General features: G+C 39.8%; 1 protein-coding gene across 4 annotated transcripts; it reads right to left on the bottom strand.

Annotated features, from left to right (window-relative positions):
- Nucleotides 1-93994: 93994 nt before the first annotated feature.
- On the bottom strand, nt 93995-572992 carry tafa1b (TAFA chemokine like family member 1b). 4 transcript variants are annotated; one of them, XM_087994425.1, is made up of 6 exons: nt 566678-572992; nt 566289-566471; nt 216503-216643; nt 130584-130708; nt 124960-125108; nt 93995-95642 (listed from the first exon to the last, which is right to left on the bottom strand). In XM_087994425.1, the coding sequence occupies exons 2-5, from the start codon at nt 566398-566400 to the stop codon at nt 125064-125066; spliced, it is 423 nt and encodes a 140-aa protein (XP_087850551.1). In that variant the 5' UTR covers nt 566401-566471; nt 566678-572992; the 3' UTR covers nt 93995-95642; nt 124960-125063. The 4 variants fall into 4 exon arrangements, with proteins under 4 accessions (XP_087850551.1, XP_087850550.1, XP_087850549.1 ...); XM_087994424.1 differs by having other exon boundaries at nt 566289-566409; XM_087994423.1 differs by having other exon boundaries at nt 566289-566409; nt 568395-572992.
- Nucleotides 572993-576716: the final 3724 nt, after the last annotated feature.

Here is a 576716-nt window from a genome sequence, read left to right as displayed (position 1 = left end):
ATTATATTAATGTTGCTTATTGAAGTTGAATTAAAAAAGAAATAAAATCACTATGTGGTAGAAATCATATCTGGTCGGCATGGACGGGTTGGACCGTGGGGTCTGTTTCCATGCTGTACATCTTTATGACTCTGACTCTATTCACCAGCTCTCAGATCTGTCAGCAACAATTGCCGTAAACCCATGGTCTGCAGTGGTTAAAAAAGCAACTCTCCACCACTTCCTTGACCAACAAATGTTGGTCTTGCCAGTTGAACCCACATAACATGAATGAATTTAAAACAACCAAAAAGGGAAAAAGCAAGTTAACATTTAATGTCGAACTTTTGCTGGAATTTTAAGTTAGAAGGTTATGATAAACATATCTAATTCTAAGTGCATATTTTGAAGTTGTTGCCAGGTTTTTGGAGATGCTGCTCTAGGTATAATTTGGCATTCAATCACACAATATCAGTTTAAATTGTTTGGTGGTACAAAAATTGAGCATTGCTATATAAAAAAAAACAGGCTGTCAAAACTTTTTTCTTGTATTCATTGGGACAGACAGATTGACAGAATGCCTCTTGAGAAATATTCAGTAATAGTTTTAATAACTGATGCAATGATATTCTTCTTATGGTTATCAAATATAAATACTTCTATTTTTGAAATATTATCAATAAATGCTATAACAATAACATTAATGAGATGGGTGAGAAAGAAATAATTGCATTTATAAAATGTTCGGTTAATTTACTATATAACAGGTTTTATTTAATTGAAGCTTTTTTAAAGCTTGAAATTGAAACATCCAAGTGGTCAATGTGCTAATTAATGGCTCCATAAATTTTAATTAAAAGGGTTTATACCAGTTACTTTGCATTAAGACTCATGTTAATTGGAAGTGTACATGAAAATTGTTCAGTATGCCTCAAAGGGAAGCCAAGCCCTAATTACAACACTGTCTGAGCTGAAAGAGTTTGCACCTTTGGAGTCAATTTTTAGTATAATCTAGCAGAGAGGACTGCTCATCCTGCAAATTGCAAATAGTAACTGAAACCTGAAAAGTGGATCATCACTACAATGTCAGAATATGTTTTTGTTATTAACAGGTGATAATGTAAACAAATGTATGTCTAGGGACAAATTCGACTGGAAACAACTTTGGTTCTCTTCACTATTTAAGTTAATTTATTTGGAATAATACATGCTAGGACCAATGATAACAGGTTCTGATAATGCTGATGATATTCTGCAAGCTGCACAAGATGCAAATTTGGTGAAGGTATGAAAGTGAAAAGGGTTTATCCACCAGATACAGAAGGAGGGACTGCATGACATTAATCCCTACTTAACACTGTGTGTCTGTAAGGGTATGTGTGAGTGTCTGTGTGCGTGTCTGTGTATCTGTATGCATGTGTGTCTATAGGAGTGCGTGTATGTAGGAGTGTCTGTGTGTGTGTATAGTGCAATGGTGGTCACCTGTAATGTGGCATGAACCCAAGGTCACAGTTGAGGCCCTCCCTATGGGTACCGAACTACTCCCACACACACACAGGCACTCCTATACACACAGACACGCACACAGACACTCACACACACCCTTACAGACACACACACTCATACACACACACAGGCATCCTCTCAGAGACTTAGACCACTCTACACTCATGCACACACATATACACTCTCTCTCACAGACACTCACAACCCCCCACCCCAGACACACACACACACACACACAGACAGACAAAGACCCACATGCACACATATATTTTGTGGGGTGAATTTATACTTACAGAGTTACATTGTACTTTGCTCAAAAACTGCATGAATTCATGTAAAACTCTGTTATCTCACTTTTTAGATTAGAATCAATCTAAACATCATTGCATAGACAGAGAACACAGGTGGTTAACACCTACCACCAACATATTGTCTAGCTAACGCCCATTGTTACAGCTAACCTGAGAATGCAACTTTTAACAAAAGGCTTTGTGATTTACACATGAAAGAAGTGAAACTATCATGGCATTCGAACAGATGAAAGACTCAACAGAAAATCAAGGTATTTTTCAATGTATAATTTCAGTTACATCACACTGTGAAATTTTTGCTATAAATTCTGTGCCTTAGAATTGTGTCCTCCACTATCACCTGGTGAAGGAGAGGTGCTCCGAAAGCTAGTGTGCTTCCAATTAAACCTGTTGGACTATAACCTAGTGTTGTGTGATTTTTAACTTTGTACACCCCAGTCCAACACTGGTATCTCCAAATCATACACTCCAGTAAACATCTTGATGTTAAACATTGAGTTTTTAGCAGTAGGGAGGAATCCCTCATTAGCACTATTTATAGAGAATGCCAACTCTTTGCATTAGTTACTGATTGATTTCAATTGTTGTGATTGTCACAATTTCAAAGTTAAAAATCACGCAACACCAGGTTATAGTCCAACAGGTTTAATTGGAAGCACACTTGCTTTCGGAGCGTTGCTCCTTCATCAGATGATCACCTGATGAAGGAGCGTCGCTCCGAAAGCTAGTGTGCTTCCAATTAAACCTGTTGGACTATAACCTGGTGTTGTGTGATTTTTAACTTTGTACACCCCAGTCCAACACCGGCATCTTCAAATCATGGTCACAATTTCAGGTTGATTTCAGAGTTCTTCAAAGTTGTTGATGTCTACAGGGGGTGGTTTGTGGTTTGGCATCTGCTCAAGCCTTTACCCCAACTTGAAGACTTTGGCCTGAAACAGGAACTTCTGGACATGATTAGAATAGTTTGAACCTGTGCATGGCAGGTAGAATACAGAAAAGTGGCATAGAAATGGATAGGTTATTGGAAGAGGAAGGGCAGAGTGAAGCCTAGATTTCTCAACCATATTTATTTAGGGAGTAACTCTCTTACCTGAGCACAGACAGGAATAATATATCAAATGTTGTGACTTCATTGAAACCGATCACTTGCTATTATCTCAGAAGGCTGAGATATTATTTCTGATAGTTATAAATGTGATTGAGGTCATGAAACTTTTTGAAACTGGCTCCTTTGAAGTTGGGTCAGGTGATAGTTGTAATCCCTTCCATTAGTAGAGACTGTCAATAATGTGCGTCTGTGGCTTGCACCACCTCAAGGTCTATGGCCGCAGTCTGGTCTGGATGCTTGACAGACAAAACTAAGGGAAGGGCAGAGGTGGGATGCTGAATACAACATTGTGCCCCACAGGACCATTGTGATTCTAAATCCTGTCAATTTTTTGGAGGACAGATTGTTGAACCTCTCTAATACTCTGAAATTCCGATATCTGTGGCCTTACAATGACAGCAGTCTGAAACTTTAATGTAGCAAGCTGAACTTGCATGACTTCAGTTTGAGGTTCTGTTGGATTAGACTTGGAAGGAAGAAGACATGAAGCTAGGCTTGTGGTGATATGAGGGTAGAGGAAAGCAAGTAGTGCTTGCTCACACCATCTGTAGCTTGTAAATCAGAATAGATTGTGGGTTGAGGGGGAATTTGGCTGTGAGAAAGAGGATTAGCTATGAAGGTATTATTATCTCTGATGGCTTCAGACCTTTTGCTCAATGATAAATATTTCATTGACAGCTAGAACAGCTTTCTCCACAAACCTGTAACTCAGTTTGCACCTCACTACTTGTGTGCTACCATCTCCAGCTATCTAGTCTGTCACTCTGCAAGATAGGTGAGTGTGTTAATGTGTGTGTTGCAATGTGTTTGGGTGATTTGGCTGTCTTGAATAACTGGAAATGTATGCCAGTTGTGAAAGGTGACTATACGGTTTGTGGCAGGGCTATTATATGAATGTGAGGTCTGAGGTAGAGACTGTTACTAGGTCAGTAATGGAGATGTGTGGCATTGAACAGTGGGCGATGTGATGATGCTGCTTTTTGACAAGGTTATTCTGACCTTGGTTTGTTTTTTGAGAGGGGTCATAAATGCATAGTTTCCAATGTGTCTGGTCTGTAAGGGTTTTAGGACTAATTTGAGTGTAACTAACAGATACTGCCTCAGAGAAAAGGCTTTCAAGTTTAAAAACAACACTTGTACAATAGAAGGGAAATGGCCAGTTCTCCCAACGCAGCTTATCTCTGGTTTGGTTTGGTTTGATTTTAGCAAACAGTCAGTTTTTGAGGCTGCTGGTCCAAGAAACAGCTCCATGCTAATCCTCTCTCTCTCTCTCTGACATCTCTCCTGTCAGCACATGTGTTTGATTTTATCTTTATTTTTGACAAGGAGGTATTTATGCAAGTATTTAAATCAGTATCATTAAGTTGCGATAGAGTCGACTGGGTTTTCAAATAGTTATGTTATTCTAAGTTCAGTTTTCTTTTGTTTGTGTATAAATAAATTCTAGGAGAAAGTGAGGACTGCAGATGCTGGAGATCAGAGCTGAAAATGTGTTGCTGGAAAAGCGCAGCAGGTCAGGCAGCATCCAGGAACAGGAGAATCGACGTTTCGGGCATGAGCCCTCCTGAAGAAGGGCTTATGCTCGAAACGTCGATTCTCCTACTTCTTGGATGCTGCCTGACCTGCTGCGCTTTTCCAGCAACACATTTTCAGCTATAAATAAATTCTGTTTTGTTTGAAACTGAGTGGTTTGGCCAGCTGCATCACTCCTGGTAGATACACCACACCTGCTTAAAACAGCTAGAAACGTTAGGGCTGGCTATCTTCTGAAATGTTTTGAGGGGGTTTGGCCTGGTTCATAACAGTGGGTCTGCTGGCACAGTTTATGGGATATGGCATTTGTCAATCCATTCAGTGACCTTGATCCTTGTGTAAAGTCATTTAACTTATTGTGACAGTGCATCCAGGTTATTAGGATGAGAGTCCTGATATTGACCAACATCTGACCCAGGGCCATCTAAAAGCTTGTCTGGAGGGTCCCTCAGATTAATAATCTCTCTCCTGCATCAAATGGAGTTTTGGAAAATCTTTGTCATGTTGTGTCATTCTTGTGCTTTTCAAAGTCAAACTCACTTTTACAATAACTTGCGAAACCTCCTGCCAGCCAAACCACACCCTTACTGCTCATGCAGCACTTAGTCTTGGCAATGTTATCTAATTTTTTTTTAAAGATCTTATTCAGTTTGATTACTAGTTAGTGATATCCAGTGCAGGAAATGCCTATGATAATAAAGATCTCAAGTCTTGCTGAATGTTCGCTTTAGAAAGAAGAAAAATAGTTGATTGGAAAATAAAATTTGAGATCAAACTGAGCAGCTACTTAACAATTGGAATTAAAATTACTGCTTTTTGCACTGAGAACAATCAATCTGCCTGTATTTGTGACATGTATACAATACTGATTTCTTGGTATAACTTAGTAAATTACTGTTTTATTTCAGTACAAAATGAGTTGATGCAGAATTTTCCTTAAAGGATTATGGAAATTAGACACAATTCTTTTCTCAGGGCCCGGATATTGAGCTGAAGACAAGTTAATTAAAGTTGACATGCCATTATTAAGGTCTCTTTTGCCACTTAGCACTGAATTTTGCATAATGACAAATGCATGTGTTTCCCAACTGGCAGTAAAGAAGGCCGCATTTAACTTACCTTTATTGCGAACTGAAAAACCTTTGGAATATTTTTAATAGCAAATATGAACATTATCATAGATCCAGTGTTGTGAATCTTTTCATTGCTCTTTGTTTTTAACTTCTAGTCAAGAGAAATATAGTCACAAGTGACTGCTTCTTGCTAGAAATTGACTAAGTGCCATTTTTGTCAAGTTACATGGAGGAAATATTTCCACAAGGCCCACTGAATTTTCTCGTGCAAATATACAAATTTGCCTCATTAACTAGGTACCACAACCTATGGTACTGATCAAATGCTAGCTAGATTAGTCCTCTCATTGTAGGTGGAAGTCATCACCGGATACCAAGCTTATTGCCTGCACCACTATGGCCCTGCTTGAAGACTGGGCAGAATTGTATCTGCAATCCCCTCAGTCGGGGCTTGCAGGAGGGTCTTGCTGCAACATTACAGGGAGTTAGTATGGTTGCACCTGGAATGATGTGTACAATTTCTGTTCCCGCATATAAGAAAGGATGCACTGGTATTGGAGAATGCTTTCTTGGCAGTCTGGAGTCACCCTTCACCATGAACATAATGGCATATCAGTCATAAACTAATGATTTTTACAACACAGAGGTGGCACATCTGATTCTTCCGTGCACATACAAACTTTACCTATTGCTGTTTCAGTATCAAGCCACACAGATTACCTGTCCTTATCCACATCCTATTTTACAACCCCCTCTAAATCACTGCTGCTCTTTTTCCAATGACCAGTGTAGCCCAGTATCTTCTTGTTGTACAATGTGGGACCATCAAAAGCAGAAAAGCCTTCAAATGTTTCAAAAACTGTCACTTTTATTCACTAACAGCAGAAGTGAACCAAAATTGAGCTTGAGGGAGCTGGATTTGCCTCTTCAAATAGAAATGGAAGTTCTCATTTAACTGAACTGGATGTGAAAATTCTGTTAGGTTTATAGTACCCTACATTGGTGCACTGTGTCCTGCAGAAGGTAATGTTCCTCCCACTCAAGATCCTCATCTTCCTCCTTGTGTGACTTTTCCCACTTTCCCAACTCATTAGTGGTCATTTCTTCCTGTAGCCTACTCCAGCTATGCAGAGCACAATATGATAGGATTATGCAGCACAATATGTCCAGATGCATCCTTCCGGCTGATTCAAGCACTGGAATGGCATCTTCAGCAAGCTTATTGCCTGCACCACTATGGCCCATTGAAGAATGGGCAGAATTGAATCTGCGATCGCCTCAGTTGGGACTTGCAGGAGGATCTTGCTGCAGCATTATAGGGAGTTGGTATGGTTGCGTCTAGAATAATGTGTACACTTTCTGTTCCCGCATATAAGAAAGGATGCACTGGTATTGGAGGAAGTTCAAAAGAGATTTAGTAGATGCTTCTGGCATGATAGGGTTGACTTATCAAGAATGGCTAAACAGGTTAGGCCTTTATTCATTGGAGTTTTGAGGAATGAAGGCTGATAATTTTGCAATATGAAACATTGAGGAGGCTAGACTGTGTAAATGTTGAGAAGGTATTTCCATCAATCAGGGATGTAAAGATATTTTTCCTCCCAGAAGATATTGAATGTCTGAACTCTCTACCTCAGAGAGGTATGGAGACTAGATAATTAAATATAGGAGTAAGAGTAAGTTATTCAGCTCATCAAACTTCCCCTGGTATTTAATATGATCATGGTAGATGAATACTTCAATGCCTTATACTTGCTCCAATTCTATAACCCTATATGGCATAGGTAATCAGAAGAGGAGAAAGTGAGGTCTGCAGATGCTGGAGATCAAAGTTGAAACTTTATTGCTGGAACAGCACAGCAGGTCAGGCAGCATCCAGGGAACAGGAGATTCGACGTTTCGGGCACAGGCCCTTCTTCAGGAATGAAGAAGGTAATCAGAATACTCAAAGACAGAGCCTCTGTAGCCCTCTTTGGTACAGAATTCCAAAGGTTCACAACTTTCTGAGTAGAATAATTTCTTCCTATCTCTGACATGAATGGCATCTTCGTTATTTTTAAATTGTTGCCCCTAGTTTTAGGCTTCTTAGCCGGGGAAACATCTTTCCTGCATCTACCCTCTCTAGCCCTTTAAGTATTTTGTAGATTTGAATTCGATCACCTCTCATTCTTTAAAACTGTATAAAATATAGGCCCCGAATGACCAATCTCTCTTCATAGGCCAATCTGCCACCTTGGGAACAAATCTAGTGAAACTGTGTTGCACTCTGTCTATGGTGGTAATATCTTTCCTGAGATAAGAAAATGAAAACTGCAAACAATACTCCAGATGGGTCTAAAGAAGCTCATATACAATTGAAGCAGGACTTCACTACTCCTATACTCAAATAGCAATAAAGGTTAACTCTCATTTAGCCTTCCTAATAGCTTGTTGCACCAGCATATTAGCCTTCAGTGACTTATTGACAAGGCCACTTGTGTCCTTTTGTAAATCTATGCTTTTTCAAACTTCTACCTTTTAAGAAATACTCAGTGCATCTTTTTCTCTTTCCAAAGTAGAAAATCTCATATTTTTCTTTAGCATTTAAAGAGGGGGTAGATTGAGTTTTGAAATATTGTGGAATTGTAGGCTATGCTGAGCTGACGTGAAAGAAGGGGTAAGGTCTGAGACAGATCAGTGATTTTCAAAAATAATGACAGGGAGGATTGAAGGGCTGGGTTGCCTGTTCCTGCTCCTATTTACATAGAAAACATAGAACATAGAAAAATACAGCGCAGTACAGGCCCTTTGGCCCTCGATGTTGCACCGATCCAAGCCCACCTAACCTACACTAGCCCACTATCCTCCATATGTCTATCCAATGCCTGTTTAAATGCCCATAAAGAGGGAGAGTCCACTACTGCTACTGGCAGGGCATTCCATGAACTCACGACTTGCTGAATAAAGAATCTACCCCTAACATCTGTTCTATACCTACCACCCCTTAATTTAAAGCTATGCCCCCTCGTAATAGCTGACTCCATATGTGGAAAAAGGTTCTCATGGTCAACCCTATCTAAACACCTCTATCAAGTCACCCCTAAACCTTCTTTTCTCCAATGAAAACAGCCCCAAGTGCCTCAGCCTTTCCTCATACGATCTTCCTACCATACCAGGCAACATTCTGGTAAACCTCCTCTGCACCCGTTCCAGTGCCTCCACATCCTTCCTATAGTATGGCGACCAAAACTGCACACAATACTCCAGATGCGGCCGCACCAGAGTCTTATACAACTGCAACATGATCTCAGGGCTCCGGAACTCAATTCCTCTACCAATAAAAGCCAGTTCGCCATATGCCTTCTTCACCGCACTATTTACCTGGGTGGCAACTTTCAGAGTTCTGTGTACATGGACACCAAGATCCCTCTGCTCATCTACACTACCAAGTATCCGACCATTAGCCCAGTACCCCATCTTTTTGTTACTCTTACCAAAGTGAATCACCTCACACTTAGCTTCATTGAACTCCATTTGCCACCTTTCTGCCCAGCTCTGCAGCTTATCTATATCCCGCTGTAACCTGCCACATCCTTCCTCACTGTCTACAACTCCTCCGAATTTCGTATCATCCGCAAACTTGCTCACCCAACCTTCTAACCTCTCCTCCAGGTCATTTATAAAAATGACAAACAGCAATGGTCCCAAAACAGATCCTTCCGGAACACTGCTAGTGACGGCACTCCAAGATGGACCTTTGCCATCAACTACTACCAGCCATCAACTACTACCAGTCTTCTTCCAGCCAGCCAACTCCTAATCCAAACCTCCAACTCACCCTCAATGCCATACCTCCGTATTTTTTGCAGTAGTCTACCATGGGGAACCTTATCAAATGCCTTACTAAAATCCATATACACCACATCTACCGCTTTCCCTTCATCCACCTCCTTAGTCACCTTCTCAAAGAATTCAATAAGGTTTGTGAGGCACGACCTGCCCTTCACAAAACCACGCTGACTATCCTTGATCACATTATTCCTATCCAGATGTTCATAAATCCTATCCCTTACAATTCTCTCTAAGACCTTGCCCACAACAGAAGTGAGACTCACCGGCCTATAGTTACTAGGGTTATCCCTACTCCCCTTCTTGAACAAGGGAACCACATTTGCTATCCTCCAGTCTTCTGGCACTATTCTGGCACTATTCCTGTAGACAACTACATTCTTCTTCAAAGAGTTATCAGTAATACTGTTATTAACTTAATGACCACTGGGATAGGATGGTCCCCACTCCTTCATGTTCCAAGTTCTGCTCCAGAAGCTGGCACAGTTTTGTGATAGTGTCCTGGGACATTTACAGTCTGCAGCAACGCTAAGTCTTGCTCATCACGAGGAAATTACATCAAGGATATTAGAGTCTAGCCCTCCTGGACTGCTTCTGAGGGGGCCTTCCCGTGGAGGCAGCTTGGCAGCTGCTGTATGTTGCTGCTGTTCTTGGGCTTGCTGCACATCTGCTCTTCCTCTATTTCTCTGCATCTTCATTGCATCACTACAACAATGATGATAACCCTGTTGTGACTTGATTCATCAGCCATGTTTGCAATGAACCCATGTAGAGATTATAAGACACAGAACAAATCTATTATAATGTGAGTATCAGCATTCACATCAATCACAAAGGGCAGTTAACATACCCCTGCATACACAGAGACAGAGAGAGATGGAGCACTCTAATAAGGAGGGCCATAGACTGTCTTTATGAGCCACTTTGATACTGTACTTTTTGCCAATGAGTATAGCACCATTCGTATCATGAAGAGACATTGGGAGATTGTATGTGCTTATGACTCCAGTTACCATATGGTCCCAGCTTCACATTATCTAAAAGAGAATGTGACAGCCTAGCGGTCTTCACGTTGGAATGTTAATCCAGAGACCTAGGTAATGTTCTGGGAACCTGGGTTTTAATCCTGCTGTGACAGATGGTGGAATTTGACTTCAATAAAAATCTGGAATGATTGTGAAACTGTTGTCAATTATTGGGAAAACCCATCCTGTTAACTAACATTCTTTTGGGACAGAAATATGCCATCACTACCTGATCTGGAGCAATGTGGTTGAATCTTAACAACCCTCTGGTTGCAACAAATGTTGGCTTAGTCATCCTGTGAATGAATAAAAAAGAAAGACATCATTCAATGTAAGAACAGGCTAGTTATAGGTCACAATGATAGGGATTCAGTTCAGTGCTCCTGCACAGTCTATGAGGTCTTGCATTAGCTTTGGACCTTGTTGTAATGTCCTGCTTCTCAGATAACTACCTCCAAGCTGCAATGACACATGGACATGGTCAAGTTTCCTTGTGACTAGCATTTGCACCCCACATGCCTGGACACTGCACGCATTTCATAACCACAATGATTTGAATGCAAATGATTTTAACCTGTACTCCACAACTGAATGATGAATTCCATAGCTCCTTGAAGAGCTTACTGTCATTCAGAAATGAAGACCAGGTATTCAAACAGAAACAAAAAAAAACACTGATTCTGCCCACTCCAGGTGTGTTCACAATCAATTTTTCATTTCATTTTGCATTTAAGAACTGAGTGAATATGGAGGGAAATGCTGGTTATGTCTGGCATTGTGGATCTGCTTGGTAGTCAAGAGGACACCTGTTCCTGAATGTCCATGTCTCTTTCTACATGGCAGTCCCTGGATAGGACTTCACTACTAATCCTCCACATGTTCCCAAGGACCACCTGGATTTATGACTGCAGTTCTCATCCTTAGTTGAGTTAACTCTCGCACTGACTGCCAGTGACTGATTGTGCCCACACCCCTGGACTGAGATCAGACAATGCCCTTGACTGACAGTGCTGAGGCCCTACGACTGATGGCACCCCCTCTTGACTTCAGTGAGGACTATTCCCCTTTGAATTTGATACATGGACAAATTTGAAGCATGCGCTATGTATTTGCCACATGAGTTACTGGTGCATTCCATAGGTATTAGATTAACATATCACTGTGCCATACAGCAACATGGTCATCCGCTTGACTGGCGATTACTGAAGAATGGCAAGCTGCCTTGTTTTGTGTCTGTGCTAAGCAGTGCAGCAGGACAGAAATAATGTGAGCCTTTAAGATGCAGCTGAGGGGGCTAAGCAGCAGATGGCATGGCAAGGAAAGGCAGTGTTGTCAGCATCAATGTTAGCACAAAATCAATGAGCAGTCCTGGGATGCTGCTCGTTCTGATCATAAACTGGGTGCCTGCCCCCCATGCACAAAGTGTCCTTTCAGCAACATTGTAATGAAAGATTTCAGTGCACTTCAAAGTGCAGCATTGAACTACAGAGCTGTGCTGCAAGTGATTTGGAGTTGTGGTATGGTAATGCAATGAGGTTATAATATGTCAGAGTCTTATGTCCATGGACATGCGGTGTGCGTGTGTTCACTTACCTTGGAGAGTTCCCTGAGAAACTGGTGCTAAGTGGAGGTCTGGAGGAGCAGAGAGCTGAAGTCACCAATTACTTAGTCTGACTTTCACGTCGGGATCCAAGTTTACACCTAGGTGTAATCCAGTGGCTATTAGAATGGGAGACTGTACATTAATGTGTTGAGATTAAGTAATAACATGGCTGTTAATGAATGCTAATCCATGCAAACAAGTCTCGCTGCACATTAATGAGAATCCCACCATGGCATCTGACACTGTTGGAAATCGGGGCTTCTTAGTTTCAGTAGAATGGCCTTGTTTGAACATCTCATCTGTTGTTCCAACATTTCTCATGGCCCACATTATGCAGGGGCTGTGAAAGTTCCACCACAGTGTTTTGCATTTGATATGAAGCACAAGATTATAGAGTCATAGAGATGTACAGCATGGAAACAGACCCTTCGGTCCAACCCTTCCATGTCGACCAGATATCCCAACCCAATCTAGTCCCACCTGCCAGTACCCGGCCCATATCCTTCCAAACCCTTCCTATTCATATACCCATCCAAATGCCTCTTAAATGTTGCAATTGTACCAGCCTCCACCACATCCTCTGGCAGCTCATTCCATACACGTACCACCCTCTGCATGAAACAATTGCCCCTTAGGTCTCTTTTATATCTTTCCCCTCTCACCTAAACCTATACCCTCTAGTTCTGGTCTCCCTGACCCCAGGGAAAAGACTTTGCCTATTTATCCTATCCATGCCCCTCATAATTTTATAAACCTCTATAAGGTCACCCCTCAGCCTCCGACACTCCAGGGAAAACAGCCCCAGCCTGTTCAGCCTCTCCCTGTAGCTCAGATCCTCCAACCCTGGCACCATCCTTGTAAATCTTTTCTGAATCCTTTCAAGTTTCACATCATCTTTCCGATAGGAAGGAGACCAGAATTGCACGCAATATTCCAACAGTGGCCTAACCAATGTCCTGTACAGCCGCAACATGACCTCCCAACTCCTATACTCAATAAAGTGACCAATAAAGGAAAGCATACCAAATGCCTTCTTCACTATCCTATCTACCTGCGACTCCACTTTCAAGGAGCTATGAACCTGCACTCCAAGGTCTCTTTGTTCAGCAACACTCCCTAGGACCTTACCATTAAGTGTATAAGTCCTGCTAAGATTTGCTTTCCCAAAATGCAGCACCTCGCATTTATCTGAATTAAACTCCATCTGCCACTTCTCAGCCCATTGGCCCATCTGGTCCAGATCCTGTGCAATCTGAGGTAACTCTCTTCGCTGTGAACTACAACTCCAATTTTTGTGTCATCTGCAAACTTACTAACTGTACCTATTATGCACGTATCCAAATCATTTATGTAAATGACAAAAAGTAGAGGGCCCAGCACCGATCCTTGTGGCACTCCCACTGGTCACAGGCCTCCAGTCTGAAAAACAACCTCCACCACCACCCTCAGTCTTCTACCTTTGAGCCAGTTCTGTATCCAAATGGCTAGTTCTCCCTGTATTCCATGAGATCTAACCTTGCTAATCAGTCTCCCATGGGGAACCTTGTTGAACGCCTTACTGAAGTCCACATAGATCACATCTACTGCTCTGCCCTCATCAATCTTCTTTGTTACTTCTTCAAAAAACTCACTCAAGTTTGTGAGACATGATTTCCCATGCACAAAGCCATGTTGACTATCCCGAATCAGTCCTTGCCTTTCCAAATACATGTACACCCTGTCCCTCAGGATTCTCTCCAACAACTTGCCCACCACCGAGGTCAGGCTCACCGGTCTATAGTTCCCTGGCTTGTCTTTACCGCCCTTCTTAAACAGTGGCACCACGTTTGCCAACCTCCAGTCTTCTGGCACCTCACCTGTGAGGGGATTCTGGGTAATCCAAGATGGAGGACAGGAAACATTTCTGGCTGTTAGAGCTGCTCCTTTTTTTGAGGTATTTTAGGTGTTGGAGGTGATTTCCTCGAATTCCAGGAGCAGCAATTACTGTTTTATATGCTGTTGCATTGTTTTGGAACTTTGGAAAAAAAAAGTCAAAACAACAGCAGTTTAAAAGGGAGAAGAGCAGACAAAGGAAACACATGGTGAGGACAGTGCAGGAGAGAGAGAGAGAACCTGCTGTTACTGCCTTTGCTGTTTGAATTCGTGTATCGCTGGACATCGGAGTGCATCTGGGAAAATTAACTAACAGTGAATCTCACAACTAATCTTGGAGAAACTGTTGGGCAAAATTCACAGCACAGAATCAGATAAGTTAATTGTTGTTTTAAGTCTGTCCAAGAGAAAGGCTGCAGAAGTGAGTATAGTGGATTCTTTCTTGATTATATGTTCTTGGAGATAAGTCTCTTGATTAAACTTAAAATATAAGCCATAGCTATTAATTTAACCTGGGGCAGTGCTTGTAGAGGAATAAGACGGTGTTATTTTCTGGGTCTGTAGATTGTGAAGGAGCAAAAATGGCCTTTGCAGTGATATGTACTTCTTGTCAGATGTGGGAGTTTAAAGAGAGTTTAAGGGTTACTGCGGATTATATCTGCCATAAGTGCTGTAGGATGCGAATCTTATCAGATCGAGTGGATCGGTTGGAGAGACAGATAGAAGCGATGAGGAATTTGCAACAGCAACAGTATGCGATGGATGGCAGTTATAGGAAGGGGGAAAAGTCTCAGATACAGTCACATAGATGGGTTAACTCCAGGAAGGGTAAGAGAGGTCGGCAGCTAGGGCAGGAGTCTTTTGTGGATATACCCATTTCAAACAGCTTTGCTGTTTTGGAAAATGTAGGGGGTGATAGATTCTCAGGGGAATGTAGCATGAACAGCCAAGTTTCTGGCATTGAGACTGGCTCTAATGCAATGAGGGGTACATCGGCTTCCAAGAGATCAATTGTGTTAGGGGATTCTGTAGTCCGAGGTACAGACAGACGTTTCTGTGGCCAGCAGAGAAAAAGCAGAATGGTGTGTTGTTTCCCTAGTGCCAGGTTCAAGGACGTCTCAGAGAGGGTGCAGACTGTTCTCACAGCGGAGAGGGGCCAGCAGGAGGTCATTGTCCACATTGGAACCAATGACATTGAAAGGGGAAAGGTTGAGACTCTGAAGGGAGGTTACAGAGAGTTAGGCAGAAATTTAAAAAGGAGGTCCTCAAGAGTAGTAATATCTGGATTACTCCCAGTGATACGAGCTAGTGAGGGCAGGGATAGGAGGATAGAGCAGATGAATGCATGACTGAGGAGCTGGTGTATGTGAGAAGGATTCACATTTTTGGATCATTGGAATCTCTTTTGGGGTAGAAGAGACCTGTACAAGAAGGATGGATTGCACCTAAATTGGAAGGGGACTAATACACTGGCAGGGAAATTTGCTAGAACTGCTTGGGAGGATTTAAACTAGTAAGATGGAGTGGGGTGCGAGAGCCCAGGGAGATAATGAGGAAAGAGATCGATCTGAGATGGGTACAGCTGAGAACAGAAGTGAGTCAAACAGTCAGGGCAGGCAGGGACAAGGTAGTACTAATAAATTAAACTGCATTTATTTCAATGCAAGGGGCCTAACAGGGAAGGCAGATGAACCCAGGGCATGGTTAGGAACATGGACTGGGATATCATAGCAATTACAGAAACCTGGCTCAGGGATGGGCAGGAGTGGCAGCTTAATGTTCCAGGGTACAAGTGCTATAGGAATGATAGAAAGGGAGGCAAGAGAGGAAGGGGAGTGGCATTTTTGATAAGGGATAGCATTACAGCTGTGCTGAGGGAGGATATTCCCTGAAATACATCCAGGGAAGTTATTTGGGTGGTACTGAGAAACAAGAAAGGGATGATCACCTTATTGGGATTGTATTATAGACCTCCTAATAGTCAAAGGGAAATTGAGAAACAAGCTTGCAAGGAGATCGCAGCTATCTGTAAGAATAATAGGGTAGTTATGGTAGGGGATTTTAACTTTCCAAAAGATGTTTGAGAACAAAGTGCAACAAGTAAATAGGAAGGCAAATTTAACACTTTTGTTTATTGCAAGGTGAGTGGAGCACAAAAATGAGGATATTTTGCTTCAGATTTATAGAGGTTTGGTCAGACCACATTGATCTGGAGTACTTTGTACAGTTTTGGTCTCCTTAGTTAAGAAAGCAGGTAAATGCATTAGATGCAGATTCGGGAATGTTCACCGATACCTTGGATAAGCACATTATCTACAGGGAAGGGTCGGACAGGCTGGGCCATTACCTGTTGGAGTTTAGAGAAATGAGAGGTGATCTTATCGAGATATGCAGGATTCTGATGGGACTTGACGTTGGATGGTGAGACTGTTGCCCCTTGCTGAAGAGACCAGAACTCGGGCACACTTTAAATATAAGGAGTCTCCTGTGGAGATGAGGAGATTAGTATTCTTTCCCTGAGAGGATCTCTTTTGAACTCACCACCTCATAGGCAAGTGGAGCCAGTGTCTTTTGATGCTTTTAAGGCAGAACTAAAAGATAATTTCCTATCCAAGGAGTTATAGTTTATCAGGGGGGAGGTGGCCGGTTACTGGAAATGTGGAGTTGAGGTCACAGTCAATTGCCTCTGATTGTATTGAATAGCAAGCAGGCAAGATGGGCCAAATGGCCCACATCTCCTTCTAATTCATTCTTTTTTAGATATCGCTAAATTCACCATAGAGTTAACCTAACCCCTTCTTGATGTGAACACAGATTGTTGCTACTGTTCCAAGAAAATGTTTCATGGCCATCGTGGTTTATATAATATATTTGAATACTTCAATACCCAATTACAGGCATACAATGCTTCAATGCCACTTCTCACAAAGACTTGTATAAAGTTATAGTCCTGTTATTTTGCTCTTACTAAACTTAATTCATCTATTTTGAATTTGAGCTAAATGATTTCATAATTATCTTAAAAGGCTTATTGCCACTAACAAATGGGTTGCTGCCTGTACTTGCACATGTTACATGTGTTGGTCTGTATATGTGCATGTGTATATATAGAAATGTTGCTGCTCTAATATTTAGATTCTAGAGCTGAAATATAGTGTACTGAGAGCTGCATTAGTGATTTGGAAATGCTTCGGGAATTGTCAGAATTATCTATCATGAAAGAATTATTATTTCTTAAAGAAAATAAAATAGCCCTTCTCTTGAAGAGGTAAAAATCATCGAGAATTTAGATAGCTAGAGGAAAAAGAAGAGATGATTAAGGCTAGAGCAATGCAAAAGTCAGTGGAAGCTCATTCTAATTTGGATAGGCTTCTTGAAGTGGTCTCGTGCCTCAGAGCTTTAACGTGCTCAGTGATCTCTTGAATTCCCCTTCTATATTGATATGCATCCAAAATTACTTCACACTGGTGCAAAAGCGACAACACGCGCAGAATCTAATCCTTTTTATCACACCATCTGAAGATTCACCTCTCCTCAAAGTTTCAGTTCTCACTGATCTTTGAAGTGATAAGTCTCAGAATGCATCACATACAGCAACACTGTCAAATTGACCAAATAGTTTGACAATAATATTTTAGTGATGAAGAAAGAAGAAAATGAAGTTTAAGCTTACAAAAAAAATCAAGAATTGTGATGACAGAAAATCCTCAATTTTAGGCACAATAATATTGAAAGTCATTGAGTCATCAGGTCTTCGAGATGTACAGCATGGAAACAGGCCCTTCAATCCAACGCATCCATGCCGACCAGATATCCTAAATTAACCTCGTCCCATTTTCCAGGATTTGGCCCATATCCCTCCAAACCCTTCCTATTTATATACCCATCTAGATGTTTTTTAAATGTTGTAATTGTACCAGTCTCGTACCCTTTCTCTGGCAGCTCAGAAAAATGTGGTGCTGGAAAAACACAGCAGGCCGGTCAGCATCCGAGGAGCAGGAGAATCGATGTTTCGGGCATAAGCCCTTCTTCAGGACTCCTGAAGAAGGGCTTATGCCCGAAACGTCGATTCGCCTGCTCCTCGGATGCTGCCTGGCCTGCTGTGTTTTTCCAGCACCACATTTTTCAACTCTGGTCTCCAGCATCTTCAGTTGTCACTTTCTTCTGGCAGCTCAGATCTTACATGCACCACCCTCTGCATGAAAAAATTGCCCTCGAGGTCCCTTGAAAGCTTTCCCCTCTCACTATAGTTTTGGATCCCCTACATTAGGGGATCAAGTCCCCTCATGATTTTATAAACCTCTATATGGTCACCCCTCAGCCTCCGACGCTCTATGTGAAACCACCCCAACCTATTCAGCCTCTCCCAAGATCTCAAACCCTCCAACCCTGGCAACATCCTGTAGATCTTTTGTGAACTCTTTCAACTTTCTCAACATTCTTACTATAGCAGGGAGACCAGAATCGCATACAGTTTCCCAAAAGTGGCTTAACCAATTATCTGTACAGCTGCAACATGACCTCCTAACTCCTATACTCAATGCAATGACCATTAAGTATAATAAATGCCTTCTTCACTATTCTATCCACCTGCAACTCTACTTGCAAGGAACTATGAATCACACTCCAAGGTCTTTTTGTTCAGCAACACACCCCAGGACCTTCCCAGTAAGTGTATAAGTCCTGCCCTAATTTGTCATACCAAAATGCAGTATCTCACATTTATCTAAATGAAACTCCATCTGCCACTCCTAAGCCCATTAGCCCATCTGATCAAGATCCTGTTGTACTCTGAGGTAACCATCTTCACTATCAACTACACTGCCAATTTTGGTGTCACCTGCAAACTTACTAGCCATACCTCCTATATTCACATCCAAAACATTTTTTAACCATTCTACAAGCATGAAAATTGCAGAGGCTCTGCCCACAATCTTCCAACCCTTCAGTCGATACGTGGGTAGAGACAGTAGACTGGTGCATAGTGAATTCTATGCTCCTTTGTCACCCATGATCCTGAACACACCTGATTTAAAACTACATCACTGTTCCTTCAGTGTTGTAAAATCCTGAACCCCTTTATTATTCTATAAAGCTATGGCTGAACCTTCCTCACACGGACTGTAGAGGTTCAAGAAGTCAGTTCACCAGCACCTTCTCAAGGGCATTTAGAGAAGGGAAATATATGTGTCTAACCCATTGATGCCCACTTCTCACAAACAAGTAAACAAAATCTGGCTGATGTGTATAGAATACTTATATACCTGAGACAGAGGAACAACCACAAAATAATCCACTGTTAATACAGGAGAGAGGGATAAATCAGGCGTCTACTTATCTAATGTTAACATGAGAAAAATTATAAAGACAATACTTCTAGACAAAATGAATTGGCCTTGTATGACCTAATAAAAGTAAATTAGAATGGACACAGTTAAGAGAAATTCTGCTTGACAGACTCAATTAGGTTCTTGAATTAAGTAATAGGAAGAGTTGTTGAGGATATTGCAATTGATATTTGGGTTTCAAATAGAGCATGACCTGACAGACTTGTTAACAAGACTAAGAACTGTTGGAATAGAGAGACTTTGTCAGTATAGATTCAAAATTGACAAATGGACAGAAGGCACAGAGCCACAGGATATCATCATTTGCAGATTGAGAGAAAGCACCAAACGCATCCCTAGAACATCTAGATAACAAAGACACCTACATTAGACTCGTATTTATTGACTTTAGCTCCACCTCCAAAACCATAATTCCAGCAAAACCCATCTTCACATTCTGAGTCCTCGGACTCTGCTCCCTCTTCTTTAACTGGATCCTTGACTTCCTGACCCACAGAATGCAATCAGTAAGGATAGGCAACAGCTTCTCCACAATAATCCTCAACATTGGTGTCCAGCAATGCTGTGTATGTACCCGACCACTATTGTCCTTATGCACCCATGACTGTGTAGCCACATTCAGCTCTAAATTCATTTGCAAATTTGTTGATGACACCACCATAGTGAGTTGGATCTCAAACAACAGGAGTACAGGAAAGAGATAGGTAGCTTTGTTACATGGTGTATAGACAACAATCTTTCTCTCACTGTCAGCAAAACAAAGGAGCTGGTCATTGACTTCAGGAAATGGATTGGAGGACATACCCCTGGCTTCATCAATGGTGTTGAGGGGGAGATGGTTGTGAGTTTTGAGGTGAATTTACACCTATTTCCTATTTCCTATCACCAACAATCTCTTCAGGTCTGCCTACGTTAATGTTATAGTCAAAGGAACATGCCAATGCCTCTACTTCCTCAAAAGGCTAAGGAAGTTCAGCATGTTCACAATGACTCTTCTCAATTTTTATAGATGTTCCATTGAAAGCATTCTATCCAGATGCATCACATCCTGGTATGGCAACTGCCCTGCTCAAGACCGCAAGAAATTACAGAGAGTGTGTGAATGCAGTCCAGTCCATCACAAAAGTCCGCCTTCCTTCCATTGACTCCATCCATAATTCGTGCTGCCTCGGAAAAGCAGTCAACATAATCAAAGACCCCTACCACCCAGTTATACTCTCTTCCACCCTTTTTCCTTTGGGCATAAAATACAAATATTTGAAAATACATAACAACAGATTTAAGAACAGCTTCTTCCCCACTGTCATCAGACTTATGAACAGACCTCTCATAAATCAGAACTGGTCTTACTCTGCACCTTCTGTTTAGCTGGAACACAATATTTTGCATTGTGTTCTAATACTCTGATGTACTTATCTTTGGTATGATTTGTCTGGTTAGCATGCAAAACAATACTTTTCACTGCATCTCAGTACATTGACAATAAGACTCTGGCCTTAGTTAGCTAATTCTGGTCCACATACTTTAGGAAGGAAGGATGGGCTATGGAAGGGATACAGAGACATTTTTTAGAATGTTACCAGGGATAAGGAGCTTTTGTTACTTGCAAAGGCAAAAGAAGTTGAATTTGATGAGTACAGCAAAGTAAACAAAGAATTGATTCTTATATCAAATTATTAAGGACTTTAATAAAATAAATAAGGAGAAATCATTCCCGGTGACAGAGGAGTCTGTGAGCAGCAAAAAGATCCAGATGTAACATGAACAAACTTTTTATGCTTACATTTATTGAGTTCTGGGATGTCTTCCCAGCAAACAAAATTTTGGAAACAGATTCCATTGCAAATGTCAACAGGGAATTGGGTAAAAACTTAAAGAATAAAATATTACAGGACAATGTGGGCAATGCAGTGGTGTAGGTTTATTTGGATTGTTCTACCAAAGAGCTGGCATGGATGTGATGGATTAAATGACCTCTTTCTCTGTTGTATCAACTTTTGATTCTAACAACATGATTCATCCACTTTATGTAAACAAAGCAGCTAGCCTTACTATCAGTAGTATCAAGACATTGTAAAAGGTTATATCTCAGTCCACCTTAGATTAATCTTTACTTCATCCAAAAAAGTAATGGCTGAATAATATGCATCTGAATCAGTTTGCCCTGTCATATTTATGATATTTGCCATGGAGATGTTCTAAAAGGGAATACAAGTGGTGCTTCTCATGCACATTATCTTGAGACTCAGTGTGAGTTTGGAAATGTTCTCTACTAAAATCGATCAACATTTCTATAATATTTATTGTACTCTTTCATATTATTATCAGTGTGCAAAGTTCAAAATGCATTTTATGCTTTTATTTCACTGTATCCTCTTCAAGAGCGTAATACCACCATGGTTCAGAAAACAGTCAGGTACAGAGTAAGTAATTCACTGATAAATTATTAATTCTATTTCAACATCCTCTAGGTTGACCTGTCAGTTTCACATGGCTTTCAAGACGATGATGACGACTTGTGAGAACAAATTCTAATTTTAAACACCCATTAACAGCCTTCTGATTACACAAATCAGAGCAGAGACACAACCAATGATTCAGTTTAATACTCTTTAATCCAACAATAACCAGTCAAAAATTGTGGTGGAAAATCCAGACAAATAATTGGCAAGGCTTTATAAGCATTCACATGTTCAGTCATATTAGAGAACAGTATGTGAGAGAAAGAGATGAAATTAAAGTATTTCTAAGTCTTTTCAACCAAAGCTGCCAAGCAGTACTACTTCTAACATTTAACTGTTTTCTCTAGCCTTTTCTTTGTGCTGCAAATCCTTTAATATTTTATTGTGACTGGACACGCACATTATTTGTAACAGAATGTGACTTCTCAGGCTATAATGGGGCCATATATCCATGTGGGAACATTAGTACCAAGTGAATAATCCTTCTGAAGTTGCACCCATTATGGATGCCAGTGTCCAGCATTATAATTCACTTCATGTGACAAGGAGCATTTGAGTGCACTGGACAAAACAGCATATACTGTTTCTGAAAGCATTCTGGCTGTATTACTGAAGACCTGCACACCCAAGCTAATTATGCCCTCAGCCAAGCTGCTAGAGTGGAAGTTGGACTGGTACATCAGCCTCAAAAAGAAGGAATATATAATCCAGACTGTACTATTCTTATATTTTCATTCACATGTAAAGTGTGAAAAGGAGACATCACTGCAATATCAACTCACCAACAACTTGGATATTGTAAGAACTAGTTTCAGACCTCATTGTAATTTTCAATCAGACATAAAGCTTTCACCAAGCAGGATAATTTGCTAATGTTTAGGGAAAGATGAAAATAGTTGCCTTTGATATAAAAACAGCACAGTATGACAAAATAGAACCCTCATAAAACTGATATTAAAGGCAATTAAATGGAAAACGTTCTATAACTGGAGTCATGACTGACAAAAAGAAAGATGGTTGTGGTTTCAGAGGTCAAACATAAGCTACCTGGTCTCAACCTGCGAGCTGGGCTCAGTTGATAGCACGTTTACTTCAGAATCACATGATAATGAATTCAACTTGTATTCCAGTGCTTTAGTATTAAATTCCCTGGCTAACATAGCAGTATTAGGAGTAGTGAGCTGTCAATTGTGCTATCTTTCAGATAAGACCTGTGTGGATTCAGAAGAGTCCATCGCAATACTCTTCTGGAAGGATCTCAACTATCCTGAAGAAGAGCAGGTGTGCTATTCTTAGTGTCCTGGTTAATTTGTATTCCTTCACCAACATTACCACAAAAAAAAGAAGTGCAGATGTTGGAAATCTGAAAGAAAGAAATTGTTAGAGAAACTCAGCAGGCCTGGCATCACCTGTGGAGAGAAAGCAGAGTTAATGCTTTGAGTCCAGAAACCACTCCTCAGGACTAGTAGCAGTGAGAAAAAGGTGGCATATGTGCTGAAGACAGGGAGTGTCTGTTTCTGTTTTTGTCACAAAAATATTCTCTGGTCATTATCACATTCCTCTTCATGGGAGTTAGCTGTCATATTTCCTACACTAAAAAAGTGTCCACATTTCAAAAATTACTTTTTCTGGTGTCATGAAAAATGCTACATAAATGCAAGTCTTTCTTTTTCAAGATGAAAACGTTGGAATTCATTCTGCCAGTTGGTTTGAAGTTTTTAACTGCAAGAATCAGATCTATTTTTCTCTATCAATTTGTTTTTAAACATCGATTTGGATTTTGGGTCCGTAACAAATGAGTGATGAGTGTGGTGCTGGAAAATCACAGCAGGTCAGGCAGCATCTGAGGAGCAGGAAAGTCGATACTTCGGGCAAAAGTCCAACCTATCACCATTACCTCACCTCCATTCCCACCTATCGCACTCTCAGTCTCCACTCCACCCTCTCCTCCCTGACCTATCACCTTCATCTCCTTCCCCACTGACCTATTGTACTCTATGCTACTCTATCCCCACCCCCACCCTCCTCTAGCTTATCTCTCCACACTTCAGTCTCTCTGCCTTTATTCCTGATGAAGGGCTTTTGCCCGAAACGTCGATTTTGCCTGTCCTCGGATGCTGCCTGAATTGCTGTGCTCTTCCAGCACCACTGATCCAGAATCTGGTTTCCAGCATCTGCAGTCATTGTTTTTACCTTCCCCCAGCCCCAACCCCCTCTCATTTACCTCCCCATCCCTGAGGCTCCCTATCTCATTCCTGATGAAGGGATTTTGCCCAAAATGTCGATTTTCCTGCTCCTTAGATGCTGCCTGACCTGCTGTGCTTTTCCAGCACCACACTCTTGACTCTAATCTCCAGCATCTGCAGTACTCACTTTCGCCTAACAAAAGAGTGATGGCAGCCATTCATTAAGCTTGCATTTTGATTTGGTTTATTGTTGTTACATGCACCAGGATACAGTGTAAGGTGTTGTTCCATATGCTGTACAGGCAGACTGTACTATACAAAGTGCATCAGGGTGTAGAACAAAGTGAAGAATACAGTGTTGCAGCCACAGAGAGGGTGCAGAGAGGTCTGCTTGAAACATTTGAGAGGTCTGCTCAAAAGTCTGATAATCTTGAATCTGTTTGTACGTATATTCAAACTTTTATACCTTTTGCCCAACAGAAGAAGGTGGAAGAGAGTATAACAGTGGTGGGAGGGGTCTTTTATTATGTTGGTAATTTTCCTGAAGCAGCAGGAAGTATAAATGGAGTCAATAGATGGAAAACTCGTAAGTGTTATGGACTGGGTTGTGTTCATGATGCTGTAGTTATTGGTGTACTTGTATGTTGCCATACCACTCTGTGACGCACCCAGATATGATGCTTTTCTTTTAAAATTGATAAGAGTCTTTGGGGACATACCGAATGTCCTTAGCCTACTGAGGAAGTAGATTTGTTGTTGTGGTTTCATGACCATTGCGTCCACATAGATGGACGAGGACAGATTGTTGGTGAGCATCACTCCCAGGAACGTGATGCTCTCAACCATCTCCACCTTAGTACCATTGATACAGACAAGGGCGTGCTTTCCACTCTGCTTCCTGAAGTCAATGACCAGCTGCTTCATTTTTCTGATATTGCACTCAATCTATTTCTTGTATGCTATCTCATCATTATTTGAGAACCACTTACACCTTTGTGGCCATAAATATGTAATTGTAACAGACTAAACACCCCTGCTAGGGCCACTCAAAGAAGACAAGGCTATGCCGCCCATAGCTTCAGGTCGAAATCAACAAAGCACTGTCATTCAACATGCATACAATTACAAGTTAGAACATTGTCCAGGAGGCCAACTAGCAAATGCTGGTGCCTTGAGCTGCCTTGCTCTGGCAGACACTCCATCGTTGGTGCTGGCATTGGAAGAGTCCATTCTGGTTTTAAACTTTCTGGGTGCACTTCCAGTTACCCCTGACAATATCAGACTATGGACGCAAAAAAATTCGATCCTAGCAAAACTAAAACAGCTTATGGTGGCAGGGGAAACAAAAGGGCTGCCACAACTGGATAGAAACCTTTTTGGACCCAGAGAGACCAGATCAAAGTAGAGGATGGCATATTATTATGCTGAGCACAGGTCATCGCTAGGTACTGGCTGAACTTCCCCAGAATCATCTAGGGGTGTCAAAAACGGAGATGTTGGCGAGAAATTATGTCCGGTGGTCAGGATTGGATGCAGATATAGCAGCGTTGGTGGGGCAGTGCTCACAGTGCCAACAACGATAAAAGTTACTGCCAGTACATCACCAAAAGTGTGGAAATGGATGGGTAAATACTGGAATTCAGGCCGAGTGGGACTCCTTTGCTGCCTCGAGTCTGCATACCGATGTCAAATCCAACGGCTGTGGGCGTGGATCCTGAAGAAAATGTTAACCATTTGGCTTAGGTTTGGCTTTGATTTGGGGTTTCACTGTGGGCTGACCTGGACTCCTTCTGTTAAGGTACATCCTGATTGAGGTTATGCAATTGCCTGTAACTCATATGCTCCACTTGCTACATTTTGTAATGACAAGTCCAGCTGTCATGCCCGGTTGAAATCCACTTGGGCTTCAGCTGGTAGGTGCTGTTGCATGGTTACTTCTTTAATTGCACATCCCAAAAAATCAGTATTTCATTAAAGGTTAAACAAAAATGACATGCCTCTACTAGTCATCTTAACTTGTCAAAATATCCCAACAGATTCCCCTGGTTCTCAAACTGCTGAGTAATAGCTTGCATCTCAGAATTAGAAGAGGCTTGCGGTCATAATATTCCCTAACTAAATCTGTCAATTCTTCAAAGGTTTTAGTATGTGGTGCCTCAGGGAAAGTTAGGTTTTTAATAACAAAAAAAAGCTGTGGGTCCGCAAGCTGTCAGGGTAATTACTCATTGCTTTTCATCTAGCCCACAGTCATTTGCCTGGAAAAAAATAATGCATTCTTTTGACATTCTGGGCCCAGTCTTCAATAACATGATCGAAAAGTCAAGCTTCCCAAATAACAGTGTGATGCCAGATATGCTTACCCCCCAACTCAAAGACAACTGTTGTGTGTGAATTTCTTCAGGAGCGCACTTTTTTCACTCGTCGCCACTGAAATAACTTCACTGAGATTTGTATCCTGTTGTCAAGTCACTCTTTATTTACATGTGTATAGTACTTGACACTGGTCTGGCTTCCACAGAGCCAGCTCTCAGAATGAACAGAACCTCTGACACTCTTGTTTATATCCGCCAGCCAGGGCTCCCTGATTGGATTAGATTAACAGCCCCAATCAGGGAACTCATATTCTCTGAGGTCCACCTGGTTGACCTCGTTACAATCACTATAGTCACAAATGATCTGATGAGGAACACATAACATAACATTCTGTATGGCCAATAAAATAAACATGCAGCAAAACAAAGCTTTCGCTGCAAATAAACCTGCTTATTTGGAAACACATTAGAATGTATAACCCTCCCTTGATAAATTAAGAAAATTGGAAAGAGCAGTATTAGATTACCTGCTAAAGGTATATTCCAGGAACACCACACAGTGTACTTATAGTTGATTTCCATCTCCGATTTAAAATAAAATTTGGCTATACTTTAAATAGAAAATTGCATGCTAGAAGCCATCTTAAATCATTATTAAGGATTTGATTTTATTACTGGTGGTATCACTGTTCAGTGTGAAATGCAGGGTCTGCTGATCACATCTGCATTTGTTAATTTCAAGAATATGCCTTTGATTTTCTTCCTCTCACTTCCTTTTGCTTCACGTTTCATATGCCCATGTTTATATCAGATTGATGAATATCATTGATCTACAACAAAGGAAAAGAATTGGCTTATAAATTTCACAATTTCTGCTATTTTAATTTGTTTTGTTAACCTGTGATGTTATTATTTTGGATGACAATGAGGGCATTGGAATTTTTTCTTAATGAAAATTCTGCAAAGTTGTTTTGTGTTATACAGAAACAAATTAATAAAGCAGTAAGCCTAACCTTTGGATACAAAATTTCAAAAAGAGCCCCAAATCAATTACGTTTGGACTAGTACTCTAAAAAGAATCTCAGCTCTTTGACACTGACTAGGGCTCATTAAATTGAGAGCAAGCAGATAGCATGATGCTATTCTGTAAAACTGTCAGCTTAAAATCATTCACAATTTCAGAATCGTCATTATGAGCTTTAATTTCTCTCTTCATCAAATTGCTAAGTTCCTTGTCTCCCTGCACTGTCACATCTCACTGATAAATTTATTCTAATGACTGATGCAAAAATACAATCTGAAATCTATGGCATATTCCTTGTCACTTTCTGTCGTCAAATCAAGTACAGAGCCTATTAACAACTCCCCGAGAGGAACATAAGAGAAAGGCAGAACTGTCATGACTAGAAACAAAGATTGGTGAAAATGCTGCTCTGTGTCCATAATACTTCAACTTGTATTGAGCAGATGGAAATCGAATTCAAGTTACTTTACAGATTTTATTATACATCTGTTTTCTGGAGTAAAATATCCTTTGCTGTCCCAGAAGTGTCACACGGCATGACACGTTCTTCCATGTGATTTGGACCCGTCCAATAATGATTCCCTTGTGCAGAGCCATCAACTGTACAACAGGTTATGCAAGTCAAACCCAATTAGGTTTCAACTCAGTCTCTTAGGATTCTAATGGCATACTGTCCAGGACATTCACACCGTTATGTTGCTGGATACATTGTCTATATCAGCTATGTTAAGAATTGCACTGACTGATTGTAAGTAGAACAGAGTTGTTTCAGTGGATTTGCCTGCGACATGGTTCATTGTGATTGAGTACCATCTTTAAATGATTGAAGCCCGGTTTTGAGCTCAGCACAAGAATGTGGTGTGAGGAGTGTGGCAAATTATAAGCTCACATGACTGTACTGATGTGAGGCTTCATTCTAATAGCATTGATTCCTGCAAGAGGCCAGTGGGAATGCCACAGAAATTAAAAAGACAGGAATGGAATGTCATGTAGCAGGTTGTTTTAAGTAAATTGAGAATCTTTGAGGGGTTTGTGGGAAGGTTGATCAGTGATAGTTGCCAAGAGAGAAGGATATTCCAAGCCAATGGATCAAGACTGGTCTTCCCAGCCTTTAAAGAAACTATAAAAAATGGTTCTACCTTTCTTGGTCATCTTCTGAGCCTGGTCATGCATTGTGCCAGCTTGCCCTTGTGAGCCTGATGCCAATGTATGACTATACGATAGAAATCCATTCAGTATTTGGACTGCATTGGCACATTCTACCTTTTGCAACTCAGGAGACCGCTGCCTGCCTGATGTGAGAGCTTGGGATGTTGGGCCTGTAAATTGATGTGAATATAAGTGGGAAGTTACAGTGAATTTAATTTTTAATACACTTCATATACTCATCTTATAGAGAGAATAACAACTTTGCGCCTCAATCTATTCTATAAATTCTGGGATCCAATATTGCTGCATCAACACATATTCATTTAGGTAGTGTGATGTAGTGGATTGTTTCTGTATTTTTCTTTATTGCAAGGATAATTGCATCTGAAAAAATTCCATTACCATATGTCTTATATTTTAAGATAGGAGCTCAAGTCTTATATACAGACTGGGTCTCATTAAGGTAGGAAAAGCAGAAGATAAATTTATAATGCTGTGTGTAATGGTGGTGTTGCAGTACCTGTAGTACTGAACACAATATGAGCACTATTTATGTCCTAAGAAGCTGATGCAAATGCGTGTGCCAGCACCTGCTACAATACTTGTAGGAATATAACTGAAACTACACAGTCACACTGATCTTGTCTGACAAATAAACTGGGTGCATGTTGGGGGAAGGAAGAGGTATGACATTGGGTGGGGTGTCCATTACTACAGGGGAAACTCAGATGGATATTCAGTATGACTGTTAATGGCTTTTAATGCAGCACATAATTTTCATTTTACTTCTGGATTTTGCATTCATTGAGCAACAACAGGAACGATGAGGTTCCGAATGATCTCATCTCTTACATTAGTCGGGATTTTGCAAGGATACAATTTGAAAGTATTGAAGTTGAACAGGAGATAGGAGGAGGTTGAGGGATAAAAGTGAAATCTAACAAAGCCGCATCCCTCGTCAACAATGGTTCCCTGAATATTTTGTTAGAGCAGTGCAGAAGAGGGGGCAATATTACATATTAGCAATCAAAGACCAAAACCTCCAGCAGAGACCAAGAAATTATAGGTGGACATGGCTGAGGGGGTCAACAGCAGAACTGTAGTGTAAAGCAAAAGGTTAGCCATATCTTTGTTCTTGAGAGCTATTCTACCTGCACCAAATAGTTTCATCTGTGTAGGTTGTAACTTCTGTTTTTTAAACTATTTGATCTGATAGGAGAGTGACACTAACATCCATACCATTTTACAATGAACAGAATGTCCAATGACATGCACATGTCTGTAATCTTTGAGTCAATTAATTTACAAATTTTCTCTAGCAATGCTTTGAGTATCTTATCCAAAATGGGTAGGTTGCAGCTCCAAGTCTAACTCCTATTGCTGCACATCCAGTGGAAATGAACTACTGTTTTAAAGATGTAGAATTATTTTGTCATTGCATGTGCAGTGAGACCTTTTTGTTTCACAGCAATGACATTGATTCTTTGCATCTGTTATATCATTTACACTTTGTACTGGCCTGTTTTGTGTATGGATAGAGTGTCTGTACCTTATAAAGGAGATAGGTTCTGTTTCAGTACTGTCATCAAATTGTCCCTCTCCTGTTAATATATGTCTTTAAGTCTTCCTGGTTTCTGAATAGTTTTGTCCAAAGTTACATCATCTTTGGACTTGCTTAAGCTTAAATTTAAATAAAATGTTCTGAAAAAGAGAACAGTGAAGTCACCACTGCTCAGAGATATGCCCAGGTGATCAGCTTGTGATAGGGTGAACAACGCAAACAGAAACTAATTGAAGTGTTGGATATCAGTTACAACACCATTACACAGTTTCCCTCAGAGAAAAAGCTACTGCTCTTTTATGATGTGGAGGTAAAGAAGATATTGTCTTGGGGAAGTGAGGGATTGTTTTCTGTCACTAACTAGAGAGGGTTTTGGTGAACAAAAACAGAAATTGCTGGAAAAGCTCAGCATGACTGGCAGAATCTATGGAGAGTAATCAAAGTTAATGTTTCTGATCAAGTGACCCTTCCTCTCTGTGCAGGATTGCTGAGCTGTTTTTGTGAATTCAAACAGCATTGATTAATGCATTTAACCATTGCAGTATCTTTAAATCTTTAATGTAAACAGAATAACGCAGCATTTAGATATTGCAAAATTTACAACAGTTTTAAATGAATAAGAATAAATAATCACAGTAAGAAGAAATAATAGGAAAATACTATCACCACCAAGATTTAGAACATAGAACAATACGGCGCAGAACAGGCCTTTCAGCCCTCAATGTTGCACTGACCTGTTAACTATTTCATCATCATCCATGTGCTTATCCAAGGATTGTTTAAATCTCCCTAATATGGCTCATTGGCAGGTAGGGCATTCCACGCCCTTACCACTCACTGAGTAAAGAACCTGCCTCTGACATCTGTCTTAAATCAATCACCCCTCAATTTGTAGTTATGCCCCCTCGTACAAGCTGAAGTCATCATCCTAGGAAAAAGACTTTCACTGTCTACCCTATCTAATCCACTGATCATCTTATATGTCTCTATCAAATCCCCTCTTAGCCTTCTTCTTTCCAATGAGAATAGACCCAAGTCTCTCAGCCTTTCCTCATAGGGGCTTCCCTCCAAACCAGGCAACATCCTGGTAAATCTCCTTTGCACCTTTTCCAGTGCTTTCACATCCTTTCCGAAATATGGCAACCAGAACTGTACACAATATTCCAAGTGTGGACGCACTAGCATTTTGCATAGTTGCAGCATGACATTGTGGCTCCGGAACTCAATCCCTCTACCAATGAAACCTAACATACCTTATGCCTTCTTAACAGCAGTATCAACCTGGGTGGCAACTTTCAGGGACCTAAGTATATGGACTCCAAGATCCCTCTTGGAGAATCTTTTCATTGACCCAGTACTCTGCCTTCCTGTAGTTCTTCCCAAAGTGAATCACCTCACATTTAGCTGCATTGAACTCCATTTGTCACCTCTCAGCCCAATTCTGCAATTTATCTAAGTCCTCCTGCCATCTGTAACATTATTTCACACTGTCCACTACTCCACCGACTTTAATGTCATCTGCAAATTTACGAACCCATCCACCTATGCCTGCGTCTAAGTCATTTACAAAATGACAAGCAGCAGTGGTCCCAAAACAAATCCTTGTGGCACACCACTAGTAACCAGACTCCAGTTGAATATTTTCCATCAACCACTACTCGCTGCCTTCTTTCAGAAAGCAAGTTTCTAATCCAAACTGCTAAATCACCCTGCATTTTCTCCAACAGCCTACCATGTGGAACCTTATCAAAAGCTTTACTGAAGTCCATGTACGCCATGTCAACTGCCCTACCCTCACCTACATGCTTGATCACCATCTCAAAAAACTCAATGAGGTTTGTGAGACATGACCTGCCATTAACAAAACCATGTTGACTATCTGAAATCAAATTGTGGCTTGGGAGATTATTATAAATCCTATCTCTTATTATCCTTTCCAAAACCTTTCCTACAACAGAAGTAAGGCTCACTGGTCTATAATTACCTGGGTCATCTCTACTGCCCTTCTTGAACAAGGGCACAACATTTGCAATCCTCCAGTCCTCTGGTACTAAACCTGTAGAAAATAATGACTCAAATATCAAAGCCAAAGGCTCCGCTATCTCCTCCCTAGCTTCCTAGAGAATCCTTGGATAAATCCCATTCGGCCTGGGGGACTTGTCTACTTTCACTCCTTCTAGAATTGATAACACCTGTTCGTAACTAACCTCGATCCTTTCTAGTCTGTTATCCCATATCTCAGTCTTCTCCTTTACAATATTCTCCTTTTCCTGAGTGAAAACCAATGAGAAATGTTTGTTTAGCACCTCTCTGATCTCCACAGGGTGCACACTCAACTTCCCACTGCTGTCTTTGACTGGCCCTATTATTACCCTAGTCATCCTTTTATTCTTCACATACCTATAGAAAGCTTTAGGATTCTCCTTTATTCTATCTGCTAAGGCTGCTCGTGTCCTTTCTTTGCTCTTCTTAACTCTCTCTTTAAATCCTTCTTAGCTGATCTGTAACTCTCCATTGCCTCATCTGAACCATCTTGTCTCATCAACACATAAGCCTCCTTCTGCTTAACAAGAGATGCAATTTCTATGGTAAACCATGGTTCCCTTACCTTATCACTTCCTCCCTGCCTGACAGGGACATACCTATCAAGGACATGCAATATCTGTTCCTTAAACCAGCTCCATATTTCCATTGTCTGCATCCCGTGCATTTTGCTACCCCAATCTATGCATCCTAATTCTTGTCTAATCACATTATAATGCCCTTGCCCCATCGATAACGCTTGACCTGTGGCATGTACCTATCCCTTTCCATCGCTAAACTAAACGTAACTGAATTATGGTCACTCTCGCCAAAGTGCTCACCTACAGCTAAATCAAACACCTGGCCTGGTTCATTGCCAAGCACCAAATCCAGTGTGGCCTCCTCTCTTGTCGGTCCTTCGACATACTTTGTCAGGAAACCCTCCTGTACACATTTGACTAAAACTGATCCATCGATGTACTAGAGTTATACATTTCCAGTCAATGTTGGGGAAGTTAAAGTCCCCCATAATGACCACCCTGTTTCTTTCACTCCTACCTGGAATCATTTTGCCAATCCTCTCCTCCACCTCCCTGGAACTTTGTGGAGGCCAATAAAAAACTCCAAGCAGTGTGATCTCTCCATTCCTGTTTCTAACCTCAGCCCATATTACCTCAGTAGACGAGTCCTCGTCAAAAGTTCTTTCAGCCACTGTTATACTATCCTCCCCCTCTTTTACTGCCTTGCTTGTTCTTAATGAAAGATCTGAACCTTGGAACCTGCAACATCCATTCCTCACCCTGCTTTATTCATGTCTCCGAAATGAGCATAGCATCGAAGACCCAGGTACCTGTCCATGCCGCATGCTCACCTGCCTTATTTTGGATACTTCTGGCATTGAAGTAGACACTTCAAATCAGCTTGCTGTCTGCCAGCACACTCCTGTGATTGTGAAATCCTGTCCCTGTCCTCCCTACTCTCATCATCTTGTGCATTGCAACTACACCTCAGGTTCCCATCCCCCTGCTGAGGATGTCAAAGAAGAGCCAAACAGAGCACAAGTTTTGATGTGGTAGAGAAAGCATTTGTTATGATACAGAATTCCTTCAAAATTCAATATTAAATCATAAACTGAACAAATAAATACACTATTGTATTCAATAGGTTCTACAATTGATGACATTATAAATCACTAAAGCATAAAATGCTCATATACCTATGAAGAAGTTCTGATAGCTTTTGTAATTACCTTACTGTGAGGGCCTTTTTTAAAAAATTGACATTTTTTAAAGGCAGTGTTCACAATCCATTGATCATTTATCCATAGTTTCGTAGGTTAATAGAAAACTGTGACTATTGAGCTTTGAAAGCAGCATTCATTGAAGACAGAATTGTTGGACACAAGACCCTTGGACCCTGAAGAAGGGTCTCTAAACCTGAAATATTAACTCTGATTTCTCTCAGATGCTGCCAGACCTGCTGAGATTTTCCAGCAATTTCTGTTGCAATGTAAGTGAGGTAGGCGACCCAAATTTGAGGTTGTTGAATTTTTTGTTGTACGAGGGTCTTCTGGCCCTCTATGAATAGAGGACATCTCTCATCTGCCTCATGCACTGATGCATCTGGAACTCTGTCAGAGAATGCTCTCCATTATGTTGCATTATAATGTCATGATGTCCTTACCCATCGTCTCTTCTGAAACCCATTCCAGCAGCAGCATATTCATTGCAACACCTGTACTTGTTTTCACACTTGAGTACTTTTGTATCCTTCATTTTTACAGTCCTCTCCAAAAACATGTTTGAGTCTTTTTGAAGAATTATTGTTATGTACAGAATACAAGTGAAAATAATTCCTGCATAATGATTAGCAGATGTGAGGCATCCTGGGGTAAGATTTTATAAAGACTTTTTTTGCAGAGCAACCCCTGAAAATGGCTACGAGTCTTTTGCTTGCTTTGCCCTTTCTGAGGATGAGAGCTATGGGGTGAGAGGGAAACTTTCTTTTTCTGCAAATGAATAGAAGCAGCCAATTGATCTGAGCATGCACATAACAGGCTAAGGTCTTTCCTGGTCTTGTATTCTCAAATCACATGCACTTCAACTACCGTAACTAAACATTCAGCTGGACTGATACTGGAGAGGGGTGCCCACCAATACCACAGCAAGAGTAAACATTTTCTGCAGCAAAGCAAGAGAGAGATCTGTTGGTGGCAGATGGCATTTTTGTTTCAAACTATTAGTTGACATTTTTCATTATCCTGTATGCTAAAACCTGCAATTAAATGCTTGGTTTGTAATTACACTTGTTATACTGAACACCCTGAATCAGTCTTGGTACTTTGAGGACTTTGAAGTGCTTCAATGGTCTAATCGAAATGTAATCACATCACAATGTGGCGATACAGTTCTGTTGACAATTCTTATTTTACTGTATTTTTGTGGCTAGATCATACGTGAAGTTAACCCTTTACAGACCTGGTTAAGTGCCTTGAGAGGCACTCAAAACATATCTCAACTCAACCAAAAACATTTCCATTCATAAATCAGACTGCTTCTACAAGATAATCTGAACCACTTTAAGTGAAAAACTGCAAGATAGAAGAGTACTTCACCTTGGGAGGCGCAAAGATGTGACATTTTCCTTCTCGCATTGCTGCAAGCACACCTCCTGTCATTTTACAGTGCAAAATTAGTGGAGCTTTTAACTGCTGGAGAAGGAAATGAAAACACAGCACAGATGCTCAAGCAGGAATAAGGCAATAGTGACAAAGTATTTTGTCTTGCCAGCTGCTTGTCAAATTAACACTTTCTTTGCAGGTTCTGTATATGGCAAAGTGATACAGTTGTTGTTAAACTTAAAGAAGAAAGTGCCTTGAAACTGATTATATGTGAAGATTCTCATTGAAATGTAAGTGTGGAGCAAGAGTAAGTGAAATCAAATTCTATTTATTAATTTTCTTTAGCAAGTGTGTAAAATTACAGCATCAGTTTACCATTTGATCTTTCAAACTGCAGTTGAAGATATAGTGCAGCTGGACCGCAGTTGTATTGCTCATGTGTTTTTGAGGTCGGCTTTACTATCTCAAACACAATTTTATTTAGCTGCTAAGAATGAGTTCTGTGCAGCACTGTGTGGTAGAAATCAATTTTTGTGCTATTATTCAGAATAAAAGTGACTTTCACTAGTCTTCTTTTAATGAATTTGAAATAATTTATTTATTTTAACTCAAAACTTATTATTAAAGCCACTGGCAAACAACAGTTAACCTTTAAACTGGCATTAGAACTATATCCCTTTAATCCAATTTGGATTGTAACACACAATAGGTAATATCATACTGACCACCTTTAACATACTCAAACAACATTCATATTACTGAAGTTAGTGGAATTGAACATTGGGAAGGCCTTTATGAGGCAGCCAGTGTGGTACAGCCTTGTTTGCATTAATATCTGAGATAGATTTCTAGTCAGGCCTGCACTTCTAAGGCAATTGTTTATATAATTCACACTATTATTTATCTAAATACATTCATTCTGAATTTAATTAGAAGCTAGTAATTGAGGGCAATGTTATGGCTGTGATGGAAGGAATGCACTGGTAATCAAGCCCCACTGCACCATTAGCCACACCAATAATATAAATGTGTTGGTTCAATCACCAAAATGAGCAATCAAATCCATTTTTGTGCTATTATTCAGAATAAAAGTGACTTTCACTAGTCTTCTTTTAATGAACTCGAAATAATTTATTTATTTTAACTCAAAACTTATTATTAAAGCCACTGGCAAACAACGGTTAACATTTAAACTGGCATTAGAACTATATCCCTTTAATCCGAAACACAGACATTTTTACATGACACAAAAAGACAACAGACTCTGAACAGATTACATTTTAACAAAAAAAACTCAGAAGGATAAACACCCCTGTTTGCCAAGAGTCTGTAAATAAAGGATGGAATTTTATAACTTTTCCCAGTCCACCAAGTTTATTGTTGATGCAATTGAATTACTGACAGTTGTAGACTGATGTAGATTTTTGATTCACATTGAAGTAAAATTGATTTGAATATTTGAAAAGTACTCACAGTTCAGTTTTTCTGTGTATTTATAGTCATCAGATATATTGATATTTAAAAATACTATCATGTTCCTAAGAACATCTACTGAGACAAGGAGAGATAGAGTCATGTAGCTCATCGTATTTCTTGTTACTGACTATTTAGAATCATAGAATCCCTGCTGTCTGGAACCAGGCCATTCAGCCCATCGAGTCCACATTGACCTTCTGAAGAGCATCCCACCCCATCCCTGTAGTCCTACATTTCCCATGGATTGTGAGAGAAAACCAGAGCAAACCCACTCTGTCATGAGAAGAATATACAAGCTCCACATAGACAGTTTCCCAAAGGTGGAATTGAACCTGAGTCCCTGGTGTTCTGAGGCAGTGGTGCTAACCACTGAATCATCATACCACCCATTGTGAAAGTGGGTTTGTGAAAACAGAAAATTAGGTTGCAATAGACTTTCAAAGCCAGCTTTTCCTGCAATTAAGAACCAGAATCCTATCTCTTTTCTCTGAAAAAGTTTTGCTTTTCCATTTCTCCAAAGATACAACAACAAGTAAATAACAACACATATTAAACAGCTAATTTTATTTCCAAGAAGCCGCAGAAACAAACCCCCTTTTCCATCTAGAAACATCATAGATCTGTATCCTTATATAAATATATGCATTCCCAATAATAGTTTCTTGCAAATGTCTGGCTTCTGTTTAAGGAGTGATCAAGTTTACAGGATCACAAAAATCATAGCAGAAAATAGGTTGGTTTTTTGTCTCTCAAATAGCTGTGAGATATTGGACAAAAATTATATTTGGAAGATTGGATCAGATTAAAACAACAGCTACACAGTGTAAGTATGGCTAAAAATAGATAAAGTAGAAAGCATTGAATATTCCTGCAGGAATGACACTGGGATGCCTTGCTCATTGGCTGACCTAAGGATCACTCTGAGATGTGTATTATTATCTGATGATTGCATTCTGAAGCTGAATTTTAAATGAGTCAATGTTACAGATTACACTGAACTTGAAAGAGGGAGTGGGATCAGAAACAACAGCTCATGAGTGACAAATTGACATGGGGAAAATATGCAAGTGGGCAGAATAGTAGGGAGGCAATTTCACATATTCAAATACAAGCACTGCATTTAGTGAGAAAAGAATAGGTGACATATGTACTCAGTGAATGATGTTGAAATAGCTCTAGGAGTCAATAGATCCATAGGTTTTAGTCAACTCTAGCCTGGACCTCCTTAATCACTGTAAGGCAGAAATTAACAAAGAAAATAGAATGCAGAACTATTTAGCTATAATGTCAGAGTACAAGCTGGAGAAAATCATGTCGACATTGCATGATTGTTAATCTCCCTCTTAAATGCTCTGGCCAAGTTTTTTGCAAAGATATTGTAACTCCAACGTTTTTGTCTTTTTATCCTTAAAAAGAGGTTCTGAGAGGTAATCTCACAGAGAAATCTAAGATGGTCATCACACAACACCAGGTTATAGTCCAACAGGTTTAATTGGAAGCACTAGCTTTCAGAGCGCCGCTCCTTCATCAGGTGGTTGTGATGAAGGAGCGGTGCTCCGAAAGCTAGTGCTTCCAATTAAACCTGTTGGACTATAACCTGGTGTTGTGTAATTTTTAACTTTGTACACCCCAGTCTAACACTGGCATCTCAAATCATAAGATGGTTATGCCATTGATTACACCATGGACTTCAGGAGAAATTGGAATAATGGAAACTAAATTGGTCTATTTTTCTGCCACCTTACTGTGTCTCCAAAGAAGTGAATTTCCCAAATTTTTTGTTAAGATACTGGTAAATATTTTCTGTTGGTCCCACATTACAGAACATTTTCTGTTCTCCCAATGGAGAAATTGGGAACATAGTTAGAGAATCTTGCATTGGGTTGGTTCTTCGATAAGCTCTGTCTCTGAACAACCTTGCCTCAAGGTCTGACTGGCACTGACTGCCCTCCCATCAATGGCAGGTTGGTTTCCATTGACCCTCACTTGGAAGCAAATTAATGATTCTGGCAGGATCTAGCTGATAACAGACAGTCCTAACACTGAGTCCAAACAACAAGTAGCTGATTGGTCTGTGAAATGATGATCAGTTATTGATGATGAAGGGCTCCTGCCTGCCATCAACAATGTGATTAACTCTCAGGTAACTGCAGAGCTTTGATACGTGAATGTTTAGGTCAGAAGTCATCAGACGTTTGGAAAGGAAGGTAATGTTTTGCTTTGCAGTAAAAAGCATCTCAAGCCTAACAATAGTTTATTAGTTGCTGTAACGTCTAATTAATAAGTCAGAGACCATTGTACGCATGAACCAGTAACCCTGTATTTACTATAAACAAACAAAAATATCTGGAGAAGGAAGACTGAGAAGCAATGTTCTGATGAGCAAAGTTCATAAGACCGTGTAGACAGAGACCAGTGTACTACCTTCCCAGTCTTTCCTGCCAGCCTGACATTCTGGTTTCTTTCATGCCAGTTTGGATCTGACAGACTGATACTTTGGGGAATTTTGCATATTTGAAAAATTCTCTCAGTTCTCTGAAGAAAAATGACTATTTTGGGTTGCATTTTGAAATCTAAAAGCTAGGGTTGTATCAGAAGTTAAAATGCAGGATCTGACATGGGATCCCACTCTGTCATGAATCTACTTATTTACAGTTTCAAAAGAGATAGAATGAGGGGTTAATGTGTCTAACTTGCTCACTGTGAGACTCCATAGCTTCATTTTAACTGTTATACCAGCTTTAACCATAGGCAGTCAGATTTTCCACGCCTTGGAGATTGATATAAGTGTCTTTTCATCATTGCATGCAAGTCAGGATTAGGAATGCTTCCTCCACATCTAATAGATGTCCAGTAAAACTTCCTGCCCAACAGATGCACAGATTTGTCTGTTTCTTCTACACTTACATTAGGACTTTACTTGTTGCCCTTCATTACAATTAGAATCTTTGAGGACAATTTGGTTTCCCCTCCAAACAAATGACTTCCCCTAACTACCCTCCCAACTCTTATTGCAATCAATCCTCTGTCCCCGACCATCCTGAGTGTCAACTGTTTCCTCCAAGCTACGATTGAACATCCTCCCTACAACCTAGGAGTGGAACTCTTCTTCTGATTCAGCTCAATTCCTGCAATCTCTTTCACTCCCTCAATTACCTTTTCTTGTGCTCTTCTATTCTGTGAAGAAGGTTTCCCTTGGTCTCTATGCCATTAATCAGGCTGACAAGAACCCCACTTAAAGGAAGAGGTTACACTCTGCAGCATGTTCACAAGTCCACTCTTTGTATCCTCAATGATGAACAACTTCACAGTTGAATGTTAGTCCAACTTTTCAGCACTAATAACATACTCCACTACTGATAACAGTAAAATACATTGAGGTCCTATGGATTTCACCTTAACCATTTGCATTATTAATTAAGGGCTGTTTTAAACAAGTGGATTATTTGTTCACCCAGTCTGGGACTAAATGGAAATAGCAGTGGATTGATTGCAATGACAATAGGAAGGTAAGAAGTAATTTTTCCCTCTGCTACTGACCTGTTCTCAACCAAATAAATAAAATGGATCTGATTTCCATTCCTTTATGTGACTGTATGAATGATATCCCTTTTGGACGTTTTTGGGTAGCAGTGCCTTTAGGTAGATAAACTGGCTTGGAAATTAGTGTAACCCCTGTGTAATGAATTTAGTGGTGCATTTAGAAGTTTCAATTCTCCAAGGAAGTGTATAAATCCCAAGTTATTCCACAGAATAGGTGCAATATGAATATTTTATATTCTATCATTTGAGGTATTGCGACATAACAAATGAATGTATAAAAAAGTGGAACCAGAAAAGATGATTGCAGATCTATCACGCTGATTGCAATGCTTAAAAATCACTATTCTGACCTCCAGCCTCTCATACTCTTCAATAATTCATTCCATTCAAAAATGATACAGTACCATGTTGAATTTGCTCACACAATCCACTATTATTGTTTGCAAATGCACTCTTTTTGACACATTCATTTGATGCTAAGCAGCTCAAATTCTTGGCCTCTGGCTGTCAAGCTTATGGCACATCAAGCAATAATATTATGGTTCAGTCTATACCATTTAGAACCTTGAATCTCAGTTAGTTATCCCCTGGGACTTATTAAACATGCTATAATAGTGCCCTCAAGTTTCTAAACTATAGTATCTGCTTTACTGCTTCTATACTCTCAAACCGGCTAGTCTCTATTATGGTTTGTGCACATATTACTCTATCTGGATGCAAACCAATGTTCAAGGTAAATTCAAGATTACCTACCAAAGCTTATGCAGTATTTATCCTCAACATACATTCCATGGTTTTATATTCAAGATTAACTGCACTATTAAGCACTGGATAACTGCTTAAGAACAACTGAGTATATTTCACTAAAAAGATCTATGTTCGCTAAGGTAATAACTAACACTTGGGTTATGGCAATACAGATTTTAATGTTCTTTGCTATAAAATATAAATGTAACCTTGTGTTTGAGTACTGTAATCTCTTACTTGCGAAAATACAAAGCCTAGTATTGAAATGCATGTGTACCTGCACCACTATTGGGAATGCAGCCAGTGCAAGTCTCATTACTGAATATATTTATAGCATATGGACACATGGTAGTACAGAACATGAATATTGCTAATGCTGTGAAAGATTTTCATCTTGAAATCCTCAGGGTGCTCACAAAAATGTTATATTTTAAAGGGTGCAAGAGTTTATACGGCATGACAAAAACATACTGACTGGTTCAGGAATCATGTTGGAGAAGGCCACAAGGAACAACCATCTTTTGTGCTTTTGTTTAATTCAAAAAAAGGCACAATGACTGGACATGTTCCTTTTGGTTATAGAGGACACAATCCTTCAAATGATTATGTACAATTCCCAGTAATAGTTGGTGAACAACATTGTTACCCAAAGTGATGTTTTAAAGTGTTTGGTGTAATGTTTAGCATTGTTGAGATTCAGTAAGCAGTGTCTAATAATATTGTCTCTCTTGAGCTTGTCAGAAGCTATGTGCATTAACTTATAGGGACTTACGCTTAGCAAGCAACAAGAACATGTCCAGCCTTTGCACATTTTTTGAGTTAATCAAAAGCATGAAGGAACAATAGTTGCCCGTGGATTATTCATGATAATTCCTTGATCTAATCAATGATGCCTTGCTAAACAAACATACGTTTTTTTCTCATACAGTATAAATTGTTGCACCCTTTGAGTATCAGAATTCTTGCATTTGATTTGTGCAAGATGAAGAGCTTCAATAGCACATATCTTCTTCTAGCAATATTTATAGTATTTGTCTGCATGAGATTTCATGAAGTCTTTTGAAGTTAGAGTAACAGAACTTCCAGTGGTAGATTGCGATGGTGAGGGAGGGTGCTGAACAGGAGAACATAAGCAGTTATGCTCAGTTATGCAGGAGCAGGTGGTAATGGATAGGAGGAAAAGAAGGGCCAGTTGAATGTACTTTTTCTGGAAGAAAAGGATGTCTTTGTGAAAAGGACAGCACATTGGAAGAAGGAGTTGACAGAGAAAATGACTCCTTAAACAAATGTAAATAATGGGCTTTATTCCACTTGGATACTGTAAATAATTCCTTGTTTAACCTTTCCCTCATGTTTATGGAATAAAGAATCCCTGCTTTAAAATCTGTGTTCTGAACTCACGCAACATTTCAAATATATAGAAAACCAGGTAGCCCCTCAATCTCATTCTGCCATTCTGTTACACCATGGCTCTGTATTCTATACCCACCTCCTTTGGTTCTATATCCCTGAACAATGCTGCATAGCAAAAATTTAATTAATCTCATTTCAAAGTTTTCAATGGACCTCACTGTCAATTCTCAGTGTTTGAAAAATTGAAGATTAAGGAGTTATTTCTGAATAATTAAAAGTGTAAAGCATGATGACATGAAACAACCCAACTGGGTTTGAGACAATATAACTTATTTCAACCACATAGTGTGTTTTAATAACAGATACATATTTAAGATAATTATGAATACAAGGATTAGTCACTCAAAATTTCTGTTTGGGCACTAAATGTGGATAAACATTCTGTATTGTGCTATTTCATTCTGTTGATTCTGTGGGAGGTTGAATGTTTCAGGACAGATGCATAACTAAAGAACCAGTTGGAACATAGCCACAATAATACTCCTGAGCCACTGAGTGACGGCAAAGCACCTAAGGAGCTGAAATTTTGAAATTTTGTTAATGACATTTTGTAGTATGAAAATCTCAACTATCCATGGAGAAGCGCTCTGAAAACTTGTACTTTCAAGTACAGAGGAACCTCAATTATCTGAAGGACATGGCCGGAGAGTATTTCATTTGGTTAATTGAATTCCGGATAATCAAATGCTGGATAACATAGTTTGGCTGAGCATTGGGACATTGCGATCTTGCTGGATAATCCAATATTCGGATAATCGAGGTTCCTCTATAAACCTGTTGGACAAAAGCTGGTGTTGTCTGATTTTTTTTTTACTTTGTCCATCCCAATCCAACACCAACACCTCCACATTATTCTAACAGGCTCAGCTCGGTCTTCAGGAAACCAAAAGTCCTGATGTTTATTTGATACCTGAAAGCACCATCTCTTTTTTGAAAATAAAATAATTGCACCCACCTCTAAACCTGGCTGATAATTGCTTAATCACTGGAAGGAGCAAACCAATTTTTGTATTCCAAAGGCATCACCAGGTTTTGTAATTCAGTTGGACCTTTTTGGTTTCCACTACCTTAAAAACTTTGGAATGTATTGATAAATCTTAAGATTGCTAATTATATTGCATTGTAAGGAAAGTGATGAAGCATATAAATGTTATTATACTTGAATGGAATATGTAGTGTAAAAGAAATAATTACATATTTGCTTTATTTCTTTCCTATAATCTTGTTCAGTCATGTAGAAGCACTATACAACTGGACATAAAATAGAATGAAATTGAAGCTTACAGCCTAGCATCATAAATTGCAGACTATTATTCTGTATAGCCTTTTACTAATTTGTGCCTCCGCAGTATTACAAAACTACCTTAGAAAGTATGGTTAAAAGTATTCTTAAGTAACAAGTTAATATCCCAGAATTTCTTTGCATTTTGTGCTAATTTGTTGGTGGTTATGAAGTGTGGATTGAGAAGAGGAGAATAGTGTTTAGAAATGTTCTCCTCCAAATTTTGAGCATCTTGCAGTTTTTTGTCACCAGTTGGCTGGACTCCGGAGCAAAGGATGTTCATGACAGAATGAGTCAGGCCGGGGTTGGGGATGTAATGACCAATTACAACATTCAGACTTCTAACATCCTACAGTTAAGACCGCAATCTTTTTGTCTGAGGACCCACAAAAGCACGTAAAGTGTGGCCTTCTACATGAAACTGATAAAGGTTCTCCTTTCTTTAACTCCTGACAACGTATGCCTAACCAGGTTGAAACTTTAAGTAGGTGAGACTTCAGATTTTTAAAATGAATTTTGTCAGAGCTGCTAGCTATTGACTTGGATCTATGATTAAATACCCTCTCTCCTAGAAGTCTTCACACTAGCAAAATTAGAAAGAATATATCAACAAGAATATTGAAATAGACACAACTCATCTGTGCTCACCAATGTAATCAAATAGAGTCCAAACTTATGAATTCTTGGATATTGTTTACTTGAGTTCTTGAGGAAATAGATGTAGACTACATCATTTTATCGGTTTCTTTTTATTCACTTATGGGATATGGTTATCACTGGCTGGTCCTACATATATATAAAACCACCTTAAGTTGCCTTCTTAAACTGGTGCAGTCCATGTGCAGTAACTAGACACCAATGCCATTGGAGAGAGGTGTTTGACGATTTGACACTGAAGGGATAAAACAATAATTCCAAGTCCCATGTACTGGCTGCCCTTTCTCTTCAAGATTGAAATTGTGGATTTGGAAGGTGCTGTCTAAGGTGTGCTGGTGACTTTCTACAGCATATCTTGTAGATGGTACACTCTGATGCTACTGAGCAGTGGTGGTGAGGGAATGGATGAAGCTCCAATCCAGTTGGCTGCTTTGTCCTGGATGTTTCTTGAGGGTTGTTGGAGCCGCACCCATCCAGGTAAATGGTGAATATTCCTTCACAGTCCTGACTTGTGCCTTGTACACAATATGCAGACTTTGGGAAGTCAGGAGGTGAGGTACTTGTTGCAGGATTCGTAGCCTCTGACTTGCTTTTGTAGCCCCAGTATTTATATAACTAGTCAAGTAGAATGTCTGATCAATGGTAACTCCCAAGATGTTTATGTGTATGATTCAATGATGGGATACCATTGAATGTCAAGGAATAATGGTTAGATTTTCTCTTATTGAAGATGGTCATTGACTGGCATTTGTGTGGTGCAAATGTTACTTGCCACTTTTCAACCCAAGTCTGAATATTCTCCAGCTTTTGCTGCATTTCAACATGGACAAACTGAGTATCTGTGGAGTGGCAAATGGTGCTGAACATATGGTGTAATTTCTGGTCTAATGATGGAGGGAAGGTCTTGGTGAATCATGTGCTGAGCTCTTCCACCATTGAGGATGGGGATATTTGTGCAGCCTCTTCCTCCAGTGAGTTGTTTAATTGTCCATCACCATTCATAATGGGATGTGGCAGGACTGCAGAGCTTAGATCGGATCGGTTGGTTGTGGAATCCCTTAGTTCTATCTGTCACTTGCTGCTTATGCTGATTGGCTGTCAAGTAGTCCTGTGTGTAGCTTCATAGCTTCACCAGATTGATACCTCATCTTTAGGTGTGCCTGGTGCTACTCTTGTCATTGCATTCCTACTCTCTCCACTGAACCAGGGTTGAAGTCTGGCTTGATGGTAATGGTAGAGTGGGGGATATATCGGGCCATGAGGTTGAAGATTATGTTGGAGCATGATTCTGCTGCTGTTGGTGGCCCACAGCACTTCATGGATGCCCAGTTGTGAATTGCTAGATCTGTTTGCAGTCTATCCCATTTACCACACTCAGTGCCACACAACACCGTGGAGGATAATCTCAATATAAGGGCAGGACTTTGTCTCTACAAGGACTGTGTGGTAATCACACTTACCAAAGCTGTCATGGACAGATACATCTGCGGCAGGCAGAATAGGAGAGGGGATGAGGTCAAGTTTGTTTTTTGCCTCATGTTGGTTTCCTCGTTACCTGTTGCAAACTCAGCCTGGCAACCATGTCCTTTAGGACCCAACCAGCTCGATCGATTGTACTGCTGTCAAACCACTTCTGGTAGTGGACATTGAAAGCCCTGACCCAGAGTACACTCTACACCCACACCGCTCTCACTGCTTCCTGTGGTGTTCAACGTGAAGGAGCAATGATTTCTCAGCCAAGTGATTACATTACATGGTAATCAGCAGAGGATTTACTTGCCCATGTTTGACTTGATGTCATTAGACTTCATAGTGTCCAGAGTCCATGTTGAGGACTCTCATGGCAACTCCCTCCTGGATGTATACCACTGTTCTCCCAGTCTGTCCTGCCAGTGGACAGCACATATCCAGGGATGGTGATGATGGTGATGTCTGGGACATTGTCTGAATGGCATGATTCTGTGATTATGACTTTGTCAGGCTGTTGCTTGACCCATCTGTGAGACAGCTCTCCCAACACTGGCATTTGGCCCCAAATATTTGTAAGGAAAACTTTGCAGGTTAGAGAGGACTGTGTTTGACATTGTTGCTTCTGGTACCTTAGCTGATGTCAGGACCTGTACACTTCATTTTGAGTGGTTGAAACATCTGAGTAACTTGCTTGACCTTTTCAGAGGGCAGTTAAGTGTCAACCACATTGCTATGTGTCTGGAATCACATGGAAGGGTAGCAGATTTCCCTCCCTAAAGGACATTTGTGAACCAGATGGCATTTTTCTGTCAATTGACAAATGTAGACTTTTCAAAGTAGATAGTAGACTTTCAATTACAGAATTATTTTTGGACCATCATCTGCCATGATGACATTTGAATTCAGATCCCTGCAACATTACCTAGGTCTCTGAATTATCAGTTCAGTAATAATACCACAAAGACATTGCCTCCTCCATGTTGCTGGCCTAAGACATAACTTAACATTAAGCTAGGATTCTATAGGTCACATCTAAATGTTGCCAGTTCAGCAGTAGATTATCAGTATGTGTATAAAATGACAATGCTGAACAACTATTTGCTCTTACTGTGCCGTGCTGTGCCACTCTTAAGTGCATAAAATATTTATTAAAATAATACATTCTGGATTAACAAACAGTAATGATTACAATATCATCCAGTACAAGATAATTAAGGATAATCATTTCTTTTATATATATATATATATATATATATATAATATCTGACCTACATGGAAGTAGATATTCAGAAATGTCTCCATTTAACAAGTATTAGCCAAATGTTCACCTAAAGACAGTTATAACACAAAAATTCTACTTTAAATTTTAACACAATCTTCAAATCCACCGAGACATTTATTGGATATTCAAAAACATGTCAAGTCCCACTATGATTTTGCAGTAGATAAAATAATCTTTTTCTCAACCTTTTTTAAAGAATAGTTTAAGAGGAGATCTGGGCAGACCTCAACTCTATATTCAGTTGAAAAAGACTGTTCTGCTTTGTATATTCATGTACAATGTTGCTTTAAGTAAGACTCTTGTCACTTTGAAAACAGCACTCAAAAAATGATTTTCTTTGTTGTGTGTTTATTGTCTAGAATTCTGAAGATCAAAATAGATGATTTCTCTATGTATCTGTATTGCAGGTTGTTGCTTGTGTCAAGGTTATTGTGCCTGCATTTGCTCTTGGCAAAATTTACTCTTGGCAACATTTTGTTCTCAGACTTCCTAATGCTGCTTTAAGTTTGATACTTTAATTGCTGGATTAATTTGATGATTTTCTTTAAGCAGCATAATTTTATAAGTTTGTTTTTCTAAGCAGACCAAAGGCTGCCTGGATCATCACATGCAATAAGTCTTGGTTGCAACTAACCTCTGCACTTATTTCATCAAGACTTCCTACTGGAGATTAGGAAGACGGAATCTTTGATGTAAATAACTCCAAGATTAACAATATGTTCATCAGCATATTTTCCTGGAACACCCCTGTTAGTATGTACCGCAGTTAACAAGCAAATAGAGAATCTTCACCAATCAAGCAACTGGGCTAAGATCAATTCCTGATTGTCCATTTATTTAATTTAAAATCAGCATTGGATGTTTGAATCTCACTTCATAACATGTAGCACTAATCTGTTGGTACATACAGCATCAATGTTAACTTGGTCAAATTTTAATCATTTAGGATGCCCACTTGAAATACTAAGTTAAAAATTACACAACACCAGGTTATAGATTTAATTGGAAGCACACTAGCTTTTGGAGCACTGCTCCTTCATCAGGTGGTTGTGGAGGACACAATTGTAAAACAGAATTTGTAGCAAAAGTTGATGCGATGTAACCGAAATTATACATTGAAAAATACCTTGATTGTTTGTTGAGTCTTTCATCTCATAGAATACCATGATAGTTTCACTTCTTTCATATGTATATCAAAAACTATTTTTGAAAAGTTACATTCTCAGGTTCACTGTAACAATTGGTGTCAGCCAGATAATATGTTGAAGGTGTTAGCCCCCTGTGTTCCGTGTCTGTGCCATAATGTTTAGACTGATTCTAATCTAAAAAGTGAGTTAACAGAGTCTTACATGGATTCATGCAGTTTTTGAGCAAAGTACAATGTAACTCTGCAAGTATAAATTCACCCCACAAACGTATATGAATATGTGCGCGCGTGTGTGTGTGTGTGTGTGTGTCTGTCTGTCTGTCTGTCTGTCTGTCTGGGGTGGGGTGTTGTGAGTGTGAGAGAGAGTGTATATGTGTGTGTATGTGAGTGTAGAGTGTCTAAGTCTTTGAGAGGGTGCATGTGTGAGTGTGGGAGTGTGTGTGTGTGCGCGTGTCTGTGTATGTGTGTGTATACGTGTGTGTGTGTGTATATAGTGCAATGGTGGTCACCTGTAATGCGACATGAATCCAAGGTCCTGGTTGAGGCCCTCCCTATGGGTACCGAACTTAGCTTTCAGCCTCTGCTCGGCCACTTTTCACTGCTGGGAGAAAGTGAGGTCTGCAGATGCTGGAGATCAAAGTTGAAACTTTATTGCTGGAACAGCACAGCAGGTCAGGCAGCATCCAGGGAACAGGAGATTCGACGTTTCGGGCACAGGCCCTTCTCCTGAAGAAGGGCCTGTGCCCGAAACGTCGAATCTCCTGTTCCCTGGATGCTCCCTGAGCTGCTGTGCTGTTCCAGCAATAAAGTTTCCACTTTTCACTGCTGCCTGTCCTGAAATGCCCCTTGGAGGATGGTCACCCGTAGGTCCGAGGTCAAATGTCCTGGACCACTGAAGTATTCCCCAACTGGGAGGGAACACTCTTGTCTGTTGATTGTTGTGCGGTGCCCATTGATCCGTTGACATAGCCTTTGCTCAGTTTCCCCAATGTACCATGCCCCAGGGCATCCTTGCCTGCAACGTATAAGATAGACAATATTGGCTGTGTCACATGAGTACCTGCCACGTACGTGGTAGGAGGTGTCCCCACATGTAATGGTCGTATCCATGTCCACACTCTGATACGTCTTGCAGCGCCTACCGTGACAGGGTTGTCTGGAGTTGTCCTGAGAACCGGGCAGCTTGCTACGAACAATGATCTGTTTGAGGTTTGGCGGTTGTTTAAATGCGAGCAGTGGAGGTGTGGGGAAGGTCTTGGTGAGGTGCTCATCCTCATTGGTAATGTGTTGCAGGTCATGAAGAACATGGCATAGTTTTTCAGCTCCTGGGAAATACTGAACAATAAAGGGTACCCTGTCGGTTGCAGCACGTCTGTCTCCTGAGGAGGTCATTACAGTTCCTTGCTGTGGCACGTCGGAACTGGCAGTCGATGAGTTGAGCATCGTACCCCATTCTCATGAGGGCATCCCTGAGTACTTCCAGGAGCCCATCAGGTTCCTCCTCATCTGAACAGATTTGTGCGCGTGTGTGTGTATGTATAATGCATACAACCATTACACATGGGGACACCTCCCACCATATATGTGGCAGGTACACATGTGACTCATCCAACATTGTCTATCTTATATGTTGCAGGCAAGGATGCCCTGAGGCATGGTACATTGGGGAAACCGAGCAACAGGCTATGGCAATGGATGAATGGGCACCGCAGAACAATCAAGAGACAGGAGTGTTCCCTCCCAGTTGGGGAACACTTCAGTGGTCCAGGACATTTAACCTCGGACCTTTGGGTGACCATCCTCCAAGGCAGATTTTGGGCAGCAGCGAAAAGTGGCCGAGCAGAGGCTGATAGCTAAGTTCTGTACCCATAGGGAGGGCCTCGGGACCTTGGATTCATGTCGCATGACAGGTGACCACCATTGCACTATACACACACACAGACACTCCTATATATACGCACACACACACACACACTCACAGACTTAGAGACACTACACTCACATACACACACATATACACTCTCCCTCACACTCACAACACCCACCCCAGACAGACAGACACACACACACACACAAAACTCACATACACACATATACATATACATTTGTGGGGTGAATTTGTACTTGCAGAGTTACATTATACTTTGCTCAAAAACTGCATGAATCCATGTAAGACTCTGTTAACTCACTTTTTAGATTAGAATCAGTCTAAACATTATGGCACAGACAGGAAACACAAGGGGCTAACACCTTCAACATATTATCTGGCTGACACCAATTGTTACAGTGAACCTGAGAATGCAACTTTTAAAAAAGTTTTTTGATTTACATATGAAAGAAGTGAAAATATCATGGTATTCTAACAGATGAAAGACTCAACAAACAATCAAGGTATTTTTAAATGTATAATTTATGTTACATCACACTGTGAACTTTTGCTATAAATTTTGTGTCTTACAATTGTGTCCTCCACAACCACCTGATGAAGGAGCGACACTCCGAAAGCTAGTGCTTCCAGATAATCTGTTGGACTATAACCTGGTGTTGTGCGATTATTAACTTTGTACACCCCAGTCCAACATCGGCATCTCCAAATCGCTTGAAATGCAAGTTAGACTGTTTAAATGCACAAATTGGGCTTCAATGCCAATTGTAAGTGGTCTTATATCTCATGGTCAGTAATACTACATGTTGTACTACCATTGAAGGTTGTGGTGACCAAGACAGATTATGTTCAAGAAATATATTGATAAATATTTAAGTATTAAAGAAGTCAACAGGTATGAAGAGAACTGGGAAAATGGCATTAAATGGATGATCAGTCACAATCACATGGAAAGACAGAATGGCATACTCCTGCTCCCTAGTTTCTATGCTTCTATGTTAGTACACTGTTAAGAGACATGGGCATCACCGTATCATAGCATATGACCGATACATATTAGGATTGTGCACACCATTTTACTTTGAATCACTTGAAACATGCACGCTGTGGAAAGTACACTGCTCTCTGTTGTAATCTAAAAGCTTAATGTTAGCTCAGGCATCTATATAACTGTGAATGTCATGCTTCTGAGTATTTGCTAGCTGTAGTAAATGTCTGTTGGATTTGACAATACCACAATATCCACATTCATTTCCTTTTACTATGAGAGATAAAATAAGTATCGCTGGATCAAGAACATGCTCACTTGGAGGCAAAGTGAAATCAATGTTTGTACCTAACGGTAAAGATCAGGTGCGAATTGGTGAAACATGGAGCATTGAGCAGCTTTCCTCAAAATGCTCTGGGAAATGAGCTGCCAAATCAGCTCCTTGTGAGCTCAGGAGAAGCAAGCATCCAAAAAATAAAGTGATTTGCCCTCTGCTGACATGCTAATTAGCTTTATTGTCATTGAATCGTACTCTGTGACCCAAACTGCAGGACAGCTCAGACGGCTGATTTGCTCCACTCCCTGACTTGCTGGTGGCATTTTAAAGGTCTCCATGGTAGCTTGAACCTTTTCACCCATGGAACCACCTTTCCTGAGAATTTGTGCCTCTTCTCAGCAGGCAAAATTCAAATTGTTGGCCCAATCACGTAACTTAACATCAAGCTATAATTCTAAAGACCACATCAAAAATGATCAGTTTGGCAGAACATTACATTATAGAAATAACAATACAATGCTGAATTAGAGCAAGGACATTCTGCTGGAGCCTTACAAAATTCTGATTGAAGTGTATTGAGGGGAATGGAATGAGTGATAGAAAGTAACCATTCCTCCTAGTTGAAGGACCAATAACAAGGAGGTGTAACTTTCAGGTGAAAAATAGGAGGTTCATAATTTGGGGAAAAAACATTTTCACCAAGAGGCTGGTGGCAATCCGGAATGAGCTGCCTTGGAGGGAAGCCTCACAACCTTTAAAAATTACATACATCAGCACTTGAAGTGTCATAACATTCAACATTTGGACCAAGGGCTGGAAAGTGGGATTTGTGCACATGAGTGGGTAGAGGCTCAATGAACCTACTTGTACAATATGACTCTATTGCTCTAAGTATTTGCTCTTAGGCTACTTGTGCCCAGCTGCTCCCCTGCAAAGCTTTGTACAGAAGATGAAAGTGATGTAAGTGATGATCTTTCCAAAGGGAACAAGAAGATCCCCAAGCAAGCTGATTGAAAGCAGGATGTCCACTCGGAGCTATGGTCTGGAAATCAAGCCTCAAGGACCTGGGTGTAATTCCACAAAATGTTCCATGACATCATAATAGTGATAAAATTATTTAATGTGTCTTCAAATGGCACACTCCATCACTAGTCTCACTCACTGTTCAATGTACCATTTCCTCAGCACTCACATGTCAACAATCTCTCAGTCAAAACTCCAATTCACACTCAGACACTTTGCACTACTTTAAACCACACACCCATATCTCACACCTTGCACACAGTTTTAATCATTTGGCAATGTCAGCCATATTACTGAAACACATTACATTCCACATTTCTCTCTCTATCGCATGATCAATTGACATTTGGACAGTATGATTTGACAAGTAGGCAAAAGGCATTCCTGTGAGTTTGAACTAATGTTGTGGAAATGGTTCAAGCCACATGTGGAAAAGCCACTGTGGAGGCATCTGCCATTGGCAGAGCTGAAACCATTGAAGATGATGCAATACACACCTAATCTGCTTTCTCAGATTCCACTCACTCTTCATCTCATGATCTCACCGAATTGACAAGCTGCGGGATGGTCAAGGTATGCATCTCTATTTTTTTCACCCTCTTCTCCTTTCAATGTTATCTTTATACCTTTCAAATACCCATAGTATGTAATGATACAGAACATTAATGTACCTTATTTAGAATCACTGTCAGCTGGATATTGAACCACAGGAATCCTTGTAGATATGGTACATCTCCAACTTGACATGCAGCACCAATGTACAACCAATGTATTGGACACTGATATTTGCAAATCATATGCAGACTGTGTCTGATTTGTCTGGTTAGGGACAATGAAATATACTTAACTTCAAATGCAGAGTGTAAATCACCTCCAGCATTCAACAGTGGACAGCCAGCCAACTGATATAAATAAATATTAGTTTAAAATCCTGATTGTAAGTAGACCACACATAAATCCTTATAACAAAGGTCACTTTCATATATAACAGCAACTTAAGCCTTGCCCTGCTCTGAGATTGCAGTCACAGCTGTAGTAAGTGGCTGATTTCAGTAATGATGCCTTTATTCAAGCCAGAGAGATAACTGGTCAGTCAAGTGATGGAAAGAACGCTGGAACATTTATCATTAAAATCCACATCTCCAGACTGCGTGTCCTACACACTTCTTCACTGAGGTCTACTACAAACTTCTCAAAGGCAGTTAGAGATGAATAATAAATATTGTTTTTTCTGAGGATGTGCACATCTTTAAAGTAGTTGAATTATTGTTTGGAGGCATTCTGATGATTGGCCACAGCTTTGCTTCACTCCTCCCTCTCTCCCTTCCAGTAGCTTGTCCTGCTTTGTGTCATTTCTGTTCACTCTCCCCATCATGTTATAATCCAAGCAAAACAAATGCCACAGCACCCATTTCTGGGAGCAAATCATTTGTGTCAAAGTTTTTAATCACATCAAAGGCTTCATCAGCTGCTGGAACACTCCTTGCAGACTTTAAATAATTTTAGAAATATCTCTACAATTGCAGCAACAAAGAACATAATCAGAAATTTACTTGGTTGATACCTGAATTCTGGTATTTTCATAAGACAGACAAATTGGTTGTCTTTCAACTTGCAAGTCCTTCCAACACACACCAATGGCAATTGGTAAGTGCCAGAGCGATACCTGATCCGTCAAGTGATGGGAAAGAATGTTAGAAACTTTATCATTAAAATCCATAGCTCCAGACTGCAAAATGCCTGTAGTAATGTTTGTTTCCACAGCAATTTTGATTCCTTGACTAAACTATAACACACGATCACTAGTGGGAACCCTGTCTGATGCTGATTGTGTGTTTGGCTATTTGAGATAAAGGTGATAGATGGTGATTTGAGCTCCAGAATGATTGTGCTAACATCAACTCGGTATTTAAAATTGATTGAATTCGCAATTTGTCAATAATTTGCTTGGACACCTGTATGCATTAATTCAGCATCTGATGCAGCAAGTACTATGTGTGATATAATGTCCATGTCAAAATAGTATTTGAGACACTAAACAAAATTCTTTGTAAGGATTTACTTCTGCAGCCTAATCCTTTCAGCTTTCAGATCAAGAACTTGAAAGATGTTATAGGAGAATATAACACAGGAAACAATGAGTCAAAATTAAATTGCAAATACAGGGTAGAGTTTCACCATAGAATTTAAAGTCATGATCGATATGAAAATATTTTGGGATCAGCTCTTTTTCTTAAAAAAAGTCTACTGGTCATTCCATTTTCAAGAAGAAAGAAGTTGCTAGACAAACAAAAGTTGCTTTTGCAATCTCTTGATTCATTTGGATCTAAAAAGCTGAACATCATATTGCTACAGTTTTCACTGATTCATCATAAAACTATCAGTGGCCAATAGATATCTAAATTCTCCAAATCTATTTTTGGTCTCAGTAACCACATGACCAGAATTTGACAAATATCCAACTTACAAACTATCACCGGATTAATCCTTCATTACAGTACCTAATTTCTTGCTTTAATTTATAGATTTATTAATTTATAGATTGTGGTAGAGAAATGCATTTGCTGACCACAGATGATAATCACTTTGCCTTGATATGTCCAGAAAACTTCCAATCAATTCTTAGCCTTATTATTATATAAGAAATTGTCATCAAAAAACAAAACCAAGTTCCAATCAGCACCTCCACATTATTGCAAAATAAAATTGGCTTTCTTCTTTGGCAGTCCCTCGGGACAAAGGATGACTTGCTTCCACTGCATGATGAGATGATTAGTCTAAAGCTAAATTTGCACACCTTGCCACAGGTAGAGCAGATGATGCTTGATGAAATGGGTGGGCATGATGTTTGCTTTTACACACACCTCATTCTACAGTTTGTGCCTGACCATGGCTAACTCTTCTCCAGTTTGGATGATTTTGGGCAAATGATTCCCATGGGAGAATCAAATGTTTTCAGGGAGACTTTGTGGACATCTTTGAAGCAATTCCTCTGACCTCCTGGTCACCATTTGGGATGAGGTTCAGAATAGGGAGATTGATTGGAGAGTCTTGTGTTAGACATATTACACTGTAGCTCACTCACCCCAGCTGACAGACATAACTAGTGCCTAGATACAGTAGATGTTGGCCTGGGAGAGGACATTAATACTATCTTGCTATCAAATTTGAAGGATTTACAGAGGCATCATTACTGATACTTCTTCAAGGATTTGAGGTGTCTGCCATGCATTAATCATAGAATCCCTACAGTGAGGAAGCAGGCCATTTGGCCCATTATGTCCACACTGACCATCCAAAGAGCATCCCCCTCAAACTCATCCCCCATTTATGTGACCCTGCATTTCCCATGGCTAATCCATCTAACCTGCACATCCCTGGACACTATGGGCATTTTGGCATGGTCAATTCACCTAATCTGCATATCTTTGTACTGTGGGAGGAAACAAGAGCACCTGGAGGAAACTCGCACAGACATAGGGAGAATGTGCAAACTCCACACAGTCACCCAGAATCAAACTGTGATCCCTGACATTGTGTTGCAGCAGTGCTAATCACTGAGCCCCTGTGCCGCCCTCATTCTCCATTTCTCTGACATATACACGACAGTAGATAACACGTCAGCTTTGTAGGCCATAAACTTCATGCCAGGTTTAAGGACTTTGTCATTGCTTTTGTCCTCAGATGGTTGAAAGCTGCATTGGTAAACTAAAGGTAATGCTGAATTTCATCGCAATATCTTCCCTTACTGAGAGGAAGCTTCCAAGGCATAAGAATTGATTCTCATTGTCCAATGGTTCATTGTGATCTTGATAGTCAGGGGGCAATGTTACACATTGAGAGCTACAATGAAATAGTTTCAGAATGCATTTGATGTAACAGTTTGGATACACTTTGCAAATTTTCATGATGAGTTGTATTGACCCTTGAAGCAGTACAATAGGGGCAATGTATAATTTCTTTAAAACATCCTTGAAGCATTTCATTGCTTTTAAAATAGTTGATAAAATGTTTTAAAAGTTTGTACAGTTGCAAAGAGATCAATTGTACTTTTCTTGAATAATAAAGAAGACTGGTCCATGCTTTTTGGTAACTCTTGACCTTGAAGCGGTACCAAAGGAAAGGGAGTTACGACTAAAAACTATGTGGCTGTCAGGCACAAAAGGAAAGCTGCAATAAGGGAAGATCAGAAATTACATTTTTGAAAAGAAATGTAATTAATAATGAAGTTAGAAGAGACAAAAAACTGAAGACAAAGTTAGAGCAAAAATAATCAATGTGTCAATTCTCTCGCTATCCTTCAGCTTTGCTCGGACTGGAATGATGTTTAACATGTTTTTTTTAAAAGGAGCCAAGTAAAGGAATATGTTCCATCAAGATTGTCATGAACCCAACTACATCCAGAAACTCAGATGGCGTAGAGCTACTACTGTACAAGGCTGCTGGAATAAATCTATTGAAAAGGAATAATAAACAATCCTACACTCAGGAAAACAAGTTGGAAAGACTGTGACATAACATGTAATACTACATTTATATGAGGATTATATAAATGTTAGTTACCTTGTGAGATAGTCTTTGTGTGATTTTTAGTTCTGTCTGACAATAATTTGTTTAATTTCTTTTTAAGTGACATAACTTCTATTCATACATAAATAAAAGCCACAAGAAGTGTAATTTTGTTGTTAATTTATGATTTGGTAAATTAGATCATTTTGGTTTAGGTTTCCCACTGAAGACTCTTGATCTTAGCCCTACCTTCTTCTTTATTTTAAATTAATTGCTTTTTAAATTTTGGTTAATTTGTACTTGAAAGATTGTTGACTGTCAATTACAGCACTGGTTACCACTGATTAACCTAAATGTATGAAGGGAAAGGTAATATAGTTTCTTTTTAAACCGGTATTGTGCTAAACAGCTAATATTCTTCTACAAAATTTCAAAAATTACTAATTATTACAAACACTTTGTTCATAGTAATGCTCTAATCTTAAGGGAGTCAATAACAATTATGTGAATGCATGGTTTATGTATACATTACAATGCAGTTCTCTTTCAACTCTGCATTAAAACGTATCCATGCTTGTGAAAAGTGAATACATTTGTATTATGAGTGCCATTCTAGACTAAAACAGTGAGAGCGCTTGATAGTATAAAATGATGTGAATTGTACATTCATGTGAAGCTTAGCTACTAAGCATGTTTGAAAGAAGTATGTTATAGTGGTTTCAGATCACATGTAATTGGAGCTGAATCTGTACACCTTCAAGTAAGATGTCCTCTCTTCCTATTCTCTGTATATAATTACATTCACTTGCTGTTCACTCACAAGAGTGTAAATCTCATTTTAGTGAATGAACCAGAATGATGGACCAAGAGACAGGTTGTAAGGACCTGAAGTTAAGTCCAGTGACTGTCGACTATAAGCCCTCCAGATGATCCAAACCCAAAGGACAATGATTATCTATAGTAAAAAGAGATCAGTGGTAGGGGCTGGCTAGTGAAGGATTTCAAGGTATAGCTGGGTGCTCAACTGAGAAATGGGAAATCCTGTGCAGAAGCGAAAAGAAAAGCAGGGAAGGCTCATAACAGAACATAAGGTTAGTAACAGGAAGAAATCAACTGGTCACAGTGCACAAAATATTTTAGAAATTAACATCTTTACAGCGATAGTGAAGAAACAGCATTCAAAAAATAGACTTATTACAAACCCGCGAAGTAGCAAGCTGTGATCCAAGTCATGAAGGAACTTCACCAACAGTAACTTCATCAAGATAGTTTTATAGAATGCATGGGTGCAAAAAGCACAATTGGGGTAAAACTGAGGTGGCAGCACAGAAGCTGCAACAATATTCTGTGAGGGTCCCAGATGTAGGAGTTGTAGAGTGGTATGATGAACATTTTTTGAGAGGTATGACAGGCTCATAACAAGTTGACTCCCTTAATGGCACCAATCTGCAAGATGAATTTTAGGACTGAAGTGAAAAAACAGAGAAACTAGTTTAGATTACCTACAGTGTGGAAACAGGCCCTTCAGCCCCACAAGTCCACACCGACCCTCCGAAGAGCAACCCACCCAAACCCATTCCCCTACACCTAACACTATGGGCAATGTAGCATGGCCAATTCACCTAACCTGCACATCTTTAGACTGTGGGAGGAAACCGGAGCACCCGAGGAAACCCACGCAGACACAGGGAGAATGTGCAAACTCCACACAGACAGTTGTCCAAGGCGGGAATTGAACCCGGTCCCTGGCACTGTGAGGCAGCAGTGCTATCCACTAAGCCACCATGCCGCCCTACTGAGTCACCATGCCGCCCTTTTTTAAGTTGGATCTCAGAACTGATATATTAATTACCTTTTTAACACTCACAAACATGTAGACTTCACATTACTCCGAAATTGCTAGCTTAAGCATTAGATTATATCTCAGTTGTGACAATAAAAAGTGTCCTTCACATCTGATGTCATTAGGGAAATGGATACTGGAAAGGTCATGCTATAAGAGAAAACGGATACTTTAGTGTGTATGATAAGAAATAGAGTTGAGCTACTAAAAAAGTTCAGCATAATGTAAAGTTGGTAAGTTACCAGATCTGGATTCAATCCATTCTGGGTTTCTGAAAGTTGCAAAGGTAGGAAGGCATTGTTCACAAAATTCTGACTCAATATATATTGGCAGAGAACAGGAAGATTGCTATGCTGTGCCACTACCCAAGAAAAACAACCTGCCAGAAACCACAGGCCAATTACTAAAATATAGGTGCTTATAAAGTTATTGGGAGCTATTAGCAGAGGCATGGAGCAAACAAAGAGAACCAGAAAGATTTGTTAGAGGCAAATTGCATTGTTGACTTCATGTAATTCTTTGTTGAGGTAAGGGAGAAGGTTGATCGAAGCCTGTTTAGAAATTGTATATATGGGCTTGTAGAAGACATTAAATAAAATGTCACAAAGGAGGCTAGTTAAAAAGATGGGAGTAAGGGGACAGTGGTTCCGTTGATTCATAATTGGCTCAGTAACCACATGGGAAGATTGTTATTTGGATACCGAATAGGTTCAAAGACAGGGAATAGAAGCAGGTGGTACATAGATGTAGAAAGGATTCCAAGTATTGCAAGAGTCACTTTTTGTTTCCATTGCTCTAATTGTTTTAAACATGTGGAGTTGGATCCAAGGGATAACCTTGTAAAATTTGAAGATTGATGTGGACTAGACCAGATCCATCAAAACATTTCAAGAAGGTAACCCAGACCCTAACTATGCTGGTTGTTTTAAGCAGGTGTAAAGATTAGATTAGATTAGATTCCCTACAGTGTGGAAACAGGCCCTTCAGCCCAACAAGTCCACACCAACCCTCCAAAGAGCAACCCACCCAGACCCATTCCCCTACACCGAACACTATGGACAATTTAGCATGGCCAATTCACCTAACCAGCACATCTTTGGATTGTGGGAGGAAACCGGAGCACCTGGAGGAAACCCACGCAGACACAGGGAGAATGTGCAAACTCCACACAGACAGTTGCCCGAGGCGAGAATTGAACCCGGGTTCCTGGTGCTGTGAGGCAGCAGTGCTAACCACTGAGCCACCCTTAAAGTGGGAAGGCCAGGAGAGAATTAGCTGAGTAAAACCATAGTTTTAAATAAAACAGAATTCATTTACCAGATTACTGAATAAACACAAACAACAGAAAACAGAATACCGAATCATTTAACCTCTCCGAGAGCCCAAGTGATCATCCCAACTTAATGATGCTGTTCCAAATACTTGAAATAATCCCCATAAACATCCTTTGGCGCAAAAGTTAAAATCAAACACAAGTTCTTACAGGATAGAGGTCAGAGAGAGAGAGAGAGTACCAGTCTGGGCCTGTTTCTTTGGGGCCAACAGCTTTTTTCACACTACTGTTAAAAACCTAAACCAAACCAGAGAAAAGCTGAGCTTGGCGATCTGGCCACTCCTTATTCATTGTACAAGTGTTTTTTTATAACTTGAAAGCCTTCTTCCTGAGGCAGTATCTGTTAGCTACTATCAAACTAGCCCTAAAACCCTACACCCCAGACATTTTGGAGTCTGTGTCATTTACAACTCGCCAAAGAAAAAGCCAAGGACAGCATGACCTTGTTAAAGGAGCAGCTTCGTCACACCTTCACCCGTAATAAAAAAATGAACCATCAATATCCAAAACTGGCTTCGTTTTAATACCCCTTAAAAAAATGTGTTAGCACTCTAAAACACACATACACCTTGCATTGACTATAAACATGCAAACATGTACTGCTACATTCTGTTTCAGTCTTTTGTACTCCTGCCACCAAATGCCTCCGTTTCTCCGTCGAATCTCGACAATGCATCGGCAATCACGTTTTCTCGTCCCTCATGCGCAGTTTTGAAATTGAATGACTGTAACAACAAGCTCCATCTAAACAGTCAAGCATTTTTGTCCTTAAATTTCTCCACCAACCTCAATGGTCACGATCAGTGTATATGATTGTCTTAGATATGTTACTGGAGAAAGTGAGGTCTGCAGATGCTGGAGATCAGAGATGGAAATGTGTTGCTGGAAAAGCGCAGCAGGTCAGGCAGCATCTAGGGAACAGGAGAATCGACGTTTCGGGCATTAGCCCTTCTTCAGGAATCCTGAAGAAGGGCTAATGCCCGAAACGTCGATTCTCCTGTTCCCTAGATGCTGCCTGACCTGCTGCGCTTTTCCAGCAACACATTTCCATCTTAGATATGTTACTGGAAATGTAAACATTGAAATATTGTAATGCTAACACCAAGCTCAGAGTCCCCTTCTCAACCAGCAAATAATTCTGCTGATGAACGTTTAACTTTCTGGAGAAATAACCGATAGGTCTTTCTACCTTCTTGTCATCTTCTTGCACGAGTACAGCAACGACACCCACATCACTCGAATTGATAGCCACCTTGAATGGCTTTGCATAATCTGTGTGGCCTTTACCGGAGTAGTGGTTAATACAGCTTTCAGGCTGTCAAATGCCTTCTGACAGCCTGCTATCCACGAAACCTCTTGCCTTACTTCAGCAATACAGTGAGTGGAGCAGCCACACTGCTAAAATTTGGCCCAAACTTTTGATAAAATCCACTCAATCCCAGGAACCATAGTACTGCTCTTTTTGTTGACAGTATGGGAAACACCCCAATTACCTTTGTTTTTATATCCCTTGAGGGCCATTTGTCCATATCCAATAACTTGGCCCAGGAAGGTGACTTGGCAAATTCCTGTTTAGCCAGGTTTATCTCCAAGCCTGCCTTCCAAAGTTGATCCAACAAGTCCGATAAATGTTGTAAATGTTCCTTCCACATGTGACTAAAAATAACCAGTTCATCAATATATGCGACAGAGTTGGGTAGCCCGGCAATGACTTTATTGGTTTGTCACTGAAAAGTGGCTGTCACATTTTTCATGCCAAATGGCATGACTTTAAACTGATACAGTCCATTTGGTATTACAAAAGCTGAAATTGCCTTTGCTCTTTCTGACAAAATTACCTGCCAGTATCCTCTGAGCAAGTCCAACTTGGAAATGTAAGTTGCTTGTCCCACCTTCTCAACACAGTCTTCCAAACATGGAATCAGATATGCAGAAGTCTTTGTAACTACGTTGACTTTGCAATAGCCGACACATAACCGTTGGGTACCACTTTGTTTTGGCACCATTATTATGGGTCAGCACCAGTCACTGTAACTCACTTCGAATATGTCATCTTGGAGCATGCGCGCAATCTCCTTTTCAACTTGTGCCAACTTTAGAGGGTTATGCCTATAAAGATGTTGCTTAATCGGAACAGCATCTCCTATATCTGTGTTAGTATTTTCCAGCTTATTTCCACTTTTCACCCCATGTGATATTAATAATTCTTTTCGGTCATTTTGATTTTCCTCTGGAAGGTAATTCAATCATTTATCCCAATTTTTGACAACTTCCTCATTATCCAACTTAATTTGAGGATTATCCAATTCAGAATTCTCTGAATTTAGTTCTTCCCTCTGTGTTGTAATCAATAACACATTCTCCTCTTGCTCTCCTTCTCTGTCAAAATACCTTTGCAGCATATTCACATGACACATTCTATTATTTTTTTTCTGTCTGGAGTCCTGATCAAGTAGTTTACCTCACTCAATTTTCTTTCGACTTGATAAGGTCCATTAAACATTGCTTTTAAAGTAACACTGGAAGTAACACTAATACCTTATCCCCAATAGCAAAATTGCAAAGTTTTGATTTCTTGGCTGCTTCCTGTTTCATTATATGCTGTGATATTTTTAAATGCCATTGAGCCAATTCTCCAACTCTATTCAATCGCTTCCTAAAATTTGACACATAGTCCAAATATGTGGTCTCTGAATTCTGACTCACCAATTTCTCCTTGATCAATTTTAATGGTTCTCTCACTTCATGTCCAAAGCCTAAATCAAATGGACTGAATTTGGTTGATTCATTTGGTGCATCTCTGATTGCAAAAAGCAAAAAACGGAATTCCCTTATCCTAATTGTCTGGATAGTCTTGACTATAAGTCCTCAATATGGTCTTTAATGTCTGATGTCACCTTTTTAGAGCTCTGTGTGATTCTCGAGGGTATGCAGCAGATTTGAATTGTTTTATTCCTAAGCTGTCCATAATATCCTTGAATAATTTTGATGTGAACTTTGACCCTTGGTCTGATTGTATCTCTGTCAGTAGTCTGCTACTAGTGGAAAATTTGAGTAATTCCTCTACAATCCTTTTAGCTGTGATATTGCGTAATGGACCACCCTCTGGGAATCGAGTCGACACTTCCATTATTGTTAACAAATTCTGACTCCCACTTTTTGTTTTAGGTAGGGGTCCTATGAATCAATTAAGACCCATGTAAAAGGTTCCTCAAATGTAGGCATAGGTATTAAAGGTACGGGTTTTATTACTGTCTGTGGTTTTCCAATTATCTGACATGTATGACATGTCTGGCAAAATACAACTATATCCCTGTGCAGTCCAAGCCAGTAAAAATGTTTTTGTATTTTAGCTTGAGTTTTTCTTACTCTTAAATGATCTCCAAGTCGTAGCTCATGCACCACTCGCAACATCTCCTTTCTGTAACCCACTGGCAATATGATTTGATGAACTTCTGTCCATGTCTCATCTGCATGAATATGTCTCTATTTACTTATTAAGACATCATTTTTAAGATAATAACATTCATGGATACATTCAGATTCTTTTTCAGTGTATGCCTTTTGATACAACTGCTTTAATTTTTCATTTTTCTGCTGTGACTCAGTAAATTTATCTGAGTTAAGGATGTCTGTATTGTCAACTATCTGCTCCTGATTTGTCTCAACCATCTAATCAAACAGGGTCTCTGCTAATTCCACTTCAACTTTCTTACTTGTACTCTTTGATGTCTCCTGTTTCAACCTGTGACTTTGTGACCTCGTTCCCACACAGTCAGGAAAAATCCCAGGATATGTGTCCTGCAATTGTTCAGTTGCCTGAGTTTCCACTGGCTTTACAACCACAGTAGGCAGCACTCCTGTTGGTGAATCAGCTATATCATTAGCAAGGATAAATTGTATTCCTGGAGTTGAGAGTTTGTCTAATACTCCCAGCATGAATTCTTCACTCTTCATTGGACACTTCAACCATACTTTACATAATTGAGCACTTCTTGTCTCATCATGAGTTCCTGTTACTCGTACCTTTTCTGGTAATAATCCTTCAGAATCACATATCTCTTCATCTTTCAGCATAACAGATTGAGAGGGTCCTGTGTCTCTTAATATTGTAACCTCTTTACCTGCTGTTCCTGGCCTATGTGAATAAACTTTACCTTCACAGGTATATGGTTTAAGAAGATCTAGCACTTCCTCCTTTACCAACCTTCAACTAGCCTGTACATTCTGGAGCAGCTTTGTAGCCTCCACAGTGCTTTTTGTTACCTCTCCAACAAAATTCACTAGCTTATTCTGTCTTCCTACATCTGGCTTCCCAGTACTTTTCCTAACTCACTAACACTGTGATTTATTGTGGCCTACTTTATAGCAGTGAAAACACAGGAGCTTTTTAACTTTTCTGTCCCCTTCAAGGGTTTCCTTTTTACCCTGTGGTAAGTTATCCTTATGATCTTCACTGAGATCTGTGTTTCCCTTTCCACATGAAGGTTTCTCTATTCCCCAGTTTCTATCCCTTACAAATTGAAATTGATTCTGGAAGCCAAACTTTGCTTTATGGACCAACTCATAATCATCAACCATTTCAGCTGCTAATCTTGTAGTTTTAACTCTCTGCTCTTTCGCACGAGTTCTCCCTACTTCAGAAAGTGAATCTTTGAACTCCTGTCTAAGTGCTAATTTCTGAAGTTTGAACTCTCTCTTTCTTCCTTTCCACCTCCTCCTTTTCTCTGTCTTCTCTCTATTTCTTTTCTATCTCTTCTCCCTCTCTTTCCTCTTCTCTCTCTTCTACTTTTAATCATAATTTCTTGTCTTTTGCGTATAACTCAACCTGCTTCATTTTCCATTGAATGTTAGCCATTTCTAAAGATTCTGATGCCATTTCCAGCAAATGTAAATACTGTGCTATTACTGTAGCTCTATTTTCTTTCTTCATGGATGGAGGCAGCTCCAACCCCAGCTTAATCTTTTGTAAAACCCCCAAGGTCACTTCTTCACCCCGCTCCCCCCCACCCCAGAAAACTCTTAGTGACTGAAAGAGCCATTACTATCCCAAGCATTGTTTAAATCAAACAAATTCAACAACTGGTACAAAAGACACTAACCAATACCACTCACTGCCTTCGAGACAGCAACACTAATCCCAAATCGGAACTATAGAACAAATCCCGCAAAGAGCCCCTAATCTGTTATGGACCAGGCCAACCTACCCTCACCCCCAAACCCAAAAGATTTCAAGAAGATAGTCCCGCTCCTAACTTTGTGAATTGTTTTAAGTAGTTGTAAAGTGGATATTCCATGAGAGATGCAGCTGGTCAAACCACTTAGTTTTAAACAAAACAGAATTTAGTGACAAGATTACCAAAAGAAATACAAACAACAGAAAACAGAATACCTAATAACTTAACCTATCTGAAAACCCAACAGATCACACCAACTTAATGATGCTGTTCCAAATACCTGCAACAATCCCCTTGGGACAATAGGTAAAATCAAACACAGGTTCTTACAGGATAGATGTCAGAGAGAGAGAGAGTATCAGCCTAGATCCGTTTCTGAGGTTCCAACAGCTTTTTTCACATTACTGCTAAAACCCAAACCAATCCAAAGAAAAGCTGAGCTGGGAGAACTGGCCACTCCCCCTTCACTGTATCATTTTTTAAACTTGAAAGCCTCTGCCTGATGCAGTATCTGTTAGCTATTATCAAACTGGCCCTAAAACCCTGTAATCCAGACTTTTGGTGCCTGTGTCATTTACAAACACTCTGAAAGAAAAGCCAAGGACAGCATAACCTTGTTAAAGGCGCAGCTTCATCACAAGATGATAAAAAAAAAATGTCAATGAGTAGATGGTGATAAGGTGCACTTTGAGAATGCATAGACAAGACAATGAAATAGGGAGAAACTGGCCTGATGGAGCTCAAAATGATATGCGGTAATCCACTTTGGGAGGATTATTGTGGAAAGATGACATGTTACAAATGGAATGATTTTGTATAGATAAGCAAAGTAACTTTGATGCTTATACACACAATGTTTGAAAGTTAACCAAACAACTTAATAAGATTTTGATTTAAAAAGCAGCCTTTTTTGGTTTTAGATGCTGTGAAATAGGGTATAAAATCAAATAGGTATCTTAGGACTTTGTAAGTCATTGTTTGGTCAGTGAATTGAGTATAGGAATTGGGAGGTCATATAGTGGCTGTACAGGACATTGATTAAGCCATTGTTGGAATGCTGTGTGCAATTTTAGTCTCCCTGCTATAAGAAGGATGTTGTGAAATTTGACAGGGTTCAGAAATGATTTACAAGGATGTTGCCAGGGTTGAGCTGATTGGGTTGGGCAATTTTCCCTGGAGCTTTGGAGACTGAGGGGTGACCTTATAGAGATTTATAAAATCATGAGGGTCATGGTTAGGATAAAAGGACATGGTCTTTTCCCTGGGGTGGGAAAGTCCAAAACTAGAGGCTGTAGCTTTAAGGTGAGAGAGGCAAGATTTAAAAGGGCCCTGAGGGGCAACTTTTCCATACAGAGGGTGATGTGTGATGGAATGAGCTGCCAGAGGAAGTGGTGGAGGCTGGTACAACTGCAACATTTAAAAGGCATCTGGTTGAGTATATGAATAGGAAGGGTTTACAGGGATATGGGCCAAATGCTGGCAAATGGGGCGAAATTTATTTTAGGATACCTGGTCGGCATGGACGAGTAAGACTGAAGATTCTGTTTCCATGCTGTATATCTCTATGATTCTATTGTCTCAGTTTGAGTATTGTAGTATCTTTTGACATCATAGTTCAGGAAAGATGTAAAGGCTTAGAAAGAGAAAGGAATTTACCAGCTGGTGATGAGAACTTTCAATGAGGAAAAAGTTTGGAAAAGATGGAATCTTTGGAAAAAAGAAGGGATGAGAGATGACCAATCTGATGACTAAACAATGAGAGGTTTAGCTGGCGTTATTAGAGAATAGTTAACAAAGAGGTAAAAAACTGGAGGTCATAAATTAAAAACCCATTGGCAAATGATCTAAAGAAAACTATTCTTTCATTCAGAGTTCATGTGACCTGGAATAGTCTAACTGAAATGTTGGCACAAACTAATTGACATACCACTCACTCTACTTTTATTATCAAACCAGAGATCATGCCTAGCTTACGGGAGTGTGTGGAAAGAATAGTACAATGTACAACTCAAGATTAGATGCCAACCTATTGAGACTATCACTCAAGATCACTTGCATCCCGAAGAGAGAAAGTAGAATATGATGGAGTAAAGCAATCGCACAAGTAATGAACCAACTTTAAAAAATGCAATCCTGTCATAACCAATCATGAATGGTTGTGACAATAAGGAACCATGGCTTCCAACAATTACTAAAGTTGGCAGATCACAGCAGGAGTATGAAAGACATAGCAGAAGAATTCACACCATTTTGAACCAGTAGTGCCAAGTGAATGATTCATCTCAGCCTCCTGAAGTTCTCATCATCACAGATGGCCACATTCAACTAATTCAATTTTCTCCATCATATTTCAAGAATTGATTGCATCCACAGAATATAGAAAAGGCTATGTCCTCAACAACGTCTGGGCTATAGTGTGAAATAAGTCCTCTAGAACTAGGTCCCAAATTGTTCCACTACATTTTTGGCATCTAATTGATAATGCAGAAAATTGCCTAAAAATACTCTGCACACAATAAGTTGCACAATACTATCAGGCCAATTAGAGACTTCTTTTTAAATATAATGTTGATCTCACTCTTTTTGCACCTTCTCTGCAGCCATAGCATTGTATTCCTTGTTCTGTTCTATTACCCTTATGCACTTTGTATAAAATGATCTGCCTGTGCTGCATGAAAACAAAGCATTTCATTATACATAGGTACATGTGACAACAATAAATCAAATCAAATCAAATTAAAACCCTGAAGGAACAGCTTTACTCTACAGGCTGCAGCAGTTCAAGAAGCTTTTCACAGCCTTGTCAGGGCAATTAGATATGTGCAGTGAATTCTGGCCTTTGTAGCAATGTCCACATCCAGTGAATCAATACACAACCAAGATAAAATTGGCTTGATCAAATGATTAACAGTTTTTAGTAGGAATAAACTGCACTGGAACAAGTTATTATCTCAAATGAGACATTACTCATTAAGATCTTAATAAAGATAACATTGGCAAAATACCAAACCACTGAAACACCAAAGGGAAAGAGCTTCATTGATGTTGGTGTACTGTTAATTTAGAGAATTGTTAAGTGAAAGATGTCCTTCTAGAATGAAAACAGGAAACAAATGCTGGAAAGGCTCAGCAAACCAGGCAGCATTTGTGAAAAAACTGGTAAGTTCAAATTTGTGTGATTTTATCAGTAGACGGATGCTGCCACAATTTCTCTTTACTTGACAGGGTCTATGAGCCAAATTGGTTCAGGAACAATCATCAGTGCACCTTCACAGGAAGCAACTCATGTATTTTTTATATATTAATTCACTCATGGAATATGGACGTCACTGACTGGGCCAGCATTTATTGCCTGTCCCTAGTTGCCCTTGAACTGTCTTGAACTGCTGCAGCCCATGTGCTGTAGGTAGACCCACAAGGCTGTTAGGGAGAATGCTTTGTCCCAGTGTCACTGAAGAAAAGGCAATATATTTCCAAGTCTGAATGGTGAATGGCTTGGAGGGGACCTTTGTGATGGTGTTCCTGTGTATCTATCGCCATTCTCCTTCTGGGGGTAGTTGTCACGGGTTTCCAAGGCATTTTGAAGGAGCTTTGATGAATTTCTGCAATGATTCTTACAGGTGATGTATTCTGTTGTTCTTAAGAGTCAGTGGTGGAGGTAGTGAACGTTTTGTGGATGTGATGCCAATGAAGCAGGCTGCTTTGCCTGGATGGTGTCAAGTGCTGTTGGAGCTGCACTTATCCAGACAAGTGGGCAGTATTCCATCACACTCCTGACTTGTGCCTTGCAAATGATGGAAAGGCTATGGGGAGTCAGGAAGTGAATTACTTATTGCAGGACTCCGAGCCTCTGACCTGCTCTTGTAACCGCATTACTTATATGGTGAGTTTAGTTTTCTTTCTGATCAATGATAATACCCAGAATTTGATAGTGGAAGAATGAGTGATGGTTGACCATTGAATTTCAAGGAGCAATGGTTAGATTCTCTCTTGATGATGATGGACATTGTCTGGAACTTGTGTGAACTGAATGTTACTCGCCACTTGTCAGCCTAAACCTGGATATGGTTCAGGTCTTGCTGCATTTGGGCACAGTGTGTCTCAGTATTTCAGTGATCATGAATGCTGCAGTCATCAGTGAACATCTCCACTTGTGAGCTTATGATGGAGGAAAAGTCATTATGAAGCAGCTGAAGATGGTTGGACTAAGAACACTAATCTGAGAAACTCTGGAGAGAAATAAACAAAGAATCTTTTTGACAATCATGACAACAAGGGGTTTCTGCCTTTCAGTGCTCCTGTGGTGCTTGGTAGTACCCCTACCTCAGAGCCACAAGGCCTGATTGTAGTTCCACCTTCCCCAGAGGTGTATTACTGAACAGGGTGATTAAAACACCCACCTGAGGAACTCCTGCAGAGATGTCCTAGAACTGAGATGACCAACTTCCAAACAGCCTTTTGCCAGGCGTCACTCCAACCAGTGGAGAGTTTTACCTCTGATGCATATTGACTCCACCCTTGCTTGGGTTCCTTGATGTCACACTTGGATAAATGCAGCCTTGATAATAGTCATTCTGATCCCACCTCTAGAAGTCAGCTCTTTAGTACGAGTTTGGACAAGACCAAGGTAGTTGCACAGAGGAACTGCAAGAACCTTGTCTTTTTGCAGAATAATTGACCAAGACACATGCCTGAGTCAAGTATTAGTCAAAACAATGAATTGTGCAGGATTGTCGCAGCTTGTCTCTTCTGAGCAATTTCAACAGTGTGCTTGCCCTCTTTTGATTCAACAGGATGATTAAAATTCTCCAAAATGTATTATTCCTTAAAATTGCATTCAGCTTCATAGAAACACCCGACAAGGCCAAAGTCAGGAAAGTCAAAGCAGAAGATGAGAGAGATAGAAGTGGCAAAAGAGCTCAGGGTTACATGTGGACATGTCAGAGTACTTGATAGAGTGGTCACTTGTTATATATTTGGCCACCCAATGTGGAGTCATAGAATTTTTACAGCATGGAAAGAGTCTCTTTGGCTCATTGTGTCTGCACAAGTTATCAAACATCATTTATCCTGATAGATGTATAGGTGAGACTTCAGGAGCAGTGAGTTATGTTGTAGGAAGTATATAAATTGGTTTCTCACCTGGAATGAGTATGTTCAACATTGTACAATGGTGATAGAGGTGAATGGACAGTAAGTACTTCTGGGCTTGCATGACAAGCAGTGAAAGTGAGGCAGTGACAGGACGTGTTGATAATATGGAACTGATGTAGTGACCTTTCCAGACAGTTAATAATTATTGTGGCGTTTGGAATATTGCCTCTCTGTAGGAGCACCTGATTATCAGAAAAGTGTATCTCCTTGGTACTGACCTGCTTTGATCTTCTCCCAAGCCTGCTTCACACTCTGCCAGTCGTCTCCTGTCATCCCATGCTAAGATGACATTGATCATTTAGCCATCTCTTTTTTGTTACCTTAGAGGTTATATTTTTTCTTTTGTGTGCATGAGTTTTAACCCTTTCCTTTGTTCTGTTTCTATTTAAGTGCTATTCATCCGTAATAACCAGCCAGTTCTGATGAAGATTTTCCAAATTTAAAACCTCATATTATATGCTTTCTGTATAAATGTGATCTGATAGGTTGAATATTTCCAGTATTGCATCAACAATTGGGTTGGGATATCTGGTTTGCATGGACAAGTTGGATCGAAGGTCTGTTTCCATGCTGTACATTTCTATGACTTTATGACTCTGTGACAGTTTTTGTTTTCTTTTTACAACTTTCCAGCCTCTGCAGTCTTTTATTTCCTTGTTTTATAACAGTTTCTTGTGTAATACACCTTTCATTAAGCCAACTCTTGCAGTAACACTAATTGCAATAAGCTTAACCTCAAACCGACTGCTGACAGCTCACTGTCCAGAAAGAAAGAAAACTCAATCACTGACATGTGTTCTTTATCTGGTAATTAGTCAGGGTCAACTATATTATCATTCTGTAGACTTCAGTGCCATTTATAATTTTCCCTTACAGGTTCTAACCACTCAATTTACACTGCTCTCAGTGTAGTATAGACAAGCGGGTTGCATAGTTTATAATGATATTTGACATCATAATGAATCAATAGTATGAAGCATACTTCCGTACTGCCAGCCAGGCAGTGATTTCTTTCTTAGTGATTGGTTGGACTTGACAATTCAGCTGAGAAATTATGGTAAAATAAATTGAAAGCTTAGAGTCGATAAAATTAACTCATAAGAAGTGTATCTGTGAAAAACGTCCAGACAATTGTAATCAGAAACAGAATGGTAACGTAAAGAGGAAGGCAACACGCTGTGCTGAATGTTATCAAAAATCAGCTAAGCGACAAGTATGGAGAGTATTGTGAAGGGTTTCTCTCTATGAGCTCAAGTAAGTTAGCTCATGCAATTCTCTTTGTTGCTCTGATATACGCATTATGTAATGCACTTATGTATATACCATGATGGTACTGCTCCTGTGCTATCTTGCACTCACCAGTGACAAAAGTACCCACTGCTGCCAACCCTGTATTTATGCCCCATATAGGCACTAGGTCAATTGCTGTATTTTCTATTCCATTTTGGAGCACTGCTGGCTGGCCAACATTTATTGTCTGTTCCTGTTTGCTCTTAAGAGATAGTGATCTGCCTTCTTGAACCACTGCAGTCCATGTGCAGTAGGTTGACCCACAATGCGTTCAGGGAGGGAAGTCCAGAATTTTGACCCAGTGACAGTGAAGGAGCGATGATATATTTCCAAGTCAGGATGGTGAGTGGCTTTGCAGGGAACTTGCAGTTGGTGGTGTTCCCATGTATCATCTGCCCTTGCCTTCTAGATGAAAGCAGTTGTGGGTTTGGAAGATGCTGTCAGAAGATATTAGGTGAATATCTGCAGTGCATCTTGCAGATAGTACTCACTGCTGATATTTAAGCATCGGTGATGGAGGGAGTGGTGAGAATGTCACTTGCTGCTTATCAGCCCAAGCCCACCTACGAGCCTTGCTACATATTTACTATCCGCATTGACCTCAAACTCTCTGAGGCCAAACGGTCTGTCCTTAGGAAAGGGCTCATGTTCATTATACCTCCCCCCCAGTCCTGTGCCCCAGTGCCCCCACCTCAACGAATTACAGACCTGCCACGACATGGAGCTCTTCTTTCACTGCTTCTGCACCTTCTTCTTTGACAAAAACTCCCAATCTTCCTCTGATGGCCCCTTCTCCCACCTCCAACCTTCCTCCTCCACTTGGTTAACCCCCCGCTGGCCTTGTACCCACCCTAGACTGCTGACGTGACATCAGCCACCTCAATTCCTCCACATAACCCCCCTCCCCACTCATTCTAACTTCACCCCCTCTGAACGTGCAGCGGTCCACTCTCTCTGCACGAATGCCTGGTTCACCAAATCCACTGACAAAGCCAGGGCGGTGGTAATCTGGAGAATGAACCTTTATGTTTCAGAGGCTGATTGCCAGCTCTTCAACACTACATCCTACCTATCCCTTGCCGACGACCCAACCATGACCAATCATGCCAAAATCTCATTGCCTCCGGTGGTCTCCCCTCCACTGCTTCTAAACTCATAGCCCCCAGCCCCATACTGCCTGGTTCTATCTGCTCCCCACGATCCACAAGCCCAACTATCCTGGGCGATGCATCATCTTGGCATACTCCTGCCCCACTCATCTCATCCTACCTTGACTCCATCCTCTCCCCCTTGGTTCAAGCACCTCCCACCGACATCCGCAACACCAATCATGCCCTCCATTTCTTCAGTAACTTCCTGTTCCCAGTCCCAAGTGCTTTCTCTTCACTATGGATGTGCAGTCGTTATGCATGTCCATACCCCATGAGAATGGCCCCCAGGCCCTCCAGTTCTTTCTCTCCAACAGACCCATCCAGTGCCCCTCCACCAATACCCTCGTCGGTTATTCTGAACTAGTCGTCACCCTTAATAACTTTCCCTTTAACTCCTCCTATTCCCTCCAAATCCAGGGAGTGACCATGAGCATTGGATGTGCCGCAGCTATGCCTGCCTCTTTGTCAGCCTCGTCGGACAGTCCCTCCTTAGTACCTACACAGGTACTGCCATTACATTGATGACTGCATTGGTGCACCCAGGCTGAACTGGAGCAGGTCATCAACTTCTCCCACAACTTCTACCCTGCCCTCAAATTCATTTGGTCCATCTTGGACACCTCCCTCCCCTTTCTTGACCTCTCCATCAACATCTCTAGTGACAGTTTCCGACAGACGTTTACTACACACCCACAGGCTCCCATAATAACTTGGACTACACCTCCTTCCATCCTGCAAGAACTCCATCTTGTTCTCCCAATTCCTCAGCCTCTGCTGCATCCGCTTGGACGAGGAGATATTTCACTCCCAAGCATCCCAGATTTCAAATCTATTTCAAACATCGTCGTTTTCGTCCCTCTATCATCCAGACAGTCCTCCACCGCACCATCTCCATTCCCCATTCCACTGCTCTAAATCTCTCCCCCAAATGTAATAAGAGCAGAGTGCCCCTTGTCCTCATCCACCAACCCATCAGTCTCCACATCCAATGCACTTGCACCAACTCCAACTGGACCCCACCACTAAGAACATCTTTCCCTCCCCAGCCCTGTCTTCTGCAAGGATGGTTCACTTCAACAATCCTTGGTTTGTGCCAGTCTCCCCACCAACACTTTTGAACCCCTGGGTACCTTCCCCTGCAACTGGAAAAGATGCAAAACCCGCCAGCACATCACCTCCCTCACCTCTATCTAGGGCCCCAAACAGTCCTTCCATGTGAGACAGAGGTTTATCTCCTCTCCTCTGCATCAGGCACTCCCGATGTGGTCTTCTCTACATCGGGGAGACCAAATGTAAACTTAGGGAATGGCTCACCGAGCATCACAGCCAGGCCCGCAGGGCCAACCAGGCCTCTCAATCACCACCCATTTCAATTCCCTTCACAATCTCTTTTCGACATGACCAAGCTTGGCCTCTTTCATTGCCACAGCGAATCAAACCGCAAATTGGAGGAACAACATCTCATCTTCCACCTGGGCAGCCTACAGCCTGGAGGACTCAGCATTGAGTTCTCCAATTTCAAATAACCTCACTTCCCAGCCCCTTTCCCTTCCTTCCACTCCTCCTGGCCACCAACTGGATTCATTCTTCCAATTGGCCAACCAGGTCATACTGGCTATCTGTTTTCACCTATCCACATGTCAACACCCTGTCCCCCCCATCCACTTTGTCTACAGCTCCCCTACACCCACTCCACAGTCCTGAAGAAGGGTTACACACGAACTGTTGACTTCTCCACCTCCTAATGCAACCTGGCTTGCTGCATTCTTCCAGCCTCCTGCTGTCTACTTTGGATTTCAGCATCCACAGTATTTTTTGTCTCTAACCAAGCCTGGATATTGTCTAGATTTTGTTGCATTGGAACACAAACTGCTTCAGTATCTGAGGAGTGGTGAATGGTGTTGAACATGGTGCAATTGTCAGCGAACTTCTGACTTTATGATGGAGGGAAGGTCATTGATGAGGCAACTAAGATGTTAGGCCAAGGACTCTACTCTGATGAACTCCTGTGGAAATGTCCTCCAACAACCACATCATTCACAGTAGCTGTGTGGGAGGAATTGCCCCAGAAAGGCAAATTTGTACAACTGACTTGCTCAGCATCAATGGCCAGGTGACAATGCAAGCAAGGAACCTTGACCTTACTCCAGGTGGCTTTCTTCACAAGGAGATAGTCAGAGCAGTGACAGTACACAGGCCCTTCAGGAATCACCTCAACTCTAGCCCCAGCATGCCTGCAATCCTAATCCCAATGGAAGAATGCTGAAGAGAGTGAGTCTGCACCTAGGAACGATGCTGTCAGCATATCTGGGCTTTCTGGCCACAACTATCCCCAGAGTTATCCAGCCAAAGCTCCCAAACTACGCTACATGGCATGTTTTGCAAACCCTAGTACTGCACTGATGTAGAAGGGTAAAAGGAAAAGGAAACCTTCTGAAGGCACAGAGCTGGCATGTGGGAAGCTTCTCTTTCATTAGCACATTTGTAAATAAATGTTCGTTTTTTATCATCAGCTCCTTGAGCAAATGTCATTTTAGCTGCAGCTACAAGAGTAAGTATAGCGAGGTTAGCTATCCTTAGCACAACATGTTGTTCTAACACTGTCTGAATGATGTAGCACTTCTGTAGCACAAGCTTTGCCATGATTGAATGAGGAAGCATCAAATGATGTGAAGGGTTTCATCTCTTTGTGACCTTAACTTTTTATTAAACAACAGAGAAAGCATAAAAAGATCAAACCAATAAGCTGCACGTTTAGTTGGGATTACACAGGGGGTGCAGCATCAAAACATTGACATGACTCAGTTGGATTGAACAAGGTTCACAAAGAACCCCTGTCTGCACTACTTCGGCTGGCGCTGCTGCACTGTAGGATGCTGAAAGGACCTGTTCCTTCTGAAGAACTTCCTCACTGCAATGCTGCAGCTTTCAAAGATCCATCAAGTAGACCTGATATGACATCCAGTTATCTGGAAGAAAGAAACCAAAGATTAAGCAGCATCTTCTGTCAGTACTATTCTGTGATGATCTGCATGGAGACGTGATATGGAGGAGTCATTTTATCGGTCTCGTTTGCCCAATGGAAGAAGGTTTTGCATCACAGACTCATGGGATATCATGATGTGTTCTGACTGCCACCTCTAAACAGAGTATAGCACCACTACCCCTCTCCCATCTGCAAGACATTCCATGGAAGATGAGCAACTGTAGCTCTCTTGTTTCTTCACTACATCCTGAGGGCTCCTCTGGTTGGATACACTATATTATGGATATTGTTATGTGGCGGCCTCTGACAAAGAGGCTAATGAGATGCCGCTACCTGGAACTTGAACATCATTGACCTGATTCAGGTGTCTGTTGTACATGCCTTTTGGCACACGTACATCAGGAGATTGTATGTGTATTATAATAAAGAAAACCTGTCTCCCCCGACCCCTCCCAGCTTGGATATGGGGAACAGTTATATACTGTTCCCACATTAAGGGAATAGTCACAGACAATGATTTCACAAACGCCTATTCCACCACCACCCCCCTCCCTGCATTCCCCTTGCCATCCCATGCTCTATCATCTCCCACCCTCATATATTGAGTTGCCCCTCTTCACAAATATTGTCCCCCTTGCATTCCAAAGTGTTCCCTCCAATCCCCACAACTGACTTCTCCAATGTTCCTCCCACATCAGTAACTCCTGATAATTCCCTTGACTTTCAGTGAACTGTCAACGTGGACTGACTGTGGCTTAGCCCCTGACTGACTTGGAAAGGCAGCCCCGATTGATCTCTGTGCAGCTCCTTCACTGGGTTAATGCTAATATTTTGTCTGATTGCAGGACTAGCCATGACTCAGACTCCCTGACTCTGATTGATCTGAGCGCCTGGTAACTATGTCTGAACACATGGACTCACATCAGACAAAACCCTCGACTTACTGTGTTGGTAGAGTGGATGAAGACAGTCTCCCTTGACTTGACTAGGGACTACTCTCCCTCAAATTTAAGGCATGTGTATTTCGTTGCAGCACATGCAATGTGTTTGCCTGGCACATGCTGCACATACCATACAGCAACATGTCCACTATCTTGACTGTTCAATGCCAGCAGCTTTCAAAGATCCATCAAATAGACTTGATATGTCCTCCAATTATCTGGAACAAAGAAACCAAGGATTAAGCAGCATCTCCTGTCTGTACTGGCTGGCTTTCCAGAGTGCAGGCCTGAAAGGCCCAACAAGACAGAAGGACTGAGAGCCTGCAAGTTCTGATTGAAATGGAAATGCTCCAAAAGGTAGCGTAAAGCAACATAGACCATCCAAATATATGCAAAATGAATAAGCCCAAAGAAAACAAGTTAAAATCCCTGAAGCATTACCTGTTATAACACATGCAAAGGTGCCTGTTCCTGTTTGCAAAGAGACCTGGCAGCAGCATTGCAATGTAAGTGATGGTGAGCTCTAAAATGCAGTAAGGCAATGCTGGCCTGTGTTATAAGCTAGTTTGCATATGCCATGATGTTGGTCCTTTGCCAATGTTGATTCCTGTGGGGGGATGGAGGATGCAGTTGGCTGCTGGCCATGAAATATGCTCTGAGGTGTTGTGGAATGCTAACCAAGATGGATGCCTGGAGAGGACACTAACAAACTGCAACAGCCAGATTCCCATTCTGACTGTTAAGACAGGAACTGGAGCCATGCAATTTCTCACCACTTTTTTGGGAGAGTAGCAGTCTGCTTATAAATGAGGTGAGATTATTAGCTAATTATTAGTTAAATTGTTAATGCATGAAAATAGGGCTATCTCTGCTTATTAGCAATCTTCTCAACTAGGTTATGAAACCTAAAGGGGAAACTTAGACTTTCTTTCCTCTCAATGTCAAGAATCTAATTTTACTGTATTTCTGAAAATTTTCACCATTGTTCAGATGTTAGTATTCCATTCTGGAGAAGATGGTGAGCATCTTCTCAAGTCACATCTACAGTTTTAACTCTTTCAGGCCATCACTACGAATTGTGGGCTGAATCTTACATTTATTTTAACTAAGTGTTGGATGTATCAAGTTTTTTCAGAGGGATTCTTGTATGAGGCCTCGTGAAATTTCTCACGGTATCTGACTAAATACCCCTCACTAACTACCTACGTTATCCCCGTTGCAACCCAACATTCGCTACTCATCAACTGCTGAAAGACCAGCATCCCTCGCGCTTGCATCATATTTAAAAGAACCATAGTGCCCCCTGTCAAAAATTGGCATTTTTAAGCTGCCCTGCTCAGTAAAGGTCAGAGCCAGAAGATACTCCAGAAAGGAGAGATAGTACCACAATTCTCCAAGAGGACCTTGGAGGTCCTGGTCAAAAGAATAGTGCAAATGGGAGAGTCCTCTTCTCAAAGTACTGATAGAGGAGGCCAAGAAGTCTCGATGATCCAGAGGAATGGCCATGAGTACTGTAAAAAAGTGCTGCACCTTGCCACAGTGAGCAGCACACTTTACCCTCTACTGCTCACACTCACTTTATCTCTGCTACTTAAACTCTCCTTCTGCCAAGGCTATTTACTTCGCTCACTCGGTCGGGCAACTCTCCTCCCCTCACACACCATACCCCAGCCTCCAGCATCACTAACCCTGCATTGCCTCTGCGCTGCCTGCTCCCTTTCCACCCAATGCAAGAACATCAACAGCTGTACCAGCCACTTTCACCGTACTCAATTCCTCCCTTTGTCACATTACAAGAGAAGGCAGCCAGACGGATGGTGGGTTTGCAAGAATTTTCAGCCCCGATGATGAGAAGATCCTGGCCCCCAGAGGAGATGATGAGGACCATTCTGACAGGAATGCTGAGATATCCACATTCCACCAACTGAGTAAGTACTACATTGCGTTCCACTGCAACTTAACCCCAAATTTCAGTCTCATTCATATACACTGCAACACCTTCACTCTCTTGTGTTTTGCAGCCATTTGCTTTCCAATTTCCAGCAGCGTGGAAGGTGACAGTGAGCCATCCCTTGGCCAGTGGTTTGCAGCCTCTGCTTCTACATGTCAGTGAGACCCCGAACATTCAGATCTCATTCCTGATAGCACTTTCTGTGAACCATTTAGGCCTCACACCTCCCCAGGTCTCCACCCAACCCATCCACAGGTCCAGCCCTTGGCCATAAGGTGACCATGCCAGCTCTGATCATGTAGTGTGCCCTGACCTTTTGAAGCCAGGATCCTCCTGCGCATGCATGAACTCCTGTCCTGCATGATTCCCTTCCCATATCAGATATTATTGCATCACCTTCATAATTGTCATACCTCTTGCCTCCAAGTTTGCAGGTTCCAATCTTGAATTCTAGATCTTGCTTCCTACACAGTACCCAACCCCCACCCCTAGGCTCCACAATCCCACTTACTTTCTGTGGATGGACCCAATAGACTGACTGCGACCCACCCCATTGAGTGACCTAACCAGACGACCACAGGTAAGAGCTTCCCACTGACTGGTGGCTGTACTGCAATCTCAATGCATTCACTCTATCCCCCAGACTGGTCTCTCTCTCTGTAGCACAGGACTGATCCTGACATGCTCCCCAGACTGCAGAGGTATGGGCCACCTGACCACAATCACCCCAACCAAACCCCTGACCATAGCGAATCCCCTGGATTGATACGGGAGGCTATCCTTGACTCTCTACGCCAGGAACCCCTGACTAATAGTGACTCTATAGACTTCACTGAGGACATTCTTCAAGACTTTGAGTCATGCCTGCCAGTACAAGCTGCAGACTCATGGTGTAGATGTGAATTTGAGGTAGCACATTTCTGTACAGCAAGATGTGTCCCCTCTTGACTGAGGGCTGCTCACCAGCAAGGTAAGCTGTATAATTGTGTGACTGCACAAAACAACACGGCAAGGCAAGATAGGAATACTGGGGGCATGTAGGTAGGTGCTAAGTGAGCGAGCACTAAGAGAGCTAGAGAGCAGCTCTGAGATGCAACTTGGTCCAATGCTTTAGTTTGGTGCCTGTCTGAGTAGCTAGTATTGCAGCCTTTCAATGCTAGTTGCCTGCACACTGTACAATGCTAGTGTGTCCTTTGTAGGCAGTCTATTGAAGAGGTGCCTGGATGGTCATGAGGAATTGCCAATTGCCAGATTCTAATGCCTGTGGATAAAGGTTGCATGCTGCTGGTGCCTGTGGATCATGCCCTGAGATGCTGTTTGGTGCTGAGCAGCCTGTGGCAAGATGAAGTTGCCACGTTACCACTCAAACTCCCATGTCACGACTTCTGGACATCTAGTTTCATTGGAGTGTTGAGTAAAATAGGAAACCGAATATTAAATAGAAAGTCAGGCCATTGATACAGCATCTTGACAAACTGGAATTCCAGTGCCTAGCCAGAAACCCACCTCATTGCTCAGCAAAAGATGGAGTGAGGTACACCCAATGTCAAGATTGACATCACTGGACTTCTCTTCTGATTCTGCCATGAATCTCACCATAGTTCATGTCATCCAGACCCTTACAAGATTCCACCCAAAGTAACTAATCAGTTGAATACTAACATTGCCATTTCATTCACTAATCAAATACAAGTATTTAAGCAAGCTGTTAAGATGCTTTGAGATACATGCCTATTGTGCAGCTATCTATGTTGTTTACGTGTTCATCTAAACAGGTGAAGGATACAGGTGAAGATGAGAGTTCTCTAGCTATGTGTATCCAAAAATCTTCTTCAGGACCTAATTTGAACACAGATCTGAGTGGAACAATTGCTGCAGATGACACTTGTCCAGAAAACATTGGAAAAATAACAAAGAAGCTGTTTTCAACACAGGTTCCAGCAACTGCAGTAATTTTTTCCTAAAAGTATTTTTCTTTGCCTTTGGTGGACCCACAACCAAAGTTCAGTTGAACTCAGTCTTGAACTCCTTCAGTGAATCACTGAACACATGACTCTATAAGTTAGTGTGAGAGCAAGGATACTACATGGAAGCCAATTGCCACTTGTGAGTTTGTGACCTCAAAATTTGCAGCTTGGGGCTGCCTGGGAAGTCCTGCTGTGAATGAATATCAGATTCCAATCCCAGCACTATATTGTTGGCCAGTGATCGGCGATTGCTGACAAAGAGGAAAACTCTCTGGAATTATTGGACTTTGTAGCTGTAACCTAACACTGAAGTGAGTGACAAAAGAATCATGCAATTAAATCCAAATCATGGTGAACCTTTTTTATTTTATTATAAAACACTGGCATCACACCTTTTGACATATTTTGATTTTTATTGTCCTTATTAATCTGGTAAATACATATTCCCCACATATTATCTAATCACTATTCAATTTGCTTTTGATCTTTTAAGATCCTCCTTACAGCTTAGTTTCACAAAAAGAAAGAATTGTAGATACTGGAAGTATGAAATAAAAAGAGAAATTGCTGGAGAACCTCAGGTCTGACAGCATTTGTGGATACAGCATTTGACAGCATCTGAACTCAAGTTCTGAAGTGTCACTGGATCCAGAACATTGACTCTGCTTTCTCTCCACAGATGCTGCCAGACCTGCTGAGGTTCTCCAGCATTTTCTGTCTCTGTTTCAGACCCAGCTTTGCATTTTCACCTACTTGACCATATTATACACAGTCCCTTTAGCTAAATCATTAATGTAGTTTGTAAATAAATTAGGCACAAGACTAACTCTACCAATACTCCACTGGTTTTAACTTGTCATCTAAAGATAACTTACTTGCTCTTAGTCTCTACTTTCTGACTGTCAACTAATCTTCAATCCATTCTAACACAGTAACTCAATTCCCTTTGGCCCTAATCTTGTGTAATGGTCTCTTGTATTTAAAAATCCAAATACACTACATCTATCAGATTCCCCTGACAGATTTATTAAACCTGATTCTCCTTTCATAAATCCACAGAGAACCATATTGTATCTGAGCTCTCCTAACTAATATGTTAATCAGTCTATCAGTCTCGAATTTGGAACAGCAAATATGAGGGCAGGTACAAATTTATGGCAACCAATCACAGTGCCGTTTTTTTTAATAGATGCTGTTTTGTTTGGTTCATGTCTGAGTGTAAAGCACATGAGGAGGAAATTTAATCCCAAAGACCATGTCGGTTGGCTACATGTCAGAACTTACAGTATGCAAAATTTAAATTCTACACACAGTGCTTGTTTCTGATTTTAACAGAGTGGGGGGAGGTGGGTATTGTGAGATGGGGATAGACACTCTCAGGGGACATGTGGGTCAGTTCAGTTTCCTGGACCTTGGAAAACCCAACAGGCAAAAGGAGGTAAGAAAGACTGGATCTATAAGGTAAGGGCATTTTCAGCATAGCTTACAGGCCAGGAGGCTATTAATGTCTGGAATATCTAGGAAAACTTTACTTCCCTGCCTTACTGGGATTCTAGCAATTGCTTTTGGAAGACATATATAATGCTGACCCCCCGAGGATATTTAGAACAGATGAACTTCATGATCTGAAAGGTAGCATACTGAGGATCACAGTGGAACTTATTGTACTATTGATGAGTCCTTCATTTGTCTGGCCCAAGAGCTCATCAAAAACAGGCAAGGGTGTCATCAGTACTTACAAATCAGAGTCCTACAACATTAGTAGTAGCCCAATGCAATTTTCAGGTACAAATGACTGGTGCATGTAATTCACATATATTGTCCATTGTTACCAATGCTGGATAGCCTAACATAACAGCTTACCTTGGAAAAATTTTAAGCTAAAAATATAAACGTTTTTATATGGTCAGGAAGAGAATTGATGTACTTCTTGGTTCTGCAGAAATGGACCTTCATGATGACAAACTCTCCAAAGCCTTGCTCCAGGAACATCTTCCCTTTAACTTAACTGGATTGGTTAGGCTTCATGGCAGGGTGGCTGTATCGTAGGTCTTTTTGATTGGTCGTTTCTATGAAATGTCTCCACAGCTCACCAGTGAAATCATGCTGAAACCAGACCATGAAAACCAGGCAAATCTTTCAAAAGTAATATTCATTGTAGACTTGCCTACTGGTTGCTGAAACCAAAGAATTAATCACCCTGGTATTGCATATGAATAGTCAAAGAATATGGTCACTCTCTTACCTGCGCAGTGTCTTCACAGAGTTAATTCTCTGAAAGTAATCATGGCCTCCCCAAGAGTGTTAGCATGATTGGAGTCTAAAAATTATTGTTTTTTAGAGCAGGGGTATAATGCAACCTGTTATGGACCAGACCAGATCTCCTCAAGATATTTTAAAAGGTAGCCTAGCTTTTTCTTATTTGAAAGGCAAATGTGAAGTGCGTGTATCAGATGTGATGCAACAGGTCAAACTACTCAATATTGAGTAAAACAATTTATTTAAACATGATAGTTAAAACACCAACAAAAGAAAGAGGATTTAGAATAACTTACCTATTGGAAAACTTAACCGATTAATAGATGCAGTACCCATTAATAATTAACTGTTCCAATACAGTAACATCCCATAAACACATCCCTTGGCAAAAAGATAAAGTCAGACAAGATTCTTACACACAGTTCTCCAATCCAAGAGGAAACAACATCAACAGAGATTTCAGAGAAAGTAGCAGAAAGGAATAATTTACTGCAGCTTCAAATCTTTTGGGACTCCAAATAGCTTCTGACTGCAACGACTAAAAAAAAACTAGAAAGCCTGGTCTGTGAGAGCTGGCCAATCCTCTTCCTTTGTTATATATGTCCTATCCCCCCGAGTCCAGGAATTCCCCACATACGTTTGAGACACTACCCATGCCCGCCACCTCCTCCAAGACTTCCGTTTCCCCGGCCCCCAACGCCTCATCTTCACCATGGATATCCAATCCCTCTAACACCTCCATCTGCCATGACCAGGGCCTCCAAGCCCTCCTTTTTTTTCCTCTCCAGACGTCCCCAACAGTACCCTTCCACCGACACTCTCATTCGTTTGGCCGAACTGGTCCTCACCCTTAACAATTTCTCCTTCGAATCCTTCCACTTCCTCCAGACCAAAGGGGTAGCCATGGGCACACATATGGGCCCCAGCTATGCCTGTCTCTTTGTTGGCTATGTAGAACAGTTGATTTTCCGTAATTACACCGGCACCACTCCCCACCTCTTCCTCCGCTACATTGATGACTGCATTGGCGCCACCTCGTGCTCCCGCGAGGAGGTTGAGCAATTCATCAACTTCACCAACACATTCCACCCTGACCTTAAATTTACCTGGACCATCTCTGACACCTCCCTCCCCTTCCTGGACCTCTCCATTTCCATTAACGACGACCGACTTGACACTGACATTTTTTACAAACCCATCGATTCCCACAGCTACCTGGATTACATCTCTTCCCACCCTACTTCTTGCAAAAATGCTATTCCATATTCCCAATTCCTCCGCCTCCGCCGTATCTGCTCCCAGGAGGACCAGTTCCACCACAGAACACACCAGATGGCCTCCTTCTTTAGAGACCACAATTTCCCTTCTCACGTGCTTAAAGATGCCCTCCAACGCCTCTCATTCACATCCCGCACCTCCGCCCTCAGACCCCACCCCTCCAACCGTAACAAGGACAGAACGCCCCTGGTGCTCACCTTCCACCCTACCAACCTTCGCATAAACCAAATCATCCACCGACATTTCTGCCACCTCCAAAAAGACACCACCACCAGGGATATATTTCCCTTCCCACCCCTTTCCGCCTTCCGCAAAGACCGTTCCCTCCGTGACTACCTGGTCAGGTCCATGCCCCCCCTACAACCCACCCTCCCATCCTGGCACCTTCCCCTGCCACCGCAGGAACTGGAAAACCTGCGCCCACACTTCCTCCCTTACCTCTATCCAAGGCCCTAAAGGAGCCTTCCACATCCATCAAAGTTTTACCTGCACACCCACTAATATCATTTATTGTATCCGTTGCTCCCGATGCGGTCTTCTCTACATTGGGGAGACTGGGCGCCTCCTAGCCGAGCGCTTTAGGGAACATCTCCGGGACACCCGCACCAATCAACCACACCGCCCCATGGCCCAACATTTCAACTCCCCCTCCCACTCTGCCGAGGACATGGAGGTCCTGGGCCTCCTTCACCGCCGCTCCCTCACCACCAGACGCCTGGAGGAAGAACGCCTCATCTTCCACCTCAGAACACTTCAACCGCAGGGCATCAATGTGGACTTCAACAGTTTCCTCATTTCCCCTTGCCCCACCTCACCCTAGTTCCAAACTTCCAGCTCAGCACTGTCCCCATGACTTGTCCGGACTTGTCCTACCTGCCTATCTCCTTTTCCACCTATCCACTCCACTCTCTCCTCCCTTACCTATCACCATCATCCCCTCCCCCACTCACCTATTGTCCTCTATGCTACTTTCTCCCCATCCCCACCCCCCTCTAGCTTATCTCTCCACGCTTCAGGCTCTCTGCCTTTATTCCTAATGAAGGGCTTTTGCCCGAAACGTCGATTTCGCTGCTCCTTGGATGCTGCCTGAACTGCTGTGCTCTTCCAGCATCACTAATCCAGAATCTGGTTTCCAGCATCTGCAGTAATTGTTTTTACCTTATATATGTCTTAAACAAACTAAAGGCCTCTTAAAAGTTTTGACTTAGGCAGTGTCTTGAAGCCACTTTTGCACCTTTGCCTTTACAACCTTGCTACAAAAAAAAACCCAGGACAAAGTAATCTTTTTAATATGACAGCATCATCACAAACCTTAACATAACCATTTCGAGCAATTTTGGTTTTCATATTTTAAGAAAGCTAAAGCTCATAGAAGGCAGTTCAGTGAAGATTCCCTAGATTGGTCCCTGAGAGAAATGAAGTGTCCTAACATGAAAAGCTGAATATACAGTGTTTATACTCTCTGGTGAATAAATCAATGAATGGTGACTTTATTGAAACCTTCAAGATTCTGAAGGGCTTGACAGGGTAGATACCAATTATTTAGCATGAGAGGGATCTTTTGGAATATTTGGAATTCTGTATCCTGGATAGTTGAGTATGCACCATCATTGTATATTTTTAAGACTGGAGTTGATCAATTTGGGCTTCTCATGGAATCAAAGGATATGGGGGAAGGTCTGTAAATTGGTGTTGAAGCTTAAGGTGACAGATATTTACATTGGCAGCAAGCTCCTGCTCCTATTTCTTCTCTTATGTTTTGAGTTTAAAGGAGGTATGGTTGCTAGCCAGCAATAAATCCACTCTTCAAAATTGAGAATTTCCATTTGAATGTGGACAAATACTTTTGGCTACAATTGTATGAAGTTATCCACTTTATTAGGAAGAATAGACAACCAAAATATTATTTAAAGAGAGAGAGAGAGAGAGCGAGAGCATAGAATGCAATAGTACAGAGGGATCTGGGAGCCCTCACAAATGGAACACAAAAAGCTCGAATAAAAATACAATAGTTAGGAAGGCAAATGGAATGTTGATCTTTACTACAAGTGGAATAAAGCAGAAAAGTGATGAAATTTTGCTACAGATCTACAGGGTGTTGGTGAAACCACAGCATTTAAAATGATCATGGCTGATACTCTGTCTCAATGCTATATTCCTGCTTTCACCCAATAATCCATGATGCCTTTAAAAGCTAGAAGTGGATCTCTGAAATGCCTTCTCAGTGCCGAATTCTGGTATCTGGAATATTAGCTGAATTTGCCATGGTACCATTAATGAGCAGATGTATAGATAGTATCTTTTCGTAGAGATCTTACAGATTTCTTCTGAGAGCAAGATGTTTTTATTTCTTCGGATGGCAGTTGGCTGTCTCTCAATTTTCAAATCTTTTAGCCCCATGATAACATTTTCATTTCTTTCCAGTTGGATTGGTTCGGGGTAGTCAAAACCAACATATTTGGATTTAATTGGTACTTCGTCTCCAAGTATCATTTTAAATTAATTGGGTGAATTTAAATTGTTAGGAGAAAGTGAGGACTGCAGGTGCTGGAGATCAGAGCTGAAAATGTGTTGCTGGAAAAGCGCAGCAGGTCAGGCAGCATCCAGGGAACAGGAGAATCGACGTTTCGGGGATTCCTGAAGAAGGATTTATGCCTGAAATGTCGATTCTCCTGCTCCTTGGATGCTGCCTGACCTGCTGCGCTTTTCCAGCAACAATGCTCTTAACACCTGTATTACAAATATCCACTTAGTGTGAAGTATAACAAATGAATAATGTACCCTGCAGTCTGCTCCCACCACCAACACCACACCTGTGCCCTAACAAGTTCCTCTGCCACTCATTCACCCATTACACATCTGTCAGATGGATATTGGCATGTACAGACATTCATAACGAAGCAAGTGAAAGGACAAAATGGCCCTTAGGATGTAATAGCAATCAAGATTCAGACATGGTGCAAGTCATTTCATTTCCACTGAAATTATTACAACAACTTAAAACATAACATTTTGTCACACATCCAGACGTTTTCACTTTCCTCCTAATTCTCCATGCTAGCTCCTGTGTTGCTTCAGTAGCTGAGGAGGCAAATCTTTCAGATCCTTGCTCTAACTGCCAAGATACTCTTGGCTTATGTTCTGTTTTGAATTTGGTACAGATTTCTAAATGCTTTTCCTGTGTCTATACAGTGGCAAATTTGACCACTGAAGTACATGGCAGCCTGTAAGTTTTTGGCTGGGGATGAGAGCAATAGGTGAAAGTGGGATCACTTCAGTGGTTCAGCACTGCTTTGCTACACATCATTGACAAGCAGAGTTGCACGGGAAAAGCTTTTGAAAAGTGTCAAAATTTAATGCGGGTCTCATGTATTGACCGTCAGTCCTGCAACCCTTCTCTTTGGAATACTCAATGCAGTTACCAGGTAGTCGGGTATTTACTAGGACAGTGTGGGGCCGCTCACTTGTTTAAGCTCTAAGCAGGATGGCAATTCCACTCACAGTGTCTGTAGTTCCACCTGGTATTACAAATGAACCTGCAGGAGGGATGAGCCATGGATCCTCAGGCAGAGTCAAGTGTGGACAGGACCTTTAGATTAGATTCCCTACAGTGTGGAAACAGGCCCTTTGGCCCAACCAGTCCATAATGACCCTCTGTGGAGTAACCCACCCAGAGCTATTTCCCTCTGATTAATGCACCTAAATGGGTAATTTAGCAGGGCCAATTCACCTGACCTGCACATCTTTGGACTGTGGGAGGAAACCAGAGCACCCAGAGGAAACCCACGCAGACACAGGGAGAGTGTGCAAACTCCACACAGACAGTTGCCCGAGGCTGGAATCGAACCTGGGACCCTGGTGTTGTGAGGCAGCAATGCTAACCACTGAGCCATCGTGCCACCCAGATGTGGATTGCTCCTGAGGTGAGTGGAGTTAATGCTGGGTACTTGTTTAGGAACAGGGCACCTATAAATGAAGGGTCCTACTGATTGGCCTTCCTGAATGGTGAGAACTCAGATGTCATTGGTTGAGGATCTTAACGGGTAATGTGGCTAATTGGGGACCTACATTTTCCTCTGGCTAGAAAGGTTGGACTACTCACATTTTTCACATAGTTAATGCATTGGCCAAAAGATTCTGCACAACCCGCATGATAACACTTCAGAAATTTCTTCGAATAACATGGATGCAGCTTCTCTCACAATAACATCTCATCCTTCAATTTCCTACACCACTAATCTACCAGGGATTGGTTATATCCATTCCACCAACACCTCCCCACCCCAACCTCCATTGCTGTCGAAAGTGGGCATAACCTTCCCATACCTCACCAAGGTGATGATGGTGCTCTAGCAATAGCTCCCTGCCTTTTGCATCTGCGTCCAATTGCATAGAGCTTGGATAGAATTTTCTCCCTTGCCCAACTTAGTACTGATGTGAGTTCTCCACCTTTTTCCAAGCCACCATTATCTGTGCATATGAAGTATGAATTACCAGAGAAAATCCAACTGATTCTCTGTTTGCACACACTGAAGTATGAGTACTTGTCTGATTGGATATCTGTTGGCTCTGTGATGGTGTTGAGAAGTCCTCTGAGGAATTACTCTCAGGGATTTCCTGCAACCCCTACTCTACATGCAAGGGCCGTGAAAAGACAAAGCAAACAAAGGGCCATGATTTAATCTTGGCAAAGTCACAATCTTGACAAATCACCACATTCTTTCGCACATGGCTCAGTTAATGAGGAAATCAAATCAGCATATGTATGTCAGAGAAATTGGTGAGTCTGTCACCAAATTTCTATGATTTCCATTTCACTCCATGTCTAACTGGTTCGAAGAGTGACACTATTAGTAGCAGTCGAACTCCAGTCCTGTCCTTTCCTTTTGTATTTTACTCTCTCTTCTTTCAAAAGGCATGTAAACAGAACTTTGAGTAGGGGAAATTGCTGTATTCACATGATAGATGCAGTGCATTTGGTGAGATTGACCACGTAATACGTGAACTCATTTCTATCTACCTCGACACTGTCCTATTCCCCCCTAGTCCAGGAATTCCCCACATACATTTGAGACACTACCCATGCCCTCCTCCTCCGCTAAGACTTCAGTCTCCCCGGCCCCCTATGCCTCATCTTCACCATGGATATCCAATCCCTCTACACCTCCATCCGCCATGACCAGGCCCTCCAAGCCCTCCATTTTTTCCTCTCCCGATGTCCCCAACAGTACCCTTCCACCGACACTCTCATTCGTTTGGCCGAACTGGTCCTCACCCTTAACAATTTCTCTTTTGAATCCTCCCACTTCCTCCAGACCAAAGGGGTAGCCATGGGCACACGTATGGGCCCCAGCTATGCCTGTCTCTTTGTTGGCTACGTAGAACAGTCGATCTTCTGTAATTACACCGACACCACTTCCTACCTCTTCCTCCGCTACATTGATGACTGCATTGGTGCCACCTCATGCTCCCGCGAGGAGGTTGAGCAATTTATCAACTTCACCAACACATTCCACCCTGACCTTAAATTTACCAGGACCATCTCTGACACCTCCCTCCCCTTCCTGGACCTCTCCATCTCCATCCCCAATGACACTGACATTTTTTACAAACCCACCGACTCCCACAGCTACCTGGATTATACCTCTCCCCACCCTACCTCTTGCAAAAATGCCATCCCGTATTCCCAATTCCTCCGCCTCCATCGTATCTGCTCCCAGGAGGACCAGTTCCACCACAGAGCACACCAGATGGCCTCCTTCTTTAGAGACCGCAATTTCCCTTCCCACGTGGTTAAAGATGCCCTCCAACACATCTCGTCTACATCCCGCACCTCCGCCCTCAGACCCCACCCCTCCAACCGTAAAAAGGACAGAGCGCCCCTGGTGCTCACCTTCCACCCTACCAACCTTCGCATAAACCAAATCATCCGCCGACATTTCCGCCACCTCCAAAAAGACCCAACCACCAGGGATATATTTCCCTCCCTACCCCTTTCCGCCTTCCACAAAGACCGTTCCCTCCGTGACTACCTGGTCAGGTCCATGCCCCCCTACAATCCACCCTCCCACACCTCCTCCCTCACTTCCATCCAAGGCCCTAAAGGAGCCTTCCACATCCATCAAGTTTTACCTGCACATCCACTAATATCATTTATTGTATCTGTTGCTCCCGATGCGGTCTCCTCTACATTGGGGAGACTGGATGCCTCCTGGCCGAGCGCTTTAGGGAACATCTCCGGGACACCCACACCAATCAACCACACCGCCCCGTGGCCCAACATTTCAACTCCCCCTCCCACTCTGCTGAGGACATTGAGGTCCTGGGCCTCCTTTACTGCCGCTCCCTCACCACCAGACGCCTGGAGGAAGAACGCCTCATCTTCCGCCTCGGAACACTTCAATCCCCGGGCATCAATTTGGACTTCAACAATTTCCTCATTTCCCCTTCCCCCACCTCACTCTAGTTCCAAACTTCCAGCTCAGCACTGTCCCCATGACTTGTCCTACCTGCCTATCTTCTTTTCCACTTTTTACATGAATTCATGTAAAACTCTGTTATCTCACTTTTTAGATTAGAATCAACCTAAACATCATGGCATAGACACAGAACACAGGGGCTAACACCGTCAACATATTGTCTAGCTATCACCATTGTAAACAGCTAACCCGAGAATGCAACTTTAAGAAAAAGGGCTTTGTGATTTACACATGAAAGAAGTGAAACTATCATGATATTCAAGCAGATGAAAGACTCAACAGATAATCAAGGTATTTTTCAATGTATAATTTCAGTTACATCACACTGTAAATTTTGCTATAAGTTTTGTGTTTTAGGATTGAGTCCTCCACCTGATGAAGGAGCGATGCTCCGAAAGCTCGTGTGCTTCCAATTAAACCTGTTGGACTATAACCTGGTGTTGTTTGATTTTTAGCCTCCAACCATGGTTTATTAATGGAGCAGTAGGTTTCCTCCTCATATTGCACCCAACAATAATTACATAAGCAGTCTTATATCTAGATTCTCTCCTTGCTATCCATCCCAAATACCTTCAGTTTCCATTTGTACCATTAAATACAGCTTGTCCCTTGGAATACAGCTGAAGTAATTTGGATACATATCATATTCACAACACACCTTGGAGATGCAAAATCCTGAAATCAACATTCAATAGTACAATATAGTTGAGATTATATGTTCTAATCCACTCAATTGACTTCTGAGTTTCTTCACACAATTCAAATCCCAATATGGAAGGTACCTACAGATTATTACCAAACTCCTTTATCTCTATAATGCTTCTATTTCTTTCCTTTTGTATTGTTTATTACTTTTTCTCCCTATTTTCACTCTTTGTATCTGTCTTCTTCTGGGTCCCTGCAGTTTTACCTCTATTTGCTAGGTGATTGGGATAGAATGGTATAATGAGCAAGAGAATCACTATGAGCTATAGATCACATTTAGGGTGGAAGTTGTGGAAAAATATGTGGTCATATTAATCACTTGCTTTTCGTGGCATCCTTATTTCCTCATGTTTTTCTTCGCCATTCCCTCTCCTGTCACAACCCTAAACTACTGTCCACCCTTTTTACTTGATAGTCACTAAAAATTAACCTCTGTTCACTCCATTCCTCTTCCAATTGCTCACACCTAAGTTGGGTACTGAAAGGGTAATGGTCCACTTGTTGTTAACTGGTTTCTTCTTTCATCTCATTCCTATTTAGTTCCCTCAAAATGTTTACTTCTGTTTTCAAAACTATAAAAAGGTCATTAAAAATTGGAACAACATTAAACAAACAAAACAATCTTTATTTTACTTTCACCTCTCTCCTCTCTGACTCTATTCTCACCCTGACACACTAATCTCTCCCTGGACACATTTTTCTCTCCTTGACCAATCTCCCTTTCACTCCAGTCTCTTTCTTTCAAAGTCCACTCGTTTCTTTATTTTTGATTGCGGACTAAAAATGGGAAAAGGTTTGTTTTAAAACCAAGGATTGTGGAAGGCAATTCTGCATATTTGAAAACAGGTTACTGGACCTCATTGTGATTTGCATTTTCACTGTTGCTTTGCAAGCAGTGGGTGAGGGAGATAAGATAGCACATCACTGGGTATACATGTAGAGTGAGCTTTAACCAGCAAAAGAGTGCTGATTAGTTTGTGCCAATTGTGACCAGTTGTGGATGCCGGAGGTCATCAGTCTGAAGAGAACTCTCTGATTGGTTCCTGGGTAGCATAGCAGCTGCTGTATGTGACAGTATATGGGCACAAGGTCTCCAGACTGGAAGAAACTGGTTGCATCTCTGTATCTCTGAAATAAAAAGAATCAAAGACTGAAGAAAGCCAGTTATCTTCTGTCATCAGTTGCTGTAAGCTATTGCCTTTGACCAGTAACTAAGAGATTTTATAATTCATGTACTGATTGCTCCATGCATCTTTTGAAAAAGTAAAAGAATTCAGAAAGAGGATTGGTGAAAAGTGGTTTTTGGGAAGCAAAAGGTGTATCTCATCTAATCCTGTTATTGGTGCTATTAAATTGTACTTCACCAGTGTTTTTTCCCCCATCCATAACACTGAGTTAGTTTTATTTATTTGTGTCTAACTGCCTGAGGATATAGACGTTTTGAAAGGAGGTTACAATTTCAAAAGAAGAGTTCTGTTTTGTCTATCACGAGTATTTATTTATTTGCAATAAATAGAGTTCTTGTTAAATATAGGATTCTGGTCAGTGTTTTCTGTAAACATGATTCAATCAGATAGATAAATTAGAAACTGATTTGTACTTTTATTAAATTACTGAATTTTTGTGGTGACTTTGGAAATAGTGGGGTGTATCAACGCAGTTTCCAAAGTGGGTTGTAACAATACGCACCTCTTCTGACTCATCTCTTTCTTTCACACCTATCTCTCTGATTCTAGTCACTCTGTCACATACATCTCTCTTTGACTCTAATTTGTCTGCTGTCTGTCTCCCTCTCACACCCCTCTATAACAGTGCAGGCCATTCAGTCCCTCAAGTCATGGCGACTTCTGAATCAAGCTCCATATTTTTATCTCTATACAAGTTTAACACATCTCAAAAGTTTAAGGATAAGCACCTCAAGTGGTGTGCCTGCAAGTCTATTGACCAAACGATGTAAAATGAGAATCTGCTCAGTGGTTTGCTTTTTGGCTAGCAGAAACATCACAGGGTGATTGGCTTCTTTCAGTGCTGTAAACATTCCATGATTCTATTAACATAAATACAATGAACATGTAATCAGAACACTTTTCATTTTCTTTCTCTTACACACAATCTGCGTCCTTTTAAATATAGTACCTTGATAAAGTTAATGACAGGTGCTCTTTCTCTTTCAAAATTACCTGAAAAAAAGCTATTGGTTAGAAAGAACATGGAGCTTAAAAATATCTCTATTAGTTCTGACCTTACCTTGTTTGTCTTTTTCTCTCTTCTGTCCTTGACTTTGAGATGACAGATGGTTAGTGGTAAGGTCAGTCTGCATTTGGTGTTTGGTCACTGGGTGGTGAATGTCATCATCACCACCTCTGTGTTTCCTCACAATTCTTCAATTCCATTAGATCTCATGGCCCTTTGAATCTCCAGTTTCTTTTCCATTCTTAATGTAGAAAGTTAATTAGTCATCTACCATTCTCAATCACATGCAGTTTCATTGTATTTTAACATCTTTGAAAAATAATAGAAGAAGTAAGTAAATAATACGAAGTGTTAAAGAAATGTATTTCATCTGTATAACTAACTGAATGCTATTGATGTAGCTCTAAAGTTAGGCACACTCCATGCTCACACTGTAAAATTCAGAGTGACAGGTGTGGGCAAAGTAATTAAGTTCAAACCCAGGCTTCTGGGAGAGGCAGATAGCTTCAAGTCAAAACTTTAATAAAAGCATACAAAGACATAAAAAATTCAATAAATAAATGTAACCGTTCTATTGTGATACACGTATTTTATTAATCATTTATGCTGTTTAAATATTGATTTTGGACACTAGAAATTTCTGTAACTGAGAAAAATGATGCATGAGAAATAAAGTCAGAAAGCATTTTGAGTAATTGTGGAAACCTGGTGGCCCAGTTATGCAAGTGAAGGATGATTGCTCTCTTACTATAAAATAGTAGCGATTGTATGTCACACAATGAGATATGTGAAACATTGAATATGCTTGTCATCACTGCTCTTAAGGGAGGAGCAAGTACTACAGGCATTGTCAACTAAATATACACTTCAAGAACTTTATATTTAATAGAAAAAAAACTTAAGTCTGATAGCATTTAATAGAATACAATGTCAAATATTCAATTTGAAAAGCAATAATATCCAAAAATGAATTAAAAGAATTTAACTTTGCTTGAACATTATGAACAGTTCAGACCACTGCAAAATGATATTGATTCAATAAATTTGCTTTCTGATGCTTTGCAATACAACTGTCACACAGGACATCACCTTTCTATTAAGCTAAATAACGTGCTTGGTGAATGTATTGGGTGAATAAAGCACCGTCAGATGGTACCACTTGAATCACTTCATCATTTCCACGTTGTTGTGATGTAGATTGATTCCTTTTGATATGAATCAGTAGTGTATAATTTATTGCACATTCAAGCTTCAAGTTTAGTATAATGACATTTTTAAATCTCCTAGTAAAAATGAGCAACCACTGTAAGAGTAAACAGTTTAATTTACTGTAGACCATACTAATAATACAAAGTAATCAGACATATGTACAGCTCTCTTGAATACAAAGAGAGAAATCCATGGATTACAATGATCACGCAAAGTAACTGGTACTGTCAATGCACATCAGTATCTTTTGGTTATAACCCTGCTACCTTACATCTGGAAAAGCTGGAACAGGTTCTTTGTAACATCCCATGTGAATTCCAGAAGTGATTTTTGTGTGGTTGTTCATACCATTGAACATTGTACATTGGTCAGGTATGGTATATTAAGCAAAGCCAGCATGCTATTAGTGCTTGATGGAATTGAACCATATGGGAATTATGTAAGAAGCTGTAATTGATTGCAGAATCAAACATCCTCTATAGAAATAAAGCATTTGTTTTCCAAGTGTGTTGGATGTTATTTCCTATTTCAGCTTGCTTCTCTGTGATGCATCTTTTGAAACAGGATTTGATTTATTCAGTCAGCAACGTATACGCACTGACAATGGCAATTGAATCAACACCACAGCAACTTGTATTTTTGAGTGTACAGTGCCATAACGATGCCAGATCAGAAAGAATCCATTAATGATGGATTTGAAAATTGAATCATTGTATTCAATTCCAGAATAGAAGGTCAATGCCCATGGATATCTGATCTTAATGTTTCTCACTGAAGAATAGTGGACTTGGCATCGTACTTGTACCATCATCAGCAATAGTGATGATCAGTCAGTGTATAAGTACCAAATCTAGTGGGTCCAGGAATGCTTCAAATGGTGTTACACTTTTGTATTGTAAATTCTGATATGATTGCAGTGTTTGAGTTAACTGTCCGTCATAATGGCTGTCTTCCATCATTACGAATAGTCTGGAGTCTGAGTTTTAGGTTCTCGGATGGATCTAAATAATTGAATAAAAAAGAAAAATTATGAATTTCCATTAAAAGTAAACATCAATACTTGCTTTACTAAACAGAATACTATTTCTGAGATTAACTTTATTACACTGTGAGTTGGACATAAAAAAATGAAGTATTGCTAAACGATGTTAAATGTTAATGAGGTGAATTTAATGTTTTCTAGAATTGCTCTCTTTTTAGTACCTGGTATATTTATTGTTTTATACAGATCTTCATTTATAGAAGTCTTTTAAAGTTTTGCACACATAATACAATTCATTATAATATACAGGTCTGTTTTCTGTTCCCTAAATTTCTAATATTGATTACTGAAGTAAACCTACGGTATATACAGGGGGGGTAATTTTCAACCTATCGTTTAAATATAAAGCAGGCAATATGGGTCAGGTAGCCATTACAAAACTGCCCGATCTTCCTTTCCATGCAAATCAATAGAAAGACAAATTCAGCTGTTCCTATAAACAGGATCCAGTGAGGCAATGCTGTTAAGTTGAAAATTAACCTCACAGCTAATGAGAAATTCTAACACATGATGTTTTGAGAAAACTAAAAATTGGATTTCTAAAACACTAATACTGTTGTTGGTGAGTTGGCATATTTCATCATCTATGCTTGAAATCATACCATTTAAATATAAATACAATATTTCTTTATCTGCTATTCCAGTGGTAGTAATAACCTGTTTACAAAATATACAATCCATTGCTAAACATAATAACTTTATGCAAAGATAATGACAGCTGAGAATTTCCTTGAGAGAACTCCTGTTTCATCATTCTGCAAGTGTGACAGAAATTTCTCGAGCAACAATTATAATGGCTTCCAGGTGGTAGTGTGGAATGTGGGAGATGTAATAGAATAGAAGGATCTGAGGAGGAATGACTCCTTGATGCAGTCCTGTGGCCGAGGAATCTTCCCATTGGTTTCAGGTTTGCAAACATAAACGTCCTGTTGAGTACCATTTACAGAGCTGCCTGCATTTACCAAATGGTGTACTCTCTTCCTTTCTCCAGCTCCATTCTTAATGCTTGAGCTATGATATGTCCCAATGTGGGAGTCCCCAAGACTGCAGTATACCTTGTTTGAATTTTATAAAAGTCAGGTTGACTCTGACTGGTCAATGCATTGCCTTGAGAAATGAACCAGAGAACGGCTGTCCCTATTGTGTTGAGGTTTGTTTCTTTGGCAGTTAACTGTTACTCATCTTCTAACTGGTGCATTGTCCAAATTCAATGCCATTATCAATCAGTATTCACTAGTTAAACCAATCAATGTTCTCATGTTATACAATATAAATGACAAGATCATCATTTATTGCCCATTGCTAATTGCCCTTTTTGAATTGCTGCAGGTCTTGCAGTGTAGGCACATGTAGAGTACTGTAAAGGAGGGAGTTCCACAATTTAAACCCAGTAACAGTGATGGAACAGTGATCTTTTTGCAAGTTAGGATGATGTGTGATTTGGAGGTGAACTTGGAGATAGTAGTGTTGCCTTGCATCTGCTGCTCTTGTCATTCAAGATGGTAGAGGTCATGTGTTTGATTGTTGCTAACCAAGAAGCTTTGACAAATTGGTATTGAACATCTTGTAGCTGACACACATTTTTGCTGCTGTGTGCTAAAGGGAATGAATATTTACTATGAGGTCTTGGATAATCATAAAGTGGACTTCATTATCTGAAAAAACATTGAGCTTCTTGAATGTTGTTGGAGCTGCACTCATTCAGGCAAGTGGAAAATATGCTTGTAATGCATAGATGTTAGACAGGCTTAGGGGAATCAGGAAGTTAGTTATTCACTAAAAACTCTCAGCCTCTGACCTGCTCTTGTATTACAGTATTATATGGCTGGGCCCGTTCAGTTTTTGGTCAACGGTAAACAACAGATCTTGATAGGAATTTCAGTGACAGTAATGCAACTGAATTTCAATGGCAGATGGTTAGATTATCTTTTCTTGGAGAATTGTCATTGCTTGGCACTTGTTGGGCTAAAATATTAATTACTACCTGTACCCCATCTCTAAATATTGTCTGGTTCCAATGTCATGAGACATGGACTGCTCAGCTCTTCAGTAAAAGTCATGAATGTTATTAAGTATTGTGCCATCAGTAAATATCCCTCTTCTGACCATATATATGACATTGCTCTAGTTGACTCTAGACATTCTTTCAATCGTTATGATATGTAAGTTGATATGATTATGATTTAATATGACAATTAATAGTCTGCTCATTATGCAGATGCAAACAGACTTATCATTTCCATTCTGTACTCTGAATATTTTCTATGAAATTTACTGGGATTCAGCTCCATTGGTGGGACAAAATATTTACAATTAAAGGGGAATTAACAGCATGATACATTTTATGAAAACAAAACTGAAATGAGATTAATCAATATTTCCTGTACCCTGCAGCTAACCGCTGTGTGTTACTGCCTGTGATTACTTGGTTTCTGTTTTCACTCATCGTTTGCCATTTGATATATTCACCATACTTCTAAACATCAGATCAAATTAGTCTCATATATATCATTCTAAATCCCATTTCTATATCAATATCATAATATTAACTACAACACTTAATAATCCTTACACTCCCTGATTTGAATTGACGATTGCAAAATAGTTCATTGCATTCAGCTGCCTTCTAAGAGGTTATTAAGCGAATGAAATGTTTTGAAATGTTTCATTCCTAATTGCAATGAAATTGTAGCTGTGTTAGGGTAACTTTCAGAGTTACGAAGACTAATTGAACTAGAAATTGGTTTGCAGAATGCTACTTGTGGTAATGCAGTGGAAATCTCACAATGCTATATTTTTGGGCCCTGCATCTTTGGCTGCTCCTGAGTGGACAGATCGCATTCCTTGAGAATCAAGGAATCATATCTAGTGTGACCCTGCCTTGATTCATTGCTAACTTAATGTCATATAGCACAATTGCAATGAGTGTCCAGATGCATTATTTACTCAATTGAAAGACAGGCTCAGCAGAGGTTTCATTCAAAGGTCCAGGCACCCTGATTGCTAGTAAGTAAATTCTTGGCACTTCTCCATTTAAACAGTGATTGGAAGTACTGGAGTATTTTTGGAGCTGTTGTAGTGGGTTGTTGGGTTTGAGAGATGTATCCTCAAGAGGGATGGATTAAGCATCTAGGCAACAAAGGAATCAGTGACATGTGCATTAAAAAAGTTGAATTTTCCCCAAGTTTGGAAGCACTTTGTTGGTCCTGAATCTGTGTTTCTTGACAATGTTCCCACCAGCATACGTTTACAGGAGGTGTCCATTGAAGGTAGGATGCAGATGATCCCATAGAGAGGCATGAAGGTATTAGATTAGATTCCCTACAGTGTGGAAACAGGCCCTTCGGCCCAACAAGTCCACATCAACCCGCTGAGGAGTAATCCACCCAGTCCCATTTCCCTCTGACTAATGCACTACAAGCAATTTAGCATGGTTAATTCACCTGACCTGCACAGGTTTGGACTGTGGGAGGAAACTGGAGCACCCAGAGGAAACTCAGGCAGACATGGGGAGAGTGTGTAAACTCCACACAGACAGTTGTCTGAGGCTGGAGGCAGCAGTGCTAACCACTGAGCCACCGTGTCACCCTAATTTGTCTAGTTGACAATTCTTCCAGGAGACGGGGGCATTCTAAAGAAATGGGAGACATAGATGCCTACTAGAAACTATAACAGAGTGCCATGAAAAGCAAGTCCCAGAACTGTCTGGCTCCTTGGCTTGGAGAGGGCACTTCCATGGGGATGCATTTAGCCATAATTGCACCTTTTGAACATTTGCTAAGCTTCTGAGCTCCTGCTGAAAAACCACTTTCAAAGTATTGCTGTGCTCCTGACACAATGAGGGTCGGGGTGGGGACATTGGTGAACTTGGATCAGACTCAAGATCCTTAATTCAGGCCTTAATTACCTTGATTACTTGCTGTCTCCACTGAGTAGGCTGCTGGTTCCAGTAGGTACTGGGTCCTAAGAAACATTTTTGGAAGGTGAACAACATCAGATTGTCATTTCCAATATGAATGTCCATTACTTTCCAAGAGATCCATGGTTACAACACCAACAGTCTGCTCATCATGATAGATAGAAGGATGAGGATGACCTTGGTTAGAGAAGGGACTTAAAGAAGGAATATTCTATCATTCTTAATGCTTTCAATGGTAAAGAACCACCCAGTGCATCCTGGTCTATAATATGAAGTACCATCTCTTTCAAATGGCTCAGGAGAGGCAAGAGGCTTTGTCTCCTACCAGCTCTACTTTATTTCCTTCTATTGTGTGTCAAAACCTCCTGCAAAAGAGGAGGAATGTCAGTGATTATTCAATACTGTTTGGGTGAAGTGTCTGCTGGACTTAAAAGCAAGACATATGTGGGGACAGATAAAGATGGGTTGCGAGGCTTTCTTGCAGCATGTGAGAATGCTGTTCACAATACTATCTCAGTGGAGCCATTTGAAAGTAAATATATTTGGCTTTGCACATAGCCAAACAATCATTAAGCAAAGGCTCCAATATGGCAGAGTGATACAGGACACCTGGTCTCATTCAATAACTGGATCATTATTGCAGGATTTTTTGAGCTGCTATAACACCAGAATGATTTTTTTTTCTGAATGCATTACAATTGGACAGCTAGCAAATTGCTGCCTACACCAAAGTTCAAGCAGTACAGATGGCTTTCTTTGAGCACAATAATATATGGGCAAGCCTTTGAAATGTTAATTTTCCCATCTGAACCTGTACTTAAAAGGTGCCTATCTCTTTCAGTTTATCCCATTTTCTGTACATGGACTGTTCATGTACATGTGGCCACCCCTGGGGGCATGATAGCAGGTGAGTGCGGGAGTCAGTAATAAATTGGTTGCAGGCCTCAGTAGCCACATGTCTGACCCTACCGTACTTGTACTACCAGCTTGGGGAAGTATCAGGAAGCACATCATTCATAGGCCAGTTGATGGTCAATTAAGGGCCTTCTCCCACTGCCCCTGGAACTTTACCCATGGAGAGGGGGAGGTCCACACCAAGTATGCAGCCGAGTGTGATTCACTGGCTTGGCAGGTCAAAGTTCGGGGAGGGGTATATGCCTCCTCCAGATATCCAGTGCACCCCTCCACTAAGGTCTTCATCCCCTAACAATATTATTTTCTAACAAAAAGGTTACTTTGGTTTAAAATGTATTAGCAGCTATTTTTGACCAAGGTGAAAAATCTTTTGCCTTATTTAGTGAAAACAGCATAACAAAATGTCACCAAATAGAAAGTGATTGGATAAAGAAGTATACTTCTTTTTTTCCTGTGAACCACATGGAGAAAACTTTCAAAATATTTCTATGGAACAGCCGAAGTATTATTTAATTATCTAAAGAACAAAAATATTTTGATCAGACATGACACAGCCATTCAATTTCTTTGAAAAGACTTCAGTGAAATGTTCTAATATAAGCACATTCCTTTGCTATCAGGAATCATCAATCATGATTCACCTATACACTATCTAAAATATATTGTTACATTAAATGTTATTTCAGGTAGCCCATATCCAAGACTTGAATGATAAAAATAACAGCTAAAGGAAAGATTCTCTGTTTGAACAGTTGATCATATTTTATTGTAATTCAGGGAAAAGGAAGGGTAGCTGTAAAAGTATTGGCAGAAAAATATTTTATTTGAAAGGTTTTACAATCTTTCTTTAGAACTGTATAGTTTAGACTTTCTGCAATGCTACAATGCTACAATTAATGTCATTTAGAATTACAGGATTCAATGGGGTCAGCCTGTCATACACTGATGTTAGTTCTCATTTGTATATAGAGTCAAATAAAGCAGAGGCAAAATGTTTCTACAGAAGAAAGCTTTTATAATAATACTTAAACTATCAATTTTTCATCCGCACAGAATAAAGGAACCTGGAAAATAGCAAGTTTAATAGCAGTTTTGTACATGAGCCACAAAATAAAACATTTTCATCACACTAACTACATCCATATACTATCTATTTTAAATGGTTTGCATTTCTTGTCTTTTCCATACACAGTATAAGGATGATACTTCAGAGCAATTTAGTAAATTTTAACGCTTGATCCAGCTGATTACAAATTAACAAATTTACATTATCAATGTTGTACTAGCCATTGTGATATACTGGGGTTGATACCCAGTTATATCAAGTAATTGTTGTGTGCTTGTTTATTTTCAATTGATTCAATTTATTTTACATAGTACATGACTTGAACTTGAAAACTGCACGGAAAATATAGAATTGCATGATGGAGTCAGATGCATAAAACCATACAAGATCCAGGTCAAGTGATGATCTCCATCAGACCAGTGGGGAACATAATGGAAATGATGGATTAGGCCAGTAAACTACAAGAAAACAAGATAAAGATTGCAAAACATACAATGTAATATCATGAACAAGAATAGTGATGAAAAATGGTGCCAAAAGAATATTAAATGCATGGAAATTTAAAAACATGCAAAACCCCCTATAGAAATGTACAATCCTGTTGTGAACAAGGCTTCAAATACCATGGAATATGTCTATTAATTTAGAAGTAGGTTGGAGGGTGAAGGCTGGTTAATTCAATTCCAATTGAATTTCTAATTCCATATATGCAACGAGACGGTGCTGAATCGAAAAGAAGACTGAGAGGCAATTTCACTTGCTTGATAACAATAGACAGTTTGAATGTCTTATCTATGTGCATTATATTGACCAAGAAACGTGCACATCACCAGTGCAGCAAGCATATATTAGTTAATTGATTATACTGACAACTTACCAAGATATGCAACAGCCAGTATTGACTAAAATGCAATATTATGCTGGAGATCTATTATACTTATGGTGGATAAGCTAATAATTCTCATAGACTTCACACTAAAGAAGTTTATACAACTTTTTACAGCTTGCATTTTAGAATAAAACAGTTACATCAACAGGATCAAAATATAAATCAAATTTAAGTTCGAGATAATGCTTTAGTTTGAGAGTAGACGTACAAACTGCTGAATAGAATCTATTAAACATAGCAGCTGACAGAACTAGCTACCAAAGGTGCAACCAGATCCTTATATTTTTGATACATAACATTTCCAGCTGCACTGCTGGAAATGGTTCAGCAAGTTAATGTTCATTGTGGTAGCTTCCACCAATATTCTTTCCTTGAATAAGTCCAAGGATCTATTTGGTTTCTTGCAGTAGAGGAATAACCACTTGTGAGTCTTAAAGAGAAGCTGTCATCTTAGCAAATTGTAGTTTACTGCATGATAGGAAATAAGTATGAAATACTTAGCTAATCATTGGTCCAGATACTTCAATCACTGTTCGAACAAAATCGATGATTATTCTTGCCTGTCGGCAATTTTGCCAGCCAAGATTCTGAGTCGAGCAGCATCAGGAGTTAGAGAAGTCGTCATTTCGGGTGTAACCCTTCTTCACGATTTAAGGGCTACACCCGAAGCGTTGACTTCTCTACCTCCTGATGCTGCCTGGCTTGCTATATTCTTCCAGCATCGCGCCTGTCTACTTTGGATTTCAACATCTGCAACTTTTTTGTTTATAACCAAGATTCTGAATCTAGCTGGTTCTTAATGTGACTATCACAGCAAACCAGGGAGAAATCTACTCAGTGCAGGCCTAGCATTGCAGGCCAAGACGTGTCTCATTTTTAATAATACTTGCTGCCACGTAGCTTCAGGAGCTAAAGACCCTGAAGACACTTTGACAGTAACTAAGCAAAGATAAGGGTGCAAAGTACTTCAGCTTTGGAGGAGTGTGATGCAGCAGGCCAGCATTACTGTGAAGCAGACTGGAAACATGGACTTGTGGGAGAAGTGCAGCAGAGGTAGGAGAGCACCTTCAACCTTTTCCTACTGGTCAGAACCACATGTGTGACATCACAAGAAATCAGGTAAGTAATTAGTTGGCATTTCTTCTGTGATTCTTTTAATTGGCTAAATCAGGTCACATTATGAGATGAAAAGTACACACAGGGAAATCATTTTTTTAAACATTTAACATTCGAATGACTTAAATTAATAGAACAGAGATGTTTGGTGAAAGAGATGTCGCAGTTATACTATGTAGAAACTGGTGGACACCGGGGTGATCCACAATGACCATTTCTGCAGCAAGTATTGGTTGCTTGAGGAACCTTATCTCAGAGTAGATGAGCTGGAGTCTCAGTTGTGGCCACTGCAACATATCAGGGACACTATGTTTCAGGAGACAGTCATACCCCTCAGATGAGTTACATTAAATTTCATCCCTGGTCAGGAACAGGAGTGTGTGATTGTGAGTGAGGCAGGGATTAGGATCCAGACTTTAACTTTGGAGGAGTTGCAGTCATTGCCTTTACCCAATAGCTAAAAGCTTCTTGTTCCCAGTGTGGACAAGGTCAGACTGCAGGAAGAAGGAGCTGACTGACCAAACTGCCTTTGTACAGCGTGCCATTCACAAATGGGAAGATGAAAGCGAAAGAGAGTATCCAGTCAAAACCTAAGGCAAACGAAATGGTAAAAACTAATGATATGCCAGAGAATTAGAAATGTTTTAGGAACTGGCAATGGATAACTAAAATGCTAATAAATAGAGAAAAAATTGAGGCTGAAAGTAAATTGGCAAGAAATATAGAGTCAATGAGTTATAGAGATGTACAGTCCAACCCCTCAATGCCAACCAGATATCCCAACCCAATCTAATCCCACCTGCCAGCACCCAGCCCATATCCCTCCAAACCCTCTCTATTCATATACCTATCCAAATGCCTCCCTAAATGTTGCAATTCTACCAGCTTCCATCATTTCCTCTGGCAGCTCATCCCATACATATACCACCCTCTGTGTGAAAACGTTGACCCGTAGGTCTCTTTTATATCTTTCTCCTCTAAACCTATGCCCTCTAGTTCTGGACTCCCCGACCCCAGGGAAAAGACTTTGTCTATTTACCCTATTCATGCCCCTCATAATTTTGTAAACCTCTATAAGGTCACCCCTCAGCCTCCGACACTCCAGGGAAAACAGCCCCAGCCTGTTCAGCCTCTCCTTATAGCTCAAATTCTCCAACTATGGCAACATCCTTGTAAATCTTTTCTGAATCATTTCAAGTTTCACAACATCTTTCCGATAGGAAGGAGACAAGAATTGCACGCAATATTCCAACCGTGGCCTAACCAATGTTCTGTAGAGCCGCAACATAACCTCCCAATTCCTGTACTCAATACTCTGACCAATAAAGGAAAGCATACCAAATGTTTTCACTATCCTATCTACCTGCGACTCCACTTTCAAGGAACTATGAACCTGCACTCCAAGGTCTCTTTGTTCAGTAACACTCCCAAGGATCTTACCATTAAGTGTATAAGTCCTGCTAAGATTTGCTTTCCCAAAATGCAGCACCTCGCATTTATCTGAATTAAACTCCATCTGCCACTTCTCAGCCCATTGGTCCATCTGGTCCAGATCCTATTGTAATCTGAGGTAACCCTCTTCGCTGTCCACTACACCTCCAATTTTGGTGTCATCTGAAAACTTACTAACTGTACCTCTTATGCTTGCATCCAAATCCTTTATATAAATGACAAAAAGTAGTGGACCCAGCACCGATCCTTGTGGCACTCCACTGGTCACAAGCCTTCAGTCTGAAAAACCACCACTACCACCCTCTGTCTTCTACTTTTGAGCCAGTTCTGTATCCAAATGGCTAGTTCTCCCTGTATTCTGAGAGATCTAACCTTGCCTTATTGAAGTCCATATAGATCACATCTACTGCTCTGCCCTCATCAATCCTCTTAGTTACTTCTTCAAAAAACTCAATCAAGCCATGTTGACTATCCCTAATCAGTCCTTGTCTTTCCAAATACATGTGCATCCTGCCCCTCAGGATTCCCTCCAACAACTTGCCCACTACCAACATCAGGCTCATTGGCCTATAGTTTCCTGGCTTATCCTTACCACCCTTCTTAAACAATGGCACCACGTTAGCCAACCTCCAGTCTTCCGGCACCTCACCTGTGACTATCGATTATCCAAATATCTCAGCAAGAGGCCCAGCAATCAATTCTCTAGCTTCCCACAGAGTTCTAGGGTACACCTGATGTACATCTCTATGACTCTATGACTATTACAAAGGAAAAAAGAGAACATTGAGGAAAGCTTAATGCAATTTATCAAAATCAGCATGTTTTTTGAGAAAGGCAAACTATGCTTGATAAATTCGCGAGTTGATAAATGAGAATCAGTAGATTTGGTACATTTGGATTTCTAGAAAGCATTGGCTAACACACTACATAAAGATAGTTCATGCCAGGTAGTTCATGATATTAGGGATAATGGATGGAGGATTGATTAGCATACAGAAGACACAGTTGGAATGAATGTATCTTTTCTAGGTTGGAAAGACAGAACTAGCGGAATGCCTTGACAATCTATGGTCTCATGTATTTACTATCTATTTATGACTTGGAAAAGGGGGTAAGATGTAATAAATCCAAATTTACTGATGGTACAACAATAGATGGGAGGGCATGTTGTGATGCGAACATGAGGAATCGGAAAGGGTACGTGCATAGGTTGAGTAAGTGTGCACAAGTTTGGCAGATGAGGTTTAATGTAGGAAAGTGTGGGGTTTTGCACTTTGGTAGGGAAAATCAAATGGCAGACTAAAACTTAAATGCAGCACCAGGCAGAACTGGGTGTTCTTCTGCATGAAAAACAAAAACGTTAGCATGTAGTTGCAGCAAGGAATTAATGAGGGAAATGGAATTTTGGCCTGTATTACTAGGGGATTGGAATTTAAAAAGAAGGATGTTTTGTTACACATGTACAGGCAGTAGGTAAGGCTGTACCTGGTATTACATACAGTTTTGGTCCCTGTGTTTATGAAAGGACATTCTGTCATTACAGGTAGTTCTAAAGAGATTCACAAGGCTGATTTGTGGGATGATGGACTTGAATTATAAAGGATCGCTAAACAGGTTAGGTCTTTATTTATTAGAGTTTAGGAGAACGAGGGATGATGTCATTGAAATATATAGGATTTTGAAGGGGCTACTGAGGGTAAATGCTGAGAAGATGTTTCCACTGATAGGGGAATCTCAAACTAAAGGGACATTAACAGAATAGGGGAGCATTCATTTAACATTGAGATTCTGTCTGCCCTGAAATAAAAAATCTTTTTTACATTGTTAGGTTACTTTTGAAAGTGCATTAGATTTGCTGACATTATCTTTTCAGGTAATGCATTCAAATTAAGGCAGTGAGAATGAAAATTGGGAGAGACATGCTAGAGAGACTAGTTCAATATTACTTTTTTAACACATGGCCAAAAACCAAAGTTTTATCAACATAACATTTTGTATTGTTTATTTCATTAAATGTTCATATCAGACTTTTAAGAATTTTTTTTTAACATCCTCTGAGCTATTGTACAGAAATATTTATGGAACATGACTTCTTCTGAGCCTGTGCAGCTGAGGTTAAAATAAATCAATTAAATGCCTCTACTTAAAATTTTTGAGCAATTTGGGGAGCATGCTCAGTACAACAGAGTGGTGAGATTACATGAGAAAATGCATGTTGTATCTGTAAATACAGGAGGTTATACTGAAAACAGCCTCAGTTGTTAGCACACTAAACATGTGCTCAGCATGGTCCCTGAACTCCAATGTTCAATGCTACCCAGCAACAAGGGTTTCAATACTCTCAGTCAGCCACTCAAACCAATTTGAGGTTGAGTCATTGAGTCATTGAACCATATAGCATGGAAACAGGCCCTTTGGCCCACCATGTCTATGCCGGCCAACAAGTACTTAACTAAACAAATCCGATTTATCCGTACTTTCCATAGCCTACTCTGCCCTGGCATTTTAAGTGCTCATTCAGATGCTTATTCAATGTTGTGAGAGTACTGTTCTGTGTATCCCAATGTCTCTCTGCTCCTGTACTCCCCTCAAAGGTGTAACATTGCGCCTGTATTGTCTCCCCATGTTTCTTCTACCAAAATGTATTAACTCACATTTCTCTGCATTGAAATTTAAGTGCCAGATATATGCTATGGAGATAGAAGGAAATATCATTAATACTAGGCTAGATGGAGGTAGAGTAGAGAATGCTGCAATAGTATGTGCCCATCATATGTAAGAAATAAAATTACAGGAGGAGTTTTAAAGTTACAGATATTTGGTAAAAGAGATAGAAAGATAAGCAGACTTATGTTAAGGATGATGTAAAGTAGCTGTACTGCAGGGATGGAAGCTGAACTTAACAAATTTTGTGCAGTGAAGGCTGAGAGAAATCATGCAGCAACTAAATCACTCTGTGTAATGAGTGCTCGGGGAATCCTGGCGGCTGCACAGGCTCAGAAGAAGTCATGTTCCATAAATATTTCTGTACAATAGTTCAGAGGATGTTAAAAAAAAACCCATGAGAAATGGGCTTTTCTGGATGTAGCTGAGCTGGTTAGAACTCAGGGAAAGGGTAGTTTTAGTTTGGTGAGTTAGCTGTCAGTGAACAGCTGGAGTTGTGCTTACAAATAAGTACTGGAGTTCAATTTTGAAGTCCAGGGGAGCATAGACTCAGGAAAGTAGGTTGATCCACCAGGACAGGAACAGTTACTGGGCAGTCTATAATGGGGAAGTTTAAAGGCAAAACCAACAAGATTTGTGATCCCTTGTGCAATTTACTGAGATTCAGTGAGTTACAGTGCCATTAACATCTGGGAGACATTTCTGAGAAATCTATAGGATTTGTCTTCATCACATTTATTATTTGATGTGTGCTATGGTTTTCAATCACAAACTATTGCCCGTATTTGCTACATTAATACTGGGTTAGAAATAATTTATATATATTTCGTAGATTGTATTACTGTGTAGTTCTATTAGTTCAAAATCATGAAATCTTGAGGTGCTATTCACTTAGTAATTCCACTGAACTTCATGACTGGGTCTGCTTCAAAAATAGAAGTTACTGATCCCTAGGAAGATCATAACGTAAATTGACAGCTAGATCCATAGTTGTAACTTAAGTTTAGTTGTCTCATCTATGATCACAACAAATTTAAACAAAATAAAATGTTAGTTTATTAACAGCAATTGCTAAGAGTTACCTCTATGCAGAGAATGATAAAGTTATAAGCTAAAATACAAGTAAAATGATTTAAAATAAGGGTAAAAGTTAGTAATGGAGATGAAAGTACTATCAGTATTTGGACTGTGTAGGCCTGTTAAATGCTTGACAATTCTCTTTTCAAGTTTTGAAAACTTCAAGTCATAATTCAACAGTTTTAATGGCTTCTGTAATCTGATAGCTGGAAATTGCTTGTTGGTAAACTCAGTGGGTAGAGCAGCTTTGGAGAGCAAGTAAATGTTCTTTTTCTTTCTTGCTTCTACTGGAATAACACTTGAAAACCTGTACTTGTTCAGTTCCAGTTGGAATCTGGACCTATCTTCACATAGTCTCCAAACAGCTCTACACATCCAATGGCTCTTTCAGCCTAGTGTTTGTTACAATCAAACAGAAATAGCTGCTGATATTAACTTTGATGCATCAATGTTCCACAGAGCAAAGTTCATTACTTATGCTGGAATCCCCTGTTATTCCAGTGTCCTGTTCAGCGTTACAGAAGCCTTTGTTTATTCTCACCGTTGTGGGTTTAGTAGACTGCCCTAGAATTCCTTTGATTATTTAATGACTTTATGTAGCTCACTCTTAAATTAATCACTCTGTGTGGTTTGACTGCAGTGAATAAACTTGAACAATTCTGTGACTTCTGGGATCCACCTTGTAAGACCTATTTTAGTCTGTTTTAAATCTATTTTAGTCTATTTTAATATTGCTTATAAAATTTTATATGTTATATATATATATACACACACCTTTTTGACATTTGTCATAAAATGAGTGAGAAAATTGAGAGTACTGGATGTAAGAATCAGTAAGGTGAAAAAATAGAAAATGCTGTAAGTATGTAACAGATCTTACAGCATGTGTGGAAAGGGAAACAGAACTGATGTTTTGGGTTAATGACTTGTCTGTTAAATAACTGCAGGACATTGGCTTTTTCCATTGACTTTTTAACTGTTTGGGTGTCGGTGGTGTTGATCATTTGGTCCTGCTCATAATTCAGCCCATTAACTCAATTAATTTCTCTACAGATGCTGCCCGATCTGCTGAGTTTTTTTCTGTTTTCATTCCCTACTGTTTGGAACTGTTTTCACCTTTTGCAAAGATTAATGCAGTAAATGTATTTTTAGTGTCTAAAGCTTTAATATTCTTTTTTACCCCAAAAGAAATAGCAAGTAAGTGAAATTCATTTGAATATCAGCTGTTTTCTGGTCCTTATGTTTCTTTCTTCTCGATGTTGAACAGTTGAAGTAGCACACTCATGGCATTCTGGAGGCAGACACAAATTAATGTTTACAGAATTGTCAGTAGCTCCAAAGATTGGATATGAATAATTGGAATTGCAGTCATTATTTCATTCGTGAATGGGACATATGTAATTTTCCTGATGAACTGAGGGCATTCTTCTTAAGATTGAAGATGGCATAAAGGTAGATGGAGTGACGGGTAGAGTTGAGGAAGCAGAGAGACTGCAAAAGGACTTGGACAGGCAACTAAGTGGCAGAGAATGCAGTGTGGGAAAGTGTGAGGTTATGCACCTTGGTAGGAATAATACAGGCATTGACTATTTTCTAAATGGGGAAGGACTTTATAAAGCTGAAACACAAAGGGACTTGGGAGTGCTCATTCAGGATTATTTTAAGATTAACATGCAGTTTCAGCTGGCAGTTAGGAAGGCAAATGCAATGTGAGGAATTATTTCAAGAGGGTTAGAATAGAAAAGCAGAAATGTACAGCTCAGGCTGTATAGATTTCTGGTCAGAATTCATCTGGAATATTGCGAGCAATTTTGTGGCTTCTATTGAAGGAAAAATGTGCTGACATTGGAGGGAGTCCAGAGGAGGTTTACGAGAATGATTTCGAGGTTGAAAGGCTTATCGTATGAGGAGCAGTTGAGGACTCTGGGTCAGTGGTGTTCAGAAGGATGGGAGAAGCTCATTAAAACTTACAGAATACTGAGAGGTCTGGACAGAGTGGACATGGAGAAGATGTTTCCACTAGTTGGAGTGACTAGGCCTGAAGGGCCCAGACTCAGAGTGAAAGGACGATCCTTTAGAAATGAGGAGAACTTTCTTCAGCCAGATGGTGGTGAATCTCTGGAACTCATTGCCGTAGAGACCTGTGAAGGCCAAGTCATTAGGTATATTTAAGACAGAGATAAATAGGTTCTTGTTTAGTAAGGAGATGAATGATTATGGGGAGAAGGCAGGAGAACAGAGTTAAGAAAAATATCAGTCATGGTGGAGCAGTCTCAAAGGGCTAAATGGCCTAATTCTGTCCCAACATCTCATGGTTTTATAGTCAGGGAGCTATGCTGCAAGTAGATTCAGAAGCACTATGCACCTCCTTGGAGGATTTCTGACATCCATCGCATTGGCTCCAATAGTGCAATGGAGCTCAATTTCATGTCTGGGATTCCTACACATGAAAAACAGAAAAAACAAAGTTGACAGTTGCTGACCTGGACAAGGATCTCCAGGAACTGCGAGCTGTGATATAAAACCTTTGGCAATGTTTGTATGAAATTCTCTAAATGTAAATGGAGAAGTGCGTGTTTTGCAGAGCACCAAAAGTAAGAACATACAGCGTCTCTTGTATTTGAGCAGTTCTGTGCAATAGAGGAGCACTTTCAAGCATGACCTTTTGCTGATAGAACAGGATATGTTAGCTAAAATGGTTAGTGGAAGAAGGAAGAAAGAACTTGTATTTATTTGATGCTTTTCATGACCTTGGGATGTACCAAAGCACACTGCAGCCAATGAAGCATTTTTGAAGTCTTGTAAGCCATGAATAGATTCCAGAAACTGTGCCTATTCCCCAAAGAGATGCAGTTCCAGAGAAAGTAATATGGGCAACAGGACACGGTATTCTAAAATATCATCTGAGTACCTGAACCTTTACAAATCCACTCCCTTGAGAGAGCAGATCTAAGATAAGGGTGGAACAAAGGCTTTTAAATGCCTGCAGCTAAAGATTATTTGATGGAATATAAAATAGCAAGAATATTTTAGCTGCTGTTTAAATACAAGAAAAGTAATGCCTTCTTGCCAGGTGTTCTTATTAAACATTAAAATACATGTCACATTCTTTTTCAATTATTTGTTTTTAATTTGTAAACAGACATGATTCTTCTTGCAAAGGCAAATAGAAGACTGCAAATTATTAACAAAGGGAATGCGAAAATGAAAAATTCTAACTTGCAGAGTAACTAGTTCGATTGGAACACATCAATCTTATTGACTGTTAAAGATGTCAGAGTCGTATAAAGTCTTGTAGTTTAAGCATATTAGGTACACTCCTTTTCCTACATAGAAATATAGAACATAGATAGACACAGGCACACAAGGATTACTAATTAATAGGATGCCATGGGTCTATGGTAGAATTGTGGTGGATTTTCCCTGATTACAGTATTTCCTCTTTGTAGAAAGTGAAAAGCAATAGGAAACTGACAAGTCCTGTCAGCAACAATTCTGATCAGGATATTAATGAGGATGTTCAGCTCACCTAAATTGTCATTTAAAGTAGAGTCTAAGATTGGAAATCCAAGCAAACATCTCAGCAGCAATCATTCTCTTCTCTGTGAAGATCCTCTTGGAGATTAAATTGATGAAGAGTCTGATAGAGCAGTCAGTGTTGGTGAAGATCTTTGCAGTTTGAAGAGATTACAGTTTACTTTCAGTGTACTTACTGATCTGAATATTCAACTGAAACACACAGCAAGCAACAATAAACAGAAACTAACCAACTTCCGACGACTTATAAATAGCACACAAAATATTCATTCCAGTACTGATCTATTTTCAATATTTATCTACACATTAAAATAAGATGTTAGAGGGATATTTGTTCCTTACTTCATAACATCATTAACCACTTTAAGGACAATGAGCTTTTGTGACTTTTGTTATTGGATAATGATGTGACAGTTAGTCAAATTGCTGAGAGAAAATCAAATATGATTTGGAACTCAGTTTTTCTTTATAAAACCATGTTTTATATTCTTCTCGCCCATAACAACAGATGGGTAGCAGATGTCTGAGAACATCAGAACTATTAGCTTTCCACAGAGCAAATGAAAAAAAAAAGGCAGATTGCTAATATAATTCAGGGAATTTGTTAAGTCACTATTTCTTTTTCTACTAATCTTATCTCATCTGTAGATTTGTATGTATATGTTTGTTGTTGCACATCTTATCCTAAATCTCCAAGTCGTCCTTTTGAAATAAGATCTTAAGGTGAATATGTTTTGCAACATGAAACATTTCTGAAGTGACATCTGATGTATGAACATGAATATGTGGAATTAATTTTCCAATTTTTTTCAACCACATATTGAAGTTCCATATGGAGGAAAGACATTGATGCCATTGCTTAGGTTACAAGATCTAACAGTAATCAGAGGAATTGGCTGTTGTTGTATAAGTGTTATTCATAGTTTTTGTGAGAAGTTTTACTTTTGTATTGAACACTATCAACTCACACAGTATCTAAAATGATTCCTTTTCTTCCTTTCTTCTTGTATAACATTTTGAAAATTGTTGATTTTCTACTCTACAAATAATTTCTACAAATGACAAATTCCACTAATTTTATTGCTGAATCTACCATTCTATGCTCCAGTGAAAAATATCTTGCAGTAAGGCACTATATAAATATTTAAATGACATGTCTATGTGGATTCAAATGCATCCTAAGACTGCAGCACTGCAGCGATATCATAACACACAATGCCAGCAAATTGAGGCTCTTATCCCTAGGATTTATGCCAAATTACCTTCTGGGCAAAAAGACTGAATTTTTGTTATGTTATTCTGTTATGAATGGAAGACATTTTTGTCATAATTTGACCGATTAATATCATTGCTTCCTTTACAAAATGTTAGGAACATATAAGAACATAAGATAGACAAATGAATATATGGCATTTAGCCTCTCAAACCCGTTCTGCATTCAATAAGGTTATAGATTATCTTAAACATCATCTCCTCTTGCCATATTTAATCAAATGATTTGTATGTGACTTGATGCTTGAAGACACTAAATAGATCCCAATACTCATAGGAAATAAGGGTGTAAATGAGAGGGGTTATCTTAAAATAAATATTATCATTAGAAAATAGTATTAGGCAAACTTAGGAGGTTGGGAACTTCTCATCCTTGCATCCTAGGAGAAATGGATGCACAGATAATTGATCCATTGGTTGTAATCTTTCAAACTTCAATAGATTCTGAAAATGTCTTAGTAGATTGGAAAGCTTTCTTATTAGGAATGGAGCAAGACTAAAAGCAGAAAATTAGGCCAGTCAACCTAACTTACATCATTGGGAAAATACCGCAATCCATTACTAAGGAAGTAGCAATAGGATATTTAGAAAAACATAATTCAATCAAGCATGGATGAAAAAGAAATTGAATTTGACAAATTTATTCAAGTTTTTTTTACAAAGGTGACAAGCAAGTTGAATAAATTAACAGCCTACCAATCAAAAAATGATCTGTTAATCTTACTTTTTGCTTTTTCCTTTAACAAACCTCCATCTACGCTAATATATACTACCCCCAACCATATCAGCTCTTACCTTCTGAAACAAATTTTCATGTAAGATTTGACTCAACACCTTCTGAAAATCGAAATCCATTATTACAATGCTTTCCCATTACCTACCTTGCTTACTGCAGCCTCAAGAAATCTTTAATAGATATGCCTTTCATAAAACCATATTGACTCCAACTAATCATATTATGATTTTATAAGTGTATTGTTGCCACTTCTTTAATAATGTTCTTTTTTCCCATTTACAGTCATCAAATGAAAGGCCTATAGTTCTGATTAGACTCCTCACAGTGTGGAAACAGGCCCTTCAACCCAACAAGTCCACACCGAACCTTCTGAAGAGTAACCCACCCAGACCCATTTCCCTCTGACTAATGCACCTAACACTATGGGCAATTTAGCATGGCCAATTCACCTGATCTGCACATCTTTGGACTGTGGGAAGAAACCAGAGGCACCCGGAGAAAACCCACACAGACACGGGGAGAATGTGCAAATTCCACACAGTTGCCCGAGGCAGGAATATAAACCCGGGTCCCTGGCACTGTGAGGCAACAGTGCTAACCACTGAGCCACCATGCTGCCCTATTTCTCTGTTTCTAGTTCCCTCCTTTCTTGAATAAGAACTTTACATTGGCTATCTTCCAATCCACTTATACCATTCCAGAATCAGGAAAATTTTGAGTGATCATAACCAATGCATTCCCAATCAAACCAGCCACTTCTTAATAACACTCGGGCATTCAGGGAATTTATCAGCTTTAGTCATTCATTTTTCAATATGCTTTCGTAACTCTTATTAATGACTGTAAGTTTTTCATTTTCACTTTTGTTTCCCATTATTTCTGATGTATTTTGTATCTTCTAATATGTAAACCAAAACAATATTTGCTTAATGTCTGAAATGTCCTTATTCAAAATTATCATATCTCCAGCCCAGGCTTTACGAGAGCCATAGGCAAAAGTGAGGACTGAAGATGCAGTTTAGATCACAGTGATGCTGGAAAAGCACAGCAGGTCAGGCAGCATCCGAGGAGCAGGAAAATCGACATTTCGGGCAAAAGCCTGATGAAGGATTCCTGGTGAAGGGCTTTTGTCTGAAACATCGATTTTCCTGCTCCTCGGATGCTGCCTGACCTGCTGTGCTTTTCCAGCACCACTCTGATCTAAACTTTAAGTGACCCATGTTTACTGTTGCTATCCTCTTCACTTTAACCTATCTGTACCAGCTTCTACAATGTACCTTTTTATTTCTCTCCAGTTTACATTCATATTCCATTTTCTTCCTCGCAATCATTTTTCTTTTCGTTATATTTGCGGATTTTGAAAACTCGCCCTGCTCAGCTTAGTACTTTGTTTTTGGCAATAAAACAAAGTACTTCTTTTAATCAAACACCAAATAATATTTGACACCCACCTGATGAAGAAGCAGTGGTTCAAAAGCTAATGCTTCCAAATAAGCCAGGTGGACTATAACCTTGTTTTGCGTGATTTTTAATTTTGTCCACTGCATTCCAACACTGTCACTTCCAAATAATTATTCTTGTTTACGTAACTGCACTATCACCGGGACAGCATTATTTACTTAGGATCATTATTTTCTGTGGAAATATTAATCTCTCAATAGAATTGTTGAGAATTATTAAATATTTCCTTCCACATTTGCCATTGCTTATAAAACATTTAATGTTATGTTATAATTTGCCAATATACATTTGCCGTGTCATCCTTCATATCCTTATAATTAGTTTTAAGGTAATTACTCCATGTACATACGTATTCTTAAATTTAGCAATCTGATAATTTAGCAACAGTGGAAGAATTGAGAGAGGTTGTGGTGAAGTAGACCTGCATGTCATCCGTACACATGGGAAAACTAATACTGATCAACAGGAGCATGCCCTGTTTTAGAATTAGGTTTATTCACTTGTGTACTCACTTGAGTATCATATTAGGCACCATCTTAGGTACAAAGCTACTTAGGTACAGATTCTTAGGAATAAACTCAAAAAGTAGAGAAATAAAAATGTGTGGCTTTGCAGACTCTCACATCATCTTAGGTACAAAATTAGCCACAAAGGTTCTTAGGAAGTAACTAGAAGAATAAGGAAATAAAAAGGTCAGAGTTGCAATCTTCTAAGCAGCGAAGATGGAGCAGACGAGTCCGTGCTTGCCTCCAGTCTGTGCCAGACCTTGCCTCAAATCCACTCCAGGCCTCGTCTGCAGTCTGTGCTGGCCTCATTCGAGGCTTTTGAGGCTGGGAGTCCTTGATGAGGCCAGGAGTCCACACTGAAGGTGGGAGTCCGTGCTTGCTGCACTCAATGTTCATGAGGCTGGGAGTCCATTATGAGGCCGGGAGTCCACGTTGAAGCTGGGAGTCCATGCTTGCTAAACTCAATGTTAATGAGGCAGGGAGTCCATTATGAGGCCGGGAGTCCACGCTGAAGCTGTGAGTCCGTGCTTGCTGCACTCAATGTTAATGAGGCAGGGAGTCCATTATGAGGCCAGGGGTCCACGCTGAAGCTGGGAGTCCATGCTAGCTAAACTCAATGTTCATGAGGCAGGGAGCCCATTATGAGGCTGGGAGTCCATTATGAGGCCGGGAGTCTGTGCTTGCTGCACTCAATGTTCTTGAGACTGGGAGTCCATGATGACACCAGGAATTGGTGGTGAAGCTGGGACTCTTGCTGGCTGCACTCCAGGCTCTTGAGACCAATGGTTCACGTTAGCTTCACCCTGGACATTGCCAGCACTCAAAAAAGAGAGAGAAAAAAGAAAAGAAACAGACAGAGCAGATAAGCTCCAGCTCAGGATCCTACTCCACTGCCATCTTGGATTGTGGAAGCAGTCCTGATTATTCATTTTGTGTTAGTGCACTTTGTCAGCTACATTTGGGCCATGACAAGCACCAAATGGGATGATAGGGCAATGAATGCTAGCCACTGACGACACGATTCTGATGGACAATCATGAATGCCATACTGCCATAGGAACTATCATTGAACAGAACATTAATATGCTGAAAGAACAATTCCACTGCCCGAAAAGTACTGGATGAAATCTGCAAAGCTTGGTGCAGCTGCTTCTACCAAGATTTTGAGTGTTCTGCTGCAGGTTGCTTGACCGGACCATTGTGAGCGAACAACTCCTGTGACAAGCAGCTTTCCTGCAATCAGGCATGAGATGTATGTCTCACTAATAAAACTTACATTTATTAGTCATCTCTAGTTCTCCTTTCAGTAGATTCTAGTGTGCTGCCTTTGAATTAGTACAGTCTGTGTGATGAACGTATTATTACAGCGCACTTAGTTGGGATTTTATGAAGGCAATGGTGAAAAAATGATGACATCTCTTCAAGCCAGGATGGTGTATGACTTGGAGAGGATCTTGGAGTGAGTGGTCTTTCCATGTACCTGTTGCCCTAGAGGTCACAGCTTTGGGCAGCACATTTGAAGAAGCCTTGGCATGTCGTTGAAGTACATGTACTACAGACACTACAGCACCAGCTATGCATTGGTGATGGAGTAAATGAATGTCTCAGACATTTAGCAAGATGTTTAGCAATCATTCAAGCTGCTTGCCCTGAATGGTGTTGAATTTCTTGTTGCTGCAGCTGACTCATCCAGGCAAGTGGAAAATATTCCATCACACTCCTGACTGGTGCTTTGTAGAGAGGGGACACAATTTGAGGGGTAAGGAGGCAAGTTAATTTCTGCAAAATAATCTGACCTGTTCTAGTAGCCAAGTTTTTATATAACTGTGTTGTTAGGCGTGTGGTCAATATAGGCCCTCCACACTCATAGGTGCTGACTGTATGGAATTCAATGATGGGAGTGTCATTGAATTTCAAAGGGAGGCTGTTAATGACTCTCATTTTTGTGATAGCCATTCCTTGGCACTTGAGTGGCATGGATATTACTTGTTACTAGTAAGTCCAAAACTGAATGTGGCTTAGGCTGTGGTGCATGAGACATGATTGCAAATGGAGTGGAATACTGTGCAATCTTAGGAACAGAGGTAGACATTTAGAAAATTGGACTAGAAACTGGTAATTTGGCTCACTGAGTCTACTCTGCTACTAAACACAGTCACGACTGACTATCTCCTCGCAGTATTCTCGCTTTCTCACCAAACTCTTTGACATCAACTTCTAGAAATCTGTTCATGAATATTTCTTAAATATTTTCATTGACTTCACATCCAAAACCTTCTGCGGTACAGAATTCTCTGCTTTACCACCCCAAGTTAAAACATTTGCTGCGCAGCTCAATCCAAAAATCTGTTCCTTCACCTGATGAAGGGGCAGAGCTCCGAGAGCGTGTGGTTTCAAATAGGCCTGTTGGACGAAAAGCTGGTGTTGTGTGGCTTCTGTCTGTGTCTGCCCCAGTTCAACACCAGGTCCTCCACATCAATCCAAGTATCCGTGTCTGCCCGAGTCCGACACCAGCACCTCCACATCAATCCAAGTATCTGTGTCTGCTCCAGTCCGACACCAGCACCTCCACATCAATCCAAGTATCCGTGTATGCCCCAGTCCAACACCAGGACCTCCACATCAATCCAAGTATCTGTGTCTGCTCCAGTCCAACACCAGGACCTCCACATCAATCCAAGTATCTGTGTCTGCCCCAATCCAACACCGGACCTCCACATCAATCCAAATATCCGTGTCTTCCCCAGTCCAACACCAGGACCTCCACATCAATCCAAGTATCTGTGTCTGCCCCAGACCAACACCAGGACCTCCACAACAATTCAAATATCCGTGTCTGCCCCAGTCCAACACCAGGACCTCCACATCAATCTAAATATCCATGTCTGCTCCAGTCCAACACCGTCGCCTCCACATCAATCCAAGTATCTGTGTCTGCCCAGTCCAACACCAGGTCCTCCACATCAATCCAATTATCCGTGTCTGCCCCAGTCCAACACCAGGTCCTCCACATCAATCCAAGTATCCGTGTCTGCCCCAGTGCAACACCAGGTCCTCCACATCAATCCAAGTATCCGTGTCTCCACCAGTCCAACACCAGGTCGACCACATCAATCCAAGTATCCCTGTCTGCCCCAGTCCAATACCAGGTCCTCCACATCAATCCAAGTATCCGTGTCTGCTCCAATCCAACACCAGGTCCTCCACATCAATCCAAGTATCTGTGTCTGCTCCAGTCCAACACCAGGTCCTCCACATCAATCCAAGTATCCGTGTCTGCCCCAGTCCAACACCAGGTCCTCCACATCAATCCAAGTATCCGTGTCTCCACCAGTCCAACACCAGGTCGACCACATCAATCCAAGTATCCGTGTCTGCCCCAGTGCAACACCAGGTCCTCCACATCAATCCAAGTATCCGTGTCTCCACCAGTCCAACACCAGGTCGACCACATCAATCCAAGTATCCCTGTCTGCCCCAGTCCAATACCAGGTCCTCCACATCAATCCAAGTATCCGTGTCTGCTCCAATCCAACACCAGGTCCTCCACATCAATCCAAGTATCCGTGTCTGCTCCAGTCCAACACCAGGTCGACCACATCAATCCAAGTATCCGTGTCTGCTCCAGTCCAACACCAGGACCTCCACATCAATCCAAGTATCCCTGTCTGCCCCAGTGCAACACCAGGTCCTCCACATCAATCCAAGTATCCGTGTCTCCACCAGTCCAACACCAGGTCGACCACATCAATCCAAGTATCCGTGTCTGCCCCAGTCCAACACCAGGTCGACCACATCAATCCAAGTATCCGTGTCTGCTCCAGTCCAACACCAGGTCGACCACATCAATCCAAGTATCTGTGTCTGCTCCAGTCCAACACCAGGTCGACCACATCAATCCAAGTATCCGTGTCTGCCCCAGTGCAATACCAGGTCCTCCACATCAATCCAAGTATCCGTGTCTCCACCAGTCCAACACCAGGTCGACCACATCAATCCAAGTATCCGTGTCTGCCCCAGTCCAACACCAGGTCGACCACATCAATCCAAGTATCCGTGTCTGCCCCAGTCCAATACCAGCACCTCCACATCAATCCAAGTATCTGTATCTGCTCCAGTCCAATACCAGGTCCTCCACATCAATCCAAGTACCTGTGTCTGCCCCAGTCCAATACCAGCACCTCCACATCAATCCAAGTATCTGTATCTGCTCCAGTCCAATACCAGGTCCTCCACATCAATCCAAGTATCCGTGTCTGCCCCAGTCCAACACCAGGTCCTCCACATCAATCCAAGTATCCGTGTCTGCTCCAGTCCAACACCAGGTCCTCCACATCAATCCAAGTACCTGTGTCTGCCCCAGTCCAACACCAGCACCTCCACATCAATCCAAGTATCTGTATCTGCTCCAATCCAACACCAGGACCTCCACATCAATCCAAGTATCCGTGTCTGCCCCAGTTCAACACCAGGTCCTCCACATCAATTCAAGTATCCCTGTCTGCCCCAGTCCAACACCAGCACCTCCACATCAATCCAAGTATCCGTGTCTGCTCCAGTCCAACACCAGGTCCTCCACATCAATCCAAGTATCCATGTCTGCTCCAGTCCAACACCAGCACCTCCACATCAATCCAAGTATCCGTGTCTGCCCCAGTCCAACACCAGGTCCTCCACATCAATCCAAGTATCCGTGTCTGCCCCAGTCCAACACGAAGTCCTCCACATCAGTCCAAGTATCAGTGTCTGTCCCAGTCCAACACCAGCACCTCCACATCAATCCAAGTATCCATGTCTGTCCCAGTCCAACACCAGCACTTCCACATCAATTCAAGTATCCATGTCTGCCCCAGTCCAACACCAGCACCTCCACATCAATCCAAGTATCCTGAGAGCATGACCTCTTGTTCTGGAGCCCAAGCCAGGGATAATACCCCAATCTCTCATGATATGACAACCCTGCCATTCCAGGAATTGATCTTGTGAAATCTCATTGCACTCCCTCTCCACCAAACAGATCTTTTCTTTGGTAAGGAGACCAAAACTGCACATAATACTCCATTTGTGGACTCTCCAATGCACTGTAAGATTTCCTTACTCCTATACTCAAACCGTTTTGCAATGATAGCCAACATACCATTTATCTTCCTAACTGCTTGCTGACACCTACATGTTTGTTTTCAATGACTAATGCACAAAAATACTTGGGTCCCTTGGTACATCAACTTTTCCCAACCTAGTGATATTTAAATAATACACATCCATTTGGTTTTTACTACTGAAGTGGACAACTTCAAATTTATCGATAACATACTGCATGTGCCATCTATTTGCCCACTCAGTCAATCTATCTGAATTTCCCTGAAGCCTTGTTAAATTCCTCATCACTCAAACTCCCATTGAGTTCTGTATGGTAACAAACTTGAAAATATATGTCAATTCCTTCATCCAAATCAATATTAATTAACCCCTTCTCAATGCACAAAATTTAGAATAATCTTCCCTTGAGTTGGTTCCTTAATACTCAGATCTAACAATTCATTTTGTCAACACTCCAGCGATCCACAATATTATGACGAATGTCAATTGCCCAGACTATATGTAGATTAAAATCACCTATGAGAATCACCATTGGTGCATACTTCTCTAGTTTCTTATTTAATGCTGTCCCCTACCTCACCACAACTACAGAGGAACCTCGATAATCCAAATTTCAATTATCCGAATTTCAGATTATTCGAAGAAGATCTTAAGGTCCTGATAGAAACATTACATCAAAGAGATGTTTCCAACACTGATTGTGTCTTTTGTTTACAATGATTAAATATGAACTCTGCCTGGTTGCAGGCCATCTATGCAGCAATGGATGTCCCAGGAATTAACAGTTCTATTTCCTTCCTGGGATTAGGACAAAGAATGATGCCCACCTACTCAGTTTAGATCATGTTGTTTCAGGTCATGCACCACCTTGTCCTGCAAAAAAAGAGATGAAAGTTTTCCATATACCACACAGTCTGTTTTGGGAGATGTAGTTGTCAAGGTTAAAAAGCTGGCAACATGTGTGTAATGTGGAAGTGAGGTTTGTAACAGTGCTAACTGTATGAAGGTGAAATGAAGCTTACAAGTGTTGGTACAAGTCTTGACTGACAAGAGATTGTTGAAAGGTGAGTGATGGGGATGGGCTGACTCCAGCAGAAATTGAGGTTAGTGGTGCAGTTGGTGATCTAGCATTGGAAGACTCATTCACTCTTTAATCAATCATTCACTGAACTTGTGGTACATCACCAAGGTCATTGACTTTCACAGTTATCTGCTTCCACTGCCATTTGACTCCTTCTCTGGAGGGCTTCCAAACTCCCTTTAGAGGAGGCTTGATTATCAATTTAGGTTCAGGAATTAATGTATGTATTTTTATGGGCTCCAGACCTACACTTCATCTGCATTACTCTTAAGACGCTTTCTTCAAAGGCCCTGGTTGGTTAAGACAGTGACTTAGTGACAGTGAGCATAACCAGGAATTGGGAACTGCCTGTGAAACATAAGCACCAACAGTTGCTTGATGGGATCGGCAGCTGCCGGCAGTAAAGAGGAGCCAGCAGTTTGAAGGGACAGCAGCCTCATCACTTGCAAATGTCCGTAATAGCCAAATATGACATCACGCACATGATCCAGTGCAAAATCATTCGGGTCCCCAAATTTCTCAGTAATAATTTTTCAGAATCTCCTAAATTCTGCCCCATTGTCCCTGGCAACTGTGCTGAAGGTTGCACTGGACTCTCTGGATCGACTGACTTACAAATTGCTAAGTGCCTTTTTAGCCTCCCTGACCTCAAATAAGTTCTGTATATGGGTAATTCAATGCAAGTAAGTTCTTGACTCCCTTCAACCATACTCACTTAAAACGTTGAGCTTATCCTGGAGTCATTAGGATATTGGAGTGCGATTTTCAAACCATTTCATAAGGGGTGACTTGGTTGAAGTACATAAGATTTTGGAAGGATATGACAATGTGGATGTGGAAGTGATGTTTTCTCTTCTGGGTGCACCAAGAACCAGGGGAGACTATTTAAAATTGTTAGGACAGAGATGAGGAGAACTTCTCTCAGAGTTGTTTGTGTGACTTTGGACCTCTCTGCCTCAGAAATTGGTTGAGATGGAGTCATTGATGATGCTGTCACTTTGAAAAAGGTTATATTGTCCTTGGTATTTTAGAAATGAGGTCATAAAGGTGGAGGTACTGAAGAGTCTAGTTTAACAAGAGAAAGGGAGTGGCCAATTCTCCCAGTTAAAGTGTTTCCTTGTTCATTTTTAGTGTAGCAGTCACAAGATGTGTGCGTCCAGGGGAGTTGCAAGCTTCAGTAAAAAATTCCTCTGACTTTCTTCTGAAATCTCTCTCTGGAAGTTGTTCCCTCCTGCTTGTATGAATCTGTGTTAAAATTTACCTTTTTGCCAAGATATTTGTTTCTGGGATGTCAGTGTACTGGAACAGTTAATTGGTAATAGTTATTGTGTTGGATCAGTTAAGTTTTCCAGTCGTAAAATTATTCTAAATTCTGATTTTTTTGGTTCGTGTTTCAACTGTAGTGTTTACATAAATTCTGCTTTGCTTAAAGCCAAGTGTTTTATAAGCTGCATCACCCCTGCAACACCCACTTCCTTTAAAATAAGAAAAAGTTAGGGTCTAGACTACCTTCTTAAAATATTATGAGGAGGTCTGGCCTGGTCCATAACAAACTTTAAAGTAGGAGCTAGACAGTTTTGTTAGGCAAGGAATCAAAGATTATTGGGAATAGATGGGAATATGGAATTCAAAACACAAACAGACTTTTTTTTTGGAATGGCATAGAATCCTTAGAGGGCTGAATGGCCTACTTCTGTTCCTCAATTATATGTTATTCTGTTCATATGACAAACAACTCATGCAGCATTATAATGCTTTTTCTCGCTTCTGGTGCACTCCAATTTAGCCCCTTAAATACTTTTGCAATTATTAATATTTAACATAAACTGACACTGATGCTTTGCCATTCTTTTTCAAATAATACATGTACCATATTTCTACAAATGTTTGGGAAATTAGACCGTTTCATCAATGTTGCAAGTGATCTATATTAATGATTTTGCATTTTATAGATCTGTAGAGTAGTTTATTGTTACTAATTCTTCAAACCCTAATTAGTAACTTTTATATTCGATATAGAAGACAACTCATTTAACCTGATACCCAGCGGTTGTTCAAAATGAAAAATTCCACTGAGCATTCTAGCATCTGGAGTTCAATAATTAAATGCAGCGACCATAAGTAATGTAAGATATTTAATGCATACTAATTATACAGCATGCTGCTCAGAAATTGTATTTTTTTCCTGTGCTGTGCTTCCTTTAAATTCTAGAAGTGACTTATAAAAGGTACCTGCTAAACTTTGTAATATTTTAATTGCTGAAATGGTGCAGTGCCAATACTGAATATTTAAGAGGGAAATTTCATACATTGTGAGCAAACATATGAATATTAATGAAATGGTAATTGATGAATTCCATCTTTAGTAATCAACTAGGAAAACATATCAATTAATATTTCACAAATGTATCTTTTTCCTGAATTGTTAAATAATATACAATACTACTTTGTTTAAAAAAATACATATCTATTGACCCTACAGTACCTTGGTCCCCATTGGAACACGGTTTACTACTAGATGAAACCATGATAGATAAACTAATATCTATGATGACGGCAATCACTCCAACCACACCATCTGAAACTGGATTACAGTTCCTCAACTCTTCCCATAATGTGGTCCTTTGCAAATAACTGCAAAGCAAAATTCATGATAGTCATTAGACACTATATTGGATCAGAGTGTTCCATTATTACATGTGAAAACAGACGTGGTCTTTCCTCAATTCTTACCAGTTTGTCTTTCAGGATCCATAAGAGACATTAAATCATGATCCTAATTAAATTCAATGCATCAATAATTTTTTGAGTTTCAAAGTTGAGAAGGGATGTCAGAGAATACAGTCTGAAACAAAATTGACATGCCTGAACCACTCAATGGATTATTATAAGTGACTTTCAAAGACTCTGAATCCCAATAGCACCATTTTGTTATATTTCTCCAATTCCTTGATATGTTCACTTATATGTTGTTTTAATTAAATGGACACAAGTGTTTGTTGAAGGAACCAATGGGAATTGACATGTTAATCACCTTTGATCAAATATTTCAGTTATATCTCATAGAAGAGCCATAATAGAAAACAAATAAAGCTGGAAATCATAACAGACCATCAGAAATATTTATAATTTTGCCTGCATCCAAAAAGAAAGTTGGGAGAACATTTCTTGCAGAGAAACTCTTTATGCTAAATGATTTCAACTTGAAATGTTAACTTTCATTTTTGCTCCCAGATAGACCGGATGTGAAATTTTGGTATTTACTGATTGATTGCAGAAAATCAGTCAGCATTAAAAAGGCTGCGACTTTTTCGATTGATTTTTAGGGTATGTTTTGAAACCAATTTTCAAGGTTTGCAATTTTCCAGTCACGTCATGTTGAAATCAAGTTGCAAGTATTTGTTTGTACAAGTGTCAAACAATAGATGTAATTTATATTTTATAATTGAATAACTGTATGCAACACTAAAGAAGAAATACCACATAAAATATAATTCTTTATAGGACCTTTCATGCTTGTACTCACTAAAAAGAGAGACGATCATTCTAACAGTTCAATTGTGGGGTAGCGTAATTCAGTGACAGTGATGAACTCTTAGAGAGAAATCATCTAAATCAGTATAGGTTCTACATTGATATTTAATATAAAATGTCTTGAAAGTCATGAATTATAGCATTCAAAAGGAAAATTATCAATCCTAATTTGAGAATTTAGTTTTAGTGGATTATTTTTGTGAGCAAAGTTATTGAAAGATATGGAGTTAAGACAGGTAAATAGAATTGAGATACATATCAGTCATGACTTAATTGAATGAATGGCAGAACAGGCCCAATACACTCAATGGTCTACTTTGTTTTCTATGTTGCCAGTCAACTAAATATTTCTTTTGAATAAAGGAATAATAGCAGATGAGCTGATCCCAATAAAAAAAATTGTAAAATTTCCATGCAAAGTTTGTAATTCAAATCCATTTTTCAAATCGATTATCAATAATATTCTTGCCTCCTTCAAAATAAGAATCTAGAAATTAAATTGTAACACTATCCAATTACCCTGTAATACTACTTAAATAATGCATGATTACCATCATGGAGTTATCACAACTTGAACATTGTCTTTACTGCCATGAGAGAAGCTTAGGTAGCCATACTTTGAGTTTCATCTGTCCCCCATTATTTCACCATTTCAGCAAAGCTCAATTGGAAGAGAGTTTTCCAATTTATTCCATTGTTATTTCACAAAGGTTATCTTCAATAACTTGAACAATTATTTTCATGCACACTCAGATTATGTGCATTCTATTCTTTCAATTAACATTAGTGTACAGCAACCTCCCTGTTATCAGGTACACAAGCGTCCGGGAATACTCATGCAACTAGCAAAAAAAAGTTTAAACAAAATATATAATTTTTTAAAAGTTTCTTCAAAACATATATTTGAACTTGGTTCACCAAGTTCTGATACATATATGCTCATCCACCATGCTGCTTAAGATGCAAGTACTAATTCTATTGTTGACCTTACTATCAACATTTTCAGATCTCAGTGAGAAAACTGCACTACCTTTTTGATATTTAAGTTTAAGTTTATTTAAAGAATACTAGAGTGTACTGTATTGGGTTTCCAGAAGAAACTGGCAGATACGTGTAATTGGCACCCTGCTACTCCCAATACATGCTACATTATGGGGAATTTAATGTAGCTAAATCCCCTTGACCTGATTGATTCCACCTCAAAATTAGTTTATTAATATTAGTAGGTGTGGAATTTGCAGATCCATTAGTCACTGTTGCAAAATTTTCTTGATTCAGCAATGTTCCCCTTGGACTGAAAAAAAAAGCAATGCCACTCATTTAATAATTGTGGGAGTGAGAAATCAAGAGACTGTAAATCAGTTTTTTAAAAAATGTAATCATTTAGCATTATTCGTATTCTCATGATGTGCTATCAGAACAATTATGTAAGGTGCACACTGCAGCCGCCATTCAATCTTATTCACATCCTTCTCAAACAGTGTATTCCTAACCACTCACTGTGTACTATTAGTCCACATGCTCTTTTTAAACTTGATACTCTTTGGTTAGCAACACTTCCTTTGGAAAGTTTCTGTTTATTTAATGTAATCCTTTAAAACTTTATTATTGAATCATTTCATGATTTTAAATAACTTTAAACAATCTCCTCTCAGCTTGATGGAGAGAAATCCTAGCCTTTCGTACGTATCCATGTCATTACAATCTGTCATCACCAAACCCATCTGGTAAATTCCTTCTGGAAAGTTCCCAAGTCTTTACATATTCCTGAAAGTGTAATGCCCAGAAGGGAATACTCCAGGCAGGAATGATTTCACATAAATTCTTGCTATTAGTGTTCTACTTGTCCAGGATTTTGCATGTTTCATTAGCCTATCTTGACATCTTTTGAGAGATGTGCACTTTTTGAGATGCACGCCATTACACCAAAGTGACTCATGCCTTGCTTCTCCTTTGCAATTGTGCCACATTGCATGCACATTCTCTTTCATTCTTCTAATCAAAATGTATTATCTCATACTTTATTGAATTTTGTCTGTTTGTGCTACTAAACTATCCATGAACTGTAGAAGTCTATTAATATTCCTTTCATTGTTAAAAATTGATGTCATTAGAAATCACAGGGAAATTCTCCACTGGTTGGAGTCATGCCAAACACAAAGAAGAATGATATGATTGTTTCAGCTGAAACCTACATAATCTCTGTGGTAGCTTTTCAGGGTAGCATGCTAGGCCTCACTAACTTGAGTCCTCAACATAAAGTTAGAAGTAGGATGTTTGTTGATTATTGCACAAAGTTCGATACTATTTTCAACTCCTTGGATACTGAAACTATCCATATCTGAATACAACAATTAGACTTAATCTGTTAAATGGCAATTAACAATTGTGCCACACAATACCAAAAAAATTACTATTTCCAACAAGAGAAAAACTAACCTTCTCCCCTTGACATTCAGTGGCATTACCATTGCCAAATCCCCTATCATCAATGTCCTGGATGCCTACAGCCTTCAACAACATATAAGAAACTCAACATCATCTGGAATAATGCAACTTATATAATTAGAATCCCATCCATGCCTTAAATATTCACACTCTCCACCATGCGAACACTACCATCTAGAAGATGCACAGCAGCAACTCGTCCAGGCTCCTTTAAAAATACCTTCTAAATTTGTCACCTTTACCATCAAAAAGGATAAGGACAAAGATGCATAGGAAAAATCTGCAAATTTTCCTTCAAGTTGTCCAGCATGCTGACCTGGAACTATATGGTAGTTCCTTCACTGTCACTGGAACTGGAACTCCCTCTTTAACAGGTACCTCTCTAAGCATACCTATACTTGACTGAATGCAGCAGATCAAGAAGGGTCACCAGCTTGTCAAGGTTCGTGATGGGTAATCATGCTGGCCTTGCTAATGTGTTCTCATTCCCACACCAAAAAACAACAAAGTTTTACATGCATTGCAAATTTTGAAATTCTGCCCTGAATTCCCCAACCCTCCATGCTGATCACCCACCCCAAGTCCAAGTCATTAATGTCTATTAAAAAACACCAGGGCCCTGCTGCTGAACCTTGGAACTCCAACTTTATTTTTCTGTTCAGCCATTGGAAACAGTCATTCATCACAATCCTGTTTTCTATCCATTAAGAATGGGTAATTAAAAGAAATGGCTTCGGAAGAAAAGAACACAAATAGGCAATACTGAAGCAGTGATTATGAAATTAAATTTTTAGTGCTGGGAAAGAATTCCCAAACATGGTCTACCAAGAAAGTAGCGAGCCAAACATGTCATAAAATCAGGTTTCAAATAGGACAACTGATCAAATTAAGGAAATTAGATTGGAAAGGATAACTCACAAAGAATGTGGATAGAATAATTTAGATAAAATATCAACTTGAAACTATTGTTGAGAAACCAGTACATTTTTTTTCCACATTTGGTTACCACAATGTATATTATTTGAATACTGCTGAAATAAAAACATCTTTCTAAGTTGTTTTTTGTCTTGCCACGGAAGCTATACCAGTTAATGACAAGTGTCAATCCAAAATCAGTTGCCAATGTGGCGCACTTGCATTTGTTAGAGGCTGCACAAATGAATACAGAGGGCCTTATTTTTTGCAGATAGACAGCAGATAGGCTGTGCCTGTTTCAAATCAACAAAATAGGTGACAGCCATTCCTGATTCATTTCCAAGGCAATGTATTGATCAATCAGAGTCAACCTGCCTGGTTTCAAATTTAGATAAAGCTTGGCAGTTAACTACTACACATCATTAACTCATGCATTCTCCATGGCAACACCAATCGCAATAAGAGCCCATTTGCCAAATAAGCAACACTCTCCTCTTACATTGTATAAATGTTCTCTTCCCATTACTGTAGTACGTCTTGCAAATTATCCTGCTGAGTGAAAGATGAAAAGCTGTGCCAATATGTGTCTTTTTCAGCAATGCTGAAGTTCTGTACTATCAAATGACTATTTGTATATTATTCACCATCATGCCTACTCCAAAATGCTGGGCATTCAGCAATTTCATTACCAAGTGCATGACGTGTATCAAACCAAATTGTATTCAATTATTTCTTAACTCAGAAATGGCAATAAATGTCAATCAGCTCTTATTAATTAAAAGGGTAATTCTGTGTAACATATGTAAAATCAGATGAGGTGTGAATGAATATGATAGGAGCAGTTGGATTATAGGGAAATAAAATTCCTTTCTAATATGAGAATACCTGGAAGCCATTGTTTATCTATTCCCAATATTTATCAATGCATCATTTTTATTCATCACAACAATGGACACTTTTTGGAAATTTTCTCTGACTGGTGTATACCACTGTACCCAATCATGAGAAAAGCAATATGTTAATAGATTTCTGCAATAAGAAAAACTAGAAAAAGGAGAGTGGAGATCAAGATGTTGTAAGAAGATATGACAAAGCCAAATTACCCAAATACATACACACCCTCAATTCCTTTTTTTTGTTCAACTGTTTATGGTTGGGCTTTAAAAAAGAACGATTTCTATGTGATCTGAATACATAGTCTCAGATTCTTACCTTTGTAGTCTTAACTCTATTGCCAGAAGCACACATCCATCCTGAATTATCTGGTAATGTCTTGCATTCCTCTCCCTCTATACAGGGGTCCATCTCACACCACCATTTCCCAATAACAATGGAAGCTTTAGAAGATCATGGAATAGATAAAAGAAATGGTTAATGAATCATTGTTTGAGGATGTGTGAAATTTTGTGCATTATGTTCTATACTTTTCTAAGCAGCTTTTGTGATCCTATTAAAATAAAATTAATAGTGTCATCAAATATAAGTATATGTATTTTTTGAAATGCCCAGGCTTACAAAGCGCTGCATCTGCCACTGCTAGGCAAGAGAGAAATTCATTATATACATTTTATTCAAAACTCACCAAAGGCCCATGGTTTAATAATGCACATGTGTATGTATATGTAGGATCTCAAGTATCCACCATGAAATATATTCCGTCACAGTTATTTTCATTCTTTAGAGCTGCTGAAGTAAAGTAGTGCAACATATTTTGTCTTGCAGTTCAACATCACTACCTGCTGTTATCAGACTTTTGAATGGACCTCTCAAATGTTAATTCTGATCTTTCTCTCCTGCACCCTCTATGCAGCTGTAACGCTGTATTCTGCATTGTGTTCTACTACTCTGATACACTCTGTGTGGTACAATTTGCCTGTATACCAAAACAACACTTTTCACTGTATCTCGGTATAAGTGATAACAATAAATCAGTCAATCAATCACTTCAGCTTGTATCAGGTAGAATTGTATCACATCTTGAGGAAGCTTACCAATGTTCAATAGTAGCAATATGTACCATCAACAAGATGGACTGCAGAAATTCTCTCTTAGATAGCACCTTCCAAGTCCAAGACCATGAGCGTCTAGAAGGACAGAGCAGCAAATACATGGGAACACCAGCTGTAAAGTTCCCCTTCAAGCCACTTACTATCCTGACTTGGAAATATATCATTGTTCCTTCACTGTCACTGGGTCAAAATCCTAACAGAATTACGGATCTACCTACATAAAAAGGACTGCAGTGGTTCAAGAAGGCAGCTCACCAACATCTTCTCAAGGGGAACCAGGTATGGGTAATAAATACCAGCCCAGCCACTGAAGCTCACATCCTATGAATGAATAAAGAAGTCACTTTTGGATGGTCTAGAAGCAAGAGTAAGAATGGTTTGGGAGGAGGGTACCAGGTTACACATCACTCCTTCATGTGGTCAACAGACTGTAATCCAGATAGTACAAAAGAGAAGAGAAATATTTAAAATTGATATTTTTCTTTTCCTGAGATTTATATTTTAAATTTAGTCACTAGCAACAAACTGCTCTAACTTGATATATTAAGTTCCACATACCCTCACAAATCTATACCTGTTGTGATTGAATATATAAGTCAATTTTTCTCCAGTAGACAACAACGATCAAATGGTAATCTTATTTCTATTACCAATTGCAATTATAGAAATTGCTGAATTTAAGCTAACTAAAAATTGCAATAATCATCTGTCAGCTTGTGTGAATCAACATCTCGGAAAGCAAATAAAAGTGGTCTTCAATTTGATTTTTATTTTAAAAAGTACTTCTGTCATACCTATATTGTTATACAATATTTGTGATGCATTGCTCAACACCGCCATCTTTCAATTGAGTGCACTCAGTAGATAAAAGTGCAGGCTTACTTAAGAAGGCATTCTTTTTCACAATCCTTTCAAAACAGTACACAAAAGCCATTATGGATCTTGCATTTGTTCATATTAGCGATTTCCTTTAGAAATGGCAATTTATGTGTTCTCCTCGCTTCAGCAACATCTTGTAAGCCTGGAATATAGCTGAAGGGCTGTATTCGTGACACCAGCTGTCTCCAAGTGGCAATGAGAATAGGAAATGATATCTTTCAAGATCAAGCTTGCACATGAAAGAAACTGAATTCGAAAGAGGAAACAAAATTATTTTCAGCCAGCAGCACCTGCATTAAAATTGCAATTGCCTATTTTCTACAAATGTCATTGGGAAATTGAGTCCAGCAGGATGGTGGTGTAAAGCCACTACATTTAACAGTCAGGAGCAGCTGCTGCAATGACCATTATAGTCCTGTCTCAGTCATTACAAATTTCAGGAAAAAGAATGAACTACATCCCCATGTAATAGGTCTGTCCTATTAACAGTGTAGAAGCAAGGGAAAAAAGGACAAAACAAAAGGGTTCACTCAAGTCTTATGTACTCCAGAGTTACTTTTTAATATGAAGATTTATTCTGATACTTCTTGGTTCTGAACACTTAATGTATCATCATGGATAATAATGTGGAAGAAACGTGGCACATCAGTAATGGGTTTTTAAAATCTATCATGAGGATATGAATAAGCCATTATTCATTGTTAAAAACAGAGATGCTAACAAAATGACACCCATAATGTAATTAGATTTTTGTTAATTCTAATATGCAATAAATATTTATTAGTTAAAAAAATCTAAAAAAAATGCTTTTATATAGTGTATCAAGTACAAGTTATAATTTATTGTAGTTTGATTAGTTGTATAATTCCAAACAGGAAGTAATGTTCAGTCTAACATATGGTTTATATAAACTATGAGAATAGTGAAATTGTAATTTTATTCCTGATTTATTCTATAACAAAGGTTCCCTAGCTCAGCAATTGTTGTATGTAATAGCTTTTTTTTATTGTCTTGCTCCACTTGCCATGACAGAAAATTGCCATGCTGAAATGTAATGTAAATAAAGAACCAGGATTTCAGGCTGTAGTGGGGAGACAGTTAAGTATAGCTTATGGAAAGGTATGAGACAGGATCATTTTTTCAGCCTTTCTCTGGTAAAAATGTAATTAATTTAGAAATGTCTTTAATTAAGGAGACACGCTTCTCAATGTCTCATTACGATGCTTGTGGGCTGGTTAGAGGATTTTTAAAGGAGGGACAGCAAAGCACTAAATGATTTTACATCCTGAGAAAATAAATGTGAATGTGCAGAGTGTGCAGTATGTGACCCTTGGATTACCTATTAGCTTGAAGCCCATTCATGCTGAATAGTGAGACACTGCACTTCCTCTTTTCATTAGGCTGTATTTGGCTGCTTGCCAATGAGATTTTGAACTTGGGAATTTCAGAGGCCATAACCTGCAGGATTAGTTGGTATCAACATTGTGGTAATGCGCTTACTGCAGTTTGCAGCATAGAATCAACTGCAGCCTGGATTTTCAAATAGCCAGACAGTTGTTATTCCAACGTGGATGCAGAATTGCACATGGAGATCCTGAAGAATTCCATTGTAGCAAACTTTGAAGGAATTACCTGGGAAACTGAAGATTGGAAACCACCTCGAAGTTTCCAATTAAATTCAAAGAAAGGATTCAAAGGGTTCTAACGAAATTAAGTAGTTACTTGAGAAAAGTTACACTGTTAAATATATAGTCTAATTCCTGAATAATTACTCAAATGAGTCAATGCTTACCTCACAGACCCCCAACGACACCTCCCCCAAACACCCCAGATCCTGGCCTGACATCTCCCTCTTTCCCCATGGGACCTGAAATCCACTTCCCATTGTCGATCTGAAACGGTCCCCTTCCCCTATCCCTGCTCCAGACTGTTTAACCCTGCTCCAGACTCATTGACTCTTCCCCTGATCTAGACTCATTCTGCTTCCAATCCCCTAGCTAGGGTCAAGACCATTTTCCTTAACGTCCCCTTCCTCCTCTAGATAAGGCGCTCCTGTCTCGGCTATGGACTGGACTCAACCGTTCGCCCCCTCACCACCCCCTATTACCCCACCTCCAGACCCATTTTTCACTTCACCATCTCCTTTTTCTATGGCTCTGCATCTGTAGGATACTCCAGCGATGTTAATGAATCAAAGGCTTATACGTAAGGCTAGAGTGGCACATGAAATGGAATGGAATTTGCAGTTGATGGTGCTGCTATTCTTTATCCTTCTTGGTAGTAAAAGACTGGATGATGCTAAACTTGGGGAATAAATGTGTACAGCAGGTAGAGTCTCCTGGAAACTGAGAGGGTGGATACTGATTGCTAATTCAGTGAACTGCCCTGTCCTGTCCTGAATGGTGGCTACTTTCTCAGTAATGTTGTGGCTGATCTCATTCACGGTTATGGGATTTCTTTTTTGATGGAGGCAGTCATTGATCGTATTTTTTCGTGCTATGAATTTTATCTGCCACTTGGCAGCAGAACTTTGAATTTCTCTCTGCATTTCAGTTTGTCTATGTCATAATTGAAGAAGTTATAAATGGAGCTGAATATTTTGGAATCATCAACAACAGCCATATTCCTGACATACTGACAGGGGAAATTTGATTTAGGAAGTAACCAAGGATGGTCGGATCAAAAGATGGCGGAGCAGACTTAGGCCATTCAGTCCATTGAGTCTACTCTACCATTCAATAACATCCTGGCTGATCTGACAATACTCAACTTCACTCTCCTGCTTTTTCCCCATAACCCTTGATTCCCTCACTGGTTTAAAATCTGTCTCAGCCTTAAATAAGAATCAAGAACTCTGGCCATTTAGATCGTATTGTATTAAAGACACTTGTCTTACAGATAGTCAGGTTGCTGCTAGGAATTTCCATTTTATTTTGTTTCTCACAGAAATAGTTCAGCTTTCATGCATTCTAAGACTACTCTTATTGATGATTTCTTGACTCCTTATGACCTCAAATATATTTGTGCGAGATATCTAGATATGGTTTGCTGGTGTCTGGACATTTAAGGGAAAATCTTTCTTTGAAAGTTTATTCACTTTCGGAGTTTATTCCCCTCAAAACATGGAGGATAGTGGGCTAGTGTAGGTTAGGTGGGCTTGGATCGGCGCAACATCGAGGGCCAAAGGGCCTGTACTGCGCTGTATTTTTCTATGTTCTATTTTTCTATGTTCTATTACCCTCATGACTCCAAAATCACACTGAGTGCTAAAAATTTAATATGGCTGATTTGATGGCATGGAACTCAGAATGTGCAATTACCATGCAGATGATCCAGGTCATGCTAATTTTGTGATCCCAAGCAGTCGAGTCCTAAATGCACATCTTCTGGCTACATGCTTAGCAAGGCACAGATTTGTTAGAGTCCAGAAAGAGTTAAAACCAACCTACAGCTTCAAAAATCAGTCTTTACCTTTTAAAACATGTAGCTTTTTAATCTTGCACTCATTAGAACAGATGTCAAATTTCAAATGATGACAACAATTTTTATCACAGGAAAAAAAGGATGGTGATTCACTAAAACATTGACTCTGATTCATCCAAGCCATGAAGAAACTAATAGGGAACTACAGGCTCCCCATGCTCCCAGCTAATTCAACATAGGTATGAGGCTTGACCATATTCCTTTAGCTTGCAGAGAACTAGTCTCTGAGTGTGAATGTATGTCACTTCTGACAAACATGGACCTTTTGTCAACTATTCATGAAAACCACTTTTGCAAGTGATCATTTGAAATTTGATTTTCTTGGATTTGCTCTGATTTGTGTAAGATGAAAAGATTTGACTTCATGTCTGTCTTTTTCTCAGCAATAGCCTAACTGATAAATTTTTAACAGCATGGATGAATAGAAGGAGTTCAGGATACAGCTACATAGATCTATAAAACTGAAGGCACAGACAGAAAAGGCCATAACAAGGGAAATGAGATTCTGAGTCATATAAGAAAGGGTTATTGAATCCAATAGCAAGGACATAGCATTAAATTTGTACGAGGAATTGCAGTGGTAACACTTGGACTATCATGTAATTTTCAGCAATGCATTTGGTACGGATATTGAGAGATTTAGAAAAATATATGGTGGAAATTCACTGTAGTAATATTGATTATTTATGAATAAAGGATTAAACAATTTTTCACCAGAACTGAGGAAATTAAAAGAGAGATGAATGCAGTGTGTCAATATTATGAATGTTTCTGAGAAGGATTGTTTCTATTGTTGGAAAACCTGGTAAGAAGTTGACACAGACTGAAAACTATGACTAGACGAATAACAGAGAAACTCACAAAACATATTCTTACTGAGGGCCTAAAGGAAATATGGGCACTTTAAATGGAATTTGAAACATATTTGATAAGAAAGATATAAAGGGATATTGTAAAATTTCAGAAGTATGGTATTTATGTAAATATTTTCAGATGAGTTTGATTGCTGAACTGGAAGGTTCGTTTTCAGACATTTCATCAGGAAAACTAGGTAACATCATCAGTGAGCCTTCGGTGTGTCTGAAAAAGAACCTTCCAGCTCAGTGAACAAACTTACATCTAGAACCTCAACCTGAGCTACAAATCTTCTCAAAACTCACTAAATTTTCAGATGAGATTTAGTAGCTGCATTGCTACCTTAGTTTAAATAAACCCTCTCTATGCTGTGATTTTTATAATTCCAATGGAGTCACTTTCAAAGGTTTAGCTTTGGAGCAGCCTTGTCTAATCCATGCTGTAAACTCATCTTGAATGCTGCCTTATGGCTGTCAGGAAAAGGTTTCTCAAAAGAAAATCTGCATCACTTTTTACACAAGTGTTTTATCAAGCAGTTCACAATTTGATTATTTTAGCAACTTTTAATGACAAAAATTATTAATTTAAAGTGAGAGCTATCAGAATGACAGACAATATGAGAGTACTAGGAAATTGTGTCCTCCTATAAAACATGGCATTTTTGATAAAACTCCACAAATGAATATTACTTAGAATGGGGTCTAACTAGTCTATGCGAGTGTTTCTGTTTCCCAGTCTCCTCAGCCTATTTCAACTCGTCAATAAACACAAACCTCTACACTTTCTCCTTTTATGTAGTTCCTAAGGACAATTAGGAATGGACGACAAACGCTGGCCTTGTCAGCAATGTTCACATCCAATAAAGGAATAAACAAACACTTATCCAGCTTTCCACTTAAAGGCATCTCTGCTATTCACCTCAACCACTCCAGCCCAACCTATACTCGCAACACTCTTTGGGTAAAGCCATTTCTCTTGAATTTCCTATTAGATTTACCAACTGAACAGACTAGATTTACTATATTCCTGACCTCTAGTTTTGAACTCTTCTTCACAAAAACCTCTTCATAATTCAACCCTTTCATAATTTTTAAGCATTTTGTTATGTTACCTTTTCTACTTTCTAGAAAGGGATAGAATCCTTTCTACACTTTATAACATCTCATTTCTCATTATTGTAAAGTATAGTAGCAAATATTAATGTCCAGTTCTGGTCATTTGAGACACAACAGTAACAAACAGAGTAAACAGGAACCTCCAGTTTGGTAGGGAAGGGGAGTGGCTGTGACTGAAGGTGGGAGTGGGGAATCAAAGCAAGTCACATCCTCAATCTGAGCAGGGACAACAAGTGCAATGGCACCTTGACTGTGAGGGGCTCCAGGAATAAAACACCAGGAAAAAATATTGATCAAAACATAAAAGGGCTCAACTGAAGCATTGGCAGGATGAAGAGTCATTGGCAAAGCAGGGCTTTCAACACAGCAAGGAAGTGAGGATTGGAAGTGATGTAATGGGTTATGGAGAACGCACTGTAATGAATACAAAGCTTAGAAGTTCATCATTTTTGATCTGAAAATCAGCTGCCAAATTCACAGAATGGCCCTCTCACATATTAGAGTTGATCTTTCTCTGCACCTTCTCTGTAGCTGGAACATTATATTCTGCATTCTGTTCTATTACCCTGATGTACTTATATATGATTTCTCTGGATGGCATGCAAAACAATGCTTTTCACTGTATCTCAATACACGTGACAATGAATAGTCACATCAAATCAACAAGACAATACCCAAATTAATAGGAGTACCTAACTCTTTTTTCTGAAAAGAGATAGCATTTATGTCTGGAATAAGAAGTCAACTGAAGTGCTCCAGTAAACAGCAGTGTAGTGGCTCTGGAATGCTAACCATCTGCCTCAACGTCCACTTAAGCAGCGTGTCAACATAGCTCATACCATCCATTCATCTGCCCTTTTTGTAGCCTTTAGGAGTCAGCATTCCATGTGTACACTGGGTACATGTCTGCAGCTTCTTGGCCTGATCCCAGGGCTTCAAACACCTTGGCTGGCTAGATAGAGCACAGTGGTATGCCCTGGTTACTTTACAGACTTTGGTGGACATCCTTCAGGGGCTCAGGGCATGGAGGGCCCCATACTACTGAGGGCAGAGATAAGATGGAGGAGCAAGTCACCTCAGGAGAGTACTGAGAAGAAGCTGCCAGGGTGTCCACTGGTCAGTTTTCCTCTCTGTGGCTGCCTGTTGGCACTTGTCTCTTGGAGGAATGTGGAATGAGACCACAGTGCCTCGTCCCTCTCTCATCTTGCCTTTGATGTTGAGTGATACCAATCATGTCTGAGCACAGTGATTGAGCGTTTGGTCTGACATGGATCTCGAAGGTGGCCGCTGTCTTTTCCTTGAAAGCAAATGAGCACTCACTTGTTGTAGCCAACTCGGTGGTGAAAGTATGAACAGACTCCTCTATCTTTCATTCCAGTTTGACAGCTTCTGGTAGACAAGCCTGATTTGGTAGATTTTCCCCCTGTCTCTCTCTGCAAATTAGCATGTCAGTTATGGTTGAGTACAGAGGCCATGCATATGTTTGAAGCTCAGCAGATTCTTGATCTCCAGCAGTCCTCTGAGTATCAAGGACTTCAGACCTATCTTTCTCCACAAGCTATGGACCTGTATCAGTGATGTGGTCACCAAATGTGTCACTGAGTCTACTCTAGCTAATGTGCCATTGAGTTGAATGTTTGTGCTTTTGCAGGGTGTAGGGAAACACCTACTGGTGTTTTCTCTGAAGTTTCACAGGCTTCCTCCTCAGACCCAATGCTGATGCTGAGGAGCTCAGGGCTATAGCCTCTTGTACTGGATGGTAGTGTCAAGAGAAGAGAAAAACTTAGCTATTGAATATACACAATGTGGATCGATGTATTTGTCTTCATTTGTATCTAAGAAGAACAATGTTGTTTACTTGATACCTGAAATATGCCTATCTCCCTGTTGCTATAGGTGTGCTCCTGGTCTTCCCTAGCCAGCTCTACTGCCCTTTTATCGAAGAGGCAGTTGGCTTGGCCCTTCCTCAGAGTTGTGAACCAGCTTTTCCTGCAACAAAATGGACAGAAGATTAAGCTATATGGAAATGGATACAGAAGAAGTTGGTGAGTATGCATAATGATGCAAGGTGACAAGCTATTCCCAGTAGACAATAGACAATAGACAATAGGTGCAGGAGTAGGCCATTCTGTCCTTCAAGTCTGCACCACCATTCAATATGATCATGGCTGATCATCCTTATTCAGTATCCTGTTCCTGCCTTATCTCCATAACCCTTGATTCCACTATCCTTGAGAGCTCTATCCAACTCTTTCTTAAATGAATCCAGAGACTGGGTCTCCACTGCCCTCTGGGGCAGAGCATTCCACACAGCCACCACTCTCTGGGTGAAGAGGTTTCTCCTTATCTCTGTCCTAAATGGTCTACCCCGTATTTTTAAGCTGTGTCCTCTGGTTTGGCACTCACCCATCAGCGGAAACATGTTTCCTGCCTCCAGAGTGTCCAATCCTTTAATAATCTTATATGTCTCAATCAGATCCCCTCTCAGTCTTCTAAACTCAAGGGTATACAAGCCCAGTCGCTCCAGTCTTTCAGCGTAAGGTAGTCCTGCCATTCCAGCAATTGACCTCGTGAACCTACGCTGCACTCCCTCAATGCCCAGAATGTCTTTCCTCAAATTTGGAGACCAGAACTGCACACAGTACTCCAAGTGTGGTCTCACCAGGGCCCTGTACAGCTGCAGAAGCACCTCTTTGCTTCTATACTCAATCCCTCTTGTTATGAAGGCCAGCATGCTATTAGCCTTCTTCACTACCTGCTGTACCTGCATGCTTACCTTCATTGACTCGTGTACAAGAACACCCAGATCGCTTTGTACTACTCCTTTACCTAAATTGATTCCATTGAGGTAGTAATCTGCCTTCCTGTTCTTGCCACCAAAGTGGATAACCATACATTTATCCACATTAAACTGCATCTGCCATTCATCTGACCATTCACCGAACCTGTCCAGGTCACCCTGTAATCTCCTAACATCCTCTTCACATTTCACCCTGCCACTCAGCTTAGTATCATCAGCAAATTTGCTAATGTTATTACGAATACTATCTTCTATATCATTAACATATATTGTAAAAAGCTGTGGTCCCAGCACCGATCCCTGCGGTACCCCACTGGTCACTGCCTGCCATTCCGAAATGGAGCCGTTTATCACTACTCTTTGTTTCCTATCAACCAACCAACTTTCAATCCAAGTTAGTATTTTGCCCCCAATACTATGCACCCTAACTTTGCTCACTAACCTCCTATGTGGGACTTTATCAAAAGCTTTCTGAAAGTCCAGGTACACTACATCTACTGGATCTCCCTCGTCCATCTTTAGAGTTACATCCTCAAAAAATTCCAGAAGATTAGTCAAGCATGATTTCCCCTTCATAAATCCATGCTGACTCTGACCTATCCTGTTACTACTATCCAAATGTGTCGTAATTACTACCTTTATAATAGACTCCAGCATCTTTCCCCCCACTGAGGTCAGACTAACTGGTGTATAATTTCCTGCTTTCTCTCTCGCACCTTTCTTAAAAAGTGGTACAACATTAGCCACCCTCCAATCCACAGGAACTGATCCCGAATCTATTGAACTCTGGAAAATAATCACCAACGCATCCACGATTTCTCGAGCCACCTCTTTCAGTATCCTTGGATTAGACTATCAGGTCCCGGGGACTTATCAAACTTCAGACCTAACAGTCTCTCCAACACCAATTCCTGGCAAATATATATTCCCTTAAGTTCAAGTCCTTCAGCCACTGTTACCTCAGGGAGATTGCTTGTGTCTTCCCCAGTGAACACAGATCTGAAGTACCAATTCAATTCTTCTGCCAATTCTTTGTTCCCCGTAATATATTCCCCTGTTTCTGTCTTCAAGGGCCCAATTTTAGGCTTAACCATTTTTTTGCCTTTCACATACCTAAAAAAGCTTTTACTAACCTCCTTTATATTTTTGGCCAGTTTATCTTCGTACCTCATTTTTTCTCTGCGTATTTCCTTCTTCGTAATCTCACAATTTAGATTAGATTAGATTACATTACAGTGTGGAAACAGGCCCTTCGGCCCAATAAGTCCACACCGACCCGCCGAAGCGCAACCCACCCATACCCCTACATTTACCCCTTACCTAACACTACGGGCAATTTAGCATGGCCAATTCACCTGACCTGCACATCTTTGGACTGTGGGAGGAAACCGGAGCAACCGGAGGAAACCCACGCAGACACGGGGAGAATGTGCAAACTCCACACAGTCAGTCACCTGAGGCGGGAATTGAACCCGGGTCTCTGGCGCTGTGAGGCAGCAGTGCTAACCACTGTGCCACCGTGCCGCCCACTGTTGTTCTTTAAAAGCTTCCCAGTCCTCCATTTTCCCACTTATCTTTGTTATGTTATACCTTTTCTCTTTTAACTTTATATGTTTCTTAACTTCCCTCGTCAGCCACGGCCACCCATGCCTCCTCCTAGGATCTTTCTTCCTTTTTGGAATGAACTGATCCTGCATCTTCTGCATTATATACAGAAATATCTGCCATTGTTCCTCCACTGTCATCCCTGCCAAGGTATTGCACCATTGAACTTTGGCCAGCTCCTCCCTCATAGCTCCATAGTTCCCTTTATTCAACAGAAATATTGTCACTTCCAATTGTACCCTCTCCCTCTCAAATTGCAGATTGAAGCTTATTGTATTATGGTCACTGCTTCCCAATGGCTCCTTCACTTCGAGGTCCCTGATCAATTCTGGTTCGTTGCACAATACCAGATCCAGAATTGCCTTCTCCCTGGTAGGCTCCAGCACCAGCTGTTCTAAGAATCCATCTCGGAGGAACTCCACAAAGTCTCTTTCTTGAGGTCCAATACCATCCTGATTCTCCCAGTCTACTTACATGTTGAAATCCCCCATAACAACTGTAGTAACAACTTTGCGAAATGACAACTGTAGTAACATCTTTGCGACAGGTGTGTAGGAAGTGCAGTGGTCAGGAACGGTTAGTAGTTTGAGAGCATGAAGTGGGTGTCAGCCCTTGAACACACATCACAGACATGATATTGACATCTGCAGGTTTTCAATCTTTGTGAGACACCTGTGCAGTGGCAAAGTTAGTGTGAAGATCCCGTGAGTGTGAAGTAGCAGAGAGAAGATAGTGTTACTTATCCTTGTGAAGTGCAGAAGATCATTTCCTTCCTGCACTTCTGCTGGGTACATTTGTGGAAGTTCACTGGCACTGATTTGGACTGCTATTTGATCCCAAGCAGAAGGGTTTGATGAGATGGCCTCCTGATGCCAAATCTAGAAAAGAGGATCTCACCTCTGCCAATGGCTTTATTCAAGAACTTTTGTAAGGCGGTATCGCCAAATCAAAGGGCTGGCTTCTGTATCTTAGGAGGCATTTCTTCAGTGTTGGTGATAAGCAATAGAGGCTGAGTGGATCCTCCTGGCTTACAGTGAGTAAATTAGGGACAATCTGGTCTTTAAATGTGGCACCAGAACCCTGAATCTTGGAAGGTCCTGCCAGTGAGAGAATTTCCTGCTTGTTCAGTACACGAGATTTACCAAGTCACTCATGCAATGTCTTACTGGTACAGACAGTTGAGGTGAGGAGAATAGAAACAGGAGATAGCTCACTCCAGGCACTGGTAGATGTGACTCTAACCAAGATGTTCACTGGTAGATGTGACTCTAACCAAGATGTTCACTATTGTACTTAATTCTGAAATAGAAACTCTTGACCTGAGAGTTGGACAGTATCACAGGTTCAGATTCGGTAAGGTTATCATTTTATCTCATTTAGTGAGGTCAAGGAGGATGGTAATGGGCTAAACAGATCTGATTTAAAAAGTGTGGTTGTACCAAATTGATAAGATGAATATAAGTACATATAATAAAGGTTCACTCAATTCATGAACCCTAGTCCACCCATTTGAACCCTATTTCTTGAATTATAATCTATAATTTCTTTAGTCTCCTGGCATAGAGATTCATACGACATCTCTCCAATATCAATATTATTGAAACCAAACTATGTAATTTCAGTTTAGTTGGCTGTTTGCTTCAGATAAGGTTTACATTGTCCCAGTAACAGGACATCAATTTGTATCATGAAGTATTTTGCAATTATTATTTATACTTATGTTGATAACTTTCCATCTCATTTCTAAATATTCTCTAATTTATACTGTGGTGGAATCTATTCCTTGTGTATCTAATTTCCCAGGGAAGCCTGCATTCTCTGATAAAGTAACACTTGGAGCACGCTTGGTTCTAAGAGTTGCTTGGTGGCAACATTTAATTTATCCAACAATAGGTGAAGGACATTACAATATTTTCAATAGGTTCCTCAGGACAGTTCAGGGATACTGAAGAGCAATTCAAGATTACATACAGTCAGTGAGATCTGAGGGAGACAGAGGGTAGGTTCTGATTCCTGATGAAGGGCTCTTGCCCGAAGCGTCAATTCTCTTGCTCTTTGGATGCTGCCTAACCTGCTGTGCTTTTCCAGCATCACCCTCTCGACTCTATATTATAAGTGCTGATTTGTTGCTATGCTGCAGGGAAGGTAATTGAACTGAATGGGTTTGCTGTCAGGACCAGTGAGTTAAGTCCCAACAACAGTTGAATATCTATGCTGTTGGACTTTGAGTGAATTCTGCAAGTAATTAGGCAGTTATATGTTATATTAAGGGCCTAAGAAAGATTTTAAAAGTTGGGATGGCTTACAAGAAGCCACAAATAGATCAATACTGCTGAAGGTCTGGGTTGGAAAGCCATTGGCAGTACTTTCTTTATTCAACTGAGCAAAATAGAGCTCAGAGAAAAACAAAGAAAGGCCTAACTTAGTGAAACTAAATATCAGTGAAATGCTTGTGTTGTGCTAGTGAATATGCACTGGGGGGACAGTTTTCAGAGTAAAAGGGAGTGTGGACAAAGGACATTAATATGACTGACTAGAAAAGGAGCAATTGTTGATTCAATCCATGATGGAATGATTCTTTACAGGGGATTTCAAAGCTGGATCAGCAAAAATGAAGAATTATAGTCCTGCGTGAAGTGTGTTAAGTTTTGCTATTTGATGTGTGCCACGAGCTTTTCAATCACAGTTTATCACCCATGCTTACCACATGTTAATGCTGGGCATTAGAAGTAAGTTCTATATGTAATGTAGATTTTATTACCATTCTATAATGTATATTAAAGCTTTTTTCTACTTTTAAATTAAAGTTTACTGCTCTCTAAGCAAATTAAAGCATAATTTGTTGATCACACCCGGATCATTACATAAATTTGACAATCAGATTTTAGATTTAGATTAAGATTTATGTTTTATTGTCACATGTACTCAAGTACAGGGTACAAGAGTGCAGTGAAAAATGTGCAATGTCACGGTGCCATCTTAGGTACAAAGTACCCAAGTCCAAAACCTTAGTTACAGATGTAGAAGAATAAAGAAATAAGTTGAAAAGTTTAGCAGTAATCTTCTTAGTTTAAAAGTGGAAAAATAAATATTTAAAATCAAAATGTCAAACATTGCAGTCCTTTCTTAAGCTGCGGGCCTGCAGACACTCCAAGCTGGGCTATCCTCAAGAGGGCTTGCTCTCCCCTGCACTGATGATGCTTTCACCTGTGCTGGGCTAAGACCCGCCAGCCAGCCAGCCACCTTCACTGTCAACCACTTCTGCTGACCTCCATTGGCCACTCCAGGCTTCACCACTGGCTCACACGGCTTCAGAAAATTGTTGTACAAGAGAATTGCTTTAAAAGTATTAGTGTTCATGTTCCATGGGTTCCACTGGTTCCATGCATTCTATTAATGTCACACAAACTATGGATCGAGATAAGGAGTTCTACTCTAACTTTCAGAGAGAACCAGTGTATCTGTACCAGCTCCCAAAGACCGTAGTAATTGTGCCTGATCGAATGTAGTTGCCATAATTGCTATCATGCAATAAACCTACTTGTTATCTTAGAACAGTGGCTCTTCTCTAGACACTCTAACATGATATATGCTCTAACATTAATCACTAGATATACCAAACAAAACAAGGATTGATGGCAGTGAACTGTCTCAACCAACTCTTGCTTGGTACTACATAATACATGGCAGATACCACATGTGACCAGATGTGGTCATCTCAAAGAAAACCCAAAAATAGGATCACATATTCATGCATATTCAATGTGGTAATGCTTTTAGAACAGAAATTGAGTCAAAGATAGGGCCTAAAATGTTTATTAACACACTATCTGATCTTCCATCCCAACCAGCAATGTTTCAGGAGAGGAGGATTGCTTAATCTGCATTAATATTCAAAAATGGGTCTATGAATACAGTTCAATGATTAAATAACATGATTGATTTTGATAATTAAATACCTGTAATGCAAATAAGATACATCCTATTACCTACTAGGCCAGTTGGCAACACTTTATACTGATTGGATACACCTAGTAAATGATTGACAATCTTGTAACATAGTTGCAGCATCACTGCAAAAGCTCTGGGATCAATGCTCCACCCAGGACTTCAAGGTTCAACAGATGTGTTCATAACATGACTAATCAGGTTCTGCATCAACTTGAAATACTTCCAATTAAGTTGTAAGAACAGAAGAGACTACTGGTCAGTCATGCAGTGAAAAGGGAAGTTAGAGCTTCTACCATTAGCATAGCTCCAGAATACAGCATGCATGTAAAAGTAATTGTTGCCACAGCAACTCAGACTCCAAGTGAACTGTAACATTGCACCACCATTAAATGAGTTAATTGTCACATTGATGTGCACCTAAACAGAATCCTCAAATTAAAGTCTTGTTGCCTCAACATTAAAGAAAACAGTAATTAGTTATCTTCAGTTTGTTTTAAAACTGTCCCCAGTATGACATTAAACTTGGTCGTTGATTGGGTATCAGTAAACCACTTAATTGCACTAGTGTATTTCTATTCTGATTAAATTATATTATGCCTAACCCTGTTTTTCGCCACTTAAAACTCAATTATTTTTTCACAAACAGCTACATAATACAAACCATTTTCCTTAGTTGCTAGTGTTGACAAATGATTTTTACATCATTTAAGATGTTTGTCTCTCTGTATACCAAAATGTCAATTGTTATTTTAACACTTATCAAAATGGTTTCACTTAGTGCACCATCTAAATAGAACAAGTATGCATCACACTGGCAAAAGAAATCATAGTTTGTGAAGGAAAACTACTATAGATTAATCAACACTCTGCAAATATTCCAAAATACAAGGAGGCTTGACTGATTGCAAGTTATTTTTTGTATTAATGTTCAGATTGTGGGTATTATTTGAAAGTTTGAAATTTATTGCTCATTGTTAGATGCCCTTGTAAAGATTGTGACAGACTTTCAGCTAGGAATAAGTCAGGACAATGAGTGACTTGGAGGTGATGGCTGTACCCAGGCATATGATACCCTTGTTCCTCTAGGTGGTCAAGGATGAGACTTGAAGGTGCTGCCGAAGTAGCTTTGGTGGCTTGTACTATGCACATAATGTATATAGTACATATTGTAGTCACAGAAATTGACCAAACAGGTTCTGTTTCAACTTGAAATACTTCCAACACAGGTTGTAAGAAAGGAAGAGATTACTCGTCAGTCATGTAGTGAAATAATGCAATAATAGAGAGAATGAATGGTTAGGTGTCAAGCTAATTTGTTTTCTCGATAGTGATGAGCTTCTTTTCTATTGTTGTATTTACATTGTGGTTCACAAAATATGTAACAGTCATTCTCTGGTTCATTTTTCAGGAAAATGCCTTGACTGATAAGAGTCAACCTGCCCTGGTTTACATTTAAACAAAGCTTGTTAGTCAACACTGATTGGCTCATATTCCACAGCAATATCTTTACCAATCAGAAAGCACTTGCCAATCAATCAACACCATCTTCTCATATAGTATGAATGTTATTTCCCTTTATGCTGATATTTCTTGTAAGTTGTCCTGATGAGTGAAAGACAAAGTGCTTTGACAAAATGCATTTGCTTTCAGCAATTACCCCAAATACATGACCAATAAAGAAATATTATCATTCCTGAACGAACAGTAATCATTCTTGTCTGCCCCACTTTTATTGGTATCTGCCTATGCATTTCATTATTTCTAAAGCATTTCATTCTTAATGACATGTACAAGCTGTTGTTGTCTTTTATCTGCTCATTCCTGCAGTGATGTTCCTTCCCTGATGATTGTTCTTCCTATGGTGAGTGTTTGAAAAGAACATAAGGCTTGACTTTCAGATTCAGTATATCTGCTAAGTTGAAGAGCTCTATAGCTGTTCTTTCCTTCATTTATGTGAAGGCTGCTTCTTATTCTGTGCCCTAACCCAACTGCACATCCATAGCAGTGAGCTTACATAGAGGTTGCCACTTTGATGATACATTGGTCAAGGGTGTGCTAAATAGTTCACAAATCCAATAACTCATTGCACTACTTTCATATCTGTTGGGCATTGCCACTCTGTTACAGCTTTCAGCTTGTCAAGATCTAGGTGAAGTCCTTTTGCTGTCACTACGTAACCAATGTATTGACTTTAGACATCTTCAATTACATCTTCCTCTTGTTCAGCTTCAACTTCATCTGGTGAGCTCTGTCTATCAGTCACGTTAGATTGTGATTGTGGTTTGTGATGGCATCTTTCACCATATCTCCATATCTATAGACTAGCAGGTCATTCACAATAGTTTCCACTGGGAAAAGATTGTTGACATTCTCACGATGTTGTGTTGATACAGTTTTAAAACAAACTGAAGATGACTAATTACTGTTTTCTTTAATGTTGAGGCAACAAGACTTTAATTTGAGGATTCTGTTTAGGTGCACATCAATGTGACAATTAACTCATTTAATGGTGGTGCAATGTTACAGTTCACTTGGAGTCTGAGTTGCTGTGGCAACAATTACTTTTATATGCATGCTGTATTCTGGAGCTATGCTAATGGTAGAAGCTCTAACTTCCCTTTTCACTATATGACTGACCAGTAGTCTCTTCTGTTCTTACAACTTAATTGGAAGTATTTCAAGTTGATACAGAATCTGATTAGTCACGTTATGAACACATCTGTTGAACCTTAAAGTCTGGGTGGAGCATTTATACACTAGAAGATTGGAAATGCCAGACAGTATGCACAACCATTTATATTTCCCAAATGACTTCTAGACTCCAGTTTGAAAGCAATAGGTTGTGTTGACCATCAATGGTCAGCAACCATCATTCGTACTGGGATAGTACACATATTTGCCTTGATAAATTTGTGGCAAAACGTCTTTAATGGGCAGCATTGGATGAAATCTGCTCAAGGCTTGATTGAGGGATCCTTTGGATCAATACATAGTCTCAGTTTTGCTTTTGTATTTACATATGCTGGTAGAAATGATCTCATTCTTGATTACTTCTGTTCCAGTTCTTTTATCCAGACTTTCAGGCAAAGACTTGAGAGCAGCTGGAACTTTCCTTGGCAGATGCTGAATTGGTCTCACAATCTCATACTCTAAGATGATGTTCTGACATCATTGTAAATTTTTAGGATCTGTTCAGTAGACAATAGCTTACCTTGGAAATACTGCAAACTCTTCTGGCATGCACTGAGGTATCAGTCAAAGCTTTAAACTTTTTTTAGTTCACATGAGTACATTTTGCTTAATGTGTTCTATCTGAAACTTCTGAGTTTTATTCATTCCATTGCATTGGGCTCCCAGATTTGTCTTCCATCATATAGCCTCTATCTTCCAAGGACTTTAGTTTTTGGGTAACATCTGTGAAGTTTACAATGTTGCACATAGCACTGATACTTTACATTCACTTGATGCTCAAATTTTGTAATTAACATCTAACAGTCACAAACCATTTATCATCTTCATACTTGACATTTCCACCTGGTTGGATGGTTTAGAGTGCTTCATCAGAATGATTGGCTGACATTTTTGCACCTTTATAGGCTTGCAGTTGCTTTGCTTTTTAGTTAATACTTGGTTGTAAGGTACGTCAACTTCTTACACTTGGAATACCATTTCTGTATATTGGACATGTTTTCTTTTGCATGATGTCCTTTGCAATACTTATATCCAATACTCTGCATGTGATATTTCTCCTGGATAATCTGCAAATATTTGTACCATTTCCCTTATATGTTGTCATCATTTGCTTGGAATATATCCAAAATAATGCAAAATCTTCTTTCATTAATATGCTTGAGTTAATAACTGGCAACCTCAGAGGTTCTGCACTTGCCAACATCTTCCTTGAGAGTAAATTTCTGCTCTCTCAGCTGGCATACTTTAACAGATCTCTTATGCCCATAACAACTGTATCTCAGATGAGATTACCTTTTCCAAATATGCAGGATTCAACTGGTGGCATGGTGGCTCAGTGTTTAGCTCTGCTGCCTCACAGCGCCATTCGATTCCTGCCTCGGGCAACTGTCTGTGTGGAGTTTACACATTGTCTCCGTGTCTGCATGAGTTTCCTCCGGGTGCTCCAGTTTTCTCCCACAATCCAAAGATGTGCAGGTTAGGTGAATTGGCCATGTTAATTTGCCCATAGTGATAGGTGCATTGGTTGAGGTAAATATAGGGTAGAGGGGATAGGTCTGGGTGGGCTTCTCTTCGGAGGGTCAGTGTGGACTTGTTGGACACCTCTATTCCTGATGAAGGGCTTTTGCCCGAAATGTCGATTTTATTGCTCCTCGGATGCTGCCTGAACTGCTGTGCTTTTCCAGCACCACTCTAATCTAGAATTTGGTTTCCAGCATCTGCACGCCTTGTTTTTACCTTGTTGGGCAGAAGGGCCTGTTTCCATACTGTAAGGAATTTAATCTAAAAAAAAGATGAATCAATACAATCACACAGTGATTAATAGTCGCTTTCTCTCTGTGAGTTCTGATTTTTGAACACAAACCATTCATGACTAGCATTAATAAAGGGTTCAAAAGCAAGTTTTCAAAATCTTCAGAATTTCTCTTGCTGTATTCTCTGCTCTTCAGTGAGATCTAGGCTGCGGTACAGGTTAAATCACTCTTTCATTATCTCCTTTCGTCTACACAGCAGCAGGAAGTGGAAAATTCACATCTATTTTGATTCACCCAACACTTCAAAGTTGCATTGTTGTTTTGAATTCTTCCTTGCTCATTGTTTACAGTAGCTGCAATTTTACAGTTCTGAAAATTTACTTGATCTCAGCTTGGTGTTTCTGGTATCATATTTTCTACTATTGTGTTTAATGGGACCAGAAAGTAAAGTAATTACAAATTATACAAAGATGTAAGTCATTTGACTGTGGTAAGCCAACTGCCCACTGTGTGAAATTGTATAACAGTGAGGGGTATGTCAGCCACTTCCTTGTTGATGAGTTTACAAATTGATGTGTTAGTACAATTCTGCTATTGCTAATAGCACATAGTATTCAATATTTTGTTCTTGATCTCTCTCAAGTAGCATATGGGAATGCCATACACTTCAATAGCAGGGAATCATAGTATCATAGTTTCTACCCTACAGTGTGGAAACAGGCCCTTTGCCCTACAAGTCCACACGGATCCACACCCAGACCCATTCCCCGACCCTATATTTACCCTTGACTAATGCACCTAACTTACACATTCCTGAACACTATGGGCAATTTAGCCCAGCTAATTCTCCTTACCTGTACATCTTTGGACTGTGGGAGGACACTGGAGCACCCAGTGGAAACCCACGCAGACAGTGGGAGAATGTGCAAACTCCACACAGACAGTCACCCGAGGCAGGAATCAAACTCAGATCCCTGGCGCTGTGAGGCAGCAGTGCTAACCATGCCACCATGCCACCCTCAGTGGGATGACAAGATTCCGTCTCCATGAGAATTGGTACTGACCCGTCCCCCTAAAACATTTCAAGGAAGTTGTTCAGACCCTAACTTTGCCAGTTGTTTTAAGCAGGTTCAATGTAGATATTCCAGGTGTAATGCAGCTGGTCAACACACTTAATTTTAAACAAATCAGAATTTATTTACATGATCACTGAATGAAACACAAATAAAAGAGAACAGAATACAGAATAGCTTAACCTATCCAAAAAACCCAATAGATCATCCTAACTTAATGATGCTGTTCCAAATACTTGCAACAATCCCCCAAAACACCTCTTGGGACAAAAGGTAAAATCAAATCCAGGTTCTTACAGGAGAGAAGTCAGAGACAGATCATCATGGACCTACTTCTTTGGCTCCAGCAGCTTTTTCTACACTACTGCTAAAAACCAAACCAAACCAGAGGAAAGCCAAACTGGGAGAACCAGCCACTCCCCTTTCATTGTACAAGTATTTTGTTTCAAAATCTTGAAAGCATTTTGTTTGAAGCAGTACCTGTTAATTATAATCAAACTGGCCCTAAACTTTTCAACTTAGACTTTTGGAGTCTGCGTCTTTTATGACCTCGCTGAAAAAAAAAAACAAGGACAACATAACTTTGGTAAAGGAGCAGTTTCTTGACAATACTAATAATATAATGGCAGCTCTACCAGATAAATTAATGATAATGGGTCAAATACGTTATCCTTTTTTTTTCTGTTACCGCTTCGTTCAAGCTCAATCTGCCAGTCAAATGCTTCAGCAGCTACCCTGCTTGGTCAATGATTTGAATATTGAGCCAAACATGGTACATTAAACACTTCCTCCAAGATGTGTTCAGTATAGAGGAATCAACATTACTTTGTCAGGTGTCCCTTGATTCGAGGATGGCATGTATTCAAGGTGGCAATTTTCTGCCATGGTTCAATTCTTGGGCACATGGAGTTGGGTATTCTGTGAAGTAGTGGGTAGTGGCTTGTAGAATTTGCTTTCTTTTTTTTCCTTCTCTGCTGCCATTCTACATCATTAAGAGTTTCGGACTCCAGTCATGATGAAGCTTGATGGGCAAGTTGTTGTCCCTCTGAATGATAGGTAACAAGCTCCTTCAAGACTGAAATTTCAATCCTGCCATATTTTTCAGTGTGCTTCAAAGTGGTTTTGATATATTTTCTTTGCCCTCTCCTGGGATACCAACTATTTTAGAGTTGGGAAAATAGCACTTGACAAGAGTGATGGTTTGCAGCTTTCCAGAAAGTGTCTGTAGCCTACAAGTGGATTTTGGAACTGTTTTGAATGAATGCTTGTAGAACTGCTTCAAGAAGGATGTTAGCAATTTTTTCATGGTTTGCCTATTGACTCCAAAGGATGTGGTTGAGCCATTGTTGACAGGATTTCTCTACTGCTTTTATGAAATGTGCTGGTGACCACTGCTCTAAACCTTTCGGGTTTTGTTGACTTGCAAATGGCTTTTGTTGCCAAATGCTTATTGCCGTAGTTTGTTTTCTCAAAAGGTTAATCTAGTGATCCAGTTGCTGATTAAGGGTGGCCATTTGAGAGTTAGCGTGGTAGTTGGTCATTGGAGTGTGGAACTCAATTCCCACAAAGAATAGGTGACATGAAATAGTATAGAAAGTTTTCTCACTCATTTTGACACAAATATATTCATCTTTAGGATCCCCAGGAAGCATCCTGCTTATAACCGGTCCCTGTACCTTCCTAGTGGGTCCCTCTGGCTTGTATGACAATTCGTACTGAGGGATGGTGATGGATAAATGATGGATTTGATTAATAGGTATGATTCTGTGAATATGACAATGGCAGGATGTTGTTTGACTAGTCTGCAGGACCACTGTGCCAACCTCAGTGACAGTCTTCAGGCATTAGTGAAAGCTTTGCAAGGTTGACTGTACCTTTGCTGTGATATGGTTCACTGCTGTGATTGCAACCCAGTGATCAATTCAATTTTATTCTTTATTGCCTTTTCAGTAGTTTAGATGCAACTGAGCGGCTTGCTGGCACTTTATAAAGCAGCTAAAGTTACCAAGTTGATATGAGACTGGAATCACACATCATTTAAATGCTATATACTGTTCCCCAAGCGACATTCGTGAACCAAACTGAGAATCAGGCAGCTCGACAATCACTAAATGGTAGCAATATTTCCTTTTCAGATTTTTTATTTTTAGAAACTGAATTCAAGTTTTAAAAATGCAATGTAAGATTTGAATTTATGTTTCTTGGATTACTGTTATTGGATCATCAATCCAATAACATCAGTCCTCCATTGTTTATTATTTATCATACCCACTAATAATTTTGGAATAATACATCACAAAGTGATTTCAGCATAAAAATCACACTTTTGTACATTGTTTCTTGCTTTGATTACCTTTCAATTATTTTAAATTACCCGATTACCTGCTCTATATTCTCAAAAATGGTGGGCTGAATTTTCCAAGGAAAGACAATCCCTCACAAGTTGCCGCACAGCTCCTTCCTACCCATACCACGAAAGAGAACCACATTTCTGACAAGAGATTCCAATCAAGGCTCCTTCAGAAAAATAGATCTGACAGATCCCTCATAGCGTAGAACCATTAGGAGAAGCTAAAATGTGCTTCCTTTTTCACAACAGTCAGCTAACATATTCTAAACTTAAAGGTCAAGAATCATAGCCCGCTACTATTAAGCACATAAGCAAAGTTGGGAGGGTAAATGGTCAGGTGGTTGGGGGTGGGTGGGTAGGATGCCAGATAAGTAGTGTGCCAGTTGGGTGGGATGCAAATGGTTAGGGGGTAGAATACCAAGTGGATGCTATTCGAGTGCCAGCGATAGTGTTTTTGGTTCCAGCTGAAGGACAGAAGTGTTCTTCCTGCAGGGTGGAAAGATGTGTGAGAGAGAGCAGGGATGGCAGGGCTACAGTTGGGGAAGGCAGGGGTTGTTCCAGAATGGAAGAAGGGTGAGACTGGATCTGGAGTAGTGTGTGGGATGTAGTGTCTGGTCCTAGGAGGTTATTGGGTCCCAGGTGTTAGAAGGGGTACTGGGTCCGGGGCAGAGCTTGTTGGGGTCAAGGCTGAGCCAGGGTCTGGAGGTGTTACTCAGGCATTAGAATAAGTATTTCCTAGTTTAACCTTTCTAGATTAACTGTTTACTTAACTTCAACGGAACCTTCTTAATTCTGTGACTGAAATGATTACTTTCTGAAGGCTTCAAAAGTATGGAAATTGACTATGCAATCTTCAGTTTTCCAGAAAATTCCTTTGGAGTGTGTTATAATGGGGAATTGGTAGGTCCCAATGTGCAACCTCCACCTATGGTTCAGAAATAATATCTGGACATTGGAAAATCTAAGTTTGAAATTTCAATAATTGCCAACCCATAAAATAAAGGGAAATCGGAAACACTGCTAGGAAAATAGATGATGACCTTCCTCATCGTAATGCTTGTTTAGTTTATTTTGGCACAGAATATCTTTCATCCTAAAACATAATTCACACTTCATTCTAAAACATATTAAAGCTTTAGTTTGAAAAAAAAAATTGGAACGATGATGCTGTTAACCCATCCCATTGTGGATAAAACTAAACTTCGTCACCTTAATTAAAATTCTCTCTGGTTGTACAGTGGTTCTGAAAATTCAAACTATACTCCTGTAAACTGAACTCTACATGTTTGCAACTGATTTTTTTTTTAATTGTGTGTCTAATAGATCATAAATTCCAGCAAGGAGAAAGATAATTTGACTGAGTAATCAGGGTAGAGTTAGTCTAGGACATGGTCTTTTAAGTTAAGATGAAATAGATGAAAGTTTCTGGCAGGAGACTGTAATTACAATATGAATAATAATAGTGAAAATTATAAAATTAGATTCTAAAATACCACTCTTCACATTTCAGACATTTTTCCCCTAAGTTGTACGATCCAAATAAAATTGGGTTGAAATCTCAGCACCCGTTTTTAGGAGTTTAAGTCTATAGCTAAGACTCAGGTCTATAAATTTGACCCTACTCAAAAACTCACTCAGCAGAAACTGGTTCAATTAGTATGTGCTTATTTGATGATCGTTTTCACACTTCATGCAGCTAATGAACTGTTTAATCACCATTTCTTTTGAATGGGCTATAAATGCATGTTCAGTGAGTAAATCGGAACAACTACATAATGACTGCTCAAACAGTTTGCAACCCTCTGCTTCTGGATTGCAGTTTGTTATTACATGTGAAAGTCTGCTTTTTACAGAATAAACACAAACAGACTGTTTCCATTTGTACAGAGCAACAAAACTCAAATATATCAATATGAGGTAGTTGCCAATAAGTTAAATAGAGAATGCAGAGTAACTTCCTTTACCTAGAAAATGCTAAGAATATGGAACACATTACCACAAAGAGCAGTTGAGATGAATAATGTCAGTGCTGTTGAGGGTAAGTGACACATGTACATGAGGGAGAAGAATAATGCTGACAGGATGAGATGGAGTAGGGAGGGAGCAGATCTTAAATAAAGCATAGATAATGGCATGGACTAATGGCCAGTTTCTGTGCTTTATATATGTCATTATATGTAATCTCATTCTTCTTGGCTGGTTTCATCGGATGTACGGTTTTTTGGTTGTTCACACAATATTAATCACATTTATATTATCTTGAATGATCAATTGCATCAATACAAACCTAAAGATTCTGTAAGGTAATTTGTATTTTAACTTGATAGCAAGAAGAATATCTTGAGGATAACAAGGTCATGTGAAAATGCATGAGCAAATACTGCAGATTTTATAAAAGATTGCTTGCAGATATGTCAATGTGATAATGGCGCCCTTTTGTCTGGAAATAGTTGGTAATTCTATCCTCAGTTCAATTTAAATCAATAAGAAATTAGAAACAACTGCATCCAGTCTTACCCCCAGACAAATTTGTTACATTGTTGCAAGAACTCTTGTTTGGTTGGGCTGAATTTTTCAGGTCTTGTGGACGTGGAGTGAACAGCAGAAATTGGTAAAATAGCAGCAGAACATGGCAGGTAGGGAGATTGATATCATTCTGCCACCACGCCACTTTGCAAAGGTGACAGTTGGATGCCACTGGGAGGCCAATTGAAAGACATAAATGGTAAATTAAGGGCTGCTTCCTGACTATGTAGACACGCTGTCTGCATTGGGAGGTCCCAGTAATGGTGAAACCTGGCAGCCTCCTTTCATGACCCGTGAAGGACTTCCCTCCAGTAGCAATTGCTATGCTCATGGTAACAGCACTGCTGGCATTCAACATCAACCCTTATTATTGCTGGACCCTGGCTTCTCAGCCTTGGTGTTTCTAACCCAACTTACCAGTCCTCAACGGTCACCAGTCAATGAGGTGCCTTCAGTGTTGGCCACCATTCATGGTGCTGCTGTGTATATTGTTGAGACACTGGCCCTCTGGTTACTTAGCAGTTCTTATCATGTGTACCAATCTAAATTGATCAGCAGCCTCTGAACTTTTTCTTTCTCTATTTTTCTAAGTTACTCCTGTGATTTGTAACAGTGGACTTCTTATTTCTTTACTTTTCTCATTTTCTTTTCCTAAGAACATGTACTGAAAAATCAGTACCTAGATACCTTGTACCCAAGATGGTACCATAACTGGCAACATACAAACTTTTCACTGTACTCATTTGTGACGTTAAAGCTAAATCAATTCAATTCAATTCAATTCAATTCAATTAATATACTGCTCCTGGTTCTAAATCCAGTTAAAGTCAGATCACCTCCCACTTTCATCTCCAGCAGTGGGACTTCCCTGTAAACAGCAAAATTCAGTCCATTGTCATGGAGGAAGGAACAGATTTGCATAATGCATACAAAAATCTCCTGTAGAATGTGGTCACTAATGTGCGTGACTGTCAGCGCCTTTTAAATTTAAGTGGAATTGTCCACATTCATTCGATCTAATCCTGGGCAGTATTTAATTCTATTCAAATCTGGGAGTGTGGGTCCAGATTCTCCAAACAAACTACTCATCATTGTTGGTAGGATTATGATAAAGTAGAAGAATTAAAAATGATAAAAATGTAATCATGAAATATTCTTTTGTTAGAGATTTGTACCGTGTTTTTCTTAAATCAAGCAACCTTTACAGTTTAAAAGCTACTACAAATATAAATTGTATTATAATAATTTATTCACATGAGCAACTATCCTGCAATAAATTCAGGTACTTAAGGAATGAGCATTGTTATTCCATTTTTAAACTTGTTAACAGAAATTACTGTTTTTTTGGTAGGCCTTGTAAGGAAAACGAAAGACAATTTTTCTCTCTTAATTTTCATGGACCAAATATCTGAGGTATCAGTAAGCATTTCTCTGAGATTATAAGGAGCTACAACTCACTTTTAGGAGAAGTCTGAATTAGAAAAGCCAAATTATCTGGAGTAAGAAGGCCAGATCAAAATCTTTAAAACATCAATAGCTTAAGGAATTCCTGATTTTGATAATAGAAATAGAGATATATTAAACAATGATGCACTGACGTTTTTTCAAATATCTATTCACAAAACAAAATCAGCGATTTTGGTTAGTAGGTGGAGAGACATGCTCAAAGCCCAAGACAGCCTTTAAGTGAAGAAGATGAACCTTCTTCAGAATGGACAATCTTTCCAATTAATTCGGTAAGTCACATAATGACTTTATATTATCTTCTAAACAAAAAAACAAAGAACTGTGGATGCTGAAAATCAGAAACAAAATCAGAAATCATTGGAAAAGAAGACCCTTCTGAAGAAGGGTCACGGAACCCAAAATGTTAACACTATTTTCGTTCCACAGGTAACACAAAACTTGCTGAGTTTTTCCAGCAATTTATGATTTTAGTTATACAGGTACACAATGCTTTATCCGAAACACTCTGGACCAGCTGGTTTTCAGGATTCGGATTTTTTTGAATTTCGGAATAAGTGACAGATCGACAGTGAAATTTTTTTAAAATGTTACCGGACAGCAGACTCACTGTGAGTAACAGGCCCTGAGACAGATTTGAGGCCTGCTAGTGCTGGGCCATGCACCCCCCACGTCACATCTGAGTGACACGCATCAAGTGGGTGTGGAGTTGGGTTAACTGTTTGCACGCCAAACAACCTTGTTAACGAGACAAAAACTTCACAAAAAACTTTGGATTTTGGAGCTTTTCTGATTTCGGATAAAGGGTTATCTACTTGTACTATCTGCTCCTGATTTGCAAAACAAGTAGAATCAGTGTTTGCATGTTCTTCCTATTAGTAGAACAGTTAGTTGGCTGATTACATTCAAAGGCAAAAGGAAAACTGCAAAACTATGTTTATGCACTCACAACCATAGACTCTTTTCTCAGATGGTTATGCAGAAACCAATGATCTAAAGCAGAACCAGGTCCAACATCATACACCACAACACTCTGCACCACAATTTAAATTTGCACAATTGTTTGTTGCTATAATTTAATACTTCTAAGTGTGATAGACATTTAGTAGAAGTTGTATGTTGTGAAGGTTTTTGAAGTGGAAGATGATGACAGGACAAAACAAGAAGAAATGCCATAAAGCTGAAGTAATTAATTTTGTGTGTCTGGAGACGAACTACAATCGGAGGGTTGAAATGAATATAAGTGAAATTGTATCTTATAATATGCCAACTGAGACCTGCCATTATTTCTGTTATGGGACATAAGGCTCATAACTGTTACTAGAGAAACACAATCAATCTTGGAGAGGATTGATTACCTTTCTGAAAGGCTTGCTTGCTCCACTGGAGCAGAAGATGGGAAAGGGATGGTTTTGTTTGGCCCTTAATTGGTCATCCTTTAAACATGGCTAGATGCCAAAATTTCAAGTGGTGTTTTGAGACAGGTGTCACAACCCAAACTTCTGACCTATCTCAGCGATTCATGAAATTAATAGCTGGAACAAAAGCTCCTCCCTACTTGGTTTACATTGGTGCAGTGACCATCAATAAATTTAAGGCCTAGGTGTGAAAGTGAAGTATGGTTTGAAATTGCAGCAGACTCAACACTACATTCAATCATAAGTAACCTGAAAGCTTTTCACACTATTTTCATTGACCCATATTCAGTGACAGGTCTGACTGGATGAGAATGTAACCAAGGCAGCACGCTCCAAGTCTTTATATCAACTTTGATGTTAACACGCAATTAATAAGTTATCAACAGCCTATTTCTACATCTACTACCTTAATTTACAACTCAGCACTTTACACACACACATTGAAAATAATGAGTGTTTCAGTAAATATATTAAAATGATCATCTTTCCTCTGTGAATCACAGAATAGTTACAGCACAATTGGAGGCCTTCTGGCCCATTGTGCCTATGCTGGCTCTTTGCAAGAGCAAATCATCAACTCCATTTCCCTTTCTCTGTGGCCTTGCAATTATTTTTCCCCCCTCACTTTGTTTACTTTTCTTTTTGTCATACTTTTATGATATCATGAAGAAAATGGGTAAGGCGGAAGATGGCTAAAACATAATTCTGTTTTCTTGGGGATGAAAATCAGGTGTTGGGAGTCAACCAACTGAAAAACACCAAAGTCAATTTGACTTTTTGTTGATATCAATGAAAAATAAAATACTCTTAGCTATTCCATTATTGCTTGTTCCGATTAAAACTAAATTCTAGATCCAATATCTCACATCTCACTTCTACTTTCTTGTAATTTCTCTTTACTTTTTCACTCTTGGACATGGCAAAGAACTCCACAAAATTACATTCAGTAAATGGGCAAGGTGATAACAATGACTACATGTGAGGTTACCACCTGTTATAAAGTAATTAAAAAAAGACAAACTTGATTTTATTTACTGTTTTTCATAACTACTGGACATCTCAAAGCTCTTCACGTTTAATGAAATATGTTATGAAGTGTAGTAATGTGGAAAATTCCTCCTCTCATTGATTATAATCTTCAGAGACGTAAATCAAAGATATACATTTTTATCCACATATACTCTTGTTCCTCAGAACCAGAGGAATGTATTAGAACACATACACTGTGATATTTCTCAGCAAGGTTTTGAAGAATTAGGGTGCAGAGGAACCCCAATAAAATCAAGATGATCAATACCAAGTGTGAATTTTCTTTCAAGACCTATGGACAAAAATTTGATTGAACCAACTATTTAAATAAGTTATTTGCATCTGTGGAATTTTTAAAAATAAGTCGACTCATGATTTTAGCTTTCCTTGTGTTCTATTTACTAAATGTAATTATGCACAGTACAAAAGGAAGCAATTATGTTTAAAATCTAAATGTTTGATATTGCAGCTAATTTATTGTTAAATCTAATCAATGAACCACTGTGGGTTGTACTTCTTTTCTTCTGGAATGCAAATGGTACGCTAATGTTCTTCCTGTTAAAACACAATGTTAATTGTAGCAAGCAGCTAATACAGACATTTTCAATCTCACTGTATTTTGATAAATCTTGCATTTAATGCTACTAATGCAACACCGACTATAATATTCATAACCACTTTTATTCACTTATCATGAACAATGCATGAAACACACACTTCAATTTGGCAACCAATATAGAATCATGAAATAGCAAGGACACTGAAAATTCTCAATAGTTCAGGCAACATCTATAGAGAGAGAAATAGCGAGGAGAACGTTTTGGACCTGTCTAAAGCTTTCAGAAGGACAGGTGGGGTATCTTAGTTGGGCCTGAATCAAGATATTAATTCCTTGTTAGTAGGTTAAACTCTTGATATACATTTCTTAGAAATATTCAGGTTATTGATGGTCAGAAACATCTTTTGCATTTAATGATGTGTCATGAACATTCATTAAAATCTCAAGCTACTGGAATTACATTTATGGGTGTAAGCTTTTAAATCAAAGGTCACTGCTGTGATTTCAAACCTGATTATACATGGCAGACATGTAATGGCAAAGTATGCTGCTCCCTCTGAGTCCTAGTGAGTATAATACCTTTCTTTTCCTGAAACACACAGATTTTTGTCACAAAAACTTACAGTATCTCATGTGAAGATGCAACATGTTCAGCATTCACCAAATTAAGGTGTGCCACAACTCTAAGGAATACTCTTTAAATGTCTTTTTGATTCTGAATCTGGAACTTGGAGGTCCTGAGCTTTTTACCTCTTTGTTTTGTGAGGATGGCAATGGTGAAAACTATGTTGTTGTTCCAATATGTTATGCCCTAGGTTTTCCTTATGGCTGACCACATAGGACATGTTCAATGTTCAGCAGAAGATGATCTGAGCATAAACCTACTGTTTTAACAGTGAATGTTAAAGGACTGCAGACCTTGTGGGCGGCATGGTGGCAGAGTGGTTAGCACTGCTGCCTCACAGCGCCAGAAACCCAGGTTCAATTCCCGCCTCAGGCGACTGACTGTGTGGAGTTTGCACGTTCTCCCCGTGTCTGCGTGGGTTTCCTCCGGGTGCTCCGGTTTCCTCCCACAGTCCAAAGATGTGCAGGTCAGGTGAATTGGCCATGCTAAATTGCCCGTAGTGTTAGGTAAGGGGTAAATGTAGGGGTATGGGTGGGTTGCGCTTCGGCGGGTCGGTGTGGACTTGTTGGGCCGAAGAGCCTGTTTCCACACTGTAATCTAATCTAATCTAATCTAATGTAATCTAATCTAATCACTGTACCACTTGTGTAAGCCTTCTGATATTAGTAAACACCAATGCCAAGTGCCTAAGAGCTAGGACTAGGAATGATACATATCTCTTTAATACTTAGTGACTACTCATAAAAACCTTTATGGAAAACCATTACAAAAATTAGAGACATTTACTTCTATCTGTCAACTGTCATAAAATCCAAAGTCAAAACTTTCCTATATTAAAATGACAGTAACAATTAGTGCAGTTTTTTTTACGTTTCTGCAAATCAGATTCCCTCCAGATATTTATATATTCCCTAAATTCTAAGAATATAAGCTACCCAAGCATGGATGAGACATAAGCTGTGTAAAGCATTGAAAATAATGTGCTATTAAGTCAACAAATATGGAGAAATATTCAGTAGAAGACAGGTAATGCTTTGTTATGTGATCAATGTGTAGGAAGTTATCTGGGGTTTTCTAGTCTCTCAAAATACTATGCCACTTGAGTAATTTTCCTTAGAGGCTCTTTGTATTGGAGCTTCTCGCTGGATCAGTTATGACTTGTTGGAGTCATTGTTTTCTGCAGACAGTGATGCAGATTTAGACTTATCATTTAAAAAAACTATCCACCTATAGCGATGAGATTTTCCAGTGGGTTTTCAACTCAGAAACGTTAATGAGAATGTTTTCAGAGAAAAAGGGGGAGGCAAAGGATATTACCAAACATTTGTCCATTGGCTGTGAGTTCCCTCGTCTTTATATATATACTCAATTTAAAAAAAATGAAACCAGCTTGTTTAGAATTGTTGTCTTCATTTTTTTTTGTGGGTTGCAGCTGAGTTTGATTCCACTACCAATATGAAAGACTAATTTAGACAAAATTGTAGCAAGATTTTCTTAAAACAATTGATTTACAGCTAACATAACCAAGACCTCATGGTAGGCAATATGTTTCTTCCATTCTTTTGATCTGCCTGTTTATCCAGTCCGTGTTTAAATAGCTTACTTACTGTTTAATCAACATAATAATTAATTCATACCTGTGTTGGTTTTCCAGTATACGCCAAACCCTGGAGATGTTAATTGAAATGTGATGTTTTACTTCTTTTCCTTCTTATTTATGATTTCTGTCATTAATTTAGTTGCACAGTATGGTGTAGGCAGGGTGAATTGAGGTTTTCAATGGGAATTAAATAAACACTTCATGAGAGAATTCTTGTAGGGCTACAGATAAGGAAGAGGGATTGGAACAAGCAGAGACACTCTTGCAATAAACTGGCATGGACAATGGGCCAAATGGCCTCTTCTGTTCTATAACTATTTTACTCAACAATAGCATGACTTTAAATTAGTTTGTCAATCCATGCACCAGAGGGAATGCTTTTTCTCCAGCTACTCTACTGAATATCACATCATCTTTTATAACCTCTATCAAGCCATTTTTTTCAGTTTCTTTCACTGGAATCCCTCATATAAAATTGATGAACCTTCTCTGTATCCTTCCAAAGTCCTTTAAATCCTTTCCCAAGTGTGGCATGGAACCAACAACTCGCACCTATTCTGAAGAAAGGTCACTGGAACCGAAACGTTAACTCTACTTTCTCTCCGCAGATACTCCTAGACCCACTGAGTTTCTCCAGCAATTTCTGTTTTTGTTTCAGATTTCCAGCATCCACGGATCTTTGCTTTATTATATCTGTGGAGGGAGAACCATTTACAAAATTAGCCAATGTGTGGGTCAGGAGGGGAAATTGGTTGGTCAACAGGTTAGATTGGAATATGATCAAGGGAGAAGGGAAGCTTCATGGAGACAAGAGAGAAATTAGGGAAAGATGTAAGTTCACAGTTAGGGCAAGTAAGAATATTAAAGGAAACTTGGGCAGGTGAACTGACAGAATAGAGGGATGCGGCAAAGTTAGCCAATCAGATTATCTCAATCTATGTGGAAAAACACTTACTGAGTTCCTTAGACTTGATGGAAGGAAGCATTGAGGAGACAGGAGAGAGGGGCTTCAAAATGGTTTTCATTGAAGAAAAGAATCTGCAAGGTTTTCTTTCATATTAAACTGAGGACTCAGCCACCTCTTTAGTTAGACATTAGACCTCTAATCAAGATGGAACAGTGTTGGGAACCTAGAAAAAGCACAGAGACTGCTTTGGATGAATTACCTTTTTTAAAAATAATTATTTTCATTATTATTTGACTGGCTTTGTAAAAGACATAGTCACTTGAACTCCAATCATTGGTGAAATCAATATATCTAAAATCCGTTAAGCAAGAATCATTCTTTTATGTTTGATTATTTGATGTTAGCCCAGTGTTCCTTGCTTTAATGGTTTCAAACAATTAAATCAGCAAACACATTTGTTTCAAAGGCTAAAACTAAACATTTTTTATGATATGTCATGTTACATGATGCAAGTGTTGGCCTTAAGAAGGTGATGGTGAACTTGAACTTCAGTCTATGGGATACTGGAACACTGAGGCTGCATTAGGAAATGAGTTCCAGAATATTGACTCAGCAACAGTGAAGGAATGATGATCTAATTCCACCTCAGGACAATGGCTTGGAGGGGAACTCACTGAGTCAAATGGGGATTATTCCATCACATCCTGACATGTCGCTTGGAGACAGGGAACAGTCTTTGGGAGGTAATTTACTCACCACAGAATTTCCTGTGTCTGAGGACAGTATTATTGTGGCCACAGTATTTATATAGCTGGTCCAGTTCAGTTTCTGATCAATGGTAACCCCATGATGCTGATAGCTGGAGATTCAGTGATAATAAAGCCACTGAACATAGAGGAACATCATTATTTCAATAACATCAAGTAGCCGTAATCCACTTAGCAAATTAGAGAGGACTTGAATGGAATGCCAAATTCAGATACTCTTTTAATGATTAATGGTGTAAATCAAGTGCCCAACTCTAATCTTCATTTCTTGCCAAGCAGGTTAAATTATAATGGAAATTCAGTGAATATTGCAAAGTGACATAATTACAACATGTATTTATAAATGCCAGGGTAAATTAATGGAGAATTAAGTCCAAAATAATGCACAATTTTCCGAACTACTTTATTTTCATACTTTTTCCTTAGGTACCATGCAGTACTTGTGATTGTAATCAATGCAGGATTTGAAAGCATATTGTTTGCTATTTTCAGGCAGATGTAAATCGTAATTCTCTGTGATGCAGTTAAAGTCACTGTGATGCCTTAAAATATAGGACATAGAACAGTACAGGCCCTTCGGCTCTCGATGTTGTGCTGAACTTTTATCCTCCTCTGAGATCAGACTAACCAACATACCCTTCATTTTATATTTTCTATGTATCTAATGTATCTGACTCCACTACCACTTTTGGCAGTGCATTCCATGCACCCACCACTCTGTGTAAAGAACCTACCTCTGACAACTCAACTTAAACTTTGAATCAATCACCTTAAAATTATGCCCCTTTGTGATAGCCATTTCTGCCATGGGAAAACGTCTCTGGCCATTCACTCTATCTATGCCTCATCATCTTGTACATCTCCATCAAGTCCCCTCTCATCCTTCTTCGCACCAACGAGGAAAGCCCTACCTCCCTCAACCTTTCTTCAGAAGACATGTCCTCCAGTTCAGGCAGCATACTGGTAAATCTCCTCTGCACCCTCTCTAAAGCTTCCACAGGGGACCAGAACTGAACACAATATTCCAAGTGTGGTCTAACCAGGGATTTATAAAGCTGCAGCATAACTTTGCGGCTCATAAATTCAATTCCCCTGCTAATGAAAGACAACAGACCATATGCCTTCTTGACAACCCTATCAACTTAGGGGGATTTATAGACATAGATCCCAAGATCCCTCTGTTCCTCCACATTTACCAAGAATCCTGCCTTTAACCCTGAAGGGGATCCTCAATTTTCCAAACAATATGGGCGGGCACTATTTTGTTCGGATGATCGATTATTTGGTTAATCGATTTAAATGCCTTTCCTCCAGAGCTCGGAGTTCTTAAAGTCTTCTCCCCGTTCAGGAGACTGCTGCAGTACACAGTGCATGAAACCCCACCCACAAAACCACCCCCTGCCTGCCCCAAACCCTGTCCAACACAGCCCACCTGCCCGCCTGAAACTCTGTCCAACATCGCCCCCTACCCCGTCCAATACCGCCCCCGTCCACCCTAAACCCTGTCCAATACCGCTCCCGCCCACCCCAAACCCTGTCTAATACCATCCCCTGCCCGCCTCAAACCCTGTCCAATACCACCCTCCCACCCGGCCCAAACCCTGTCCAACACCGTCCCCCGTCCACCCCAAACCCTGTCCAATATTGTCCCCGCCCCGTCCAATACTGCCCCCCCCACCCGCCCCAAACCCTATCCAACATCTCCCCCCCACCCCAAGCAATACCACCCCCCGCCCGCCCCAAACCCTGTCGAACATCGCCCCCCACCCCGTCCAATACCGCACCCCCCGTCTGTCCCAAACCCTGTCCAACACAGCCCACCTGCCCGCCCGAAACTCTGTCCAACATCGCCCCCTACCCCGTCCAATACCACCCCCTGTCCACCCTAAACCCTGTCCAATACCGCCCCCGCCCATCCCAAACCCTGTCTAATACCATCCCCTGCCCGCCCCAAACCCTGTCCAATACCACCCCACCACCCGGCCCAAAACTTGTCCAACACCGTCCCCCGTCCACCCCAAACCCTGTCCAATACCACCCCACCACCCGGCCCAAAACCTGTCCAACACCGTCCCCCGTCCACCCCAAACCCTGTCCAACATCGCCCCCCGCCCCATCCAATACCGCCCCCCTGCCCACCCAAACTCCTGTCCAACATTGCCCCCTGCCCGCCCTCCAAACCCCTTCCAACACCTCCTGCCCGTCCACACCCCAATCCGGTCCAGCCCCGCCCCCACCCCAACTCCATCCAACAATGCCCCCGCCCCCAGATCCCAGTCCAACCCCACCCCCCGCCCCCTAAACCCATCCGGCACCATCCCTGCCCCCAGAACCCTGTCCAATCCCCGCCTCCCCAACCCTGCCCTCAAACCCATCTAACACCTCCCCCAGAACCCTGTCCAACCCCCGCATCTCTGCCTTGCCCCCCCCAACCCATCCAACACATCCCCCAGAACCCCATCCAACCCTGCCCCTCTCCCGCCCAACACCTCACCCCCCCCCTCTCTGAAGAGCCGGACTGTACACCAATAAGACTGTTATTGCTGCTGCTGCAGCTGCCTTTGTGGGATAAGTCTCCACACACACACACACAGTTTTACTGCACCTTTCTGAAAGGTTCCACCTTTGCCCTGTACAGGACCATGTTAGAGAGATTATCTAGGGAAGGAGGGTGGTTAGGGTGCATCCCTCTGTAGAACTCCAGGGAAAGTGCAGGAAGCGAGAAGGGTGGGCAGTCAGTCATTTGTAGATGGTGCCTGTTTAATCACTGTAAATAAAAGGCGCGATCACTGTTGAAAACACGTCTTTTATGTATTGTTTCTATTGGGACTTCGAGATCTCCTTTAGATAATCCGACTTTCGGATAATTGATTTCAGATAATCGAAGTTCCCCTGCATTCTGCATCAAATTCTACCTTTCAAAGTGAATCATTTCACACTTTTCCATGTTGAATTCGATCTGCCACTTCTAAATCCTATCAATGTCCCTTTGCAACCTACAGCAGTACCTCCACACTACCTACCACTATACCAACCTTTGTGTATCAGCAAACTTACTAACCCACCCTTCCACTTGCTCTTCCAAATCATTTATAAAAATCACAAAGAGCAAAGGTCCCAGAATAGATCCCTGTGGAACATCACATACCAAGAGACTTTTTCCAATGATAGAAATGGCTATCAGAGGGGGTATAATTTTAAGGTGATTGGGTGGCACGGTGGCTCAGTGGTTAGCTCTGCTGCCAGGGACTAGACGTCTGATTCCAGCCTCTGTGATTCTCTGTGTGGAATTCGCATATTCTCCCCATTCTGCATGGGTTTCGTCCAGGTGCTCCATTTTCCTCCCATAGTCCAAAGGTGTGCAGGTTAGGTGAACTGGCTATGCTAAATTGCTAAATAGTGTTCAGCGATTTGTAGGTTAGGTGTATTACTCAGGGGTAAAGGTAGAGTAAGAGGCCAGGGGATTGGGTCTGGGTGGGTTACTCTTCGAAGGGTCAGTGTGGACTTGTTGGGCTGAAGGGTCTGTTTCCACACTGTAGGGAATCTATGATTCTATGAAAATCCAGGCTGAATACTTCCCATATACCACCACCCTCCGTCTCCTATGGGCCAGCCAATTCTGTATACAGACAGCCACATTTCCCTGTATCCATTGCCCCCTTACTTTCTGAATGACCCTACCATGGGGAACCTTATCAAATGCTTTGATAAAATCCATGTACACATCCTCAAAGAATTCAGTAAGGTTTGTGAGGCTTGACCTGCCCTTCACAAAGCTATGCTGACTAGCTCTAATAAAACTATAGTTTTCTAAGTAATCATAGATCCTGTCTCTCAGAATCCTCTCCAGTACTTTACTCACCACAGACACAAGACTGACTGTTCTGTAATTTCCAGGATTATCCCTACTTCCTTTCTTGGACAAGGGGATAACACCCTCCAATTATCTGGCACTACTCCAGTGGACAGTGAGGACACAATGATCATTGCCAAAGGTGCAGCAATCTCTTCTCTCACTTCCTGTAGTAACCTAGGGGACATCCCGTCTGGCTCAGGGGATTTACCTATCCTCAATAATTTTAAAGTTTCGGCATATCCTCCTCCCTAACATCAACCTGTTCAAGCTTATTAGACTGTTTCACACAGTCCTCACAAACGTCAAGGTCCCTCTCAGTAGTGAATACTGAAGCAAAGTATTCATTAAGGACCTCCCCTACCTCCTCCGATTCCAGGCGCAAGTTCTCTCCACTATCCCTGATCAGCCCTACCATCACTCAGGCCATCCTCTTGTTTCTCACATAAGTGTAGAATGCCTTAGGTCTTTCCTTAATCCTACCCACTAAAGCTTTTTAATACCCCTGCTTGCTCTCCTCAATCTATTCTTCAGTTCCTTCTTGGCTACCTTGTAACCCTCTAGAGCTCTGTCTGATCCTTGCCTCCTCACCCTTAAGTAAGCTTTGCAGGAGGCTCCCAAGCACTGATGATGTCGCCTAGGCAGGGGACGAAACTTTTGCAACAAAAACTTCCAGCTCGGCGAACAGAACCACAACAACGAGCACCTGAGCTACAAATCTTCGCACAAACTTTGAACACAAGCTTCCTTCTTCCTCTTGACTAGATGTTCCTTGTCACCCATAAGTTGGTTATTTTCTTCTGTTGGTCCAGTTAGCCTTTCAGCCAATTAATTCAAAATTACCAGATGCTATTTCCAGTATAAAACATTTATTTCTGTCTACTTTATTGTTTGATAAATGGAATGGTCTTTACGGTTGCTTTTTAGCTTTGGTTTTTCAACTGAGGTTTGAGCGGCATCAGTTATTATCAGATTTAAGATGGAATTGGATGAGAATTTGATGACGTCTATCTTAGCATCAGTATCATCTCGCTTCATCTGTTATGCTTTTGATAAGCAGAGTGGTGAGATTCAATACACTTCAATGCTACACCGTGGGCTGCTCCAGCAACTATCATTGCATTCTCAGCTCAAGAACTGTACCAAGTTGTATCTCCTGGCTCTTCGCTTACTGTCATAGTACTCCCACATGCTGAGCCCTCCTGGATGCTCAGAGTATTGCCGCCTTACTTTTTTATGCTTTCTGCCCTCAGCCAGAGATATGAGATTCTTGTCTTGCTATATGTCATGGACACAAAGTAAGGAAATTTGTCATGATTGTGAGTAGGCCCCAGTCAAGTTAATGGAGATGGTCTTCCCTCAGGGGGCATTGGTGCTGTAAGTGAAGAGCACCTGCAATAATAGGCCTGCCTCCATTATTAGCCTAGGAGTTTGGTAATGGTCAGACTGACTCTCAGGATAGTCAGAGTCAGGATGCCTTCCACATAGGGGGTGTGGAGTTGAATGTCAGGCAGCCCACCACCCACCTTGACTCATTCTCGCCTATGTGGGTCTGCTTTCCTCCTGGAATAAGAGACAGGCATATATGAAAGGTGGGTGGTGCAGCTGTTACTTTTGGTGAAGGTGGAGAGGTGTCCTGAGTGAGTGAGCAGGCAGCGCAGAGGGTATACAGGGTTAGTGATGTTGGGGATTGGAATGAGCGACACCAAGTTGAGGAAGATGTTGCAAGTATTAGTGAGAGTCATAGAGCATGACCCTTTGTGGGAGGTGAGTACAGTAGCAAAGATAGAGTGAATGTGAGATATGGGAGAGAAGGTGGTGGCATATAAACTAGCAGAGTGGAGAAGGACACTGACCCTCTTTCTACAGTGCTGGGAATTCCTCTAGATGGCTAAGACAGCAAAAGCCCTGGTTGCAAACTTTTAACCTAGCTAATGTGTTCTGCTGTCATGGCTTTATCTCTTGTAGAGGAGTGATAGTATACCAAGCTCTGGGCCAGATGGCCTGTGGCAAAAAGTCAACTGCTCACGAGGTGTCCCATGACATCGCTGAATAAGTTGACTAGAAAATATCCAATTGAGTTAGGTAGCTGCTGACTTGCTGGCTATATTGTCTTCAATAAGTAGCCTAGCAGTGTAATGCTGCTCACATATAGTGAAACCAACCTCTTTTCTTAAAGATATCTTGACCCTCTTAAAAGGGAGCTGTAGTAAATGTCAGGAGGTCACTTGTGAATACTACTCCTCTGAACAATAAAGATTAAAATAAAACTAGGGCCAATCGCATCCAGTTCTAATCATCACATTTCAGAACTAGTGTGGTCATTCTTGAAAGCGTGCAGGGGAGATTTAACAAAATTGCTCAAGGGATAGGGGATTTTATTATCAAGTTTAAGGTGGTTCTCCTTTGAGCAAAGGAGAGTAAGGGATAATTTGTTTGAGATGTACAAGATTATGATAAACTCAGATAAAGTAGCCAAAGTTGCTCCTATTAGCTAATGGCACAAAGTTTATGGGACAAAGTTAATGGTTTAGGTAAGAGATATCAGGGTAATATGAGGAGGAATGTCATTATACAATGCGTGGTAATGACCTGGAACTCACTGTCTCTGAGGATGATTGAACCTGAATGATTTCAAAAGGAAATTGCATGGTCACTGGAGGGGAATAAACTGCAGGGTTATAGGATAAATCAGGGAAGAAAAGACAGATTAAAGTGTTCCACGGGGAGAGGGCGTGGACATGGTAAGCTGAAACATCTCTAACTGCGCCATAACAACTGCATGACAGCACAAATAAGTGTATTCCAGAGTGACAGATGCAATGTTGCAACTTGGTGGTGGAGATGGTCAGAACGAGATATGCCATGGCAGCAGGCACACCAGCATTCCCTCAGGAGAGATTGGGAGCAGGTGGCACAGGTGAACATTGCTCAGTGTCTGCCCTTAGGGGCTGAGCAGCACTGCCATAAGACCTCTAATGATCACATCTGGGTGGTCAAAGTCAGAGATTGCACTTTCACATGAGATACACTCCCCTAGTATTTATCATATTCCACTACACCCCATCACTCACCCAGCAACACTTGCTGGCACTCTGGACTCCAATATACTCCACACGACCTTCACATACCTCCCAATATTGTCAGCCCCACACCTACCTCTCACTGTCTCCATTTACCTTCAGCTCTTCAGATATTACAGATACAACAACCAAAACGCTAAAAGTCACACAACACCAGGTTATAGTCCAACAGGTTTATGTGGAAGCACTAGCTGTTGGACTATAACCTGGTGTTGTGTGATTTTTAACTTTGCACATCCCAGTCTAACACTGGTATCTCAGAATCATAACAACCAAAAACTCTGCCAATGATATTCTTTCCCCCAATTTGTAGGATAGGGTGGCATACAATAGAAGGCAGTAGAGTCACACCTACATGGGATAAGGATGCCTTTGTCTTCCCCATTCTTGTTCTCCAATGTCCTTGCAATGAATTTCATTATTGAGTATTTGAGTGAGTGTTGGTCAATGGCAATTATTAAAATAGCGTTTCATATTTGGGAAGTATATCTGGAATAGGCACAGATGAAAGCTGTGCAACAGTTGCTTGGAAATGCAAATGTTGACTTAGATAATCTAACCCAGCTGACTGTAAAGAAGCTTCAGACTGACAAAGTAGAATATTTTTCTATTTGGTAATGGATAATGAAGCATGCAGGGCCAGGAGTATGGAAGATAACCCTATGGGAGTTTGGGTATTTTGCCATTTTATAGAATGCCAGTATTGTCATTGGAGGAAGAAAGAAAATTGCTTGCTCACACACCTGGCAATTATTTGTCACATATATGCACAACTGTCTGGCTTAAGTTGCTTTCATTACACAAATGAAAGCTCATATTATTCCAAGGTAGTCAATTGTAGTAGTGCTATATCACTCCTAAGTCACCCCAGGCATTGTTCCTCTGAAACCTGGAGATGGGGTTGCTGTTACTGATAGTTTCTGGTATGAATAACTGAAGAGTGCCCTGCAGAAGGCTCTGTGTGTGGCCTGATCAGCAAGTCTCATTCATTGGCTCACCTCTGCATCCTTCAGAAACAAGATGTTTCGGGGAATTATTTTAGAAAAACCTATTGTGGCATTGTTTGAGCTGTTCACGAGAAAGGCTGATGTAAACCAATTGCCAGAAATGGATTGCTGCAGTTCAAGAAGGCAGTTCACCACTACCTTCTGAATGGCATGTAGGGATGGGCAATAAATGCCAGCCAACTACGTCCTACAAGTGAATAAAAAAGTACAATAGAGAGAAGCAAGAATAATATTTGAGAAACAGCCCAATAATTTGGGAGATTTCCTTATTACTGGTTTTGTAATTAGGACCTGCTGTGTTGTGTTAGTGAACATGAGGTAGACAGGTGGTAAACTAGAGCAAGGAACACTTTTCTATGTTAACTCTCAACTCCACTCAGTCTTAGGCTGTCCCCTAGCTCCTGCTTCCGGGTCACCTGACCTGCTCTCTTAAAGGAGCAACACTTACCCAATTCCATACATAATAGGACTCTGTACAGAATGAGAGTGTATCAAAGTTATCTATGGGACATTTACTATCTTGATAAGATCGTTGTTCAGTGTATTGGGCAAACTCAAATAGCTGAAAGACTAACACTTTTAGACCTGAAAAGTGCTGAGTTTATTTCAAATTACGCTGGACAGACTAAGTATCTTAACTTTGACTGACAATTTAAGAAAGCTGTCTCATGCTGTTACTTCATAATGGCTATGCAAGTGGCATTTTACTAACATATGTTATACTGATATATGCAAAAGATAATCTGCTCACCCCATAATTCACGAGATTGTGAATGAATTTTAGTACCAGTGCAATGCCAGGTGTGTAGGCTGTGTGTTTAAGCAATTGGCCGATCAAATCAACCAGCAGATTTCTTTGTTTGTTCGTACTGGGCAGAATACAAACTGTATGTAACCAACCCACATGTGCAAAAATCCAAAGCAAAAAGATCTCCTGTTCAGTGTGATTCCACGATTGAGCAGAACCTGTTGAACTTGCTATTAGGTACCTGATCAACTAATCTAAAATGTTGGATTTAGCTCAGAAAGTGGCCCATTTGCACTTCCTAGAAATCACAGACATTCATAGGCCAGAACATGCAAACAAGAGGAATAAGACCATAATAAATAGGAACAGGAATATGCTCTTTTACCCCTTAAGCCTGCTCCACCATTCAAAAGGATGATGTCTGATCTGGCACTCCTCATGCCTACTTTCCTACCTTTCCCTGTAACCCTGGATTCCCTTATTGATCAAGAATCTATCTATCACAGCCTTAAACATCCAAGTGCTCTGTGCCACAGCTCAATGTGGCAAGGAGTTCCAAAGACTCACAACTCTCAGAGAAAAAAATCCATCTCATTGCAGTCTTAAATTGACACCCCCTTATTTCTAAGACCATGGCCTCTAATTCTAGACTGTCAGATGAGGGGAAACATCCTTTTAGTATTTACCCTGAAACCCTTTAAGAATCCAAAATGTTTCAATGAGATCATCTCTCCTTTCTCTAAACTCCTGTAAGTACAGTCTCAACCTGTTTAATCTTTGTTCATAAGATAATCCCTCCATACCAGCGATTATCCAAGTGAACCTTCTTTAAACTGTCTCCAATGCAATGATACCTTTCCTTAAATAAGGGAACTAAAATTGTTCACAGTACTCCAGACATGGTTTCACCAGCACCTTGTACAGATTTGCAATAAGATTTCCCTATTTTTAAGCTTGAAAACCAACTCCCTTGAAATAAGGGTAACCATTCCATTAATCTTCCTAGCTAGTTTTCTGTGTTTTGTGTATAAGTACCAAAAAGTCCCTTTGTGTTGCACTTTTATGCAGATTTTCTCCATTTAAATAATATTCTATTTGTTAGTTTGCCCTTCCCAAAATCAATTGTCCCTACCTCACCCCAGAGATGGTAAAGAGGCCCACAGTTGAAACATGTATGGTTACAGTGAGGACCCTTTAAGGAACTATCAGTGGTCATGCAAAAGAAAGACCTGCTATAAAATGTTGATTTGGAAAACTTCTTAAAAGCTTGGTTAGAAAAGAAATTACTTTTTTGGAATCGCTTAAAAAAAGCCAACTGAAGAAGGAAAACTCAAGTCAAATGACATACCATATCTTCTTTCCTTAAAATACTGTGCATTCCATGTTTTGTGTAGTTTGAGGAAAGAGTCCTGGTAAATGTTTAATTTCAGAATCTTAATGATTGAATTATCATGTTTGGAATTTCATTTCCTGGCCAGAGTGAACTTCCAAATTTGCTCATCTTAAAAGAAGATTGTTGTGTATTATGTTCTAAAAATAGCAAAAATTGCAAATTTGAAAATGTAATTCTCCTGGGACAAATGATCTGATGATATGCTCCAAAATCTGAAAAAAGCTGATAACAAGGAATTGAAAAAAATAGAATCTAACAAAGTAGTTAAGCTTTCCATTGTTTAAGAAATAACTATAGATATGGCTCATTTCTGTACAGCAGGAAGAGGGACTGTTGACCTAATTATGTCCAAGAGTTATTGCCCTGCACCTTCAGATAAGCAGTAAACTATTTGCACGGTTTGAAAAATGTATATAATTTTCTACACCTGTACATACATACATAAACCAACAAACCAAATTTAGGAGCATAGATCTGAATTTATAATATTGAGAGGTTATGGATGATAGAATATAGCGAATTTCAGAACAAGTTATAGAAACAGATTAACTAAAAGAAAATATAAATGTAAATAATTCAAGAAGGTCATCAGACAAACCTCAAGGGGAGAGGAACAGAGTAATTGAGAGAACTGGATGATGGACAGATTGGTGGGATTGCTGAGGAACTATTGGAAGGAGATGGAATGATGGAGTTATTTGCAGCTAGATCTAGAAAGTATTATGAGGGACGGCCCCGCACTGCATTGGCTGTGGTATATATTGAGGGAGACTTAAAAGTAGGAGAGCAGATTTCTGGAACATAGTCCAAATAGCAGTACTAAAAGCCCTTAGAGAAACATTGGAATTAGCCAGGGGCAAAGAGTTACCATATTCACAGATAGCAGGTACACCTTTAATGTAGCCCATATTTGTATGATGGCCTAGGCTCAGTGAGGGTTATATCACCTCATCCAAGAGACACATATAAAATGAAGAGCAGGTTAAAGATTTAGTGGAAACTGCTAAACTGCTCAAACAAACCTATAAGTAAAACTAAAGCACCAAGAAAGATACAGATCCCCCCAACAATAGGATAACAATTATGTAGATAAGGCAGTCATTATTGAAAATGTAGCATGATTTAGCACACATCAGGAGGGAGAAAATGCAATATCAAATGAATGGGTGCTGGTGGTGGTCAGGAATGCGGAGGGATATTGCACAATGGTGTGTGATGTGTGAATAAGATAAAAATTGATTACCAACAGAAAGGACTGTACTCAATACAAGAAAAAAGCTGTGGTAAACATGACCCTACTACTGGAAAAATTGGATATGGTATTGAAACTGATGGTTAAATGAACTTCTCCTCTGTTGTAGGAAAAAGCAAAACATGCCCAACAGAAACCTATGATGAGACAACAGCAGGGACTGTTATTTAACAAGGTCTTGAGAATATTATTGACAGCACTCCCCCACCCCTACATCATGTCATCTCTGTGTAGTGAGAGAAAGCTGGGGTGTAATGCTACCCCATGAGCCAGAAAATGTTGACAAAGGAGTAGGACCTATGCATACAATTAGAGAAGAGTTAAACAAGTCCCTTTCTCCCAGTGAAGTTGAGGAAACCCTCTGTGAAAATTGGAATGTTTTCACAAAGAATTACCATTATGGGTGTAAGCATTCTTTACATTCAACTGAAATCAGTAGTAAAACAAGGAGTAGTCCAAACATGTCATCGATTCAAGATTTTCAAATCTCATTTCTTTGAGAAGTTTGTTTTTTAAGCTGCTATAGAAAAGATGTGGAAAAAAATGGTTTAGCTTGTTCTCAAAACAGATAAATCTTTTTGGAAGGAATTCAAATTGAATTCCAAATTTGTAATGAGAAATGTTATGTCCATTTACCTATTTAGAAAGTATTTTCTTTAAGACAATAGAAATTAAAAATGCCAACTTGAGACTATTAAAAACATTTGAGTTTTTTTTAAGTGAATTTGTGAAAGTATGAGATGATGTCTACTTGTGTCTTGGTCTCTGCCTGTTCTGAGACCATCAAAGCTAACACTTCCTGCTGGCAGTTTTAAATCTTTACACACACCGTCTGTGTGGTGAGGTATGTTGTGTGGATATTATTAACCCACTGGACTACATCCAGTGCCAATGGGTTTTGCTTTTTGAATAGGATTCAAGAACACAACAAAAGAGCTGAAAGTCTTGTGGAGGCAAATTCTTTAGTGAAATTGGGATTGATAAAATTATTGGTTCCAATACAATGGGAAATTCAATTAAAAGGTCATGGTCAAATAAATGTAAACCTTTTTTTTTAATTTAAAACAAGAGCCAATGGAAACAGACTAGGTGGTTTTAATTTGCATCAGGAAAAATTGGGATAGATTGTGTTGGAAGAAACTAATTAAACCCTGTTAGCCAACAATACTGCAGAGGCTGTACACAAAAGAAACTTGAGTCAGTTGTTATCAAGTTTGAATATGGAATAATTTTGAAAGGAAGGAAAGTCACGTATAATCTAGCAAGTTACAATTTGAGAAAATTGTTTGTATTCTTTTGAAAGAAAGACCAAACAAGTGAAATTTAGTAATGCTTGAAATCAGACAGTAATAATATTTATTTATCCCTTTTCAAACTCTCGCAAAAACATGTTTCTTTTTCCTTTATACTCCGGAAAGTAAGGTTTTTTTTTCCCAGGGTTCCTGAATCAGTTATAATGGTAAATAATGGGGCCATTTAGAATAAAATAATAGTAACTGGAAAATGTGACACAGCTTCAAATGGAAATGGGAATTACTCAACTTGGGTATAGTTAAATGGAAAATATCCAATTAAATCAAAGTGTAGATAGCATTAGATAGTTAACACTATTCTCTGTGAGATTTCTGAGCCCTGTGAGCTTTCTTTATGAGGAAACTGAAATGACTAATTTGGCCACCACCTGAACACTGGACCAGGTGAGGAAGGCACCTTCCAGCAATTTGACCTTTCTAAAACACCACCTGAAAGTCAAAAATGTGTGGCAGGATCTTGGGAAACTCATGTAAGAGTGGAATGATGGTGGTCATATCTGAACTAGATAAGATACAGGAATGCATGGTGAAAATGCACTGAAGTACGGGCCTCAGACATACACCTACAAAACAAAATGATTACTGTGGTCTGAAAAAGCACAAAAACATATTTTAACTGATAAGACACTGACAAATACTCTATTGCAAAATTGAGTTTTGGTTTTGGTGACAGAAAGATAAAAATTGCAATCGGACACAGAGAGGGAAAAGTGCTGAAGAACTATCCACAAGATGGGTAAAAATGAAAGAAGACTTTAGAATCTTTTTAAGTTCTTGCGTAATCTGTCAACAGTTAAGCATGAGCCAATCACAAACTTTATCATTGATGTAATCTGCTTGGAGAAATTGAGGATCGCAGATGCTGAAGATCAGAGTTGAGTGTGTAGTGCTGGAAAAGCACAGCAGGTCAGGCAGCATCAGAGGAGCAGGAGAATCGACATTTTCGGCACAAGCCCTTCATCAGGAATGAGGCTTGTGGGTTGTGGCTGAGAGATAAATGGGAGGGCGTGGGGATTGGGGAAAGGTAGCTGAGAAAGCAATAGGTTGTTGAAGCTGAGGGAGAAGGTGATAGGTCGGGGGGAGTGATGGACAGGTCTGGAGGGCGGTGTCGAGTTGGAGGTTTGGGACTGGGATAATGTGGGGGGAGGCGAAATGAGGAAGCTATTGAAATCCACAATGATCCCATGTGGTTGCACGATCCCAAGGTGGAATATAAGGTGTTCCTCCTCCAGGGGTCGAGTGGTAACGGTTTGGCGGTGGAGGAGGCCCAGGATCTGCATGCCCTTGATGGAGTGGGAGGGGGAGTTGAAGTGTTCAGCCACAGGGCAGTGGGGTTGGTGGGAGCGGGTGTCCCAGAGATTTTCTCTGAAATGATCTGCAAGAAGGTGTCCTGTCTCCATCAGGGAGATTGGACACCTTCTTGCGGATCGTTTCAGAGAACATCACAAGGACACCCGCACCCACTAACCCCACCACCCCGTGGGCATAACATTTTAACTCCCCCTCCCCACTCCATCAAGGACTTGCAGGTCCTGGGCCTCCTCCACTGCTAAACTGTTATCACCCGACCCCTGGAGGAGGAACACCTCATATTCCACCTTGGGACCCTGCAACCACATGGGATAAATGTGGATTTCAGCATCTTTCTCATTTGCCCTCTCCTCACATTATTCCAGTCCCAAACCTCCAAATTTGCACCGCCCTCCAGGCCTGTCCATCACTTTCCCCTCTGACCTATCACCTTCTCCCTCACCTTCATCAACATATCACTTTCTCAGCTACCTTTCCCCAAACCCCACCCCCTCCCATTTATCTCTCAGCCCTGACCCACAAGCCTCATTCCTGATGAAAGGCTTGTGCCTGAAACGTCGATTCTCCTGCTCCTCAGATGCTGCCTGACCTGCTGTGCTTTTCCAGCCCTACACTCTCGACTATAATTTGCTTGTGCTTATTGAACCACATGCTTATGTAAGGCTTTGATTAAGGGGTGGATTTGGTGGTAGGATCAAAAATGATATCTTCAAAACTTAAGGGTTAATCATTAAAGGTTAATTGGACATGACAATGAACAATCAAAAAAGTGGAGAAGTAGGCGGCATCGAGTTAGGAAAACAAGCATTATTGCTCAGGTCAATGCTGTAAGACATAGGCCAGCTTGGTGTACTTAGGCCAATTGCCTAAAAGGAGTTGTTGTTGTAGTTGCCTGTGGCTGAATATGACATGAGGGGTGTTTTTAAGCTGACACAGACAATCAAAGAAAATTTTAGCTGATGTAGCTCAAATCATGGCCTTCATGACAGACAGGAAAATGCCGCTGAGTCTTTGTGAGGTGAGGCTATCATGCAGACTCTCTGATAAAGCAGTTCAGATGAAAATCACCTGACTTGAAATTTCCGATTTCTACATGAAATAGAAAGGGAAAGCTGGACCCATCCAAGATGAGGCTTGTTAAATCATTACCAGAGTAGACACATATATTTTTGCAATAAATCGAGTTTTCATGTATTAGACAGTGGAAATTTTAATTCGCTTTCTGTCGGCAGTCAGCCTCGGGCACGGAGACTGGTTTCGATAAACACCCTTGCGGGAACGTTTTCCTCCTTAACAGAAAGAATACAACAACACAAAACAACCTCATAACAGTACCAAAGACAAAAACCGTAGAAAGGAGGGGGGGGGGGGGGCAAGAAACTATTGTGAAACATGGTTACTATGACCTTGAGACAATAAACAGCTGCCACTTCAAACCTAATGGACAGCCCAAAGAATCCAAATAAGTATCTTTTAGTGACTTGAAGAAACTGTAAAAGTGCTTGAATTTCGGTCCTACTGATGGGATTTGATTAGATACTAAATGAAAAGTATTTAAAGTAATGACAAAAATGTGCATCCTGTTATCAAATTTATGTCTTAAACCATCTTACAGCATGCAAATAGAGGAAGTTGGAAAAGGCAGCTGCTAGACAGGGAGATTGGGTTTGTTTGAATTTTCCAAGTTGGGTAAGAGGGAAGCTGCTCCCAAAATTGTTAGCTTTGTCACAGAATCATATTATTAAGTTGAACTATATATAACTTCATAAGTAACTTTATGTTAGAGCTGATATTACAAATATTATACCACTAGGGAGAAATTAATATGTTTTACAATCTACTTTACTAAGGTCAGTAAGGAACATGAATTTCATGACCAAATTTGAAAAGTCGTTAGTAATAAGCAAGTATACAATGCAGCTGGAAAATGTCTAGGAAGGTGCATAACAATCAATGTTACAATAGATGTATTGTAAGAGCCCAAGGACAGGTGATAGGGAATCTGGCTACCTAACGTTGACCATGAAGTTGTTCACAGGATTGGATGTGTAGGTCAGAGGGGATGTGGCAATCTCTGATGTTAATATTGTATATAACCATTATAACGCATATGTTTAAAGATCCTGCACTTTACTGGGAAAGGTAGAGTGTCACTGACCTCTCCTCTGATCTCAGCCATAATTAAGTGCTCTACTGGGCTCCATATGGCCTCTCTCACATTCCGTAAAGGAGCTCTGAATGAAGATCAATTTGTGCTACTAAACACGGGACTCAGACTCCTCTTTAAAATCCCTCTCCAACACTTATCAATATCCCTCGTAAACTGTATCCCTCTCACAACTGCTTTTCCACCTATTTTTGAGGCACCTGCCAATTTTGCTACAGTACATTCACTTCCTTTCTCCAAGTCTTTAACATATATTGTAAGCAGATGAGGTCCCAGAACTGACCTCGAAGAACCCCACTGGTCATGGGTTTCCATTCTGAAAAGAACTCTTTATCTGGTCTCGTTGTCTCCTGCTCTAGAGCCAATTCTCTATCCATTTAGTACTTCCGATCAAGGAATCTTATTTTATGACTTATCCTTTTGTGAGGAGAAAGTGAGGACTGCAGATGCTGGAGCTCAGAGTCAACAGAATAGTGCTGGAAAAGCACAGCAGGTCAGCCAGCATCCGAGGAACAGGAGAACCGATGCTTTTGGGGAAAGCCCTTCATCAGAATATCCAAAATGTCAATTCTCCTGCTCCTCAGATGCTGCCTGACCTGCGCTTTTCCAGCACTACACTCTCGACTTATCCTTTTGTGAGGTACGTTGTTGAATGCTTTTTGGAAGGTCACCTTCAACACATCTACATCAGAAGAGATCATCTCAGAAAATTCTAATAAACTTGTCAGACATGATTCCCCTTTTATAATGCCATCCTGACTCTGCTTGATTAGATTATGACTTTTTAAATGTTCCGCTATTACTTCCTTAATAATAGATTCCAATACTTTGTCCAATATGTTCAAATTTCTGTATTGTTGTATTACCCAGGAGTTTTGAAAGCCCATGGTCCCCATTGAATTCGCCATAGCAGTGCCTTGGCCAATTAGAGTCAATTTGCTAACAAATCTTGGCAGGACTTATACACTTAATGTTAAGGTCCTAGGGAGTGTTGCTGAATAAAGAGACCTTGGAGTGCAGGTTCATAGCTCCTTGAAAGTGGAGTCGGAGGTAGATAGGATAGTGAAGAAGGCGTTTGGTCTGCTTTCCTTTATTGGTCAGAGTATTGAGTACAGGAGTTGGGAGGTCATGTTGCAGCTGTACAGGACATTGGTTAAGCCACTTTTGGAATATTGCGTGCAATTCCGGTCTCCTTCCTATTGGAAAGGTGTTGTGAAACTTGAAAGGGTTCAGAAAAGATTTCCAAGGATGTTGCCAGGGTTGGAGGATTTGAGCTATAGAGAGAGGCTGAACAGGCTAGGGCTGTTTTCCCTGGAGCGTCGGAGGCTGAGGGGCGACTTTATAGAGGTTTACAAAATTATGAGGGGCATATGAGGGGATAAATAGACAAAGTCTTTTCCCTGGGCTTGGTGAGTCTAGAACTAGAGGACATAGGTTTAGGGTGAGAGGGGAAAGATATAAAAGAGACTTAAGGGGAAACGTTTTCACGCAGAGGGTGGTACATGTATGGAATGAGCTGCCAGAGGAAGTGGTGGAGGCTGGTACAATTGCAACATTTAAGAGGCATTTGGATGGTTATATGAATAGAAAGGGTTGGGAGGGATATGGGCCGGGTGCTGGCAGGTGGAACTAGATTGGGTTGGGATATCTGGTTGGCATGGACAGGTTGGACCGAAGAGTCTGTTTCCATGCTGTACATCTCAATGACTCTATGACTCTATGACAATCAGTCCCTTTTCTCCTGTAGTACAAACAGATGTGATCTTTGAAATTTGACAATTCTTGCATTGGTTCTGATGAGTGCAAGGTGAAGCTCTTTGGCAACATGTCTCTCTGGTCAGGAATATCAATTTTAGGAAGTCTTCCCGTTAGATTATTCAACATGCATTTTGTGAATAACACAATTTATTTTATCCTTAGTTAGTGTACTTAAGATTTTCAATCTGCTAAAATAGTTTCAAGTAAATAGATAAAATGGTCTCAAGAATAGGCCTAGAAGTTCCATAGGTTATTATGGCAGCATGAGAGATAATATGGATGTCAGTGGAAGGGGTGCATAACCTGGTATTAGGGACCGGGAAATATGTATGGAAGGGCTTAAGGTGGCATGGATGAGGCATTGGCAGTGTGTATCAGAGGGAATCAGAGTGCTATTAGTCAGATTTCTCATCATAACTGGGACAATGTGCCATAGCATTAAGACAGACTCCTAAATGATTTCACCCTGATACCCGCAGCCACAGGGCTGCATCTACCTCTTTCCTGGGTCAGCTGATCTGCCTGCATCTGCCTCACAGTAAAGATTGGACTTCTGAAGCCACTCTTCATTGAGGGAGATGGATTCCTATGGATTCCCTGATTCCCACTCCCACCTTCAAGCCACAATTTCAAAAATGGAACAAATAATTTGTTTTTAGATGCAAAATAGCAGCAAATGACTACTAAAGCAGGAAACAATGGAACATCTTGGAGAAACTACATTCAAACAATTTTATTGTAATGATAAGGGGGTGCCACGTACATTATCATCATTACAAACACTTCTGAAAATACACAGCCATCATTACCCTGTACTATTTTGGATCCTCAAACATAGCTTTGCTACATATTTTAAGGGGATAAACATCATTACTGAGTGAAGGGTTCTAGCAGTAAAACATGATTGTCTACAATGGCAAATGAATGGTTTTATTAATAATTTGATTTATTAAAATTATATATTCAATTGAACAATGTGAAATTACTCATGCATCCTATACATCTTAAATTTTTAAATTCTTGACTATGATGAAAAATCTCAGTCGGTGGTCTGGTTATGTAACATTGTAGCTGATCATCAATGTTGTAGAAATAAACAATTCTGTTAGTTATTAATAATAAATTACTTTTATTAATTAACAGCTAGCGATGATTCATAACACAATAATGTAGAGTTCTTCAGAAAAATCTCAATTAAATATAAAATATTGTTGGGTTTTGCATTGTAGGAGTGATTTGGAGTAACAGAAGGAAATAGTGAGGAAACAATATTGGCTTTGAAAATGGATTTATCTAGGTTTAAACACGTTAAAAATGCGGATCTCTTTCACTGTTTCTCATGATGCTTGACCAGGGCTCATAGATATTCCCAGGAGTGTGAAACAATTCTCAGAGTATGCTCGTTACTCATATAGACAGCACATTAATAATATCAGGCAAGAAATCTCTGGTTATCTGGGCTAGGGCAAAAGGAGAGGGCTGAGGAACTGACTTGTTAGTTTTAAAATCACATTCTTATACTCCAATAAAGATAAATAAATTGATTACAGCACTTTCTTAAGATTAATTGCGGAAACAGACTTTTACATTTTGGAACAAAATGAATTAGAATTAGCTAAGCTTTGCAATTTGAATAATTTAGAATTAATAAATAAATAAATTTATTAGAATTAATAAATAGAATTGATAAGTTGCTCATTAAACATTGCCAGTATACATGCCCATGGCCATCAAACAAGAAACATGTGCATAGAAAGAAGAATTTAATAACCTGTTTTGTTTAACTTCTGAAACAAGATGTGTAATAAAGCAGTGTATATTTCAAGTTGATATAAAAATGGGTAATACTGGAAGTACTCAGCAGTTCAGCAGGCATCTATGTAGCAAACTTCCAAGTAACTGATGAATTCAGCTTGTTGAATCTCACTCACCTACATGGAAAATTGTAATGATATAAGTGAAAAATCGGTCAATGGAGGGAAGGTATAATCCAGACATTAAGTGATAGGAATTATGAAAAATGTAAATTAGACCATGAGACTAGAACTACGGGGCATTTTCAAAGAGAATATATTTCATACAAGATGAAAGATTATATTTTTCTGACATGCATTTTTCTGGCATACATTTTATTCTCCATTTCTATAAATCAAATGCACAAACCGAAATATTGACATACAAAACACAGTGGCACTTTTTATCGGTTTTATTTTGCAAACATTAGTGATCTCTGCCTTATATCAATTTCTTTTCCTTGCTAACAACAGCAAACAGGGGAAAATATAAGCTGAAAGTGGGATACTTACTATGACCATACAACCATATGGCAGAAGAGTAGAACCTGAGAAATTATATACATGAGGTCTTGTTAAAGGTGTAAAATTTCTATCAAAGTTGGAAAAGGGTTTTGAACATCTTATTATAAATCAGATAAGATTAATGCACATGAGACACTACAAAAGAATGTTAGGTTTCATTAAAATCATTAAAATCATTTTTTGATTCCTACTGAAAGCAGTGTGCTATAGCTTAATTAAAAAAATCTTCTGCGTCTATCCTCATTAAAATCATCTATTAAAATATCTAGCTCTGCATAACTCACTTATTCAATTATGACAGCTACTTGAGGCATTATTTTATGCTATGTAACCTTTTATACTTGAACTTTTAATGATTATATATAAATGCTTAATTAACATTTCTACAAACCAGTTTGTCACAGGAATAAGTTATTTGCATACTACAAGGTTCTAAGATTGTCTGGCCAATACTATGTTCCCATCATTGATAACCTGAATGCATATTTGATAGATAAGTTTGATAGATATACTGAAAAGTATCTTTCAATTTTGCACTAGTGATCACTCATTCAGATGTACTTTAAGGTTTCCAGTCAGGTATCATAGTCCAAAAATGTGAGCATTCACCCAGTAAAAAAACAGGATACAACTAACATAGGAAGCAAGAGATACAAAAGAGAATTCAAACAACTGAATAAAAAGAATTTAATACTGTGATTAGATTTGATTGAGCAAAGAAAATTAAATTTGGTCGCTGTTCCAGTTACTTCAGGAACTCATACGTTGTATTTTAATTCCAAACATACATTCTAACATACTGTGCAAGTTGTGGATTTAGAAATTATGTTTAAATTTCCAATGTTGCAGAGCAAATAAGATGTTAATCTCAATCATTTTTGAGAAAAGAGGCAAAGAACGTGAAGAACTTCATTTGAAGCTTACATCTTCACAACTTTACTTGCCCAAAATGGATCAGGAGTCTTTATATTACAGCAGCTTAACTAAAGTGATAAATACCATCACAACTTGAAGCTTGTTGGTACAATCATTTTGATTCAAAATATGATGTGGAGGTGCCAGTGTTCACCTGGAGTAGATGCAACAATCATTAAAGTCAGAAGTCACATGACACCAGGTTATAGTCCAAAGGATTTATTTGAAATCATAAGCTTTTGGAGGATTGCTCCTTCATCAGTTGTCGGGTGACTTCTGACTTGATTCGAAATATAACTTGTCATCTTCAAGTATCTGTGGATCTTCAGTATGTCACAATCTCTGATTCGGATATGCCGGTGTTGGACTGGGGTGTACAAAGTTAAAAATCACACAACACCAGGTTATAGTCCAACAGGTTTAATTGGAAGCACACTAGCTTTCGGAGCGACGCTCCTTCATCAGGCGATTGTGGAGGGCTCGATTGTAACACAGAATTTATAGCAAAAATTTGCAGTGTGATGTAACTGAAATTATACATTGAAGAATTGATTGTCTGTTAAGCCTTTCATCTGTTAGAATACATTGATAGTTTCACTTCTTTCATGTGTAAATCACAAAACCCTTTTTTTTTAAAGTTGCATTTTCGGGTTAACAATGGTGATAGCTAGACAATATGTTGAAGGTGTTAGCCCCCTGTGTTCTCTGTCTATGACCTGATGTTTAGATTGATTCCAATCAAAAAAGTGAGAGAACAGAGTTTTACATAAATTCATGCAGTTTTTGAGCTCAGAGTTCACATAAGTGTATGTGGTTTTTGAGCAAAGTGCAATGTAACTCTGAAAGTACCAAAAAAATTCACCACACAAAATATATGTGTGCATGTGGGTCTTTGTCTGTGTGTGTGTGTCTGTCTGGGGTGGGAGTTGTGAGTGTGAGAAAGTGTGTGTGTGTGTGTGGTGAGTGCAGAGTGTCTTACATCTGTGAGGGGGTGCATGTGTGGGAGTCTGTGTGTCTATAAGGGTGTGTGTGGGTGTCTGTGTGCGCGTCTGTGTGTATCTGTGCCCGTGTGTATGTGAGAGTGTGTGTGTGCAGGAATATCTGTGTGTGTGTGTGTAGTGCAATGGTGATCACCTGTAATGTGACATGAACCCAAGGTCCCGGTTGATGCCCTCCCTATGGGTACCGAACTTAGCTATCAGCCTCTTAGCTATCAGGCTGATAGCTAAGTTCGGTACCCATAGGGAGGGCCTCAACCGGGACCTTGGGTTCATGTCACATTACAGGTGATCACCATTGCACTACACACACACACACAGATATTCCTGCACACACACACTCTCACATACACACGGACACAGATACACACATTCGCGCACACAGACACCCACACATACCCTTATAGACACATAGACTCCCACACATGCACCCCTTCACAGACGTAAGACACTCTGCACTCACTACACACACACACACACACACTTTCTCACACTCACAACCCCCACCCCAGACAGACACACACACAGACAAAGACCCACATGCACACACATATTTTGTGTGGTGAATTTTTTTGATACTTTCAGAGTTACATTGCACTTTGCTCAAAAACCACATACATTCATGTAGAACTCTGAGCTCAAAAACTGCATGAATTTATGTAAAACTCTGTTCTCTCACTTTTTAGATTGGAATCAATCTAAACATCAGGTCATAGACAGAGAACACAGGGGGCTAACACCTTCAACATATTGTCTAGCTATCACCATTGTTAACAACTAACCCGAGAATGCAACTTTAAAAAAAAGGGTTTTGTGATTTACACATGAAAGAAGTGAAACTATCAATGTATTCTAACAGATGAAAGGCTTAACAGACAATCAATTCTTCAATGTATAATTTCAGTTACATCACACTGCAAATTTTTGCTATAAATTCTGTGTTACGATCGAACCCTCCACAATCTCCTGATGAAGGAGCGTCGCTCCGAAAGCTAGTGTGCTTCCAATTAAACCTGTTGGACTATAACCTGGTGTTGTGTGATTTTTCACAATCTCTGAAGTATTGTACACTTTTAAAAATAAATCTGAACTTCCATCTGATAGCTGAAAGGATGAAACTACATCATTTGACATTTTAAAACTTGTAACTAATGGGCAAAATGCTGTTGACTAAACAGCATTTTAGTTTTGTAGGCAATTTATGTTTCCAAGTAGAGTGAGGAACCTTCCTCTTTTATACTTATCACATATCAACTCCTCACCGGTTTACTGCCCTTATGGCAAACTGCACACAGTTACTTCCAGAAATAAGTTCTCATATCCCCATTTCACTGAGTACTAACTTTCAGTGACGCCTTCAGGAAGTTTCCTTCTGAATTCCTTTGGAGCATTTCTTAAATCTACCATTAGTAAACACACAGCTGACCACACTAAGTTGTTACAGTGTTTGTAATAGTCATTGATTTGTAAGGTGGTCTGAAAAAAAACGCTTTCTCTGCCCTCTTTCCCATAACAGCATGAAATACTTTAGCCTTATAACTAGATAGAAATTCTAAGTATCTGAGCTTGTTCTGTACTCTCTTTTCTTGTAAGAGTAATAGGTTGTTTACAGGACAACTGTTGACACCCCATAGCAACAATGTCTCCTTGTGACTTTGGGTGTCTCAGAGTTTCTCTGTTGTGAATTCAGAGAACACTACCATTGCCTTCAAGAATTTTAATCTTACATCCTCTTTCTAGTAAAATTATTTAATCCTTTCTTTAATATCTAACAATAAAACCACCCAGTTAAAGTGTCAGGCAGACTTCAGAACAGGTTACATTTCCCCTTCATGTACTTTAAATTTATAGATAGAGTTTCAAAAGAAAATAATCTTACAAATTTCAAAATTGTAACTAGTGTAAATAACAGACCGATAACTTGACAAGGAGGGTCTCAGAAACAGATAAATCATCTGTAGAGCAACACTATAGATGTTCTGAAATGACTACAAGGCTCTCAAATGCCATCATGATTTGTGATCAGTGGAATAACAGTATTAATGTGGGAAATCGAGGAAGGGTGCTGAGCTGATTTAAATTGTTTTATCTTTAGATCATTATTCTTTCTTTTTCCTCAACACACATTGTAGATTAAATGCACTGCATTTAGGCAGATTGAATCTGTTCATGTATTGGTTTGTTGTGGAATGTTCATGCAGTGTTACATGGATAGGAGATAGGTAAGACATTTTGAGGAGGCACATTTATAATGAGAATGCAAAATAATCTAGAGCAGGAACATTTCAATGCAGTACATAAAGGAGGATATTTGATTTCTGTCATTGTTCAAAGTCTTAAAGCAACATGGCCATATCTTTCTATCTGGATATCTTCTCTGGCATGGAGACTTACGTATTGGTAATCTATATTGAGATTTCAAAGAGGGGCCACTCTCATAGTCCTAGAATTTCCATTTATTACAGTGGATGGAAAATTAGAAACTAACATCAATTCAGGTGAAGCAATTTCTAAAGACCACCATCCATCCTCAGGCACTGAACTATGTTGGATCTTGTTTGATCTTCAGTCTATGTTTGTCGAGTCTATTAGTTATTGTTGGGATAGTGTATCGATTTTGATAATTGTGTCATTGTGGAGGGAAAGCATCATCAAATCTAAATTACTCTGTCATGACCCGATAAAAGTTAAGGGAGGACATAAGTAGATGCAGGGGTTAGGGCATGACTGAGTTCAACTGAAATGACAGTCTCATTTTGACGGTCTTATCAAGTTCGCTGTCCAGACTCATCTGTAAAGGTTATTTTGATGAGATTCTGGAAGGTTATTATCGGCTGCAGAATTAATTCCCAACACACATTATTGACTGATGAGAATAATTGAGGGAAGAAAACCAGAGCTGATGTTATTTATTGATGGAGCAAGAGAGTTTGAGGGAACAAAATCAGACCAACATTATTAACGGAGAAAAAAAAATCAGGCCAGTTGTTATTTATTTACTGAGAGACAGACTGAAAGATGAACGATCAGAACAGATGTTATTGACTGAGAGAAAGATTGAGAGTTGAAAATCAAGGAATGAAATGTTTAAAAAGCAAAAATCTTTCTTTTAGAAAAATGTTTATTTCACAATACTAATAACAAAGAGAATCGATGAGTTCCCATGGTAACTTACAGGGTCAATGCATGGCCAAATACAATAAAATAAGTGACAATATTAAAACACCGTGCTTTTAGGTTTTTATAGAACCAAGTGATGAAAACTGGATAGAAAATTATGCGTTGCAACACCTGCAAGTTCTCAGTAATTGCTGCCAGTCGATCAGACATTCTGTCAGCAGTGTGCATCCATATCATCTGTCCAGTGCTTTCCTTATAAATCATTTGGTAAGACCGTTCTGCAGTGTGGAACTAAACTAGACAAACAAAGATGATTTATCCATGGTCTGTCTTGATTTAATCGATCCAGGTAGGCAGCAGTTTAAAAAAGGTAAGGAAAAGTACTGGGAGGGGTGTGGTGATGAAATCAATTTGGGATGTTCAGGTCTCTACCAGGTGACACTTATTGGAAAGCATTTGTGTAGGTACAAGCATTCATGTAGATTGCTTAATCACAGGACAGAATACTGTCTGACATTTGCAGTCTGGATCCATGCATTTTTAATAGGAACTGATTGGGAAGACTGTTGTCACTCCTGTAGCTTTACCTCAGCATGAGTTACTAACTTGGGAAGAGGAGGAGGGATAGCAAACTATAAACATAACGTAGGAACAGAAATATATGGTAGCTTAAGATGGATGCTCTGAAAGTTAAATTCTGTTTTTTTTTATTGCCTTCTTTCCCCAACCAGATATTGAGACCATAAATAAAACATATTTGCAGCATGGAGCCTTTTATTTGTTCAGGCTAAATTTCCAATCTTGCTCTGTTCTTGGATGTGATGCAAATATATTAATCAAGTAAAGAACTGGGATTGTTGTTTCCAGATAATGTGAGCTTGCCATGTTTATTTATTGAAAATGGGCTATTGGGAAACTAAAGTCATTTTAGAAATTAAGTAAAGCATTCAGCTAGCTCCCTATTTTTAAGCGATGCCAACTAAAGGGAAGTAAGTAGCTCATCGTTTTTAAAAATGGTAATGTTTATTCATATTTGTAAGATTAAAAAGTAGGAGAAAGATTTACTATACAATAGATATAGTAGAAAGGCAGGCAGTCCTGAACTCACAGCCTGTACTATATAAAAACTCCAGGATATGTGCATGAAATGTTATTAACTGCTGTAGCTCCAGTTCTGGGTTTCAGAGCTTGAGTAGCAGCTCCCTTCATCACAGCGCATCCTTGAGGTTAAAGCTATGGATAGCACACTCATTAGATGTGGTCACTTCACAACTGAACAGAATGATGGGAAAGAGGGAATGAATCACAATTATACAGTCAAGAAGAATCACATGGCTAAAGTATGAGCTCTCTGAGTACATCTCACTCAGTAACCAGTCTTCAGTTCTGATAATGATGGAAGTGATAGTCCTTGTAGACGTTGAGCAAGAACCAGGTCCATGATTCTATTTTTGTTTGTTTCAGATCTCCAGCACCACAATACTTTGTTTTATTTCCATGTTACCAAGGTTAGTAGAGTAAGCACAAAGGCAACTGGAAGAGTAATAGTGCTAGGAGATTCAATAGTTAAATAGTCAAAGAGTTCAACAGGTAAAGAGGCAAGTGTTTTTTAGCTGGAGACATGAGTCCTGCATGAGTTGTTGCAACTCTGACGTCAGGATCACAGTTCCTTAAAAGTGGAGTCGCAGGTAGATAGGATAGTGAAGAAGGCGTTTGGTATGCTTTCCTTTATTGGTCTGAGTATTGAGTATAGAAGTTGGGAGGTCATGTTGCGGCTGTACAGGACATTGGTTAGGCCACTGTTGGAATATGGCATGCAATTCTGGTCTCCTTCCTATCAGAAGGATGTTGTGAAACTTGAAAGGGTTCAGAAAAGATTTACAAGGTTGTTGCCAGGGTTGGATGATTTGAGCTATAGGGAGAGGCTGAACAGGATGGGGCTGTTTTCCCTGGAGTGTCGGAGGCTGAGGGGTGACCTTATAGAGGTTTTTAAAATCATGAGGGGCATGGATAGGGTAAATAAACAAGGTCTTCTCCCTGGGGTGGGGGAGTCCAGAACTAGAGGGCACAGTTTTAGGTTTAGAGGGAAAAGATATAAAAGTGACCTGAGGGGCAACTTTTTCACGTAGAAGATGGTGCGTGTATGGAATGGGCTGCCAAATGAAGTGGTGGAGGCTCGTATAATTGGAACATTTAAAAGCCATCTGGATGGATATATGAATAGGAAGGGTTTGGAGGTATATGGGCTGGGCTGGCAGGTGGGACTAGATTGGGTTGGGATATCTGGTCGGCATGGACAAGTTGGACTGAAAGGTCTGTTTCCGTGCTGTACATCTCTATGACTCTATGTGTAAGAAGGAAGTTTCAGGGCTTTGACCCAGTGACAGTGAAGAAATGACAATATATTTCCATGTCAGGATGGTGACTGGCCTGGAGGGGAAACTGCAGATGGTGGTGTTCTCATGGATCTACTGCTCTTGTTCTTCTAGATGGAAGTGATTGTGAGTTTAGAAGATACTGCCTATAGATCCTTGGTGAATTTCTGCAATGCATCATTAAGATAGTACATGCTGCTACTATTGAACATCAGTAGTGGAGTGAGTGGATGTTTGTGATGCCAATCAAGTGAGCTGCTTTGTCCTGGATGGTGTCAAACTTCTTGAGTGTTGTTGAAGATGCACTTATTGAGGCAAGTATTGGGGAGTATTCCACTCTTGACATATGCCTTGTAGATGGTGGACAGGGCTTTGGGGATTTAGAGGTAAAATCCCAATTGTGCTCCTGCGAGGAGGTTGAGCAATTCATCAACTTCATCAACACATTCCACCCTGACCTTAAATTTACCTGGACCATCTCTGACACCTCCCTCCCCTTCCTGGACCTCTCCATCTCCATCAGTGATGACCGACTTGACACTGACATCTTCTACAAACCCACCGACTCCCACAGCTACCTGGATTACACCTCTTCCCACCCTACCTCTTGCAAAAATGCCATCCCGTATTCCCAATTCCTCCGCCTCCGCCGTATCTGCTCCCAGGAGGAGCGGTTCCACCATAGAACACACCAGATGGCCTCCTTCTTTAGAGACCGCAATTTCCCTTCCCACGTGGTTAAAGATGCCCTCCAACGCATCTCATCCACATCCCGCACCTCCGCCCTCAGACCCAACCCCTCCAACCGCAACAAGGACAGAACGCCCCTGGTGCTCACCTTCCACCCTACCAACCTTCGCATAAACCAAATCATCCGCCGACATTTCCGCCACCTCCAAACAGACCCCACCACCAGGGATATATTTCCCTCCCCACCCCTCTCCGCCTTCCGCAAAGACCGTTCCCTCCGTGACTACCTGGTCAGGTCCACGCCCCCCTACAACCCACCCTCCCATCCTGGCACTTTCCCCTGCCACCGCAGGAACTGTAAAACCTGCGCCCACACCTCCTCCCTCACTTCTATCCAAGGCCCCAAAGGAGCTTTCCACATCCATCAAAGTTTTACCTGCACATCCACTAATATCATCTATTGTATCCGTTGCTCCCGATGCAGTCTCCTCTACATTGGGGAGACTGGGCGCCTCCTAGCAGAGCGCTTTAGGGAACATCTCTGAGACACCCGCACCAATCAACCAAATCGCCCAGTGGCTCAACATTTCAACTCCCCCTCCCACTCTGCCGAGGATATGGAGGTGCTGGGCCTCCTCCACCGCCGCTCCCTCACCACCAGACGCCTGGAGGAAGAACGCCTCATCTTCCGCCTCGGAACACTTCAACCCCAGGGCATCAATGTGGATTTCAACAGTTTCCTCATTTCCCCTTCCCCCACCTCATCCTAGCTTCTAACCTCCAGAAACTCGATCCCCTGACCTGTCCGGACTTGTCCGACCTGCCCAGCTCCTTTTCCACCTATCCACTCCACCCTCTCCTCCCTGACCTATCACCTTCATCTCCTTCCCCACTGACCCATTGTACTCTATGCCACTCTCTCCCCACCCCCACCCTCCTCTAGCTTATCTCTCCACGCTTCAGGCTCTCTGCCTTTATTCCTGATGAAGGGCTTTTGCCCGAAACGTCGATTTTGCCTGTCCTCGGATGCTGCCTGAATTGCTGTGCTCTTCCAGCACCACTGATCCAGAATTTGGGGATTTAGAGGGTGAGTTATTCACCACAGCATTTCTAGCTTTCTTTCTCACTACTGCTCTTGTAGCCATTGTGTTTATGTGGTGAGTCCAGTTGAGCCTTCTGGTCAATATTAAACATGACATTGATAGTGTGGGAATTAGTAATGGTGACACTATTCGTCAACAATTAGTTGGTTCTAAATTTTTTAAATTGAATTTGGGTTCCAGGATTTGAACCGGATCCCCAGAACATTAGCTGTGTTTCTGGCCCTCGCTTTTACTGATATTTATGAATGACCTTGATGTCCAGGGCACAATTTCAAAATGCACACACAACACAAAACTTGAAAATACTGTGAACTGCAATGACAAGGATTGTGCAGAATTTCAAAAGGACATATTCAGCTGGTGTAATAAGTGGACAATGAATGGCAGAGGAAATTCAATGCAGAGAAACGTGAAGTGATTCATTTTGGAAGGAAAATGCAGGGAGACATTAGATACAGTTTTAAAGCAGCAGTGAGAATGAAGGGATCTTAGTGTATCAGTGCGTAAGTCATTAAAGGTGGTGGGACAGATTGAGAGGGTGGTTAATAAAGCATGTAGTATTTAAAACAACTTAATTAATTAGGGAATAAAGGACAAGAGCAAAAAGGTTACATTAAACTTGAATTGAACACCAGCTCAGCCCTAACTGAATCACCTCTTGATTTCCCAAAGCCTGTCCACCAGCTATAAGGCCCATGTCTGGAATGTGATGGAATAATTCCCACTTATCTGGATGAGTGCAGCTCACACAATACTTAGGAAGCTTGACACTATCTAGCTCAAAACAGCCTGCCTGATTGGCACCACAGCCACAAACATTCACAACTTTCCAACACTAACCTTCAGTAGCAACAGTATGTATTATCTCCAAGATGGATTGCGGAGATTTGCAAAAGTTCCTTTAATTGTACCCTCCCTAAAGGATATTAGTGAACCAGATGGGATTCTCTTGACAATTCTGAAGAAGATTCTTAATTCCAGGTTTTTAAAATTGAATTCAAATTCCAGCAGCTGCTGTGGCAGGATTTGAACCTGGGACCCCAAAACATTAACTGAGTTTCTAGATTAATAATCAAGCAATAATGCCACCAAGTCATTGTCTCCCCATAGGTTTACCAAAGGTCAGTGTTGGAGCCCTTGATATTCCTAATATCAAGAGTGACCCATATCTTGGCATACTATCTAGAAGGACAAATGCAGCAGATATATGGGAATACCACCATTTGTAAGTTCCCCTCCAGATGCCCACCATTCTGATTTGGAAATATTTCAATGTTCCTTCAATATTGGTCCCTCCCTAACTCATGTTAGTCTACCTACAGCACTTGGTTACAGTGGTTCAAGAAGGCAGCTCACTACCACCTTCTCAAGGGAAACTAGGAATGGGCAATAAAGGTTGGCCCAGCTAATGATGCCCACATTCCATGATTACATTTTTAAGATGTCCTGTCTTAACCCATTTAACAGCCAAATTACTATAAAGTAACAGCAAAGCAAATCAGTCAAGTGCAACAGTGAAGTCTACCCCTGCATCCCTATGGAAAATTCTGTCCAGTGTAATATTTCAATTTTCCTAACAGCACTTAAGTATTATAGCAAGGAAAGTAGCAGCAATGTTACATTTGGTTGCAGTTCTGCAAGTGCACTGGCAGAAGATAATCTGTCCTTTCAGGGTTGAGGAGCACACAACAATCTGTAGGCTGGCTAAAAAATGCCATTGTGGTAGTGGGAAATGCAATCTTTCAAAGGTTGCAGGAGCAAATGCACAAGAAATTTTCTGGATTACTTTCAGTCCATGCCATTATGATGAATGTCAACAAGAGTTCACTCTCACCTTGGTGCTACTTCATTGAGGCAGAATAGAAAGCATTTGAGCAGGCTTTCAGCTAGTTGACACTTGTGTATCCTTGCTGCTGCAGGGCACACTTTGTGGTTGGCATAGAAATATATTCCTAATGTCACACATAAATCTTGAAAGGCAGGAGCACCAAGCTGATTTCCAGCACAAGCTACTTGCAGGCTGGAAACCCAGGGAGTTGTCAGCTTGGTACCTGCATGATACTGGACAAGATGCAGAGTTTTCTGACAACAGTGTTTTCAGCGTTCATGAGGATTGTAGAAGGAGGAGATTCTAGTCACTATTTCTGAACTTCCAAATTTGACATATTCATAATATAGCTCTTACAAAAAATGAAATTATAAGGATAGGGTGGCATGGTGGTTCAGTGGGTAGCACTGCTACCTCACAGCATTAGGGACCTGGGTTCAATTCCTGCCTCAGGCAACTGTCTGTGTGGAATTTGCATGTTCTCCCTGTGTCTGTGTGGGATTCCTCAGAGTGCTCCGGTTTCCTCTCACAGTCCAAAGATGTGCAGGTTAGATGAAATGGCCATGCTAAATTGCCCATAGTGTTAGGTGGATTAGTCAGGGGCAAATGTTGGGGAATGGGTCTGGGTGGGTTGCTCTTTGGAGGGTCGGTGTGGACTTGTTGGGGTGAAGGGCCTGTTTCCACACTGTAGAGAATCTAAAGAACAAATGCACCCATGAAAATAACCTTGATATTTGGTATCTACTTGCTACATGAATAGAATATCCAAACTCAGGGTGGTGGGGGATGGGATCAGAGAATGGGAATGTGGGAAGTCACAGGCCTTTCACAAACTCATAGCTGATATTATTATTCTTTCTCTTCTTGTTTATTTTTTGAAAAGATTGATATTTCCATGCCATGACTGCATCCCTAGTGGAGGTTATACAATAGACATATTATCAGAAGTATTTGAGCAGAGGTATATTTGGCTGAAACTGCAGATCCGAATTAAAAACAAAATGCCTGAAAATCTCAGCACATAGAGCAACATCTATGGTAAGAGAAACACAGTTAGCATATCAGAATCAAAGAAGAGTCAAATTGGATTTGTAATGTTGCTTCTTTTCCTTTCCCCACAGCTGCTGCCAGACTTGCTGAGCTTTTCTAGAAATTTCAGGTCTTGCAGAATTAAAAGTCAACAACAAATGTAATATTACCCAAAAAGATAACTCTTAACTACTTGTAGCCAAATCTCCGAGCCATTTTTGCTAATGGTCACTGAACCACAGTAATGAAAATAAAAAGTTTGACTGTGCAACAATTAATTGAACAGGTAAAATCACTGCAACAGGTATTTTCATAACACACCCTTGTACAATTGTAAAAGAATCATTGGAAGGGATTACAGGGAAAATATTATTGCATTCTGCTGATAAATAATTGTCTTATTACAAATTGATTCTTTGCATATTTTGGGCAAGAAACGGACCAACGGTGTACTGCTCTCTTAATTGTGGTATACAACAATCACCAAAAACTAGATTTCACTGGAAGTTGCTTTAACAAGAAGGATTTGCAATGGTGTCATCATGCAATCATACAGTTGATTAATAAATTTCTTGTTGGGTTGCTTTATAACATCAATACAAAACCATGGTAAAGCAAATATTTTTAACAAACTACAACTTGTTAATATTCCAAAATCATTTCTAAGTCTAAACCTTTCATGGCAGCATGAGAACTTAAAATGGGATCTTGCCATCCTAATTGTAAGTTAAACATCAGCAGATGTGGTAAATGGTAGCCTTCTTGATGGTGGCATGTACCATACGTATACAATGATAATGATACTGTATGGTCTTGCATTCCAGCTCTAACTTTCCTCAGAGGAACCTAACTGAAAACTTTGATATCAAAACCATGTACTTGGACCCACAGAGCACAGTGAATTTCTTTGGATGTCTTCTTATTCATTTACTGGTGTTTGAGTTGAAGAATTACAAAATCCCAATAAAGTGATGTTAGTTATAAGGTTTCTGCACCTTTATGATCCAAGCTATGACAGATTAGCAGGAGAATCCCCTTGGACATTTACCGCAGGATGTCTAAGGCCCATGAACCACATTCCCATCACTATAGTAGTCACCAGCTTTGCCCATTTAGCTTTTATCTCAGCTTCCTTATTTTCTATATGCTGACTTCATCTGTTTCAGACCATTTATGCACCTTATATTTTCTACAACTCTAATGCAGACACTCAAACATGTATTATGTGTATCTTTTCCAGTAGAAGCCAAAGAGTAGGGCTTTATCTGAATTAAATATTTTAAAATGAATTAGCAAAATTAGCAATAAAATAAAACGATAACTTTATTTCTAAAGACAGAACACATGATAAATTTTATCCTTGTCATTTGTTTACGCATCTTTGCAAAATCTAAGTAGATCAGCTTTCGCTTTACTCTTGAAAGAAGTGTGACAGATATAAAGTGTTTTTTATAATTGACTTCTAGACACATGAATTATACAAACTGCTAAGTAAATACAGAAGCCTGTTAGTCCTGTACCTGCAAACTAAATGCACAATTTATTATACTCTTTGCTTATATCCAGAAATGTGTAAACTCTTCACTATACGCATCTGGAAGTCATATTAATCAGATCCAGAAAACATGCATTCCTTTCACAAATTTTTTTTGAAAAAATGAATGTAACACAACTAGCCAGATGGATGTCATAGAATATGCACTCCCCAATTGGGGCTGTTAATCTGGTCCAATCAGGGAGCCCTGGCTGACAGATCTAAACAAGAGTGCTAGCACTACCGCACTTAGGTGGTAGTGTGGGGGTTAAAAATTAAAAATAAATAAATAAATAAAAAATAAACAGGAGGGGTCTCACACCTGCACACACACCATGGGTGCTGGGGGGAAAAAAAACACTACTGCACTTAGGTGGTAGTTTGGGGGTTAAAAAGAAGAAAAAAAAGAAGAAAAAAAGAAGAAAAAAAATAAAAAAATAAAAAGGTCTGTGGCCCCTTCACTGTTTTGATCACATAGAAGAAAAGAAGAAAAAAAAACTAAACAAGAGTGCTTGCCTGCTCCTCTTCCGCGGTTATGTTAGGGCCCGGGTGTCCTTGGAGAAGGAGCACGCGGTGTCCACCAACACTCTGGAGTTGTTCAGGGAGAGGTGGGTGCCGCAGGGAGTGGAGTGCATTATTTCTCCCTCCAACTCTATTTTGATTTAGTCCCTATCCTCCCCTTCACTGTTTTGATCACACAGCACTGCCCTTTGATGTGAAGGGCAGTGTTTGTCACTGGCCACCTGGGTGTTTTCCTATCTTCCTGGTGGTGGAATTTGAATAAAGATTTGTGCACTTTGTGTCTCTCACTGTGTCTCACACCTGCACACACACACTATGGGTGCTGGGGAACAATAAGCACTACCGCACTTAGGTGGTAGTGTGGGGTAAAAGAAAAAATAAATAAACAAGAGTGCTTGCTTGTCACTGGCCACTCGGGTGTTTTCCTATCTTCCTGGTGGTGGAAATTGAATAAAGATTCGTGCACTTTGTGTCTTTCACTGTGTCTCACACCTGCACACACACACCATGGGTGCTGGGGAAAAAATAAGCACTACCGCAGTTAAGCGGTAAAGAAAAAGAAAAAGAAAAAGAAAGAAAAAAAATATATAACCGGGGGAAGCATTGCCCTAATAGAGGAAAAAATTTTTAAAAAAATAAATAAACAAGAGTGCTAACCTGAAGGTTGGTAGGCTGAGCCGAAAGCCGGAGGGTGGGTAGGCCACCCTGACACCAGTCACCCTGAGAGCCAGATGGTGTGTAGGCCATTCTGCGCGCTGTCGTCCTGAGAATGGGTAATCGGGACAGGCTGTCCTAGAGGTGGTCGAAAGGTGTCAGGGCAGCCGAGAGCCAGAAGGCACGTAGGGGTGGGCTGAGATCCGGAAGGCTTGTGGGCTACCCTGCACGCTGTCATCCCAGGGAAGGGGACGTGCTGTCCTAGAGGTGGCTGGAAGGTGTGCCAGGATAGCCCACTGGCCGGAGGCGCATCGGGGTGGATGAGAGCCCTATGGTGCTTAGGGGCAGACCGAGAGCCAGAAGGCGGGTAGCCGTCCTCAGTGCACTCCATTCCCTGCGGCGCCCACCTCTCCCTGAACAACTTCAGGGTGTTGATGGACACCGCGTGCTCCTTCTCCAAGGACACCCGGGCCCTAACGTAACCCCGGAAGAGAGGCAGGCAAGCACTCTTGTTTATATCTGTCAGGTACCAGGGCGGGCTGTCCTCGAGGTGATCGAAAGGTGCTGAGGGTGGTTAGTTAAGCTGGAAGGTGGGTAGGCCGTCCTGACCGCTGTTACCCCGGGCGGGTACCGGGGCGGGCTGTCCTCGAGGTGGTCGAAAGGTGTGTCAGGGCGGATCGAGAACTGGAAGTGGCATGGGGTGAACCGAGAGCCAGAAGGTGGGTAGGGGCGGGCTGCCTTAGAGTGGCTGGAAGGTGGGAGGGACGGGGGCTTGCTGGGTCTTTATTGTCTGCACTGTTTATGTAACTGGATTAGTTTTCTTTTTACATACAAATGTCATTGTCACCGTCTTGTCCTATGTGGAACTGGGATTTGAGGTTGTCCTCATCTCCCTGTAAAATGGTTAAATGGTAGGGTTTGGGGCCTAGCTTTGCTGCTCCTCTCCCTTGTAAAATTGCTGTCTCTTGTGTACAGCTGTAAATGTTTTTTGTAAACTGTTTTGTAACTTGTTTAATAAAATATTATAAACGGTAGATTCAGAGTCTTCTCAGTTTAGGAGACTGACTCTGTGCTGGCTTTTATTACAGTAAAAAACACAAACAAGAGTGCTCAAGATTCTGTTCACTCTGAGAGCTGGCTCTGAGGGAACTGGATCAATGTCAAGGACTCGCCACATGTAAATGAAGGGTGACTTGGTGACTGTAGCAAAGCACATCTTGAAGAAACTCATTTGTAACAGTTGTCTTTGAGTTGCGGTAGGCATTGCTTGTATTATACTGTTACTTGGGAAACTTGACTCATTCGATCCTGCTGTCAAAGATTGGGCCCAGTATATGGAAAGTACATGATATTTTTTCTAGCCAAATGACACTGGGGCAGATGAAGAGCAATGACTAATTCCCCTGACAGCTTGTGGACCCGCAGCTTTTTTTGTTATTAGGAACCTAACTTTCCCTGAGGCACAAGAGACTCAAAAATTTCAAGAGTTGATGGATTTAGTTAAGGAATATTACAACTCCAAGCCTCCTCCAATTCTAAGATGCTGTGATTTTTACTCGGGAATTTGAGAGACAATGGATTCAGTCAATTCTTTGACTAGGTTACGATGACTGACAGAGGCATGTGACTTGGGTTTAACTTTTAATGAGATGCTGACAGACTGTTGTTATGTGGGATTAATGATGTAACCATGCAAAAGCACTTACAGCTGAAGCCCAACTGGACTTCAAACAGGCATTACAACTGGCTTTAATATTGGAACTGCAGAAAGTGGAGCACATCAGTTGCAGGGTGTTATGATAGACGTGTACACCCTCACCAGTCCAACTGAGCTTGGGGAACATCACTTGAGAAGAAGCAATTGTATTGCCTCGCTCAAGATATCTCCTGAACAGAGGGACTCTAGGTCAGCCCACCGAAAACCCTAAAACAAAGCCAAGCCTAGGCAAACAGTTTATATTTTCTTCAGGATCTGGGCCGGAAAGTAGTGGATGCAGGTAAGCGGACTCAAGGCAGCAATAGAGTCCCACTAGGCCTAAATTGATCAAGAGAACTCATAGTTAAAAATGTTGTGCTGGAAAAACAGAGCAGGCCAGGCTGCATCCAAGGAGCAGGAGAATCAATGTTTCGGGCAAAAGCCCTTCTTCAGGAATGAAGTATTCCTGAAGAAGGGCTTATGCCCGAAACACCGATTCTCCTGCTCCTTGGATGCTGCCTGGCCTGCTGTGTTTCTCCAGCACAACATTTTTCAATTCTGGTACTCCAGCATCTGCAGTCCTCACTTTCTCCTAGTTGATCTTAACCTACTGCAAATCCTCTTGCAAGGATGCCTACCTTGAAGAAGCTCTCCTCTTCCCTCTACAAGGATCTCAGTGAGTCCCTCTCTCACTGCACCCCCGGTCATCTCCTCTGCCCTGAAGCTCTTCAGCCACGTCCTGAAACAAACTCGCTACTACAGCCACATCTCTTTCCTCAGCACCTGCCTACGGAACCGACTGACCCTGCATGGACTCTGGAACATTCATTCCTGAAGAAGGGCTTATATCCGAAACATCAGTTCTCCTGTTCCTCGGATACTGCCAGGCCTGCTGTGTTTTTCCAACACCACATGTTTCAACTCTGGTATTCCAGCATCTGCAGTCCTCACTTTCTCCCAAGAGAACTCATAGGCTGATATCTCATCACCAAGTCACACTTTATTAACATGTAGAAAGTACTTGACACTGATCCAGCTACCTCAGAGCCAGCTCTCAGAGTGAAGAGGATGTCTGACAGCCAGGACTCCCTGATTGCACTGGATTAACAGCCTCAATCAGGGAACGCATATTCTATGAGGTCCATCTGGCTGACCTCATTACAATCACTACATCCCTCTCCCTCTGAGTCTGAACACATAGGCTAGTCCTTTTTTTTTGTAGCTACTCATGGGACGTTTTGGTACTGGATCAGGTTCCTCTAACTCTGCCTCTGATATGGGTGGTGTGTAACACACAGTAGCTGACCTCTTGTACATGGAGTATCACGGAAAAAGTTCATTCTCTTCTTCAGGTGGCATAGGTGTTGGTATACGCCATGTCCACATCAGGTTCTGAGGTATTTTCAATGCTTGATGAAGATGGAGAGACGGGGTCCAGAACATTGTGAAAGGCTGTTGAGGAACAGGCACACATTTTGCTCCTGCACCGTTTGCAGGTTTGCAGCTTTCATATCGTCCATGTGCTTATTCAGGACCCTTGCAACTCCCTGAACTATATATGTCAATGGACGTGCCTCTTGCCCATGCAGGGCCAATCCTGTGGTTCTTACACCGAACACTGTCCCCTGAAATAAACTGCCTCTCCCACTTAGCAGAGTCTTGAGTCCAGCATTGGCGTTCCTGATGCCATTTCAGTTTTTATCTTTGGAAATCTGCATCAGCATTTTAGGAAAGGAGCTACCTGAAATAAAAATATTGTGCCCCAATAATAAAACTATGGAGACAGCAAAAAAAAATGATAGTAGAACTGTCATTGTGCCCCTATCAAAAACTATTCAGCATTTGTGTAAAGCTGCTCAGGGATAGACTTCATGGTGGTGCACTGACATGTCCCTGGCTCCAGTCCAAACACTTTGGCTTTTTATTTAAACTCAATCTATAAAAACCTGGTGTTTTTTTTCAATCTGAGTATTTTTACCTTATATCTGAGCTGTTCCTGGAACTACATTCTATCATCTATAATACTCTGACTGCTTAGACGGTTACATATCCCCTGAGTGATGAAACATGAATCCACTCCGTCAGCACTTCAAGGATCGATTTCTCAAAATCTTAGTCCAGCCTGTCTACATCTACCTTCACAAACTCCAACTAATTCAGAGCTCAGTGCCTCTTGCACAGTCTCAGCAGAAATGACTTCAAATACCCCAATTATTCAATTTCAAGCCCCTTGGTGTGGGCTGAATATTGTTCCAAGTCTCATTTCTTCCTAGCTGCATCATCTTTTCTGCCAAATATACAAGCACACATCCTATAAGACCATGAGAAAGCAGAGATGGAGGAGAGCATTTTGGCCTGTTGAGCCTTCTCCGCCAGTCACTGACACTCCTCACTTCCACTTTCCCCTTAACACTCGATTCCCCAACTGATCAAGAATCCAATCAGATCAATCTCAAATACACTCAAGGATGTGTCCCACAGCAGTCTGTGGCAATGAGTTCCAATGACCCACCTCCCTTAGAGAAGAAATTCCTCCTTATCTCCATCTTAAATTGGTGCCCTTTAATTCTGAGATGAGACTCTCCTATGAGGTGAGACATCCGCTTAGCATTTACCCTGTCAAGCCCCTTAAGAATACTACCTGTTTCAAAGAATCCATCACTCATTCTTATAAATTTCAATGAGTAGAATCCCAACCTGTTTAACCTTTGCTCATAAGACAATCCCTCCATATCGGAATCATCTTAGTGAACCTATAGTTTACATATTGCAGATTATTGATCATTCCCTCTTCCTTTAACTACATCATCAGAAACCGACTTTATCGTCTTGAATTCTGTTTTAAATCCACTTCACTGCCTTCAAAAGTCTCCTGAGAAAAGAAAAACTATCTTTTAAAACTGTGCTTTTGGATTTCACCCTCTGTACTTAAGTCAATGTAAATCTCATAAGTATGTTCAGAAACATAAATGTGAGTCAAGGGGAATATGATATATTTAAAATTTTATTTGTGATTTGAGTGATCATCTTCCATTATTCTAGTTCAAGACTCATGGAACCCTAAGGAGGAAGGCAGAAGCAACATGTCTGCCATTTTGCTACAGGCTATGTCAGCTACTGGAGCTATGTGAGGAAAATTGTTAAGTCCTTGAGAAATGTTAAGTCTTTGCTGTTTCATGCAGAGTGCCATGGCACACCCTGACAAAATTACTTCATTTCCCACTTAGTTTTTTCTGCGCTTTAAGATGTTCTCAAACAGTATCAGCACATCAGTGTAAGCCATTGCTGTGAATTTTACTTGTTTAGTAATATCAAGAGCTTACTTGACTAGAGCAGAACAGAAAGTCATAATTGTTTGGTGTGTCAACTAGGAAACATATTGTTTTGCTCCCAATCTAAACCAGCAATTATGCAGCAGCTGGTTTTGCAGGCTGGTCCAGAGGTAATTGAAGCTCAGAAAACACATAAAAAAATCTCCATACTGTCCTACTTAGAAATATAATGTCAAATAAAATATAATAATTTGTATGCAAACACCTACATTTCTCCCCCATTGAGAATTGGTGATCTTCGATATCTCAATAAAATGTACATTTTGGGCATGAGAGTCTATTCCCACTTAGTTAATTGGAACATTAACTCCATAAAATATTCCCTGCTTAATGGACAAAACACAATTAATACCTTCTGTTGTGTCGTAAAAGAGGATCTGACTGTCATGGCTTGAACAAATGCATTGAAGGCTATTTTGACATTGAACACCGTGCAGATTTAGATGCAAAAACTAAAGCATGAATGGAAGCTATACTCCATGTTTAACTTTTGGGTTTATTTCAGGCACATGCGGCTCTGTATGTGTATGTGTGTGTGAGTGTGTGTGTGTAACCATCTTGGGAAATGTGGGTCAATGATGAAGATGGATTGCAAAGATATTTTAACTAACTTTTACATTTAACAGCATGTGAATGTGCTTCCCAGGCTCTCTGGAGCTTGCTGTTAAACCAATGTGAGAAGACTGAAAGGCAATTCATGAGGTTCATTAACATTCAGAAACACAGCAGCAGTAAATACTTCCTGGCCACTGTGGCCTTGTTACTTCCCATTGGGACAGGATTTGTTTAGAGTACTTGTGCTGAGTGGCTCATGTTGGTACTTGGGAGGTTTTGAGTGTGAGCATCAGAATAAATGATTCCATCGCTGTGTTTGATTGGCCCTTACATAAGGAACAAGGTTGACAATCAGTAGAAATGGTCAGCTATGGACAGGCTTGCAGGTGATGAGCATAGAAGGAAGTGACAGAGTAGTTGAGGTCATAGAGAGTATAGAGGATGTATAAGCAGAGCTGCCAAAGGTTAAGATTGTAGTATCCGGTGATTTCAGACATTTGCAATTTCCTGGAAAAATATTAGTTTCTTATTGGACTTACCAGTGACTACACACAACCAGAAGCAGTGAAGCCACAAAGCTGAGTTCCTTATGAACTGTAATATTCAGTTACTCGCTACCAGTAGACCAATGTAACAATCACTTCCAAAGTCGATTTCCTCACCATTCTGTGAATCCAAGCCCACAGATAAAAAGTAATCTTATAACCAACGAACGACCCATTTCCCCATTGATCCCCCATCATTTCATATCTTCCCATTCAATGAGTGAGTGAAAAGGTCAGGATGAAACATTGGAAACTGGTGCAAAGGAACATGTTTTTACTTGATTAATGAAATGTTAATTTTCTGGGTTTAGTTCAAACATCCATGTGTACAACCTCGTGAAATGACAAAGCTTTCCTGCTGCATTTCAAAACATTCTGACATGGTCCAAACTTTATGCTTTCAGCGTGTGCTGAGGTAGGCACTCCAGATCCAAATGTGGACTGTTTAAATGCTCTTTGCTGATAATTCTGTGTACTGCACTGGGGTATCTGAGGGCTTTCTATAAAAAAAATTCCACCTGTTCTAGTGGAATAGCAGTCTCAGCCACTGGACAAAGAGGAAGCATTTGAAGTACTGACTGAACAGTAGTGCACGGAGGAAAAAATGCAACAAGTGGGAGTACTTTGATTAAAGGTCCAAGTTTTATATCCCCTTTTATCATCATCTATCTTATGACCTAACCACAACTTACTCAGGTGTGGGGTCAGGTCCTACTACAGGAATTTAAGCACACAGATCTAAGCTGATGCTCCAGTGCAATACCTAAGGCGGTACTGCACTGTTGGAAATGTTGTCTTTTGGATGAAGTGATCTGTTGTCTTGGCTGGACGTTCTGACGATACTACAGCTTTAAGAGGTGTAGTTTGTCCCATTGTTTATTTATGTAGAAGTTATGACAGAGTTGCTAGGTAGTCTGCTTCAAGTCAATAAAGTAAACAGCTTGTGAGACGTTGGGTCTTTTTAAAAAAGTGCAATAATGGAAGCAGCCTGAATGGATGGGATCGAGCTCCCACCGAACAAGGATTTTTCATTTTAGCTTTCAGTAGTTGCTGGTATCTTGAAGCTGAATATGGAAGGTCTTATTACTCTCTCTGTTAAAGAATTTACTTGTGTGGATTTACTCATGTATGCCAGGAAGCGTAGGTAAAGATATGAAAATTTTAAGAGATATGGGAGCAGGTCAATCTTTGATGGTGATAGATGAGGAGATATGTTATTCAGAAGGAGTACTGCCAGAAAAAAGTAATATGTGGAATTTGTAGTGAGAAGAGCAGTGTTCCATTATATAAAGTGAGGTTGGACAGTCCAGTGAAAAGTGATGAAGTAGTGTCGGAATAATAGAGAAATTCTCGGTTCTGGAATATAGTTTACCCTTGATAATGATATAGCTGGATCATAGGTGGGAGTGATGCCTACTGTGGTTGAAAAGCCAGTGGAAAATTAGGCAAATGAGGTGCTACAGGAAGTATACCTGTGAATTTTCCTGACTCTGAAAACAAGGTCACAAAGCCACAAGTAGAAACAGGAGAAATAAAGCAGTAAAGATAAGGAAGTTGAAGTTCAATTATCAGAAACTATATTTGATCAAATGGGTGAGAAAGAAACAAGAACAGGTGGAGGACAAAGTGGAATTTTTTAGTTCAGGGAAATTTGGAAAGATGGAAAACAAATAGCATGCGCAGAAGAAGAATCTGAGTGTATCCCAGAATGTTACTAACTTAAAAATGATGTCTTAATGAGTAAATGTAAACCATCACATATTCAGGCTGATGAGAAATGGGCAGAAGTTCATCAAATGGTATTGTCGTTGGGTTACAGAAAAGAGGTTTTGCGGTAGCACATGAATTACCAGTAGGAGGTATTTTGGGAGCAAGGAAAACTCAAGTCAAAGTACAAAAAATATTTTATTGGCCTGGACTGCACAAGGATGTCACTGACTTTTGTTGGACATGTCCTACATGTCAGGTAACTGGAAAAGCAACATTCTAATACCAATTTGAGAAACATTTTACAAGAGTCTTAATTGATTTCATAGGACCCCTACCTAAAACAAAACGTAGGAATCAATACTTGTTGACATAATGGATGTATCTACTAGGTTTCCAGAGGCAATTCTATTCGGTAATATCACAGCTAAAAGGATTATAGATTAGTTACTTTTTTTTACTAGATACAGACGACCCACAGAGATACAATTGGATCAAGGGTTGAATTTTACATCAGTTATTCAAGAAAGTTATGGATAGCTTAGAAATGAAACAATTCACATCTACTCCATATAATTCAGATTTGTAGGAGCATTAGAATGGTGGCAGCAATCTTTGAAGACTATGCTGAGGGCTTTTAGTCAAGACTATCCAGAGGACTGGGATAAAGGAATTCCATTTGTACTTTTTGCAATTAGGGATACACTTAATGAATCAATTAAATTCAGTCCATTTGAATTCATTTTTGGGCATGAGGTGAGAGAACCCTTGAAATTAATTAAAGACAAACCGATGAGTCAAGGTTCATAGACCACATATTTGGTCTATGTTAAATTTTAGGGTAAGATTAAACAGAGTGAGTGAGTTGGTTAGACAGCATCTGAAAGTAGCACAGCATGTGATGAAACAGGAAGCAGATAAGAGATAATAAAAACATTATAATTTTCCTGTGGAAGTAAAATATTAATGTTACTCTTAGTGGTAGGTGAACTTTTAAAAGCAAAATTTAGTGAGCCTTATAAATTGAAAGGAAATTGAGTGATGTGAATGATTTGATAAAAATGCCAAATAGAAAGAAATTTCACAGAGTGTGTCATGTGAATAAGCTCAAAAGGTTACAACACAGAGTGAAGAACCAAGTTCAGAGGATTCTGAATTAAACATTTCTCAAATCAAATTGGACAGTGAGGAAGTTCTCAAAAATTGGGATAAATTATTGAGTTGGGAGAAAGTGAGGACTGCAGATGCTGGAGATCAGAGTCAAGAGAATGGCGCTGGAAAAGCACAGCAGGTAAGGCAGCATCCGAGGAGCAGGAGAATCGATGTTTTGGGCATCCTGATGAAGGGCCTATGCCCAAAACGTTGATTGTCCTGCTCCTCGGATGCTGCCTGACCTGCTGTGCTTTTCCAGTGTCACACTCTTGACATAAATTATTGAACTATCTTCCAGAGGAAAATCGAAATGACCTGAAAGAATTATTATATTCACATGGAAAGATATATGGGAATAAGCTGTGAAGCACTAATCTGATTATGCGTGATGTAGATATAGGAAATGCTGTTCCAATTAAGTAACATCCTTATAGACGTAACCATATAAAGTTGGCACAGGTACATAAAGAGATTGAATGCATGCTCAAAGATAATATAATCAAAGTGAATTGCAGAAAATGAAGCTCACCCAAAATAATGGTGCCAAAACCAGATGGTACCCAATGATTATGTGTGCACTATTGCAAAGTGCAGTTACGAAATCTGATTCATATCCTATTAGGAAGATGGGACAAGCAACCTATATTTCTAACTTGGGCTTGCTCAGAGGATACTGGCAGGTACCTTTATCTGAAAGAGCAAAGGGAATTTTGGCTTTTGTGACACCAAATGGACTGTACCAGTTTAAAGTCATGCCATTTGGTATGAAAAATGTGCCAACCACATTTTAAAGACTAACCAATAAGGTCATTTCAGGATTACCTAATTGTGCGGTGTACATTGATGATCTGGTGATTTTTAGTCACACGTGGAAGGAACATTTAGAGCATCTATTGGAATTGTTTGATTGACTTTGGGAGGTGGGCTGGTGATAAATCTGGCTAAGAGTGAGCCCACATAATGTTCCTGGGCCATGTCATTGGACATGGACAAACAGCCCCAAGGGATGAGAAAACAAAGGGTTTTGGGGAGTTTCACATACCATCAATGTAAAGGGAAGAATGATTCATTGGACTGTGTGGTTTTTATTGGAAGTTAGTACAAAGATTTAGCAGTGTGTATGCTCCATTGACTGACTTGTTGAAGAAGTACAGGAAATTTCAGTGGAAGGAGGAGTATCAGAAGGCATTTCACAGTCTGAAAGCTGTGTTAACCTCTGCCCCTGTGTTAGCCACACCCAAATATGCGGCATGGTGGTCAATGGTTAGCACTGCTGCCTCACAGCGCTCGGGACCCAGGTCCGATTTCACCCTCAAGTGACTGGAGCTTGCATGTTCTCCCCGTATCTGCATAGATTTCTTCCGGGTGCTCCAGTTTCCTTCCACAGTCCAAAGATGTGCAGGTTAGGTGAATTGGCCATGGAAATGTCCATAGTGTCCAGGGATATGCAGGCTAGATGGATGAGCCATGGGAAATGCAAGGTTACAGGGATAGGGTAGGGAGTGTGGGTCAGGGTGGAATGCTCTTCGGAGAATTAGTCTGGACTCAATGGGTTGAATGGTCTTTTTCCATTCTATGAAAGGCATTCAAAGTGGCTATTAATGTGAGTAATGTGGGTGCTGGTGTTGTACTCTTGTAAGAAGATGACGAGAACAGAGTAAGATCAAATGGGTGTTTTTGTGGAAAATTGAATCTTCAGCAGAAATATTTCACAATTGAGAAGGAGACTTTGAGTTTAGTATTGGTATTGCAATATTTATTTTGCCAGTAATGTGTTGAAGTCAATTGTATCTACTGTTCTAAACCCATAAAGTTTTTGGAAAATTTAAGGATTATAAATTTAAACTGTTTATTAGGAGCTTTTTACTTCAGCCATTCAATTTTCAAGTTATACATGTGGCACATTGAGGGAATGTAATTGCTGAGGTGTTGTCGCAACTTTGGTGAATGAAGATGGAGGTATTTGGTGGTGGCAAAAAAAAGGACTGTAGTAGTGAGTATTTCCATGCTTAGAGTCAATGTAATGTGGATGCACTGTAATGTACACTGTAATGTACTAAATGTTTTTAAAATGAAGCCATCTTTATATACTGATGGTTCATTTTTTAAAAGGGGGCACATGCGATGATACTATAGCTGAAGAGGTGTATTTTGTCCTGTGTTTTTTATGCAGAGGGGTTGTGACAGAGGTGAAAAGTGCTCTGCTTCAAGACAATGAAGTAAACAGCTTGTCAAGGCTTGGGGTTATTTTTAAAGTTAAACAATAGATTCAGTCTGAATGGGTAGGGTCAAGCTTCCACAGAACTGGGAAGTTTTAGTTTTAACTTTCAGCAGTTGCTGGGGTCTTGAAGGTGGATGTGGAAGCTCTTATTCCTCTCCCTGTTACAGCTAAAAGCTAGAGTTCTCTTCCTGCTGCTAGAATGGCATGTGAAACGATCTACTTTACTGACTTTGCCTTTACCAAGGGTGTGCTTATGGAATGACACTATATTGGAACAGTTAATGAGTAGTTTATTATCGTGTTAAGTATTTGGATAGAGTTATAGTTCAGCCAATTCTTTTTCTTCTCATTTTATCTGTATTTTAACCATAGTGTATAAATAAAGTGCGCTTTTGTTCAAACCTAGTAGATTGACCAATTAAAATGCATCCAGAACACAACACCTATCATTTGCCTTTATGATAAGAAAAGGTTATTGTCTAAGCTATCTCCTTCCCATGTTTTGAGGGGGTTTGGTCTGGTCCATAACAACGTATTTCAAAGGAGGATATAAGTTAATCACCATGTGCTGACCAATGTTTATCTGTCAATTACCATCCCTAGTAATAGATTATCTGGTCATTATTCACTCCTGTTTGTGGGAGCTTGCTTTAGACAAGTTGACTGTCAAGTATTCTACACTGTAACAATGACTACACTTCAGAAGTACCACATTGGCTTTAAAACATATTTTGGGATGCCTTGAAATCATGAACAGTGTTACATAATTTCTTTCTTTCTACCATTTCAGTGCAGATCAGTGTTGCAATCGGATGGGGAGGGTCCCTTCTTTTCAACCAGCCCAGTCGTGCAAAACAAAGCTTTGAATTATTTTTCACAAGCAGCAATGCCTTTCTCCAATTAAAATGTAGTTTGATGCTTACATTCAAAGCAATAAGAGGACCAGTTACAAGATTTCCGCGAGTGAACGAAAGAGCAATTTTATTACCAGCTAGTCCCAAGAAAAATAACAAAGAGATAACATTAAGCATAGAGACTTTGTAATACATAGGTTTATCGCATCTCTCAAACACATGCATGTGCCAAGTTAACAGGGGATAATGTCCAATATAAAAAATATGTCCAGTTTCGTGTCCTTGAGGTATAAACTGATAATCTGAGACAATAATTGGTTAGTTGGGTTCTTGGGCTGTCAGGAGGAGTGAATATCTTTTAAATTCTCATTTTCTTGATGACTCTTCCCGGTCTGTGTTTTTACTAGGCTTTTCTTTAGAGGTAGAGAGAGAATCCTTTCCAGTATATTTCAGTTCTGCAGTCAAGAGTCCATCTCCTCTGTTTCTGCTGTAGAGAAAGACTCTTTAAATAACAGTCTGTTTGTGTATTCTGTCTGTGTGCAAGCCAAGTGATGTCTGTGGCCATTATAAGTCAGTGGTTTTGGATGCTTTTTAAAAACTATTTCAGTTCATCAAGAATTAGATGAAGGAATTCAGCATCAATAGTCCTTATCATCATAAGATCAGTCGCAAGCTTAAAGATCCAGTGCAAAGTGTCGATTATCTAATTTAAGGCTCTAGGCATATTGGCATCAGATGTTGCACAGTGATCTTCCAGGTTTGCATGGATTAATTTGATTGTCGCAATTCATGTTGATTGATTTGTCAATTTGCTCATGAAAGAAGTGTGAACATTAACTCACTCATGCTTGATCTGAACCCTCCATTCTCTCTTCAAGTTTGAACAGTGGGCATGGAAGCTTACATGAGACTGCACACATTTTCTGCTGTTAATGCTTATTAATTTCAACAATTAATCCAAAGTACAGAAACTGTGTCCAGATAAGCAAAGCTTAGATAGGGCAATACAGTCAAAGCAAACTCTCCACAGCCACCCTTGCCAACACTACCTGCTCTTTTTCATTTATCTATCGCGTGTCAATGGGTGAAATTCCAACCAACTGCCTAACTGGATCCATTAAAATGTGGCAATGTATAGGAAGCAGGAGTGTTGTGATGATGCACCCTCAGAGAAATCAGATCCTCTAAGACTTATCTAAACAGTCCTCTGACCTCTGATGAGGCTGAAAACACAAATTGCCTGGTAACATAATGAAAATTTGACTTGATAATCTGGATGACAGAGTGTTGAATAACATGAGAGTTTCTGGCTGGTGCCATGTCTTCAAAGGAATTCTGTTCCCCAGTTTTGTGAATCGTCAATTTCTATTGACAAGCATTTTCAAAATACCACTGGAATATCTATGCAGCTATGAATGGCAAATAAAGTGATGGGCCAATTCTAATTCTCCCCCCTGCATTTGTGTTCTGTACTGTTTTTTCCTGCACTAGGAGCAAGAAAGGTAATTAACTGACAGCAATGCTTGAGAGCTGGATGCAGTATATTTATGGAGAAAGAGAAAACCGCATAAGGATAAGCATGACTTGGAGTGGTCGATGGATTGGCTGGGATAGAGAGAATGCATAGAAAAGAAGGCCATTGTGCTGTTAAGTGGTTGTGATAAAATAAGCTCCGCAAGTCAAAGTATTGAGGGAGAGGGGATCTGGAAGTGACAATATGAGTAGGCGAATGGCCAACTATATTCACCTTTCCTGATCTGGTAATGTGATTAAAGTCCTTAATTTATTCCAATTCCTGCATCCAGGAATGGAGCAGAAAGCTGCAAAGACATACACTCTCAACTACCTTCAGCCACAAACTGCTGGGAAGTGTATCTCTTCCTTTGTCAATGACTGCATTTAGCAATGGATCAAGTAACATGATATCATAAATATATTGAGAAACTTCACTCTGCCTATGTGCAATCTCCTCTAAATTCCACCTTCAAATAGTCCCTTTAAATACTTCAGTTGCAATTGAGTCTTGCCTTCACGTATTTGATGCCAATTCCAGAATATAAAGTGGCTTCATCAGATGATTTGATTTCAATATCATAGATATTACATCTCCCCTTCCTGCTTTAGAACCATTCAGACTAATCAGATAAACCAAACTGAAATAACCTCTGAATGCCAATGATAGTAGGACCTTGTCACGTTTTCGGATTTCTTTGCAGTTATAATGTTACTACCAAAGGAATCCAGAGAAAAGTAGTTTTAATGTTGGGGTTTTAAAGTAACAAGAATTAGTGAAAACCAAAAATAAAAAGCACTCAGAGAAAAGGTGATTAATAAGCCAATGTAAATTAATTTGTGTAAAGTCTGTGAACAATAAGCAGTGCATTAGCTTGTTTTGACAATGGATAAGCATTTTGCAATCTGCAGTCCCTGATGGTACTAATGGGGCATGTTAGGAAAAACATAGACCAATCAGTAATGTCAATCAAAACTTACAAACGCAGTCAGTGTTTTCAAACAGAAAACTAAAAGGAAAAGGTATGGCCAAGATCAAAAGAACAATGCAAATTTTGGCAGCTTGTAATTATTTTGTGCAAGTTACATTTAGAAAAACATCCACTGGTGTGGGGAACCACAAAATGTTCACTATTTCTCCTATTGCAAGTCACACTACTGGACTAAATTAACTTCTCCATCTGTTCACGCCCTGTGAAATAAAAAAAATCATCCCAGGCTATATGTCAAGAAATGTTTCACATCTCCACCTTTGTGTTTGTATTATGTAAACTGTTTGAGGATCGCAATGTAGTGGTATCAGATGAATTGATTGTACCTGTCAATACCTCAGACAGATCATTGTTCAATAAGTGTACAGAATAGTTAACAGGATGGTAATGTGGAAGCATGTTACTTGTTTACATTCCTGATTGCTGTGACAGGAGGAAGATGCCAGCTGATTGAAGATTCTGGCAGACAAATTTTACAACACCCATAGATTAATTTGCAATTCATACAGTACTTTATGGTAATAAATATTATTTTACAAGCATACAGCATCATTATCACTCATTGCAGAACAACTTTACTTGACAAAAACATGATGTGCTTGGTATTTGTGTGAAAAGTCATCCTAAGCAAGCAGCTTAGGAGGGCCCTTTGTTACTTGCTCCTTTGAGAGAGCGAAAGCTAATGGTGAGTTTAACCTGAGAGTCACCATATTGAGGGATGAGGTTGAGAAAGCAGGGGTTTCACACTGACCTCACCTAGCATGGGAATTGGACCTGTACTGTGTTGACAAACTATGCAACACAAACCAAACCATTCAACCAGCTGAGCCCCTTCCTTCTTTCTGCATGGATGAAGACCATGTAAATATTTCTTGCATTATCGATTAAAAAAAAGACTAAAATGAATTCAACTTCAAAGCTGGAGACAAATTGAGAAGTGACAAGGAGATAGCAGAAAGATTCTTCTGACAATCCATATAAATTTATCACATCTTCAAAGTGATCAAACATGTCCTGGAAAAGCAAAACTGGTGTTCTGACACTTACTATGTGCACATTCAACAGCAAGTTCAGGGGAAGAGGCAAAACACCATGAGTTTAGACTCCCCACGACTTGCTGGTTGATACACACTATTCCACTACTTGCCTTGGACAAACACCATCAGCCATAGCACCCCCCTCTCCCCCACTCTGTCTCACTCTTGCTCCACCATTATTTTTAAGAAATTGCTGGATTTTACATTAATTGACTATTGAACTCATCACAGCATGGGACAGCTCATATTTAGCAGCTGAGGGATCATTCTACAATACAATTCCAGTCCATCCTACTGACCAGAATGAGAACGATATAAACTATATTGCTGTTGTCTCAACTTTTCTCTTTCTGAATTCGATCTTTCTTTCCCACTCTTTATTTATCTTTCCATATCTGTTTTGACAAAAATTTGTCTCCTTTGTCCATTGTTTTTCATCTTCCCTTCAATCTTAATAACTAATTGATAATGTCGATAGTTGACCCCAGTGTTCACCAAAATCCTATTGCCCTCACTATGCTGTTATTGCTTGTCCTTCCAAGAAGCCACGACACAAGTTATATTTTCTGTATTATATTGCTGCTTATGTTGCAAGATGTGTTGTTCTGGCAGGATGCAGCGCAACACATGAGCAAAGTGTATCCTGGATTAACACCTTATCCTTTGGATATGTCAGCGCTCAAGGTAATGGCATTGGACCATGTTTACATCTGTGCAATAAAGTCTTATTTCCCAGTAAATTAAAATGAATTTTAAACATTGATTTTGGCGAAAGAATGGTTCAAAGTGAGGAGACACAGCAACAGCAAACAATTTTATGTAAAGTAAGTTACTGTGTTTTATCTGTGATATGCATCAATATACATGAATTATCTTATTAGGTTTTGTTGTTTACTCCTTCAGAGGTCAGTATTTATATCAGTAATTACAAAGGCTGAAGATTCAACTATGTTGCTAATTCATTTAAGTATAAGTCTGCAATTTAATCAAAAAGACCACTGAACAGATTACGTTGCTTGAACTCTGACAAGCATTATATTTAACACATTTGTGTCTGCAATTTTTAAATTAAACTACTATTGATTTAATTTACTTGCCATCAACACAAGATGGTTTGGCTCTGGTTGTCCCAGCTACTTTCCCTGGCAGACAGGAACACTTTACAGTCTGTGATCGTTCTTCAATTCGATTCTTGTTACAGCATCTGTGTGCAGCTATGACTTCACATGTACCTCCATCTAAACAGGAAAGGGAATAAATTACAGTGACTGTCACAGTAAAAATATTACTCTATTTGCTATAGCTCAGAAAAACGTATCACTTAATACAAGACAATAAAAATGAAGGGAGCTCCAATAATTAAGGAGTCAAATTGCGACTTGATTGTTTTAAAAATTGTAATGAGTCAAACACATTTGTCACATGCATACTAATACTAAAGCCATTGCCAACATCCTCTGATTTGAGAATAAGGCATGTCAAAATGCAAAGCACTAAAAGAGGGAAGGAAATAGTTTCATAAAGAAGCTGCAGAAATCATGTTACACATCGAAGTCTGTCTCTTTGTTCTATGCAATGTTAATAAACTGTTCTTATTTGTATTTATATTCTATAAAGCTGGCGTTAACTGTTAAAGTTTGCATGTATAATTTTACAATGAAGGGGAAGCCTACATATATTACAGAGCTAACAGCAATGCTTAATAAATTAATTAGATATCTGTTCTGAAGAACAGTTTTACTGGAATTGAAGTGTAAATTCTGTTTGTCTCTCCATTGACACTGCCAGAACTGCAGAGTTTCTCCAGCATTTTCTGTGTTTGTTTCAGACTTCCACATTATTTTGCTTTGAAAGGTATTTTGCCTAATATAAAGTAAAACACTGGAATTAATGGCATAACATATAGTTTGTTAATTTCCTTTAAGCCTGACAATCTTTCAGCTGAATTTCTTGCATTCTATTTTGTTTAAACATTTTAGCATCCAAGTGGTTGCAAAGTTATGAACGTAGATATCTTCTAATCTGAGATGTTATTACACGCCTTTGCAGCAGGTGAGACTGAACTTGGGCCTCTTGGTTCAGAGATAGGAATGCTACCAATTCACCATAAGAACCCCTAAAATATTCATTGTACATTGAGTTTCACACCCTGTACGACACAACTTAACGGATAATTTATGTTATCGAATGCAATCTTCACATTATTACTGATATCAATGAGCAAACATTTAATTTATTCAATTGTATTTCTCGGTCAGTTATTGAATAGATTAACTGTTCTGCTTCAATGGTAGACAGAGGGCAGTCATGCAAAGCATTAATCCTTTATATTTCTATTAATGATTAATCTTGCAGCAGATTGGTGATAAAGAGTTTGATATTGTCAATATTGCAGATCCAGAGATTGTAGAAAGAATGGTATTGCATGTAAACCTTATTATAAATGTTTACATTTGAATACTAAACTAATTTTTAATTCACTTATGAAGTACTTATCATAAATCTAGAGATATTTCATGTGACCTAAATCTGCAGAGTTTTGAATAAAATGAAATATAATTCTGAAATTAAATGATGTGGAATTCAGGCCTTCTTGTGACACATCATTACTTTTAAATTCAGCGGCGATATAAAAAACTTTAAGTTAGTAAGTTGATTTCTTTTCATGCTATTTGCCTAGATTGATTCACTTGGCAATTCAGTAGAATGTTTCCATGTACTTGCACCACCCACAAAAACTTTGCAACTGACATTAACAGGTTTTTATTAAAATAAAGATATAGCATAAATAATGACATAATTTTAGCACGAGTCCAGCGCCAAATGCAATAATCTGATTGATTGTGGTTAGCCTACCAAATAACAGCTCAAACCTGAGCAATATAACAGCTGTCCATTTGTATTTTCCCCATTGTTAAATAATTAAGTTTCCTCAAAAAATATTTGTGATGTGGAAAAGTTTTCAACTCATTCATTTCTAAACAAACAGATTTAGTAGACCAATACCCAGATTGAGCCAATTGCATGATGAGGGAAGGCTGGACAAGCTAGGTGTGTATCCTTTGGAGTTTAGAAGAGTCAGAGAGGATTTAACCGAAACATAAAAGATCCTGAGAAGACTTGACTGGATTCATGTTGAAAGGATGTTTCCTTTTATAGGAGAATCACAAATGTCAAATTTTTAAAGTAAGGCTTCATCCATTTAATATAGAGATGAGAAAACATATTTTCTCTCATTGTTGAGAAACTTTGAAATTCCCTTCCTCAAAAGGCAGTGGATGCAGAATCTTCAAATAATTTTAAGGCAGGATAAATAGATACTTGATTATCAAGAGGACAAAAGATTATCAGAGATATAGAGTTGAGGTAAAATCATGATCTTATTGAATGGCAGAGCAGATTTAAAGAGCTAAGTGGTCTACTCTTGCTCCTTGTTGTTTTACCACTGCAGTTAGACATTTAATGCACGAAGAGGTACAAAGAGAAAATGTTATAACTACTTAGCAAACTGACAGTATTTATTGAGATGAGCTATATTAATAAGTCCAATTTTCTCCTCCTGGAGGTGAAATGTTTCGAGGCAATGAAATCAATTAAGTGAGTGGGCTGATGTAACTAAACCCTGCTGTGTCCTACCTCCAGAAGAATTAAATTCTGGGCAGGTCTACCTGTGTCAACTTTCCTGCCATGCCATCAATTAAGGCCCTTATGTGGCCAATTAAGAACCTAATTTCACTGTCATGAGGACTAACAGCTGCAGGCAAACTGTTACCATTTGGCATCCATAACTGGTGCAGACAACGTCTCATCTTGCTCAAAAGATATTTGATATGAGGCTACAAATACCTGAGTGAGACACTGAACATCAGGAAGGGGGATGCTTGCACCCTTGCACTTGCATCTGACCCCTCTACCCTATTGCCAAATGAGTTCCAGCCACAAAACACCCTTCCCATTTAATTACCTGAGCCCTGATAACTCCATGATCCTCTCTAAGTGGAAAATTGAAATTATTATCACCAACTGCGTTCTGGAAAAATTGAAGTTACTGATATGATTTGATACTATTCAACTCCTTATTGAGAACAAGCAGCTCTGGAAGCCTACCTGAAAGATGAGAAACTGTTCCTTGAGCACCTTTAGAAAAGTGCAGGAGATTCAGTGCAGTGAAGTCTGCAGGGGTGTGGAGCAGAACATTCAAATAACAGGCAACTTGGACTGCAAAGTCACCAGAGGTGATCTGCAAAGCAATTACACCATTGTTTTGTTTGTTTGGTCTCCAGTAAAGAGGAGAATACACTGTGAGTAATTAATGCAGTATAATAAATTGGAAAAAGTGTCTGGGGCGCTGAACAGTTGCTGCATCTTCAACACTTATGTGGAGAGTTGCTGTGGAGAAAAAAAAGTGAAGTGTGATAATTTGGGAGATATTGGACAGGGCTCTGTGAAGGAAATGATGGGGAAGGTGTGTTTAGAGATGGCCTCATGCTGGAAGTGGTGGAAATGGCAGAGGTGGAGGTAGAAAATTTGAGGACAGAAAAGTCAAAGATAGGCCACATGAAAGAAAGGCAATGTTAGAAATTAGAAGCAAGGAATGGAATTTTGGATTGAGTGTAAGACAGCAATGATGAGTTTTCTTTTGACAACTCTAATCCTGATAACTAAAATGATGCCATGGTTCTGCTTGAAAGACTGAAAGGTTTAGCTAATTTCACTTAATTTGGTTTGTCTAATACATGGTCAAATTCAGTATCAATAGATCTTTTTCAAAATTCTGCCAAACAGATTTTACAAAGGTCACAATTTATATTCTGTGGATCCACTGTCCAGATAAAATTGGAATTTTACACTGTGACAGCAAAAATAAAAAGTTATTTCATGTGGCTCCTTTATGAATTATGATGTTACATGTTGACCTTAACATATACTTTTTCATACAATATTGAGAGGTTGCAGAACACCCCAAAATATCAATAAGTTGTTACTTTGAATTGGCTGTCTCAGTACAAGTGAAAAAGGGGGAAAATACATGTTAAATTATATGAAGGCCAATGTGAGAAACAGGAAAGTGAAAAGATTTCATTCCAGTCTTAATAATTGCAGTAAGGATAGGAGAGTGAGAATAAAACTGTATCTTTATCTTTAATGACTTATCTGACACACCAGATTTCATTACCATGTTCTTCAGGCTAGTGTTCTAGTTTTGCGAGTTAAAAGGAAAGATCCATTTCCCACTGGGATAAGAAAAAGCATAGACTAAAACATGAATGAGGTTCATTTCCCAGAGGGTAGGGTAAAATGGGAGAGGTCTGTCAATAAAAATACCTTTCTACATCTTGGACAGTATATGCAACCACCTAAAGGGGGGAAGTGGAGATTGGATAAGGAAACTGAACTAGTTTCTGATATAGCAGAATCACTACCAGAAGTCATTGCATTATTCAGGTCATCCTTTCTGAAAAGGATGGCAGGAATGATTGAGTACAGATAGTATTATCAGGTGTTATGTGCCTCTTGCCTAAGCCCAGCTTTGACTGGCATCTCTCCTGGAGCACTATTTAACCCAATGGGATAGCATTACCTGCACCCAACATGTCACTCTCTGCTAATGGGAAAATCAGACTTAGGAAAGGTAAACTAATATTACGATGTTCTAGTGAAGTTGAATGCAAGCTTGAGAACAAGGACCTTTTGATTTGATACACTAAGTCAAAATGGGTACCCGTTCTTTTTGAATACATTGCATAGGTTATTTTCCTCTGTTCTGTGTTGTTTCTCTGTGCTGCAGTGTGTAGTGGCACGCTGAAATAATGTTCTAATGCAGCTTTGTTCTTGGGTTTTGGGACCCAATGAACAAAGTCCTCCGATTTCTCAAAACAAACCCAAACAAGCAGTCAAAACACATCCAGAAACCCTAGCCACTCTCCCCTACATCAAAGACATCTCAGAAATGATTGCCAGACTACTCAGACCTCTTGGTATCATGGTAGCTCACAAACCCACCAACACATTAAATCAGCAGCGAATGAACTTGAAAGACCCTATACAGACAACAAGCAAAACTAATGTCATTTACAAAATACCTTGCAAGAACTGTATCAAACACTACATTGGGCAAGCTGGCAGAAAGCTAGCTACCAGGATACATGAACATCACCTAGCCACAAAAGGACATGACCAACTCTCACTAGTATCGTTACATACAGATGAGGAATGACCCACTTCAACTGGGACAACACATCCAACCTAGGACAAGCCAAACAGAGACACACACGAGAATTTCTAGAAGCATGGCACGGAACTCTAACAATAAACACATTGACTTGGATCCCAATTTATCATCCTGAGAAAGAGAACAGGAAATGATGTCACCATAGGAAATGACATCATCCACCCATGGAAACCTAAACACAAATAGAAAGCAGGCCATGCCACCAGTGCTTCATCCGGAGGCTCACTAGTGATGGTGTCTAGTATGGTGATGAAACATCTGAAAATGAACCTTCCAGCTCAGTGAACAAACCTACATCCAGAACCTCAACCTGAGCTACAAATCTTCTCAAAACTCCCTAACCTTTATCCTTTGTTCTTCCTGCCTCCTCCCCTCTTCCACTGGCTTAAAAACTTTTCATTTCTTTCTTCAGTTCTGATGAACACTTGACTGAAACATTAATTCTGTTTTTATGCAATAGATGCTTCTTGACTTGCTGAGTTTTTGCAACTATTTTTGTTCTTATCACAAATATCCAATTTCTGTGATATGTTACAGTGAAACTAATCCCTTCTAGGGATGGAACAGCACAGAAGATATTTTGAGATTCCTTCCAAAGACCAACTCATAATGACTATAGCTCCCAACTATTTGAAATAACTTCTTTGCAATGGACTGGCCACTCGAGAACAGTTGTTAACACACAGTTTGGATGATTGAGTAAGAGTTTATGGAACATCTCATTGCCTCTTTATTTCATTGACAAAATCCATTTGAACTATCATATTAGATTAGATTCCCTGCAGTATGGAAACAGGCCATTTAGCCAACAAGTACACACCGACCCTCTGACGAGTATCCCACCCAGACCCATTCCCCTACTCTACATTTACCCCTGACTAATACACCTAACACTATGGACAATTTAGCATGGTCTATTCACCTGACCTGCACATCTTTGGACTGTGGGAGGAAACCAGAGCACCCAGAGGAAAGCCACGCAGACTCAGGGAGAATGTGCAAACTCCACACAGACAGTCACCTGAGGTGGAATCAAACCCGGCTCCATGGGGCTGTGAGGCAGCAGTGCTATCCACTGAGCCACCATGCTGCCCAAATTCATGACCACAATGTTCATATTTTGGCAATTTCCTCCTTTTGTCAGTCATAAAGATAGCCATCACTCCCAGTCTGGTTCCTATCCATTTTACATGGTTATTATCTTTTTGTCCTTATGTGTAGACCGGAGAAGGACTGAATCTGGTTGCAAAGCCTATAAAATGTAGAATGGTGATGTTTCTGTTCTGTTCTGCACCTTGAAATCTATAGCTACTAATTTATTAAACTCTCATGCTAGTGCAAGATACAATGGACTGTGGTGGCAGTCTTCAATGGTTTACATATACGTTAGCTTTTTCACTCATCTCTTCGACCAGCTTAGTGTACTTATCACCCACCACACTTTAACAAGATGTCCAGTCTGTAACAAGAAAGATGTGCAAATGATCTTTCAGACTTTTTGCTTTTTTGTTTCAACTTTCTCTCACCTAATACTGTTGGGTTGCGCAGTGGCTCAGTGGTTAGCAGTACTGCCTCACAACTCTAGGGACCTGGGTAATTCCAGCCTCAGATAACTGCGTGGAGTTTGCACATTCCCCCCGTGTCTGTGTCAGTTTGCTCCAGTTTCTTCTCACAGTCCAAAGATATGCAGGTCAGGTGGATTGGCCATGTTAAATTGCCCATAGTGTCCGGAGATATGCAGGCTAGGTGGATTAGTTATGGGAACTACAGGGTTACAGTGATGGGCTAGATTTGGGTGGGAGAAAGTGAGGACTGCAGATGCTGGGGATCAGAACTTAAAAATGTGTTGCTGGAAAAGCGCAGCAGGTCAGGCAGCATCAAAGGAGAAGGAGAATCGACGTTTCGGACATAAGCCCTTCTTCATGAATGAGGAGGGTGTGCCAAGCAGGCTACGATATAAGGTAGGGAGGAGGGACTTGGGAGAGGGGCGTTTGGAATGCGATAGGTGGAAGGAGGTTAAGGTGAGGGTGATAGGCCGGAGAGGGGGTGGGGGCGGAGAGGTCGGGAAGAAGATTGCAGGTCAAGAAGGCGGTGCTGAGTCTGAGGGTTGGGACTGAGAAAAGGTGGGGGGAGGGGAAATGAGGAAGCTGGAGAAATCTGTATTCATCCCTTGTGGTTGGAGGGTTCCTAGGCGGAAGATGAGTCGCTCTTCCTCCAGGCATCATGTTGCCATGGTCTGGCGATGGAGGAGGCCAAGGACCTGAATGTCCTTGGCGGAGTGGGAGGGGGAATTAAAGTGTTCAGCCACGGGGCGGTTGGGTTGGTTGGTGCGGGTGTCCCAGAGGTGTTCTCTGAAACGTTCCGCAAGTAGGCAGTCTGTCTCCCCAATGTATAGGAGGACTCATCGGGTGCAGCGGATGCAGTAAATGATGTGTGCGGAGGTGCAGGTGAATTTCTGATGGATATTGAAGGATCCCTTAGGGTTTGGAGGGAAGTGAGGGGGGAGGTGTGGGCGCAAGTTTTGCATTTTTTGCGGTTGCAGGGGAAGGTGCCGGGAGTGGAAGTTGGGTTGGTGGGGGATGTGGATCTGACAAGGGAGTTGCAGAGGGAGTGCTCTTTCCGGAACGCTGATAGGGGTGGGGTCCGCTTGGAGGTGGCGGAAATGACGAAGGATGATCCGATGTATCTGGAGGTTGGTGGGGTGGTAGGTGAGGACTAGTGGGGTTCTGTCCTGGTGGCGATTGGAGGGGCGGCATTCAAGGGCGGAGGAGTGGGAAGTGGAGGAGATGCGGTGGAGAGCATCGTCAACCACGTCTGAGGGGACATTGCGGTCTTTGAAGAAGGAGGCCATCTGGATTGTTCGGTATTGGAATTGGTCCTCCTGGGAGCAGATGCGGCGAAGGCGAAGGAATTGGGAATATGGGATGGCGTTTTTAAAGGGGGCAGGGTGGAAAGAGGTGTAATCTAGGTAGCTGTGGGAGTCGGTTGGTTTATAGTATACGTCCGTGTTGAGTCGGTCGTCCGAGATAGAGATGGAGAGGTCTAGGAAGAGGAGGGAGGAGTCTGAGATGGTCCAGGTAAATTTGAGGTAGGGGCGGAAGGTGTTAGTAAAGTGGATGAACTGTTCAACCTCCTCGTGGGAGCACGAGGTAGTGCCGATACAGTCATCAATGTAGCGGAGGAAAAGGTGGGGGGTGGTGCCAGTGTACCTGCGGAAGATGGACTGTTCCATATATCCAACGAAGAGGCAGGCATAGCTAGGGCCCATACGAGTGCCCATGGCTACTCCTTTGGTTTGGAGGAAGTGGGAGGATTGAAAGGAGAAGTTGTTAAGATTTGGGTGGGATGCTCTTTGGAGGGTGGGTATGCAGTTGATGGGCCGAATGGCCTGTTTCCACGCTCTAGGATTCTATGAATTTTACTTCTTTAACATTTTGATTCAAAACGCCAGTATTTGTTAGCAGGATTTAATTATGTTCTAATTGGAAAAACTGCAGATCTGCTGACTTTCCATCAACAATCATTTTATCGTATTCCATGCTCAGTTGTGTTTGTGTCTTCTTCATGTAAAGGCTTATTCAGCAGTAAGGGTATTTCACGAGAAGCTTTCTAGCAGCTTACCTCATCTATTTTGCCTTGAATCAGCACTGTTTTCTGTAGCTTCAATCTATTGCTGTCCCTGATCCTGAAACAGGTAGAACTTTCATACTCCATGTATTCACTTCAATCCTTACGCCTCAGTGAAAGAATGCATTTTAATCAATGTATTCCACAATGTATCGAGGTGTAATCTAACATGACATAATTAAATGAATCCATGACTAGTTCACTCATTACCAAACTAAAGCTTCTTGTGACTAGTTTAATTCCCATAGACTGATCACCACCAACATCTGAATTCTCTGTGTCTAATTGTGTCTAAAAATCCTGCTGTTCTGTTTTGGCAGTTGATATTTTGAGTCACATCTGGCCACTTGTTAATGTAGGTGGAGGAATGGGTAGTGATGTGGAGACGGGGCGGCTGAAGAAGGAAATGAACAGGCTAGGAGAGTGGGCAAAGAATTGCAGTTGGAAACAATGTGAGGAAGTGTGAGTTGAAGCACTTCAATAGGTAGAACAGAGGCGGAGACAATTTTCTATATGGGGGGAGGTCTTTGGAAAACTAAAGCACAAAGGGGGCTTTGGAGTCTCAGTTCAGGATTCTCTTAAGGTTAACATGCAGATTCATTTGGCAGTTAGGAAGGTAAATGCAATGTTAGTAATCATTTCAAGAGGGCAAGAATAGAAGAGCGGAGAGGTACTGCTGAGGCTGTATAAGGCTCCGGTCAGACCACATTTGGAATATTGTGAGCAATGTCGGATCCTGTATCTTAGGAAAGATGTGCTGACATTGGAGGGGATCCAGAGGAGATTTATAAGAATCCCGTGTATGAAGGACTTGTTATATGATAAGCAGTTAAGGATTCTTGACCCATACTTGATGGATTTAGTGGATGACGGGGTAATCTCACTGAATTCTTACAGAATACTGACAGGCCTAGATAGGATGGACATGAAGACTATCCACTAGTAGGAGAGATTGGTACCTGAGGGCACAGCCTCAGAGTCAAGGGCCAATCCTTCCGAACTGAGATGAGGAGGAATTTCTTCAGAGGGTGATGAATCTATGGAACTCATTGCTGCAGAAGGCTGTGGAGGCCAAGTCATTGTGTATATTTAAGACAGACATGGATAGTTAGGGGATTAAGGATAACGAGAAGGCAGGAGAATGGGTTGAGGAACGTATCGACCATGATCTAATGGAGGAGCAGACTGGATGTGCTGAATGGCCTTATTCTGCTCCTATATAATGGTCTAATTTACCCTATGCATTCTTGAGGTTTATCCATTCATTTACAATTATGACCCAAATCTTGTCAACTGCCAGGTATGCTGAAAGATCTTTCATTCCGATACATTTGGAGTGTAACACTTCTGTTATGCTGGTGGCAATGCTCTGCACTTGAACACTTTCACAAAAGTTGACTTCTCCATCCTTTGTGTCAGGTCATATCTTTACATTTTTCTTTATTTAGGATTGTGGACCAAAATGGTAAAAGGATACTACTGTAAACCATGGAAGGAGTTGCTGAATTCTTTGTGATCTGTGTTTACCTTGCAGTTTTGCTCAAGCAGTTTAAGGGGATGGAGGAGGTGGGGAGAAAATGCCAAAGATGCCACTGCATTGGGGGTCATTGTGCTGGGTATATTTCACCAGAGATGGATTGCTGATTGGTTTGTAGAATCAGCTCTGGTTGTGGAGACCAGGAGTCATTAATATGACAACAACTCGCTATTAGCTCCTGGGCAGATGAACAGAGAGTATGTGAATAAAACAAGAGCAGAAAGCTCCAGATTGCAAAAGAGAAAGGCTCTCTCTCAGTAGTGTAGTAACCAAAGCTTTGAAGATATCTAACTGCAGGTAGTTCAATAATGCAATGGTTGCGTTCTTGCGCAACCCCCGCAATATAGAAAAATTGCATTTTAAAAACAGCACGTAAAGTATTGGCAATGTAATCACATTACTGTCAACACACATTTTAAAAGTTAGCACTTTAGAAATATTGTCCCAATTTGTTAATCGCGTTACTGTGAATTCGCATTAACAAAATGCAAAATGCAGCAGAACGACCCATATTCTCACTCACCTATTTCTGTAAGCTATTGCCTCTGGTCACTGACTGAAACAATGCACAATCAGTGAGCCAACAAAAGCAATACGGTATAAAAAAATCAGACATAACAAGGGCAGAACATCTTGGAAGAAGCAAAAGGAACATCTCAAATCTAATGGAACTGTGTTTTGCAAGTATATTTTTCTCGACCCATAACATATAGTTTTGGTTGTTTGCCTGTGTTGTCTGTATGTGTGCATAGGGGTTTATGAAGCGGTCAGTGTTTCAGCTAATAGTCACATCTTTGTCGATCTGCGGTTAGAATTGATTTATTTGTAATTATTAATAGTTCATGTTAAGTACAGAAACGTGCTCAATCAGGTAAATGTGGGCTTTGAGTGATCAGATTAAATCTTTTAACTTTTGTGATGATCCAGGGAGTTATAGGACTTGAGTATTAGTGTATTTTTCTGTTGGTGCAGAATGACTAAAAGAATCACTCGATACCCAGCCCCACTTCCATCAAAGAGTTTATTGTTTTATATTGTTGGGCAGCCTAGGGATTTCTCCACTGAACAAAGGGAAACATACACCTCTTATATGTTTGCTTTTGGCCCACCCTGGCTGTTACAAACTAATCATATTATTCATTGATTATGTAAGCATCCAGTTGGGTTAATTATGTGACTGTGTGATCACAGCTTTAGGTCATCTCATGATTTCAATGTTCACCAGGGTCCCCCATTCCCCTTAGCATTTATCTTTGGGCCTTCACAATACATCTCATTCAAACACATTCCAGGCTTCAGCTCCTGCATCAGTTATTCAGTACTCCGTGGCTAATATGAAAAGGGCTTCTTCTATCTGCCTGACATTGAACATCACAGGAATATAATGAAATCCCTTAATGTCTGTATACCTAAAATTCCATTTTGAAATATGATATGTAGCTACGGTTACCTGGGGGTCTAACTGATGTGGGTCAGACCTTTCCCTTTTCTCCCATGATCAACACCAGACTTTAGCTTCTTTCAAAGTTCTCAAGGATGTACCTTATCAAACAGTCTTCATACAAATAGCTGTATCTGCTTCTGTTTCAACAGAATCCATTGTATGCATTTCATGCGACCTTTCGTATGATACCTTCATTTTATTACTTTTGATCTACTCCTTCTATGAAGATGCAATTACTCGAGTTAATAGTTTAACTTCAAACAACAGACTATGGAACTGTTGACTGAGAAACCACTTTCAATTATTTTATGCAGCTTCAGCTATGGGTTGCGCTAACATATCCAAGTGGGTTGTGACATGTGATACTGCAGAACATCCCATTTATGCTATTCAAAAATCTGGTCATTGCATCCCCTAGAATTTTTGTATCCATCAGTGGACCAGCCTTTATTGCATATCACTTGTTGCCCTTGAGAATATAGTGGTGCGCTGCCTTCTTAAACCTCTGCACTGCACATGCTGTAGGTTGACCTGTGGAATTGTGGGCAAAAGTTAAGATTGCCTGATGGGAAAATAGGCCAACTCCCGGGTTATAACACAATAAGTTAAAAGACTATGGCGAAAGGTTAGAAGTAGTGCTGAACTTAGCAAACATGACACAGGCTGAACTTGGCAACCCTCCTCAGAATTTGATTAAATGGCTTCTCATATAGAGTCATAGAGTCATAGAGATGGACAGCATGGAAACAGACCCTTCCATGTCCAACCCGTCCATGCCGACCAGATATCCCAACCCAATCTAGTCCCACCTACCAGCACCCGGCCCATGTCCCTCCAAACCCTTCCTATTCATACACCCATCCAAGTGCCTCTTAAATGTTGCAATTTTACCAGCCTCCACCACATCCTCTGGCAGCTCATTCCATACACATACCACCCTCTGAGTGAAAAAGTTGCCCCTTAGGTGTCTTTTATATCTTTCCCCTCTCATCCTAAACCTATGTCCTCCCTGACCCCAGGGAAAAGACTTTGTCTATTTATCCTATCCATGCCCCTCATAATTTTGTAAACCTCTATAAGGTCACCCCTCAGCCTCCAACGCTCCAGGGAAATCAGCCCCAGCCTGTTCAGCCTCTCCCTGTAGCTCAGATCCTCCAACCCTGGCAACATCCTTATAAATCTTTTCTGAACTCTTTCAAATTTCACAACATCTTTCTGATAGGAAGGAGACAAACAAGACATTCATATGCAAAAACAAAGTTATGGAATGACAAGTGCAACTCGATGTTTTGTAAAGTCAATTGGATAACACAAATCAAAATTCAATGTATTGGCCTAACGAATGACGAACATCTAATAATAATTTCTGTCAAGCATTGATATATTTTTAAGTATGAAAATCTTGTTTTCCTTTCTGTAAAAAGCAAAACTTGGAAGAGAAACTGAGAACACTTTGTATCTCTCCGTCTCTCAAGTTTTAGCCAAAACTGCAGCAGTACTATGGTCAATAAAGTCCTGTTTTTGTTAGATCAAGCTGTTGTAATTTTCTGTTGAGTATTTTTGATTTTTTGGCTCTCATATTCCTAGCTTTTGTAGCTATTTTTAATCCAATTCGACAGACCCACAATGCCCATAGGGAGGGAATTCCAGGATTTTGACCCAGTTTTGTAAAACAGCATATGTTTAATCAAAAAGGGTATCTTTTTTCTAAGAACTGCATGGCAAATATGAGCATGATCCTGTCCATATATCACATCTTCACACAACCCAGCAATTTAAATGGGGCATCAAATGAAATATCTCCAGATTGTACTTTTATAATTTTTATACTGTTTGTTAAAACCTACATAATTATTGTCAGTTTTTCAAGATATTTCAAAGTCTGACCATGCATTTTAATAACTATTTTTCTTGCAAATTTCATCCATAAACCTAAACATAAGATCCAAATCTTCCTCCATATCTAACTGATGGGCACTCACCATACAACGCATACCTGATCTTATTTTTATTAGGAAGTGGCCATGACAAGACCAGTGCTTGTTTCTCCTTCAGCAGGGACATAATCTGTGACCACAGATCCACTTCATATTGCTTATAGTTGTAATGATTATAACCAGGTTGACCTCATTGACTATGAGATCCTTGATTGGTGTTGTTAACTTGGGCCAACCAGGAAGCCTTGGCTGACCAATATAAACAGGGATCAACATGGGTGCTGGAAAAAAATAAGCACTACCGCACTTAGGTGGTAGTGTGGAAAAAAAATATATAACCAGGAGACACACAGCACTGCCCTTTGATGTGAAGGGCAGTGTTTGTCACTGGCCACCCGGGTGTTTTCCTATCTTCCTGGTGGTGGAACTTGAATAAAAAATTCGTGCACTTTGTGTCCTTCACTGTGTTTCACACGTAAAAAAAAGAAAAAAAAAGAAAAATAAATAGGGATTATCACACAGCATTGCCCTTTGATGTGAAGGGCACTGCTTGTCACTGGCCACTCGGGTGTTTTCCTATCTTCCTGGTGGTGGAATTTGAATAAAGATTCGTGCACTTTGTGTCTTTCACTGTGTCTCACACCTGCACACACACACAAAAAAAAATAAACAGAAGATTACTACCGCACTTAGGTGATAGTGTGGGGGTTTAAAAGAAAGAAAGAAAAATAATATATAAACAGGGATCATCACACAGCATTGCCCTTTGATGTGAAGGGCACTGCTTGTCACTGGCCACTCGGGTGTTTCCTTTCTTCCTGGTGGTGGAAACCGAATAAAAATTTGTGGACCTTGTGTCTTTCACTACCGCATTTAGGCGGTAGTGTGGGGATTTAAAAAAAAACAGAAGTGTCAGAGGTTCTATTCACTCTGAGAGCTGGTTCTTGAGGAAGCAGGACCTGTTTGTGTGCAAGGACTCTCCTCCTTGACTGCATCTGAGAGGAATGGAAATCAACAGGAGTTTTGGAAAAAATAAAAAAAAATAAACAGGGATCATGTCTGCACTTACTCCTGCCTGGACGGAATTTCACATTGACCCCAAGGTCCCGTACTTCCTCCAGGAACCTGTGTCCCACAACCTGAGCTGCCTCCGGAGTTTTAGTTTTGTCCCTTTTAGGGATGTATCATGACGGACCTGTACAGACTGCAGCTGCACACCGTCCACTTCTTCTCCCTCATTCACTGCCCAGACACGCCTTGGCGTTCCCATTTACCACCGGGCGGTGGAGATCCCCAATGGGGGGCTCTCTATGCGGGAGTCTTCCCCTTTTCTCTCGGGGATCTGGGGTGGAGGGTGCTGCATGCAGTGGTCCCCTGCAACTGCAGATTGCGGTGGTTCACGGACTCCCAGCCAACTGTTTGTTCTGTGGTGCTGTGGAGTCCGTGGACCATGTATATATTGGGTGTGGGTATTTGCATCCCCTTTTTGATTTCCTCAAAAACCTCCTTCTCTGTTTTCGGTTGCACTTCAGTCCCACGTTTCTGATCTTTGGGGACCTGTTGCGGAGGGGGGGTGCATAGGTTAGAGGACCTCTTCGTGGGTCTGCTCCTGGGCCTGGCCAAACTGGCAATAAACAGGTCCAGGCAGTGGGCCGTAGAGGGGGTCATTATGGCTGACTGCCTGACCCTCTTCCATGGGTATGTCAGAGCCCGGGTGTCCTTGGAGAAGGAGCACACGGTGTCCACCAACACCCTCGCGATTTTCAGGGAAAGGTGGGTATCACAGGGAGTGGAGTGCATTATTTCCCCCTCCAACTCTATTTTGATTTAATCCCTGCCCTCCCCTTCACTGTTTGATCACACAACGTTGCTCTTTGATGTGTAGGATACTGCTTGTCACTGACCACTCGGGTGTTTCTTTGCTTCCTGGGGAGAAATAAGCACTACTGCTGCTTGTCAGTGAGGTAGGAAAAAAAATCCAAAAAAATAAACAGAAGATAGATTCTAGTATATAAGAAAAAAATATTTCAACATGGGATTTAGAATCTCCTCTGTTCAGGGAACTGACTCTGTGCTGGCTGGGCCACAGTCAGTTTGTTGCTGCTGCTTTTGTTTTCTGCTTTAATGTGGGGGAAACCTGATTCCTGACCTGGCTGAATTATTTAGCCAGTTTGTTTTTTTTTTAAACCCCCACAATTCCCTGTTTATTTTTTTAATCCCCTGTTTTTTTTTATTGTTATGTTTTTGTTTTTTTTCCTTTTTTCTACACTACCACCTAAGTGCAGTAGTGCTTATTTTTTCCCCAGCACCCATGGTGTGTGTGTGCAGGTGTGAGACACAGTCAGAGACACAAGGTGCTCAAATCTTTATTCAATTTCCACAACCAGGAAGATAGGAAAACACCCGGGTGGCCAGTGACAAACACTGCCCTTCACATCAAAGGGCAGTGCTGTGTGATCAAAACAATGAAGGGGAGGGTAGGGACTAAATCAAAATAGAGTTGGAGGGAGAAATTATGCACTCTACTTAGCCAGTTTTTTAACTGGTATTCTGTTTTTAATGGGGACTGATTTCTAAACTGCTTGAGCTACACAGTCAATGTGTTTCAGGTATAACTCGGTTCTCATTAGGGGATTGTTTTTTCACTGGCTGGTTACAGCCTTTATGTCACTGTTTTCTCTTTTAGTTTGAGAAAAGGACAATATTGATTTTGTGGCAGGGCTTAGCCCTTGCACTGTAGTTTTTTTTGTATGTGTCTTCCCTTTTATTTTGGTGTTTGAAATGAGCCCTTGTGAGAAAATACATCTTACCAGATGAGCTGTCCCTGTGAGTTGGCCTGATCCTAGGACTAGACCTCTGCAAAGACTGAACATCTGTGTGTGTGCTGGGAATGAGCACTTGCTTTTATCCTGGAGTTTGGGTGTTGACCCTGCCTTTGGGTGTGAACCAAACCCCTGTGAGTTAACTGCATCTTTACAATGTACTGTGTTCCTCTGAGTTCCTTTTCCAAGGATGGGCCAGGACTCTATGGAGACTGAACACCTGTGTGCTATGCATTTGCTGCCTTCAGGAGTGGATTCTACCCTCGGTTGTGCACTATGTTTTTAGCAATTGACTCTGCAGTTTGGAGTGGATTCCATTTCTGATAAGGCACTTTGTATACTGGAGCGGATTCTGTCCCTGGGAATGGACTCGATACTTTGAAGAGAACTGTTTATGGTAATGAACTCTGTACTAGAAGGGACCCTGTTTGTTGATAATTGACCCTGTCTTGTTGCTTGTTGGGTTTATCAGCTGTATCCCTGGGTCTGGCAGGACTTACTGTAAGCTGGGAGGCTCATAGGTTATCCTGAAAGCTGTCACCCCGAGAGCTGGAGAGTGGGTAGGCCGTCCTGTGAACCAGAAGGTTGGTAGGCTGCCCCAAAAGCCAGAAGGTTGGTAGGCCACCCGATGCCAGTCGCCCCGAGAGCTGGAAGGTGGGTAGGCCGTTCTGAACGCTGTTGTCCTGAAGGGATAATCGGGACCGGCTGTCCTAGAAGGTGTGTCAGAGAGGCCGAGAGCCAGAAGATGCGTAGGGGCAGGCTGAGATCCGGAAGGCTTGTGGGCTGCCATGTTCATTGTCGTCTCAGGAAACGGGACGGGCTGTCCTAGAGGTGGCTGGAAGGTATGTCAGGGCAGTCCACATGCTGGGTGGCGCATTGAGATGGGCAAAAGCCAGAAGGCGGTGGGGCTGTCCTCAGCGCTGTTATCTTGGGGCAGTTGGGGAAACAGGACAGGCTGTCCTACAGGTGGCAGAAGGTGTGTCAGGGCAGACCAAGAGCCAGAAGTGACATGGGGCAGGCTGCCTTTGAGTGGCCGGAAGATGGGAGGGATGGATGGGTTGCTGGGGGGATGTCTATTCTATGCACTGTTTCTTATCTAGTTGGACTGTCTTGCATATATTTGTTACTGGTTCTTTTGTGATACTGAAAGTGGGATTTGAGGTTTGTTCTCATTTCCCTGAAAACGGGCTGAGCAGTAGGGTTTGGGGCCTGGCTTTGCTGCTCTTCTCCCTTGTAAAATTGCTGTTTCTCTTATACAGCTGTTAATGTTAACTGTTTTGTAAACTGTATTGTTTAATAAAATTTTTAAAAAGGCATTCAGAAGGTCTCCTCAATCTAGGCTCTGCGTGAGCTGATCAGAGCCGATGTGCTGTGTACAGGTAAATAAAAGGTGACAGTAAAAAACAATTAAGCAGGGGATCACTTAGGCATTACCCTTGAAGAGAAGGGCACCGCTTATCAGTGGCTGCTTAAATGATTTCTTTTGTTTTTTGTCCCTAGTGGTGGAATAAAGTTTTCTGTGCTTGTTGTTTTTTCACTGTGTCCTACACCTACCCGGGTGCTGGGGAGAAATAAGCACTACTGCTGTTTGTCAGTAGGGTGGCAAAAAAAATCAAAAAAAAAATCCAGGAGATTATAATCCAAGAAAAAAATAAACATGGGATCTAGAATTTCCTCTGCTCAGAGAACTGACTCAGAGCTGGCTGGGTCACAATCAGCATACTGTGCACAAGGAAATACAAGGGTGACTTGGTGTTGGGATACCAGCCTTTGTGCTGTTATTTCAGTGGCAACAGGAGAAAACAGGTTGTGTCTGAAGAACATTCGCTCACAACAGATCATCTTGGAGTTGGGGTAAGAATTTCTGACAGCATGCCTTGATTTCGGAATCTTGAATCATTTGATCCTGCTGTCGAAGACTGGGTCAAGTATGTGGAAAGAACGTAATAGTTTTTCCAGGCAACTGACATCAGGGCAGATGCAAAGCAATGGGTAATATTTCTGATTGTTTGTGGACCCGCAAGCATTTTCAGTTGTCAGGGGCTGAACTTTCCCACAGGCACCAGACATTAAAACCTTCCAGGAGTTGATGGAGAAGGTGGGCACCGCAGGGAGTGGTGAGCTTTATTTCCCCCTTCAACTCTGTCTTTTGATTTAATCCCTACCCTTCCCTTCACTTTTTTGATCATGCAGCATTGCCCTTTATGAGAAGGGCATTGCTTGTCACTGGCCACCCTGGTGTTTCTTTTTTTCGTGGTGATGGAAATTAAAAAATATTTGTACACCTGTTGTCTTTCACAGTGTCTCACACCTGCACACACACAGGGGTTAAAAAAATAACCAGTGGATTGAGACTCTCCTCAGTTCCGAGGCTGACCATGAGCTGGCTAGTCACAGCCAGTGTACTGTGCACAAGTAAACAAAACTGAAAATGTGTTGCTGGAAAAGCGCAGCTGGTCAGGCAGCATCCAAGGAGCAGGAGAATCAATGTTTCGGGCTTGAGCCCTTCTTCAGTAAACAAATGATGACTTGGTGATGGGATACCAGCCTCTGTGCAGTTATTTCAATATTTATACAAACAATTTTGGGTAGTCACACCTTGACAATTTCATCTTTTGAGCTTTCATCCATTCTTCAGCAAAATAATTCCGATTACTATCTTCTACATGAAAATAAAATCTTAGTTTCTAAGCTTCACGTTTTGGCAAGCATATGTTAATTCCAACTAAATCCAAAGGAGAGTTAGGAAGCAACCTTTTTTGCTTCATACTAGGTTTATTTACAAATTGCAACATTGCATATGTTTGCTTCTCTCATAATCAACAGCCAGCAATGTCCCAACAGTTCTTTCTTATATATGCTCAAGATACTTCATTAAGCAATCCACAACATTGATAATACAATTTACATACCATCAGTATTGTAGGATGTGAGGAGGATTAAAAAAGTTGGACTAGTTGGTGGAATGGGCAGACATGTGGTGGGTTAAACTTAATGCAGAGAACTATGAAGTAATTCATTTCTGTAGGAAGAATGAGGAGAGATATCACAAAATAAAGAGTACAATTTGCACAAATCATTGAATATGTAGGGCAGACTGTGAAGGCTGTTAATAAAACATGGAGGTCCTTGGCCTTTATAAGTAGAGGCATGGAGTGCAAAATGTAGGAAAGACATGTTAAAGCTTTATAAACCACTCATGTAACCTCAGCTGGCATATTGCATATCATTCTGAGTAACACATGTTCAGAAGGATATGAATGGATTAGAGATGCAGAAAAGATTCACAAGGTTCCAGGTGGAAGGACTTCATCGTGTTTTTCTGAGGAATGTTTAAAGGTGATTGGGCATAAGAACCTTTTGAGGCATCTGCATAGAATAGATGACTGAAATAATTCTCATTGGTTGAAGAATTGAAAACAAGGAAGTGATTTATGGTGATTGGTAAAAGAAGCAACACAACATAAGTGAAAAAAAACTTTTTACACAGTTAGGGACTAGAGTGTACTGCCTATAAGTGTGATGGAGGCAGATTCAATTGGCATGCCAAAAAAAGAATTTGATAATTACTTGAAGTGAAAATGATTGTTGGGCTAACTTATGCTATTGGTGCAGGAAGCTAGCATAGACACAATGACCGAAATGGCCTCCTTTTTGTACTGTAATCATTGTATTGGTTCTATGATTTAGTGCCACTGGTGGGTTGATGCATACTGCACACTATTGGACAGAATATCCTTGGTTTATATTGGCAACTGTGACCAATAACCTGATATCAATGTTTAAATAAGCTTTCCAACTATTTGACATGGGAATTCTGGCAAACTGTTTCAAGGCCAACTTGTAATTGAGTTGGTAGGCTTTGAATGCAATTTGGAACAGAAGCTGTAAAATTATTGGACTTGACATTGGGCAGTAGGGTGGAACTTAGTCCAATATTTCTGATACATACAAAGTAATATCCATGTACTGTTGAAAAACATAATGGCAATTTAATGACACCCATCATTATTGGTACACAAAAAAACCTAATAATTTGTGGTAAAGTAGATAATATATGCTGTTGGTTCCATTCACCAGAAACTGAATGATTTTCACTACTCTGACAATATTCTCAAGCAAATCAACAAAATTTCAATCATGAGCATCTCCATTGAAATGAATTGGATGCCATGTAATTACTGGATTTGTACTGTAAATGCAAATTAATCATGCCACTGCCATTTGGGCCTGGTCATACATTTCCTAATTATCTGAGTAATGCTGTGAGCTTTTGTGATCCTGGCCTGAAAATGCAGTTTCGGAGCCCTAGAAATAAAGCACCAAATGCTATGGAGGCCGCTAGACTAAATTTATTTCTCGAGGTTTTTAAAACTTTGGAAAAAGAATCCGTTTTGGCAGTCCTTTTGTGCCAGTTGTGCCATCAACACTCCTGTTAGTGTCGGAAGGAAATCATTTTCAGAGTGCAAAGCTGTTCTGACACTCCAAATTGCAAATTAGTGGATTGGTTTCACAAAATAATTTTGGAACATAATATAAGTAAAAACGTTTGTAGATGTACACACCTAGGCAGTCAGTCATTCATTCATTAATAACTTCTGAACCACAAATAAATCAGAATGTCATATTTCTTTTTTTCTTTCCTTCTTTCTCGCTTTCTTTTTTCTTTTTCTCTCTCTTTTTTAATCTCTTTCTTTCTTTCTTATTCTCTTCTGACATTGAGTCAAATTCACCTTTTTTTCTCCAATATTGCCTGTTTGTTTCTCTTTCCTTCAATCTATTTGGTGAAAAAGGTTAGGCCATTGGACTGAACATTCATAAGGTCCCAGGTGCAAGATTAATATTGTGGCACCATTTTTAATGCACATTTGCAGCAAGTTAAGGTGCAGATATTTGAATTGAAGAATTGAAGGATTAGTGGGCGGCACGGTGGCACAGTGGTTAGCACTGCTGCCTCACAGGGCCAGAGACCCGGGTTCAGGTGACTGACTGTGTGGAGTTTGCACGTTCTCCCCGTGTCTGCGTGAGTTTCCTCCGGGTGCTCCGGTTTCCTCCCACAGTCCAAAGATGTGCAGGTCAGGTGAATTGGCCATGCTAAATTGCCCGTAGTGTTAGGTAAGGGGTAAATGTAGGGGTATGGGTGGATTGCGCTTTGGCGGGTCGGTGTGGACTTGTTGGGCCGAAGGGCCTGTTTCCACACTGTAATGTAATCTAATAAGGGAAAAGAATTCAATTTCACAAGAAATAGCCTTCCAGTGATTTCTGCACCAAAAGGTACAGATGTACCCACGCATACCATTGGTTCTACCAATCAATAAAAAAAAACTAACATGTCCTGACTATTACTGCTTATGGCAATCACAATGTGAGAGAATTTTATCAATTTATTTTGAAGGGAATATAGTATTGCAATAAAAAACACAAAGCCAACACTGAATGACTTTATTTCAAAGTAACAAAAGGTGTGTTGTCGTCAGCTCATCATATCAAAATTTCTTTCAATTAAAGTCTGAATAGCACTTCTGATGAGCTTTGCTCAAATGATTCAGAAGAAAGCAACATAAAGCTGAGTTTTATAGCCTCCTTCAGCATTTGAAGGTTACAGAGCTTGTACAGTACAATGACTGGCTTTTCCACCTGCCCTGAACTGCCTCCCATTTTACAGTGTGCAGTGATGCAGTTTGGAGCAGAAGCTGTAAATTTATTGGACTTGAAATTACCCAGTAGAATGGAACTTAGGTCAGGTAGTGTGTGCACCCTTGAATCTATTAAGACTCTTAAGTTGACACTCATGTGCCTTATTCCACCTCCATTGCCATTTTATCTCCAAAATGGGTAGCCTGGCAACCTTTACTGAGTGGGTTGGTGTTAGTTGGAGTGGGGAGGTGGATGAGGGGAGAGGACCTCCTTTGGTTCACTGAACCAGTCAGAGGCCTGTCCTCAATCAAGATCATACACCCCTTTTAACACTCCCATCTCAAACCCCACTCTCCACTCCCTCTCTGGGCTACCTAGCCAGGCCTTGCCAATACCCAGCACCCGGGTTGACGTTTAGCTCCATAATCTCCTCTTGTTTGGATATTACCTCTAATCCCAGTGATGGCTAACTATCAAACCTGTTCATTAGATTAGCCAGTAGCTCTCTAAGGTACAATTTCCTCCTCTGATGGAGGCAGAAACCTTGACTTTAAACAACTAACAAAGCTTCAATTGCATAATTGCTGAAGGAAGTCTACTTCTTCACAGGTGGGCTCTTTTTGAATTTTTAATGGGGCAGGGGGAATGAAACTTTTGATAAAATCTAGTCCTTGGTACCAGCTATATGAAAATAAATATTCTGGGTGAAATCTCTAAGTAGGTTTTAAAATCCCCCTATTTGTTATTTGCAATATTTTGTACTAAAATAATCAGTTAAAAATTATTTAAAATGTGACTTTTCCACTATAATAGTCTTTCTTTCCATCATTTCTGTCAGTTGTATGGAGGCTGAGTTCCTGAGATAAGATATTCTAGCACCTTCCCAAATGTTCCAAGGACTCCTCCTTCCCCACCCACTTCGCCTTCTGGTGTGACAGTGATGTTGAATCTGGTTCGACACTGAGAAGCCGTGTCAGCTTTGAAATCATTATATTTTCTTAAAGTGAATTTGTGGTCAATTTCCTAAGGTGGAAATTCAACCTATAGAACTCTACTTTGATGAAGTGTTTTAGGTCAAATGTTTGAGTCAGCAGCATGTTTTCTTATCTATTTCAGTTACCCGGGAGATTTGATTATTTAAAGTATTTTGGCAATTACTATTTGTGGGACCTTATGCTGGTGTATTTATTTAACTGCTAATTATACTGTATTGTGATTCATTGAATCCTCTCATGATATAGTCAGAGACAGGAAATAAGGATAAAAGGTGAATTTTATTTGTGCAGGGGTCTAATTTAAACTTCTAAATAATTATCCTGCAGCTACATTGGCCCTTTACCAGTTTCATCATGGCTGTTGTATTCTGGAGATGCTGTGCTTTTCAAAGAGTGACTGAGCACAACCTAGCAACACAAATTCAAAAACATTACAACCTACTATATTAGAATGAACTGTTACTTTCACAAGTGCGAAGAACCATAAAAGAACAGTTATCTGGTCTGAATGTTAGCACATTTAACTTCCATCTCAATTCACTAGCAGGTTGCAAAGAAGGGTCACTGGATCTGAAACATTAACTCTGTTTTCTCTCCATCGATGTTGCAAGGCCTGTTCAGTTTAACTAGTAATCTTTGATTTTGTTTTGGACTGCCAACATCTGTAGTTCTTCGTTTTATTTATCAACCTTGTGTTTTTTTTTGGATGAAAAAGATGACTGACAGATCACTTGCAGCAATGGACTAATCAATAACCCTTTCTCTTAAGGTAATGTGGCATTAGCTGAGGGAAATCTTCAAGCATTTGTTGAGATAGCTGCAGGGGCAGCATGCATCTTGCTTCACCCTTGTCCAAAAGTTCTATCTAGGTCCTTTCTCACTTATTTCACAATAATGTTAACAACTGCTAGTTTAATACAATAACAAAGCAAATTTGTGTAGATCCACTCCCTCGTAATTTGAACTTCAATTGATTCTGAAACTGCTAAATCTGCATTTTTCACACTATCCATGCTAATCTATCACATCAAACACTATGAGGTTCTATCCTGTGTAGTAACCTTTCACATGATACCTCATGGAATGCCTTTTTAAAATGGAAATGTATATCATCTGGTTGCCCTTTATCGAACCTGACAGTAGGAGCAATTCCCTCCCAGAGAGCGCAGTGTTTACATACAAGAGAAGCATAAGAAGAAGTTGGACATAGCACTGAGTGGTGCATTTCTATGATGTGCATGTTAAAGGAGGATGGCATAATCAGGATCATGACATCTATTCTGTGTGTAAAGAAATGTTCACACAGAACTCTCATGTTAAAGGAATGAATCCCAAATCCAAATGGCAAAATCAAAGAAGGACACAGGCAAAGTCTAATGCAATGACGGAAATTTCTTGTTGTGAAGGATTCATCTTCAACAAAATGAAGTGCCACGTGAACATAGATTAGATCAACTTTCTTTTTGGGAGTAACCATTCAGTTTATGGGATCCACTTCAGCCCAAATAAAATCAAAGACTGGGTTGCCCACAGGACAAAGGCAACCTGCAAAGATGTTTCAGATTTTGTAACTTCTTTGCACCAAATACTTGAAGATTTCCCTCAGCTAATGCACTATGACCACTTCCATCTGGAAAAGTATGGGCAGCAGATACATAGGAACACCACCACTTGCAAGTTCCCCTCCAAGCCACTTAGCATCCTAACTTGGATGTACACCACCATTCCTTCATTATCGCTGGGTTAAAGTCCTGGAAACCCCTCCCTAAGGCCATTGTGGGTCTACCTATAACACATGGACTGCAGCAGCTCAAGAAGGCATCACCATCTTCTCAAGGGCAACTAGTCATGGGCAACAAATACTGGCTGGCTAATGATGCCTATCTCCCATGAGTGAATTAAAAAAAACTTTTCGAAAAAGCATTGTTGTTAAGAGAGCTCTGAAAGAAAGACATCCCCATGCAGGGCATGAGGATCATCAGCATGTACTTGAATCACCCAAACAAATGTCAGCAGAGGCTCCACAGTACTATAGCCCAAGGAAGTAGGCAATCATAGAAATCAATCCATCTCAAAGTTTTAGGTGTGTGTTTCATGCAAGCTGCCAAAACCAATTTCATTTGAATTAAAAGTCTATCACAGGCGACATTCTGTTCCAATAAACAATGTGAAACACTTGCACTGGAGTTTGGTGTCACAAGATTCCATATGTACCTGTCCAGTAAATAACTCATTGTGGAAATCAATTAAAAACCATTGGAGATGATTTGGTGCAAACCACAGGCAAGTACATCAGCTGTACTGCAATGCTATCTAGTAAAAGCTTGGGGTACAACCTTGATGTCTGCTGTACCCTTGGTATCAAAATGGTTGCCCTAGATGTGCTGAGTGGCTCAACAATTTTATTGCTCCGCTACACCTGACAGCTCTTAGTATTATTGCCATCACTAGAATCATGTCTGGAAGGTAAGTTAAGACAACCTTGCCAAACCATCACCATTCCACGTTTTCAGAAATACAGGGCAAACCCTTGAAAAACAAAGAAACATAAAATGTAGAAAACAGAAGCAGGGACAGGCCCTTTGGTCCTTTGAAGATGGTATATGGTCAACATGCAGTTGAAAAACTGACAAATGTGTGCATACGGTAGAAATTCAGTCATACATTCTATACATGGAACATGCTTTCCTGCAGATGTATCCAAAATCTGCTGTGATCCTAGACAGTACAAATTCACAACATCTCATGGAGCAACTGAGCAGAAGCAGAAACTAACCCATAGATGATACTTGCATGTAGTTACACAGTTGATGAAGGTACAGGAGATCAGCAAAACAAAAAAATAATATTCCAAACCATGCAAGAGACCAACACATAAAAGTCATTAATGCCCAAATGTGAGGTCTAGATGTCTGTAGATTATATCATTTTAAGGTCTAGGATTACCAAACCACCTACACATTGGACAGACTACTAGTAGCTTAAATTCAAAAAAATCTCAATTGCTGTTTCTGTGTAAATATATATCTTTGCACTTGCAATATTGGCTTGGAAAAGACATGAGTTGTGTTACTGCTCTAAGAAGAGTACATACTAATGAGCCAAGGACCACAGTGACACCATATGACCAGCAGCAATGAGGAATCGAGCAGCAGGGTGCCAGCTTAAGGATGTGCAGAAAGGTTGCTGTACAACTGCAAGTTACTGCTTTGTTTCTTGAGTAAAACAACTTGAGATTTTGAAAAAAAATTGAACATACACTACTTGCCAATTCAGTATAAGTGTAGTAATTCTGTTTTAAAGAAAACAACATGAAAAATTTGACATGAACTAGTAGTTAAAGCCCGAATACAGGATTAAGTCCTCAATTATTTTTATGTGCAGGGCAAGCTTAAGTCATTCATTTGTCCCACGGGTGTGCACCAGTCAAATCTGTTATTTAAGGTGGCACGGTGGCGCAGTGGTTAGCACTGCTGCCTCACAGTGCCAGAGACTTGGGTTCAATTCCCACCTCAGGCGACTCTCTGTGTGGAGTTTGCACATTCTCCCCGTGTCTGCGTGGGTTTCTCCGGGTGCTCCGGTTTCCTCCCACAATCCAAAAATGTGCAGGTTAGGTGAATTGGCTGTGCTAAATTGCCCGTAGTGTTAGGTGAAGTGTTAAATGTAGGGGAATGGATATGGGTGGGTTGAGCTTCGGCGGGTCGGTGTGGACTTGTTGGGCCGAAGGGCCTGTTTCCACACTGTAAGTAATCTAAAAAAAAAAGGTTGACTGTGGAATTCCCAGGCAAAAGTGAGGACTGCGGATGCTGGCGATCAGACTCAAGATTAGACTGGTGCTGGAAAAGCTTAGCAGGTCAGACAGCATCCAAGGAGCAGGAACATTGATGTGTTGGGCGGCAGCCCTTCATCAGGAATTCCCAGGATGCCACCGTTCTTTTCCTTCTGTAAACAAACACATATATAATCCTAGTCTATTCCCAATGTCCTGCAATAACTAGTTCTTAATCCAGACTAAAATCTGAAAGCATTTCAACACTGTTCATGCCTTCACTCTTTCCTTCCTTTTGAGGCCCAGGTTTGGAAGCACCACAATGGTTTCCCTTGAACCAGATTTTCATTTGAGTAATGACTCATAATTTACTGTTTAAAGCTCCTGCTGTGCTGTTTTTCAATTTTGTGCTCTGCCAATAATTGTAAACTAGAGAAGCTTTCTCTGTGTGAATTAAAGATTCTGATCCTAATGATCCATCCTCATATCACTGACCAGATATAATGAGTATGAATTAATAAATTTTATTTGTTTGACCAGTAAAGTGTAACTTTTTAATGTAAACTTAAAATCTGTCAATCCATTTCATGGGTCTGCAAGCGGGCATCAGAGCCGCTCCGCATTTGCCACGGGACTATGCCTACATCGGTAAAACTATAGGAATTCATTTTGTGTTTTAAACAGCAGCCGCAGCTTAAACCCACAGAACTCAGCAGCTGCCGGTCGGTATGATGGAAGGGGACAGTATTGTGTTTCCACTCTTGAAACCCCATTTTGGTATAACGGACTGCAGTGCCCGATTCCCCAGCACGAGTTCTGCTTCACCCCCAGGCGCCCAGTCACGATTGGGAAAGCTCACACCTCAGAGGTCCGACGACAGAACCCCGAGTCCATACAAACTTCCGACAAATTCAGGGACACCCTCAAGGAATATCAGGAGGCCGAACAAGCCCCCATCCCACATTTGGCCGAGGTCTTACGGGTGCTTAGGACCCGGGTAGGACACTCAGTGAAACCGTACCACCAGTTGCAATCACATATAAAGGACCTAGAGGAGGACACAGAGACAGCTCTGCAGTCCCAAGGCTGGACACAGAGGGTGTGGGATTGGGGCCTAAACGTAAACATACATCACTGGATCCAAATCATCTCGCACACCATTGTAGGCATACAGTTACTGCTGGCTCTGGTCTGGGTCCTGGTGGTGTGTCACTCATGCCGTCAGCACAAGAAACGAAAGGCCAGAAAGACCATGCTCCACGCCATAGACTCCTGGCGGGCGATCAGGCACCACGAGCTCACAGGGCTCGACTTAATGTAACCATCTCCCGGGACAATCCAAAGGCCCCATGACTGCAGCATGACAGCCGGCGGAATGTACCGGGCGAGGAACCAACTTTCAAGATATCGGCATCGGGGGTGTGGACGTGTCTAACCCCTTGCCGAAAGGGGGGACTGCAAGCGGGCATCAGAGCCGCCCCGCATTTGCCACGGGACTATGCCTACATTGGTAAAACTATAGGAATTCATTTTGTGTTTTAAACAGCCGCCGCAGCTTAAACCCACAGAACTCAGCAGCTGCCGATCCGCCCACGTGACCGGGAGATGGGAGCCAGAGAACAGATCAAATCCACACTAGGCCAGACACTAACCATGACTCATAGACCGAAACTCCGGAGCTAATTAATATGGAAACCCATCTCCTAATCAAATTAAGAGACTGACTGAAACACACCCATATTCATCAATACAGAACCATCCTGACACAAAGGACAGGCATCCACCAGACAGGAACGAACAGACTAATACACACCAGCACCCCAAGGGAACAAAGGGGGGTGCTAGCCCCCAGCCCTCACAGATAGTACCCGGACCCGTTTACATAATCCAATTAGCACCCTATTGTGTGTACACTGCAACTCTCCTGGGACGGCAGGAAACCCACCATTTGCACCTACTCCAGCTATGATGGGGAACTATCATCCCATTCATACTCAAAATCCTCATATCCTGACAAAGAAAGGTATATAATGTGTAGCAGCGCGCGGGAACAGCAGAACAGCCGAGATTCGGACCTCGGTTGGTCTCCACCGGTGTTACTGTATCAATAAACATTACCGATTGTTGAACCGCACTCTGGGCTCAGACTGATATCATTTCATCCGCGCTAACAGGTCCTTACAACTGTTTTTCTTATTACAGGAGCTTTCACAAATGAAGTAATCAATTTTTTTTGGTTTAGGATAAAGCCTGTGTGTTTCTGTGTAAAGCTTTTGGGACTAAGAACGAGTAAAACTAATTTTTCTGGATAAAATGTCTATATTTATCTTAATTCAGAAAATAAAATGGACTGAAACCAGATCTGTGTTTTATTTTAAATGTAAAGGGAAATCATTATTGAAAACTTATCAAGTATTTCTGGAAGAGGAGAACTGACCGGATGATCTGAAACCTAAACTGTTTCTTTCACATCAATTGAGTGTACATCAATACAAAGATGACAATTGAGCTGAATGTCAGATTATGATCCATTGCCCAAGTGTATAAAAAGCACACGGTATGTGACTACAGCAGAGATCATTCAACACCTGCCAGAATGATACTGCATTTTCAAAGTGTCAGGACCACCTTGGAACTGCTCAAAATTGATGAGCATTATGTTTAAGGCTATAAGAGGAAGCATGAGTACAGTTTTTCTGCATTGTGTGTCATTAACACATTTGTAGTCAAGTGATATTGCAACAGAGTGAGATATTTCTCCTGTGTGCTCAAGCCATTCTTTCAAAGGGTACAGAACATGCAGGGAGTCTGACTTACTGTGAAAACTTTTCTATGCATGTTTGGACAGTGCTGTTAGAGATTCTAACATTTTTCCTTCAATCAGATGGCTGACCCGGAATCTCCCCTGCTTTTATAAACTCCCATTAGCAAGGAATTTACAAGTCGGCAGGCCGATTGTGAAATTGGTTAAACCACCATAAGAATCTCCATAAGTTAAAGCGAAATGTTTTCCATTCATCCCTTCAGACTTCCAGAGGAATTTCAAGCAACTACTTGTCAGGTTGTTCCACGATGACAGATAGTCTGAAATTCAGTCATCGAGAATCCCTGACATGAGCCTCAGGCTCACTTGAAATTGCAACATCACAAAGGCACCACTGTCAGTCCAGAATCAAGCCAGTTCAAATCAATCCAAATAATCTGAATTATTCAATCAAATCTGATAGTGAGAAGTCTTAAGTGACATATTTTGGTCAATCTCATGCCCCTCCAAGCAAAATAATTGTTTTTGAATTAGTCTAATGGTTCAATCTTTGAATGTTATGCCTTAAATCCAGACTGACAAAGTACCCTAAGCTTATAGTCGACTATTGATTATATACAATACATTGTAAATGTTTCGTAGTTACAAGAAAAATAAATATTATGGTGCAATTGTAAAAGTTGGGAGCTTGCCACTATTACAGAGAAGTCTAAATTTTGCCATTTTTTATTAATATGGAAAATACAACATATAAAGATAACCTGATAATTTGGATCAATTATTTGACAGTGAACTATGCTCTTATTTTCAATAGTTGATCTAATCTTATGGATTGAATGATTTAAAAGATTAAGCTGGTGAAATGGAAACAAGCTGTCCACTGTTTAAATGTAATTCCATAAATGAAAAGCTTAAAGCATCAAATGGAGAAATATTTGTCATCACAAACCAGTTTATGACCGATATTATTGATCAAGAAATCGATACTGAAACATTAAAATCTAATGTCTTACATTTTGTATTTAGTCATTAAGGTCTTGCATGAGTCCATGAAAAGGTACAAAGAAGGTTCTTTCTAAAATATTGTACAACTATCGCCATCATGAAATGTCTCTTGCTAATTCAACCTTTCAAGAGAGATGAGCATTCATGGGAAAATTGCCAATTTGGTGTAGTATTTTTATTTCATAGCAACTTAATTAACAAATGTTCTAGGGTATTACTTTGTTAATATCTGTGTCCCATAAACTCCAAAGAATGGAAATTATAGAATTCCACATTCCTTTATTTGTACCAATCTGAGGATGAAAATGGTGAAACATGAAAAATGTTCTCCTTAATAGAGTCGCAGGTAGATAGTGGTGAAAGTGTTTGGTGTGCTTTCCTTTAATGGTCAGAGTATTGAGTACAGGATGTGGGAGGTCATGTTGTGGCTGTACAGGACATTGGTTCGGCCACTTTTGGAATATTGTGTGCAATTCTGGTCTCCTTCCTATCGGAAGGATGTTGAGAAAGTTGAAAGGGTTTAGAAAAGATTTACAAGGATGTTGCCAGGATTGGGGATTTGAGCTATAGGAAGAGGTTGACTAGGCTAGGCCTGTTTTCCCTGGAGTGTCGGAGGCTGAGGGGTGACCTTATAGAAGTTTATAAAATCATGAGGGGCATGGATAGGGTAAATAGACAAGGTCTTTTCCCTGGGGTGGGGAAGTCCAAAGGTAGCGGGCGTAGGTTTAGGGTGAGAGGGGAAAGATATAAAAGAGACCTAAGGGGCAACTTTTCATGCAGAGAGTGGTGCGTGTATGGAATGGGCTGTCTGAGGAAGTGGTGGAGGCTGGTACAATTCCAACATTTAAAAGGCATCTGGATGGGTAAATGAATAGGAAGGGGTTGGAGGGATATGGACTGGGTACTGCAGGTGGGACTAGATTGGGTTTGGATATCTTGTCGGCATGGACGGGTTGGACCCAAGGGTCTGTTTCCATGCTGTACATCTCTATGACTCTATGTTAGCCAGGAAGTGCAGTTTCTAGACACAGAACAGAAGTGAAGGAGGCTCTTCAAGCCATTTTTTTTATTCTTTCACATGATGTGGACATCACTGGCAAGTCTGACATAAGTTACTCAGTCCAAAATGCCCTTGAACCAAATAGTTTTGGGTTGTAAGAATAAAACCCTTTGTTACACAACTGAATATTATGGTCCTCTTGTGTGTTTCCCCAATCAAAATTTCAAAGGTGTAATGTTTGACACTGTAATGATATATGATGGTTTTATTTTGTAAGGCAATAAGTGAATGACCAGAAAAACAGAGAGAGCAAATCCTTTCTTATTTCAACCTAACTTCAGAATCTTCTTATAAACAGCAAACAAAATAATCTGTACTAATCTACACGCACTCACTTTTCTTGGTTAATCTTGTTCACTAGAACCTGCCTAGCTGCTAAACCTCAAGCTACCTTTCTCTTTTTTCAGCTCAGTCACATGCAGCAGTCTTCATGTTCCTGAGTAGATGTGTGTATAGCAGGTGTGGGGCAGATGCTCAACTCATGATCCCTTTCCAGGGTAGCGGTGATTTAGCTTCCAACAGGATATTTTACCTAATGCAGCAATGCTTATGTATTCTCCTGTAATATAAGAAGCTGGCCAGAGATATTGTGGTATTGAAGAATTCAACAGACATTTATTACATCCAATACTATGCACAAACAGTGCATTCCTCAGGTACGTAAGTGTCTGGATTAACATTAAGCTATTGTACTCAAGAAGCAAACAGGCTTTCAGTACAGTACTACAAGTGATCCAGGGAAATTGTGATTGAAAACATATCAAGTGTTTCTGGAAGAGAAGAACTCTATGAGACCTTCGAACCTTCAGGTCACATGTTGTGATACAGTGACAATATCATGAGCATGACTCTTAAAGGTGTACTGACATGTTGATGGGAGACATAACATAATAGGCAGATCAGTTGATCTGCTAATTATCGAGTCATAGAGTCATAGAGATGTACAGCACGGAAACAGACCCTTCAGGCCAACCCGTCCATGCCGACAAGATATCCCAACCCAATCTAGTCCCACCTGCCAGCACCTGGCCCATATCCATCCAAACCCTTCCTATTCACATTTCTATCCAAATGCCTTTTAAATGTTGCAATTGTACCAGCCTCCACCACTTCCTCCGGCAGCTCATTCCATACACGTACCACCCTCTGGGTGAAACAGTTGCCCCCTAGGTCTCTTTTATATCTTTCCCCTCTCACCCTAAACCTATGCCTCTAGTTCTGGACACCCTCACCCCAGGGAAACAACTTTGTCTATTTTGTAAACCTCTATAAGGTCACCCCTCAGCCTCCGACGCTCCAGGGAAAACAGCCCCAGTCTGTTCAGCCTCTTCCTATAGCTCAAATCCTCCAACCCTGGCAACATCCTTGTAAATCTTTACTGAACCCTTTCAAGTTTCACAACATCTTTTCGATCGAAAGGAGACCAGAACTGCACACAATATTCCAACAGTGGCCTAACCAATATCCTGTACAGCCGCAACATGACCTGCCAACTCCTGTACTCAATACTCTGACCAATAAAGGAAAGCGTACCAAATGCCCAATTAACCTGTTCATCTTTCTCCACTCTCTGTCTCCAGGAGAGAAGCTCGATCAGATAGTTTCAGTTTTTCTGAAACCAACTGCTGTTTTCAGGATCCAGGCAAATAACCTGAACACAGCAACCAATGTTGGTTCCAGCTATGTGTAAGTGGAGCACACTTTAGGTGAAGGGGGTGAGGAATATTAGACCAGCAAGTCTAATCTTGAGTCCACTTTGAATTTGATATTTTTAGATTTGTTTTAGTTTTTGAGTCATAGTTTAAGTATTCAAATTAAATCTGTGTTCTTCATCATTAAACTAAAATTAAGATATGTCCCCACTTAATTCAGAAAATGTCATCTGATAAGTTAGATTGTTGAATCATCTTTAAGATTTTTCTCTGAATTATCATCTGTTTTGAAGAGAAGGTACCTAAAGCTGTCCTTCATTTACTGGGGAATATGTCATGAATTCAGGCACAGAAGTAAGCAGCCCTTAAAGAATGGACAATAAGTCTTGAAGGGTTCACTGCCCTCCATTATCAAACTTCTTGCAATGCAATCCTGGTGGGCAGTGTTCTCCTTTCAGATCATAAATTTGTAAAATTACTCCTAATATTCCAAATTCCACTCAATAAATAGTCAAATATGCACACAAGTTCTGCCTCAATTTATAATCAAAATCTCTTGAGATGCAACCCAGAATCTGATGACTGATAACATAATAAGTTGATGTTTTCAGTTGGCAGATTCTTCAAAGGTACCATGGCCACCTGTTATCAATGGAAATTTGTGAATCAGGGCTGGTAACTCTCATCTTGAGTAATTCTTAACTTTCTAATCTTTTCAAAAAGTGGTAAGGTACTGAAATAGTTAACAAAAACTACAGTTTTTTTCAGCCAACTGGGAATGCCAACATAAAAATCAAATTATCCCCTCCTGAACACTTAAAGAAGAAATGCAAAGTCATCAGGAACAATTTTCTACAATTTGTTCTGTTGTGATCATTGGTTCTGCCTGCACTAGTGAAGGAATATACTACATTCATTACCACAAACTTTGAGAATGTTTGCAATGTAAATTGAGAGGTGTGACATTTACAATGAATTGCAAGTTCTTGGAGGGTGGTGATGCATATATTTGATTTGAAGAAGGATCACTCAAACAGTAATAAAATTTATAATCCAGGACATTTTGATAACTTTCTGCCACAACAGTAAAAGAAAGTAATATACTACATTATATCATGAGTCAGAAAGGAGAAATGGATATTGATGTGTAATTAATACAGTCACTAATTGAAATACAAAACAAAAACAGCTAGAAAAGAGTTTCATGATAAGAGTTGCAGTAAGTAATGTTATTGCTTTCTAGATAATATCTGAAGCTGTTAAATTTTCTCAAGTGATTCTTGAAGTACAACGTGCCCACCTTAGTCTCTGTCGGAATGGCTGGACAATTTTAGCTGATGAACTTGACACATTGGTTTGCTACAGAGAAAAAGCAAATCTATGTGTTTCCCATCTTCAGGTTCCTGGACTAACTGGGAAGGGTGGATGGTTTGATCCAATTAACAATGAAGGATGGTTATTTATAGGGTTCCCCAAATGACTCAACGACAGGAGTGTTTGCAAGGGAAAAAAATCCAGTGCGAAGGAGCAATGTACTGCAGTATGTCTGGAAGATGTGAAAAGGTTGGCCTTTGTTCACAGACCTCTCCTTGGAGGTGATGATCCATGCAGTAAGGGCACAGAGAGCAATCCTTTTCTCTGAGAGCAGCAGGAGAAGAATTGAACCAGCTTCAGAATGTTGCTGAGACTGTCGGTAGTGAGGTGTCATGCTGAGAGTCTGGGTCAATGTTAGAAAAGGTTTAATTACCTCATTTGTTCTGACAAGGTGAGCATCCAGCAACTCTCAGCTTGCTGACATCACTCTCTGACTTCCTTAACATTCTCCTATACAGCACTCCAAACACTGATGCGCTTTGTTGTTGCACACATTTCCTTTTCCCTCATCCTCCTGTTCGAATCTCCATCTCAATAAACACTCCTATTACCTTCTTGTTCCCCATTCCTTGCATTCATTTCCTCAAAATTTATTCCTTCCATCTTCAGCAATCATTCAAATCCTAACTTTCCGCCTTTTCATATTTCACAAGTAAGTCCACAACTCCAGGGAATGTCTGAGAAATGAGGGTGGAGCTCCAGTCATGGCCATCTTGAAGAAGCAATTGCTGGAGACTGGTGAAGCGGCATGAGGACATACTGTTACTGATGGAAACATTAGAAATGTTCAGAGAACTGATGACAGCAGTGGGTATCACACTGTCACTTTTCATTTGTTATGATATCATCTATCATAACAAGCTCAGACAGATAAATAGCAAGTAAGACAGAACACCAGCGCTTCACTGGAGGCTCACTGATGATGTTACCTAGCTTGGTGATGAATGTCAGGGAGAAATCTACCAGCTCAGCCAGCAAACTTAAAACCTAATGAGAAATTATGTGGTTGTACGTTTGCTGGCTGAGCTGTAAGGTTCATTTCCAGACATTTTATCACCCTATTAGGTAACATTTTCAGTGGGCCTCCAAGTGAAGCATTGTTGATAATTCCTGCTTTCTATATGTTTGAGTTTCTTTGGGTTGATGATGTCATTTCATGGTGGTGATGTCATTTCCGGTGGTGATGTCATTTCCTATTCTTTTTTACAGGGGGGTGGTAGATGGGGTCTAACTCATGTTTGTTGATAGCGTTCCGGTTGGAATGCCATCCTTCTAGGAATTCTTGTGCATGTCTCTGTTTGGTTTGGCCTAGAATGGATGTGTTGTCCCAGTCATAGTGGCATTCTTCCTCATCTGTATGTGAGGATACTAATGAGAGAGGGTCATGTTGTTTTGTGGCTAGTTGATGTTCATGTATCCTAGTGGCTAGTTTTCTGCCTGGTTGTCCAATGTAGTGTTTGTTAGTCCTTGCATGGTATTTTGTAAATAACATTAGTTTTGCTTGTAGTCTGTATAGGGTCTTTCAAGTTCATTAGCTGCTGCTTTAGTGTGTTGGTGGGTTTGTGGGCTACCATGATGCCAAGGGGTCTGAGTAGTGTATCCTTAGTTACAGATGAGGAAGGTCACCACTTCGAATGGGACAACACATCCATCCTAGGACAAGCCAAACAGAGATACGCATGAGAATTCCGAGAAGCATGGCATTCCAACCAGAACTCGATCAACAAACACATCGAGTTAGACCCCATCCAAAACCCCCTGATAAAAAGAACAAGAAATGATATCACCACAGGAAATGACATCACCAACCCCAAGAAACCAAAACATATAAATAGAAAGCAGGAATTATCAACATGCTTCGCCCAGAGGCTCACTGAATATATTACCTAGTAAGGGGCGACACGGTGGCACAGTGGTTAGCACTGCTGCCTCACAGCGCCAGAGATCTGGGTTCAATTCCCGCCTCAGGTAACTGACTGTGTGGAGTTTGCACATTCTCCCCGTGTCTGCGTGGATTTCCTCCGGGTACTCTGGTTTCAAAGATGTGCAGGTCAGGTGAATTGGCCATGCTAAATTGCCCATAGTGTTAGGTGAAGGGATATGGGTGGGGTTGTGCTTCGGCGGGTCGGTATGGACTTGTTGGGCCGAAGGGCCTGTTTCCACACTGTGAGTAATCTAATCTAAGGTGACAAAATGTCTGGAAATGAACCTTCCAGCTGAGCGAGCAAACCTACATCCAGAACCTCAACCTGAGTTACAAACCTCGCTGAGAAATTATGTTTTACGAATCTGAGAGATTTTTGAGTGAACAACTAGTAGGGTGGATAATAGAGTGGTTAAAGGGTAACTAGTGAAATCAATTAATCTGGATTTCAGAATATATGGTAGTACATTAATATTTAGAATTGATGAAGGGGCAGAAAAAGACTGCATGAATAAACAGGTGTTTTTGGATTGACAGGTTGTAACTATTTCAGTGCTGAAAGGATAATTGGGTACTAGCTATTTACACCTTATATTAACATTCTAGACAAGGAGATCATGTGTGCTATTCCAAATTCCAAAGCAAGGATATACTTCACTGAAAGTAGTTGCAACAAACTTTGAAGTGTCTGGTTCCTGGGATATGAAAGCTGTCCTATGAAGAGAGATTGAGTTTGAATGAACCCATAATTCACTGGAATTTGAGAGATTATAGCATTGAAAGTTAAAGGGCTACAGAACAGATTGGGGCAATGGAACTAATTGTGTTGTTCTATAGAGAGTTGGAAAGGACTTGATGGGTCAGTGAGCCTCTAACCATGCAATAATGACTTGATGAAACATGGACTTCGATTTGACACAGTAGAGGATAAGAGGTAATTTCTTTGGTTGGGAATCTATGAGGAGCGGTCAAACAATCAGGATAAGAGGCTGGTCATTCAGGACTGAGATGAGGAGACATTTCTTACTAGGTTTGTGAATCTTTAGAATCCTCTCTGTCTGAAGACTGTGGATGCTGATATTGAAAATATTTAAGATTGAGGTTTACACGTTTTCGGACAATAAGGGATTTCAAGGGATATGGGGTATTTGATGAAAAAATGGAAGTGATATGGAAGTTCAGCTGTGATTATTTTGAATGGAACAAAAAGCTTGAAGAGGGCTCCTTTTTCTTGCATTCTTAAGAAAGCCAAAATAATTAATAGATTGCAGATAGAAAAATCATCTCTCCAATTATCTTCTCGGGGCTTTTCTTCATTAAAGTTGATGACTTTGGCATTAAAGGCATCCGCTACCATTGCTAAGTACCTATTCCTAAGCTATTAACCTTAATTAATTAAAATTAGCAGAGAGGTTATCTTATTGGGCATGTAATCTAGACATCTGAACTAATGATCCGGAGACTCCTAGAATGGTAACAGGGGAGTTTAAATCCAATTAAATACTTTTGGAATAAAATGGTAATAATAATAATGAAGACCTTGAAACTACCAGATGGCCATAAAAATCCATATTGTTCACTAATGTCCTTTAACAGGAAAAAAATCTGCTGTTCTTAAGCAGTCTGACCTATATGTGTCTCCAGATCTACATAAATTTGGTTGACTCTTAACTGTCTGCTGAAATAACTCAGCAACCCACTACATTGTGTTCAGTTTGGCAGTTCGTCACCAACTTCTCAAGGGCAAAAAGACATAGGCCATAAATGCTGGCCTTGCCCCTGATGACCATTTCATTTGAATTAATTTTAAACATTTTCAAATCCTTGGACAGTGAGAGCTAGTGGATCAGCTATCAGGTAAAGCAGAATACTAGTTAAACTCATTACAATCTTCATTTATCATCCTCATGTATACCCAACTAGAAGAAACTTTCTGATAATGATTAGGAGAGTGGAATTAACTGTTTCCAAATCCGCTTCATGGAATTTCTCACCTAGCTGAAATACCACCTGATCGGAGGTTGGCTTAATCAAGCTCCAGATTTCAGATGCAGATCAGACTCTTGCTTTGCATGATTTAGCATTGTAATACTTAGTGAATTTATTCATTGAGTCATGACAGAAGCTTCCAAAGTGAATGTCTAAAAGACCACTCAAAGAAATATCAGATTACTGACACAATGTAATAAGTTAAGCATGGACATACAGGTCATTAATTTATGTCCATTTTCTGTCTATTGTTTGACTGAACTTGTATTCCTAATTCTACCAAGATTTCTCTATGGAAATTTAGTGGAAAATTTAAAACAAGGAAGTTCTTTCGAAATGCTCAAGAATGTGACATTATTCACCTGAGATCTGCATTAAATAGAAATCATCTCATGTGAAGGTGCTGAGCTAAACTGCTCCAGCATTTCGTTATCTGAGCTTTTGTTCTAATATCCTCAGTTATAAAACTTAACTTCAATAACTTTAGAACTTACAGTCTTATACTATTAGGTTGTGTATAATTGTAAGAAATCGAACAGTTTGGATAACTAAATTGTGTTGGCTACAATGATCTGACATTTGATTACTTTTCCAAGTTGATGGGTTTTCTGTGTAAAAGAAGATTCTGTGCGTTGTCTACTTGTTCTCTTCTCTGATCTGATTCCTTTTCTTCCCGTTTTCTATTATGACTTTAACAATGCACATGACTCAGTTATATTTGTTGCTATTCCCGCATGCTGGAACCTAGGTTTTATTGTTTTGGTATAGCGGAAAAATGTTGTGAAACTTGAAAGGGTTCAGAAAAGATTTACAACGATGTTGCCAGGGATGGAGGATTTGAGCTATAGGGAGAGGCTGAACAGGCTGGGGCTGTTTTCCCTGGAGCGTTGGAGGCTGAAGGGTGACCTTATAGAGGTTTACAAAATTATGAGAGGCATGGAGAGGGTAAATAGGCAAAGTCTTTTCCCTGGGGTTGAGGACTCCAGAACTAGAGGGCATTGGTTTAGGGTGAGAGGGGAAAAATATAAAAGAGTCCTATGGGGCAACGTTTTCACACAGAGGGCAGTACGTATGGAATGAGCTGCCAGAGGAAATGGTGGAGGCTGGTACAATTGCAACATTTAAGAGGCATCTGGATTGGTATATGAATAGGAAGGGTTTGGAGGGATATGGGCCGGGTGCTGGCAGGTTGAATTAGATTGGGTTGGGATATCTGGTCGGCATGGATGGGTTGAACCGAAGGGTCTGTTTCCATGCTGTACTTCTCAATGACTCTATAACTCTATAAGTCTTCATTATTCGTGAAACTGATGCTTTGCTCTCAGGTTTCAAGTTTCTTTTTCGGAAGCTTCAGTTATCACAAAAAGAAATGGACCAGGAGATAGCTTACTCTCAACATTTCAATTCCAAAATATTTGTGGGGTCAACATTTACTCTGAGCAGTGTTTAGATCAAATTTCATATTCAGATCTCTATTCACTTTCATTCTTGACTATCTTAGCAAACTCTGATCTAGATCTAAGAATATGGCAATCAATAAGATTAAAATCAAACTATGTGTATTTATCAAGAAATTTATTTTTTTTACAAAGTATTTCATTTTATTGTCGACAGCTCGGTCTCTTTATCATTTTACAATCCATGTGAACATAAAATTCAAATCCTGGAAATTCAGTTATCCAAATATCATCACAATTGACCATTGTTACAATAGTGATAGCAAATAAACACTTTAAAGCTCAAATGATAGTTAACAGTGTATTCAACTATTTTGAGACTACAATGGGGAGGAGTTCCTCCACATATGTGAGTCCTGAAAGTTGGATGTTGCCTGAAACTGTATTAACTGATCAGCTAATCTGAATGCTCCAGCAATAACATTGCTGATTTATTCATTAAATACCATGAGTTGTACAAGTTCCAGATCACGGAGAAGCAAGTGAAGACTGCGGATGCTGGAGATCAGAGTTGAAAAGTGTGGTGCTGGAAAAGCATAGCTGATCAGGCAGCATTCGAGGAGCAGGAGAATCGATGTTTCAGGCATAAGCTTATGTCTGAAACGTCGATTCTCCTGCTCCTCGAATGCTGCCTGACCGGCTGTGCTTTTCCAGCACACTCTTCAAGTTCCAAATCATCGTCAATTTCACTCCCACTGGCACCATAGTGGACGGTGCATGAAAACACATTTCTATTGAAGAGATCAGAGCTAGTTTTGCAATAACTTTGAATGTTGATACTCAACAAGTGGAGTATAAAGTACATGAGGCACTATTGAGACTAAATGCTGTGTCTCCAGTTTCTCCAGGGCTGACCTTTGTTGTTTCTGTGCTTTCCCCTCTCTAATACATCTGCCAATAGAACACTCCAAACTGTTGTACATTTAAACCATTACTCTACGTTATGTGGCTATCCCATTCTCTTCTATCATTCTGTTACTCTTGTGATAGTTTTCAGTGAGTATAATACTGGCAATGCTTGTCAGTAGACTAACACTGGAAATATTATGCACAGTCCAAATTATCCTGGACATTGCTGTTACTATTTCTTATACAAGAGGAATTTTGAGAAGCATTTGTTTCGTTGGCAAGCAAAATCAAGGTAATCTTCAATGTTAATATCCAATACTAGTATTGGATAAATGTCTTGACTGAGGTATTTTCCCCTCCCAGGTAGAGGAACAGGCCAACTATGGTTACTGACACTGATGTGCATTAAGTACATAGAATATCCTGCAGCAAAAGGAGTAGCTGTTTATCAAAGTGATAAACATGTCTTTCATTCCTCCCTGGCCACGTTTCTGTTCTCCAAAAGGCTAAAGCTTTCCAGAAGTCACTTATTTGTCGCCAACAGGCAAACATTAAGCTATTTTCAACCATCTGTGCTTCAAATGAGCTTCGTTTAATGGGCCTTCCCTAGGCAGGTCAATATAATAAATTAACACTTGCATGAATGCATGAGCAAATATGCATGTCATGGAAGCATTTAGGCTGTAGTCTGCATACAAAGGTTTTGATGAATGAGGAACGTCATGTTTCTTTGGTCAATTCAAGTACACTGATGAGATTTAATCACACCAGATGCTGTTCTTTTTAAAAACAAGATTCTGGTTAATGTTAACCTCACCAAAGATTCAGAAAAACTTCAAATGAAATCCACCAGAAAAAAACATTTGAACACATAAGATGACTAATTTTAACAAGAGAGTCAATGAAGCGTATAGAACATATGTTCCACTTTAATAAGCACTGACCATAATTAAATTTTTTTGCATTTTGGTATGCACTGGTGTTCCAACAGCTCTTGTACTGCTTTTATCGTTCCAACAGTTTTCACGTGCTTATTGCATTAGAAACACTTAGGACCATCTTTATATTTTTCATATAGAATAGGTGAAATACCAATGTTTTATTTTAATTGATAAACTGCTAACAAAATGGAGTGCAGTTTTAAAATTTGCATTACAAATGACATTTTGATAATGGTAATGAAACGTTGGAAGCTAATCATGATACTTTTATCATCATAATATTTCTGAAACATTATCAAGCCACATAATCTCTGTAAATGTTTCAAAATTTATTAAAGTATGTAAAATTCCATAATTCTATGAAAATTGAATCAATCTTGATTTACCTAGAATAAACTGACTATACTTACAGACCTCCTTACCTGTAGAGGACAGAAATGTAAGTTAATTTGCCAAAGAACCATAAGTTAGCAAGTTGTAACAATCTAGTTTTCAGTGCCTGAAATGCTAGTTGGTACAGGTTTACAGCTAAGTTTTCAAAGTGTAAAGACAATATCTCTAATTTTTTCTTTAATTTAGACTGTGGACCAAAATGGGAAAAGAAGGCTGCTGTAAGCCAAGGGCTGTGGATGGAGCAGTTGCACCTCTAAAAATATCTTCCTGGAACTCATTGTGGGTTTTTAAAAATGTAATTGCTTTGTTCAAGGAGTAAAAGATATTTGTGATCCAGCAGCACAGTCAGCAAGTGTTAAGAGCAAACTTCGCCCAGAGACAGTTTTTTCCATTTTCACTAGTTATGGCCAGAAGTCATCAGCTGACAACAACTCTCTGATTGAGCCCTGGTTGGGGGACAGGTTGTGTGATGATGAATGTAGAAGGTTTCTGAACTGCAATAGACATCACACCTGTGTTTCTCTCTGTGTAGTGAAGTAATCAAAAACTGGAAGATAGCTAGCTATTCCCTCCTACCATTTACTATAAGCTGTTGGATCTAAGCAGTGATTGAAAGATTGAACATTAATGTGTCAATCATCCTGTGTTTTTGGCAAAGAAGTGAAAGGTTCTGGAATCAGGGAGATTGGAGATCAGAAAGACTTAGAGGCAAAATAGATACCTCATCAAATTCTGTTGACTAGGGCTATCAAATTGTGTTTCTCCAGTATTTACTTCTTTGACCCAGCATCTATTTGTTTGTCTATCTGTGTCTTTTTGGAAATGTATAAGGATTTAAGAAGGTGTTTAGAGTTTTAGCTAATAGAGTTAATGCTGATAATTCATTTTTTATTACTGTCCTTAGAACTGATGTAATAAATAGCAGTTTGTGCGAACTACAGAAAGATGTAGTTCGCACAAGGCCGGTGAGTCTCACTTCTGTTGTGGGCAAAGTCTTAGAGAGAATTGCAAGGGATAGGATTTATGAACATCTGGATAGGAATAATGTGATCAAGGATAGTCAGCATGGTTTTGTGAAGGGCAGGTCGTGCCTCACAAACCTTATTGAATTCTTTGAGAAGGTGACTAAGGAGGTGGACGAGGGGAAAGCGGTAGATGTGGTGTATATGGATTTTAGTAAGGCATTTGATAAGGTTCCCCATGGTAGACTACTGTAGAAAATATGGAGGTATGGCATTGAGGGTGAGTTGGAGGTTTGGATTAGGAGTTGGCTGGCTGGAAGAAGACAGAGGGTAGTAGTTGATGGCAAAGGTCCATCTTGGAGTGCCGTCATTAGCGGTGTTCCGCAAGGATCTGTTTTGGGACCATTGCTGTTTGTCATTTTTATAAATGACCTGGAGGAGGGGTTAGAAGGTTGGTTGAGCAAGTTTGCGGATGATACGAAATTCGGAGGAGTTGTAGACAGTGAGGAAGGATGTGGCAGGTTACAGCGGGATATAGATAAGCTGCAGAGCTGGGCAGAAAGGTGGCAAATGGAGTTCAATGTAGCTAAGTGTGAGGTGATTCACTTTGGTAAGAGTAACAAAAAGATGGGGTACTGGGCTAATGGTCGGATACTTGGTAGTGTGGATGAGCAGAGGGATCTTGGTGTCCATGTACACAGACCTTTGAAAGTTGCCACCCAGGTAAATAGTGCGGTGAAGAAGGCATATGGCGTACTGGCTTTTATTGGTAGAGGAATTGAGTTCCAGAGTCCTGAGGTCATGTTGCAGTTGTATAAGACTCTGGTGCGGCCACATCTGGAGTATTGTGTGCAGTTTTGGTCGCCATACTATAGGAAGGATGTGGAGGCCCTGGAACGGGTGCAGAGGATGTTTACCAGGATGTTGCCTGGTATGGTAGGAAGATCGTATGAGGAAAGGCTGAGGCACTTGGGGTTGTTTTCATTGGAGAAAAGAAGGTTTAGGGGTGACTTGATAGAGGTGTACAAGATGATTAGGGGTTTATATAGGGTTGACAGTGAGAATCTTTTTCCACGTATGGAGTCAGCTATTACAAGGGAGCATAGCTTTAAATTAAGGGGGATAGGTATAGGACAGATGTTAGGGGTAGGTTCTTTACTCAGCGAGTCGTGAGTTCATGGAATGCCCTGCCAGTAGCAGTGGTGGACTCTCCCTCATTATGGGCATTTAAGCGGGCATTGGATAGGCATATGGAGGATAGTGGGCTAGTGTAGGTTAGGTGGGCTTGGATCGGCGCAACATCGAGGGCCGAAGGGCCTGTACTGCGCTGTATTCTTCTATGTTCTATGTTCTATGTTTCCGTTAACCTGAGTCCATCAGGAAAGTAAGTAAGTGACATTGAGAGATTTTTGTGACTACCCCAGAATCGTGGGGCTCGAGGAACAGGGCAGTTTCTCAAGTGGGTCATGACAAAAACGATTTGGCTATATACTTGAAAAGGGAAAAAAGCTTTAAAAATCTGGGGAGAAACCGTGCAGTGGGACAATTTTGAAGAACAATCTTGATGGACTGAATTATTTCTTCCTCCTTGATTCTAAGACCAAACATATGTTCAAGTTTGCAGCAGATTTCTGTTCAAGAATAGTTTAAATAAAGCACTGTTACATCTTGGGATATGAGAGTTACCCAAACATTGTAATGACAATCATTTTTAATTCTCTGCCACTTTTGATATCTGAGTGCTGCATTTATTGCTCTTGTTTTCCAAGTGTCAGTATGCTCTCTACTTTCCCTTTGTACTCCTAAAATCCCACCTTTTTTGATGATAGATAATGGTGACTTATCACTATCTTCCAATCATCCACACGTTGCAAGATATTTAGTTAAATTCTAGTTTATTAAGCCCTATTATATTCTTGATAGAATTGCTGTTTGAAATATTACACTGTAAACTTGCCTTGTAATTTCTTCTAAAGAAATATGCTCAAGATTTAATGGCAATAGTTATATTGCTTCCCAAAGTTTAAAAAGAGGCCATTCAGCTCATCAGGTATGCACTAACCCCCTGAAGAGCATCCCATCTAGAGCCAGCCCCCTACTCTATTCCCAGAACCCAAAGATCTTCAGGTCAGGTGAATTGGCCAAGCTAATAGTGTTAGGTGCATTAGTCACGGGTAAATGTAGGAGAATGGGTCAGGGTGGGTTACTCTTCAGAAGGTCGTTGTAGACTTGCTGAGCCAAAAGGCTTGCTTCCACAGTGTAGGGAATCTAACCTAATCTAATCTAAACCCTGCATTTACCACAGTAATCCATCTAGCCTACATATCCCTGAACACTACAGACAATTTAGCGAGGTCAATCCATCTAACCTGCATACCTTTGGTACTATGGGAGGCAACTGGAGCACCAGGTGGAAACCCACACAGATACAGGAAGAACGTGTAAACTTACACAGAGATTCACCCAAGGCTGGATTTGAACATGGATCCCTAGCACTGTGAGGTAGTAATGCTAACCATTAAGCCACCATGTCACCCCAAGTTTATTTTATAAAATGTAGTTTAGTTATAATTTCCACATTTTGTGCTTTTTAATACATTATTTTCTTAAGCTGAATTTGAAAGAAGGCTATAATTTGAAATCTTCACTTTTAGCCTGGTAAAAATAAACTATTCCTGGATTAATAATTAATTCCTATTGTGTTAAATTGTGTCCGGGAACTTATGTAGGATTCTCATTATATCTTACAGCTGACTTGCCTTCACTTTTTTGCCTTTGAAATGCTCAGTGACCAGATGCGAAACAGAGTCAAAAGCAGTGGCAAACCATTAAGTAAGATTAAATAATGTAAATAAGGTGAGAAATGAGATATTAAATCTGCTACTTCTTTATCCTTTCCCAAGACCGGATGGGTGCCCAGTTTAGAAGGTTCTCAGAAGAAGGCTTTAGACCCTGGGCACAAGTGCTCACAGGATGGATGATCCGACAAAGGCAGCCAGTTAAGAAAATGGAGTTTTGAAAGTCGAGAGTTTTGGAGTTTCGTAGAAATACATAAGATCCTCATTGAGTTCTTTATTTCTAACATCTTTAAAATCCAGCTACAAACAAGAAAACACAAGATGTATTTAATTCCATTTTTTTTAAAAACGTAAACAATTTAGAAATATAGAAATTTAATATCCTATATTACCCATCAATGATGCATTTGGGCAAGTCTTTTTACTGGAAATAATACCAATACCAGATTTCATACATTGCAGCAAACCCATTTTAACACAATAACAACTCTTCAAAACCATTTTTCTAGTTTATGTCAAGCAAAGGCATCACTCACAAACAATTAATTTCCCCCCTAGTTAAAGCCATATTTGCAAAAATAACAAAGTTCTCATATTTATGTACACAATTAATATAAAAATCTAATTTTCACAATTTATGACAAAGACTTATATCTGAAAAAGTGTATTGACTAACAAAGTTAAGTACTGTCAACAGTAATAATTTTATTCTTGTTAAAGAGAAAAATATTTGTCCAATACTGTGGTGATTCCTCCTTTGCTAATAATTTATTTTATCCTTTTTTTCTGGAGAGTAGAATCTGATAAAATTCAGTCTGTAAATTATCTTGACAACAAATGAACCCTGGGCAAGAGTAACTAATCAATAAATTTCAGTACATTGCTGTCCAATGGTCAATTCTATTAATACTGTCCCAAAACTTTAGAAGTATCCCATTCATTACGACTGTCAAGAAAAAGCCAAATTAAAATATCCATTGTTGACTGTGACTAAAAGGTAAAGTCACCTTGAGGTTGGTCTCTCACTAGAGAGAGACTACTCTTGATGGTTTAACCAAGAGTCATCATGGCTCAGACAAGGGTCTGATTGGGAAGGTAGGGTCTTCATGGTGACCTCAACCATATGGGAATTGAACCCATGCTGTTGGCCTCATTCTGCATTATAAACCAGCCACCCACTCAACTGAGCTACCTATGCAACATGAAATGCTGCAGGGATTTTGTTAACAGTCTTTAAAAGGCTAATCTTCACATTTTAAGAATATATATTATCTCACTTTCAATGGTGCTACAAAAGTTTTGGATCAGATTTAGAAAGGTCAAACTAGCCAAATGCTCTTTGTGGTCTATCCATGTTTCTAGTCATATTATAATGATTCTCTGAATGTAACAAAAGGGTCAGTTGGAATGTTAATTATACCTCCCAGGCAATATTGAAATCAGCATTGAGTGAAATTGAGTGAAATCAGTAGGACTGTAAAACTCAATGCCAACAGTTTCCATGTCGGCTGATAAGATTCAAATTGTCCTGTTCCTTTTTAGCATAACTTTGTTTGTCACCAAAGTCATATTACAAAATAAGTTAATTGGATAAATCTGTATGCAGGGCAATTTATGATTTTAAAAAAAGGTTTGTTGTGTTGTGTAATATAATTAAATGATAACAAAACTTTTTTTGTGTGACAATGCTTTCAAAATTGACGGATTATAAGCTTTAGATCCTCTTGAATATTGTCGCATTGCTGACAAGCCGATAATGTATGATGGATGAAGCTAATAAATAGTTTTTTTCCATTTTCTGTAATAATCACAAATCCTTCAGTTACACCAGACTCTTTCAGTTTCAATGCATTTTTTTCTCTAAGTAGAAAATTCATGCATTTCATATAAATCACCTGTTCTAGTATATGTGCCTTTATTTGGAGTAAAGCACAAAATTTAAAAGCACATTTGCATTGTGCAGATTGTTTTTCGATGATTGATATCTGCAGAGTAATATGAATTATAGGATTCTTTTGTGAAAATACAAATGTGCTGAGTGGTCACTATGATAAAAAAGTCATATTAAATGGCATCCCCACTGAGTACTTAATAAGGTGAGTTTTGTCCTTTCTTTCATGGATAGTCAAAATAACCATCAACCTTTGTTTGCTGACAATTTCACTTGGCATCCAGTTACAGAGCACTGTCTGAGTGTGGTCTTACATTTGAGAGTCTGCAAAATGACATTAATACCTTTGGGAAAGGAGACTGATGAGTCAAATTGCTTACTGCTGCCAAAGCCCAAAGAAGTCATTACACTGAAAAATCAGATTAAGCGATGCACATGCATCCTTTACTTGAGTGCTTAGAAGCTAATTCAACTGTCTAGACTTATTGGGTACTCCAAAACAGGGTAGATAAAGAGTACCGGATTGTATTGCATGACAGTATGTTTTAGGAATTATTTGGCATTAATTTTGCTCAGGTATTCCTCATGTCTCAGCAGCACCCTGCACAGCTGGTGCCAACTACAGTTGGTCCGTCTCCCGCTATCATCCTCCTGATCCCAGCACTTAGCTGATGCTATTTACCGGACGTAGGTAGCCGAATTCCTGATATAGAAGGGAAGGCTGTCTGTGAAGCTTACAGCTCTGGCAGCTTACCAAGATTATTTAAATGAGACTCAAGGGTAATTTCAGGCCAGTTTTGGTCAAGTGACCTTGCCACCTGGAATTTACAAATGGTAGTCAGCTGGATGGAGCTAGGAGAGGACTAAGTCATTAAGTTGGAGAGGCAATGGGGGAAAAGTTAAAATCATTCGTCATGACTTTTCCAACTGAGGCATGAATGGAACAGCAACTGGAGACCTATTAGTGTATAGAGGATTGTGTTTTCTGTCACCTAAGTGCTGCTCTAAAGTACACCTGCTATGAAGCCAATCCACTTTTGGCATCTTAATCCAGACACTAAAACTTTAATGAGAAACACTTGATTACATCTAATGTACCACATAGGGGGTTTGTACAGCTGGTGAAGATATTAGTCTCGGTCACTACCCTTCACAGCCTTGAATTTCAGTTGAAAATTACACTTTGGACTAAGTCTCAGTGAGGTAAAAACAATGACTGCAGATGCTGGAAACCAGAGTTTAGATTAGAATGGTGCTGGACAAGCACAGCAGTTCAGGCAGCATCTGAGGTAGTAAAATCGACGTTTCGGGCAAAAGCCCCTATTCCTGATGAAGGGCTTTTGCCCGAAATGTCGATTTTATTGCTCCTCGGATGCTGCCTGAACTGCTGTGCTTTTCCAGCACCACTCTTATCTAAGTCTCAGTGAACTTAGGCCCTGAAGAAAATAAATAATGACTTGGTGCTACCTTAGTACTTATTTGCATATGAAGGACTGGGATTGAGGGAAGCATATACAAAATAAAGCTTGAGCTCTGTTAATTTGCAAGTGTCTGTTTGGGATGCATTTGTTCATTTTGTTTGAATGCTATCATTTGTGCTCGAAGAATATCTGAAAGCTATTTGTCATTTAATGCAATTTGGAACAATTACTGAATAAGTAACATCGAACACATACAAAGGAAAAAATTGACTTTTAATTAGACTATTCGTGATGACAGGAATTCCCAAAGTTGGGGCAGCATGGTGGTTCAGTGGTTAGTACTGCTGCCTCACCGTGTCAGGGACCTGGGTTTGATTCCTGCCTTGGGCGACTGTCTGTATGGAGTTTGCACACTCTCCCCCATGTCTGTGCAGGTTTCCTCCCAAATCCAAAGATGTGCAGGTCAGGTGAATTGGCCGTGCTAAATTGCCCATAGTGTTCGGTGTACTAGTCAGAGGGAAATGGGTCTGGGTGGGTTACTCTTTGGAGGGTCAGTGTGGACCTGTTGAGCCAAAGGGCCTGTTTCCACACTGTAGCAAATCTATACTTTGTAGTCAAGTAAGTAGTTCTATTTTTGAAATATGGACATTGTCATAATGTAGGATTTGTGGAAGAACATTGGCCTAGGGCCTATTAAGGGCCTTCAGTTCTGCTTTCTGCTTTTGCTGCTCTTTTAACCACAGCAGAAGGAGGCTCATGTGGATAGCCTGGCCACTTTTATTCTGTGGGCTGATATTGGACCAAGGGTGTGGGAGAAGAGACATCTGATCAGTGTTCCCTATGCTCATCAAAGGCACCCTCTCCCAAGTTTACATCCTGACCATTGTGTTCCTACCCACTTGTTTTTCCTCCACTTAGGAGAAGGATTACCGACAGAATGAATCTAGCAACAGAGAGAGATCACAAGCTTTTATGCAGCAGTGAGAGAGCTTAATCTAGCAGCTTCAACTCCAAAAGTTCGAACATCTGAAATCAAAACTAAATCTCCAGGATCTGTGTGAGCCTGATTCCAATCACTAATGCTTATTTTGTCTGATTCAAAAAGAAACAAAACAGAGTAAATAGCTTTGTTTCTTTTTAAATTAGACCAAAGAAGGATGAGCTGCTAGATACAGCCCTTTCACTGCTGCTGCAAAAGCTTGAGATCACTGTCTGCTGCTAGATTCTATCGGTTATTCCTTCTCCTGGACTGGAGGAGATGACAAGTGAGGAAAATCTGTTTTGCTGCATTTGCCTTTGCCAAAGATGTGTTTATGGGATACTGCTATATTGGAATTGATGAGAAGTAGTTAAATAATATATTATTTTGTTAAGCATCTTAATAGAGTTAAAGCTATGCCAACTCTTCTATTTTGTTTGTACTTTAACTGTGGTGTAAGAATAAAATGTGCTTTGCTTAAAGCCTAGCAGCTTGACCAATGGAATCAGATCTGGAGCATCTTGCACTTGCTTTTAAATAAGATAAAAGTTAAGGTCTATGCTATCTCCTTGGTATGCTTTGAGGGGGTTTGGTCTGGTCTATAATAATTATACGGAGGCAGTCAGATTATCTGCCGGCTCTTCAGGCAGGTCATCCCGCCCATATGGGGTGGAAGTTTTGACATTAGACAATTAATTCTGCTTCTGCCAAGAGTTGGCTGCAGGGAAGGTGAGCACGTTTGGGAGGCAGAATGGTAATAAGCTCCCTATTGATTTTTCAGTGGGTGGGGTGTATGTGTTGCTTAGTTGTGCAATACAAACAGCTCTATTGCAAGACAGAGTCTCCTGTTTTACACATGCTGCAATGAAAATGCTTCAGTGTGTGGTCAGGGTCAGGAAGGATAAACATTTTAGCACTAATTGAGAGAGTGGGTCCAAGAGAAACAGCAGCAGAAAACTGGAAATGGATTGAGCAAAGTAGCCAGTGTCAATTCCAAAGTTTGGCACAGAGTTGCTTAGTGAGAACTAATGGATGATTATAATTTTCTTCAAGTTAAATATTGGGAAGGCTAGCTGATTGTTTTCAAACTCTGTCACAAACTTTATTCCTTTACATCTGTCTGAGGCTGAAACAGTCTATTTGAGACATCCCATTTGAACATCAGCTGAGATTCCTAACCCATATACTCACTACTTCCACCTTTGTAAAATTACCCACATCCATTTCTACCTCAACCTATTTGCTACTGACACTTTAATCTAAGACTTCATTACCTCCAGACCAGACTGTCTCAATACTCCAGATGACTAACCAACATAAACTTTACCTCATTTAAAAATCTACTATGTCCCAGTTCACACTAAATCTCCTCAACCATTAACCTATTTCAACTCTTGGTCAAGCATTATTTCAATTTAAAATTCGTATTGATGTATTTAAATTGTTCTATGCCTTAACCCTTTCTATCTCTGTGACTTTCTGCCATCCAAACTTCCTCTAAGGCCTTTGCCTAGTCCTTCAATTTCCTTTGATCTTCTATTCAGCTATCTCGGTTCAAAACTCTAAATTTCTCCTGTTAAACTTCTTTGGCTCTCTACTCACTTAAACATGCCTCCTTGATCACAATGTTGGTCAATTGTCCCATTTTTGTATCAAATACTATCTCATAATTATATTGTGAAATATCTTGTGATGTTTTACAAAGTTAAGGGACATTACAAATGTAAGTTCTCATTGTTACTAAATTTGGCAGAGCAAGAATGAGCCATACCTTCGAAGAATGCTTTTAAATCACCATGTTTGCATTTACTGCTTTGACTGCCTCAGGGTGTTTATGTGTTTTAAAAGCTTATCAGCAATGCTCAAGGTTGCATGATTTGGAGATGCCGGTGTTGGACTGGGGTGTACAAAGTTAAAAATCACACAACACCAGGTTATAGTCCAACAGGTTTCATTGGATGCACACTAACTTTCGGAGCGACGCTCCTTCATCAGGTGATAATCACCTGATTATCACCTGATGAAGGAGCGTCGATCCGAAAGCTAGTGTACTTCCAATTAAATCTGTTGGACTATAACCTGGTGTTGTGTGATTTTTAACTAAGGTTGCATGGTACTTCTCACCACTCAGACTTTCAATTGCAATTGTTCTTTTGCTCCCATCTTTATATGTAATCACTCTAATAAGTAGTTCACATAAATTTTATTGCTGTTCGTATTCACCTGTCAGAACCCCCTCTGAGTCCTTATCAGATATCTATATTTTACTGCCTTTAAGGAACACTGAAGTAAATTTAACCCATTCACTTTTAATTTTCCATAGCTCTGTAACAGTCAAGAAACTAGCTATAGCTGATGGCCTCCCAACCTCCACCCCATTGTCTGCTATGAAATGTTTCAGATGTTGGGAGGGAGGCAATGGAAACCATCAGAAGAAAACGGGATCTGCCTGCAATCTTGAGATTATACGGGAGAATTTTATCAGGCAAGGGAGAGTTAATTTGCATCTATGCATGCAGGAAAATATTTAAAAACAATATGGACAGCAAGTCGAGATCGCCACATCATCACACATTTTTCTGGGTTTCTCTAGAACATAGAAACATAAAAATAGGAAGAGAAGTGAGCCATTCACTGTGTTGAGAATCTTCCCCATTTAACATGATTATGGCACAGATATTTTTGCTAAGTTCTACAAAGCTTTGACAATCACTGCAAGCTGGGAACAAATAAAATTCCTGAAAGAGCAAGACTGAACAGAAGACTTCAGCATCAAGTAAACAGTAGATAAATTCATGAATGATCTCTCCCGATTAAAAGAAATTGTAACTATAGAACTTTGAAATCTGAATTCAGAAGAGACAAAATTATTGCTACAATTGTTGATAAGTCTTTGTCAGTCCAAAGAAAATTTGACTTTGGAGATTGCTATTCAGATTGCACAAGGAGCAGGACGAATCACTAAGAATCCAGTGAGGAGGGGGATAACATTATCATAAAGCGCAATATAATCCATTCAGTTCAGAAAGCATTAAAATCTTAAAGATACATCTGACAAGCCTACACAAAGAGTAGGTAGACAGCAGAAACTCAATGTAAAATTCTGCTAAAACATGTTGAGGTGTTAATTTTGGGGCATTTCACAGAAGTTTTCTCTCTGTGACCTTTGGCAAGTCACCTCATGCAATTCGCCACTACTCAGCACATTAAGTATGCACACTAATATCATGCTGCTGTGCGCTCACCCTTGGCAGAGTAACTCGCCACAGTTGGATCTTCCAGGATTTCTGTCATTGTCAACATATTTAAAGTCCAGTTAAGCATCTGGTCAAATGCTATCAGGTAGGAATAGCTGTTCACAGCACACATAGTGGGAAAAGAAGTTTTTGAAGGCATTGGAAATGGATGCTCACATTTGGAAATGCATTGCTACTTTACATCATGATTTGGAGATACTGGTGTTGGACTGGGGTGTACAAAGTTAAAAATCACACAACACCAGGTTATAGTCTAACAGGTTTAATTGGAAGCACTAGCTTTTGGAGCGCTGCTCTTTCATCCGCAACCACCTGAAGGAGCGATGCTCCGAAAGCTAGTGCTTCCAATTAAACTTGTTGGACTATAACCTGGTATTGTGTGATTTTTAATTTTCTACTTTACATCAGTATCTGTCTGATCAACTAGTATTGTACCTACAGCTTCAAGAGTAAAGCTACACCTCCTTTTAGAACTTTGTTTAAGGGCATGCTACTGTTTCTCTAAAACCCAACTTAACATAACATCTTTTTGTTTAATGTGACAGCATTGCATGTTGGAAAGGCTTCAAACAATTGAGAACATTCACTTCTTTTTAATAACAGGAAAAGCAAAGGAAAAACAAATGAAAATGCTGCATTTGTTTCGACTACTTTGTCTTTGTGTGACAACAAATTTATAGTCAATGAATGATCACTGAAACCCAACGCAGATTTATGAATGCCAATTAAGTTCTGTCTGATGTGTTGTGCCAATGCTATGTTGCTTGATCATGCTGAAGATAATATTCTTCCTGCTCAATGTTCTCATCTTCGTCCTTGGAATACCGCTATTACTCTCCCAGCTCTTCAGCATTCATTATGCTCCCCCTTTCTCTGACCCAGGTGTGTCGAGCACAGCATGCAAGGACTATGAGGCACATACTGTCTGGATTGTACAACAAGGATCTCCGTCTAATGCAGACATTGGACCCTCATCCTTAGAAATACCAATTGTCTGCTCCACATTCACTCTGATCAGAGAATGGGCTGCAATATACCTAAGCTTGGCCTTAGACAGTGGTTATACTGTCTTCAGCTGTGGTTCTAGAGGGCATTCTTTGTCTTCCAGTAACCACCCTTGGCATCTGGCCTTTGAAATGAAGCAGAAACATGAGAATTCTCAAGTAAAGGCTGCTTCCATGGTATCTGGTGAAAATATCTAAGACATGGTGTCAATGATCACAAATAATGTACACAATGATGAAATGAAAACCTTTTCTGTTGGTGAAGTCAGGTCCGTTATGATATGGTGCTCTCTTATGTCCATTCTATGGCATTCAGAATCTAAGGAAGGCCTATGTTGGCAACACTCTCTACCTGGGCTGCAGCACTGACCTTGTCACAGGGAAACAAGATGAAGCGCTGTGATCTGACTCAATTGGATTCAGTAATGGCCTTGATACATTTGAGAGTTGAGGGTTGAAAGATCCCGCAAAGATCCCCAATGGATTCTTGGAAGTGGCCAATTGTATAATTATTTTGAACAACTGTTACTTGATGACCACAGACGTAAGATAGCAGTCCGGCACTTCAGATCACAAAGTCAGGCAAATGTCAGAGTTCAGAAAGCATCCTGAGTCATGCTTCATCTAGTGACAATGTGCTTCTCTCATCTGGAGGAAATAGCATCAGGAAGAGTCTCCTGTGCCTCCTCTGCATCCTGAGGAGACTGTCAGCTGTGATTTCTTCATGGAGAGGCTGTTTGGCAGCTGAAAAGTTGGTTCTAGTCTTGGGTTTACTGGCATGTTTGTACCTACTCAACACTTCTGCACATACATTGCATCGCAATGACAATAACCCTGCTGTAGTTGATTCAAATGGACATAATTAATGATTAACCAGACCCCTGAGTGATCTCTGTGTGGCTCTTAGACTGGCTCACTGCTAATGTCCTCACTGGTTGTACTGGATCTACAGAACTGTTCATGACTCACTTCTCAAGAAGGGCTTATGACCGAAATGTCGATTTTCCTGTTCCTTGGATGCTGCCTGACCTGCTGCGCTTTTCCAGCAACACATTTTCAGCTCTGATCTCCAGCATCTGCAGCCCTCACTTTCTCCTCACTTCTCAAACTATAATGATACCACGCCCTTGACTCTCAGTGCCCCAAGCTGCTGACTGACCATGCCCAAGTTCCAGGACTGAGATCAGCGATGGAGTTGCGTGGTCTAGCAAGAACAGTTCTTAAGATTAAAAGTACGCTACAAGCAAGTTTACACAGGACATAAGATAGTAGAGAACATACATGTAATTCATTACCAAGGAACCTCACTACTGAGCTTGCATGTTAGTGAAATAATCTGGCCATTCTATTGTAGGTACCAGCGGAAAATTGAGCTATCATTAAAATGCACCCTCACATCCTGTTCTTTTGGAAAATTTGAATGGCTTACACTAAGTTCAGTTCTAATAAAATAGGCTCAAATACAATGTGCTGTCTTAAATTTCACAGAAATGTTTCCACGTGATTCACAGACAAATATTAATTATTTTGTAGTGCAATGATTGGTGCGCAAGCAAATGTCATAGCATTTTGTTTTCAAACATCAAGATGAATTGCCAGTGGGCTATCTTAGTAACTTGATTGAGGGAATAATATTGGCCAGAACAAGATAGCTTCTGCATTTGTTTGGATATCACAGTCTTTAATGACTAGCTGTGCACATGGGCCCCAGTTGAACATGTCACATAAAGCGCAGCAACTCCCAGGTATTAAAATAAAATGCTAGATCAGTGAAACAGTCCTTGGTTCTGAGTTAGATGATGTTGAGTTCATATTCAGGAGCAGTTTTAAACCACAACCTGCTGCCTCCAAAGCAGAGATACTGCTAATTGTAACAAAAAAGAATCAGTTCCAAACCACATCACATGCTGTCTTAGGCATGAAGGGTCTTAAATGACTTTGTGGATTTATTCCACAGATGAACAATTCTACAGATCTTTGGTCTTTACACTATTTATAGGCAAATTACCTTGAAGATCAATATTTCATAATGGTGCTAGAAAAATCAAACATGGTTGTGTTTGCAGTAAATTTGATCATTAGTAAAGTGATGGAAAATCGTCATCAACAGTGTCATCAAGCAGCACTTGCTTAGCAATAACCTGCTCACTGGCATTCAATTTGGGTTCAGCCAGGGCCAATTATCTCCTGAGATTATTATAGTCTTGGCTTAAATATTGATAAAACAGCTGAATTCCAGAGGTAACAAGAGAGTGACTGCCCCTGACATCAAGGTCGCATTAACTGTGTGGGTGGCATCAAGGGGGCCCTAGCAAAACTGAAGTAAATGGGAGTTGGGGAGAAGGTCTCCACTGGTCAGAGACATACCTGGCACAAATGCAGATGGCTGTGGCTGTTAGGGGTCTGTCATTTCAGCTCTAGGATATCTCTGCAGGAATTCCTCAGAGTATTGTCCAGGCCCAACCATCTTCAGCTGCTTCATCAATGACCTTCCCTACATCACAAGGTCAGAAGTGGGGATGTTTGCCGATGACTGCACAATATTCAGCACCATTCGCAACTGAACATGTATTGAAGCAGTCCACTTCCTAAATCTGCAAGATCTGGAAAACATCCAGGTTTGGGTTGATAAATGGCAAATAACATTCATACCACACAAATATGATCATCTCCAATATGTGAGAATCCAACCCATTACCCCTTGACATTCAGTGACATTACAGCACTGACTCCTCCACTATCAACATCCTGGGGCTTATGATTGACCAGAAACTCAACTTGACTAGCCATATAAATACTGTGACTATAAGTATAGGTCAGAATCTAGGAATCCTGCAGACAGTAACTCCCCTCCCGACTCCTTAAAGCTGGTCTGCCATTTACAAGGCACAAGTCAGAAATGTGATGGAATAGTCCTCACTTGCCTGGATGAGTGCAGCTTTCCAATAACAGTCAAGAAACTTGACACTAGCCACGGCAAAGTAGGCAACTCAATTGGCATCACATCTGCAAACATCCGCTCACTCCAACACCGACAGACAACAGAGTGTGCCACCAAGTACAGGATACATGCAGAGATTCACCAAGGCTCCATGGACAGCACTTTCCAAACCCATGACCTCAACCATCTGGAAGAACCAGACATATGCAAACACCATAACCTTCAAGTTTCCCTCTAAGCCACTCACCATCTTGATTTGGAAACATATTACCATTCCTTCACTGTCACTGAGTCAAAATCCTGGAACTCACTCCCAACGGCATTGTGGGTCTACCTTCAGCAAATGAAATGCAGCAGTTCAAGAAGGCAGCTTACCATCAACTTTTCAAAGGCAACTGAGATGGTCAATGAATGTTGATCCGGCCTGTGATGCCCACATCTCATGAATGAATGAAAACAACCAAGTAGAGTAAGTAGTTTCCATTTATATCAGAGGTTTAACATCTGCATATTTATCATCAACCTGAGTTACAAATCTTCTCAAAAATTGCTAATCTAAATGTAATCTCATGTGCATGCAAGAATTGTTCATTGCATGTAAGCCTGCAGCTCAGTTATTGTCTAAGTTTTTATAACTACTGATGAATATTATTTAATTTTCAGAGGCCATGAGTTATTTACCAATGTGCTGGTGCTGTTACAATGAACAGTCTTTGTAATTGAGACAGCAAGCCTGACACAAAGCTTTTAATTAAAAGGTTGTTCATATTGACAGTGGGTGGTGAATGTTCATTCTCACAGGATACAAGATGCTGGGCTAGCTTTTGTTCTAAAAATATATTTTTAATACAGTATCTATCATTCTGAATTTCTTTGCATTAAAAATCAATGATAAGCCACATGTAATTACTCTGATGCCAATCTAAATACCACCCCCACACACTGACACAGTCGTTGGAATCCACAGAAGTCAGCCAAACGGATGTTAACAACTGAATGAAATCTTCTGCTCTTTCCTCAGGCAGTATAACACAATGCAGTGTTAAATAGTGCCTTGTATCAATAATAAAATGGCTTTAAATGATAAACAAAGACAGGATAGAAAATTTAAAGTAAAAGGATTATGTTAATAAAAGAACAAGATCTTCAAGCAACAGAAGTATTTGACTGAATTTTTTGACACTCAAGGACAGAGATCTCAGAGATGCATTGAAAATGGCACAGATCTTGGGCTTTAAACAGTTATAGTTTACACAAGTATGTAAGATGAAGTAGAATTTTGAATTAATTCTCCAGCTGGTATGAGTAAGCATAGAAGACAGAGTAATAAATCTGAAAAGGAAAAGGGACATGTTGCTAAATGGTATATTCAGGACATGGTGTAAAAAGATATAGATTAACTTGTGAATGGACTGCCTAAACCAGTGCGGTAGAGACATTGAATGATGAATTTGAGATCAGCTCATTGGAGGTGAGTTTGGTGATATCCTGCTTGCGAGGTCAGATTTGATGAAAAGGGAGAGACACTCCTGTTTGGGATCAACCAGATTTAACAAGAGCAGAGTGAAGATAGATATGTGTTCAAGTTAGATTCGAAATATAGCCATTCATTTTTCCCAGATGGAAGCTGACCAAAAAAGGAAAAATAAAGTCAATACTGCATCCATTGCTTTGCAAAGGGCAATATCTACCTGTTGTTTTACAATAGGAGATGTTTTTGGCTTGTTTGGTTTAAAACCTGAAATTGCTCCTCTTGTTCATGTACATAACTTGAAAAAAACGAGCAGATATTTTGACTAGTGACCAAGATCATTCTCAGCAGTTCCATGTATTGAAATCTTTGACAACTGTATGTGGAAAGTGTATGAGTTCACAAGAACAATTTTGATGTCATGCAAAATGCATTGTTACATTATCTGGGTCATGCTATCATTCATCTGGATGAATGGTTGGTAAGACAACAATGAAGTGCATGGGATGTGGAATTTACTTACAGGAATGACTGATGTTATTAATTCAACACTGTAAAGATGGAAGCCACCTAATATTCAACCATCCCTGCCTGAACATATATACTACAGGAATTTTCATTTACCCTTATTGGATATCATGGGACTTTGGTCCCTTGCTACACAAAGGCAGACTCATGAGAAAATAAAAGCCATGAGTTTTGGAAAGTTTATTAAATATTTTAACTCCTTTAGTTCTCCGGGTTCGGTCGGGTAACTCGTGTGCACAGGACCCAGGTAGAATAAGGTCTTGAATAAGTATTATCCGGGCGACCGAGGTAGGCAACGGTATTTGCTGCCATCACCGCGGGGCGGAGCGCGCTGACACGCGGCCGGTTTGGTCGGTTAACTCTTTTATACACAAAACCCGGGTAAGATATATTTCTCCGGGCGACCGGGGCTAGCAACGGTTGTTGCTGCCATTGCCGTGGGCTGACGTACAGCGGGTTTGGTCGGGTAACTTTTGTGTACAGAAGACCCGGGTAAGATTTATCTGTATATCTCCGGGCAACTGGGGCAGCAACAGTTGTTACTGCCACCATTGCCGTGGGACAGGGCACGCTGACACGCGGCGGCTTGGTCAGATCAACTCTTGTGTATACAAGACCCCGGTATCTGGGCAGCCAGTATAGGTAGTGATAGTTGTCTAGGGCAAGCAACGGGGTGGTTGCTGCCAGGTATTGCCACGGGACTGGGCGCATTCGACCAGGTAACTCTTGTGCACAGGCCAAGGTATGAAAATGGACCTTTAAGTATTGTCTTGGTGGTCGGGCACGTACGAGAACTACAGGGAATTGGCAACACATAAATTAAGGTATTTAATTGGCTGAATTAATCTGATGAGTGAGGTGTCTACCTGATTTGACCACCCAGCCTTAGACCAGTTGTTAAGAGGGGAAATCCCCCACGCGAAGGTCAGGTGTGGAAGAAGGTGACACCGGATCTCAGTAAGGTTAATTGAATTACATAAAGAAACGGCCGAGTATTAGTTGTTTAAGTGTCGAAGGAGACATGAGAGGGACGTCCGAGGACCACATCCCAACGGACAGTCCTTTAAGAAAAGTGTTAAGAGATTGGAAGTACAATTCTCGGACGCAAGGAAATGATTAAAAAAAATGATAAAATGTCAATTGAAAACAGCCTTACAGTCAGGAGGAATCAGATTATGCTTCGTGTCAGAAGGGCTAGTAGCTGAAGGGCTACTGAGGGTACACTTCGTAACTAATTTATAGCCAGACATCCAGAAAAATATTCAAAACCTAGAGGAGTCGTTGTGGGAAGCTCAATGTGTCTGTGTGTGTGTGAGTGAGAGAGAGAGAGAAAGAGAGATAAAAGAGCTGTACAGCCAGTAGAAAGTTTAACCTTTTGTGATTCAGTCTGAATGCACATTTGTTTGTTGGTGATTGAGTGTTCCCTGGAGCTTGAGATCCCGGACTGTTTTGAATCTGATTTCTATTATGGAAATTTTAACATGATTTCTTTTAAGGTTAAGGATTTTGCAAGATTATGGAATAAAATGTTAACTCCTGCTCTTTTTACAGGTTATGACTACCTTACTATCAGTTTCTAACTAATCTCTTTTATCCTAACATAAAAGCAATTTGTGGAGGACAGTTGAAGCCTCAGTTCAACATTAGATAGTAATAAATAATAAAAAAAGAAAATCCTATGGTTAAAATCGGTGACCTAGGATTCAGCCATTATTCATGCATTAGAATTTTTTTTAACGACCTATAGCATTGTAATCGAGCAATGACTGGTCAGGACTACTTAAGAAAACTAATTTTGGATCAAGGGACTAAAACCGGGTAATAACAGTGGATTTCAAAGTTGGGAACTGTATGCATTTCACATTTTAAATATTAAATACTGAATAAATGAATTTATAATATATTATATAAGATTCCTAAATGTATATTTAGGAACAGGCTTTAAAGTTAGACAAGCATAAATTGATAAATTATGTTTGAGATTACAGGGAGCAAGAAATATTGCAATATTTCTTTAAAAATCAAGGTCTAAACAAAACATTGGCTAATAAAGAGAAGGACAAAACTAGAAGGAGAAGGAAACCGGAATGGTGGTGGGCAGCATGTTGAAAATAAAGGGAGGAGATGTTAAGGGGTCTGGTAGACAGGAACAAGGATCAAAGTGGAAATCCCCACAGGCGGGATGTTATTACTGTGGAAAGGCTGGTCACTTTAAGAGAGAGTGTCCTGATCCGAAAAAGGAAGTAAAGGCAGTGCCGTTTATGAACCTTGATGAAAAATAGGGGTGTCAGGAGTTCCTGCCTCCGGGGACCCACCAGGAACCCTTGATAAATTTAAAGGTGGGACCTTACAAAGAGGACGTAGTTTTCCTAGTCGATACGGGGGCAGCAAGGTCATCCTTAAAGTTTAAGCCAAAGGGAGTGGGAACAAAAAGGTTAATTGGATTATGGCAACAGCTTTGTGATGAGAGGCATGAAGAGTCAGTTTTGGGCTCATGATGAGATATTGCCACCAAATTGGGGATTGAAATAACAGCAAATGGTGCTATGGAATCTGTTGAGGTTCTTAAAAATGAATGTGCTTGATAAAAAACAATTACAGAAACAGGATGAGGAGTTGCAAGTGACTGGTAAACAAACAGAACTGTGCGATTACAGTTTTTAAAATGTTTTAGTCACTTGTTGTGTTTCCACCCTGAATTATATAATATATATAATTAATTAATAATTAATATTTATAATAAATCAATTGTGTTAGCCTGAATCAATATTAATTGGCAGGATTCCTTCACACATTCTCAGTGACCTGTCATATTGATTCATGGTTAATTTAAAATATGAACTGCATTAATTCATTGTTAATTAAAGAATGGAAAGATACATTACTGACCAGAGTGTGTGCAGGCAGTGGCAGCAACAGTCTTATTGGTAGAGGAGAGTCGGAAACTTACTTTTGGGAGAGCCTTAATAGTCAGCATCCCACATCAGGTACGGACCATACTAAATCAGAAAGCAGGACAATGGCTCACAGATGCTCGGATCTTGAAATATGAGACAATCTTAATAGAACTGGATGACCTTGTGTTAGTCACAGACAGTTGCTTGAATCCAGCTGCATTTCTGTGGCGGAGAGAGGGGGGTGGCCCTTGGCAATCCAGAACATGACTGCCTTGATATTACTGAATATCAGACTGAAGTGCGAATGAACTTAAGAGACGTACCGTTTCATGCGGGAGCTCGGTTGTTTATCGATGGGTCCTCCTGGATGATTGAGGGTAAAAGGCATAATGGATATGCTGTAGTAGACGGGATAGAGGGAAGCATTATCGAGGCTGAAAGACTGCCTAACGGCTGGTCAGCCCAAACTTGTGAACTCTATATCCTAGAAAGAGCTCTCAGAACCTTAGAAAACAAAAAAGGAACAATACACATACCTTTGAAAAAAAATTTTTGGCAAGAAAGGGGACTGATAAATAGCAGAGGAAAAGAACTAACACATGAGGAATTGATAAAACAAGTGCTGGAATCCCTATTACTCCCCAGAGAAATAGCGATAGTTCACATAAACGGACATCAGAAGGGGAATGAACCGGAAGTAAGGCGAAATAGACTGGTCGATTAGGTAGTTAAAGAAGCGACCATGAATCCACAAGGAGCAGTGATATACTCCCTAATACCTACAATTTTAGATCTTCAGGGTGCCCCGTTGTTTACTGCAAAGGGGGAAAAGGGACTAAAAGATTTAGGAGCTGCAAAGACAGCAGATGGACCAGTCTTATAGTAGTTAGTATCCCTCATCAAGTCAGAACTGTGTTAAACCAAAAGGCAGGGAGATGGTTGACGAGGCCATCCTGATGGAAGGAGATGACTTGGTGTTAGCAACAGACATCTGTCTAAACCCAGCTACCTTCTTATGGAAGGGAGAACCTCTAGACAAATGAGAATTAGAACATGTCTGTTTAGATATCATAGAGTATCAAACCAAAATTAGACAGGACCTGAGAGATCTACCTTTACATGACAGGGATGGATTGTTTATAGATGGATCATTGAGAGTAGTGGAAGGAAAAAGATACAACGGATATGCAGTAGTGGACGGTAACAAAAACCAAACAGTGGAGGCAGACCGGCTGCCAAACACATGGTCAGCCCAGACCTGTGAATTGTACGCATTTAATCAAGCTTTAAAACACTTAGAAAATCGGGATGGGACAATTTACACTGATTCTAAGTATGTATAAAATAATAAGGGCAAGGCTCAAAGGAGGAAGGAACCCAGGAGTGAGACCCTTCCAAAGTATACAGGTGGATTACACCGAACTACCCCCAGTGGGAAAACAGAAGTACCTGTTGGTCTTAGTAGACCACTTACCCGGGTGGGTGGAAGCTTTCCCAATGTCATTAGCCACCTCAAAAGGAGTGGTGAAAACCCTCCTTGAACATATCATCCCACAATATGGAATAGTGGAAAGTATAGATTCAGACCAAGGTAGCCATTTTACTTCCAAGATCTTACAAGAAGTAATGGCAAGAATTCCACACCCCTTTGGCACCCACTCTCCTCTGGGTGGGTGGAATGAATGAATCAAATCTTAAAGAAGCAATTATCTAAGCTAGTCCTAGAGACTCGATTACCATGGACAAAATGTTTACCTATCGCATTGCTATGCATTAGGACTATTCCTAGACATGATATAGGCCTCTCTCCTTATAAGATGATGTTTTGGATTACCTTTTTTGGGTGGAAGAGGGGAATTACCAACTGTAGAATTCAATGGTAAGTTTTTAAAGAACTATATTGTGGCACTCGGCTCTTCCTTGTCTGTCCTTAGGAAGAAGGGTCTGTTGACCCAGACACCTCCACTTGAGTTCGACAACCGGGTGATTGGGTCCTGATCAAGACCTGGAAAGATACCACACTCCACCCGAGCTGGGAGGGGACCATTCCTAACCCTCCTGACTGCTGAGACAGCTATCCGGACTGCTGAGAAAGGGTGGAGTCATCACACTTGCATCAAAGGTCCTGTGAATGCCCCATTGGCGGAGTGGCACGCTCATTCTACAGACAACCCTGTGAAAGTTAAGCTGAGAAAGAGGGAATGAACTAAGATAAAAGACTCTTTTAATGTTTGATGATATATATATTGTATTGATTGCAAGGGTTGCGTGGACTCACCTCTCCCTGGCGCCTAAAAGCTTAAGATAGGGAGATAGGCAGGGTTCAGAGGTGGGTGGGTACTGGTATAGTATTATGACATTAGTAGTACTATCTGTTCAAGGAAGCGGGAAAAATCACTTCACTACACTATGCCAAAATTATGCCAAACAAGAGGGACTTGCCAACTGTAGGGTCTGTGCAGAGGTCCCACACCATGGCGAGTCTGGGATCCCCACCTCGGTAATACTGCTCACCAAAAGAGAAATGTACGATGTACAACAATTTGACTCGGGCTTAAATAATACAAAGTGGGAATCTGAAAGGAGCAAATATAACTTTGCAGGATGGTTCCCAAGGCCAGCCCTGAAAACCCAGGGTGTTATCGATAGCCTTAGAATTTCCCCACCGAAAGGAGCAGTGAATACCACCTGTTTCTGTAATCGGAATGACGCCGCACCCTTCCAATTAGGAAAATCATCATGCGTCCATACCAACTAAGCCACTGCCATGAACACTCCCCAAGTATTGAACGGGACATATTGGATATGTGGTCTGAAAGCCTATCCATTTATTCCGGGGAAAAATACATTCATGTGACCGAATGTGTGGAAATAAATGCATGTAATGAAATTGATAAAGCATTGCCTTAAAACAAGAAAGGCTAGAGTGGTTGCTGTTACCTTGCTTATATAGTCCCTCACCTCCGAATAGAAAAACATGAGCCCAACCTAAGAAAGGAGGGGATGGGAGGATAAGGCGTAAGACCCGAGAGGTCCCCGAGGGGACCATCTGCTGTGAACACTACTTCCAAACTACAGCACTACAAGGGCAGGGGTGGAAATACAGAAACTAGCGGCTGCCCTTGAAAATTTATATAATGATACCACCGGCGCAATGGGAGAAACTCAATCCCAGCTAACAGCCATAACCACCGAAATGATAGCAACAAGACTAACAGTTTTACAGAATCGAATGGCTTTAGACTATCTCTTGGCCGAAAAAGGGGGAACTTGTGCACTGATTGGTAAGGGATACTGCACCTTCATCCCAGACACCTCTTCCATAGTGGAAGATAAGGCAGAAATAGTACAATATAAGAGAAATTGCGGATGAACGCCGAAAAGATGAAAGATGGGGATGGGGTGACTGGAGACTCACCGGATGGGGAAAATGGTTAGCTAATTTAGGCATACATGTATTACTAATAATTGTAGGTTTACTGATAGGATTCAATGTGTTAAAATGGATAATGACTAAGCTGGTAATGTCCTTGGGAGGACAACAATACAAGCGCAAGAAAGAGAGAGTAGTAGATTACTCCTGGAGTTTGAAAAGGACAGACTTAGAAGGACAGAAATGGCAAGATTGTGAACCTCTGCACCATAGAATGAAAAGAGGGCAGAAAATAAAATTGCAAAAACAATAAATGGTAGAAGAAAAGAAATGAGGAAGTTGTTAGAAATAGGGAAAAGTGTTGTTTTTGCAGATATAGAAAAAGCATATAGAAAAGGGGTATAACAAGAGAACTATTAACTCTGCAGGTATTTAGGGAAGAGTATCTCTACTTTTCAGTGCATAATTATGGGTAATTAAGTACTAACTTTAATGTAGATTTATTAAAGAAAATAATTCCTTTTACCATAATGTTTAAAATAACAGTTGCATCAAAAAGCTAAGATTACTGAAACATATAAGCGAAGCACGAGAAAGATACATTGTTAAGATGTATATACAAGAATGGAATATACCTATGGACAATGAAAGAAGTTACAAAGGGAACATCGAGATAAGAGTTTAGGTTTATGACAGCACGTGCAAGGAGGAAAATTGCCAACTTGGAAAGAAGGGGGCAATGGGCGTGGAGCATAGATGGGCAGAGATGAAATAGTAAGAAAGATTGGGTAATGTAGGGATCGGAAGAGGTGACCTCATGTAGCTCAAAAGTATAACTGTGTAATAGTTTGAATAATCATCACTTCAATTGCTTTCTGCAATTGGGGTCCTTTCTTGCAAGGTCGTAGAGTAAATTGTCTTGTTTCCAGCTTTGGTGGTCTCGTCTAAATTTTATTGAATTTTGTTTCTAATAGTTTTTGATGGTGTTTCTTAAATCATTGTTGCTTGGTGAGCTAAGTTAAGCAAGAAAAGTCCATTTATGTTTGGTCACTTACTTGTTAAAATGCTTTTGATAAATGCCATGCAGTAATAATGCAGCAGATGACAAGTATCCCTTAAGGACTAAGAAGGTTAATGTGAAATATGGGTTACTGAAAAAGGCCTGCTCCTTTCTTACTGATCACACTTATTCAATACCTCTTATTTTCTCAACTTAAAACGTATCAATTTTTCAACTGAAATATTATGGCAGACATCTTTCCTTTGCTCAGAGGTGATTGCTTGACATGTTAGTTTCAACCACGCTCAGCATGCAAAATTAGATTTGGACGCATGTCAATCAGGCAATCGAATGTTCATTATCTGTTTACTATCACATCACTATGGGAGCTTACTGTATGCAAATTGGCTGCTGTGGTTCAACATTACAATGATGACTAGAGTTTAAAAATACTTCATTTGTTATAAAGTACTTTGGGCCATCTGGTGGCATGAATGGTGTTATGTAAATAGAAGTGTATCTTTGGTTTTCACTTCCTTAATCATTTCCATAATAATATCTTGATATTCTGACATCAAGCAATATTGATTTGGTAAGGTTCAGTAAGTATTTGATTCTAATTTATGCATGTATGAATTAAATGAGAATACAATATCATTTATTTAACCACGGTAATCACAAATTCTACTAATATCACCTGTTCTTGCTTTAAAAATGTTAAACACTCATCTTTTTGTTTAATATTGCACCTTGAAGCCATCAGCTTAAACTTATCACACCTTGCAACAAAATAAGACTGTTCACTCACTCCCTATATTACAATAGGGAACACAACATTTCAAAACCAACACCACAATTGATTTTGTTGTGTCGGCTTCAAGGCTCTCCTAGCTCTGTACTGAACAATACAAACTACAAAGTCAAATTTAATTTTCTTTAAAGAAATATGAAAAATAGATTTTTCGTTTATCCATTTTGTGTTTCATTAGACGATCATCTGTGGCAGGGCTCACAGTCCATGAAGGTCCTGCTACAACTGTCTCAAAATCTCTTTGTTTTTCTTGTATTTGTTTTTCTTCCAGGTTTCCCTTATTTCATATATGCCTAGCTGTGATCCCTGAACTGCTTGCATCAGGAATAGGGACATGAATCTGGAATTGAATAGTAGTACCCATTTTAATCACCTGCAGAGGTGATCTGTCTCCATGAAAACCTAGTTACTCGACTTAGGAAAAGAATCCAAATTGTGAGAATGAAACTAAAATAACGCCAGGAACCTGAGACAGGCAAAGGTCCTGCCAAGTGAAGACATTGGAAAGATTAAAACAAGGGATATTTCATTAATGGACAATTCTTGTAATAATTTTACTTTTTTATGTGTTCAAGACATGAATTTGTTTTGTTTTCACTTATACATAAGGTTGATGAAAAATTATTATGGTGCCTTGTAAATTATTAAATAATTTTGTGAAGGCATTTGTGGTTTTGAGTTGATTTTTAATGAATACAGTAATTTTTGCAGATAATAATCATTTTCAGAAGCTTTGAAATTTTGCTTTACTCTTCAGTGAATGGAAGTTTAAATCTTTTATGCTCTAGGAGATTTAATAGACAACAAACACAAAACTTCTATAATTACATCTATGAGGTGCTTGCCAATCACCTTCAATACAATACAATAGTTATTTTCCAGGAAGACAGTTTAGATTTACAACACAATTCAGAGAATTACCTGTTGTTCTTTTCTTACATTACTGGAAGTTATATTTTTCATATTTTAGTGCAAAGTGGATATATGAGGCTCCATGTTTTATGCCTGATTCATTTGATAGTACATCTGTTTTTTACCTGAATACTATAATTTTAAAATTTCATACTTCTCCTGAAAGCTTTGATTTAAATGCCACAGGACATATGAATACCATGGATTTCTTCTCTTTTGAAAGTAGTGAAGATAGCATGGGTTTTAACAATGCCATGTTGACAAACCATAATCTAGCCAGTAGCTTTAATCTCCAAATATCTATGAATCTCTGTGAAAGTTTATCTTTGGGTTATCGTAATTCCCAAGGCTGGAAGTTATTCAACGCTGAAGCAAAATCTTATATTAAATCTAAAATAGTTCACAGTGTCTTAAATAATATTGTGATTATTTATTCCAGATCTGATTGCAAGTTTCTGCACAAAACATAGAGGACAAATAGGATAGTACACATTAACACACTGAGCCACAACCTTTGATGTTTTGCAGCTTGACAGACATATGCCTGCAGCACAATACCAATAATTGAAATAATGTCAGATCATACCAGATTCCCCTTAAGTTCTTTGCATTGGAAAAGAGGCACAAAGGTATTTGGGTTGCTTGCTGGTGCATTGTACTTTGCAGTCTGTCTTTCAGATTTTACCAATTACCAACCTTTTAAAATTATAGACCAAGTTTCATATTTGTATCTGAAGTTTCCCTCTTGAACTGTGTGTACACAAAGTTGTACACCTTTACCCCACTGATCATAAACCTCCTTAATGTTTTTTAGATTAGCTTAGATTCCCTACAGAGTGGAAACAGGCCCTTCGGCTCAATCAGTACACACCGACCCTTTGAAGCGTAACCCACCCAGACTCATTTCCCTCTGCACCTAACACTACGAGCATTTTAGCATTGCCAATTTACCTGGCCTGCACATCTTTGGACTGTGGAAGGAGACTGGAGCACCCAGAGGAAACCCACGCAAACACGGGAGAACGTGCAAACTTCACACAGACAGTCATCTGAGGCTGGAATCGAACTTGGGACCCTGGTGCTGTGAGGCAGCAGTGCTAACCACTGAGCCACCGTGCCACCCTGAATGTTGAGCAAGATCCCAGTTCTAATACTGTGAATGGTGGAATGCTGGTCTAACACATTTTAACTGCAGTCAACTGTTCCTAACTAACCTGTCATGAAAATGAAGGTGTGATTCAGTGAAATTTGGCTATTCATTAATATTTGCTACTGACAGTGCGTTAACCTTTGAGACAGAAAGTAGAGCCATCTTCAAGTTGATGCTCTGATTAAGCTTGTAAATGTATACTGCCTCACTTATATCACAGCACTGTCTCTGAAGGCTCAAGAGATTTTCATGGATGTGAGAAACAAAGCTCACTCACTTCAATAATTTCAGTCTGAGACAAGATCTGAAGCAGTAGTATTGTTTATTACACTCTTGCAAGAGGGTGTGGTGTCTATTGTTTACAAAGGCAGTCACACATACACCGAGTCTAACAAGTAACACAATATTTATGTAATTCGTTTCTCTTCCCTCCTCCCATTGCTCCTCCCCTATTTACATTTGCCACTACTCTAAGCCTGACGCCCACTACTCTTGTTTATCTCTGAAGTCATCCGGCCTTGGCCGTGGCAAAATGTTTATCTCTGGCCTCACAAGGCTGTTTGACCACCTCCTGCTATGGTCTTATTGTTATATATCCTTCTGTTTCCCTTGCTTGTAACATTTCCTCCCATTCCTCATCCATACCGAGCCTCTTCATTGTGGTTTTGTTCTTGTTTTTGAAGAAGCAGGAAACAGATGCTTATAACTACTATTTGTACAAGCACATCTAGCTTAACCCCCTCCCTTCACAGCACCTTATCTATTCGTCTGTAACATCTACCATTGTTTGCAGACACATTTCATTCTTAGAGTCATAGAGTCATAGAGATGTACAGCATAGAAACAGACCCTTCAGTCCAACCCGTCCATGCCGATCAGATATCCCAACCCAATCTAGTCACACCTGCCAGCACCCGGCCCATACCCCTCCAAACCCTTCCTATTCATATACCCATCCAAATGCCTCTTAAATGTTGCAATTGTACCAGCCTCCACCACATCCTCTGGCAGCTTATTCCATACAAGTACCACCCTCTGCGTGAAAAAGTTGCCCCTTAGGTCTCTTATATATCTTTCCCCTCTCACCCTAAACCAATGCCCTCTAGTTCTGGACTCCCCAACCCCAGGGAAAAGACTTTGTCTATTTATCCTATCCATGCCCTTCATAATTTTGTAAACCTCTATAAGGTCACCCCTCAGCCTCTGACGTTCCAGAGAAAACAGCCCCAGCCTGTTCAGCCTCTCCCTGTAGCTCAGATCCTCCAACCCTGGCAACATCCTTGTAAATCTTTTCTGAACCCTTTCAAGTTTCACAACATTTTTCCAGTAGGAAGGATACCAGAATTGCACGCAATATTCCAACAGTGGCCTATCCAATGTCCTGTACAGCCGCAACATAACCTCCCAACTCCTGTACTCAATATTCTGACCAATAAAGGAAAGCATAACAAATGCTGCCTTCACTATCCTAGGTACCTGCGACTCCACTTTCAAGGAGCTATGAACCTACACTCCAAGGTCTCTTTGTTCAGCAACACTCCCTAGGACCTTACCATTAAGTGTATAAGTCCTGCTAAGATTTGCTTTCCCAAAATGCAGCACCTCGCATTTATCTGAATTAAACTCCATCTGCCACTTCTCAGCCCATTGGCCCATCTGGTCAAGATCCTGTTGTAATCTGAGGTAATCCTCTTCGCTGTCCACTACACCTCCAATTTTGGTGTCATCTGCAAACTTACGAACTGTACCTATTATGCTCGCATCCAAATCATTTATGTAAATGACAAAAAGTAGAGGGCCCAACACCGATCCTTGTGGCACTCCACTGGTCACAGGCCTCCAGTCTGAAAAACAACCCTCCACCACCACCCTCTGTCTTCTACCTTTGTGCCAGTTCTGTATCCAAATGGCTAGTTCTCCCTGTATTCCATGAGATCTAACCTTGCTAATCAGTCTCCCATGGGGAACCTTGTTGAACGCCTTACTGAAGTCCATATAGATCACATCTACAGCTCTGCCCTCATCAATCGTCTTTGTTACTTCATCAAAAAACTCAATCAAGTTTATGAGACATGATTTCCCATGCACAAAGCCATGTTGACTATCCCTAATCAGTCCTTGCCTTTCCAAATACATGTACATCCTGTCCCTCAGCATTCCCTCCAACAACTTGCCCACCACCGAGGTCAGGCTCACTGGTCTATAGTTCCCTGGCTTGTCCTTACCACCCTTCTTAAACAGTGGTACCACGTTTGCCAACCTCCAGTCTTCCGGCACCTCACCTGTGACTATCGATGATACAAATATCTCAGCAAGAGGCCCAGCAATCACTTCTCTAGCTTCCCACAGAGTTTTCGGGTACACCTGATCAGGTCCTGGGGATTTATCCACTTTTAACCGTTTCAAGACATCCAACACTTCCTCCTCTGTAATCTGGACATTTTGCAAGATGTCACCATCTATTTCCCTATATCCTTTTCCACAGTAAATACTGATGCAAAATATTCATTTAGTATCTCCCCCACTTTCTGTGGCTCCACACAAAGGCCGCCTTGCTGATCTTTGAGGGGCCCTATTCTCTCCCTAGTTACTCTTTTGTCCTTAATATATTTGTAAAACCCCTTTGGATTCTCCTTAATTCTATTTGCCAAAGTTATCTCATGTCCCTGTTTTGCCCTCCTGATTTCCCTCTTAAGTATACTCCTACTTTCTTTGTACTCTTCTAAGGATTCACTCGATCTATCCTGTCTGTACCTGACATATGCTTCCTTCTTTTTCTTAACCAAACCCTCAATTTCTTTAGTCATCCAGCATTCCCTATAGTTTCCAGCCTTCCCTTTCACCCTGACAGGAATATACTTTCCCTGGATTCTTGTTATCTCATTTCTGAAGGCTTCCCATTTTCCAGCCGTCCCTTTACCTGTGAACATGTGCCCCCAATCAGCTTTTGAAAGTCCTTGGAGAAAGTGAGGACTGCAGATGCTGCAGATCAGAGCTTAAAAATGTGTTGCTGGAAAAGCGCAGCAGGTCAGGCAGCATCAAAGGAGCAGGAGAATCCTGAAGAATCCTGCTTTCCTAAAGAAGGGCTTATGCCCGAAACGTTGATTCTCCTGCTCCTTTGATGCTGCCTGACCTGCTGCGCTTTTCCAGCAACACATTTTTAAGTTTTGAAAGTTCTTGCCTAATACCGTCAAAATTGGCCTTTCTCCAACTTAGAACTTCAACTTTTAGATCTGGTCTATCCTTTACCATCACTATTTTAAAATGAATAGAATTATGGTCACTGGCCCCAAAATGCTCCCCCACTGACATCTCAGTCACCTGCCCTGCCTTATTTCCCAAGAGTAGGTCAAGTTTTGCACCTTCTCCAGTAAGTACATTCACATACTGAATCAGAAAATTGTCTTGTATACACTTAAGAAATTCCTCTCCATCTAAACCTTTAACACTATGGCAGTCCCAGTTGATGTTTGGAAAGTTAAAATCCCCTACCATAACCACCCTATTACTCTTACAGATAGCTGAGATCTCCTTACAAAATTGTTTCTCAATTTCCCTCTGACTATTGGGGGGGTCTATAATACAATTTCAATAAGGTGATCATCCCTTTCTTATTTCTTAGTTCCACCCAAATAACTTCCCTGGATGTATTTCCGGGAATATCCTCCCTTAGAACAGCTGCAATGTTATCCCTTATCAAAAATGCCACTCCCCCTCCTCTTTTGCCTCCCTTTCTATCCTTCCTGTTGCATTTGAATCCTGGAACATTCAGCTGCCAGTCCTGCCCATCCCTGAGCCATGTTTCCGTAATTGCTATGATATCCCAGTCCCATGTTCCTAACCATGCCCTGAGTTGCACATTTTCGCTAATACAAAAACAATTAGATATTTTCTTCACTTAGTTTTCATTCTTGTTAACTCAGCTCTTGGCTGCAACAATTATACACTGGTGTGAGTTCATTTACCTTGCATCAGCAATTATGATTGCAGAAGCAACACTGCTTTACCTATATCCCACAATGGATAATCAATCACAATCACAATTTAAACCTTTAGTACAAACTACATTGAAATATTTGAGTCAAAAAGCTCTTCATCAGGATTGTGGTGGAAGGGAGTTCAGAGATAAATGAAGGGGGGTGGGGGGTGGGGCTTGGGTAAGGTATCTTTCCACCACCTATAAACAGACCCCACCACCAGAGATATAAAGTTAAAAATCACACAACACCAGGTTATAGTCCAACAGGTTTAATAGGAAGCACACTAGCTTTCGGAGCGACGCTCCTTCATCAGGTGAAGGAGCGTCGCTCCGAAAGCTAGTGTGCTTCCAATTAAACCTGTTGGACTATAACCTGGTGTTGTGTGATTTTTAACTTTGTACACCCTAGTCCAACACCGGCATCTCCAAACCAGAGATATAGTTCCCTCTCCACCCCTATCTGCTTTCCGCAGAGACCATTTCCTCCACCACTCCTGTGTTAGGTCCATTACCCCCCACCAACCCACCCTCCACTCCTGAAACCTTCCCTTACCACCACAAGAGGTGTAAAACCTGCACCCACACCTCTCCCCTGACCTTCATCCAAGGCTCCAAAGGACCCTTCCATATCTAGCAGAGATTCTCCTGCACTTTCACATGTGTCCATTGCTCCCGATGTGGTCTTCTCCACACTGGGGAGACAGGACGCCAACTTGCGGAATGTTTCAGAGAACATCTTAGGACACACACACTAAACAATGCCACTGCCTTGTGGCCGAACACTTCAACTCCCCCTCCCTCTCCACCAAGGACATGCAAATCCTGGGCCTCCTCCACCGCCAAATTCTAGCCACTCGACACCTAGAGGAAGAACACATCATCTTCTGCCTTGGGACCCTCCAACTGCACAGGATCAATGTTGATTTCACCATTTCCCTCATCTCCCCTCCCCGCACCTTATCCTAGATCCAACCCTCCAACTCAGCACCACCCTCTTGAACTGTCCACCTGTCCATCTTCTTTCTCACCTATCCACTCCACCCTCTGCTCTGACCTATCACCATCACCCCCCCACCTTTATCTACCTATCGCATTCCTAGCTACCTTGCATGTAATTAGCAAAGGTGCATATAATAAAAGTTTGGTTTGATACACAAAAGAGAAAGAAGTTCAATATATATTGATATGAAGAGATATAATAAGATGGAAGGAAGTATTGTGCAGATCTCAGACACTGCCGTAGACATATTTGGTTGAATTCTATTAAAAGAATTACCCCTTCAATTTTTCAATAGCCCCAGCATTATGAAGCACTCCAACCTGGGAATCACTAAACTGACCAGAACGTTAACTGGAGCAATCATATGAAAAATGTAATATTTCAAGAACAGTATGTAAAACCTTCTGGACACCTTTCCAAAAGTCAGAATTTGGTTTACCATTACTAATTAGTCACATAATTTATACATCATACAGAAGGACAAGGGCAGAAATCTATCATAAAGCACAATAGCCTCCAATTTTCCACTCAAGTCACATAACATCTTCAGTTAGACATATATCTCTGTTCCTTCATTGCTGCTGCATCAAAATTATGAAGCTTCCTACTTAACGTCACTATGCAGGCACTCTCTCACAAACTGCAATGGTTCAACAAGATATCAACTGCTGCCTTCTCAGAGCAGTGCGCTACATGCTGACTAACTAGAATTGCCTACATCCTAAAACAAAATAACTTCAAAAACAATTGACATCATCTTAGAAATCCAGGTGAGTAAGAATTCTTCTCTCACTGTTGCTAGGAGCTTTGGTAACAGTGTTAAGCTAGTGCACTAGGAAACCAGAGGTATGTCCATAGTTTTCAAAGTGTATTGCGAACAAATGAAGTACAGCAAAAGTATACAACATTTGACTGATGTACGCTGTGCATTGTAAAGTGGTGTGACTCTTTGGTAATACTTACTATTTGTCCAAAGGATGAAGTATGATTTTAAGATCTAATTTGCCTTAGTATTAAACTAAAGAAGAATCAGGGTTAAATTCCAGATTGATAACCTTTCTCTGTCACCATGTCCACTCTCTCCTCCTCCCACTCCAGTGGGACAGCCTGTTCTTTCCAGTTTAGCAGTTAAACACACCATTGTTCTACCATGCTCACATTCCGATCACTTAATCTGAACTATCAACAGACTTTTGCCCTCAGCATCCCATCCCCGTCCATTCACTATTGCATAAATGCTGTCCCCTCTACACTTCACGTCAGCTTTAATGAAGAGTCATCTGACTTGAAATGTTAGCTTGCCTTCTCTCCATGAATGCTGCCTGACCCGCTGCGATCTGGAGTTGTTTTTTTATTGCAAGTAAGATATCATATGGATCGCATGAAGAAATTTCCTAATGAACCAGATGTAAACTTGGAATTTTTTTTGATCAGCAGGCACATGTCTTGTTTAACAGGATCTTAAAGAACAAGATTAAGTGGTTCTGTTAAAACACATGGAAATGCATTAAATCCTTTGATTCATGTTCGCAATGGCCCAATCTGTGGCTAGGTTTGTCAATGTGAGAATTAATTTGTTTTAAAGTACTTCAAAGTCAGTTGGATCAGATATCCAATTCTATTAAATCTGTTTCTATTCACCAGAGTCTTGCATAAATAATTTCTATATAAAAATTGTCATTTTTCAAAAGCATCCATGACTATTAATTTTACAATTGCTATCAGTAATGCTTTATTAATGGGAATATTTGCAGTATCTACTATTGAAGGCCTCCTGAGAAGAGAGGCTAGCTGGATTCTGTGTTGGGATTATGCAGTAAAGAATTTGATTTACATGAACCAGAACCTGTGGAACTGTGTCATCTTCATAACAAGCAACTGAGTACCGCTGAAAGCCTAATTAATCTTTGGAGTATTGACTTGCAGTCACTAACATAGAGGACTAATCCAGGTTTAATAAGATTATCTGCTATATTTCATTCAGAAATAAAATAATGATGCTCTAAGTAATAAATTATTAATGAATTAAAGTAATCTTTTGAAAATGTTTAATATCTCAGAACATACTATAGTATTTTTAGTATACAACTGAGTAACACTTTGCCTTAATAACAAAAGACTATCTAGACCATTATATATTTTTCTTTATTGCAAAGAGACAGGTTATAGGATTATTTCACTGTACATATTCTCTTGATATTCACAGGAAATATAATTAATCATCTCCTGTCACACCATTATTATGGCTTGTGTTCTCTTGAGCTTTGTATTGTCTCTGGTTTCGTTCAAGTAACTCTGACCTTCATTTTTTCCACTGCTCAATGGACCTCAAGTGCATTTTAACAGACCAGCTGAATGATTCAAAACTGTTCAACTCTTTTATCAATTAATGCTTTCAGGTGGAAATGGAACATTTAAGTCTTATGCTGAACATTTTACTCCACAGATGGACATAGTTGACAGATGTCTATAAGGAAGCTTGCAAAAAAAACCACTTTCAAATTCTGCAAACAGCTGAGTATTATCTCTTGCGTGTGTAATCTTCTGATAGACATCATTTGCATATGCGATTACAGATGTTTCAACACGAGTTGTTTGCTGTGGTTCATTAACATGATTTGATTTGTCAGACTTCTACAAATGCTGGAAGTCTTTTAAGAAATGCAACATACCATCACACTCCCTCTGTGATTAGTGGTCTTTAGTATGGGTGCAACTCATGTTTGTACGATTGCAATAAAAAAGTTCAAGAGCATATCTTCATCGAGGTCACTGAGACAAAAATAATTTTCACAAAATTAATCATTTCTAGCAACATTGTGGATATAAAACCATGCATTACGATTACGGGCTTACTCCAATATGCATTAATTATTGTACATCTTGTCACTTTAAACTTATGAAGCAATTAGACACAAGTAGATTATCAGAAAATGTATTCACTTTATAAACAAGATGTTGATACATTTGAAGTGGAATTGCATGAAGCATATTAATAACTGCTATTAAGATAGAATTGCAGCAGAAATGTTAAATAAATGTTAAGCAGTTAACCAAGTGTAGGCTTTCAACAGTGCATGCAAATGATAGAGACATTTCATTGTCAACTAAAACAAATACTGGTCCCAGTGTTCAATGGTTACCATCTGAAAATAGGTTTGGCCACTTGTATGATACGAGACTTAATATATAAAATGTTACTTGGGTTGTGATGATTTGTGTAAAAGCATGTTAACTGCTTTATTTCTAAAATGCCTATGTGTTCAAAACCAAACATTGATATTAAAAGCCAGCCATCTGGAACTATTTTTAACAAAACACACAAGAAATGTGGTGCAGTCTCTACGCTTTTAACATACTTTACCTTAATCAATGCTGACTGCACCCAATATTGCTCCCGGTTTCCACCAGGCCCTCTGCTCCCTCGCAACTCCAGGCATACTAATAAAAACTAAGGAAGCATCAAACCATTGCTTTCGATAAGAGCAATAAAAATTGTGATACTTCACACAGAAAACTCGAGACTCAATCACTCTGACTATTTTGACACGTGGCAGCAAATAAAATAAAGATCTTGTCAACAATTCCTTCTCAGGCGTTGTCATCCTAGCATTTTGAAACCACCACATCTCAAAAAAGGTCCTTGACATCTCGATTCTCACAAACTATCAAACTATTTCCAAACCCCTTTCTGTTCAAAGATCTCTGAATTAATTGATACCTGCTAAATGTATATCTCACAAAATGGCAAAGCTTCAAATCTTTCCATGGTACTAAAATGGCCTTATCCAAAATTATACATGGCATTCTCTGCCAATGTTATGTTGTCCTTCCATTTCCTCTCGAAATGTTTTGACATGATGAACCATATTACACTCCTTCAATGCTTTTCTTCTAGAATAGGTCTGGAGCTACTGAGATACAGGCTGGGTGATTTACATTTTTCTTTACTGTTATTCATTTTAGTTCAGAATTTTGAATTCTGAATGAGTGATTCCTTTTAATGTATCTGAATAGTTACTGTCTAATGTGGAGATATTTCTGTAGCCCTGGTGAATGCTTTCAGAGTAACTTTAGAAATAATAGATTTTCTTTAAGAGGATTTATGACTGAGCTAGGTCAACAATTACACACCAAGAATTTTGTTAGAAATTTCTGGAATTTTTTTAAGCTTAATGGAAAAAAACATAGCACAAAACATTTTTTTTGTTTCAGTTTGGGCCAACCCCGTGGATGAAGATGGACACATAAAATATGGCTATAGAGACAGGAGAAGGTATACAAATATTTTAACTCAGAGCGAGGAGTTCACTAGTAGTACCAGACCAGAAATGATTGGATAAAACCTGGAAGAGGCTATTTGGAGGTGAGAATGTTTAAATTCAGGTGTATGATAGCTCAAGGAAAAGGCTGTCAGATTTTCCAGGTTAAAAGTCACACAACATCAGGTTATAGTCCACCAGTTATAAACTACCAGGTTTATTTGGAAGCATTAACTTGTAGAGCACTGCTCCTTCATCAACTGGTTGTGGAGAATAAGATTGTAAGACACAGGATTTATAGCAAAAGTTTACAGTGTGATGTAACTAAAATTATATACTGAAGGCCTCGATTGTTTGTCAAGTCTCTCATCTATTAGAATGGGCATGTTGGTTTCAGTTCTTTCATATGTAAATTCCAGAACTTTCTTAAAGTTACATTCGCAAGTGAACTCTAACAATAGGTGCCATGTTGGTACAAGTAATGCATTGAAGATGTGAGATGCCCTGTGTGAGGCTGTCTGTGCCCCAATGTTCAGACTGATTCTAACCTAAAAAGGGATTTACAGAATCTTACATGAATTCATGCAGTTTTTGAGCAAAATGAAATGTAATTCTGCAAGTACAAATTCACCCCACCAACTTATATGTGCGTCTGTGCATGTGGATATGTGTGAGTGGGTTGGGGGGGAGGGAGGAGGCGGGTGGGGGGTGGGGGCGGGTGGTGTGGTGGTATGAATGTCCATGAGAGGGTGTGTGTGTATATGTATGCGAGTGTGAGTGTAAAGGGCTGATAGCCAAGTTCGGTACTCATTGGGATAGCCTCAATTGGGACCTTGGGTTCATGTAAGACTACAGGTGACCCCACTGCAGTACATGCACACACACACACACACACACACATATATATATAAGTTGGTGGGGTGAATTTGTACTTGCAGAATTACATTTTGTTTTCATCAAAAACTGCATGAATCCATGTAAGATACTGTAAATCCCTTTTTAGGTTAGAATCAGTCTGAACATTGGGGCACCATGTGTTTCAAAATCTGTAAACTTGTGTATGTGTAAATAGATAGGGTTTATTCTATTTTATCTCTGTTTCTTGTGTTTCTCGTGTGAAACAAAACTTCTGTTTTATTGTTAAAACCAAAACCGAATATTGCAATGTTTTATGTTTCAGTGTGACATTACCTCGTTAAAACCAAATCAAAATAAACAATGATCTAGAAAACCAGATTTCAGTCTCGGATCTGACTAGTCCAGTAATAACATCAGTTGGGGTCATAACAATACCCTCACTTAATTTCGCTCTCATCTACCTGAGCAAAGGTTAAACCATCAGCAACAATGGCCTTTCCCGCTTGCATCCACAATCATCCTGGCAATTATTCAGAAAGCTTTGTTGTCTGCCCCCTTTTCCCATCTACACGCTCCACATCATCATCTATACATAATATTGATACACTAATCTACCTCTCCACCATCTCCATTGATTTCTTTTTTGTCTTCCTACTGCCAGGATGATTGTTCGTTATTAAATTTTGGGTACACTGCAATTCCTACCCAGTAAACATTGGATATCACATAATCATTATCCTCCATACCTTGTCACAAACTGCGTATCCTTCTTAGAATCTCTGTTCTCCTCCAAGCCACTGTTGAAGACTGCAACAGTTTATTAAATCTTACAGTCTATTCACTATAAACTCTACTTCTAACCCCAAATATTCTCAATCACAAAGATGCTTAGTTCTATATATGTAGCACTGCCTATCTCCACCTGCTCGCAGATACTGCTGTGTCATATTGGCAATGACAAACACAAAACAAGGTGATTATACAATGATATTCCATGAGACAACATGCTTATCAGTCTTGCATATAATGAACATGATTGAACAGAGAATATTAATTGAAATGTGCCAACAGCAAGTGGATTTGGCATAGAGAACCTAAATCATTTGCATACACAAAGTCGCTAGCAAGATTTATACCTATTTATAATACTCTGCAACAAAGGAATAAGACTCAAGCAGCATATGAAGCTGTGAGTTTCAAACTTTTGGTTATGCAGCTAAGAAACACTTTTAGAAATTTCAGAAAGAAGGGGAATAATTGTCACCTATTGGTCAAATGTTTTAAGGGGGTGACAAGGTTACATGTTTCAGTCCCCATGTATATAAACTGCCTACCCTTCATCAAGTATTGAATTTGAAAGGTAGAGGACAAAATAAAAGAGTAAAATAAATAAAGAATAAAAGGAAAGGCAAAATGTCACTTGGATTTTAATCTTTATTATTCGTTGCTAGCAATTTTAATTTTGTTTACAGTATTAGTCATGGGACAAGGACATCACTGGCTGGTCCAGCCTTTATTGTCCATCCCTAAATGCCCTTGAGAACGTGGTGGTAAGCTGTCTTCCCGATCTGCTGGAATCCACTTGCTGTAGAAGGGTGTTCCAAGATTTTGACCCAGTGACAGTGAAGAACAATGACATGTGTCTGCTAAATGACTTAGAGGAGAACTTGCAGGTGTTGCTGTTCCCATATATATGCTGCCCTTGTCCCTCTGTATGGTTTGTCTCATGAGTTTGAAAGGTGCTGTCTAAGCAGCCATGGTAAGTTGCTACACTGCATCTTGTAGATGGTACATACTGCAGCTTCTAAGATTTGGTGGTGGAGGATTGAATGTTTGTGGATATGGTGCCAATCAAGTGGGCTGCTTTTGTCACAAACAGTGCTAAACTTCATTCCTAATGAAGGACTTTTGCCCGAAATGTCGATTTTACTGCTCCTCGGATGCTGCCTGAACTGCTGTGCTTTTCCAGCACCACTCTAATCTAGACTCTGGTTTCCAGTATGTGTAGTCATTGTTTTTACCTAGTGCTAAACTTCTTGAGTGTTGTTGGAACTGCACTCATTCAGACAAATGCAAAGTATTTCATCACAGGTGGTGGGTTACTCACTGCAGAATATCTAGCTTTGAATTGCTCTTGTAACCTGCTCCTGCTTATATGGCCAGTCTAATTTACGGTCAATGGTAACCCCCAGGATGTTGATAGTGGGGTATTCAGTGGTGGTAATACTGTTGAATGTCAACGATCGATGCTTATATTCTCCTTTGTTAGAGATGGGCATTGTTTGACACTTGTGATGTAAATATTATTTACCACTTGTCAGCCCAAGCTTGAATATTTCCCAGGTCTTGCTGCATTTAGACATGGACTGTTTCAGTATTGGAGGATTGTGATGATGCTGAACAGAGCACAATCCATCAGTGAATATTTCACTTCTGACCTGGAAGTCATTGATAAAACAACTGAAAACACTGCACTGAGGAATTCCAACAGAGATACTTTGGAGCTGAGGTAACTGAACTTCAACAGCCACAACTATTTTTCTTTGTATGAGGTATGACTTGAACCAGCACCACTCTCCTCTTTGCCATTTAGGCAATCTGAATGAAAATTATAAAAGATATAAAGAAAACTTATGCTGACCACTCAATATTGGACAGAACTAAATATGATATGTGGTGCAAAATATGCAAAATTTAACATTGAAAAGGCACTGGTGAGTATACTCCAGAGGTTCCATTGGTAGTCATCTTTTACGTTCTATAGACTCTGGAATAATTTCTATTGATTGGAGTGTACTTAGTGTAACCCCACATTTAAAATAAGGAGTTAGAGAGACAACAGAGAATTACGAGTCAGTCAGCCTGGCATAGGTAGTAGAGAAAATATTAGAGTCCTTTATAAAAGATTTAACAGCAGGGGACTTGGAAAACAATGACAAGATCAGACAGAATCTGCATGGGTTTACAAACAGGGAATCGTACTTGACACATGTACTGGAATTTTGAGGAGTTAACTAGTAGAGTTGATAAGGAGAAGCCAGAAGATGTGGCTTATTTAGACTTTCAGAAGACTTTTAATAAGGACCACATAAGAGATTAACATGTACTGACATGTACTGGTTGACAGACAGGAAACAAAGAATTGGGTTAAACAGGTCTTTTTCCAAGTGGTCGCCAGTGACTGCAGGGATCAGTGCTTGGACCCCTGTTTTTTTTTCTCTCTCTCTCTCTCTATACATAAATATATATATATATATATTATATGTAGTAATGATTTAGATGAGGGAACTAAATGTTTGTAGTTCCAAGATTACAAGTTGGCAGATGACACAAAGTTCGGTGGGAGGGTGTACTATGAGGAGGATGCAGAAATGCTTCAGTGTGACTTGGACAAGTTGAATACATGGCAGATGCAGACGGTGTGGATAAATGTCAAATTATTCACTTTGGCAGCAAAAGCAGGAAGGCATATTATTGTCTGAATGACAATAGTTTGGGAAATGGGGAGGTGCAATGAGACCTGGGTGTCATTGTACACCAGTAGCTGAAAGTAAGTTTGCAGGTGCACCTGGTGGTGAAGAAGGTAATTGGTATGTTGGCCTTCATAGTGACAAGATTTGAGTACAGGAACAGGGATGTCTTACTACAATTATTATACAGTATCTTGGTGAAACTCACAACTGGAGTATTGCATGTAGCTTTGTTCTCCTTATCTGAGAAAGGATGTTCTGGCTATGAAAGAAATGCAACAAAAATTTACCAGATTCCTGGGATGGCAGGACTGACATCTGAAGAGAGATTGGATCGGTTAGAACTATATTAAATGGAGTTAGAAGAACAAGGGGGAGATTTCTTAATAATCTACAAAATCCTAACAGGAACTTAATAGTGCAAATATAGGAGGAATGTTCCCGATGACCAGGTGTCACAATCAAAGGATATGGGTTAGGCCAGGACTGAGCTGAGGAGAAATTTCTTCACCCAGAGAGATGTGAGCCTGTGAAATTCTTTGGCACAAAATGCGGTTGAGGCCAAAATATTGAATGTTTCCAAGAAGGACCTAAATATAGTCCTTGGGGTAAAAGGAACAAAGAGAATGGGAAAAAAGTGAGACCAGATTACAGAGTTGGATGATCAGCCATGATCATATTGAATGGCAGAACGGTCTCGAAGGGCTAAAGGGCCCCTCCTGTTTCTCGCTCCTATGTTCCTATGAATGACAATTGAATCATAGACATGACTTTTTGGATAGCTCAGCGTCACATGATGAGAAGTCAAGCCACTTCCAAAATATATTGAGGAATTCCAGGTTTGCACAAACTCTTTTCATACACAGTTACATTAGGTTTCCAGCAGTTAAGTCAGACCAAAATGTGGAGAATGCAGAATTTCAATTGATCATTCATGAGATCTGCTACTTCTTCAAATTTTGCAATGCAACAGAAAATGGATATCACCAGATGGGAAAAAAAAGATAGCGCCAGCCAAAGAAGACCTGGACAATTACATTTAAAAAGGACCTTCAAGAGCAAGATAGCAACTGGGCTCTGATGAAAGAGACTGCAATGGACTCAGTTAGATGCTAGATTCTCAATGCCCCACTTGATCACACAGGACTGGAGGAATTATATCTAAGTATGTATCTATCCATATGTTCAACAAATGAATGATGATCCCAATACCCTAGTATAAAATTGGAAAGAGTCCAAATAGAACCATTATGAAACATGTGGAAGCAAAGATTAGATTAGATTCCCTACAGTACAGAAACAGGCCCTTCAGCCAACAAGCCCACATCAACCCTCTGAAGAGCAACCCACCCAGACCCATTCATCTAACCCCATTTACCATTGACTAATGCACCAAACATTATGGGCAATTTAGCATGGCCAATTCACCTAACTGGCACATCTTTGGATTGTGGGAGGAAACTGGAGCACCCAGAGAAAACCCACACAGACATGGGGAGAATGTGCAAACGCCACACAGACAGTCGCCTGAGGCAGGAATCAAACCCGGGTCCCTAGCGTTGTGAGGCAACACTGCTAACCACTGAGCCACCGTGCATGGTGTACAATATTGATTTGAATGCAATATTAATTTGATACTAATCAACATTATATTTAGTATTTACCAGAAGTCATCAGCAACTCAACAACAATTTTAGTCCACACACAACAACTTGCATTTATATATAATTTTAATAAGGGGAAATGTTGCAGGCACTTCAGAGGACTGTAACTGGACAAAAATGAGCATCAAGCCTATGAAAGCAATATAGGGACACACGTGGCTTAGTGAAATTATATGTTTTAATAAGACTCTGGAAGGAGGAGAGAGAGAGAAAGATGTGTCGAGGTTTAAGCAGGAAATTACAGTTTTCATATTAAGAGAATGTTAGAAACAAATTACGTGATCTACTTAAAATACAAATGTAGGAGGAAGAAAGTAGAAATCTATGAGAAGGTTGCAGAAATGGAGAGAGTGAGTGAAAGGAAGTTGTTGAAAATGAGGATAAAAATGTTTAAAATCAAGGCACTAGCCAACTAGGAGTAAATCGATGTCCACAGACATGGGGCTGAAAGCAGTAGAGATACTTGCTATGGGATAGGTCGATAGCAGAGTTTTAGATAAGATCACATGTGTGGAGGATGGAAGCTGAGATGCCAGCCAGCCAGCAGATCAATGGAATGGTTGAGTCTGAACTAGTGTTCCCTCTAAAGTACATGATTGCTCGGCACCAAAGGTTTTTGTACAGGCCAAGCGCAAGTTGCCTTCTTTAAATTACCATGCATGCAAGAGTAATTAAAGGGCCCATGCACTATAAAAACAACACTTGGTTGTATATTATGCAGTTAGTGAAAGCATGAATGAAAATTTCAATTACAGATGAGTTAAGACAATGATTGAGGCAGAGATGAGACATATTTTTGATATTTCTAAATATTTATTGGCTCTCTGTTATGTCATAGTTATCTGAATATGTATGGAATAATCGGCAATGATTTTGAAGTCCAGATTCAATGCTAGGAATTGTATAAGTAGGTTATACCCACACAAGGCAAATATGTTGAGATATTTGTATCATCGATAATCACAGGTGAGGTGCCGGAAGACTGGAAGTTGGCAAACGTGGTGCCACTGTTTAAGAAGGGTGGTAAAGACAAGCCAGGGAACTATAGACCAGTGGGCTTGACCTCAGTAGTGGGCAAGTTGTTGGAGGGAATCCTGAGGAACAGGATGTACATGTATTTGGAAAGGCAAGGACTGATTAGGGATAATCAACATGGCTTTGTGTGTGGGAAATCATGTCTCACAAACTTGATTGAGTTTTTTGAAGAAGTAACAAAGAAGATTGATGAGAGCAGAGCAGTAGATGTGATCTATATGGATTTCAGTAAGGCGCTCAACAAGGTTCCCCATGGGAGACTGATTAGCAAGGTAAGATCTCATGGAATACAAGGAGAACTAGCCATTTGGATACAGAACTGGCTCAAAGGTAGAAGACAGAGGCCTGTGACCAGTGGAGTGCCACAAGGATCGGTGCTGGGTCCTCTACTTTTTGTCATTTGCATAAATGACTTGGATGCGAGCATAAGAGGTACAGTTAGTAAGTTTGCAGATGGGGTGACCTTATAGAGGTTTACAAAATTATGAGGGGCATGGATATGATAAATGGACAAAGTCTTTTCCCTGGGGTCGGGGAGTCCAGAACTAGAGGGCATTGGTTTAGGGTGAGAGGGGAAAGATATAAAAGAGACCTAAGGGGCAACCTGTTCACACAGAGGGTGGTACATGTATGGAATGAGCTGCCAGAGGATGTGGTGGAGGCTGGTACAATTGCAACATTTAAGAGGCATTTGGATGAGTATATGAATAGGAAAGGTTTGGAGGGATATGGGCCAGGTGCTGGCAGGTGGGACTAGATTGGGTTGGGATATCTGATCGTATGGACAGGTTGGACCGAAGGGTCTGTTTCCATGAGGTACATCTCTGTGACTCCATGTACAGATTACATGATGTGGAATATATACCACAAAACAGATAATTTGGCCTTCTGGTCCATGCTAGATGATGAGAATCAAGATTGGCCATTCCAGAGTATATTTTTATGAACTTTTAGGACTCTGACTAATCCAACTCAGTAGGAGACAATACTGCATGTATATGTTTAACAAGACTGCGGAACCTGAAACAAATCTCATGAATTAAAAGCTATTGAAAACAGACTTTCCTGGGAAGTGACCAAGGTAGGAATGAAAATTTACAAATACTATTTTCTGTCAGATCGAATCCTTATTTATTCAGAAAGACCTAATTACCTAGCATGTAGGTTGGGAAGGAAAGAATTGATTACCGTCTACACAGACGCTTAGGACTGGTCACTAGCCCTTGAAATGTGTACATAAACGTATTTGTTCCTGTTACAACCTTGTTATGCCTGTTACTACTACGATACAGCTTTAAAAATGATATGTATTATTATCCTATGCATTTTGTTGCATTATATTTAAAGAACTCATTGCAGCTCGTACCTAAATGATGTCTGTTTGTAGTCATCTGGTTTATCTGATATCTGTCAAATTGTTAAGGCAGGCATATTGAAAATTATTCATCAGTTCACTCTTACGTTCAAAACAAAAAGAAATCCCAAATTAAATCATGAATCATGTGGTATGGTCTGTAGTACTAATACATAAAAGTTTCATAAAAGCTTTGAGTTATTATGCTGTTGGTAACTTGAACTGAAATCGGTCAGAAGCAGAAAACGTTTTTTTTCCTTTGAATCTTCATCTGCCTTTCTCTGGTAAAACAAAATTACAGGAAACAGAATCAAGTTGCTCAAAATTAAGGTTCAAAGACAGTTGATATTAAGTGATCAGAATAGCTTCTTATAAAAGCAAATGTGCTATTTCTTTTGTTCAAATTGTTTGTTTCACAATGCTCAGTGATGTATATATAATTAATATAAATGTACAATACAAAACTTGGGTTATTTTCCCATTTTTCTCTTCAATATTACACCTGGTGTTGTTCCTTCTTTTCAGGATATCCTGGCTGCTTGGCTGAATCCATGCAGCTCAGAAGTAACAAAATATCCAATTAGTTAAGATACCTTCAATTCCACCTGCCGTGCTGGGATTGTTGGTTTTACAATGGCAGTGTGAAATTTTTGACGAAGTCAAGTAGAACGATTTTTAAAATGCATTTCTTTTCTAATGATTTGCACTCCAAGACTCAGATCAATTTATAAGTAAGGCAAAGTCACTTTGGATATTGAAATGTAATTCTGAATTGTGGTTCAAGTGATATTGACCGGCTCAGTAGGTGAATATGCATGATGGCAAGCATAGAGAGAACAACCAGGCACAAAATTAAATCAAAGCAACCATTTGTAAAGATACCTGGAATGTTAAATTAATTTCTAAAGCAAATGGAACAAGCAATGATTTCACAGGTTGCTCCAGCTGTTTAGCCGTACTGTCTGAAGGCCCTGAAACTAGTCTTAATTAGAGATGAAAAATACACAATAGTCTTGGCCTTTAGATATAAGCAGTTAGTGCTTATTTAGAGAACTCATTAACCAACTAATGACATAGAGCAGAAGAGAAACATTAAACAATGTTATCTAATAGTTATGGTCCTGAACATAGCATTAATTAATGACAAATTTTTGAGTATATGCAACCTATCGAGTGGCAGTCTTATTTTAAAATTGGAAATGAAAAATAAAATCGATTTAAAAAATAACTAGACATCCTTTTACAATAGAACACTTACATTACATAAAAAATGATTCAATATCATTATTTGCATTATAGAGATAAAGAGGTATAGATGCCAGATTATGAACAAGATTGAATCCAAATATCTGGCTCCATTGTTATACTGTCAAAGTAGAAGCAACAATTACAAGGTGATGGCAGAATGACTGCAGACTTTGATTTACAGGTTCAAATGCATTTTTCGACTGCTAGTTCTGTATGTTCTAACGTTATTACCTTAGGTCCTAACTATGGGTACTGAGGTAATGAATGCAATTAGGTGTTACTGCAATTTTTGTACTTGCCTTCAATTTATTCATAAGTTCATGATAATCTAACATGAATATTGTAGAATTCTAATTTTTTTTCTCTAAAGATACAATCGAAGTCAAGTTTCCTTAATTATCCTCAGTGTTAAATAAGGTCTTCAGCACTCCTCCACCATCCTCTATACACACTGATTACGTTGGTATATAATCATACCTTTTAATTTTGTGGGGTTTATTAGCAATTATAGTGTGGTATATTATTGCCAGACTATTTATGATTTTTAATATGTTAGATAGTCTGGTAATTAGGGGCCTGTCAAAGCCTATTATATTATGCAGTTGCCGCTTGCATTAGGAATTTCCTTGCCATTCAAGCACCTTGAGAGCTGAATTTAATATTCCACCTTAGTCTCTAAAGGTTCAAAGGCTACAACTTAATTACATGACTGTTAATTCTTAATTTTCAATTATTTGGGCTCATGGGAGTTGCCCTCAAGGATAATACAATCAGCTCAAAAAGTGATGTTCAACTTGTTTAACAGCTTACTGTGTTTCCTTAACAAGATTTTGTTACAAAATTTTTAAAAATTATTTTCATCATAAAATATTACTTACAATTGTTGAAAACTTCACTTCTTTTTATAACATAAAATATCACAGTGAATGCAGTATTCCTATATTGTAATACAATTTTACTGGTGAGTGATAAATGGAGCTGGTAAACTGTTTGTACTGCATATAGAAATACTATAATTCCAATCAATGCCTTGCTTAAATGCCATTCTCTAAAGTGTCTTATTGAGTGATGAGATGTGGAGCCTGCAGCTGAGATTCTCCACATGGTGAGTTCCTTGTTTTACACTATGCCACTGTGTGATGTTGCCAAGTGGAGGGATTTACAGCAAGGATTTGCACACCTCTTAATTAGTCCCTGATCTACCTGTGGTGCATGGCCTTCAGACAGTTAGAATCCCATCAATTGGAGCAAAATAGGTCTGCAATGGCATTCATTCATCTGGCACTTTAACAGCTCCAGCTCTTCCTCCTACCCTCCCCCACCACCCTTTCCACTGTGTCCCCTCGGCATTCTATGTTAAAATTGGAGCTTAAAAGTCAAACTTACTTGCAAGGTAGTACCATTTAATTGAAATATTAGCATATCCATATGGACTGACTATATGAATCCCTATAAAATCATTAGGTCACAATGTTAGGTCTCTCAACCTTTCAGTGTTTTGTTTAGGTTAAGAAAATAGATACACAGTAACACATAAAATATTGTACAACATAAATCGCCACTCTGCCTACTCTGATTAAGGTCTACCTGGAGATTTGACGTCTATGATACATGTGGTCCTGCACTATCCATGTACAATATTGCATCTGAATAATTTACCAATACACAAGCCTGACTTTTCCATTCAAAAGGATTATTGTTCATCAAAAGCTGATGAATTTGTTCTAAAAACAAAATGTAACCCTCTTGCTAAACCTTAATTCTATTCTCAAGTATTCTTCCAATTACCTTTCTCTATAATTTGGTGCTGTTTTTCTTTTACCACTCAACCTATAAAAAAAACTGAGTAAGCTGTTTCAGCTCATACACATAAGATATACAAGACAGTAGCAGAGCATTTGGCCCAACCAATCTACCTGCTCTGATATTTTGTCTTTCTGAAAGGGTTACAGTGCAAAAAGCATCTTTTGTAATTGATCGACAATACTGGAGGTTAATTGTTAAGTTTCAGTATTCTAAGTCACACATGGCACAGACAATGACAAATATATTTACCATAAGAGACTTGACCTGCTTCTGGAAGCTTTTTTCTTGCTCTGAATACAAGGCATTAAATTGGAGGAAAAAAAACCATAACAATATAGTTCAGAACTTTAGCAGTGAACATTTTTAAAAAATTTAACACAAAATTAATTCCATTGTGTGCCTTTCTGATTCTGAGTGAGAAAATTCAGTTTCAATTCCATATCAGTGCTGAGGTCTAACAGTTAGATAGAAACAGGTTTCATATGAGATGTTGAACGTTAATCCCCCAGCCTGCTTTGTACTTCTGATGGAAGTTACGCATATTGTAACACTATCTGAAAATAACAGATTGTTCTTTCTTATACCTAATGATGAGATTTTGCCAACCAAAAATATACTAAGTAGTCATTTACCTCACTGTATATTATTGGTCCAGATCGCGATTGCTTTAATAAAGTGTTACAGCTTAAGCTATTATGTGTACAATATAATGTTTTCTTTACCATCATATACAAATGAAAGGCAAAAAGATTCACAATTTAAAGTAAGTAGTCCATATACTCAGTAATGGATTCCGTGCAAACTGCAACCAATTATCAGAGAACCGAAAAAAACTTGTATTTATAGAGCAACCTTATCATAATAAGACAACCCAAGGTGCTTCACAGCAGCATTCCTAAAGAAAATATCACAGCAAACCACATAAGGAGATCAGTACAACACTAACCCACTGAACGCTGGGTATAATTTCTATATCTCTTAACAACATTACAGTCTGAGGTAGGTTTCACTGTTTATGACATTCTGTGTATTCCTTAATTAGTTAGGCACACTTTTGGATTGTTCTGACATTAATGTAACAGGAATGTTCCTTAAATTCTGTGTGCTTATCAGAAGCAGTCAAGCATTAAATACACTGTTGCAAATACTTGAAACACCAAAAAAGAGAAGATGAACTAAGCTCATTAACTGGAAACTAGATTTAAATAATTCTGGTATAGGTGCATTTTTAAAAGCTGAATAATAGCTTGGCTGGTTTCAATGTTGTTTGTCATAAATGCCTAGTGTCATTTAAAATTGACTTTCTCAGAAACACGTGTCAGATCCGCTGTACTTCCACCACTAAGATGTCATTCTTAATATTCACTTGTCAAATCGGCACAAAATTGTCTGGCTCCTCACAATGTTTTACATATGGAATCTGCTGAGTACAAATGGACTTCATCTATCAGCTGCAGGATATGGCAAAGAGGTCAAAGAAAAAAAAAATAAAGAACAATGTCTCAAGTGTGTTTACAGCTATCAGGCAGAACACTGCAAATACTTTCCTTAGCTGTAAGGTATGTTTAAAACTGTGCCACTTTTTGTCAATCCTTGTCCAAGACAGAGGAGTGTTGTGCAGGATCTATAATGTTGCTGAAACTCTCGGCAGAGAACTGTTTGCTTCTTTGCCAGACATATCAAGACCCAAAATCATAAGTAGACACAAACTGGATTATATTAAGAGAAGATGAGGGCTAAATTTGATAGCTCCTGAAACCAGGCTTGGGGATTAAGAGTGACTCACAACAATATCAAGTCTGTACTGCCTATTGTTTCATACATTTTCAGCTTCCATCGTTGTCAGTCATGATGGATGAGATGCAAAAGGAATGATCTGTAGTCACATGGGGACAGGAGACATCCAGATACATTCCCACAAAAGGTAGTGAGAACCTTTAGATTTTGAGATCAATGTGAGGAATATCATACTATAAGAATGTAATAGCCAAATGAGTCCTCAGTGAATGCATCGTCTAGTGGTGTATAATTCCAAGTAACTTCAGATACTGATCAATTCACCACACCCCATCACTCACCTACCAACAACTCTATCAGTCAGGACTCAGACCTGACATTCCTCCATGCATTAGTACTGTCACAAGCCACATACTTACACATTATGGCTTGAACATACTTCCAACTGATCAATCATATCAGCCAAAAATATTACGTGACACACTCTGATACATTTGCCTCTCTCTTACAGGAACAGGAAACCCATGCCACAGGTAATAAGAATTAACCAACAATGTTGAAATGTGTCTGAAGGCAGAATCACTATGGAGGAAAAAAGAATTGACCATTATCAGAATGCCTATTTCTGAGATCATGGACGACGGCAGAGCTGAACTCCTTTAAGAAACGGGTATCATCATCATTCTAACACTTCCTTTTCATATCCTGCTTCTTTTGCTCTTTTCTGATTTACAAGCTGTGGATGCTGTTATTACACTCAGAACCTGGGCGGGATTTCTCACATTGTTAGTTTCCTGTTTGGATACCCCAAACTGCTTTGTTCCCTGGGGAGGAGAGGGTGAACTGGTTTCCTTTCATTATTCATCCACCTTTTTGGTTGGTCACAACAAAATAAATTCAGCGGATCTCTAGTGTTGTGGATATCTAACCCCCAAGAACCCAAATTTTAAACGAGGCTTTTTTGAATTAACAAAAGGAGTGGATTTATTAATTACTACTGTTCAGGAAGAAATACTATCACAACACACATGCACACAGGTTAGAAATGAGAGTTCTGTCCAAAATGGTAACTGTTTTAAAAAATGGATCCATCTTTAAATTGTTTGCAAAGACAATAGGACACTAAGATGTAGAAACAGAAGTAGATGATTCAGCCCATTGGGCTTCCTTCTCAATTCAATAAGATCATACATGATGATCCTCAACTCCACTTATCTGTGTTATACCCAAAACCCCTGATTTCCTCATTGATTAAAAATCTATTTCTATTTTGAGTATATTCAACAATTCAACTCCTATAGACTTCTGCATTAAAGAATTTCACAGATTCATTATCTTCAGAAAAAATATGGTCTTTATCTTAAGTGAATGACCCCATACTCTGAGATTATGTCCTCTAGACACTCCCATAAGGGAAACAATCTCTTGACATCTATCCTGTCAAACTCCCGAATAATTTTGCATGTTTCATGTATGTATCTTTTAGGGGTGGCACAGTGGCTCAGTGGTTAGCACTACTGCCTCACAGCAGCAGGGTCCCAGGTTCAATTCCAGCCTCGGGTGACTGTCTGTGTAGGGTTTGCACATTCTCCCTGTGCCTGCGTGGGTTTCCTCTGGGTGCTCCGGCTTCCTCCCACAATCCAAAGATGTGCAGGTTAGGTAAATTGGCCATGCTAAGATGCCCATAGTGTTAGGTGCATTAGTCAGAGGGAAATGGGTCTGGGTGGGTTACTCTTTGGAGGGTCAGTGTGGACTAGTTGGGCCAAAAGGCCTGTTTCCACACTGTAGGGAATCTAATCTAATACTCTCTCCTCAAATTCTTCTAAACTCCAATGAGTTCAAGCCGAACCTACTCAACTTCTCCTCATTAGAAAATCCCTCCATACCCATGATCTTCGAGTGAACCCTCTCTGGAATGTTTTCTTTATCAGTATATCTTTCCTCAGATAAGGGATCCAAAACTGTTCACAGTATTCCAGCTGTATTCTAATTTATACCTTGTATAATTTTAGCAAGATAGTTTGTCTCATTTTAATACTACTTTTATACTCCATTCCCTTTGAAATAAAGGCCAACTGCCCATTTATCCTCCCTATTACCTGTTGAACTTGGATGTGAGCTTTTTGTGATTCAAACACAAGGACCTCAAATCCCTCAGTGCTGCAGCTTTCTGCAGTCTTTCTCCAGTTAACTAATATTCAGCTTTTCTATTCTTCTTGCCAATGTGCATAACTCATATTTTATCATATTATCTTCCATCTGTTAAGTTTTTACTCACTCACTTGAACTGTCTCTCTTCCTCTGTGGATTCATTGTGTTATCTTCATTGCATTTTTTGTGTCAACCACAACCTTAGTGATAGTAAATTCACTTCTGCCATTCAAGTCATGAACTTCTTTAGTAAAATGAATGTTGCTACAGCACCTGATCATGTGATATTCTACCAATTACAGGTTGCCATCTGAAAACACCTCCTTTATTACAACTCTCTGCTCTTTAATTTAGCCCACCCTCTATCCTTACGAACCTACTACTCCCAACATCATAGATGCGTGTTATATTAAGTAGCCTTATGTGCAGTATCTTATTGAAAGCAAGAGATGATAGTTGAATGTTGTAGCTTTTGCAGTAGACACTACTGAGGCATTGATATCGGTGTTTCGAAAGTTTCATGATACTTAGACTTACAGTTTGGTTGTGTCTCTGTGACTCTATTTTCTTTCAATGATGATTGAATTCTATCCTTTATGGTAGGAAAGAGTCCTTTTGTTGTCCTGTTTTCCCTTTGTCTGGCTGCGAGCTAGCTACTTCAGTTCAAACACTCAGACAAAAGCGAACCTTTGCCTCCAACACTTGGATGGTGAGGGGATAACTCTCTGACTCTGACTGTGACCACAACAGCACATTGACGCTCAATCACAGGTCAGTGTATATATGGATGTGGAAAAGCGCAGCTGGCCAGGCAGCATCCAAGGAGCAGGAAAATCGACATTTTGGGCAAAAGCTCTTCATCAGGAATGCGTCAGGGAGCCTCAGGGGTGGAGAGATAACTGGGATGGGGGTGGGGCTGGGGAGAAGGTAGTGAGAGTGCAATATGTGGATGGAGGTGGGGATGAAAGTGATAGGTCAGAGAGGAGTGGGGGGCGGATAGGCGGGACAGGTCATGAGGACAGCGCTGAGCTGGAAGGTTGGGGTAAGTTGGGGGGAGGGGAAATGAGGAAACTCATGAAATCCACATTGATGCCATGGAGATTGAAAGGTCCCGAGGCGGAAGACGAGGCATTCTTCCTCCAGGCGTTGAGTGGTCAGGGAGTGGCAATGAAGGAAGCCCAGAACCTGCATGTCCTCGGTAGATTGGGAGGGGGAGTTGAAATGTTCAGCTATGGGGCAATGTGGTTGTTTGGTGGGGGACTCCCGGAGATGTTCACTGAAGCACTCTGCAAGAAGGCGTTCAGTCTCCCCAGTGTAGAGGAGACTGCATTGGAAGCAACGGATACAATAAATGACATGTGTGGAAGTGCAGGTGAAACTCTGGTGGATGTGGAAGGCTCCTTTGGGGCCTTGGACGGAGGTGAGGGGGGAGGTGTGGGCGCAGGTTTTGCAATTCCTGCAGTGGCAGGGAAGGTGCCAAGAGGGGAGGGAGGGTTGTTGGGGGGGCGTGGACCTGACCAGGTACTCATGGAGGGAATGGCCTTTGTGGAAAGCGGATAGGAGTGGAGAGGAAAATATATCCCTGGTGGTGGGGGCCGTGTGAAGGTGGCAGAAATTTCAGTGGGTGATACAATTTATGCAGATGTTGGTGGGGTGGAAGGTGAGGACCGCGAGTTTCTGTCCTTGTTGCGGTTGGAGGGGTGGGGTTCAAGGGCGGAATCGCGGATCGTGGGTGAGATGTGATGAAAGGCATTTTCAACCACGTGGGAAGGGAAATTGTGGTCTTTAAAGAAGGAGGGCATCTGGTGTGTCCTGTGGTAGAACTGGTCTTCCTGGGAGGAGATGCGGCGGACGCAGTGGAATTGGGAATACAGGATAGCATTTTTACAAGAGATAGGGCGGGATGATGTGTAATCCAGGTAGCTATGGGGATTGGTGGGTTTGTAACAAATGTCAGTGTTGAGTTGTTGATGGAGATGGAGAGATCCAGGAAGGGGAGGGAGGTGTCAGAGTTGGTTCAGGTGAAGTTAAGGTCAGAGAGGAAGGTATAGGGGAAGTTGATGAACTGTTCAACCTCCTTGTGGGAGCACGAGATGGTGCCGATGCAGTCATCAATGTAGTGGAGGAAGAGGTGGGGAGTGGTGGCGGTGTAACTACGGAAGATGGACTATTCCATGTAGCCGACAAATAGACAGGATTACTGGGGCCCATGCATGTGCCCAGGGCTACCCCTATTGTCTGGATGAAGTGGGAGGATTCGAAAGAGCAATTGTTAAGGGTGAGGACCAGTTCAGCCAAACACATAAGAGTATCAGTGGAAGGAAACTGGTGGCGACATCAGGAGAGGAAGAAATGGAGGGCTTGGAGGCACTGGTCATGGCAAATGGAGGTGTAGAGGGATTGGATATCCATGGTGAAGATGAGGTGTTGAGGGCTGGGAAACGGAAGTCTCGGCGGAGGTGGAGGGTGTGGGTGGTGTCCCAAACATATGTGGGGAGTTCCTGGACCGGGGGGATAGGACAGTATCGAGGTATGTGGAGATGAATTCGGTGGGGCAGAAGCAGGCTGAGATGATAGGTTGGCCCGGGCAGTCAGGCTTGTGGATCTTGAGTAGGAGGTAGAATCGGGCGGTGTGAGGTTCCCGATCTATGAGGTTGGAAGCTATGGGTGGGAGTTCCCCTGAGGTGATGAGGTTGTTTATGGTCTGGGAGATGATGGTTTGGTGATGGGGGGGATGAGGTCATGGTTGAGGGGACGCTTCAGCCGTGTAGAGGTCAGTGGGCCATCAAACCAGCGGACCAACCCCAACCTCACCACAAACCAGCAGACAAAGGGGGTGCAGTGGTAGTTGGGTGCACTAAATTCACTAAAGAGTAGGAAAACAACAACAAGCTGCAAATCCTAGATGTCACAGTAGAGCGAACAGCCAATGAGGAACTTCAGACCCCTTGGCATCATGGTAGCCCACAAATCCACCAATACACTTAAAGAGCAGCAAATGAACTTGAGAAACCCTATACAGCCAAGCAAAACTAATGTCATTTACAAAATACTGTGCAAGAACTGTAACAAATGCTACATTGGAGAAATAGGCAGAAGACTAGCCACCAGAATACATGAATATCAACTAGCCACAAAACAATATGACCCTCTGTCACTAGTATCCTTACATACAGATAAGGAAGGACACCACTTCGACTGGGGCAACACATCCATTCTAGGACAAGCCAAACTGAGACATGCGAGAATTCCTCGAAGCATGGCATTCCAACTGGAACTCTATCAACAAATATATTGACTTGGAACCCATTTACCACCCCCTGAGAAAAAGAACTGGAAATGTCATCACCATAGGAAATGTCATCACCACAGGAAATGACATCACCAACCCAAATAAACCCAAACATATAAATAGAAAGCAGGAATTATCAGCAGTGCTTCATCCGGAGACTTACTGAAGATGTTACCATGTATGGTGACAAAATGTCTGAAAATGAAACTTCTAGTTCAGTGAGCAAACCTACATCCACAGCATGTGTAGTTCACTCAACACTACTTGTTGGCTTAAAGTCCTCTTTACTTCTATCACTAATGATTTGCTGGAAAACTGTTCTCTGCAAGGTTCAGGTGAAGGGACCCTAAATAGCACTGCTCCTGGTGTTGGTGTGAAATAAATCAAAAACAAATTTTCCCTCATCAATGTTTGAGCCACACATTCAATTGATCTTATTTACTCAAAGCCAATTTGCTTGTGGTTTTGAAAACAAACCAGATAAGAGTACAACTGATGGTTTTGGCTTTTTCATTTAGCCCACAGCTAAACGTAATTTCCTCTAGAGTCTGTTAAATTTAAAAAAATCTAAATACTCAGCAATTAGCTAACAGCACTGTGCCACCAGATTTCATGAGCTTTAGCAAAACAAACTTTATTTCCTATATAAATAGAAATTAAATAAACACCAATAACGTAATACAAAAGCTTATAGAAACTTATACTATAAGCTGAGGTATATATTTCTACTTGAAACCACACCTCTCCTCCACCCCTTCACCCCATCCCAGATATTCCCTGATCTCATGAAATAGTGAAGATTCATTGATGCTTCCTGGAACCAATCCATAAGAGGTGTCATTGCCCAACAAAATTATTTTAATTCTCCTTTGTATTCCAGTTATTCTTCAAAAGAAATATTAGCTGGATGTTCTGATTAGCTTTTGGCTAAATGCATCTGCAATTTTCTGTAAAAATGTCACAACTGTGGACCCTTCAGCTCTTTGTCCTGACTTTGGACATACCTAGATAGTTTTATCTCATTCTGAAGAAGGGTCACTGGACCTGAAATGTTAACTCTGTTTTCTCTCCACAGATGCCGCTAAACCTATTGAATTTTCCCAACAATCTCTGTTTATATTTTATTTCCTAGTTTGCTCTAACATCTTCAGTACAGCTCTTTTGTTAGATACCCATTTAGGCTGATGGTTCTCTGCCACAAGGCTCTGTGAGGACGACTATGGCTTTCTTCTACTATCAGCAAGCTAAAGCAAATGTGACAGCTCTTTTTCCCTCACAAAATCTAACTGAACATGATCCCCAACTACATCCTTCACAATGAATGATAAAGTTAGTGTTTTCTCTTTTAAGTGCAGGCCTGACTAATATTAATTTCTTTTGTCTCTCTTCACTCAGTGAATTACAGCCAACAGGCAAACCAAAAGTGCTCTGTCTTTTCCCAAATTGACCTGTTGCTTCTTTCAGCAAACACACAAAGATCAATTAGACAAAAGACCTTCTATTCAAGGTTCTACCCCGAACCATTTTGGTACAGCACCAACAACACTTAAATGCTGTATTGGGATATGAAATCTCTTTTAGACGTATAATTGCTACTGTTACTTCTTTTTAACGAAAATATATCACCTCCCTTTTATTGATATTGCATTCCATCTGCTACACTTTAGTCCATTTCTGCTTCTTAACAATATTCCTTTCTGGGCTTCCATGATCTTCTCAAGAATCAATTATATCTGACACATTCGTATCATTTGAAAATGTCAACTGTCTCTAAGCTTCTATCTCAATCAATTATATGTGCAGTGAACCTAACGTTTTAGTAGTCTGAAGAATTGTCTTAATTGGTCTGTTCTGCTTTCTCTCATAATCAATTTATAATCCAACTAGTCAAATTTGTCCAAACTTCATATTCTTCAGTCATCTTTAATCTAAATTAATCTTTTACATGGCCAAAATATTTGATAAAATTCATGCACACCACATCCACTGCATTTGTCACACTTATCATGCCTGATATTTCCTCAAAGAATCGTATATAATTTGTCAATTGCAATCATTCCTTTAGAAATTCACACTAACTACTTCATACAATGTTCATTCATCTAGCTATGTGGTAATTGCATTCTTAATTAAAGGCACAACATTTTTCTCACTGCAGATGTTAAGCTAACAGGCCTGTAATTACCCAGATTAGCTCTGTCTCCCTTTCCAGATGTATTGTGTGGATCAGAAGAAAGGAATGCAATATTAATAGCTTAAAAAGGAAAAAGAGACTGCATGAACAATGTTCAATAAAAAAGATCTGCTGTTACCCACTTGTGATTTTGGTTTGTTAATATTACAAAGCAACCATTTTTAAAGAATTTTATTTTTGATCACATGTTGATTTTTTGTTTAATATTCCATTTCCAGCATTTGTTTATCAGTGTTGTCAATATTAACTGATAAATGTTAAGGCTTTTGTGAAAGGGCTATAAATATGGAATCCGTGAAGTTGTGAATTAATATAAAATATGGAAATGAATATACAACGTGGATTGATGTGGTTTTAGTAAATACAGATCTTGTCTCTTGAAAACTTCTGCAAAGCAAATGATGGTTTCTACTGCAAGGAAGAAAGTGGAATGGCCATTTATTTAATTGCTTCAATTACTCAATTCTTTGTTCACCAGATTTCTCAATGTATTATGTACTAGACTGACATTACACTGTTACCATGCCTCACTATTTAGTTGCCCTTTCATTCAAGGTTTTGTTGACTAGATTGCTTGATGGCTTGGTACCTAGTTTGATCATATAGCATATTTGTCTACCAGCCTGCTCTATGTTAACTTGATTAGCTTTGATGTTCTTAACAATGGATTATGCTTTCATGTCTCCAAAAATATAATGCAGTCTTGTCATAGAAGATTACTCAAAATCATCAATTGACATTTTCATGTGGTGATTCTTTGTATTTGCAGATAAATATAATCAAGCAATTTCAACATGATTTTGCTCAATCTACCCTTTAAATCTCATTGAGACCTGGGTGGAACAAATTTAAAGAGAATAATAAGACCCTACAGCTTATTCATAGATTATATTAAACCAGACAGACCAAATAGAGATTGCAGTGCACATCTTAAACAGAAGTTCAACCTAGCTGTCAATCCTCAGCTTAATAAACCAATCAGTAAGTAAGTATTACCATATGCATGAGACACTGTGCACAGAAGAGCATTTTCAAAGCTGTGTATCTTGACAATATGAACATTCTCAATTTGCCATAAGATTTTAACACTTTATTTTAAGGTTTTCTATTATTGTTGCATTAGAACAGATTGGCATTTATATTAAAAACAGTTTGTGACTCAATCGATTTTCTATTTCAAAATCAAGAACACAATAGTAAAAGGAAAATCCAAAGTAATAAATGGATACCCACTAAATATCCAGTAACATACTGCCATTCAGGAATCTAGATACATTACTGTTTCTATGCTGGAGCCAGGTTGACAGTGTGTCCACCTTGGATTTTGACAGGTGTCACACATGCAGTATTAACAAATAGCATCTTGCTTCAGCAGAACATTAGGGGAAAATGATACATCTGGCCAGGAATATGGGAGAAAACGCAGATCAGCATGACTCGAATAATGGTACGGCATAAGACATTAGCTGCCTAATGAACTGTAACCGAAGTATTAAGTCAAAAATGGAACTGAAAATTCATATTGAAATACGAACATCATTCTGCACTCTCAAACTAGTTTAACCCTTTCGCTAGAGTAAAACACTTACACAACATGTACGAATATCATTTCATATGAACATTACTGTGCTATATTGAACATGTTTCTTTTCACTAACTTTCCCAATTTGGTTTTAATTACCCTTTATATATATATTTAAAATGTATGCACAAATAGAACATTAACAATGACAACAAATTGCTTCGACTGGTTCAGCAGCAATCCAAATAATTCACCCCACAAAGTAACTAAAATCACAGATAGCAGTTTTAACAAAACCTCTCACTTAGAATTCAACATTGACTTTTTAAAAAATAGGTTATGACTTATCAAAATCAAGAATGAATACAACTTCAATTTATTTTTGCAAAATTAAACTATGTTCTGACAAGGTGAAGAGAAGTGATCGACTCTCCCTTTTTAACCCTCTTTGTTGCACACAATGAATACTGTTGATGTTAAATAATGAAAGTTGAAAATTGATAATTCATTTTCACTCTGATCACCGTAACCAACATACAGATAATATACAATAATCAAATGCATCGTACTCACCATCTGCCTAAATGTGAAAGGAATTCTAAAACTCTTACAATGAGATGCTGATGATAACGATAAAGCAATGACCCAATAGGTTTAGATTAGAGTTCAACTAATTTCTGGAAAGTTAATTACTCAACAATTGTTATAGTCCTGGAGTTGTATGAATGCTATTTGAATCCTGATGGTCTATCTACTATCCTGATTCCTCAAGAAAGGTGAAGCTTGGAGATGACTTTCCCTTCTTAGTGAATGACATTTTTTGTAGTTCAGCATTGGTGTCTGAGATTAAGGGAGAGAGGAACTTGCATCATCCTTGCTGCTATCAGTCCATATAGCTTTCTCTCTTTTCTGTTCCTCAAAGGAAACTATTGAAATATGGAAGAAGAATCTGAGGAAGGGTCGCTTGACCCAAAATGTTAACTCTGATTTCTCTCCAAAGGTACAGTCAGACCTACTGAGTTTTTCCAGCAGTTTCCGTTTTTGTTTTTGCTCATGAAATATGGCTTGTTTATGTACTCCAAATCCAGCTTCACTGTCTTTTAAAAACTACACACTCCACAGTTAATCTTTCATTTCTAATATATAATGTTATCATACAAACTTGAGTAATACAAGAGGTGCAAATTTTTTGATGCCTCACTGAATTTTATTCCCTCATAATTAAAATTATAATTTTGATGCAGGTGTTTTTTTTTTAGGGATTGTCAGGTGACCTCAGTAATTGTATTATGTTTGGAGTTGCTTTTGAAACTGATTTTACTTCATGAAAGTTTCAGGTATTAAAGTCAAATGATGAAACTTAAATATTGATCATTCACTTTCACACTGATCACAAAAACCATCACACACAGAATAAGGATAATCAAATGTATCATGCTCATCACCTGCCTAAATATGAAAGACTTTTACCATGAGATGCTGATGATAACTTGAATAAAGCAAAGATTCAGTTCGTTTAGGTTACAGTCCAACTAGTTCTGGGAAGTTAATTACTCAGCTATTCAAGAACTAACTTGATATGTTTCACTTATTGTTTGTCTTGTTTCAATGCTACCAAAGCCGAAGAGTGTAGGTGGTAAAATGAGGCAAATGTGAGCATACAGATTAGATTACTTTTCGATTTGTCCTTTAAAAGACAAATGATTTGTTAAATTAAGTTTAAATAACCTTTACAGGTTCTCACAATCTTTTGGTCATAGGCACAAACTATGCATTCCTTCCCTGCATTATGTAGAACCTAAGAACTACAACGTGAAGGAAGGGCATGCTAAAGATGAAATCTATATAAAAGAATAGCTTCAGTGACACCAGAACCTCTTCCCTAGTTGAGACTCATGATGGATGTCTTGTTTTTCAGATTATTTTTACTTCCTTTTACTTTTGACCTTATTTGGATGATTAATTCTAAACGCTTAGCATTTTATATTTTAGATTAGATTTTTAGATTAGATTCCTTACAGTGCGGAAACAGGCCCTTCGGCCCAACAAGCCCACACCGACCTTTTGAAGAGTAACCCACCCAGACCCATTTCCCCCTGACTAATGCACCTAACACTATGTGGCAATTTAGAATGGCCAATTCACCTGGCTGGCACATCTTTGGACTGTGGGACGAAACCGGAGCACCCAGAGGAAACCCACGTAGACACGGGGGGAATGTGCAAACTCCACACAGACAGTCACCCAAGGTTGGAATCGAACCTGGGTCCCTGGCGTTGTGTGGCAGCAGTGCTAACCACTGAGCCACCGTGCTGCCCCATTTCTCTGTTTCTAGTTCCTTCCTTTTTGAAAAATTATGGAGAGAAATCTGTCCTTTTCTTAGACTTTTCCATTTTTCAATGCAATTAAAGAAACACATATTTTAATGCATTAAAGAAAAATGTAAATACTTTAATAATTACCTTTAAATCATTGAATTGTTTGATTATGAATTATTAAGAAAATTTGTTCTTTAGTACTGGCATAGAGAAAAGGCCCAGAGAATATAAGAAAAGTTGAAAATAGATGTGACGTATTTATTTTAAATAGATATTTTTCTGCAATGGCTTCAACATTTAGCATCAAATTTTCCCCACAGACTTTGTTTGGAACATTATTCTTCCCCAAAGGACTTACTGGTGTGTCTAATTATAAAATACCTGTGTCAAAACCTGCTGTTTTTTTATGTAGTTGATGTGAAATTGGCTAGTTAACAATCCTTTTATAATGCTATGACATCAGGGTGCCATGTGACTTGATACCAATGCAGATTCTGGGATTCCATGCTCACCCTTTTCTTCTGAATTTTTTTACAAGTATTCAATCTGGTGCTAGCTTTTCTTTTCCTTAAACATTGGAAACTATGCGTTGCACAATAAAAAATGTATTTAACACGTCAAATGAACAATATGACACCCAATTATAAATGGCATGAAAATGTGATGATCAGATATGAAAATTCATTTCTCAGACAAATCCAGACTCACTTGTAACTTATTCATAGGTTCAAAGAATCATACAGCATGGAAACAGACCTTTCAGTCCAACTTGTCCATGCCAACCAGATATCCTAAATTAATCTAATCCCATTTGCCAGCATTTGGCCATATCCCTTTAAACCATTCCGATTCATGTACACATTCAAATACCTTTTAAATGTAATTGTACCAGCCCCCACCACTTCTTCTGGTACCTCATTCTATACAAAAACCACCTTCTCCATGAAACAGTTGGTCCTTGGGTCCCATTTCTATCTTTCTTCTCTCAACTTAAATATATGCCATCTAGTTTTTGACTCCCCTATCCTGTAAAAAAACACCTTGGCTATTCACCTTATCCATGCCCCTCAAGATTTTATAAACCTCCATCAGGTTACCCCTCCAAGGTTCCAGGGAAAACAGCCCCAGTCTATTCAACCTCCCCCTATAGCTCAAACCCTGGCAACATCCTTGTAAATCTTTTCTGTATCCTTTCATTTTAACAACATCTTTCCTGTAGCAGGGAGACCAGAACTGAACGCAGTGTTCCAAAAGTGGCTTAATTAATGTCCACACAGCCACAACACAACATACCAACTCTGATGCTCAATGTATTGACCAATAAAGACAAGTGTACCTAATGGCTTCTTTACTGCCCTCGCTACCTGTTTCAAGGAACAAGGTCTCTTTGTATGGCAATATTCCCAGGACCCTTCCATCAAATGTATAATTCCTGCCCTGTTTTGCCTTACCAAAATGCAACACATGTAAGATTGAGCAAAAATCCCCATCATCAAAATACTGGACAAGATCCTGGATTTTTCAAAACTTTTAAAGTAAAGAAGACAGCTGGGCTGAGCTTTGGGAAAAATACAGAAACACAGAGATGGTTGGCTGGAACCATTGTACAACCTGCAATTCCAATTTATACATCCACTCTAAGAGAACAATCGATCGAACCTAACGCTCTAGACTGAAACTAGCTTTTACATCTCAGGCTACCTGCACCTGCGATGGTCTACACAGATACCGAACATTCAACATTAACCAAAATTTATTCACACATATTCTTAATTATCAGGAAGTCAATTGACCTCAAAGGGAACACCAGAAATACAATGGCAACAGATTTGAGAGGAGATAACAGGGCACAGAGTTTGTATAACTGCTAGGCCCAATCTCACCTGAGAGACAGCCTTTTCAACAACAAGCGCCTGCACAAGCAGCATCCCCACAGGCTTCCAGCCCCAACAACAGCATCCCCACAGGCTTCCAGCCCCAACAAACAGCTTCCCCACAGGCATCCTGCTGTTTAAGTTATAATAGTGTTTAATCTAGCTAATAGTATATTTAATTATATTACTGTCGTCTGTATAATTGACTGTGTCAATTTCACTGATTTATTGTATTTACCTTTATTTCTTGAGTTATACTTACCTTTTTTTATTGTATTTGAATGCAGAGATTCTTTTGCCCTGAAACATCTGTATACTGCTTTCTTCACTTCATCTTTCCTAAATAAGTCCAGTGTCTAGAACCAGGGATCTGGGGTGATTCAAGCCACCTAAAATCAGCAGATTACTGAATGCAAACCAGAACCCTACACATCTCACACTTATCTGAATTAAACTCTACCTAACACTCCTCAGTCCGTTGGCCCATCTGTTTTTTACTCTGAGATAACTCGCTTCACTGTCCACTACACTATAAACTTTGATGTCATCTGCAAACTTATTAACCATTCCTCCTATATTCACATCCCAATCATTTACATAAATAACACAAAACAATGGACCCAGCGCTGATCCTTGCGGCATACAAGTAGTCACAGGCCTCCAGTCTGAGAAACAACCCTCCACCACCACCCTTTGTCTTCGACCTTCAAGCCAATTTTGTATCCAGGTGGCTAGCTCTCCATGTGATCTAACTTTGCTAACTAGTCTACCACGTGGAACCTTGTCAAACACCTTGTCCATATAGAAAACAACCACCATTCTGCTTTCATCAACCTTGTTTCCCACTTCTTCAAAAAACTCAATCATGTTAGTGAGACACAATTTCCCATGCACAAAACCATGTTGACTATCCCTAATACATGTAAATCCTGTCCCTCAGAACCTCCTCCAATAACTTCCCCACCAGTGACATCAGGCTCACTGGTCTATAGTTCCCTGACTTTTCTTTACTACCTTTTTAAAATAATGGCACCACACGAGCCACTCTCTAGTCTTCCGATACCTCATCCGTGGCTACCGATGATGCAAATTTAGCAAGAGTTCTGTGAAATTCCTGCTGGCATTTGCTTGAGATCGAGACTGGATAGCTGGCTCTGTCTCCTGATTAGTGAATCAGCTGTAGGGACCCACCTATCTGCCACTATCTCATATTGTGCATAGCTAAATTACATGCAGAAAAGAAGTGGACTGCTGGGGTTAATCTTTATTGGCCAGAGATTGCCAAAAATGGTGCAGTGTAGGGCGAGAGTGCTGGTGCCATCTTTCTGTTTCTCGCTCTTACCAAATGGAAGCCTGGCAAACTGACTTCAGATTTTGGCCAAAATCTTTGAATTCCTGCATGCTTCCTTCCATCCTCCAAAACAAAGCATCTTCTTGCTTTGCACTTGACTATTGACTTCCCCTCATGTAACCACTCACAGTTTGACTTTCTCTATTTAGTTCATCTCATTGACCTTAGAAATTCACCAAAACACTTATCTTCTGTTGTGCCTTTTCTTTACCTAAACAATAGAGGACCGAGAGGGGCAAATGATTCTAAAGTGTGGGATGCATTGGGTGAAATTTTATCAGTCATTTATTATTCATACGTCTGCATTTGAAGGTGATAATAGTTCACTGGAGACAAATAGATTTTTAATATATTCAGCTAGGGTTAGTTTTCAACTTCTAAAGAGGGGATTGTTTCAGTCAGTAGCGGGTGTTTTGAGAATGCAGAACCCAAATTCAACATCAAGGAATAACAGAAGAATTTTAAAACTCTTTATATAAAAAAACTGTATTAATAGAGGTTTTGTAAAGATCTCTAAACTTTTAGATTAAATAAACTACTCATGAAATTTATACTGTCAATCTGTTTTAATTTATGTTTGAATAAGAAAAATAACATGATATTTTTATGCATGATATAAAACATGTAAGAGTTTGTCTCATGATTTATGAGACAATAGGGTTGGCATTACTGAATATTTCAGTTACTGGGTTAGAATATTTTTAACATGCGCATTTTTTGTGTATTGATAAAGAAACTAATAGATCACCTTTTTACAACAACAGCAGGTCTTCTGCTCTTTAAGGGCTCAGGAGATGAGTTATTTACCATAGAATTCTCAGATTCCACTCTCTTCTTGTAACCACAGTATTTATGTAGCTGTCTCAGTGAATTTTCTGGTTCACGGTGATCCCAATAATACTGATTCCTCATGTTAATGGAAGTTTCAGTAATAATGGTGGTGCAAGGCAGGGAGATCATTAAATTCACTCTAGTTGAAGAAAATTATTGCCTGGCACAAAGTTTTATGCAACTTATGGGTGGCATGGTGGCTTGGTGGTTACCACTGCTGCCTCCCAGTGCCAGGGACCCGGGTTCGATTCCAGCAACTGTCTCTGTGGAGTCTGCACATTCTTCCTGTGTCTGTGTGGATTTTCTCCCACAGTCCAAAGATGAGCAGGTTAGGTGAATTGGCCATGCTAAATTGCTCACAATTTAGGGATGTGTAGACTAGTGCATTAGTTAAGGAAATGTAGAATAATAGGTTGGGGGAGTGTGTCTGGGTGGGATACTCTTTGGAGGGTCAGTATGGACTTGTAGGGATTCTATGATTATCAGCCTCAAGCTAGATGAGCTCCAAGGTTTCCTGTATATGGGCTCAGACTGTTTCATTATCTGAGGAATCATGAATAGCACTGAACATTGTGCAATCATCAGTGAAGATCCCCACCTCTGACCTTGTGATTAATAAGGAACTAAAGCTGGCTTGAACTCAGACACTATCCTGAGGTGCACCTGCAGTGTAAACGGAGCAATTGGTCCATAATCATCACACAATCTTTGTTTGTGCTCGATACAACTGCAATCAATGGATAGTTTTCCCTGGATCCCCACTGACTCTCGTTTTACATTGGTCAAATGCTGTTTTGATGTCAAAGGTAGGCATTTGCATCTCATCTCTAAAGTTCAGCTCTTCACGTTTGAACCAAGGTTGCAATGAATTCAGGAGCTGATGGTATTGGCAAGGACACCGCACATCATTTTTATACACTATTGAGAATGAGATTGAAGATATTGATAGAATTGTACTTGGTCAGATTGGCTTTATCTTGCTTTTTGTGGGGAAGGCATACTTGGAGGATTTTCCATACTGTCATGTCCAGTGCCCTCAGCACATACTTGAAGACTGAATCACATTGGATGAAGGCTGGCACTTGAGGGCTGGGAATCTCAGGAAAAGCCAAGATAGATTATCGACTTGATACTCCAGGTCGAAGTAAGTTGTGACTAATTCAGTCATTTTGTTTGCACTGTTGTGCTGAACAATCTCGTCATTGAGGATGGAGATATTTGCAGAGCCCCACTTCCTGTTATATTGTCCCCGAAGGTTCACAACTGAATATATGGCATCATTGCAGAGTTTACACTTAATTGGGTTGGTTACAGGATTGCTTAGTTCTTATCCATACTGATCAATGGAAACAGCATACATGTCGGCTGGTATTGCAACTTCATTGGGTTGCTGGAGCAGAATGCCCACAGTACCTCATGGATGACCAGTTTTGAGCTGTTGGAACCATTATGAATGTATCCTATTTAGCCATATGACACAATGAACAGTGTCTGCAGGATGAGATGACACTTTGTCTCCAAAGGACTGTGTAGTGGTCACTTTTACCATATATGGTTGTATATTTGATACGTAGATCAGTGAAAGCAGGATTAATAAGTCTGTCCATTCTGGTAGTTCCTTCTCCATCTGCCACAGGCCCAGCCTAGTAGATATGCCTTTCAGGACTCAATAGGTAGTGGTGCTACCGAGCCACAGTTCTGCATATTCTAACAAAGCCTCGAGATGTATCTTTTACCTTCAAAAATTAGCCTTCTTTATTTTAATATGCCACAAGCTAGTGACTCCCGTGACTTGCTGTGCATAATTGATACATCAGGGTGCTTTGAGAAAATCCTTCCGGCATTCCTGCTATCCCTCTGGACGTATTCTGCCAAGACCGAGTTTTAAGTAGAGATGTTATGTTTGAAGTCCACATGTCCTATCTGGTCAAGCTTGTTTTGAGTGATTAGTGCCTCGATGTTGGACAATGTTTGGGAAGAGGCGAATCAATAGTGGCATATTCGTTAGACTATTAATACAGAAACTTGGCTAATGTTCTGGGGACTCAGGTTCAAATTCCACCACAGTAGATGGTGGAAAGTGAATTCAATAGAACAACATTAAAAATCTACAGATGATCATGAAAACGTTGTCGATTGTCAGGAAAAACTCAACTGGTCCAGTAAGCCTCTCAGTTGTATCAATCATAATGTAGTCTGAACAACGAAATGAAACCAGACAGACCAGCTAGCATTGACTGGAAACAATAACTGCATAAGCAGCCCTCTCAACTCTGAAAAGTCCTCCTCACTAACATCTGCTGACGAGTGCCAATATTGGGAGAGCTGTTTCACAGACTAGTCAAGCAATAACCTGGCATAGTCATATTCATACACAATGTCCCAGACACCACCATTACCATCCCTGGATATGTCCCAACATCAGGACAGACCCAGCAGAGGTGGTGGCACAGTGGTATACAGTCAGGAGGGAGTTGTCTTGGGAGTCCTCAACATTGACTCCAAACCCATGACGTCTAAAACCTAAACATGGGCAAGGAACTTCCTGCTGATTATCACGTACCACCCTGCCTCGGCTGATGAATCAGCACTTCTCCAAGTTGAAAAACAATTGGAGGTAGCAAGGGGGCAAAATATAATCTGGGTGGGGGATTTAAATGTCCACCACCAACTGTGGCTCGGCAGCAGCACTGATCAAGCTGGTCAGGTCCTAAAGGACATAGCTGCCACACTGGGTCTGCAGCAAGGGTGAGTGAACCAATAAGAGGGAAAAAAACATAGTTGAACTCATGCTTATGAATCTGCTGGCTGCAGATGCATCTGTCCATGACTGTATCAGTAAGAGTGACCACCGCACAGTCCTCCTGGAGAGGAAGTCCCTCCTTCACACTGAGAATACCCTTGATCATGTTGTGTGGCACTACAACTGAATGGAACAAACTTCGAACAGATCTAGCAATGCATGACTGGGCATCCATGAGGTGTTGTGGGCCATCAAAAGCAGACGAATTATACTCCAGCACAATCTGCAACCTCATGGTCTGGTATATCCCCCATTCAACCATTACCATTAAACTAGGGGTTCAATGGAGAGTGCAGAAGGATATGTCAGGAGCAGCACCAAGCATACTGAGAAATGAAGTTTCAACCTGGTGAAGCTACCAAATAGGACTACTTGCATGTTAAATAGTATAAGTAGCAAGTGATAGACAGAGTTAAGCAATCACACAATTAACGGATCAGACTTAAACTATGTTGTCTTGTCATGTCCAGGTGAGAATTGTGCTGGGCAATTAAAGAACTCACTGAAAGAGGAGGAGGACAAGACTCCACAAATATCCCCATCCTCGATAATGGTAAAGCCAAGCACATCAGCGCAAAAGATAAGGATGAAGTAACCTTTGCAGCAATTTTCAACCAGAAATGCTGAGTGGATAATCCATCTCGGCCTCCTCCAGTGGTCCCCGGCTTTACAGATATCAGGGTTCAGCCAATTCAGTTCACTCCATGTGAATTCAAGAAATGGTTGGAGGCACTGGATATTGCAAAGGGTATGGGCCCTGGCAACATTCCGACAATAGTATTGAAGACGTGCTCCAAATGTGCCACTCCCCTAGCCAAGCCATTCCAGTACAGTTACAATGCAGGCTTCTAGTGACGATATGGAAAATTGTCCCATTTTCTTGTACGCCTTGTACACAAAAAGCACAACAAATGCAACCCAGGCAATTACTGCTCCATTAGTCTATTCTGAAGGGAAGGTGTCATCAACAGTGTTATCAAGCAGCACCTGCTCAGCAATAACCTGCTCAGTGACGCAGTTCAGGTTCCACCAGGGGCACTCCTGACCTCATTACAGGCTTGGTCCAAACATTGACAAAAAAGCTGAATTACAGAGCCTGGAGACTAGCATACAATACTTAGCTGCTAAGATGGAGCTTTGCTTACTGTAGCTTTTAACTGCTCAAATAATTAATTTAGGTAAGAATCCAAATTCAGGGCGATTGTCATTAACTAGTCAGGTGCCAACTAGTGAGGCAATGGAGGGTCAAAATATAACCCTTTGTAAATGTTTTTTAATTCATGGAAAATCTTCATAAAATGAAAGCTGTGCTCTTTTTTTTAAAAAAAAGATGGCCTTGTAACTGTTGTTTGGTATTGTGACATGTTGAATGTTAGCATCTGGAGTATGATAGATGCACACTAAACTCAAGAGTTTTATCAATAAAATTGGACAGATTAACAGCATTAGATGTAAATGATGATAGCTCAGATGATGATCTTTAACATGGGAATAATCTTTTTCAAATGCCAGAGTTGTAGATTAGAGTTTACACTGGCAATTCCAAAAGGATAAGAATTATTGCCTGTGCCCTGAACATGTTTCAAAATGAAGTGGAAGGCAATGTTTAACAAACATATTTGCCATCCAAGGCTTAAAACTGGCAACCTGCACTCCAGCTTCAATAGGTCAGGATGTAGTTAAATTATGGCCAAGACAATTTCAGCGGACAAAGGATACATCTGGACAGAATCTTCACCAGGACTTCACTTCTCCTCAAAGGTAGCACTTCTGGCTGCTATAGAAACAGTACAAAGACTCTCAGTGCCACAAACTGTTGATGGGTGTGTGTATTATAATTGGCCTTATAAAATAATAAAAATTGAAAACCAGTCATTCTGTGGAATCGTGTTAGGATTCCCTCAAACAGCCCCTATGATTCTATGCCTCTTAAGGTTTAATATCCAGCTCAGCTCTACAGAGGGCTACTCCAATCCTGATGGATGGGTGAGCTGCCTATTAGTTCTCACTGAGCTTTCAAAGGATGCTGAACAAATTCCAATGCATCCCGAACATGAAAAGGTTCCAGGCCCCTTGCTGACATCACTATCCTGTACACGAGTTACTTAATCGGCCCTAAAATTGAAAAGTCAATATCTGAGAGGGTTATTTCAATCATTTTAATAAAAGTCCTTAGCACAGTATATTGACAAAATTACTGCCTATCTAAAATTACAGATTGGTGCTGGTGATTAATTGCAGGTAACTCAGGGCATCCACATTGCTGTGTTAACATACACCTTTAGACGCCTGTTGTATTCTGAAGAAATGGATTGTGATGTTAAGTGGTTTCTTTCTATCAGATGGCTGACCAGGAATTTCTCCAAATCTTAGTCATTGGTGTTCACTGGAAGGAGCTGGCACCAGTTGATACTCAACCTGTCTGATGGTGACATGAATGAACTTTCCTTGGCTACAAAACACTGAGGTGGGCCTTGAATCCAGAGCTTCCAGCTCAAAGGCAGAGACCTCCCCACTGCACTGCAGGACTCCCCAAAATGTCATTAAAGTAATGCAAAGAGAAACGTACACAAGCATATTAATCCAATGCTTAAAAATCATAGCAAGTGCAAAGCACAACAGGTCCACAGAAGATGCCATCTGCCTGGCCATATACTCATCCCTAGAACATTTGGATATCAAGAATACCTACATCAGGCTCTTGATTATTGACTACAGTTTCACCTTCTGCACCATAATTCCAAACAAACTAATCTCTAACCTCTGAGACATGGGGCTCTGCTTCCACCCTCTGTAACTGGATCTTTGACTTCCTGACCCATAGACCACAATCAGTAAGAATAGGCAACAACATCTCTTCCACCATAATCCTCAACTCTGATGTCTCGCAAGGTTGCATATTCACCCCCTTACTGTACTCCTTGTGCACTCATGACAGTGTGGTCAAATTCTGCCCCAACTCTATATACAACTTTGCTGATGACGCCGCCATTGTAGGTTGGATCTCAAATAACAATGAGGCAGACTATGGGAAAGAGGTAGACAGTGGTAGAAAGAGGTAGTGGCATGACATAAAGACAACATCTCTCCATTGACATCAGCAAAACAAAAAAGCTGGGTATTGACTTCAGGAAATGGAGTGGAGGGCATGCCCCTGTCTGTATCAAGGGTGCTGAGGTGGAGATGGTTGAGAACGTCAACTTCCTGGTTCCACTAACAATCCATCCTGGTCCACCCACATTGCACGATGGTCAAATTAGCACAACAATATCTCTGTTCCTCAGGAGGTGAAAGAAATTCGGCATGTTCACAAGGACTCTTACCAATTTTTACAGAAGCACCATTGAAAGCATCCTATCTGGATGCATCACAGCATAGTTTGGCAACTGCTCTTCCCAAGAACGCAAGAAACTACAGGAAGTCATGTACATAGCCCAGTCAATCACTCAAACCAGTCTTCCATCCACTGACTCCATCTATACTTACTGCTAGCTTGGTAAAGCAACCACTATAATCAAAGACCGGTCCCAACCCAGTTATACTCTCTTCCACTGTCTTCCCTCTGGCAGAAGATATAAAGGTTTCAGTACACATACGAACAGATTCAAGAGCAGCTTCTTCCCTGCTTTTGAATAGACCTCTCAAATGTCAATGTTAATCTCTCTTTGCACCTTCTCTGTGGCTGTAATATTGTATTTTGCCCTCTGTTCAGCTACCCTGATGGACTTTGTATAGTACAATCTGCTGTATGGCACGCAAAACAATACTTTTCACTGCCTATCAGTACGCGTGACAATAATCAATCAATCAATCAATCAATTTCTACAACAGTCAGCACTCTGCCATTGTGGGAGGCATTAAGAGAGGATCAAAATATATATAACCAGACACATCAGTCAGTTCTAACATATATTCCAGCAGGTATATTAAGGAACCATTGATAGATGCCTATGGCTGTGCCTTGCATCCTTGTTCTGTGTTAGGGTTTGAAGGGAGTTGTTCTGAAATGTTGAAGAAAGGGCTTACTGAATGTCCCACAGGCTTTGGCCATATGGCTCCTTTGATTGACTGGCTCGAGACATTTTTCCCAGGAAATCTGCTTCGCAAGGCTGATGAGAGCAGCTATCTGTATTGAGGGCTGAGAGGGATCTGGGACAGGGGGGTGTGTGGGGGCAATCAAGGAGGACATGGTTCCAGGTCATGGTGTGGGTTGGCTGGTTCATGTGGGGGAGGAGAAAGTGAAGACTGCAGATGCTGGAGATCAGAGTTGAGAGTGGGGTGCTGGAAAAACACAGCAGGTCAGGCAGCATCCGAGGACAGCGCAATCGACATTTCAGGCATAAACCCTTCATCAGGAAGGCTTATGCTTGAAACATCGATTCTTCTGCTCTACGGATTGCTGCCTGGCCTGCTATACTTTTCCAGCATCCCACTCTTGATTTACATAGGGGAGAACAGATCACACTGCAGTCTGAATTGTGAAGGGTCTAGATTGTGAGTCATCTGAATTGGAGATGGCGCTGTTCTATAATGTCATGGTTCTGAAAGTGTTAATATTGACATTGTGTTAGGTTTACCTAATCTGATTGTGATATACTTAGTGGGGATAAGGTGGTCTAAACTAACCTTTGTTGTGGGAAGACATATTTTCTAGTTCCCAAGAGTGCATAGAAATTATGCTTGAATAGTAATGTAAACTGTACTTAATGTTTATACTGCAATAATCCATCTTGTTAAGTGAAGCACATGCCTCTTGTGTTTGAAATTTACAATAGAATATTCCCCACCATTGGATCCTTAGGGAGGGCCTAGAAAACATAGAATAGGATTGATGTTAGCAAGCTACCTCAAACAATCTTTACCCTGGGCCATGTCCCAGCAGAAGTGACAGATACTCTGAGGAGCTGGCAGTAGCAATCATGGTAAATAAAGCCACACCTTGGATCATGATTTCAAGAAGAGGATTCCCTTAGTCTCTCATGGAGTCCATGGTGGGGGGTGCAGATGTTTGTTCGCGATGCAGGCAAACAGACAGACTATGACATTTGGGCTAGGCGTGATTGCTGGATAAACGTGCTGGGTAAAGAAATCACTGCTCCTCTTCCAGACTCACTGAACTACTATAAAATAACTTACTTAACAAATTCAACTACTCTCATCTCCCTCAGCAGCTAGGTTTCCCAAAGCCCAGGATACCCAGCTGTCTGTGGTTAAAAATAGAATGCCAGTTAAATTGAAAGCATGCTGTCTTATTACAATATTTAAGTAAGCAAACTGCTTCTCACAAGCAGATTGGCCTTATCCCACCTCTGTTAAAACTGCAAGTGGATGCATTTGAGCTGGGTTCAGCCCCTGTGACAGATTACTGGCATTTTACCTCTGACACTCAAAACCACTCATTTTTGGGAAATGAGATTCAGCTATGTGTCACTAGCCTATCTTTTTTCACCAGGCAGTGCAAGGAGATTATGGGTAGAAAAATAATATAGCGCAAAAAGAGCTGCTGGCTTTACTCAGAAGCAATTTGAAATTGAGAATGTGTTATGCATTGTACATAATTATGAACATATATTTTATCTTAAGCAGGAGGATAAAAATATACCAGTCTGCTTCCATTACAGTTCAAAGGTCTGTACATTTTCAGGAACTGCAGCAATCAGGCTGGAACTCCTCACAAATATCAGGTTGCTATCCTGATATCCTGTTGCCTAGAAAAATGTGGTGCAAGTCAAAGTTGAGATTAGTTTTATATCAAAACAGTTGTTATTTACACATTAATATGTTACAACACTTGATACAAGGCACCAGTGGACATTTTGGACTAGGCTGAAAGATTTTATACCATGCAATTTGGTCCACTGTGGAGTCCAGGCTGAATTCAATCCACCACACATTGTGAATGATGGAGCTTTTATCTCAATTGACTACTGGCACCAGTTATTGTGCTTAAAATGAACTACTACATGAAGTTGGAGCGGTACTTCTTGATTAAGTGACACAAACAGAACCTTGTACCCTTATTCAGTTACACTTGGCCTTAGTGTAGTTAGTAAATAAAAGGCGAAGGCGGAGGTCTCTTCATGAAATTAACTGGTGATTTGACTAAAAATAGATAATTCAATTGTGTGAAATATTGCTGCATATTTACAAAATTTCCAAACAGTATGAAATGATGTCCAGCTGTCCTGCCTTTATAAACAGAAAGGATTTGGAATCTTTCATAAAGACAGTGGGCATAGATATGATAATATCACAAAAAATTCTGGAATTAGAAGCAAGTGATTAGATGAGATCAGTTCAGTTATATTCATGAAAATTACATTTCTGTACATCTATCAGAATTTGACCAGAAATACATCTGAATTACTCATTTTGAATGCACTGAAAAGTACTTTTACACAGAAGATTTTATAATGAATCATATTTTCCCTCAAAAATTGTTGGGGGCTGCCTTTGAATAATACCAAGGGCCAACCAAAGGTTGACCTAAAAGAACCAAAACGAATATGACTTTGAACTTTATTTACTTAGTTATTTGGTGTACATATAGCAGTACAAACTAAAGCTGCTTTCCCACTCCAAAAGAATAAGAGCTCAGTGGGCTATGGATCTGAATAAAGAAATTAGTGCTATTGTGTAGAGATAAGTTCACATGTTAACAGTGTTTTCAAGGGACATAAGAAAATATTGAGCAGAAAAAGAACATTTACTTCTTCAAATACCGATTCAATTTTCTTTGCTTTTCTTCACACAGTCCCTTCCAAACATTCACTGCTCTCTATGTAAAATAAATGAATCAAAACTCTGTCTCTCTTCCCTTCTAAACCCGACCTTTTATGTGAATTTCTTTCTATCTTCAACATTTTATCGAAGTTCAATTTTTCTCATAATATCTCCTCTACACCTTCTGTCATTCAGTGTTTGAAAACAAAACTCCCAAGGATCCTAAGTCTCCCCTACAACTCAGAAGCCTTAAGCTTTAAATCAATTTAGTTACAATTTTCTGCACTACCTGGAAAACCTAGGTTTCCAAACTGGCACAAAGTCAGAGGAATTGTACAGAGATGAGGCTAAACATCCATCCTTTTTGAAGAATTCCTCCTCACCCTCTGGGATTTATATTCTACCTGTGTGGTATATAGCCCAAGATATGTTAGCTTTCCATACTGCTGCCTCTCAAATTGATCTATTGGTTTCAGTGAGATATCGACCAGTATTCCAGATCCCTGTCATCTGTATACCCTTACAGCCTACAGTCATTTAAATCATATTTTTAATACATTTCACTTCCTTTCTCTCATTACCTTGCATTTGTCTATACCAATTGTCATTTATCACTTACCCGCCCACCAGTATAACACTTCCAGATATATTTATATAGGATTTACCATTTTCATATTATTTAAAACACATATTCAATTTAGTATCATTTGCAAACATGGGTATTTTAATTTCTGTCCTAAGTTACAACTCCAAATGAGAATATTTACGGTGATCTCAATCCCTAACTCCTTGTGTGGCCTTTGCTGGTGTCCAATTGCCATGGCAGTGTGACTATTGCTCTTTATCATAGATACTAATTCTTTATATTTCACATTTTTTAGCTGCTATCAGATGAGATTACAAAATTGAACGTAATCACAACTGTCATTGTCTGTAATGCTGTATTTTCCAAGCTCAGAAAGTGACAGAGTGGCTCTAGTTTTGTTGCAGGACATCAGTTTGGTGAAGCGCAGCAGGTCAGGCAGCATCCAGGGAACAGGAGAATCGACGTTTCGGGCATAAGCCCTTCTTCAGGAATGAGGAAAGTTTGTCCAGCAGGCTAAGATAAAAGGTAGGGAGGAGGGACTTGGGGGAGGGGCGTCAGAAATGTGATAGGTGGAAAGAGGTCAAGGTGAGGGTGATAGGTCAGACTGGGGTGGGGGCGGAGAGGTCGGGAAGAAGATTGCAGGTTAGGAAGGCGGTGCTGAATTTGATGGATTTGACTGAGACAGGGTGGGGGGAGGGGAAATGAGGAAACTGGTGAAATCCGAGTTCATCCCTTGTGGTTGGAGCGTTCCGAGGAAGATGAGGCGTTCTTCCTCCAACCATCGTTTTGTTGTGGTCTGACGATGGAGGAGTCCAAAGACCTGCATATCCTTGGTGGAGTGGGAGGGGGAATTGAAATGTTGAGCTACAGGGTGGTTGGGTTGGTTGGTCCGGGTGTTCTCTGAAACGCTCCGCAAGTAGGCGGCCTGTCTCCCCAATATAGAGGAGGCCACATCGGGTGCAGAGGATGCAATAGATGATATGTGTGGAGGTGCAGGTGAATCTGTGGCGGATATGGAAGGGATGAACTCGGATTTCACCAGTTTCCTCATTTCCCCTCCCCCCACCCTGTCTCAGTCAAATCCATCAAATTCAGCACCGCCTTCCTAACCTGCAATCTTCTTCCCGACCTCTCCGCCCCCACCCCAGTCTGACCTATCACCCTCACCTTGACCTCTTTCCACCTATCACATTTCCGACGCCCCTCTCCCAAGTCCCTCCTCCCTACCTTTTATCTTAGCCTGCTGGACAAACTTTCCTCATTCCTGAAGAAGGGCTCATGCCCGAAACGTCGATTCTCCTGTTCCCTGGATGCTGCCTGACCTGCTGCGCTTTTCCAGCAACACATTTCCAGCTCTGATCTCCAGCATCTGCAGACCTCACTTTCTCCATCAGTTTGGTGAAGGCATAAATATACAGACAGGGAGTGTCTGCTGGAAGTCTGCATATTTGATGGAAAGGATGATATTTTCAATGTCCTCTATTTCAATGATCAGTACTGCATAAAGTCAAACCACTCAGGCTGTATATTCCAAATGATTGGTCGAGGTAGATAAGTGCATAGTACATTGAGTGGTACAGTTGGTAGAATATGGCATTTGAAGATGCTTTCACCAATCTTGATGTCCTTGGAGCTTACATGAATCCACATTCAGTCCCCAATGCGAGACTTCGGTATTGATGGACATCACAATCTGAACCAGTTACCTTTCCAATATTGGCTTTTGAGGGCTATCTGGCTTCACCATATTCACCATATTTCTGTTCCTTTGGAACTTCTCCACAAATGTTAGAGAACATTGGAACACATTCAAAGAAATATTGAAATGCGGGCCATCTCTGGGCCAGCATTTATTAACCATTCCTAATTGTCCTTGAGAAGATGGTGGTGAGTTGCTTTCTTGGACTGCTGCAGTCCATGGGGATAAGTATGCCCACAATGTTAATGAGGAAGGGAAATCTGGGATTTTGATCTCACAACAGTGAAGGAACAGAGGCATAGTAGAAATTTAAGATGTTAGGTGACTTGAAGGGGAAGCTTTCCAGTTCTCTACTAGGTATTGGAAGTTGCAGGTCTAGTGATTGTAATGAGGTCAGCGAGGTAGACCTCATAGAATATGAATTCCCTGATTGGGGCTGTTAATTTAGTCCAATCAGGGAGTCCTGGCTGACAGATATAAACAGGAGTGTCTGAGGTTCTGATCACTCTGGAGTTGACTGGGACGAGGCTGTATGAAAATCAAAGACCTCTGGCAAAACTGGCACAGTTGGTGGTGATGGGGGAAACTAAAGGGCTGTCACAGCCAGAATTGAAACCTTTTTTGGACCTGGAGAGACCAGATCATGGCAGAGGACAGCATATTGTTATGGGGGAGCTAACGTGATTGTCCTGAGCAAAGGTCATGGCTAGATACTGGCTGGACTCCACCAGGGTCATTCAAGGGTTTCCAGAATGAAGGTGTTAGTGAGAAGTTATATCCAGTATTGGACGCAGACATCGCTGTGCTGGTGGGGCAGTGCCCAGAATGCCAACAAGAACAGAAATTACCACCAGCAGCTTCCCCACATTCATGGGAATGGCTGGGTAAACACTCAATTCAGTTCATGTTGACTGTGCGGGTCTTTTCAGGGGTTCAATGTTCTTAGTCATTGTGGACACCCACTCAACATGATTGGACTGTGACAGAAAAACTGTGTGCAAATTTTACAATGCACGAACCCCCAGAAGTATTGTTCACAGATAACAGGCCATCATTTACCAGCGGGAATTTGAGTATTTCCTAAAGTCGAAAGAGGTGAGCTATTTGCTGTCTGTATCAGAGGCAGTGTCGGAGGAACCCAGTGCTAAAATGCCCCAGGAGGAGCTACAAGAAAAAGAACTGGCCTATGTTCAAAGACTCAGAGGGGAAGGATGCAGTGATTGTAATGAAGTCAGCCAGGTGGACGTCATAGAATATGAGTTCCCTGATTGGGGCTGTTAATCTGGTCCATATTTTATGAGGTTCACCTGGCTGACTTCATTGCAATCATTACATCCCTCCCCTTCTGAATCCGTGGACATAGGCTGGTTCGAACACCTGCACCAGGCAAAATATATTTCTCCAGACTGGCTTTAGGTAGTATAGACTAGCTGGAGGTGATGCTAGTGTCCCTCAAGGTCTACAGCAAATCAACTGCACATTCAGTAAAGTTAACAGTGACTATGATGTTAATCTGCTGTTTTCATTGAATGCAACAAGTGAAGGGGGAGTTATGTAATGTGCTCATTTTCAGGAACTATTAACATTTGCTCCCGTCATCATTCACCTTCGATAGACAGCATTGACTTCACAGTTATCAATATAATCCAATATGAGAAAATCATTCTCAGTTTAACCATACTGAATATTTTCACCAGGTACCTTGGCTTCTCAGGTTTATATGCTGTATTTAAAGTGAGTTTGATTCCTGCAGTTAAATTGGTATCTGTCTGATACAAGATAGGCACTTCAATGAGATATAGCATTTGAAAAATAATGACACCCTTTATAAAGTCTGAATATTACTTTAGGTCTGCATGAAATGCAGCCCAAATTATGGAAAAAGAAAGAATACATGTCCCATCCTTCACATTAAAAATCAATTGAAACTCTTCTGACCCTTTCTGCTTAAAGGTTATATTGTAACTTTATAGAATATGTGTATAACAGTCATAGATCTTTCTCTCTGCAGGATGACTTCGTCAAATATACTGGATATTTTATAGAATAAAACTGGCATCAAATTGGAATGATGTTATACTCTCAAGTAAATCACATGTTGATGATCCCCCAACAACTCAATAATTAGACTTCAAAATAATGTACATCAAATTCCACTTGCACAATTTACAAGTATGTTTACAAGTGCTGAGAGTAAATGTCATTAGTAGGGGTGCTTTTAACCATCTGCTATACTTGCCTCAATGGCAAATACAGCACTTTAAGTAAAAGTGTTTAACATAATAGGTACACACTTAAAAATGGAAACTTCATCATTATCATTGCTTTCTGTAGTAAAGATGTGGGTCATCAATTTCTACGACACTTCCAGCAATCTTATACTGGAACCCCAAAAGAAATTTGTAAAAGCCAGCAAAAATGTGGCTCAGTGGTTAGCAATGCTACCTCACAGCACCAGGGACCTGGGTTCAATTCCTGCCTTGGGCGACTGTCTGTGTGGAGTTTGCACATCCTCCCTGTGTCTGTGTGGGTTTCCTCCAGGTGCTCCAGTTTCTTCCCACAATCCAAAGATGTGCAGGTCAGGTGAATTGGCCATGCTAAATTGCCCATAGTGTTAGGTGCATTAGATTAAATTCCCTACAGTGGGGAAACAGGCCCTTCCAGTCCACACTGACCCTCCGAAGAGTAACCCACCGAGATCCATTTCCCTCTGACTAATGCATTAATCCGGGTAAATATAGGCTAGGGGTATGGGTCTCGGTGGGTTGCTCTTCGGATGATCAGTGTGGACTTATTGGGCCAAAGGGCCTGTTTCAATACTGTAGAGAATCTAATCTTTTCAGTTTCTACAAATATTGCATCAGTGAAACACCACTGAAATTCCAGGGATGGTTCCTGTCTATTATCCTTCTCCATTTTCTGTCTTCAAGTGTCACATGCAACATTTTTATGTCACACATAAAGAAACAGTTTAATGAAACAAAGGCAGTCAATCAGAAAATGCAGTGTAATTCTATCAGGACTAAAGCTTTTGCTGTTTGAATGTCTGCATCTTTTCAGTTGAATTTACCAGCTGATTTAAAAAAAGGCAAACCAACCTGCAGCCTTAATAGCATTTAAGTTCTAAATAACTCACCATGTACTTGCTGAATGTATTTAATCTTCACGACATTAAAGAGGCACATAAAGAAAGGCTTATATTTATGGGCTGGACTTAGCAGCAGAGGGAGGTGGAGGGAGAAATATAGAGTAGGCCAGTGCCCAGCGCACCACCTCCCTCCAATAGCAGCTCATCCACCATGTTAAATAAATAATTAGAAGTCAATTGAGCTTTTTAAGAGACCAATTGGCTTTATTATTATGCTGCCCATGCCATAATAAATTAATGTAAGTGTGTGTGTGTCTGTGTGGTACATAATATGGCTTGACAAGCAGAATCAGCAGACTTTTTTTGAAAAGTTTTTAAAAGAGTAGGAAGGGGAGGAGGTATATTTGTGGTGGTAATGCTGGGGAGCACCCAGCACCCAGTGGTAATGCTGGGGAGACAGCAATACCGCAGCTTCTTTCTTCCCTCACTCCTTTACTCCTTCCCTCCTGCTTTCCCGGATACTTGAACCATTCTTGCACAAGGTCTCCACATTACCTGAATCTGGAATCCACTTAGGTCTTCATTCTGGGACTGCTAACAAGTGTTTGGCACTCCAGCCCTGGTACTGCTGGTACTGCAGGAGCTGCAGGCCAGTCAGATTGATCAGCAGCTTCAGAGGGTCTGACTTTGAGGGACAGAGGTTCTACTCTTGAACCTAGTTTGCCCCAGACTGCACTTTATTGCTGTGAGAAAGGCTGTTCAGTTTTCCAAGGTTGTCAGCAACCCTCCTTCTGGGAGAATATGGTACCAGGGCTGATGGTTTCAATCAGTCCAATCTCCTAAGTCCCTATAAAGTTCTACCCTATATCTCAACATCTCTTATCTTAGAACATCCCAAAATACTTCACAGCCAGTTAAGCCATTTGAACAGTCCCTGTTGTAATGAAGAAAACACAGACCAACCATTGTACAAGTGACGTTTCACTAACATTTGTGAAGCAATGAACAAACATAACCGATTCTTAAAGTGTTATTGTTTGTGGAATAGATTTTTTTTCAACCGCTTGAGAGGACAGACAGGGCTTCAGCTAATGATTTATTTGATAAACATGCATCATAACATGATATAACTGGGCTGTGAAACAATGCATTAGTCTAGCAAATAATTATTTTAATCATTTTAATGCTAATTTTGGTTTGACTCAGATAGTTAGATCTGTTATCACTGGTGTTGCCAAACATTTACCTGCCAGCTTTATTGTTATTGTTTCTGACTAGAGTTTGGATCTCTTTTAGGAATAGTGCCAATATATTAACTGAGGTTGGTTGGTCTTGAGGCTGGAGATTTATTGTAACCTGAATTAATTAATATTGGTATACATAACATATACTAGCCTTAGCATCCTAGGATGGACAGTTAGAAAGGCCAAAATATCACTGCAAACAAAAGGATATTGGAAAATTACTTTTCTAAATGATTACCAACATTTGATGCAAATTCCGAATACTGTGACTTTGCTAAGTGGATAACATCTCATTGAACTCTGACCATTACTTTCAAAGGATTTTCCCTTTTGATAACCCTTCCCTCTCTGACTGTGCTTACACAGACTTACTCACTAATATCAAGCTGCTGATCATGTCCTACTGTCTCCTCTCTGTATTCTGTATTCAATGCATTCATCAGTGACATTAACTGCAATTAATTAACAGTATTAATTATAACAAGCTACCTTAGATCCTAATGTAACCTTACAGAAAAGTGGTCACCACTTGCTCTGCCTTTGAATACAGATTTCTGAAAGTCAGTCTATTTTTTTCCCATCTATATGTTTATGAATTTAGAAATGAGCACTGCTTATCTTGCAGCACTGTAAAAGACAAACAATGCACATTAGAGCAGTAGGTTTGAATCTATTCTTAAACTCGTATAAAGCTGTCCATTTACTAACCAAAAATGTGGATTTTTGTTAAATTTACTGCTGACATGTTTTATAAAGTTGAGTGCAAAAGGAATTATTTACTTCAATCCCACATCCTAACGGAAGAGAACTTCCATCTCCTAAGTTTAGTGCAAAATAGATTGTTCCCTTAAGGTAGTACAAACAACCCATCCAATGTGATGCAAAACAACTGTTATCACATTCAATGGTTCCAGTAAACAGTCTTGACGCAAAATGAAGATGAAGCACCTTCAAAGTGGTCTGGATTTATCCACTTTATACAAATGTACTGATAGCCTAAAAGAAAAAATAACTAAAAGGAAATACTTGTCCTTCAAAATGTCTGATCTCCTTTTCACCAAAATTCTTGTCATGTTATGTTGAATAAATAATACCAAAGTATTAATACTGAACATAAACAAAGGACAGCTTAGACTAAAACATCAACATTGTGATGAACAGCAGTTTGAATTTTCAGTTCACCATCACATAGACCTTTCAAGATTCCATTCTAGCTGTCTGTCTGTACATAACGAAAGTGAAATAAGCATTGCAAGTTTTCCTGAGTTGCACATCTCAGTAAATCAAAGTGCAATGTACATTTTAGGATTTCATTAAAATGTATGAACAGAAATTTGCATGTGTGGCACTTGAGGTGTGATTAACTTGCCTCAAACTTAACATATGGATATTTTCAACTGAAAGAATAATTTTTGGATTAAATTATTCCAATGGGACTACAACATTTTGCCAATTTGCCAATTATACTGAATAGCAAAAGCATAAGACTGCAGGTAGAGGAACTGTGGAATTATACAAAAGAAACTGCTGAAAATACTGAGCATTTTGACAGCACCCAAAAAGTTAATTGGCTGAATTTCCACCTTCGATATGGATCATTTGAAGCAGGAAATTTCCTGTTTCTATCGAGCCACTTGGTAGAAAATTACCTCTTGCGAACTAATTTGAGGTGGTCATAAGGGTGGGTCCATGCTGTCATGGGCTTGCCTTTCTGGGACTCAAACCCTCCAACTCTCACTCCTTACATCCCTGCGCATCAATAAATGAAGCTAAAAGCACATGACACACATTACCTTGCACAAAAAACAAACAAATGACGAAACACATCAAAGAATAAAAAGGTTATTATAACATCACAAAGTGTCAATGAGGCAAAGATTTCTCTTCTCCCTAGCTGTATCAACAAAGTTAAACCTTTCATTGGAATCTGGGCTCTCAGCTAAGCTATATTATGCAGTTTCTGTTATTAATACTTAAAACAGCTCCTTGATTGACACTTTTAAAGGATTCTAATAATAGCATATTTTTGAAAATGAAAATTAAAAATGAATGTTTTTATTAAAGTAATTCCACACATCATTGTTCTTCTAGGGGTCCCTGGTTCTGCACAGAGCATATGGAGGGTGAATGGGCACAGAAGGGCCATGAATTGCATGGATAGTTGACCTTGCCTTTCAGGAAGGTTGCAGATTTCAGACTATGGTTTATGACTTCCCTGAGATGTATGAACTGCAAGCCATGGAGAAGCAAGCCAACTCCACAAAAATTATAAGTATCCAGCAGATGTCTACCCTAACAGTGAAGGTGTTTAGAACAGCAATACAGGACGTAGGATTGTTATCCAAACTCTCATGGTGTCTCAAGAAAAGGTTGCAATGCCAGGAATTGGGATGGGGTTCCTGGATTAAGGAACCCTCACCTCCTTTCCAACACAGTCATAAGCATGCAAACTCTGAACAAATATCTCAGGTTGATTACCTATAATGGAAAAGGTCAGAGATGTAACAGATTTTAAGAAAATACATGGATAAGAAAATGTAACAATATCTGGACATTTTGTTGTTGAACTTTCAGAAGAAACTCAACCACTTGGGCGACTTAGATGGACAGCCTCGCTTTATGCATGACCAAATCCTTGACTGATATCTTTACAGCCCGCTGACTGTCTAACCCAGACTGATTGCACTGGACCCATAAGTTATCTGTGGCCCATTAACAGACTGTAGTTCTCCAGACCGTGACCACCCTGAGTGGTTCACTGGACGTGTCCAAGCTCCTGCGCTGATATTGGAGATTTCCAATAACTTATTACATTGGGATCCCTAGACTGAAGGATGACTCCCTTGACTTGACTGAGAAATACTCTTCTTAGATTTTGAGACATGGCCATTTGCTTGAATCACATTTAGTGTGCTTGCTGCAATGTGCTGCTGGCACATGGTGCAGATGAGATTGACATAGCCATAAAGCAACATTTCTAGCCCCTTGACTGATCACTGCTAGTAAGCATGATGTTCTGTTTGGTTCTGGGTCTGTGTTAAAAGGCAAGTCAAGAAAGAAGTACAGTTAGCCTTTAAGCTTTGGGTGAGGAAGGATAAGGCAGGGATGAAATGAGCATTGAAGTAGGCAAAAGTGAACATTAAGACAGCAAGGATGGCTGAGATCATCCAATGTGAGTCCATGAGCTGGGTGCCTGTCTGTAAAAAAGTGTCTAAAGTGCACCACTAAAATGCTGAGCCACACGATAAGTGGATTGTAGATGTGACATAATGATGCAGTGAGATCGCTATGTGTCAGATGCCAATGTGTGCAGTGACAACTCATGGAGCATGCTCTGAGATTTTGGTGACTGCTGACCAAGATGGATGAATAAGTGGTGAGGTGGAGTCGCTTGGTAACCGCTCCACATTTCATGTGGGATTTCTTCGCATCTAGTTTCCAACTGGCGGGTGGGTGAGTGGGGACCTATATGTTAATGAGGTGATTTTTAAGTAATAATGAGCTGTTAATGCATGTTAGTGGATGTAAATAGGCTCTTTGCCATTGATAAATGAGAATTTAATCTCATCATTCAACACTTAGGTGGAAAATGAGACATTTTGCTCTTGAGATTAAGATCTGGCCATCTCACCTGATTTTCCCAATGTTTTGTTTTCATCCTTGTCTTTCAGGGGCTGGAAAACTTCACCCATCAACTCTGTTTCTCTCCTCATGAATTTTGTATGGCTTACTGACTTAGCCTGCTGGACCAACTTTCCTCATTCCTGAAGAAGGGCTAATGCCCGAAACGTCGATTCTCCTGTTTCCTAGATGCTGCCTGACCTGCTGCGCTTTTCCAGCAACACATTTCCATTACTGACTATTACTACCAGTTCAAGTTTTTATTTAAAATAAAGTACAAATTAGACTAAAAATGAATAATAGCAATCGGTATAAAGATTCAGAATGCTGTTAACAAAAAAAAGTAAGTATATGCTCAGGTACTTGTTTTGTACTGAAACAGCAAAGTTATTCCATCTGACTGTGAAGAACTAAGTGTAATGATTAACAGTGTCCTGCTATGCCAATGAGGATAATCTACATTTACAGGGTCAGCTGGAGATCTTGGAAAGGACATCAGGAGTATTCAGTTCGTGAATTCAGCATGGGACTAATAAAATGCTACAGGAAAATCCATTTTCTCTGCCCAGCATGGTAGTGTAATCCAATATCCTAGGGAAAAGGAGAATTCATTTTGCGATAAAACAACATGCAACTTCTGTTGTTTAACCGTTGAATATATTTGAGAAGCACGCAAAGGCTTGAATTGATTTTTCATCAAAGGTCTTCCAGTCAATTCAAAAGCAAATGCTTAGCATAAAAGGTAGGACTCAAAATCTAGAATCCAACAAGCATTATCAGTAGGATTTTTTAATACAATTCTTGATGTGTGATGTATAGGTTGATATGTAGGTTTCAAATATTGAAGAAAAACATGAGACAAAATTGGGGAAAGGATCTTCTCTACAAATTCATCTCCTGTCTAATGGCATTAAGATTCCTATAGGATGCCTATCACAACAATATGAATGTGGAAACATAACGTGGGGTTAGCAATTATTCTGAAAACTTTTGCTTCAGTATCTCAAGGTGTACTATGTCTTCCAAGGCAAAAAAAGAACTAGTATTGTATTAAAATGAAACATTATTGGTATTTTTAGAGGAACAGTATTTCTTTAAATAACTATTGGTAAACTCTTCTGGAGTTAATCCTTGATGTTTTTCCAAATGTCCAATGAGAAATGATTGCTGTTTCAAAAAGGGCTTTTGTTTTAGGAGAATATCTCCAGTGAGGAGCACTTGAATAATTTATTTTAATATTCTACACCCAATGAATCTCTGAAACTTTGCAAACAATATACGTGAAGAATTAAAACTATCTAAATCAAAATGATGGAACATTACCCCGAAACTTTAACTAATCTCCTCCTTTGATAAACAGTATATTTCTGGGCTTTTTTTAGATTATCAACAATTGCAGTTTTTCTTCGTTTTGCGGTCTAAATGGATGTGGGTGTTGCTGATAGGCAACTGACAAAGGCTAAAATTATTCATTCATTTTGTTTGTTGAACTTATGGAATAAATAAAACTTCATACTGACACCAAATGCTTGTGAGTTAATTGGTAGCTAGGCTCGAAATCCAAGGTGGGTTGCTGAATTATTATAGAGCTGAAAATGTGTTGCTGGAAAAGCGCAGCAGGTCAGGCAGCATCCAGGGAACAGGAGAATCAACGTTTCGGGCATAAGCCCTTCTTCAAGGCTTATGCCCGAAACGTCGATTCTCCTGTTCCCTGGATGCTGCCTGACCTGCTGTGCTTTTCCAGCAACACATTTTCAGCTCTGATCTCCAGCATCTGCAGACCTCACTTTCTCTTCGAATTATTATAGAAGCAAGGGTAAACTATATTTTGAAAAATCTATTGAGAGGTAGTTTTATTTATCAGTGGTGATTAAACCACAAGTCCAGTATTGACTTTCAGAGATATCAATCTTAGCTGAGTTCAGTGAGAGCTCACTTATTGAAGTCAGAAAATTCTGACCCAAATCCAAACTGGATTGGTTCAACGCTAATCAGATATTTTGCACTACATTTCAGTGCAGTACTGAGGGAGCGTTGCCTTTGCGTTGAAACATTAAAGTCTTCCCAGATCACTCAGGTAAAACATTCCATTACCTTATTTAAAGATAAGAAAAGCAGTTGTCTTGATAAACATTCATGCTTTTATCAACAGATTATCTGGTCATTTATTCCAATGTTATTCCTCATAAGTCCTTCCCTCCATACCAGGCAACATCCTAACAAATCTCATCTGAACCCTTTCCAAAGTTTCCACATCCTTCCTATAATGCGGTGACAAGAACTGTACGCAATACTCCAAATGCAGCTGTTTTGTAAAGCTGCAGCATGACCGCATGGTTCCAAAACTCAATCTCTCTACTAATAAAAGCTAACACACTGTATGCCTTCTTAACAACCCTATCAACCTGGGGGGCAACTTTCAGGAATCAATGTACATGGGCACCAAGATCCCTCTGCTCATCTACACTAACAAGAATCTTACCATTAGCCCAATACTCCGCATTCCTGTTACTTTGGACCTCGTGAGAACTTGGTTGCCGAATTTTATAATAGTACAACAGTGACTATCCTTCAAAAGTATTTCCTTGAATATGATAAACTTTGGAACATCTTGAAGTCTTGATACATATTAATAAAAGCAAAGTTAGAGCATGCTAGAGTGTGAAATAATGAGCAAGCCTGCACTGATGACTCATCTGCATCCTGAATAAGTATACACCAAGAGACATTTTTAACATGGATGAAACTGGACTGTTTTAGCATGTTTTCCCAGATCTCTCTTTAGTACTTAAAGATGAAACTTGTAATGGTAGAAAGTGAAGCAAGGGATATGTCAATGTTTTGTCTGCTCTAACATGGATGGCACTAAAAAGCTGCAGCTTATTGTGATGGGAAAGTCCTAGAAACCACGTTATTTTGCGAATGTAAAGGCACTACTGTCACAGTATGTGATCAATAAAACTATGGACCTCCAGCATTTTTGAGGTGTGGTGAACAAGATGTATCAAAGAACAAAAGGGAGATTATCACCCTTATTAACCTGAAAAGGCTGATGAATGCCTGCCTGTTTACCCACCTGTTTCCGAACTGAAGCCACAGAGGCCATAGAAGTGCTCTGGGATTTCACACTGGAGTATGAAAAAACATGGAAAAGATGTTTCACTACAATGACAACATGGCAGACTCATCAGAAAACAGTATGCTAAGCAGAAAAATATTTGAGTTTTTCCGCAGGTAACTCCCAGTGGTTCTCGATGTATACCACTGCACAAGGTCAGGCCATTGTGAGGTTTGAACAATTTGTTTTTAAAAAATGGACATTTTCATTGAGGTTTTTCATCACTTTTTTGACATAGAGAGTATTTAGAACATAGAACATTGAACGTTACAGCACGGTACAGACCTTTCGGCCCTCGATGTTGTGCCGAACTGTGAAACCAATCCTAAGCCCATCTAACCTACATATTTCGTCTTTATGTCTATCCATTAACCATTTAAATGCCCTTAAAGTTGGTGAGACTACTGCTGCTGCAGGCAGGGCATTCCATGCCCTTACTACTCTGGGTAAAGAAACTACCTCTGACATCTGTCCTTTATCTATTACTTCTCATTTTAAAGCTACACCCCTCGTGCTAGCTATCACTATCCAAGGAAAAAGCTCTTACTGTTCACCCTATCTAACCCTCTGACTATCTTATATGTCTCAATTAAGTCACCTTTCAACCTTCTTCTCTCTAATGAAAACAGCCTCAAGTCTCTCATCCTTTCCTCGTAAGTCCTTCCCTCCATACCAGGCAACATCCTAACAAATCTCATCTGAACCCTTTCCAAAGTTTCCACATCCTTCCTATAATGCGGTGACAAGAACTGTACGCAATACTCCAAATGCAGCTGTTTTGTAAAACTGCAGCATGACCTCATGGTTCCAAAACTCAATCTCTCTACTAATAAAAGCTAACACACTGTATGCCTTCTTAACAACCCTATCAACCTGGGGGGCAACTTTCAGGGATCTATGTACATGGGCACCAAGATCCCTCTGCTCATCTACACTAACAAGAATCTTACCATTAGCCCAATACTCCGCATTCCTGTTACTCCTTCCAAAGTGAATCACCTCACTCTTTTTCTCATTAAACTCAATTTGCCATCCCTCAGCCCAGCTCTGTGGCTTAGCTATGTCCCCCTGTATCCTACAACATCCTTCTGCACTATCCACAACTCCACCAACCTTAGTGTCATCTGCAAATTTATGAACCCATCCTTATGCGCCCTCATCCAGGTCATTTATAAAAATGACAAGCAGCAGTGGTCCCAATTTCTAGGCAAGTTGGAATTCATGGGGCTTACTGAACTATCTCAAATCTCTGCTTAACACAAATTCATGGGCAGGCCATCTGTGATATAATCTGTTGTACTTTTACACAACTAAAGAGACTACAGTTGGGCATTTGGAAAATCTCAATGTAATCAAGCAGAGGCAACATGATTTTTAAAAAGAAAATCATGTGTTACCAAGGTAGTGGAGGGTGTGGGGATAATAACAAGCAGCATTAATAAGGAGGCTCCTGGTTGGGCTGTACATTGGATTCCAGAAAGCATTTGGCAAGATGCAACATGAGAGGGATAGTGTAGAAGGTGACATAATATTGTATGTCGAGCATTGGTTAATGAACAGGAAGCAGGATCTTGATATATATGTGTTAGTTTTAGTTTTATCTTCACAAGATCTAATGAGTGGACTGACATCATGATCAATCCTGAATCCTTAACTATTTACAATTTATATTCATAACTTGGATGGAGGAACAGAATGTTTGATTGCCAGATTTTCTGAAAAAATACAAAGACACTCAAGTCATGAAACGGTCTTAAGGAGTCTGAAAAGGAATATAGATAGCTTATATGAAAGGGAAAAGAAATGGAAAATGGAGTAAAGGACGAAAATGTGAGCTTGTTGACTTCAGCAGGGAGTAAGGGAAGGCAGAAATATATTCAAATGGAAATAGGCTGCAGAATTCTCAGGTCAAGAGAGATCTGGGTGTCATAACACATGAAGCATATGAAATATGCAAGTACATAAAATGATTAGCCAGTCAAAGCAATGTTGTTGTTTATTGCAAGTGGGGCAATGATAGGTTTTCTCAAACCTACAATTTCTCAAAATCCAGAAATATGATATCAATATCAAGTTGCAACCAGCTATGCTGGAACATACTGTTTTACCATTAAGGTGAAAAGCCATTGTGATGAAAGGTAACTATATAGTTACAAAGCTATTATGTTTTCTGTCATCTTGGAGAAGAGGTTACAGGGAGTCAGTTTGACATCCGGGTGATAGGTTTCCTTAAAAAAACCGGGTAACATCACAGATAGAACAAAGTTGCAGTTTGGTTTAGTGTGGTCTAAGTCAAAAGTGTGGTGCCGGAAAAGCACAGAGAGTCAGGCAGCATCCGAGGAGCAGAAGAATCGACGTATCGAGCATAAGCTCTTCATCAGGAATGTGATCTAACCCAACTGAGAGTTACAGAGCAGAAACAAGATAGAATTATCCAGACCAGAGACTCAAGTAAAGAAAATAACTATCAGTCACCAAGTAAAATGAGGTTTCCCTATATGCAGATTTAGTTATGAGGAGCTTACAGAGACTAGAAGACTTGGAACAAGAGCAAGAAATCAACAAGATAGACTTACTGTGAGAGAGACAGTTCTGAGTTTAGCAGTTGCGCAGCTGGAAAAATAGAAAGGAGACAATCCACTAGAAGCTGGGAACAACTGTCAACTGTTTGCTGTGAGATTTTAAATTCTGTAAAAGTGATAAGTCACAAGTATTTTTAAATTATTTGATATGATAAAATGGTTTAAAAATGTAAAATGTGTCATCCTTTCAGTGACTAATCAGAAATTTGCATTTCTTTTTAAAAATGACTATTTTCCTTAGAAATCATAATACCTGAAATATTTGCCTTAATCAATATTGCTATCTTCTTTTCAAAATCAGGATCTGGATACCTGAGAGGTTTCACTCATGGCAAGATGGAATGCCAAGTAAGCATTCCAAATGACTCTCCCCTTGATCTATAAGTCTCTTCCGAATAGTGCTTCGTGAAACCACACCCAAAGGACTGCATTGTTTTCAAGAAAGTAGCTCACCACCATCTTCACAAGATCAATTAGGCATGGGCATTAATTGCAGACCTAATCAGTGATGCACTTGATCAATCTATCAAAATTGCTACAAAACTCAGGTTTTTATTCTGATTTTTCTTCTTTTCTGTGGCTTTCATAAACTGGTCTATGTCATTGTTATTGACGTGGATAGGCTTTTGATTGCTTTCTCATGAGTGTTATAGGCATGCAGCTTGACCAAGGTTCCTACATTACTCAGGATGCAAGTTTGCTTGCTGAGTTGGAAGATTTGTCGACTGGGACAATATCCATCCTTAGACAGGCTACACAGAGAAATGCACAGGAATTCCTGGAGACCTGGCATTCAAACCAGAACTCCATCAATAAACACATCGACTTAGACCCCCATTGACCAACTTCGGAGAAAAAGCACCGGAAATAATATCACCGACCATAAGAGACCAAGACACACAAATAGAAAGTGGGACAGAACACCAGCACTTCACCGGAGGCTCACTGATGATGTTACATAGCACAGTGATGAAACGTCTAAAACCAAACCTTCCAGCTCAGCGAGCAAATTTACAACTCGAACCTCAACTTGAGCTACAAATCTTCTCAAAATTCTCAAAAATCACAAATTCCTACATTACTGCTGGCAATCATAATGATTAAATTGCAATCATTGTCATGTCATAACTGTTTAGGACAAAGGGAGAGAATAGTTAGTCTGGTTGTCTATCTCCACTTGGGGGAAAAAAATGTAAGGTCTTAACAATCTACCACCAAAACACAATTGCTGTGAGTCCAAAGCTGAAAGACAAATAATTAAATAACATAGACTAAGAGACTGAAGACAAGTAACCATAATATAGAACGATAAAATATAAATCCTGTTAATCCCCAAAATACTCCTTCACAGTACTTACACCAAATAGAATTCTGTTCCCTTTCACATTTATAGGGCTTAATTTAACTGTGGCCTCAATTCCCTGTCTTAAGAATCTAATAGCCTTTTTCCCGGATCCTTCAAACAACTGAACATGGACTTACTGACCTTCAAATAACTCATTCAGGCTTTTAATCAAACACTTCTGGGTATAGATTTTATAAACTGAGCTCCTTACTTTGAAGGAACTTTTTTTAAAAAATGAGACCAGTCCTAAAACTACATCCCTTTCTCAAGGACAACTATTTTATGCATCTAGCTTTAGTTAGCACATATAAACCTGTCAAAATGAAATTCAAACGCTTTCTTCCAGGCCATGAATGTTACTACAAGGCTCCCAAAAAATGAAATCTTATTTCTGAAAGCTTAATGCACCACACTGTTTACTTTGTTTATTACATGTTCTCCATGATCTACCTCTCTCAGACAGTATCCTCCGTGAACTCTATTTCTTAGTTACCACCATGGCTACAGACATACCCACAAGCTCATCATTAAACCCTTTCACATACACAGCATGATTCTAGTTAAAAAATCATAAATCCAAAATAAATGATATTTAAATATATATAAACCACACCTTGCATCTCCCCCAAATAAGAGTGAGAATGTACTTTTAAGATTTTCTTTTACTCATCAAACATTTGCTTAACACTACTTCTATTTCGTGGTGATAACAGCAACATACTGACATTGAACATACAATGATTTACATACACACATATTTTAGATTAGTTTATGGGCAACACATTACTAAATGTCCTTCATACATGCTCTCGATAAAAAGATTTCTATAAGATTTTCCTTTCCAGGCCCAGAAATGATTTTCAAATCATACATTTGGAGAATTAATCACCATTGAAATAATTGCAAGTCCTTTTCCCTCAGATCTTCCAAAACCAAATCAGAGAACTGCAGTCCAAATAATTAACAGTTTCTTCCATGTTGTTGCAATTACATAGTCTTCAATTACTTTATTGGTTAATCGTTGAAACATTGTTAGTGCATTTTTCATTCCTAATGGCAGGACTTTGCATTGATAAAGTCTGTCTAAATTTTTAAAAGCTGATTTCTTCTGCTTCATCAGTCAACTGAACTTGCCAATATTCTTTAGTCAAGTTGATTATTGTGACAAATCATGCATGTCCAATTTGTTCAACATAGTCCTCCAGTCTCTGCTTTTGTTATCATGTTGACTTTGCAATATTCAATGCAGAATTCGTATTATCCATCTATGATTTGGTTCAATAATGTCTTTGGCCATTGTGAACTTAATCTCTCCACTCACTTGAGCTAATTTCTCTGGATTGAGTCTGTAAGGTGCTGCTTTATAGGCAACCCATCCCCATATGAATATTGTGAAGAGCAAATTCTGTTTTATCTGGTCTATTTCTTCACATTTATTTCCGATTCTGTAGCAGTAACTTCAATAGTTTCCAAAGTGGTAAAACATGATACGACCTAACTTTTTAGACACATTTGTGCCGATGTGCTTCTATGATTCAGAGGTCCTTCACTTGCCAATTTGCATACCAATTCATTGACTTCTGGTTCTGGAAGTTGGCACCACACATAGAACATAGAACATTACAGCGCAGTGCAGGCCCTTTGGCCCTCGATGTTGTGCCGACCTGTGGAACCAAACTAAAGCCTTTCTATCCTACACTATTCCATTTTCACCCACACGTTTATACTTCTGTAGTAACACTCAAAAATCATTTCTGATTCAATCTCTGGGTAAGTTGCTTGGTGTAAATCGTTCAATTCAGAATCCATTTGTCACGTTTCTACTGAAGACTAAGAGGGCAAATATATCAGACTCATTCTTTTTGCCTTCATCCTTTTCAGGTAAATTTTTGAATACTGTACCCAATAACTGAATTTCCAGATAATCTACCTGAATGGGACCTGAGAACTAGTCACAACAGCATCAGCAAATAAGCCAGGATGTTTCTTCATCAATATTTCACCATCTTTTACTTCCACTTGTTGTCCTATGTACCTTGGTGTAACGAACATTCTTGAACCTGCCAGGTAATTTCACACATTGAGCCAATTCCTGCTACAGGAATTTGTTTCTCTCCTCCCACTACAACTCCTCCATTTACTAAGTCACTCATTAATCAATCTCACATTTTCTCATTCATTAACCACTCTGGAATTCAAATGCTATTACCAGTCAGCATCAGTGACTAACTTCCTCCAGCATCTCTCAACTTCATTACTGGTTTACCTCTTTGATTCAAAAGGTAATAAATATCTTCTCTTTTGAGATGAAATACTCAGAACCTCCATGGGTTTGACTCCACCTTGACAATATTTGAAAAACCATTTTCCTGACTGCATTGAGCCATTGAATCCCTATGATGTGGATTCAATGGGCCAAATGGTCTAATTCTTTTAATGTGGAAATAGACAATTTGGCGCATTGACTCCACACTGACACTCCAAAATATATCCCACCCTATAACCTCACATTTGCCATGGCTAATCCACTTAGCCTGCACATCCCTGGATACTATGGCCAATCCATCTAACCTGCACACCTTTGGACTGTGAATGGAAACTTGCACAGGCATGGGGAGAAATTGCAAACTCCACACAGACGGTCTTCCAAAGGTGGAATTGAACGGAGATCCCAGATGCTATGGAGCTGCAGTGCTGATCACTGAGCCATGTTATCTTTCTCTTCTTAGTAGATTCGAAGGGAACATACTCATATCACTAAGGCTACAGCTTCAATACATACATCCTTTCCAAGTGCCTCCCTTTTCTGAAGATTCCTTAAATATTCTGACAAATGCAATTGCTCTTCCATTTAACTTATGGCAATTGACATCTGCATTTTCTATCTAATAACAATGAAATCAAGTTAATTTCTTTACGTTCCAGTCATTCTCCTTTACATCTTTGGCAACTTTCTGTCTGCTTTCTAAAACTTATACTTCTTCTATCTCCGAGTTTTCTATTCCTCTAATTTTCTGGTAGATTTCCATATGACAACCTCTCCACAGTAATTGGCTGTATGAGATATCATTGGTATCTGCAAGAACTGACACTTCTCTGATGTTGGTACTTGGTGCTGATCTAACTATATTACATTATCAAGAATGCTATTTCTGAAATCTTTCATTAATATATCTTTACCCTCTCAAAATATTTCTTTAGGTTGAGTGATCTAAATCACTGATTCCACAGCATTGTTTTCTCTCCTGTTAATGCAACTAATTTATGATTCGGATTCTTTCTTCTAGACTTAAATTTTAATTGGTAAGCTTCAGGCACAAACTCATAAGTAATAATTATTGCCTCTTTGACAGGTTTGTATCCTGCAGATTGAACTTCTGACAAACTGGAATACATGATCCTAGCTGCACATGTCAAAACACTCAAATATTAAGTGTTATGGATGAGGCCTGACCACTCAAAACATTCTTGAGCAGGCAGCCCAGACCACAACTTTGCAATTTGTTTCAGTAAGTGTACAGTGAAAGTTACCCAGAGTAAGTTAACAAGGTTGACTACCAGATTTTAAAACGGACAAAAAGATTATTCATAAGATTACACAATGAAACACAAAGAACAGAATAAAGAACCCCTACAGAACTTAATCTATCCAAACTAAACTGAATTATGCTGTTCTGAATATACACAACAGTCCCAATAAGCAAACCCCCTCCTTAAAGACCAGTAAAAGAAATGCAACAACTACTTATAGGTTGAAGTTAGAAGGGCAGAAGGAGAGACAGCCTGTTCACACAGTCTGCTGCTGAACTTCCAAGTAGTTCTGGACTGAACTGTTCAGCTAGAGAGCTGACCACCCTCTTTCATTATACAGGTCACTTCTAAAACATGACCCCTTTGGCCTGCGATCTCATCTATTTACATATAAACAAAAAAGATCTCTCAATACCCTTTAATCTCTGTACCAAACCAGTCTAATCAGAACTGGGAGAGTTTATGACACTCTGAAAAACATCAAAGACACAGTGTCCTTGAGAAAAGGAACAGCTTTTAGTAAAAGAAGGGAGCAGCATTGTGGCATAATGTACGAACCTCATTGGCCACTTTATTTGTCCAGTGACTTTTCAAATGAGCAAATAATTTTGATGCCATCCTCATTAACATTTAGACACTAAGCATAGATTTATATTCAAATCAAATCCCTCATTGAAATCTGAACTTCAAAAACTTTGTCCCGCCTTTACACTAAGATCACGTTGTCTAATTTCCCCATTCCTTTTGAAGTTCAAGTTCTTTTTTTAAAGTCTATCTTTCTCCGGCGAGATTCTGCTTTTGCTTTTACTTCTACCTTCAATTTATCTGCTAACTCTCTCAGTTTCGCTCGAATCAAATATTTCAAATAATCTGCAGTTTCATTTTCCACTCCAGAAAAATATTCATAAACTTCAAATTTGGAGCAATAAACTTTTCCATTATAAAACTGCTTTACCTCTAGAACCATAGCATACTTGCTACTTTGAAAAGACACAGATCCCTCTTAAATCCAATGAATACAACATCCAGTGAAGAGCTTCCAACTGGTATGGTTCCACCGATGTTACTGCAGGACTAGTCAGACCCTAGACTGAAATCTGACTAGGTAAACTATATTTTGTTTATTAGATTACTTACAGTGTGGAAACAGGTCCTTCAGCCCAACAAGTCCACACCGACCCTCCGAAGAGCAACCCACCCAGACCCATTCCCCTCCATTTACCCCTTCACCTCACACTGCAGGCAATTTAGCATGGCCAATTCACCTAACCTGCATGTCTTTGGACTGTGGGAGGAAACCGGAGCACCTGGAGGAGACCCACGCAGACACGGGGCAAACGTGCAAACTCAAAACAGACAGTTGCCCGAGGCGGGAATTGAACCCAGGTCTCTGGTGCTGTGAGGTAGCAGTGTTAACCACTGTGCAACCGTTTGGTAATCAGGATGGTCTTTCACTGGAATACAAACATGCAACACTGCAGATTTGGGTTTGATTATAAAACATAAGTTCAATACACAGAGGAAATTGATATAAAATAGAATGAACTATTACATTAAACACAAAGTTAAAAATTTAAAAACACAAGGCAAACAAGTAATACCATTAACTTAATTTACTAATTCATGGGATGAGGCAGCATTTATTGCCCATGACTAAATGCCCAGAGGGCAGCTAAGATTCAAGCACGTGCTTAGGATCTGGACATACATGCAGGCCAGACCAGATGGGGACAGCAGATTTCTTTCTCTAAAGGGCACAGGTGAACCAAATAAGATTTTTACAACAATTGACAGTGTTTATATATCACCATTAGGCTAACTGCTTATTTTATTCCAGATTTTATTGAATTCAAATTTCACCATCTGAGATGGTGGAATTCCTACCCATGTCCGCAGAACCCTATCCTGGGGTTCTAGAGTATTCGTCTAATGACATTACCACTTTGTCACTTTCTATCAAAAACATCCTTTTACAGAACTTCACCAGACAGAATTCCCTTCTCTTTCACATTAATAGGGTTTAATTTACCTATGGCTTCAATTCCCTGTCTTGAGAATCTGATAGCTTCTTCCTACAACTTTATACATTCTGAGCTTCAAATAATTCTCACAGTTTTTAACGAGGAAGTCCAAACAAAACTCCTGAAACTGTTGTAACCTCTTTCTTAACTGCCCTAACATGGTGTCCCTCTCACAGAAGCAACTGATTTACATATCTAACTTTAGCCAACACCTCAAACTGAAGCCCACAAGCTTTTTTCCAAGCTATGGGTGTTACCCCCAAGCTCTCCAAAAATACCATAATCTTCTTTCTGAAAGCATAATGCACCACACTGTTTATTCAATTGTCAACTCACTTAATATAAACAAATTCCTGTTAGCCTCCACAAAATTTTAAAATTCAAGATCTCCATAGCCACAGAAATAACTACATATTATTCATTACACTCCTTATGACAAACAGAAAACACATATGCCACTAGTTCAATATTCAAAAATTCATAATACATGATATTTACATGCATATAAATCACATGCCTTACATCACATCTTACTGATTTTAAAGTAGTTAGAGCACTTAAATTACAATGTGCAGAAACTAAATATATTTTTAATCAACCTACTATTGTACACTGATGGAGCAGAATGGAATTGACCCTAGGCCTACCGGTTTAGAGAGAGGGACACTACTGTTGCACAACAAAAGCCCTCAGAAACTGTATACATGAAATGAGTGTGGTTTCTACCAGTTGTACTAATCAGTTTGCACTGGAGTACCATTCTTTTCACCCCATTGCCTACTTCTGATTTATCAGCTTGTAATAGTGTAAATCAACAGTACTGTTAACCAGATAAGCAGAGTTGCACAGCGTTCTAAATAACTGATTAACGTGCTGTTCAGTATCTCCTGTTTAAACTGCTAATAGGTGTTGAACAGTGTTTAAATTCTGTTGTAAGTATTTCATTCTTCTTAAGGGCAGCACGGTGGCTCAGTAGTTAGCACTGCTGCCTCACAGCCCCAGGGACCTCAGTTCGATTCCAGTCTTGGGTGACTGTGTGGAGTTTGCACATTCTCCCTGCGTCTACGTGGCCATGCTAAATTGCCCATAGTGTTCAGGGATGAGTAGGCTAGATGAATTAGCCACAGGAAATGCAGGGCTACAGGGATAGGGTAGTGTACTCTTTGGAGTAGATTTGTTGAGCCAAATGGCCTGTTTCTACACTGTAGGAATTCTATGATATTTGATTTGACACCTACTTAAATTTGGGTGATTCTGCAATCTTTACATTCTCACAGGGAGTCTGATAATTGCGGTCACAACATTCAAGCCATCTCCAATCTATACCCCTTGTGACCTTTGCTGTGGATGCAGGATTGCAGTCACCTGTATAAAATAATATGATTTAGAATTAGATTGAAAATTTCAACAATTAGCACTACTTTGAAGGATCAAACACATCTATAATTTCCTGGTCCTGAACATCTCTTTACAATGTATCCATTAAATAAATTCACTGTTCCCCATACTTTATAATCTTGCTTTATTACCCCATGCTTTGCCAATCTGGAATCTACCAGCCTGTGGACTACACACTTTTTGGTTTTTACAGATTAGATTACTTACAGTGTGGAAATAGGCCTTCGGCCCAACAAGTCCACACCGACTCGCCAAAGCGCAACCCACCCAGACCCATTATCCAACATTTACCCCTTCACCTAACACCACGGGCAATTTAGCATGGACAATTCACCTAACCTGCACATTTTTGGACTGTGGGAGGAAACCGGAGCACCCGGAGGAAACCCACACAGACACGGGGAGAATGTACAAACTCCACACAGTCAGATTTGAACCCGAGTCTCTGGTGCTGTGAGGCAGCAGTGCTAACCACTGTGCCACCGTGCCGCCCACAATACTTGCACAAGTGGAGGTATTAGTTCATGAAATGAAACCTGCCTAACCCCTTACAATATCAATTCTTCCTTATCTTCCTTCCATCTACTACAATCAACATTTCCAGACAGCTTTGATAATATCCTTTGTGAATCTTTACTTATATAGCTATGTCAAATCAGCTTTTCTTTGTTCTAGTTCAAGGACTTTCTCATAGCCTGTTTCCTTGTTTGACTAATTTTTAACATATGGCTGCAGCACTATAACTTAAATGCCTCTAATCTTCAGCATGTATGGACCACAATGGCCATGAACAAATATTTCTGCCATTGAAATTGACATCATTTCAGCTTCTACCACCTGTTGGCAGTAAATTAGAAAGAAACAGCCAGACCATTTTCTTCCAGCTAATTATTAGACAGAAGTGAAATATTGTGGAAAGTTACAAAAGTGTTATATTCATCATCAATTCAGGTCGGTTGTTATTTTAATACAACTGTAGTTTTACAATAGTCAAGGTCAACAACCTTATACGCTCAGTTTAAACACAGATGTATCACGCAACTGGATATTAACAATGAAATTTATTCTCTATCGTTAGTCCTGGTATGGGAGCACTTTGCAATGTTCTAGTAACTTTAAGTTTCTTGAAAATAGCAGAAGCTAGTTAATCTAATGCAATCACCCCCATGTTCTTGCTAGGCAGTTCCTGCAGTGATTTGTCTTGCCTGGAAGGTAGGTTCAGCATGTTGCCCTTTCAGTATCTCATTTTCCATTTGTCTCAATAGGAAACAAATCTTTTCTAGTATTGGTCTGATGGGTCCATACAACAGCTATAGCAAAAAAAAACAATCAGCAGCAGCTGCACTTAAAAGTTCAAATTAATAGAAGGAGGAAACTTAAAAGTTGTATTCTACTCCAGGAGTGAAGCTGTTATTGTGAATCATATTTCAGACTGTTTCAAATAGCATTAATCCCTAGGGATGTCCCAGGTAATAGAAGTCATTACTCGGAAGTGTGTGTGCCTATTCTATTTCTGTGGGGTCAAACATCTCAGATCTAAGAAATTAAACTATAATAATCAGAGCTAACATTTACAAAAACGTTATTCAAACTACTATTTAACTAAATTCTGTAATCAATCTGAATAAAGAAATTGTCATTTTTGTGAAAATTTCAAAATTAGGGCTGTGCAATGTGTGTCTTTTATATTTCATATTTTGAAGGCACCAAAGACAATCTTAAGGCTGCAAACTCCCACTTGTGTTTATTCATCACTATTCGCTGGGAATATGATGCACGAGTGAAATTAAAGTAGTCGGCAGGTATAATAGAATGCTCACAGATGGTGTTTTTTGACAAGTTACAGTGAGTTTAATAGAGAAACAGCTATCATGGTGAGTGACAGACATGAAACATCTTCCACCGCAGAGCACCACATCATGACTTGAACAAATAACGCACAGACACACATCTGCATAGCCACAGCTTGTTGACATCTCAGAAAGTCTGCTATGCTTTTCATAAGAATATCATAAAATATTTAAAATACAATGAAAGGCAGGTGATTTTTCTAAAATTAGAATTGGTCGTGTTTTTCCTGAGACTATGTTGTAAGAGATGAATGCAGTATTTTATACATTCTTGTACATATATATTTTTCTCTAAAACCACTGACTGTGAAACACAGTTCTCATCTCCAATTTCAATAACACATCTATTCTGAGTGACAAGTAATTCATTATCGAATCTTTTTCTAGCACTGCACGCTGGACTATTCAAGCCAGATATCATGGTGTCTACTCTATTCAGAGGTATCAAAATGTTACTTTTTTTTATTGTCATGCAGTTTTGTAGTTTGGCTTGGCTAAACTCCACCTGCATTAATGTGACAGTCCTTGATCAATCAAACGGTACTACTGCAAAATACCATCTGCCTCGTCACATTGGGCAAACATTGACAAGAGCAAGGAATGAACATCAGGAAGGTCACCTTCAAAGATGTTAAGCTCAGTTATATCAAACCTACCGTTAAACCTTGGGGTTAAGGCACCATTTCACCACACTATTATCACCTGGTCTGCAAGTTCTTATATCAAGATACTTGAAGGGCATAGATGGTATATTTTCACTGTTTCATTGCAATGTGACCTAGATACAAATATCCCCAATCTTGCAAGAGAGAATTAAGCAAAAAAAAAGACTCCTGTTAATTCACAAGCAAAACAGACCAAGTATTAAAGGGTTTTATTAATATAACATTAATTAATCAAATGCCAGCACATCAGCTTGCTTAGATGGAATGATATCAGTGTTCATAGTATTTCTCACCTGAATAGTTTGATTTATTTCTTTACTAACTGATGGTTCACAAGAGGTCTCAAAAACTATCAATATGAAGAATTACTCATACATACACTTCAGGATCAGCTGGGATACGTTTAACTTTACTTCAGAGTCAACCCTTGCTGAAAAATCATTAGTTTCTTTTTTAATTACATTTGTAGGGGTCTCTTGGTACTGCAAAAGGAAGGCAGTAAGATTTAAGTATTTTAGAAAGTCCACAGCATTTGCTAGAACGCTCAATGGGAGATTCTGTAAGGAAACCATTGTGACAGTTTGCTCTTTAAAAAATCCTTTTGAACATGATTAATAGGCAGGCTGTATTCAGTAGTTTGCTAATTGTTATTGTGTTCTGTGCCATAACTACTGAAAATATTGAGCCCTGCTAGAGAGGATTAGTTTTGACTTAATATAATACCAATTCCTCAGGTGTATTCTTTTCTCGTGGAGCACAACAATTCTTCGCATTTTGCTTGCAACTGATGCAAATTTAATTATCCACTTGACCTTTAATGTCCTTCATACTTTTACAGTGATTATGTTCATGTAACTACCTGAAACATGCTTTATGTTTCCTATATACTTTCTCCTCTGAATGATGGAGATGGCAGGAAGGAAAGATTTATTACAAGGTAAAAACTTTTGTTTAGAATTTATTGCCAATCTATCAAAATGAGATTATATCTGGCCAGGTTTTAGTTTAAAAATATGTTTATTTCACTTGTCGGTCTTTTAAAAATTATTACTGCATCATTTCGCGTTTGATTTAGTGGACAGTTAACATTAACCTGAGCACTTCAGTGAAACTGTGTTTGAAAGATTCATTATTACTTGAGGGAACCAGTAATGGATCATTGTGTTATTAACAGTTTATGCTTAAACATTCTCAGAGATATTTTAGTTTTATTAATTCATTATTATCTAAAGCAGTTCAAAAAGGCTGGATTGAATATTCTAGGATACTCGGCTGAGCCCAGGAGAGCACTGAGTCATGCACGCTAATTTTATATTTTGTATTTTTAATGGTTTTCTAGTCCTCTTTGCTTACTTCCAACCTCCCATGTGAAACCCTTTATCCCCTTACATAAAAGACTTGCTAAGAATCATACAATTTATTGTGAAACCAATCCTATTGCAATTTGTTTTCTGTCCTGCATTACATACTTTTTTTTATCATTACCCAGTCAAAGAATAAAGAACAATACAGCACAGAAACAGGCCCTTTGGTCCTCCAACCTACACTGCCACATTTTGCCCTTCCATATCAAAACTGTCTTCACTTACAGGATCTGTATCACTTTATTCCCTTCCTATTCATGTATTCATCCAGATGCTTCTTGAATGCTGCTTTGTGTGTCTGTTTCCACCACCTCTTCTTGCAACACATTCTAGGCACTCACCATTCTTTGAGTGAAACACTTGCCTCACCTATCTCTTTTAAATTCCCCCCTTTGCACCTTGAACCTGTGTCGCCTAGTAATTGACCCCTCCACCCTGGGAAAAAAGCCCCATACTTTCCACCATATCCATGCCATTCGCAATCTTATGAACTTCTATTATGTTGTCCCTCAACCTCCTGCATTCCAGTGAAAACGAGCCCGGTCTATCCAATCCTTTCTCATAGATAAAAATCCCCCAGTCCCTTTGTAAAGTGAAGTGTAAAAAGACAATGTTCTGAATCTTGGTGGAATGCATGTGTAGCACGTGCAATTTGGGAGTTATGAAGTACATTGTAGCTTTTGTAAATAGAGGATCTAATGAGTGGTTGGATCATTCCTTTTGTTCTTTTTTGCACACGTCAATCCAAAATATTTTGCTGAGGATAGGGATGTGCATGATTAATGGTCTACAACAAATTGACAATGCTGAAAAGCCACAGCATAGTGGCTCAGAGGTTAGCACTGTTGGCTCAGAGTTTAGCACTGTTTCATCACAGTACCAGCGACCTGGTACCAGTGACTGTCTGTGTGGAGTTTGCACATTCTCCCTGTGTCTGCGTGGGTTTCCTCTGGGTGTTCTGGTTTCCTCCCACAGTTCAAAGAGGTGGAGGTTAGGTGAATTAGCCATGCTAAGTTGCCTGTAGTGTTCAGGAATGAGTTGGCTCAGTGCATTAGTTAGGGGAAATGTAAGTAATAGGGTAGGGGAAATGGGTCTGGGTGGGATACTCGTCCAAGGGTCACTGTGGACATGTTGGGCCAAATGGTATGTTTCCACAGTGTAGGGATTCTGTGAAACTATTAAGACATTTATCGAAACATAACAACATAAAAGCTTTAAAAAAACATCACTATGGATTTATTTTTTCCATCAGGAGAAAGGAAAATATAGCAGGATATTTGTCAATTATACATAAAAATACATCCAATATAAATGAACAGTTAGCTTTCCATAATTTAAATCACACAACACTATACGTGTAATCATGTAAACTCTTTATATTTTATTACTCCCAAAACAGTATTACATCAGCAGCATACAATTACCGTTCAATCCATTAGTGCTCAACCAAGAATTGTATCAAAGCAACTCAATAAAAATAATACACTTGTGAACTAATATTATTCATATTCAGTCGTAAATTCATAATACTTTTTGTATCATTGTTCCAAATATATATATTCTCTTATATACTCAAGTAATAGTTGATCTCATGTACAAGTCACCCCCTATTTTTGGCCAAATAACCTGGAATTTTCCATACATCTTGTGTAAAAGTCGACCTAGTACTTCACAGATAATAGAACAACGTTTTTGAGTCAGTGTGCCAGCCGTCATGTCCCGCTCCAGCTTTCCAGTCTGCCAGTTGTTCCGCTCTGCTCCCGATCTTCCAGTCCGCTGGCTGGTGTGTTCCACTCTGTGTTTTCAGAATACCACAATTCATTTGTTTTTATTTGTTGAGAGATCAATTGGACTTCTGCTAATGATAAGGTATGAATTTTGATGGGCATGAATTTAAGCCCCTCAAAAGTAGTGTCGATGTCAGAGTCGACCCCATAAATTTAGCCTTAAAAAGTAGTCAAAAAATTTGACTATTACTTGAGTATATGGGGTAATAATATAAATTTAGACTGGGTGAAATATTGTCCCATCTAGTTTTATCTAACTCTAAGTCATCAGCACAGGTAAATCAACAGGCCACCACTGTTTTCCCCCTTAAAAAATCTAAAGTTTAAAAACTTCCAAAACAACATTAACTTTTGAGACCATTGCCAAAGGATATTTAAACATCCCACTGCTATTAATACCATTTATTAAAATTGATTTACTCTTTCCACTCAAAGCTTCATATTTTAAAATTGGCATACAAAAATCTATACTTGTAAAAATGTTGAATTATCTCTATTGGTGTTTGTAATAATTTAGCTGATTCATGTCCTATAATCGCAAAACAAACATAGATGAAGAAGGTGATTTTGCCCATTTTATCTCAATCATCCTGACTTGCAGAACACTGGAGTAATGATCCACTCTGAGTCTTCTATTTGAAATTTTATCTGATCTATGCTTTTTAAGCTCTTGTAAACTTATACAAAGCCATTTTTCAAACTTTCCGATTTACAACTGAAGAAGTCCAGTTTCTTCAGTCTCTCCTCAGAACTCAACTGCTCATTGTCATTGACATATTTTTTCTGCCATTGACTCAGGAATGGCCTGAGTATTCATCTTGCAGCTTCCATGACCTGAACTGGCACAATGATTAAACTACATGCTAATGTGATCATCGGATATTTTAACGTAGAATTCTGTGGCTTATACTCTACTGGTTCATCTTCCGCCTCGAAACACTTCAACCCCAGGGCATCAATGCGGACTTCAACAGTTTCCTCATTTCCCCTTCCCCCACCTCACCCGAGTTCCAAACTTCCAGCTCAGCACTGTCCCCATGACTTGTCCGGACTTGTCCTACCTGCCTATCTCCTTTTCCACCTATCCACTCCACCCTCTCCTCCCTGACCTATCACCTTCATCCCCTCCCCCACTCATTCATTGTACTCTATGCTACTTTCTCCCCATCCCCACCCTCCTCTAGCTTATCTCTCCACGCTTCAGGCTCACTGCCTTTATTCCTGATGAAGGGCTTTTGCCCGAAACGTCGATTTCGCTGCTCCTTGGATGCTGCCTGAACTGCTGTGCTCTTCCAGCACCACTAATCCAGAATCTGGTTTCCAGCATCTGCAGTCATTGTTTTTACCTGGTTTAGCAATATAGTTCAGCATTCTATTTGCTGCCATGTTACTAGCCTCAATAAATTTGGTTTGTAATATGTCAAATTGCTAACACCCTCAACAACTGCAGGAAATGCTGGAGAAACTCAGCAGGTCTGGAAGCACCTGTAGAGAGAGAAACAGAGTTAATGTTCTGAGTGTGACAGAACTTTTAATTTTAAACTGCTCTGAAGAAGTCACATTGGACACAAAATTGCAACTGCTTTTTTTTCTCGACAGATGTTGACAAACCTGCTAAGTCTCTGCAGCATTTTCTATGCTTCATGTTTCCAGTATCCATAGTATTTTTGGTTTGACTAAACATAAAACATTGGCACTCAGATGGTCTTTAATTTACTTGTTAGCTCAATTATCTGTTTGACAAAACCGGCTGTCTTGGTTGTCTTTCCCTATGAGCACAAGAAAACCCAGATTTGGGGACAGGAAATGGACAGTTGGCCCCTGCAGTCTGCATTGTCCTTTAGCAAGATCATGGTCGATCTGATTTTAGTCACAACTCCACTTTCTCCCAATATCCAGTAACAATTGAGTTGTTTCATATTTAAGAATTTATCGACTGCTGCCTTTAAAATATTCAAGATGCTGTTTGCATCACTTCCAAGGGAGGACATTTCCAAAGTCTCAAGAGCCTCAGAAAAAAAAAGCTCTCATCTTCATTTTGGAGATCCCAGACTTTTAAACTGTGATCCCTAGTTTTGTTCTGTGCCACAAGGGGAAATATCCTTTTAGCTTCACCCTGTTAAGTCTTCCTAAGATCTTATATATCTCAAAAACATTATCTCTTACTCCTTTAAACTCCAATGGCTACAGGCCTGACCAAACCTTCCTCATTAGATAAGCTGATAGGCCAAGTATCAGTTGAGTAAATTTTATTTGAACTGCCGCTAAAGCATTTACAACCTTTCCTAAATGAGGACTCCAAAAGTGTACACAGTATTGCAGATGTAGCCTCACTAATATTATATACAACTGTGAGTATTCTTTTAAATTCCATTTCCCTTACAATATACATACAAATTTTGTTTTCCTTCCAGGCATTTTCTGTACTTCAATGCCAATGTTTTATATTCATGCAACAGAACATCCCTCTGTACCTTCAAGTTCTGCAATTTCTTTCTATTTAAATAAATGCTCCTTTTCCGTTTTTAATGCCAATGTGGACAAACCAGCAGTTTATATATTACACTTTATCTGCCAAATTCATGCACTCTTTCTATAATCCTTTGCAGCTCTCGTATGACCTCTTTACAACTTGCTTTTTAAAAAATCTTTATATTATGATCAACAAATTTAGTAAACATTAACTTGGTTCCTTCATCCAAGTCATGGACATGAACTGTAAATAATTAAGGCTTCAACACTGATCCCTGCGGTGTATCAACTTGTCACATCCTGCTAAGTCAGAAACATTCACTTATGCCCACCGACTGCTTCCCAATAACTAAACTATCACTGTCCATACAAATATATTTCATAAAACAAAATAAAGAAAGGTGGGTACTCGGGATCTGGAAATAAAAAAGACATTTCTGCGAAATCCAGCAGGTCTGGCAGCATATCTGGGAGGAAAGTAGAGTTAATGCTTTGAGTCCAGTGTCTGATGATTGAGTTCTGATGAAAAGTTACTGGACTCAAAACGTTAACTCTGCTTTCTTCCAACGAGGCTGCCAGACTTGCTGAGTTTCTCCAGAAGTTTCTGCTTTAGTTTCTAATACAGTACATCTAGAAAATTTGAGCTCTTACATTGTGCAGTCGCCTTAAATGTTCCACTTTGTTAACTGTTTTCATGAAATCTATGCACAGTACATCCATCAGTTCCCTTGTACCTATGCAGTTCATTTGTTCCTCTTTCTGCTCCCCTCCTGTCTTGAATAGAAGAGTCACATTCATTATTTCTCATCTCATAAGACTTGCAGAATTGTGAGAGTGTTGGGAAATTGAAAGCAATGCATCTACTATTTCAGCATACTCTTCTTTTTAAGGGTGAGAGGACTTGTCAGATTTTAATTATAATTTTCTCAGTACTCTTTCCCTGGTGATTGTTATTGCTTGAAGTTTCTTGCTCCCTTTTGCCTCCTGATTTCTAACTATTTCAAAGATTCTAACTGTCTGCAGTGAAGACAGATATGCATTAAATTCATCTGTCAAATCTCTATTTTCCATTAATAATTCCCCCAAAACAGCAGTTATTTCACTTTGTTCCTTTTAAAATATCTCTAGAGACTCTACTGTTTATATATTTCTAACTAGCTTTCTCTCATACTCAATTCACATTTTCCTCATTTTTTTTTCAATATTATCTATTGGTCTTTCTGCTCTGTCCAAATCTTCTGCTCTGCCACTCAACTTTATGAAATTGATACGTTTAAATTGCTTTGTTAGTCATGAATGGTGCATCTTTCCCTTAGGATCTTTCTTTCTCAATGCATATTATCGTAATATTTACCTCTAGTATCATGCATACTTTCTCAAAAGTTTGGCTTTTTAAAGTGTGCAAAGGATTTTGAATTGCTTGAATTTGCATTTAAATAGCAATTTAATGGGAGATTCTTTACTGAATTAGATTTTCTCATTTGACTGCATGCATCAAATCTCATTCCTTAAATTGTACTCTTCATTGGTTATAAAAAGTAGATTTAGAAACATAACTTTACTAAAAGCAACAACTATGCAGCTTTGATGGAAGTGAATTGTACCAGATTTTGTCCTGCAAAACATAACCATTTCAGTAAAACCTTTCTGCAAATATATTGTATAAATCATGAAATGATAATGTAATGGGGAGAGTGTCATAACTGAATGAGATAACTGTAAGTACAGATTGTGGGGTTAAGTAGACTTCCCTGAGACACCCAGCAGATATTGTGATAATAAGATGAATATCTGTTCATCAAAGTACCTGAAGATAAGTTTGTGTTTGCCCCCTGAACATTAAAGTCGTGTCATGAATTTGATGCCCATTGTGAAAACAATCTGATCATTGGTTCTATTGATTTTAATTCAACATTGAATAATTAAGGAGTTAATTGTGCAAAAACATCTCAGAATGTGAATCAATTGTTCAATTTTCTTCCAATTCTATTGGTTTTGAGTCTTTCTGACTCCGAGTCTTCTTTCTGCAATTGAATTTCCTGCTGACAAACTTTATTGGTGATGCGAATCCGTACACTTGCTCATACTGCAGGCACATAGTTGAATATGTCCACTATTCATCAAAGCAAACAGAAATTGATTGAAAGATTTCACTATAAGATCAATATATGGAGCAGTATTACAGGAAAATAAAAGAGGTGCAGACTAAAAATTACTTATTCTATTTTGATTGTTATTTTGATAAGTATTAAAATGAACATATTCCAAAAAAAATTTACTTGTTTATATTGTGGCTTAATGTTCAAGTAAAACGAAATAGAAACTTTGAAACAGATGTAACAGGTTCACATCCATACAAGGGTAGATTCTTTTATTTCTAGTGAATGTGTCCTGGGTTAGTGAAAAGATTAAGAAGGAAGGAGACAGACAGTAGAAATAAGTGGGAACTGATGGCCTTGAATTTCCTGTAATACACTGCGTCAAAACATGTCAAACAAAACCAACTGCTGATCTGACATACATGGAAATAGCATCAATTTGTGGCACAAAATCATTCCATTTTGAGTTGCAATCTGACCCTTTGTTTTTAATTTTATCAGATGTAAAAGCACATAGGGGAAATGAGAAAAGCATGAGACTCTTGGGCCTAGTAGATCACACAATTTCCCCATCAATCAAACTACAAGTTTCTTTTTTGTTTGTACAAAGCAACACTTTTAACTCCCTGTATCAGCCCACAATTGAAATTCAGCCACCTGATTGTTATTTCTGTTTTGGCTAATATAAATTTCAGAATCCATTATATTAGAAATAGATATTTCAAAACTTTAACTTACATATTATGTTTTAGATTATTAAATCAATGGAAACAAAAAAAAATTTTTGTCCATTTTTAAAAATCTGTTCTTTAATTGCTCACTGGTCTTGTGCTGCAGTGGCTAGTATCCCTGCCTCTGAACTAGAAGCTCTGGATACACTCCAGGACTTGATGGTCAAAGAAGGTCCAGTCATGAGGCAGCCAAGCAGATTGGTTATCAGTTTGTAAATCCTTGCAACATATGCCAACGTCAGGCAATAAGAAGAGGACAGATTCCTGGTCATCCACGTAATGGAAAGAAATTGAGCCTCTACTTTGATTATGCATAATTCCAGATTACAATAAGCATGTACACTAGCATGTTACTCTGGCTGGGGTGGACTTGAGACATGACTTCTTGCCCTATGTTTAATGGAGATGGTGGTGTTGTGGATGGGACCTGCCTTTGGGAAAAGAATTCAAGAGGATGATACAGAAGAATTATGTGATAACTTGTCACCACCTACTTCAAAATAGAGCTGCTAATTATTTAAAATAAAATGCTGTTTAAAATATTATTTGCCAGATAATTTACATTTGGGTGTTCTCTAAAACATTAAGGGATTCATGTTGTTCAAGTATTTCTCTCACCCAATTAATCATTTTAAATAATTTACTGTGCTCATATTCGCTAGTTATTTAACTTTTATAGAGACTAGTTTTTTGGGTTATAAAAGGAATGCTTTTATGGCTCAGCGCCAATATTAACATAGTTTAATTGGGTAATTTTATTCCAGACATAATTTTCATCAATGTATTGTACTGGGTTATATTTGGAAACAATATGTAACCACTGAGCAACAACTGTATTAAACATTACTAAACACTGAACAATCATCACCGAACTATTCTCAAACAAAGTAATTGCATGAATCACTGATGAAAATGATAAATCATCAACTCCTTCCACTCATTTCCCATTTACACAATAAAGTGATGTAATGAATAATAAATGAAACCCAATGATAAATTTATGCCAATTTATGAACACCTTGCACCAGAGAATGTAACCAAACCAATCTGGAAAAGAAGACTTTTAAAGCGTAACTTTTTTTTAACCAATGAGGGAAGTCAAACTTGAAACAAAGTCATAAAACAGTAAAAGATTTTTCCTTATACATACGTTGACAGTATGTAGACAGGCCAACAAGGGGAAATGCCTTATTAGATTTGGTACTGAGGAATGAATCCGGCCAGGTGTTGGATTTGGAGGTAGGTGAACACTTTGGCGATAGCAATGAGCCGGGATAGGTATATACCACATGGAAAGAGGTATAACTGGGGGAAAGGCAATGATGATTCGATTAGGCAAGATTTAGGATGCATAGAATGGGGAAGGAAGCTGCAGAGGATGGACACATTGAAATGTGGAGCTTATTCAAGGAACAGCTACTGTGAGTCCTTGATAAGTATATATCTATCAGGCAGTGAGGTAGTTGTTGAGAGAGGGAGTCATGGTTTACTAAAGAAGTTGAAGCTTTTGTCAAGAGGAAGAAGAAGGTTTATGTGAGGATGAAGTGTGAAGGCTCAGTTAGCGGGCTTGAGAGTTATAAGTTAGCCAGAAAGGATCTAAAGAGAGGGCCAAGAAGAGCCAGAAGAGGACATGAGAAGTAGTTGTGGATAGGATCAAGGAAAACCCTCAGGCCTTCTATAGGTATATCAGGAATAAAAGAATGACTAGAGTAAGAGTAGGGCCAATTAAAGATAGTAGTGGAAAATTGTGTGTGAAATCTGAGGACATTGGGGAAGTGCTTAATGAATACTTTTCATCAGTATTCATATTGGAAAAAGTCAATGTTAGTGAGAATACAGAGATACGCTTAGAAGTTTAGATGATATTGAGGTTTACAAAGAGGAAGTTTTAACAATTTTGGAAGGTCTGAAAATACATAAGATCCGCGGGGCAGATAAGATTTATCCTCAGATTCTCTGGAAAGTCGGGAAGGAGATTTCCGAGCCTTTGGCTTTGATCTTTATGTCATCATTGTCAACAGCAGTTGTGCCAGAAGGCTGGAGGATAGCAAATGTTGTTCCCTTATTTAAGAAGGGGAGTCAGGACAACCCTGGTAATTATAGGCCAGTGAGCCTTACTTCAGTTGTGGGTAAGGTGTTGGAGAAGGTTATAAGAGATAGGATTTATAATCATCTGGAAAGGAATAATTTGATTAGGGATAGTCAGCACAGTTTTGTGAAGGGTAAATCATGCCTCACAAACCTTATTGTGTTCTTCGAGAAGGTGACAAAACAGGTGGATGAAGGTAAAGCGGTAATGTGTTGTATATGGACTTCATTAAGGCATTTGTTAAGGTTCCACACAGTAGGCTATTGCACAAAATACGGAGTTTCAGGATTGAAGATGATTTAGTGGTTTGGATCATAAGTTGGCTAGCTGAAAGAAGACAGGATGGTGGTTAATGGGAAATATTCATCCTGGAGCTCAGTTACCAGTGGTATGTGGCAAAGGTCTGTTTTGGGGCCATTGCTGTTTGTCATTTTTATAAATGATCTGGATGTGGATGTAGAAGAATGGGTTAGTAAATTTGCGGATGACACGAGGGTAGGCAAAGTTGTGGCAAATGCCGAAGGATGTTGTGAGTTACAGAGGGACATAGATAAGATGCAGAGCTGGGCTGAGAGGTGGCAAATGGAGTTTAATGTAAAAAATTGTGAGGTAGTTCACTTCAGAAGAAGTAACAGGAATGCAGAGTACTGGGCTAATGGTAAAATTCTTGGCAGTGTAGATGAATAGAGAGATCTTGGTGTCCTGGTGCATAAATCCCTGAAAGTTGCCACCAAGGTTGATAGGGTTGTTAAGAAAGCATATGGTATGATGGCATTTACTAGTAGGGGGATTGAGTTTTGGAGCCACGAGGTCATGCTTCAGCTGGACAAGAGACTGGTGAGGCTGCACTTGGAGTATTGCATGCAAGTCTGGTCACCGCATTATAGGAAGGATGTGGAAGCTTTGGAAAGGGTTCAGAGGAGATTTACTAGGATGTTGCCTGGTATAAAAGGAAGGTCTTACGAGTAAAGCTGAGAGAACTGAGGCTATTTTCATTGGAGAAAAGAAGGTTGAGAGGTGACTTAATCGAGGTGTATAAGACAATCAGAGGGTTATGTAGGGTGAGAGTGAGAGCCTTTTTCCTCGGATGGCGAAGGCTGACATGTGAAGACATAGCTTTAACTTGAGGGATGATAGGTTTAGGACAGATATTAGGGGTAGTTTCTTCATTCAGAGAGTAGTAGGAGTGTGGAATGGCCTGCCTGCAACAGTAGTAGATTTGCCGATATTAAGGGCATTTAAATGGGCATTGGACATACATATGGATAATAATGGAACAGTGTCGTTTAGATGGGCATCAGACTATTTTCACAGATTGGCACAACTCGAGGGCCGAAGGGCCTGTATTGAGCTGTAAATTTCTATGTTCTATGTTCTGTACCAAATTGCAGAGAACTGTTTGACTAGCTTCTAGTGGCAGGAGCAGATTTATACTGATTTCCCTGTGGGCAGGTTCTGCCACAGGCTGTTACTTAAAACAATTTTTCAACAATATCAAATTTCTTCACAAGCATATTTCACGAAGTGTGATACAAACTATGAGTTTTATATATATTTTTAACATTTATTGCAAGTTTGGGATCTTGGATTCTGTGTTTGTGAGATACATGGGCTTTTCCGTGCACTTGAAATGAATAATTAAATTGTAAATGTTTCAGTGACCATGGTGATTTGTTTTAACATAGTTTTGAGGTTTATGTTAGAAGTAATATGGTTTTGTGTTAGATGATAGGGTTTACGATGAGGCAAAATAAATGCGCTCTAATTTAGATAATTAGGAGGCTTGTTTGAGATTAAGGGAAGCACCCATAGCCTACAGAGATTCTTCATATTTACTTTGAGTTTTGAGCAGTCCTTTGAATTCAATGAAGATGGCTATATATAGACCACTGCTCCTGAGGTGGGAATGTTATCGTGAAACTAAATTACCAAGGAGTAAAGAATTAATGTCCCAGTCCAGAAATGTTGGGATAAAGCCCTGAAGAGGTGACTTGAAGCTGAGTGTTCTTAAACTCTATAAATTAAAGTAACAAGTAACTTAAACCTACTGATGTATTAGAGACTTTATTGTGAGTACTCTGCAAGTGGTATTTTTGGGTACAATACAAGGTGTCTTTTAGATACTGTAGAGGAATATTTTTGGATACTTTACAAAAGCTTTTGTCTTTTCAATTTATAAAGGAGTGTTTTGGGATGAATGGGATTATACATTTACAGTGTTTACAAATCTTTGATTTTATATTATAGGTAGATAGCTTGGTTTGTTTTATTTAATTTTCAATTGTTTTGTTAATAAACTTTTATTTTATTATAAAAGCAAATTCTGTAGCACTGTGCATGTTTCAGTAGGGGAATATTATTAAAGCCAAAACAAATCAAATTATAAGCTATTAAACCAAATTTCAATCTGGGATCTGAATTGATATTTATGAGAGAGCAGATAAAGTGCAGTGCTGGTGAATACAGCCAAGTCATGTGTTTTAGCCAGGGCTGCAGAACCCCCACTAAATTCAACAGGACGTGATTGTCATCATCCTTTCGTCCTGTTTGGCACAGGCTCCAAGAGGATGCAGCTGGCATTCCTTCGGGATGTTTTCTGGAAATCATGAGTAATGAAGACTGGAGGTCAGGGCTTGGTGGAGTTCTGACGGGGAGGATGAGGGAATGTGGATAAGAAAACCTGTCACAAGTAGGAGAAGGGCAGAGATTAGTAGTACCTGGGCAGGGGTGTAGAAGCTTGCCTTAATCATGAAATGGAGCAGATAGTGAAACCTGGATCGGGGAAAGTTTGCAATCACAGCATCGGAGTGAGAACATTTGCAGTTGATAGCGTGGGAGCCAATCATTCCTTATGGTGCTGAGCTGAGAACTTTTGGAGTTCTGGAAAAGGCAGCTCTCGTGTGAGCCAACAACTCTCACTCTCTTTCAATGCCTACGTTCCTTTATTTATAATGTCAAGTCAGATTCCCAATGTATCTTTGGAGCATGATCTGAATCTAAACATACTAATGAACTGTCCCATCTCTCCATGGTGGGATAATCACTGCTTAAAACACATTGCAGTAAAAATGATAGGTGCATTTGTAATGATGTAAGGTCACTTATTGTGTGCAATTTTGGTCTCCACACATAAGGAAAGATACATTTGCACTGGAGGCATACAGTGAAGAATTCCTGAATTAGTCCTTGGGTTGAGGAGGCTGTCTTATAATGTGAAGCTGAGCAAAATAGGTTTACATTCTCTTGAGTTTATAAGAATGAGAGGCAATCTCTTTGAAAAGTTCAGGATTCTGAAGTGACTTGAGAGGGTAAATGCCAAAAATGGCTTTTGCTAGTCAGAGAATCTAAACCATGAGGTCTCAGGGAAAGGGGCTAATCGTTTAGAACTGGGATGGGGAGAAATATCTTCACTCTGAGGGTTAGATTATAAATACATTCAAGGCTGGGATAGATAGACTTTTGGTCTTTCAGCAAACTGAGTGATATGGGGAGTGGGCGGGAAAGTGGGTTTGAAGCCCAAGATCAGTCACGATTGTATTGATTGGTGAAGTATGCTTGACAGACTACTCCTACTCTTACGCATTTTCCTTTTAATCAGCTCCCTGCATGTTAGGGGATGTCAGTCCTGTGACCCAGGTCTATCTTTCATTATTCTGAACTTCTATCACATAGTAGCTTCTGGACTTAGCTCACAAATGAAAAATGGGCAAAATGAGTTCAGACATCTGCCTTCTTTGCAGCTTATCGCAACCTCATGATGTAGGAGCAAATTTCTGCAGATGCTGGAACCTGTACTGAAAACAAAAAATACCAGAAATCACAGCGGGTCAGGCACCATCCATTTTGAGCTGAGATGACTCTTCATCAGAGCTGAGGTGAAGTGTGGAGTGGGCAGCAATATGCAATGGTTGGCGGGCGGTGGGTGGTGTTGGCTGGAGCATTAGGGTGCCCCTAATACAGATTAGGTGATTGAAATTTGAAAATGGCAGAACAGTAGTGTGTCTAACTGCCAGACTGGAAAGAACAGAAAGTCCCACTGGGGTGGGGGAGAAAGAGAGAGGACACAAAGTCACTGATTCCCATAGCCACCTTTACTACAGCTTTTCATACCCCACAGCCTGTAAAGATTCCATCCCATTCTCCCAGATCCTTTGCCTATGTTGTATTTGTTCAGATGATGCCACCATCCAAAACAGCACTAATGACATGGCATCCTTCTTCCATGACCATAGTTTCCCATACGCTGTGATTGACAGTGTCCTCAACCAAATCTGACCTATCACCCATGCTTCTGTCCTTGCCCCTTCCCATCACTCACAACAGTATGATCGGGTCACCCTTGTCCTCACTTTTCATCCCACCAGCTTCCACATTCAAAGGATCATTCTCCGCCATTTCAGCCAACTCCAATAGACCGCCACCATCAAACCCATCTTCCTCTCACTTCCCTTCACTTCACAGGGACTACTCCCTCTGGGACACCCTAGTCCATTCCTTGATGACCACCAACACCAATCCTTCTTCCCATGTAACTGCAGAAGGTGCAAAATCTGCCCCTTCACCTCCTCCCCACTCATCGTCCAAGAGCCGAAACAGTCTTTCCAGGTGAAGCAGCATTTCACTTGTACCTCCTCCAATCTGGTCTGTTGCATTCACTGCACCCACTCTACATTGGAGAAACCAAATGCAGACTGGGTGACCACTTTGCAGAACACCTTCTGGTCCATGCGCAAACATGACCATGCGAGCATCCCATAGTCAGTCATTTTAACACAGCATCCCTGCTCGCATGCCCGCTTGTCTGTTCTTGGCATGCTGCAGTGTTCCAGTGAATCACAGCACAAACTGAAGGAACGACATCTAATCTTAGACTTGGCACTTTACAACTTTCTGGACTTATTTTGAGTTCAACACCTTCAGATTGTGAACCAACTCTCATTCCTTCCCTTTCTTATATTGTTGGCGTCATTGCAACTCACCACAAGAATTCCCTGCCATTTTACAAATGATGCAATGGGGCATCCTTTATTCACCAAAAATGAATATATACTTTCCCTGATGCACCTTGACTTGGTGATAAAGCTTAACAGCTGCTAATGCACTGAAAGCCAGGCCCACAGGAACAGAAGACCTTATGGAACAACCCAAGACAGACAGATATAGTGGCAGGATCAAAGGCAGTCCTTACTAAATAAAAACCAAAAGAACTGCAGATTCTGTGAATCAGAAACAAAATCAGAAGTTGCTGGAAAAGCTCAGCAGGTCTGGCAGCAGCTGTGAAGAAAAACCAAAGTTAACATTTTGGGTCCGGTGACCCTTCCTCAGATAACTTTGGTTTCTCTTCACAGATGCTGCCAGACCTGCTGAGCTTTTCCAGCAACTTCCGTTTTTGTATGTGGGCAGTCCCTACTTGTTCTGCTGGTAGTGATTCAGAACCCGAGCAAAAAACATTCTACGCAATTGGAATTAAATATTTAATGCAGGACAGAATTCAGTGGAAAAAATGAGCTGCTTCGTACGCCAATGCAAAAAGGAACAGTCCAATAACGCTGTCTTTAACAAAAGGAAATGAAGTGCTCACTACCATATTAACCTATTCTCAAGTGCAGAAGTGGGTATTGAAACCTTTTGACTCAGAAAGGTGTCATACCAAGAGAACAAAGACTGTATTAAATTAGATCATGAGGATCTTCTCACAAAGCTGTAGACTATCTAAACTCATGCACCTATTACAAACAGAAAACCTGACCACATTCATCTCTTGCAAATCTGTGTTATCAGTAAAATATATTCTAATCAAATCCAAAGAAGCAATAGCTGAATATAGTAAATTAATTTTCCTTAAACATTTTTTGTCATGCGTTCTCTTGTTATTATACAAAAATCCATTCTACAGAAAATTATTTATACACTATTCTGATGTAACAATTACATTTTTCTTAAAATTAATCAATTTAGATGTATGCTTCACTGTTAATCTGTATACAGACACAAACACACAATTAAAACTAAAATGGCGAGCCGGGAGCTGTTTTTCAACAGATATATGATATTTGGTTTCCTTTTATACAATGTGGTCAATCAAACTGAAGTAAAAAAGATATTCCCTAGTGCATAGAAACAAGTTCAATTCTCTATACCGCAAAGCTGATGCAGTTCTACTGCATGGGATAGTCATAATTTTAATTTCATAATCGTAATTTTATTTCATTAATAAAAGGAAAGTCAAATGCAGCTTTTTTGGTGGTTTAGATACAACAATTAAAGCAGATTTAAAGTAATTTATTTTTACAGTCTGATGACTTTAGTACAACACAGCTAATTACTATGTCAGAGGGCAAGTCAATTTGATTTGGCTTGGCTTCTTGCAATTTGGCGTTATTATTAATTCATGGGGGACAGGAATTTGCTTCATTTTGAGAGACTGGCACATTTTTGAATACTAGATTCAAGAGTCTGAAAAATTGCTGAATATGGTAGCTCAGAATGGAAAAATGTACATTAGATTACATATCCACATCTACAGAATTTCAACGTGCATTTAACAATGAAGGTACTTGCAAAAATATAGTCATGGGCTGTTCATGTTCTGCTGCTTATCAACACACAGGATAAAACATTGGCCTTTAGAGACCAAACAAAACTGCCAGCTCCTCGATTTAGAAATAACATTCAGAGAATTTTGATTAGCATATCATTCTCTTTGTTTTAAAATTGATTTCCTTAGTTTTCCCTTCCTCATACCAATTGCAAGCATTTACAATCCAAGCTTGGAAGCATAATCACTACTTTTGTTTTCGCTCCTGGCATCTTTCCACTTGGTGGGCTTCTGTATGATGGGCCTTGATGCACCATTGGCATGTGTCAATAAGAACAGTGAGTACTGGTGGCATAACTGGAGAAATGGTCACATTTTTGTTTCCACTGCTTTCTGTCATTCGCCAAGTATTTAATCCCAATGGAGTAAAATGCGATGATTAAACATTCTTTAGTTTGTTTGATAAGACTAGCATAATTTTTAATTTGTAACATGAACTTAATCAGATTTGGCTAATTTAAATTTTATCCTTCAGTGACAGCACAATGCTTCTAGCAGTCCCAGATTTGCTGCTCACATTATTTTCCTCCCTTTCCATGTAGACCAGACAGTGATGTCAGGAAATTAAATTTAAAAATTCTAACTAATGCAGTACCCAAAATCTTAATACCACGACCGACAAACGATGGACAGATGAGACTTAAGGGTCATTTTGACAATGCAGTAACCAAAAATAGCTATTGATGAATCACAGGACTGATTTACAACTCTTCCAAATGTTATTTCCATTGATATCATGTTAAGTGCTGTCTAATTGGGCAAATACATGGAATGCACATATTTGATTTTATATTGTAACAGCACTAGAAAATAGCAGACTTTGCCCCTTGATTAAACATTATTGATTTTTTAAATTTCAAAATTACATTTTATTCATAAAAATCATCTATATATGCTTACAAATGTTCTAAATCAGCAGGAAAAAAACAATAAATGAAACGATGAAATTTCTACAGTTGCAGAATAAAAAGGCATTTTGTATTTATGCAAGAAATTGTTTATGTTCACTTTGAGACCCCAAGACAACTGAATGGACCCCCATTATACTTTGGCAGAAGACCTCAGATGGTGGTCTTTTCCCACTGCACCTTGGCAAGCTTTTCTGTGCCCTCCAAAATGTAGTCCTGGACCTTGGAATTTGCCAGTTTACAACACTCAGTCAAGGTCAACTCCTTATTCTGGAAGACCAACAAGTTTTGGGCAGACCAAAAAGTGTCTTTCACTGAGTCAGTGGTCGTCCACGCACAGTCGGCCTTTATCATAGTGTGTGTCCATGGCAACATTGCACAGAGTCCTGTGTCATGGAGCTGCTCAGGATGAACCTCGACGTAAACCCCTGCATCTTTCTTCAGCCTTCCTTTGCAAAGTCAAACTCCTGAAGGAGATATGTGATGGTCTCTACTTACCCACAGCTGCTTTGAGGGCAGCGTATGGTGGCACACAGAGACCGAGCAGACATGAAGGATCTTGCAGGTGGTGCCCCTCTCATCACCAGCCTAGTGATGTCTTGGTGCTTGTTGGAAAGTATTGGTGATGAGGCATTCTGCCAAATGACTTTGACAGTCTGCTCAGGGAACAACCCAACAGGATCCACCCTCTCCTTTTCCCCCATGGTCTTGAGGATGCTATGTGCTGACCACTTCCTGATGGACTTGTGGCCAAAAGTGTCTTTTATTGCAAACTTTTCCATGAGGCACAGGTACTAGGGAATGGTCCTATTAGTTGGAGTGTTCCACAGTGCTGAGGCCAGATCCATCCTTTGCAGCACTGGCAACAGGTAGCACATTAGTGTGTAGTGACACTTGGTTTTTGCATACTGAGTGTCTACACACAGCTTGACGTGTCCGCACATAGAGGTGGCCACCTGGATGACGGTGACATTGGGTATCCACAGGTTCATGCATGGTGTCTCTGTGGATACAGACCATATTAGACCTCCAGATGAAGTGACTAAAAAGGTCATTGATCAGAACAGATAACTCTGTATTCTCTTCAGAGTAGCCCTCTGACCTGTTTAGCAATTTCAGCTTTTTCTATTTTTACTTCACTTTTTGAATATTGTTTGAAGTGCCAACCCTTTACTCTATACTCAACAAATCTAATGGAGAATCTAATGGCATACATTATAATTAAGAATGCAATTAAAAGCCCACACTTTTGACAGTTAATATATTAATAAACCATTGCTTCCTTCAATATTGCAATGCAAATCTTCATACATGCAATTAAAATATACAATGTCTACTACCAGCTGATTATAGATGCTATTGGAGGAAAGCTGCACAACACGAAGATATTAATTTAAAATATATTACATTAGGGTTCCTTTATATATGATCTTTAGGCTCTCACATAGACATTCCAGATAGATGGATGATTTGTTTTTCATTAATAAGTGCCTGGCAAGCAAATTCATAGTTACAAGTCCCAAACATTTATTTGACTTTCAGGGCTTCTCCTGCATGGATGTAAAATGGCAGACATATGCAGATTGTGACCATACTTGTTACTCTGACAAAAAAGATGTTCTGACTGGCAAACATCAACTGGAAATCCTGCATTTTTCATAACAGATCACTGCACTGCTGGTTGGAATACCAACACTATTTCAAGCTTCTAGGTGTGTTAGATCAGAGTATTACCCTGCAATTGGAAGTGATAATTAATATTTATTAGTAAATTCAGTATTAAATGCTCCACAATAAATTTATCACTTCACCATAAACACTTTAAACTTCTAACTGCCTGAGTTTCTCTGAAGAGTTCAGACTGCTTGCCAAATGGTGTGGAATTTAATGGTTGGTGGAAAGAGGACCACTTACCAATGGCCATTCTGCCATGGCCATTTCAGGAGGACCAGATCGGGTGTGATCACAGTCAGGTACTGACCTTGCCAGTTTCGAGGTTCACAGCAATTATGGGGGACTTTCTCACTGCTGAAGTGCAGATGTCCCCCTTCTGAGAGCTAGCTGTATACCACAGAGTTCCCAAATTAAGGCACCACTTATGAGGATTCAGATCCACCAGCAGGTATTGGCTGTAAGTTGGTTGGCATGGCATGGTCCCTGGCCATTGCTGGTGAAATACTAGATTGAGCAGACTGAGGCTTTCAAGTCACCACTTAATAAACAGCTTCAATTGACCTCTGGACAGGAAGGACATCCTTTAGTCTTCCCACCCTGGAATAAATTAGGGATAGGATTACACAACTGCCTCGTCATTGAACTCGCCTTGGAGTGGGGACATTCAATTATACCCATATGGATGAGAATTATCCATTATCCTGAAAAGAATGCACCACTTCAGTAGCTCAGGACAGGATGACTAATCCTACCAGACAGTAAAGGACAGTCACTACAAGCTTCTGCTTGACTCACTTCTATCTTGGAAATAGCTGCAAATGAATAGGCAGCTCTAAGGCACAATGCTATTCTTGTGACAATAGGAAAGATAGAATGCATCAAATCTTTTTTTTTCCTTTTTTATTATAAATGCATTACTGTAATTGAATTAAACAGGAAGAATTGCTCAAATTATACTTTTTTTTATTTAAAGTGGGTTTTATACACAAGACATCCATAAAACATTAGAAATATTCTGTTTCTACTACTATAATAATCAAATTATTTCTTAAATATCTTCTAATGTTTGTAGCTGCACCATTCACTTCTGACCAAAGTTCATTCCAAGTATTCAAGAATCTCCTGGTAATTATTATAGAGTCATAAGGTCATAGGCTCATACAGCACGAGAAAAGATCCTTCAGTATAACTCATCCACACCAACCAGACATCCTAATCTAAATTAGCCCCATTTACTAGTATTTAGCCCATATCCCTCTAAACCTTTCCTATTCATATACCCATCCAGATGTCTTTTAAATGTTGTAATTGTAACCATGTCCATCACTTTCTCTGGCAGCTCATTCCATACACGTACCACCCTTTGCTCCTACTTTATTCCTTAGGTCCCTTTTAAGTCTTTCCCCTCTCACATTAAACCTGTGCCCTCTAATTTTGGACTCCACCAACCTAGGGAAAAGTCCTTGGCTGTTCACTCTATCCATACCCCTCATGATTTTATAAACTTCAATAAGGTCACCCCTCGGCCTCTAATGTTGCAAGGAAAAAATGCCCCAGTCTGTTCAACTATAACTCAAACCTTTCAGTCCCAGCAACATCCTTGTAAATCTTTTCTGCACTCTCTCAAGTTTGACAACATCCTTACTATAGAATGGCAACCAGAATTGTACGCAGTATTCTATAAGTGGCCTCATCAATGTCCTATACAGCCGTAATATGATCTCCCAACTCCTGTACTCAACGTTCTGACCAACGAAGGCAAGCCCTCATGTAAAGTTTTACTCATTTTGACCTTGTTGCCTTGGCTCATATTCTTACATTTTAAAACAATATTCAGGATTGATATCTTTAATATCATTTCTCATCTTTACTTACAAAAAGGAATTTCCAGAGCACGAAGTGAGTAGTTAACAGCCTTACTGAAGTCAAGGGGGAAAAAACACAGGCAGACACCAATACTGCAAAGAAGCATGAGCAGCACAACTCAGGAAAGAAATCCTTTAATTGAAGTCATCTGCAAGCAAATTATTACTGCAGATTTGAATTCGGTATCAGATGATGAGACAAATTAAAGAGGAAAATTTCCATTATTCGTCTTCCAAAGCAGAATTTTCAGTGCCAGTGACAGAGATAATGCTATGTAAGCAGCAATCCTCCAGCACCATAACTGAAAGCAAGAAAATTCCTGGTGCACCAGTCCAATAACCACAGAGTGGAGATGAAGACTTCAAGCCTAATCATCAAGTTCCAGCAACTGTTACATCCTGCAGCACTGATAGATTAGCACAGTGAGAATAAAAATTATGCTCACAAAATGTTGAGCAGCTGCGCACAACTCCATGGAAGCAAGATCAATGTCCACACATTCAGGCCTTGGTCAAAAAGAAGAGATTTCCTGGTCTGAAATCTAGGACACTGCGAAGGAAAATGTAATAATTTCCAACAACGGCCATCTTCCATGATTGATATTCATGAAATTAAAGGTCTCTCAAATGTTATGTGATAACTCCTTAATTCAGCAGGGAAGAGCTCCCCTGTGATTAAGGGTCTTACAATTAAGATAATGGATCAAACACTTGGATTAACAAGAACACTGTCGCCTGAAAGGTCATCCAAGTGATAGATGATCCCTAAGTGTACACAGCATTTAGAAACCACACAAGGTCAAGATCAGAATCAAAGCCAACAGTCTTCATATAAAACACTTACCAAACCTGGAGAAACTGTGAAACCTTCAGACTACCTGAATTTGTGAAGCCAGATATTGGAGTGATTGGGTTGTGGCAAATGTAACTAAAAGATGTTGTACAAGGTAATGATTCTGAAAGGGTTAATGATGGAGATGGCATTAATCTCCACCCAATCCGATGTTGTCATACAAGCTTGGGTAAAATAAGGCAGAACAACTTACAATCTTGAGGAATGCAGATTTATCTCCTCATGGATTAGGTAGCAATATTTAACAAACTAATGTAAATTGCACCAAATTGCAAAATGCAATAGATTACATTTTGGTAAGAAAAGACTGTTAATACTGAATTAGGCTTAATATTGTACCTCTGTAAACTAATTAAGCCCTTAGACACAAAGGGAAAAGTCATAGCGGCAGCATCCTTCTACCTCCATAGAGCACAGTTTTCAGTCTCATGGTTATTTGATCATGTGGAACAGGTGTGACCCAAAGGATCATTTCACAGGACGGTAACAAAATGAATGACCAAGGATATTGCTATTCATTCAGGGATGTGGGTTTTACTGGACTGAGCCAACAGGTGTGGGATCTGCTCAGCGTGACCGTCTCCGGCTCGGAGGTGGCAGATGAGGAAGTAATGACACCAGTGGCAGCAGTAAAGGAGCACATTGCCAAGATCCTAGGGACAATTTCGGACAGTGGCGACTGGGGTAGCAGAGAAGATGAAGTCTATGGAGAGGGAAAGATGAACTTTTGAATCTGTTACAGTTTTAGTAATATCAATTTAATATTATTTTTTTTCAGTATTTTACCATTTATACAATTTATGCAGTAATTTATTCTGTAATCCAAGATGGCATCAAAATGTGGCAACATTATTGACTTTTCACTGTACTTAGGTACAACTGACAATATTAAATAAATCTGAATCTAAATCATTTATTACGCACCCCCTAATTGCTCTTGAGAAGGTGATGGTGAATATCTTCTTGAACCACTATAACCCATACATCTACGATGCAGTTAAGGACAGAGTTTCATGAATCAGACCCAGCAACACTGAAGGAATGGTGAAATATTTTCAAGTCAGGATGGTGTGTGGCTTGGAGAGGTTCTTGCATGTCTTGGTGTCCCCACGTATCTGCCACTCGTGTTCTTCTAAATGGTAGTGCTTGTGGGGTTGAAAGATGCTGTCTGAAGAGCCTTAGTGAATCTTTGCAGTGCAACTTGTAGATGGTACATCTTGCTGCTATGCATTGGTAGTGAAAGAGTTAATGTTTGTGGATGTGATGCCAAATCAAGTGGGCTGCTTTGTCTTGGATTGTGTTAAGCTCTTGAGAGTTGTTGGAGGTACAGTTAACCAGGAAAAAGAGGAGCATACGATCACACTCCTGGCTTGAGCCTTGTAGATGGGGGTTAGGGTTTCGAGGAGTCAGGAGGTGATGTACTTGCTGCAGCTTCTGACCTGCTCTTGCAGCCATTGTATTTCTCAGGTTAGTCCAGCTCAGTTTGTGGTCTAAACTGAAAGAGTACCTAATTGGAGCTCATGCAGAAAGATATTTCACTCTTGCATTTTGCTAGAGAGTCTTTGGAACTAACAAAGTAAAAAGACAAAACTGGATAATCTCAATACTTTAGCCAGCTTTAAATACAACAGAACTACGTAAACTGTTTAGATTTAAACAAAGCTTCTCATAGTTGAGATTAATCTCTCATGAGTAAAAATAACCATCATATAGAGTCGATTGTGACTCATCTGGTTTCAACCATAATAAAGATGATTACTTAGAGTATTGCAATTGCATTATCACATTGTCAAAATATCTTGCTGCCCTTTATATAATTAATTATCTTTTCTTGGAATCCAGTAAGTATTATGAAGACAAGCACAACACCATTCTGAGCCAGCCGCGTTTTACAAATGTCAGTGATAACAAAGGGACTCACCTCTCTTCCTTGAATACTGCTGAATGATTTGTAACATCCAGAGGCAGGTGTGACCTCAATTTAATGCCTGTTCTGAAGGACAGAACCTCTGCTAAAAGCAGCATTCACTGTGTTGGAGTGTCAACTGAGATTACTGTATTGCAGGATAAAAATTCAGGATAAGTGCACAATCAAGTGCAATGAGCTAATAGGGTTGTGCAGGTTCAAAATGTACATCAGTCAACAAAGGCAATTAAATTTATAACTTTCTATTGTTCCTTAGATGATAAGTTGATGAATTGAACACAGTTCCTCGCATATTTTTATAGGATTTTCTGAAGTAAACACGTGGCTAAGGGATTGGTGTGGGAAAGAGGGATTCCACTTCATGGGGCATTGGCATCAGTTTTGGAACCGGGGGGATTTGTACCTTTGGGACGGTCTCCACCTGAACCGATCAGGTACCAATGTTCTAGCGAAGAGGATAAATAGGGTGGTCAGTAGGACTTTAAACTTCTGAGTTGGGGGAAAGGGAAAGTGAAAGCGACAGGGAGTATGGAGTTAAATGGAAAGATAAGCGGCAGGATAGCATATGTGCAGGCAGATTTAAACTTGAGACAGACTGGGAATGCAGCAAAAAGGAAGGATAACTTAGGACATCTTATGACTTCCAATATCTCTAATGATAAGAAAGTTAGCATTAAGGCACTTTACCTGAAAGCTCGTAGCATTCGTAACAAAGCAGACGAACTAATGGCACAGATCATCTTGAATGATTATGATGTGGTAGGCATCACAGAGATGTGGTTACAGGGGGTTCAGGACTGGCAGTTAAACATACAAGGGTTTTCAACTTATCGAAAAGACAGGGAGGTGGGCAGAGGGGGCGGGGTTGCCTTGTTGGTTAAGAACAAAATTAAATCTATGGCACTGAATGACATGGCGTTGGATGATGTGGAGTCTGTGTGGGTGGAATTGAGGAACCACAAAGGCAAAAAAACCCATAGTGGGAGTTATGTACAGACCTCCTAACAGTGGTCAGGACCAGGGGCGCAACATGTACCGGGAAATAGAGAAGGCATGTCAGAAAGGCAAGGTCACGGTGATCATGGGAAACTTCAATATGCAGGTGGACTGGGTAAATAATGTTGCCAGTGGATCCAAAGAAAGGGAATTCATGGAATGCTTACAGGATGGCTTTTTGGAACAGCTTGTCATGGAGCCCACAAGGGAGCAGGCTATTCTGGACCTAGTGCTATGTAATGAACCAGACTTTATAAAAAATCTTAAAGTAAGGGAACACTTAGGAAGCAGCAATCATAATATGGTAGAGTTCAGTCTGCAGTTTGAAAGAGAGAAGGCAAAATCTGATGTAATGGTGTTACAGTTAAATAAAGGTAATTATGAGGGCATGAGAGAGGAACTGACGAAAATAGACTGGAAGCAGAGCCTAGCAGGGAAGACAGTAGAGCAAAAATGGCAGGAGTTTGTGGGTAAAATTGAGGCCACTGTACAGAGGTTCATCCCCAAGAAGAGAAAGATTATCCGGGGAGGGATTAGACAGCCATGGCTGACAAAGGAAGTCAGGAAATCTATCAAAGCAAAAGAGAGATCCTATAAAGAGGCCAAGAGCACTGGGAAATCAGAAGATTGGGAAGGCTACAAAAACAAACAGAGGATAACGAAGAGAGAAATAAGGAAGGAAAGTATCAAATATGAAGGTAGGCTAGCCAGTAATATTAGAAATGATAGTAAAAGTTTCTTTCAATACATAAGAAACAAACGACAGGCAAGAGTAAACATTGGGCCACTTCAAACTGATGCTGGAAGCCTAGTGATGGGAGATAAGGAAAGAGCAGGAGAACTTAATAAGTACTTTGCATCAGTCTTCACAGTGGAAGACATGAGTAATATCCCAACAATTAAAGGGAGTCAGGAGGCTGAGTTGACTATGGTTGCCATTACAAAAGAGAAAGTGCTAGAAAAGCTAAAAGGTCTTAAAATTGATAAATCTCCTGGCCCTGATGGGCTACATCCTAGAGTTCTGAGGGAGGTGGCTGAGGAAATAGCGGAGGCGTTGGTTGAGATCTTTCAAAAGTCACTGGAATCAGGGAAAGTCCCGTATGATTGGAAGATCGCTGTTGTAACCCCCTTGTTCAAGAAAGGATCAAGGTAAAAGATGGAAAATTATAGGCCAATTAGCCTAACCTCGTTTGTTGATAAAATTCTAGAATCCATCATTAAGGATGAGGTTTCTAAATTCTTGGAAGAGCAGGGTCGGATTAGAACAAGTCAACATGGATTTAGTAAGGGGAGGTCGTGCCTGACAAACTTGTTGGAGTTCTTTGAAGAGGTGACAAGTAGGTTAGACCAGGGAAACTCAGTGGATGTTATCTACCTAGACTTCCAAAAGGCCTTTGATAAGGTGCCACATGGGAGGCTGCTGAGCAAGGTGAGGCCCATGGTGTTCGAGGTGAGCTACTGGTATGGATTGAGGATTGGCTGTCTGACAGAAGGCAGAGAGTTGGGATAAAAGGTTCTTTTTTGGAATGGCAGCTGGTGACAAGCGGTGTCCCGCAGGGTTCAGTGTTGGGGCCGCAGCTGTTCACATTATATATTAATGATCTGGATGAAGGGACTGGGGGCATTCTAGCGAGGTTTGCTGATGATACAAAGTTAGGTGGACAGGCAGGTAGTACTGAGGAAGTGGGGAGGCTGCAGAAGGATCTAAACAGTTTGGAAGAGTGGTCCAGGAAATGGCTGATGGAATTCAATGTGAGCAAATGCGAGGTCTTGCACTTTGGAAAAAAGAATACAAGCATGGATTACTTTCTAAACGGTGAGAAAATTCGTAAAGCCAAAGTACAGAGGGATCTGGGAGTGCTAGTTGAGGATTTTCTAAAGGTAAACATGCAGGTTGAGTCCGTGATTAAGAAAGTGAATGCAATGTTGTCAATTATCTCAAGAGGGTGGGAATATAAAAGCACTGTTGTGCTACTGAGACTTTATAAAGCTCTGGTTAGGCCCCATTTGGAGTACTGTGTCCAGTTTTGGTCCCCACACCTCAGGAAGGACATACTGGCACTGGAGCATGTCCAACGGAGATTCACACAGATGATCCCTGGAATGGTAGGTCTAACATATGAGGAACGGCTGAGGATCCTGGGATTGTATTCATTGGAGTTTAGAAGATTAAGGGGAGATCTAATAGAAACTTACAAGATAATACATGGCTTGGAGAGGGTGGACGCTAGGAAATTGTTTCTGTTAGGCGAGGAGACTAGGACCCGTGGACACAGCCTTAGAATTAGAGGGGGTAAATTCAGAACAGAAATGCGGAGACATTTCTTCAGCCAGAGAGTGGTAGGCCTGTGGAATTCATTGCCACAGAGTGCAGTGGAGACCGGGACGCTAAATGTCTTTAAGGCAGAAATTGATAAATTCTTGATGTCACAAGGAATTAAGGGCGACGGGGAGAATGCGGGTAAGTGGAGTTGAAATGCCCATCAGCCATGATTGAATGGCGGAGTGGACTCGATGGGCCAAATGGCCTTACTTCCGCTCCTATGTCTTATGGTCTTATGGTCTAACACATTTCAAAGAGACTAGAATAACCATGATATCAGAATGCTTACTTACACACATGTAGGAGCAAAAAAAATCTATTTAGCAAATTATAAATGTCATTTTACAAAATCTTTTAGCAAATAATATCTTAAGCCTAAAATAAATACTCTCATTTGTCACACTGTTCCCGCCCACTCCTCTGTTATTCAACATAGATCAGACAAATGAATGTATATTGAATCACTTTAGAGTAATAAACAATAGTGATAAGTGTATGCCTGTGGGCTTTGGCCTGCTTGTGCTTTAAATCATTTGTTGGGGAGTAGATAAATTAGATGAAAGAAAAGCATTGAACATCAACAAAATGATCTTATCATCATTTGTGTCTCAGAACCACACAATAGTAAGAAGATTGTCTTGAGCTTACTCAGGCTAGCAAATGAATTTGAAGTTATTTTTGACCGTGGACAATTTTATGTTGGGATTGGTTGGTTGAGTTTAAAATGGACACCTCTTTTCAGGGAATGAATTACAAGCACAAAGTCTCTATCCACATTCGCACCTCGTTCCCTTTATCTACTGTCATCTCCGTTGCCTGCTGGAAAAACCAATTCTTCACTTGAATTGCTTTTTGCAACCGAGATGAAAGCAAATCAGGACATCATGCACATTATTCTCCATCATTTCTGTCTCATTTCAGTTCTCCCTCTTTTTGCCCACATGAAATAATCAGCTAGAGACACTCAGTGTTTTGGAGAAGTCAGGAAATTAGAGGTAATTGAAGAACTTGGGTTCAATATTCATTGTGCTAATGTGAAAGTTATTTCTGACATAATTTCTGATGTTGTTATTTTTGCTTTGTTATTGCTAATTGCTCCTTTTGTGATCCTTGTGAGGGACGAACACTCCCTCCTTCTCCCACCATTATCAGTTACCCAGTGGGAACTCCTCAGTTTTATTTTGCTTTTTGAGGGGAGAGAGAAGACATGGCAAAGTACTGATATTCTATGAATATCGCAAGTGGCTAACATTTACGAATACTATCAGTAAACACGGGCAGAAGTCAACTTTTCTGCTCCCATCATTCCGACTCAAGGAGGAGTGCCTGTGGAGGTATTTGTAATCAACCTTTCAGAGATGTTACTTACACACTCTAGCACAGGTGAAACTTGAGCCTGGGCCTAAAAAGGAAGCTATCACTGAGTTATGCTACATTCTACAACCATCACTTTTAGCGATAGCACTGCGGAGGGCTGTGAAGCATGTAACTAACTGTAGATTTCATGCTAATTGTTCATTTTAGGTGGCACCGGTGACATTGGTTCTAACCATGCAGCTTCTCATGCACTTTGCTCAGTGTTACATATTAGTTTACACTCTGATAGCCCAAACCTGCAAAACATGTGTCAGCATGAAATAGCAAAAACTGAGCTTGGAACATTAGGTTGTTGAGTTGGATATCCCTCAAAAAAGTGCAGGGATCACAATGTACGACATCACACCTCTGTCCATTGATTATAATGTAGAAAGCACATAACTTGTGTTCCTTGCTTGTTTAAGCAACCCCTGCATCCAGACAGCAGTAATCGTACAGTTCATTGGTGAGCATTAATTAAAGGTAGCCAGCACCTCTTGAAGAGGGCTGTGGCTGGAGTAGATGATCAGGCTCATGGCTGAAGGGACATGGCAAAGAGTGAGAGAAAACACAATAAGGAAGGGTGAATTCCAAGTTCTTTAGGCGTTCAACAGAAGTCTTTGTGTGCAGAGGTGAAAAGGGAGACTAATGTCCTGTATCCTGAACAGCGTGAGGAGTCCCTCCAGCCTGCAGGCCAAATGGCAGTAGGAGCAGGTAGCCTGGGAAGCCAGGAATCAAGGCTTAAAGACTTGGATGCAGTGCTGCAAGATGTTTATTAACCTCATGTATTGTCAAGATCAGAGAATGCATCTTCAAACTGCAGACACTGCTCAATTCACCACACTCTCATCACTCATCCACCATCAATTTGTTCAAAGTCACACAACACCAAGTGACAAAGGAGCAGCACTCTGAAAGCTTGTGATTTTAAATAAACCTATTGGACTATACCATGGTGTCATATCTCTTCTAACTTTGACCACCCCATTCCAACACCGGCACCTCCACATCATGGCTATCAATTTGTTCAGTTGTGCTTCATACCCAATATTAGTATGCTTCAATTCACCCTCCTACATTTAACACTGCTGAAAACCTCAGAGTGGGGCAGCATGGTGGCTCAGTGGTTAGCATTGCTGCCTCACAGCACTGGGATCGGATTGGATTCCAGCCTCTGGCGACTGTCCGTGTGGAGTTTGCACATTCTCCCTGTGTCTATGTCAGTTTCCTCCAGATGCTTTGGTTTCATCCCACAGTCCAAAGATGTGCAGGTAGGTGGGTTGACCATACTAAATTGCCCATAGTGTCCAGGGATGTGCAGGCTAGATGAATTAGCCATGAGAAATGCAGGGTTACAGGGTTGGGTAGCGGTGTGGGTCTGGGTGGGATGCCCTTCAGAGGGTCAGTGTGAACTCAATGGGTGAATGGCCTGCTTCCACCCTGTAGGGATTCTACAATTCTACAACTCACAGCTTGCTCACCCTATCAGGTATTTATGCAAGATAGTAGTATTACACAAACAGATTATAGGACACTCCCTGACATTTATCCCTCACCAATATAAATATGACAACCAAAGAAAGGTAGTGTCAGCTAATCAGAAGCAGATACTTACCATTATTTGGATGGCCAATGCTTCGAGCTTGGCCAGTGACAGTGTTGAAACCATTGAAGATGATGGCATCCTCATACTTGTAAGAAACTGGAATTGACAAAAAAGTCACATTCTTGTCTAACTTTGGGACTAGCGGTTGAGACTTGTTGGGGCTATCTAACCTGGGGCTAGATGACATGCTGTTTAATGTCGACAATTGTATCAAAACTTGATTAACTGTATCACATGATTTGCAAGTTCAAAAGAAACTTTTCAAAATAAAGTAACCTGTTAAAAGCTGTAGGCAGCTTTTTCACAGATAAACAAGACTGTGACAGGAAACAACATCTTCAAGGCCCTCTGTTATAAAAGACAGCTAAACACAACAGACAACCATACTTCCAAGCTATGTGTAGTCATTATGCTTGTTGGAATGCAAGTTCAATTAGTGTGTCGAACTTTAGTATGGTTTCAGTGGCCAGATAAGATCATCGAGACTGGATAACTATTACGAATGGCTTGAAACTTAAATGACTAGTGACAAGTGGAACAAGGAAAGATCTGACAGCTTGTTTACAAATCAGGACCAAAATATTTCAAGGATTGCGTCCTGCTATAGAAAGGACGTTGTTAAACTAGCAAGGGTACAGAAAAAATTTACAAGGATGTTGCCGAGATTGGAGGGTTTGAACTATAGGGAGAGGTGGAATAGACTGGGGCTTTTTCTCTTGGAGTGTTGGAGGTTGAGAGGTGACCTTATGGAAGTTTATAAAACGATGAGGGGCATAGATAAGGTGAATAGCCGATGTCTTTTCCCTAGAGTATATACATATTTTTAAGGTAAAGGGAGAAAGATTTAAAAAGGACCTGAGAGGTAACGTTTTCACGCAGAGGGTGATGAGTGTATGAAATGAGTTGCCAGAGGAAGTGGTAGAGGCTGGTAACATTTAAAAGGAATTTGGACAGGTAAATGAATAGGAACAGGTCAGAGGGATATGGGCCAAAGCTGGCAATGGGACTAGTTCAGTTTAGGATACCTAGTTGGCATGGATGATTTGGACTGAAGGACCTGTTTTCTGTGCTGTATGACTCTATGGGATAACGGAAGTTTGGCTAAAATCTTGATAGACTGAAGATAAAAAAAAGGCATGAAAGCTCCAGAGGGAAGATGGACAACTTGAGAGGGAGAAGTTTGAATCAGATGATATTATAATTTAGTAAAAATAACTACAGAGACATGAGGGAGGAACTATTCAGAGTTCATTGGAAAGTGAGACCAGCAGGGAAGGTGGTGAAGCGTCAATGGCAGGAATTTCTGGGTGTGAGGAAATTAGAGAGAAGAGTTCCTCATTCAAAAGCACTTAGTGAAAGACCTGGTATTAGAAAAGTTAGGGCAGCCCAAGTGTTACTGCTGTCTCCTCCCTCTGAGACCTCCATCCTGCCATCACTCCCCAGTTGACCAGCTACAGATAATGAAAGTAAAACCTCTCAATTCTCCCATCAACCACTGCCTCCACCTGGAGTATTTAATTTTCATACACCCAATATTTACAGACCAGCCTGCAGCAGAGGAACGCTGAGAAAAGAGCGATGTTGAAGACAATCTGTCACTTGCACCCACCAGCTCAGATACTGACATTGGCAGTGTCTTAAAGATTTAATAAGAAGTGGGATCTGCTCACACACAGAGAGAGAAAGAGAGAGAGACAGCATGAGAGGACTGCAGTTGAACCAAGGCGGGTGCAATGCTGATGGGTTGGGGGGAGGAGTGCAATAAGGTGATTGGTGCAAAGTTAATGCAGGTCCAGTGTGGGCTGTTAGCAAGGGTTCACACATATTTCTTGGAGAAGAACCAGATAAGGAGTTGGAGGGTGTAGGTTACAGAATTGCCCTGATTGGTATGCACAAAAACAAAATGTTTGTTGCATTGGGAAGCCCATCAGTGACCCTATGTGACATATCAAGAAGCACTGATTAGTCTGTGGCCAACTTGGTACAGACTTTGCACAGAGTTGGAGCTATTCTTCCTAGCAATGGTCAACCTCATCATTGTGAATCCAATCGTAATGCAGCATTTGGTGGTTTATGTCTTATCTTCCATTGCAACACAAACTTTGAGTGCCACCATTATAGCTTTGTATTGCAGTATACAACCACTAGCCTACCCCTCACAGCTCCTGTCATTTCTAGACTGGAATTTTCTGATATCACTCAAAGACTTGAAGTCTTTAACAGTGTAATCATAAAGCTGCTAGGTGCATGGAAATGAAAACAAACAACTGTCAATCATATAGACATAGAGTAAATTGAATGATAGATTTCCTTTCCATTGAAGTATCATTTGTGTGATTGTAGTCCCACAGGTACAACCCCTAACATTTCTGTTATAATGAGAAGAACATAATTAAAACTTGCATTCTTGTTAACACATTGTCTTTCGAGAAAATGCTGTTGGCTGAAGAATATAATATGCTGTAGCATAGATGGTGTAAACAAATTAATTTAGAACACATTTTTGAGGCACGTTTGGCTTGTGGGAGCTATATCCTTGGTAGATATACTTGGCTTACAGCCTTGGAATCCTACTGTCTAAGTCCCAGTTGCACAAACATAACATTGCAATGAGTGTTGGTCTCAGGCATCGTAAATATATATGTGCTCACTTCTTTTGTCAGTGGAAAGGGACTTTTTTTTGCAGTCAGGCAGACACACAACTCATTAATGGTACAGCAACAGCAGCTTGGAGTCAGCCATGCAACACAGTAGCATGCTGGTCAATCTTATTCAAGTACAAAGAAATCTTGAATGTTAATAACAAAATCACTGATGCAATGTCTTGTTTCTGTGCTGAAAGAGCAATGCCTCAAGAGAATTGGGAAATTGTTTAAACATCACCTGATTGCTGCTTGAATAATCTTTAGCAGCCACACATGATGTATTTTGCAGATGTACCCTAGAATTTCATCAGAGAAAGACTCATCAAACTTTACAGCCAGTATCCACACAAAAACCTAGTGTAATTAATCCTGCTTTAAAGATAGAAATTGCTCTTAAGCTACAATATCTGCTTGATTAATCAGTCATCACACTCTCTAAAGGTAGATTCTGGATAATTTATTATTACTCAAATACAGGTACTATAAGATATTCTGCAAGGTTGAGGATTAAAAGGAAAGTTAATAGCTGAACTAGGAAATGTAATATCCCTTCATGGACTATTGACATTTTCTAATGGGTCTATTTCAAACTACATGAACATCTAATTTTGGAGGCATATTAGCTTTTCAACAATGTTAAGTTATTCTTTCAGCTTGGCAACTTGATGCTTAAAAATTCACACTATTCCATGATTGAAAGTGCAGGTAAGTAACTTATAAACAGAAAATGCTTGAGAAACTCTCAAGCATTTTCTCAGATGCTTCTTCAGCTGCTTTGCAGGTGGTAGCCTCATTCAAATGCTATGAGCTCCCTGATCCAATCAGAGAAGTTACAAGGTTCCCATAAAAAATAATTGAATTAATTGAGCTTTGACAAATTGCCATGGGTCATACTGAGGTTAGGGAAACATGTAGGCTACCACATTGACTTGTCAAACTCAAGTAATGTGATTGCTGGTACCACATGCTATTAATCAAGATGAAGAAGGATCGATGGATCCTTGACTTCACATATATCAGGGAATTTGGTTTGGCCATCCTAGCAAGGACCTAACAAAGACGGTGCTGGTGATGGGGGTGGTGGGGCAGTGGGGGGTTGAAGTTTGAGGCCAATATGTGGGAAGAATGAAGGGAGTATGGGTAGGAGGATGCCGGCATTAAGCACAAGAAAACTTCCCTCCACTTTCCAAGGCAGGTACCACCCCAACTACTCTTTCTGCCCAACAGCAGACATCATTGAGAAGGTTCCTGAGCAGTCTACTATGGTCCTGCTATTCATACACAGCCCATACAATCTCACTGGAAATAGAATGATGCCTTTAAATGGTTATTGAATGGTCACTTAAGGGCCTGAATAAGCCCAAAGATGGGCAGGCTGCCCTATATTATGCCATGTTAATAATGGTAGACAGGTCAGGGATGGGCAAGATAGCAGGCAGGAGATATTTAAATATATAGTTGGCAACCATAAAATTGTCACTTTGGGCAAAGAAGGTTCTACTGAATTCTTATCTGTATTATTGAAGAATATCTTGGATGTATTGTCTCAGGTTTTGGCATTTCTTATGAGGGGAAATCCTCCTCTACATTTGCCTCATTAAAACTCTTTGTAATTTTGAAAACTTCAAAAAATACAACAATAGCAAAAAGACAAGAACACCTCTTGTCTGCCCATTTTACCAATAGATGGACAAAGAAGGTTGAATTGTACATGCATGCATACTCCAAATAAAAGTCTTGGGTGCCACAGGACACTATGATACAATTTTATTTACTCAGCAGAAATGCAACTCACCACATCTGGATTTCCAGTAACTGTGTTACAAGCAGAGACTGATAGTCCTTTAAAAAAACAAGCATCAGCTCATACTGCAAGTGAAAGAATGACACTTCAAGATTTCGCAAGAAGATAGTTAGTGTAACGAGTAACTAAAAACATTATTAACAAACCATTATCTTTGTAGGAAACATATACGTCCAGACCACGGAAAGGAAATCACACCCCTTTTCTTATTCTCAGCCCTAGGCTTATTTTTCTTAGAATAAATACAGATATGAAAGGCATAATTTTTACTGTCAATTGTGCAGACATCAAACATTTCCAGAACTAACTAATTCATAATTAAATGCGCCCACCACAAAACTTTCTGGGGGTGAGCAGATGGACATAAGATTCCGCCCACAGATCCAAACAATAGAACTTTTTATAAACCTCAGAATGCAGCACCGAAAAAGGTTAATGACTAATGTGTTGGATGGTACTTGTCTTGTTGAGAAAGCATTTTAAAACTGAACCAGAAAATGAGATAATTATTTTACCATTTATTTTAAAATCTGTGGATAAAGCATTAATTCTTTTGAATTTTGTTTGTCTTGTCAACAGAAATTTGAACAATCAGGACTTAATTTCTAACATTGCTCATAAAGTTCCACAAAACCGGTCTTACAAGATATTGTACAGCTAGATTCACTTCCATAACCATTTTGAATATTGAAAGAATACTTGATTGATCAATACCATTAGCATTAAAATATTGACCTTTACTGAGACTTAATCATCGTTTTTTTTTCAATGTGCCCAATATATGTAACTTACATTGAAAATTATACTAAAATGAATGTCTTTATTGCACTGGCCTTCTTACGCTTGTAATAATTTATTTAAACATCTAAACTTTTCAATTTCCCAAGAAGGAATTGGAAATATGCAGTTAAGCACCCACACAACCACTGCCATCAGGACTTTTAAATGGTTTACAGCTCATTTGTTTAAATGGCCATGGGTGGAAAGCTGCTCAGCTGATTAGCACAGCAGTAGATGCAGTAGAGAATCTGGTGGTAGTCAGTGATGTGGGTGATTCATTTTCTGGAGAGTTTGTGCACCCACGCAGGTCCCTCCTGAGTGTTGACATTGAACCAGTTAATGGAGCAATCACAGTAAAATCCACTTTGAATAGATAGCCTGCCAAAAAGCTTATCTCCATTGTCGAATTAACTCCTGCTCAGCAAGTGAGGAAACTTCTGTCTGGTTACTGTCATTTTGCTCTACTGAACAATGTTTCAGCTTTTCGCAAAATCTCAACAATATGTCAACATACTTAACCAGCAAATGTACCTTTTGAAAGAAACATTGCTACAAATTTCATTCACATTTTTCTTTCCTTGGGTAGAATTCTGAGCAGTTCAGAAATAGAAATAAACTGATGTTTCCATTTATATTGCAGTCTTATGCCAGTTTTAATTTCCATCGTGCCACTGTTAAACAGGCATCTGTAGTGCCCCAGGTGAGAATTTTATACTTGATAGATTGGCTGATCTTTTTTTCCCTTCAGCTTATTCTGCTGACCTACAAATAATGCATAGCATTGATGCTCGTTGTTAACTCTAAAATATTTATACTTTTTGTCAAATTTAGTAAGGGTCAGACTAATAGGTTTGTTGCTTGAATGATAACTGAAATGGCTTTTTGTCTCGAAGATGTGTATCTTCAATACAGATTTTTTTAGATTTAGATTTGGACTTTATTGTCATGTGTACTCAAGTACAGAAATACAGGAGTACAGTGAAAAGTGAAAACCAAGTGAAATTATGGAAAAGATGATGAGTAACTCTAAATAACATAGCAACACCAGGTTTATTTTACTGATAACTATAATCTTAGCTTTATATTCATGAAAAACTCAACTTATAAGCACAATTTCAGCCAGCTCATCCACAAAGCACTATTGGCATCTGGGAGAAGATTCATCATGTGTATACCATGGTCCCACCTAAACAAAATGTTTGTGGGCGGCACGGTGGCACAGTGGTTAGCACTGCTGCCTCACAGCGCCTGAGACCCGGGTTCACTTCCCGCCTCAGGCGACTGACTGTGTGGAGTTTGCACGTTCTCCCCGTGTCTGCGTGGGTTTCCTCCGGGTGCTCCGGTTTCCTCCCACAGTCCAAAGATGTGCAGGGTCAGGTGAATTGGCCATGCTAAATTGCCCGTAGTGTTAGGTAATGGGTAAATGTAGGGGTATGGGTGGGTTTCGCTTCGGCGGGTCGGTGTGGACTTGTTGGGCCGAAGGGCCTGTTTCCACACTGTAATGTAATCTAATCTAATCTAATCTAAATGCCGATGTTGAATAAAGTAAAAAATTACACGATACCAGGATATAGTCCAACATATATTGTTTGGTGTGATTTCTACCAAAATAATTGTGACAATATGAGGGGAAAGAAACATGGTTTGGAAGCAACAGACAGACACAAAAATAAATCATGACCTCAAGTGAGATTCAGATAGATGAGGTCGAGAGGGGGGTCATCATGTGATCAAAACCCTCAATTGCAGCAACATTGGGTCCAGGTGATGTTAATACTTGGGCCTCATCTGGGTCAGTGCCTCCCGAGAATAGGCAGTGGTTGCTGGGTAGAAGGTAGGGGCAGAGGTTTGAGTTGGCCTTTACCACATGAAGTTTCACCAGCAAGGAGGGTACTTGGAGGGAATTGGGAAGTTCTCCTGGGAAGGCTAGGACCAGAGAAGCTTTTTACTTTATGTGGCCTTGAGGATCCTGAAAGGTTTCCTCAAGTTCCAGATTTTCTGCTCCTTTTCTTTACTTCACAGGGCATCACAAAGGCTTTCTTGCTTAGGCTACACTTTAAACTGCAGACAGCCCCCAGTTAAGCCATTGGATATTTAAAGAGCTCTGTGTTTTCCTTAGGGGCTCTTTCTTTAAAGGCTGATTAAAATTGAACATGATGAAACCTGAGCAGCCTGGTTAAGGTCACCAGCGTGGTTTTACCTGTCACCCAGTTCGCCTTCATTAGGCTGATCAGGTTAAGCGTTCCTTTAATTCTCGAAAATTCATTTCAAACTGTAAAGAAAATCAGATTCTTTACAAACATGCCTTTCTGAGAGGAAAGATGAATACACAATAATTGAATGCAAACAATTGAATAACTCTACAGTAAATTGAAAATAAAGTACCAATGTCCTGAAAAACCTCTGCAGCGATTTTGTGTTATCAATCAATGATGTAACACAATTTAGAGCTAAATCTAAGATTTGTTAATGAGCTTTGTGGAGTGCTTTTCACTCCTTAAAATTTAACATCTTTCCTAAAGAGTACAAAACAACTTGAATTCAAGATTCTTGGGACTAGATAAAAATGAGTTTTATTTCTAAGTTGATAAAGACTCTACCAGCAGTTAAAGGATTCCCTAAAAGCAAGTATTATTACCCTGGTTTCTCTGTAACCTTTGAGTGTTGCAGAAAAATGATCTGTCCATCATGTTAAAATTAGATATCTGGCAGTCTGTTGCAGATTGTAACATTTAGGCACACTTTGTTCCAGTGTTTGAAACATTTGTTCACACCTAATAGTGGAAACACTTAGATAGTTTTAATAGGTCATCCAAATCAGTTCAAGCATCAGAGTCTGTTTTAGTCAGGAAACGATTATCAGAAAAAAATATTTGTTTGAGCATTCAGACTCCAGGCAGAGTTATTTGGTAGCTGAGCGTGGGCATGAAGGAAGCCCAGCTGAGAAATTCTCGAGTTCAGAGCAACCCCATGGCAGTGCCAGCTGAGCAAAGCAAGCTGTTTGCAAAGAACTGGATTGTGCTGTTTGTCAGAGCTGGACCTTAGCCTCCAGAATTCAGTGGGGTGCTGTCTCGAGGGAAGAGGTTGAACCACAAGGATATGAGTAGTTGTTGAGGCAGTCATGGTTTTTTTGAAGAATTCCAAAGCTGGATTTTGGAAGTGAAGAATTGGAATCCCACATGAAGGAAGAAAAATGTTAAAGACCCACAAAGTCACCCTTATCTGGGTGGCTTGCTAGGCAATTCGCAGGATCTGTCTTGATCTATTGATGTGCATTAGCTTGGTTGTTCAAAACATGGGGTTCTCGTGTCTTTATTCTAGTAATAATCACTTGCAATCTCAAATTTCACTTGCTTTAAGTAAAACAAAAGCCACTGATCCCTAACCAGATTGCAGTAGAATTTGGTCATCTCATCTGGAATCGGTACAATCTACTTAGACTAACTATCAGTATTCTTCATTTTCAGGAATTCCAGCTTGAATTGATCAAATAAATAAATCTATCCAACAACTGTTTGATTTTGTTCCCTTTGTGCTTTTCAGATATGGGTCAGAAACATGCTGAGGTTAAAAGGAGAATGTATGAAGGCTCTCCCTAATAAAATATTCCAACTTAACATGTGCAATCAATTGGAATGAATTTTACTGATGAGATGAAGTATATTGAAAGTATCCACATTTATCTTTCTGCACCTTTGTTTCAGTCACTAGCTAAATCTATTCAAATTTTATAGGAATTTTGAAACAGTTTTCACAAATCTGACAAACTAAACTTGAGCAGTGTTGTCTTATTTTGGATTTTTTGACTAATACATTGTTAGTCTCCAGATACTTTGTGCACAGGAGTTTTATGGGTCTATTTGTGTGTGTGGCTACCATGAATGATCAGGGACAAATGGTTTGTAAGTTAATGCATCAAATCAATGAAGCTTTCAATACATCTCTGTTATTCAGTCTGCACACAGCTCCTGCCTTAGTACACAAATTTTGTGTATCCTCATATATATTTATGAAAAGTAATCAGTATCATGTAGATGTGAATTGCCTTCACAGATGAGCACCTGTTTATAATGAATAATCTGGTTAGATGATGTCAGAGGTGCAATACCTATAAGAAAATAAACTGTTTTCATACAAGAATATTACAAACATATAGCTTTAATGAAAACTAAATTAAGAAAGAAATGTGTGTGCATATTAATAAGCATTCAGATAAAAACACCAGGACTATAAACTGACATTTAGCATTCTAACTATGAGAAAAAAATTGAACTAATACAAAATCTTTCAACAATACAGATTGCAATGAAAGAATGTTCATTTAATGAAGCTGCCTTTACAAATGCTGTATTTCCTAAAACATCTACAAACCTTTAATATGGAATTGTTGACATAATGTGAAGATGGAGGCTGCATATTGATATACAGCAAATCTCCATGAACTGCATAAAAATCCACATATTCTGCTTCAGGGATGGCAAAATACTGGGGGGAGTTTCAAATAAACCTGAAGGGCTATAACCTGGTGTTGTGTGATTTTTAACTTTGTCCACTCCAGTCCAACACCAGCTCCCCCACATCATATTCAAATCGCGTGAATCTTTTGCACCCGATTGGGAGATGGTTAGGCCTTAGTTTAACAACTCATCTGAAAAGTGGATAAAGAGGTCAAGAAGGCATATGGCATAGAGTATGGAGTATAAAAACTGGCATGTCATTTTGCAACAGTGTAGAACTCTAATTCGGCCACATTTGGAATATTATGTACAGTTCTGGTTGCCACACTATCAGAAGGATGCACAGGCTTTGGAAACGGTTCACCAGGATATTGCCTGGTTTGAAGAGTATTAACTGAGGAGACATTGGACAAACTTAGTTTGTTTTCACTTGAACGTCAAAGGACGAGGGGTGACCAGACAGAAGATTACAAAATTACGAGAGGCATGGATAGAGTGGACAGTCAGATCTTTCTCCAGAGTAGAAATATCAATTATTAGGGGATATAGGTTTAAGGTAAAAGGTGTTAGGTTTAGAGGAGTTTGCAAAGCAACGTTTTTTTACAGAGGATTGTGCTGCCGGAGGAGGTGGATACAATAGGAATCTTTAAGAGGTACAGTGATAGATTTATGAATAAGAAGGGAAGAGAGGGTTATGGATTGCTTAGAGGCAAAAGATTTTTAGCTTAAAAAGACAACATGCATCTGTGCAGTTATGGTGGACCGAAGAGCCTTTTCCTATGCTGTACTTTTTTTTGTTCTTTGAAAGACAACACCACGGTCAGGGCAACACTCTCACCATTGGTGTGTAAGCTTACATCAGTGTTGTTTAAGATGTTGAGCTGGAAATGTGTTGCTGGAAAAGCGCAGCAGGTCAGGCAGCATCCAGGGAATAGGAGAGTCGACGTTTCGGGCATAAGCCCTTCTTCAGGAATGAGGAAAGTTTGTCCAGCAGGCTAAGATAAAAGGTAGGGAGGAGGGACTTGGGGGAGGGGCGTCTGGAATGTGATAGGTGGAAAGAGGTCAAGGTGAGGGTGATAGGTCAGATTGGGGTGGGGGCGGAGAGGTCGGGAAGAAGATTGCAGGTTAGGAAGGCGGTGCTGAATTTGATGGATTTGACTGAGACAGGGTGGGGGGAGGGGAAATGAGGAAACTGGTGAAATCCGAGTTCATCTCTTGTGGTTGGAGGGTTCCTAGCCGGAAGATGAGGCGTTCTTCCTCCAACCGTCGTTTTGTTGTGGTCTGACGATGGAGGAGTCCAAGGACCTGCATATCCTTGGTGGAATGGGAGGGGGAATTGAAATGTTGAGCTACAGTGTGGTTGGGTTGGTTGGTCCGGGTGTCCCAGAGGTGTTCTCTGAAACGCTCCGCAAGTAGCCGGCCTGTCTCCCCAATATAGAGGAGGCCACATCGGGTGCAGAGGATGCAATAGATGATATGTGTGGAGGTGCAGGTGAATCTGTGGCGGATATGGAAGTTTCCTTTGGGGCCTTGGAGGGAGGTGAGGGGGGAGGTGTGGGCGCAAGTCTTGCACCTCCTGCGGTTGCAGGGGAAGGTGCCGGGAGTGGAGGTTGGGTTGGTGGGGGGTGTGGATCTGACGAGGGAGTCACGGAGGGAGTGGTCTTTACGGAATGCTGATAGGGGAGAGGAGGGAAATATATCCTTGGTGGTGGGGTCCGTTTGGAGGTAGCGGAAATGACGGCGGATGATGCGCTGTACATGGAGATTGGTGGGGTGGTAGGTGAGGACCAGTGGGGTTCTGTCCTGGTGGCGGTTGGAGGGGCGGGGTTCAAGGGCGGAGGAGCGGGAAGTGGAAGAGATGCGGTGGAGGGCACGTTGACCACGTCGGGGGGGAAATTGCGGTCCTTGAAGAAGGAGGCCATCTGGGTTGTGCGTTTTTGGAACTGGTCCTCCTGGGAGCAGATGCGGCGGAGTCGAAGGAATTGGGAGAATGGGATGGCGTTTTTACAGGGGGCAGGATGGGAGGAGGTGTAGTCCAGGTAGCTGTGGGAGTCGGTCGGTTTGTAGTAGATGTCCGTGTTGATTCGGTCGCCTGAGATAGAAATAGAAAGGTCGAGGAAGGGGAGGGAGGAATCTGAGACTGTCCAGGTGAATTTGAGGTCGGGGTGGAAGGTGTTGGTGAAGTGGATGAACTGTTCAACCTCCTCGTGGGAGCACGAGGCGGCGCCGATACAGTCATCGATGTAGCGGAGGAAAAGGTGGGGGGTGGGGCCAGTGTAGTTGCGGAAGATGGATTGTTCCACATATCCTACGAAGAGGCAGGCATAGCTGGGGCCCATGCGGGTGCCCATAGCTACTCCTTTCGTTTGGAGGAAGTGGGAGGATTGGAAAGAGAAGTTGTTCAGGGTGAGGACCAGTTCAGTCAGTCGAAGGAGGGTGTCAGTGGAAGGGTACTGGTCGGTACGGCGGGAAAGAAAGAAGCGAAGGGCTTTGAGTCCTTCGTGATGGGGGATGGAGGTGTACAGGGACTGGATGTCCATGGTGAAAATAAGGCGTTGGAGACCGGGGAAGCGAAAATCAAGGAGCAGGTGGAGGGCATGGGTGGTGTCCCGAACGTAGGTGGGGAGTTCTTGGACTAAGAGGGACAGGACGGTGTCAAGGTATGCGGAGATGAGTTCGGTGGGGCAGGAGCAGGCGGAGACAATGGGTCGGCCGGGGCAGTCAGGTTTGTGGATTTTGGGCAGGAGGTAGAAGTGGGAGGTGTGGGGTTGTGAGACTATGAGGTTGGAGGCGGTGGATGGGAGATCCCCCGAGGTGATGAGGTTATGGACGGTCTGGCAGATGATGGTTTGGTGGTGGGGGGTGGGGTCATGGTCAAGGGGGCAGTAGGAGGAGGTATCTGCGAGCTGGCGTTTGGCCTCAGCGTTGTAGAGGTCAGTGCGCCAAACTACTACCGCGCCTCCCTTGTCTGCTGGTTTAAGATGTTTAAGATGTTGACCATTTATCACATGTGCCAAAGTGGCCACACACCATGTGGTAAGGAGATTTTAGTCAGATGAACACGGTACCTTATGCAGTGGAGGGTGTGGCTCCAGAATTTAACAAACAGTTTTTGGCATGTCAACAGATTGTAAGTAGGAAATCCTATAGGAGAAGCAATACTTAACATTAAAAGTCTGAATCTGGTTCAATTAAGACTGTGGTAAAGAGGTCCCTTGTGAAAGAAATGAAAGCATGTTGAAGTAGTTTAATTCCTGCAACACAGATGGTTGCTGTGCTGTGATTAGTTGCTGCTCTTAAAGATATTCATTGAAAGCTGATGTTATAGTACATTGCAATTATTTGTCTTTACTCCGTCCTTTAATTCCAGGTCATTTCTGGGAGATTTTTACAAGATTCCTTCCATTGTTTGCATATCTTTTGTACCATGTGCTGAACATAGTGACCTGGTTGTCACAAGTTTCGTGAATATCAAAATCCTCTTGGACAACATTGACCTAGATTGTGCATTCAAGTCTCATGAATGAAACCCAAACATAACATCCTTCTGACCCAAAGATGAGAGTGTCTTCACTGGGTCACTCCTCACAGAAAAATGTGCCATACGAAGGTAATAATATTAGATAAATGTGAATTTAATCATATTTGGCTTAAAAGGAACATACAGCAAGGACTGAAATGTCATGTTAAATCATGTGCTGTTTTGCACTGCTCTAATATTGAAAGGAAGTGCAAGAACACGGCAAGGCTCGTAAAGGGTCATGAATCTTGAGAATTCTCCATTCAATACTGCAGTGGAGTTTGGGTCGTTGAATACATTGAAGACTGATTCAGACAGTTTTTTTTTTATTTATAAGGACATAAAGTTCATGAGGAAGCAGGCAGGAAAACGCAGTTGAGACCATGACTTTAAGAATTATCTCATCGAATGGAAGAGCAAGCCCGAGGGACTGAATGATATGGTACTGCTACAAAGTTTCATTTTCTTATAAGGAAGATGTTAGAAGACCTCATTGTCAGTGATTTGAAGGTGACTATGGCAATAGAGTCTCTGCCCTGAACAAATGCAAATGTTGTTACAACAAGTGCAATGCTGACCTTCTTAGTGAAGCACAGCTAACTTAAACATCTGCTGTTACTGAGGATCAGGTAGGTGACTTGCTCTTTGAATGCACTGATTGTGTCAGGTTTCTTGGTGACAGACTATATGTCCCTCCTTGCTCTTCTCGCAAATTGCTCTGCTCTGTGTAGTCTCGACTTTTTCTCCCAATCATCTTTGATTCCAACTGGAAATCAAGTACGCTCATGTCTAGGAACAACAGGCTTATGTAGAGGCTTTGAAACTCTGCCACACCACTACCTGTAGACTTGTGAAACTTGAAACATCAATAGAAACCATTAAAAATGTATAGGACTGCAACTATTAATAAAGAAATAAACTAGCAATGGATCTTTAAATATTTGGTTATCCCTTTTACTGGTGGTGTGTTTCCTGCCTCTGAACGTATGTTCAGCTGTGCACAATTAAGAAAAGACATTGTGTGTAGTGTGTAATATTTTAAAATAGTAGCACTGGCATCAAATCAGCAAAGCTTACTGATCGAGTCATGTCTTCCTGCTGTGTTGAAGAGTCTTCCTGTTGAAGACTTTAGGTCAATGGAGGCTTTGAAGGTACTAGGAGTGCTGAGAGCCTGTGACAGTTTATTCATTATGTACACTAGGCATGTCTTCTGTAATTTCAGTTGCAATTTACAGATAAATGATTGCTTAGCTTTTGCTCAGTACTGTAATCATGGAGAGAATGCACCAGAATCCCAATATAAAGTTTCACCAATTGGCTACTTCATGCTAAGGTACCTTAATGTTAATATTTACCAGATATCAACATACGCATGCTCACTGATTGTGTACAGATTCCTGTAATGAGAATACAATATCCAAATGGCACGTTGTCTCATCTGTTTTCTTCAGAGCAAGCGCTGCTCTCTGCCTGGGCAGAGTCACTAACACATTAACTGTCACTACATATATGCGTATTAAGCATCAACATGGACATGGATGGCGAACAACGAGTGAAAGGACAAGGTACCAGTGCCGAAGAAGGGGCAGGAACAGAATTATTAAAGATCAGGTTGTGCAAGCTGGAGACCTCCTGGTTTGACTGCCTTTGAGTGCTAACTTCGTGAGGCTACTTTCCAAAAAATGCTGAATCACATTGTTTGTGTTGAGCAGTCACTAATCTCCTTACATATAACATTAAATGATGGCATAGCTATGTGAGACAAACAAGTGCCCACATTGCAGTCACTGATTCAGCAGGGAGCAACCATAGTGATAACACGAGTTGAACTCATGCATCATAAACTAATAGTCTATGCTGAACTCCTGCATCATAAACGAATAATCTATTTGTTGTTTTAAAAAACACCTTCATGTTTTAACTGATTTGAGTTGTCAGACTAAGACAGTCCCCACCAAGCATCAGACCTGCAAATGCATATTGAGATAGTGAACTGAGATGATGCCCCTTATTCCCCACAAAACTAGGGCAGTGAAACCCTTTCTATTTCTCACTTTTGACAGTTCAAAATCCTGGCTTCGCTTGAACTAAGAAAATCTGGAAGTCAAAATGCACTTTACAATAAACCGTCTTGAATTACGTCAATGTAATTCCATGTAAGTTATTGTCAACTGGTCTTTTCCAAGGTGCAATAAGTAACATAAGCAAAACTCTGCTTATTTATGCTTTTGTTCATTTGTGAACTAATTTTATGATCATAATTATTCATGAGTATTGGCTTAAATACATACATTTTCATTTTAAAAATGCACCACAGAAAATTTATTTTATAGTATACATTGATTGTATTCATTCAAAATTCATTTCAGAGAAAAAAATGTTTTCAATAAGGATAAAAATTAATCTAAAGCTACACATCTATGTGCAAATACACTTTAATATTAGTCTGAATCCATATGGCAGAGGACAAACAATCCAATAGCTAAAGCACGCAACAATATACATCTTTAACATCATTATTTTGCAATGTTTTGGCTGCTTCACTATACTTGTCTCTAATTATGAGTTCAAGATGCTACATTACCCTTTTAATGAAGTCCAATTAAGCATCATTAACCTTTGCTCTGACTCATAATTTAATGGACAAAACAGAATGCAAAAGCTGTATGCAAAGGCTGTTGGCAAATGTATCGTGTCAAACTGAACTGGCCCTTGTGAATAATTGGCATCTATAAAAAAAAGTTACAGAGCACTGTATGGTTTAATATGCAATGCACAGGCCAATTGACTACAAACATATGTATTACAACAGGAATTAAAATGTGTTAGCTATTACAAGTGACTGCTTCACTGGAAGGGGAAGTGAATATGTTAGAAATATTGACAAGACTTGAATATTGGGTAGAAGCCTTGATTTTTGAGAAGCCGCTCTATTTATTTGTATATAAAGGTAATAAGCATCACAAATAACTGAGTTATTTTAACATCTGAAATCATCGCATTTTCTCAGAAAATTATAAGAAATGTATTTTTTTGCCAGCATGGTTTTACTATACAATTTTCAATCAAGGCTGGATTGAACATGTAATTATCTCAGACAAAATTAAATTCACTCCATTAGGAGGAATAAATTTTCATTTTAACCTAAAATTACATAGTGGTAAAATACAATAGAATATTCTGTTTGTGCTTATTTCATAGGAAAGAGGGATTGATCAGGCTGCCAAATTGAATCTGCATTTCTTTATTATATTCACAGTTTCAATATGCTTAGACAGGAAACAATAATGTAAAACATTTACTTGGTGAAAGACAAATGTTATTTTAATGACATTAGACGAGATTATTATTTGACTACTCTATAAATAATGCACTGGTGTAATATCTATTACTAAAGTTAGATTTTTCACCAGTAGGAAAAATAATCAAAATGTTAATCCTGTTTACGAACTACATCGTGTTGGCAATGCATTATAGAGAAAAATTGCATTGTTTTGGCATGAGTTTTAGGTATAGCATTATCAGAAAAAGTAATATTTTGATTTTAACTTAAGAGATAATGATAGTGGCTACTCTTTTGGCCTCTCCTAAGTGCAGCTGCTTCATAATAGATCACATAGATGTAAACATGCCTGCCCTGCACTATCGCCATAATTTAATCCTCATGTCTGCAGAATATAGATAGTTGGAACATTTTTACTTTGCAGCAAAATTGAAAGTGGATTGCCACATGCATCTGTTGACTGAAAATGACTTTTTCAAAAAAAATGAATAGCTAGGATTGCCCTGGTGACCACTGTATTACAGTAATAACCTGCTGCTACACACAAGACAGGATGTGGATCAACAAGCATGTTTCGTCTTTCAGAGAATTCCTCATGTCAGCCAGCTTATGTGAGATAGTAGGTTCATGTGAGGATCTCTTCATAGGAATGGAATGGAAAATTTGGAAATAAATCAAGTCTACTGAGCTCTGTGCATCCTAATGGCCCTGCAAACGACTTCCAGGCAACTGGGGAATGAAAGTGATTTTCAAAATGGAAAAGAAACACGTACAGTAAATGATTTAGAAAGGACAGAAAATACTTAAGAGTGCTTAACTTCTACAAGGCAATCAGAAGTAATAATGTTATTACTAAAGAGAATTCAATCAAATCAGATCACATCAACCATAGTAAAAAGTAGTTAAAGGGGCAGTCACTGGGAGTTCTGTTATTCCTTCTCTCGATTCATTTTATTCAGTAAGTGTTTTACAAGTAAGCATTTGGTAGTTTGTAATTACAATGTGTATTGCTACACTAACAATGCAGCAAATATACTAATAAATGTCTTGGTTTTTATTTTTACAAATTGACTTTTCTCACAGCATTGATCAAATGTACAACACAAGATGACTGTCTGGCAGAAAACACAGTTTGCATGAATGGGTCTTTGTCTGATTGGCAGGATAGGACAAGAGTCCCATAGGGCTCCATGTTGGGTCCTTACCATATTATAATTTATATCAATGATTCAGATGGAGAGTGAAGGCGTTTTAGCTAAATTCGCAGATTACATCAGGATTGGATGGAAAATATGTTGTGAAGGAGAAGCAAGGAAGTTGCAGACAGATTGAGTAAGTGGGGGAAACTCTCACAGATGGAGTTTGATATGGGAAAATGTGAAGTTTTCACTTTGACAGGAAGAATAAAACAAATAAATATAATAAGAAATAGGGACAGTGGCAGGATTTTGAGGTGCAGAGGAATTGGCGTGTTTTAGTGCACGAGTCACAAAAAGTGAACATGCAAATACAATACATAAATAAGAAGGTTAAATAGATGCTACCTTTTATAATAAAAGGATTTGACAAAGGAGTTAGGATGTAATGCTTCAGTTACACAGGGCATTGGTAAGACTACTTTTCAAATACTGTCTGCGGTTTTGATCTCCTTTTTTAAGGAAAGATATGAATGCTTTGAAAATCATTCAGAAGAAGTCCTAGATTGATTTTTTGGAATGAGGGGGTTGGTATTTTAAAAGTAGGTTGATAGAACTTTTTTTCCACTGGAGTTTAGAAGAGTGAAGGGCTATACTTCTTTTATGAGAAGAATTGAACATAACAGTATGGATGTTACTTTTCAGGTATGCAGGGCATTGATAAGACATCGCGAATAATGTGTCCTATTTTGGTTTGCTTGTTTATGAATTATGTCAATGCTTTGGAGGCAGTCCAGATGTAGTTTTCTAGATTGAGACCTGAAATAAATGGATTGTCTCATGAGGAGAAATTAGACAAACTGAGCTTGTTTCACTGGAGTTTAGGAGAACGAGGGATGACCAGATTGAAGTGTATAAGATCCTGAACTGTCATAGAGTCATAGAGATGTAAGGCATGGAAATAGATCCTTCGGTCCAACCCATCCATGCCGACCAGATAACCCAACCCAATCTAGTCCCACCTGCCAGCACCCGGCCCATATCCCTCCAAACCCTTCCTATTCATATACCCATCCAAATGCCTCTTAAATTTTACAATTATATCAGCCTCAACCACTTCCTCTGGCAGCTCATTCCATACACGTACCATCCTCTGTGTGAAAAAGTTGCCCCGTAGGTCTCTTTTATATCTTTGCCCTCTCACCCTAAACCTATGCCCTCTAGTTCTGGACTCCCCAACCCCAGGGAAAGACTTTGCCTACTTACCCTATCCATGCCCCTCATAATTTTGTAAACCTCTATAAGGTCACCCCTCAGCCTCCGACGCTCCAGGGAAAACAGCTTGACAAGGTGAACATGGAGCGGATATTTCCTCTATAGGTCAGCCCGAATAGGAAGTACTGTTTTTAAAGTAAGGGTCACATCACAGAATTGCTTCACAGGAGGCTCCCAAGCACTGAGGATGTCACCTAGACAGGGGACGAAACGTCTGCAACATAAATTCCCAGCTCGGCGAACAGAACCACAACGAGCACCCAAGCTACAAATCTTCTCACAAACTTTGAGTAAGGGTCACACTTTCAGAAAAAAGCTGAGAATGTTTCTTTCTCTCTGAGGGTTGTGCGACTTTGGAACTCTTTGCTTCAGAAGGTATTGGAGGCAAGATCAACAAAAAATTCTAAGATGGAAATCAATGCATTCTTGTCAGACAGGGGAAATCAAGGGTTATCTGAGATAACTGGGCATTTGGAATTTGAAATACAAACAGATTAGCCATGATCTTGAGAGGCCAAATGATCTACATCTGCTCCTCCTTTGTACATATTGCTATTCTTAGAAATCTTAAAGCTGGGTATTTACAGCAGTTTGGGGAATTGTCTCTAATAAAAGCAAACAGATTTTTATTTCTTGCCAAAGCTGTTGCCAGTATATTTTATGATAGTAATGGGTTCAACTCACTCAGCTCTAACTAATCAGAATTGATGCACATAAAGTTCAGTGACTATTTTCAAAGCGAGTATCATTTATTTTGGTCATTGTGGAAGCTACAAATATGGCAGATAATTTGTATAATAGAGAGCATAAACTGAACTCTGTAAAATGAGAAGAATTTCATTTGCACAGAAGCTACACTATAAGGTTTCACCACTGGCGTTCCATATGGATCTAATTACAAACTGCATGTTTACATGCCTTGTCAACTTAACGCAACACTGGTTACCTTTGTAAAAATGATAACTAACCTCTAGACAATACATTCCTATAAACTGGAGATGTGCTATGCCTTCACTTCATTCAATTATTCTATGAAGCAATGTTGAATAATATGTGATAGTGAATTATTGGATAAGCAATTCTAGTAATTTTGACATTTTGACTTCAATCACTTGCTTTGCCATTGTCTCAGAGATGTCTTAAGTTCATTTTTACCTTCTCTACTTGCACTGACAGCAGTGTTATACTCATTATTCTTCACAAATTGTAAATTACAAAAAAAATCATTTTACAATATAACAGATGACGAATTGGAGGACTATTTCGAGATGACTTTTATGTGCATGACAACTTGGATGCCATTTGCATATATTGAGCAAAATCACTGCAAAGATATCAAGTAAACATTTCTACTTACTTAAAACCTAGTCCATAATTTTAGAAGCAACCTTAATTGTTTTTCACACAATGAGTTAAAATGTAGAATCTGTTCCTATGTAGGCAAATAAGACAATTTCTTTTCCATCAAAAACAAATGTATATTTGTGCTGGTTGAGAGGATAATGCTGACGAGGTAACAAATTTCAGAATTTTTCATTAAGTTATTTTAATCTTTTACAATCACTTGCAGTGCTAAAACAGACCTTAGTTTAGTTTAACTGAATGATGGGACTTCTAACATTGGAACACCCTTCTATACTATGCCAGAGTGCACACGCTGAGATTAAGATCCAGGACATCTGACCCTGATCACACACAAAAAGAAACACCTTTACCTTTGGAGAAGTTCTCCATGAGTAAGTACTGGCAAAGAGCTTGCACTGTTGAAGTAGTCTAGTCCAGGCAAGGAATCCACATAATGCAATGGATCAGCATTGAAACAATACCCTTTTATTGCTCTACCTACTGCCACTGCCCAAGGTTTAAAAGCGTTGAAGCCACTTTTCAGATGTGAGTGATGTTGATTGTGTAAGATAAATGAAAGAGGGGTAGGGTGCCAGGTGGGTGGGTGGGAAACGGTATCAGGTTGGGATGGTTTGAGGTATGCCTGATCAGGAAGTAATCTTGGGAATTGGAGGATTTAGGAGGTGATTGATATGGAATGGATATGTGATCTTGGATTAAGACTGCATGGGTTGGGGTTGGAGTTGGAGTTGGTGAAAGGGAGGAAAGAAAACAGGACTGATGGTGGGGCTGAGTTTGGAGGATGCGGGATGTGAGTTGGAGGGTTCAGTGTAATATTTACCCAAGAGACAGTGTAGGTTTTAATCCTGAAATGTTCCTCAGGTAACTATCAAGTTGTCATTCACACTCTCTGAGGTCTCGAACTCTGTCATGAGAAATGCTTCGGAGGATTCCTGGCACCAGATAAGTGGCTTTGGAAGCTTCTACTTCAAATTCCCAAAGAGTCAGTTGTGCCAGGACTTCTTCCTGGTCCCAATCCACAACTCCAGTCTATGTTTCAGGAACAACCATCTTCCTATTGGAAGATCTGGGCCTAAATGTTCAGGTCAAATGGTGGAACAAATAATCATCACCTCCCAGAGTTTTGGTGACTTTCAACTAAAGCAAGTTTGTGATGTTTGATGAATAAAACACCACCCCTCCTTGAACCCATTAATTACACTTATATAATATGAACATTATGCTGGGATGATTTCCAGCTGTCATCAAACATATTCCATCCAGATGGGAATGTAAAGATTTCTATTAAAAGAATAACATTTTTTAAAAAACTTCAAGAATTTGCGAAGAACAGATGGTCTCCCAAAATCAATAATTCATATTGCTTCATTGCATTGATGTTAATTAAGAATGAGACAGGTAAGTTCTCAGCACTGATGGACTTTAAGTAATGTATTATTATTTTATTTATCCAGCAACAAACTTCTCATTTTGAATCTTTTGTAATTAGCTTATAACCACTAAATTTGTTGCTGATATTTTGAGCCAGTTGAGGATACAATGCAAGTAAATTCAGCCAGCCAGTGAATTACAAATCCAGTGCACTATGCCATCACTACGACAACGACAAAACTAATATAGCTCACAATATCATGCACCAGATGGTTTGTTCAGAAAATTATGAAGTAAAATATTCCAGAAGACCTACTGTTAAATTTTACATGATCTTTGATAGAAAATTTCTTTGATGATTACTTTTGCAAAAGCCATGGATTTTCCATGTTTAATAAATGAAGCCATAATTTGGTGTATACTGAATTATAGCACTGTTATCAAAAAGTTAAATATTCAGGACACCAGCTGAGGTCATTTGCACATTTTGCTATTATTTTTCATTGCACTGCAACAGTTTTTATTAATCCTCTGAGTGTACTCAGTGTCAGAAGGCAGCTTGGGAATGGGTTGTCTTTAAAGCAGCCATGAAGTATACAGGTCTTTTGGAAACACCATGGAAAGCATTAAAAATGCAGAAATTCTGACTTCTCTCAGTTTCACTTGTGTTTTCAAAAATATTACAGCATTCACACATTCAACCCCACATTCCAACATTTACAACTCTTCAACACTTCCTTATACTTCCAACTTCATTAATGTCACAGCAAGTTTGTCCAATGAAGAGCTAAGTCATAGATGTTAGAAAAATCATAGGTAAATTCCCAATATATGTTCAGGTAGTTGATCACAACCCCTGTTCCATCAATGTTCTCAGTGATCAACATTTTATTGTGTTATGTTTCACAATCAGTGTATCAGTATAGCTTGAAGCGACATGTTCCTAATATTACCACTGTATCAAAAAATGTCACCTGAGAGTATAAAGATCTCATATTCTATCACACTCGGATCACTTGAAGCATGACACTCTACTGGAAGTATGTTCCTCTGTTGCAACCTAATAGCTCAATGTTAGCCAGACACTGTTCTGTCTGAGGAATATAATGTTTGTACATAATAGTTAGTTCCAATAAATGTCTGTTGGGTTCTTCAGTAGCAAAGTACTCACACTCACTTTCTTACATTATGGGAGATAACATAAGCATTGTCATATCATGTAAAACCTCCAGTTGGAGGTTAGTTCACAGTATAATAACAGCTGTGGTTGTCCACAAAAGATTCCAATTTCTTGGTGACAAATGTTTAGAAAATTAACTGAAGATTAACAGGACAACAGAGAATTCAGACAAACTGATAGTTTCTCATCTTTAAGCATAATCAGTTTCTGTAGAAGATGTATTAACCATAAAGAAAACAGAGCTAATTTATTTTTGCTTGAAATGTAAGTTATTTCAAGATAAAAGAAATTTCTAAAGTTGTTGAAAAAAGTTGAAGTGTACTTTTCTCTTGGAACACAAGGCCTATGCAATGCAGTATAAAACAAACTGGAAGGCTAGAGCGCTCTGTTCCTGACAGTTGGTACATCATAAAGTTTCCCATTACAGTGGCTACAAATGATTTGTTCTCCTGAGAAGAGCAGTTTTAACTTAATACATCTTTAGGTGTAAGGTGCAACATATTTTAAGGCATAATTGCAGACAACAAAAACATTATTATGACTGAGAATCTAGTGACACCCTTGCTGAATTACAATTCATCAATCAATGAATGCAATTCTATTTTGTAGACCACACAATATTTGGTTGGGAGAAAAGAGCTCTAAAAATCTTGCGTGCCATGCACAATCTTGGAGACCTGTTCAAAAGTGAAGATCAACTTCAGGATGAACAGACTTCAACTCATGCCATATGGACAGCAAGTCCAAAAGTCTCTTGACCAGTTTGTCAGAAGATGCCTCAGCAAACGACATGGGTGTAACTTTTCCAAAGAGGGACTGTCAGAGAGTCTCAATGAGTTAGTCATTCCTACAGCCTTTAATGGATATGGAGGCTTTTTGGACAAGAAGATTAGCTATACAATTGATGCATATATGATGCCATAGTGGCGAGCCAACAACTATATACTTTAGGTACTGTCAACACTATTGGTACAATCAGAAAAGTGCAACAAACAATACTTGTAATACATGCAGTTTATCACACTAACACAAAAGCTGTCCAGCTTTTTTTGATATCTATGAAGCATGTGGCATCAAGAGATATTGAAACTAGATTTCCTGAATGGGTAGCAAAAAGGCCAAGCCAGAGCCCAGAACAAAAGACAGGTGACCACCAGAACACCAGCAGCAAGGCAAGTTTTAAAATGTGTACAATTACAATTACATCAACAAAGTTTAGAGTAAACTAAGTGAAAGGAAATTTCAGAAGATGACTAAGTTTTCCATAATATCAACTTACTCACTATTTGGTGGTGTAAGACAGTCAGAAGCTTTTATAACTTTTAATATCATATTTCCTGAAAAGGCAGGACAATATACACTTGATAGTTGATACAGGAGTGATTGACAATATATGACCACTATGCACCTTGAAATGCAGAGTGGTCACAGTGGTATTTTATGATACAGCATATGAGAGACTGTCTTATAGTGTATAATACACTACCAATTTCATCTGTTTGTTAAATCACATTTCATTGCAAATGTACAAGCTTATCTTGGCTTTCAGAAATCTTCTATCTGATAGATACTAACAATCAAGCAGTTGCAGAAATACCTGTCTGCATATATATTGATGTAGTCACAATGCAAGAGATTCAAATTAAACCCACCAAGGCAGAACAAAACAGTTATGACACAATCAAATCAGAAAATGATTTGCAAAGATATGATATTGAACAGAGATACAAGCCAGGTAACAGGATGATCATATGTGACACACTAAGCAGAATACCTAACTCACACAAAGACCAAGGTATTCCTCCCAATCTAAACATTGCTGCTGTTGACTGTGAAGTTGAAGATGTTCTAAAGATTCTTAACAATGCTTGTACAGCCCCGAACTGGTAATGTGCAAGCGAAGGACAGTGTACTGCACTCTGTAGTGTGGCTACTCCTATAATGAGCCTCATTTTCACCCAGGTCTCATTCGTGCATTCAAGTGGCTGTTAGAACCCAAATGTGGTCAGACCCCAGTAAAGTACTTCAGTAGACAGGTAATATACCAGGTGAATGTTGCCATTGGGTCCTTTACCTTTGGTGGATAAAGTCCTTTTTTCTGTGAACCTGTCCATTTTGGCATGCGAAGACCAATGTTGCCTCTAAGCTGCATGTGTATGCAGCCATTTCAAAATTACACACACAGAAATTGGTGGTGTCATGCCAATCACAACATTGGCTTGCCATGCATTGGACAGCAGGTAAGACAGTTAGAGGGACAGCTGATAAAGGCTTATTTCAGTAACTGGAAGTGATGAGACCAATCTACAAACTAAAAAGTGCAACAAACAATATTTGTAACATGTGCAGTCTTGAAGACAGATCAGCACAACGCTTTGGAACTTGTCCAGTTTGGCCCATTCCTAACTATTCTGGAGTAGGTGATGATGAGTCACCTTTCTGCTGCTACATATCTACAGTGGTTAGGATAAGAGCTCCAAGATTTTGATCCAGGGAAAATATAGGAACAGTGATACATTTCCAAGTCAGGATGGTGTGTGTCACTTGGAAAAGAACATTCCATTGATGATTACATTGTATCCCTGCTGCCCTTGTTTCTCCAGCTGGTTGAGATATGAGTTCAGGAGGTGCTTTGTTAGAGTTTCCACAATGCTTGTATATAGTACACACTGCTACCACAGCACACTGGTGATGAAAGGATTGAAGTTTGAAGATGGTGGATGCAGTCAGTTCAAACCGAACAGGCTGCTTTGTCCTGAATAGTGCTGAGTTTCTTATGGGCTGTTGGAACTGCCTGTAGTCATCCAGACAACTGAAAATATTCCATCACACTCCTGACTGATGCGTTGCAGATGGTGGACAGGCTTTAGGGAGTCAGGAAGGGAGTTAATTACTAGAAAATTACTAGATTCCTATCAGCACTTGAAGCCACAGCTTTTGTATGGCTTGTCCAGTTAAGTTTATAGTTAATAGATACTCCTGGGCTATGGATAGTAGGGGATTCAGCAATGGTAATGTCAAGGGAGTATGGTCCAGTTTTCTTTTGCTGGAGATGGTTGTTGCCTAGTGCTTGTGTGGGACAAATGCTACTTGCCATTTATTACCTCAAGCCTGAATGATGTCCAATTTTTGTTGTTTCCACACAGAACCTTTCAGCATCTGAGAAGTTGCAACTTAAATTGAACTTTGCAGAGTATCAATGAACATACCCAATTCTGTTGTTATAATGGAGGGAAGGTCGTTGATGAAGCAGCTGAAAATGGTTGATCCTTGGTCATTATCCTGAAGAACCTTTCAGCAATAGCCTGGCTGAAATGATTGGCCTCCATCAACGATAACCATCATCTTTTGTGCCAGGTATGACTCCATGAGAGAGCAAGGCCTGGGACAAGGGGCATATTAACCTAAAAACAGGACCTGTGATGTGTGACCCTACCCTTGGTGCAGTTTTCCACACACATGACCCCACCAGTTCCAATTAATTTCACATTTCACATTTACTATGTCACCTGGATGCCAAATGCAGTCTTGGTGTTCTGAGACGTCACATTTTCTCATCTTTGGTGGTCAGCTTTTGGTGCATGTTTGGATCAAGTATGTAATGAGATCTAGAGCCAGTGGATTAAAAATTAAACATCAGCGAGAAAAAGTTATTGGTGACTGATTCCTGCTTGATGGCACTTTTGAAGATACCTTTAATCACTTTGCAGATGGTTGAGGATAAGCTGGATGAGATTCATTTTCTTGTCATAGATCAGGCATACCAGAGCAATTTTCCAATTTTTCAGACAGATGCAAGTGTTACAGCTCTCCTGGAATAGCTTTGCGAGGGGTGCACTGGTTCTGGAAGACAGGCTTTCAGTAACACATCAAAAATATTTTCAGGACCCATAGCTTCTGATGTGTGATACCTTCAACTGTTTCTTGATAGCATGTGGACTGAATGGAATTGCATGTGGGCGGCACGGTGGCTAGCACTGCTGCCTCACAGCACCAGAGACATGGGTTCAATTCCCACGTCAGTCCGTGTGGAGTTTGCACATTCTCTCCGTGTCTGTGTGGGTTTCCTCCGGCTGCTCCAGTTTCCTCCCATAGTCCAAAAATGTGCAGGTTAGGTGAATTGGCCATGCTAAATTGCCGGTAGTGTTAGATGAAGGGGTAAATGTAGGGGAATGGGTCTGGGTGGATGGTGGGTCGATGTGGACTTGTTGGGCCAAAGGGCCTGTTTCCACACTGTAAGCAATCTAAACTAGCATCTACAATGTTGCAGATATCAAGAGGCAGCAATGGATTCAAGGCTGGTTAAAGATGGCTGCAAAGTCATCAGCAGTGTCTTTTTTGGTTTACTTGTAGATGTTGGTTGAAAGTTACACATTGCCTACAACACCTCAGAAAACTCATGATCTTCTTTGAAATCACGTTTTGAGATTTTTTATGTCTACCTGCAAGGGGAAAGGTGGCAAGGAAATAATAGATGGAGCACATGCTAAGTTTACCTTGAAATGAAATGTGCTTTTGAGCATATTTGTTGTGTTTACATGGAGCAGGAACATTGCTATATTTCTCAGATATTGTACCACACCAAATATTGTTGAGATGTTTTCACAATTTGATATAAAGCACACATTTGCTTAATGCCAGCAGTCGGATACTTTCCTGTAACTTTGACAGCAATTTTAAAAAAATTCACTTATGGGATGTGCAGCATTTAATAACTGTTCCTAGCCGTCCTTGAGAAGATGGTGCTGAATTGCCTTCTTGAACTGAGGCAGTCCACCTGCTATGAGTTGACCCACAATGCCAGTAGGGAAGGAATTCCAGGATTTTGACCCAGCGACAGTGAAAGAACAGCAACATACTTCCAAGTCAGGAAGCTGAGTAGCTTAAAGGGGAACATGCAGGTCATGGTGTTCCCATGGATCTGCTGCCCTTGTCCTTCTGGATGGAAGTGGTCATGAGGTGCTGTTTCAGGATTCTTGGTGAATTCTGTAATGCAATTTCTGGATAGTACACACTGCTGCTACTGAGCATCAGTGGTGAATGGAGTGAATGCTTGCAGATGTAGCCAATCAAACGGGCTGCTTTATCCTGGATGGTGTCGAGTTTCTTGAATATTGTTGGAGCTGCACCCACCCAGGCAAGTGCGGAGTATTTCATCACACTCCTAACTTGTGACTTGTAGGTGGTACATAGTTTTTGGGGTGTCAGGACGTAAACTACTCGCTGCAGTATTCCTTGCCTCTGATTTGCTCTTGTAACCGCTGTATTTATATGGAGAGCCCAGCTGAGTTTCTAGTCAATGGTAAGTAGTTGATAGTGAGGAACTAAGTGATGGTAACATCTTTGAATGTTATGGGGCCATGGTTAGATCATCTCTTATTGGAGGTGGTCATTATCTGGTGCTTGTGTGGCTTGAATATTACTTCCACTTGTCAGCTCAAGTCTGGATATTGTTTTATTGCATTTGGAACAACATGAAACATATCGTAACCATTTTGAAATTCTGGGCATCATTTATTCAACAAATTTCAAAGTAAGCAGTTTTAATGCATGTAAAAGATGTATTGATTTCAAAAGCAAACTGACAGATTCTTGTTTGGAAATGCACTGATTGTCTACGTTGGGGTTTCCTTAATTCATGCATATTGATTTGCATACTATGGGGCGTGATTGATAATTTCAGTGGCAACAGAATCAATATTTCATGAGTGAATTAAACCAGACAAAACACATATGTGTCAGAGCTGCACTGTCAGCAGCAGTGTACTCTCAATTCCATTCAGTACTATCAAGAGGAACATACTACAAAGCATGGTTTGACATTGATTTCAGGGTTTGCTTTGACTAGTGTTTAACAGCATGACCATTGGAGGAAAAACAGAATGCTGGAAATGGACAATAAATCAGTCAGCATCCAAATGAAGAAGATTGGTTTACATCAGATGCTACAATGAAAGGGAATAAAAGTTATTTGGGGCGACTGAACCTGAAATCTAAGTTGCAGTAAATCAAATAGGAGGCATTAAAAAGAAAGCCCACAAAGACTAGGAACGTGAATAAATGAATATGTATAGCAGAGATACATGAAATCTAATAACAGATAAATCTCTATTTTCGTTTAGACCTACAACTTAAAGCCAAGATTTAAATGATAGGCATTAAGGCTTTGAGCTGGTAAACATTGTTCCTATGCTCCTATGACACATAACACAGTAAAGAACGAATGCTTTATTTTATCGTAAATGAAATAACTATTTAACTGATAATCCCTGGTAAACAACCACCCTAAATGTCTTAAATCTTTGTTTAAATTTACCCTTCAACATTTTGGGTTTGCTTGATACGTGTTCTTTGCTTGACAAGCATAATACATAATATTGAAATTAGTTCATCTTACTTAGTCAGAAAATGAATATAACCTACATTTGACACTTAGGGCTATAATTTGCTATTTCAGGTCACCTAACATTAATTGGACATGTCTTTGCATGTTTAGCTGTGTAAGATTTTGTGTGGCTCACTGTAAGTGAGAACTGATTATTCTGCAGTGAGGAAAACAAGACATCTGGGATTTAAGTAAGCAGACCAAGCAACAGTATATCTCCTCAACCATTAAACTGAAGGATTGTGAAATTAACAGTGCAAGGTTGGGAAGGAAGTGTAAATTAGAATGGATGAATTCAATACTAAGTCAGCTATCAAAAGAGAGAAACAAAGCCTGGGGTATTATTCAAATCTCATTCTCATGGAACACCCGGGGGGCAGTTACAAGGAAAACCATGCCAGGCAGTGACTCAGCTCCACTGGTATGGTGCCATACTGTGAGTATGTTACCAGTGGCAGGAGGTGCCCATGCACATGGCAAGACTGCCAGATGAAACTCCACATTCACGGAAAAAGCTGTTCCCACTGGAAAAATCTACAGCTCACAACTTCTAGTCCCGCAACCTTCTTCCCCAGGGCCTAAATGTCTCTGGCAAAGCCTGTAGTGTATTTTCATATCTACCCTCCATGGTAAAGAGACTACTGCAGTCCCACTGGTGACCACTATTACCAGTGGTGCTGCTGGGACTGACAGCAGCTTGGAAGCTGGACATCCTCCCACATGGGGTCTGAAGCCATGACTTCAGGCATTTTATTCCCTGTACACTCCAGTCAGGACATTACAATTTGGATGAGGCAGGTTAACAGAGGGACTTTTCCAAAAAAGAGACTTTGAGTTGGGTTTTGCATGTGTCATCTCAAGCATGAATTTGTTTTTGGTGGAGTGGGCACTTAAAATATGAGGGATGGCTATATCTACCTTGATGCCCCAGAACTCGAAGATCCGAAGAAGAATCAGTGAACCCGAAACAATAACTTTGTTTTTCTCTTTCCACAAATGTTGTCAGATCTGCTGAGTTTTTCTATCATTTTCTGCTTTTATTTCAGACCTCTGACATATGCACTAGTCTGCCTTTATTCCTCTGTTTAACTTACTGTGCTTTCTCTTCTACATTCGCCAGCTTAAAGGAGTTCTGTTCTTCTATCCAACAAGATTTCCATTTGAATCCTTCAGTTTGTTTGTCGTCATTTCTTTCTATTTCCCTCCTCGTGTTGGATAAAACGTATTTGCTAAAACTTGCTTTCAAAGCCACATCTCCTTCCTCAGTGACTGCCTCTGCTTCTGACTTGCCCTAAGTGGGTTCCAATAGGAGTTTCATCCCTCATGTTTCGAATGCACCCAGGATTGCAGATATCTCAAAGACTAGAAATAGGATTAGATTAGTTTAGGATATCTGGTCAGCATGGACGAGTTGGTCTGAAGGGTTTGTTTCCTTGCTGTACATTTCTACGACTCTATGACATACAGCGCTCCTCGGACTGCTGTTCCTGTCACATCCTGAGATTTACATTTTGTGCCATGCATCGTCACATGCAACTCTCAACCTTTTTGTCTTCATCAGTATCGCCTGATGCAATCCCAAAGCTATCCTGGTCCACAGTTTGATTTCATTCTTTGTTCTTTGGTGCCTTAATTAAAAAAACTCTTCAAGTTCCTTTCATGTTAAAGAATGCAAGCTCCTACAACTCACAGGTATTGATACTCTTCAGGAGTCTTCCTCCCCTTCCCTCTGTCTCCAATCCTTCCATTAATCCCATCTCTTATCATGTGGTTATCATAGCTCTTGACCTTCCATTCTAATGCTAAATGATCTGTGCTCAGTAAAGGACTTAGTTTATCCCTTAATGCCTAGCTCAATAAATTTCAGGTACAACATGATGTTGAACTCGTTTTCCATTGTTTTCACTTCCATGCTCATTTTCTATGGACATGAGTCCTCTCCTTGCTCACTCCCAGAGGAGGAAGAGGAGGTGCTGGTGTGCAGTATGTCCCTCCAGAAAATAAGTTTCTGCCCACTGGTTTGCGAGACAGAAATTAAAGAGATGAATCAATAGGAAAAAAAGTGTTTTCAAAGTTTTTCAGTCAACAGCAACAATTAATAGCTGAAGGGATGAAAACCCAGACTTGTAAGAATTAATATTCAATTTCCAGAGATGTTGTTCTCCATTAATTAAAACTTACCACACTGTGAAATGGGTAATTAAACTGGAATGGATATAACTTAAATTCCTCTGGTGAGTTGAGATCATTACTAATACATAAATACAGAACTTCACATGGTTCAGAAAGCAAGCTACCATTTTGCAAATCCAATGTTGAAGCAACTTGGGCTAAAACTGCAACATCATTTCCAACAATAACAATAGTGACATTAGCCTTACCAATTAGGCTAAATATTGATTATTTTGGCTAGTGCAACTTGCTTCAAGTTTTTCCAAGGGTTTTCCACAGTTTCCCTGCAGGACCTCCTCAGCAAAAGCTCCCTCCCTTGATTTGACAGAAGCTTGTTGATGATCAGGACCAGCTCCCGTCTTTGTGCCTACAACTAAATAGCACAGCAAGACAAATATGAGCCTGGCTGAGGGGACAAAGAGCAAAAAGGCTCTACAACATATGCAGATATGCTGTGAGCATCCAGGTAGGCTCAAAGTGAGTGAGTGTTGTGATGGCAAGCAAACAGGCCAAAGGTGTAGCCTGTTCCACTCCATGAGGTGGGACCTCAGCACCTTTGCAGCAGAATTACAGTGATAGTTTTCGATGCAACATTAAAGGCACAGAAACGTACTGTAAGTGGATCAGAGTTGTGCCATGGAGATTCTTTAAGGCTGGCGTGTCAGGTACAATACCTGCAGATGTGATGGGCATGTGGCTGGTGCTCATGACTCTATCAAGATCTTAGTGCCTGGGGTCAAACATGGAGGTCCTTTGGAGAAAGTGGCAAGTTGGAGTTGCCAGGCATTTGCTCTGACATCTATGTCGATAGTTCTCAACAGTTAGCTTGTTCAGCACGTTTGGTAGGTTTGAAAACTGACTATCAACGAGGAAAGTTGCAACATTAATAATGCACATAAGAGGCTTTAAGCCCTCTAAATTGGCAACTCACCATAGCCTAGCGAGAAGTTGCATTACCAGTTGGCAAATGCATAAAAGAAGCAGCGATATGTTTTTTAAGATTAGATTACTTACAGTGTGGAAACAGGCCCTTTGGCCCAACAAGTCCACACCGACACGCCAAAGCGCAACCCATCTGTACCCCTACATTTACCCCTTTTTTTACATAACACTATGGGCAATTTAGTATAGCCAATTCACCTGACCTGATCTTTGGACTGTGGGAGGAAACCCACGCAGACACGGGGAGAATGTGCAAACTCCACACAGTCAGTCGCCTGAGTTGGTAATTGAACCCGAGTCTCTAGCGCTGTGAGGCAGCAGTGCTAACCACTGTGCCACCGTGCCGCCCTTCGAGACGTTCTTAACATCTAGACAGGCCTCACCAGCATTTTAATGCAATTCTGCCACAAATCTCACCATAGTGCACATAGTTCAGCCCGCCTTAAGATTCCATAGTTTACCAGTTTGCGTGGGCTATGAGCACTGGAACGGTGTGAGCAGCAAGTCCGAGTACAGTGGGTGGGCAATGAGCACCAGAGCAGGATATGGGGAAACAGCCCCAGACCAGAGAGTGGGGAAACATCCACGGAGCAGCGCGTCGGCTATGAACATCATAGCAGGGAGTGTGACCATGAATGACAGAGCAGGGAGTGGGGAAACATCACCGGAGTAGCACATGAGGAAACATAGCTGGACCAGCACAAGGAGAATCAGTCCCAGAGGAGGATGTGAAGAATCAGTCCCAGAGCAGCATGTGGAGAATCAGTCCCAGAGAACGACGTGGAGATTCAATCCCAGAGCAGACCGTGGAGAATCAGTCCCAGAGCAGCACGTGGAGAATCAGTCCCAGAGCAGGACGTGGAGAATCAGTCCCAGAGCAGCATGTGGAGAATCAGTCCCAGAGCAGGACATGGAGAATCAGTCCCAGAGCAGCACGTGGAGAATCAGTCCCAGAGAAGGACGTGGAGAATCAGTCCCAGAGAAGGACGTGGAGAATCAGTCCCAGAGCAGGACATGGAGAATCAGTCCCAGAGCAGCACGTGGAGAATCAGTCCCAGAGAAGGACGTGGAGAATCAGTCCCAGAGAAGGACGTGGAGAATCATTCCCAGAGAAGGACATGGAGAATCAGTCCTAGAGCAGCACGTGGTGAATCAGTCCTAGAGAAAGACGTGGAGAAATCAGTCCCAGAGCAGCACGTGGAGAATCAGTCCCAGAGCAGCACGTGGAGAATCAGTCCCAGAGAAGGACGTGGAGAATCATTCCCAGAGAAGGACATGGAGAATCAGTCCTAGAGCAGCACGTGGTGAATCAGTCCTAGAGAAAGACGTGGAGAAATCAGTCCCAGAGCAGCACGTGGAGAATCAGTCCCAGAGCAGGACGTGGAGAATCAGTCCCAGAGCAGGACGTGGAGAATCAGTCCCAGAGCAGGACGTGGAGAATCAGTCCCAGAGAAGGACGTGGAGAATCCGTCCTAGAGAAGGATGTGGAGAATCAGTCCCAGAGCAGCACGTGGAGAATCAGTCCCAGAGCAGCACGTGGAGAATCCGTCCCAGAGAAGAACGTGGAGAATCAGTCCCAGGGCAGGACGTGGAGAATCAGTCCCAGAGAAGGACGTGGAGAATCAGTCCCAGAGCAGGACGTGGAGAATCAATCCCAGAGCAGGACGTGGAGAATCAGTCCCAGGGCAGGACGTGGAGAATCAGTCCCAGGGCAGGACGTGGAGAATCAGTCCCAGAGCAGCACGTGGAGAATCAGTCCCAGAGCAGCACGTGGAGAATCAGTCCCAGAGAAGGACGTGGAGAATCCGTCCCAGAGCAGCACGTGGAGAATCAGTCCCAGAGAAGTACGTGGAGAATCAGTCCCAGAGAAGGACGTGGAGAATCCGTCCCAGAGCAGCACGTGGAGAATCAGCCCCAGAGCAGCACGTGGAGAATCAGTCCCAGAGAAGTACGTGGAGAATCAGCCCCAGAGCAGCACGTGGAGAATCAGCCCCAGAGCAGCACGTGGAGAATCAGTCCCAGGGCAGGACGTGGAGAATCAGCCCCAGAGCAGCACGTGGAGAATCAGTCCCAGAGCAGCACGTGGAGAATCAGCCCCAGAGCAGCACGTGGAGAATCAGTCCCAGAGCAGCACGTGGTGAATCAGTCCCAGAGAAGGACGTGGAGAATCAGTCCCAGAGCAGCACGTGGAGAATCAGTCCCAGGGCAGGACGTGGAGAATCAGTCCCAGGGCAGGACGTGGAGAATCAGTCCCAGAGCAGCACGTGGTGAATCAGTCCCAGGGCAGGATGTGGAGAATCAGTCCCAGGGCAGGACGTGGAGAATCAGTCCCAGAGAAGGACGTGGAGAATCAGCCCCAGAGCAGCACGTGGAGAATCAGTTCCAGGGCAGGACGTGGAGAATCAGTCCCAGGGCAGGACGTGGAGAATCAGTCCCAGGGCAGGATGTGGAGAATCAGTCCCAGGGCAGGACGTGGAGAATCAGTCCCAGAGAAGGACGTGGAGAATCAGCCCCAGAGCAGCACGTGGAGAATCAGTTCCAGAGAATACCATGGCGAAACAGCCCCTGAGAAGGACGTGGGGAAACAACCCCGGACAAGGACGTAGGCAGCGAGTCCCGGGCAGACATCTGCAAGGAGGAGGCAGTCCTGGCACTTACCTTTGAGCAGCTGAGTGCCAGTATAACACATGAAGTAGAGCGGGATGGATATCGGACTGGGGTGTTGCGCGGATGGTCAGACCAGGTGCGGAGTCCCTGCGCTGAGCTGCTATGTTGCAATGTCAATTTGAAATTTCCAACCTTAGTATAATATCAACCCTTTAATGTTAACTTATTTTTCAAATCTAAGCAATGCAAGTACTTTATTCAAGGTTTGTACCTCGGCACGTCTACCTCAGATGTCACCATAAGAAGGCAGACATTGTTAAAGCTTTTCCCTGTACTCCTACAATGATGTACATGTGACAAGGAGATCGTGAGGATTGCAGATGCTGGAGAAGTCAGAGTCGATAAAGTGCAGCACTGGCAAAAGCACAACAGGTCAGGCAGCATCTGAGGAGCAAGAGAGTCGACGTTTCAGCGTAACCCTGTCCTGATGAGGGGTTATGCCCAAAACATCGAGTCCCTTGCTTCTCAGACGCTGCCTGACCTGCTGTGTTGTTTTTCCAGTGCCACACTTTATCAATAGCACATATGACAATAAAAGGATATTTTTTATTGCAATTTTTGTTTTAATTAGAATAGATTGCTTCTTTAAAGTGATTAAATGACTCAAAGTAAAAACCAGAAGAACTGTGGATGGTGTAAATCAGAAACCAAAACAGAAATTGCTGGAAACGCTCAGCATGTCTGGCAGCATCTGTGAAGAGAAGTCAGAGTTAACGTTTCATATCTGCTGATACTTCCTTAGAACTCAGGAAGAGTCAATGGACTCGAAACGTTAACTCTGATTTCTCTTCACTAATGCTACCAGACCTGCTGAGCTTTTCCAGCAATTTCTGCCTTTGTGAAGTGACTAAAATTATGATTTATCGATCACTTAAAAAGTACACTGCAACAATATTAACACAATATAATTAAATTGTGCATTGGAAAATCCTTTGTAGGTTCTGATTTTAAGTCAATAAAGCCAACCCACAAAGTTAGCATTCACCTTGAAGGAGTGGTTCAAAGTTGAAAAAAGACAGAGTTTAGAATAGAGTTTCTAGTTTTTGTTCTATTATTGGGGGTAAGGGGGCAGGTAGTGAGGGTGGTGTTGTGGAGTTTCACCTTCTTTACACTATTGTAATGTCGAGCGGTGGGAGGACATTGCAAGCGATCGCTCTTGCTGGAGACTGGAATTACACAGAGGTCTAAAAAGAGAATAGAAGCTGTGGCTTGCTGCTGAAGAAAATCGCATCCACTCACAAAGCAGCACCGGAGGACAACGCCGTCAAGTACAGTCACTGCAGCCGAGACTGACACTCCCATGTGGGCGTCGACAGCCACAACAGACCAACAAAGATTGAAACAAGAGTTTCCAGGTACAGATCCACGGTCTCACAAAACGAATGGATGCCAATAACTCTCTTATAATCAGCACTATCAACCGTAATGGCAAAATAAGTACAAAGGATTTGTGAATTTAAAAAGTGAATTGCATCCAAAAACAGACACAAACAAGTTTATGATTATGATTTTTCAAGATTCAGTTAATTTCCAATAGATCTCATTAACATTAAGATTCTGCTGATGGCACTATTTAGAGAAGAATCTCCAATTTGCACTATTTTCTTATTTGCATAGACAAGTTTTTAAAAACCTTGATATGAAATCAACTTTTTACACTAGTGAAAGCAATAAAAAGTATCTCAATGTGGATTTTTCTACAAATATTTAGTTCAATTGAACAAATTAGGCGGAGGATCAAATATTCTGCAAATTGCGTTATGATGATAAATCTATTTTCAGCTGTATTAATGACATCAGTTTGCCACTCTTAAATGTATCAATAATTTAGTTTCATGGAAAGAATTACATTCAATTATACTGCCTTATTGCACTAGTTTGTGGAAGATTGTATTGTTGTGATTACACAATTAATTATTAGTGGACAATTTAAATGTAATCCACTGGGAATTTTTTAGCTCATTTTTGTTGCCATTTCTTGGATTTGATACTGAAAAATTCTTATTTCTGTCTTAGTCAGACTATTGTAGTCCATGTAAATGTTGCTTCTACAGTATAAGCAGATTAAATTTTCAATAGATTTGTTGTATTGCTTTCTGTTTGATTCAAATTAATGGTTTAACAGAGGAACCAAATTGAGCATAAATGTGAAAAGTATAGGCAATTTCAAAGAGTTGCAAGCTCATTTTACCCTTTTTGTACTGCTGACTTCAGATTATTCTATTGTATTTTGTCTTGTCTCGCAGGGCATGGTTAATTACTTGTAGTAAGTGCTTCTAAAATCAATGTGGCTCTATGTGGCATATAGGTCCAGTGACAATCCATGAAACCTGATAGATGTATTTTAAGATGGGCAGCTCTGATCAGACACTATTGCTGGAATGGAAATCCTGCAGCATTCAGAATGTCATAAATATTGTTTTCTGAACATTGCTCAGAACATTATTTTCTGTTGCAGTCATGAATGCAGTTTTCTTCTTATTGCAGATTGTGGCATTGAAATAAAAGCCTAACCTTAATTTAACTGAAAAATTTATGTTGGAATAGACCACTGACCGTTGAGGTACATTTATACCTCTATTCACTGTTTTCCAAAGGGAATCTTGAACATAAAGTCTGGCAGTGAGGCAAGTGAGGGAGGGAAAACTCATCAAAATGCCTTATTTTGCTCTCTTAACTTGCTGTACATTAGATATTCTTTTAGCAGGAATTTTCTAAATTACGGGCTATTACCACTAGTACCCTACAGTAGATCAGTCATAAAATCATTGCAGTAATTATGTTATAGATCCTCTTGCACTTTTGGAATATTTCATAGTGTTGATCATCAGATGTATTTTCTTAAAAAGCAACATTTCAATTAGATGACATAAATATTCTGTACACTATTGTAAGAAATGCTACATAGAACATAGAAGAACGTAGATTAATACAGCACAGGATCAGGCCATTCGGCCCACCATGTTTGTGCTGACCATGATGCCATTCTAAACTAATCCAGTCTGCCTGCAGGTCCATCTCCCTCTATCCCTTGCCTGTTCATGTGTCTGTCTGAATGTACCTTAAATATTGCTATCGTATCTGCTTCCACTACATGTTCAGAATCACATTCAATTAGTTGCACTCAAGGCATTTCAATGTTCCCTTCAATAAAATATAAGCTTGAACACTGAAATTTGCCTTCAGTTTTCAATCCATAAACATTTTTCCCACATCAACACACAAGTTGAAACACAATCATATCAGATCTGAAATTAACCAGAGTGAAAATTAGAACATGAACATTTGCCTTTATAAATTGACCCTTTCCTATTTTGAATTATGATGTTTATCCATTTATGTTGAATGAACTAGACATTTGTGAAAACAGTACACAAATGAATTGCCTCGCAAAGTTATAGTCATGCTTAGTAAAAATCAAAGAGATTAGTTCTGATGAAAGGCTCCACCTATTTTGTTACCTGATATTACTGAATCACATACCGACTATCTTCCTGCTTGTGCACATCTATTTCTACTTCAGACATGCAGTATTTGTAATTTTCTTATATCTACAGATTAGAAGCTTGTAGATTGAGTATACCATCCAAGTATGGAATCAACACCTACAAGTACTGACCCAGAACATGATAAATAGGATGAGCTCGCTGGCAACAGTGACCAAAGTCAGCCACAGGAAATTAATATAGCTGACAAAAGGAAAAGGAGACATTGCAGAAATAGTAAGCAGGACTAAAGTGAAAAGGATGTTATCAGAATTGCCTACTGTTGTGATATCGTCTCAGAATAGGACAGTCCAAAAACAATTCATAAAACAGCTGGTCCAATTCACTGGTCTGCATGCATAAGGATCAGGCAAATGTCTGACAGAAATAGGACAGGATGGGTTTTTAAATACTTGAAAGGGCTCTGTGTGAGTCAATGTGCCATTCCACTGGTATTCGCTTTTTTCCCAATTGATAATTCATGAAAATCAAGAAAAGCCATCCAGATATCCACCAACTCTGCACCTACATGCAGGGCCGAGGAGGCAGGTTTAGGTAATATCACATCCTGAATCGAGAACAAACTTTGAAATTGTAGTTAAAAAGAATGGGCATAAGTTATCACTATCTAAAGAGTTGAGAGAAGAGAATGTATTACAAGAGAGATTTTGGTCTGAGCCTCCGGCAAAATGGTAGTATTCATACATCAGAGTGAAGGTTTCAAGACTCACTCCCAGTTTCTTTGCGAGTTACCCCCAAGAAGATTCATACACAAATCTTCACTGAGTGTCCTCTGGTCTCTCTGTTGATTCTGACCAGGGTTTGCTAGGAATCTACCATCCTATCACTCCCATCCCAAAATTCAAGTTAAACGGCACCAATGACATCATTGGGCCAAGATTTTTACTTTTCAGTCCAGAACCTGCTGACCTGCAGCAACAAACACAATCTGTATGAACTGAAGAAAAAATTGCAGCCAGTATATCAATCAAATCCTGGGCTGCTTCAAAACTCCACTTTCCCATCCGCTCGTAGAATGTTCCCAGCCTTGTGTTGATGAAGTTTTAAGACAATGTAGGAGTGGTGTACTGAGAGTCTGAGAGATGCATCAGGAACTCTCTTCAGGCAATTTTCCCAGGTGCAGGCCATTGCAATAACTGGCTCACCACTCCATGGCAGAAGGCATTGAAGCCAATTAGAAAAGTGCTATCAACGGGCTATTCTTCAGCAGCGGTCTACTTTCCCGCTATAATGGGATTCCAGCAGTGTTGCAGAGATAGTTTCTCACTAGGATGGTGGATAGTCATGTGTAGCTGAATTAATTGGCAGCACTCAGAGGGGCTAATTCTATTACGCTTCACTGGGGCTTTACCTGCTATTCCTGGAGTTTCACAAAGTTATAGATTTGGAAATTATGCACAATTCCCAAATTAAGCATGGACGATGTTTCTGTACTCAACAAAGAGTACTATTTATTCCAGATAAATAGAGTCTAGCTCTGATAAATAATTCTGAACTGCAAAAATAACTCTACTAGTTAAAATTCTAATGTCCTTATATATGCCACCTCAACACATGCATACAGCCAAATATTAAAATCCAGATGTTATAGGCAGAGGGAAAGACTGGGAAGGTAGTTCAATCATTTTTCTTCACAGGATCCACTGAAATAGTCCTTTTAGCATGTGCTGCTCCTTGATTGTCTTTTTCCAGATATTTTCACTTGTTTGTAGAAGATACAGGTTGCTTCACACATATAAAAACTGTGATTTACTAATTAGGAGACATATCTTACAACAAGTGCTGAGCATTTCTTTTAAAAAATAACTTTCTATCTTCAGGCTTGCTGCAAAACAAAAACAGCTCCTTCTCCTTCAGAGGTCTGATGGTTTCTGTCAAAACATTCACATTCCCAAATTGTTCAGATACCTGGGATCCAATCACATAATAGGTGTGAGGCCTTTGTCAACAATAACTAGTCACGAGCCAACAGACCAATCAGCTACCGGTTGCCAGCTAAATTTCCTTTCGATCACAGTTCTTGGTTTCAGTTTGTCTGCAAACTAGGCTTCCACTATTGCTTGAACAAGCAGCTATATAAACACTGCTGACAAGTAGTGTCAGGTTATTTCTTTTTAAAAGTGCTGCAATTCTTCAACAAAGCTTGTTTTTTAAACATAGTCCTGTTCCCATTTTAGTGCACAATGCAAATGCCAGAAAAATAAAGATATAATCTTTTCAATTATCACTAGAACCAGAGGGACCTGGAACTCTGAAGAATAGGTGAACCCTCCACAATGCTTTGTAATCTTGATCACACTAGAAGCAATGCCTTCCCAAACATTTCCAATTAGAAGTGCCCCCTAGATTTCCCTGTTTTTCATTGGTCCTGATGGGATTGCTACGAGCCCTCTTATTGGTTCTACAGATGACAAACATGGATGTGGTTCATTGGGAGGTTGATTTATGAATTACATTTGGTCCTGTGTCCATGGGAAAGTAAAGTCCATCGTTGATATCCAGCACAAACTGTATTGACCACTGACTCAGTGATACATTTTGCACTTCAGAATCAGAGAGCTAGGTAGATTTTCCATTTCAGATAGCTTCAGCAGAGACTAGACTGCAGATTCTGAAAACTGAATTGATGTCCAACGATGCCCATGACCCTTATTATGAAAGAACTTGGTGGTGCTATTTAACCTTGGTTGCAGTTCACCAAGGATGAAGTACTTCAAATAAAGTGAGGAAGGTGATAAGAAAAAGCTAATCTAGTAAGTGGCTGAAGAATTCCCTGTGTGTGTATTGAGTTAAGATTTGCCCTAGGGCAAAGCATCAACAACTGGATGGTGATTTTTGCTCAGAAGTGCTTGTTTCAAATTTAAATCCTTAAAATACTTGTCAGTTATTTGGTCTAAAGTGGTCTTCTAATCATTTGCCGATCAGATGTTCTTGATGAAATGTCAATTTCAAATAAGCAGTTTCTCAAAACATTTGCTGTCATTCATTATGCGTCATAACAAGTAATCTAATTTGATAGAATTCAAGAACTCTTCATGATACTCTACTTCCAAGATTCTCCCATTGGTAGGATTGTGTTGCACTATTTTAGATCACATCACATTGCTTTTTTTTTAGCTAAACCTTAAACTGGAATGCTAAGAAGAACCTAATTAGATCATAATCCAATTGACTGACATGAGGTTCTGTGACAGGAAAGCAGCTTGATTCCTAACTTGCTGGAGAGGGCTATAATTATTCTGGATTGTTACATTAGCAGGCTCAGAAAGAATGCCCAGGTGTTGAATTATTTTCCTTAAAAACATAAAATGTTATTTTTTAACATGCTAAATCATTTATCTACTGTGGTGTACTGAATAAAATCACAAGTTAAAGTAACAATGTTAGAAAATGGTGTGACAAATTATGTAATGACAAGATGTTGAATAATGGATTGGTTTCAACAATGTTTGCACTTGTGGCGATAGTTTGCAAAACTGCAAAAAAATGACATTGTTTCACAGAGAAAATCAAATATCCCTTTGTGAGATGCCATTCGTTTCTAATGTATTTTCTGCAGTCTTAGGCATGTTAGTTGTATTTGAATATTGTTGTAATATGGAAATGGAACTTTTATGAATGTTTACAGGAATAATTAGCTTATTGGCAGGGAAATGAATGTAGAAAGATAAACTACATACCATCAAATCAAAACAACTTAAAATACCATAAAAAATTTAAAGTTCACTCTCAGAACATAACTTATCGAACTTAGAGTTGGACCGAAGGATCTGTTTCCATGCTGTACATTTCTATGACTCTATGACTCTATAACTATGAAGAATATTCTGTTAGGTAGGGAATCAGTGTTTCCTCCTCAGTCACCATTCCCCACAAATTGCAACACCAGACTTAAATTAGAGCAATTCAGAAGGGTCAGATCTCTGCAATAGTTTCAACATTGCCTGGTTGAATGAATTTATCAAAGCTAGATTTTCACCTTCTGAAAAATTCAACAAGTTGGCATGTCGACCAAATAGCCTCATTCTACCCCATATCAATTCTGTGATTCTGTGAAACAGTGCTTCATCAACATGTGGCCTTGATCCATATTATGACTTTAGAGACAACATATGTAGATACTTGACTTGGAGATGTTTATAATGCATCTGGGGGAGGCCCATAATTGAACTAACTTAAATTAATAGCTTGATTGTGGTTTATGTAGAATAATGTTTAATTATATCTGTAGGTATTTTTCCCAAAAGATAGATTACGATGTATGCCATCAATTATTTAACTCCACTGTCTGGTATACTTTCACTAAGGCCCTAGTGCCATAGCGAATGAAAAATTGTCACACAAAAAAAACATTCTCCAAGCATTGAGGCAACCATTGTTCCCAGCTGAACTCACGAGGAAGGATTGTGAAAATGGAATCACAGCATTTTCCTTGTCCTAAATGAAAGTGATGGGATGTTCTTGATAACATGTAGACTGGAGACCAAGAGCAATCCTGTCCAAATTATGGGGGTCATTTCAGTATATGGCAAGAATTTACATTTTTTAAATTCTCTCATGGGATCAGATTTTAGCTGCTAAGGCCAAGATTTGTTAACCTCCCTAATTTTCCTTGAAACAGTGATAATGAGTTGTATATTCCATGTTTGGAGTCTGTCTGTTGGGATACAACCACAGTGCCATTAAATGTTCAGGATTCTGATTCAATGACAGTCCAGGAAATAAAAATGACTGAAAAGTGTCAGCAGGTGAGAATGGAAAAGGAAGTGAGAGAATAAAATGGCAAAACATAGCAGTATGATAACATAGCCCCAAGTCTTGATGGTCTGTGGTTTGGGCATACTCTTGCAGCTGGTGTTGTTCCCATGCATCTGTAGTTATGTCCCTCTCAGTAGCAGAAGTCATGCATTGGGCAGGTACCAATAAGAAGCCTTGGTGATCTGCGACAATCCATCTTGAATCGGGTGCCACTCATGGTGGATGGCGTGAATTTTTTAAGACATTGGCTGGGGTACCAAAAACTGGCTATTCTGTCCTGGATGGTGATAGTGCTAAAACTATCCAGGCAAGTAGACAATATTCCATAATACTCCTGGCTTGCACCTTGTAGATTCTAGGCATGATTCTGAGGAGTCAGAATGAGTGTTACTTGCTGCAGGAGTCTCATCCTCTGAACTTTTGTTGCATTGAACTTCTATGGTTGAATTTTCGGGGTGTATTAATGGTGGGCATTCAGTATAGAACATTAAGGGTGACGGTCAGGTCTCTTGTTGGTGGTGGCCATTTCCTAACACTTGCATGGTATGAATGTTACTTGTCACTTATCAGCCTCATTCTGAATGTTTTTTTCAGGTTTTGTTGCACATGGACTGACTGTTTCAGTGTCGAAGGAGTTGTGAATGCAATCATCTCCATTGCTTACCTTATATTGAGCAAATGCCATTGATGAAGCAGCTGAAGCTGATTGGGCATAGTACACTCCCCTGAGTAACGTCTGCAACCATACCTAACTCTGGGGTGTTTGGCACCCATCAATCAGAACCATCTTCTTTTGTGTTTCTAACCACTGGAGAGTATATTCAATGATTACCATTAATCTGATTTTTTTTTCTAGGACTCTTTAACATCATAGTCAAATGCAAATCTACCTTAATGTCAAGGTCACTCATTCTCAACTCATCCTAGGGAATTTAACTCTTTTTCTTTTGTTTGGACCAAGGCTGCAGTGAGGTTAGGAGTTGAATGACCTTGACAGACCCAAATCTGAATAGACACAACAGGCCAGGCAGCATCCGAGGAGCAGGAGAATCGACGTTTCGGGCATAAGCCCTGAAGAAGGGCTTATGCCCGAAACGTCAATTCTCCTGCTCCTCGGATGCTGCCTGGCATGTTGTGTTTTTCCAGCACCACATTTTTCAACTCTGGTCTCCAGCATCTGCAGTCCTCACTTTCTCCAAATCTGAATAGGTATTGTTATGCAAGTGCTGCAGCCGAGCACATTTGATGATACGTTGTACCATGTGATTGATGGTAGATTGATGGGGTGGCAACTGACCAGATTGAAATTTTCCTGCCTTTTTTAGACAGGGCATCCCCCAGGCAACATGCTGTAAGCCCTGTTGTTTATTAATTTTAATAACAGCGTGGATATCCAAGGGAGAAAGTTGGAATAAAATAGGCATAAAATGAGCAATGCATTTCTTACTGAAAACTGATTCAGAGCAAACTAAAGGCTGGGAGTACACAGAATCCAGATAGCCTTCAGAAAGTAGATTTCTAATGGGCGAACAATGAATGAATATATGGGGGTTTATGAAAAACTAAACTGGCAGTAAAATGATTTTCAAGCAAACAACTTTTAACCAGGTTCAAACAAACTGTGAAGGAAGAATAACAAATACCATTTGACCAATTGAGTGCAAAACCATCAGGCATGTATTTTTCATTTTACATAATCTTTTATTAATACTGAGTATTCTGATGAGGTGATTATGGCTCAAATTTTCTGACTCAAAGACAAGACGGCGAAAGCTCCATATCTGACAGTTCAAGCCAAAATCTAGGCTAACACTTAAGTTTCTCTGCTCAGTGAATAAAGAAGTTTTAAACTCAGTAGCACTCAATAGTCCAAGACAGTGTCCTAGTCCAGGAAATAAACCTGACTGAAAAGTGTCAGCAGGTGAGAATGGAAAAGGAAGTGAGAGAATAAAATGGCAACAGGTAGCACTATGGTTCCCCAATAAGAATATTGATCACCACTCTGTGTTCTCTAGTTTTCAGAATTTTTAAGATGAGGGAATGGAGAAATGCACATGGTATTCTCTATAGTTGTGAACAAGAAAGACCATCGATCTTCCACTATTATTTTGATATTGTCATTGTGTAGCAGAAGAAAGAAATTGAGAGGGAGCTCTAGAACAATGAGAATTAAGAATGATACAATATATCTTTCTCACCCTGTAAAGTCAGAAATGTAAGATGACTATTATTCAGTAGATATTAACAAGTGCTGGACATGGGAGTGCTCCATTTTGTGCAGCCATGTCTGCAAAGCCAAAAGCTATTGCTGATAGAAGTATCATTAACATCTATAGGTATCATTGATGGAGACTTGATGTGTGGGGTCAGAGTGAAACTGAGGTTCAGGAGTTGCAGATGTATTCAAAGAATATCATGCATCCCATGACACCCACCCCACCCCACCCCAATTAATTTTATTGCTTTTGGAGTAGAACATGACAAAATAATTGGAGAATAGCTAAGGGAGTGAGACCAGGATTTCCGGTTATCTGCTCACAGTGAACAGTGACATAGTAGGTGAAGGTTATAAAGAGGTTAGTCCTAACTAGGAACTGACACTTGAAAATACAGAAGACTTCATGTTATTCAGTACTGAAGACATCAGACATCGATTAGAACCAGCAGAAATGTATGTCCTTAGATTTGATGACAAGACTATTGTGTATTTTAATGATGCCACCTACTGTAGATGCTTTCTTTTTCAAGTTTTAAAATGAAGGGGGCGAGAATAGGAATGATTTATCTTGACAGTTACTTCTTGAGCACTGTGGTGATTAATTTTCAGATATAAGCAACAGGTTTGTTGAAACTATGTAAATTTGGATCAAATTGGAGTCAAAAGCAGATACTTTCTATATGCTTGTTATCTGTTCAAGTTTACTTTTAACATCTGATGCATTTATTTTTGTATTTATTCAAAGCTCAGAATCTTACAAATGACTGGACCTATCAGTACAACATGATAACATAGATCAGATCATTCATTAATGCTGTAAATTGAAAGGAAGACTTTGTGCACAAATTCATCATACACAGATTCACGCATGGACTGAATAATTATTTTACATCAGCAGATACAGTAGAGGATGAGATTAATATCCTGAAATCCCAAGGAAACTAAAATTGAAGCAGGGACAAGAGCTCACCAAAATTATTTGAAACAAAATGACGAGGAAACAATGGTACATGAAAATTAAACAATAGTGACAAATTCCCAGGACCAGTTAGTTCCTAAGACCATAAAACAATAAGAAATAGGAACAGGAGTGGGCCATTCAGCCCCTTGAGCCTGTTCTGTCATTCAGTAAGATCATGACTGATTCACACGTGTCACATCCACTTTCATGCGCTTTCCCCTTAACCCGTGATCTATCTATCTCAGGGGCGGCATGGTGGTTCAGCGGTTAGCACTGCTACCTCATAGCACCAGGGTCCCAGGTTCAATTCCAACCTTGGGCGACTGTCTGTGTGGAGTTTGCACATTCTTCCCGTGTCTGCATGGGTTTCCTCCGGGTGCTCTGATATCCTCCCACAATCCAAAGATGTGCAGGTCAGGTGAATTGGTTGTGCTAAATTGCCCATAGTGTTAGGTGCATTTGTCAGAGGGAAATGGGTCTGGGTGGGTTACTCTTCGGAGGTTCGGTGTGGACTGGTTGGGCTGAAGGGCCTGTTTCCACACTGTAGGGAATCTAATCTAATCTTAAATATATACAAGGACTCTGTTCCCGCACCTTTCTGTGGCAAAGAATTCCAAAGGATTACAGCCCTCTGAGACAAGAAATTTCTCCTCATCTCATCTTAAATTGGTGGCCCTTTATTCTAAGACTATGCCCTCTCGTAGCATCTTCCATGAGGGGAAACATCCTCTCACCATTTACCCTGTCAAGCCCTTTAAGAATCCTATATGTTTCAATGAGATCATCTCACATTCTTCTAATCTCCAGTGAGTAGAGTCGTAACCTGTTTAGAATCTGCACATAAGACAATCTTTCCGGAGCAAGGATAATCCTAGTGGACCTTCTCTGAACTGTTTCCAATGAAATTATATCTTTCCTTAAAAAAAGGGATCCAACTGCTCACAATACCCATATGTGGTCTGACCTGTACCTTGTACCGTTGCAGTAAGACTTCTCTACTCTTATACTCCAAACACCTTGAAATAAAGGCCAACATTCCATTAGCCTTTACAAGCAAAAACAGAAATTGTTGGAAAAATGCAGCAGTTTTGGCAGTTTCTATGGAGAGAAATCAGTTAATGGTGACCCTCCTTCAGAACTGATGGTAGCTAGGAAAAGGTTGATATTTATACAGGAGATGGGGAATGGGGAGGGGGAGCGGGGGAGTAAACAATAGGTGGAAATAGACCACGAAGAGAGAGAAAAACAGCTCAACAGACAAACGAGTAGTTTAAGGTCAGTCTGGGGAATGAATGGCTGCTAATGGGGATTGTTAGTAGCTGATAATGGGTTGTGTGTGGACGCAGCTTATGTGATGACAAGTCCTAAAATAGCCTCAAGTCCAAAAATTGTTGAACTCGACATTAAGAGCAGAAGGTTACAGAGCTTCCAAGTGGAAAATGAGGTGCCGTTCTTCCAGTTTTTGCTGAACTTCGCTGGAGCAAGCCTGAGACAAAGATCCTGCCAGAGAACAGCATGGTGAGTTGAAGTGGCAAATAACAAGAAACTTTGGACATTCAGCAAAGCAGTCACCTAGCCTGCACTTCATTTTCCTAATGTAGAGGAAGGACCGTATTGTGAGCAGTGAATACAGTCAACTAGATTGATTAGATTAGATTCCCTACAAAGTGGAAACAGGCCTTTCAACCCAACAAGTCCGCATCGACGCTTCGAAGAGTAACCCATCCAGACCCATTTCCCTCTGACGAATGCATCTAACACTATGGGGCAATTTAGCATGGCCAATTCACCTGACCTGCACACCTTTGGACTGTGGGAGGAAACCAGAGCACCTGGAGGAAACCCATGCAGGTACAGGGAGAATGTGCAAACTCCACACAGACAGTCACCCGTGGCTGGATTTGAACCCAGGTTCCTGGCACTGTGAGGCAGCAGTGCTAACCACTGAGCCACCATGTCTTATCTTGTGATTTAACTTGTTGAACACCACTGGAAGTCCAAATACAACACATCATGGCTCCCCCCTATCTACTTTAGCCGAAACTTCCTCAAGAAATAAATAAATTAGTTAGCCATGAATTCCTTTTCATGAAGCATGCTGACTCTGCTTAATTAGGTTATGATTTTCCCTATGCTCTTCCTTAATTATTGATTCCAATACTTTTTCAACAATATATGTTAGTTTAATTGGCCTACAGTAACCTAATTTTCACCTCCCCCTCATTTCCAATCCTTTGGTCTCTGAAATCCAACATTTTTTTGGAAAATTACAACCAATCCATCCACTACCTCTGTAGCTACCTCTTGTGGAATCCTAGCATGCAAGGCATCAGGGCCAGGGGACTTACTGCCTTTAGCCACATTATTTTATCTAATACAATGTCTTTAGTGGTGGTGATGTACTTAATTCCTTCCCTGTAGCATTAATGGAATGTTTGAAATATGTTTTACTGCAAAACTTAATGCAAAATATCTGTTTAACACCTCTGCCATCTCCTTGTTCCCTGACACTGTCTCCCCAGATTCATTTTTTATGAGGCCTATGTTTACTTTGATCTCTGTCTTCCTTTTTATACATTTAAACTTGCTCTTATTGTCACTTTTTTAAATTCCTCATTAGTTCTCCCTCAGTTTACTTTCTCTGTCTTTATTTTATTTATTAGTCTTCCTTTGCTGGATTCTGAATATATCCTAACCTTTAGGGCTATCCCTGACTTTGGCATCCTTAATTGCTTTTCCTTTCAATTTAATACTTTCCTTAACTCCCTTGATTAGCCATGGTTAGTTTATTCCTCTCTCAGAATCTTTCCTCCTTACTGGGATGTGTTTTTCAGAGTCGTGAACTACCTTCTTAAGTGCCTGCCACTGCTTGCTTACATTCATTGCTGCTAATCTATCGGCTCAGTTCACTTTAACTAACTCTATCCTCATTTTGCTGTAATTCCCTTTATTTAAGTTAAACACTGTTATTTCTGACCCAAGTTTCTGACTCGTAAACTCAATATTAAATTCTGTTATGTTATGGACACTACTTCCGAGGAAATATTTTACTCAGAGGTAATTTACTAAACCTGCCTCATTATCCATTACCAGATCCATAATATCCTGCTCCTGTTTGGCTCCATGATATATTGCTCTATAAAACTATCTCTAATACACTCTATGAATTGAGTGTAACAACCTTTTCTAATTTGACTAACCCAATCAAAATGAAGATTAAAGACACCCTTAATTACCGTTCTATTCTTTTCACATGCTTCTATTATTTGTTGATTTATAGTCTTTCCCACAGAGTGGCGACTGTTTAAGGTTCTATACATTACTCCTGCCAAAGTCCTCTCTCCTTTGTTCTTTTTAAACCAAAGGGATGCTACATCATCCAAGCATAGATCATCACTTCTGACTGTCCTCATTTTATTTTTATTGACAATGTTACCCTACTGCTTGTTCTATCTTTCCTATCTGTCCTAAAAGTGAAATATCTCTGAAAGTAAAGATCCCAAGTTCAATCTCTTTGTAACCATGTTTCTGTAATGGCTTTGAGATCATATTCATTTCCTTCGATCTGCACTGTCAGTTCATTTACCTTATTCCAAATGCTTCGTGCATTAAGGTACAAAGCCTTTGAGTTTCCTTTTTGTTGTTTCTTGGTAGAATATGACTTTCACACATTCTGTCCTTTACTTATATTATTCTGAGCCAGATCTTAACAGGAAGTAGCTGATAACTTTGGACATGTATAGAAAGGTCATCTGCAAATTTTCTCTCAAAAAAATTGCAAAATTGCAGATGCCAGTCTGATATTTAAGAAAGGTGACAGAGGAAGTCAGGGAATTATAGACTGGTTTGCCTAATCTCTGTTTTTGCTGACTGGGGAGTTTAAACTGGGTGCACAGCAAAAATCAGAGCCAGTCCTTACAGAATTGAAATTAGGAAACATTCTACATGCAGATTGATAGAGCATTCTTTCTGTCCTAAATAAGAATTGTTTAGATCAACTATAAATTCTAAATTTGAGCTTGGTAGATTTGTGTTATATAAGATATTAAGAGAAAATGAGACAAAAGTAGGTAAATGGAATTAAGTCACCAATTAGTCATGCTCTGACTGAAATAAAGAATAGTTTTGAGAGAGTAAATCACATACTGCTGTTTGGAAGATTGGGTCACAACCCCATCACTCCCCATCAAAATCTCTAGTGCTAGAGGATGTAGGTTTGAGGTGAGAGTGAGATTTAAAAGGGTTCTAAGGGGCAATGTTTTCACGCAGAGGGTGGTGCATGTATGGAATGAGCTGCCAGAGGATGTGGAGGAGGCTGGGACAATTACCAACATTTAAAAGGCATCTGGTTGGGTATTTGAATAGAAAGGGTTCAGAGGGATGTGGCCAATTGCTGGCAAATATTAATTTACTATATCTAATTGGTATGGACGAATTAGACCAAATGTTGTCTGTATGTGTGTCCATGAGCCTCATCACTACCTCCTTGAGCAATCACTGAACGTAGACTTTGGAAAGCTTTAGAGTATTTATAACCCAAGGCAGGAATATTAGATACTTGAAATCTAATTGATACCCTGATGTATTCTGACTGGCACTGCTTCAACCAGAATTCATTTGGCATTAGGACTGCCCTTGTTAGGGAATAATGACCTGTAGCTCCTCTTGGCAATATAGGTAAGGAAAAATGCATGCGTCCTTGTAAGGAAACAACAGCCAATTCAGACAATACCATGGCATATTGATTTGGTTTAACCAACTGGCCAGCATGAATGAGGCAAAGAGTACTGAATAAGATAAAATTAAGCAATAAATTGGGTTAAAGGTTTTTTTTTGCTTTGCTTGGCCGGCCCTTACTGAGAGGGGAATTATTAGTCTGCCTACAACCTCTGAAAATGGTTCTCCTTTGGCATAAATTGACTGGGGGAGATTTTCTTTTAGCTGAAACAGCACCTTTCATAATTTGGTATTTAAAGTTTAACTGTAAGCATAAAAGGGGTATATCCAATGTAACAAGGATAAGATGATGCACATAAGGATCTTGCAAAAAATATACAAAAGGGTTCTGTTGTTTGGAAGGAAAAATGGAACTGTTGTTTCCACAGAGACAGTTTGATAAGGAACATTCTTGAGCAATGTTGATAGAAGCCTTCAAACCAGTCTGGTCCAAAGTCTCGCACTGATCATGGAGAACAGCCACTGGACTAAAGCGTTAACTCTACTTTCTCTCCACATATGCTGTTAGATTTGCTGAGTTTTTCTATAAGTGATAAGGATCTGGTAAACATTATGAGATTATGAGAAGACCTAAAGCTGCTGATGATCATAAACCTGTAGTCACATGATTAACCTGAATGGATGTGTATGCAATCAACTAATAATATAATTGGTATATGTTAGCCATTGTTCAGTGGGAGAAGTCTCTGGATTGCCCAGTGACGTTCTCCCCAGTGGTGTAAAGCAATAAACTCTTTGATGCTGAAAGTGGGCCTGGGTATCAAATGATTTGTTTAGTCATTCCACCCCAACACTTGCCAACTGAATGGCGCTATGTTTCTCATGCAGTAAACAGTATTGTTCTATTTGCAATTTAGTACTCTTGCATCTGCCTTGATGAGCACAAGATGGAAAGTTTTGACAGCATGTCTTTTTACAGCAATGTTGGAAATCTGGAATTCTGATTTCCAAGTACCATTTAAACTGGATTATTACAACATTAAAAAATTGAAATTGATATTTGTTAGGCATGGGTACCGATGATTATGGAATCATAGTAAGAAAATGAAGATGCAAATTAGCCAAGATCTAACTGAATGATGCAACAGGATCGTGGGCTTATATTTCAAGGAGATGTGTAATGGTGTCTTCTTCAGCATCTTTTAAAGAATAGAGTTTCTGTTCATAAAAATGATGGGTAACTTATCAGAGCAGGATCAGATATCTTCGGTAATTCAACTGAATGGAGGATTCTGCTCTGGGTTTGAAGAAAATGTAATTGGTATTCAGGCTGTCTCTCAAACAGGAATAGCCAACTAAGTTTTCAAGAAGAATTGCTAAGGTATTAATTTTGGCAGTATTTCACATATTCCTCCCAATGTCCAATTGTATGAGGATTAGACACTGCATAATGTAGAGAATGCTGAAAGAATATTTCAGCTCAACAACTAGAAATTAAAGAAGGAGTAAAGTTCACTTAATCGTGTTTTCTAATATTGGATAATTGTATTTGTACCTCAGGCTCAACAAACTAGACACGGCTAATTATTCCAGTGTTACGTGATTTAGTGAAAACCATTGAAAAAGGTATTCATCCCTATATTTTAAAATTAACTAAAATCAATCTTTCCCATACTAACTCCTATAGCAATGCATGTCAGGTAATGCATCATGGAATAATTACTAAAGTTCTTTGTCCTTTCTTCAAGAGATGTAATCCTTAAGCATTACAATCATTGGATTTCTATTTGTTGAAGATTCAGACTGACAACAATTAGTGTATCTTAAACATAACACTAGTAACTTTATGGATGGTAAGACTAATATTGAAGTGACTAATTCTTTTCAAAGAACAAGAACAAAAATATGGATTATTCTGGCCCCAAGGAAATGGTTTGGACTTATTGATGGGAAAGGGTGGGAACAGTGATGAGATTGCTCCTTGACACATTGTCAACACCAGGGAAGTGGACAAGGTTAGGAAGAGGTTTGGCTGCCCACATTATGCCAATATGTGGCCAATCATGGTGTTTGAGATCCCAGTTAGGGACAAATTTGTAAACACCAGCAGCTCTCTCCCCTTTCCGCACCACCACACCCCACCCCATTGCAAGCAAAGGCTGCTAGATTAATAGAGGTAACTTCCCTGCAGCAATTGGAATCCATCAAAGCCAGAGGGTTCATGCCTCATTGATGGAGCCTGGGGTACAAAACAATGTAATTATGATCAAAATCATTCCAGGTCAAAGAGGATCTCCACCAACCACTAACACCCTCCTGCCACCCCCACCCCCATCCCATCTGATTTGTGTTGTTTTCAGCACTGTTGCCCAGCCCCGCAAGTATAAACCCTTGAGGTGCCCTTGCAGTCTCCAACCTGGATCAGCAACCTCTCCCTCTTCTGTTAGCAGGATCAAAATTGCAGTCAATATAGCTATACTACTGTTCATAATAGGATAGCAAGCAGCAAGTGCAGCAGTTCATCAGCACTGAAGTATCAGCACTGAAGTATTAGCCTTGATCTTTTTGCTCAAAACCTCATGTGGGACTTGAACCCATGAGCTTCTGTCTCAGAGGAGGTCAGACACTCAGATTGAGTAATTTCAAATTTCAGTTATTTCTGCAGAGATTACACTATTTCTACATTCATACTCGAAAGTACATTTTAGGGCTTTCCAAATAAATAAGTCTTTGGCTGGATTTTACCATAAAAGAAGCATTGTATCTACACTTGCTGGAAGCAATACTGCAGTTCGTTTTTCCAGTAGACTGCCTCCCAATTGGCTGTCAGCTACTGGGATTCAAAATAATGTGCCCGAGAGCATTTACTGCATTTGCAGTTCAATTGGCTTTTATTTATGATTTCAAATCACCCCATCTATGTGGAGGAATGTACACAAAAAGTTTGGATAACTTATAACTCCTTTATGATCAAGGAATCTTGAATTACTAGGTGCATTCACAAATAGCTTTAAGTTTACATTATATGCAAATATGTTTTGAGTTTTCTCGTCTTCCATGGTACATGTGAACTATGAACAACAGTCAGAACAGCTTTGTTCTTTGATTTCATATGGTGCAGAGTTGGATAAAGGTTACCTCTGGGTAAAACTAACCATAGAATACAGTGAAGTCTGCAGTTTCAATATTCAAATTTTATTTCTTAACAAGGATCTGCAATACTCATTTCAGTGCCAACCTATTTAAACCACTTTTCGGTGACATCTTTAACCTTGGTATGTAAAGGGGACCAGCATTGCCTAACACCAGTCTGCTACTGACATGATTTCACTCCACTTGTGTTTTGTCGTCCTCTATTCCAAGGACAATTCATTTTTACATCATATTGGGCAGGTAAAGAGAAGTCCAAAGCTTTCAAGTATTTAATTTTGTATTAGAATGACAAATGATTTTATAATAGGGTTTGGTTCACAGCTTACTCTCAAAAAAGAACTCAATTAAACAATGCACATCATCTACCACAGCATTAAGCTTGAAATCCAATGAATCATTATCAGAAACAAGTCATACATTTGAAGCAAAAATGATCTTGACCTTGATCCATAACAAAAGCAAATTCCATTTATTTCTTTGCTGCTTATCTATGAATGTCATAGCTTCCCTGGTACTCAACCTTTTGCCATGGTGTCTGCTCCCCTCAACTCGACAAAAAATACCGGCAACATGGAAGAAATAAACCAGACCTGCTCCCCAATAAACACGAACTGCTCTCACAACAAAGTTTTGATCTTAACATTCTTGTACAAATTCACAGAAGATATGTTTGCTGGTCTGAGAAATGCATGTCTCCTTCTGTTGCAACCATCCAGAATAATGGAAGGTTTAACAATGACACCTAAGTATTGGAAAGGGTTAGGTATGGTTTGTATGTGCAGGCTGTTCACTGCTGTGCTGGAGGGAGTGCAATCGGCACACTTTAATACAATCAATGCTGACCCTTCGTTTGCACCTTTGAGTACAGCTAATTGGTATTCTTAGGTCAGCAGCATGTTCCTCTATACCCATAACTTCAATATGAAATCTACACTATTCTCAGGAATTAGAAAATGTCTGAGAATCATTGTTGCCATTAACAAATGCACATATTGAAAGTTGATTCCAATGGTTACCATGCTGAAACTTCCTTATTCACAATACTAAAACCAGGATAGCAATCAGTTTGAGCATGAGCATTTTTGGTAGTGGTTAAAGAATATAATTTTAAAAGCTGCGTAGATTGACCAGGCATCCTATTATTTCATTTAACTACTAAAGAAATTGTGAACTGTACTCCCATTATCAAAATGAGGAATGGACATATTGTGCAGGGATCTAGTCCATGTCAAAATGTAACAGTGAAATTCATAAGAATTAGTTAATAAGGAATGTACAGTTTCTGGTGGAGTGAAGGACTGAAGTTTGACAACAGATCAAAAGTGTTATAGGCATAGCTGGGTTTTTTTTTTAAATGACAATGCATGGTTGTAAGTTGCTAGTGATTTTTTTTGTGTGCCAACAAATAAAGCTTAAAATGTGTTGCTGGAAAAGCACAGCAGGTCAGGCAGCATCCAAGGAGCAGCAGAATCAACGTTTCGGGCATAAGCCCTTCTTCAGGAATGAGGAAAGTGTGCCAAGCAGGCTAAGATAAAAGGTAGGGAGGAGGGACTTGGGGGAGGGGCGTTGGAAATGTGATAGGTGGAAGGAAGTTAAGGCGAGGGTAATAGGCCAGAGTGGGGGTGGGGGCAGAGAGGTCAGGAAGAAGATTGCAGGTTAGGAAGGTGGTGCTGAGTTCGAGGGTTGGAACTGAGACAAGGTGGGGGGAGGGGAAATGAGGAAACTGGAGAAATCTGAGTTCATCCCTTGTGGTTGGAGGGTTCCTAGGCAGAAGATGAGGTGCTCTTCCTCCAGCCGTCATGTTGCTATGGTCTGGCGATAGAGGAGTCCAAGGACCTGCATGTCCTTGGTGGAGTGGGAGGGGGAGTTGAAGTGTTGAGCCACGGGGTGGTTGGGTTGGTTGGTCCGGGTGTCCCAGGAGGTGTTCTCTGAAACGTTCCACAAGTAGGTGGCCTGTCTCCCCAATATAGAGGAGGCCACATCGGGTGCAGCGGATGCAGTAAATGATGTGTGTGGAGGTGCAGGTGAATTTGTGGCGGATATGGAAGGATCCCTTGGGGCCTTGGAGGGAAGTAAGGGGGGAGGTGTGGGCGAAGTTTTGCATTTCTTGCGGTTGCAGGGGAAGGTGCCGGGAGTAGAGGTTGGGTTGGTGGGGGATGTGGGCCTGACGAGGGAGTCACGGAGGGAGTGGTCTTTTCGGAACACTGATAGGGGAGGGGAGGGAAATATATTCCTGTGGTGGGGTCCGTTTGGAGGTGGCGGAAATGACGACAGATGATACGATGTATATGGAGGTTGGTGGGGTAGTAGGTGAGGACCAGTGGGGTTCTGTCCTGGTGGCGATTGAAGGGGCGGGGCTCAAGGGCGGAGGAGCGGGAAGTGGAGGAGATGCGATGGAGAGCATTGTCGATCATGTCTGGGGGGAAATTGCGGTCCTTGAAGAAGGAGGCCATCTGGGTTGTTCAGTATTGGAACTGGTCCTCCTGGGAGCAGATACGGCGGAGATGAAGGAATTGGGAATATGAGATGGCATTTTTACAAGGGGCAGGGTGGGAGGAGGTGTAGTCTAGGTAGCTGTGGGAGTTGGTCGGTTTATAGTAAATGTCCGTGTTGATTTGGTCGCCCGAGATAGAAATGGAGAGGTCTAGGAAGGGGAGGGAGGAGTCTGAGACGGTCCAGGTAAATTTGAGATCGGGGTGGAAGGTGTTGGTAAAGTGGATGAACTGTTCAACCTCCTCATGGGAGCACAAGGCAGCGCCGATAGAGTCATCAATGTAGCGGAGGAAAAGGTGGGGTGTGATGCCAGTGTAGCTGTGGAAGATGGACTATTCCACATATCCTACGAAGAGGCAGGCTTAGCTGGGGCCATGTGGGTGCCCATGGCTACTCCTTTGGCTTGGAGGAAGTGGGAGGATTGGAAAGAGAAGTTGTTCAGAGTGAAGACCAGTTCGACTGACTGACAAATCAACATATCTGCACTTCACAGTGACTAGAAAACATCCATGGCATTATGGGAAAAGAAATATCTTTTGTATTCTTTGAAGAGATTGATGCGCTTTTGCTTTTGTTTAATATCAATGGCATTAGCTACAGTTATTTTAATATCATGGGATTTTAAGAAAAATAATTACCAATTAAAATTTGATTTATTTCAGTGTACAAATTTCAAGTAATCTTCAACAACCAAAGCTGTAGATCATTTCTATTCTAGGCATACTGAAATTTGATACAATTCTTGATGATAAGGATAAGCAGATCATCTTCAATTCCTACTTCGAACACAATTGCATAGACATGCTAAGAGCAACCAAGTGGAATTTATCAAGAATACTGCCACTATTTGCAGTTAGTTTATCACCTAACTTTTCCCAGCCTTCACACTTTCACAAGCACTTATGGTATGGGTAAACACAAAAGTTCAGGCAAGTACATAAATAGATCTACAAGAAATGGATTGAAATGGTGACTTGCACATTGACCTACTTTCTTTTCAATTCAATAATGATTAGGAACAAAGACAATTAGAAACTTGTACGGTATACTATTTTGTTTTGTGAGCTATACAACTCTAAAAAGGCTTTGAATTATTTCAAACTTACAAAAATAATGGTGAATCCTCTGATATGAACAGCTTTTCAATTTCATCAATAATATAGCCAGAGAGACCTATGGAACCTGACATTTACAGAGTAGTAGGAAAGATGCTTGCAAGACTTTAAAGAAGTAATGCTGCTGATGAAAGATGATCATTGGTCTGAAATCTTGTTTTGTTACTCTCTGTTGGTCTTTGCAAGCTTCCTAATCCGTTGGTTTCCCACTGCCCTTTGCCTCATTATACACGTTCTCTTTCGCTTTTATGCTATCCCTGATGTCCCTTGTCAGCCATCGTTGCCTCTGCCTCCCTGTACCATGAATCTTTTCATTGGGATGAATCTCTGCTGTGTCTCCTGAATTACTCCCAGAAACTCCTACCATTGCTGTTCCACTGTCTTTCCTGTTAGGATTCTCTGTCAGTCAATTGCACCCACCTCCTCCCTCATGCCTCTGTAGTTGCCTTTACTCAGCTGTAATACTGTTATCTCTGATTCTAACTTCTCCCTCTCAAATTGCAGAGTTATTTCAATCGTATTATGAGCAATGCCTCCTAAGTGTTCCTTCACCTTAAACTCCCTTATCCAGTCTGCTTCATTGCACAACACTAAATCCAGTATTGTCTGTTCTCAACTGGGCTTTGTACCAATTCTCCAAAAAGCATCTTGTAGGCATTCCACAAATTGCTTTTCTTGCAATCCATTACCAACCTGATTTTCCCAGGCCACCTGCATATTGAAATCTCCCATGATCACTGTAACTTTGCCTTTCTTACACATCTTTTCTATCTCTTGGTGTATCTTGCACCCCAGTTCCTGACTACTGTTTGGAGGTCCAGACATAACTATAACTATGTTTTTTTTTTACTTTTGTGGTTCCTCAATTCTACCCACATAGATTCTACACCATCTGACCCTACTTTGCTTCTTACTGTTGATTTAAATTTATTTCTTACTAATAAGGCAACCCCATCCCATCCCTCTTTTGGCTGAACTCCTCTGTGCAAACCAGATATCCTAAACTGATCTAGTCCCATTTGCCAGCATTTGGCCCACGTCCGCCTAACCACTTTCTATCTGTGTACCCATCCATCTGCCTTTTAAATGTTGTAATGGCACCTGACTCCATCACTTCATCTGGCAGCTCATTCCATACATGCACCTCTACATGAAAAAATTGCCCCTCAGGTCTCTTTTAAATCTTTCCCTTCTCCTCTTAAACTTATGCCCTATAGTTTTGGATTCACCTACTATGGGAAATAGACCTTGGATATTCACCCTAACCAAGTCTCTCACAATTATATAAGCCTCTATAAGATAACCCCTTAGAGTCATAGAGATGTACAGAACGGAAACAGATCCTTTGGTCTAACTTGTCCATGCTGACCAGGTATTCAAAATAAATCCAGTCCCATTTTGCCAGCATTTGGCCTACATCCCTCTAAACCCTTCTTACTTATATACCCATGCAGATGCCTTTCAAATGTTGTAATTGTACCAGCCTCCACCACTTCGTCGGGCAGCTCATTCCATACACACACCATCCAAGGGTGAAAATGTTGCCCTTTAAGTCCCTTTTAAATCTTTCCCCTCTCACTTTACGTCCTCTAGTTTTGGACTCCCCCATTCTGGGAAAAAGGCCTTGTCTACTTATTCTATCCATGCCCCTCATGATTTTATAAACCTCTATAAGGTTACCTCTCAGCCTCCGACGATCCAGGAAAAAAAAGTATTTCCAGCATTTTGTTATTTGGCACATTATTATTTCCTTGGTTCTATTTCCAGTTCAATCCAGAATGACAAAATTGTAAATGCACTGAGAAGTTCTAATTTAAATATACTAGCTGTGTTTGCAATCTCACTGAGGCAAAATCTGATCCCCTCCCACTCATTGTCTATTGATGTTTTCTTGATATTTATGGGGACTGGTCAGGGAAATGATGAAAACTGCTTTTATAGATTTTCATCATGGCTGCCAAACAGGGAAGTGAAGAGCCTGAGGAGCAAACCTAATTCCATTTATTTTTACACTTTAGTAATTCAGTTCACAATGTACAATCTCAACTACAATGAGTACTTCACTGCAAAATAAACGCTAAATAAAGCCAGAAGGTGACACAATTGTCAACATTCAACTGTGGTATTTGCCCTTTGTCCACGATAATTTTTTTTTGGAAATTATACTTCATCAGAGAAATCAAAAATCAAACTGCTGCACACCAAAAGGCTACCTGACTGTTAGTTTTATTCAAAATTCTAGCTGCAACACCACAGGAAAGAACAGCTGTGCAATAGTTAAAGAAATTATGTATGAATAAGGGAAAACTGCGTCAGCAAGTTACTGCAGCTCATTGCTTTAAAGAATGCTACGAGAAGGCTGGAACATTTTCCAATTATTATGAAGCACGATGCTGAGAATTATAAGCCTGTTAACTTGACATCTATAGTGAGGGAACAAAATATTGGAGCCAATTATAAAGAAAGCAATTCAAACATGTTTAATTGCGAAGCATTGGTTATGAAAATCAGGTGTCAAATTTATTGAAATTCTTTGAAAACATAACCAGATGATGGAAATGCAGCAATTATCAAATATCTTGACCTTCAGGAAGCATTTGATAAAATGTCTCAAAATATATTTGTCACTAAAGTGAAAGTTGTCAGAAGGACAAAGAATGTAGTAAGTTGGAAATTTAATAGATTGGTGAGTAACCAGAGTGTTTATCATCAGTCAAAGTTGACCAGTGAAATGCCCAAAAGAAGAATCCTAGATTCTCCATTCAGAAGACTGGATCAATGGGGTTGTTGAAAATCAAATACATAGTTCTGCAGTTGAGGTTTGTGCGAAGTCAGGATGCACAGAGGAATGGGCCAACTTTCAAAGATAACCATGGTGATTTAGTGATTGGTTAAATTAATCTCCTAAACTAGTCAATACTGATCACAAAGACAAGAAATAATGTAAGGAAGGCATTTGTTCCAGCAATGGAAAATGTCTTTATGGGCCTCAAATTCTGTTTCCTTGTACCAACACTAGACATAGACATTGCACCTGTAAAAAGGAAAGACCATAAGACCATAAGACACCATGACAGTCTCCAAAACAGTAATATCTTGATCTTGTGCTACTGAACAGTAGAGCTTAGAAGCTAAATTTACAATTTAAACAAAAAAGGTTGTGCTCAAAGGAATTGAGGGGCAAAAAAAATCAAATTAAAGTTACAAAAGGGAATTAGGATTGTGATAGGAAACATGTGAAAAATGGTCAGTGTGGAAGCTGACCTGAAAGAGAGAGATCTGGATAAGATCATACCTTTTCTTATCCTTCCCTTGTCTTCCCCAGGAGCACAAAGAGCTAATTTGATAAGGAGGGGAGCAGAACATTACTTGCTCAGAGCTTAGCATGACAATTATAAAAGAAACATCAATAACTTTGAACTGTTGCAATGTTTATGTCCTGTTGTAAGCCCAAAGTCTCTGCAAGATGATGTATTTGCCCCTGAAAGCCTATCTTTATCAAATAAAATATTACAGAAAATTAATTTCTCTCTTCCAGACATTGTAATCTTCACTAGTGCATTTGCTTGGGGGCACTGTACGTCAGAGGACATTAGTACAATTTATAGCCACTTAAAATTGTGAACTGCAGAGGTAGCTGCTGTATTGCTTTTTTCTGCCTTTATATTATCTACGATGAAGATATGGATTGTTTTAACATTGTCATCTTTGTGTAATTTCTCTCAGTTTCTGAGATATCATACTTCTTGTAATTATAGTAATGGAGGGAATTGATAAATCAAAGCATTTCAGAGCACATGGAAAATAATGTGGAAAGTGTATTATTGAGGATATTTAAAGATATATGCTGTATCCTTTATTTATTCTAATTTTACAGCAGATTTCTTTCAGTCAAAATTTTATAATGAGATATTGTCACAATGGAAGAATCGCCATCCTTTGTTACAAAAATGTTTGTGTATGTACTCATTTGATATAAGAAATGAAATGTTGCTAAGAAGCCTTAGCTAAATGATGAGATCCCAATTATATTCTTCTATTTTTATTATATTTCTTCTCCTGTTTCCTCCACATGAAAAACTAGGTACCCAACAATATCCAGGTGTTAGGAAGCATGTCTCTATCAATTTCAACCCACAGCTTTATATAAGATTTCTAAAATTTCAACTGATTAATGTGGTAATTATTCTGTAATGTTTGAATAATCATATTTCAAACATCAAGGAAGAGGAACTCTATGTTGCTTAATTCTGGAGGCTGCTGATATAGGAAATATCCATGTGCCACTATCAAAATGGTCCCTATGGAAATGCTAATACTTAGCACTTTGGCTCCTAGCCCTTTCACACATCCCAGTGTATAGCATCTCTCTTTCTTTAAACCATTGCAATGTCCCTATCAATATAACTCTTCCAGTCATTCATTTGTTGATTCAAGCTACACTAAGATAAGATTTGGGAATTTCTTTGGCTCTTGGGCTTTCACAATGATTCCTTTGACTCTCCAGACAAATATTTCTATAAATCCACGTCCTCAAAGGTACCATGGTGATGAGACAACATTGAACCCATGCTGTTTAGCAAATTCCTTACATTCCTGGATGTGAACTGAGTGCCACTGTCCACATTATTTTTCAAGAATCCCTTACACAGGAAACAAAACTCATGCTGTTGAGGTGATGGCTGTGACTCTTAAGTCTTTCATCTTCCATAAATAAAATCTGGAGTAATTGTCTGCATATACCATTCTTTTATCTTTGTGTTTTCTGTGTAAATAAATCAGCTCCCACAGAATGATGGCTTCGGTGCTGCTTTATCACTATCTTACTGGGTGTTTCTCTACTTACAGCACACATTGTATGTTGAGCAGATATTTTCAATGCTTTTATATTTAACTATCCAGCACACAACAAATCTTTCTCTAAACCTACTTCTCTCCATGTCCTAGTGGCCTTCATGTGTCATCTGGATCAGTTTTACTTGCATTGTTTAGGGAACACTATCTTCCACAGCGATGTCACCTCTGAAAGACTGGTGCTGTCTATTGCTAGCCAACCCTAATCTCTAACTGAGAGAATATGTGTAACACCTCATCTTTGTTGCTTTCATCTCTAAGTTGACTCAGTTCTGGTGGTGTTATATTCACGAGGTGATGCATATTCATGACTAGCTTCTACCTTATGCTTTTCCTGTAGCAATATCTGAGATAATCTATCTGTCAGCACCATTTCTCTTCCTGGTTTGTATATGAGTGAAAACATAACTCTGAAGCTTCAAGAGCAATCTCTAATCTTACTGATGTTTTACACAGATTCTTCTTGTAGATCTGATCCAGTGGAAAATGATTGTTGTTCATTATGAAGGTCTCCTATGGAGAGATGTATGAATATTATTATTTTCATACACGAACATCAGAAGTTCTCTTTCTGTGTTGGCATATCTGGAAGTTAGAGCTTTGGATGTGAATGCAATTGTCGTTTCCTCTTCCTATTCCTTTTGTAGCTGCATCTCCTTACGTGAAAGGGTTCCTTCTGTTGTAGTATGACAGGCCCATCTCCTGTTTTGAGTATGATAAAACTCATGTTTTATGACTCTGACCAATGATATTCTACATCATTTTTTCATCAACTTGCACAGGCTTGTTGCATGTTCTAACATATGCAGCATGAAGGAGCTCATGGTTATACCAAACCAAAGATTTTTTTTCAACTCTCATCTCCTGGAGCTTTTACCCCAAGGTTAGGTGTAATCCTTTCTGGAATTAACTTGACTTAGTTAAGTGAATACATCACCCTGAAGAACTGGAACTTTGTCACTTTCACAAATGCATGTGTCGGTTTTTAAACTTGATTCTAGCCTCCTATCTGTTTGGTTTCTCTCTCCCCACAATAGAATTTCCTTAGTCTGTAGACTGAGACACTCTGGTGATCATCTTCTTTGCTTTCATCTCCTGCGATTTTCTTTAAGCTTCCCTCTCTGTTCTCTTGGTATGTGGGGGATGAATCGCTGCTTTCATCACTCGGTCAATGGTGTTGTGATGCTCAAAATCTTCAAAACATCTAACTGTTCCATCAAAAAGCTCTGTGAACTGTTCCACCAGATCTTCTGTGCATTAGATTAGAGAATACTTTTCAATGGGTTTACTATGCCCAACCCTCAGTGTCACCCGCTTCACCTCATGTTTTACTGAGATAATCTGCAGCTTTTCACAACTGCTCGACCCCAAGATAACAGGACCACCTGTTTCAGTGACATAGAATGTACAATTAACACCCTCTCCTTTCTGTGTCCCTTAGACTTGGGTTATTCCTACTTTGTTAACTTGAGTCACCCAATATCTTATTAGTAAGACTTTGCTCAGTTTCAATAACCACTTTCCTTCAAATTTTCAAGAAAGATGCTCTGGTATAATCCGAGTGGGATAATGTTGCTCTCCATTCCAGTATAAATCTTCACCTTCAAGTTTACTTGTATCTCACCCTCTTCCTGGTATGAATGATCATGTGGGTTTCTTTCATTTCCAATCCCTCATATCCAGACATTTTGTGTAGTTGTTTTGCCTCAATGCTTATTGTTCTATCAAAGGCTTTTTCTTTGCCCATCCACTCACCATGGAGCTATGGCCCTGCTATCTCATCTACTACCTTTTTAGCTTTTCTCTGTAGCATCTTTTCCCAGTAATTTCTTTCCACAGAGATTCAACCATTTGCAAGACATTTTCTTATGCGTGTGAACTCATGTGGTCGTCCACAACTCCTACACACCTTTCCCTTATGTTTTTGCTTCACTGCATTAATTCTGTTACCTTTCTCCTGGCCAAACTGACTAACTCAGATGGCTAGGCTTCAGTGTCTTTGTCTGTCTTCTTCTGACTTTATTTGTTTACAGCCTATAATATTGTAAGCTTGTCCTTTCTAACTCGTGCTTTCTGTATCTCAGGATATGCAGAAAACCAAATTCATTGATCTCTCAGTCTTTTATCTGAGTCCTTAAACTTGAATTCATTGGCTGCATTTTTCAGTCTTTTCATCAAGTTCCCTATCCTTTTGCCTATGCTTTGTGTGAGACCGTGAAATTCATACTGGCAAGTCCAGTGACACAATTTTGGCTGGAGATGGATGTTAAATCTTTCAAACATTATGTGGGTTGTTGCTGTCTTCTGCAGTCAGTTGTTAGCTGTGAAATAAATTCAGTTGTATATCTCCAGCTCACAAATGTTTGTAGCTTGCTTTCACTTTGTTACATGTCCTTTCGATAAGTATTGAAAGTCAACTTGCATTTTTGCTAACTTTCTGATATGCCTCCATCACATAATCGGCTCTACAGTCCATTATAGGTTGCAATTGTGTTACCTTTCCTGCAGGATCACAGTCTTTCTTCCAGCACTGACATTTTTCTTATCAACAGAAAATTCAAGATAATTTTTTGTTGTTTGCTCACATACACAGATTGCCACCATGATAACTTGACATCTGTTTGGTAATGATTGAATAATCACATTTCAGTCTTGAAGGAATAAGAACTTCATCGTCTTTCATTCTGTAGACTGTCACAATAAAAAATGCACCTGCTCAGTATGCACCAGGTGGATTTATACCTGTTCTCAAACACAGTAAATGCCCTACGTGCAGCTATGAAAACATTCTCTATGGAAACACTTGTATGTAACAGTTTTGATCCGAGCTATTGCATACAGCTACACACCCACCCACGCACACATGAACATGAATACATAAAACCAAAAATTGGTACCTTTTTGTCATTGGAGCTCAACAGGTAGGTAGTCAAACAAAGGAAGACACAGCTGGCAATTATGTCTTATCACTTCTTGCATAAATGTGCTTAATTGTTCTGCAACAATTAATTGCTTTGAAATGCAGTCACTTCTGCGGATTAACATGGAAGCCACTTTGCCTTCCATCCTGTTCCATGAACAGAAATTAGACAGATGACCAGTTAATATTCTTTTGTCTATTAATAGTATAATATTAATCAGGATGTCAGGAATAGCCCATTTTCTTTCCTTCAAAATTAGACCTATGGGATTTGTAGATACAAAAAAATACACTCCACAGTATTGATCACAGTGAAGCACAATGAACTCAAGAGTTGAATGAATTGGAAGGTGTGATATTTTTTATTATTTTGCATATGCAATGTGAGCTGAATGTACAGCATCAAAAAAAGAATCATTGCACATTATGTCTATTAGTGCATGAAATTAACCTCTTGATAATGTTTTCAAATTCTCCAGAGGCTGACAAATTGTCCTTCCAGAGAACTGAAAGCCTAGTTCTAAATGAAACAAACAATTTAAATTAATCTTTGTCTTAATAAATAAAAAACTAGTCACCGAAAACCCAAAAGGAACAAAGGGCTGAATCCTACCAGGAATCAGTCAAGTATCATTTTTGACAAATTTCATTGAGCGTTTCTCTCTGCGAGGCCCAGCAAATTTTCACATGTGATTGTCACAAATTCACCTAATTTCCTATGTACCATAACCCATTCATCCAATGTGAACCCAATTGTCCCATTAACCATGGCCAGAGGTACTGGTGCTGCCTTGGCATCCCAGCATTCCTGGCAATTAAGACACATATAGTCAAGTGCTGACAGTTTGGAGCTGTCTTCAACAATTTGTGACATTTGCCTTAGATATGCCAATGGGGGAAATCGATGCCTCGCTTTATTGATAGGATCATGGAGGTCCTGGTGGACAAGATACTGTAGAGCAGAGCTGTCTTCTGCCCAGGATGGGCAGAGGAGATCACCAAGCCAGATCATGCCAGTTTGGTTCAAGGTTTCCACTAGTGTTGGTGTGGAGTTTTTGCTCTTAATGTCAGCAAGGTTCTCACTCAACATCTCATCAACATTGTTCAAAGGCTGGGAAGATTCTGTCCAATGTTATGATGCATTCATCTTGATAACATTCTAAACTTACTGGGCCGCTTTCATTATGGAAAGATCTTAGAGATTGATTGAGGATTTAAGCTTTATACTTTAAAACACCACACAGAACTTGCACAAGTTTGAGAAGAAGCTTAAGACTTGGAATTGAAACTAAGTGGACTATTTTGTGACATGTCGTAATCTCATCAGTTCCAAACTGATGATCTGTCACTGATCTCAGAGAAGGCCCATTTTCAGTGTCACCTTGACTAGTTTTGGGAAAAGAGGAAGATGGTTTGTTTAAACCCATACCTCATTTGAGTAGAGGAGAGTTAGTTGTGGTGTAAAGAGGGTAGAACGATTATCCAACTGGCCTCTCAATCTGATTGAGAGAGAACTCGATTTTGCTGTGCCTGTTTAACTCAAAGGCAGTATTAGCACCTGGTTTCCGGATTTCTTGAACAAAATGTGTTCGAGATGTTGTCTCAGCACCGGTCAATGGACGATTTGTTTTCAAGAAGCTGAATTACTGCAGTTGCTTCCTGAGGCTTTAGAAACCACAAGAACAGAAGCAAAGTATAGGGAAGCTCTACTTTGCTCTTTCACTCCCCACTGTGGGCTCACAGAGAAGTGTTGTTTCCCACTGATGGAATGGTGGTCAGCCATCAAAACAAAACAGGCTTGGCTGGAAATGGCAACCTCAGTGAACAGCAGGAACAAGGTATTGCGCATCCATCTGCTGTGCTACAAGGGGCATTGAGCCTCAGGAGGTTGGAGTTGAAGGGAATCAAACACAGAGGTAACAGCCCTAACCCTCTGAACTTCTCCAGCATTTGCATTCACTGAAGACTTCAGAACTATGCATCTTGCTATTGTCCACTCATTCTTTTCTCTCTAGAAGACACCTCACAGCCCTATTTGAAAGCCACCACTGATGGTCATCCTCATTTTTTTGATCTTCCCAAACTGTTTCCCTCATCATCATCTTCCATGAATGCTTTTATTCGATATTTTCCACAGAATCCATCGCTACCATTCTTCACTGGGCTTTCAAAGGAAAGACAATGCAGAACTGCAAGGAGAGGCAGAGAATTGCGGGGAAGAGGAGGTCCTGACCACTGTGCAGGTGGTGTCCCTGAAAAAGGCCAAGATGGAAAAGTGGATGGTCATTTACAATTGAAAGGTGAAGGTGGGTGGATGGGAGAGTTTTCCCGCATTCCTCGCAAAGTGATATCACACTTCCACTTTGCAGCTAACTGCTGATGGTGAAGTGCAATGTGACACTTTCCTCAGTCAGTTTCAATTTATCCATTATCAGAGTTCCTTCAAGTGTGACAAAAGAGCTGGTGCAGTAGGAAGTCAATGAGTACTCAAAGATTTCCCACACGACTAATGAACCATCACCAGCATATCCTTCCTTGATGCAGAAGGTTAATGAGATGTTGGAGCCCTCTACCTTCATCTTGCATGCAACCTCCAACCCTGTGGAAGTTCAGGCTGGAGATGGGAGAGCTGTGAATCAAATGTCATTGGGGTCACTTTCCCAAAACTCCAAAACCACTAGGCTCCTGTGCAGGGCAGGTCACTTCTCATCTGTTCACCTTAGCTGTGGATCCCAGGAGGGAAATGAGAAAAATAAAATCTTCCGAGGACATATAGGAGGCATAGGTGAAGTGGGATTGTAAATACATCATTATCTTTTTAAATATACATTCACTTTTCATCAGCTCTGTGAGCACCTGACATTTTGGTTGCAACCACAAAAATAAAGGGAGAGAGGCCTTAGCACCACGTGCTTATGTAACCCTGTCTGCATGATAGTTATCTTTTCCATAGCATCCACGCCAGCTTGAAACTTCCATCATGATTGAATGAAGAAGCGTCAGATGGTGCGAAGGCTCCGATCAGATTGTAATCTTAACTTTCATCATGCCACAGGAAAAGCATTATAAAAATCAAACCAATAAGCTGCACTTGTTGGGATTAAATAGGATGCCGACCTCTGCAGGACCAAAGCATTTACAGTCAGTGAAAGTTGACTGCACACAACTCAGTTCCACATTATATACTCCGGTGTTGCTTTGGCCAGTGCTGTGGATTGTAGGTGATGCTCCCTCTGAAGAATGTCCTCATTTTCTTACTCGGTTCAATGCTCTGGCTCTTGCAAAACGTCATCATCCATCCCATAACCTTATTGCATCCCCTAGAGGTCTGGAGGAAAGAATTAAGGATAAGCAATCTCCTGTATTTTCCCAACTGCAACGGGCCCCACAGGCAGAACCTCCATGGAAACCTGATGCAGAGGAGACATCTTACAACCTTTAGTGGCCCCCGTGAAGGAAGGGATAACTTTGCAGATATTCTAGATATTATTATGTGGAGATCTGACTGTCACTTCTAAATAGACTATCGTGCACCTGTTCGTCCCTCACTTGCATGAAAGACTGTGGATCTCCTGCATCTTTAATGCATTGTGAGGATACCTTTGGCTGGAAACTTTGCATTGGGAACTCAGCATGCTCAACATCTGCTTTTGTTAATGCTGATCCTGGCCTTCTACATGCACATGATCATTATTCATTCCTGTGGATGCTCTTTGCACTGCAGCCAAAGCAAAGCCTAAAGCGACAATGATTGGATCTATTGGGGATGATTCCAATAAGAAGACAACATCAGAAACAAAGCAGGTCCTTGGTAATGTTGCAGCACACAGAGATAACATTTCAACAACCCCCTCAAAACATTGGAACACAAGGCCTCCAATAAGGAGATCATTGGGATGTCTTGACATGGGCTTTTCACATCATTAACCTAATTCAGATGAATGCTATTCAGGCCATTTGGTAGCTACATAGAGTCATATAGAGTCATAAAGATGTACAGCATTTGTCTATTTACCCTATCCATGCCCCTCATAATTTTGTAAACCTCTAGTCTGATATTGGTAGCAATAATGAGAATGTCTGCACCCATCCCTATTCCCACCTTACCTAAGAAATGCAACATTGTATTCCGGTTAAACATGTGGATGTTTTAAAGTCTAAGATGCGAAGAGAGCAGCTGTTCCAGGTTTTGAATCTTCCGTAGGTGATTGTGACTTTTGCAACTAAGGTGAATCTTTACAGTGTGCTGAACAGTTCTTCTGCTTCCCAGCCATCAGTTGGATTATGTGTTTTGCTGAGTGATATTGTCACGATTGCATGTGGTCAGAAATTTTAGTTGACAGAGTTGGTCAGTCCATTAAGTCCACTTATGGAACTATGTGATAACAAACATCTTTAACCTGCAGCATGGAAGAATGTCTGTTTCATACAATTGATCCTTCAAGGGCCACACAGCAAACAATACGCTGACTCTTCCCACTTCAGATGTGGTAGCAACTGTCTTACATTTCAATTGCGCACAGTTGTGATCTGGATGATGTGGAAGGCAACACAGGGAGCACTTCATGAAATATGTTGCAGGCTCAACTTCTCAATCTTGCTATCCCTACACCCACCATGTTTTTTATTCCTTGCCCTCCATGTGTACCCTATCGGTTTGGACTTTGCCAGTATTCCTACCCCACACGTTTATTCAACTGCTTTTCATTCCACTTTACCTTGAGCTCCAGGCTTAGTTACATCAATCAGAGTTATGCACTAAGGCAGTCAAGGTAGTGATGTCTAATGACCATATCTCCTTGCTGTTCCAACATTTATCATGCCCCACTCCCCAATGTTCACTATGGCCTAGTATTAGCATTACAATGCAAGGTTTTGATGCATTCCAAATTGCAGGATTGAATGGTGCCCTGCATATTAAGGGAGGTGAGGCTGATGTCTGATCTCTGTGGACAGAGGATGTAGGCAGTTTCTATCCATGGAGTTTAGCCTGAGATGTTGGGAATGTTGGACAAGATGGAGGCCTAGAGATACAAACTGCGAGCTAGAGTTACCAGGTACCCACTCTGACTTTCTTTTTGGGAATTGTCGCTGTCTAGCTTCTTTCTTGCACATATCAGTGTCTACCATCTCCACAATGGCATTGGCCTTCAGTAGAGCTCTCAGCCTCTGATTGACCAGAAACTCTCAGTGGACAGGGTTTCCAAATGCAGAGTCTTTGATCCCTACAGATGCCCTATCATATAAGAGTCGAAGAGTATGATGCTGGAAAAGCACAGCCAGTCAGGCAGCATCCTAGGAGCAGGAGAATCAACATTTCGAGCATAAGCTCTTCGTCAGGAATGAGGGGGTGGCCCAAAGGGAATGACAGATAAATGGCAGGGGTATAGGGCTGTGGGGGGGGGGGGAGAAGGTAGCTGGGAATGCAATATGTAGATGAAGGTGGGGTGAAGGTGGTAGGTCAGAGAGGAGGATGGAGCGGATAGATGGGAAGGAAGATGGACAGGTAGGACAATTGAAGAGAGCTGTGCTGAGTTGGAAAGTTGGTGGGGGTAAGGGAAATGAAGAAACTGGTGAAACATCCATATTGATCCCATTGGAGGGTCCCAAGGCAGAAGATGAGTTTGGTGGAGGAGGAGGCCCATGACTTGCATCTCCTTGGTGGAGTGGGAGAGGGAGTTATAGTATTCGGCCACAGGGCAGTGGGGTCGTTTAGTGTGTAAGTCCCAGAGATGTTCACTGAAACAATCCGCAAGTTGGCGTCCTGTCTCCGCAGCATAGAGGAGACCACATTGAGAGCAATGGACACAATGGATGTGTGTGGAAGTACAGGTAAATCTCTATCAGATGTGGAAGGATCCTTTGGGGCTTTGGACATAAGTGAAGGGAGAGTTGGCGGCGCAGGTTTTGCACTGCTTGTGGTGGCTGGGGAGGGTGCTGGGAGGGAGGGTGGGTTAGTGGAAGGCATGGACCTAGCAAGGGAATTGCATAGGGAATGGTCTCTCTGGAACGCAGAAAGGATGGGGAGGGAAATATATCCCTGGTGGTGGGGTCTGTTTGCAGGTGGTGGAAATGGCGGAGGATGATGTATTATACGAGGAGATTAGAATGATGGACGATGAGGACCGAGGAGTTCTGTTCTTGTTGAGATTGGAGGGGTGGGGTTCAAAGGCGGAGGTGCGGGACGTGGAGGAGATGCGCTGGAGAGAATTGTCAGATTCAAGGGCAGGCATGCAGGAATTGGAGGGCTCAAGGGCGGGGGTACAGGAAGTGGAGGGTTCCCTCCTTGTTAGATCCATGTTCCCATCAACCCGTACTTTACTCCCGACACCATTCATTGCCACTGCAGGAAGTGCAAATCCTGCACCCACACTCCCCCCCACCTCCGTCCAAGGCCCCAAAGGATCCTTCCAGATCTGACAGAGATTTACCTGTCATCTACTGTGTCCATTGCTCCCATTCTGGTCTCCTCTACACTGGGGAGACAGGACGCCAACTTGCGGAACATTTCAGAGAAAATCTCTGGGTCACACGCACTAAACAATCCCATCACCATGTAGCCGAACACTTTAACTGCCCCTCCCACTCCACCAAGGACATGCAAGCCCTGGGCATCCTCCATAGCCAAACTCTAGCCATCCGATGCCTTGAGGAAGAATGCCTCATCTTACGCTTTGGGACCCTCCAACCACACGGGACCAATGTGAATTTCACCAGTTTCCTTATTTCCCCTCTCCCCACCTTGTCCCAGATCCAACCTGTCAACTTAAACTGCCATCTTGAACTGTCCTACCTGTCCACCTTCCTTCCCACCTATCAGATCCACCCTCGTCTCCGACCTATTACTTTCACCCCCCCCTTCATCTACCTATCACATTCCCAGCGACCTTTCCCCAGCCTCAGTCCTCTCCCGTTCATCTCTCAGCCCCCTTGGGCGCCTCCAAATGACATACCAGATGAAGAGCTTATGCTCGAAGCATTGACTCTCCCGCTCCTTGGATGCTGCCTGACCTGCTGTGCTTTTCCAGCACCACATTCTCGACTCTGATTTCCAGCATCTGCAGTCCTCACTTTCTACTACCCATCATGTAAGAGTTAGAGACGTCCCTTAATAAGGCAGCAGAGGCCTTCCATCAGTTTTCCAGTTGGTGGGCATGTTCCTTATCACCTCCATTAAATAATATCCATAATTTTAATAAAATGAAAGTGTTTGAATTTTTTTGAGAGGCCACAGCATTTCTTCCCACTGGAAGGTTCCACACAGACACAGTGGAGCTGCTCCTTTTGGCTGGCTGTGGGTCAATGATTGTCTTCCTGCTTCTGCTGGATGGTTGGGTGTCAGTCATGACTCAGCTCGCTAGCTATTCCCGTCCTCTCTCTCTCTCTAGTTGGTGTTCATTTATAGCCAACATCCTGCTGGCCAGGAGGAGAAGTAGGAGCAAGGTCACTGGCATGTAGCAGAGCAGCTCCATTGCAACAAGATGAATGCTGGGCATGGAGATGCCAGCAAGAGGCACAGCCTCCTAGAAAGTTGCTACCAGGCAGTATCTCAAATGGGACCAGGAAAACATGATGGCTCAAGCCAGCAACCTGAAGCCTGGTGGGTAAGGCTCTCTTGTGCAGTACTTAAACATTGCTACCAAGTGTTCTGCTCTTGAAGGGTCAAGGAGAGAAAGAATCTCCAGTGACCAGAAATTCAGAGGGTGGGATGAAAGATTGGCAAAGTGGGCACTGTAAATGGAACGTTTGAATTTCTTCCATAACTGACAATCAAAGTAATTTAATTGGTGTAAAACATTTTAAATATCTTGAGGTTGTGAAATGTACTGTATAAAGAAGTTTCTTTCTTTACTAACAGTTTAACTGATGAATTAATGTCAGGGGTGGAAGTTCACAGCTCACCTTTTGATGAGGAAAATGAAGGATTGGCATATAGGCAGGAAAGAAAATTAAACAAGAGATATTATTCGATGTTATGTGGGTTTAAAATAATTTTTGTTTGAGGGCTCTTTAAGAGACATTCACTAGGGCTCTTTTTGGTTTTCAAGGTCTATATTTTTGCTATTGGGGCTCACTTTTTATTCTCAATAATCCTTTTAGTAAATGATATCGTCACTGAGCAACATTATCATTGGCATTTGTGTTGAATTTTTTATAGCATTTTCATCAATAGGTAAATAAGATAACTGAGATATCAAGATATATATACATACCAATTAAATCTTTTTACAAGGAATCTAAGATATTTTTGTTAATTTATTATAAATTAGTCTCCCATAACCTGTTCTGAAATGGGATTACCTGAAATAATGCTGTTAATGTTGAATGATTCAAATTCAGCAGTTGATAAACAAGAGTTTCCAATTATAAATCTGATAACTAATTATGAATTAAATATTAAATATCTTAACATTTTTTCAGATTAATTCTGTTCAGCCTCACACAGTCTCTCTCCATCCACCATATGCATATATATTCCTCTTTCAAAGCCCCTTTCCACTTAGTCAGTCATTACAAATCCAATGGCATCCCATTCCACATCCCTTTTGGAATCCAAGAATAATTTGGGAAAAGATTGGACTCTATCAGACTTTTACAGTCTTATGGAGACGTTCTGCAAAATGATTTCCTGATCCGGGACCAGTGTTATTGATTGCTTGGATATTCAGAGATTGTAGTCTCCAAGTCTCAAACTCAACTATTGTTGCAATAGGGAATCAATCCTTTTGGATTTCACAACTAAATTAAGGCAAATAAAAATGCAAGCAAAGCAGTACTCAAAGCTGACAAAACTTAAACATGTTTAAACTAGTTAGATTTATAACTCAGACAAAGATCCATGTAGTCCAATCACATCACAAAAGGTGATGTCCTAATATGAGCTAAAATACTTAATTTCTAACTGGTTCAAACCAAACTTCCTGTTATTTCATGTTTTTCCTAACCTCAATGGGTCAACCCAGAAACTTCCACTACAGCTCAGATTCTGGCCCTTTCTTACTAAAAGTCTCTCGATCACTCTCTGAGCACTGCACTCCTTCTCAGGCACTTGCTGATTACTGTCAGGAGGCTGGATGCTCTGCAACTTCACTCTCATCACAGCTTCCCTCTCTTTTGACCTTGCTGTTCCTCCAATCCTTTTGGGGGACCTACCCTGCATGGTTGCCCCAGTTGAATATTCTAGAGTGGTTTGGTTGGTTCCCGCCTCAGGTGACTGACTGTGTGGAGTTTGCACGTTCTCCCCGTGTCTGCGTGGGTTTCCTCCGGGTGCTCCGGTTTCCTCCCACAATCCAAAGATGTGCAGGTCAGGTGAATTGGCCTTGCTAAATTGCCCGTAGTGTTAGGTAAGGGGCAAATGTAGGGGTATGGGTGGGTTGCGCTTCGGCGGGTCGGTGTGGACTTGTTGGGCCGAAGGGCCTGTTTCCACACTGTAATGTAATCTAATCTAATCAAACTCATTCACTGCTCCTATAAATTTGGGTGGTGGTGGTACTATGTTTATGTAATTTTCAATTTGAAAGCCAAGTATGCAAAACACAAGTCAGACAGTGTTTAAAAAAAGCAGGGCATGCTGTTTGTGACACTTCCTATTTTAAAAACAGAGAAGGAAGAATCAAATTACTTGAATTTATTTTGATTATTAGTCCACACATCCACTATCTGTTTTTGAATGATAGCAGCTTAATATGTGGCATCCAACTTTGGCTCAGCAAGTGCTTCAAAAGCACGTGAACAAAACACATTGGAGAAGTCAATGAGATATTAAAATAAAGATCACAAGGCTTCCCAAAGAGATTATAAAATAATGAAGGGTATAGAGAAGGTGAATGGCAGGTGTTTTTTTCCCAAGGGTGGGGATTTCAAGACTAAGGGGCATATTTTTAAAGTAAGAGAAGAAAGAGTTTAAAAAGAAATGGGGAAAATATTTTACACAGAGAGTGGCTCATGTATAGAATGAATTTTCAAAAGAAATAGTGCATGTGGATAATTACAATGTTTAAAAGATATTTATATAAGTACATGAATAAGAAATGTTTGGAGGGATATAGGCTAAGCATGGGCAGGTGGGACTAATTTAGTTTGAGATTATGGTCAGCATGGACTGGTTGGATTAAAGGTTCTGTTTCTGTGCTGCATGACTGTATGACTCTATTATAACTATGTTATACAATCATAAAGATAGATATTTGGTTAAAAACTGAAAAAAAATGCAAATGCTGTAAATCAGAAATATAAATAGAAATTACTGGAAAAAGCTTAGCAGGTCTGGCAGCATCTGTGGAGAGAAACCAGAGTGAATGTTTTGGGTTGAGTAACCCTACCTCAGATATTAGGTAAATCAGGCACTCATGAATATAAAACTTGCAAACTGCTTTGAAAATGACCAACATGATTGTATCCCATTGAACGACTTAGGTCAAACTCAAAACTTCTAACAGTCACCCACTTCTCTTACATAATGAAATGGACATGAGATTACTAATCTACTATGAATAGCAGGCTAGATATTGTAATCAAAATAGCAATAAGAATAATATAATTCAATTTCTTATGCAGAAATAGTACAGCAATTTCAGGTGAGGGGTAGAAATTCTGGAAAACATATTGTCCAAGACACACAGCTCCATCATTTGCTCCACAAAAGGTAAAATCACCAGAGTACCAAAGGATCATAGAGCTGCTCTCTTATTAGAATGAGAGGACTGATAGTGATTTAACCTGAGGGTCAGCATTGCTCAGACAAGGAGAGAGGTTGAGTTCTTCACGGTAACCTCAGTTGGTGTGGGAACTGAACCCACGCTGTTGGCATCACATCGCAAACCAGCCATCCAGCCAACAGAACTAAGTGGCATTTTACTGTCTGTTTCATAATTGAAATTCATTGACTGGCATAAAACTTAAAGTGAGAGAATTTCACTGGTGGCTTTTATCTAGGTTCACTGCAGAATCAATTTTAACTACCTTTTATATATTTTTAAAGTTACTTGTTTATGAGATATGGCTGACACTTATTGCCTATCCCTCATTTTCTAAGATGATAGTTAATTCTGGCACTGTGGATATGGAGTCATACATCAGTCAGACCAGGCAAGGATGGCATTTTTTTCTTCCCTCAAGATGATTCACAAGCTAGATAAGTATTAATAAGAATTAATGATACTTTCCTACTCCACACATGAGACTAGTTTTCAATTCTAGACTTTTTTGTTCACTCAATTAATAACTGAATTTAAATTTCAGCAGGTACTAGAGTGGAATTTGAACCTGTACCCTCACAGCCTCAAGGTTACTGGTATTGTGATATTATTAAAATCAACTTTAACCTACCCTTCATCTCTCAGTGAAATCCTTGATTATTCAAAGGGTGGCCCAGCCATCACTTACACTGTGATGTTACCATAGGGAATGTTGAGGAGTCAGGCTCCAAGTCTATCCCAGTTGGAATGGGGATTGAACCACATACTGTTGATGTTATTCACAACTACACACTAGCTGTCTAGCCAACTGAGCTAACTGCACTGCTTTTAATCAATGTGATAAATGATAAAACCTGCCAAACAACTAGATTCTGAAAATGAACTATTATTTGTGCTTTTGGCACATCTTTTCAGATTTAATTGGCATCACAGGTTTTGAATTTTTTTTCCCTGTAAGTTTTGGTTTTCTCACTCTACATCAAAGTATTGAGTCGCATTCCTTGAGGCTTTAACTGCAGTTGGAAATTTTAAAAGTGTAAAATTACAATTATTTTAATTCTGCCTTTTTCCTTTGTTTTATCTTGTGTATTTCTTTCTCTTTATCACACTTTCTTTAAAAGATTTGACATTGATTTTACCCATCTTAATTGACACTATTTCTTAGTCATTGTGCTGTTTTATCACAATTCTTCAATCTGACTAAGGTGATAACTGCTGGTTGCCTTCTTTACTCAAGTCCCAGATGCCCTATTTCCCTCACTGAACATTATCAGCTCACATTTTTTTCAGCAACGTTGCATTCAGAAGATGTTACAATGAATAGTGTGCAAGGGCAACTCTTACAACAGATGCTGTTACATTGCTTCCTATACCAAAATGTTCCCCACTGTTTTTGCATCTAGTCATTAACCTTTATGTTTTACCCTCCTATTCTCTGCTGAATGAACTGATTTATATTGAGTTGCAGTTCCACAGGCATACAGCTGCTCTCCAGCATTTTTATGCAAAGCAATATGTTTGAGCCTAATTCAGTGGCCATTAAATGGTTTCCTATGGGATGGCTTGGTATCAAAAACAAGCAAAATGCTGTCCTCCTCCCCCATCTAAACATGGACACTTTCCAAAATATGTTATTACCAATTGAATGGGACACTGGGTTGTTCTGTTTTCTTTCCTTCTCAAAAGGTAGTGAAGCTGAGTGGAGTTTTCCACAGCACTGCTAAAATTAGATTACTTCGTGAAGGCCACAAAGTATTTTGCAACCTGTACCCTTTGGATTATTAGGTTCTACACCAGGTAGTGCACTTAACAACTCAATCATAGGTAGAACTAGTACTTTTTTGTGAATGCTCAGTGATCAGAACTGAGAAATCGGCTCTTTATTTTGGATATAATTGTTATAGTTCATCCTTTAAGTCTGGGCCTAATGATTAATATCTTCAAATGACCTTGCTACATCCATAATGGGCAGCAGCTCAGATATTCATTGCTGAAAATCATTTCCTAATCATGCATAGCAATTAAGTTTGATCACTATGATTGATATATGGCTATGAATAGCAATAGGAAGTACTCAAATGCCACTTATGGTAGTATGAACACTATTCCTGTAAGTTATGGTACATGGTGATGTGGATCTTTGCCTCCAAGATATTTACCTGATATGACAATGCTCATGTTATCCCTCACAACCATCTAAACTAGGCATGGATAATGCGATGTTGAAGAATCCAACAGGGATTTATTACAGCTAGCAATTATAAACAAACCTTACATTCCTTGGGCGTATTGTGTTTGGACTAGCATTAAGCTAAGAAGTTCCATAGTTCAGAATGCCTCATTAGTATGTCAAGTTTCAAGTGAAGATGGATGATGCGACTTTGATACACTTGGATCACATGCTATGATACAGTGATGATATAATGAGAATGTGTCTTAAAGGTACAATAACATACTGACTATGAGATGTATCAGAACATGGTGTAAAGAAAACAAAATACCATTAGATCAATCTGCAACAATAACCAGGACTAGGTGACATGTTTTGATTTAGGTAAAAATGATGACTATGTATGGAATCGAGGAGAATGGTGGAATTCAATAAATGCACTTACTGGAACAATTGCTATTCCATCCAATATTGAATCAACAGGAAGTGAAATCTAAAGGAAATAGCCCTGCAACCTAACAGCGCAGTGTTCTGGCTGATGGGCTAGTAGTTAAATCCAGTCTATACTGTTGGAAGGAAAATCTCCATTGCAAGAACTTTTGAATCTTAATGTGCATCATATTCAACCAAATGTACAGAAACTGCTACAGAAGGATAGATGGTTTGAGAATTGAAAAAAAAAGTCACATTGAGATCTACTCTGGGCTCTCTCTTTGCCTGTAATACAATGTATTCAACTGTACTGTACATGACCAGAATGCATTCAATGCACAAAAAATGAGAAATTTTCCAATGTTACCTTTCATAGGAACAGACTAATGATCTCCTTGAGCCAGTTCCAACAGTCAATGAGATAATGGCTGATCTGTGGCCCTATTCCATATATCTACCTTTAGTCTACAGTTCTTGATACCTCTACTTAGTAAGAATTCATCTATCTCAGGTTTAAAATTAACAGCTGATTCAGCAATCACTGCCGTTTATGGAAGAGAATTCCAAACATCTACTGCTGACGGTATTAAGCACAAAAGTTGACAAAAATGCAACAATATATGTTGAAATATAGAAGACCATAACTGAGCATCTTTTACTTAGGAAGTTGCGTTGACTATTCTGTTTAGTCTGCTAAGATTGCTGAACACTTGAAAGCAAAATATGAAGAAATATTGGGACTTTTGTACTAAATTTGATTGTAAAGCTACAAAACAATATTGATTGTAAACCATGCATTATTTGATGATAAAAATCAGCAAAACCTGAACATTCCCTTAAATACTTTAATTTGTTATTACTAATCAAGGAATACATTGTTCCCCATTAAAATGACCATTGATATATTTGCAATTTGGCACTTTTATTAGATTACTGTTAAATTATTTACAATGCCATCATACATGAAAAACAATAAATTTTATGACTATAAACTTCGATTTTCAGATTTTAGTTTGAAAATTTCAAGACCATAATTTCACTGCAACATGTATGTGTCATTTGAAGAACTGGACTGTGAAAAACAAGGCATAGAGATAATTAAACTGTTCTTTCATGAAGAATGCTATTAAAAAACACATTTAAATTGCCACAACGATCAGTGAGAAATCTTGAAATTTACTACTAATAAATAAATGTTAATTGGTACAAAATAAGTATACAGGCATTGTACATTTATGACATTCTATTGAACTACTAGTAACGTAATTGCAATCATTACATTGGATTACTTGGCTGTTTTCTGTTTCAATGACTATTGAATCAGAAAGCCTATGGATCAGGCAACTGTATAGTAGTTCATTGGACAGCAAAGTGCTGAAATCTGACATCAGCACTTAATAGTGGCATCAATATTTCTTTGATGGCCAATAAGCTTGACAATGCTTGTCACCATTGACAGAAAAGCATTTAAATCATTTTTGCCATGACATCATAAAGGATGAGGCTATTTTGTCTTTCTATAGTATACCTTCTTCATCAAAGTTATTGCATCCTTACATTGTCAGAAAACACATGACACCATGTTATAGTCCAACAAAAGTGAAATCATAAGCTTTCAGAGCGTAGCCCCTTCATCAGGTAAAGTGAGAGTGCAGCACACAGACACAGAATTTATGGGCAATGAGATCAAGGGCAGACAGATCAAAAGATCATACAAATAGTGCAAATAATAAGTCTCTGCAGGTGACCAGGAGTGTTAGACGGTGTGAGGCAAGTGTCAACAACTGAAAAACAACCATAATCCGATTAAATGAGGCAGAGAGATAATTACAAAAAAATAAAAATAAGGTGGTGCTGGAGACAAACCAAATGAGTGGAATAGCATGGAACAAAACAGAAGCTGCTGGAAAAGCCCAGCAAGCCTGTCAGCATCTGTGAAGAAAAACCAGAGGAAGGGTCACTGGACCCGAAACTTTAACTCCAATTGTTTTCTTCACAGATGCCGCCAGACCCACTGAATCCCCCCAGCAGCCCCTACCCTTACTCCTGATTACAGCATCCACAGTTCTTTCCATTTTTACTTAACTGGAATAACATGATAGGTGTGAGTCGCATGCCGAGGATCTAAGTAATAAGTAATCCAAAAAGGTACAAACTAATTAAGGTAGAGAGATCATAACAATGGTGTCAAAACAGGACAGTATGGAAGATTTTACAGATACAAAACAAATATGGTGGAGTCACAGGTAGTGTGACATGAACCGAAGATTACAGTTGAGATGGTCTTCATGGGTAGGGAACATTGGTGACCAGTTTCTGCAGAGTGATTCTGTGTTGTTGGTTATATTGAAGGCTGCCTTGCAGAGCGTTTACCCAAAAACCCAAGGTTGAATGCCCTTGACCACTGAAGCGTTCCCCGACTGCGAGGGAGCATTCCTGTCTGGCGATTGTTGAGCAGTGTTCTTTCATCCATTGCCATGGTATCTGATGGTCTCGCCAATATACCATGCCTTGGGGCATCCTTGCCTGTAGTATATGAGATAGACAACATTGGCTGAGTCACATGAGTATCTGCCATGTAGGTGGTGTGTGGTGTTCCCACATGTGGTGGCAGTGTCCACGTCGATGATCTGGCATGTTTTGCAGAGGTTTCCATGGCAGGGTTGTGTGCTGTGGTGGTTGATGTTGTTCTGAAGGCCGGGTAGTTTGCTGTGAGCAATGGTCTGTTAAAGGTTTAGCAGTTGGTTGAAGGTGAGAAGTGGAGATGTAGAAATGATCTTGGTAAAATGCTAGTCATCATTGATGACATATTGAAGGCTGCGGACATCATGGAATAGTTTCTCCGCTCAGGGGAAGTACTCGTCGATGAAAGGTACCCTATCGGTTGTATCCTGTGTCTGTCTTCTGAGGAAGTTATTGAGGTTTGTCGCTGTGGCATGCCGGAACTGGCGATCAATGAGTTGGGCACTGTATCCTGTTCTTATGAGGGCAACCTTCAAAATCTTTAGGTGTCCTCAGATCCGGTGTATGTACAGGACTTGTCCATAGGGGATGGATTCTTTAAACCTTTAGGGTGGAAGCTAGAGAAGTGCAACATCATAAGGTTCTCCACAGCCTTGCACTAGAGTGTGGTACTGAGGTATCCATGCCTGATGAAGATGCATGTGTCCAAGAATGAGACTGGTTCTGAAGAAGAGTCCATAGTAAGTCTGTTGGTGAGATGAAATTTGTTGATAATCACTCTGGAGTCGTTTCAATGATTCCTCGCTGTGCGTTCAAAGGAAGAAAATTGATAGAACTGTGGATGCTGTAGATCAGGAGCAGGGGCAGGGGATGCTGTGGGAGCTCACTGCGGCTGGGGACATCAGTGATGAAAAATCAGAGTTAACGTTTCGGGTCTGGTGACCTTTCCCCTGGTTTGTCTTCACAGATGCTGTCGGACCTGCTGAACTTTTCCAGCAGCTTCAGCTTTTGTTCCATGTTATTCTAGTCATTTGGTTTGTTGTCCAGCATACCTTATTTTTAATTTTTGTAATCATTTCTCTCTGCCTCTTTTAATCAGATTATAGGTCATCCGATCAGTTGTGATCCCTTGCAGAGACTTAGTATTTGACACTGCGCTCACACCATTTGTATGATCTTATGGTCTCTTTGCCCTTGATCTCTCTACCCATAAATTCTGTGTCTGTGTGCTCCTCTCTCACTTCACCTGAAGGGGCTATGCTCTGAAAACTTGTGATTTCAAATAAACTTTTTGGACTATAACCTGGCATTGTGTGATTTCTGACTTTGTCCACCACAGTCCAACACCAACATTTCCACATCATGCATCTTTACATTAAAGAATGAACAATACAATGCTCATTAGCTTATATTCCGAGGCCATCAATACTTTTAAAGAAAGACTAGCGCTTATATGATAGGAGAAAGTGAGGACTGCAGATGCTGGAGATCAGAGCTGAAAATGTATTGCTGGAAAAGTGCAGCAGGTCAGGCAGCATCCAAGGAGCAGGAGAATCGACATTTCGGGCATGAGCCTTCCTGAAGAAGGGCTCATGCCCGAAACGTCGATTCTCCTGCTCCTTGGATGCTGCCTGACCTGCTGCGCTTTTCCAGCAATACATTTTTAGCGCTTATATGATACCTTTCACATTTATCAGATGTCTGAAATGTGAAGTACTTTTAAACTGTGACCACGGTTGAGATTTCGGAAATGCAACAGACAATTTATGTTCAATAAGCTCCCACAAACAGCAATATGATAAGGATCAGATAATAATGTTTTTGTGATGTTAATTGAGAGTTCCAAATTGACAAGTACACTGGGTGATTATTTCTTTGCTCTTCTTTGGAAGGATGTCATAAGACCATAATCAAACCAGAATCATACCACCCAATCCCCACTGCCTTTTCTCAATATATGCTGGGATAATTATCAGGAAAGCAGCCAACTATTATCATTGATATAACGACAGTCTTTTAGGTAATGACAACAAACATCTACATTAACTGCTAGTACAAATTTTATTCAACACTTACTGACTCGGATGGCTATTGCCTATCAAATGTGTAAGGGACGGCAAGTTTAAATAACTTGACAGATTGGTTTTTCCACATATTTTAAAGAAAAATAGAAAATAAGAGCAAGAGTACACCATTTAGTCTTTTTCAATCTCCTTGAGTAATTAATCCTCCTTTATGAATTTGTGACTCTTGACATGAGGAATAAATCCCTTACTACAGGAAAAAGGAGACCTGTTTGAACTCAGCATTGACTTCAAATCGTCCTATTTTGATAAATCTATTATGTTTTACGATATGATTTCATTATTTTATCTTAGCTATCTTTTTAAATGGTTTGTTTGAATTGCTACTAGTGGAACAATTAGTAGTTGAGGCAGCTACTTGCAAGGTTGGGTTTAAATGATTTTAGGTTGCCAAAAGGATCGGGGTTAAGCAATGTGTCTGTTTTAATTGTACTAGGTACAATTTAGGGTTTGCCAAACAGCTGTAAAGAACTAAGTAAAAAGCTTGAACTTAAGCAGCTTGTACAAAGTCTGACACTAAACAAGCATCACGTCTTTTGAAAATGTTTTAGCTTGTTAACTGACTTGGACAATTAATTAAATTATAGAACGAAATATCTATATTTTTAAAGGGCATCTTGATATTGTGCTGGAAACATTTCTTCTTAATTGGATAGCATTTCTGGGAATGTTAGGTTAATGGTTTTACAAGAATTGGCATTATTGATGAGGATTTAACATGGTTTGAACAACTTGTCTATCGAAAAAAGATGTATTTCATTTTCACAGCGCAATTTTAGTCCCTGAAGCTTAGGGAATAAGAGATAGATATGTACTTAGCTTACATGACTCTTATCACAGGGGAGAGTTGTACTTGTTGACCATGACCTCAAGCAAAGGCAAAGTGCTAATTTAAACATATCCCAATTAGGAGTGGAAAACCACAGAATTAGGAATAAGAATTTGAAACTCAGATATTTGTGGCACAGTTTTACTATTGCTTTTGAGGTGTGATTCCTCTGAAATACAGTTCAATGTAACATCACTTTGAGAACAGGAGATGGCCCTCAATTGTTTTGGCAACATTCAGGGATCCATGAAGGGATTTTTCTGTTAACTTGACTGCTTGTTTGTCAAGTATTTACAAAATTTTGTTTGACAAATTCTTGATTCATAAATGCTGGTTATTCATACTTCGTTAGTTGAGCACAACTGAGAACCCATGATGCTAAATCAAGAATTCAGAACTTAAAGAGCTTTTAAGGAAAAGAATATTGTAACTCCAAAGCCCTAAAAGCATCCAAAACAGTGCTGCTAGATTTTGGTTTCCCACTTCTGAGAGTGAAGCCCTGTCCCTTTAGAAATATGGGGAAAATGAATTTATTAAACATTGATCTGGGCTTGATGCACCGTTTTTAAAACTCCACTCTGACTCCAACAGTCATTTTGTTTTATCATTTTGTTTTGCTCTTCAGTCAGTCTTGAACCAATTGATAACATTTTAAGTAACCAGTTATCTAAATTCTGTGCATTAAAACATATAATTCAAACCTGATGAATTAACTTGGCTACCTGGCATATTCTCCAAAAGCCAATAGTAAAAGTAACAGTGCAGAGAATAGATTTTTTTGTTGCGCAGTTGTGAAGTTATGAAATAATTTGTAGGCAAATTGTCATTGGATCAACAATTTCCCCAACCCCTAAATAACATGGGCAATGGGAAGTCAGTTAGGGAAACAAGATTTCCAATGTCAGAAAAGAGACTCTGATCCTACAACCACGTTTTAATTGGCAAGACAAGAATCATGCTAGAAAGTAACAAGAAGCCTATTTGCATGCATTACCAAGTCATTAATACTGAATTGCTTCTTATTGATATGCAGTTTCCCATTCTTTAACTTGGTGGAAAGAAGTTAGTTGGGAAGAATTCCCAACATGAAGAGGTTTCGGATGGAATATTTGGCAGCTCCAATTCATCACATGCTCCTCTGTGAGGGTGGAGGGGGCAAATATGTTATCAGCAGACACAGCAGTGTTCGAGAAATTGAGGAAGTCAATTGTGGGCCTCTGAGGCAGGATGCTGAGATGACAATAATTGGGAAGGGGGCAACAGCATATGGTGAATATATATTAGTGCACTGGAGCTTGTGGGGTACTGTCTAATTTGGTGGGTGGAGGTCATTAATCTCTCCCACCCTGAACTTGTCTGAAGGTAATGGTGGAATGTGGAAGGGTCAGGGGGGAGGGAAGGTAGAACGGTGTAACACAATGGTTGGCATGACTAAGCTGCAGGGTCAGCTCATGGAGCCAGAGAGAAGCATTTGTAACATTCGTCAGCCGGAAGTGCCAAGCCGATGATCTATCTCTGTATACTCTAGAGATTCACAGCACAAGAGAGCCTTCAGCCAATTCAACTCAGAGTTATAGAGCTTTTAAGCATTGTGAGAGGCCCTTTAGCCCATTATGTTTGTGCCAGTCATCAATTTTATTTTCCACATTGGCTCATGGTCTTGCAGGCTATGGTGTTTCATCTAAATGCTTCTGAAACATCTTGTTGGTTCCTGCCTCTATCAAGCGCTTAGGCAAAAAGGAGAGGTAATGGCCTCATGGTATGATCACTGAACTGTTAATCCAGAGATCCAGGCAATGCTCTGAGAACCTGAGTTTGAATCACACCATGGCAGAGTCTGAAACTTGAATTCGATACATATCTGGAATTAAGAGTTTAATGAAATCCATCTAATTCACTAATGCCCTTTAGCGAAGGAAACTGCTATCCTTACCTGGTTGAGCCAACATGTGATTGGTTCTTAAATGCCATCTGGGTAATTAGGGATGGGCAATAAATGCTGGCCTCATCATGTAAATTAATTTAAAAAGAATTCAGAAATCTATCACTGTCAGTGAAAATTATTTTTTCTCTCTTCTTCTCTGAACCTACTACAATTGAGTCTTCTGGTTATTACCCCTCTCCTAAAGAAAAATTATCCCATTTGTCTCTATCTGCTCTGTCAACCCCTCAGAACTTTATATATTCAAAGCTTCAAGAAATAAGAACAAAACTCCTAATGCCTTATTAAGCAACTTACCTACCGGTCCTGTGACCTTCAAGGATCTATAAATACGCTCACAAAGGTCCGTCTGATTCTCTATTCTTTTAAACTGAAAGTAAAGCTTCCTCAACACTGTCCCCATCAAACACTCCAGGACAGGGACAGCACAATGTTACATTCAGTGTTAAGCACCCTTCACACTTTCTCAATAAATGCTTTCTTCATCAAATAGTCCACGGCAGGGACAGCACAGGGCTAGGTCTTTGATACATATACTGGTCCAAAGCAGAAAGTCTCCTGAAGATGAATTCCTGAGGATTGATCGGATTTGGATGTCCTGGCATGATATACCAGATAGTGTATGCCTCACAATCCTCGTTTGCCGTGCTCTGCACATCTGCAGCAGGCAAAAAGGGGATGTGATGGATGAGCTAGGAGAGTAGTAGCAACCTTCTGAGGAGGAGGAGGAGGAGGACAGTGAGCAGGTGGAACATCACCATCAGCACTATAAAGCAGTGCTGTATCAGATACAACAAGCTGGACAGTAATTAGTTTGCACAAAATTCTAAAAGACAGATTTGATCACTCATTAACTGTAAATGTTTTGTTGCTTGAAAGGCAAACAGTCCCCATCTGTCCCCAGACACATGAGCCGCAGTTTTGGTTTTATGTTGCTCACTTTTGCTGTTGTTGTTAATGTGCATATTGGCAACTGAAGGCTTTCGATGCTCCAACATCGAACAATGAGAAGGTGGAAGGGAAAGAATAGCACTCCCTTGGACAGGATTCCAAGATGATATGATGCTAAGGATATGTAATCTCTATAGCTTGATGTTTTCGGCTTCACTTACAGTGACAATTGATCAGATGGGTGATGTAAAATAGCAATGCATTTACCAACATGAAGTTTCCAATAAAGTGTAAGCCATGCTAAAATACCCTCACATTCGCCTTCCACTATGCACATGGTAAAATGCAGCTCCTTGCTGGAAACATTTGACCTAGCTGGTTTTAAATATGGCACGAGTGCTAGGAATCCTGAGGCAGTCCAACAGTGTCAGGTACTTCTGCCTTTATTGAGCACATGATAACATAAGCAAGCTGCCATTGAGGAGTGGCGCAGAGATAAAAAGGCAAGCTGCAGAGAATTGAATGAAGTAGCTCACTGGAGCTCACTGAGAGAAGTCATACAAGATACTCCTTGAAATTAACACTTAGCCAACTTTTGGTGAAATTCAACTTGTGGTTTTGCCAATGTATTTGTTTTGGTGCTTATTTTAACCCATCAGGGAAGGTATTTATTTGAGCAAAATGGGTGAGTTGCAATTATTTGTATATCAAACTTCATGTCACAATGAATATCAGTATTATTATTGTTTTGGTAGACTAGATATGTGTTTAAAGCAGAAATAGATCCAATATTAAACCTTAAACTAGATAGGCCTAATGGTATTATCACTGGACTGTTAATCCGGAGACCAAGGTAACGTTCTGGGGAACCAGTTTCAATTCCTGCCATAGTAGCTGGCAGAATTTGAATTCTGCCCAAAAATAAAATTCTGGAATCACAAATCTAATGATAACCATAAAGCCATTGCCAATTATTGGAAAAATCCATTTGATTCATTTTTGTCCTTTTGGGAAGGAATCTACCATCCTTACCTTGTCTGGTCTACATGTGATTCTGGACCCACAGCAATGTGGTTGATTCTGAATGATTAGGGGATGGGCAATAAATACTGCTTGGTCAGTGATGCCCTCATCCCATATATGAATAAAAAAACTCCTCCAATTTATCATGCTCTCATACCATTTACTCGGGTATTGTGTGTACGAAACTGAACTGCCAGAGTTGATAGGTTTAGAGAAAAATGATGGTCAGGACTTGCCATATTATTATTAGAATGGTGCTGCAAATGCACAGTATGTCAGGCAGCATCCGAGGAGCAGGAAAATTGACGTTTTGGGCAGAAGCCCTTCCTGATGAAGAACTAATCTTGACTCTAATATCTAGCATCTGTAGTCCTCACTCTCACCGAGCCATATTTATCACTTGTGTCCACACTTGAATAGCTCTGAATCAAACTATTACACAGTGATCAGTAGTAAGATTCCTGCTAGGTTTTCTTCCCTTTCCTACCTCCCATTGGAGGCATGCGGATCAACTGCATTTCCCAAATTACTCTCTTGTGGATGTTGATTGGTAGAGCAGAAATCAAGGATTAAAGCTGACATATTCCACACTAGGGAGACCTCTGACAAACAGAGTGATTTGACGACTTGAAGGCTTTGGACTTCTATCCTCCTTGGCCCATTTCTTTCGTAAATATATTCTTGATGCTGTTACTGCCACTATTGTTTTGTGATTGATGATTTCAAACAACCTAGTTTTGAAATCTGCCAGTTTATTCAAAAAATTTTTCTTCTGCCAAGAAATAATTGGTTTGTAATCCACTCCACAAAATAATAATGACTTAAAAGCTGTGATCAGCTTTGTTTAAAGATGTGCACATATGCATGATTGACAGACTTGAATCCAAGTGTGCTCTCAAACTTGCAGCTTTAGAAGATTCATTGTTTAACATGTCAAAGAAACTTAGCATTTTTTCTACCTAATGAAGTCCTTTTTCAATTAAGTATGGTGAGGAAAGCTATCAAAGTGGTAATGAATAAATTACAGCTTGCTTCAATATATTTGCCTTGCACATGATTTTTTTTCCCCCTTCCTTATGTGTGTCACTTTTTTTGTGCCAATGACATTATTTAAATGCTTGGCAGAGAAAAATCAGATCTTAAAGACACCATGAACAAACACACAGGTGAAATTTCAGCCAGGAGAATCACATAGGTTTAAGTGCAAGAGAGGAGACTCATTATGGCAAAATGTAAGGGCATCAGGCAGCTTCTTGCAATCCTCTACCCTCTAGGTTAACTTGGTTACATTAATTTATTTCTGCCCAACTCCTTTAAGTGAAGCAAATTGACTACTAATATTTGCTAACTGTTGAACCCGAGCATTATTTCAACACAGTTTCAAATTAAACATCATATCTAAATATTTCAGGGAATCCAGAAACATGCCATTGAAAGCAAGGCAAGAAATCAGTGAGAGAAATGATTAAAACCTGTGCAAATGTTCTGATGTAGGGTCACTGGATTCAAAACATTAACTTGGTTCTACTCTACTTTCACTCTACAGATGCTGTCAGACCTGCTGTGTTTCTCCAGCGCTGTTGTGTTCCATGCAGATATTACCTTGGTAGCTTGACAATGTGGATATTATCAGAATCACAGTTGTCTTATGTTGGCTCTTAAGCAAGGATCAACATGAACGACATGAGCATCAAGAGAAGCAAGCAAGCAGCATCCTGTTATTAGAAGACCTACAGCTGGACAGCAGAGGAAGGGAGCAGTACAGCTCACAGAGCCACGATCCACGTCACAGAGTTCACTGACTGAGATTCCTTGGCATATCTGAATAGGAGACTCCAGGTCAGATTGTCACATCAGGAAGTGGCATACACCTACAACCTCTTAAAGGATGACACAAGTCTTGATGGTCATGCATTCTCAGTGGCTGTTAAATTCACAACCAGACTCAGCCTATTTCTTTAGAAACTTCCAGAGCAATACTGGAGATACATCTAGAAACTCCCACAATTGGCAGTCTCTCAAATTACAGGTGAGGGGACTAATAAACCGCTGGCATTCCAACTAGTGAACATTGGCTGCACTGATGACCAATGAAATGCAATAGCATGATAATAAATGCTTTATCAACATCAAATGAGATTTTAAACATGCCAGCAACATGCTGAAGATGAACATTGGCTACTGGATACATTTGGCCCTTCACAATACACCAGTCAGAATCTCCAAAATGGTTGCATTCTGCTCTACTCTGCATTGTCCAGCAGCAAGGTACAGACTTGAAGGAGAAATAAGATACAGCACATGGGAGCAGTTGCAGATGAACCCAAAAGGAGACATGAGAGAAGGTTGTGCTTTTGGATGCTATATGGCCTTATAAAGTAGTGTCCTTCTATGTTACTCAACCATTATCAGTTTACTGGTGTGGATAGTTTCTAATCAACTAGGTGAGAGATGTTATCTCACACTGTGGAGCAGGTAGGACTTGAACTCAGGCCTCTTGGCTCAGGGATAGGGATGCTACCATTGCACAAAAATCCTCAGTCAACTGGTGTGTTCCCACATGACTATTCCTCCCACCTGCTTCTTCTACCACAACCTGCTAACAATGCCATTGTCACAAAGAGGTCCTACAAACAACCAATCACCTCACTGCCTCATTAGTTTGTCTCTTGACACATCATCAAGCATGTTAAAAGATATTTTGGCTCCCAGAAACCACACATCTTTACTTCTAAGCTTGACTCATAATCTGTGGAGACAGCAAAACAAATGGTCTGTTTGAGAAAGGACTAGCTCAGGAGTTTATCCTAACTGAAAGTACTGCCCAATTGAAATGGAAAAGACAGATCCCCTTTCCCAATCCTGGTCAATGCTGAAGTCCTTTGAAGAACAGCCTTGCTATATAAAATCATGCACTCACCAAGACTCAGAATTCTTCAAAATCTCATCCTCCTCCTTGATTTACTAACAATACAAACAATGTAGCCTCAGCACTTATTGAGAGGTTAATATGGTAATATGACTAACATATTACCATATGAGATTGGAGCCAAAATATTATTGATATTCATGAACCAGGCAACTACATCAAGTTACCAATATCATGTGTAAGGTCTTAAAGCCAAATATTAGACCTGCCCTTTAATACAGTATTTCACAGAAATTGCTATATTCTGTAAAAGAAATTTGTGAATTTCAAGGAGGGACAACTATAATATTAAAAAATTACAGTACTGAAAAAAAAACACATTTCCAGTCTTGTCAAGATATGTATTCTAATAACTTCAATTGTTCCAAAACTTAAAGGAGATCAATTTCTTGTTTTCTGTCAGCCAGGTTTCAATTTATAAATTCATCCATATTTCATCACATTAATGTTATAAAGTCCAGAATTAAGCTGGAATGAGCTGAACAGAAGGTCAGATCTCAAAAACAACTGATGAGTAAAGAAGCACTGAGCCACTTGAATCCCTTCTGACCTTCATTTCTGAATCATACAGGCAAGTATAAAATTTAAACTTAATCTTCAGTATATTTAAAATCAATAACATATTAGCAAGCCGACATACAAAGCATTAGACTTTAAATTTAGCAACAAATGAGTTCTGGTCTGTCCACAGATTATATTTTGGGTTAGTCAGCATACTTTCTCTTCAACAGAATTTTCTATTAGTGACCCAATTTTTTCTTTGCATTGAATAGTCTTTCAATTACCTGTGGAGAACAGTTCATAGAAAGAAATCTTGAATCATGGAAGATATTAATCATTTGACTGCGCAAGGTATGGTAGAAGAATAATCCATTTTATAAGAATGGTCAAATTGAAATTTCTTTACAGCACCACTGTTAAGCATAATAGCCAAAAGGATCCCGGAGTGATTGAAATTGGAGATTCTTGCAGCAAAGAGAGAGTAAAGGGTATTATTAATATATTGCATGTAATCTGCTCTTATCAATAAAGTTGTTCAAAAGAGCTATCAGTAATATTGCTGCTTCATGTAAATTCTTAATCAACATGCTAAACTACCCAAATATCGAGAATAATGCAATATGTTTGTATGATATTTTATCACTATGCTTCAAAATTAATTTCATACCATTGAATGTTCCAGCTCACCTGACATAACATCCAAACTTCTGTTGCTGCTGATTCAGAGTATCTCATCTTGTCATATGATTTGAACTTAGTTTTCTGCTTGACAAATGAACAGATCCACCTATCAGTCGGAAATTGTAATCTGACGTAACCTCACAGTAACCAGACTAAGTGGCAGTTATGAAACATGGATGAAATACTGTATAAAATAAGAATTGTTGGATTAATTTCTTTGTAAAAATGTGCTGACTTATAGAAACTTAGAGCTTTCTCACAACTGATAACTCACACAGAACTCCCCAATTAAGTCCCTTAAAATATTTTAAATTATGTTACTTGATATCAAATGTAATTAAGACAAGGCAATTCATAGCCCAGATTAAATTAATTCGCTGAGGAACAAAATTGAAATATGCTTCTTGGACATTTGATGCATATAACAAAGGAACATAGCAAATAATTGAGTCTTGTCTATTACATGGAAAAGATAATTTCCTAATCAGTACATCATATGTTTATCCTCATGTGTCACCTTGCATTGTGGCCGGTGATATAAATGGAACTTTTAATAAATGAAGGTATAAACTATCATTGTTGATCTTGGCTGGTGAATTTTATAGATTATATAGGTTCTGGAAATTCACTGTTGTGAAGAATGCAAATACAAAACTACACAACACAATGTACAAATTTTAACAAGCCAATTTCACAAGAATTCAACTGCAAGGTACACAAAATTGTATATACACTGGAGTTGCTTGCATAAATGCTACAGGAGCACACTAAAACATAGTGCGAATTTTGGAAAACTGATTCATTGCATAGGCACGATTATAGGTGGGGCAATGTGAAACGCATTTGTTGAGAATGATAAGGTATTATAGAAGCCTTTATATAAGACAATGAGCAACTAGAATCAAGGACATTAACATTTGCCAATTAAGGATATTTTGCATTCATCACTCCAATTTACCCATCGAACAACCTCCTTGTATTGATATTGCTGTAGCTTTATACAGAACAATTTATACAGGAGGCAAAGTGAACAGAAATAGGCAATGAATACATAACTACAGGCTTGTAATCCTCAGCTTTTCTAGTTTTACGTAAATTGTCAAACTCAGAAGCAAGTATGCTGTATGACTCATACTGAACTGGAAATATTAACTCTTTTTCTTTCTCCATGGATACTGTCAGACTTTCAAAGTTTTCCAGAACTTTGTTCTAATCACAAAAACAGATTGTCTACTCAGATTCCACTGATGTTGATGGGATCTTGGCATGTGTAAACTGACTGTATTGCTGCCCTGCATTCCGACAGCAAACACACTTCCAAAACAATTAAGAACCAAAACAGAAATTGCTGGAACAGCTCAGCAGGTCTGGCAGCATCTGTGGAGAGAAATCAGAGTTAATGCTTCAGGTTGAGTGACTCTTCCTCAGGTTGGAGAAAGTGAGGTCTGCAGGTGCTGGAGATCAGAGTCGAGGGTGAGTTGCTGGAAAAGCACAGCAGGTCAGGCAGCACCCGAGGAGCAGGAGAATCGATGTTTCAGGCCAGAATGAGCCTGGGAGCCTGGGGGGGGTGGAGAGATCAAGGCCTTCCTCAGTTCAGATGCTGCCAGACCTGCTAAGCTTTTCTAGCAATTTCTGTTTTTGTTTCTGATTTATAACATCTGCAGTTCATTCATTTTTAATTTAGAGGTAATTAATTGGTTGCAAAAACTTTGAAATAGTCTGAGGAGGAAAAGGTGCTGTAGAATGTTATAGTTGAAACCTCTTCATAATATATCAAGGAGATAGCCTAGAGTCCAACTTTTTTTGAAAGGCAAGTATAAGGTGCTGCATTTCTAATGCGATTGGATTGGCCAAACTACTAGGCTTTAAGCAAAACATACTTCATTCTTGTACCACAGTTAAAATACAACAAAAATTGGTATTAATTTAACCAGGAGGATTCTGGGTTGTCCAAGATGGCTCTAACAGGCTGCTCCATTTCTGAGGTATTTTAGGTGTTGGAGGTGTTTCCCTTGAATTTCAGGAGCAGCAATTACTGTTTTATATGCTGTTGCAATTGTTTTGGAACTTTGGAGGCAAAAAAAGAGTTAAAACAACAGCACTTTTAAAAGGGAGAAAGACAGCCAAAGGCAGCAAGCACATGGTCTGTAAGAGAGAGAGAGAGAAGGAAACTCATCTGCTAACTGACACAGCAGTGAATCTGCCCAGTTACTGCTTTTGTAGTTTGAATTCATGTATTGGTAGGCATCGGAGTGTGTGTAGGAAAACTTAAACAGTGAGATTCACAACTGATCTTGGAGGAATCTGTTGGGAGAGGTCACAGCACAGAAATAGATAAGTAAATAGTTTTAAGTATAGCCTTGCTGTAAATCTACATTAATGAGTAGAGTGGGTTCTTTCTTGATTATATTTTTTATTGGGATCTGTCTCTTGATTAAATTTTAAAAATACACGTTATAAGTATTAAGTTAGCCTGGAGTAGTGTTTTGTAGAGCAAAAAGACGATAATATTTTCTGGGTCTGTAGATTGAAAGGGGCAGAATGGCCTTTAGTAGAGTGATCTGTTCTTCTTGTTGGATGTGGGAGTTTCGGGAGAGTTTAAGGGTTATTGAGGATTATATCTGCAATAAATGTTGTTGGTTGCGAATCCTGTTGGATCGGATGGATAGGTTGGAGCAACAGCTACAAGCAATGAGGGGTTTACAAGAGCTGGGGGGGGGGGGTGCGGTGTGATGGATGGCAGTTGTAGGAAGGGAGAAAAGCCACAGATACAGTCAGTGTAGATGGGTTAACTCCAAGAAAGGTAGGAGAGATAGGCGTGTAATACCGGAGTCTTCGATGGCTATCCCCATTTCAAACAAATATGCTGTTTTGGAAAATGTAGGGGGGATGCACTTTCAGGGGAATGTAACATGAAAAGTCAAGTTTCTGGTATCAAGATTGGCTCTAATATAATGAGGGGTACATCGGGTTCCAAGCGATCGATTGTGTAATGGGAGTCTCTAGTCAGGGGCACAGACAGATGCTTCTGCGGCCAGCGGCGAAAAATCAGAATGGTGTGTTACTTCCCTGGTGCCAGGATCAAGGATGTCTCAGAGAGGGTGCAGAATGTTCTCAAAGGGTAGATGAACCAACAGAAGGTCATTGTACACACTTGTACCAACAAGATAGGCAGGGAAAAAGATGAGATTCTGAAGGAAGAATATAGGAAGTCAGGCAGGAATTTAAAAAGGAGGTCCTCGAGGATAGTAATATCTGGATTACTCCCAGTGCTATGAGTTATTGAGGGTAGGACAAGGAGGATAGTGCAGATGAATGAGTGGTTGAAGAGCTGGTATATGGGAGAAGGATTCACATTTTTGGGTCATTGGAATCTCTTCTGGGATAGAAGTGACTTGTACAAGAAGGATGGATTGCACCTGAATTGGAAGACCACTCATATACTGGCAGGGAGCTTTGCTAGAGATGCTCGGGAGGATTTAAATGAGTAAGGTGGAGTGGGTGGGTTGAGATCCAGGGAGATACTGAGAAAAGAGATCAACCTGAGACTGGTACAGTTGAGAAAAAAAGTGAGTCAGGCAGGCAGGAACAAAGCAGAGATCATGGTAGGACTTATAAATTAACTTGCATTTATCTCAATGCAAGAGACCTAACACGGAAGGCAGATAAACTCAGAGCATGGTTAGGAACATGGGACTGGGATATCGTAGCAATTACAGAAACGTGGCTCAGGAAAGGACAGGACTGGCAGCTTAATGTTTCAGGATACAAATGCTACAGGAAGGATAGGAAGGGGGCAAGAGAGGATGGGGTGTGGCATTTTTGATTAGTGATGGCATAACTGCTGTACTGAGGGAGGATATTCCCGGAAATATGTCCAGTGAAGTTATTTGGGTGGAACTGAGAAAATAGAAAGTGATGATCACTTTATTGGATTTGTATTATAGACCCCCTAATAGCCAGCAGGAAATTGAGAAATAAATTTGTAAAGAGATCTCAGCTATCTGTAAGAATAATTGGGTGGTAATGGTCGGGGATTTTAACTTTCCAAACATGGACTGAGACTGCCATAGTGTTAAGGGTTTAGATTGAGAGAAATTTGTTAAGAGTATACAAGAAAATGTTCTGATTCAGTATGTGGATGTACCTACTAGAGAAGGTGCAAAACTTGACCTACTCTTGGGAAATACGGCAGTGGAGGTGACTGAGGTGTCAGTGGTGGAGCACTTTGGAGCAAGCAAACATAATTCTATTAGTTTCAAAATAATAGTGGAAAAGGATAGACCAGTTCTAAAAGTTGAAGTTCTAACTTGGAGAATGACCAATTTTGACAGTATTAGGCAAGAACTTTCGAAAGCTGATTGGGGGCAGATGTTCGCAGGTAAAAGGATGGCTGGAAAATGAGAAGCCTTCAGAAATGAGATAACAAGAGTCCTGAGAAAGTATATTCCTGTCAGGGTGAAAGGAAAGGCTGGTAGGTATAGGGAATGACTCGAGAAATTGAGGGTTTGGCTAAGAAAAAGAAGGAAGCATATGTCAGGTCCAGACAAGATAGATCAAATGAATCCTTAGAAGAGTATTAAGGCAATAGGAGTGTAGTTAAGGGGGAAATCAGGAGGGCAAAAAGGGGACATGAGATAGCTTTGGCAAATAGAGTGAAGGAGACTCCAAAGGGTTTTTACAAAAACATTAAGGACAAAATGGTAATTAGGGAGCAATTAGGGCCCTTCAAGGATCAGCAGGGCAGCCTTTGTGTGGAGTCACACGAGAAACTAAACGAGTATTTTGCATCAGTGTTTACTGTAAAGAAGCACATGGAAGATATAGAATATGGGGAAATAGATGGTGACATCTTGAAAAATGTCCATATTACAGAGGAGGAAGTGCTGGATGTCTTGAAACACATAAAGGTGGATAAATCCCTAGGACCTGATCAGGTATACCCTAGAAGTCTATGAAAAGCAAGGGAAGTGATTGCTGGGCCCCTTGCTGAGATATTTGTGTCATCAATAGTCACAGGTGAGGTGTCAGAAGACTGGAGGTTGGCTAATGTGGTACCAATATTTAAGAAAGGTGGTAAGGACAAGCCAGCTATTGACAGGTGAGCCTGATGTCAGTGGTGGGCAAGTTGTCGGAGGGAATCCTGAGGGACAGGATTTACACATATATGGAAAAGCAAAGACTGATTAGGGATCTGTGCATGCGAAATCATGTCTCACAAACTTAATTGAGTTTTTTGAAGAAGTAACAAAGAGGACTGATGCAGGCAGAATGGTAGATGTGATCTATATGGACTTCAGTAAAACGTTCAACAAGGTTCCCCATGGGAGACTGGTTAGCAAGGCTAGATCTCATGGAATACAGGAAGAACTAGCCATTTGGATACAGAACTTGCTCGAAGGTAGCATATAGAGGGTGGTGGTGGAGGGTTGTTTTTCAGACTGGAGGCTGTGACCAGTGGAGTGCCACAGGATTGGTGCTGGCTCTACTACTTTTCCTCGTTTATATAAATGATTTGTATATGATCATAAGAGGTATAGTTAGTAAGTTTGCAGAATGACATCAAAATTGGAAATGTAGTAGACAGCAAAGAAAGTTACCTCAGATTACAATGGGATCTTGATCAGATGGGCCAATGGACAGAGAATTGGCAGATGGAGTTTAGTTTAGATAAATGCGAGGTGCTACATTTTGGGAAAGCAAATCTTAGCAGGACTTATACACTTAATGGTAAGTTCTTCGGGAGTGTTGCTGAACAAAGGGACCTTGGAGTGCAGGTTCATAGCTGCTTGAAAGTAGAGTTGCAGGTCGATAGGATAGTGGTATGCTTTCCTTTATTGGTCAGAGCATTGAGTTCAGGTGTTGGGAGGTCATGTCATGGCTGTACAGGACATTGGTTAGGCCACTTTTGGAATATTGTGTGCAATTCTGTTCTCTTTCCTGTTGGAAGGATGTGAAACTTGAAAGGGTTCAGAGAAGATTTACAAGGATGTTGCTAGGGTTGGAGAATTTGAGCTACAGGGAGAGGCTGAATAGGCTGGGGCTGTTTTCCCTGGAGCATCGAAGGCTGAGGGGTGAGCTCATAGAGGTTTAGAAAATCATGAGGGGCATGGATAGGCTAAATAGAAAAAAATATTTTCCCTGGGATGGGGGAATCCAGAATTAGGGGGCATAGATTTAGGGTGAGATGGGAAAGAAATAAAAGGGACCTCAGGGGCAACTTTTTCACGCAGACGGTGGTGCGTGTATGAAATGAGCTGCAAAAGGAAGTGGTGGAGGTTGGTACAATTGCAACATTTTAAAAGGCATCTGGATGGGTATATGAATAGGAAAGATTTAGAAGGATATTGGCCAAGAGCTGGCAAATAGGACTAGATTAGGTCGGGATATCTGGTCGGCATGGATGAGTTAGACCGAAGGGTCTTTTTCCGTGCTGTACATCTCTGTGACTGTATAATTGTATTGAAATACTTTCCAATAGAATAATATCCCATAAACACACCCTAGCAAAAGCAAATTCAGCAAAACATGTTTTCCTCACTTGCTGTCTTCTCCAGTCTAGGAGAAGGAGCACTGACAGAATTAATCTAGCAGCAGTGAGAGAATTCAAACTTTTGCAGCAGCAAAGAGAGAGCTGTAACTCGGAGCTTTAACGCCAAAACTCCAACTTCTACAACTGAAGCAAAACTAAAATCCTGGGTCTGTGTGATCCTGACTCCACCCACTCATGCTTCTTTTATCTAAGTTTCTTGAAAAAACCCAAAGCAATTTACTCTGCTTTTCATGGCACAGCTACCTCAGAACCAAGTTTACAAGACCTCTCTTCAAAAGAACCACAACAGACAAATCCCTCTTAAAAGGAATATATTGTCATAAGAAATGCAATTTGTCGAAACAGCAATACCATGCTTCTGAGGAGTTAGCCATTACCAATGTCAACTTACAATCACGTAGCTCCTTAAGTTACAGTATATTTGAAATGAATGACTAGGTTGTCACAAAATAACACCGGTGTAATTTTAAAATTAAAAATGAGTTCTGTCCAAAACAACTAGCGAGAAAGGACTTCAAATCATATAATGCATATGTTATGCAAATGTTGGTTAAGATCATTGATCTCAGTCAGCTTTACAGCAGAAGTAATTTAACTATGTTCTGCCTAAGTGTCTGCTGATGGTCATGAACTACCAGGAGTACATTAGGCCATGTCCTGAGAAGGTACAAATAAGTTGAAATGAAAGATTCCAGAGAAAGGTGGCAGGCTAAAAAGGGTACCAGAGAAACTGCATGCATTTCTACCTGATGCTGCAGTGACACCTTCTCTACTGAATCATAGCTAGACTTCAATAGTGTAAAAAGAATACAATTCAATTGGTCATTTTTAAAAAAAATTAGGAACAGTTATTCAAGACTGGTTTGCAATGCAAATGAATGTTGCATTTTCACATGATGGTGAATTCATATAGTGTGCATAGGGTTCCGACAGAACCCAGATGCCTGTATTCCTTGCCAATTTAATAACAACTCTGAAGAAATTAAGATCAGGATTTTTATCTTTTGCACCAAACGCTACTTCTATTAATGATAAACTGCACCTGCCAGGTCAAAAATGTGAATGTATTACTCTATGATTTTAAAGCACTGAACTGGATAGGTTTAAAACAATTTGTAAACTGTACAAACTAAAAAAAAACCTCTCGCAGAATTGGTTGGTATGTAACCACATTTTTAAAATACCAATTATGTGCTATAAATCATAAACCTTTCATATTTAATATATAAATATGTTGCTTGGATATTTGGACAGGAGATATAAATTGTTGATTACTAGATTTTTTTCCCAACCTTTAATGAGGAGATTCATCAATTTCATTCACAATTTATATCCAACACATCTGCCATCACAGATGGGTTAGTACATAGCATCTGTGGTTCTCATACCTGAGGAAAAAAGAATGGAACGCTTAAATACAAAAATAATTAAGTAATATATCTTCTTTGTTCACAATTTAAAATATGACAATTAGTAATGATCTTTCATATCTTTCACTGGGAATTGTGCAACACTAACGAACAGTAGAGTTATCATTCTGCAAAACTGCATTATGTTCTAAATACAAGTGCTGATGATACAAATACTAATCCAGCATCTTATTGATGTTTTCAAGATGAAATCTGCTTGTACATCCTTACTCAATTAAATGTCTGTTAATGAGACTTGTAGAATTTGCTGAAATACAGCCTTTACCATTTCAATTCAATGATATGCAATATTCTCTATTTACAGCATTTATTCTCCTTGTAAACTAATTGAGTATTTAAGCTCAATTATGAAAGGAAATAATTACTTAATTATCTAAGAGTTGAATTGATTGGAGTACAAGTTTGTCTTGATAGGGCAGTGTCACAGTAGTGCTCAGCAATAAGTTGACATAATACTTGAATAGCATCCTGGCTGCACTATTTGTGCTGCGTTCTTATCTTTCTCTTTAATGGACTGGGTCAAGTCTGTAGAAGCCCAATCCATCGTTCAGCTGGTTGTTTGGCTTAATTAGCTCAATATAAAATAAAAAACATAAAGTAAGGATGAGAATCTGGAAGGCTGAAAGAAGTGAATAGTACCAAGTGTGTCCATGTTAGAGAGCACATTTAATTTGGAAGCTTCTGTACAGCACATAAAATCACAAACATTGAAAGAGAATGGCCACGGTCAGGTAGAAATTTTAAAAAACTTACGTTCCTGCAAAATTTTGAGATTGTAGAAGGTCCAAATGTTCTTCACAGCCAATTACGTACTTCCGACTTGCAGAAGATTCAAGGTAACAAAAGAGCCAATTTGCATGCAGCAAAGTGCCAAGAAAAGTGATAAGACACATGACCAGCTAATCTATTTTAAATTATGATGACTGAGGGATAAATCCTGGTCTATGGCAACATCTTTCTTCCTCGAACAGTGCAATGAGATTTTTATACACATAAAAATTAGAACATTCAACAATGTAGGACTGCCCCGGTATTGTACCACAAAGTGTCAACTGAGATTTTGAGCTTGGATCCATTCAATCCAGGAGGCAAAAACATTACCATTAAGCCCAGTTACATACTAGAGTTAGAACTTCAGAAAAGTTGTAATGATCATTAAAAAAAAGTTCCGTTGTATGAAAATCTTCAGTATTACAGATTCAAACTTTTAATGTAACTTCTAATAAAGTTCAAATTAAACTACTTTTCATGTACATTGCTTTAAACCCTGTAAAGTATCTCCTGGTCACAATAAGTTCATAAGACTTAAACATCGAAATGGCAACTTGGCCCATCTTTTAGAGACCATATGCAATCTAATCCAGAATATGGCCTTTGGGGCATATCCATCTGTTTCATTAAGCGATTCTGCATTTGATGGACAGCTGATCCTACATTGACCATTGGGATTGAGGGACTGAATGACACTGGAGTCAACTCATCAATCTAGTGGTGGTGGCAGAAGGCAGCCCATGTAATGATGCATTTATTCTTCCCTCTGGATTGCATGACAGTTTTATCAGGATATGCAAGTCAACAGATTTTTCAAACAGTTTTGCTACTCCATTTCTACTTTAATAATTAGAAGCACAAAATCTTCAGCTACCTGGCAGTCCTGATGTTTAGTGCACCCAGGCACCCACTTCAACCCATTACTCCCTCAATGATGTAATATCCAGTTGTGTCAGTGATGTAAATGCTAGTAAAGCTCACCTGATCACCAAATACAGCCATGGAGAGGGACTTACCACTCACATTAAGTTAAGAAGTAGTATGATCTGTGAAAGGCTTTTAAGCATTTAATCCAGACTCTCTGCTTCATTCCTCAGTAGACCATATGGACTGTGTGGTATCAGCCTTGGTTCAGTAATAACTCTCTGACCTTCAAATCATAGGATCAAGATTCAAGCCCCATGGTTAATTTGAACTTTCACCATTTGGGTGGTGAGCTACCACAGTGAATGACCTGCAAAGTACTAAACCGCGTGACCTTCATGTCTGGGAAAGCTGACTTAATGTGTGCAACCAAGGCAAGGATATTGCTCAAACCCAGAGCAAGTGATTGATTCTAAAATCACCATCACTGTCTGATTCATACGTGTAACGTGAATCCTGTCGTGAACTTTACTTATTTTTTATTAAATTGTTGATTGTGTGCATCTGGAAGCATTGCCAGTGCTAAGTTGCAAAAAGAATGATAGTCGTGTTAAAACATTCTTATTCTGGTAAATCATACTGGAATATGAATTTGACAAATGTTATTAGTAAAAATAGGACAATTAAGCATTTTGCATTTCATTTATACAGGACTCCCACAAAAACCACCAAGGGAGGACCAGGCCTGAACTACTTTATTATGAACAATATTAGAATCACTTAATTGAGAAAATGACTGCAGAAAAAAATCTTGCTTGGTTTTAAAGCATAATGCCAGCTAATATCAACCTTTCTCACACCTTTGTGAGTCAACATTGTCATTAACAGATGCATCTTTTATGGCAATATCTTGACCCAGTCACAATCCATTTACAAACCAATCATCTTTCATACTGCGTAAATGTTATTATCCCCCTTAAATATTGGTTTTCCTCTTTTTGTGAATGGTTTGTCACTAACTTTTGACAAAATATTTTTCTTTCAGCAATATTCAACTTTTGTACTTTGAAAAGCCTATTTGAACATCATCCTATTGCCATTCAGACACAACATCACCTTTTCCCTGTTCTATCTCTGGCAACAAAGGAATGCCTATGTCCCTGGAGTTAATTTAGCATGTCGGTCTATATGTCTTAGAAAAATGACCAAGATCGTTCCTAATCAGCTTTTCATGTGGAAGAATAAGCTTGACTTCTCCTATAAACTGTTACACGATAGGTCAGCAGAAAAAACGTGTTTTCCTGCAATACTATTCCCTCTGTTACAAATCCATAAAACAGGTTCATGATCTCATATGCACAGGATATCCTTTGACTGAAGACAAGGGAAAGTCAATGTATTGTAATGGGCTGTTGCTTTTGAGTGGGGCAAAACTATAGATTAATTTGGGGTTTTGGTCTCTTGAAGAAAATAAAGGGTTTTTATTGTAAAGCATCTGGCTTCCAGTCAAATATCATTTGAACAGTTTGCCTGACAGATAGTCAATAGCTTAAAAAAAAGTAACACAAGTTTGCCGTCGGAGTGGCTCTGTAAATATGCAGCTTATTTGAAGATTGAAGCTGGCTGCAGAAGAAAAATCATTGCTCTCAAAATAATTCAGTTAAAATTAGTTTGAGTCACCAAAATCTTATCACCTGAAGAATTCCTAACAGTGAGTTGAACTTCTCGTATTGCCAAGCTGAGAAAGAGACAGAGAATGTTAGGTGCAAAATATTGAAATTTAAAAAAAAATAAAATAGAATGCAGGGGACTTTCTGATTCAAGATGACCATGCAGAAGGTGCTGGAGGCTGTTGAATTAAACAGGAAGTTTACAACAATAAGATATTAAAAATCACACAACACTAGGTTATAGTCCAACAGGTTTAATTGGATGCACACTAGCTTTCGGAGCGACGCTCCTTCATCAGGTGACAGTGGAGAGCTCAATCGTAACACAGAATTTATAGCAAAAATTTACAGTATGATGTAACTGAAATTATACATTGACAAATTGATTTTCTGTTAAGCCTTTCTGTTAAGTGAAACAGTGATAGTTTCACTTCTTTCATGTGTAAATCACAAAACCTTTTTTTAAAAATGTTGCATTCTCGGGTTAGCTGTTAACAATGGTGATAGCTAGATAATATGTTGAAGGTGTTAGCCCCCTGTGTTCTCTGTCTATGCCATGATGTTTAGATCGATTCTAATCTAAAAAGTGAGATAACAGAGTTTTACATAAATTCATGCAGTTTTTGAGCAAAGTACAATGTAACCCTGCAAGTACAAATTCACCCCACAAAATATATGTGTGCATGTGGGTTTTTGTCTGTCTGTCTGTGTGTCTGTCTGGGTTGGGGGTTGTGAGTGTGAGAAAGTGTATGTGTGTGTGTGTGTGTAGTGAGTGCAGAGTGTCTTAAGTCTGTGAGGGTGTGGGAGTGTGTGTGTATGTAAGGGTGTGTGTGGGTGTCTGTGTGCACGTCTGTGTATGCGTCTGTGTGTATGTGTCCGTGTGTATGTGTGTATAGGAGTGCCTGTATGTGTGTGAGAGTGTGTGTGTGTAGGAGTATATGTGTGTGTGTATATGTGTAATGTGACATGAACCCAAGGTCCTGGTTGAGGCCCTCCCTATGGGTACCGAACTTAGCTATCAGCCTCTGCTCGGCCACTTTTCTCTGCTGCCTGTCCCGAAGTCCACCTTGGAGGATGGTCACCCGAAGGTCCGAGACTGATTGTCCTGGACCACTGAAGTGTTCCCCAACTGGGAGGGAACCCTCCTGTCTGTTGATTGTCGTGCCCATTCAACACCTTCAACATATTGTCTAGCTATCACCATTGTTAACATCTAACCCAAGAATGCAACTTTTTTAAAAAAAGGTTTTGTGATTTACACATGAAAGAAGTGAAACTATCACTGTATTCTAACAGATGAAAGGCTTAACAGACAATCAATTCTTCAATGTATAATTTCAGTTACATCACACTGTAAATTGTTGCTATAAATTCTGTGTGTTAGGATTGAGCCCTCCACTATCACCTGATGAAGGAGCATCGCTCCAAAAGCTAGTGTGCATCCAATTAAACCTGTTTGACTATAAGCTAGTGTTGTGTGATTTTTAACTTTGTACACCCCAGTCCAACACCGGCATCTCCAAATCATGAACAATAAGATGGGTGGAGAAGACTCAAATGACAATGCTGCTAGAAGGGACAACCATGCTGAAAGTAAATGAAAACCCAGACATTCTCAACCTTCATTGAAATCTTTGAATCAGTACTCAAAATCAAGTGATTTTTTATAATTGATGATAAGTATCTTGAGTTTTGGAGTGCAAGTTTTGGGGCATGGCAGGAAGGTGGAATTAAGGAATGCAGTTTGCATTAAAAGAGGAGGTTAGAAGGTTTATAAGAATTCATGGTATTTTCAATGAATTTAATACAACTGACTATCTAAAATAGAATGCAGTTGTCAGGATTCACATTCTTTAGGTTGGTGGAGTTTTATTTTATTCTAACCATTAACTTTGTGACATCATTCTCTGGCTAATTATCTGCAGTTTTTAAATCTTAAAAGAAACATTACTGGTCATCACTGAGATCATAACAAAAGGGTAACCGATTTAAAGAACTTCTAGTTTGCTCAGAAGAACAAGGAAGGTTCATGCCACCAGAACAGTTGCATAAGAAAAATACAAATCATTTTTGTGTCAAGTATTTGTCTCCATTTTAAGTTAAAAATTAGATTTTGTTTTCTAAATTTGAGAATTAAAAATTAATAGGTTCACAACAGCAACTGTATTTTGAGGTAGCTTTCATTATCTTGTTCACAACAGATAAAGGTCTAGCTTTAATTAATTTCAATTAATCTCCACAGGACTCCTCAATGTTATTTACATTCATAACACAACCTTTGTCCAGCAGCGTACAAATCATTTATACTAGTGCATTACTGAAATATTGACGGGTGTAATTTGGACTTTTGTTCTGGATAATTTACATTTTTTTATGTAGTTACACTCTTCAACAACTAATATTTAGCATTTATTCAGGATACATTTTATGCATATAAATGTGTGTTTTTGCAGTACTTAATACAAGTGCTACAATTCACAGTCTATGCATGATTAATGAAAACCATGTTCAATTACTATTCAATGACAAATTGATTTACTTTGCTGTTTAACTCTGTCATGTTGCTGGTTTAGGAGTTGATTTAGATTTTATTGGACTCCACAAGTTTGTGACTGATCTGTGTGAATACAAATAAAATTAAATAGGTTTCAAATAATTCTTGTGGAAGCAACAACTGTTGAGAGATGGTTGCACGAACAGTAATACAGTATTTGTTGATACTAAGCAGATCAAGCCTTAATGTCAAAAACCTATTGCAGTATATCACATGAAGATTTTAGGTGCAATGTTGACATGAAACAACCTCAGCCATTCTACCATAAAATGCACAAATGTACAGATAAGAAGTGACTGGAAAACTAGAATGAAAACCCCCTTACTACTGCAAAATGCAAAAAAAAAATTATTAAAAGTGAACAACTCATTTATTAATTCTGTTGGACAATACATGGAGAGATTTGAATTTTAAGTACTGTGACCAAAAGGAATATAGGACAAAAATTACCTGAAAACAAATGGGCTATATCCCCTTGAAATAAATCAAAGGAAAGATTCCAAAGTTCAAAATAGCATTTATAAATTCAATAAGCATATATCTATAAACATCATCCCTTTTAAATGGAACCCCTTTCCAATTATTTTTGTTTACCAGAGAACCAGTTGGGTGGAATTCATTTTTGGACATAACACCTCCGCCACATGTGTCATTACTGCTTGCATTATGTTCTGTTCCTCAGGATCATCATCATAAAACATATGAATGAGGTGCCTAGCTTATTTCTGCCAGCCACTGTGTCCATGATTTTGTAATTCAATTCAAGCAAGAAGAATGAAACTTAATTGGATAAATTATTGTTTTAGCATTAAGACCTTTTTTTATCGAATACAAAATCTACTGCAGTCAATTTTCTCTCAAGTGGTCTCCTCTGATACCGTATTGCCTTCAGAAATTTCTCCATTACCTCAACATTGAAGAAAGTCTATCTCACTATTTGTAAAACATTCAAATGTGCAACAGAATTGAACTAATTGCAGTATCCAAAGTAAGAAGGCAACCGTACATAACAGGTGCTAATTTGGGATTTCCTCTATACAGGGACTATTTTGTCTAAATATTTGGGGCGCATTTTTTATGGACTTCCCATGTCAGAGCAGGTGTCAACATGTCATCTGATTGATCAGCTAATTCTTAATGACAAAATCATTGATCAGCAGGATTCCTACCACAAAGTCTGTGCTGAAAGTTCTGGAAATATTTTCACACATTTCTAAATCCATCACTGGCAAATTCCAATCCATCAACTAGCATACAAATCTCACTAGAGATTACTTCAAGAGTTATAAAAGCTTTCTCCAAATATTTTAAATGAAATAACACATTAAAATCACTAAAGAGAGTGATGATCATCAACTAACCTAATGCAAATAGTAATTTTATTTTCTTCAACCTTGCTTCAATTCTTACTACTTCGTAAATCAAAACAAGCTTTTATTAACCAATCCCCCATTCCACATCAAGGGCAATTTTGGATTGGCAATAAATTCTGGCCGGGTCAATGACACGCACATATCAAATTAATGATTAATGAAATGCTGTTGAAGTACAGTATGATTGAATGTTGCACAGTTAAAGGAAGCCATGACAAAAGCTTCCATAACAGAACTTGAGATCTTTTATCATCAGCAGAATGCTTTGGGGATTCATTAGTACCTTTACCCTCTTTCTACAAATTCTCCTTATCAGGAGCCATCTTTACGGATCCTGTTCTTTGGTTTTGAACCTTCGTGACATATTGATGCATTAAGTCACACCTACAGAACCAAGTAATTGTGACTTGGGCATTTCTGAAAGTCTTTTGCCTATTATTATTTGGTCCAATTTTGCCTTCTGCTGTATTAGCCAGGTCACCTAATAGTGCTTTCAGCTTTATTTTGCCTGTTGTTAAGCCTTATATGGTTTTCACTCCTATGTCCAGAATATGGACTGTTTCAAAATCAATCCGTTGCCAAGTATTTCATCCTTTGTTACTCGAAAGTGTGATAAATGCTAAAGAAAATGGCCATTTCCCCAGTTTTTTTTTTAGGACACAGATATCTGATCCAGTAGAGTCTCCATCTCAGAGATTGGAACACCAGTTAGAACCAATAGCCAGTGGTCTATAGTCTGTCCATATGAAATGCCTTACAATAATCCAGAAATTTAGAACCTATTACTTATCCAGGGATACCCAAATTGAATTGTGTTAATCTCTTATGCAATGTTAACATCGATGAAATATTGTTTCATGGAATAACCATTTGTTTTCCAAAATCTATGAAGCTCTGAACATACTTCATCAGCAATTAACAGATCGCCTGACTTGTGATTTCATTCAAGATCTCTAACCTTTATTGGCAGGCGTCCATCTCACTAAATGCTTTCAATTTTATCTCTTCTCAGTAATGACAATGTCAAGGTCAGATTTTGTTTCCTCTTTCATAGAGACATAACCCATATCCACAATACCACTCCTTTCATCCACTGGTTGCAGATTTCATGCTCAGAGCATTGGAGGGTAAACATACCTCAACAAATTATACTTGCTTTCTGTTTATTTTCCACATTTAGCACTAATTTTCCATATGAAAAATTCTTATTTTGGTTTCGAACTTTTTCTTTAGGCAATCATACTCTGCTGCTATTCCAGAGAACTAGATGCCTTTATGAATTTTAACTTGACCTTGGACAGGATCCTTCATGGCAGGCTGATACAAATGGTGAAGTCACATAGGATCTGCAGTGAGATGATAAGATGGATACAGAAATGGCTTAGTCATAGGAGATGAAGAGTAGTTTGCAAAGATATTTTTCTGTCTGGAGATGCAGTGGTGTTCTACAGGGATCAGTGTGGACACCCCTGTTTTTATAACACATATAAATGTTTTGGAGGAGAATGTAGGTGGCTTGATTAGTAAATTTGAAGGTAATGTAAGTATTGGGGTGCTTCAGATAATGACGAGGATTGCCAGAAGATACAGTAGAATATAGCTAGACTGGTGACTTGGGTGGAGAAGTGACAGATGGAGTTTAATCTGGACAAATGCAAGGTAATTCATTTTGGAAGATCTAATGCAGGAGGGAAGTATACAGTAAATGGCAGAACTCTTAGTAGCATCAACATACAGAAGATTCCAGGCTTACAGGTCCACAGTTCCCTAAAAGTGCCAACATTAATGGATAAGGTGATCAAGAAGGCACATGGCATCAACCCTTCATCAGTTAGGACACAGAATATAAAAACTGGCAAATCGTGTTGCAGCTATAAAGAACTTTGGCCACATTTGGAAAATTGTGTGTTGTTCTAGTCACCACACTACTAGAAGGATGTGGAGGCTTTGGAAGGGGCACAGAAACCAGGACGTTAGAGGGTTACTGGTTTAGAGGGTATTAGCCATGAGAATAATTTGGACAAACTTGGTTTGTTTTCACTTGAATGTCAAAGGACAAGGTGTGATCTGATGGCAGCTCACAAAATTATAAGAAGCATGGATAGAATGGATAATCAGAGTCTTTTTCCCAGACTAGAAATGTCAATTAGTAGGGCATCGGTTTAAGGTAAAAGGGGAAACTTTAAAAGGAGACATGAGAGGCAAGTTGTTTTACACAGAGGATAGTAAGTGCCTGGAATATGGTGTCAGAAGAGGTGGTGAGGAAAAATATAGCAGCAATGTTTAAAGAGGCGTGTTGACAGATATATGAATAGGCAGGGAATAGAGGGATACGGGCCAGGTAGAGGTAAAAGACTTTTAATTAAGAAAGGCGCATGTGTTGGGGCAGGTTTGGTGGGCTGTATTGTTCTTTGTGCCAGTGTCAATTGGGTGCAAACCTTTGTAATTTACATTTACAGATAATCACCAATGAAATATTAATTGTAAATATGCCCTTGTCACTATAGTTCCAGTGTATTCTGATATATAGGACTAGAACATCCACATCTCATGAGCAGACTAAAATAAACAAATTTCCAGTTAGTGGCTGCTGCCTGAATACAATTAAACACAATTAACTGTTTTGTTATAAATTGTAAAATTATAATATGTAAATATACTCATTGGCACAAAGAGACACATTCATAATCAATCTATTGCTAGCCCAAATTGCCTTTGGAGAGTTGAACTTTTGTCTGTCAGTGCTGTCACTGGATGTTTGCTCAGGGGATTCCTGAAGTATATTATCTTCAAGTGCCAAGAATATATAACAAACTAGGCCAACAAAACAAGCCTTCACAACTTCATTGGTGAACTAGGACAAAGCAAACAAAACTTTAGCACTTAACTGGTGAAGAATTGGGTTACAGTTTATTGCATGGAACTCCACTAAATCTATTGATAAGTTGGGATAAACAAAGTGGTATTGAATTATGGTAGTAAACTCCAAATATTTGGAATGGAATTGTCCTGTTACAACAGTCTTTTGTAAAATTGTCTTTACAAATACAAAGTGCTATTACGTTTCATGAGCACTGTTAATTAATTGTAGATATAATGCATTACTGCCCAAGTAGAAAATCACCAATTAAACACTATTTAAAGGACAAAAGAGATTAAAGTGTGCATACCAATAAATTCACAGCGCATTAAACAATTTACAATTAAAGTGTATTCAAAATATTACTCCTTTAAAAGGGAAATTAGTTTGCAAATATGTATTTGAACTTAAACTAGACATGAAAATGCCATGATTTACAAAGTTATTATCATTTATTAATATTTGGTATCACTGCAGTTTTGGAATTTAGAAGAAATATTTAATTTTACAAAATAGTCACAGTCATTACAGTTAATCACTCATTCAAAAATAGCAAAATAACATGGAAAGTAACACAGTAGAATGCAAAGGATAAAATCATCTGTCAGAATAGCCCAGAACAAAACTGTTGTACATTGTAGTACAAGCTACTCATTCTGGTTCGAGCTCTGCCAGTAACTCCCCCTTTCTAATTAACCTGCTCAGACATATTAGGATGTGCCTTTGGGACAGATGGGAATTGAACCCAGACCTCTGTCCCAAAAGGGCCACTCTGCAAATGAGCCCCAATCTTTTCTATTCATTTTAAAAAAAACATTAAACTGGTTTGACACTAAGCAAAAAAAAATTACAATATCAAGAGAAGTGCTGAGTCTATGAACTTACCTAATTGGCAATTGTGGAGGATAAACTACTTTTTAGTCTCAAGAAGAAGCACTCATCTCAACAAAAAGGTGTATTTTATAGCACGATAACAATAGGTAGAAGTTTCATTGACTAGTTCAGTATAATTATAAAGGCTATCAGGAACCAGAAATAACATATCTGTTCCCATTGGGACCTTGTGCTAAACTGCTGCTTCTTCTCCATTCAAAGACAAAGACAGAGAAATCACGAGATTAGGTAGTGCTAAAAACATCATCATCCTCTCTTTTAGAACTATTGCCTATACAACATCTGCCTAAGTATTTCCCCCAGTTAATAGTTAAATATTTAGGGATAAAACAATTTTTATATTAACCAATGCCAGATAAGAATGTAAGAACTGGAATAGGCCATTCAGCCTGCCATTTAATATGATCACAGCTGATGAAACACTTCAATGCCTTTTACCAGCATTAGTCCCATAACTCTTTATGCTGCAGATGATCAAACAAAAATCAATCCCTACTTTATTAATCTTACTCACATAAATTCCTTCAATTCCATTTTCCACCAAGTCACTTGACTCTCTAATTCTGAGAAATATATTGTATCTTCCTCAATGAAAATTAATGTAATCATTTAGCTTCTGTACTATTTCTCTATTCCAATTAAGAATTCTTCTGATTCTGCTTTTATTGGCCTTACACTCATCTTAAGCAAATGTTTCATTTCTCATTTACCTGCAGAAGCTTTAACAGTCCATTTTTAATTTTTGCTGCATTGTACTCACACTCTATTATTCTTTTTCTCATCAGTTTCTTGGTCCCCTTTCGAAAAGCCTCCCAATCCTCAGATTTACTACTATTTATAGCCACTTTATAAGTCTTTGCGTCTTGTACAAGTCTCAACTTTCTTCACCAGCCACAGTTGATTGACCTCTCTGTCAGCTTTTGTACTTTGAAGGAAGATATATTTACTGTAAGCCATGTGAGTGCAGTGGGTAGTCTTTAAAGAACAATGTAGAGTCATGTCTTTTGAAGTATGTTCCCAATCCAGCTCAACATGTGCTTCATAGCTTCATAACCTCTTATTCAAATTTAATACCTTTGCTTCAGATTGAATTACCTCACTTTGAAGCATAATGTAAAATTTTATTATATTGTAGTCACTCATCCCTAAAGGCATTTTTACAACAAGATTCATAATTAGTCCTTGTCATTAAATAATCCTAGACTCAATGTAACCTGTCCTCTAGTCAACTTTTCAACATACTGCTCCATAAAACCATCCCCAAGATACTCCAGAAATTTACCCTCCACAGATTCAGTGATCAACTGGTTTACCCAGACTAAATGTAGACTGAAATCACCCATTATAAATATGTTGCCCTCGTTACCTTGTTGTAAATGTTGTGTGAATCTATTTTCTTTGACTCTCTCTGCAAGTCATCTACACATAGATTTAAAATGTTATTATTTTCTCTCACAGTTAACAACCAATAAATTCACATTTGTCAACTTAAAGAATTCCTAGTTATAATTGGCTCCTTTTAAAACATAAGTTTATTTACATTTAGGAAAATGTTATTCGATGAGGGAATGAATTAATTTTAAAATTAAACTCATTGCAACCAACCAAGTGGGCAGTTGAATAACCAAAGGCATCAGTTCAGACTGCTTACCCAGGAGCCGAAATGATTTGAGATGTCTGTCTGGAACCATAACAACAGGAAGAATCTCACCCAGGGACTGGTCATAACACTAGACCATGCAATTTCTTCTTTTTGACTGTATCCTGAAACTGTGGTTATTGTCTGGCTTCAGTGCAGTACAAAACATTTTCAATCACCATGAATTAAATCTTTATCCTCAATTTGGTGCTACAAAAGCAAAAAGTATACACAATATGCATTTGCAAAAAAATTACTTCAACTTATTGGGAAGGTTGGACATGACTTGTCCTTTGCGGATGTCTTCCTGATAAATTAGATATTTTCACACCCTCAATCAAATTATTGAAAGATTGCTGTTTATTTTGCATTATTTTTTGCACTGGTTCTGATCATTCTTCTTAGAAAGACAAAGATTAAAATGGTGTTCTTGAACTTGTGTCAGCTCATCATCCAGTGTCAAAATCAAATCTGCAGTATCATCTGTTTGTTCAGCAGGCTGCTATGCTGTCTGAACAACTTCAGTCAAAGATTTGTCAATGAGCTCAAGTGTGCGTTCTCGTTCTCAGTATCTGCTTCTTTTGGCTAATTTTTTTGATTTTGTTAGGCTGATTTTTCTTCAATGGTGATAGAAATGGAAACTATTTCCTCCAGTCCTGTCATCTACCTCTGTTGACATAAGAGAATTATTTCATGGGAAAGAAACCACAATCTGCTTTTTGGGTTCTGCCATAAGTGGAGGAAACCCAATAACACATTCTGCTATTTGCACATTGAACAACATTTTTTTTTTCTGAACTGGATGTTCTCTTGGAACTCCTTCCTCTATTTTAGGGATGTTGAAGTCATTACATATCTGCCTGCTTAAGAAGTGACAGAAGGGAATTGGAACTGGATTCTGAAGTAGAGGTAAGTGGGTTTTTGGTTTTCAATGCTATGGTGGGGGACAAGGGTTAGAAGGTGATTTGAAACAATGACCTAAAGCCAATCTTTCCAATAAATTGTGTGACATAAGCTAAATAATTCAACTGCTGCCAGTGAGAGCATTGCTGCTTATTTTGACTTCAGTTTTAATAATCTGCAGAAGAGAAAGTGAGAGGCCAGAAGCAGGTTGCAGTTATGAAAAGATCCATTCAGCTCATAAAACAGTCAACGTCTTGAGTTTATTTCCTAGAGTTCATTAAGAAAAGTCCATTCTTTAAACTAGGTGGCTGTATCTCTTGGGGAGATATAGTAATGAAGACAACCAAATCTGGGGAAAGGAAATGCCTGCAAGCTCATTACTTCAGTAATAAATTTGAAAGTGAAGCTAGGAGTGATACTTCACAGTTGAGAGTGTGTTGCTGGAAAAGCACAGCAGGTCAGGCAGCATCTGAGAAACAGGAAAATTGATGTTTCGGGCCAGACCCCATCATCAGTGAGTCCCTCTCACACTGTACTCTCCAAGTCCTATTTCCAGCTATACACTCTGAACTCTAATCTCCAGCATCTGCAGACCTCACTCTCCCACCTGATACTTCACAGTTGTTGAGTATCCATAACGGATAATACTGGGGAAAAAATGATGAATTTTTCTTTTTGCTTTTTGTGAGATCTTTTCTAATTGATATTATTTTTATGTTATCTAAAAAAAATTATGTTCTTTTGTTGAACACACCGTGGCAACCTCTTGTGAATATGTTTATTATCTTATCACTACAGTAAACAATTGCAAAAATAAAAGCTATGATCTATTGAGTCAGGTTTTACTCTGGAATCTGACATATCCAGTGTTACCAGTCAGAGGGATTATAACAATTGAGAGATATATAAATATTTTCAGCTCTCTTATGCTCTCTATGTTGCAGTGCTAATTGCAGCATATCCTTGCTGCTGACAGCATTCCACCTCTGCCATGCAGTATCATCTCCATGGGCTGTTACTCCTATTTCTTCAATCATGATATTTCCTCTGATAGAGCAGAGCTGTGACATGCATCCCTATATCAAGCTTAAAATTAATGGAGTAGGGCAGCATGGATGGGGAGGCAGGGGAACAATGTCTAACAAGCATATATTTACAACAGAAGGTGCTTATACTACCTTAACCTCTTAGTTGAAGAGCATGTTTCTTTGAAGACATCCAATCGCATATTGTTTGGTCCAGCTCAAAATTTAGATTTTGAGGGCAATGTTATGTGCCCTGCCAATTCGTCTTAAATATGGTTATTTATTTTTTATTACTTTGAAAGGTATTTTAAATCTGTAGCATCTCAACGCAATTGTTTTATTTCCCTCAGATGAGCCATAACAATAAACAAACTGATGGTTTTAAAGCTTGTCACCTTGCACTAAATCAATACTCTTTTGCTGGCCTTAAATTCTATATAGCAGCAATGTTTCAGCATTTTCTTTGTGGGCAAGCTTTTAAACTGCACTGTAATGATACTGCGTTATTTTTCTCTAATCAAGCTTTCAACGATCTGTTCTGAAAGCGGTGTCGTGCTTTTCTTTTCAATTTCAATTTTTAACTAATGCTATCTTCATATTGTTCCCACACAATGATTTTATCACCTATTCTTTTCCCTGATCAAAATGAGGAGTTACTACTCAAAGTTTGTGAGAAGATTTGTAGCTCGGGTGCTCGTTGTTGTGGTTCTGTTCGCCGAGCTGGGAATTTGTATTGCAGACGTTTCGCCCCCTGTCTAGGTGACATCCTCAGTGCTTGGGAGCCTCCTGTGAAGTGCTTCTGTGATGTTTCCTCCGGCATTTATAGTGGTTTGTCTCTGCCGCTTCCGGTTGTCAGTTCCAGCTGTCTGTTGCAGTAGTCGGTATATTGGGTCCAGGTCAATGTGCTTATTGATTGAATCTGTGGATGAGTGCCATGCCTCTAGGAATTCCCTGGCTGTTCTCTGTTAGGCTTGTCCTATAATAGTAGTGTTGTCCCAGTCGACAACATTACTATTATAGGACAAGCCAAACAGAGAACAGCCAGGAAATTCCTGGAGGCATGGCACTCATCCACAGATTCAATTAATAAGCACATTGACCTGGACCCAATATACCGACCACTGCAACGGACAGCTGGAACTGACAACCGGAAGCGGCAGATTCAAACTACTATAAATGCCGGAGGAAACATCACAGAAGCGCTTCACAGGAGGCTCCCAAGCACTGAGGATGTCACCTAGACAGGGGACGAAACGTCTGCAACACAAATTCCCAGCTCGGCGAACAGAACCACAACAAGGAGTTACTACCTTCTGGAGCCATGAAAGACCTTTCCTGCTTCCTCACAATTAATATAAATGTTTTTCTCCCTTTCACATCCTAAAAACAATATGAACTGCTCGGGCTCCAGTCTTAATAAATCTTCATACCAAAATCAAAGCTTAAATTATGAATGTCCAGTTTTATCACAAACTTTAAATTCTTCCCTCTCTTTCCATTTGATTTTGTTTTCACACTCTTTCAAATTTCCCTTTTGTCACCCTAAATGTATGCTGCAACCTCTTCCAATATCGTAGCCTCGGTGTAAATTTGATCGTTTGTCTCTTGCTCTGTACAGGGCAGCCATACCTTGTTCATAATGAAGGTGATGTTCATTTTGAAGATAATGTATTCCCTTTTACTTCCACCCTTCACAGTCTGAACTTTTGCACTGTCATTTATCACTTTATCTATAAAGTTTTCTAACTTCACTCACTGAGATGAGAATTGCTTCCACAGATCTTCCTTCTTGAAGAACCCTGTAACTTCCTAATGTTATTAATTTTTAACCTGCTTCCTAATGTGCTTTTTTCCCTGGATCTCTTACCAACTGATTATAGTGGAGCAAAGTAGAGCAATATGTACATAAACTAGCCCAGGCCATAAAGCAGGAGGACAGGGACTTCAGTGACAGGGAAATATACTGAGCTTGACTGAAACCTACTCACATACATGACATAGTAAAATTTTAACAAAGTAAATTGAAATGTAGACTTTCATACATATGAGATGAACTATGTCAATTTATAACATGAACTCTAAATATACACTAAATGTTATCATGTTGCTTCATTACTGTTGTGATTTGTGGTGATACCCAGGGCCACATTAACTTGGGAAATGCTGCTCTAGGTTATGTAACTTTTTTTTGGACTAGTGAACAATCATTGCAAATATTTAGCCATACTCTCCGCTGATTGTTCTTCACTTGCAACCCCCAACCATGATTGATATCTTTGCGTCCACCCCCACTCTACATTAACTGTCCTAGAACTTCTCCCCGCCCCTGACAATTTTGGAAGCATTGGCTCAGACAGCTTTATTATGCTTTCCACTCCCATCAAGTGTAAACTGGCCGCCAGCTCCTCAATGCCATTAAGGGGAGATGGAACATGGCCAGGGAATCGAGGGTGTCAGGGTTGGATTCGGGAGGCTGTAACAAGCACAGGAAGGGAGGGGAGACCTTCGAAGGCTGCTCCCCAGTTCTCTTATTGTCACTTGACAGGTCATGATGTTGGATCCCAGGCCAGTGGCTGAGGACATTTTCAGTACAAACATAATCCCTCCAGCCCAGAGACAGTTTAAAAATCAGGGGTCACCTATTTAAGATGATGATGAGAAATTTTCCCAGAAGGTCAAGAAGTCTTTGGAACAATTTCTCAAAAAGAGAGTGGAAGCTGAATATTTTAAAGGCAGAGTTCGATAAATCCTTGATAAGGAAGGGGGTGAAAGGTCGTCTGGAGTAGATGGACATGTAGAGCAATCAGATTTTAAACAATGGAGCAGGCTCGTGGGGGCTGAGTGGCCTACTCTTGCTGAAAAATTTCCAAGACTTTTCCACATTATCCAGCCCAGAAACTATCTCCAATGGATGGAAAACATTTTAGCCACAGTGTCTGAACTTGCAAGTATCAACTGACAGTACCAGCATTATTAATAGATCAGTCAATTTCATCTTTGAGTCCAACTCCAGAAACTGTGCAGAAAAGAAGTGTCAAACATTCTAGTTCACTAGTGACCTTTACCATGATCGATGCCCATTTTCACACAAGTTGTGATACTAAGACCGTGTGTCTTCTGTGGATTCAAAAGATCTCACAACATGATTTGGAATAGCATAGCATCTAGTCCCATACTCTGATCAATATTGATTCCTTAATGAATAAATATTATAACAACAGATACTTTAGCCATTGTCATAGTTTTTCGACATAAATTGACTACTGTGTTTCCTAAATTCAAACAGTCACTGGCCTTCAAAAATGCTTCAGTGCTTTGTCGTGTCCTTTGGTCATGAAAGTGTTTTCTAAATATAACTTGTTAAAAATGTCATTCCATGTCAAATTATGCATGAAAAGCAAAAAGGAGGGGAAATAAAATATGATTGAGAGGGATAAATAAACTAAAAGAAAGGCTTAATATCCAATATTTATTAACACAAACAAATGACAATCCGTACTATGAAAGCAAACTTCCAGAGAAATTGATGGCAATAGTCATGACTTAACACACCACTAAAGCATTCATATACAAGGATGGACAAGCCCCAACTTTCTGGTGAGTTTAGTAGGCATCAATCATGTAAGCATCCCAAATTCACACCATTTTGAGTTTCAAGGCCAAGTCACACAATGAGATCAGCGTCATTTGTGTAGCACCAGTTCAACTAGACATATGTGGGGGTTAACAGATTTTGCAGTCCAATTTACAGTCTGATAATACTGATCACCTTCAAGGGCAGCTAGGGACAGGCAATAAATATTGGCCAGTCAGTGATGCCAACATCCTACAAGTGGATTTAAAAAAAGTCAGCTTCATCATAATTATTATGGTAAACAATCTGGGTCATGGGACATTTTAATTACTGCCAGTTATTGCCTACTCATTGTTGTCACACCAGTTTTTAATCAAATCATAATGTCTTTTAACAAGCTCTTAGCTTCTCTCATGAAGTTCTAAAATATGGTGCCCCTACTGTTATAATTCTGTGTGGTTTCATATGTTAGTTTTCTTTTGAGATGCTGGAAATCAAGTCAGGCTAATTACCAAAGTTCAGTGATTTATTTGTTTTAATTGTTCAATTATACAAATGTTCTAAGCTAGATCAACATTTCACAGTTGAAATGATTGTAAATCCAGGTAATGATCTTGCATTCTCTGCTGGGGCTCAATAACAGTAGTCAGGATGCCTCCACCATTGCTGTTTTGATGCATCACACACTTCTGTGGAAATGACTTTTTATGGCAGATAATAAAAAAGAAAATAAATAAGAAGGTAATGATGACCAACTTTGTTCAAGATGTGAGAATTTACAGTGGTTCAGTTCTGGCTAGTCCTTAGGACAGAATGTCTTCCACACACATAGATAATGGTAATAAAATTCACAGCTCATAAAAATGGATTGAAATATCTGCAGAAACACTGCTAGATGAAACAAAATGTTTATGAGTCGTCTCTCAAAGCAATCAATTAATGTTTTAATGTATTTACATTGCAGGAGGTAATAGGTACTACATTCACCATGGAGCACATGAAATATTTGGAATGCTCAAGAAAGAATGAATAATTTGAATATTTTTCCTGTTAGCATATTGTTTTATTTCATTTTGCCATACAAAATTTGAATTTGTTTGAAAGATTAATGACGCCTCAACATCTGTCACGTCAAACATGGGCAGTTTGAATCTTGTGATTTATAAGAGTGGAGCAAAGATCCCTTCCAAACAAAATTGTAAAACACATCAAACAATTCTACCTGGCAGCTGGAGCAGTAAGTTCTAATGAAAACCCATCACCAGCATGTGCTACGGAATAAGTAGCAATTAAGACTCAGGGCAAGTTTATTTGAATTAATCCAAAAGATTTGACAATGTGGGTGGCACGGTGGCACAGTGGTTAGCACTGCTGCCTCACAGCGCCAGAGACCCGGGTTCAATTCCCGACTCAGGCGACTGACTGTGTGGAGTTTGCACATTCTCCCCGTGTCTGCGTGGGTTTCCTCTGGGTGCTCCAGTTTCCTCCCACAGTCCAAAGATGTGCAGGTCAGGTGAACTGGCCATGCTAAATTGCCCGTAGTGTTAGGTAAAAGGGGCATATGTAGGGGAATGGGTGGGTTGCGCTTTGGCGGGTCAGTGTGGACTTGTTGGGCCGAAGGGCCTGTTTCCACACTGTAAGTAATCAAATCTTATTATGTAAGTATTGGTTAATCTGATGACTTTGTTCCTTTATCTCTCCCTCTATTCATATGATTTTCTAAATATTTCATGGAAACTTGAAATAAGCATTGAATACCTTTGTCTCTGTAACATCTCTTATGGCTACTGACTTTCCAAAATTACTTAGTAGAACTGTCAACTCAGTGAGAGTATTTTAAGGCAGAAACAAGAAAATGTTATCCTTCTAGCTGGTCAGTGAAGACTTGCAGGAGAATAAAGTTCAATTATTTTTGAAAAAGGAAGAGTATTAAGTTCAATGAATGGTAAATTGTGTTCCATTTCTTTTCACCCTTACAAAAGGACGTATAGCCTAGATTGTGCATTAGAACACTAAACAAACCAAATTACGTAAATGCTGGAAATCAGAAACAAAATCATAAATTGTCAGAAAACCTCAGCAGGTCTGGCAGTATCTGTTGAGAGAAAGCAGAGTTAACAGTTCACATCCCGTGACCCTTGTTCAGAACAGTTCAGAACTGATCTGAACAAGGGCAATTGGATCTGAAACGTTACTCTGCTTTCTCTTCACCAATGCTGCCAAACCTGCTGAGGTTTTCTAGCAATTTATGATTTTGTTTGTGCTATAGAAACAATGGTGTTGCCAGTAGTACTCATTATCAACAAGAAGTGGATGTGACAACAACTACCAGTGACTGCACGTCGGCAATTAAACATGAAAATCTAAAAGTTGTGTTGAAGTTTGTGCTGCTCTTCAACACAAACTTTTTTGTAATATTGCCTCATTGAGGGATTTGGTGTAGAAATTCAAAAACTCCTGATATGTGCCCACTGGATATCTATATAAACCAAACAAAATTAAGGCTTATCTAATCGCATATAAGTTATTTTCTTAAAAAAAGAAATCATCATAGCTACCCTTAATCCATCTCTATAGAACTGGAAACTTATTTCTTAAGTTTGAAACCTCATTATTCCAGATTTTAATTATCGGAAAAGTTTGTTTTTGCATCTCATCTGTTATCCCCCTCTCTCTCACGATTTCATTTTCCATATATCATTTTACATTAAATATACACAAACATAAAATTAATGTGTGCCTCAGTTCAAATTCTTGAACCTTGAGGAGACACACCTTGGTTCACTTTGTTGAAATCCCAGAGCCTCTGCAAAAGCCTTGCCTGAGAACCACCAATCACACAGTGAAAGCTGGCAGAATAATCAGAACACGAGGCCATTTAGCCCCTTCAGCCTGTTCACCACTCAATAATATCATAATTGAATTTATGTGGCTAAGTCCAGGCATAATGAATAACAAAGGCCATTCCTTCTCCATTGTACAAATCTGAGCCCACATATTTCTTTATATTAATCTTCATAATACATATCAGACTCTATTTGTGCTCTTACTTAACATTACTGTTCTACCTACATCAGGATAAAAAACAAAATTGAGACAATTAAAAATTTGTATTGTCTCACAGATTTAGGAACTCTATCTCATCATTGTTATTGGTATACAAAGGGAAAAGTATTTATACATTTTTGAAAACAGGAGGATAAATAATTTAAACATTTACTGCACTGGTACCAATTCCATTATGTGTAAACAAATGTCTTTCAGAATGTTTTCAGAGGAGATAATTATGGCATTTCATTGGTCATCACTTATACATGGAATCTTAGTAGACAACAAGCACTTGCTACAGAAAGCAGCAATTTTGGATTACCACCTAAAAGTAATTTCTATCCCACCTAATTTCACAGAAATCCACTATTAATATAAAATAGTTCCTATGTCCCATCTGATAGCTCAGGCCAGGGACATCACATTCTTACCCTCCCTTTGAATGGATTTCATCAATTTTTGCTTGTGTTATTTAATCTATGGATATAAATGGAAATGTCTGCTGTGGGCAATGACAAATGACATTTCAGACACTTTTGCGTGCTACAAGCGTATAACTGAACTTGAGGAAGTCTAGAAATTTGGTAGTCAGGAAACTTTTAAATGCAAGCTAAACACTGCAGATGCTGGGAATCAAAGTGCTGGAGAAACTCAGCAGTTCTGACAGATTTCCAAAGACATCATTCTGGTCTTGAAACATTAACTGCTTCTCTCCCCACAGATGCTGCCAGACCTGCTGAGTTTCTCCAGCATTTTGTTTTTATTTCATGCCTTTAAAACTAATCCATACATAAAACTTGACCAAATAACTTGACAATTTTACCAAATCTGTGGGCTCACCACACTAACGTCTACTCATCTTTCCTTTATATTGTCATTTTTTAAAATAGCTTGTTTGCTCGATTACATATTATAAATAGAAAATAGTCTATTGATTCTTTGGTCGTAAAGTGCTGAAATCACTTGGAATTTGTTTTGGAATAACTATTGAAGCATTACAAAATGTCAAATTGTGACTTTCTGCTTATTTATTGCACAAAGATTAAAATCTATTGCAACAAGTTATTAAATAATGGATAGTTTACAACATTGAAAGAGGTCATTTAGCCCATGGGGTATACACCAGCTCTCTGCAAGAATGACTCAGCTTGCTTCACTCCCCCATCCTTTCTCTGTTAAATTTATGTATTTTATCTTCAGGTGCTTATAAATTCTCTTTTGGAACCCAAATTTAATTCGCCTCCATCACCCTGGATGTAGGTTTGCTCGCTGAACTGGAAGGTTCATTTCCAGATGTTTCATCACCCTACTAGGTAACATCTTCAGTGGTTGAAACTTTATTGCTGGAACAGCACAGCAGGTCAGGCAGCATCCAGGGAACAGGAGATTCGACGTTTCGGGCACAGGCCCTTCTTCAGGAATGAGCAGAGAGTGTTCAGCAGGAGAAGATAAAAGGTAGGGAGGAGGGACTTGGAGGAGGGGCGTTGGAAATGTGATAGGTGGAAAGAGGTCAAGGTGAGGGTGATAGGTCGGAGTAGGATGGAGGCGGAGAGGTCAAGAAGAAGACTGCAGGTCAGGAAGGCGGTGCCGGGCTGGAGGGATTCGGCTGAGACAAGGTGGGGGGAGGGGGGATGAAGAAACTGGTGAAGTCCAAGTTCATCCCCTGTGGTTGGAGGGTTCCCAGTCGGAAGATAAGACGCTCCTCCTCCGACCGTCGCGTTGTTGTGGTTTGGCGGTGGATGAGTCCAATGACCTGCATATCCTCGGTGGAGTGGGAGGGGGAGTTGAAATGCTGTGCTACAGGGTGGTTGGGTTGGTTCGTCCGGGTGGCCCAGAGGTGCTCTCTGAATCGCTCCGCAAGTAGGCGGCCTGTCTCCCCAATATAGAGGAGGCCACACCGGCTGCAGCGGATGCAGTAGATGATGTGGGTGGAGGTGCAGGTGAATCTGTGGCGGATATGGAAGTTTCCTTTGGGGCCTTGGAGAGAAGTGAGGGGGGAGGTGTGGGCGCAAGTGTTGCACCTCCTGCGGTTGCAAGGGAAGGTGCCGGGAGTGGAGGTTGGGTCGGTGGGGGGTGTGGATCTGACAAGGGAGTCGCGGAGGGAGTGGTCTCTACGGAAAGCTGATAGGGGAGGGGAGGGAAATATATCCTTGGTGCTGGGGTCTGTTTGGAGGTGGCGGAAGTGACGGCGGATGATGCGCTGTACATGGAGATTGGTGGGGTGGTAGGTGAGGACCAGTGGGGTTCTGTCCTGGTGGCGGTTGGAGGGGCGGGGCTCAAGGGCAGAGGAGCGGGAAGTGGAGGAGATGCGGTGGAGGGCACCGTCGACCACGTCGGGGGGGAAATTGCGGTCCTTGAAGAAGGAGGCCATCTGTGTTGTACGTATTTTGAACTGGTCCTCCTGGGAGCAGATGCGGCGGAGACGAAGGAATTGGGAGAATGGGATGGTGTTTTTACAGGGGGCAGGATGGGAGGAGGTGTAGTCCAGGTAGCTGTGGGAGTCGGTTGGTTTGTAGTAGATGTCCGTGTTGATTCGGTCGCCTGAGATAGAAACAGAAAGGTCTAGGAAGGGGAGGGAGGAGTCCGAGACTGTCCAGGTGAATTTGAGGTCGGGGTGGAAGGTGTTAGTGTAGTGGATGAACTGTTCAACCTCCTCGTGGGAGCACGAGGTAGCGCCGATACAGTCATCAATGTAGCGAAGGAAAAGATGGGGGGTGGGGCCAGTGTAGTTGCAGAAGATGGATTGTTCCACATACCCTACGAAGAGGCAGGCATAGCTGGGGCCCGTGCGGGTGCCCATGGCTACTCCTTTTGTTTGGAGAAAGTGGGAGGATTGGAAAGAAAAGTTGTTCAGGGTGAGGACCAGTTCGGTCAGTCGAAGGAGGGTGTCGGTGGAAGGGTACTGGGTGGTACGGCAGGAAAGGAAGAAGCGGAGTGCTTTGAGTCCTTCGTGATGGGGGATGGAGGTGGGCCTCAGGTGAAGCACTGCTGATAAGTCCTGCTTTCTATTTATATGTTTGGATTTCTTTGGGTTGGTGATGTCATTTCCTGTGGTGAAGTCACTTCCTGTTCTTCCTGTCCCAAAGAAACCTAAACATATAAATAGCACTTAACAGCAGTGCTTTACCTGAGGCCCAATGAAGATGTTACCTAGTAGGATGACGAAACGGCTGGAAATGAACCTTCCAGCTCAGCGAGCAAACCTACATCCAGAACCTCAACCTGAGCCACAAATCCTCTCAAAACTCTATCACCCTCTCAGGCAATATATTATAATATTTAGTTACTCATTGTGAGCGCTGCTGTCTGTCTCTTGTCTTTGGAGATGGTACACAATGCCATCATTTTAGCATGATGCACACCCAACAACTATGTTTTCAAAGCAGAACCTGAGAGATCCAAATCCACTAGTCAGAGAAATATGCTGTGGACTTTGATTCTTAATTGTCCAAGTGCAATTACATCTTGAGTGATAGTTTAGAAAAGCAACTTGTTGTACAATCATAGTTTGAGAATTTTGGATCTTTCATTTAATAAGGCATTTAGAAAGTGATTCATTTTTTTTCCCTTCTGGAAGGTTAACTTATTAGATTTGCCAGCCTTGGGGAAAACATTAAATTCCTGTATAATGTTAATGCAAATCAGATTTCAAATTTTTGAATTTTTAAACATCCAAATACTGAGAATATTTCCCAAGCAATTACAGGCATCTAATTTTGCAGGCAAAACTATTTTTCTTTGATGCTAAGTAATCCATGCTTAGTACTAATTTTTGCACTGAAAATACTTGATGCACATCAAGGTAGTTAGTATGGGGATTCAGTACCAGAGGCGATATTTTAGTCTTTGGCACTGAGCTAACTGGTGTCATTTATTGACAGCTATCTCTGGTGGAATGACCAAGAATGTTACACAGTGGACATTGCTTCATGTGTAAGGGATAGCATAAACTCAAAAGGGAGATTTTCACTGTTCTTTACTGCAAATCCTAAAACAGTTTTTAATGCACTTACTAGAAATATGAAACATCAGAATCCTCGCTCTAGGTTCTCACCAAGCTGCTAACACAGGTTTTGTCAACAAGAAGGAAGGAACAGAACTCAACATTCATTCATCTTACATTGAATTTCGATGAGTGTTTGGCAGAAACTTGCAATAGGTGAAAGTGCACTTCAGAGCAAAACATTTTACAGAGGGTCAATGCCTTGTGTGAGCAAGGCATGAAAGAAGAGAGAAGCAGTAAATAACTGAACTAAATAGTCTAATTAAATGAGTAAAGAATGTCAAAAGCAAAACACAGTTCAGAAAGAGACAGTCAGAAATAAAAAGAATATTTTCTTACAAAATCTCCTTTAAATACTCAAGGTATGAGACTGTGCACTCGGAGAAGAATGCTTGGTAGCAATTAAAACTTATCACACACCAACTTTCTCCTGTATGACCAAAACTGAACTTTCTCTGCAATGAATTCCTGGTGTGTACTTACATTAACTTTATGCCAGTCATATGCTGAATTCATCAACAAAGACCCAAACTGGTGAAGCTGCTGTGAAGGATTTCCTCAGGCCAGACAGTAATTTCTGCTTGTCTACATTTAACTGCATGAGCAGATATAGAAAACTGTAGTCTGATTCACACCTAAAGCCGATGATCTCACTGTTATTCCCATCATAAATCTAGGCCGTTGAAACTAGTATAATTGGTTTCTAATTTACTGCATTACTGGCTTTTATCTAGATTGGACCCACATAACTTAACTCATTGAAAGTATAAAATTACAAAAGAATGTATTATAAGAAGCTGATTGTGCTGTAGGAATTAAAAGATAACCAGATTTTTCAGTCAAAAACCCATATCAAAAATGGTGCATCTGCTATGGAGCACCTGATATCAGTTACATTTCAAGAATAATATTTAAATCAATTATGATTCATTCAATATGATCATCTTGTTTTGGTATTCATACATTTACAGTGTTACGACTGTCTTCATGCTGAAAAGTCTCAAAAGATTTCATGGATGCATTTGGAGAAAATAGACACCCAGCCAACAATGAATATTAGGAAAGGACACAAAGCAACAATAAAGTCTGGCCTTACCAATGATGCAATTATTCTATAGTTTATAAATAAATGATAGAGTGCATGACAAAAATCAAAGAAAGGTAAAGACTAGGATGAGGGATTGAACAGTGGAAAACATTTTAGAGGTAGTATGTAGCAGAAACTTGGAAGCGTTTAGCCACAAGTTGAATGCTTTAATTTTGAAATGCTGGGAAACCAGAACCTAAGTGCCAGTCCTAGGTATAACGGATATGGTGATTGATCTGAAATCAAATGTTGCAGCCTAGTTCTGGATGCATTCAAACTTATGGAAAATGGAGGATGAATCATCCATGGAAGTACTGGAGTGATCAACTCTGGACATGAGAAATATATAACTAAAAGAGAAGAACTATAGAGGAGGTGATGGCCTGGTGGTGTTATTGCTGGGCTATTAATCTGAAGATCCAGGTAAAGTTCTGAGGACCCTGGTTTGAATACCGCCATGGCAGATGGTGGAATTTGAATTCAATGAAAATCTGGAATTAAAAGTCCATGAAACCATTGTCGATTGTCAGGAGGAAAAAAAAACCATCTAGTTCACTAATGCCCTTTATGATAGGAAACTGCCATCCTTACCTGGTCTGGCCTACATGTGACACCAGACCCACAGCAAGGTGGTTGACTCTCAACTGGCCTCTGGGCAATTAGTGGTGGGCAATGAATGCTGGTCTAGCCAGCAAAGCCAACATCCTATGAATGAATAAAAATGAATAAATTAACTGAAGTAAGAATGGAGCTACTTAATATTAGACATGAAAATAGCTTGGAATGGAAAGCTTACAAAATCAGAAACGCAATACAGGTATAAAACCAAGTACCAATTTTACATCAAACTTGGAATGCTCCTTCCTGTTAAAAATGTATATAATTTAGTAATAAAGAATTATGCCATATTTTTGCTAATAGTAGCATTGATGTCATTCTCAATCTCCAGCAAAATCCTCTAAGGCAATAAGTCATCAGAAGGAAGTGCTCTATCCCTTACTTTAGATTATCCCATAAAAGATCAAGATAGTTAAGTGTCAGTGAGGGATAAATAGTTTGTAATTAATGCGTGAATTGAAATCAGTAGCAGCATTACTTCCAAGCTTTAACATGCTCTCAAAACTTGAAAACAATTGTCAAATAAAATATTTGCAATGCATGCTGATGCTTCTGACATCTATTACAATACTTGTGAAAAAAATCTATACTGTGTGTTTAGATGTTATATTTGACTAGAGCGACATTGCCTATTGTTGCTTACAAATCACAACCAATCAAGTCGATGTTTTATGGCACAGTAATCAGTAGTTACGGAGATATTTGTATGGTATTTTGACAGCCCGTATAGAACCTTAGATGTTTCTTCACATTTTAGCACCATGGATGAAATTAAATCATGCTGAGAGTACAACAGCACAGCATGAGTTTTAGGTTTTGCAACTTAAATTTATAAAATAGCTGCAAAAGCTGGGTAAATTTATGCAAAGCAATCTAAAACCAGGTAGGTAAAGAAATGTCAGTGCAGTGACAACAGAGATTAAAACTGTGGAGATCAACAATAAGTGGCATTGATTTATTCATATTACTTATTTCTTAATTTAGTACATTAATGTGTTCCACAGCAAACAAATCACCAAATGGTTGTGCTTAATCTCTATCAATTCACATATTTGAAGGGTTATATAGGGGTAAAGAGAGGGGGGATTCATTTTGTGTATTCAACTAAAAAGAAAACTTAACAGGTTCCTCCAGGAATTTTTCTGATTAAAATTGAATGACATTGATCCATTTATTATGAATCATCTAAAAAGATAGCCTGGACACCAACTTTTTCTTATTTTTAAAGGCAAGTGTAAGGTATTACATTCTGGATGCAATTCAATTAGCCAAAATACCAGGCTTGAAGCAAAACACTTTATAGTTAGCACACAACAGAGGAAAGAAGAATTGGAATAACTTAACACCTTTGTAAAATCGAGTAGCATAATAGGTTATTTAACTACTTAACAACAACTGTTACAATATAGTGATATCCCATAAACACCTTGACCTCTTTCTACCTATCGCATTTCCAACGCCCCTCCCCCAAGTCCCTCCTCCCTACCTTTTATCTTAGCCTGCTGGACACACTTTCCTCATTCCTGAAGAAGGGCTTATGCCCAAAACGTCGATTCTCCTGTTCCCTGGATGCTGCCTGACCTGCTGCACTGTTCCAGCAACACATTTTCAACCCAGTATCCCATAAACACACCCTTGGCAAAGCCAAATTCAGTAAAACATGTGCAATTCTACAGCAGAGAGAACTCCAGCTTTTAGCCATAACAGACAGAGGAATAACAGCTTCCACATCTAATTCAAGACTCCAGCAGCTCCTGAAAGTTAAACTAAAATCCTGATTCTGTGGGAGCTTGACGTCACCCCTTCATATTGCTTCTATTGTTTCAATTGTTTAAAAACCTCAAGGGCATTTACAAGCTGTTTACTTGGAACAGATCGCTCCTTACTTCCGTTTCAATCTCCCTTCATTAAAAAAAGGGAGAAAATACACCTCTTAAAGCCATAGTATCATCATCCCATTCAACATATAAACAAACACAAGCTCTAAAATGACAAAAAAAACTTGGTCCAAAATTTATTTAGTCCAAATTGTAAAATCTAAATTCCTTACAGTTTTAAGACTGCTCAATAATTTAAGCCACCTTAGAGATGCAACTCTTGATTAATCCCCATGGTCTGCGATTGGACTCTGTTGGTGCAGTTCATCAATTTAAATAAAAGGGGCCATAGTCAAAGATCTACGTTCCTCATGCCATTTCTCATGCTTTACAAAGTAGGATGATGCACACTGATTAAAGTTCAGGAAATAAATTAGTAAAATCTTACAATTTGATGGTTAGTCATTATTAATTGTTGGTTAAGGCATCTGGTTTGAAGAGAATTTCCAAATACTAAACATAATTTTACATAGAAATATAGGTACAATATAAAGTTTTCAACCTACAAAACCACAACAACCAACGTGAAAAGAAATCAGAAGATTAAAAAAATGTAACTTCAAGTCATGCCATGGACATCCACGTCCAGCATCCTCAGTGTTTGCTACAGAGGCACATACATCACACCATTTCTCCACCCATTGGTCCCCAGGACCAAATGCATGGCAACAGTCAGGAAGGGTGGTGAGGGGAGGGAGTGTTGTTGTAAGCGAGGACCCCAATACTCAAGGGAACAGGAGGCACCCAACCAGAGGTGGAATCACACACAGGGCTCCTTCATGGTTCCACTCAGGAATCAGTGAAAGTGTCACGTCTCCCACAAGGCCTGTGTTACCATGCCCCGCCCCCGCCTCCCCCCATCCCCAGCACCACCTCAACTTCTCTACTTCACAGGATGTGATGAATGGAGTCCTGCAGATATCTGTGCTTGGCCTCAACATTTTACACTTTATATCAATGACTTGAGTGATTAGAGCAAAGGCATGGCAGCTAAATTTGCAGAATACACTGAAATGTATAGGAAAGCATATTGTGAAGAGACAACGATGTTACAGATGGCTCTAGGAAGGTTGAGTGAACAAGTAAAAATCTAGCAGATGGAGTATAATGTGGGAAAATGTAATTTGTTCACTTAAGTGAGAAGATTAAAAGAAACAGAGTATTACTTAAATAGAGAACAATTGGAGAATTCTGAGCCGCAAAGAGATCTTGGTGTATGAGTCACAAAATGTGAGTATGCAGGTACAGTAATATAGTTAAGAGGGCTAATGGAATGTTCTCCTTTATTATTAGAAGAATTGAAGTGGTATGCTGCAGTTATACGGGGCATTTGAGAGCCCACAACTTGAATACTGAGAGTTGTTTTAGTCCCCTTAATTAAGGAAGGATGTGAATTCATTTGGGAAGCAGTTCAAAGGAGGTTTACCAGATTAATACTCAGAACAAGGGCAGTCTCTGTTTAAAAACTAAGGTATTAAAGAGGGCAATTGATGATTATTTAGATAGGAATAATGTGAAAAGGTATGGGGAGAAAAGAAACAGGAGAAATAATCATTTGAGAAGCCGATGCAGACATGGTGAACAGAATGGCTTCTTTCTGCACCATAACACTGAAAAGTAGCTTTGACAAACTGGACATGTTTCCATTGGAGTCCACAAGTGTGGGGGTGGCCGAATGAATGATCCTAAATAGTCAAGGAGGAGGATGTGGAGAGACTGTTTCGTCTTATGGCTCAGTCTAAAATTAGGAACACTTTTATTTAATATTAGGAATCACCCTTTTCAGAATCACTCAGAATTAGTTTCTAAAGGTTGAGAGACTTTGGAAGTCTGCCTCAGAAGGCAGTGTGGATGAGATCATTGAATGTCTTTAAGGCGAGGTAGTCCGATTCTCATTAGGCAGCAGAACCAATGATTATAGGGGTAGATGAGCATGTGGAGGTCAAAATATAAACAGAACATCCACGGTCTTATTGAATGGTGAAGCAGGCTTGAGGGCCCAAATGTTATTTCATGTTTTTGTACAGATTGATTCTAAACACAGGTCCCATGACTTAAGACACCACGTTCAACATGTCAACTTCCAAAATGAGCCTGTTTCTATGAAAATTACACAAACTTTGAAATACTCACTTCCACAATTGCCCTGAATTGCTGATGGCACATCAACTAATGAAATCTTCACTGACCTCATAATCCCAATTATTGAAAACAGTAAACACCAATAATGGGATGGTAGGAATCTTCATCCCCCCTCCCCCCACCTTGTCTCAGCCGAATCCCTCCAGCCCGGCACCACCTTCCTGACCTGCAGTCTTCTTCTTGACCTCTCCGCCTCCACCCTACTCCGACCTATCACCTTCACCTTGACCTCTTTCCACCTATCACATTTCCAACGCCCCTCCTCCAAGTCCCTCCTCCCTACCTTTTATCTTCTCCTGCTGAACACTCTCTGCTCATTCCTGAAGAAGGGCATGTGCCCGAAACGTCGAATCTCCTGTTCCCTGGATGCTGCCTGACCTGCTGTGCTGTTCCAGCAATAAAGTTTCAGCTCAGATCTCATAATTAGGCCCTAACGGCCATTTTTAGAGGTCCATTAATTGGATTTCTTTTCCGTTCATGGAATGTGGGCACCATTTGAAACTTATAGCAAATTCTTAAATTATTTAGCCCATTCATTTGAAATGAAACACGCTCAGCAAATTTGACCTAGGTACTGATCACTGACGATATGGACATTTTCATGATAAATCAGCATGAGAAATATTAACTATGAAGTTTATAAACTTAAAAAATCACACAACACCAGGTTATAGTCCAACAGGTTTATTTGGAAGAGCTAACTTTCGGAGCACTGCTCCTTCATCAGGTGGTTGTGGAGAATAAGATCGTAGGATACAGAATTTATAGCAAAAGTTTACAGTGTAATGTAACTGAAATATATATTGAAAAAGACTTGGATTGTTTGTTAGTCTCTCATCTTTTAGAATGGGCATGTTAGTTTCAGTTCTTTCATATATAAATTCCAGAACTTTTTGGAAGTTACATTCTCAAGTGAACACGCCAGTCCAACACCGGCACCTCCAAATTATGAAGTTTATGCCTCCCTCTCTACTGAAAATGGTTTGAGAACACTATTCCATGAGAGGTCTGTCAAGTTGAGAGTGCGCAGTTATTAAAGAAAAACAATTAAAGTTAACATGTCGAAGGAGTTTATGAAGTTGAACCACCTATGCAAAAGCAAAGATTTGAATTCCAGCTATCAGAAATTTAGAGAGAATCAGGTCTCTAAAGTCCAGGCTAAGAAACCAATTTTAAGATATTTGGCACTGACTACTTTTAAGATGTGTTATCAATCCAGACTAGTCGCAATTAGGATTTTAATGTTGAAACATTCCTCATCTCGCTTGTTACTCAAATCAGTCATGAGCAGCTTCTACTCCAATTACTGAGCTTAATGAAGGGAGACCAACAGGCAATTGGTAACAATTCAGGGTGAATTTTCTACGACATCGCTCTGGAATATTCAGATGTTTAAAGCATATTGCTTGGCTACTTTGTTAAAATAGTATTTTGTCTAGCTATGGTGGATTGCTCAACGTAAAAGGAACTTCCTTTCAGGTCAGTATAATTGTAGAAGAAATAAATTTGCATTTACATTGCACTTTTACAACTTCAAGCCATCCCAAAACACTTCACAGATAATACAATACTTATAAAAGCATCACAGTAGAGAGTGGGTTGCTGGGAAAGCACGGCAGGTCAGGCAGCATCCGAGGAGCAGGACAGTCAACGTTTTGGGCATAAGCTTATGCCCAAAACATCAATTCTTCTGCTCCTCGGTTGCTGCCTGACCTGCTGTATTCTCCCAGCAACACACTTTCAACTTTGATCTCCAGCAGCTGCAGTCCTCACTTTCTCCTTATAAAAGAGTCATTACTGCTAGACTCTCGGAAACACAGCAGCCGATTTACAGAGCAAGTTCCCACAAACAATGTGATACTGACCAGAAAATCTGTTTTATGGTGTCGATTTACAAATGGACATTGGCCAGGACGTTGTTCTTCTTCAAAACAGTGTATTGCCAATTTCTGGCACCAGCCAAGATAGCTGGCCTCTATTAAATGTCTCACCTGAAAAATATGGCACCTTTGACAATACAGCACCTCAGGCTGACACTCCAGTACGTTGCTAAGTTTTTATACTGAAGCCTCTAGAGTGGGACTGAAAGCTACAGCCTTGTGACTCCGTCAAAGTACTACCACAGCTGAGACGCAGGATGATAGAAAAAGTGACCCAACCAGAAGCGATCTCACCAACACAAAAGAATAACATTTCAAACCACGCCAATAAAATGGAAGATGAGTGTCTCCCAAGTGTTAAAAAAAATGCATTGTAGAAGATCATCAAAATAGCCTGAAGTCACCGGAAACGAGCTAAAATTTGTTGAAAATAGAATGACTGTTAAAAAGACAGACAACCTCATAATAACTATTAAAGCAATCAAAATGTTTCTCATGATGCACTGGCCAGCCCTTCCCACTACTCTGCTAAACCAGAATTGTGTGTTCAGTGGTCAATGGATTCCTGTTACAGGTTTTCATTTGGTACGGCAACTAACCACTGGACTAAACTCAGTATCTAACTGATAATGAGAGATTGTGGTTAAAACACTGACAGATAAGAATCCAAAAGTCTTACTATTTACATTCCTAGAGGGAAAAAAGTGTGGTAAAAAGTGGAGTGAGACTGATTAGAGAGGAAAAGACAGATTTACTCAGAGATGAGGCATGGCTGATATAATAAATGAGTTCTTTGTATCTCTCTAGCAAAAAAGATGCTGCTGTCATGGGTCTTAGTGAAATGTAATGATTTTAAAATTGATGAAGCGGTATTAGATTGGCTGTTTGTTCTTAATGTTGATAAGATACCAGGTCCACAGAAATGTGAGGAAAGGGAGGGTGGAAATTGTAAGGGCACTGGCCGTATTCTTTTTTTATCTTCCATCGACACAAGCATGGTGCCAGAGGACTGGAGAATTGCAAATGTTATATAGTTGATCAAAACAATATTGTACACAGTGACAATACCAATACCCGGCCAGTCAGTTTACTCTCAGTGGGGGTGAGACTGTAGAAATGATAACTGGGGAAAGATTAATAATCATTTAGCAAATTTAGATTAATTAAAGCAAACCAGCATAGGGTTATGAGCAAATTATTTTTAACTAACCCTCTTGAATGTTTTGATAAACAGGAAGGGTTAATAAGACAATGTTGTTTGTATGGTATATGTGAACTCTCGACAGATTTGATGAAGTGCTGAACAGATCTATTCATAAGCTGAAAATGTGTTGCTGGAAAAGCGCAGCAGGTCAGGCAGCATCCAAGGAACAGGGGAATCGATGTTTCGGGCATGCGCCCTTCTTCAGGAATCCATAAACAATGTTAGAGCTCATGAAATAAAAGGGACAGTAGCAGTATGGATAAAAAATGGCTGAGTGACAGAAAACAAAGTAGTGGTGAATATTTATTTTCTGGACTGCAGAATACTTATAAAAGGAACTCCCCATGCGTTGGTGTTAGGATTTTTGTCCTTCCTGATTATGTATTAATGACTGTAGACCTCAAGCTTAGAATCCAGGACAAAATTTCAAAACTTGTGAACAATAGAAAACATGAAAGTAATGCACACTGCAAGGAGAACAAAGTAGAATTTCCAAATGCAAGGGCTCAGACAAGTCAGTGGAATAAGCAGACAAGTGGCAGATGAAATATAATGCAGAAAAATGTGAAATTATTCATGTTGATAGAAAGAATGCAGGGAAACATACATAGGGTACATTTCTAAAGTGAAGAGCAAGAGCAGAGGGACCTGAATGTACTTGCACATAAATCCCTAAAGAAAAAGTGAATGGTCATGAGGGATATGGATAGGGTAAATAGACACGGTCTGTTCCCTGGGGTGGGGAGTCCAGAACTAGAGGGTATAGGTTTAAGGTGAGAGGGAAAAGAGTTAAAAGGGACCTCAGGGGCAACATTCTCATGCAGACAGTGGTGCTTGTATGGAATGAGCTGCAAGATGATGTTGTGGAGGCGAGTAAACTTACAACATTTAGAAATCAACTAGATGAGTATATGAATGAGAAGGGTTTAGAGGGATATGTGCCAAATGCTGGCAAATGGGACTAGATTTGTTTTGGATATCTGGCCGGGATGGATGAGTTGGACCGAAGAGTCTATTTCCGTGCTGTACACCCCTATGACACTATGACGCTATGGTAACTTTGTAGCATAGTTAATAATGCATGTGGCACCTTAGGCTTTATTGATATGGTAAGCAGGAGAGAGAGAGAAAGAAAAGAAAGACACAATGGCAGTAATGGGCAATAAATGCCCAGTAGACGACACCCACATCCCACGAGTGAATTTTTTAAAAATTCTAAACATTCAAGTCATCATTAATTTTACAGCAAACTCTGAGCCTACAGACTCATGACCTTGGCTCCAGTTATGGGAAAGGTGCTAAATAGAATTAGAAACATTTTGCATCAGCAGCTGGCCAGTGATGGAGTCAGTTTAGAGGCTGGAAAGGTTATTTCTGTTCATTAGGTTAATGAGTGAAGTAGCCCAGCTAACTAAGTCATGTGATTTTTGGCAATCCAAGTGTTGAAATTGTCATATTAAGATTAAGTTTTGTGAAGTTACAGAGTTGATCCTGGTTTGAGCAAGTAACTAGTGTATTCTCATTGGTCGAGGGTTATTATTAATGAAAGTAACTGGTCTACACGTAGAACCCCTATTGAGGTGTTTCAAAAGAATAGTGTCAAGTTTACTGTTTTTCACTATCTATATTAGTGGTCTGGTCAGCCCACCTCTGGCAGATGGTACTGGAGTATGTACAGTTATAGATGTGGTTTTGGTGAGTGACAGGAAGGTGTAATACCTGTAGGGCTCTGAACTGATATCACTAAAAAATTGAGGATCAAAGTTGCAAGGTTATATTAAAGAAGCATGTTAGGAGGAATTGTCAGGATAAGCTAAAAAGTTAAAAACAGTACACTGCTCTTGTGCAAGACATAATTAGGCCTTTTCAAGAAAAGACTGCATAATTTCATTATGGAGTGACAGAGGACTTCGAAAATGCTTGGGCGGGGTGTTCATTAATTTGATACCAAATTTAACAGTGTTATTGTCAGACCAAACTGCAGAAGTTGAATCTATTTACTCTAGAAAATGTATATGCTTTGCAGAGATTTAATTTAGCATTTAAAATAATGACATGATTAGGCCAGTTAGATGACTGGAATGCAATAGATATTGCACTGGGGAATAAACCAGTTTCGCGTTATCATGGACTGATCTGAATGAGGTACCAAGTGGTTTTCCTATTTGTAAAACATCAATGGTTTCTGGAACAATTTGTGAATTGTGCAATGAGTTTCGATCCATTGTAAACAAAAAAGCACATTGATTGGGCATTCTTGGTTTTAGCGGGTATAGTTGCAAATGGCATGCCAGTGAGATGTTTTTTAAAATTCCTCAAAACCAAAAAGGGTTCCAGGAACACCTCTGGGTTGCATTTGGAAGTCAGAGGAATTTCCTACAAATGCTTTCCCCTTCTCTTATTTATTAAAATTAAGGTTGATTCTCTTTTGTCAGGGGATTATGAGACTGACAGGAGCATTGGGGTTGGGTCATAATGCTATAAAGACACCAATTGCTGTGGGGACAGGCCTGACAAAGCAAATATTCCGACGAAGAGTCATATGGGACTTGACACATCAATGGATGTTGCTGGACCTGCTGAGTTTCTCCAGCATGGTTTTTTTTCAGCTTTCCAGTATCCTCAGTGTTTTGATATTTTTGTGCATGTTCTTTCTCTATCCAGCATTTTCATGCATGTTATGTTAAGCTAACAAATAAAGACATAAAGTGGTATCCAAGATCCCAAAGAATAGACAGTCTATAAATAATCTGAGCTGTGTGTTGATTCATAAGAGTCAACCATTATTAGCTTTCAGACTTTCCCAATGCAAGTTGTTTTAAAAAAAAGTTACTTGTGATGAAATGGATTTGATGTTGACTATTTTCAGAACTTCATTACTTATAACCTGATTGATAATGAATTGTTAACTTAATGTGGTAGAATTTTCCCAAGGTGACCATTCCTGGGGTATTTCCATCTCTACACAGAGTATTTACTGTTTGAGGCAATTCACTGTCACCAATCCAATGTCTTTGCTTCGTCTTTGGCTAATCTAGTGATTAGTAGATACTCTGTGTAGAGATGGAAATACCTCAGATACTAGACCATCTGAAGTATCCACAGAAGAGGCATAGACAACAGAATACTTCTAGCATGATAACAATAGTAGTTACATTTGGTCCTTGGGGTGCCGGTGCAAATACATTTGCTTCCTCTAAAAGCTACAATAGAAGTACTTGTCAAGTAGTCAGTGGGAAGTGACATCACTAGAATCATAACAATTATAACATGAATATTAACTCCTTGAGAGCCATTTCATCATACAAAATATATATTATGGCCCTAACTTTACTACTCACATAGCTTAACCTATGCAAAAATACATTACAAAATTATGTACTATGTAAACAGAGGAAGCTTCAAAAAGAAGTTTGGTCTGTAAAGTTAAATTAATGCAATCTGATGCAAGTCAACCACTGTGTTAAATTTTAATCAAAGACTTGCAGTTAACTGTTGTTCACTCCTGGTGCATCACTTGTAATGCCTCTATCACAGTTCACTTGTCAACCAATCAGCACTTGCTTTTCACATAGGATAAAAAGGATAGTTTTCCCTTTAAATTGATATTTCTTGTAAATTTCCCTTATGAATACAAGATAAAAAAGCTTTGACAAACTGTTTCTTGTTATTTTGCAGCAAAACTCAAAATCTGGACCACGGAACAACTTTTTATTATTTTAGTTGTCATCTGAGGGAATGCACTGATGTTGATGGCATCAAAAAGACGTATTCCTATGATCCACAAAGGATAATAACTTTAAACAAAGGAAGTTAAAATATAAGAAATTATTTAAATTAAGCCTTAAATAATTGATGCTGGTGAAAATATCATAAAAGGCTTCAAAGAATTGTGGAAAACAACCTTTACCTTATTCCATGTTACAACATGTCTAATGGCCATAAAATGGATCAATGGCATTCCAAAATAAAATTACGTGGATTTTAAGTGAGTCTTGGTGTGAACATATGACTGTAATCTTAGTCCTAGTACATATATTGAAAATCTCATTGTAAAACCAGGACTCTTTGCTCTGTGTGCTGCATTGGTTAAGCAATGCTCAAGGGTCCACTTCCAGCCTTTAACATTCAACAATAGATAGGGCAGTTTTATGATCTTTTCAGTGACAAGCACAAGAAGATTAGCTTTGTAAACTGGCTCCCTTTTCCATCATTAATTCAAAGATACATCTTTGGAGTGACACACTGAAATAGATAGATGTATCTGATCTATCCATTCAAGGGAAAAATTTCCAATGTTCTCCAGACAGTGAATGATTCTAACGACTTCCTTCTGTGCTTGCAGACATTGTATGTTTTCTCTCCCAAGAATTTAGGAAAGCTTTATGACAGTTCAGTGATTTATCTTCAATCCACTTTGTGGTAGTTTCAGTCTTCAGAACGTGTTTCAAATCTGATTATACCTTTGTAGGAGAGTTTCAAATGACTTTATTCATCTGCTTTACTACTAAGGAATACTGTGCTGAAGAGTAACTCAGTAGTATGCTTTCATGGGCTTAGTTGAAAAATAAGCATAATACCCTACTTATTTTCATCATTTGCTTTATCTCAACTTTTTCATTCATTTGATACTACAGGCTATCAAATATTTGTCAACTTTTGAAAACGATATTCAGTAAGCCCTGAAAAAAGGATTGTGACATGTGATTAACTCGCCCCTATTGAATGCAATGCCGGCAACATGATAATTTTGTGCTGTCTGCTTATTTGAATAATTTCTGCATGCAGCCAATGCTAACCAATCTGTTTAAAGATTTCATGTATGGACCAAAATTCCCAATATTATAAACTTGTCAGCACCAACTGAAGTTGGCCTGCGCTAGTCTTGTTGTCAACTTTATGAAAATATAGCACCTCTCAATTTTACAAATCAGCAGCTTAGATTCTCAGACTGCTAACAATTGAGAGTATAATGTACAGGATCAGAGGATCAAACGTGAAGCACAAGTGGTCTACAATCTGGGTCTAGGAACAAAGACATCAAGTATCATGGAGGGGGTCAAACTCCAATATTTATTTGTTTCCTCGATGTGCTACTGTACAGAACCCGAACTGTGTCTCTAACTATAAAGAAATTTTTAGGTATAAAATATATTTTTGAAATTTATAAAAAATCATGGAGGGGGCTGAGATTGCACAAATTCTGCTACAGAGGATTCACAAGGATTTTAATTGTCATAGTCTTATGAAGGAAAACTGATAGGTATATATAACACTTGCTGCATTAGCAGGCCTCCCAGAAAGCCAGGTGTCAATGTAAAGGTGCTCAGTGCTTTGTACAGAAATGGGAGTCCATCCTTTTCAACATGGAAGCTGTGGCAAGCTTATTCATGCACTGTGGACACAGCCAGGATTTCACAGCTAATGACTGATGCCTCAGCTTTATACAAACATAAACAGCAGCAAGTAACCCTTTGAATGGTGTTATGCAAGCATTCTGGTGCAAGGCCTACATTCAAATATAGTCTGAGATAGTAGCAAATAACAGAGGGAATTAAAAGTTCCCTGAGGCTGTGTGATCAGGAGAATTTTCTATATAGCTATGTTTCTCATTTATTGAGAAAGGAAGCATTGCAGGACTTTGCCACTAAGAATGAGTTGGACGAAGTGCCCATAAGAGGACATTTAGAGGGCAGTAATCACTGTATCATAAAGTCTAAATTGGCTTTGGAAAAGTACAAGGAGCACTCCAGAGCAAGAATAATTAATGGAGGGAAGGTCAACTCAGTTGCCATAAATGAAGCTGTCCAAGATGAGCAGAAGAATGGAAACTAAATATAATCCCAGAAAAGGGAAAGAAAAAAAAACAATTCCAAGTTCTCTGGATGAAGAGAGATCAAGAAAGTGAGGTGAAATAGAAAGAACAGCATGTTTTGTGATAAATGTTAGGTGGGTAATATAATTTTAATTCAGGTCAAACATAGAAGGTTTGGACAGCAACTGGATCAAACTAATAATAGAAGCAAAGAGAGAGAATGGAGAAGAATCTTTTAGCAAACAAGAAGGAAATCCAAAAGTCCTCTATAGTCAAGTAAATAATTAAAGGATTGCAAAGAGTTGATGTGAAGGGGATTTGGATAAGGAATCCAAGACATTAAAATTAATACCTTGTATCGTCTTTCACGATACCTGCATACCATCGTCTTCCTTGGAAGAGAGTAAAGAGGAGATACAGTTTGGATACTTGAAAGGTTTAATATTGGTAAAGGAGGATAGTCTTAAAATTGATAGGCAGCAGAACCATTTCATATCCATACAAGGATGCTGAAGGAAGGAAAAAACATAATGACCATGATTTCCCAATCTTCCTTAGATTCGCGGATGGTGCCAGAAAACTGGAGAACTGAAAATGTTATGCTCTTGTTGAAAATAAGTGTAGAACAATAAGACAACAGCTACAGACCAATCAGGTCAAATTTAATGGTGGGAAGCTTTTAGAATCAATAATACATCACTGGATAGATGGATAATCTGATTTGTTCAGGACATATCCCTGTGCTTCAGTTTTTTTGATGGAGGCAGAGAGATTGATGAGTATAATCCTGTTCATGTAGTAAACATAGATATCCAAAAAAGCATTTGATAATGTCCCATACAACAAACTTGTGAGCAGCGTAAATATTCATAGAAAAGAAAAAAATGACAGTAGCAACAGAGATTAAAATTGGCTGATTGACTGGAAACCAGGATAGTAATTATTCCTTGATTTCCAGGTTAGGATGTCCCAGGGATTAGTATTTGAAACCTTGCCCTTTCTGATATATATTAATTACCCAGACTCTGCTGTAAAGATACAATTTTAAAATCTGTAGATGAAACGAACTTGGAAGTATTGTGAACCATGAGAACAATGCAGGACAACTTGAAAAAGAGATTGACAGGTTATTAACATGGACAGATGAATGACAAATGAAACTAAACGCAGAGAAGTTTGAACTAATTGACTTGGTAGGAAAAGTACAGAGATATAATGCTAAGTATAGGATACAGTTCAGAATGGAGTGCATGAGCAGAGGGACCTGGACATTTATGTGCAAAAATCATTGAAGTTTATAAGATAGTTTGAGGGATTATGGTTAATAAAGCCAAAGATACAGTGTGTTTTATCAATATGGAAGAGGAATACAAGCACATATAAATTATGTTAAGCTTATATAAAATACTGAATAGTCCTCAACTGGTGCTTGCATTCATTTCTGGGCAGTGACTTAGAAAGGATGCGAATGCATTAGGAAGAGGATGGGAAAAAAGTTTCACAAGAATAGTTCCAGTGATGAGGAACTTCAAATACATAGAAAGACTGGAGAATTAGGCACATTTTTCCTCAATGTGAAGGTTGGAAGGAAATTTAATAGAGATATCAGATGCATGTTCTCATTAGAAATTCTTAAATTTTCTTCCTTACTCTCCTCAATGAAGTTTTTTTTTATCATTTCCTCTCTCTGAAGTGCTTTTCTTTCAAGCCCAACACGTTTTCATTTCTAATTCTCTTTCTATGTCAAACTGCTTCATCTGCAACTAAATCAGTCCAACCTCAACTGTACTACTTTCTGCTTTGCCTTGCCCTTCTTCCAGTTTGAAATATTGTGCTACAACCTCAAATATAGGTTGCTATTAATTGAAACTTCAACTTGTTCAACAATTCTCATAGCCTACCTTTGGTTACTTTTGTCTTTCACCAGGGGATTAAGATTCCTTCTTGAGGAAATACTCAGCAACTGGCAAAATAATTTTGATTCAATGTTGCACAAGAAACCTATTATCTATCCTTTTAACCTTCTCCAATTATTACCATCTCATTTCCAATTAAACATAGTTAGCATTGGGCATCCTGCTAGAGCACCACCCCCCCCCCCCCCCACCCCCCACACTTCTATGTTTATCACTGAAATGAGAGGGGCGAACCACAACTGCGTAGTTCACAACATTAGTTGTTTTATCATGTTCGTAATTTGGCTAATCATATACTTAAAATAAAAAGATCCACATCATCTTTTCCTTTTAAATAAACTCAAACCTCTGAATGTATTAAGAAACAAAAATACTTATTCAATGACAGGAAAACTAATATAAAGTTTGCAATATAACTATTTACCTCTCGAAACAACCAGAGGAACACAGACAAACACAGACAGTAAGAGAGACAAAAACAGATTTCTTTCACCAGAGATTCATTTTGCAAAGAAAACACCTTTTGGATGAGAGGGTTTTGTTCCCAAAGGCAAAAAATATCAAATTTCAGATTTCCCAGTGGTGATATGTCTGACCTGGCAGATTCAGATAGCGGGGTCTGATGCTGAGGTTTTGGCAGACAGTGAGCTGAGGAAACATAGTACTGAGAAGTCGGCCAATCACTCTTCAAGAGGACAGACAATCAAGATTCACAAGCAAAGGTATTTTTTCAGAGACAAGATAGCTGAGCTGGAAGCTCCAACTACTCTGAATAATATTCAAAACAAAATGCAAATGGACAGGTGTACCCCCAGGCAGAGTACCAACAAATAAGCAATTATCACAAAATATGTGATTGCCACCAAAGACCATGTTTAAAGAAGTTCCACTATGCTTTCAATGACCCCTTTAATTTAAAACAATCAATGTATGTCCACAATTCTTCAAATCTGTGTCCACAAATATTGTTACATATGAAGCAATCATAAAAATTGTTATATTCATGTTCACTGGAAATGCTGTCATCTCCCTGCTTGCAGATGCAACTGTCGCTGTACTAGCTAGCAAATTACAACACTGACATCCTTACTGAAAGATAGGTGTCTCATACATAGTGTTAAATTACTCACTGAACACCTTGAGCGGATATGGAATCTGCTCAGAACCTTACCACTTGCCCTGCTTATCACTGTTCCATCATGTGTTATTCCATATGACCTTTGCTCACAGTACTAATCACATTGAATTTCAAGATAAATGCTTACTTATACAAGCTCCTCCTCCATGTGGAGATAACCATCCGACTCTGTAGAGCACAGGAGATGGACACACATTGTTCTTATATCGAACTTATACCACACTTTACTGGCTCCTATTTCTTTACATCTGTGATTATTTCACAAACCCAATGAGAGATTTGTATGGGAAGCCAATCTTCGCCTGACCCTAGTTGCAAAGCACTGCTGGAGATGTTCTATTGGAAAGAGTTATTTTGCATACAATGGCAGAAAATGTGCATCTTTATGGATAAACATTATAAATGAAACAAAGATTGTAAAGGCAAGTTCAATCACATGAGCTTTTACTAATGTACTTTTCTTGGTTCAAGTATTGCATTTAAGTCAACAGCGGCCCATTGTCTTCATGCAAGTGAGGAATATTGCTTTTTGTCAATAGAAAATCATGTTTTTCTTATGAGTTACGAAAGTTACATTGAATAAGATCAGATCACTTACCTTTCCAGTGTGTTTACCATTATTTCAAAGGAAAAAGCAGTTTACAGTAGAAGAGTAAATACACTAACAGGGAAAAGTCAACACTGGCTTCTGAAAATTGATGTTTATTCGAAACTGTTATTTTCTACATGTATTGTTCTCTTGATGTGAGGACTTCAGCTACCAATTGCTTTGCTTTTATATCTTTTATCCACATCAGTCTGTAGCATGATTTTTTTTTATATCTGTGGAGAAATCAATTCCGAAACTATCGGACAAATGGATTTTCTGGAAAAACACGGACTCCTCACTAAACCAAATGACGGGTCATTCACGAAGGTTACCAGGGTTTGAAACTGATGCTGTCTGCTGTGACATTGTTATCGTTGGCTAATGAATAGGAAATCTTAATCCGTTCCATTCTTACTCTATTTCTATTATTGATTGTCAATAAATCAAGAAAGCTTTCTCATCTTGTTTATTTGTTAAGATTTCTGAACAGCAAGCTCAGGGAGATGGGAACTTTTTCATTGACAGTGAATTCCTGAAAAAATCTGAAAGATGAATGAATTTTTCTTTTTTGGCCTTGCTCAGGAGTCATTGCAATTGTAGATTGGCCTGGCTAGTTACATGTTACTGTAATCTGACCATTTTAGATTGTATCATCTGTAATAGTGAACAAGAGAATGGAATATATTTTGATACTACATACACTGAAAGAAACCACTTTACATTCTAAATTAGCCACATATTAATAAAATTACTGCACTGAGCTGGTAACCTGTCATGAAACAGATGATTGGATAAGTAATGAGCCTTGATTGAGTTATAATTAATGAATCAATATTTATTAAGATTGGGCTTTCATTTGAAGAATGTTAAATTAAATGATTGCAAGTCTCTATTTGAGAGACAAAAGGCAGATTCAGTCAAATTCTTCTGACAATGGAACCTTTCGGATTTCTAAAGGTAATTGTCAGAGAAAGTCACGCCATAACCTTGCAGAGTCTAGTTCCGTGAATAGAGAAAGTTGTATTGGATCAGATTAAAAGACAGTGTGAAATAAAGCATTCTCATTCAAGATATTTAAGCCAGACAGCCACTATGATTCAAGTTCATCTTGTAATGGCTAGAGCCTACTAAGTTAACAATACCTTAATTCTGCCATAGTGATGGTCAGCCATGGGAGAAAAGACATGTTTAACTTCATGTTGCCAGTACATTTTACAGACTCTCAAGACAAGAATGTGTTGGTCTCCAGTAGTAGGACTATGTCTAAGGGAGTGTTGGGACTGAAAATGAACTTGATCCAATATTAGTTCAATGGATTGCATAGCTGGATAAAGCAGTAAAAAGAATTGTTTGATGTTTGTCTTACATGTACCTCTTTCCTTTCATAAATTTCCTAAAATTTTCCATCCGAGGAGTTCTGCTTATATCTTAATTTGTTGAGTCTTGTGCATATGAAAGACACAAACATTTGCTAGCAAAACAGGGTGGCAACAAACTGATTAAATTACAGACAACACTAATCAATTACACGATGCATGCCATTTTCTGATATTAGACATCTATTTACATTTAAAATGCTGCATGTTCATCTGGATATCATTCTTATTATAAACATTTATAATGGAACTTTCATTTACAAATAGCGAGGCGATGGTCTAGTAGTATCATTGCTAAATTATTAATCCAGAGCCCAGGTATTGTTCTGGGGAACAAGGAATGAATCCAATAAAAGTCAGTATTAAGAGTCGAATGATCACCATAAAACCATTGTCAATTGTCAGGAAAAATCCATCTGATTCACTAATGCCCTTTAGGGGAGAAAAACTGACATCCTTATATGCTCTAGCTTACAAGTGATACTTAACAGTGCTCTGAAATGGCCTAGTAACTGACTACTTAGGCACTTGAAATGACAATGGAAAAAACGGTCCTGTCAACCCTGCAAAATCCTTCTTATGAACATCTAGGAACAGATGCCAAAATTGGGAAAGTTGTCTGAAAGACTAGACAACCAACACTGACATAATTATACTCGTGGAATCATATTTTATAGGCAATGCCCCAACCAGCACCACCACCATTCCTGGATATGCCCTGTCTCTCTGATAGGAAAGGCCCAGCAGAGATGACAGCACAGTGTTATATAGTCAAGAAGGATTTGCCCTGGAAGGCTACAACATTGACACTAGACCCCATGAAGTCTCATGGCATCAGGTCAAATACGGGCAAGGAAAGCCCCTGCTGATTACCATGTACAGCTTCCTTCAGCTGATTAATCTATGCTCCTTTATGCCAGGCAACTGTCTCCAACAAGAGACAATCTATTCACAGCCCCTTGATATTCAATGGTGTTCCCATCACAAAATCACCAACTATCAACATCCTTGGGGTTACCATTGACCAGAAATTAGACTCACCATATAAATACTGTGGTTTCAAAAGCAATTCAGACAGTAGAAATATTGCAGAAAGTAACTCACCTCCTGACTCCTGAAGCCTGTCCACTGTCTACAAAGCACAAGTCAGGAGTGTGATGGAATAGTCCTCAGTTGCTTGGATGCATGCAGCTCCAACAATACTCAAGAAGCTTGACAGCATCCAGGACAAAGCAGCCTGTTTAATTGGCACCAGATTCACAAACATTCATTCTTTCTACCACTGGCACTCAATAGCAGCATGTACCATCTACAATATGCACTGCAGAAACTCACCAAAGTTCCTTAGACAGTGCCTTCCAATCCCACTACCTCCATCATCTCAAGGTCAAGACTGCAATACATGGGAACACCACTTCTACAAGGTCCCCTCCAATCACTCACCATCCTTCACTTCACTGGGTCAAAGTCCTGGAACTCCCTCCCGAAGGGCATTGTGAGTCAATCTACAGCACAGGGTCTGCAGTGGACTCAAGAATATAGCTCACTACCAGCTTCTAAAGCGAAACTAGGGATGGCAATAAATGCTGGCAAGCCAATGATGACCAAATGCCACTTCTTAATAAAATACAACCTTTAAAGCTAATTCGGGAAAACACAGGCTAGTCAGCAGAAATTCACAAAGGCTGTTCATAAACTTTCATCAACAAACCCTCATCTGAGTTTGAGAGAAGTTGCTTTTCTTTTTGGCAATTGATTTTTTTAATTGGAAGGCAGCATGGGTTACAAGCGTAAGGTAATGAATGAATGGAACGTGATGTAGTTAGATATTAACAGCCAAGTTTTGGATGGCTGCCATTTTACTAGAACGTGGGAGGAAATGGCTTCAGTCCTCCCAATATTAAATTGGAAGAAATGTTCATTCATCCAGTAAAAAGTAAAAGTAAAGCTGCTATAGTCCTACCAGAATAGAGGCTGTTCCCTTAGAGAGAGATAACTTAGAATTGTTTAACCAGAGGATCCCCGTGTTTCTCGCAAGGGAAGAAGTTTAGAAACAGAGTCCTTTGTGGTAACCTCAGCCATTGTGGGAATTGAACCCATGCTGTTAGAAGCATTTTATATCACAAATCAGTTGTCCAACCAACTAAGACATATTCAATACTAGATATCTGATAAATCAGCATGACAACTGAAAGACAGTGAGGAGGAAGAGCTTGGGGTCATCAATATACTCATTTTTATTCTCTTATGGAACATTCATTGATGGCTGGACCAGCATTTATCACCCATTACTAGTTTCCCTTGAAAAGGTGATGGTGACCTTTCTTCTCGAACCACTGCAGTAAATGACCTGTAATGCCACTGGGGACAGAATTGCAGGGTTTTGATCCAGCAAGGAAGGAATAACAGAGAAGTCTTTACTGTGAGTGGTTTGAAAGGTTACTTACATCCCCAGGTGGTGGTATTCCCAGATATTTGCTGCTCTTGGCCTTCTGATGGAAGTAGTCATGGGTTTGGAAGGAGCTGCCTAAGGAGCCTTGGTGAATTTCTGCAGTACTTTTGTAGATAATACATACTATGAAGCATTGATTGTTGAGGAAGAAAAGGATGTGGTGCCAATAAAGCAGGCTGCTTTCATTCCTGATGAAAAGCTTATGCCCGAAATGTCGACTCTCCTGCTCCTCGGATGCTGACCTGCTGTGTTTTTCCAGCACTACACCTTTCAACTTTGTCATTGATCCAAGCTTCGAGTGTTTCTAGAACTACACTCATCCAGGCAAGTGGGGAGCAATCCAACATGCTTTGAATTCGGGTTTTGCAGATGGTTTTCAAACTTTGGGGAGTTAGGAGGTGGTATTCCTAACCTTTGACCTGCTCTTGTCACCATTGTATTTATATGACAAGTCCAGTTCAGTTTCTGGTCAATGGCAAAATCCAAGCTGTTGATAGTAGGGGATTCAGTGATGGTGATACCTCTGAATGTCAAGGGGGCAATGGTTAAATTGCATCTTATTGGAATCAAATGAAACAACATGCTCTGGCTAATCTCTTGGATTGCTCAGTCTGTCTACGTGTGTTGCCAGCCAAATGTCTTTTCTCCCCCCATCTTAATTATGATATATCAAACTATTCACATCAAAGGTTTTAACAACCTAATTTAGATGTACATAGACAAAATTCAGCAACCCCTTCATCACTCACAGAACTCCAATTAAACTAAAACTATGGTCTCCCTGAGCACACAATATAAAAATACAAATCAAACGGAAATCTATACATTGTTCTTCCACTTTAGAATCCAAGTTTACAAATAATTGCAAAATTGTCATTTCACGTGGTTTATTTCAGTACATCAAAGATGATGTCAAATATAAACCGCAAGTTCATTGAATCAATGTAAAATAAATGGAATAATTAGCCTAATTGAATACAACTTTACTTTCTTACTTTTATAACATTGGAGGTATTGTTTTGATGTGAATCATAAATAATGTGTAATGCAAGTTTAATTATAGCTAGTCTTCTTGCAGTGTTTCCTGTTGTAAACCGTGTTTACCCTTTGGGAATTATATATGATTAAGGCACATCTGATGAACTGTGCATTTTAACTATTAAATCATTTTGATGAAAATGGAGAACATAATATTTACTAATTAAATCTGAAAGATAAAAAGGTACAGAATCCAGAAGAATGAAACCAACTATGTTGAGCATGTTAATTTTTTTACATGCATTTTGCTGAGAGTAGTTATATTTTTCATTGTAAATCTTTCTTATAGAACCTTAGATCTTAATGAAATATTAATGCTTACTCATTTGTCATTTGCTAATTAGCACTACAAGCAGTAGGAAGTCTATATCATTATGCAAATGTTAATTAGATCATAATTTATGTTAAGCATTTTCTTGCACAATAGGGTACCTTTCCATTTAGCGCTTGTTAAACTTTATGAATAGTTTCCATTTTTTACTCTTGACTGTTTCTCAAATGCACAAAAGGGCATCCATGAAAGGGTCATCTAAAATTTTACTTATTATTAGCTTATGACACTTCTTTCTTTGCTTTAGAAAACTGAACATTTGGAGAGAATTTTGCAATGCAAACATTTCAGCAGTAAAAACCACGTTTGCAACAGTCATTGCCTCTAAGCAATTTTCTAGCTACAATAGCTTAAAATGAAAGATATAGATCCTGCTTAATTTATTATTGGATTGTAAATACTACAATTAAAAGATGATGGCAGCAAACGTAACTGCGGCTGTCGGATATTAGTTACAGAGAATTAAACTTAAACATCTGCTAAATAGGGACAAAATCTGAACTCATCAGTTTATGCACAATTAATCTATTTCATCCCAGCACCCTGCCTATCTATCATTATTAGTGTGTGTCATTTCTTTGTTGTTCTCATTAGATTGATTGAGGATAATAATACCCAAAAGATTGCTGACACGTTTTACTGTGAGGTTCATTTACAGATCCTTGCTTTTATATATCAATCTCACATGCACACTTTAAACACTGGTTAAGTTGCTTATGCAATCAACTTTAAAATGGAAGAACAAATGTTACATTGTTATGTTATTCGTAAAGAGTTAGAAACTAGGTGTTATGTTTGACTATTCGTTCTGAGGAATATACACTTTACAAACATGTGTGAAGTAGCAATGCATTAATCCATTAGCCACATGGAGAAGTTCAAGATGAAGTTTCAGCAATTTCTGACCAACTTTGATTATTTTGGGAACCAGAAGACTCAAGTGGTACAGTAAGTCTGTACATCATTAAAGTTGCTGTTTAGCATCAGTAATTTAATCAGCTCTATAATCTCAAACATTGCAAGGCAGGTTTTAACATTGTTTCTTGAACATGCCCAATTGGTGCCACCTCCCACTCCCCAACCTTGGGTTGTCATCTTTCCTCTTCCCCAACCTTCTAGTTGCTACCTCTCCCCAAACCAAGCTCTTACATCTCGTTTGCCTGGACTGGAGTTCTCAATCAAGAAACAGACTCAATCCCAAATTGTAGCTCTGTCGTTATGCAAGTACAAGTCTCTAGAGGTTCAAAGTGTGGGAGCTGCAGCATTTACAATCCATGGTTGTTTTAAAATCACTGCCAAAGCTGCTCCTCCCTTACTACTTAGAAAGCCAGAGAGGTCTCAAGAGACAAAAGTAGTGAGTAGAAGCATTTTTAAAAATTGTTTTAAAACTTTGTCATGGAATGTGAAAATCTAGGTCAGAATTTATTGCACATCCCAAACTGTACCGACAGCAGTTAAAGTTAACTGCAATTCTGTGGGTCTGGAGTCCTATCTAGGTCAGACAAGGCAAGGACAGTAGATTTCCCTCCCTAAAAGAGGGCATTAATGAACCAGATGGGTTTTTACAACAATCAGCAGTGGTTACATGGTTTCATTACATTAGCATTTTATTGAATTTGAGTTTCACCTGCCACGGTGGGAGTTGAATCCAGAAATCCAGGCATTAGCCTGGAATTCTGAATTACTTTATTACCCCTGTGACATCACCACTATGCCACTGCCTCCCCATATAAAAAACTGTTTTCAAAAGGTCATATCTTGATATTTCTGAACAATCAGAACACAACACTTGCATGCCAAGTGGAGTTCTAGCTTCAGCCTAAATCTCGATCTTGAATGCACCAAGGTAGACGAAAGTGGTGAGCAGACCAGCCAGAGGCACACCTCAGAGGATCGTGAAGCAATGACAGTCAGCAGTGACCAGGAAGGAGAATCAGGAAGTTGAGAGTAGCAAGGTGCATTTTTCAATTTATTTTAAAATGTTATTTTATTTATGAATGTAGTATTTCAACTTAAATGATGTAATGCTTTATTTTATTTTTTTCTTATAAGCAAGGTCCTTCATGACTAACCTACTAATGTTTCGCTTATAGATTCTTACGAATGGGCAACAACTTTAAATGGAGGACATACTGTCTAGATACACTGATGCTATTCAGTGTTGTGCAAAATAGTGTTTCTGAAAAGGTTAATGTGCGTGTTACACAGGCTTCACCAATTCCATTGATGCCACACAGTGTGTCGGTGAAGCCAGCATGCTACTTTAGCTTTTGGTGGGAGCAGATACATTTGTACTAGCTCCCTATAGGTCCTGGTAATTATGCCTGACTAAAAATAGTTGTACTAATTGCCGTAAATAACCTTTGTTATCCAAGTGCTGTGTCACTTTTCTCAAAGGTACACTGTAGTCTATCACTAAATAGTCTTTGATTTGGCATGAGTCAGGAAAGAGGGTCAGTGGTAGAGAACTACCTCAAAACAACCTTTATCCTGTAACACATCCTGGTAGAGGTGGCAAATACCACAAGGTACTAATGGCTGTCATTTGGGAAAATATCACATTCAACTTCAGCTTAAGAATTCAGTAAAATAGATAAACCAATATTCAACAATAAAGTTATGTTTACTCACAAAAATGCAACTGATATTTTTATGCACTGGAAATGTTAGAAATATTCAGGTGGGCTGCCAGTGCTATTGGGAGAGAAACAAAAACAGCCAATATTTCAGGTTGTTGGACCTTTATTAGAATTGTTCTGACAATAGGTCATAGCTCTGCAACATTAACTCTGTTTCTCTCCTCACAGATGTTACCAGATCTGCTGAGTATTTCCAGCATTTTCTGTTTTTATTCACAGTTTCCAGCATGCACAGTATTTTACTCATCTCTGACTCAGGCGTTATTCAGAATGCAACTGCATAATGTCTTGCTTTCTGACTGTTCTTTAAAATCTAGCATCCATAAACATAACAGATCATATGTTCAAGTTCTCTTCAGTTAACATCTTGAAAACTGTGCCATCTTGGTAAGTACAGTAAAAATTAGTTTTGACTGAAAAAAAATAGCTGACCACAGCTCATAGCTATTAAATATTGCTGGGTATGCAGTACATATTATATAGTGTTTTAATGCTGTCTCACCCACCCTCTTGCAAAATCAATGATGATCACTATACAACTTCATTATACCCTAGGGTATAAATTTAAAAGTTGGCCTGTTTGCAAAAGTAATCATGTGCAAAAAATAGTTTTAATAATTCACTTTTATTGAAACAAGGTCTTAAATAAGTCACATTAGATGCAGACAGAATAAAGACCAATAATAAAAAAAGCAGACTGAGCAGTAGAATAGCTGTTTAGGATTTCAGATAAATATAATCCAAGGCAAGCAGACTTTAGCCAGGACTTCAGTGACCCTGCAAGCCCCCTTAAAAAATTAAACATGCAAATTTAAAATAGCTGCTCCTATAAAATATTAAATTAGAATGCTGTGCTTTCCATCAAAAGCTATTAAAATTCTAGAGCCATCTTCAAGCCACATAAATGACCTATGTTAAATTGAAAAATTCATATGTCTGTGGGGAAATCACTGCATTAAGTATTTTGTGCTCTAGACCTCCTACTAGATTTGCCAGTGAAAATCTTAATTGATTATTTTCCATAGATATGCACAAATTTATTGCAAAACCAGACAAATCAATTGAAAATCCTTTGAGTACTTGCACAACCAAAATGTTGCTTTATTAGTTGCTCATGCTAATATTTGCAAGTCGTTTGTGTAAATTGAAGATCTTTGGTATTCTTTCCCCAAAATACATTGTTACAGCTGCAGCATGATGTTATGAATCGAATGCTAATTAAAAATCTCAGCCAATGATTATTATTCCCTCAGCTTATTTAAAACTCTGTAATATGTGATAAACCACCAAAATATGTTCAATGATTTGTAGTCCTCAAGGCAATACTTTTTAGTACTCTCTAACAGGAATTAATATTTAGATTTGTGTCCTAAAGCCAGGTAACTTCTGAATGAAGAGACTGTCAATACCTGAAATCCAATGGATCATCATTCACTTTCTCATGTCAATTAAGGTGAACTTGTATGACATGTTACCAAGGACAAAATAAAAGTGAACCATTACCAAAGCAGAGTTTGAAAAAGAAATCTTACATACAGCTTTGATGCACTTCTGATAGGCCTATTACCAAATACATTTGTGTGTGTTCCTTGTTTTAGTGTGCTTGTTTTTTCCCATTGATCTGACCTCAGTTATATGACAAAATCTGGCCTTCCCATCTGAGTCTTAAACTCAAACTCCATTTCTGCTGCTGATTAACTGGCCATGTCTTCACATCAGTACTGGGCCACAAACAATCCCCACATTCATTTTTCTGCACCAAGTCTCACCGACAAGGTGCTCCACAACATTTACAGACAAAGAAACAATACAAAACCTGGCAGAAACATCCCACCTACTATTCACATTTCAATTCTGCCTTCATTTCAGAATTACAACTCAGCAGTGTCTATCAACTCCAATTATTTGTTAATCCAAATTTCTCCTCTTGAAATATTAATCCATGCCACTTTTAAAAAAGTTGTTTAATCTGTTTCCAACACCCTTTCAGGTAGAAGGGCCATTCACGTTGTGAGGCTATGGGTTTGGAGACAGAAGGGATGAAAGGAAATGTTATAGGAAAGAACAGTATTGTTAGGGGAACCATGTTGTCCTTTGCATCTGAAATCACAAGTCCCCTCAGACTGTGTTGCCTGCCCAGGGCTGGAGGGGAACTGGAGACAAAGAGGAAGGTTCCAATGTCATGGTCCACACGCGTACCAAAAACATAAGTAGAACCACGAGATAAATGACCTTGAAGGAAATGAGCAACGAGGTGCCAAATTAATTTTAAAAACCACAAAGGAAAGTACTCTGCATTTCAACCAGAGGCAGTAACAAATTGGCATGAAATAATTATGATTGTAAAGTTGAGCACACGGTTCAAAAGGTTGGCTTGAAACTAACATGTTTTGATGCTTGGAACCTCTAGTACTGAGGTACAAGGGGCTAAATCATTGGGACAGTATAAATTCAAACAATCTTGTAGGCATTATAACTGGCATTATTGAGATAGACAGCTTTAAACTAAATGATGGGAGATATGGGGGTCAGTTTGCTCAAGTGCAGATTTAAAAAGTTATTAAGCAAAACAATACGAAATGAATAACATTGTAGCAGCAATAACCACATTGTCAGAAAAAGGGAAATAGCATAAGAATGCTCTAGCAAATCAGATCAGAGCAGGGGAAATGATAAAAACAAAGAATCGAAAACTCTTCACCTGAAAACATACAAACATTTATGATAAGATGGGTGAATTAAAATAATTGGGTATATGCACAACAGCAAGTACAGAAATGCAGTTGCAGAATTTCGAAGTTGGGCCCTGAACGTTCAAGACTGCCATTGAAGCGTAGAAGACAGAGGAATAATCTTATTAAAGCAAAGCTCTTAAGAGGTTTGACAGAAGAGGTGCTGAGAGGATAGCTCCTCTTGTAGAGGAATCTAGAACCAGGGTTAGAGTTTTAAGATCAAGTGGGACTCAGGCCATCTACAAGCCGTTTAAAGAGTGGACTCCTGAAGATCTCACTTGCCATCAGTCTCTGGGCATGAAATCTGGCCCCAGAGTCTTATTTCCTTATTAGATTAGATTACTTACTTACAGTGTTCAGCCGAACAAGTCCATACCAACCCTCCGAACAGCAACCCATTCCCCTACATTTACCCTTTCACCGAACACTATGGGCAATTTAGCATGGCCAATTCACCTAACCTGCACATTTTTGGACTGTGGGAGGAAACCGGAGCAAACCCACACAGACACGGTGAGAATGTTCAAACTCCACACAGACAGTTGGCTGAGGTCGGAATTGAACCCAAATCGCTGGCGCTGTGAGGCAGCAATGCTAACCACTGTGCCACCGTGCAGGGAACTTTATGCTAGTTAACCAGTCAGACTACTTCTCTGCCTTCAATACCATAATTCCAACCAAACTAATCTCCAAATTCCAAGAGCTAGGTTTATGCTCTGCCCTCTGCAACTGAATCCTCGATTTCCTGACCCAGAGACCACAGTCAGTGAGAATAGGTGACAACATCTCCTTCATGACAATCCTCAACTCTGGCACCCTGCAAAGCTGAATACTCAGTCCCCTACTATACTCCTTATACACTCAACACTGTGTAACTAAATTCTGCCCCAACTCCATTTACAGGTCTGCTGAAAACACCACCATTGTCGGCCAGCTGTCAAACAATGATGAGACAGAATGCAGGAAAGAGATGAGAGCCTGGTGGCGTGGTGTAAAGATAACAATCTCTCCCTCAACATCAGCAAAATGAAAGAGCTGGTCATTGACTTCAGGAAGCAAGGTGGAGGGCACACCACTGTCTCTATCAATAGAGCTGAGGCGGAGGTGGTCGAGAGGTCATGTTCCTGGGAGTAACAATCACCAACAATCCATCGTGGTCCACCATATTGATGTTACAATCAAGAAAGTACAACAACATGTCTATTTCTTCAGGAGGCTGAGGAAATTCTGCATCTATGTAAAGATTCTTTCAAATTTTTACAGATGCACCACTGAAAGCATCCTGTTTGAAAGCATCATAGCTTAGTATGGCAAGTGCTTTGCCCAAGACTGTAAGAAATTACAGAGAGTCATAAACACAGACCAGTCCATCACACAAGCCAACCTTCATTTCATTGATTCCATCTATACGTCTTACTGCCTTGGGAAGGCAGCCAATGTCAAAGACCCCTCCCACTTCAGTTATAATGTATTTCAATCTCTTCCATTGGGCAGAAGATATAAAAGTTTAAACAAACATACCAACAGACCTAAGAACAGCTTCTTCCCCACTGTTGCTATTAGATTAGAGTGGTGCTGGAAAAGCACAGCAGTTCAGACAGCATCCGAGGAGCAGTAAAATCGACGTTTCGGGCAAAAGCCCTTCATCAGGAAGTTATTAGCTGTTGTTATTAGTCTACTGAACAAACATCTCAAATTTTATATTTAATGTTGATCATGTTCTTTGTCCACCTTCTCTGCAGTCGTAACATTGTATTCCTTGCTCTGTTCTATTACCCTTGCACTTAAATGCACTTAGCATGGTATGATCGACTAGTATAGTACGCAAAACAAAACTTTTCACTGTACTTAGCTACATGTGACAATAATAAATCAAATCAAATAATAAATTAAGTCAAATCATCCATAATAAAAGGAAAATGCTAGAATTTACTTTTTGGTGTCTAACAACATTATTTTCCTCGTACTTGTTATGATCATGCAGAGTCAACATGGTGTTACATTATTTCATTTGGAGTGGAATGATGTGCCTTGAAGAGAACATGCAAATGAGTCAAGTACCAGGATGTTGTCACGTGATCATAGGTTCTCACATTGAATTTGGAGATTACTCTGCATTATATCTTAGTTTAGCTGTAATTAAACTCAGATCTCCAAGTAAATGGAATCTATTTATCACAAATATGTTACATTTAAGTATCAAGAATGTTATTGCATGGCACTCAGCTGTGAATTTTCTTCTTTTAAAACAACTTTGATGTTGAAAACCAAGAGGACCAGCAGCAAACAAATTAGCAGAATCCAGAAGTTACCACAGTACAGAGAAAAATAAGATTTATTTACAAATTGACGATCTGTGAGTTGGGCATTCTTGTGCAGACAGTTAGCTGATCCAGACTCACCTGATCTAAAAGGCTAAATTTTAATTTGAATGGCATCAGGAGTCAGGTCTACACTGAATGGAGAGAAAATGTGTCCAAATTCAAATAAAAAAGCTGCAAGCTGCATTCCGGAACATTGCACAGCTGACAGATCAAGCCATCAAACAAACTGCAAATCAAAAAAATACAATGGTACACCAAGTAGACTTAAACACCAAAGGATTGTATAAATTAAAATACAAAGTACAAAACGAAAATAAAGAATGGACAACAGTTGCCCATGCACTGGATCCAGCGGATCTACTTGCAGTGTTCAAACCTCTTTTAAAAAAAATGCAGCCATGCCTCATACACCATGCAGCTTTAAACAACTGGTGATGACATGTAAAGCAACTGATAACACGTTTGTGTGGATTCAATACCTTGGTCTTATCTGAAGAGCTTAAAAATGTGTTGCTGGAAAAGCACAGCAGGTCAGGCAGCATCAAAGGAACAGGAGAATCGACGTTTCGGGCATAAGCCCTTCTTCCCGAAATGTCGATTCTCCTGTTCCTTTGATGCTGCCTGACCTGCTGCGCTTTTCCTGCAACACATTTTTAAGCTATGATCTCCAGCATCTGCAGTCCTCACTTTCTCCTTATCTGAAGGGAACAAGAAAAGCACCCACAAAGAAACAAAGAAGATTAACTACATTCAGGAGCCAGTTTTAGAACTCATCACTTAGAATTGATGTCCTATAGGCAAAAACCACAGGAATCAATAGATAAATCTGTCAGTAGATGCCACAACAAGGACAACAAATGTAGATGTAGAATTATTGGAGTGAATAATGGAGTTGGTGACTTTGATGTGTGGAAGCAATGTTCCAAAAAGATGTCGTGGGGAGAAAGGTCGCAGCATTGATTCACTGCAAACAGATGGCAGTAAGTATGAAACCACTGTAGGTGGACAACAGCATCTGCAAGCGCTATTTCAACACTGTAGTCAAGGTATAAAATGCAAGGAAACTGTTGCAGGTGTGGGTGATCATACCCACTGCAAAGCCGCTCTGGATTCTGAGATCTGTGCAGAGTGTGTGGTTAAAAAGTTTGTTGAGCCCATCTATACGTGAAATCTGGCTCTAAAGGACACAGTAGGATATGACATTGCACAACCAAGCAGAAGACGGTGCAGTAGTATGGCAACACCAAGAAGGAATGTGATAGAGACATGCATAAATGCAAACTGGTCGACAAAATAGTCAGTAACAGGCCTACAATAGAACAGCTTCCAACCAAAGTCTGAACAAGCTTTGTCCACATTGTGCACGTATTTTGCATTCACAAAGTCAACTCGAAACTTTTTCCACAAATCAACATTTGCCCAAAGAAAACTAGTAAACGCAAAAACAATGCCAACATGGAAGCTAGTGCAAATATCCAGCCAGTCTAAATTCTGAAGCACCTATCACAGAACTGTTGGAACTTCAGTGTTATAATTAATAACTACTAAACTGACCACATACAGTCAATCATAAACCATTCCACAGCACTCTTCCAGACAAGAAACTCTTCCACTCAAACGGTTGTGTAATTCATCACAACTAACCACTTCTTGAGAATTGCGGATGCTCTGTTGATGTCTCCATTCAATGCACGGAGACTCCAGAGACATGGAAAATGATGTAGAAAGGTAGAGTCAATGTCAAAGTTCAGCTGTGATCTTGTAGGGCTCCTTGTTCCTCTGGGTATTTGAATGTGACGTCTACAGCAGGGAATTAAAATCTTCAGGGAAAACCAACTCCAATCCAATTTTCATATGCTTTCAATCATGCTACACAAAATGTGTAATATTACACAGGGTGTGCTACAGTTTGGCAAACTGAGATCCACACGTAACAGAAAAGGGGATAAACAGTAGATATGGAATTTCAACTGGAAATTCTTAATGGATCAGCATTCAAGATAGCTACTTCAATTGTAACCCATATTTCCCACTGGCAGGAAGGTGAAAAAGTAGGATGGACTAAAGTCAGGAGTGACCTAATTCATACAGCAAAATTTTAAGCCACTGGGGTTGTGACTTATGTTTTCTATTAAGGTCAGGCCCATCCTGTGATGCTGACGTCTCATAGAGACGTACAGCACAGAAACAGACCCTTTGGTCCAACTCGACCATGCCAACCAGATATCCTAAGTTAATCTAGCCCCATTTGCAACCACTTGGTCCATATCCCTCTAAATGCTTCCTATTCATATACACATCCAGATACCTTTTAAATGTTGTAATTATACCAGCATCCACTACTTCCTCTGGCAACTCATTCCTTACATGCACCACCCTGTGAGGGAACATATTGCCCCTTAGATCCCTTTTAAATCTTTCCCCACTTGCCCTAAACCTATGCCCTCTAGTTCTGGACTCCCCCACTCCAGGGAAAATACTTTGTCTATTTACCCTATCCATGCTCCTCATGATTTTATAAACCTCTATAAGGTCACCCTCAGCCTCCAACACTCCAGGGAAAACAGCCCTAGCCTATTCGGCCTTTCCCCATAGCTCAAATCTGCCAACTTTGGCAACAACCTTGTAAATCTTTTCTGAACCCTTTCAAGTTTCACAACTCTTTCCTTTGGGTGGGAGACCAGAATTACACGCAATATTCCAAAAGTGGCCTAACCAAAGTCCTGTACAGCCGCAACATGTCCTCCCAACTCTGATACTCAATTACTCTGACCAATAAAGAAAAGCATACCAAATGCTTTCTTCACTATCCTATCTATCTGCGACTCCATTTTGAAGGAAGTATGAACCTTCACTCCAAGGAGTCTTTGTTCAGCAATACTTCCCAGGACCTTACCATTAAGTGTATAAGTCCTTCCCTGATTTTGCCTTTCCAAAATGCAGCACCTTACATTTAGCTAAATTAAATTCCTTCTGCCACTCTTCAGCCCATTGGCCACCTGATCAAGATCTCGTTGTACTCTGAGGTAGCCTTCATCACTATCCACTACACCTCCAATTTTGGTGTCATCTGCAAACTTACTAACTGTACCTCCTATGTTCACATTCAAATAATTTTATATAATGACAAAAAGTAGTGGACCCAGCACTGATCCTTGTGGCATATCACTGGTCACAGACCTCCAGTCTGAAAAACAACCCTCCACCTCTACCCTCTGTCTTCTACCTTTGAGCCAGTTCTGTATCCAAATGGCTAGTTCTCCTTGTATTCCATGAGATCTAACCTTGCTAACCAGTCTCCCATGGGGAACCTTGTTGAATGCCTTACTGAAGTCCATGTAGATCACATCTACCGCTCTGCCCTCGTCAATTCTCTTTGTTACTTCTTCAAAACACTCAATCAAATTTGTGAGACATGATTTTCCATGCACAAAGCCATGTTGACTACTCTTAATCAGTCCTTGCCTTTCTAAATACATGTAAATCCTGTTCCTCAGGATTTCCTCCAACAACTTGCCCACTACCTGATATCAGGCTCACCAGTCTACAGTTCCCTGTCTTTGCCTTACCACCTTTCTTAAATAGTGGCACCACATTAGCTAACTCCAGTCTTCTGGCACCTCACCTGTGACTATCGATGATCCAAATATCTCAGCAAGGGGCCTAGCAATCACTTCCCTGGCTTCCCAAAGAATTATCGGGTATACCTAGGGATTTATCCACCTTTATGCATTTTAAGACATCCAGCACTTCCTCCTCTGTAATATGGACATTTTTCAAGATGTCACCATCTATTTCCCTACATTCTATATCTTCCATGTCCTTCTTCACAGCAAACGTCTTGGCATTTGATCCAAAGCAGGGAGTAGCCAGAGTTCAAAAGAAAGTGGCACTTCAGCTACCACTTGTGGGTCAGGGAAAGGCGGAATTTCCCAAACAGCCCTTCAAGAAAATCTTTTAACTCCTCCTGTAGCCCCGATCACCAATCACCGTTACTAAACCCACCTCGTACCCCCCTACACCCGACCCCGAAATGCCATGGGGATTGTAATCTGTTGATGTTCCCTTCCCATTTGAGAAGCCTGTTCTCACGGTTCCCATCTGTGGCCTCTCTGCTGTTGAGCCAATCCTCCAACCTATTGATCAGGCTATCAGTTTGGCAAGCTGCAAGGCAAGTGGCAGTGCAAGAAGAGACAAGTTCTTAAAATAATCAGCAGTTCCTTGCCAAATCGCAATCATCTCTGCTTTACTCCCATATGGCCTCCTTGTATTCATGGTAAATATCAAGGCAAATGACATTCGATCTTAGATGCAAGTATGATATCTGTTTGAGAGCAAAATGATTGTTGATGAGGCTTCTGTAATCAGTTTCATTGTAATAACCAGAATGAATGTATAACTGGGAGTTCACTCCTTTGAAACGGACAGAATACCCCGTGAAACAGAAGAATATAAGATACTACAGTATAACCTGATAGGAGAGGTTGTTTCTTGATAGACAATCAACAAAGAACAATACAGCACAGGAACAGACCCTTCAGTCCTGTGCCGACATATTTTGCCCTTCCATATTAAAACTGTCTTCACTTACAGGGTCCATATCCCTCTATTCCCTTCCTATTCATGTATTTGTCCAGATGCTTCTTGAATGCTACTCTAGTGTCTGCTTCCACTACCTCCTCTGGCAGGGTGTTCCAGGCACTCACCATCCTTCCTGTGCAAAGCATGCCTCATTTATCTCTTTTAAACTTACCCCCCCCCCCGCCCCCCATACCTCGAACCTGTGTCCCCCAGTAATTGACCTCTCCACCCTGGGGAAAAAGCCTCATACTTTCCACTCTATCAATGCCATTCACAATCTTATAAACATCTATCAAGTCACCTGTCAACCTCCCACTTTCCAATGCAAACAAACCTAGTCTATCCAATCTTTCTTCATAGCAAAAACTCCCCATTTTAGGCAACATCGTGGTAACCCTCTCCAAAGCATCCACATCCTTCTGGTAATTTGATGATCAGAACTGTATGCAATATTCCAAGCGTGGCCAAACTAAAGTTCTGTAAAGCTGCAGAATAACTCGTCTATTCTTATACTTAAGGGTCCTTCCTATGAAAGAAAGCACGCCATAGGCCTTTTTTATTACCTTATCTATCTGCACTGACACTTTCAGTGATCTGTGGACCTGCATACCCAGATCACTCTGTACCATATATCAATATACCTAAGGGTTCTGATATTCACTATATAATTTCTTGATCTTCCAAAAGCATCACCTCACATTTGTCTGGATTAAACTCCATCTGCCATTTTTTTGTTCATGCTTCCAATTGATCTATTTCCTCTGACAATTCTCCTCACTATCTGCAACTCCACCAATCATTGTATCATCTGCAAAGTTACTAATTGGAACAGCTACATTTTCATCCAAATCATTTATGTAGATCAAAAACAGCAGAGGTCCCAGCACTGATCCCAGTGGAATACCACTAGTCACAAACCTCCATTCCAACAAGCATCCTTCCACCATTACCCTTTGGTGCCTATGACTAAGCTAGTTTTGTACCTGTCTTGCCAGCTCACTCCTGATACTATGTGACTTCAGTTTTTGTACCAGTCTGCTATGAGTAACCTTGTCAAAGGCTTTACTGAAGTCCAAGGTGACAACATCAACCACTTTTCCCTCATCAGTCATCTTCATTACCTCCTCAAAAAACTTGATCAAGTTACTGAGGCATGACCTCCCTTGTACCCTGTTTATCGCTAGTCATGTCCGTTCGTTTCTAAATGCTTATAGATCTTGTCCGTGAGAATCATTTCCAATAATTTCTCTCCACCAGTGTAAGGCTCACAGGCTTGTAACTTGTTCTTTTGCCTCCCTCAATATTCTGGGATAGATCCCATCAGGACCCGGGGACTTATCTATCTTAATAATTTTTAAGATGCACAATACCTTTCCCTTTTTAATAGCAAGTTGGCTGAGAAATTCGACTCACACTTCCCTGAGATCATCCTTCTGTTTGGTGAATACCAATACGAACTATTCATTTAAGTCCTCACCTACCGCTTCTAGCTCCACATATACATTCCCTCCTTTGTCCTTGAGTGGGCCACCCTTTTCCCTGGTTACCTTTGTGCTTTTTACATGTGGATAAAAAGCCTTGGGATTCTCATTAATTTCATTTGCTAATGACTTTTCATGACCTCTTTTACCCCTTCTAATTCCTTGCTTACATTCTTTCCAACTTTTCTTATATACTTCAAGGGCTTTGTCAGTTCCCATCCTCCTAGACCGTCCGTATGCTTCCTTTTTGAACAAACATTCCTTAACATCCTTGGTCGTCCAAGGTTCACATAACTTGCTATACCTATCCTTCATTCTCATAGGAACATGCTGCTCCTGAACTCTTACCAACTGCTGTTTGAAATACTCCCACATGACCAATATGGATATACCCTCAAACATCCACCTCCAAACAACAATCTTCAGTTCCTAGCTAATATTGTTGTAGTCTGCCTAAGACAAACTTAATAAAACTGTACTGTTAACTTTTTTTGTGCCAAAATTTCAGCTTTCAAAGAAGTTGCGCCAAGTGAGAACTTATCAATGCTCTGATCCCAACTGAGTGAATTTCTCTTTAGCATCTGAGAGCACTAGTCACATTAATAAACATTATTCACGTACTACAGTGCCAAGTCAGACTCAATAACAACATAAGATAGCATCCAAACTTCATCAGCTCATCCAAAGATAACTAGCAGCATTTTTTGGGTAATTTTAATCAATCCCAATTCAGTGATACTTGAAACAATTTCAGATAACAAACAGGAGATGTAATTAGATCAGCAGATTAGACTTCGAGTTTCTCCACCTGAATACAAAGATTGTTTATCCAACTGATGAAGGCTCATCTGTAAATAAAAGCTTAGAATGATGAAAAAATGTGCATTATATAGCTAACTAAAATGATCCCAAAAACTATGCCTAACGAGCAAAGTATAGTATTTGGTCTACCTACACATATATCATGCCTATGTTATGTTCAATAATTATTCTGGTAGAGCGTGCATCTCTTTACCTGTGCCTAGTGGCCAGCTGTGGACATGCTGGATGTCTAACTAGCCAGAGTTCAAGATAGTATCCTTGGTTTTAAAACAGTTTACACCTTGCTTTCAATGTTGTGAATCAAATAATGGAGTCAAAGTGGTTTATTTAAAATAAACAGTTCAACTGCTGCCAAGGAAACAAGGAAAGAGACAACTGATCCTTCGTTGTGGTTTAAAGTAAAGCTGGGCGTTCATGCAGCATTTCTTTTGTAGCTCCTTGGGGCAAAGCTAATAATTATAGGAATCCTTAACATAACTTGGACGCCAGACCATGCCTTGTACTTGCAAGAACTTCGATTGATTTTACAAAAATAGCACATTCTGGATCTAGGGCCTAGATTTCCGTCTGGTACCAAAAAGAAATGCTTCATGGTCACAGGTGTTTGCTTCGAGATAAATTATTAAACTAAAATGCTGGAGAGATGCAAATTTATTCTTCCTTTCATGAGCTTTTCAATTACCATGGGTAAAAGTGATGCATCTGCTTGATACATCCATGAGTTTCAGATTGATTGATGTTGCAGATGTCCCCTGCAACACATTTTTTTTTGCATCCGGCATTTTATAAAATTTTGACAGGGTACTCTGGTGATTTTGCTTCACCCTGATTGTTCCATGCCTGTGAAGCAGTTTGATTGGGGACTAGATTCTAGCATGTGTCAACTTTTCACAATTGCTTCAATGAATTTTGCCTGGCTGGTAATGTGATAAAAAAGGCAATTAGCAACAATGTAATGGAACTCATGATTTCTAGCCCACTGAAATCAAAAGCAATGAGAACAAAATCAACTGAGTTCTGTATGATTTATGAGGCACAATCTGCCACATTACCTCCCAGCTGGTAGGTGGAAAGTAGCCCTATAGTTTTGTAATAAAGCATCCTTCACAGAAATACTTATTCACATGCCTCTTTCAGTAGATGCAGGTTTGAAGGCAATCACGAGCTTGGGTATTACGTCAGTTCAAACATCATCTACTTAACATCCTTCCTTTGTTTGTCTTCTAAAATAACTGAGTTCTACAGAAAGTCCAGTGAAATTATAATTCAAACACTCCATGCAAATTAATGAACTCGCCAATTCACCCCCAAAACTCCTTTCCTGGAGTCCCAAAAAAAGGCTGAAAATTGCCAGCTGCCATTTATTTGTGAACAATCATCAACATCCTAATAACTCTGAAAAATGTGTTTTATCTAGGCTGGTTGACTGCATATTGATTTTCTGGTATGTATGCTGGAAACCTGTGTATCCATTTATTGATATATATTATATGCCTGTTTTAATATGGAAAAGAGACTATCACCTAATGTAATTGGCAGCAAATGGCCATTGTTGAAAATGGCCATTGTGTACTATAATAGTGGAGATCCAGTGGAAGCAGTATTTATAATTGTGATTTCTTTCACCTGGTTTATATTACATGGTTTCTTTCCTTTTACAAACTGTGAATTTTCACATTACCATTTCAATACATGATGACCCAAACTTCAAATAATAGAAATTGATAGAAATTATACAGAGTAGTAACTTTAAATTTTCTTAGAAATTATGTCTATTATATTTTCACATCCTGTTGTGCTACTTTTTTCACATTTCTTTTATGAATACTCTAGTGCCCAAATACACAGGCAAATTTGATCCTATTAACATAACAAACTAACACAGAGTAGTCATGCCAAAAATCAAATTTGATTTTCTTTTAAAACAATTAGCATGCTTGAAAACAAAATGAAGAATGCTTCACCAAATATGTCTGTTTACTTTATGAATATTTGAATATTTTAAATTGATTCATAAATATTGCTAGAACTTCTGTGGCTCCATCACAATACTATCTCCACCCATACTATTTTGAGGTCAGAATCCACAACATTTTTTATCTGATAGGCCGATCCCATTCTTATTAGAATTTGATTACTTGAATGCAAAGCATTTTGATATTTTTCAGTAGAAAGCACAAATAAACAAATGACATTTGCTACAAATGAAACTTTAAATGCCAATACCAGAAAAGCAATTTGACTTTAATGCACAAGCTCTCATTGTTATGTAGTTTCCCAAACTGACAGAAGTATGATAAAGCTGTAACTATCTGGGTTGTTGGAAGGACGTGTCTGTATAAATGGTTCTAGCAACAGCATGTCAAATACCTTTTTTGAAAATAAGAAATTGGGTAACATCGTGAACAAGATTGCTTTTGGTGACCAGACTAACTGGATAGTATTTTCATAACTGTACTTCATTTGGTCTGCTTTGTTTAATAATTCAATCACTGAGATACAAAACAATCAATTTATTTTTCTGTTTCTCTCTTACACCTCTCCCCACCACCCTGTGCCCCCCGCCACATTGATTCATAACCTACTAGATAAGAAAAATCAAATCTTTACTTAAATTGATTAAAATACTTAACAGTTTACTCAGAAGGGAACATTACATCCTCACTTTTAAAAAAAATTGTGACTTTCGGTGGATAATTGTCACACAAACATCCATTCTTCTACTTAAATGAATTTACGAGGTGGGTTGCATTAATCTTGGGTCAATGTGTTGCATGACTTGTTCATTTATATTTCTAACGTTCACATCTAACATTTTAACAATGTTAATGTATATATCATATTCTGCAGAATTGCCTTGATTATTTTTAAAGCTGTAAACAACTTGGTACATTTTTGACATCATGACTGTCCCTAAGTGAGTGCTAAGGATATCAGACAAGACAACTTGACAGCAAAGGAGCTGTAACATTGCCTGGGTCTTTACTAACTGAACAGACCACTGGGGTATTTTGCACACTGACAAATGGCTTCACTTGATCCATAATAAATTGAATGTGTGCTACAGTGGAATTCTAGATTTATTGAGAGGGGACAGCTGTAGTTGGAGCAATGGACAGCACCAGTCTAGGCAATGTCAATAAAAAAAAAACAAAAACAAACATCCCCATTTGTTTTGGAATTTGTACATTATGTGATTGAAATGTTTCAAACAAAATATTATATAAATACCATTCCCACTGTTATGATTTTGACTCGTTAACTTGTCTTTCAAGTAGCCAGATGAGCATATTTCCAAAATGCCAAATTCCAATATATAATACACTGTTATCACATTAGATAATCACATTGTGATTCTTTTGCAATGCTTGAAAGCTTACATTCAGAGATTTTAAGAACAAGATAAATAAGTTTATGATGTTATGAAAATTAATTGGATTAGTGAAACAAATAATCTACATTCAAAAATGAAACCATTTGGCATCGAATGACAACATTAGTGAATTCCTCTATCTATATGTCTCTCCCACCAAGTTGCTTAGCCTCTCTTTCTCTCCTATAAAGGAGATGCAAATGTGATTAATAGAGAATGCAAAGATTTTATTGAGTAATCATCTTACCTGACTACACTATCAGTAAAACAAATTTTCCCCTAGTAAAATGATTTAGTAGTTCCTGGATTGGAAGCATCAATGGAGAAGTCAACATTTATTGCCCATCCTGAATTGCCATTGAACAGATGATGATGATAAGCTTACTTCTTGCAAATAACTGAATGGTTGCAGAAGGCAGTTAGGTATAAACCATGTTGCTCTGAATCTGGAGTCAAGACAGGCCAGATTGCATAATGATATCCTTTCTTTTAAAATGACATCAGTGATTCATATTATGTTCTCTGTAACTATCTACTTCTCCACTTACATAATTCCACCAGTTTTGCCATTACCAACAGTAAAGTCCACATTTACATTTAATTAATTGAATTCAAATTGCTCAGCCTTGAGATTTGAACTTTTATCTCTGGATTACTAATCTAGATACATAACTATTATGCTACCATACCCTGAGGTGAATAAATTACAGTTGTTATTGGCAAGGAAAGGAAGAAGCCCAGAATTAAAACCAACAGATGTACTGTCAGTTCACATGTTTAGACCGAAAAATAAAAACACATTAAAGCCTGCTGTTTCCAAGAGACCATGTATAATCCATACTGCCATGGAGTGTCTCCAGTTAACTGTGAGAGGGGTGAGGAAAGGATTAAATAAAACTTTCAGAATGATAAAACTAAAATTTCTTCCCAATTCTCAATGGTAATCATTTCATTTAATGTAATCCAACTTTGAGTGGTTATATCCACAGGACAATGTTTCCTTGCTCTCAGAACACAGGAGCTAGATTATTCTGAACACGTGCAGATATCCATGCATGTTCTTGAAACCTTCACATGCAATTACTTTCATTAATAATATTTAACATGTTTAAAAAAATGTTTTATCGCATTTCAACAATGATTCTCTAGAATGCAAAACAATGAAAAGTTTAACATTAATTGAAACAAATAGACAGCATTTCTCAGTCTAATAGTAAATGAGATAACATGAAAATTTCCTCAGATAAGATTGCTCGAATCACACCAATATAAACTCTTAACAGCTAAATGCTGTTGCGAATCACCTGCTCCAGAGCAAAACATTGTCTGAACAGTTCCACAGCCAATGAACATGTTGCAAAATGTGTGACACTATATTTCACACACCAACATATCAATCTGCCAGAACATGTCTTTTGTTTGCATACTGTTACATAAAATGTTGTCTAACATTTTAGATATTAGCCATTTGCATCGACAATGCTCGTCCTAGTTGTCACGTGCAAACAAGCTGATTTTTTGCTATATTGCATTTGAGACATCACTTCAACATTATTCAGTTGCCTGTGCCTATTGGGAAAGTGTAACAATCAATAGATGCCCGTATTAGATATAATAAATATTTCTACTGCTTGGATAACTATAACCACTTGTGAACTATGTTACCAATTAAGTTATTGATCAGCCTCTCTCATGGACATTTCTATAATATGCTATTGACCCAATATATTCATTATCTATCAGAGTTTGAGCAGAATCTAATTAAATAATAAACTTAGGAATTTCAACATTCAAAGCAATATTAAGTGGCAGTGTATGGAAGAAATATTCCAATGCATTTAATTTTTAATTAGAGATACAGCTGATTAAAGCAAAGAACACAAGATTATTTCCTTCCTCCTCCCCTACCTCCACTCTCCATCTCCAAACTATATGCAACTTCATCAAAAAGTGAAAGAATTTTTTCATTAAAAATTGAAATTGTGTGAAGGCAAACAAAATCGCAAATTCACATTTGTAACATATAGATTTTAAGAAATAAAGTCATATTATGGTGTCATTACCCCCAATTGGATGCTTGATGATAATAATTGAGCTCAAATATGAGAGACTGTCTTAACAATGTTTAGCACTTCTTGATTTATTGCTATTCATGTCACACATGCACACATACACTTTGAAATTAAAGAAAGATAAAATCAATGAAAAAAATTACATCAATTTATAATGAATATGAAGAAGCATTAAAGACTAAAATCAGATGTTCACTGTTGTGCCTTCACAAAGCTGCCCCAACTGATTTATCCAGCAAACAACAACAGCAACAACTACAATATTCCTTCTGTTAAAGGTCAGAAATTAGAGGTATAATGTCACGGTCAGTGAGGTATGTTGAATATTCACACCAAAATTATAATTAATTCATGCATATAGGTTTTCCTGTCATCTTCACTGATTAGATCTATATTGCTTATGTTACTTTGTGGCTCAATGATTCCAATACTTTTGGCTGGCTTCTCATCCTCCATGCTCCTTTTACAGGCATTCACCCAAAATGCTGCTGTCCTGTCATTACATCAGGTCCTGTTTTCTTGACATCCCTGGGTTTGCTTTAGTTCCCAGACCATCCATACCCTAACATGTGAAGCTTTATTTTGTACACATTCCTCTCTCCCACCCCCTCCAAACCAACGCAAATAACCTTGCTCTGCCAACTGCTGTAGCTTCCTTCAGTCTTACAACCATCTATAAACTCTGCATTCTTCTAAACGTGCTTTATTCCACCATTAGCATGCATTTATTCAGACCTCAAAACCATGAGTTTGGAATATTCCATGGTTAAGCCACCAGAACCTGAAATAAAACCTAATATTTTTTTTAACCAGCTAATCTTTTTTTTGGGATGGGTGCTTCATTTTTTTTCTTTTCAAAACATCCCAAAATGCCAAAATTTATGCAATACTTTTAATAAAAGTTGTTTTAGCTATTGCCTGCCAATTGTCATTTGTTTTTAATGCTGATTTTTATTGTGATGCAAGGCATATAACTACTTTCAAAATGCAAAATATTTCAAATGGCAAGCAGTCTCCTTACAACATCAAATTTCATAAGCTAAATCCATTTTGCCAAGACAAAAATCATCTTTGTAAAATTGCAAATTATATGCCCTAAATCTCTACCATTCAGAAGCACCCAAGTTATAATTGGTAAACATTTACAATGAGATTAATAGATTAGCCCTGAAATCTGAAGTGAGCAAGTCTAAACCAACTTAATAAATTGAAATTGAAAGACTTCAATAGTACCATATGAAGAATACATGAATCCCTAAAAGCAAGTGCAAGGTTATGATCTTTTCAATCAAATTAAAATGACAGGAACTACAAACAGGGAAACCCAAATAGTTAGAATTGTCATCTGAACTTGCAGATAAAGATTAAACTAATGTTTCCAAAGAAACTGCTATTTTTAGGTCTTGCAATAAACATCTGTACTCAATGTAATTGACATTTGATTAAAAATATTTAACATTTATGTTGGAGCCATTTCAAATGTACTGAGAACATATTCAATAGTTTATAAGCAAACATTTGGGCAGTACATGTTTCATATATTGTAAATGTGTAGGCTAATGCATGACAAGGCAAAAACACCATGGGTTTAAAATTGTCAGCTGTTGGCTGAAATAAAAGACTGCTTACAACCCTATTATTTCTTGTTATTTATGGTTATCCGATTTATTCTATAGAGTATATAGAACAACTGCCCCCTCAGCTGATGAATTATGCTGAACAACAATTGAAAGAAGCATTGAAAGTGGTAAAGGTATAAAAAGTATTTTGGCTGGAAAACCTCAACATCCATCAGAAATAGCTCAATGGTACCGATACAGACAGAGTCCAGAAGGACATAACTATTAGACCAAGCCTATAGCAGGCACTGCAGCAACTAAAAAGAGGGGAACAATCTGCTTGATACATCCATCTATCTGTTACAGATATAATTGTCCATGCCAGCATTTGTAGGAGTAACCACCAATCAATCCTTGTGGAAATATAATTCAGTCTTCACATTGAGGATACACTCCTTGATGCATGGCACCAGCACCATGCTAAATGGGATAGATTTCAAAACAGGTCTAGCAATTCAAGATTGGGCATTATGGGCCATTAGAAGCAGAGTTGCATTCAACAACAATACATAATCTTCTGGCCTGCTCCAGGTTTACCGAAAAGTGTACAGTGTCAGCTCAATACTGTTACAACACAAGACTATTTGCATGCTAAACATCAGAGGTCATGCAATATAGACAGCCCCAATCTAAACAAGCAATTTCATTGCCAGTGAATCACATCAAATTAACATTCTCATATTAGTACTAAAGTCTTGTACCCTAGTGCCAGCCTAGACAAGCTATTCTATTACAGCTAGGGCAATGACATCTACTAAAAAATGAGGAGAATTGAGTGGGCATATTCTGTCCATTGTTAAAAATCACATCAGCCTGGCCAATTACACCCTCAGTCTATTTGCCACCAAAACATATGGGGGAATATGTTGTTGACAGGCCTGTCAAGCTGTATTGACACAGCAATGTCTGAGTTTGGGTTTCACCAAGACCACCAAAACTCCTGACTTCATGATAGCTTTTGCCCATAGATTATCATGACAGATGAACACCAGATGTGAGGAGTGTGTGACTGCCCTTGATATCAAGGCAGCTTGGAACCAAGGCAGAATGGGAACAGGGGGAATTCTCTCCATTGGTTGGAGTCACACCTAGGACAGATGAAAGATTGTTATCATCATTGGAGGTTAATCATGTCAGTCCAAGACCATCACTGCAGAAGTTCCTCAGGTAGATATTTTCCCAATTAAAATAAGTTCACATATGTTATTACACATCTCTGGAGCAGGTCTGACTTGACTTTGGGCCTCCAGATTCAGAGGGATATACCACAGCCCTAAAAGTTTTTCAGTGTCTTACCCTAGGCCCAAATATTTTCAGCTGCTTCAATGACCTTCCCTCCAGCAACAGGTTAGAAATGGGGATGTTTGCTGATGACTGCACAGCATGCAGCACCATTCACAACTCCTCAGATAAGTGTGTCATCCATGCCACAAGTGACAGAGCATGGTCAACAAGACAGAATCTAACCATTTCCCCTTGACATTCAATGCATTACCATCACTGAATCTCCTAAAGCCATCCTGGAGAGTTACCATTGACAACAAACTGAGTAAAGGCAGTCATATATTAATACAGTGGCTACATGACCAGGTCAGACATTAGGAACTCTCTGAAAAGTAACTTAAATCCTGTTTCCCACCTACCACTACAAGACATTAGTCATGAATGTGATGCAATAATCTTTATTTGCCAAAACGAATGCTGCTCCAACACTACTCAAGAAGCTCAACAAGCTCCAGAACAAAGCATTCTATTTGATTGGGCCCCATCTGTCACCTTCAATATTCACTCCCCACCTCAAGTGCACAGTGGCAGCCTGTATCTAATCTACAATTTACAATGCATCAGCACCTTAGATAGTACCTTCCAAACCTGCAACCTGTATCCATTCAAGGCACAAGGCAGCTGACACAATACCTGCAAGTTACCCACCAAGCCACACAGCATTCTGCTATGTAACTATATCAGTGGGTCAAAATTGTGACAACAGTCAACCTGCACCACCTGAACTGCAGTAGCTTGCAGCACTTTCTCCAGGGCAATTACAGATGGGCAACAAATGCTGGTGTAGCCTTAACACCAACGTTTTCCAAAAATGAATAATTTGCAAAAAGGAGTTTCTGACTATTAAATTATTGTACCTTTAAAAAACCTCAGTGGATCAGTAACCTCTATGTGTCCCATCCAAATAATTATATCATAATATTACCAGCAGAGACAGCCCCATTTCTGTATTGGAGTTTAGCCTCCATAGGAGCGGTAGTCCTGATCACATGTCCCTAGCCTGTTACCACATCCCTTTCCTCTAACATTGTGCTAATCCATGAAAAATTGACATGGTTTCTGTTTTAATTACAAACTGCACGAACAAAGCAAAATCTCACAAACCTGTGTAAAAATACATCTCCAATAATTAAAAATGTAAATAATGAATTCCAAATAGAAATCATTTGATATGTTATGATTGCATCTGCTTGTTTTCACTGCTGTTTTGACTAAATCCCCTGTTACACAGAAGAGCCCTGTGGGAAGGGAGTTCCACACCTCTGTTCACAATTAGGGATCAGAAAGTGCCTGCCCCTATCAACTGACTTGGAAAAGGGTAAGTTGCTAACTCGAATTCGTGCTCCCAATTCTCAAATCAAAATTGAATTTGACCAGTGTGACCCTCCAACAGATGTAAAAAGCATTAAACACCCTCAAAACTCAGAAGGCCTTTAGTCATGAAACCATCTCACTAATAACATTGTAGCAGTGGCTTGAATTTAATTGGGGAATTATTTATGTTCATTAACTATTCGTGCCAAAATGTCAACATTGAAACTAATGGTTGAAAAACAGCTAACATGTGTGCACAATTAAACCATATCCTTAGGAGCAAACGGGTACAATTTTAAATTATCTTGGTCAACCCGTTTGGACATCTTATGACACACCTCAGAGAACAGGTTTAACCTTAAACTGCAGCAGCTAAATAATTTATCAAAGTGAATGTCAACTTGGCAAAACAGTCGTGTCAATCCTAAGCATGGGACAACTGGGTAGAACTGATTCACAAAGTGAGGGGCAAAGAGATTTCGGGAAAACTTCTCAATGCAAGCGCCCAAGTAGCAGAGTTCTGCAGTGCTGGCTATGCCTCCCCAGGTACAACTAGCAGCCAGACAGGTGTGCAGGACATGCGAGAGCGCTTTCCAGATTCTACACGAGGATTTTCCTCCTGGCGGGTGGGAGGCATTGAAAACCCGACGCTGGCAGTTCAGGGTGAAAGCCACTCTGAACTGACCATTTGAACTCTGCCAACAGCAGTAATTGTCCCCGGTAGTGCAGATTGGTGGCTGTAAACACGGGGATTTAAATCAGGCGAGTTGCTTCATACATCCCAGGAAACCAATGAGAGAGACTGAACCCTTTCATCTGCCCGTGTCAATTGATTTGTCGGTTTTGTTTGCTGTCTTGAGAAAATCTTATTACTTGTGTTAAAAAAAAGACCACGATTTCCCCCTTGCTCTTGTACATGCTAATATCTCATGCTTGTTATATCCTATCGACAGAGCTGGTATTCAGTGGAGCTGCACTTTCTGTGGGAAATAAGGCACGTTAAGATTGTGTTTTCCTGATCAAACTCGACTGTCGCCGATTATTTCCAGGGTGAAATTTGCCTGGACAAAGTTTCCAGTCTCTGGTGTAGACAGACAATACAAAGGGAGACCAGTTCCGCCAAAGGAAGTCAATAACGTCAGGATCAATAGATTCTCACTTGCATATTGTAGCCTGTTGGCCTTTCTGTTGTTAAAAAAAAAACCACATTCCCGGAATAGGGATGTGGAAGCAGCTGTAATTCGGGGAGTAGCAAACGCGGCGCCGAGCTTTCCGAGCTCGTCCTTCTCAGTGTGCTGCTGTCACCAGGCACTGAACTGGGGACTGGAGGATTCCTTCACAGATCGGAGCTCGACCCCTTCCCCGTGCGTACGCGGTGGCTGGTGACATGAGAGACAGAGGGAGACCTGACACCAACAGATTGGCACTCGCTTCACTCCTCGACAAGTGGAGGGCGATTTGAACGGGCTCTAGATCATGTCAAATGACACGCGACTGTCATTGCAGCGGGCTGTATGTGGAGGGAGAGAGGAGACATGGGGCTGTTTGCGGGGGTCGAACTGCGCTCCGTCTTGGTGCAGAGTAGGCGTCTGCTGGAGATTCACAGGAGGAACCTCTAAGCTCAGACATTTATCAACTTTGATCCCGGCCTTTCAGAGGCTTACGGGCGAAACGATCTGTCAGTGTCTCACTGCGGCTCCGTCCCGCAGCCCTTTACACTGGGCACTGGGAGGGGGACCTTGCACGCTTCTCACATTTTTATAGCCCCCATCCCCAACCCCGCTCCCCCGGCCCGGCTGCCTGCAATATTCTCCCATTTTATCTGGGTCATTCCCAGCAAGATTCCTTTCCCAGCCAGCCTGCCTGATTCTCCTGCTTCCTGCTAATGTGGGAGGCTGCGAAAAAGTTCATCCCCCCCCCTCCCCTCCCCATCTGCTCGCCTCTTCCTCTTCCCTTCTCTGAATGGGCCGGGAATGGGAGCAGGGAGTCGGGCTGGGGACCTGCCTCCCTCTGACCCCTCTGCAGGTTCCACACACGGAGCTCAGAGCCAGGCTTGAAAAGAGCTTACCTGGCCGGTGCAGATAAAGTTGCTCGAGTGTTGGCGGAAGGGCTCCGTGACTGAACACCAGGGCGCAGGCTGTTATCCAGAGAGACAGCAACACTGACATTGTAGGGACCATCGCGTCTCCCTGTAAAGCAGGAAGTGGGAAATAAACTTAGGCTGCCCCTCGGCTCTCGGAAACTGCATCAGCTAGAGAGAAAAAAAAACTGTCTCAATTCTGCAAGGAAATAAATCCGTGCACATCGCCCTAACATTAGAGAAACTGAGTCCAGGTCCAATCCCATACAAGTGGCAAGTTTAAGGGGCGGGGGGGGGGTTTAAAGCAGAAAGCGCGTTGGCAGGCTAGGAGCACCCCGACGCCGGTTTTTATACCGAGGAACGCATTATCCACTCACCTATGGGAAAGGGCCAACTCTGTGGGAATGCTTGAACTACCGACTCTCCTTCATCGCTTTCCCCATGAAAATAGCGGCAGACTAATTGGTTTATCAGAACAGGCTTGACTTCATTCGCTCTCTCACGTCTGGGCTAGAAGCGTGTCCAGGAGGCGCGGGCCATCACTTGCCTCCCCACACACCCCTCCTCCTCCTCCTCCCCCCTGCTCAGTTCTGAGGCTGGTCCATGTTGTGCAGAGAGGGTTAAGTGGAAATCCGCTGATAACGAGCCGACTGATCCAGTTAGCCCCCGGAAAGTCGCTGTGCCGTCCACGTCTCGCCAGTTCTCAGGCGGCAGCTCGGTTCCACAGGAAGGTTTGCAGCGATACCAAGGAAAGGATGTAGGCTCTCAGCCTCCCCGGGTTACGGGATTGTACTGAGGGAGCCCTCACTGGTTCCGGGGAGGAAAGGGTGGATAGACGGCGTTACAAGGAGCAAAGCAGCAGCGGAGCCCGGAAACCCTCGTCTTCTGCCCCAGGTCCAAAGGCTGAGCTTGCACGTCAGTGCTTACCGGCTCCCCCCACCCCCCCAAGAGCAAAGCCTCTGTATCTCCGCGCCCTCCTTCTCTGGAAACAACCCGGCAGGATGCGGAATGAACCAGCGCATCGCCTCGTCACCAGCAACTGAGAAGTTTCCCGGGAGCAGCGGGTCATCTATCAGGGCAGTCGGTGTCAAAGTTGACAGAAATATCCTTCATGCCTGACGTTGAAACGAAGACAAGTTTACTACGTGAGCATGTGCAAGGGGCCGTGGGCGGTAATGAAGTCTTATTTCAATCCCGTCCACCGAGCTCATTTAACTCTGACTGGACCACGGAGACATTCCCCTCCCCTCCCCCTGTCTTTTTGTTTGGTGTGTGTGTGTGTGTGTGAAGCGCCAATCTCTCCGTGCCCTTGTACTGGCGGTGCTGCAGTGATCCCTCCTCTGTCTGTGTGTGTGTGTGTCCACACCTCCTCTGGGATTGTTTCCCGGGCTTTGATTCTCCCGCCACTCACTCCTTACCTGCAAGAGTCGGGGTAACCAGAGAGAGGTGTGACTGGGGGTGTTGGATTGGGGGGGGGGGGGGGGATGCTCAGTCTCATGGGCTTGATAGAGTTGCCTCCTGCCTTTCGGTCACGTTAACAGTGAACATGTGAACCAGCAGCAACTTTCCCGGGAAGCCGGCGAGCGGATTATTCTCTCCAATGCAGGGTTCCCATCAGGCGGAGGAATGGCTGTTAGAAACCCAGTTAAGGACGCCAATTGTATCCCGCTCCTTCTCCCTCCCAGGCAGTCTTTGCGATGCATTGCACTTGAGAAACTCGACACAATGTCTAATACCAGCAACAACAACAAAAAATGTGGTCAGATAATACCACGCGCCAAACCGACCTCTCTTTCTCCTCAATTCTTTTCCAACAAATCGGGTGCTGTTTGTCCTGTCATTGCCCTCCCCGAAGCCTGTTTGGAATTTCATACATCTTTTCTTCACTGCAAGTTAGCACCGCGTCTTAAAGCGACACTCTCTGCTTAACGCCAGAAATTAACCTAATTGTCAATTACCAATTTCTGCCGCCAGCAGATACTGTGAAGGGATGAGCAAGTGGGAGAGAACCCTTAACAAGAAAATATCAGGTGATGATAACTCCACCGGCCACTTATCCCCGGAGCGCTGCCCCTAGGAAGAATGTTCACTCACTTGATGAATGAGTCTGAAGTCGCTGTAACTAGTGGCAGAACTGTAATTAAATAAACCGTGCGTCTTAAAAGCTGTTGAAGTGGCAAGTTGCATTTCTGCTTCTGCCGAATAATTGAACTTTCTCGTTGGTATTAACACCGCTGTGGACCAATGCGAAGGACCCTTTCGGCTGTGCAGCGATTCGCCAGTAATTCCATACCCGTAAAGGATTCAGAAACATCGCCTCTCTATTAACTAGGGCTGGTTAGACAGCATTCCAAACCTAGCTCCAGATACATTACATTATATCAATATATTCGCGTGTGCAGGAACCGCAGGCAGCCTTAAAGTTGTCCAATTATATTTCGAGTTCACACGTACATCCTGTAATAGGTTCCTTGGAACGAGATATCTGTTTCCATTAAGATATGGTATTTGTACACGACCAGATTCGCCTGGGAAATGTGGGAGAATTGACTTTTTCAATACGTTGCATTTGGACGTTCAATAGTTTGATGTTCGCTTGGAACGTCAAATGTTACTTATAAAATCAATTATTTAAGATTAATCTGAGTTGCTATCTATTCATCATCGCTAATTGTATTTCTCATTGATTCGTGTAAAAGTATAGGAAACAAAGTAACCCTGTGTTACATTTAACAGCGTTGATAGCTGACGACGAGTCGTCGTTGATTAAAATGCAGCAGAATACATATATATATAGGAGATATGTAAAACTGCTATTTTAAAAACAACTGTCGAATCACTGTGAAACAAGGGGGGAAAACCTTTAGATCTCCGCCCACGAGCAGACTCTTGAGGAGTTTTTTGTGACTTCAATACATTTACTCTGGGGAGAAAGTTGGATTCTTATTTTTAAATAGCCAATATGTCACAGTTAAACAATAAACCGCAGTCTAAAGCATTTCAGTTTATCGAGCGCTTTCTTTTAGAAATAAAGTCGGAAATTTGAGGTTGATGTCCAATAGACATTATCCGAATGAACATAAAGCTTTACACAAGGGTCTCTGCATTGTGTAGATACAGAAACAAGTGCTATTCTAAACCCCATGCACTTCAAACTAATCGCAACAATCGCGTTTTGGCAACAAATGATTAAACTCGGGTGTTGAGCTATATTTAAAAGGGTCACCATTGAACCAGGACAGTAATATTAAAACTGTGTAAATCATTGGTGGAACTGTATTTGGAATAGTGTGTACAATTTTCGTCTCATCCGGTAAAAAAAACGTTGCAGTAATTTAAAGAATTCAGAAAAGAGCGATCAGAATGACTGAAGCAATGGAAGAGCTGGATTCCCAAGAACAATTATGTAAGTTGGACATCTTTTCACTCGGGAAAAAAGATATAACATTACATCTGTTTATTTTTTCTTATTCTGATGTCGTCCACGACAGGTTATTTCCCCGTGGCAGGGAACTGGCGAGGGGATAAATTCACCACTGATCTGGGGAATCATTAGTTCAGCAGATTTTTGGGAAACCAATGGAATGTGCTGAGAGAAAGTGAGGACTACAGATGCTGGCGATCAGAGTCGAAAAGTGTGGCGTTGGAAAAATCACAGCTGGTTCCGAAACGTCGACTCTCCTGGTCCTCGGATGTTATCTGAACAGCTGTCTTTTTCCAGCGCCACACTTTTCTACAATGGAACATGCTCCCTAAGGAGATGGTGGGAGCAGATTATATTGGTTTATTCCATGCAAACTAAATGCATATTTCTTCCCAAGATAATATTTTGGGATAGATTGAGTAATTTAGGACATGGCATATGATAAATGTAACATACTTGCGAGAGAAATAGATTACTTTGAATCTATTCTTCCCAAAAGATTTCCCGCATTGAGGAATTCCTCACTTCATGTCAGAATGTGTTCCAGATTAATTGATATTGATTAATAGCCATTAGTAACCAATAACACCATCATTACTGTGTTACGTGGCTACCAGGTTGATTAAAAATTGAGAATGAAAGTGGGCCATAATTTTTGCCTTGGACTTCATGAATTTTCTGTAAGGCTAAATTAAGGTCCAACAACCAATTATTGTAAGAGTAACTGTTTCTTATCTATGACAACCCCCAAATTAACCAGTTAATGGATGAGTTTAGAGTGTCTAGATCAGAAGTAATGGTAGAATGCCATTCCAGGTAAGTGAGGACGAGGGTGCCCAAAGATGGAATAGAATTCACAGCCTAGCCTTCACTGTCAGGATGGAGGGATAGCTGCCTGGAGTAACTGTAGCACACAAGTGGGCGAGAACTTTAAGCTGACTTGGGGCTCTTGTTTGTCCAGATTGGATTTTCTACAGTGTGGAAACAGGCCCATCGGTCCAACCATGCCAACACCAACTCTTCGAAGAGAAACCGACCTAAACTCATTTCCCTACACTTATCTCGACTAAGGCACCTAACACTATGGGCAATTTAACTTAGCCAATTCATTTAACCTGCACATCTTTGGACTGTGGGACGAAACCCACACAGACACAGGAGACACAGACAGTCACCCAAGACCAGAATCGAACCTGGGTCCCTGGTGCTGAGAGGTAGCAGTGCTATCCACTGAGACACTGTGCCGTCCAGTTATCAATCAACTCTGATCTTAGCCAATCTGCCACCAGGACTGCACCAACAGGTAGCAACACAATTCCACTATACATCTGGAGATCAGAATGAATGAATTTAAGTCTTTAATTATGCTCCCTGCTAATGGGATCTTTCTCCACATTGTGACATTCTGCTCAACTTTCAGTATAATTATTCAATGATATCAGAATGACTAGTTCCTCATTCTTAATGCAGCAAATTGCTCGATAACTATCATTATTCAGTGACATGCAATCATTTTTAACTTTCATTGAGGGGGTATTTCAAAACTTACTATGATTACAGGAACAATGAATCTGAATGTGATATCTTCATGGTTTCAAAGTATCAATTTTTGACATAGACAATGCTTGTGAAGATCTATCTATGAATGCAATGCTTAAGCTATAGCATGAATTGGAATTGGAATACATTCTTCAGATCCAGTTCATTGGAAGGGATTTATCAGTGCTAATATGTCATAATCCAATTAAATATATTCATGGCCTCTTATAGTACAATGATATTCTGCATACCTCTGAGGCTGTAAGCCTGTATTTAAATTCCACCTTTTCCAGGGGTGTGTAATAACATCTCTTAAAACAACTAAAATATTATTTGGTTATGAAAGCTGGTGCATATGCGACTGTTTGCTTCATTTTTATGCATTATGGTAAATTGTAAATATAAATTGTAATGCATCCTAAAAACAAGTGAAGTGGGGAAATGAAACATAACTTGTTTTAAACAGCATATGTGTTTGTAAGTCATTCATATAAAGCTTTGGGGCTTCTGGAACCATGAGGTGAAAGGGGTGTCGTTGCAAGTAAATTGGCAAAACTGCCATGAAGGAAGCTATTAAACATGATTCAGTGACAACATGGGAAAATGTACTGGCATCAAACTACTTTATTTCTTGTTTTATCGCTAGACCACAGTTGTAGCCCCAAGCCACCATGGAACATATTGTTGAGATCGGTCAGTGTAATGAATTTCTGTATAATTATAATCTGTCAGCTAAAAGTAGTTGATGTAAGTAAATAACGCAGAGTGGACCAAAGATGAAATTGAAAACGTAACATTGAAAATATAGATATTGCAACTTATTAAGACTGAATCTCACACACTGATGGATGAGCACAAGTTTTTGGCATAAGAGAATTTGATCATTTTTCTATTGTGAAATCTCAAGGCAAAACATTTTCATTGTTTGACTAATCTGTGGAGTGCTGTAATTAGTCCCTTCAGAACTTGGTTCAGTTAGCCTGTAATGTCATGTACTTTACATAAATTGATTTATTTTTGCTTGTGTTTATTTCTTTCAAAGTATATTCATGTTATAAGGTTTTTGCTACTCATCAAAACTATTGGACACACCACAGCAAACAAATGAAAAAGGCACGCATATGGTCAATTTTTAGTTGCAATGCACTCCAAATATTTTCACAAGGTCGTACTGGTCAAAGTTGATGGAATACAAATAATCCTTTCCCCTTAATTAAATTAAGATGGTTACTAAATCACAGAAGGTTTTGCAAAAATATGTATGTGTACATATGTATACTCCGAGATCTGGGAGTTCACTCCTCAGGATGTTTTTCAGTTTGGACCACTGTCAATTGGTATGGAAAGCTTTCTGAAATTAATAGCAATTTGTCATCATTGTGTGACTTACCTTTGTATGCAATTCATATAAGCACTGAAATTTAACAAATGCTGCTCCAGTCTGTCACTCTATAACACCAGATTATACTCCAACAGTTTATTTGGAAATATTAGCTTTCAGAGCGCTGCTCCTTCATCAGGTGGTTGTGGAGTGTAAGATCATAAGACACAGAATTTATAGCAAATGTTTACAGTGTGATGTAACTGAAATTACGTTTTGAAAAAGACCTGGATTGTTTGTTAAGTCTCTCATCTTTCAGAATGAACGTGTTAGGTTTCAGTTCTTTCATATGTAAATCGAGGAACTTTTTTAAAGTTACAAGAAATAAAGTAGTTTGGTGCCAGTACATTTTCCCATGTTGTCACTGAATCATGTTTAACAATTGGTGTCACGTCGGCCCAGGTTTGAGGTGCCCTGTGTGAGACTGTCTAGGCCCAATGTTCAGACTGATTCTAATCTAAAGAAATGGAGTTACAAAATCTTACATGGATTCATGCAATTTTTGAGCAAAATAAAATGTAATTCTGCAAGTACAAATTCACCCCACAAACTAATATGCAGTGTGTGTGTGTGTGTGTGTGAGAGAGAGGGGGGGTTATGAGTGTCTGTGAGAGAGTGTGTGTATGAGTGTGAGTGTATAGAGATATAAAACTGTGAGAGGATGTGTATGTGTGTGTGTGAGTGTTATGTGTGAGCGTATGAGAGAGAGCTTGTGTAGTGAGTCTGCTCAAAAACTGTTTGAGAGTGTGCATCTGTCTGTGCGTGTACATCTGTCTGTGTGTCTGTGTCTGTGTGTGTGTGTGCACGTGGGGATGTGTGTGTGTGTAGTGCAGTGGCGTCACCTATAGTTGACATAAACCCAAGGTCCCGGTTGAGGCCATCCCCATGGGTACCAAATTTGGCTATCAGCCTCTGCTTGGCTACTTTGCATTGTTGCCTGTCCTGAAGTCCGCCTTGGAGGATGGTCACTGAAGGTCTGAAGTCGAATGTCCTGGACCGCTGAAATGTTCTCCGACTGGGAAGGAACACTCCTGTCTGTTGATTTTTGTGTGGCGTCCATTCATCTGTTGCCATAGCCTCTGCTTGGTCTCGCCAATGTACCATGCCTCAGGGCATCCTTGCTTGCAGCGAATGAGATAGACAATGTTGGCTAAATCACATTAGTACCTGCAATGTTCACAGTGGGAGGTGTCCCCACACATAATGGTGGTATCTGTGTCGGCACTCTGACATGTCTTGCAGCTTCTGCCATGACAGGGTTATATGGAGTTGTCCTGAAAGCCGGGCAGTTGGCTATGAACAATGATCTGTTTGAGGTTTGGTGGTTGTATAAAGGCGAGAAGTGGATGCATGGCGAAGGTCTTGATGATGTGCTCATCCTCATTGATAATGTGTTGCAAGCTGTGAAGAACATGGCATAGTTTTTTCGGCTCCTGGAAGTTCCGGACAAGGAAGGGTACCCTGTCGGTTGCAGCTCATGTCTGTCTCCTGAGGAGGTCATTACAGTTTCTTGCTGTGGCACATCAGAACTGGCAGTCGATGAGTTGAGTATCATACCTCGTTCTTATGAGGGCATCACGGAGTACTTCCAGGTGCCCGTCACGTTCCTCCTTATCTGAATAGATCCTGTGTATGCATAGGGCTTGTCCTTAGGGAATGGCTGTTTTAATATGTTTCGGGTGGAAGCTGGAGAAGTGTAGCATCATCTAGCAAGACGGACTTCGGGACAAGCAACAATGCAAAGTGGCCAAGCAGAGGCTGATAGCCAAGTTCAGTACCTATAGGAATGGCCTCAACTGGGACCTTGGGTTCATGTCACATTACAGGTGACACCACTGCACTACACACACACACACACACATACGCAGACAGATGCACACTCACAGACACAGACACACAGACACTCCTACACACGCACACTCCAACAGACACATACACTCACACAGACCCTCTCTCATACATAAGCTCTCTCTCATATGTTCACACATACACTCACATGCATACACGCACCCTCTCACAGACTTTTACCCCTTTACACTCACAGTCAGACAGATACACACACTCTCTGACAGACACTCATAACCACCAGACACACGCACCACCCCCCCCTCCCCCCCCATACACACACGCACGCACATACGTTTTTGGGGTGAATTTGTACTTGCAGAATTCCATTTTACTTTGGTCAAAAACTGCATGAATCCATGTAAGATTTTCTAAATCTGTTTTTTTAGATTAGAATAGTCTGAACATTGTGGCACAGACAGTCTCACACAGGACACCTCATACCTTCAATGCATTATCTGAGCCAACATGACACCAGAGAATGTAACTTTTAAAAAGTTCTGCGACTTACATACGAAAGAACTGAAACCAACATGATCATTATAAAAGATGAGAGACTTAACAAACAATCCAGATCTTTTTCTATACATAATTTCAGTTACATCACACTGTAAACTTTTGCTTTAAATTTTGTGTCTTATGATCTTATACTCCACAATCACCTGATGAAGGAGCAGCGCTCTGAAAGCTTGTACTTCCAAATAAACCTGTTGGACTATAACCTGGTGATGTTTGATTTTTAACTTTGTACACCCCGGTCCAACACCTGCATCTCCAAATCACTCTGTTTATTATCCACGTCAAAATGTAACTGGCCATCATCCTGAAAATCTCCAGGGCAGAGATTGAGTCTGAAATTAATGGTCTGCCTCAGCCATGAGGTGATTTTTTTCAATCAGGAAGACTTAGAAAAGAAATGTTATTAGCTTTGAGAGTCCATCCAATGACAAAAGATAAACATCTTGGCAAATTCTTCATCACTGTTGGTATCAATAGGACATAGTGCTATTACTTTAATTCTGTACTACTATGTGCAAGGCTGACTGTTGTGAAATGACTCTCTTTGACAGTTTTAGGGCAATAGAAGTGAAAGTGTTGTTAATTCCGGTTAAAAAGTAATTACAGCATCTGATGTGCTGCTTTTCCTTTATCACACGATTCACCAAAATATTAGATATATATATATAAAGCAACATGGTGTCTGAAGCATCAACTAATTATGATATCTAATAGTGAGGCTAGCTAAACACCTAAGAACATAATGATCATGAATGGTTAAGATCAGCCTCACCACAGGAAAGATGAACCAACCCACTGATGACTTTGGTTTGTTCCATTTTGGAACTGAATTTAATTTTATTTTTTTTTAACTAGCTCACAGGATGTCAGCATTGCTGGTGATATGGATCAGACCAAATGCCCTCAAAACATATCATGGAGATAGCCTCGCCCATAACTTTAATCTTATTTAAAGGCAAGTATAAGGCACTGTGTTCCAAATGTGACGTGATTGGTAAAACTACTAAGTTTTAAGCAAAACACACTTTATTCTTACACCACAGTTAAAATTCAAACAAAAAAATGTTAACTCTATCAAAATACTTTACAGAAGAATATATTATTCAACTATGAATTATCAACTGTTCTAATATAGCAGTATCCCATAAACACACCCTTGGAAAAGGCAAATTCAGCAAAACAGATTTCCCTCACTTGCCAGCTTCTCCAATCCAGGAGAAGGAATACTGAGAAAATGAATTTCGCAGCTAAGGGAGAACTCAAGCTTTTGCAGCAGCAAAGAGACAAAGAGCTGTATCTAGCTGCTTCAACTCCTAAAACACTTGAACAACTGGAAGCAAAGCTAAAAACCCTAGGTCTGTGTGAGTTGACTTCACCCACTCATGCTTTGTGCTTCTTCTTTTGTCTAAATTAGAAGAAGCACAATGCTCGTCACTCTGCTTTCCACAGAGGTTTACAACACCTCTCTTCAGAACAACCAAACCCCTCTCAAAGGTACATATTGTCCCACTGGCTTGGCCAGGAATTATTGTCAATTGCTGAATGTCCAGGAGAAGACAGTGGTGAGCCGAATTCTTGAAAAACTGCAGTCCTTGGAAGGTAACACTCATGGTGATGTTAGGAAGAGAGCTTCAGGATTTTGATCCAGTGACTATGAAGGAATAGTGATATAGATCTAAATCAGAATAGAATGTGGCTTGGAGAGGAG

Source organism: Chiloscyllium plagiosum, unplaced genomic scaffold (assembly GCF_037043375.1).
Source record: "Chiloscyllium plagiosum isolate Xiang-an unplaced genomic scaffold, Cpla_swu_hap1 HiC_scaffold_14, whole genome shotgun sequence".
NCBI classification, from domain to species: Eukaryota; Metazoa; Chordata; class Chondrichthyes; order Orectolobiformes; family Hemiscylliidae; genus Chiloscyllium; species Chiloscyllium plagiosum.
This window is presented reverse-complemented; position numbering and strand designations above follow the sequence as displayed.

Bases quoted from the DNA above. Each gene is read 5' to 3' on its own strand.
- tafa1b (XM_087994423.1), bottom strand. From the start codon at position 568,487: ATGCAACTTGCCACTTCAACAGCTTTTAAGACGCACGGTTTATTTAAT. The intron at 216,644-566,288 runs GTAAGCTCTTTT...TTTCCTGTTTAG, and splicing joins ACTTTATCTGCACCGGCCAG to ATGGAGGTACATGTGAAGTC. The intron at 125,109-130,583 runs GTAAGAATCTGA...TTTGCTTTGCAG, and splicing joins ATAGAGTTAAGACTACAAAG to TTATTTGCAAAGGACCACAT.